General features: G+C 44.5%; 3 protein-coding genes and 2 long non-coding RNA genes across 18 annotated transcripts; 3 read left to right on the top strand and 2 right to left on the bottom strand.

Moving 5' to 3' along the window:
- Positions 1-4,001: 4,001 nt before the first annotated feature.
- SH2B2 (SH2B adaptor protein 2) lies at positions 4,002-29,047 on the bottom strand. 3 transcript variants are annotated; one of them, XM_082068537.1, is made up of 10 exons: positions 28,957-29,047; positions 27,901-28,026; positions 18,215-19,102; positions 15,073-15,174; positions 11,355-11,446; positions 9,118-9,212; positions 8,399-8,578; positions 8,096-8,289; positions 7,191-7,362; positions 4,002-6,672 (listed from the first exon to the last, which is right to left on the bottom strand). In XM_082068537.1, exons 3-10 carry the CDS (start codon positions 19,073-19,075, stop codon positions 6,359-6,361), a joined length of 2,010 nt encoding a protein of 669 aa, XP_081924663.1. In that variant the 5' UTR covers positions 19,076-19,102; positions 27,901-28,026; positions 28,957-29,047; the 3' UTR covers positions 4,002-6,358. The 3 variants fall into 3 exon arrangements, with proteins under 3 accessions (XP_081924663.1, XP_081924664.1, XP_081924662.1); XM_082068538.1 differs by lacking the exon at positions 28,957-29,047 and adding an exon at positions 28,627-28,672; XM_082068536.1 differs by lacking the exons at positions 27,901-28,026; positions 28,957-29,047 and adding an exon at positions 22,218-22,302.
- An 11,187-nt stretch (positions 29,048-40,234) lies between these two features.
- CUX1 (cut like homeobox 1) lies at positions 40,235-302,579 on the bottom strand. 8 transcript variants are annotated; one of them, XM_082068458.1, is made up of 24 exons: positions 302,439-302,579; positions 252,792-252,902; positions 200,584-200,631; positions 186,735-186,813; positions 174,381-174,518; positions 171,534-171,657; positions 169,521-169,597; positions 168,835-168,901; positions 136,763-136,811; positions 127,600-127,704; positions 124,562-124,750; positions 119,408-119,466; positions 114,769-114,817; positions 113,667-113,763; positions 111,898-112,569; positions 110,898-110,963; positions 109,458-109,559; positions 106,442-107,268; positions 104,841-105,006; positions 104,137-104,193; positions 86,275-86,577; positions 82,123-82,311; positions 77,129-77,393; positions 69,426-72,076 (listed from the first exon to the last, which is right to left on the bottom strand). In XM_082068458.1, exons 1-24 carry the CDS (start codon positions 302,499-302,501, stop codon positions 71,365-71,367), a joined length of 4,614 nt encoding a protein of 1,537 aa, XP_081924584.1. In that variant the 5' UTR covers positions 302,502-302,579; the 3' UTR covers positions 69,426-71,364. The 8 variants fall into 8 exon arrangements, with proteins under 8 accessions (XP_081924590.1, XP_081924584.1, XP_081924585.1 ...); XM_082068459.1 differs by lacking the exon at positions 302,439-302,579 and adding an exon at positions 300,970-301,167; XM_082068460.1 differs by lacking the exon at positions 302,439-302,579 and adding an exon at positions 301,008-301,167.
- On the top strand, positions 301,314-305,928 carry LOC309447637. Of its 5 annotated transcripts, none has more exons than XR_014185640.1 (3): positions 301,314-301,481; positions 304,534-304,682; positions 305,247-305,928. It is a non-coding gene; the product is annotated as an uncharacterized lncRNA (long non-coding RNA). The 5 variants fall into 5 exon arrangements; XR_014185641.1 differs by lacking the exon at positions 301,314-301,481 and adding an exon at positions 301,833-301,945; XR_014185642.1 differs by lacking the exon at positions 301,314-301,481 and adding an exon at positions 302,008-302,240.
- A 46,176-nt stretch (positions 305,929-352,104) lies between these two features.
- Positions 352,105-358,482, top strand: LOC309447729. Its single transcript, XR_014185662.1, has 3 exons — positions 352,105-352,399; positions 356,440-356,563; positions 358,344-358,482. It is a non-coding gene; the product is annotated as an uncharacterized lncRNA (long non-coding RNA).
- Positions 358,483-406,682: 48,200 nt separating this feature from the next.
- Positions 406,683-430,237, top strand: MYL10 (myosin light chain 10). The gene is made up of 7 exons (XM_082068451.1): positions 406,683-406,721; positions 414,292-414,378; positions 417,144-417,219; positions 418,675-418,779; positions 422,993-423,071; positions 428,885-428,933; positions 429,681-430,237. Exons 1-7 carry the CDS (start codon positions 406,719-406,721, stop codon positions 429,777-429,779), a joined length of 498 nt encoding a protein of 165 aa, XP_081924577.1. The 5' UTR covers positions 406,683-406,718; the 3' UTR covers positions 429,780-430,237.
- Positions 430,238-485,205: the final 54,968 nt, after the last annotated feature.

Genomic DNA, 485,205 nt, shown 5'->3' with positions numbered 1-485,205 from the left:
TGAGGAAAGGCTGAGGGAGCTGGGGCTCTGGAGCTGGAGAAGAGGAGACTGAGGGGTGACCTCAATTTTTATAAATATCTAAAGGGTGAGCGTCACAAGGATGGAGCCAGGCTCTTCTCGGTGGCAACCAGTAAGGGGCAATGGGTGCAAACTGGAACACAGGAGGTTCCATTTAAATTTGAGAAGAAACTTCTTCACGGTGAGGGTGGCAGAGCCTGGCCCAGGCTGCCCAGGGAGGTTGTGGAGTCTCCTTCCCTGCAGACATTCCAACCCGCCTGGACACCTTCCTGTGTAACCTCAGCTGGGTGTTCCTGCTCCATGGGGGGATTGGACTGGATGAGCTTTTGAAGTCTCTTCCAACCCCTGACGTTCTGTGATTCTGTGAAGCTGCATTTACCGGAGCTCTGAGTTCCTCAGGGCCACGAGAGCAGATCACACAGGATCACATCCAGGTGGGTTTTTTCCAGCTGAACAGCCCCAGCTCTCTCAGTCTCTCCTCATAAGAAAGATGCTCCAGATCCCTCAGTGTTTTTGTTTCTGCTGGCCTTCCGCCAGTAATTCCTTGTCCTTAAACTGGGGAGCCCAGAGCTGGACACAGAACTCCAGATGGGGCCTCACCAGGGCAGAGTAGCCACCCTCTGCCCAGGCTCTGGGCTCAGCACCTGACCACAGAGCCCTGAGGAGGGTGAAAATTCAGTGCATTTCACACCGGCACCCTTGGTCCTCACAAATCCCTTCCTCGTGACGGCGTAAGCGATACGGGACTTCCTAGTGCCTTCCCGGCAGGCTGCCTGCGCCATCTGTTCGTGTCACTTTGGTAATTAACCAGCGCTGCCCGCAGGCTTTGTGCGCTGACGGTGATGAACGGCGGTGCGATTCCCCACGGCTCGGCCTTGGTGGGCGCCGGGGAAGGCAGGCAGGTAGCTGGGGGGGGACATGCTGCACCATCTGCGTTTGTATTCACATCTGGGCTTTGCAGAACAGCGCCTGGACCAGCTGGGGGCTTGTACACTTGGACCCACACTTGTCTGATGAGGATGGAGGAATCATAGAATAGAATTATAAGGAATGTTTAATGAAGGGATGTTGTTTTCACAAAACTGAGGATCTGGTGTCTGACTCCAGCATGGGGGAAGGACTGAGAGACATCAGACTATGAATCCTTAATGTAAACCAAAGTCTCTTTAAACTGATCCCAGAATGCATACTGATACCTGTATTAAAAAAAAAAAAAATCCATCTAGCACGAAGATAAGCCAAAGAGCCAGGAATCCATAATCTAAATAGATTGATAAGGGGAAGGGGCTTGTTAGAATTAGATGAATGAAATATGTAAATATTGGGTAGTCTGTAAACCCTGCAGTACCAACCAATGGGGAGCAGGGGAGGGAAACTGCAGCTGAGATTTTGGGGGGAAATAAGCCATGGCTTTTTCTATTCTGTGTGCCTACCTTTAGGTAGAACACCTGATCTTGCAAAATCATTATTAAAATATGCTTTGCTAAGAGATCCTGCCTGGGTGCATTTTATTTGCAAGGTAGTTGTTTCCTACAGAATCGTAGAAGGATTTTGGTTGGAAGAGACCTTCAGGATCATCGAGTCCAAGCATAACCTAATTCTAGCACTAAACCATGTCCTTAAGAACCTCGTCCAAATGCCTTTTAAACACCTCCAAGGAAGGTGTGAGCGGGGCAGAGGAGCCGGAGCTGGCTGCGATACAGGCGTCCTCTGCACGCCAAATTTCTCGTCAAGCTGCCGTGGCCCTACAGAAATGGCATGGCATGTGCTCAGGCCGTGTGTGCGTCAGAGAATTAGTCGGTAAAGGTCAGCTGCAATGGAAGAGGGGTGTAAGCCTTTGTGTAGTTTATGGAGATAAGCTGGAGCGGTGAAATCAGGCTCCGGGTTTCAGACAGCTTCGTGCTGTGCATGCGGAGAGGGTGACAGAAAAAGGAGTGGAGAGGTTGGGAATGGCTCCTTCTGAGATTCGTGGGTCATTTGTATGACCTGAATTTATTAAGCCCCCATGCTCTTCCCCCTCCTGCAAAGAAAATCAGAGCTGATCCTCAGGTTCAGCCTTATGTTTACAAAAGACTTTTCAACCTCTGCTGAGGTTGCTATGGAAATTGCACTAGTTTATGCCTCGTGTTTGTCTTACCAACCTGATTTGTAAAAGAATGGTGTGAATTTAGTGTTGGCTGAGTTCCCAGCTGGCCGCTTTGCCCTGGAAGGCATCCTCGCAGTCACAGCCTGGCTGGAGTGATGCAAACAGCTTCCCCTGTGCTGTCTGCCAGCTCATGAGCTCCTGTGCCCACGGCTCTCCCAGCCCTGGGTCCTCTTCAGCCCACCCGAGACCTGCGAGGAGTGGCTGAGCAGCTTGATTCTCTTGCCCAAAGTGTGATATGTGCCAGTGACAACTCCCAGCCCCGGAAAACAGCAGGGAGGTGCCTGTCATCCCGCAGAGCCGTGCAAACAGCGTGGAGAGCGCGACCCGGGAGCACCTCACTCTCAAACTACACGTCTAGGGAACCAGTGCATGTTCTTGATGTATTAAGCGCATGTTACTTTTAAAATGTATCTGGGGAGACGGGACAAGACTATTACCTGGCTCACGCAAAAATAGCAATTATTTCATCATGCAATAAGAAAATACAAAGCCCACAAAATCAGGGTGCTGGTCTGGGATCTGGGCAGGACTGGGCTAACTGGGGATGGGGGTTTTGCATCGGAACACGGAAGCGTTTTCACAGTTCACATATAATTCAGCTCCCTGAGCTGTATCAAAGCAGCATGGGCATTCCGAGGAGTTCTCCTGCCCAAAGGATCCTTCTGGAAGCACCGTGAGCCTTGGCTGAGACAGAACCTGCATGTCGGGCAGGCAGGAGCAGCCGTGAACGGCTCAAACACCCATGTGAAATGTGGGAGGCTGCACTGCCGAAATCCCTTCCCATTTTTGCCCTCTTCACAGTAGCTGCTCAGCACCGGCATCCCCACAGACCCATCCTGCCCTGTCCCTGGGCAGAGGGTGTTGCTGGCACAAAATCCAGCCCAGATGGGGCTGCTTTCCCCTCATTTCACAACTGGATCTCAGCGTCTGATGCAAAACGCTTTTGTGCCCTGCCCCTGCCCTCCCAGGAACCCTGTGAAAGAAAAACACATTTTTCCTGCATGACTAATGCCATAATTAGTCAATTTGCTAATATGCCGAGGTGTGAAGGGCTTACGGTGAGGCAGGAGGAGCAGCTGTCCCGCAGGCACAGCCCGCACTGCCTGCCTTGCGGGTGACAAAGGAGGAGGCTGTCACCTCCCCAGCTGCCCAGCTCCTGATGAATGAGCTCTCCAGGACTGGTTAAGGGGCTCTGGAGATTTTTGGGGAGGGAATGTTTTTTGTGAGCGAATCACAACACAACCATGGCCTGATTAGAGCTGAGCAGCTCCTTCCACCCCCCAAAAAGCCATGTGTTGGCTGTGTCTGGAAGCCGTGTCTGTCACACTGCTTAGCTGTGACAGCACAGTCTGGGACAACGTACGCTCACGGGGGATCCTCGGCAGAAAAGAGCACACGGGGAAGACACACAAGGGCGGAGTGTGAGGCGCTGCCTCCCGGGAGAGACGCGGGCACAGGAGGGGGAACGACACGCACTGGGAAGGTGGCTGTGAGGAGATGCTCGCACAGGCCTTTGCAAGGGAGATGCATCTTCACTCCCATCTGCGCTGCTTCGGGGATGGAGGCGTTCAGACTTGCACCAGTGACAAACCAGACAAAGAAAATAACAGACTGGGAGAGGAAACCTTGCCCCATCCAGCCTGGACCTGTCCTCCACCTCCCTCTGTTCAATAGTGAGACAAAAACACCTCTCTCCTCCATCCTCAGTGCACTCAGAGCCCAGCCCCAACAGTCAGGAGATAGCAATAAGGTCTACACACATACAAATGACAGCATGCTCTCTTTCCCTCTTTAAGTAGCAGATCCAGCAAAGCCTGAAGTTCACACTCATATGCTGTCCTTTTTGCAAGTCATTTTATTTTAAAACTGGAACTAGAGTTCTCCATTTGTTTAACAAGTCCCTTTTTTTTCTTTTTTTAAATAAAATTAATTTATTCTACAGAACAGTAAACTCTTCCAGACTCTTCCCTATTTACAAATTAACATTTTTGCTTGCAGATCATTGCTTCCCCCTCCTCCTTTTCCTATCTTGTGATGCAGAAGGCGACAAACCAGCCAACGTTTTACAGTCCGTAAGGCAGTGCTGCCATCCCCAACCCCCTGTCCCGTTGGGACCTTAGTGAAGAACACGAGTGACAATGTCTGTGCCGCATCTAGATGTCCTCCCTCATTCACGGTGAGGGTGAAGGAAGCAGGTCCCTGTTAAATCCATCAACCAAAAGCATCTGGCCTCTCCAAGCTGCTCCGAGCTGGGTTTTAGCTGTGCTGAGGAAGGAGAAATATCATCCCAAGCAAACTGCTCCCACTGACCTCTGAAGGGCCACACCTGTGGGGAGAAGGTGGCATCTGCTGCAGGAATGAGATCTACCAGCCTTCATCTCATGGGCCAGACAGGCAGCTCTCACATGGCAGGAGGAGGCAAGGAGCCTTGGGGACACCTGCCCTCTTGAAGGGGGAGAGACAAGTGACTCCAGCGCTGGGGACATGCTTTGCTAGCTCAGGAAAGAAGGCACCCAAAAAAATATAAATTACACAATCCAAAAATCCAGGCAAATTCATGGGGTTTTGAGCTACACTGTGGCTTGGCTCCTACCTCTCTCTGCACTAAGTGGTAACTTCTAACTGGGTATGGTGGGGTCTGCTCTACCTGGAGACTCACCCAGCCACTTGAAAGCCACCTCGCTCAGGTCCTGCCAACGCTGTCACCCAGGAGTGGTGACACACGAGGAGTCCTGGTAACAGCAAAGACAAGCTGTGTGAGGCAAACCAAGAGGAACTTGTGAGCAAAGATGCTCTTTGGGAGGGTCTCCCACCTCACATGAGGCACACAGTCCCAGTGAGCAGCCTGGCCTGTAAAACCACCCTAAGGGCTTCAGTGACTGTAGGAAAAGCATTGTGCACAGCGGGTTTCTGCTCTCACCGCTGTCAGGGTGAGCTCTTTCTGCTACAGATGCATGTGGCTGCGCTGATCTATCAGAAAGCCACCACCAAGTGGTGACCATGGCAGTGCCTGGTCCCTCCTGGCAGCAGTGCCACTACAGCCACTGCTGCAGGGTTTTACATCTGCCAGGAGGGACCTGGGCCAACAGCGAGGCCAACCCTTCAACTTGGTCTCTCTGCTTCGGCTGCCTGTTCACCCACCTGACAGCAGCCACATTCCTTTTGCTCTTCCTGGGCATTTTTATTTCTCTAAAATAAGAAAAAAATAATCTTCAACAGCATCTACTGAAGACATGTAGTGTTTTCACTCCTGGGAGCCCTGGCCACTGCGTGACCCCGCTGAGAACATCCCAAAGGACTAGCAAGGGATGCAAAGTGGCGGTGTTGTCATATTTTTCAAGGTTTGCCTTGAGCAACAGAAAATATTGCCTAGCTGCAGTACAGAGAAGACTGAAGGCTGAGCTGATGACCTTGTGGATAGCTTAGGTTTTGAAAAAACAAGGAAAAGAGGGAGGAAAAAAGCAGTTATTCAAGGACTTGACATCGGTAAAGCAAGGAGAGAAAGGACAAAGGAACAGAAACATCAGGAGAGCAGGAAAAACCTTCCTCAAATGCAATTCATTAAGCTTTGGAAAAAAACCTTCTCCTGGCAGGGGGTGGGAAACGTGTGCCCCAGGGGGAGCCTGAAAGTCGGCCTGGATAAACCCTCACGCCTCTGCAGCAACATCCTCTTGGGCACACGGATCTGTGTGTGCAAGAAAAGCCTCTGCGTGGGGATCTGCCATTTCCTTCGTCATCCCAAAACACCAGAACCCCTGGGCAGCTGTTTTGCAGGGCGGTGGTGCCAGAAGGGACATTGGCCACGCTGGGTCTCACCGCAGAGGGGATGTGCCAAGGTGCTTTGGCTGGAGGAAGGAGCCCACCACAGCTTCATGCTGCCGTGCCAGGAGGGGCATCCAGCTCAGCCCCCAGAGAGCTCTTGGTCCGGAGGGAAAGGGAAGAGGCTGCAAGTTCCAAATTGGCACTGATGCTTTCAGCCTCCCAAAGCCCCAGCACTGCCCCAACCTCAGGGCTGGTGCCAGGCACAGCCAGGACATCGTCCGCTGCTCACACAGCTCCCAAAAGTGGCAGGGAGCAGGAGGAACATCCCGGCTGGGTTGCTGGTGGTGGCAGGGGGGCAGGCAGGCTGGTGCAGCGGTGAGGGGCACGGGTGCCCCGCATCCCCTTGCCATCCAGCCCCCAGGCATGGGGGGCTCAGTAGAAGGAATATTGGTTTTCCACCGCCCGGGTCCGGCTCCGGGCACCGTCAGCCTCATGATAGTCCTCGGCACTGGTGGCAGGAGGCTCCGGCCGGCGCTCGGTGCTGCCACTGCGGCTCCGCGGGCCCAGGGCACCCTCCAGGCGGTGGTAGGGTGCGGGGACAGTGACAGCAGGGGCCACGGCCGCCCCCTCGGTGGGCGGGGGGGCTGGTGGGCCAGCAGGTGCTGTGTTGCAGAAGTAGTGCGGAGGCGGCAGGTCGACCCGGCAGCCTGGTGGCTGTGGCACGAGGGCTGGTGGGGGGCTGGCATCTGCAAAGGAGACAGGAGTGTGACCCCTCCAATGTTGCCTGGGAGTTCAGACACCCCTTTCCCTCACCAGCACCTTCCCATGCCCACCCTCTCCATCCTTGACCGTGTCCCTCCCCAACCCTCATTGCCCATGCTCTCCTGGCACAGCAGGACACTCCAAGCACCACAGACCCTGCTTTAGTGGGTGGGTTGGACTACATGATCTCCAGAGGTCCCTTCCAACCCCAACCATTCTGTGATTCTGTGACCGACCCCTCTGCTCCTCTCCTGCCTGAGTCAGGGGACTGACACCCCCAAGCCAGGGACATGCAGGTCACCCTGGCACAGTCCTGCTGCTGCGTGGTCCTCCCTGCCCACCTTCAACAGGACATCACCCACCTTGGTGCACCTCCAGAGCCAGGCGCACCAGCACAGCTTTAGAGAGGGGGTCGGTGGGGGAATCCCGGGGGTTAGACCCTTTTAGGTCCATGCCAGGTCCCAGCCCAACCACCAAACTCCACACGCAGCTGTGTCCCTACCGGGCAATGGGCTCTGGGCCACCACGTAGCTGCGGAGGGTGATGTCGGCCGCGCCGCCCGACTCGAGAGGGATGGGGTGCGTGTGGAAGTGGCGCAGCATGTCGAAGATGGTCTGGAACCAGAGGTGCTGGACATGGCACTGCCCGCTCTCGTTCAGCGACAGGCGGAGGTGCTGCAAGGGCAGGGGAGCAGGTTAGCTGGGGATGGCATGGGTGAGACTCACCCTTGTGATCAGCAGGAAGACCCACTTCTATCAGCCAAGGGAGGTTTGCTCACAGTGTAGGACTCTTATTTTTATCCTGCTTGGCTGGGAAGGTCTGCTGTTGCAGGAGGTTTCCTGCAAAACCCCACTTGCTGCAGCCCCGGGAGAAGTTTGTCCCCTCTCCCGGTGACAAGCGCCATTCAGAAGGCTGGCTGGGGACAGCAGGTCTAATCCTGGTGACAGACAGCCTAGGGAAGCCCACAGCCCAACTGCACTGCTTCTTGCAGGACTGGCGATAAGATCAGGCAGTTACATCTCAACCCCTTCACTGTGTGTGCCCTCTGGTAGAAAAGCGACCCAGCAGAAAACTGCACGTGGGTTGTTTCTTTCACAGTGCATCTGTGTATGCCAGGACACGGAACGGACAACAACAGCTCAGAGGATGATGTGCCAGGCTGCACTGGGATCCTGTGGGGTGTATTTCACCTGATGCCTGTGTCACAGGCACTGACCCCACTGGGAAAGGGCTTTTGGGGCTGGGCAGGGTGCAGAGGAGGGACAAGGGTCCTGAGGGATGTCCTACCAGGCTGCAGCTCCCTGCAGAGCTGCTGTGTTTGGGGTCACCCACTTGCCCAGTGGGAAGGACCCCAGGGTGCTGGGCAGGGCTGGCACTAATATTCGTGGAGAAGCAAGGGACACCCACCTTCGCTTTCCCCTGGAAGTTGAAGGTCAGCACGTACTCCCCAGGCCGTGTTTCGCTCTGCCGAATGACGAACAAGCCGTGGCTGCGGGCACCCCCGAAAAGCACCAGCTGTGCTGCCTTGATCCGCGAGAGAGTCCCGTGGAACCAGGGAAAGTCGGAGAGGTTAATCTCTGCCTCTGCCTCGCTGTCCTCCCCTGGCCGCAGGAATAACAGGTTTTTAGGGAGCACCCGGACATCGTCCTCTCCCTCCCCTTCCTCCTCTCCCTCCGTGCACCCCTGGGGCTGCATCCTGCATCCCGGTACCTGCAAGATGCCCGCTGGTGGTGGGGGAGGACTCCAGTGTCTGCAGAAAACTCTCCAGTGGGACGTGGGTGAGGAGCTCCCCCAGGGAGTCCCTGCCCCGGCTGTGTGGCACAGGGATGGTGGTGGCAGTGGTGGCATGAGTGCTGGGCAGGGCACATCTGTCCGGTGGCCTGGGCACATCTGCAAGGGAATTTGCAGAGGGATGAGCTCTTGGCTCAGCATTGCAAACTGTCACCAGGGGCTTGTCCTGCTCCAAAGGTCACTGTGCTGGAGCACCCTCAGCTCTCGGAGACATCTCAGGGCTCAGTCACAGCTCTGGCCCTTGCAGCCTGCACTGAGCTTCCCTCCCCTGCTGCAACTGGGGTGGGGGACATGGATGTGTCTTGGTTGGACATGGAAACAGGGTGGGGCTGTGCAGGTTCCACAGGCTGCTCGCTGGGACCCAGAGACCCCAGTGCCTGCAGACAGGGACTAGATTTTCAACACATACCAGAATCTACAGGGGCAATGCTGATGTCTTAAATGGCATGGGCCACCTCCCCAGGGTGGGGGTTAGCATGAAGAAGAGAAAGGCAATCAACAGAAGATACATCCCCACAGCACCTGCTTCAGGCTCCTTCACTTGATGCCTGGCAGGATCTGGCCGCCTCCAAACCAGAACCGGCACCCAGAGACACCCACTCTCCCTGGGGGTGCTTCCCCCAGATGTAGATCCTCACCATCAGCCAGGAACTCGCAGCTGCAGGAGGACACCCTGCCCGGCAGACAGGCTCCCTGCGCGCAGGACGCCAGCTCGATGTCGTCCCCGCTGTCCCTGGGGGCAGAGCACAGAGCAGACGGTCAGGCACCGCTGCCAGGCGGCACACACGGCACCGCCGCTCACAGGCACGCGACGGGACACTTGACCAAATGAAATTCCAGCTGTGATCTGGGAGCACATCCTGACGCTCCTCACGTTCTCCTGGCCGGGTTGCCAGTGACAGAAGCACCCACAGCATTGAGAGGCAGAGCAGCCAGCAAAACAACGTGGCTTTTTGGAGGTGAGAAACTGTTGTGGGAGGAATTAAACCCCTGAAAGCCGTGGGAGGAGTTAAACCCCTGAAAGCCCTCACTACATGTGTTACACCAGCTGGTCCTAGCTGCTGTACTTTGCTGCAACCTTGTTGGTTTGGCTGGAGATCTGGTACCTTGACTTTCAGCGCTTCGCTTTGCAAGACGTATGTAGATACACACATGTTCCCACCCACAACATACACCCAAGGGCACTTTCGCTTTCACCCTCCACAAAGGGAATTACCAACCCACAGGAATTACGTCCCCAAAAGACACCAAAACCCAAAGCTGGGATGCCCAGAGCAAGCAGGAGCAAAGCAAGAGGAGCTGCAGCAATGCAGCCCCCGTAGAGAGCATCCCCCCTGCCCAACCCCTGCACCTCAGCACCCTCTTGCACAAGCCCCTGACCTGGTCCACTCCCTATTTTTTTATCCTGTGCTGCCTGTGGCACTCGGCTCCTCTTGCTCAACAGCAGCCACGTGGGCGCAGGCAGCGAGGAAGCGGCTGCGTTAGTGGTAACGGCTCACGAGGGAGCTGCTGAATTATTTAGTGGCCAGTAAGTGAATCAGCCACTGGGAGTCATTCAGCTGCAGCCGCTTACAAACAATAAGGGAGGAAGGAAACCAAAACCAACGGCGCTTCACAGAAAAGCCGTCGACGGGCGCTCGCACGGCAGCTCCGGCGTGCAGCCCTTGGCAAAAGCATCAGGAGCTGATTGAAAATTCGTTCTTGGCACCGAGCTTGTGTGTCGGTGTATTAAACAGCTCATTATTATTTGCTCTGGAGTTCATTATTATTTGCTTTACAGTCACGTCTGGAGGCCAAAGCAGGACTGCGCTGGGTGCTAAGCAAACATGGAAGGCGGGGAGGCTGCCGGTGGCAGAGCGAGGGGCTGCCGGCAGCTTCTGCAGCGGCTCCAGGCGAGAACGGCTGTGGTGCTGGGCCCCGGCTGGAAAACTGGCACCAAATATGCTCTGAGAGAAAAAGAGCCGCGTTTCCCAGCCTCGCCTCCGTCAGCAACCCAGCCTCAGCACTGCTCCTTGAATTATGTATTTCAAAAGGCAGCAAAAGGAGCTGAAGGGGCACAGATCTGGAGTCCATTAGTGCATCCCTCCTGTGAGATGCAGCCTCCTCCATGACCAACCCTGCAGCACCCGAACTGCATCTTTTGGCAGAAGGAGGTAAAGGCAGCCCAGAGGCAGCTGGGGCCTCTCTGAGCCCCTGTTCCAGGTTTGCTCAAGGTTTTCACCTCTGGAAGGTTGGACACCTCATTTTTCCAAAATTTGTGCCAAGACAGGCAGTGCCAGGGTTTCCCTAGAGCCCGGGCAGCACCTGGGCTGATCCTGCTCCCCAGGACCGGGGCTGAGCCAGCACCAAGCACACAAACCTCCCTACAGCATAACCCAATGCATGGGCTGATGAAAATGCAGGTGAGAAGTGGCAGCAGAGTTGTTGTGACTCCAATGACACCATTAATACCACAGCGATAAAAACATAAATAAATCCATTTCGGTAGCAAATCTTAAATACACCAGGAATACTGTACTGGAAAAAAGCATAGAAAATAGCTCAAATATAGTATAAAAGCTTCAGAGGGTGGGTGTTAGGAGCTTTCTGTGTTTAGAGCTGCATTCCCAGGTCACCTGCCTCGGCTTGGCCGAGGTGACACGCAGCAGGACAGGGTGAGCAAGCGGCCAGCGCCACGTGAGGCTGCACCTCGGACACACACAGGCTGCTAAGTTTGCGTCTAGACTTCTGCTGACATGAGTCAGGGACTTTTTGTAATGCCCCGAACAGCAAAAATTGCATCAGGGATAATAATAACCCATGCTTTGTGGCGAGGACACCACAGCGGTGACGAGCCCGGCCCCCACACAGCACCCTCCTCTCCAGCGAGCCTTACCCGGGGTCGATGCAGTCCTGGATATCGGCCACCCAGGAGTGCTTCTGCAGGGAGTCGATGGTCTCCAGGATGTACTCGGCCCCGTTCTCCACCTGTGGGCAATGTGGGACAGTGTCAGGCTGTGGCAGAGGTCCCACCTCCCCCCTGTGGCAAAGCACCCCTGTAACTCAGCCAGACCTCTGCATTCACCTGCTGCTATTAAATAGCACCTCAGTTGAACAGGGGGAAGTAAATTCCCCCTCCCATCCCAGCAAAGCAATGCCAAGAGGTGACCCAGAGAGATCACAGAATCATTTTGGTTGGAAGAGACCCTCAAGATCATCAAGTCCAACCATTAACCCAACCCTGGCACTAACCCATGTCCCTGAGAACCTCATCTCTGCATCTTTTAAACCCCTCCAGGGATGGTGACTCCCCCACTGCCCTGGGCAGCCTGTTCAATGCGCGACAACCCTTTCCAGGAAGAAATTTTTCCTAATATCCAATCTGAACCTTCCTGGTGCAATTTCCTTTCATCCTGTCACTTGCTACTTTGCTTTGACATGCCTGAGGGTGAACCCTGACCAAAGCTGGGGCTTGGAGGAAAACCCCCACCCCACTGTTATCAGCAAATGCATCACAAGGGTTTTTACAGCCCCCGTGGAAAAATCACACCTGGCCAGCAGCGTCAGGGGTGTGTGGCGCCACGCACCAGCACAGACAGCATCCCACACCTCTGGGCTGCCTCAGTGTCCCCAAAAAAGCAGCTCAGCACAGGCAAAGCAGAAGCCATGCTGCCCTCTCACTGCCCCAAAATCCTGCCAGACCCCCAAGCCCAGGAGGTTAAAACTTCTCCTCTGTTATCTTTTCTGCCTGCTGGTCCATGAGGCATCTGATTTCTGATTGCAGTGGGGTGGGAGAGAAGCCTACTTTAACAAGGAAAAAAAAATTTAAATTAAAATCACGGTGCAAAAGAGCCTCCAAAACTGCAAGCCCAAAGGAGCTGCGGTTTTCTGGGGCCAGGGAGGACCCAGACGCCCCACATCAGTGGGTCTGGGGAGCCACACGATGCTGCGTGCCTCTGGCAGGTTTCCCCGCATCCCTCCCAGACCCCTTATACATCATGTTCCCGAGCTGGTGAGGCAGCCCTGACACCGGGAGGGTATCACATTGCCAGCTCAGACAACCTTCTGGCAAATTAAATTAATCACAAACAACTGAATCACTGTCCTGAAAATAAGCAGGGCGTGCAGGGAGCGGTGCCCAGCGCCTGGGCTGGGGCCGAGCAGCGATCTTCTCCCCTGCCACAGCCCGGGGCTGTGCACAGACCAACCTGCCCCAAGCAGAGGTGGACATGAGCAGCGAAGACCCCCCCTACCCCGTTTTGTTTAACCAGAGCAAAAGAGCGTCTCTGGCTTTCTGAGGGCAATGCACGAAGCTGCCGTGGGAGACGGGGCTGCTCTCTCATGCAGAGCATGACAGCAAGCGAAGCACGTGCAGGGCTTGGGTATTTTGCAAGTGCCTGCTTGTGCAATGGAAAAAAGAAAAAATAAAAGCATTTGCCTGGTGTCTGATTGTGCTGGGCACATGTTGCCTGCTAATTTTTAGCCAATTTGGCAGAAACTATTCCACTGTGGCCCTCCTGAACACAGCAGGGGCTTTTCCACTCATCGTAACCTGCCAGAGAGCACGTGGAAGTTTAGGTCAGGCTCAACATCAATGTTGTGTGTGGGAAGGCAGTGGGGAAACCACGGCACTCAGCTGCCTTTCTTACCCCTCTAGTCTGTATCCTGACATCGAGGGGTGCTTTGCCCCCTCCGTGAGTCCAGCCAGCAAAGGGGGAACACAAAAGAGCAGCAAGGAGGTGTCCCAGCAAGAAGGGCCGGGGCAGAAAATGAGCTACAAACAATAAATGATGTTGGGAAGAGGGGAAAAGCATCCTGTGCCAACTGTGAGGGGAGGGTAAAGGCCGGTGGAGTGGCAGGAGAGGGACAGCAGGGGACACGGAGCAAGCCGATGCTCTGCAGTCACTGCCTCGGTCACTCCGAGGATCGATTGCACTCGATTAACCCCATGGCAGGGCACGCACCCTGGCCAGAACAGGGCAGGAGCAGGAGGGAACCTGGTCAAACAGGCTTTCTCAGACCAGCAGGGTCTGGAGCATTCCCCGGGGTAAGCAGAGAAAGGGCTGAAGCAGTCGTAGAGCCATTAGTGGTGGGAGCAGAGAGAGCACGTCTGGCTCCAGAAGATGGAAAGATGACAAGCCCCGAGCCCTCCTCCAGCAGCCAGGGAAACCAACCCTCCACAGGCACCAAGGAAACACCCCAAAGCTGAAACACCCCAGCAGGGATCTGCCACGACCAAACCCTGTCAAACCCATCTGCTTGTGCTCCTGACAGCCACAGGGACAGGGAGAAGCAGCGTCACATCCTTGGCGCTGGCGACGCTTCAGACACTGATGTGACACCCCTGCAAGCAGGGTAGCAAGACACGGTTGAGATGAGACTTGTAAGGGAATCTAGGAAACACAATCAGAAGTGGCTGATGAACCATATTCCAAGATCAGTTACTGATGGTTAATGGGTTATTGATGGCTGACGATCAAAGCTGAGGGATGCGCTCAGAAGCTCCTTCACATTAAGGACTCTCTCTGTGCAAGATGTTCTTCAGTAACGATCAGGACAAAAGTAAAAAGATGCCTAATCAATTCATGGATGACACCACGTTGCAAGCGTGTTGGAGGATGAGGCGAGAATTCAAATGAACTTGTCGAAGCTGAGAAATGCTCTGTGGAAGAACAAGCCCACGCCAGCTCAAGGACACGGGCGAGCTCTGGGCTCACACCGATCACTGTGGGTGTCTGGGCAGGGGAACTGCGACTCTGGAGCGGTTCTGCAAAAAGCATCGAGGGGTTACACCAGCCCACAAGCTGCGTAGGAGTCAACACCATCATCAGGTACAAGGAAAGCAACTGGATCAACTTGGGCTGGGTAAAGAGGAAGAAGAAAGGAGAAGCAATCAAAGGAGAAGCAATCCTTCCCAGGCCTCCTGGCCATGGCACGACATTCGCTTCAGGACACATTCTCTCCAGTGCCTGCAAGGAAAGTGGGAAGGACCTTGTGCTGGTCAGTCTGGAGAGAAGACGACTCACAAGGTTGGTCTTCGAGGCACAAAAGACAACAGCTGAATTATCCTCCATGTCCAAGGTGGACAATGGTCGCAGCAGAGGCTGAACAGCAAGAAGCCCTTGGGGCAGGAGCCATGCCCTGGGGGAGGCTGCCAGAAGAAGGTGTGGGACCTTTACAAGGAGCTGGGTTTGGCGGAGAGTACAGCCGTTTCCATCGCCTTGTATCAATTAAATGGCCACCCATGCCACAAACAGTCACAAAACCACAGGCAGCTGCACCAAAGAACATTTTCCCCTTACAGGTTGTCTCTGGACAATAATTTAACCCATCTCCTGGTGACACAGAGAAGCAAAACCCCATGGCAAAAGCCAGGTAAACAGCTTGATCCCAAAATACTCAAGCACCAGGCGGAGATTGCATCATTTTAGGGGGGAGCACAACCCACAGAGAAGCAGCGGGGATCCCATGGGAAGCATTAGTGCTGTCGGCATCTCAGCCCCGAAAACCAAGGCAACAATCCCCTTGAGGACCGAGTATCTCAGCGGTGGGGGCTGGATGCAGGTGTGGATGGGTGCCCATTGGGAAACACACCACTGCCACCCTGCCCTCACCTTTAGGACGAAGGTGTTGTCTTTGTCCGGCATCTCCAAGGGCATGGTGGTGCGGACCTCAATGATGGCCGACAGCGGGATGCTCACCTTGGGCTTGGAAGCCTGGCAAAAGAAAAAAATATATTAAAAGAAATCAATAAATTAAAAAAAGCCACTCAACCAAATGGAACTCTCTCCGGGGACAACGCAGCGTGGCTCTCAGAGAGGCGAGATCGCGCAGTTATTACAGAGGGGAGAGAAAAAAAAGCGCATTGATTTCCCTCACGTGCCTGATAACTCCAAGCTCTTTTAATTAAACCAAGAGGAGGCCCAGTGGAAGATAGGGAGGTTAGTGCATTTAACTGCCAAACCTCTTCCTTGCTCCAGCACAGGCTGATACGCTGGCTCTGCCAACATCACTTGTTTCTCTCCATAAACCCGCTCCCAATGGAGATGTGCTCTCTGACGGGGGACGGTTCCTCTGCAGAAAGCAGCACAGGATGATGCCCCATTTACCCAGCGCAGAAATGGCATTTCAACTGAGAAGCTACAACACAGCAACCTTAGCCATGCAGGGAATCGTAATTACATTAAAATAAATGAATTTCCCCTGGGGCACCCCGGCACCTGCCAGAGCCTCGGGGAGGGGGGCAGGACCCTATGCCTCCCACTCTGCCGAGCAACAAATTCCCCAAATATTTGTTTTAATTATAACAAATCCTTCCAAAGGAGCCCACAGAGCTATTCCCAAGGGCCAGTCCCCTCCGGGGCTCCAGGATTCAGAGCATCATGGCTGTGGGAAACCCGTGCTGGGTGCCTTGGGTGAACAGGGCGGGACAAGGTCAGCGATGAGCACTGAGCTGCAGGTTACCAACAATGGGTTCAGTTCTCATTTTTTGGGGCAGGAAAAGACCAAATAGACCCAAGACAGAACAGGAACGGCTTTTTCCCCTCCAGGACGTTTCGTTTCCACCAGCCCCGGGCGCCAGAGCCGCCTCCGGGCACATCTCAACCCTGCCCTGGGGAATTTTTCCATCTTGGTGTTTGCACGGGAAAAGGTCAGGAAGGAGGAAGCAGCTGCCTCGAAAGGAAAGAAAATAGGGTGTTAATTCACCAGTGAGCCAGAGAAGGGTCTTCTCCAGGAGGGCTCTTCCCTTTGAAGATTTAAAGACCTGGCCACAGTTTTTGTAGGGCCTACGCAAAAACAAACCTGTGGGCTGCTGAAGCAAAAGGAAAATCAAACGTTTTCCTCCAGCTGTGCCAGGCTGGTGCCACTTTTACAGCTGAATCATTTAGCAGATGGAAAGCAAGATGGGATGAGGGGAGAAAGATGTAAACCTAAGCAGGGTGTGATTGTAACAGGAGACAGACAATGTTCATAAAAGTTGCCATAAAATCACTTCAAAATTGATTTTTAGAGGCAAATCAAGATACACTGAAAAAAAACCAAAAAAACCCCAAACTCCTCTATGAGCACTCTCAAGGGTTTTAAGAGCAGCAGTTGTTCTGTTTCAACCTGAATTTATTGCCCCTTTGGTGCAGCTGACTCGGGAGCGTTGCTCCGTGCAGCCCACAGCCACCAGGTTCCCCAGATCCTCCCCCCTGCATTGTCCCACGGACACTGTGGGTCCTTCCAAACAGGTCTTGTGTGGTCCCTGGGCTGAGGAAACCATCCCCCAGTGGTGCGTGCCATCCATCCAGGTGCTGAGCTGCTCTGTGGAGGTGCACTTGGGCTTAAACTTGTATTTTATATTATATTGGGAGGGACGTGACAAGCTGGGGGAGAGGCACAGACTAACATCCGCAGTGCCAAGGGGTTCATTTTGGCCTCAAAAAAAAATTAGAAAATGCTGTTCAAAAATAAGAGCTATTGTGCTGTCTCTATGTATAATGTATGAATCCACCTCTCTACCAAACTGAGGGTTACTGGCGGTAACTGGAGCACACCGAGACCCACAGAGCAGCAACTACCAGGGACCGAAACACCAGTGGGAAAGTCCTGGAGAAGATAAAGAAAATGAGATTTTTCTTCCCTAGGTATTTAAATAACCTGAGATTTCATTACCAACACATACAGCCAGTAGAGCCCCAGGGAATGGATTATTATTTGCCCTCTGCTCTTTGAAGAGGTGAACACACAACATGGATGAGGCACAATCACGGCGTTAGCACTGGGGAGGGTTTGGCAGTGCGATGCACCCTTCACGCAGCCCAGGAGCAAAGGGGGTTCTGTGGCATGGAGAACACTGACGGCCTCATAATCCACATTTCTTGAGCAAACTCCATCACTCAGCCGTTCCCCCAGAAAAACACGGACAACGTTTCCCTGCGTCGCGTGCAGGGGGATGCGTGTGAGAAGGGGAGGGAAGATGCACCGAGGACATGCCACAATGAAACCCACTCCTGCTTTTGAAGCTTTCATAGAAATTACAGAAGAAGAAAAGATGCAGACAAGGAAAAGTGGTATCGGGGTAGTAATAATAGTAAGCAGTAATAACAATAATAACAAGCAGCTACTGCCTAGGAAGGGAAGTAGCTGGGGCTGTCTGGGAGCAGAGCTGCAAAACCTGCCCACACTAGTGATGCTCCAGCCTCAGTGGGCAACACTGGTGTCTTCTAAAAAGCTGCACTGGTGGAGGCCTTGCAGGTGCAAAGTTATTCCAAATGAATTATTATTTTTAAAAGAAAAAAAAAAAGCCTTCAGAAAGTGGACTAGCAGCCCTGAGATCTACAGAACAAAGCCCAGGCAGCAAGCCCAGCCATAGTGCTGCTGTGTGAGCCACCAGTGTGACATGTCTCTGCAACATGTTGGGAAGAGAAATCACCCCTCTGGATAGCCTGGACACCCCACATCTTGATGGGAGAATGAGCTTTTCCACCAAGACTGATGACATTTGGGGGCAAAAGGACCAGGCAGAGGCTTCAGCTTCTCTCCCAAGGGGAAGGAGCGGGCTATGCCCTGGTGAACAGCAACAATTGGGGCTTGGAGGTTGGATGGGTTTCAGCCACGTTGTCCCATCCATTAGCATCTCACCCACATGGTACCAAGTCTCCCTCTGGACCAGAGCTGGATTTCATCCCAGCTCAGCAGTGGAAATAAGAAAAACCTCAAGCCAAGCCCAACTGCTGCTGGAATGACTCAGAAAAAAAAGCCAGGACTTACCTTCGGAGGAACGTAAAACTCAAGGAGGAACCGCTCTCCTTCCACCTTCACCGCTTTCCGGAGCAGGAGGCGGCACTTCTGCCACTGCGAGCTCCCCACACAGTTCGTGTCATCGGCCACCATGTAGCGCAGCGTTCCCTCCCTCTGGATGTCCACCAGCTCCACCTTAGAGGAGGGCACCTTGGACAGGCGCAGCTTGTGGGTCCATTTCTCCCGTGGGTCACCGGGCTCCTTGCCCCCCGCTGGCCACGGCTCCCTCTCGGCTCTCCGGCCGCCCAGGGCAGCCTCGGCACCCGGCTCCGGAGAGGACCTGCGATGCCACATCTCCTTCATACCGTCCACCACGCACAAGCTCATGTTCCTCAAGGAGAAGCCTTTCTTGAACTTGGGCTTGGTGGCAGAGTGGATGGAGACATCCTCCGAGCTGCGGGACTGGCCGTAGGAGGACACTTTGCGTGCCTGCACCTGCTGTGCCGGGCTCAGGTACCGTCCAGCACCCAACGGGGTGTCCATGCTGTCCAGGGACTCTGTGGATGTCTCCTCCTTCCTCGGGGTGACCTCACGCCCGTAGGGGACGTGGCAGTTCTGCAGCCCCACGAAGGGCACGATGTTGTACTTGGTGGGGGAGTCAGACACAAACACCCGGCTGACCTCCAGGCTGAAGATGTCCAGGAAGTTGGCGGCGAAATGGTGGGAAAAGGAGGTTTCTGCCCCGGGGGTGTCGTAGTGGGGGTTCTCCTTCAGGAACTGGCAGAACTTCTGGGCGAAGTCGACGGCGGCCGCTTGGGCGTGCAGCTCGCAGAACTCCCTCCAGTCGGGGAGCGGGGAGGAGGGCTCCTGGCACAGGGCATCGCCGTTCATGGCTGCCCCATTCCACCTGCCGGCGGGCTGCGGGGGACAGGGGACAACGTGAGAGCAGGCACAGACACGGGCCACCCACCCTGTGTGACTGTGACCCCCCACCCCCGAAACGGGGGTTTCCCCCCACCATGATGTACGAGCAGCTTTGCAGCCCTGGCGCAAAGGGAACCGCCGTGGGAAAGTGTTTTTGTGCCGTCCCCTCTCCACCTTGTACGCCAGAAAAAAAAATCTTGGCCCCGGCAGCAGTCATAAATTGTACTTATTTTACGATTATGACCAAGCAAAAGCATTATTGATTTCTCATAAAACTGCTAAGGAGTCCCCGACCAGAGAAGCCCAGGGGGATTTGCCTTCGGGATTTCTCTCACGATGCAGCTCTCCCGCGGGGTGAGGTACCACCAGGCATCCCAGCAGCACCCACACGGGTTCTTCTTCTCCATCTGTATTTCTGCCGTGATCCTTTACCACAATCAGTTTAAGAGACTCATTATTAGAGATACAGATCTTTCTTTAGTTGGCTCTGCCAGAACTGCTCACTCCAGGCTTTATAGCCCAGACCGTCCTCAGCCAGGTGACGTCCCACCTGCGCGTGTCCCCCTGCCATGGCTGAGCCCTCCCTGTCCAGTCACACCTCCGGCAGACTGAGCTGAGCTGCCCCTCACCCTCCCTGCTGAGCATCAGGCACCGTGGTGTAATAGATGACCCAGGGAGTCAATGAGTACACTAGATGACCCAATGAGTAGAAAGGGTGCAGGGGAAAACAAAATAAAAAGACCCCAGAAGCCAGACCCAGGAGCCCACCAGCAGCTGGAGGAGCTGAAGCCTGGCCCCACATGCCTGTGGGAGAAGCGCCACTTTGCCCAACTTGCACACTGGTCCCTCTCTCATCTGCCGTAGGACTCGCAGGGACACACGTGCATCCCTGGCTTTGTGCTTACGCTGCACTTCCCAAACCTTTATTTGGCTTTTGGGCAGCTTGAACCACCTCCCTGGGGAGGCCCCAGCAGCGATCGCAGCTCAAAAATCATCTCCGGGTGCTGAGAATGCTTGTGCCTGCTGGTGACAGTGAGCAACGAGGACACTGCTCAGCCCGTGTCCCCAGACACGCGGTCTGGGTGTCCAGACACCCCTCCTGCTCCCCGAGGACAGCGGTTTGGTTAATCCACCTCAGCTGGCTCAAATACAGAGCCCAAGGGTGCCCGTGGCTGCTCCAGACAGGGCCCATGCCTGTGCAGCCAGACTTCTGGAAAGACAAGACAATTTTCCCGGATTTTGCTGTTCTTCACAGTGCAGCTCTTTTGCTGGCAAGGGATTACTCCTGCTAATAAATCACACACAGTAACCTGCCAGCAGCTTACACGGCCAATAATTAATTACCACTCGGATGAATGGCACAAGCCACAGGACTGGAGCAAGCCTGGGGACCGTGCTAACCCGCTCCTTGTCCTCAGACCCAACCATGTCTGTCACCAGAGCCCAGGAGGGACTGAGCCCGAAGGCTGCGATCCAGAGCAGCAGCCAGGAGACAGCTGCTATTTCCCCAACATATCCATAAGCAGATGAGCTGCTGCTTGACCCACCAGCACATAACATCGGAGCTGTCTGGGAGCCGCTCTGTCCCTGGAGGCAGCTCTCGAACCCCCTCAAACAGGGAGGAACTCACGCAGGCAACAAAACCACTCGATGGGAAGAGAAACCCCAAGTTGTTTGAGAGCCAGAACCAGGGGAGCTTGGCTTCACCGCTGTCTCATAAGGACCACGCAGCTTTCCCCTTGGCAGCACGCATCTTCCCATTGGTGAGACAGGGATGTCACTCAGTGTCCCAGGGGGGCAGCGAGGACAGAGCGCTCGTGTGGCCACTGGGGACCCGCGCTGGCCCCTCACATCCCGCAGTGCTGTCACCAGTCCCCAGCAGAGCTCTGGCCTCTGCAGAAATCCCCGACAAGGTTCTTCCCAGCATCGTAGGGCTTTCTCAAGAACCGAGCGGGTCCTGCTTGCAGGGATCCACAACAGCTGGGAAAACCCCATCCCCGCGGTTTAGGAGCAGCGTCTGAATTTCCCCAAGAGACAGTGGGAATGCAGCAGAAAATGCAAAGCTGTTTGTTACCCGCCCAGCAAATGCAATTCCTACTTATCCATCCATCACCAGGGAGAGAATTTAAAGTCCCAGCTCACAGCAGTGGCTCTTCAGCTTTAAAATTCACAGCCCCGGTCCCCCGCCACCTCCAGGAGCTGCCCCAGCACCAAGCACTGGGCCAGGAGTATTGGGGCTCAGGGAGGTGCAAAGGCAAAAGAGCAGAAAGGGGCTTGGGCAGAAGAGAAAGCCCCACAGCAATGGGTTTAATTGCATGTGCCAGAAGGGAGCAGCTCAGCTTTGCCCCAGGTGTTGAGCCCTGGGGCTTTGCTGGTGTCCCCCCCATACAGATGGGGAGAATGACTCTCCCATCCCCCTCCAGGAGAGACCAGTGCTATGGAGCAGGGTCTGCCTGCCCAAAACCAAAGGACGGCAAGCCAAGATGCAACAGACTCTGAGAAATTAAGGGAAAAAAAGAAGAAAAAAAACAAAATAAAAGGCACTTCAAAAAAAGATAAAGCCCCAAACAAAAAGCCTCACCACCCAGGCACTGCAGCCAGGCTCAGAGACACGCACGCATCTTCCTTTCATCTGCACAGGGATGACAGACTTTAAAAGGCCAATTTATAAAAATGAAGCCTCGAGGAGAGACATCTGGCAGGTCTGAGGAGGCAGCGGGGGGATTACCAGCCCTGCGTCGCGTCTGCAGCCACCCCTGCTCGGAACAGGTCTGGGAGCTGGGACCCCATGGGGGAGAATGGGGCAGCCCCAGGGCCACAGAGCTATCGCTGCCCCAGCACCCGCCCCAGCACGTACAAATTCACCTGATTTCTGCAGGAAGCAGGCTCCCAATTATCTGTGTAGATTTACCTTTAATCTCCGTGCCTCTGCTCCCCTCCAACCTAACAGCGCTGCCCCACTTCTGGAAATAACTTATCATGCCACAGACAGCATCCCCGGGCAGAGCGGTGGAAGCGAAGACGAAAATAAGCACAAGATGAAAATAAGCAGCGAATCTGCAATAGTTTTTTTGGAAAGCAAGGGCTGTCTGCTTCCAGCCCAGCTTACCGAGGGTTGCAGCATGCTCCCGGGCACCTTGCGAAGGAGACAGATCCCTTTGGAGGTGCTACCTGCTGACTCCAGAACTGGCTCAGGGGCCACAGCCTCAAGTCCCCGGTCTAGGTTACACAAGAGGACAAACATATATGTAAAATGAAGAGGTTTGTTGTCAAAGGGAAGCCACAGAGTGGAAACCAAGGCATCAGGTTGGTGATGGGCTCCGAACCCACCTGCACGAGTCCCCCAGTATCTCCCAGAGCAGAGCTGTGTGCTACTGCTGCCAGCGCTTGGGAAAGCAACTCAGAAGAAGGGGGGGAATAAAAAGGGATTTCTGGGGATCAGCCAAGTGGAAACCCAGGTTGCAATCGCAGGCGAGAGCCAGCCGCTGGCAGCGATGCTACAACAGCCTCTCCCGATAAGCTGTGCTGATGAACCCTGCGCACCGGGGGAGTGTGTTGGTACACATGAGTAGAAAGATCTGAAAGTTGAAGTAAGCTACTGACCTCAAGAAGAAATGAAATTTCAACTGTCAGCAGAAGTGCAAGAGACCACAATTAGAAAAAAAAAAAAAGTCTCCAGTGAAGCAGGAATCAGGGAACAACGACAAAGCCACTGGGATTTGCTGAACCAGAGACACGGGGAGGAACCAACATCTAATGAGGTGTTAATAACCCGAACGCGCAACATCGGTCATGAGATAGCCAGGACAGCCAGCCCAGCACTTGCTTGAGGGCTTTATTTAAGGAAACAACCCTAATAAAGAGATGTTTCCCTTCCGTCCGGCACAGCACAGCCAGGCTGGGCCAAAGAAATCCCAAATTTAATGGGAAAAACCACTGTCCGATGGAGGTGTGAGAAGCAAAGCTGTGTCTGGATCCAGCTCTGCCTGTATGGGGGAGCTCCCAGGGCCAAGTGCGCACCCAGCCAGGAAAAGGGAAAGGCAGGAGTGGAAGGAAAAGTCCACACAAAGGTGTGCAGTGAAGCCCTGGTTCATGGGGACGAGGTCCCCAGCTCGGTCCCAGCTGCCCCAGTCCAGCAAGCAGCTCCGTTTCCAGCAAGGTCGACGCTACTCAAAGCCTTGGCTGGCTATCCCATGGGAAGGGCGCGAGGAAACCCAGGCACCTGATCCCCCCAAAAAAAGCACCTGATCTCAGTGAGCTGGGCCGGGGGAGATCCCCAAGTCACGAGCAGGTCCCAGAGCAAGGCGACACCTCCCCGGCAGCGGGCTGCGAGGTGATGCTCCTGGCAGGCAGGCAGCTCCTGGCAGGCAGGCAGCCCCCCGGCAGCTCTCGAGGAGCCTGGTGCCTGCCTGCCCCGGGCACACGGGGAAAACAGCCAAAATAGCTAAAACCAGGATGGGGACTGGCCCTGGGGATGGCAGGGCAGAGCGAGCAGCATGCAGGGCTCAGAGCTGACAGCAGAAGGGAAGCAGTGTCTTTGCTTTAACTGTGCAAGCCCAAAGGGATGTGGGATGCGTTGGCCACAGAGCTGACGTCCCACCATTCCACAGTGGACAGCTGAAGGATGTGAAGGGCAAGTGTCCTCCTCCCAAGAGCTTCCTTTGCCATCTCGAGGAGATGGGGAAGATCCCAGCCCTCGAGAACCATCAGAGTTTTAACCACACACAGAAGATGAGCTGAGGAAGAGAAACCCACAGGACAAAAAGCAAGAGTTATGTGCCCATGTGCACTACACGTTCCTCCAGACTCACCATCCCCACCGCAGCCCCATGGTAGGAGAAGTTGATTGCTCTCTGCACTTTTCATTGCTCCATGTACTATTTATATATACCCTGCAGATCTTAAAATCAGACTGGCTGTCTGAATCGGATAGAAATGGAAACAATCTTTGTTCCTCTCATTTACTGTCCATCCCACTAAAATATTAATTGAACAGCATTTTGGCCTCAAATTCAATGGTCAAACTACCTTCCTCGAAAAAATCCCCCATTAAATGCATGCTTTGACTCCTTGCCCAGACACACTACAGGGTCCTCCTGTCATCTGGAGCCTTGAAAACATTTGTCCATAACGAGAAGGCTTCTCAGGTCTTTCTCTGCTGCCGATGAGGGATTCCTGCAGCTGCAGCATTAGCCAGAGCAACTGAAAACAGATGTCCCCAAAGCACCCAGCAGTGTTGGATGGCTGTTTTTGAGGGCAGGTCTCGAGTGCTGAAGGGAGACATCTTCAAAAGAGAAGATGGGCAAGAAATGACCCTTTTTCCCCATGTTGCACGTATGATGGTCTCCCCACAGCTCAGCGTGCAATCTCCCGTTCTGCATCCAGATGCCAACCCCTCAGGAACCAATGCACCCGCAAATAAACCAGGTTTTGGGGACCACATCCCTCCCGTAGCCCAAATGCAGCTGGAGCTCTGCTGCTGACTTACTGGTCTCCTCTCACATACCGAGTTCAGGACCCTGAGAGTCCCCCAGCACAAAACGAGATTTTCTCCATTTCCCACTATTCTGACCAACTTCATATCACAGCGTTGTTACTCTCCCTCCCCTCCAAAATCCCCCCGCAGTGTATGTTTTACCTCCCATGCTGACAGCTGCCAGAAAATAAAGACAAGTTAATAGACAAGATTCACTGGATCTTAAATAATCTCTTCCCCAAGTAATTCCATCCAGCTTGCGGGGAGCCGCTCTGCAAACCAACACACAGGGCACTTGGTATGCTGCTGATTTGACGTGGGACCTGGGGGGTACCAACCTCACCCAAGGGGAGGAGGGTCCCTGGGGTGCAGCGAGGTGATGCTGGGCAAAGCATCGCTACAGTTGGGCATCGTAAATGCAGCCTGGGGCTTGCAGGCAGCGTGCTGTGTCTGGAAATAAAGCAAAGATACCCCCCTCAGTGTCCCAAAAGAAAAGCTGGCTATTTCTTGAAAAGCAAGCAAACAAACAAAGAAACTTAATAAAATAAAAAACATTAAAATTTTAATTAAAATAAAATAAAATAAAGCTTTTGGTAAAGGAGGTCAGAGGCTGTTGTCCCTTCCTTCTCACTCGAGTGCCACCTCACCTGCCTGTCTCCAGCCGGGGAGCTTCCCGTAGAAAAGTAACCAGTCCAAAGTCTATTTTTAACCCCCACAATAGCAGAGCCTCCCAAGAGGAGTGGCTGAAGCCCTGTCCCCAAACAAGCAATCTCACATTTCCCTCGCTAAGCCTAGATTTCCTTCCGCCCCTCAGCCCACAACAAAATCTTCCTCCTCCTGTCCGCTTCCCATCCTTGTAAAACTATTTGCACGTCCACCTCCAGGCTGGACCGCTGCTGGTGCCGCATGGCAGCGGGGTGCACGGTGTCATCCACATGAGTTATTTATTAACTAGTGACCTGGCACCTCGGGGCAGACCCTTTCTGGACTCAGACATCCCAAATAACGGGATATTTAGCTGCTTGCTCACCACCCCTGGATGTTCTTGAAATTCAGAGGATGTAAAGAAAAAGCCCCACAACATAACCCCAACTGCAGTTCCAAAAACACGTGCAAACTCTTTAAAAGAGGTTACTTTTGCCCTGTAGATCGTTATGCCATTAAAGGGCTCCTGGGGTGTTTTTGGGGAGTGGGCTGCACAGGTCAGTGGTGCAGGATGCAGGGCACAGCCAACGCCGTGTGCCCCCCTCATGGCTCACCGCTGGGGATCCCCCTCTGTCAGGGCAGAGAACCCCCCAAGATGGTGTTTCAGTTACGGCACACAATAAACACGAGATAAAGTTACATAGGTTTGTATGATATTTTCTTATTATGTTTTTTCATTTTACTTTGCAGATCTAATTCCCCATACGCATCACTGTCTCATACCCGCCTGCAAACAGCCTTAAACTGCTGCCTAATGGTATCTGAGCTTGGGAAATTCAATTCTACCCAGCGCCTTATCCAGCACTGCTACAATCACTGCTAATTGCTTAAGTGGTGTATTAAGCAAAACACCTCATAAAAATTCCAGCGGGCTTTGAAACCCCCCCTGAACCAAATGATGCCAAAACACCCTATTATGGCTGCAGTCCCTGGTTGGAGATTCAACCTCAAATGTCTCTTTTTCCCTTTGCTGTGCAAGGGAGCTCCCAGGCAGGCAGCGCTTCGTACTCAGCGTGGTGACCATGACCACGCAGGAGGGGTTTACGGGCTGTGTCCAACCTCTCCGCTGGCCCTCCCGGCCAGGGCACTGCCCCTCTCCTGCCCTGGGGTCTCAGGGGCCAAATGCTGCCAGGACCTGGTGTAACAGAGCACAAACCTGCTCCTGTATTCCTGATGGAAGCCTGGAGAGGACACACACTGGGTTCTTCTCCCAGTCCCCCCAGTGTGATCCATGGTGATCATCTGCAGGCATTGATGGATGCAGGGCTCCGGTCTAGTCTCCCCCCAAGCCCAGACCCTGCACCCAGCACCACACACGTTTCCGCAATGAGCAAATTCTCCAAGTCCTTCTGGTTTTCCCTTTAACAAAAAAATCAGATCTGGGATGCATTTTTTTTCTCCTTTAGGGATAACTCCTCCTCTCTGCTGTGATGGAGCCAGCTGGGGTCCAAACCTGTAATTCCCAGGAGCCAGCGAGCAGGTGCAGTGCTCCCTGCAGTGGCGGGGTCCCCAGTGTCCCTCTGCCCTCACGTGAGGAAGCGGAGCACTGAGCCAGGCACAAGCCCCCAACCCTTACCCCACCACCTTGCCAGCATCTACGGGCAGGGAAAGCGGCCGAGGGCGAGTGAGGCCACCAAGGCAGGGGTGTGCTGGGGGAAAACGCTGCCAGGAGCCGCTCTGCTGGGCTGTGGGCTGGGGAAGAGCAGGGAATGCCCCAGGGCATCCCAGGCAGCCTGAATCAGCAAGAGCAGCACATGTGCGACCATCATCAGATTTCTCTGCCTGCCCAGGGAAGAGGAAGAGGAGGAGGAAGGGCGCTAGCCAGTAACATCCTCATCTCGAAGAGATGGGTGATTTACCTCAAGAAGGAAGGACAAGAGGAAGTTGGACAAGATGGGTGTGCACAAGATATGGTCCCATCAGCCCAGAAAAAGAGGGGGCAGACCTGATGGTCAAGTGGAGCAGCCAAAAGAGGTAAACCTGTCATCAAGCAACCATAGCACACCTAAGCCAACCAAGGGGTTTGCACTTGAGGAAGGCAGAAATTTTAACCCCAAAGTTTTGCCGGGCAGGGCAGGGAAGGCTGCATCCTGCAGTGCCCGGGGCTGACTCGTCCCACTTGGATGACACAGGAACAATGGTCACCTTGCATTAGGAGAGACACCACCAAACAAACCCGCTCCCTTCTCAAACGCATGTCAACAGGCTGGAGCACCTCCACAAGATAAGTTATTCAACGGCCACCCTGGGCTGGACTGCAGCGGTACAGCAGAGGCACTATGAAGCAATATCAGGGAACACAAGAGGGGAGGTCCAAGAGCACTCATAATCCCATCTCAGCACATCTCCCAGGAGTGCGCAACCACCTGCCTGTGCGAAGATGATGACCGAGGGCCCCAGGAGAGCAGGGATGAGTGTCTCAGAGGAGCCTGGGAGGTTTAGGAGCACAAACCCTGTTTAGAAGCACAGCCTCAAATGCCCAGTATTGCAATCGTGGTCCTTCTCCAGCCCTCTCCCAACTAACTAAACAACAACAACAACAAAAAAGATGAAGCAGTGGCAGGTCCTCCCAGGGATTTTGGGCAGGGTACTGGATGGACAAAGATTTTACCTTCTCTCCCTTTCCAGTTCACAGGGTTCTTGAGGTGCCAGCAGCACGGTTCTTCCAGGTCAAGTGCATAACTTCAAAAGATGAATTTCATCACTGGAATGAGGGTCCAGACTGACTGAGATGGGCCTGGAAGGCAAAGATTTACACAGTCAAGCCCTGGAGTGAGCGCAAATTGCTCCCAGAGCATTTCACCCTCATAGCTGCAGCTCTGTTGTACTTTAGCCTGACTGGACACTTCAGCAGAAACAAGAAATAAGCAGAAAGGCCACGGATAAAGTCCCTCTGCTTTCCAAAGGCCTTCACGTGATGCAGCCCAGCCTCAGCAGAGCTGGAGGAAGATCAGGAGCTGCAGCCACCCCACGAGTGTCCCCGGAGCCCAGGGGACCTGGAGGCACTGGCTGCCCAGGCGGGACCGCTGCTGCTCTGCCCTTGGCAGGACGAGGGAAGGGGAAGCCCTTGCAACCCCCCCGCTCCCAGAAGCCTGCAACCCTCATGCAAAGCCTAAATAAACAATAATGATTAAAAAAAAAGAGCGTCCACGGGGGGTCAGGCGCGTTGTCCGTACCGCCCGCGGAGCATCATCCCCCCGGGCTCTCCGGACCGAGCCGGGACCCCGGCGCGGCATCTGCCCCTGAAGCCGAGCCTGCCCCGGGGCGGCCCCTGCGCCGCCCTCCCCGCCTCCCCCCGCCGGGGCTCGGGGCCGGCCGGCCGAGCGGCGATGCTCACCGGGAGGGGAAGGAACCAGCCGGGAAGGGGGGGCGGAGGAGGCGGCGGCAGCCCCCGGCCCGCCCGTGCGCGGCGGCGAGCGGAGGGGGCGGCCATGGGCAGCACCCCCTCCCGCCTCCACCCCGCCGCAGGGGCGATTGCCGCCTTGGAGCGGGGGGGGGACGGCTCCGCGATCTCGCTGCAAGCGGGGACCCTCCCCCGGGCCGGAGAGATCCGCTCCCAAATGGAGGAGGGAGGAGACTGGGGGGGAATAACCGGGTAAACAAGGGACCTCCCCCCACCCCCGCCGCCAAATGCGGCCGCCATCGGGTACCGGCGGGATGCGCTCACCCGGCCCCGCCGCTCGCTGCTCCCGGCGCGGCTCCCGGCGCGGCTCCCCCGGGCCAGCGCTGCCCCGCCGCCCCCCGCACCGCCCGGCGACACCGCCTCCCGCCCCTCCCACCGCCCGCCGCTTTAAAGGGCCCCGCCCGGCCCCGCCGGGGGGTCCCGCTCCCCCGGCCCCGCCCCCCCTGGGCACGGTCCAGCCCAAGCGGGTCGCACCGCACCGGGGTTCCCCGGGGAGGCTGTACCGTGCGGATGGGATCATCCATCCCACCGACCCCCGGGGAGGCGTGTCTGCAAGGGCTCCCCAAATCCCCAAACAGCTCCCCAAATCCCCGGAGAGGCACCCAAAATCATCAGAGGGCACCCCAAATCCTCAGAGGGTAGCCCCAAGCTACCTCCCCCCCCAACTCCCCCACGTCCTGGGAGGGCACCCTGTGCCCTAAGAAGAAAGAGCAGCATTTTCTTGCCCCATCGATCAGTCCCAAAGCTCATTTTTGCGCTGCATACAGGGGGTATTTGGGGTGATACCCCGGCACCCCCACATCCCCGGGGTTCAGAAAGCAGCGCTGCGTGGCCAGAGTGGGCTCCGCGTGGAGGTTTGCAGGCCAGCCCCAGCACTCGCCTTCACTGTCCTGCTGACATATTTATAGGGCCCATTTCCAAGCACCTTCCTCTGCCAAGGGGGTCAGGACAGATTTATAATCCACATCTTAACGCAGTGGAACTGAAGTCCAGAGAGGTTTAAGTGATTTAGTCAGGGGTCACATTACCGTGGGCTGCCTCCCAGACCCCGCACGGCCACCCCGGGGCCTCCCCGTGGCGTGTCCACGGGGCGGATAACGATGACTCACCAAAAAAATAAAAAAGAATAAGAAAAAAAAGAAAAAAAAAAAAAAAAAGAAAAAGGATTTCCAGGAGGAACAAATCCTTTTTACTTCTGCAAAGCACCTGTAGGATTAAGACAATGCTGGTTATGTAAGGGGCGGAGAGGGGGGTGGGTTTTTATTATTGTTATTGTTTGTTTATTATGCTTCCTTGTCATCTTCTTATTCCACAGAGGAATAATCTGTCGAGATTTTGGGAGAAGCTGGTTTGGGGGCACTGAGAAGATGCAGAAACAAGGAGGGCAGGAAGTCATAGGGCTGTTGCACAGTGATTCACCATTTGCTTTTTCTTTCCCCCAAGCCCCCCAAAGCAGAAGAGCTCAACATCTTCCTTCTTATTTTGTATTTTAGGCAGCGGTATGAAACATGCGGGAAGGGCAGTTTGCAAAAGCACTGTCTAGGAGGCACGAGTGGGGCATGGACTCTTGACTTCTCCCCTTGGTTTCATCATCATCTCTGATTTTGTGATGATTTTGTGATGATTTTGGGTGAACACCCACCCTCCCACTCCTGGCTGGTGACATTTTCCCTTCCTGGGGTGTTTTGAGGATGAATTAACACCCACTGAGAGGCTGCAGCCCACCAGTGCAGGTTACCGCATACAGACCATGTTCGCTCGTCTCCCACAGCAACTGATGGTGTTTCCACTCACCCCCCCTTCCCTGGCCTCTCCTCCAAAAAGCCTCTCTCCCATTCATATACATTGTTAAAGAAAACACACAATCAATAGTCTCTTAGGCTGGAATTTCATTAAGGGTTTCATTGCACTTGCTATTGATCGCTGGCAGGGCTGGGAGCCGCACACTGTGGGTCCAGCAGACGTGGCTGATGCTCTGCCCGTGCCATGGGACCATACAAACCATCCTCCTGAACATCACCAAAACACACTGGGAGCCCAGGGAGGGACTGGGGGCCTGAGATTTCTTCCATGAATCAGGATAAACACTTTGTGACTGCAAAGGCTTTGATACATAAGATGCTCTTCCGCCTTCCCTCTGTGGGTTGCTGCTTGTTTCAGGATGTGTAAAACAAGGCTGTAAAGCCTGGCCCTTGCTTGCGATGAAATGCCAGGTAACCTTGTGGGGCTGCGATTAAAAACCAGTGCTCTAAGGGTGGAATTGCACAGTTTGCATGGCTGCTGGTCAGCCCCTCGAAAAATAAAGTGAAAAATCCCAACCTTCAAAGGGCTTTGAGAGCTAATTTTGGGTCTGTGCCTTGACCAAAGAGATTTACAATAATTGCTGGGGTGAAAGTTTAACTTCTCCCTCGGCTTTTCTCAACAATCCCTGAGGAACTGCGTTCTGCTGTGCAAAGAGCATCCCCGGTCCAGCTCCCCAGATTGTCTTTTTAAGGGTTTATTTTTAAACCAAAGCCACAGGCTGCGTTTAGCAAGCCATAAATGCGTTGTGGGTCCCACTCCACAGCCGGCGGGAGCTCCCATAGGCAGGGATGGGCTGGACGACCCCAGTTTCTGGCTTTGCTCGTCCCTCTCCCATCACCATGGACATGGCACCCGCACACCACCATCCCCATTCATCACTAAACCACTTCAATAGGAACCGCGATGCGAGCAAAGCAGAACATATTGCTTGTAGAAACACGGCCTTGCCGCTATGCTAAATGATTTAAAACTGGTGGTGAATAAACCTAATATCTGCTCACTTCTGCCAATGCTCATTACGCCGGGACTCCCTCGGAGCTATTAGCCACCTTTAAAAAAAAAAAGATCGCTGGAAGGAATCAAGCGAGCGGGGCAGCCAGCGCTGGGGAGGCTGCTGGCAACTGCCCGGCTGGAGCGTGACGTGCCCTTGAAACGCTGTGCCTGGAGGCATCCGGCAGCCCAGCGTGCCAGCTCCGGCAGCGCGCCCTCCGCCACCCGCGCCTCCCGGCACCGCCGGTTATTTTTAATTTCACCGCCTCCATCCTCACTGAGTCCTGGGGCAGGTGGGGGTTTTATCCAGGGAGTGGGGACCGTAACGCTCTTGCAGATTTTTCTCGCAAAGCGCTAATGCTGCGGGTTTGCAACGCCACAAAGTGACAGTGGGGAGAGAGAAGCGTGTTAGGGGGAGGAAAGCAAGGGTGGGAGGTGAAGCGTTTTGTCCGGCATCCCAGAAAAAACCTGGGAAGGGAGGTAGGAAACCTTCGTGGACATCACACCCCAGCCATGAACCTGCTTTTGAAACCATTTCGTGGCATGGGGATGGCAAAAAGCCGGGTGCGTATGTGAGCTGTCAGGCGGGCAGATGGGCCTCGGGCTTTTCCTGGGTTGTCACAGCTGCAAATTGTCCAGGAACAGTCTCTAATGAGATGTTAAGGGAAGGATTTATTGGAGAAAGATGTCACAGGGATGAAAGGAAAAAAAAAGAGAATAAACCAGGAGAAATAGCAGCTTGGTTTTGTATTTATTTGTGCAGGAGGAATTTCTTTAAAATGTCCTTTGGCGTGTTAGAGGAGGCAAACAGCCTGTGACAGCCCGGCCGCAGGGCCGGAGGAGCCTTCTCCCAGAGATCACGCTGATGTGAAGACCTTGACGTGCAAATTCCCTGTTCCTCCTCACCCGCCGACTCAGACCTACCTGTGAGAGGGAGAAAAGCCCCTTCCTTTTGTCACAAAGACCGTGGCTAAAATTTCCTCTGTAACCTGAGCTTTTCCTTCCCCTGTGCAGCCCTGGTTTGAGTGATGCTCTCTCAAGATGACCCTCAAAGGTGGACAAGGCCAACCGCAGAGCAGCTCCAAGCCAGACCAGCTGAAACCCATTGGGGAGGATTTACAAACAGGAGTAAATCCCATCCTCATCTCCCCTTGGGATGACCGATGTAATTTGGATGGAGACAGAGCATTTGGGGTTGATGAGTGGGGAAGACATGCAATCTCCTGAAAACACTGTCAGGGAGAGAGGAGGTTTGGGGTTCGACCCTTCTGCATCCCTTCTGGTGCTGGGAGCAGTATTAGGAGCAAAAAGAGGGTGTGCAGCTCAGCATCAGCAGACACAATTCAAGATTTCCCATCCTAAAGTGTTTCATTTTGCCTGATCTTGGTGCCTCGAAGAAGTAGAAGTCTCTTCTGCTGCATCCTGCTGGGACGAAGCTCACTGGGCCCCTCTGAGCTCCCCGGCCGCGCACAGCAGGATGAGATTTGTGCTCACTCAGTGGCTCCAGGGAGCACGTTTTGAAGAGAGCTGGTTACATTCAGAAATGCAATATCTCCCGTAAGGACATGTTGCTTATGGGGGAGCAGGGCCACCGTGGGGGAAGCCACCAGAGCCGAACACCAACGCTGCCACCGTTCTTCTTCCTCCTGCCCATGCAAATGAAAAGCGATGCTTTTTCTGTGCTAAAACTTCCCCTCCGTGCACACCGGTGGGGTGGCAGGTGGAGAGCTCGCCAAGCGTGCAAGCATTAGCAGGCAGATGTTGCCCTGTGTCGGGACAAGCACCCAGACACCAGTCTGTGTCAGGGCAACACGAGTATGTCCACATCTGGGGTTACAGAGCTGAAAATCTATCAAAAAACCCCAAAAACCCCAGTGTGATTGCTCCTGCCCCCTCTCACCCTAGGGCTCTGCTCCTTCGCTGCTCCCCAGGGCCATTCCTGCCCCTCCGGCTGTGTCGCTCCTGGGGAAACAGGCACCTTCTGCATCTTCTCTTCCAATCCGCCTCCCATTTCTGCTGCAGCAAGGTGAGAGGCTGTTAGCTCCTCTTAGGTTGTCTCTTAAATATCCCTTTTCTTTGTGCTGTTATGCTCTGCTGGGGCCGTGCTTGAAAGATGGTGTCAGAGGCTTTGTTTTGGTGGGCAGAGCACTGTAAAGGAACCAGCCACGGGAGGAAACGGCTTCAAAAAGCCTTCCCACACATCCTCTGTGGCTGTGCTGTGCTGGCCAGGGGTTTTTCCAAAAGTGAAGCCCTCCTTGCTCTCCCCGGGCATCACACAACCATGGGCTCCCTCGATGCTGCTGCTCCGCACTCCCATTTATCCTGATGGTCCCTCTGCTCCACACCTCCAACCGTTGGGAGCCAAACCCCTGGAGATCTCAGAGATGCAGAAAGGGCTTTGCCTTTCTCACTTGCAAATGCTCCTGCAATCACAGCTCCTTGTGCCTGGCGGTGGAGGGGAAATCACGCTGCTGCTGCCAGAGAGGGGCTCATCTTTGCTGTGCGGGTTCCTCTCCCCGGCATTTCCCGCTGTGCTGGTCCAAGCGGCTGTCTTGTTGTGGTTTCCCAGGGTTTTGCCTTTCCTACAGGCTGAAGAACGTCCTTCTGGCAACCTTGGCTTTGAAGCAGTCCCACGCTGCTGGGTCAGGCTGGCCCCGGTGTTTCCACAGTGCAAAGCTCTCTATGCAGCAGCTCTGAATGCACGCTTGCACGTGTGGCTACAAAAAGCAGCACATTAAATATTAAAGGCAAACCTGCCCTTGCCTGGACTCAGAGTAGCTCTTAAAAATGTTAAAAGCTCCAAAATCCCAACCTTCCCTTAGCTTTGAAAGCTTTTTCCATCTTTTTACCAGCCCGTGGGGAGTGGTGCGAGGTGTATGAGTGGCCAGGCTGGTGTGAAAGAGCCTCCAAAGGAGTTCCCGGAGTGAAACCACACGTCTCACAGCAGCGTCCGGGAAATTCCTAAACTCGGAGAGCCTGCACGGACCCATATGTGGAAGGGGAACTGGGAAAAAGCCCTGAAAAATCCCAGTTTTGGGCCATGGCACTGGAACGTGCGAGGGCAGCCCCCTACCCACCCCACACGGGATGTGTCACCCCAGAGGACAGTGACACCAGGTTGGGACAGGAGGTGTCCCATCCTGCTCCCATGCACCCAGGAGATGCACTGATTGCTGTGCAGCCTCAGCAGCATCTGCTCCTGGGGATGATGTTGGGGTCCTCTCCATCAGTGGGGAGCCCAGGGGGTGGCGATGCCTTGTCCACTCCCACCCCCACCCCCTGCATCTCCCTGGGGGGTGGGATGCTGGTTGGAAATTGGCTGCACAGAGGACAGCGTTTGCAGAGCAAAGCAAGATCTTTTAATGCAAGGAGACCTTTCCTGGCTGCTGAGGGGCACAGCGCTGGCTCCCTGCACCTGGGGAGGGCAAAGCCTCTTGGGGACATCAGCAGGATCGTTCATGTGAGTCCATGCCAGAGTTGAATATCTTCTCCAAGTCTCTAAAACCAACAAGAGACTATTAAAAAATAGTATTCCCTACAGAGCCCTTTATTTCCCCAAGAGAGTCTGATGGGGTGCCTCTGCTGATCCCGCTGCAGCTGGGACCTGCAGGACCCCCTCCCTGAGCATCACTTTGTGCCATCACCGCCCGTGAAGGGAGGAGGCAGCAGCACAGACAGGCTCAGCCTGGACCAGCACTGTGAGAAGGGGTTTCCATAGCGACAGACACCAGAAAGGCCTCAGATACGGGGTGTTCAGGGCAAGGATTTGGGGTGGGGGCTGGTGTGTGCAGGGGTAACCCCAGAGCCCTGTGCTGCAGCCGGTTTACTGCTGGGGTGCATCCATCCCCCCGCTGGCTTGGGGCCCCTATCATCCCTGGGATGGTTCCATATCTCATAAAAATCACACCTTGCATCCCCTCCCTCCACAACCTACCGTGCATTTTGCAGGATGCCTGGGGAGGACCTGTCCTCCTAGGGGGTCACAGTGGGGTGCTCAGCCCCGCAGGGACCCCGGTGCTGCTGGCCTGCCCATGCTGGGGAGCTGGGGAGCACGGCCAAGCCCCAGCGGGGTGTGTGGGCTCCCCTCCACCCCTGCTCCCTCCCAGAATACTTTTGGCTGTGTACCTGGCAGGCCACGTGCGGGCCCCCCCAGCTGCCAGTGGGGACAGTTATTCTGGGCAAGTGGAGACGTCAGAGGAGGTCATGTCAGGGCTGCGGTGCTGCCTTCGGCCCCGCACCGCTCCTCTGCGGGTGGGAAAGCCGGGCTTTGCGCTGCGACGTTTTCACCCATTTTGTGTTACAGTGCTGAGATTACAGGGACTGAGTGTGGCTTGCTGGAACTCGGGCTTGTTGTCTTCCAGGGGACAGGGTAAAGGAATCAGCTGCTCTGAGATACCTTGGGGCCAGAGCCAGGTTTTTCCAATTAAAAGCCTCACACAGCTAACGACTGAGCTTTCCCACCCGGCTGAGCCGGGCTGGCAGGAGAATGCTGGTGGAGTGGGAGCCGTTCCTGGCACGACTTGGTGATCGATGGCTGGGGCATCAGTCAGGGAAACACAGCCAATATCCTTTTTTTTTTTTAACTTTTTTTATTTTTAATTGCAAGCTGACGCAGGGGGAGACCCTCACACCAGCATGTTGTTGCAGTGTTGGCAGCTTGAGGGTGCCCATCCTGCACTTGTCAGCATTAAAAAACATAATTAAGGAATCAAAGAATAACCAGGGCAATTTGGAGGTGGAGCTGAGCAGGGAAGGGCTTTGCAAGCCCCCGTGGGGCTGTGGCCATTATGGGGCAGTGGGACATGGAAGCATCCTCATGCCACCCCAGGGTCCCTCCTGTGGGAGGCAGGGCTGTGAAATGAAGGGCTTGGGTTTGGCTGACCAAGGGTTAATGTCCTCATAGGGAGCAGGGACAATGTGGGGACAGTTCATGCCCACGACCTCTTCAGCATCCCTGGCCCTGGCTCCCACCCGGTGCTCCCTGTGGCAACACCGCATTTCCACCTTATGCGCCTTCGTTTGCTTTTTCCTGCCTTAATGAGAACAGACTTTTCAGGGAGGGAGTGAGATAAATATTTTTTCCGCTTCCTCTCGGAGCTGGAAAAGCCTGCGAGGCCCATCTCCAGGGAGACTCTGTAAATAAGGCGGAGGGGGAGGATGGGGGGGACCACTCCATATGCTGCACCAGCTTTTGGCCCCGGCTTGCCGTCAGATGTCTAACACAACAGGAAGCAATAAAACAGTTATTACCAGCCAGTACCTTCCAGCACGGCCGCGCGGAGGAGCCTGACTTTGCTTTTGCCCTCCTTGCCCAAAACCCGGCTTAATAACAGGGCTCCTCTATTAACAGGACTATTGGGGTTCCCGCATTATTAGGGCTTGCAGCAGAGATGCTGGACCCTGCACCCAGCAGTACACAGTGCCAACCCATCGCTGCAATTTTGGCATCGAGATAACCCCACTGTGATTCCCATGTGCCCTCACGTCTTTCTGCTGGCTGCTGTCACCTCTTACACGGGACCGGGTGTCCTCGCTGGGGACAGCCAAGTGCGAAGAGCACCACTGCAAATGCACCCTGACCAAGGGAGTTCACAGCATCCAAACCCTGCTGTCATTTTTAAAACGACCCATCTAAAAACAGCAGCCGTGGCTGCTACATCTATCAGGAAAGAAATGAGAGGGATGATGGTTCATAGATCGTAAAGCTGTGATGCTCACCATGCGCCCTTGGCCGATAATTCCTGCCGTGTGGCGGTAACTCCCGGCCGAACCAGAGCGTGTCTTCGAGACAGACATTCAGCCTTGATTTAAAAGGCATCAGGCGGTGGAGATCCACCACCATTTTCCTGCCTGCTCTCAGCGGATAATTAGAGCTGCTCTTCCAAAAATAAATACAAATCGATTCCTATGGCTGGGCTGCTCAGGCTCCTGCCTCCAGATATCCAAACCCTTTATATCTTATCCCCTTTATTTTTTCCGTATGGGCTGTGTCTGTGCGCTGACCCGTCGCCACGGTCCCTGTGAACCCCGAGCCCTGCGATCTGTTTATCTGTCGCATTTCCTGGGTACACCCTGAACTTAAAATAACCCGCAGTGCCGGGCGCGTTTCTCCCGGCGCTGGCTCTGCCTGTGTTTGTGTTTGCGAAGCTCCGCTCTGCCGGCGTGGGAGGCTCGCTGGCATCCTGCACGCCAGGCGCTGCCTCCGCTCCATTCAGCTCCGCTCCAACCCCATCGATCTCGCTTTTCCATTTGCAGAGCGGGGGCAAACATGTTTGCTGCCTGCGCATTAGTGGTTCTGGGGACCCGTTGCCCGCAGACACCGGGCTGGAGGGATGAGGTGCCTGTCTGGAGACCTTTAGAAAAATCATATATATATTTTTTCATATATATATATATTTTTTTTTTTTATAGCCCTGCAGATGTTGCCACATCGCTCTGCTCCTCCTGCACGTGGGCACGCACCCACTGGGCTGCCAGGGAATTTGGGATCTCCTGCATGGGGGGATGGTGTGGGGCTGCAGCAGGATCGGACCCCTCGCCCCTGCCTCGGGGGGGCAGGTGGGGTTTGCGCTGCAGCCAAAAATCAAGACAGATCGGCCGCATCCTGGCAGTGATTTCTCTCCCGCCTCTTCTGCCCGTGGCAAAAACTGAACTTGTGACCCAGATGTGAGCAGCCTGTTATCTCATTAACCATCCGGGCTTCCCCAGGAGCCTTTTATTACCATATCAACCCCCGCCACTCCCCGAAATTCAGCGTGGGTCTCTGAGATGGGACAGAAGATTAGCAGGTTAAACGGATATAAAAAGCACAGGTTTTCCTGTAATTATTTTCCCGAGTATCTGTCGATACTAATTAAAATTGTTTCCCATAATCAAATTTAAAACAGCGAGGGAGAGCAAGGGGTCGCTGAAATCCTTTTCTTTTGAGTCACTCAGGGATAAAAGGGTCTTTCAAACCAAATTAGCAAAAAATCTCCTCCTGTGTTTTAAAGGCAGGGACCCAGCAAGGGCCAGGCTGTGAGGTGCTTCGGGGCTGCCCTCTGAACCGGGCCAAAAATGGGGTGCTGGGGCTCAGGGTGGGTACCCACAGGGTCTATAGGGCATGCATATATGGGGGTGTGGGTCTGTAGGGGTGTCCGGGGGTTGCAGTGGATCTGTCCACCTGCAGCAGTGCAATGCGGTACCTGCCCTCGTGCCGCGGATGGAGGAGCATCAGGATCCGTGCGGGGATGCTGCTCCATCCGCCGTCTGCCACGGCGGGCGCCGCGGTCACACCAGTGCCACGGGCAGACACCGTGTCCCTTCTGGCAGCTGACTCAGCCCCAGTCTGTGCACGTGCTGCCATGGCCACCTCCGGGGACTTCTGCATTGGGGGAACAGCATTTCGGAGCTGCCGTCGCTCCACGGCAGAGGGTGCCTGCCTTGCTGCCGTTTCTCTCCTCGCCCAACTGGAAGGAAAACTGAACCATGCTCTGAGCAAACACATCCCCAAAAGGTCACTCAGTGACACCCAAGAAACAGGTGATGGGCCAGGTAGGGTGAGATGAGTTGGATGTACCCCAAATCCTATGCATGATGCGACAGCAAGGGCAGCCCCGCTACCCGCCAGGCAGGGCGGCATTTATCCTGCATACAGCAAAGCCCACACGGGGTGAGCTGAATCACAGCTCTTGCTCGAATTTGTGGCTCCTGCTTCCTATAACTGACCTGCTGCCTTGTTTTTTTCAGAGGGGAAGCGGGTCTTGGCTCGGCGCTACCAGCGATGCTGCGCTGTGTGCTGCCCGAGCCCTTTGCCTCCAGCACGTCTCCAGAAAGCAGCTCCGAAAACTTGGCCGAGGTGCCGGCCAGCCGAGGGACCCAGAGCCCTCCCCAGCTCGGGCTTCCCCTGCCTCGGGTCAGAGGGTTTTGGCAGCCAAAGCTGCACTCTCGGGAGCAGCGGTTGTTTGCTCTTTGGGACACCCGGATGGCATCGGGGGATGGCAGGAGATGCGGGTCCATGCAACAGCAGTAGGAGTTGCTGGAATCTGCAAAACAGAGAAAACAACACCCCACATCTAACACCCACTCTCCCCAGGAGGGATTTTGAGGCAAATTGGTGAATTTGTTAGTTTTTATTTTGCATGGAAGGAGGTGACGGCTCTGCCCGAGGGACAAAGCCCAGCAGCTCCAGGGACAGGGGTCCAGTAAGACCTGGGCATCCCGGGGGGCTGCAAAAGCTCCGGCACAGCCTCTGCTCTTCAGCCCCTTGCAGCGGGGACACAGCTCCCTCCAAACCCCCTTGGCAGAAGGAAGCTGTGCCTAAAACACAAAGTCAGAGCCTGCAAAGCAGCTGGGGCTTTCAGGGTCCCCTGGTGCTGGGAAAGCAAGAAAAAAAGGGAGGATGAGGAAGGGAGGGATCATGCAAATGCCAGGCAAATTTACACCATTCAACCTTAGTGCCTGTATCGACAGCCTCGTGGGGATATATAGAATATCTCTGGTTTTGGAGGCTGCCTGTGCTCAGGTCTCTCCTTCGCTGGGAGCCTGGCCCGTGGGACACCGGTGTTCACCGGCAGCCGGGACAACAGCTCCGGCACGTGGGGACAGAGGTCTCGCCCTTCCCGGCGCTGCGAGACACCAGTGCCTTTAGCTGCTGTAATGGGTTTCTAAAATTAGCTGCACACTCTGCCCTTGGATTCGAGCAGGACATTTCTCAGTTGTTTAATATCAAAAGTCAAAAAAAAAAAAAAGGAAGCAAAGCACAAAAGCACCCGGTCAATGCATGTCTAAGTTTATTTTATCACTTGTCCCGCAGAGCTCAACATCTATTTTAAGTCATTTATGAAGAGTACAAGTGTGAATAGCTGCAGAAGTTTTGCAATTCCAAGACACCACACACAGCTTCTAAAAAAAGCAAATTTAACCTTCCCCAACAAAGCCTCAACAAGCATCCCAGCCTTCCCCGGATCACGTTTCTGAGCTACAGATTTCAGACAGCAAAAGCTCATCTCCTCCACATCCGAAGTCGATCAGTGTATGGAGGAGTCCCCGGCACACGGCAGCATCACCCCAAACCCCCGCGGGCATCTCACCCCGCGGTGCCTCCCTTCCGGGCTGGCTCGCGTTACCCCGCGCCAAGCGGGACAGGTGCAGCTTGGTCCCTTGGGGTTTATCCCTCCCTTCACTTTATGAGTATTTTACATTTAGCCACGGGCCACAGCTCCTATAAATAAACGCGGGCTGCCCGTGGCAGATGTGAAGCCTATCGCTGCCTGCACGCTCCGTCAGAGGCTCTGGCTTCCCAGCAGCGTGAATGTGAACAGATCTGAATCTGCAATGAAATATTAATTGGAAGCAACACTATTCTCCTGTCTTTGGAGGGGAATTTTAATTGAGGGCCGTGCTAACAAGCTAATATCTTCCTGCACCACGCGGTCACAGTGAGCCGAGACAGGGATGGGGGGGTGCCGGGACTGGGTCTTTTTAATCAGAGCTTCTGCTGTCACCTCTGTCTCCCCAAATCAACCCAAATCATCACCCAGCACACCCGCCACCAGCAATTCATCCATTTGACTTGTGGTTTCCTGCAAGGATCAAATGTTGAGCAGATCAACTATGAGGCAAGTAAAGCCCCATCCGAAGCAGGTACTGCCTGGTATTCGGTGAAGCCATCACACCCAGAAGAGCAACCAACGCTCGGCAGAACCATCTAAGCGAGGAGAGCGTCCCCGTGAGATCAGTCCTGACCAACACCTCCCTTCACGCCCATTAAGTCTGACCTAACTGGGCTGTTTTCAAGCCCAGGGCTCCGGCTCAAGCAGAGCATCTGCTGGTGCTCAGCGGTCAGGGAACAGGAGCAGCAGGAGGTCCCCAGAAGCCCCTCAGATGGAGCCCAGAGCCGAGCAACAGCTTCATGGGACTGCAGAGGCAGCGAGAAGGGGACGTGCTGAAGGGGATGGCTGGTTTTTATCTGCCGCTGTCTCGCTCGCTCTGGCAGAGCCCGGCAGGACCACTTGCCTTCTCACAATTCAATAAACTGGAGCAAAATAGGAATTCTCAAATATCACGACATTTGAAAATGCAAATTCGGGAGGTTGGTTCCCCCCCCCCACCCCATTTCTGGTTAAATTTAGTCCATTCAGTGTCTCACTGGATTTTAAAAAGGATGGAAAGAGAGATCACATCTAAGAGGTGTGCCTCTTGTCTTGCATTTTCCATGTATTTTGGTAAAAACTGAGCTCCCCGGGACATCAGGAGGACATGGGCATCACTGCAGCCTCCTCCAGGGAGGGAGGGAGCGCTGGAAATGCTGCAAAACAACTCTCCATTAGCTGAGGCTTTTGATTTCCAAGGGTGGGAGCGGGGCACGATCATTGCCTCCATCCTACGAAGCGGAAAGTTAAGCGATAGTGAAAGCGATTGGCAGGGAGCGATGGGACAAATCCTGATGCGGGACGAAAGGAGAGCCAGCGCCAGCGGGGCCATGTCCAGCCGTCACTGCCACATGTCACCTGCGTCCCCGTTCTCGTGGAACTTGTGGACGTGGTCGGCATACCTGGGGAAAAGGCAAAGCCATGTTAACTCACAGCAAGGTCTGAAGCACGCCAGTGGCCAAGATGGAAGGGATTTGAAAAACACCCAACTGAAGAGAGGTGGTTGCCTTGCTCTGTCCACCTTTCCCACCCCCCATCCTCATTGGATCAAGGATTTAAAACCCAATTAACCACCCTCATCTCCAGGATAGAGGTGCATCAAGCAGCATCCAAAAAAACTGCTGCAAAGCACCATGCTCCATCCACTGAACCGAGGCGGATGATGCTCCCGAGCCCGGGCTGAGCCAGCCCGTCCTCACACCCACTTCTTGGCGCAGTACGCAGCGCAGTCCCGTCCCACGCTCTCGCTCCAGGCCGTTTTGTAGAGCACCTGCAAAACAAGAAATGCAATCAGCCCTGCTTTCCTCCGCCTGCTCCCACAGCAGCTTGTGCCACCGCTGTGCCAGCCCGTCCCCGCGGCCAACAGCAAAATCCCTGCCTGTGTTCTGCAGGCGCCTGTGGCTTTCACACATCAAGCAGAGACCTAAAGTGATGCTCTGGGTGAAACCTGTTTCACAGCCCTGTGTTACCAGTGTATGTTTCATGGGTTGCCCTCAAGAAGGTCAGGATGACCTTTCCCTGGGGTTATTTTTGCCAGTCCGGTGCTGCCGCAGCTGCGGTGGTTTGGGGCAAGGTGGGCGCGCTCGAGGCTGCACACGGATGGAGACATGGTTTTGGTACAGGCTTCAGGAGGGTCTTTGTTCAGCTCCTTTTTCCCTCTGTGCCACTGGGTTTCCATGTCAAAGCTGTGGCACAAGGAGTTGGGGACATTTTAGGAAGAGGAAGAAACCCCCCATCCCAGGCTGGTGCATCAAAGCCTTGGGGATTCACAAGCTGTTGTTATCTTGGCACCCGGGAAATACTCTAATTCCACAAACAGCCTTCAGCTGGCCTCCAAATTAGGGTTAATTGCAATCCCAACAGGCAGGAGGCAGTGGGCGGGAAGGGGTGAAGGCCGTGCTGTTTCTCAGCATTAGTGGCAAAGACTTTGATCCCAGGTGGGGATGGAGGAGCCGGGTTTGGCTGGTCCCCAGTCCGACACATGGTGTGTGCCCAGCCCAGGCAGCGCTGGGTGCTGCATTTCAGGCCCTTTTGTGTCTAGATGAAGAAAGATCATTCCAGCCATGTAATATTTATGAATTTCAGGATTTTTTGTTGTTGTTGTTAGAGCTTTAAAATTTAATGATGTTTAACTTTTTATTTTCTTTGCTCCTTTCCTCACCAAAATAACACAAAGTCGGTTTTACTTTGAGAGGAGGATGGAAATATTGTTCTGATTTGTCTTTCATCTTGTTTCATCGTTTAATTATTGATGATTATTTTTTTCCTTTCCCCTGAAATGATAAATAAACTCCTAGAAACTGTGCAAGCATATAGGAGGAGTTTGCACCATGACACGTATGTGACCCTGCTGAGCCGTGCTGCTCGTGCTCCCTGTGCCTCCGGAGCTGGTGATGAGCCAGTATGGCTGCAACACACTCACTTGGCATAATATCTTAAAGATGCAAAGATCCCCTCTGGATGGGATGCTTGCTGACATTTATTGAGGCACCCGTCCCCCTGTGGCCCCCGTGCTTACCAGAAAGACGAGGCAGTGCAGGAACAGGGTGTAGAAGAAGGCAACGGTACGAGCTGTCTTGTTGGACAGGATGAGCCTCCCCTGCAGCAAGAGGAGAACAGAAAATCCCATTTTAAGGGGGGGGTCAGTGGAAACCAGCCCTCCCCACACACAGGCTTGGAGAAACCCTGGCTGAGGTGTCCTGTTTGTGCTGGACCCTATGTAAACACATGAGACAGGATGCTTTGCCACCCATCCGTGCCCATCTCCGAACAGGCGCTCTTCAAGGTGACTATCACAAGTGCCTATGCTCTCAGCCCAAAATCGCCCAAATCAAGGTGAATTCAGGACTGTGAACTGCGGGGTTCCCCCCACTGAAAACTCTCTCAGGGGGTTGTTCTGAGCCCATTTTCCCCCAGTTTTCTCCCCCGGTGCCAGCCCTGACTCAGTGCCTGCCTGCAGCTCGGCGCCGCTGCGGAGAGAAACACCGGCAGTAATTAAGTCTCACGGATTTTTTAATTTGTGAACTCAAAGAACTTGCGATTTGCAGCGTTCCCTCGGCGGGGCGGCTGAGCAGACACTGTGCCGTGTCCCCGAAAGCTGGCTCTGCCGCACAGCCCTGCCTGCACCCCAGCTCCGCTGCGGGACCCCAGGAATGATGCCGAGGACAATTTCGTAGCCGGACGGTGCAGCCTCTCAAGCGCCCTGGCACTTTTTGGGCTATTGATTTGAGGGGAGCTGCGTGCTGGAGCTCCAGCTGCTCTCCCAGTAAAAGCCTCTCCTGGTGCGTGGGGGAGGCTTGTGGCTGGAGCTGGTGGCCCGGGCAGGTCCCCGAGGTCCCACAGCTTGCCCTGCTGCCCTGCCTACTTGTCACAGATATCTGCATTTAAGGGAAGGTCGAGGTGGAGGCGCATTGATGGCCCTTGGGAAGGCAAACAGCACCGCCTGGGCTACAGCAAACCCCCCCAGAGCAGGGGCTGCCAGATGGACGTTGCCCTGGGGGATTATGGAGTGTGGCTGCAAAGAGAATTCTTTGAGCATCTTCAAAACGTCACCAGTGCCCTGGTCTGCTGGTTTACCCGTTTCTCTGGCTCTGCAAAGTCTATCCTGAAAGATCCACCCTTCACCTTTTCCAGCCCTGTGCCAGCCCACAGAGACCGAGGTTCTTAGGGACATGGTTTAGTGCTACACTTAGTTATGGTTGGACGCTATGATCCTGAGGGTCTTTTCTAACCTAAATTCTATGATTCTATGAGGTCTGAGCTCAGTGGGTCCCAGAAACCCTGTAGGGCTGGGCTGTGTCCCGCTCCAACCCCTCATTTTGGAGGGGCCACTGAACACCAGCAAGACCCTGATAATGTCTGAGCCCATCTGGCCCTGGATACTGGGGTCCTGATGGGAAAATCTTCATGTCCATCCCTTCAAAAGACCCAAAGTCAGGAGTAACCACAGCCTAGAAAAGCAGCTTAGAAGCATGGATCCCACCTTCCTACAGAGCAACTTTTTATTCCTGCTGTACAAGCTAGGGATTCATTATGGACATAAGCACATTCCCCAAACCACCACGCAGGCTTTCCAAAGCTGGCATTAAAACCCACAGATCTCCCACCAAACCAATTCTGGGCTGAAATCTTCTTTGCTATTCATGGCCACGGCGGAGGCTGCTGTAACAAACAAGATTATGTTCTTAAATATTCCCAAGGAATAACTCCCCTAAGTCAGTTTTTTTGTAAATGCCTTTCATTAATTCTCCGTGGTGCTGGCACGCCACCCAATCCATATTCATGTTGGCATTTGCTTGGTTTTTATGCAAATGACAACTTTGCCTTTATTACAAGATACTTCTGTATTCTGCGGTTGTTGCAGACCAGTGGTCCCACATTAACCTCTGTTCTGCTGGCTACTCAGGGGTTAACTCAGCCAAAACCTGAGCCTGCTGCTAATGTCACAGATTAAAATATGAGTCTGATCTTCTGAATAACAACATTTTTAGCTCAGAAAGCAGCATTCATCCCAAAGAGATGGCAGCCAAAGCCCGCGGTGGCAGCGGTAGCTCTGCTGCCCACCACAGCTCAGGAGAGGACCCTCTGCTGCTGCACCAATGGCAGCTCCCCGATACTGTCCCCGATGCTTTTTTGGAAGGAAGACAGCGGTTCATGGTGATCCGCTGAGCCACACGCTGTCCCCAAGCTCCTTGGCCGTGCCCTGACACTGGCCTGTGGCATTGCTCACTGGGTTGGGGCTGGGTCACCCGCTCCGGCCAGGAGCCCCTGGGATGTGGTGGGATTGAGGGGGGAAAGGGACGGGCAAGGGAGGAAAGTGATTTCTCCTAAAGACAGCCCCAGCGTGGCCCCGGCATGGCACCCTGCTAAAAAACCCCGGGGGCAGCCCACTCACCATGCTCAGCGTGGCCTTATCCCAGGGACTGAGGCTCAGGTACTTGCGCTGGCGCTCCTGCAAGTAAACGGTACCAGAAGGTGATTTCAAGGCTCAAAAGGCTCATTTAGGGTTTGCAAATCAGGGAAGGAGCTCTGTGCCCCGGGATGCTCCCGCTCCCCATATACACACAGCCACAGGGAACATCACATGGGCACAATGACTTATTTTTTATTTTTAATTTTTACATTTTAAGTGAATGGCATTTGAGCGTGTTTTATGCTTTCAGAGTGCTGCCCCTGGATTTCACCTGGGTGACAAAATAATTTCCCCGAGGGGTTTCACTTTCTGGCTGCTCCTTCCCTTTCACAAACCCAGACCACCTTGCAAGCAAAACCAGAACCAAGCAAATGCAGCCTCCTCGTGGACTGTAGCTTCGAAACCTTTTCCTACCTTCCTGCTGAAGGAGGAGAAGGGGTCCAGGCGCTCTTCGTACTGGGAGGAGTAGCGCTGCTCCGTGTCGTCCCTGCTGCCGCCCTGCGGAGCAAAGAGAAGGTGAGAAATGGGGGACAGCGGAGCTCTGGTACCTGTCCCCCCATGTAAGTGGTTTATGGACACCTAGCAAAGGGCCAGAAACCCCTCCGAGCTGCTCATTTGGAAGAAATGACCCCCAAAGGATGGAGCGGCACAGCCCAGGGCTGACATGATCCATCACCTTCAAAAAGGAGCAGCACTACAGGGGCTATTTAACAAAGTCTTTTCTTCCACAGGGACCCCACCCATGTCCCCCTATTTTTTGCCCTTTCTATGAAATAATGGTCATCCTTGTCACCCCAGAGATCTCATCTGGAAATGCCTGGGATAGTGCAAATCCCACCCTGAATTCCTTTGCTGCTGGGTCAGGTAGGAGGGAGAGAGCAGTTTAGGAGGAGGAAATACAGTGTTTCAAAGAGATGGACCCAATTTGAAATCACTGTGTCTCTGCAACCCCGAACTGCCCATGAATGAAACTCTTACCACTTGAAGTGGCAGGGCATAGAGTTTCAAATGATTACCGCTAAATGCCCCATTAAACCATTTGTAAATTTTCGTGTAATTGTAACATGTTGCTGTTGTGAAATATACTGCTTTGAAATCGGGTCCATCTTTTTGAAACACCCTGTAATTGTTTAAACCTACAGCTGTTATTAGCTGGGCACGGGGCAAGGAAAATGAAGGAAACTCCTTGAAAGGAGTGGAAGATTTAAGTTGGTTCAGACGGGCTGGGTTTTAAACTCCTCCGGGGACAGAGGTTCCCCTCCTGCAGCATCACCTCGGTGGCAAGCCCTGAGGATGCTCCTGCATCCTGCACATCCCTGCTCCTCCTTTCTCCAACACTACCCCTGCAGGACACGAGAAGTGCAGATTCCGCATTGTTTCTACCCAAACCCAGCCTGGAAATGGCATGTGCCGTCACCAGGCGCAGTCACAGCCCGGTGCGAGCCCCAGAGACAGACACGAGCTCCCCTGTTCCTAGCACCGTGTCTTCTCCAGCTCGGCCCCACCAGCGTGGTGATGCTGACATTTACCCGGGGCTTTCTGGACCCGTTCCTACGTGCTGCAGCTTGTCCAGCCCGCTGGTCCCGTTCCGCGGCGGGTAAACCCCGCGGCACACAGACCTTTAGCAAATATGCCCTTACACACCGCAATCCGATCCCCGGGTCACCGCGCGGCCGGGAGCCAGCGATGAGACCAGCTCCCAATTTAGGGGCGATGAATTCACTACGGCCTGGCCTTATTGAATGATCTTTGATGATTATTTTTAACGTGTCACATGCCCGATTAGGGGGTGAATTATGCAATCCCCCGTGCTGCTGCGTCGAAGGCTTTTGCTCTTTAGGTCATGTGAATGGCATTCAGACAAACATGGATATGATCTTCCGCGGGAGAAACGGGCAAAAATGTCAGAGGGGCCAACCCAGTGTCATCACCGAGACATAAATAAAAGGACCAAATAAGGTCCTTCACGACGGCAGGAGTTTCCCATCCCCAAACACTATTAAAATATCCATCAATAGAACAGATTCAGTCCAGCCAGCAGCTGGAGGATGGCAGGGCAGGCAGGGCGAGGAGCCGGCGCTTCAACCCCTGTCCCTCCCCAGTTATTGTCACTTCTGCAGTGACCAGGAAGGCCCAAGGTCGCGATAGCCCAGCTCTGACCGAGGAAGCAGCTGCAGTTTAAAGCTCCCAAGGCATCAGCCTGACCCACTTGCGAAAGCCCCAGGGATTTCCAGGGATGAAACCTCCCAGGGACACAGCAGGAGCAGAGCAGGTTCCAGAGAGGTCTCCAGCCTCCTCCTGGTGTTACTGGGATTACTGGGAAGGTTTTGGGCTTGTTTCTGCTCTTTTGGGGCCCTGGCCCAGGAGAACATGAAGCAAGGCAGCTCTCTCTGCTGGCCACAAGAAATTCAGGGTGGCGGGGAATGCGCATAGGTATGACAAGATGAATTATTTTTCAGGCTCTGACTGCAGGGATTTATTGCAGGAGGTCCCGATTTAACCACTTGCTGCCTGGTTGGGCAGGAGCATCCGCAGCTTGCCTGCTGGAGCATCAGGCTGCCGGCTGTGAGCATCAAAAGGGTTTGTAGCAGCTTTTTCAGGGAGGAAATTTGAGCTTCTGGCATTAAAGATGCTAGACACCCCTCAGCACAGTTCAAATTGACCATTGCTCCTCTAGGCAGAGCTCTGGACTCTTCTTCACCCCAATTATCTCCCATTTTCCAACTTCCATGCAAGGTGCATGTGAGTAACGTGCAGTTTCCCCATTGCTCTTGTACACAGAGGGCAACTGTCTGTGTTTGGGGTCTGTTTGTCTGTGTGAACCCAGCTGGAGGACAGACAGACAGACAAACAGCCACTCACCCGGCCCGGGTAGCTCTGGAGGAACTTGATCTTCTCGTAGAGCTTGATGTTGTCGGCTCTCAGGTTGTCCAGCTCGCTCTGCAGAGCCTGCACCGTGTGCTGCATCATGCGGTTCTCCTGCACGGGGGCACAGGGGCCATGAGCAGCGAGGACGGGGACAGGATGGGATCTAACCACGGGGGAGGCAGAATGGGGGACAGCTGGGGTTCAGTAGCCTCTCAGTAATTAAAAATCCCCCAGCTTTAAATTAAAATTGCTCCCAAATTAAAACTGTCACAGCTGCTGCAGAACAGGACCCCCAGAACTGAACCATCAACGAACCCGATCTCTCCATGGCTGGATATGGGCTGGGGCAGCTGTGGTGGCTGCAGGTGGCTTTGGGCTGAGACCCGGCCCCCGGGGGGGGATGCAAAACCAACCTCCTGGCTTTGAAGAGGTTGTTTTGAGCTGTACTTCAATTTGCAGAGCTATTGGGTTTTTACTCTAAACCACATTCCCTGTGTGCACCCAAATGCTGTGCTAGACGGCCAAGCGCACCCACAAGGCGACGGGGATTTAGATCTGTCCTTGAACTGGAGCAGCGCCGATGGGCTGGGGGAGGCTTTGGCCCTGATAACTGCAGAATATATGATATTTTTCTCTTGTGTGCAGTGGTGCTGATAATAAACTCCCCGCAGGACATTAAAGCAGCCAGCTCCAAGCTGCAGTCCTGCAGCTGCCCTCCCCACCCAGCATACCCCCTCCAGCTCCTGGTTCCTGGCCCGGAAACGTTCCCTCTGGCTGGAGATGATGGAGAGGAGTGAGTCCACCTGCCCCTCGGGGAACGAGGTGCCGGGGGACGGCGAGTGACCTGCGGACATGAGACACAGAATCGTACAATCATAGAGTGTCTTCAGTTGGAAGGACCCACAAGGCTCATCGAGTCCAGCTCCTGTCCCTGCACAGGACACCCCACAGGTCACACCGTGAGTCTGAGGACGTTGTCCAGTCTCTTCTTGAACACTGTCAGGTTGGGGCTGTGACACCTCCCTGGGGAGCCTGTTCAGTGTCCAGCACCCGCTGGGTGAAGAAACTTCTCCTCATGTCCAACCTGACCCTCCCCTGGCACATCTCCCACCATTACAACCCAGAAGATGCCCACTATCCACCCCGAAAACAGCAGGGCTGCTGGAGGTCCCCCCGCCAACACCGTGGGACGGTGGGGCACCCAGGCAGAGAAACTCCTGTGCACAGCTATTGCAACATGGACTCACCCGCAGCCATCACCACCTTGCTGTGCCCAGGAACCCCACTTTTGGGTGCCTCACACGGCTGCTCCCCACAATTGGGGTGTGCAGGTGCTGGGGGGGCTGCAGCCATCCCTCCCAGTGTTGGTGGCCGAGGAGCAAAAGGTCCCCAGGGCCATGACTCAACCGGCTGCACAGAGGAGCTATTCATAGCACAGGATGCGTGGCTGCAGGTTGTTTGGCTTGGTGGGACTGTTGCTGTGATATTGTTTATCGTGTGTTTTCAAAACCTTTCAAAACAGAAAACAACAACAAAAAAAATAAAAAAGGAAAGGAAGTGGGCTTTCTTCCAGAGGAGCCAAGTGTTGTTATTTGTTTGATTCATTTTCTCTTCCAGACCTCGGCACAGGAGCCAACGTAAAGGAAATATTTAGCTCGTTGGCCGTGGAGGGGGTTTGGTGCGGGAAGGGCAGGAGTTAAGCGCAGGGTGTTTGGTTCAGTCTGGGTTCAGCAGCTCAGCACGGAGCTGGGACCAGCATGTGCCCGCTGTGAGCAGCTGCAGGACCAGCAAACCCAGCACCGAAAACCCACCCCTGGCCCCAGGGAAGGACACGTTGAGCAGGCGATGTCTGCGCCTGCTTAGGAGCATCCTCACGCCACCATCCCCAGAAAGGTGACCCCCCTGCCCACGCCACCGGGATGTCCCTGCCAGCACCTCAGGGCACAGCCCCTGCCTCTCACCATAAAACAGCGCTGTGGCCTCCTTGATGGGCTCAGGTATCTTCTCCAGGCTGGGCACGGCCGCACCCTGAACAACAAAAGCAAAGGAATTGTTTCCCCCCGTCTGAAGGTGCCTGGTCAAGCAAACCCCTCCTGAGTCCTGCTACTGCCCTGGCACCCACAGCCTTGTCGGAAGCATCACTGCCAAACTGGCACTCTGCAAGGATTTGCCTGAGACAACATGGAGAAGATGGTGTTCAGCAACAAATCCCACCCTTTAACTGGGAAGGAGAAGGGCTGAACGGTCACTAGATGCCACTACCATCTCCCACCCCATGCCACCACCATCCCATTGCATAGGCACGATGCCACTCTCTGCTGGGTGCGTTGTGAGAAAGAATGAAAAACGAGAGAAAAAAATAATAATAAAAAAAAAAGAGGAGGTAATAGGACAAACCCCAGCTGGCATTGGCCCCTCCATCAGTGATGATCAACCCCTGGGGCCACTTTGAGCGTTCCCTGCCCAACGCTGGGCGTTACCTCCGCCTCCGGGCGATGCACGGCGGACAGGGCTTGGATGGTGCTGAGGTCGTGCTCCAGCTTGGCCACGAGCTCCTTCTGGCCGGCCAGCGTGGACACGGCCTCCGTCAGCTGGATCTGCAGCTCCGCACAGCGCACTGGAAAACAGAGACGGGGCCGTCACCGGGGGTGGCCCAAATCCTGAATTTTGGGCCAAGGGGACACCAAAATGCAAGAAATCTCCACCTGGAGCACTAAAACCAACTCACATGCAGCAACCCTGTTTCTTCCTTATTTCTGGGACCCTGCCAGCAATCCCTGCTCTGCTCCAGGGAGAAGTGACCAGGGGTCCAGCCCACCTGGGTGATGTCCCAGGGTGGGCAGCCGTCCCCAGGCAGGACCAGTGTCACATCCCAGCGCTGGCAGCAATGTGAGTGGCAGCTGCTTGCACCAGCACGGCTGCTTCAAATGTTTGTTGGTGACCCAGGAGTACCTGGCAGCATCTTGTCTGGGCAGAGTGGGGGGACCTGCAGAGAGATGAGCCCCCCAACTGATCCCCAGGTCTGGTTTGCACAGCAAAGGTGTGATGGAGGTGGGCTATGGGACACAGGTTTGGGACAGACAGGTACTGGGCAGTTGGATTGGGGTGGGGGACATCTCCCAGGAGGGGCTAAGGTGGGACCGATCCTGCCCCCCGGCACTGGGAGAGGCTGCACAGCCCCCGGCATCCCCGCTTGGCCAATTTTCAACAAACGAGCCTTCTTTCCAGTTGCCCCCCCCAGAGTAAAACCCACACCCTAAACCACAACAGGCGCTTGTTGGAATGCTCCAGGAGCAAAACAAAAGCCTCTCGTTCCCCTCATATAACCCCGGCCCAGATGTGAAGCAAGGGAGAGACACACCGGGGCCAAAACGCAGCTACAGCGAGCGGCACAGGACCAGCACCGCGGGGCGAGCTCCCCGCTCCGTTTGCAAATCCATCCTGAAACACAGAGCGTCAGCAAGCAGGAGCCATGCCCTGCAGCAGAAATCTGCTTGTTTCACCTTTTCTCCCTCATTGCCAGCAACGTCTGGGCCTCTGCCGGCTTGAAAAATCCTGCTCAGCTCAAGGCTCATCCCCTGCGTTTTGCAGCTCCCTGCTGCGGGGATGCAGGATACATCCCTCTCTGCCTGGATTTCCAGGTGGGTGAAAGCTCAGGTCCCAGCTGCTCCAGTCCCTCCCTCATAATTCCCGTTGTAATTATTCCCTTGAATTCCAGACGGCTGGAAGGCAAAAAATTCCTCATTTATCAACAGCCAGGGAGCAAGAAATGCAAAGCTCTGCCGGGGAAGCAGCCGCGCGGGGGGATGCGAGGGCAGACTGTTGTGCCCGTGGGGCCTCCTGCCCCATCGGAGACTTCAGACGAGAGGTGCAGCGCGAGTGCAGCTCCAGTCCAGCTCACCCCGTCCTGCTGGGCTGGGAGCTGCCCCACACCCCCCAAAACCGGTGGATTGGGGTCACGCACAGGGCTCGATGCCCTGCAGAGCCTGGCCGGGAGGGTTGGACTCTGAGCAGTAGCAATGGGGGCTCAAACCAAGTCATGCCTACAATCAGTGCTGCTTTCTCAAGAAGCCAGGGCTTTGCTGGTGCAAATTTCCCCCTTTTTGTCAGAAATGCAATTCCTATGTTATTCATAAGGGAGGAAGCCTGCCTGCAGGGAAAGGGAGGTGACACATGCTTCAGACACAATGCATGGATTTATTTTCTTTCCTCTCCCCATTTGCATTTTAGAGGCCCCAAACGAAAGGCTCAGGAGAGCCAGGAGCAGTTGCGATAAAGGCGCAGTCCCACTGGAGGTCAGTGTTTCTCAAGAAACGGGGAATCACTGCAAGCTCCTGAAACGCGGGTGGCCTGATGCAAAAATATTTGCATTAAGAAGATTTGGAAAGAAGAAAACCTCTTCCCTACGGTTAATTATTTAATTGGCTGTCTCTTTAAATTGCATTAAAATGTAATTGGGAAGCTATTACTAGCCCAACATGGGCTGTGGGGCCCAGCTCTGCACAAGGCAGCCCTGCTCACCGATGCTGCAGCCGGCGTGCCCGGGCTGTGCTGTGGCCAGGACACGTCCCCTGCCTCCCGTCCTGCCCGAAAACCTCTGCAGACTGAGCTTGGGCATCGTGCTGCAGGAGATCTGAGCCCTGCATCCCAGCTCCCGAGTTTCTCCCTTAAATGACTTCTTAAATTTTTGCTTTTGAGTTACCTGGGCTGAGTTTTTCACATGAAAAAGGGTCAGCGAAGGAACATGTTTCCCACATCCTTTCTCCCTTGGGTTTCACTGCCTCAGCGCTGGCCAGTCTTCTACAAACCATCCATGAGAACCATGCCTAATGCTGAAAGCGGCCCAAGCGCACGGCGCTTCTCTCTCATCTCCCCTTCAGTATCTCTATTCACGGTGGTTTTTTGGTGGTTTTCTTTTTTTTTTAATCATAACTCTCTTTTCCCAAAGCGGCAGCGGCCCCGCACGCTCGTCCCCTCTCTGCCAGCGACCCCTCGCCCCCAGCAGCGGGTGGACGCTCTCCCGGGCACGCGGGTCGGTTCAAGCCTTGAGATCCAGCAAAAGAAAATGTGCCTTTGTCTCCTCCGAGCTGCTGTGCCGGAGAAGCCCTTGCCCTGACCCTTCAGATGTGCAAATACCTCCAAAGCCGCGAAAGGTGGAGAGGTACTGCAGAAGATAATGGGAGAAAGAAGGTGAACCCCGGGGGACATTTGGATTTTAAACCGAGTATTTTAAACTCAAGTATCTTTAGCCTCAAACTCTGCTGTTCCTGATTTTTGAGGCAATGGAAGAATGGGCCTGACATTGCCATCACCTTATGGAGAAAAGTGATGAAATGCAGCAACTGAGCAATGGAACGCTCGGCACCGGCAGGGCTGGTTTTGCCTTGTCGGCTCCAGCTGATACACAGAAAACAAGAAGCTGAGACTGGAGTATTACTGAAAAACACCTCCCGCTTTCCAGGGAGTCCCCGGGAAGGTGGCAGAGCAGATGGGAGCTGGAATACAGAGTTTCGCATGGGGCACTTGTGAGGTCCCTACAGAACTGTTGGCTGGGTGAACGCTTTTTATTGATCAGGGTTTTCTTAGTCAAAATTCATCACAACACTGATGGTAAATCCCTGAGCTTTCACCTGGCCTAGCTGGCCAATAACACAACCGTCGTTAGAAAAAGTTTCTGTGAATAGGTTTCCAGAAGCTTGGCAGAAATCACTTGCAACAAACATGGGTCAACAAGCAAGTCCCTGCACAACCGCTGAACTTCGCTGCCAACAGCTGAACTTGGTCTCTACCTCAACACCCCAGCCCGACCCTCCTGGGGAACCCTGGGCTTGCAGAGAAACACCTTTCAGGACAACCATGGCCACCAGCCTCTTCCCACGCACCCCGTGTGACCGACCACATCTTCAGGTCTTTTCGGTATCACTGAACACGTGGCCTGATGAAACACCCAGTGTGAGCGGGGAGGGGGATCAGGGCCCCTGCGAGGAACCAACCACTTTGCAAAAGTCATCCAGCAGGTAGAACAACGTTGGTGAGGCTCTTGAAAAAGCATCACATTCCTGCCCCAAACTGAATGAGCGATTAGGAAGAGGACGCTGTAAAGGAGATGTCTAACCATAGCTCCAGCCTGAGGAGCACAGCCACAGGTGACATTGCCCGAAAAAACATGAAGTGTCTGTGCAGACAGGCCACGCGGTGAGACACAAAGGTGCCCCACGCAGAGGGGAAGCAAAACAGTCCTAAACAGAGAATAAAAGATTCAGCTGAATCTCACACTTCTTCCATTGTGTGTAGCATCACCTGTCTCACACTCTTCCAAAGCTGCAAGTTAAAATCCTTAGAGTGAATATGAAGGGAAAAAAGTCCTGCAGGCTGAGGTTCCAGAGCAGTTTGCGGGGAGCCCCGAGCCCTGCAGATGTCAGAGCTCACGGGCTGCGAGACAGCGAGCCCAGCGCCGCCACGGAGCAACAGCAACTTTGACTCCGGGAACAAGCCCCAGCAATCGGACTCCCTTGGCAAATCATCCAAAATAAACAGCATCTGTTTTCACAGATGGAGAAAATTAAGACATACTAGCAACTTAGCTTGAAGTTATAAGGCCAGACATAAATAAATGCGAGGCAATCTTTCCATAAGATGGTGGCTTGATTACTGAGGATACAGACAGATGAATAAATCACCTTGGGGTAAGATAGGCTGTAACTTGCTATACATCCAGGAGACTGGAGTAACTGCTCATGTGTATCCTGAGCCCGAAGGAAACGAGAGGTAAGCGGTATTGCTGAAGGGATCTGCAGGGTAGGAGCACACACATGGGCACTTACTGCAAACGAGCTGACGCTCTGCAAGTTCACACCCTGATTTGCCTTATGGTAACTTTTTAATCTGCCTCCGTTACTGTCTGGCCTCCTTGGATTTACATAACAGTAGAAAAATAAGAAAACAAGAAGAGATGTGGCATGCTAGGAGCTTTCTTTGAAAAACTATCCTCTCAGAAGTCAACCAAAGTGCATTGAAACCCACCGCTTCAAAGGTTCTAAGACTGTTTTACTGACTGGAAGGAAGATGATGGTGAGATAAGGAAATCTTGGAGTACCTCGACATGAAGGCTGCGAAGCCCAGACACAAAGCTGGAGACTCGCTCAGCACAAACAGCGGTGTCTGAGCCTGCCAGACCAGGAGCAGGAGCCAAGGCAAGAAGCAGGAAACTGGGTTTTCCACGAGTCCTTTGATGTTTCCAGCTCGTTCACCGTTCCCCACGTTGGGCCACTCTGGTTAATGACTGGGTTGCTGTGGACAGTTACTGAGGAGTTGAAATGGCTGTTCTTCCCCAGGCAGAAATAAGTGCTCAGGCTTTTTGACATCACTCTCCCGTGAGCCTTTTCAAGCCAACAAAGTCCTACCTCCAGTTCTACCCGATTCCAGAGCTCCCGGGTTTGTACGTAAATTAAGGCACAATTTCAGGTTCTTGAAATACTTGGCATTTAGCTTTCAAGGATGTCTGAGAAAGACCGTAATGTTATTGCCCGAAGTCCCGCTCCCCTTCCAGGAGAACCAAAGGGAGATGACTCTGTGCTGAAGGGATGAGGGACATGCTGTCCAGATGCTGCAGATTGAGTCCTGGTTGAACCAGGTGATTTTTCTCTGCCCTCTTTTTGGTTTATGAAGATGTCAAGGAAGAAAGATTTGAGCCAAAATCCCTCCCACAACAGAAAGGTTGTCAAAAGCCTTTTGGTGTTGCACATCTCAATGATTCTAGTTCCGTCTTGACCTTTTCAGAGTGGGACAACAGCTCTGCATGGTCCAGAGCTGTGTGGGAGTCATTCAGTCTGTCTTAACTTCATGCAAAGCCCTTTCCTTGGGGCCAGCGTTGCTGTGAGCTGTCAGTAGGCTGAGAAACAGGACATGGCAGAAGGGAATGACTTAACATTGCTTTGCTACAAGGCATCGGAGCCCTGTCCCTCAAATCTAACAGAGTGGTGCAAATCCGTTCAGAGGTAAAGTCTGAAGAGCAGGTTGTAGCACAAAAGCCCCGCTGAGCCATCTCTCAGGTCCACCTCACACAAAGCAATGAAGAAATATCTCCATCACCCAAAGGTTGGTGTATTCTTCCAAGGACCTCACTAGAGTGAACAAAGATATTGGAGATCGAGTGCTCCAGAGATCCCACCAACACTACAGAAGTCACACAAGAACTGGACATTTGGGACATTTTAAAGCAACCTCTCTAGAGATCTCCAGAGAGGGAGGAAAGGTCAGTCAGCTCTAAGAGCAGCTGAGTATCCAAAATGCCTGGACTATATTAGTCTCAGGCCACCCTTGTATGTCACCTCTGTACCCGCCACGAGATTGTTCTCTGATCAGACTTCCCGCAAGCTTTCTAAAAGGGCGAAAAAAGGAAAGCAGGTGGTGAAAAGAAAGGAATGATGACGTCTCTAAAAGCCATCTCCACCTCCTGGCACTGTCACCTCATCTTTACCAGCCCTGCAAAAGCTCCAAGAATGAAGTGGTGAGGTTGCTCTGCAGATACAGAGGCTGTAAGAGAAGACATCAAGAACTGTCAGTGACATCCTTCAGGGACGTTGTGCAGAAGATGTGCAGTCCTAGACAGCAAGGGCTGGGACTGGCACCAGGGTTTATGAACCAGCAAGAACTTTTGTGTGCCATCAAAAAGACAAGAAAAAATAGGGACAGTAGAGAGCAGATCACGTTCAACACGCTGAGGACATGATTTGAGGCTTCATCTGCCTAAGTACCAAAGGGTTTGGGAGCACAGCGCAAAGAGCTCTTCACCTCCGCTGCCACGCTCAGTATATGAGCATCCTCCTTTGTGTCTCCTGCAGCCCTTTTCATCAGATAAATCCGTGCAAGTGGCCTTGGGGAAGAGCAAAAGGCGCTCCTGAAACACGGCGAGATGTCTCCCACCTACAGCTCTCTGGCTTTCTCCACCAGCTGCTGGCAGAGGCGGCGCAGGCAAAATTTCTGCTCCATCCCCTCCTTTCCCCCCTTTCCTTTTCACGTTTTGAGGGCCTGCTGGGAAGGTTTGAAGGATTTCTCCTTCCCTTTCCTCCTGGCTCAGCCACTCCAAAATAAACAGCCCCCAGCAAAGAAACACAGCGCTGCTTAATAAATTCTCCCTGTAAGGACAGAGGATTCATAGAAGAATGGATTATTTCCAAGGGTACCAAGATAATTACATGGGTAAGTAGGAAGAGTTCAAGAAAACAGTTTGAATTTTCTTATCGGCTTCCCATAGCTTGGAGCAAAAAGAAAATAAAATGCTGTACTGTAATCAAATCATGTTTTCTGAAGCCCTCTGTTGGCAAGTGCACAATTTCTTCACCACTTGTATTAAACCAGAAATACTTAGAAGAAAATGATCGCATTTTGAAAGGGAAAGAAGTGGGGCCCAAAAGCACCGCGTGAGCTGCTCACAGGATGTTCTTGCCTGGTGGGAACAAGGATTTCACCCATTAATACAGCGAATGCCTGTTGTATCTCCTATGTAAACCTCACCCTTGCTACAGCATCTGATTCCTGATAGAGCTGTGCCCCAGTGCTGGCCAGTAAGGGTCTGTGGGAACACACAGTGTACACTTCTCCTTCTGAAAAGGAGATTTTTGACATCCTTTTGAAGGGCAACCAAACGAAGCTATCACAGAATATCCAACTACCTCCATGGAAGACCATTGAGTCTCTGCTCCTGACTTCCAAGACGCATCCTTATGGTTTTGGTTGCCTTCCTAGCATCCCCAAAATAGACTTCTGGAGATTCAAGCTTGAGAGGACAGTCTGGTTTTATCCTGGCTGCTTCTGAGCTACAAGGAACCCCCTCCAGCTTCGTCAGTACCAGGTCTGCGCTTTCGCAAGCACAATGAAGTTTTGCTCACGACCACGCATGTGATTTTAGTTCAGTGCCGATACCACCACACCTAAAGAAAAGTGCAGGTTATAAATATACATATTAACCAACATGAGTAATAGTACTTTAACAATGTGGATGTTTAGCATCAAACCTAAAATGATTACGGTCAAATTATACAAGATAATACCATTTACAGCAAGCAACAGTTTGACCAGCCATTAAATAACTAGGGAAAAAAAGCATCAAAACTAGAAGCTTTATATCACATGGCACAACCTGTCACCAACATTTCAAAAGCAGAAACCACACATTTGTAAAGAAATTAAGGCATGAAATAGCATTTTCAATACATCGTGAAGAACATCCCACCCCCAAACACAAATGCGGACTTGGGTGAAGTGTCCCCAAGTGTGACACTGGTGGGATGGACCCCAGTGACTGGGAGGGAGCCCGGCCTGACTCCCACTCTCCAGGATGGACAGACGGACATTTTTGGGCAACAGATTTCCAGCTTGGCCCTTCAAAAGTCCTCGTGCCCAGCTGAACGTTCCCGGCTCAACAGGAATCTCGGCCTGTGGGCCGCGCACACAGACATAGCAAGAAATAAACTGCAGGACACAATATAAATGTTGGTCCCTCACAACCACCGCCAATTCACAATTCGAGAAAATGAGCACAGCAAACACACCCGTACACACACACACACACACACACACACACGCTCTACCTGAACGTGTTCAAGCTAGAGCTTTATTCTACTATTTTTTAAAGATAGAATTCTGCTGATTGATAAAAACATCTGTTCCTCACCAACACCAAACTTCCGACTTGTAGACTCTGTAAATACGGAGTATATCTATAGGAACAACATGTTGTAAGGCACTAGAAGAGGAATTTATATAAGAAGAATGCATAAAAATAAACAGAGAGCCAAATATCTGGGAAAATTCTTTTACATTTTCATTTTCACATCTAAAGCATTTTTGACTTCCAAGACAATGCGTTTATTCTGTTTTTTTTTTTTTAATAATTAACTAATATACTATTATCATGCTAAAAACAACCCCCCTTGCAGTCTCGGACCCAAAATGCATCTTTTCCATCCATGAAGCCAGGTGTCCCCCTCCCACTGACTGCAACAGGAATTTGAACTCACACTTGAATTCCACTGAAAAAAGGACACGGCTCGGCAATCTGACACTTCAGTATTTAAGGTATTGAAAATATCCCCCCTCGCCTAGAAACTGAGACACAGAAAGTGAATTTTCCTCCCCCGGACAAAGAGAAATCCCCAGCAAACCCAGCCAGAACCACCAATGTAAATGTTTGCTGCTTGGACTCAGGTCTCACCTCCAATAAAGACAGCCCACGCGGAATTGTGTTTGTATAAAAGATATTTACTTCAATTATCACACCTAGGGTGCTAGTGAATAATAATAATAATAATACATCGTGTGAGTTTCATACAGTGATATTGCTTCTCCATATCATATAGGGACTGTTGTACAGTGCTGAGAACAAACATTATATGGCTAACCAAACGAAGACAGAAGAAACAATGCCATTCTGCTGACGAGGGAGCGCTGCCCTGCTACTGCCAGCCATATAAACTCTTACTTTTATGTTTAAACAAATACCAAGAAATAAAATGTTACAAAAGATGAGTCACAGCAACACAACGTGGGCTTCTCAAAGCTACTTGTACAAATAAAAAAAATGACACTTTTTTTTTTTTTTTTGGTCAATTGGGTCTTTGTGAGGATTTTTTCTTTTAAATCTGTGATTGTGAATATAACAAACAAGCTCTAAAAACATCTAAGACTTAGTGCGTTACAGAAAAAATATAAAATACTGCTAAAAATGTAAGACACCACAATACACTGGGGTAAAAACTGAGCTTATTATTAAAAAAAAAAAAGTTCTCAGGAAAAAGTACACCACTTTCTGTTCGAGTTCGTCTTGTGCTGTGTTAGTAGTCGGGGCATTTCAAAGCTCTGCCCATTATCATGGCAAGTAGTTATTGCACAAATGCAAAGAGTTAATTTCTTAATTAAAAAAAAATAAAAATGAAGAGGGACATGAGAGAAACAATTAAAAAACAAAACAAAAGAACATTCCCCCCCCCCTCCCCAGCCAACCTCCATCTGCTTTGGAATTAACGTCCAAATCTGTACATGTGACATTCTCGCAGCATTTCCAGCGAGTGGGGCGCGCGGTGCCCCCGCTTTTGGAACGGGAAGGGTAAAACATGCTTTCCAACACAGAAATGCATAGAGTATTGAGACAGGAACAACCTTTTTGTTCCGCGGAGGTTACCCGATCGTTACCGCAGGGCTTTTTTGTCTGTTTAAATTCTCTTTTTCAGACTATGCCGGAAGGAAAGAACCTCGTGGGAGGAAATTCATCTGATGGTTTTCAGTGGGACACCCTCGAAAGGCAAAGTGCAAATTCGCTTCCAAACCCGCAGCGGCAGTGCCGTGTGGCTGCCCGGTGCCGTGTGGCCAATGCGGTGCCGTGTGGCCAGCGCGATGCCGTGTGGCCAGCGCGATGCCGTGTGGCCATCGTGGTGCCGTGTGGCCGCCCAGTGCCGTGTGGCCGTCACGGTGCCGTGTGGCCGCCCAGTGCCGTGTGGCCGTCACGGTGCCGTGTGGCCGCCTGGTGCCGTGTGGCCGTCACGGTGCTGTGTGGCCACCCGGTGCCGTGTGGCCGTCACGGTGCCGTGTGGCTGGCGTGGTGCCGTGTGGCCACCCGGTGCCGTGTGGCCGTTACGGTGCCGTGTGGCTGGCGTGGTGCCGTGTGGCCGCCCGGTGCCGTGTGGCCGCCCGGTGCCGTGTGGCCGCCCGGTGCCGTGTGGCCATCGTGGCGCCGGTGCGGATGGACACGTGCTCCCTGCCACCGGCTGCGGCCGTTTCTAGCGCAACGCTTTTCCATTTTGCTCCACGCAGCTGGGCGCTCCCCGGTTTCCCAGCCAGGGAAAGCCTGTCTGAACGTGTTTCGACACCGCGAGAGAACTAAACGACTCCTCCGTGAACAAAGATCGATTCGCAATGCGCGACCTCCGCAGTTCGCACCAGGGAAAGTTGCTGCTGCACAAGGTGATTATTTCTTTTCGTTTTTTTCCTCAACCAACTTTGAGTGAGAAGAACGTCAGAAATTCAAACATACGCCAACAAAGATGAACATCACAGGAAACCAGTCTCTCATTTTAAATTAACACTCTTGAGTAAATCGCAATGGACTCTGACAAAGGGGCACTGCATCGTCATGAAATTCTCAGTAGAGGCTCTAGGAGGCTAAGGGTATTTTCTCTCTCTGTATATTTTAACTCTTGTCTTTTGCAACTGAGGCTTCTTATTCTCAGTCCTAAATTACTTTAAAACTACTTAAATAATATTATTTATTAGGCATTTAGATAAAATATTTTTTTTTAAAAATGATTGCTCTAAAAAACACAACAGGGGCACAATGATATGGATACGCCAGTGAGCCGACACCTCCCGCTCCGTCGCTGGGATAGCCCAGACTTTCTCCAACATCCGTTTATGGGATATGTATATACTCCTGCTGTGTTCACATCAAACAAAAAACAAACCTCAAAAAAAGAAACTGTTGAAATTAATCTCATAAATAGGAAATAGTAGATTGTTTTCCTAATCACAAACCACGTTTATATATTTCACCTTATGATGCTGTAGAGAGAGCAAGCTCGACAGAGGGCACACAAGTGCTGAGGATGCCGGCGGGCGAACGCAAACCCAAACTGAGACCGGAATGACTTTCCAGCGCCTCGCCACCCAGCTCCGGGCACGGAAAAGACGACAGCACGTGTTAGTGATGGCACGAAAGGACGCGGTGACAAGCTGGCGATGGCCGGAGCCCACGAGTGCTTCCTGAACGGTGACAGACCTGCGAGCGCGGCGGGTGAGACGGAGCTTCACAAGCAAAACCGCTGCTGGGTGAGGGCGGATCTTCCAATCCCAGACCCAACCAGAGCCAACCCAGAGGGATTATTATTATTTTATTTACTTTTCTTCCCTTGGGGACCTGAATCCTCCTGAACTAGAGCTCACGCTCGCCGGCGTTGGGCGGCCAGGACGTAAACCTCCCAACGCAACATGAGGATTTCTATTGCACAAAGCCTCAGCGCACAGTGTCTCGAGTGCTCGTTGGCACGGGAACCCTCCTCGGTCGGCGTTCGCTTTCCCCCCACCCCAATGAAAAGCGGCTGTGAGCGCTGCAGTCTAGACCCCTGTGCTTTAGATTATTCTCCACAAAGAGATTAGGCAATAAGGCACATAGCTTTCCAAGTTTAGAAAGACTGTTGAGTAGGAAAGTAGCAAAACTGAAAAACTTAACGGGAAACGCGGTAACATATGGGATTTCGATGACATGCCTATTGATTGAAAATAATTTCACACTGAATCAAAATCTTTCTGCCACAGAACAAAACTGATTGGTGATCTCCATCTCTCTAGAGGAGGAGAGAAGGAAATGGAAGCCCTGATCGAGGAAAAAGAAAAGTACGATATGGATGTGGTCTTGCTTATTCCCCGCAAGCCTCCTGTAGGAACTAGATGCCCAGGTGCTCCCTGTACAGCCTGTACAGGCATCCAGAGGTAACGAGGTACTTTGGAAACACTTTTAAAGCTACTAATAATTTACCCCCATTTAAATAATACATCACAATAGCACTAAGGGTCTAACGTAAGCAAACAAAAGCCAGAGAAGTCTGATCAAAAGACTGATTGTAGAAGATGCTTTTTGTATTTACTTGGAGATCAGATTGTACCTCGGAGCAAGTCAAGTGCCAAGTTTTGTTTCTTCTCATGAAAACACAGAGGTTCACCCTCTGAGAGAAATGGCAGAATAGAGGATTTCTATCTCATTCCTAAGAATACTTGAATTTTCAGCTTAGGGAGATGAAGAATGAAGCACGTGCTTTAATTTGATACTTAATTTTCTGATCAGCTGTTTTTGCCGTTGTTTTAACCACGCTGCACATCTTTACCGTCCACCTTCCCCCCGTACACAGGTTTAGCAGAGTATATGTGGCGTGTACAAATACCTGGCATATTAACTTGCTGCAAGCCGCACCAAAGCAAAACCTACAGCCCAACCGTTACAGGACGTTGCGGGCAAGGTTTGACCTTCCATTTCACGTCCCTCGGCTTTTGCGCATCTCAGACCCTTGGAATTACTTCTATGTATTCTGACCGCGATCTTCCCCCTCCTCATTAGCTGAACCGCGGATCTCAGACACCCCGGTCTCTCAGGTGGTTAATCCCCTCTTAACGACAGGGAATTTATCTGACAAGTGGGAAAACGGCATTCTCTGCGCATTAAAACACATGTTGGTTTTAAGCCCGCGCTCACCTACGCCCCAAATGATTTTGTGAATATGGCTGTAGCGATTCTATGCACCATTAAGACCAAGCATGTAAGTACGAGATATACAGAAGGGCTCTTCCATACCACAATCATGTACATATATATATTTAACAACTCCTAAAAATGCATATTAGTTACCCGCATAGACAGAAGAGGATAATGCAACTTGACGCTGTTTTTCTTGTCATTGACAGAGAGGTTGTGCTGTTACGAACTTCACCACAGAATTACACAGTAACTTTACAAAGAGCAGGTATGTCACCATAACAGCAGAAATCTCCTGGCACGACTCTCCATTTCCAAGGATCTTTGGATGAAGGTTGTACTAGGTAGTACAAATATCTCTAAAATTCAAACAAAAATCAAAGACATGACATCACGGGGACCGTAGGCATCTACTTTTCTGTCCTGTTTCCTGCACTGTTTTGTTCTGGTTAAGAATTCAGTCATCATCTGCACTTGGCTGTTTCAAGATACAAAACTGCAATGATACCATGAAACCAAGGGTTTTAATAATAAGAAATCTACACAACTGTGGCAAAAATCTACCAACATCACTGTGAGTAAAGCAAGCTTGAAAAAAGGGCAGCAACTGTCCTTTGTAGAATAGCTGGACAAGGAAAAATACCATAATCTTCTTATTTTTTTTAAAAGGAGGCATTTCCTTTCAATGCACTTTAGTGCCAGAACATGTTTGTGAATACCAATGAAAATCAAGCTCAGGAATCAGATCATTATTTTTTTCTGTTCACAAAACAGTTGTAAAAATGGAGAATTCATAGCCAGCCAAGGACTTTGGGGTCGACCTGGCGTGCCCAGGTTTTGGGAGAAGCTGGTCTGGTGCCTCCATTGGTCCTTGGCTGAGCAGGGTCACTAATGGAAGTTCAGGGAAAGCCTTTCTTCAACTGGAAAATGACCTTACAACTAACACTTTCTATTCAATATGCCACAGTAGCACTCGGCTGGGGAGAAATCATCCCTGAGGAGAGAGATGGCACCACTTGCAAACCTGTTTTTAAGGCTTTTTGAAAACTTAAGTGCACAGGCCTAACGCTAACCTTCTCCAAAAGGGTACATTTCACCTTCAGAGCATAAAAACGTTTTATCCTTGCATATTAACAGGGTTAGGGCATAGTACATGACCTGGTCATGTGCAACAAATCAGTCCCTAGGCATAGCATAAACGGCTTTTCTTGCTATAAAGTTCATTATTAACTCTATTTTATACATGGCATAGCCAATATATCCCATAAAATAGATGGGGAGGAAAGAACAAGTTGGTGAAATAATAGTTCTCCATTTTAGGGCTCAAATACATAGGTGAATGAGACGGGGTCAACTAAGTCACTTTGCAAATTAAGAAGATTGAGCCGGAACAGAAATTCAGATGATCTCGTGCTTTCCACGCCAGTGATTCTCCTTGCAATTTAAAACCATCCAGCAAGATTTTAAACTGCTGGGAAAAGAAGTCTTTTGTTTGTACAGAATTTTAAGATTATCTCCTTTTTAAAATTTTTTAATAAGTTGATTGTATATGCAACACAAAGGAAGAAAATGCTGATGTTCAAAGAGCGGGGCGGCAGAAAGTGCAATGGGAAAGTAGGAGCCCAGCATCTGAGTGAACCCAGTAACTGCTCTGCAGCTGTTCTACCTGCGTGAGTTTCATTTAGGAATATGAGGCTATTAAGCCACCTGTCTCGTCAGGGCCAGAACTGCCACTCGCTCACGGCCAAGACTTGATGTGGTTTTAGTGAACATTAAATCTGGCCCCCACCTAAGAACTATCTTTTCCTCTTCTCCTCCTCCCATGTTCCTGACATTCCTCACGGAACTCCGGCAGCTCAGCCCCGACAGCCCTTGAAGACAGAGAAAATCCCGGGATACGCACGCTGGGTGAAGAACAACGAGGAGAATTTAAGAACCTCACTCCTTAGGAAGAGATACAAATGAAGCAAATCTGGTGCCCTCCATCTGCACGTTAAAATGTCACCGATTTACTTTCAGTTTGCAACAAATTGCTAAAATTACCCATCTCTTTGCACCCTCGCTCAAGGCACTGGTCCAGATTACTGTGAAATTTCCGTTTAAATAAACTATGTCGGATTTAAGTGCAAGAAGTGTCCAAAACCAATTACTTCTTCTCATGTATTCTTATACTTTATATACGGTCACTTTTTTATTTATAAATTTATTTATTCTTCTGTTTCTAACCTGCCCTGTTCTTTTCGCCAGGAGCATTTTTATTTCATATAAGTTTGAAGAATACTTGAAATTAATAATTTTAAGATGGCAAATGACAGACTCGTGACTGCAGCTGTGCTAGTGGGGACTGCAATCACTATCAGCATTTGCCGTTATTTCATTACGTTATTTTGTCCGATTTCCCTCAATCCTACTTGATGAGAATCTCTCCGCTTTGTAGTTTGAATTATCAGAATGATGCTCTTCTCCTACTCACTATTTCTCCCACTAAAGGATTGAAAAATAGCAACTTTTACGTAATTGGATCAGAGGATATTGCATAGAATTCTGTCGTGTTCATGACCCCTCTTCTCTACATCGCTCCCATATGCACAAGTTACATAAAAATAATGCAAAGATCTTTCACCTAATGAGAAAGGCACATATTGTTTTTCTTTTTAACTGTGAGATAGATCTTTTCTGTTACAGCAAGGAGTTTGTTATTAAAGGACTCACTAATTCATGATATGGGTAGAGTGCAATGATACAGGTTCCTTTAGAGAGCGCCCCTATCTATAGGCATTTTACAGATGAATAAATAAAATGGTCAGATTCTATGGCATCAAGAGCAATTGTAATTAAATGCATTCCTGCCAATAAACATGTGCAATTCCACTGTCTGAAATCTGTATCCTCAAAAATGGAAGCATATTGACAACCCTATTGTATGAAGCCCCTGCCAGGGGATACTTTTGCTTTCAGCAAACCAAGTATTACACTATTGTCCTTCCCTCACTATTTTATCTACAATTTTATCTGCAGTATAAAGGCCTGGGGCCTTCACCCACAGTTTTAGTAAGAGCACGGAACTGGAAACAGAAAGAGAGAATACAAAATGCTTTTAAAGAACCTCAGGAAAAAAAGACTCTGGCATTACAGATTTTCTGAAAACTACCTGTGCTTTTAGCCAGGGGGCACAGAAACGCCAACAGCGAGGGCTCTGCTGCCAAGAGTGACCGTCCCGCGAGATGAGCCCCATGTCACACGTGCCCGAAAAACACCTTTTCCCTTCCCATGCCATCAGGGACCCGAGAGGGTAAAAAAGCCCCCGTGCTACTCTTTGGCATTTCTTCCCTTCTGCCTTTTGATCCTTTTCATTAAGTTAAAAAAGAGTTATTCCACTCAACGCCCTCCTCAAAGCGTTGCTTCGAAATGCCTCACTCGATCAGAAATAGAGCGGAAATCTCTCCGTGCCGCCGGAGTTCAGTCTCTAAGCCGGGAGGCCTCTGCCAGTTTGGAAAGCCAGTAGGTAACTCATCTCCAACGGGAGAATCTCAGCAGTAGTTCAAGCTAATCCGTTTCACTTGCCACTGAAACAGAGAAGCAGCTGTGACCTTGGCTAAAAACCGGGAACGAACAGCTGGGAACATCGACTCTCCGAGCCCCATCCGCGGGTGTTTCTCTGCCCTTAAAGAAGTTGGTCACTAAGGGACCCAAAGTGATGCCCGGGTCACCCCAACAGCATCTCAGCAGGCTAATCCACATTCAACGCAGATCATGAAACGGGAAACAACAAAAGGAGCTAAGCCGTTAATAAAGTGCCAAAAATATAGGAAATACTGACAGCATTTTATTTGATTAATTTTATAATAGATACCAATGACAACCTTTGGCAGGATGGAGTGACTTCTGACTTACGAATGCTGTCTTTACCCAGCAAAATTACATGACTCAAATGTAATAATGGAGCTTAGAATTAACAGTTAGTGTTATAAAAGAAAGATTTCCTCTAGGGCAAGCTACAGATATGCTTTTTAAAAATCATTACAGCATTAAAAACCAGGCAGATACTAAAGAATCCTAAAGAACTAGTGGAATCCTGAAAAGCAAACCAAAAATAAACAGGAAAGAAAAAAAAAGATATAAGTTTCAAGGCACTTACGTATTGCTTATTAAGAAGAGAGATTGACCTTAAGTGCTGCATTTGCGTTCAACCTGTGAATACAGTTCCGCTGTCGTCTAACGCAGCACGAGCTCTCAGTAAGCATCATGGAATGCAATCGTATAGACACAGGCACAAGAACAGTTTGGGGAATATTAATTTAAAAATAAAAATCGTCAAACAGAAAAAAACCCTCACTATGGAGAAAGCCAAGAAGAACCACTTGACTGCATCAAGCACCTGGATCTCACATCAGCAGACAAGGACAGTAGGAACAGACTGGCAAGTGTCTTGCCTACAATTAATTAAAAAAACCCCACCTGAACCAAACAACAACCAAGAAAAAAATAAAGAACGTAAGAAAACATCAGCGTCTTCTAGTCAGAAGCGTCGCTTCTCGGCTGAAGACGCGTCTTGTTATGACTTGTATTAAGGTATGTGTATTTTTACCGGGACGTGCACTTATCCATGGAGCTGTGCTCTGAAAGTCAAACCAGGACACTGTACAGATACCGAGAGGTGACACTTGGCTTTGCCACGTTATTTCCCTCGCTGGCCGTTCCCGCGGACTAACTGCGCTGCCGATAAGAAGCCGTAACCGCTTCCAGCACGAGCTGTCGCTTACTGGTGTCTGTCATTACAGATTCTCTATCAGCTCATCACAGAAAGGGGCAGCTGCTCTCTCTGCTCCTCAATTTTAGCTTTGCATCACAAGCCCTCAGTTACCCAAGGAGGTTATCCTGAAACAGCGAGCAGTAAAAATAGGAAATAAATCCCTGCCTTTCAGCCTCCTAGAGCCTTCTTCATCATGAAAAGGATTGGTTTTAGTGTACTGATTCTTAATTTGTGAAAACTTGCGCTAAGTGCTGCTGTTGCATGTTAAGAGACTGTAAATGAAATACATAAGTTCTAAAACATCATGCAAGAAATGTGGTTTCACATCTTACAGTCAAAAATCCTACTAATGAATTAATACAAGCACACTGAGGTGTAATATTGGGAACATACCTTTAAAGTCGGAACTCCTCTCCCCATCCCTCCCTCCCCCAAAATCAGAAAAGTAATATTAATTAAACTTAAGAAGTAATGAATGCACCATTAAAGTGTCATCAAAAAGATGCTGACCTAAGACAAAAGTTCAATGATACACAATACGGTCAAAAGTCTTCAATCAATAATATACAGTATGACAACTACATCTTGTAAATTATACCCAATACTGCCGGCAGTCTATCCCTCTAAAGAATATTTGCCCCCTTTCATCCCTTCCTAACAATCAGATAATAAAATACAGCACCTATAAATAAGCAAAAAAAAATTATATATATATATATTTATATATATATATATATTCCGAAATCATCTATTGTTAGTTTTAAAGATATGGCAATAAAGGAGTCTAAATTAGCAAACTTGTAGAAGCCATAACTGATAAAACAGCTTATTGAAAAAAGGTGGCAGTAATGCACTCTATGTGTGCACAAGTACGTAAGAAAATACACAGACGTATAAAATTGCACGCACACACTCACGCACACACATCCTTCCACGCACCTCTATGCTCACGCATATACATATAGACAACAGGAGGAGTTAGAGACAAGTTAGAATTGGATTTGTACTTTGATCAGCCCTAAACCTGTGCATAAAATAATGGAAAAAGGCTGTATTTCTGCAGGGCAGAACGGTCTAGACTGGGACCAGAGAGCATGAAGGTTTTGGTTTGGGGTTTGGGCTATTTCCATCATGGGAAGAGCCCGTCCGGTCATTGCCATGTACTCGTTTTTTTTTTTTAATTCCACGCAAAAATAAGCTTCCCACAACTAAAACGTATTTAAAAATCAGTGCTCGTGGTGGGAAGAGAGTCAGTAAATGGCCACCAACAGCAGGAAAAGTTCTCGATGTGAGGCAGCTCCAGTCCCCTCTCAGTGGTGTGTGACAGCAATCGTACACGTGAGCTAACGCTTCAGCGACTCCACGTAAGCTGAGTATTTCGGGTTACGACACACGTCTCCGAAGTAGCAGGCTGAAATGTTACTGGCCAACGTTTGCTTTGAGCGATCTGCGTTTACCGAAAGGAAATCCTGTACACTACGAACCAAGTGAAATGATCAAGTACATGCTGTTTCTAAGTTGTCTCCTAAACCTCCTAGATATGAGGTCTGATCAGCGTGCTCTGTGGTTAGAGGTTAAAAAGCAGATTATAAAATACCTAAATTCAGATTTTTTTTTTTTTGTCCTGATTTGGCCTAAAATGGAGTGTATTAAACAAACTCTGGTCTGCAAAAGCCCAGAATCAGTTAAAGCTATGAAACAATGTGCACTACGTGTCAATATTCTATTTCACTTACAAGAAAACACTAAGTCAGCTACCACAAATTAAGATATTTTCCTGATGTGACTTTTTTTTTTTGTTTTGTTAAAAAATATGTGGAGTAAATGTGTTTTGTTTTTCTTTTTTTAATTCAAAGTTTCAAACAACAAGATTCTTTTCTTTTCTTGAAAATACATAGGAATCCAAACTAGTGTGTTTAGAGTCGGTTGACTGTGCAATCTCTTAGTGGCAACTGAACAGCTACAAAAAACTTTCTTTTTCTTTTTTTTTTCTTTTTTTTTTGAAAAATCTCCCCTTTTTTCCTGGTTTAAGAAGATAATAGTGTATTATCGCTCTGTAGCCATTAGATGGCAGATAAAAAGCCCCCTTTTAATATGTGGGTTTGATTTTTTTTCTCTTTTTTTTTTTCTTTTTTTTTTTTTTTTCCTGTTTTTCTGTTTTTAAAGCCCACACCAAAGAGGAGGGCACAAGGCAAAGCTGTATGAGTTATTCCAGAAACCGTGGAAATCACTTAGGGCAATAATAAAAACACTTCAGGGTACAAAAAAGCTTGACTACACATTTCAGTTTTCTTCCTCGAAAACACAAACATAAATTGGGCTTAACGCTCCTTTTTTTTTTTTTGTTTTCTATATGCACCTTGGCCTATGGCGTTTTTGCCCTGTGGCCCGCAGGGCGGTTAAGTGCGCAACACAATAAAACCAGTAGAGGTCCAGTTTCACTTCCCAGCTCTCCAGAGTTGGGCGAGTTTAAATCTCAAAACTCCCACTCGACGGCCTCTTCTCGACTCGCGGCCTTCTCCAAGCGGTGGATGATGTTGTTCAAGTTCGCCGCTTTCTTTTTCCTCAGGGAGCTGTCTCGCGTGTTCCTGGAGCTCGCCGCCTCTGAGAAGCCGAACAGGCTCTGGAGAGAGTTGGCTTTCTGCGAGCCTGCGGCCGGCGTCGAGCTCGTACTTGGCACACTGGAGATTTTCTCTGAACTTTCTTTTGACTTGTAGGAGCTCTCCCCTGTAAGGACTGAGGTGGAGGCAGCTGAGGTAGAGGCATCCCCTTCCGTGGCAGAGTTTGGCAGTGTCTCCAGAGCTTCTCCCGGGCGCTGCGATGCCGGCGGGGAGCTCTGGCGCGGCGCCCTGAGCCTGCCCTCGTCGTCGGTGTCCTCCGGGCTCTCCGCCTGCGACGGCTCCGCTTTCTCCGAACACCTGGCGCCTCGCAGTGCCTCTTCCCCGGCTTCGAAAGCCGACTCCGCTGACCCTCCCTGAGACTTTGTGGTTGCATTGCTGTACTCGTCCGCCTCCGGGCCGCTCGGCTTGCCTTCGGGTGGGCCGTCCGCGTCCACGCCATCGCAGCTGTCTCCCTCGGAGCTGTGGGCCGCCCGGCTGTTTCTGGCGGAGGGAGAGTCGCTCGACCCGGCCTGGCTCTGGCTCCCGGCTTGGATCTCCTCGATGAACAGCTCCCGGCGGATGCGAGACCTAGGAGACAGGGGAGAGGGATGGTGAGTCTGCCGGGGTCGCTCAGAGCCGCCCTGCTCTACCACATTTAAAACGCCCTTTCCTGAGGTGCCGTTTTGTCTTGGCTACGGGACAGCCGCGCCACGCGGGGTCAGTGGGAGCGCTCACACCCTTCCAACCCAAAGGACTGATGAAAAGGCACTTGGAAGAACATGGAATATTGTCAAGATGCTCTTAGTCCTGGAGAAGGCTGAGAGGGGATCTTATCAATGTTGATCAACAGCTCCAGGGTGGGTGTCAAGATGGACCAGACTCTTTTCAGTGGTGCCCAACAACAGGGTGAGGGGCAATGGGCACAGACTGAAACACAGGAGGTTCCATCTGAATATGAGGAGAAACTTTGTTCCTTTGAGGTGCCAGAGCCCTGGCCCAGGCTGCCCAGAGCGGGTGTGGAGTCTCCTTCTCTGAGACATTCAAACCCACCTGGACCGACCTGTGTGATCTGCCCTGGTGACCCTGCGTGAGCAGGTGGGTTGGACTGGGCGATCTCCAGAGGTCCCTTCAACCCCAACCAGCCTGTGACTCTGTAATCTCATTTTCCCCAGCCACACGAACCCTGCTGTGCTCAAAGCGACCACCCGGGGGCTCCTCCACAGGGCAGCAGGAGGGCAGGAGGTCACAGATGGGATTTTGAACAGAAAAGCCATTTCTGGTGAATTCTGCAGTGCTCAGTGTTGAGACTGACCCCTCTGACTTCAACCAGGATTTTGTGTATTTATTGTAAATCTGACATTGATGACTGGCCCATCTAGTAACCTCTGCAGGCGTTAGGGAATAAAGCAAAAATATAAACTTTATGCAGATAATAAATCCGTACTAAAATGACTGGTGAAAGCCAATGACAGATCATCTTCTCCCCCTTTTTTTTTCACGTTTAAATTAAGTAACATTTGTAATTACATGCTCGATTTTTACAGCACTGGACATGGTTTAAGGGACAGAGATTAGAAGTTCTGCAGTCTCCCATTCCCACTAAAAGTCTGACATCAGGAAGGTGAAACTTCACAACACACTGGACCAGAAAAGGGATGATTTAGAAAACATGAAGACATTTCTAGTAGATCCAGAAGAAAACAGTTTGTAAATACAAACCAATTCAGTTTTCTGCTAGAAGTGAGCCACAATTTGCCCAAACAAACAGGAGAAAAATCTGGAGAACCCTCCTGGTGTTCTCCTGGACACCAAGGAGACGTGAAGATGAAACAAAGTCTGTTTTTGTGGAACTGCTCTGGGGAAGTAGAGCCTTTCGACAGCCTGTCAGCCTATGAGCTAGTCTGGATTCTGCCTCATTTTTTATTTAAAAAATCGATTTTAGAACATGAATACAAGACAAGGGTGCATTTCAAGGGAATGAATGCATTCCACGTGTAAGTAAAATTGCCCGCTGTCCCACCTTGTGCCTGCTATTACTTGAAGCGTGCAATAATACCTCACACACACTACCTTTGCCATTTAACTTGGTCCTTCCTCTCTACTCCTGCTCTCTTTAGGAGCTCCCAATATCCTCACAAGTACAGACACAGGGAGAGTTTAGCAAAACTTGATCTTTCAGAGTGAAGATAACACTTTTGGTTTTAGTCAGGGAGAACTGCTAAGGGTCTTGCAAATCACAAGTGAAATGCTGTCCCAGTGCTTATAGCTGGACCATTTTTTCATTTTTCCCTAATACGCTACAGAAGACAGCACACAATGGAAAAAAATTAGGGTAAATGCAGAGCACCATGTGAATACTGCTTTTGAAGCTAATGATATTATTGACTTACTTGAGATGCAACAGAGTATTTCAGCAGTGCTTGCTGACTCTACACTTTTGAAGGATTTAGGGGATCTGTAATTTTCCCTAGGAGAATATTACTCACCTAACAGAAGACCACAGGTGCTAACATTAATTTTCTATTACCATTAATTGCATGCATCCTGCAACATCGATTATCAGGTTCTATTTATGCCTATAATCTTGCACAGACATTGATCCAGAACGTGCTGCTCCTCTAACGTCCCCCAAGTCAGGAGGGGAAACAGGTAAGAGCTTTGGCACATAAAATACCTCAGGTCCAGCAAGATACTGAACAACGACATGGTCGCTGAGTATCTGCCCACAGCCCTACAGAATAAAGGTTTGATGTGTGTTCAAATCCCTGGAATTCGCACCCAATACATTGCTTCTGAAATCCAGTCTGGCTCCTGATTAACACAGTAATTAAATCCCTATGGTAAAAAAGAACTGGTGACAGCAGCTCGGAAAACCCCAGAGAGCATTCCTCTCGGTAGAAGGTGTTGGCCTCAACATCAACACGTCCTGTTGGCATTTAGCAGTGTAACTCAAAATATCAGAGATCTCATCTCCTGCGGTATATGTTGAAGTTCCCTGCACAAGCTTTCACACAACATCGAAACAGGCACAATGCTGCAGTTCATTGAAAAATATACCCAGAGTGTGAGCAATGAAAATTAGGATCCAACAGCACTAGATTACAATCCAGGAAAGTTTGGTTTAATTCCTGATGCTTCTGCAGTATCATCTCTGTGACCTTACCGAGTTTATGTGCCAGTTTCCACATGTGAAATGGGTTAGAAATCCCCACCTCCTAATTTTTTGTACCATTCTTAAGACAATAGAGTCTCAGACTCTGATGTGTCCTGTATGTGCTTCACTGCTGCAGAGTAAGGTATATTTATTTTTTATGTTCTGAGACCTATGTGATTGGCATGGATGCAAAGCCATAGATTGGAGAAGTTTGCAGACATGTCAAAATCCTTTATACCTATTTATATTCTGAAGTGAATTATTTTTTTGCCTGCTGAGGGTTGTTTTTTTAAATTTCTTTTGCCGCATAAAATGAATACCAGGGCTGACCTCCCATCTGGTGGATATAAAGGTAGATTCTGCTGTAGCAGCCACCTTTGGAAAGCGAGGTTTGGGCTGAATCCCAAACAAAAAGCGTCATTGCAGCAGGATTCCCAAGGGACAGGAAAACAAACTTGTCCAAATCTGTACCCTGCATTACCTGAATTTAAAGAAAAATTTATATTAAAGAAAACTTAAGAGATCTGAGATGTGGATTTGCTGCTGTGTGAAGACTCTTCAGTTTGGCAAAGAAACTGGCTGAGGGAAAGTATAAAAGAGATAAACAGGAGTGTGTCCTGGAGAAGATGAAGAGGAGCAACACTACCCATTTTTTGCAACAGATGAGTTGCAGAACAGCCAGACCCTGATCCCCTAGCAGAACACAGAACGAGTACCTCTTCTGCTACGACCTGCAAATTATTTAAGAGCACTTCATGCATGAAAGCTAAGAAAATTATTGTACAGAGGAAAAGAACAGGCAGGTGTTTTGATTTTCAGTGGTGGCAACCGCTCAGAGCACCCAGGGCTCCGAACAGGCTCAAACATCTCTTTGAAGTCTGGGAGACGCAGCAGCACATCTGGGAGCAGATCCAGATCCCTCAGTGCTGGGAGGCTTGTGCTTCCCACCAGCCTCCAGCACCTTGTTTATACATCTTTTATTTTGTATACAACTGTCAGCACCTAGTCTGCATTAATGTATAGCTTGCTGTGGCTAAACGCGCTGATCAATCATGACTTGTCAGGCTTCCGCGCTGCACGCCCGAACAGGAGATCTCCCGATAATGAGGAAGATGACACATGCCACCAGTGCTCCCGCACTCGTCTGCCTAAGTGAGAACAGCACATTTTGCTGTCAGGCCAAAGGGAACATATTTTCATAGGCATTCCTCCAACTTGTGTATAATTGCCTAGAAGTGGGAACTGGAAGAGAGGCCTGCATTTGAGCAGTGAAAGAGGCTGCATCTGCAGCGAATTCAAGCCAGTGAAATTCAGTGTAAATATGATTACCCGCTGGTTATCATTTTTAAATTTTATGTTGTTTACTATAAACATTATTTAACTATTGTGCATAATATTTCTGAGACATCTCATTAAACAGTGCTGCTTCTGCTTCAGCTACTTCTCTGTTAAAAGCTGAGAAGGGCCAAAGTGGAAAATACCCTTTAAATGTTAGCAGTTTCTAAAAACAAACAAGTTTAGCAATCTGGACTAATTAGGAGCATTACTGGCTCCAAGTGAAGGAGCAGAATAGTACTAAATCTGGTATCTTAACTGTACCTGTTCAATATTCATTAGTGCGAATTTCTTGGAGAAAAGTCTGTTGCACTAATTAAGATTCCCAAGCACAGTTGATAATGTTTATTCAAATCCTTCTAATTCTTATATCCAATTCCAGCATTGTTTCTTTTTATCGGTGTCTCCAGGCCAAAACCTACTTCAGCGGTTCAAATGCGGAGAAGATTCCTTCTAATATGAGAAAGGAACTAAAGAGAGCAACATCTTATTTCATTTCAGCGGGACTCAATGATTTAATCATAACAAGGACATAAATCTGCAGCCACATCTGACTTCAGGGTTATCAGTTCTCTGTCCTTCACGACTGTGTGGAGCTTCCCAGAAATACAGCACACGCTGTGCCTATTTTCAGAGCTTAGTGACTCAAGACCTAAAAGAAAATCCCCTTTTTGCTCTTTTGTGGGAAAATTATACGACAGAAGCAGTGCAATTCTGATGCCACCCAGCAGAGGACACTTCCAGGTATCCCCCACCAAGTGACCCAGGTGTAACAGACGCCTATATATGTGTATATACGTGTGAGTATGCATCTGTGAGAGTGTGCATATGCAAGTAAGAAAGACCAGTCTTGCTTACTGCAATGGGATTTATAAATATTCAATAGTGGACATCTCTAAATCCACGCCCACCCCAAAAGCGAGACTTTCTGTTTAAAAGCGCTACTTACATCAATATGTGAATATTGCTGTTCCTCAGGGATGACTTAAAATTAGGCTAGCGCATTAGCATTACTTTTAGTTAGAACCTCCCTGCTGTTGAAACTGTTCATTCTGTACAACCACCCAACGCTAGCGGAAGCAGACACAGCCTGCTGAAGCAGAGCAGCAAAACAAATCCTTTAGAAGTAGGGCTCCCGGGAGACCTCATACCTGTAATTGTGGAACCAGTTGATCACGGTGCTGGTTTTCAAGTTGAGCTGCGTGGCGAGTTCCTCAATAGTTTTTGGTGATGGGTATGGCTTTTGCTGGTAGGCTCGTTTCAGAGCTTCCTTCTCTTCTGGCGCCAGCACCACGCGGGGTTTCTTGAGCTGGTGCTGTGGCTGCGGGCTGGCTCCCTGGCTGTAGTCGATGCCAGCGGACGAGGACTCGCAGGACTGGCTGTCGCTAACAGAGCTGTGTCGCCGTTTCATGTAGGCTGAAAGAGAAGCGCATCGGATCAGCCCCAGCCGAACACAAACGCAAAAATCAATGGATGCGTGAGCTGCGGAATGAACGCGGACACGACGGGTTGTAGATGAATGGATGAGCTATCTGGAGAGAGCGGAAAGGAAGGGGCATCGTCAGAGATCAGAGGAAAGCAAATGTGGGGAGGTTGCAAGAGCCAGAAAAAGAAGAAAGAATGGGAAGAAAAGTAGATAAAACGACTGGAAACCTGCCAGAGTCTTTTGCTTTTTCAGTGAACGTGGAACATGAATAACAGGGTTCGGTTAACATGACGAATTTCAAATTCACTCTTTCAAGAGTGGTGAACTTCCACGCAAGCACCCAATTCGGACAGTTGCACTTCAGCTGAAATGGTTTTGGTTGTTAAACACTTAAGGTGTACACTGAGGTCTCTGAATTACAAATCTGACTATGGAAGCTGAAGGCAGCGGCAGCCGCGTCTCTAACACACGATGGCGCCCAGAGCCCAGAGATCTCAGCAACGGGCTGGATGAACCGTCAGGCGTTTGCTCCTTTTTCCTACAGATCTTCACTATAGTGGTGACAGGTTATGAAAGAAAACCAGCCCACAGCATCCTCCTCCCAGCAAGACTCTTTCAAAAATGGATATACTTTTAGGGAAGTTCTTGCTGCACTGATGGAGCTCGGTGAGGCTGATGGTGGAAGCCTGAGACACCACCGTGACTCTTCCTCCCTGATGGACTGAATTATCCAGGCAAATTCTGCAAGGAAACGCTTGTCACTGACTTGATTCATTTACACCAGGCAAGGAGAGGTGGGATTTACTGCACCTGGCAGTATCATGCACAAGCATTGCTAATGAGGGGGCTGAAAATGGCAAATATAGATGAATCTTGTCAATAAAATATTTAATGGCCTGTTAAATACCTTCTAGATATTTAAGAGTTTAGGCATTCAGGAGCTGCAATTTGATAACCTCGGCTATTAAGTTCCAGATTACACCAGCCTGACATCAATCTAGCAGGCACTTCATCTCCAACAGCCGGGAGCTCTGACTGGAGCCAGGGACCGGCGTGGAGCACGTCACACCGGTCAGAGACCAAGTTCTTCAAAAAATAACGCTTCTCTCTACCCACAGCTCTGCCTTTAGGCTGAGGGGGCACAAAGAATAAAAATGCAATGCAATCAAATGAACAGAAACGTTGAAAGCCCTTCATACAGAAGCCAACTTCTCCTGGCACAGCTCCCGACAGGCTGGCCACGTTGTCCGTCTCCACTGGTACGTCCAGTGGGACCTTTTTACGCTGTGTCTTATTATCATCCAAGTGAATTTTGAACACACTCTGTAACCTTTGGGGGTATCTGCATGGCCCTCATTTTGTTTTTCCTGAATATGACAGATTACCTGTGGATTGCCTACTGTGTAAGATCACTGATATGGAACAGAATGTGCGTTGCTCATGATCCATCACTCTGCCATGATACAGTCCTGCGTGCTTTTGAAATAACCATAAAAAGTAAAGCGTTGTTGGTTTTTGTTTGTTGTGCTTTTTAAAAATACCTTCTTTTTAAAAATCACCTACTTGGATTTTTCCCATCAGCTGAAGAACTGCAAAGTGACCACAGGTAAGCGCATTATTTCAAGGTGACCTATTTGCCTTATTTTTGCAGCCTTCCAGGAACTGTTACAACCTTCAACCACGGAATTCATCATTCCAGCAATATAATCTCACATTTATATAAGGTCTTTAATCTCAAAGACTCCTCGGTGTTATTTCAAACTTGCATTGACACGCAAACTCTATACACAAGGTTGCCTTGTCTTTTGATAGCAGACCCAAGAGGGCTGAGAGCCGGCAGCTATCGCTTCAGCAACGTGCCACAGTTTCGAGGAGGCCATGAGACAAACCAGAACCTCCCGTGGAAGATGTAGAAGGTGTTCAGGTTATCTCTAACTGGAGTTTCTGGAATTTGGTCAGGCGACTGAGTTAACATGAGACACCCATGCACCGGGATGCTCCGAATCTCTGCTTTCTCTGCTCGCCAAGGGATGGCATTGCTGGCAGGTCAGAGCTCCCATCTTTAGACTCCTAAGGACAGCACAGAGCTGTGACAGCTTGGGAAATATTTCCTGCCCTGCGTCTACCTCTGCGTTTGTAACCCGTGCTGGGGTCACAAAAGTTGCAAGAGCTTATTTGGGTGTCTTTCATATGAATGGAACAAATTATTTAAACTCACGTGTTTTCTTAACAGAAAAACGAAGGGGATGTCCCACTGTTCTGTCACAACCAGTTGTTTTTCTGGAGGATAACACATTATCAGAACAAATTTCCATGGGGCCAAAGGCACGGTCCTGGCACTTCGCCACGTGCTGAACTAGCACCCAAGCTTTAGGCTTTAATGGTGCTCTCTGGAAACTTTAGATGACGTTTATAAACGCTTTTCCTTTTGAATTCTTATTTTAAACATATGTGCCGCGTGTAGACAACATAAGGAGATCATTCAGCACATGTGCCGTGACAGCAAGGCTCACACTGCAAGTCGCAAACACGCTTGATTTTTGGAGAAGTTTGATTTTTTCCTGTGATCGGTCTCCACTTCTCAGGAGACCCATGGAATGAAAACAATAGTAATTTGAGCACAAGTCTTGATGTGGGTAGAGACCAACTCGTCAAGGCCAGAGCTCTGTCTCCTGAATTTTACCACCTTATGTCCCCATTGCTTTGCCAACCTGACCTCACCGCGTCCCTTTGGGAACGCTCCCAACACGTGCTCAGCTCCAGCCGCAGCACACGCTATTGCACAACTAGTGGCCGCCCACCGAGGTGAAACACAGCCCCTTTTAATATAATTTTTATCTTATGCGGTATTGAACAAGATTATTAAAAAGCGAAATAATGGGGAAATAAAGGGAATTAAATTTTCTCCTGACAGCAGGCTTGAGGTTCTGTTCAGCGAGCAGCGCGACGCTACCAGCAGCGCAGGCACCGCAGTTATGAGGCAGAGGAATGAACCCTCCCAAAGCAGAAAAAGTGCTGCGGTGTCTCAGCCTTGTGAGCACAAACCCCCGGCTTCCTCCAAAGAGGTTACTTAATGTACACTGCAAATTTGCACAGCCTCTTAAAATGGACATTTATAGCACAGGCCTTAAATTGGCAGAACAGGGAAAAAAAAAGATATATTTGGCTCACCTTTATCATAATTATTAATTTACTCCCTTAATAAAATGTGGCAGAGAAATAATTGATAATAATGTTTCGCTGGTAGCAGATCCAGTTGCATTGTTCTTTAACTGACATTAAGTTGAATTCTTAATGTGGCTCTAGAGCAATTTAAAAGGTTAAATCACAGGATCCTCACCCGCATGAAAGGATTTTGCGGAAAATACAGGGTTGAATTCACTTTAGAGTGCTCTGCTATGCAGACAGCACTTACATAGTTCAGGAGCTCAGTGCAGAGCCTCAAATGATTTACAGCCTTATCTCTATTCAGGTGCCATCTATACAGCATATGTATTGCACAGTATTTGATAAGAATCCAGTTTAGAAAATAGTTTTGAAAGGACATTGTCAGTACTACTTTTAAATTATTTTTATTTTATTTTCCTGCATTATGGGCGATATTCTCTTTGAGGCTATAAAAATCCAGCGAGTTGACAATTTTATTTCTGCCATATTTCTAATGCAGCGAAAAACACTGTGGCTCCCTTTGGTTTACAGTGGTAAGTGGGAAACCCAAGTGGATTTGACTCCCTGTGGAAGATCATACACCATTTGTGATAAGATACTCTGCCGCATTATATTATACTGGTTACTATGACAAGGATTTGAATTTCTTCTTAAAAGACCAGAATTGTCCCAGAAGCTCCCTCACCACAATTTTTAATATAATCACCAAGTTCTTGATCAAATGCGTTAATGCTTTCAGGACATCAGTCAACAGCAGCGCTTTCAGTGCACACGATTAATGCTGTCGGTACTAATATCATTAAGGGATAGCTTGAAAGATGTATATATCATTAATTAGATAACTGCTGATAATGGCAGCCTAAGAGTGTCTCTTATAAAATCACAAGAACATACTAAAAACAGGGCTTTAAATAACCACTGGTTTTTAGTAATGAATTTAAAATACAGAGAGTAGGACAAATTTTCAGCATATACTCCCTACTAAAACACCCAATAACACCTTAGATCTCTCACAGGTACTCATGACCGCACGTATTAACACAATCACCTTTCCCCATCCCTATAAAGGCTGCAAATTTAACTATTTTCAAATACCTTTTCATAAAGGCTGCATTTTTCTTTCCTCCTAGTGACCACCAGTGCAGGACTGGCAAGAAGCTCTCTCAGGAATCAATGCACCGTTCTTCCAGCCCAACATCTGTGACCAGCTGCAGCCCTATTAACTAATAACCCACAGCCAGCTCTCAAACTTGCATTTCTCATTTGGTAAGGCAAGTTATCAGCAATACACCAGGGCCTCAGTAATTAATCTACAGGAGAATATAGCAATGATTTCATGACAGCTGGTGGATATGTTTTTGGTTTTTTTTTAGATGTATCTGCTTGAGCTAGCATCAACTAAGGCTATAAAAAAGCCGTCATGAAGTCCTTTTGCATAACCTTCACAATACTGGATCAATGCTGCCTCTATACTATTTATGGAGAATTCTAAAAGACGCGGTCATCTTCGAAATCACGGCAAACATGAGTCAGCAGTCCGCCCCCAGTTACCTTTTTTCTCCATTCGTTTCATATCCATCAGCTTCTCCACGTTGTTGGGATCGTTCAGCCACAGCTGCATGCGGACAAAGGGTTCCCGTCCCTTCAGACTCAGCTTGTGCCAGGGCTTCGGGCGAGCCAGAAGGTCTGAGACAGAGCCTTGTGTTAGCCCTAGGATTGTCTCCCCAAACAAACGCTGACCTAATACGAAATTGAAAAATCGCATGAATTCATTCAGCTGAGAGACGAGGCTAACTAAAATCATTCGACAATTACTCTTACTTCAGAATTGAAAACCCAAAAGAAACATTTAGAAGAATAAAACTCTCCCCACCGCCCCAAAAGTGTAAATATTGAGCTTTAGTTTAATCCTTAGCATCTGACTGTGGTAAAGAGGGGAGCTCAGCACCTTTGGGGACCAGGACCTTACAGTGAAACAGTGCGCAAAAAATAAAATTAATGAGATTAAAAGTAAACTGAACTTTTAGCTGAGCAGGCAACTAGTGAGAGCAGTGAGGCCACTTCACTCTTTGGCAGGAGGGCAGCGCAACAGCTTAATTCCAGCAGGGCAATCCAGACATTTCACGCAATCAATGAACCAAGACCAACGCAACCCCCCGTGCAGCAACGGCCATGTAAGTGTCCTCAGAGACACGTGTGCGTATTTGCTGTGCTGTGCTATCTGTGCTCTTCTAACTGTTTTACCAACTGCAGATAATAACGTTTTACAATTTAACAGCTTTTCTTACAGCCTCTACAATACTTCTAGTTAAGAATACCTAATTTTAGTTCTCTTTCAAAATGCTGTTGTCTAGCAGGGTAAAAACTACATATGCTTTTTTCAATGTACAGCGTTTGTATGTGCATTAGGAACCCTAGTTTTACATGGTTAAGAAGTAACTTAGCAAGAACTGTGGAAGGGGCCTGTTGCAGCTCAAGCCCAACCATACAGCTGCGTTTCTAAAACCTTTCACTTCACTGTTCTTCCTAAACTGCCTTGATATGCACGAGCTTTTGTTACAAGACAGAGCCTGAAGTCCTCTGAGTCACCACCGGTGATTTCTGATAGAAGCGCAGCTATCGTGTATTTTCAAGGTAACCCAAAGATCATAAGGACCAAGTTTAGGCCTCGAGGTCTTGTGTCTGATCTGTAGCTTCTGAATGCCCTCGCTAACCCAAAGCAGAACGCTCTTCCTTCACTGCCCAGCAATGCCAGCAGCCTCAAGATCCCCAAGGGACGATGCAGATACGCGGGGGCTTGTGCTCCTACAGCTCTGCAGGACATGCCCGCGCCTGCAAAAGCACCATCAGCTCTTGTCTTCACAGCCTTGTCTGGTCCTGTCACAAACAGGCTGTGGAAAATATCTACTCCATAAACCCCTCCCCTGTGTGCTTCATTCCATGAATCTCCTCCCCCTCTTCAAAAACACCTCAAAACCTTTGGCCTGGCCATTTTTTTTCTCCTGTATGGGGAGAAGAGTGAATTTTGGACCACCTAGAAGCTGCAGAATGTCCCAAGGGCCAAGTGAGCCTGCAAGGCTTTTGGAGGAAGCAGCTGAGATAATGAAAGGCAGAAAAGGGAAACAACAATAGGGCTAACACGAAACACTCTGCTGATAAGCTCTGAATTTAACCCTGAAAATGGTTCTTACAGACTGAACAGAAACCTAAATTCAGAATTCACTTGTGAATTTGCCACTACCCTCAGTATCAGAAATATCCAACAAAAACAGTAGTACAGGGTCAATTTTAAACTGTGTCTATTGCAGTGTTAACATACTCCTCATTTGTATTTAAAAACATCAGTAAGGCATTATCCATTTACCTTTAAACCTGCCAGCTACTTACAAGATCAGACAACTATTTAAAGATCTTCCAACTCAGACCAACTGGTCCGGTTTATTGTGTGGCCACATGAACAGGAACACTGGCACAAATTTGCAAAAGGGTTGGGAACAAACAGCCCAGAGCAGGTACGAGCAATTCTGCTAAAGGAAATGAACTTCAAACTATAGCCTAAAAATTAAAAATGCAAACATGGAAGGAGATAACATCATGTTCTCTAGGTGTTAAGAACAAAGCTAAACATGTTTGTGTCGTTTATTTTATCCCAGGACAGGATAAACACCTGAAAGGCTCCCAAGATAATGGGGAATGTGTTAGGAATAACTCTCAGGAGGCAGCAGGTGTATCACGCTCCATCTTCGTCACTGTTAATAACTGGAATATTTTTAAGTACAGGTTTCCTAAAACTCCTGCTAATTCTCCCTCCCATCTTTTACCCCAATACCCTTCACGCTTGTTCCCACTGATGTAGCTCCTCATGGACAAAACTTTCTGTAAATTGTGCTGGTTTCATGGCTAGTTCTGGCGCTTTCTGCAAAACCGCCACCTTTGCAGCCCTTCATTTGATTCCTTCTCTAGTCTATGTGTTGCCCAACAAGGAATCACTGATAATGCTACAACATTTTGGACTAGGAATACCAGTAACACCTCGGTGTTAATGCTACCAGCATCACTTGTTAAAATGATGACTCTTGAACAAATGCTAAAAGGCACGGGAGGAGACACCTGCCAAACACATCTGGATGGGTTTGCACAACCGTGGTCTTTACTGGCTGATGATGTTGGAACAACTGAGTCACCACCAGTCGCCTCAGACATGTTCACAGAGCCCGGTGGCCTAAGACAGAAAAACCCGTGCACCAAGTCAATCTGGTGCACTCGCACACTGAGGGTGCAGAAGGAGACATTGAAACTGGTTCCACACCTAATGCAGGGTTTGGGGCACATTTCCTGGCTCTTCTGCTGCTTTTTAGGCTTGTCAGCCACACTGTAGGAAAACAAAAATCATGGGAAATAAAAAAGACTAAGTAAAAATGGCATCAAAGCAAATGTAAACAAAAATACTATTTCAAAGCTCCCTGTAACATCGGAGCAGGTACAGCACTCAACAGCAGTTTTTGCCCAAGAACCAGGGGCTTGAACCTGCAAACCCTCACCATGACTTGTGGCTTTATCTCTGAATTATCTCCACTGAACAAGCAACTACAATCTGCTCATGTCAATGTGCATGAGCCAGCAATTCTGCTGGGTTCAGTGGAACACAATCTCACGCGAAGTACGTCATTTTTCCCAAACTATATCAAATGAGAACTTCCAACCTCCCCCATCCCGGTATTTTTTCCCTTTAAGAAGAAAAAAATCTAAAAGAATAACATGTTATTCTTTGTCTAGCCAAAAAAAGGGCTTCCTTACATAGTAAAATAAAGGAGTTTTTACTTATGAAGCCACAACGTTCAGATGATGTGGATAGAATTCTTCTCACTAATTATCAGTAGCAGTCTAATCTAAACTTATCTTTTTGGTCCCATCTGTAGTGAATGGAGAGGAATTGGTAATTCTGGAGAGTGATTCATCCCAACCATCTCAGACATCTATTCTGAACATCTGAATGCAGGTAAGATGAATCCCACGCTAAGCCTAGAAGCAGGTGACACCGGGGCAGCCCTCCTGCCAGGGACTTCAAAGGACACCTAAAGGTTTCCCATACTCCTTTGACTATTCCAAGTATATATTTGGACATTACACTTAATTCGACACCCAAAAACTCATTTGCAAGCAAAAGCAGCTTCAGCTTTGCACATCCCTAAGCAAAAGAACCGGATGGCCCCAAACACTTACCTACAGGTTCATCCAAACCTCAGCTGAGTCTGAATTGACCTTCCTAGCTCGACAGGTACGCTATATGTTGCTTGTGATGCCAATCGTGCCTGACTCCTCTATGTCACCTAAGCCTAAAATGCTGGAGGGCCTGGAGTCTGCAAGCCTGGGGAAATCAGCACTTCCAAAGGGGAGATCTCCCTGGTTTTGGGGTTTTGGTGTTCCTGCCGCACTGTGTTTAGGGAGGTGGGAGCAGTACTGGCTGGTAAGCCCACAGCAGAGCTTAAGAGCAAGGGTATGATGACATTTGAAGCAAAGTGTGATAACTGGAAAGGATTTTTCTATTGGTTAATAGAAAAAAGTATCTTTTAACAGATCAAAGCTTAGTCCAGAGTCAAACCCAAATACACTTGTAAACACCGACTGAAATGCAGTTTAAAAACAAAAGCTTAGACGCTTCCATTTTATTTTGGCCAAGAAATGAGCAATAAAGCGATTTACCAAGATTGTTGTCCGTTAGCACTTCTTTGACCCTCTTCGTAATGCCGTACGTGTCCAGCTCGGGGGACATGGCGACCAGCTCCTGAATGCTGAGCGCCGAGTGGCCCGAGAGCGGCAGCGGGGTTGTGGACTGGGATTCAGAAGCAGGCGGCTCGCTGGCTTCCTGGGATTTGCCATCCTTACTGGTCTCTATAGCGGGACAGGGTTGCTGGACCAGTTCAGTCAGGCTTTTCACCGATTCACTGGAACTCATGGGAGATTCAGGAGCAGGACTGCAACTGGCAGAGGTCTTTGGAGTGCTTTCTGTGATTAAAGAAAGAAAAAGAAAGTCCCCGCTTTAGCATAATTGTAATGTTTTGATTGCAGGATATTTAACTTTCCTTCTCATTTACATTCTACCTACTTAAATAAATGTTTTAGTATGCAAAATGTTACTTGATATTACTTGGTTGCTAAAAAACCTCTTTTTAAAAACAGAATTATTTCCTAATTTTGTCTTGAGTCATCTCTGCTTTCTTATAAAAACAAGACGCATAAATACAAAGAAAAATCAAGAAAAGAAGAAGTGCAATAGTCGGTAAGATTGCAAGAAATTTCCTTGGTCAGGAATTCTTATAGTTTTGCTTTCCACAACATTTTTGTATAAGGATGCTCTTAAATCTACTGTTGTAAACCAGATTAAGTTTCCTTCTGCGACTTGTAAGAAACTCACTCAGCCACTATTTTGTAGCGTCAATGAGGGATTTTCCGCAACTGCTACAACTTTATATCTTGAGAGTGTTATTGATTTCATTTTGTTTCTTATCACTCGCATCACAGTTTTGCACTTCTCTTTGCCCAGAAAAACTTAACAAGATTAAAATACAGCTTGTGATTATGTTGTATTAATTAGCGTGTTTGAGAATTCAGCATAGCTAGCGGATCAGGAGACACCCAAATCTGTAATTGTGACACTTGGTTTAAAAGAAAGCTTTCTCAATCTGTTAATTTGTCAACAATAGCTTCTGAACAAAGTGTTGTTTTCCACTAATAACTTCACATTTATCTCTAACGGAATGTACCGAGATTATGCAGAAAATCCAGACATCTAAGGGTATAGTCTAAACATTTTTTTGAAGCAACAACATGCAGACAATGTGCTTTGGAAGAACAAGTCCCTTCTAAAGATAAAGAACACATGCGACTGCTCCGTTCCCAGTTCTCTCCCGTTTTTGTGGCACTGCTGCCTCACATCTCATCACTCGACACGGTTCATTGTGCGTATCTGGGATTCATACATCAGTGGATTAGTCTCGACTGCTCTGAGGGAAGCTCACAAGGTTCTCAATCGTGCGAGGATGAGGCCGGGGAGCATCCAGAACTTAGTCCATCCAACAGAGCTGGGTTTTCCTGAGCGGGGCTTACTGCAGCCTCAGCTCCCGTCACCACCATGGCCATGGCCAGCAGCAAATCGCATTATTTTTCAAGTGTGTTTGTTATGCAGAATACTATCAAATCATGACAGAACATACACCTCCTGCAGCAGGGAAACGTATCCCAAATATTAAAGGAAAATACTAAGCAGGGTTCTAATCACACAATATAATTGTGGTTTTAAGGCAGCGGAAGCTCTCACGATGCTGTATTTAAGAGGGGATCCCTGACATGAAGTTGCTCTCTTAAGCCAAGCAACTGAACTTTTTCCCTAGTGCTTTATGCGAGATGCAAAAGGCGCAGACATAAAAGGAAAGCAAGATGCATATAAATCTCTAAGGCAACAGGGATCCTACAAATCTTATTCCTTTCCTCTGCTCGCCCTGGGTCATCACACAACCGAATATAAAACCCAGCAAATGTTATTTTGGTATCGGGAGAAGCAAAGGAGTTGTACTGTAAATTTGCCCTGATTCACCCATGCGAGGGACCAATTTGGCAGATCATCCATCTTGTTCACTGTACACTGTCAGGGACGGCGTGAATTCCCTACATGATAAACAGATTTCTTCTCAGGTCTGTGTCCTTTAACCCACAGCAAGGTCAAAATTATGGCTGCCTGGCTAATAAACCGCACGGCACTCGTTCAAGTTCCCTCTAATTTTGTCCCTTGTGCCAGCTTATACAAATCTTACCGAATAACTAGAGCAGCTGCAAATTTCCTATACAATTCCTCATCCGTGCACTGCAAACCACACGCACACATGGAGCACGGAGAGAAAAATACCCCAAAAAACCCAAACCTCCAACCACACAGGACTAAACAAAAGCATTGACTGATGCTTCTCTCTCCCTCTTCCTGCCCAGCCTAATTATGCAAACAACAAAGGTAATCTATATTATCATCTATCACTGAAATGCTTTATGTTGCTCACATATTAGCTTATTTATTTTTTTATATCACATATCAAGAGCTTACTCGAATTTCATTTTTAAGACCAATCTGGTGTTTATTTACTCAAAAGGGTAGGATTATCTGAATCTAATTTTGGAAGGCAGTACAGATGACAAACTGCCTGTTTCCCCCCCCAACAAAAGGCAAGTGTATAGCGACTTCAGACGAGGCATTATGTGCATATACTACAAATAACTCTAAATATGTTCCCCATTCATTTTTAGCATTTTTCCCTTATGGAGAAACATTTTAAAGATCACACAAATATTTGAGGAAAAGATCCATTATTTGGAAAATTCAATTCAATAATCAAATAATACAAACATTTCCAGTTAATCTACTTTAAAAATTAAATAGACATTTAGAGCACAAGTGACTGCTGACAGAACAAAGGGGAAAATGGAATGTATTCACTATTACAGATTTAACTGTCAATCCACAGCCATTTCACAGGTTTTATGAAATAATTTGTCTGTATTCATTTCGCTCAAGTTCCTCACAGGACAAAGAAACAAACTCAGGACATCTGAAAACTACACATTAAGATTTCAGAAGCAGCAATTCAACATTTCCAATGAAAATAAGACATTAAAAGCTTATTTCTTTAAACCATGCTCTGCTTTTTTAACCCAGACTTCAGCGAAAAATAGCACCAATTTAAGAGCGATCCAGCTTTTTACGAGTGCCTAAGTAATGTTCACAGAAGGTTTACGTGTTTGTATTTAGTGAGGAAGAGATAATTTTGTCAATATGAGTGTAAACCCGCATTCCAGCAGGCTGTGGGTATCCCACCACGCACAACCTGCAAACCCCAGAGCCACTATTCATTGATGAAGTTACTTTAATAACTCCCAGCTAAACTTCGCTATACCAAAGCAGTGTTGCGTTTTGCTTTCCAACAGCCTGCATCCCCTTTAAAAACATGAAGCAAAAGCCCAAAATCTTCTCCTTTGCTTCAGCGTGTGACTTCTGCTTTGTTAAAACTGCCTTCATCTTGACCCACGTGGTTCTATTCCCATCCTATTTTCTCCTTGCCCTGTCCTGCTGAGCAGGTGGGTGATGGAGCGGTTTGGTGGTGTCGAGGGTTAAGATTGCGGGGTGACAATCAAACCCTGGCAGATGTATTGTTAACCCCCTCTCCCCCCCACTTCTCCCTTTTCCCCCTCCCTCTCCCCCCTTCCCACTCAGGACAGGCGATCGGGAGGGAAAGAAGAACAGAGAGAAGAGAGTTGGAAAAAATTAAAGATGTTTTACTAATGCTACTAATAAGAATAGAGAAAATAATACAAAATATACAAAACCAATCTTGAAAGTCTCAGCAACTGCAGAGCCGGCACCTGAAGTCCTGGATTAGACTCTGCAGCCAAGCGGAGCTGGATTCAGTCTCTCACTAGGCCTCAGTTCTCAGGGACAACCAGCAAGATCCTGTCCTAACGTCGGCCATAAGGAAAAGGGATGAGATCCTTGTGATCTCCCACTTTTATATGAAGTATTCACGTGAATTGAATGTTATACACAGTTGGTCAGTTTCTTAGTCACTTGTTTCTCGTCGCCCCTCTCGCCAGATGTTCATCCATGCTTATCATTAAGTTTGCATTCCATTGCTAGGTTTACCAAAACATGTGTCTGGTTCTCCAGGAAAATGCAGTTAATATGAAGGCTTTAGCCGACAGGCAAAATTCACTGAAAGAGAAACTTGTTTTTAACAAAACCAGGACAGGTGGGTACTCGGTGTCGACCCACCACTTCCAACCGTTAAAAGCACATTCAAATGTGCAGCATAGCAAATGATAATCAAGTGCAAATCAAGCGCTAGGAAGTGATGCCTGCAGCAATGGGCCATCAAGTTGAAATATTTGGCAAGTGCAACTGGCCACCATTCACTGTGAAAACATGAAGACAACAGAAACACCAACAGTGGCTGCTTCACATTGATGAGATGAAGTAGGAGAGAGCTACGGCCATCCAGGGAAGGTAGATCTGTCTACATAAAGCCAAACACATCTGATGCAGCCAGGGAGCCGTACTGGGGAATGCGGCACTCCTGGCAGAGCACGTGGTCCTTATTCTTGAGTCACAAAATTCCCCAGTTCTGTTTTTCCTACTGTAATACTAGAGAGGGATGCATAATCTACATGAAGATACATAAACAAATGGAAACAAAGTCAAAGTCAACCAGGGCCTGTGTGAGCACTTCACAAAACTGGTTGAGAACCATAACAAATTGACCTGGCCTTAGTTACATGAACACACACAATCTTTCGTGGTCTTGCACTCCTTAGCGCAATGGATGAAGCCCAAACATGGTCCCATCCATCCTCTACACGTTCCCCATAGCTCCTATCGTGACAGCGTTCTGGAAAACGTGAGGAAGCCTGAAAAGATAGTTCCAGTTTCAGTCCACTGGTTATAGCGGTGTTCATGAACTTAATATTGGATTTTCTTATTCTTTTCCAACTCCAAGATTTCCCACCCCCACACTGGGGTCAGGTTCCCAATGCTGGATCCCAGGTTCTGAATTACTTGAACACTGGCTGTAGAACGTTTTGGACTATGATTATCCTGCTGGTGGGCTGCAAATTACCTGAAAACACTTCCCCCAACACACTATCAGCCTGACACTTTACGAGGTCTGATTGTGTTCTGCCACGGTAATGTGGCAGAACCACAGGCTGCCCTGGGCTGCCCTCCCGCAGCACTCTTGAGGGTCACCAGCTCGGCTGCATGGACATTTAATTACATTCTGCGAAACTGCAGGGCACTGGTCAACAAGGACCATTTTCATGATGTACTGGAACTCTTCCAACCGCAGGGAGTAATCTAACGCGGCCCTCCAGTCAAAAGCACAGTGTAGCTGAGATGCACCAACGCTTCAGCTGGATCCTCCTCTCCAAGCTCAGGACACCTCAGATGCAAAGACTCGCAGGTGACGCCTGCTACAACCTCCCAGAGAACCACAGATGTCTACATGACCTGACGCCAGTCCCGGGTGCATCCCCCTCAACAGGGGTATCTCAATGACGGAGCGGTGGTGAGACGCGGATGCGTTTTCACCGGTCCCAGAGGCATCACGCTGAGATCTGCCAGCGCGGGCAGATTCCTCCTGTTTAATTTCTTGTGCACGTTTCGAGAGCTGCAGGTTTGCTGCTTTTGCTCAGACCCTGCCTCGGCTCCTACAGCCATGGCAGCGAACTGACCTTATGTCCACTTGTAAATCGAAAGTTCGGGGCATAGATTTGAACGAGAGCATCTGAATTCGCAAAACACGAGCTCAACACCCCGAGCTTTCCTCCCAGTGTCCGTAAGGAGCATTCTGTACTGGTGCAGCTCAGGAACCGCAGGGAAAATCAACTGCCCAACCTTTGGTCCTAACACAAGCTTAGCTAATAAGCTGGAAAAGGACTCACGGGGAACCAGGTATAGAATATGGAGAAGACGGGGAAGACCATGCAAAGCACAGAAGGTATTCAGGGGCCTCTAAAAGGATTATGAAAAATATTATATTCTAAAGACAGCAGGCAGACAACAGCTGCCTTAAGTTTCAGAGCGAAGTGGATTGAAAAAAAGCAGATCCACTATAATTTTCAGAGACAAATCTCTGTATTTTATCTGATCCACTATTTAAATTTCAATACACAGTCCTCTATCTGCAGTAATAATAACCTAAATTCCATTTAGTGTTCATTTGAGCAGTCAGGATAAAGTCATTTCTTATTATCTCCCCACTGTGTAAAAAACAGCTTGAAGGTAGGAAGTCAGCAAGCATTTTCACCAAAAAGTAATTATTGTAAGTGACATTTTTACTGCTGGCATGCCATAAGGCGAACTGCGCATTTGGAAGGACAAGTTGCTAAAACAAAATGACAGGGTACTCTGTGACATTCCGACAAGAACCCAAACATGATTTAAGCGGCGCTTGGTTTGATGCACCACTTCCCGTAATGTCCAAAGCTCGGGCTTCGGGTCTATGCCAAACCAGTCAAAGTTCCTCATGGAGGAACAGCGAGAATGATCACGTCCTGCGCCCAGCAGAGCATCCCCAGCTCTGCTCCTTCCCTTTACGGCAAATGAGCCGGGAAGATGAAAGCAGACAAACGTGGACAGGAGATTTCTCCACAACCTCTTAAAAGAGCATTTGCTATTTCAGGGCCTGCGTTTACCTCCTTGTGCAGACGAGTTAATGGACAACAACGGACCTGGCAGGTTGCCTGAGATCAAAGTGTCTCATACTGGGACTGGATTAGTTGCTGCTTTCCCCTGATGATCAGGCTGCCCATTCTATGCAATTTCTAGACTAAAACCCAGGTGTCGAGGGTTAAGATTGGGGGGTGACAATAAAACCCTGGCAGATGTATTGTTAACCCCCTCTCCCCCCCCACATCCCCCTCCCTCTCCCCCCTTCCCACTAAGGACAGGCGATCAGGAGGAAAAGAAGAACAGAGAGAAGAGAGTTGGAAAAATTAAAGATGTTTTACTAATGCTACTAATAAGAATAGAGAAAATAATACAAAATATACAAAACCAATCTTGAAAGTCTCAGCAACTGCAGGGCCGGCACCCAAAGTCCTGGACTGGACTCTGCAGCCAAGCGGAGCTGGATTCAGTCTCTCACTAGGCCTCAGTTCTCAGGGACAACCAGCAAGATCCTGTCCTAACGTCGGCCATAAGCAGAAGGGACGAGATCCTTGTGATCTCCCACTTTCATATGAAGTATTCACGTGAATGGAATGTTATACACAGTTGGTCAGTTTCTTGGTCACTTGTTTCTCGTCGCCCCTCTCGCCAGATGTCCATCCCTGCTTATCAATAAGTTTGCATTCCATTGCTATGTTTACCAAAACATGGGTCTGGTTCTCCAGGAAAATGCAGTTAATATGAAGGCTTTAGCTGACAGGCAAAATTCACTGAAAGAGAAACTTGTTTTTAACAAAACCAGGACAGCAGGGTGTGCTGGCCTGAGAATCAGGACCCCATCATGCAGCCCATCAGCAGCAACATCCTCAGGACAAACACGTTATTTTGTTTCCCAGGGTCTGCAAATTTCAGAGATAGATTTTTTTCTTCACCAACCTTGTATCTAATTTTACCTTTAGCAAGGTCCATCGTTGCAGGATCTTCTGAACACCGTAACAACTTTCATCACTAACAGTGGTGGAATGCAAGTTTAAACCGTGTAATAAATCTGACGGGGATTTGTGGGAACAGCACTGCAACACATCCTTCTTCTGACTAATTAAAAGAAAATACCCGTGAAAGCTGAACGCTTTCTCGCAGGTAGTGGTTTTGGTGGATTTACTTTAAGTGAGCAAACCTTGCCTATTCACAGCTTGCAAATTAATGTGGCTTATGAAAATATGATCCTCCCTATAGTTATAAACTCCCACAGTTATATGTGGGGAGTACACAAACCTCCCTACAGTGTGCACGTATAATGATGTAAAGTATGTAGGTACGTGCAGTTGTAGTTGCAAACGCCTGCTATAGTTACGAGTGCAGATTTCCACTATGACCGTGGAGATTTTGTTTGTTTGTTTTGCAAATGTTATAACTTTGGGGAAAATGTTATTTTGGGTCTTGGCTCAGAGGGAAACGTTATGCGGATGGTGGGGAGGGATCAAAAGAAAAGCCCTTTAGGAAAGCGTGTGGATGTGCGTGTGTCTGCGCCGAACGGGGAGGAAACCAGCTTTGCTTAACTCTGCAATTACTGGGGCAATGCTAAAAATAAAGGTCCTCATTCTGCATAGGCGTTAAATGACAGGAGCACATAAAACTATCTCAATGATGAAGGTAAACATTAGAAGTACTTGAAAAATACCTGCTTCTGAGTATTGTTAAAGAATTACACTGGACAGTTAAAGGTACTTGGAGAAATTAGGCAATGAATGCGCAACCAGCAATGCCTCAGCCAGCCTTTGAAATCCCACTGCTGTGCCCAAACCCACCTTAAGACTGCAACTTCATCACCGAGAACCAGCTCCAACATCAGTTTAAGGTATTCCTGTCCTGGCACCATCCTTTATCTCCATTTTTGCCTGACACTGAAGCCAAATCGTGCTGTCCCAAGTGCTTGGGGGACCCAAATCTGCGAACCAGATTTGAAAAACAGCCACCTGCTGCCATACACCTGCGACACACACGGGTGGAAGGGATTCAGAACAGGAGTCTGGATCTCTTTCCTGATCTCATCTGCAGTGCAAGCCCATTAGCAAAAGGATTGGTTTTTTATGCCAGTCCCAGCATTAGCATAATGAGGAAAGTGCAGCCTTGTGAGTTAAATGTTGCTTGCAGAATGACAACTGAAGAACACCCTGCGCCCAGGGCCACCCAGCCAACTTTATGAGCATGTCTGGCTGCTGTGTGATCCCTGCCTGTTCCCTGGTGAGGAACCAAGGCCAGGGGACCGCTGTGTTCAGCTCCAGAGCCTGGATCGGGTCAGATCTTCCTCCCAGCACCTGCCTTTTCCAAAGCCTTTGCCATGTGCAAAATGCCAGCACCATCACTTGGGTCTCAGCCCTCTTCCTCTGGCCGCTGCAGGAAGGTATCACCGAATGCCCTGTCTGGTGAACACACATCCCTCCAGTGCACATCTTGTATCAGCAAGTGCTTTATCGCTCTCCGAGAGGCGTGTTGCACCCCACTGATGCAAAACACCTCAACAGCCAAAAAGTTCTCTTCTGCCCAATATATGCACCACGTTGCTCCCAGATGTGGGAATGCAAATCCTGGTACTGGTGAAGGAGGAACAGTTGAGCATTTTGCAGAGAGCTGGATGACTGTAAGGTGCACAAACTCAAATCACCACGTTTCTGCTCAGTTAGGACTCTGGTACTTGGCTGTTTGCTGCAGGGTGGGCTGGGATGGGAGCACAGGTCACTACGAAGGGTGGTCTGAACACCCAGCATGTCCAGAATCTTGGGCAGAAAGATGCGACTGGAGTTCATCAATTAAAATGAAAAGTTCTGAGATCCATCAGACTTTGGAACAGACACACCAGCCCCTGAGACAAACACACCGCCTGATAAACCTCTCATTAAGGGACACTTTTGAAACGGCCTGCGGGGAAGCACAAAGCCTATGTAGCCATGATTTTAAGTGCTATTTTACAATGAATTAAAGAAAAAAAAAGAAAGAACTTGAGAATTGTTTTAGCTGGATGTAGAGACACTTGGAAACAGCAGAGCGGTGGTCAGGTCAGGGCAACAGCCCCAAATCCTTTCCCAGCCCCACTGGCCATCAGGGGATGGCTACACAAGAGGTGAACACACAGCAAGCACATGGGGAGAACCTCCTCGCATGCCGACCTGCTCCACACAGCCTAAAGTAGGGTCTTTGAGTACATATCACCGTTAAACAACTAAAAAACCCTTTCTAAAAACAAATCGTATTCTAAATTGGGTGATTAATGGCAAAATCATGTCTGCTTTAAAAGACATTGCTCCACTCTGCTAATCTCTATTTAATATTCAGATTTTGCTGTGTTTCTGTAACTTAGTCAGAAGTCAATATTTAGAAATAACTGTTGGAAAATATTTCCAATAACCTTATTATTAAAACAGCTTGTGTGCAGAAGCTTTATTAGGGATTTTCTGAATATTAAAACAAATATGTCATGAAAGCAATCAATCAAGATGCCGCAACCTCACAGTTATATTTTTAGTATAATCAAAATAAACGCGTGCACAATACCTTTTGGAAAACAGAATTAGAGCTTTTCGAGGTTCTGCTGCAGTTTATGGTGACTTTGTTGACTTGCTGACCTTGTGATCAGAGACCAACACGTTACCATGTTTATGGCTGTTCGTCGTCCTCTGTCCTAAGCCTGAGCGTGAAGGCATTTCTAGATCCTCCTCTGCGATTTTAACCTCTTGTCTGCTTCAGATGAGAGTAGGAAGCAGAATGCACGTGTGCACTGCATTGAAATCTATCTAATATATCTCCCTCACTAAACAAAGCGGACATTCATTTGCAACGGGCAAGGTACATATGGGATGGATCTGAGCTAACGACTGCCGTCCTGCCCCATCTAACATAGAGGAAAAGAGTTGAAGAAGAGTGACCCTGCACATCGCTCTACTAAACACGTTTCTCTTTGGGAGGAGTACTGGCTAAAGTACTGGAACAAAATGACATTTACATTGTACGCAACAATATTATAAAAGCTATTAAGGTACATTATTTTACACATCCTCATAATCTCTCCATACTGCTTTACTTAATTTGTGATAAAATTGTTGAGAAAGGGTACTTAATGTAGGACAGTCAGTAAAAGTAATTTATCATCTTCCCGCTTCGGTGCTCACGTTATCAGCGAACTCATTTTCTGCATTCATCATGCAATCAGCCTATTATTTGCATATTAATCAGGCAGTGGACCATGAAAGAGCCGCATCCCAGCCAAATGCTGCACTATCTCAGGAGGAACACTCAGTAATTATCATACATCAGTGTTATGATGTGGTAATTGATTATAACATCTTTCTGTTGCCCCTGGGGAGTCCCACTGCTAACCCAGCTTCAGGCATTCTGTGCAGATTTTCCTCTGAAAATTAGAGAAACCATTGCTGTCCTTTTATTAGATTTTATTTTACCTTTACAATAGACAGCTCTCTGAGCATTTCCAAGTTACTTTTGCCTTTCTTTTTTTTTAATGAAACCTTCATTAGAAAAAAACCCGCTTGCCTCAGATCAGAAGAAGGGAAAAAAAACCCAAACCAAAAACCCCAAACCAAACCAGTTGGGCTCATTCTTGTTCATCCTCTCTTCTTCAAGGTCTGTTGGCTTTCTAGGTGCTGGTGTTGCTTACATAATACCCTTCCCCATCAAACACAACAAAATGTTGCAACTTCAATAGACAGTAATTGCAAAGTTCCCATAAAGGCAGTTAAGCTGCTTTATTTAGGTGCCAAATGAGAGGCTAAGTTTGGTCCTCTTGTAAAGGACAAATGAAACATCTGCCAGTGCAAACTCACACTATTTTTAGGGCCCAAGTTCCAGTGGGGTAAAAGAGAGAAAGGAACATAAAAATACAAGTGTATTTGCCCTGTGTTGAACCAGGCAGAGGAGTCGGGGGCAGCTCCACCGCTGCCCCATCCCGACCTCCTGACAAGTATTAACATGGGACACGTACTATCAGGCCTATTTTTAATTTCTTCTTGTCATTATATTTTCTCCTTCCATTAGCCTTATTAACTTGATATTTTTCTATTTTCGTTGTTATTTATATTTGATCTCAAGTCCGCTTTGCTTTGTTTTCGATGCAAGTTGTGCTTTTCATCAGATTTAAAATAATCACTGGATTATTTAATTCGCTGTTTCCCTGGATGGCTGCTGGCAAATTTAAAACCCTCCAATATCCATCAAATCAGGTGAGAGAAATTCATCAGTTTTTCTTGCACCTTAATGCAAAGGACAGGCTAGAAGGTAACTCTGAAGATATTAATTACCAGTAATTTTCTGTTTTTTTTTTTTTTTTCTTCTTGCGAATGATTTGCTGTCAAGTAACACACAACGCTATAATCAGAAGAGGATTTTGTTGTCAGAGTCTAACGCACTGTTTATTTCCACTTGGTGGAGAAGCCGGCTGCCTCGTAGCTCCATCCCCATCATAAGACGGGAATAACAACCCGCGCACTGGGCGCTAGCACACCTTTTCTTCGGTATTTTGGGAGAAAAATAGCCCATTATCTGTTCTTTGAATTGAAAGCGAGGTGATTTTCATCACTGAAGGAGCATTTTGTCATTTGCTGAGCGGCGGCTGAGCCATTGCCTGGAGAGGGCCGGGGCCACCATGGCCATGGCCACCCCACCGCTGGCGGCCACGGGGCCGGACCTGCAGCCCCCTCCTTTTCCCACAAGCGACCAGAAGACCAAGGGGAACCTCTGCCAGCTGCCAGAGCCTCCTATTGCCAACAGAGAAACAATATCTGCTCCCTTCAGACAAGGGCCTTTCCGACCTCTTCTGCAGCTGCCAGCCCATGGGGGACAGATCGCGGTTGTCACCCCCGAGCTGCCCGGCCTGCCGCACGACTGCGACGGCCTCGCTCGCCTTTCAGTGCTGCTCCAGTTATTTTTATATTCGGTTTTCTAACGTATCAGCTCATGGTTCTCCACCCAGCTCCTCTGTGGTTAGCAGCTGGCCTGCAAGCGGGGAGGGGAGGTAACGCGGGGCTCCCCTCCCCAAAGGAGGCCGCTCATCTCTAAACGCGCAAGCAGAGGGAAAAGAAGATGCTGGTAATTAATGAAATGAAATTATAAGTAAAGAAATGATGAACGGTGGAATTTACAGAACTCTAATATTCAACGGCCACGGTTTCTTTTAAAGAAGGCCTGAACAGAGTGCAAGGACGTCACATTGATGCTGAAGTTACAGAGGAATCAGGTATTCACAAACTACATCCACCTTCTACCAACTGTTACGCTAACTGAAACTCTTCTAATCTACCTGAGAAGCACAGCAACAATAACAGCCTGGAAAGTTTCTTTTTTCTTGCAGCTTAAAAATGTTATTAATTCATTAAATTTAGTTTTTTAAAACTAAGACTTTGAGAATGAGGCAAAATGCTGCTGCAAAGCTCCCTGCTTGGAGATCCTGTCACACACACCGAAGGGGAGTCACCGTAAAGGACCCACATTCCCAAATTAACCACAGAAATACAACACAGCTTCAACTTGACTGGGTAACTTCTCCAAAACAAACGCTACAAACTCAAACCCACACTTCAGAGTGACTAAATTTCCCTTCAGAATCCAGCATGCGCCTCCTCTTCGCTGTGTTATCATGAGAAGTGTGTTGGTGTTTTCTCATTGTTACTCAGACGCAAGGAGTATCTGACTAGAAAAGTATTCACTCTATGATTATATACTTTACTTTAGCACTTTTGTAACAGGAAAGCTATGAGGACGGAGTCATCTTCTGCAAGTTTAATCACTGAGTGGTTCAATGGACAGAAAAGAATCCATCTAGGATGGGAATTTCTCTGCAAATACTCTTTGCGCAGCATTGCAGGTGGATGAAGGACTATGGCCATGCAGGACAGCCTGGAGAGGCAAGAAGCAGAAGCGACCAGATGATGGCCAGCAACGATAGCCAACGTTATATTAAGAACTAACTGGAAACACAGGCTTCACGCTGCATTCCTAGGTCCCAGTAAGGTGCCTCGACAGCGATTCTCCCAGCTTTATTGATACCAGAAAGGCTGCCAGGAAGGGTTTCATGGTCCAAATGTCAGGGAAATGGCACAGAATATGATCACACGCATTACAGACAGACTACAACAGCTGCCCTTACGAGGAGCCAACTGATATCCTATGGTTGGAAATCAAGACAGCCACGGCCAACTGCTTCAGAGCCACGATCTCAAGCCACACAGAAAGAATGTGGAAACCTCACCAATACGCGTCAGCGTGAAGATCACTGTCTGACAGACTTAGTCGTTCAGCTCCAAACTTTAAAAATGTATTTGCAACCAGCACAAAAGGAGACAACGCTCTTAATCAAATGCAAGGACTCGAAGATTGGGTGTCAAACTCAACAGAAACACAAGGAATTCTTGCAGTCCAACTACTCAGCTATTAAAAGCCACATCATCTCCCTTGTCTTCCGTTTTACAGACTACATTAACTACAAATGCGCAGTTCTATTAACTTGGAATGCCAGCAAATGACTGCGAAAAAATCTGTATCTCCTTTTCAATTCAACAATAAAGAAATAGCTTAAATTTGGGAAGATCTCAAATGGGTGGGGGGTCAGAGCTTCTCCAGCTCCACCACGTGCCCAGTGAGCTCTTCCCCATAGCACATGAGGATGGCGACCCCAAATACGAACTGTGAGCTGAAATCCACTCTTCTCTCCCCACTTTGGTTCTCTCAACGCACTCAATGGGACAGCATCCTTCTATTATCAGCAAAAAGGGAAGATCTACCCAGTACAGAGTTAACTACCTGCCCACTCAGCAGCTTCTGTACTGAAAAATACTACAGGAATATAGATTACATAAATAAAAGTAAAATGGATAGCCTGGGTTTGTCATGATTCCACAATATGTCTGCTAATATCATAAGTACAGTAAACCATAGATCGCACTCCGATTCTTTTTTTCCCCAGGGATGATAAGAAGTAATCTCCCTCTTGTTACAAATGTTTTATTTTGAAAATAAAGCTTTTATGCATATTTTAGTTGATCTAAATACAGTAGATCTTGGGTTTTTAAATCACCAGATAATATGCAATTATCTCAAGCTAGATCCTGATTTTGAAACAAGCTCTAATTAGCTCCCCATTTTATGCTGCTATAATCCTTTCTTCAAGTCCCATGAGTGTTACTATTGCTAAGCAGCATGAGGTTAGGAATGATGGATGATACCCAGAAAGGAAGACAAACAAAAGGGAAATTCAAAATCCCCTGAGATCACCCGCAGCTGTATCGGCAAATGAAGATTTCCACATTAGGTCATAAGACGACCCTTACAGAAACACATACCAAAAAGGCACGTCTTTTTCCCACTGAGTATTTGCAAGTCTTTAATGCAGTATATAGAGAGTATAAGTCCTTCACAGATGATAATACAAAAGTGAATAAAAATCCAGCTTTCCTGGGAGTAGCTACAAAATCAGCACCAAAAAAGAAACTTTGTCTTAATGTCATATGGATGCTCAGTAAAGACATGAGACCCCAAAATAAAACAAACTCGTAGGGGCTATATACAGTACAAGCATTCAGAAAAACATCCCAGCACATAAACCTTCTTCTGGCACATGGCTACTGTCCAAACCCAGCCCAGCTCTGATCATCAGCAATGCAACTAAAATAAGGGCCAAATTCATCATGAAAAAATGCTGATGCAGTTGGGTGACACTAATTCAACTTTTTTTTTCCATGTGATTTGGTCCGTGCTTTTGACACATAAATCATTAAAAAGGCAGATTTACCCAAGGGCATTAGAGCATTTAGGTGGAAAGAAATACATAGGAAAAAAATGTTAGAAAAGGCACAGTGATACTATTTTTGACCACCTGGGGTACAGACACCATTTTAGTGTCAAACACGTTCACTGAAACTTGCACAAAATCACCAAAACCTCGATGAAAGCAGAAAATACAAATATATATATATATGGTTATAATTTTGGTACAGACTTTTTTATAATTCATACATGTAGTTTTCAAAGAAGCAAAACCAACCTGGCTTCTCTTCGCTATCTCAAAAAAAAAAAGCGCTTATAAATTAATTCCCACATCTGAAGACTGATGGGTCCATCTGCCCACGTGTGGCAATGGAAAACTACCGGACAAAAGAGCAGATTTTCATGAATGAGGTGTTAATCAAAACCTTATGATCTAGAAGTGTAACTAACTGGGTCAGAAATCCAGAAAATCTTGCTAGTTTGATAGAGCCAAACGGTAATGAAAATACTCACAGCTAATAAAAGCTGGAGACGCTGCTATGCGTGTTGACACTCTGTACACTGAAGACCTTCTTGGCAAAGCACTCAGGAGCCACTGAATGTATTAGTTTAATTTCACTTCTTTCCCTTCATGCATTCAACAAGTTCCAAGCCAATTACGTTACATGGAAAAGGCTCCGGACCTCTTCTCGTTTCAAAGTTGTGTTTAATTTCTGTTTCAAAATTACAAATACACAACCTTTTCTGTCCCGATTTCCCTGCGAAATGGCTCGGAAGACTGGAAAACTGGAGTGGAGGATCTTTCACAAACGCATTATTATTATTATTACCTTTTCCAAACTGTTTGCTGCACTTTTAATTACAGAACAGCTGCTAATAAAATCAAATTACCAAGCTGCCCTTCCTCATTCAAATAACTTGGTTTTGCTCTTTTGTTCTGCGCGGTGTCACAACCTTCCTCACTCCTTTACGAAGGGAAAGGCACCAAGAAAAGAACATCTTGTACGACGATTTTATTTTAACTCATCGGAAAGGAGGACGAAAAGAGCAAAAGCCCTTTTCCTCATCTGTAATTCTGCTTTAAGAAGGAGGGTGATCATCAATAATCTGATTTTATTAGCTGATAGGAACGTGTCGCCTCACAAAACATGAGCTCAAGGGCAGGAACTGACAGACGAGATTGGGAATGTGGGAGGGGAACAAAATATCGCGGCAGTGAACCTGAACTTCCCGAAGGAAATTCACTCCCAGCGACCCCCCCGGGGATCCACGAGGTGGTCTCATTTTAATACCATGGGCTTGTCTTTCAATCTTGTGTAATTACAGTTAGTCATAAATATGATGATTAGCAATAACAATGCAGCCTTTTCCCAGCTCCTCTGATTTCAAATTCCTCTTAAAATGGCTACAATTAATTGCTCATATTTTCCATGCTGTCTTAGGCATTTATAACTGTAACAGTTACTCTTGCATAGTATTAATGCTACGAAAAAGTAGTCAATGGTAGGCTTTTAAGGAACAGTATAGAACATTTCCATGTTTGCTAAATGCTGGGCTATAAGAAACAATAGCCCTATGATTGCAAATCATTTATTCCCATTTCGGTTTTTGTGTTCATGGCTTGTTTTACCAGGGGCATTATAATTTTTTGCTTTTATCTATTTATTTTCAACTGTTCTGCTCAAGAAAAACGTGGACTGAGCATCACCACGGATTTTCTCCCAGTAAAATCTTTTAGAATGCAAAATAGTTTCCCACCAGAGTGAGAAAAAGCAGTTTGGTTGGGATATTCAGAATCAACCCAGCAAGCTGCAGAAAAGGAGAGTGTTTGAGACCGGCAGAAAGGTGGGAGACCATAACCCATCCTTCCTGTGTCCTGAAATGCAATTATTCTCCAGTACGGGAGTACAGGGCACCAGTATTTTTCTGGAGTACAGAACAGCCTGAGTGGTTGACGTCAGTTAAGCAGATCATTGGTAACAAGTCTCTGTGGGCAGAGTTTGGTATCTAACAGCAGGAACACAGCTGTTCTGTTCCAGCCTCCTCCCTGCACTGGGGCCATCTTATAAAACCTTTAGCAATTCCCTTCTTTTGCTGCTCGTCTTTGCTGCACCTGCTTTTATACCTATATTTAACGAAGCTTGAAAAAGGAAGACGTAACGTGGTCTTTTCCTCACCTTCAAATTAACAAAGCGGATTTTGTGCAAATGAAAGCGGGGAAGAGAAAAATGTGCCACCGAGCAAGGCAGCCGGAGTATGTAGATCACATTACAAACGAAAGGCTTGTTTTACAGCCATTGTCACATGTCAAGTTGATAAGCTGAACTATGGCAAAAAAACCCCTACAGAGCCAATGATCTCTTAGATCAGACAGTCTCTTTACCTAATACATGCAGCTAAATACGTGTACTCCCTACATCTGCCATAGCAACAAGGAGAGAACGAGGAATTAACTGTGTTAGTAAAAAAACCTGAAGGGTCTTCTGTATGATACAACAAAACGCAAGAAACCTCTCGGCATCAAAGCAAAAGAAACGTAACAAAAGCACAGAGAATCATTTCAGAGCAAATCATTGAAACCAGCTGATTACCTGAGCTCGCACATCCCTGCTGTAGGGAATCCTGTAATGATGTCACAGAGTGAAGGACTAGACAAGAGAGGAGAGGAAAATCAGGGAACAATAAAAGGAGATGCCAAACCACAAACTACACAGTAAGCAGGCTCAACAAACAGCAAACCTGGGCAGGGGCACGCTGCTCGTTTCGGTCAGCGGTATTATAAGGTATCAGCGAGGCCAGGCTCTAGTCTGGCCTTTCTGTATCAATAGGCTTTAGGGGAAGAGAGAGCCACAATAAAAGCGTAATTGCAACACAGCATTCCCCTTCTAAAGCTTAGTTCTAGCTCACCTGAGAAAGCAATCGATATTCTCCTAGGAACAATAAAAATCCCCTATGCGGCCCTAGAAAACGGCACATGAGATTTTTCCGGCTCTTTGGCCAAAATTTTTTGAATTGCGGATCGTATTCACGCCTAGGTAATATCGGCCTAATTAGGAACTTGGTAACTGCTGCTTATCAATTACGCATAAACGAGTGCTTTGGTCATTAACATTCCCAGCACGTCCCCCCTAGGGACCGGCTGGGCCGCCGGGGTGGACGCGGCCACGGCCAGCGCGCCTGGATTAGCACCGGGCGCGAGTCTCGCTTACTGCAAATTAAAACAAAATAAGAACAAAAATAAGAAAAAAAAATGTCCTCCTCCTCAACTCAAACAACATAGTGGAATTTTAATTACCTTGTCCTTGTTGCTGCCCTTGTGCAGGCAGGACACACTGTCCCAGCTCACCATTCAACCAGAGCTGCATACGAATAAATGGTTCTCGGCCTTTTTGGGTCAATTTACTCCATGGCTTTGGCCTGGAGAGCATGTCACTGACACTTCCTTGGGACAGCCCCAATACCTGAAGTGAAGCAACCAAGAACGGCACGTTAACACATTTGATGTGGAAGGGGGGAGGAATTTAAGTCACTTTGGTCTCTTTCACTGCTACAGCGCTCAAATTGTTTTTATATGGACAATTAGTAAAACTGCAAAATGACATCTGTAGGTAATTGATGGAAATGCTTTTCTCCTGCTGTGGTTTCCTTTTAGAGCATGTTTTTATTCCTGCAGAAACAGAACAGCAGCTCAAACGGGAGAGGGATGGTGCGAGATTTGCATACTTTTCATATTTTGTGTCAAATAGTTTCATCAGTTCTAACAGGAGAAACACGGAGTCCAGGCACACACAGGCAGATAAAACAGGCAATGATTGGCACGTATTTTGTTCTCAAACAAAAATAATTGGGACTTTTGAGACTAGGCCTATATTGGGTTGATTTTTTCTTGGTATGAATTATAACGATGTGTGTTTTCACCTGTAGCAGCGGCTGCTCCACATAAGTAAATATTTAAGAACCCAGCCGACTGCAGCAAAGGGGGAATTTCAGACAGGAAGAACGCAATTACTCGCCTGGAATTCAGCACAGGTACAGGGGTTAAAAATTATACATAATGAAAGCTGCCACGGGATCTTTAATGACCCCAAGAGGTCAGGCTTTTCATTTTACATCTTAGTAAAAAGGTAATAGTGCAATGCCAGCTCCTATTATACTATTATATTGATTCAACTCTTTATAGGAAGAAGAAACACCACATGTCCACCACTTCTTACAGCCTGGGAAGTGTGTTCTGGTGCTTGGGGACCCCCCCAAAAATCCCACGTGTTCAACGCTTAGTGCCCACAACGTGAGAACTTCTTATCGTGCATTGCGTATCTGTAACCAAACATTGCTTAAAACCGTCTCAAAGCACACTGAGATACCAAGCACCAGATACACCAAATGACTGCGAATTCCTGACTTAAGAGTAAGGAGAGGTGGGGGATTTTCCGTGTGTTTGTTCAAATACCCTTGTGCGCATTTCCAGATATTAAAAAAAAGAGAAGGAAAAATGCTCTTGTGTCTATAATCTTCACTTATAACAAATTTAAGACTCTCCAGTCATGACGATGGTATTACTCAAATATTCCATGAATTCATTACATTAAGCATGAAATACTGAGTCTCAATAACGTTTGCTTCAGCTTTGTGTTTCTAAACTCGGGGGCCCCATTTCTACTTAGGAGTGGCTGAAGCCGATCTTTGTATAAAAACCTACGCAATTCACAAAGTACAGGAAAACTAATGCTTTCTTTTGCGAGATTAGTTTTTAAATACTTAACATACGCAGGAAAAACATTGTTCCGTAAGACATACGTGGCATATCCCCCTCCGTTAAACCGAGCTCCGCACCAAGGCGAGGAGCACAGCGCGCGTTCGCGATGCTGGTGTAACAAGAGAGAACCGGTTCTTTACCTTTTCCCCAAAGATCCTTTGGCAGATGCCATTCTTTGCTAGCTTTTCTTTGACCTGCCGCGTTAGCTCTATCGTATCCACCTCCTGGTACATATAAATCTCATACTGCTCGGGTGTCAGTGGCGGAACGGAGGGTTTGGATGGCTTTGACAAAGACACGATAGGGGATGAAGGGAGGGGGCTATTTTGTGGCGTCTCACTGCGACTCGCCCCAGTCACGCTCAATTCAGAACTCTGCGAGTACGGAGATTCAGCGTTTGGCCACTCTTTCCAATACTCTGAAGAAGATGGTCCTTGGAGCTGGCTACGATCTGGCCTAGTCTGATTGCTGACCTTTTCTTTTCCACCACTGGCTTCCTCAACTTTTACATCTTCGGGAAGAGCCGTATTTCTTCTCTCGTGCTGCACAGTATTCCACCAATGGTCCTTCCAAACGCCACCGCGTCCCAACTCATTTTTAACATGCCTCAACATACCCTGGGCAGAATCACTTATTCCATGGAGCTCTAAAACAGCTGCCTCCTGAGGCTCCTTTTTGAGCCCAGAGAGGTTCTGCAATGCAGAGATACTGGAATCAGTGACAGATGAATGTTTCTTCAGGGATACGGCCAAAGGAGAATAGCTGGAAACCGAAGACATTGCAGGTGTAGATACTAGTTTGGGGGACAGGATAGAAATGTCAGCTTGAGATAGAGGTGGTGTTTTTAAGGCAGGTTCAAGGGCAGCCTGCTGTGCCTCCATTTCACGTCGGGCTTGTTGCAGAATGGATCGAATAGCATCATCAGAATTGCCACTGCTAGATGCAGAAGGCGGCTGAGCCGGCTCAGCTATGAAAAACAACCAAAAGACTAAATGCAACAGAGGAATATGCTTTATATTCAACACGTGCTACTGTAAACATTTCCCTGTCACAGAAAGGGCTGCAATACATTTCTGGATGGGAGAGAGGAGCTTGCGCTAAGCAAAGATTTACACTTTTCAAAATAAGGTGAGATTTCCAAAGTTCTCCCTGGAAAACTTTTAGAGTTGCCAAAGTGCTGGACGTTTGCAGGCACAGACGCAACTGTACGAGTCTAGGCCAACTTGTATGTTTTCCACCATTGTAAAAGCTTTCAAATAAATGCCTTTGAAAATCAAGCCTTCGCCTCTTCCTCCCCCACCCCCAAGTGGCCAATATTTTATAGTTCTGTATACAGAGTTATTTAATCTTTCAGTTTTATCTCCACGAATGAATTGTAACACACACCCCAACCTGAAAACAGCTGCAGTCACCTGGACAGACTATTAATACCCTCTTACAATATAAATAAGGTGAGTCCTTTTAACTCCAGAAATACAACACACACATTACAACAGAGCAAGAACATTAGTGAGAGACTTCATTATTTCATCTGACAAGCTAAATACGCTCCTGCTTCCTGTTTTCTGCTTCCATGGTCCCAACCACCGAAATAAACAGCTCCACAGAGGTCAGGATGACCCCTGCCCATCGCTCTCTGCCTTGTCTGAATCCCCAGAATGGAGCCACGGGCGCTGTGAGAGGCGAGAACACCTAAACGCAGCATTTCAGTGCTGAACCAGGACCTGTGCGGCTGCGCTGCAGCAATCGGGGATGAGCAGACACCGGAACGTGGGTGCGCAATTAGCTCTGCAGGGCCAGGGGGTTTTTGCAATGGGCTCTGTTTCTATTTATTGATAAGTTAAGTCTCCATCGAGGTCCCCAGTGCTTGAAAAGCAATTCCTGTGGAAGGTGCTCTATACAGCATGGGGAAAGCGAAGCACTATGTAGGAATGGGGAACCCACACACTGCAAGAAGTGGCCTCAAAGTAAAGTAAGATTTGAAACATGCTGCGTATTATTCTAGTCATATTATGCCTCAACTGAAAACACTTCTGAATTTGCCTCCCTGCATTCCTTCCTGTCACGCACTATAAAATACATGTAAAAAAAGGGAAAAAAGACAGAGGGACCATCTCTGCTGTTTATCTCCCAGCTCCATAGGGAGTTTTGAGGCTGAATTAATATTTGAAAGCAAGTCCGAGTTTCTCAGATAAACACGCTACTGAACAATGTGCTTGCTCTTTCCTGCACACAGTCCATGTTTTTCTCTATGTGATTATCACTTGTATAAGGTCATATTGTTTATATAATATATTAACTAGTCTTTCTTGCCATGACATTAGTTTAGTTTTCATTTAAAAGACAACCATGCAAAACTGTACAAGAGTATTTAATTTTAAAAAGGAAACAGAAGTATTGCACAGTACTTTCTACTTCAGCATTAGCCCTTCAGCAGCACTGGAAACTCTTTTAAACTTGGGAGGGCTACGGAGTAGACAGAAATATTAACTACATGCCAGCATACAATGAGAAATTAAACTTATCTCAGGCTAAGATGTTTTTGGGAAAGGAAATGACTTTTTGGATTTGCCAGTTCTTTCACTGACTCTATTCTGTAACCAAAAAGAAAGCCATATAAGAGTTAGAACTGAGTCTGCCTGTATTATAATTCCAATACATGCTGCCCGCAGTACGATGGTACTATGGGACTGGTAATTGCTGGTTAGATCGTGACCTTCACCCCAACGAATCCATCTCAGAAAGCTGAGCCCCTGGGGCCTGAGTCAGAGAAGAGAAAGCAGGAGCTGTTCCCTTTCCAAGGAGCGAACCGGGAGAAGAAAGGGTTTGCAGGGAATGCCGGCAGGTCTGGGGGTGTAAAGGAGACAGAGCTTGCACGTGGAAAAAGGCGTTGAGAAATCTCACAGTATCGCTCCCCCGGGACTGGGGCAGAGCGCTGAGACCCCCACCAAAGCGGGACACGTGTCACCCTAACGTGGCGTGTCTTATAGACACAAACAACCCCACCAAATTACAAAAAACCAACCAACCAACCACCAAACCTCCTCAAATCTACAGTAAGGTTTTAAGAATATAATTAACTGACCAGAAAGCTCATGGTAATTGTTTTAATTGCATTCTGAAATAGAAGGAGCAAGAGATGAAATGAGCCCGTACCTGTTTTCTGTACTTGCAGCTCCCTTTTGGCTTGTTCGAGAATGGATTTGATGGCTTCATCAGAGCCAGTCTCTGTGCTTCGGATTCTCGTGGTTATATTACCTGGAGAAGAAAACAAAACTAATGACACTGGGAAGACTTTTGTTTGTTTTTTAACACACAGACAGACAGTACATACTGATATACCGCCAGCACAACCTGCCGACAGGTTACATAGGACTTTTCCCAACATTTACAACGCTAAGAACACACTTAATGTAATAACAGAACAGTATCACTGTTGTGCAAAAGCCTGCCCGCTAGCTACACTGGAATGACGAGAACACTGACATAATCAGAACTAGGTGGTCATATAATCCATTTCCAGGATAACAGATACAGGTCTATTTGTCCTTTTTTTTTTGTGTTGCGGGGGGGGAGGGAGGAAACAGAAGGGAAAAGAACCAGAGGGAAAAGGAAGCAAGCTAAAAACATAAGATCAGAAATCAACTTAAAAATAGCATCAGCTGCGAGGCAAAGTACGACGAGTATACACTCAGCCCAAAACAGAAATAAAAAGTAACCAGATGAAATTAATTTTTAACTTTCCAGAGGTGAGAGAAACAGTCATTTAAATGGAGATACCACGTGAAGTACTCTCCAGCTAAGAGCTATTACTTGCTTGTTTGCTTTGGTTTTGTTTTGGCTTTTTTAACCACTAAAGGGAAGAAAATGAGGGAAAACTATGACTGTGAATGCTACCGCACTTAACTGCATTTTTCATGGTGAGATTATAATTTGTGAGCTACTCCATTTCTGACTAGAGTCACAATAACTACAGAGTGCCAGGGTACCTGCTTTTGTTTCTACTTCTTTCTCTTGTCTTGCTAAAAGACAAATTCTGCAACTAATCTATAAGCAAGAAAAATGTTCGTACTTCCTGCTCAGTGATAATTTATGGATCTGATGTTCCCTTATCTTGTTACTTTTTTCATGCACTACACTGAATAAGCATCACACTAATTTAACGACTTATTAAAGTGTATTTGTCAACGTAAGCCCCAGGAGAAGAAGTAAATCTAGAGCAGAAGCAGATTGCGATTGATGTTGTCATTGTGCAACTTTCTCCCCCCAAAATCACAAAAATAGCAAAGAGAGCATTTCAATCGATCTGATGATTTTATAAAGCCACTTTTATCGCTTTCCTCTTTTTATCTGCACACGCAGTGAGATTGGGAGCGGAAAAAGTATCCAAACAGGGTTACGTTAGTACAGCAGCAGCAGAATTAGGAAAAGCAAAGTGCTCGTCTAACCCATGGTTTGTTTTATACTTACTGTCTGTTTTTCTATCAGATTCCAGGCCAGAATCAAACTGCACAGTTTTACGGAAAACACACATCTAAAAGCACACTCCACTTCCTAGGGATCGACCGCAAAGAAAAACACCTGCCTGTGACGTACCTTCAGACCCATTTCTTCGTTTCGGTACTTCCTGAAATAGTCTGTTCAGGTTCTGGCCTGGATTCTCTGTTGAAAAACAAGTTTGGTAAGAACAAAACAATCAGGGGGTGGTTGCTGTGTGACGTGAGGAGCCTGTCCTCGTCCCCTCGAGCTCTGCCTGAGCGCTGCAGGAGCTGGCTACTTTGGAAGAAGCGAGGCTGGCTGATTTGTTAATAAAGATTACAGCTACGTTCGGAAAGGAGATTAGACAGATATAAATAAATGTCTAGAGATACCAAAAACGAAGAGGTTAAAGATGGGCAGATAATCCCCTCAAGTACAATCATCAAAAGGAAGAGCAGATTATAAATCTAACAGTGTGCGCTTTCGACTAACAAAATGTAGGAAAATCCTGCCTGCCCTTTCCAATATTGCTTGACTGTAAACAAATTACTTTTCAGTTTCTCTAAATGTAAATCTCAGTCTTCGCTTAATGTGAGTCACTACGAAATGCATGTTATTTCTTAAAATCACTGCCTTAAGTATGCAAAGCTGCTTTAAATTAGGATTGTTTTTTAACTACTCATCTCATGCATCACCTATGGTATTTTGTCCAAAAGAAAAAATCACACAAGACACACCAACAGTCAGGTCTCAATAAACAACCCCAAATTAAAATTTTCAGGCATTTCTGAGGGCTGATACCCTTAGTAGCTACCGACCCTTTTCACTCTGTATTTAGCTCCGGCACGGAGCTGTTGGGCAGTGAGGGATGTGAGCGTCCCCGCCGCTTGCTCCTGCTGACAAACGCAAGGCAGCAGCTAAAAAAAGCAGTAGCAAAGATCCTAACCAGCTCAAGCACTGAGGAGTCGAGTTAGAAAGCCGCACTTGCTGTACCTGACACCTGATTCAGGTGGAAACAGCAGCAACGCACAAACGGCCCCGCGCGGGGAAGCTTCCGATTTTTAATATTGTAACTAACAGGAAAACAGGGCAAGACCTTGGGCCGGCGAGCGCTTACCTCTTTGTCTACCCTGGATGCTGCGAAGAGCCAAGATGTTCTGCTCGTCCGAGAGGAACTGCTTCATCTTATGAAATGGCTCCTTGCCTCTCACAGTCAGTTTATTCCATGGCTTTGGCCGGGCCAGTATCTCGCTCACAGACCCTTGCGACAGTCCCAACACATAATGTCCAAATATCCGCTGTCCAATATTGTGCTTGATCAACTGCTCTTTCACCTGACGCGCGATTTCGGCCGTGTCTATCTCCTCGCCTTCGGAGATGCTCCCAGCACTTTCTGACTGGCTGGGAGACGGGGCCATGCCATTTACGTCCGGGCTTTGTTGTAACGGACTTTGGGAAGATATGGAGTTTGTGCTGTAAGGACCTGTTGAAAAAATCATGCTTGTGCTTCCTGCTTCCTGCATTGCCTTGGAGTAGAAGGACTGCATTAGCTGGCGCTGGAGGAGAGAGTTTAGTGCAAATTTTCCTGTGGAGGCCAGGGGTAAGCTGGGGCTCGCCAGGGATGAGCTGAAAAAGTCTTGACTTAAACCCGTTGGTGAGAACTGGTGTGTACCATTAGTATTGGAAGCCTGCTCCCCCGCGTTGCGGAGCAACTGAGAAGGAGGGGAGGCCGGCAAGGTTGCAGGACGCTGACTCTCAGGCTGGTCTTTCCCTTTTCTCCTGGCTGACCCTACAAGGAAGGTCAAACATAATGCATTATGGGGGATCAAAGAGGGGAAAAAAACCAAGATTAAAAAAAAAATGCAAAGTTTGCCCCGCAAAGGGAAAAAAGTGCAGATTTACAAGGGCCAATGAAGTGGTGGTGGGATTTTTTTGTTTGGTTTTGGTTTTGGTTTTCTTTTTTTTTATTTTTTAATTTTTGTTTCCATAATTGAAATTTTAATAAGCCAAACAAGGCCCCCAAAACAAACAACATGCATTTCATGTTTGCACCTTTCTTGTATGTTGCAGCCTGGAGAATCCCCCTTACAAACATTAAAACTAGAACAATTACATGAAGTGCAGTTACACATTTAAAATAAACGCAGTTACAGACACAAAGTCTCTGTTGTCTCATTCAAGACATCACTCATTGGACCTGACTGAACCCAAATGCAGCAAACATTTACATTTTGGAACCAACCAATTTGAATAAAGGAATCCCCATTAGGTGGATGCACCAAGTTCACTCAGTTAAAGTCATAAAACGCTTCAGAATTCAGTAATCCCAGGGCCAGTGGCAACTTTTAACTTTCTTCCAGCTGCAAAAACCATACGCATTCAAGTACGTGGAAATTCCATAACTTGCCATTTAAAAAATGTGCACACGAGATGTAAAAAAGCCCACATTAGGAAAACTAAACGGCAAACACGCTTTGCTGAATAGAATTTTGCTTTTCCAAGCTGACCTGCTGGTAGAACATCTAAGTGTATCAGACAGGAAGATTATTGTGTTCTACATGCAAACATTTTGCGTCACGTTGTGTGTGGGGCAAGAGACTTCTGGTGCCACGGATGAATTTGTTCCCAAAACAGAAGACAGCCTCAAACGCTACCACCTGGTACATCTTGTAATGCCTCTCCTTCCTAACCTTTAAAGACTCAGGTCTCCAAGGTTTATTTTATTATCCAGCCTACAAACTGCAGAAATCAAGCGTTATTCCGTGCTCCTGTTGCCTCGTCATCTTTGTGCCATGCATTAGCTCAGCCGTTCACCTCTCACTCAGCCCTCCCTCCCTTCACCAGACAGCAAACAAATCAGAAGAGCCAAAAATCGCGTCAACCTACCACTCAGGTCACTATTAGTGATACGCAGCGTGGCGTTCTCGGACTGCAAGGAGCGGTTCTTCTCCAGCAGCAGCACCTCCAGCGGTTTAGACGCATCCTACAGAAAATCAAAGCGGGAGGTTTGTTTCTAAAGGCAGCAAGAGTCTCGCTCAGGCGCTAAAAAGGGGGTTCAGAAGAAAAGAACAAGCGCTCCTCTCTGCTCTGAACGCAGCGGGGGGGTTCACCGCGCGTATATTTGCAGGAATCGCTCGGTGCTTCTATGTGAGCCACAGAAGAGATTCACCGTTTAGTTTTCATTAAAATCATTCAGCAATTCTGCATTATTTTGAAATGTGTAATGGAACATTTTCTTAATCCTCCTTATTTTAAAATGGTTCTCAATTTAAAAGCTGTAGACTTGTTTGAATCCAATTAAAATAGGAGTTAAAATCATACTATTTCTTCTAGGTCAACTGACTTAAGCATCCCCTTGAAATGCTGCGTTTTAGCATAAACAGTTTGTTCAAAAATCAGATCGGTCACAGAAACCTGCCATTTACTTTCCACTACATATCTAACCCTTGATTATTAATAAAACCTATTGAAAATTAACCCCAGTGTATTGATATTCAGTTCAGATTTCAGAAGCAGAAACTGAATTCATAACCTTCAAACTTAAGTAAGATTAATTTGCTGGAATAGCAGAGCTTTCTCCTGCTTTCTCAGTACTTAATAGTTTGTTTTCTTTTGTGAACATTATTTTCAAGGCTAACAAAGACTTAAAAATGCTAAAATCCTTGCTCAGCCCCCTGTCAGTACCAGAAACATGCAAATCTCAGCGTGGCTATACAGTGGCTCTGCTGTCTTTAAAAGACCCAACTCCCCAACATTAGGGTTATGCACCTCAGCACAGCTGGAACATAATTCTTTGTCCTTGACCACTCACATTAATAGGCAAAAAATGTTCAGTTCAGCTTTTTACATAAGAAAACAATGACCAACCCATATGTCTCACCATCACCAGGAAATTCTCCATGCCAACACCGACAAATTGCAAGACAAAAATCTGTATTAATTAACCGAACTGCTGAAGTAATTAAGAAAACAAAAGTAGATTCAGTACCTGCGCACCAGAGCTTTCAGATGGTGCAAACTCCATGGATTTCAATATACTGTGGAAGGCAGAAAAGAAATTATTCTCTATTTCTTCTTTTCATAACAAGTGCACTAATGAGCATTATCATCTCCTACTCGGCAGCAACACAAGTGATAACAACTTCCCTTGCAGTAACACAGCCTCATAATGAATATAGAATAACTATTCCAACTAGTTATTGGATAAGAAAATTTTCTCAAGCGTCATCTAAATCATTCCATATGCAATCCCACCAGGCCAGTTTAAAGCGTAAATTTAAAGGTTAATAAGGATATAACATTTTAAGCTGTCAGAAGCGATATAAATTTATCTGTGAAGCTTGAAGGGAATGAAAAAGTTGTAGCAAGGCAACAAAACAGGAGAATCACCACCACAGTTACAGTGCTTTATATAATATACACCAGCTCACATATCAAGGCAAATATGCACAAATAATCTTCCCAACCAAGACACTACAGGCTAAAAGGCAGTTTTTCATTTTAATAACCCCTCGTTCTATGGCAAAGGGAAGACACAATGGCACAGTATTTCTTAAGAAATATGAAAGATCCAAATATTTATAAGTACATTAAGAGAAGTCTCCTTGTCAATATTTAAAATAAATAGTGCGCGGTCGAAGGACATCTCCCTTCAAAGTCTTTCAGTTAAGAGTTGTATCGTCTGGCAAACGAGAATCTTACAGGAATCCAAACATATTACTATGCTTTGTCTTATAAATTTTTTTAAATAGGCCAGCTGCAGGCAGGACATTAAGTTCCACAGACCGAAGCAATAAATGATTTCAGCTTCTCATTGTACAAAGACGACATTCATTTGAAGAAAAATACATAAACAGATATAGATAGTGTTTATACGGCTTTTTTCATGTATAAAGCAGCAGGAGCTTCGTGAGGCAGGGAGAATATGTTTGGCCACGTATTAAATGTGGAAATGGAGGCAAAAAAGGCAGAAGGGCGGTATGGACACGTAGGGCCTGTTTGTGGATGCCAGGAGGAGCCGGCCGGGCACCCAGCACTTGCCAAGTGCTGCAGAGCACGTGGCATCCAGCTCCCCTATAAATCTACATGTCCAAAGTGGCACTTTGGAAATCAGTGGCCTCAGTGACTCATTAGAGATCACACAAAGTCACAGAAATCCAGGCAAAAAGAAAAAAAAAGTCATTCTGAGACACAAATTTGTGTGTTTCGCATCTGTGTGTTCTCATCGCCTTAATTCTGCCAGGCACTCCTAGAAACATAATAATTAATAAATACATTTTGGCCATCGGTTTTGTCACACAGCATCACCGGGCAACCCCTCTTGCCAGCAGAATTCGCCATAGGGTAGAGCCATCATCCAATACACAAGCGTATATAATAATGCTGTTAAGACTCGGCTTTACGTGGGCACAACCGCTCACTCACATGCAGAAAAGCCTCTTTTCTGCTATTATTGAACCCCTGGACCATCCAGGTGTGCAGACCCCAGGCCAGTCAAGGAGAGAGATTGTGCATTAATGGCTCAAGTTCTTGGAGATCCTGACATTACATGGACATGACAGGCATGTTTGCTCGGGTTGCTAATCACTGCTCAAAGTGTTTCATGCTGGGGCAGATAAATATAATCTACAGAGACTCATCTGGGGAAATCTGCAGTCACCGGTAGGTAACGGTGTTCGCCCTCCCATGGGTTCTGCAGGGTTTGGCCTCTGAAAGGACAGCAAGTAGTAATGTATGATCTCACGATGGTCAAATAAGGAGATCTATCTGAATTTATAAAAAACCAATTTGTAACAGCAAATTACCAGGTGACAAACTTCCCGTGGGAAATCACAGGTGTTTCTCCCGTTTCGGTTCAGATCAGCAGAGCATTTGGGACACAGGTCTCCCAGTAATCCCCACTTACCGCTCCCTGGTTTGCCACGCAGAGCAGTCCTGGAGCATCCCAACCGGGTTCCTTCGGGATGAGACTAAACCAAATCTCTCGGAGGAGCACGCGCGACGTGCTCTGATCACTAACGAGCTGCCCACAGACCCAGACTGAAACCAGTCGGAAGCGCCAAGTAGGCCCGGAGGTGTTTAATATGTATTTCTGGTTCTCAGCCCCACAAACCTGGCTGTAAAGCCCCGGTCCTGTTGTGCGCGGCCGCTCGCACGGGCTGCTCTACCAACACGTTTTGTTTCCGAGCACCCGCTGCAAAGAGCAGAAAGGACCCTGAACCTTGCGGCAGCTGCCTCTTTCAGTGAGCTGGATGCAGACGTGGGTATTCAAACCTCAGCTGGAAACTTACTGACCTCTGCCTATTTAATGTGGATTCTTTGCTCCCTGAAATAGCCTTCTAGCAATTTCACAGGTAATTTCCTACACACTTAGAAGCCAAAATATAACAAAACCATGTTGATGGTGCCTCGGATTGTCCTTGGAGGGATATTCACTACAGCAGGTTCATTTTATCAAAAATGCAAACGTTAAACATGTCAAAAATGACTCTCCAAATATGGCATAAAAGAGGCATTTTCCTTGGGAATACGAGGAAGCAAAATGTTTCCCCTTTGGATTCCAGGAATATCTTTGCCCATGAGATCTCGACTCACTCTGCTGCTCAAGATCAGTTATCTGCTTTATAAAGGAATGATCTTGTGACTTGAATCTGCACATCTAAGACAACTTGAAAGATCTTACTCTAAAGCAACGTGTGCGCTGGGACAGTTCAACTTTCTGTTCCCAACTGCAAAGGCAGGAGGGTCAGCACTGTCATATTACTCGAGAGGGAACTAAAAGGACACACAGAGCTTTCAGATATCAAAAATAGGTTTAAGCGCCATTTGGCACAAAAGCTGATGCAAAAAGCAAAGAATTTTCCCATCCCAGTCTTGATGTGGACCCAGTTAAGTTCCTCCAAGGTTAGAAGTTGGCTGATATGGAGATCTCTCAGCCTAGAATGCCTCTAACATCCTTGCAAGGATTAAGGAAAACACATCAGTGCCAAAACAACTCCAGAAGTATATTCTCTTTCTTCCTTACTGACATATTTTCTCTTGGTGTGTGTGTTACAAGCAGCTCATTTTTGTCAGTGTTGCAGCGCACAGAGGCAGGCACAGGATTGATTCCCTATGAGGGGTACCAGGTTTACAGCAACAGACTTCATAGTTTCGCTTCAGCTCAGACTGTCACTCTCAGGTGACGCACATTCAGCTTTTGGCACATCTCTTGGACCACACAGGTGGCAGAAATGAGCTGCTGTGACAGTGGAGCATTGTGAACATCTGCAGTGCTCTCAGAGGCTCTGAACCCCTGGACCATCCAAGTGTACAGAGCCCAGGCCACCTACACACTGGCCGTCTCCCCAAAATCACCTGTTACCCACAAATTAGGGGATATAAAAGCTGTAGCCAGCCAGGAGAACAGAGTTAATTTCCTGGCACCCAACAAGGGCCACTTCCAGGAGATTCTCCCATCCCCTTCACTGCGGGCTCATTTCCAAATAACAGGCAGAAGCACCAGATGAACATCCCTGTGCCACGGGTTCTCCTGGACCTCTTACCTGCCTTCCCATCCCTGCCCTCATCTAAGTTAGTGTTATAAATAAAGAAAAACAATAAAAGGCATTACTGCCAGGAATACAGGGATCTAAATGAGTTTTGTATCTAAAGTAAAGGCATTAAACCAGTTAGGATTTAAAACTCATTTGCTGTTTTTGGCAGATGCACAGATTTTTTAGCAACTTGTGTAGCAAACGGGAAAGGTTATGCCCTAATTCCCATTCACTGTTTTACATACGAGGGCATAAAGCAGCTGAAATCGGAAGCTGAATATAACAGCACCAGGGGCTGGGCAGTCGCTGGGCTTGTAAAACCAAACCTGCTTTCCATATTCTCCAGGGACATGTAAACAAAAGCACATGACTACCAGCCCCATCTGAAATACCTCATTAAACAAGGTAACATTTTTTCAGTCTTCTTAAAATACACACAAGAATGCCAGAATGATGAAAGAAGAGATGGAGTTGCTTGCAGTTATTTAAACCTTGACACTAAACATATTTCTAGTCAAAAAACTTCTCTTCTGAACCTGACAGCTTATCTTGTTATAGTTTAAAATGAGCCTCTTTCAAGTCTCTTGAAAAAAACCTCTTGAAATAGGAAGAGGCTGTTTGTGGCTTTAGTTTAAAACCACAATATATTAGCAAAAATATACACTGAAACAAGCACAGCATTAAATGGTAAGTGCTGAACACTGGCTGGCAAAAGCACAGGAAAGGTATTATGGCCAAAGGCCCTGCATTCAATTTTTGGCCCTCATTACATTCAGCTGTTGGCTGAGGGTTTTTAAAGAGCGGTCCACCTAAAATACCACAGATTTTAAACATTTTTACCGGTGGACAATACTTTTAGCCCCTTTTCTTCCCATTGCTCTTGCAACGCTCTGCTGCAACAAACAGGACTATCCTCAGATACAGCAACTGCGCTGGTTCTGGATGCAATTTCTGCCAATATTCCCGATTTCCCCGTCTCTGTGGTTTTGACTGAATTCTTTATTGTTCCAAGAACACAGATTTGTGGCTTTATTTAACAAGCACTGTTAAACGAGAGTTTGTGAAAAAATTATGTAAGCATTTAACACTTACTTTAATTCTTTCTTAACCTCTTCATAATCAGCCTGTCCTTTCAGTTTTTCTTCCAGTTGCTTTAAAAGAAAGAACATGGATTTAATTATTCAGATTTTTTTTTCTGCAGGCTTTCAAAATCATCTTTAAATTATTCCATATATACAGCAGCGCACAAGTGAGGGTTAATGACTCATATCTAATTTACATATATTAGAAAACAAACTATAACCAATTCAACGTAAACACAATTATACCTCGCTCTCCCTTTGTTTACAGAGTGCCAAGCATTACAGAATTCAGTAGGTCCCAATTCGGCTTGTTTGCAGTGTCACTGTCCCGTCTTCAATGAAGAGATTGGGGAACAAGGCATTAAAAAATGGGGGAGCTGAGATTTTTGCAAAGCTGATAAATTGAGTAAACAGGCAGGATGCGTTGGCACAGACTGTATTTCTAATATGACGGTTCTTGATAACCTTATTTACATGAGAAAAAAGGACTGAAGAAGTTGTTGACAAGCCTTAGGCTTGTAAGACTTCTACAATGCCTCATGCCCAAACAAAACAGCTGTACCAAGTGGTTTTACAAGCATTACTTATTGCAATAACTAATGTGATTACACACCGGAGATGAAGCATTGAGACCAACCCAGCAGGTCTTTTTGCTCAGGTCTCGCTGACCCTGGGAGGTCTCAATGGCTTCGCTCCGGCGCGAAGATGCCACAAACGTCGAAACAAACCTCCTAACACAATCCAGAACGCAATGCCACACATTTGGACCTTACCCAAGAGCCCCTGCTCCCAACAACAGTGCCCATCACTACGGGATAAATGCGTCAGGAGGCCTAAAACATAGTGATACATAATTGATGCCGTTACGTTGCTCGTAGAAGCCACATGAATTTCCCACTAATAATTTCTTTCCTTAGCACAGGCACACCTGATCTAAGCAAAGAAAGAACTCACTGGCCTGCAACTTCCAGGGGTAAGTTCAGGCTAGCTCTGCTTCACTGCATTTTTGGTGTTAAATCTGGCACAGAATCCCAAAGGAAACAGAAACAACACCAGGACGCACCACCCTCAAAGACAGAGCATCTACTTTGCAAAGGAAAGGAATATATGACATGAAAAACAGGGTTTTATGTCCAGGAGAGGCTGCCTCCAGTGGAAAAGTGATTTCCACAAGATCTTACACCCACTCCTGGGCTGGTCATTGGGAGGAAGGCAGGGACGGGCGGCTGTCAACTTTGATGATTTTACCAAACCCATTTAAAATGTAGCCCCATATGGTTCTGCACCAGCACAGGGTGTGTGAACAGCAGATGAACAATTGGAAGTGGGCACCTCTCAACCATGCTGTCTTCCCAACGGTGTGTAGGTACCACCCATCCCAAAGCCGGCCAGGGCAACAAGCAGCAAACCCAGACACTGAGCGGCTCCATCACCTGAGCCACCTCCATCAGCTTAATGAGGCTTCTGCAGATGACAACGGCAGCACGATGGGGCTTTGTTGGACTTGCAGCTATTTTGCCAACTTTTACAAGGTTTCCAGCTTACGCACTGCTCACATTTCTGCCTTGCCATCAGTACGTATAATTTAAGGCAGAAACTGCTCTTCAGTGTTGAGTTTGCACTCTATGGGACATTGATAAAACAAGCAGCCTCTTAAGAGGTCTTGTGTCCTTGAGCCCTCAGCCATCAGTAACTTGTGTGGCCATTCGGATTGCGTTAAGAAGGGAAAATAGGAAAAATTGTCTCTTTGAGCTAAAGCAATTTTTTTCAACTGGAAAAATACAGGGCAAGTTTTAGTCATTTCTTCCGACACGTTCTGCTTTACCCAATTCCAGTCGCTAACTGGAATTATAGAAAGTACCAACTTTGCTTTATACAGCAGACACTGTGTTACAGGTGTTTTGGCCCTGGTAAAAACCCCGTACTGACGTAACCAGGAAAATCCTGCTCGATGTGAGCAGAAAAATCCCACAAATGAATATTAAAGATGTTTGAGGTGTTGATAACCTCCGACATGTGTTGAGATCTCATTATACCATGTACTACGGGATCCCAGGGCCCAAGGTGTCACTGCGGCTCTCTGGGTTTTAAAGAGGTTCAGCTACAATGTGCCACAAGTTGACGCAGCTTTGCAAGGTTCAGCTCAACGCTGAGCAAAACACAGTTATTTTAATAAGGAATCCAGCTGGACTTTCTGGTGTAACAGGCTATGCTCAGTAAAACAAAGATTACACTACAGTTCATCTCTTAACTCCGTAACTCGTCACATTTTTGAGTCTACAAGCAGATGAGCTTTTGCATTTGAATGCAATCTATATTAAATGTTATTCTGTACAAGGATATGTTATACCCTGAAAGTATTTCTGGAAATTTTAGGTTAAAAAACAAAACAGAAAAAGATGTTGACAGAATGAAGCTGTTTGGACTCTCAGGTGCTTGTGTGCTGTTACAGCAGTATGGCAACCAGCAATATTTTACTTTGAATTGTACAAAAACACATACATCCATCATTCCCAAGTACCTAATGCAGAGATTGTTGCCATGGAAAATCTGCACCTAAATGTATACTTTACTAAACAAAATAAACTAACAACTGAGAATGTGATGTCTGTATATAAGCAAACCATTTAGGCACCTGGCATCTTCCCAGTCAATGCCTGGTTTAAAATGTATTAGTATGGTAATTGTCTCGAAGAACCCTGTAAAATGCACAGAACACAGTGTAACAAAGGTTCCAGCTGTGAGACAATGTGGAGGAACTAATATCTTGCACTAAATACCAACCTGGTTAATTCAGACAAAACATATTCTGATGTCCTCCAACACACAGGAACTCAGGGACCAGAGGACACAAGGAATGGACTGGTGGCACTTCTGCACACTACATTTGCAAATATTCCACGTTAAGGAATCATCTTGCATTTGATATGTGAATGAGCCCGTGTAAGAGCACGCAGAGCTTGTGACCCCTCTTAGGTTATTTAAAACAAAAATCATTACTGTATTACGAAGGTAAACAGCATGGGCTGTATTAAGGGGCTTAAAACATCTAAAAAACCCCATTAGACTAATGCTGTAGTTCAGTTTAGAGTGACAAACTAAAAAGCTCGTATTTAATTAACCTAGGTTATATTTTTACTGGGTAGCAGGGAAGCTCTAACTCCCAGCAACAAAGAGTTAATATAATTATAGTTAGAAAAGTCTTGTTACTAGAGGACATGTTTTGATTATTAGATCAGATGAAGAAGCAATAATTTTGAAGGTATTTCTGTATTGTTTCATTAAGTCATAGAGTATTAAAGAATTCCCCTGAGATATGGTCTGAGAACATTGCTTTAATTTGTGAAACTGTGATTCATTTTTTGTGGAGGCAACCACTACAACCTCAGTTACCTTAGAAGCAATTCCTCTATAATCAAACACGAGATCAACACATCACCACTGAGATTTGGTTCTTTGTACAACAGATCTCAGACACAGCTTTGCCAGCACTTTGGGGTAGAAGTAGGTATTTCGAAATATTTTTTATAGTGCGGCAAATAAGGTTAAAGAGGGTTGAAATGACTAAAACTTTATCAATAGTCGCTGCATCAGACGCTATCAACAGGAACCTAAATACAGAGCATTAGCCAGGCAAGCCTATGAGAAAATGGAAGGAGATTACTGAAATGAAAATCAAAGACTTGCTCTGTCATTTCTGTGATCCTATTCCCTTTGAAGTTAATGGCTAAACTAATACTGACCTCAACAGGAACACGCTTTATTCCAAGAAAACCCGTCAAGTGCAAGGACTCAAGATATTTTCTATCATGCTTTATGAAAAAATACCACCCCCTCTGTAATATGGGTGTAGCCAGCAAAATGTGTCCCTCAAAACCAGGCCTTGCTCCCTTATAAAGTGGTGCCCACATGGGGACAGACGGGCAGACACCAATACCATCAATGTAGAAACATAATAGGTTTCCTGAGCTCTACTGAATTTTCATAAAAATTCTGCAAGGCTGTTTTAAAACATGCAGAAAGCATATTGAACACAACACTTCCATCCCTAACAGGTATTTGTCCACATAGATTATGCTGCACCAGAGCAAAACTAGTAACCTCTAAAAAAATAGCAGAATTAGAACAATTTCCAAGAGTTTCAATTGAACATTAAATCATTCTGATGGAGGAAAGCTACAGGCAGAGCTAAGTGGGTACTATCAGCCTCCTGCTTTCAGAAAACTCTCAGACTATAAAACCTGCAAAACTATGAAGTCTTTAATGGAATAGATAAATTTATCTTGTTTACACATTGAAGCTCCAACAGTACAAGAGATGGGGAGTTACAGGAAACTGATTCATAACACATGTCAGGAAACATTTCTCATGCTCCCTGATGGATCAAACTGGGGAGGCTACTGCACAAAGCAGAAAAGCTGCAGCAGCGAAACCTAAAGGGGTCACTCACAAAATCGTTAAGATGTTTCTTCTGGGTTTAGTGCAGTGCTGCTGGTGTGCAAATGAGTACAGGACTGGACTGCTAATTATAAATGGCAATTACTGTGCAGCAAATATACAGTTAAAAAGAAATTAATATGAAGGCTAAAATGCCTTCTCTCTGGGTCTTGATTTTACTTGTTTTTATGCTCTAAATGCTACACTTCCCTTTGCTAGTGGAGAGAACTGGACAGCCTAGCAGGTAAATCCAGAGATACACCCCTGCCAAATCCGCAATGCCAATCACTGGAATGGGAATGAAAAGTTTTAAAGCCTGAGAAGGATGTTCTGTGTGTTTTCAGTTCAGCTATTTCACTACATATCCATGGTAAATCATAAAATGTCCTGAGTTGGAAGGGACCCATGAGGCTCATCAAGTCCAACTCCTGTTCCTGCGCATAACAATATATATATGTTAGGGTTTGTTGCTGGTTGTAATTCTAAAGGTAGCCACGTTCTGTGAAAAACAAATTCCAAACCAATGAGAACTAGCTCAACAAAATTTCAACAAGACGTGATCGCTTAGGATAAGACATCACAGAAACTGGAATTCAACAGCATCCTGAAGAAGCCAACGGCTCTTACGGTGCCTCTGAGAACCACAGAAAGCTTACACCAGTAAAGCCCAGCAGCGGTTCGTCAGCGATCCCCGCGGAACGCCGCGGAGCACGGCGGCGAGCCTTACTTTGAGCGTGCTGTTCTTGGCCGTCAGCTGCTGCTCCAGCTGGGAGATCTGGCTGCTGGAGTTCTCCCGCAGCTTGGTGAGGCTGCCCTGGAGCCGCTGCACGTCCTCCACCAGCTGCGCGATCTCCCGCTCCTTCGCGGCCAGTTCCACTTCCAAGCTGGACCGCGTCAGCACCTCGATGGCCTGCTCCTGGGGGGAAAAGAAGCGTTAGATCACGGGAATTTAAACAAAAACGCAACAAGCATTCAGGGCAGCTAGGTAAGGACCAAGTATGGTATTGCGACCAAACCTGTGACTCCTGTGGTTGCATGGATCTGGAACATGAACCTTTTTACCCCCCCAGACAGCTCTTTGGTAAAACAGGGATAATAGGGACAGAAACAATCTCTAAACCTGCGACTCCTGTAGTTGCGTGGATCTGGAATGTGAACCCTTCTACCCCCCCAGACAGCTCTTTGGTAAAATAGGGATAATAGGGACAGAAACAACCTCTAAACCTGCGACTCCTGTAGTTGCGTGGATCTGGAACGTGAGCCTTTCTACCCCCACAGACAGCTCTTTGGTAAAACAGGGATAGCAGGGACAGAAACAATCTCTAAACCTGCGACTCCTGTGGTTGCGTGGATCTGGAATGTGAACCCTTCTACCCCCCCAGACAGCTCTTTGGTAAAATAGGGATAATGGAGAGAATAAATTTCCCTATTTCATAAATGCACTGAAAAGATGCAGCCGTGAAAGTCAAGGGATTCTATTTAGATCTATTTATTATTAATAGTCCAAATGCTTTGACAGCTATGAAAATCTGTTCTTACAAAATACTAATCAGATGAAATATTCTGAAGTAATGGAGCAGAATTTCTTAATCAAGAACGGCGGAGTCATGTGCCTTTGGCTCTTCGAATGCACGCTGCACGTTTCAGGCAAAACTGTCAAAAATTGCCCCAAACGGCTACTTCCAATGAATCTGCTCCTCACACGAGAATTGTTTGCTGCTAACGTTATTGCTGGCAACTAAAGCCTCTCCTCCATGGGGATGAAGATAGACCTGACAGCTGTAAGATGAGGCGCTTCTCTCTGTGGTCTCCATTTTGAGAAATTCCTTTTCCTAAATCAGGATCTTCCAGTTTCCCATGGCTGCAAAATCTGTGCCCAAGCCTGAACCTTTCTCACTAGATTGACTTTCCATTATTGTAAGAGAGGACAGACAAGTTAGGAAGGCAAATCTACCCAGAAAAGATAATACAGACTAATTGTACCGTGTCTTTTGTCCCCTTTTGTGACATGAGCTCAATAGTTACAATGCATGGAGCGCTCTGAACCTCTTCCATGCAGAACATGAGGGAAATTCCTTGTGCAGATCTGGGGAGCACAAGGCAGCCCAGTGATGAACACACATTCCATTAAAAAGCCTAAAAAGCACCTTACAAAGGTTAACAGTTGTTCTTGAGAAAACACCAGTGAACTAAGGAAAAAATCCATTTACCACAAGAGAGACAACGGTTGTAAGCGTTGTGCCAAAGATCCTACGGTGAAAGAGCTGAAAATTCAATGCTGTCACCCAAGCGCTTTCCTTACAATTCAAGATGATGTTGAAATCTTCTCCATACCCACTTTTCCAGAAAATACACGCACAACAAAATACCTTTTCCGTATTTTCTAAACACTCAGCTTGATGCTCAGTGACTCCATAGCATTGTATCTCACAGAGAGCTGCATGTACGAGCAGCAGTGAACAACGCTCTCCTATTACACTGAATTATACTTTAAGTTGAAAAAACCTCTAATTTGCTTGCATGAAACATCACAAGTTGTATAATCATCTGCTGCTTGTGCCTATTGAGACTAGAACGTAAGGTCTGAAATAAGATAGATAATGATCATTTTCATCCTGCAGTAGTTGTCATATTAAATATAAATGAAGTGCAGAAGTACTATTAAATACAAGAAAGACCTAATGTTAAAATAATGATAAGACTAGGACATGAGATAGGAAGAGGCAGGTAATTCAGAGTTACAAGTGATATTCAGGCTTTTCTTCTGGTTTGTTTTGCCATCTGCTTGTCTATCTTTTGACTTTTCTGAGAAAATACTGGGTTATATTAATAGATGACCAAACAGATCTGGAGGACTTATGGTTTGTTACTCATTCTGTGCGAATGCATTTTAAAGCAACCATGTGTTTCTCTGACACCAATGTCAAGCATGTATGTGGCTTGCAAGAAGAAAAAGGATTACAAGGAGTATGATTTCTTTTGTTTGTTAACTCTGCTGCTTGTAAGTAGACTAAATTTCACTTAATTGCATATTTACATTTAAATACTCCCATTTCTCCTCTGGCAGACAAAAATCAAAATAATCTGTGTCCTCATGTGCGGTACCTGTGAACCCAGGACCAGCTGGAGTCCTGCACCCGCACCCTGTGCCCGCCAGGTCCCACCGGCACCGCCAGCATCCCCAACAGCGGGGTTTGCTTCATTTAGAAATGCAGGGAGGACCAAACAACCAGCCGAACCTTTAGGAGCACAGGATATCTTCTCCATTATCTAAGCTGCTTTTACTGGCTTTCTAGTTGTGATTCTCAGTTTAGATAGATTCAGTGAAAACCAGAATGATACCGGGTTTATTTCTAGTTCCTCTGGCAGCCCGTTCGGACACTAAGAATGACACGAGCCAGGTGTGGCCAGGCAGCAGGTCCTCAATAATACAGCCAACCCTGGGCAAAGCTGGTCCCTTAATTTTGCCTCTGCTGATGCTCCTACTGATGTGAAATAAACCCCAAGAGCTGCTGTGATCCGCTGGGACCAACTGAGGAGATCTATGGAGCACATACCAGCCGCTACAGAGAACAGGGACCTCTCTCCTTCCCCTGGTCTTCTGCAGCCACCAACCCTCTTCAAAGTCCAACCAGCATCCCAAAGGAACACAATTCCATAGCAGCTAAAATATTACTCCAAGCAGATATTTTCATAGCTGCGAGCATAAATCGAAGGAGCTGTACTGCCGGGAACCTGTAAGAGTCAGTAAATATTTCCTCTCACCACATCAGGTGCCTTCTGGATCTGCGTAGCGAGCTGGAGAGATTTGTTGGCTGACGAGAGCTGCTCCCTTAAGGTCTCTGCCTCTCTCTGAGCCACCTCTGCCCTCTGAAGGAAATGAAAAGGGGTGAAAAGAGAAAGTACATTCAGTTTAACAACTGACAATTATTACAAGAACATTCATCAATTCATGCCTGACTGAATATAATTGATTTTCCTAAACACTCAACCTAATAAATGTTAGAAAAAAACATAGAATGTGATGGATTTTTATTTTAAACAGTACAAGGAAGAAATAATTGAGCGATTATGACAGTAATTTAACGCTAGGAGCAAGGAATCCCCTGCTGATACTAATGCTGCGGCCCACTGAATTTCCCAGACTGAATAAATACAAGTGGAAATGGAGTCTTTTTATTCAATTTCTTTCTATTCTCATAGACCAAGCAGATTTTATTGCAAGGTTCCTCATGGGAATAATTCTCACGGGTAAATGCTGAATTAAAAGATATTCTGACCATTCTCTCTAACACGCATACAATGTGGTGGGCTGTCTTTCTTCAGTAATTATTTCCCAAAACATGAATTGTTAGACTCTGTTCTTTCAGCGGGCCTATTTATTCAACAACATTTAACCCTAAACTGACAATTTTGCACAGATCAGTCACCAGCTGCTGAGGATTTACGCAATATCTGATAAGCCTGTGACTTGGCTACCGGACAAAATTCCCATACAAATATTGAATAATAACAGAAAGGAGAAAAGCAGAGTTATGAGGAAAGATTGTACTAGAGGTTGGGGAGAGACGGATGGATCAGTAACTTCAGGCAATAAATAGAAGAAAAGCCCTTTCCATAACTGTATAAGCTTCTGTTAAGAAAGCAGAACAAAACCAGGTTGTTTCTACAATACATATTCCTCTTGGTCAGACCCTCTTCTCGTTTTTTTGTAGAAGTCTGTTTTGTTTTTATAAAACCGCATTGCTTACCTCCTTGGGTAATGACAGCTTTCCACCTGGGCTCTGCAAACCAAGCTGCGCTCGCTTTCAGCACAAAACAACTCAAATAATTTCCTATCTCCACTTCCAGCCCATATCACCAGCTCTTCCAAATCCACGAACTGCCACCAATCGAGGTCAAAACTTTTACTGACCAACTTTTACATTGATGGGTCCCTCCCTGTATTGCATAATAAATTCATTTTTAAGGCATCAGAAGTGCCATATTTCTGTGTGCCAGACTCCCTGCTTTGTCAGCTAATCCTTTTGAAAACCTCAGTCATTTAAAATAGCAAATGAGCAGCATAGGGGAAAGGGACCTGGCGGTCCTGGGCACAGCAGGATGACCATGAGCCAGCACTGGGCCCTTGTGGCCAGGAAGGGCAATGGTACCTGGGCTGGATTAAAGGGGGGGTGATCAGTAGGTCAGAGAGGTTCTCCTGCCCCTCTACTCTGCCCTGGTGAGACCACACCTGGAATATTGTGTCCAGTTGTGGCCCCTCAGTTTCAGCAGGACAGGGAACTGCTGGAGAGAGTCCAGCGCAGGGCAACAAAGATGCTGAAGGGAGTGGAGCATCTCCCGTGTGAGGAAAGGCTGAGGGAGCTGGGGCTCTGGAGCTGGACAAGAGGAGACTGAGGGGTGACCTCATTAATGGTTACAGATATCTAAAGGGTGAGTGTCAGGAGGATGGAGCCAGGCTCTTCTCGGTGACAACCAATGATAGGACAAGAGGTAATGGGTTCAAACTGGAACACAAAAGGTTCCACTTAAATTTGAGAAGAAACTTCTTCTCAGTGAGGGTGACAGAGCCTGGCCCAGGCTGCCCAGGGAGGTTGTGGAGTCTCCTTCTCTGCAGACATTCCAACCCGCCTGGACACCTTCCTGTGTAACCTCATCTGGGTGTTCCTGCTCCATGGGGGGATTGCACTGGATGAGCTTTTGAGGCCTCTTCCAATCCCTGACATGCTGTGATTCAAATGTACAACCTATACCCCTGTGTGTGCGCATGGTCTGTGACTCACTAGTCAAAGCAGAGACTCTGTCTGCATGTTTAATCAATCAGTAAACTAACGGCAATCAAATACTAAATGCATCATCTGCGCTATTTGCTCACAACATTATATTAAATGATTTTGCATAGGTTCTACAGCTGTAATTAAAATGTAATTGTAAGAAGTAGGGTAACATGGCTCTGATAATCAGAGCATGGGACATAAGCTATTGTGTGCATGAAAAAAAACTGTAGGAGCATTAAAAAGGCACAAAAAGAGAAACTTTTTTTATGCAGCTGGAAAATATCGGGGTTAAAAAACCGAACTAACAATCCAGATTAAGATAAATTATTTTCTTGTACATTATTAGACGTGGATATACATATATTGATCTAATAACCAGTAAACAGCTCCAGCAAGCGGGACAAGTTACTACACCGTGGCACTTGCATCTACTGCTGTATAAGTAATGGGTTTTGCAGCCTTAAGCAATTCTGCTGATGGTTTCCATCCACAGCAGCATTGTTTGGAGAACCTATTCAGCTTGCATGCAAGCAAACCACAGAGGATACTTCTAATAGATGTTACATCTGCATACGCAGTAAGCTGTCAGCTGCCCTTTCTGCAGAGCCTCCCCAGCCAATTCAGAACACCTGTTGTAACCCTGTGAATAATATCAGACAAGATTTCATACTATGCCTTGTTAAAAATACATCAACGGAAACTTTGGGCAATTCTGTTTGGGAAAGACTGGTCAATTTTGCCTTTTTATTCCTTCCAGAATGGAAGCTTTTTAGAGCCAGAATTATAGATGCGTTCAATGTCTGGAAAGCACTTTTGGGTGCTATCGCAATATAAATTATAAATAACACACAGAAACCTGTTAAAAGAACGGTACGGTTTCAAAATGGAGCACTTAGAAGTTTTGAAAAGCCAACCCCAAGGCCTCAGGTACGTTTGGGCACCCCCGTGCGCAGGGCTTGGGCAGGCAGGCTGGAACCACCCAGCAACACGCTGTTATTGCTTCTTCCCAACAAGCCCACCTACTCCATTCAGTCCTCAGGATGAACACTGTTCTGCGAATGAATATTTTGCTTTGTCCTCCTTGTTCCATCCGTGACCTCTGTGGCTTATTTACTGCAAACTAATCCCCCCCTCCTCTGCAGACAGGATTATTCGCTGCCTCATGGGCTGTGCTCTAGTTTCCGCCACCGAAGGATCTAAGTGCTTCAAGAAGCGTTAACGAATGCACTGGCACAAGCCCAAATTTTCAGCTATATGGGTGCCATTCAGGCGTTCTGCTTGCCGCTGTCACCCACAGCCTCACCATGTCACCATTCAGGTGCTCTGCTCACTGGTGTCACCCACAATCTCACCGTATCACCATTCAGGTGCCACCCAGAATCTCACTGTATCGCCATTTGGGTGCTCTGCTCAGTGGTGTCACCCACGATCTCACCGTATGGCCATTCGGGTGCTCTGCTCGCTGGTGTCACCCACAATCTCACCGTATGGCCATTCGGGTGCTCTGCTCGCTGGTGTCACCCACAATCTCACCGTATGGCCATTCGGGTGCTCTGCTCGCTGGTGTCACCCACAATCTCATGGTATCATCATCTGGGTGCTCTGCTCGCTGGTGTCACCCACAATCTCACGGTATCACCATCTGGGTGCTCTGCTCACTGGTGTCACCCACAATCTCACCATGTGGCCATTCGGGTGCTCTCCTCACCCATGTCACTCACAGCCTCACCACCAGCACAGGCTGCGTTTGGCCGTTGTCACCCACACCCAAGGCCCCATGCAGTGGCTGCTGTGCCACTCCCCTGTAAAACCCTCTGTTTTTTCCTCTCCAACCCCCACCCCTCTTTGCTTGTCACTTTGTCCCCTTCCTAATGCATTTTGGCCGCTGGAAGCTCCGCTTCTACCTTCGCTGAGCTTCACAGCCTTTAGCTTCAGGACGACAGAAGCAAGCTCGGACTTTGCACGACCTAACGAATCCACACAAACTTCCAGAATTCATCTTACCCCCACGCTTTCCTCCTTTCCTTGTCGCTTCTTCTCCGAACGTCCTTGCAGCAGCCCTGTCCTGCTCCTTCTCCTCCCTCCCCAGCCCCTCTGCTCCCCGTTGGGCAGGGACAGCCCGGGGAAGCGTCTCCCCTCCCAGTGCTCCCAGTCACAGCGGCACTGGACCTCCCATTACAGCCAAGAGAAGAAAAACCTGGCTGGTTAATGTTCACCCGGCGACAGACTGCAGCATGCTCGGGACATCAAAGCCGACAAATTCAAACCAGATTCTGTTGAGTTTGTGTGAACTGGGTTGGTGGGTTTTTTTTTTTCAGACGCTTATAGGTTGGCCAAACTTGGGGCTTTTTTTTTCGTTTGCTACTTGAAGCAACAGAAAATACAGCCCTGAGAAAAAGGCAAACCCTCCCTCATCAAGCGCCAAGCCCCTTCTCTTCAATATGGGCACAGCAGGCTCCTCACCAAAACCAAGAACAACTCCTAACGCGTGGGGAGGACTGGAGTGTTTTTCCTAATCTTATTCTTAGAAATGGTTGAACAATTTTTCCTGAAATAAGAAAAGAGAATGCAGCCAGAGACAGACGCTCAGTGCGGAAAATTGCTAAAACCTAGTGATCTTGCACAACTTGGAGCCACTGGAAAGTTCACGCGACCTTCTCTTTGTGTGACACTGTCCCACTTTGGCTAAGAAATGCGTATGCCAGAGTACAGTTGCTTTCTATAAGTTACTGCTGAAACTCTTGGCTTCTTACTTCCAAATCTACTATGTAGAGCCTAGAAAATACATGATGAGCAGTGACAGTGACACTACTGCCTCGATAGAGATCATGCAAATCCGGCATTGTCTAAAAATGCTGTTTTTTTGGATAGCTCAGTCATGCAATTCCCCATAATTTCCATGTTGCTGTTTTTCTAGCATAGAGGTTCCACCCTGGTAACAAAATATTTCAAAATACTTTCATTCGCCTTAATATAGCAGGTAAATATTGTGCTGTTCACAGTGGAGCCAGCAGGTCATGATCGTAATGCTGCCGTGTGCTTTCTAATTAAAAAAAAAAGTCTTATACAATATATCCAGTTTAAATTATTCTCATTGTTTCCTGACAAGATAATGAATAGCATGAACTGAGTGCTCTTCTCCTTACAGTAAAATGTTAATTTGATCAAAGACCAGCGGTGTGAATAGCAAAATGAGATACTTGCAAGCAAAAAAGTATAACCTTTCCCTTAAAGTTCCACCAGTCAATCTTATTACTTATTACACGCTAAACTCAGTGCTATACGTGGCAAAATCTTCCTATGGGCTGGAAGTGTATATTAACGTGTATTAACGTCACTGATTGGAAATTATAATATTCTGGGAATCAAACAATAAAAAATTCAAAGATGCTATATCCCAAACTATGATAAATCATTTATTTTGACAAGTAAGGGTAGTTTAGTTTTAATTATTTATTATTATACTTCGTAGCACATCAGAAAATATGCAGTGATTTATTGTGCAAAATGAAATCTTAATAAAATGAGTCCCTTCCCCAAACTACAGGATTATTAAATCTTCATGGAAATGTGAGAGTGAACTCTTGGGTTACTTTCGTTATTGGGCTGGTGGCTTAGTGAAGTGGGGAAGGAGTGGCTGACACGCCAGAAGGCTGTGCTGCCATCCAGAGACCTGGACAGGCTGGAGAGTTGGGCAGGGAAAAATGTAATGAAATATAACAAGGGCAAGTGTAGAGTCTTGCATCTGGGCAGGAACAACCCCAAGTTCCAGTATAAGTTGGGGAATGAGCTATTAGAGAGCAGCACAGGGGAAAGGGACCTGGGGGTCCTGGGGACAGCAGGATGACCATGAGCCAGCACTGGGCCCTTGTGGCCAGGAAGGTACCTGGGGTGGATTAGAAGGGGGTGGTCAGTAGGTCAGAGAGGTTCTCCTGCCCCTCTGCTCTGCCCTGGGGAGACCACACCTGGAATATTGTGTCCAGTTGTGGCCCCTCAGTTCCAGCAGGACAGGGAACTGCTGGAGAGAGTCCAGCGCAGGGCAACAAAGATGCTGAAGGGAGTGGAGCATCTCCCGTGTGAGGAAAGGCTGAGGGAGCTGGGGCTCTGGAGCTGGACAAGAGGAGACTGAGGGGTGACCTCATTAATGTTTACAGATATCTAAAGGGTGAGTGTCAGGAGGATGGAGCCAGGCTCTTCTCGGTGACAACCAATGAAAGGACAAGGGGTAATGGGTTCAAACTGGAACACAAGAGGTTCCACTTAAATTTGAGAAGAAACTTCTTCTCAGTGAGGGTGTCAGAGCCTGGCCCAGGCTGCCCAGGGAGGTTGTGGAGTCTCCTTCTCTGCAGACATTCCAACCCGCCTGGACACCTTCCTGTGTAACCTCATCTGGGTGTTCCTGCTCCATGGGGGGATTGCACTGGATGAGCTTTTGAGGCCTCTTCCAATCCCTGACATTCTGTGATTCTGTGAAAATACACCATTCCTATTGCATTTAGTTATACTTTGGCTTTAGCCAAAGACATCCAACCCATCCAAGCTCGGGATGAGGAGGGAACCAGAGAGGGATTTCTCTGTCTCTCTCGTTAGGGTTATGGTTTGGGGGGAAAATTAAAATTCAGTTTACACCTTGCACTAATGATACAAAGGAGAGAAACAGAACTTTGCGGTCACTACCCCTTTTTCTTTCTAAGCAGAAAATCGCAAAGCTCACTGGTATTTAAAGGTAATTATTTCTAGGAGCTAGTAATTTCTTCTGGGGATGATCGCACACAGACAAGCCCAGAAAGCTCCTGCATGAAACAATTCGAGGATCCAAATGAGAAAAAAAAAACACAAAAGGAAAAGAGAAGTGATGGAGTCTGAAGACTAAAAATGGTCCTCGCTTCACCCAACTGGAACCAAGGGTGGGAGTTCCAGGACGAGGTCTGTCCCCATGGATTTAATAATCCAAAAGATGGACACCTGGATCAACATCAGTGAGAACATCCACCCCCTCCTACTGCAGAACTGGGGAGGGAAACGTCACCCTCACCTCTCCAGAGCCAGAGAAAGGGATTTTCAAGAAATATCAAATATTTAAAAATGCAATAGCAAGTATTTTTCACATATTCAGTGGAAACATTTTGCTGTTCTGTAAATTTCTGCTCCGAATCCCAGTGGTTTGGGTCAGTGTTAATTCCAGAGCAGCAAAACATCACATCAAAATCAGCAAGGCAGGCTGTCCTCAAAGCAGGAGTCATGCTGAGCGTTACTCTTTAAAGGTAGCCGTAATAATGGGGAATAAGTACTTACTGAAATGGTAAAAGGAAATGTTAATTTAACTATTAAATACATAATTACGTTAAGTACTTGTTTCTGCAATTGTAACACTTCAGCCTGATGCAAACTCACTTTCTGGCTTGTGCAATGCATTTAATTTCTTCCATTTCTTTTTTTTTTTTTTTTCAGCTCTAAAGAGGTAAAACACAGGAATTGCTGCTACAAAGATTACTTAGTTATCATTTAGAAAAGTGTTTTATAAAGGTAAAGCATCACACAAGACAAGGACTACGGGCCCGTTTCACAGAATCACACAGAATCACAGAATGTCAGGGGTTGGAAGGGACCTGGAAAGCTCATCCAGTGCAATCCCCCCATGGAGCAGGAACACCCAGATGAGGTTACACAGGAAGGTGTCCAGGCGGGTTGGAATGTCTGCAGGGAAGGAGACTCCACAACCCCCTGGGCAGCCTGGGCCAGGCTCTGCCACCCTCACCATGAAGAAGTTTCTTCTCAAATTTAAATGGAACCTTTTGTGTTCCAGTTGGAACCCATTGCCCCTTGTCCTATCCTTGGTTGTCACCGAGAAGAGCCTGGCTCCATCCTCCTGACACTCCCCATTTAGATATCTGTAAACATTGATGATGTCAAGGAAAATATCTTTTGAATTTCTCTGTAAATGGACACATTCCATTTTAGTATGGCAACGAGGAAAACAGAAATACCTGTTCTTTAACCAGAACCACTCTTCCACTCTTTACCCCTTCTGGGTAAATTATTGCTACAACTTTGCAAAGCACACGGCCTTTGCAAAAATCACACAATAATTCTACCAAAACACCTTTAACACCTACATCATTTCTAAAAAATCTACAGATTTTCAAATAATCACTAGCACTTTCATAAATATCTAATGCTGTCTACGAAAGTTATTTGACAGAACTAAAAACCCACTGTGCAAACCCCAGTTTTACTGACTAAATGATCAACCCAACAACTTACAAATCTGCCTTCTGCTTCATTTTTCCAATTTATAAAGAAAGATATATATAAATATATATATAAAGAGGAAAGGCTGAGAGAGTTGGGGTGTTCGGCCTGGAGAAGAGAAGGCTCTGGGGAGACCTTACTGAGGCCTTTCTGTACTTAAAAGGGGCTGATAGAAAGATTGGGACAGACTTTTTAGTAAGACGTGTTGCAATAGGACAAGGGGTGATGGTTTTAAACGAAAAGAGGGGAGATTGAGGCCGGACACGAGGAAGAAATGTTTTACAACAAGGGTGGCTCATTGCAGGGGGGTTGGATGGTAACTAACGTGAAGAACAACATACTTTCTGTGAGCCTACCAAATTCACATCTGCAGGAACAATTTATGACTTCTTTGCTCTCCTGCATGGCACAGTCTGATCTAACCCTTGCTAAAAATGTAATAAGGCAAATAAAACGTATCAGAAAAGGAAGGGAAAAGAAAAGTCCACAGAAGTCCACAAAAGCTGGAGCTGCAGCAGGTCAGGCCTCCCTAGGCCGGGCTCCAGGAGCCCTAGTGCTGAGACCCTTTAATTAATTTGGGTAAACCAGTTACCTGCACGTCCAGGTAGGGGCCAACATGATGGATTTACAAACACAGACTCAAGAATAACTATAGCAGGAGACTCAAGTTTGAATTATTAGAAGGTAAATATATGGCAAGGACTACTCTGTTGTGCACAAAATCCTTACAGAGTGTCCCTAAAGAACTGTATTTTTCTCTTAATTTGTCTATTTTCTTACTCTACACAGTTATGACCGCTAAGTGCATCTAAAAGAACTGTCCTGAAATCCAAAAGAGAAGGAAAAAAAAAATCAAAGTCACACTTAGAATTTCACAAGGAACTCGTTTAAAATCCTACCTGATTTGCTCTTTCAAGGTCTGTCATGATCATCTCGATTTCATCAGCCCTGGGAGAACAAGAGAGCAGAAGCACCGTTATCACACAAAGAATGCCTGCTATATGAGTTCATGCACTGCACAATTGCGACATTCATTCCAACAATACCAATTTTCAATGTTTTTTAAAAGGACACAGTCAGACTGATCAGCTAAGCTGAAATCCTCTTGGGTTTCAGCTCTGGGTTCTGCTTTGTGAGTCTTCAAATCCTTTGCCTGCTCCCTTTTTGCAACACAACGGCGCATCGATAACTGAGCACATTCATTCGGTCTTTGAAGATCTTAGTCCCCAACCTTCAGCAGAAGGGCAGGATCATCTTTCCTATGTGTAAAGGTGCTTCACAAGTGGTAATTATGGAGAAATCAAAGACTATAGCTCTTCAGTCAGCTACTTGTACAGATGTCCACAAAAATAGCCTGTTACTCTTCTGTTTCAGTCTGCGTATAAGTTTGGTTCTAAATTCAGCTAAAAAAAATAATAATGATGTCAAAGAGACCAAGAAATTTCATTTTACATTATGCAGAAAAGAGTTTTTTGACACAGATTTATCAAACTCTAAATTTTGACTCATGTTCTTTATGTACTTTACAAAGCTTAATAAGAAAGTCAAAGGGTTGAAAACTACACGAATAGTCAAGGAAGAATAGATCCTTTGCGTACGTGTGTTAGGCAGCAGGTACCAGCCCTGACCCTTTACAAACCCAGCATTTCTAAGACTTTACTCACACAAATGGCTCTAATCTTCAAGTATTTTTTTTACCATCATGCTGAATCATGGGCAAATATTTCCCACTCATACTCTCACCTGTGAAAGGTACCGGGAAAAGAGCCCACAGAGCTATAAGTATGTTCTGTATCAATACAGAAAGACGTATTACTGCTCCCCAGACATTTTGCCTGTCTTGTATCTCTGGACCATATGGAAGCAATAAACACTATCCTCATCTCCTCTGAACAGCAGCTTTAACCAGCAAGTCCTTTTGCAATCTGCCAACACCATAATGTCTGTTTTTTGTTTTTAATCTGCAGCAGATCATTATCAGTAAAAGCTGTGAAATACTGGAATTCCCTTCTGCTGCCGATGCAGAGAACTCTGGGTTTATTTTTTCTGCTGATCCCACAGAACATTCCTTTTTCTATGCAGGTGTTTGCATGGAAAGATGGTTAATTGAAGTACATCAGGGTACCAGCACACTCGACACTAGATCATTACACTGAATATTGACTCACTCTTCAACAGCATTTTAGGTTTCTGCGTGCACACTTAGGGAAATGCAGTAAAAGATCATAATAAGTAAATGTGTGTGTATATAAATTAATGGAAAATTATTTTTAATTACAGCCTTTAATGTTGTCTGGGCAACACGAATTGCCTTTTGAAAAAGTCTTTTGGACAATAATGGAAAACAGATTAACATGTGTTTTCTTGTGCAGGAGAAGCTAATGTACTCTTGCATTGGGAAAAAATCACGCACACGATGTTTTGAATTAATAATAAATAATAGACATTAGTTACTGAATCAAACAATCACTCTTTGGGCAAATAAGGATTCAAAGTGCACAGGGAGAAACCAGAAGAGTAACCCGGGCAGGTTAACATAAGCCTATGGTAACACTTTTAGCCTCTGCAGCTGTGAAATACGTCTTTTGCTTTAGACTCCAGACCCAAAATATTTGTCCACCTTGTTAATCAGCATACAGAAAAAACAGTATTTCAAAGGGAAAAGAGGTCCATAAAACCATGCAAAGTGACCCCATTATGTATCTATGACGGAGATGAGGGAAGAGAACATCTTAAAGCGCCAAAAAAAGCACCACCACCAAACCCCCACAAAAATGTTTCCCAGCATTTCATAAATATTTTTAGCTGGGATAGTTTAAGGATCCTCTTTATATAAGCTTATGCATTCACGTTGAATTTATATGTGGATGCCTCAGGTTCTATGGAGCCAGTGAATGATGTCTGGCTTTTGTCACACGCCGCCCGGATCGGAGCCGGGAACGTCCCATCCCGACGCGCCGGCTGCAGCTCCGCCGGACCCGGCTCCGGCTCCCGCTCCCTTCACTGCACGGGCTGCAAAGCAACCAAGTCACCGTCCTCCCTCCCAAAAAGGGGGTGGAAGTATCAGCCAAAGGCCTGAAAAACCGCACAACTTGAGAAGAGCAAAGGATTCCGAGGAAAAACGAGGCGCAGGGACTCAGGACAGTCCTATATTGAAAACGGACAGAAGTATTAAGACTGGTATTTGTAAGCTGTTTTGGCCGGGGTCAGGATTAAAGAGCTATATTACAACACTGGTATATGCAGCCAATTCCAAAAAAAAAAAAAAAGGCGATCGAGGATATAGAACGTCATAAAAATGACATTTCTGCCCTTCAGCGCGCACAGATAATTCCGACTGAAGCCGGTAGAAGTGTCAAACTGTAGCCAAGGGCAAAATTGTCCCTTTGTCCTTGTATCCAGACACTGATCTTGAGCTCCCATTTCCCCTCATACATTTTTTTCCTACCCAGCTTTTGCACAGACCGTGTGTCTCTGCACACCTAATGAATAGATACAACACCCCCAACAAAACCCAAGCACAACCTCTCCAGTCGAGCAGTCTGCACACCAGCGTGGGTTAATGCTGCAACCAGAAATGTTAGCTTTAAGTAAAGTAATGAATTAAATGACTCGTTATTCTTTCCTAGTGCAAGTGTCAACAGCATTCAGAGGAATCTTCCAAAGGAATTCAGTCTTTTCATTTTAAAAGCTCAGCTACCACATCAGAAGCTGGCACTCAGCAGTCGAAAGTCACTTATTTGAGAAAGTCTCTAATAGCTACGTTCACTGTTTGCTCAGCAGAAGCATTTATTATAAAATAAATTACAGTTCTCACACCTTCTATGCACTCACAGAAACAACTTGATTTATTGGATTTATTGTTTACAAAGCACCCTGTCGAATTCAAACCTGCAAGGGACAAGGAAACTCCACTTCGGCTGAGTTAGTCCCACACGGGTCATTTTTGATGTATTCGCCATCCACCGCATCTGCTCATTTTCAGCCCTATTTCAATATTTATTTTTAGTTCAACAGAATGACTTGTCAGGCAAAACACCACCCAGCCCAAGGCTGCAGCAGCTTGTCCTGCAGCTTTGCATTGAAAATTTGGGGAGAACCTTGAAGGGAATCATGGCCAAATTTAGCAAATCTGTGGCTATACTGACCCTAAATTGCTGACCAGAGCCATTCCACCTGAACTAAACTCACTTGGAAGAGACACAGATCTGATGATTTTACTTTTTCGCTCCTGAAGCAACACGCAGCTCGAGCTCTTGGAAGTTCCCGGATTCCCCCATCACCCCAAAGAGAAAAACCCCAAAGGTCTGTGTTTCTTTGGACAGACACAGAGAATGAGGGTAATTAGTAACAATAAGACCTTCTGCTAAAATACAGTGATATTTATGGTGTTTTAGAGATTTCTACATGGCAACCCAAAATTATTCAGGGCTTGTCAATGGTGATACTTTCTAAACATTAAAACAGATCACGTTGTGTGCAGGACCAAATACGATCTGCCCTGTGTAGCAGTATAACCATTCATCTGATCTAATTCCTTATGATCTCTGTGTTAGAGGAAAACCAATCATGTAAGCAAGAGAGTTCTTCTGTATTACAGCGAGTTTGTTCTAAGGTTCAACATTTTCAGGCTAAGAAATTCAGGAAACCAGATTTTAAGCACAAGCATTTGGAGCTACAGAATAAGCATTACCAGGTAAAAAGAATCTGAGCTGCTGAAAGACCATGATGACGAAACATTCTATTATTTCTTCTCTTGCTACTGTATCTGAAGTGAAACCCAAAAAGCATTAAAAGCTATAGATTTTACAAGGTATACGCTTTTACCAGTTATGAAAGAGCTCTCAAAGCTCGCACGCCATCTGAAAAACAAACCAACCAACCATTTAAGGAGTTTAAAGAAAAGCACACCACTTTTCAGTTTGATTGCTTATAGGAAATAAAAACTCCAGAAAGGCTCAGCTTTCTTTTTAAGATCAAGATAACCCATTAGATTTGAAGAGCATAACAAGCAAACAAATTCAGGAACTGGGAACATGGAAGAAGCTCAGTTTCTTTTTCTAAATAAAATTAAATCAGATGAAACTGTTTCCCATAGCATACTCCTGCAAAAGCTGGTAGCCCATGGCTTGGACAAGTGCACTCTCTGCTGGGTTAAGAACTGGCTGGAGGGCCGAGCCCAGAGAGTGCTGGTGAATGGGGCTGCATCCAGCTGGCGGCCAGTCACTAGTGGTGTCCCCCAGGGGTCACTGTTGGGTCCAGTCCTGTTTAACATCTTTATTGATGATTTAGATGAGGCGATTGAGACCATCATTAGCAAATTTGCTGATGACACCAAGTTGGGAGGGAGTGTCAACCTGCTGGAAGGCAGGAGGGCTCTGCAGAGGGATCTGGATAGACTGGAAAAATGGGCCGATTCCAATGGGGTGAAGCTCAACAAGGCCAAGTGCTGGGTCCTGCACTTTGGCCACAACAACCCCCTGCAGCGCTCCAGGCTGGCACAGAGTGGCTGGAGAGCAGCCAGGCAGAAAGGGACCTGGGGGGACTAATGGACAGGAAGCTCAACATGAGCCAACAGTGTGCCCAGGTGGCCAAGAAGGCCAATGGGATCCTGTCCTGTATCCAAAAGAGCGTGGTCAGCAGGACAAGGGCAGTGATCCTTCCCCTGTGCTCTGCATTGGGGAGGCCACACCTGGAGTATTGTGTTCAGTTCTGGCCCCTCAGGTCAGGAAAGAGACTGAAGTGCTGGAGCGGGTCCAGAGAAGAGCAACAAGACTGGGGAAGGGACTTGAACACAAGCCCTATGGGGAGAGGCTGAGGGAGCTGGGCTTGTTTAGTCTGGAGAAGAGGAGGCTTAGAGCTGAGCTCAGCACTCTCTAGAACTACCTGAAGGGCAGTTCTAGCCAGGTGGGGATTGGGCTCTTCTCCCAGGCATCAGCAATAGGACAAGGGGCCATGGGTTTCAGCTCTGCCAGGGGAAATTTAGGCTGGAGATTAGAAAGCAATTCTCTGCAGAGAGAGTGGTCAGGCATTGGAATGGCTGCCCAGGGAGGTGCTGGACTCACCGTCCCTGGAGGTTTTTAAACTGAGATTGGACATGGCACTTAGTGCCGTGATCTAGTAAATGGACTGGAGCTGGACCAAGGGTTGGACTTGATGATCTCTGAGGTCTTTTCCAACCCAGTCGATTCTGTGATTCTGTTAAAAAAAAAAATCCTAAACAGCAGGAAGCTATTCATTTGCGAGCGAGAATAATCTGGACTTTATGATTAAAATCCAGTTGATCCAACTTCTTCATCTAGAGACTGGCTTAAAGAGGCAGAAACAATTCCTTTTTTATTAACATGACAAGCGAATGGTTTGCCAAATCTTGTGGCTACAGCCCCCTGAACATTCAAACTTACTGAACCTTGAAGGAAACTGCTGTTGGATTCTTTATACATGGAAGGACTGAAAAACACAGATGACACTTTGGAAATTGCAGTCGGTGGTGTGGCCAAGAAACTCCACTAGCAGGGCACATCAGTATTTTGGTTTGGAAAAAAAAACGAACAACATTTTTTCCCACACATTTGTTTTCTTTCAAAACATGTATAAGTTTACTGGTCAGAGCGAATGGTATATGGAGCCACTGGGGCTTGTTAAAACGTTCTAATTACTGAAACATTTACGCAGGCAATTTCAAACTAAAAGCAGGCCATTATCAACTAATGTGCATTTATTTTTAATTAAGAAAAAAGAAAATCCTACTTGTAACATACATCTACGATCGTCACAGGGCAGATTTTGGCCAAATTAGGTAAACATCTTTGCCTCTTAAAATCAGAGGCAGTATCATCTAGTACTTTGCTAGCACAAGATAAAATGGGAAGAATTATTTGGGACTTTTGGGAAGGGAAGAAGAAGAAGGGCCGGAGCATTTGAAAAAAGACCAAAAGTGCAGTGCATTGCATTTTTTCAAGTTTCAATACAATTTTGATCAAGGAAGGTTCATGGGTCTAGGAAATAATTTCGGATCACTAAACAATGTCAGAACTGCCTGCAGCCCAATGGTCGCAGCATTCACTCAGGGCACGGGAGCATTCCAGCATTGCAATATGCAATTCTGGTTTTTCTTTAAGCAAAACAGGAGGACGACAAATTTCCTACCTAAATTCAAGACTCCGACTAAGCTCTGCTGGTAGATGCCCTCGTCTCATCCCTGCAACTCTAGAACTTGCACAGGTAGAACCAAATGCTTTCTCTGAATCTCTTACAAAGTTTCCTATAGAAGGTTTTAGGAATTTCTAGAATTCATAATGACTGTAATCCAACAAACATCCACTAGATAAATCCAACTTTAATGCCAATATAACCTCCAAAAGTAATAGACACAAGGGTTGTACAAAGGAAGAAAAAGAAGCTATTTCGGTATAGCACGTCAAAGACTCATGCACTTTTTACTACTAAGTTCTCAAATCTACTTTTCAAATTGCAAGAGCTATAGGTTAATATTTTCTTTCACAGCAGCTCTCTAAGGATCTCCAGATCAGATAATCCTTTTTCCAATGTCATATAAATCCAGGCCTCTTGTAAAAGAATTTCTCTGTTCAGGGATTCATAAATCCACCAACTTTAGTAATGAATTGGGTGTTTCCTCTCCTAGGAACTCAATTGAAGAAAAAATCCTCTCTCTGCTAAGCAGTGAAACACTGGAGGCTTTAAATTGAGAGATCAAAGAAATGCTGGTTTCAGGTGCTCCAGCGATTACAAAATACGTCATCTGGATTAATCTGGGGAATTGCTAAATGTCCCCTGTACACTGTGCAGACCCCTCTTTGCAGTTAGCCCACAATAAATCGAGTTCCTCCCCAGGCAAAAAGGAGAAAGAATTATAACTTATTAAGGTTTTTTTGGTCTATAAGAATTAATTTCATTGCTGGCTTTGTATCCATGCAGCGCACTGCAAACAGATTCAAGCTGAAAAAATAAACTAAATCTCATGCAAGGATTTCTCATTAAGCACATCAGGTCAGTATCGTTAAGTACCGGGATCAAGCAGTTGCACCAGCTGCAGGTATGATCTTCAAATAACTGCTGCCTTAGCCCCTTGAAAGATGTCAAGTGATGATCAAATATTGATAAAGGTTAAAGAAACTGCTTATAAAGCCCGAGATATTGAGCAATACCTGGATGTTACAAGACAAGAATCATCTGGATCGTTAGAAGGAAAAGACCCTATGGAATAAAACAACTTGCAGTCAGTAAAAAAACTGCTTTCTAAGAAAACCTGTACAGCACTTCGTTTTCTCTTTCACGGGTGTGGCAGGATGCAAACCCCCCTCTCTCCCCGTCCCTCCTTCATATCTGGAAGGAGTAGACACATCTCCCTCTCTCTGCTGCTTGAGGCTGACAGCTTCTTTTGTTTGGCCCCAGAGCCCCTGGCCAGGGCTGTTAAGAGAAGGGAGCGCTGAGGAGCCACTGGGTGCCCGTGGCCAGTGTGGGGGATGTTTGGAGGCTTCAGGGGCACCCACAGCCAGGGTGGGGGTGCAGAGAAGCTTCTGGAATGCCCAGTCAGAGCTGATCAGGCTATAAAAACGGGATTCTCGTCGAGATTCGGCCTCTTGCGCGGATCTCTTGGAGCACGAGTGAGATGCTGCCACCAAGAGCCCCCCCAGGACGGACACTCCGCTTGCCGTGCCGCCACGGGGGTGAGGAAATTTACCCTTGCAGGACTGTGAGTGGATCCTACTTTCCGTGCACGTTTGCACGTGTATTTATACTTTCCATGCACGTTTGCACGTGTACCTTCCAGATTTGCAGGATCAAGTCCTTGGGGTGAGGAATGCGCTCTCCAGGTTCAGGTTGTGATGAGCACTGATGCTCAGAGGAGCCAATTCAGACAAACAAACATTTCCAGCTGCCTCTCTGGCCATTGCCAACCCGTGCTGCCCTGGGTACAGGAGTCACTGCCTGATCCAATATTCCGGCCCTGAGGATTTTCGAACAATGCAAGATGACACAGATGCAGAAAACTCTCTATTTCCTAGTGCCTCCTGTTACAAATTGAACGAGCCTGCTGCAATTCTCCTCTCCTGACTTCAGCTGATTCAATAACGCACCAGAATTTGAACACAGACGCCCTTCCCTCTCCCTCCCTTGCACACAAAGCGTATCAAAAGCACGGAATTACTCCTGACTTGGCCTTGAGCAGCCAACATGATGTCAATTTTACATGTTTTATAAAGCAACAGCATGTAGAAAGCAACTCAAATGCAGGTCATATCAAGCATGTGACCCACAGAGCAATCAAAGACTGCCTGAAACTGTCATTCAAGGTTCAATCATCTTCTTGCAGGAAAAATGAAACATCTGTGGCCCAGAGAATTATGTATTGCATAATTCATCTGGTGTCTGCCACAGCAGCCATTTTAATGCTCTAGTGATAAACATGTTTGATAATTTTTGTTTTGTTTCCTGCTGCCTCCATGGTATTTCTGTTTATCTACCCATGCTACAATGGGTAACAAATACACAAAACAGTGTTATAAGCGGCTGATAAGATGTGGGAAATCAGCAGCCTTATTAATCACATTAAGGCAGCATCATTATTAAACCTTATGTCCCCTGTAATTGTTCTCACTTTGGTTCATTTGGGTACACTCTGGAGCTCTATTTGATGATGAAATCCCTGTTTCCCAAGGATCCAAAGATGAGTTTTAAAGGTCTTTCTATTCCAAAGCTGCTCTCCTCATACCCAAAGCAAGTTTCACACTGTTTCCCGGCTTTTGCAGCCTCTCATGACTTTCTGATGCCGATGTTAGCAGGAGGAAAGCGAACCTCACACCAGACGGGCAGAGGACCCTCTATTCCACTGCGGGCTTTGTGGTCTGTGCTATGAGAAACCCTCATCGAGAGCATCCTTTGCAAGCCATTTTGGGAAGGGACCGTTTTATTAATGGTATCTTAGTTCAGTTTGCTCCCAAACTCAGAACCTTCCTGCTTCACCTGCTTTCAGCGCGACCTGCAGAGGTGGGAACTGTAAAGCCCGAGGCCTGTGCTTTGGTCTCTGGGTTTTCATTCCTGCTGCCCGAGCATCCCATTTCTGCATCTCGCTCACAGAGCTTCAGATATCAGCTGATTTGTTGCACAATTAAACCGACTGGCTATCATTTGTACAAAATTTAACAGACTGGGTCAATACCAGCCTGCTCCAAAAAGGTGCTCTGCCCAATGGACAAAACCAAGCAATAGCGTCTGAAGTGGAGTCAGGTGTATTCTTACCCATTGTCATCATTTAGATTCTACAGGAGTCCCACAGTGAGGAAAATCCTCGCTAGAAAGCAACAAGTCAGCACTATTATTATACAAAACCTGATTCGGTAGGAGCAGAATTTGGCCCGATACTTGGGAAGCTTCGCACGCCGGTTCCTGTGATGCTCTCCATGGAGGTGAGTCAGTGGATAAAATAACACCCTCTCCCGTAAGCCCAAATACAAATAAACACCGTTTCCCGTCGATTGTTCCTATAAAGTTGTTTAGACAGTATCTATTGGAACAGTATCAGCTGGTTGACCTGTGCTTTGTACCTGTCCCCATTGCTGCTTCCTCCCGCAAGATTTCCAGGTCACTCCCAGCTCTCACCTCCCAGCCCACAAAAAGAATTTCAGATTATGGATGTTTTCCAGCAACACACACACGGCTCAAGCGCTGCTCTCAACCTGCCACCCTCCGCTCCAGGGGATTATTGGGCTGCGTTTCCCAGCCACTCCTGACTCCTACAAGACTCAGCAGAGCTCCCTGTGCCTGCTATTTCTAATGCTCTTAATTACTGCCCAAGTCAATCATCAGCTTTTGAGTTAATTCAGGAGGGGAACTGAGGAACTGCAAAGCGGCCACCGAGCAGGCTGGCACTAAACCAGAGCGCACAGACACACGGACAGGCTGCCTGTGGACACACGGACAGGCTGCTCCACCCCACCCCCCAGCACAAGAGCCAAACTTACCACTTTCTATTTTAATTGAAAAAAAAAAGTATAACAAAATATAAAATAAAAACTTCCTTAAAGATCAAGTCTTAACTGATTAACTCCGCAACTCGCGTAAGCTGTAATTGTTTCTCCAAAGAAATAATAATAGGCAGTTTGGCATTTTGGAAATACAGCACCTGCAACAATTTACTTATTTTTACTGATGGAGTTAAAATAGGTAATTTATCCAAAATTAGAAACCTTAATTGCAGACATCTTAGATGTCATTCTGTTTTATCAGAATGGTAATGCCTTAAACTGTGAAGAATCAGCAGGAAGAATTGTCTGTGCTTTAATATCCTCTAAAAATACACACAAATATTTTAATAATATAACTGGAGCTGCAATGTGTAAAATCAGTACATATATCTTGGCAAGGTCATGGAGTTTATTTGCCCCCTTTTTTTTCCCCATTTTATTTAGAATCACCATGTCACACTTGAAAAAGTACTTTGGGTTTTGAGTAGTTACAATCCCCAAATGAGCAATTTTCCCTCGTTCTACATCAGTGCTAAAAATCACATATTTCTGTATGTTTGTTTTCTTTAAAACAAAAATAACCTCAACAATTGAAGACTGTTCACAATTTTGACTATAGCAACACACATATTCCAGACTCATCTTTAGGAGTTTCCTTCCAAAAACACTCAATTGCAGAAAGAGCTGAGCAGCGTAGTCATTTTTAAAATCGAGGTACCTATTAATTTCTCTGCTAACTTATTCTTTGTCATTGTCCATCACCGTAAGAACCTATAAAATACTTCTCTTTAACTTACCTCAGTCTATATTTAGTGAAACAGATTTAAGCCAGTTTGAAAATAAAACAGCGCAGTAAGCACTTTTACGTACAGGTGTCACAGCACCCCCATAGATCAAGGGAAAATTACTGTTTACCAGCACAGCAATGACAGAGCATCAGCTCCTGCCTTGGGGAGAACAGTAATTTTCCTATGGCCTGAACATGTATTAGGGTAAATATAACAGACTAAAGAAGAGAACGTTGCACCTATTTCAATAGTAGCTAAAAAGCTCAAGTTCTCTCTGTTCTGTCCCCTCTATCCAGTCTGATTTGGTGAGCGGTGCTATGGAGTGTAAGACAACGTCCTACATGGGCTTCGGAAGGATTTATTGGCATGAAACAAGATAAATATGTCCACTAGGCTGATAATCTCCAATTTGCTATTTCTTACCAAGCTGCTTACGTATCCCCCCAAGCACACAGACTCACAGGCACCCAAACATGACAATATCTTGCTTCCCGACATTGTCAAAGGCACCTGTAGCATCTGGTCGGAGCTTTATAACAGACAACAAAAAGGCATTATTTAGTGATGGAATCTGGATAAAAATGCAACTTGTTTTTGCCTTTTGCCTTTATCTATGTAAAGGACATGCACACTGTGCAAAGGAAAAGCTAAATGTTGACTCTGCAGTAGCACAGCATTCAAGTGCGAGATGTATGTGGGGAAAGCTTTAGGTGCTTTTGGCTTTAGAAGTGAGTATAGGTGATGTGCCTATTCTCTGCTAGCTACTCAAGCAAGTATTTCCTTCTGGCTGTTGAAGAAAACAGCTTTAAATGGTCTCTGATAAAGGCAACCGATGTCCTTCTAACCAGTAAATGGACTGAAAATATCATAAAGCATGACGGGAGACGTGTTTACTGCGTAGTTTGAGTAGGTTTTGCCTTTCCCATGAGCTATGCTGAAGATTAACAACCAGGATGATTGCTATCTTCATAATAATGTATCCAATTACCAATACGGTTTTCTCTTTTCCCAACTGGTTCCAGCTTCGCTCTGAGTGGAAACACTGCTTGTCAAACCACAACCCTGACACCATTTTGCAGTTTCAGTTTATAGCCATCGATACCATGGATCTGGATGGCCTGAGTGACAAAGCTGAAAAAATGGAGCAAAAAAGGGACAGAAAGAAGCAAAGGAGGGAAAGGGAGTGCACAGGACAGCAAAAACAAACGGGAGGAAGGAGAAAAGGAAGATGCGCACACCAAGCACCAGTTCATTATCTCTTAATGGAGACGGAACAACGTCCTGGTCCCCAGATGTGACTCAGCGCAGCTTCACTCGAGTCGCTTGTACCAGCAGAGTAACCGGCGTATTTTATTTTTACATCTTTGCTGAACACATAAAGCTGCTCAATTATTCTCTCACTTAAGTCCCCAGTTGTACCAGATTGTGAGAGATGCTCGCTAATATGATTGACAGATTGCCTGAATACAGAGAATCTAAACTAGGTATGTATTAGACAGTGAAATTACTTTAACTAATCCTTCATGGCAAAACGCAACAGCACTAGGTACTACTATAAGCCCTTGGAGGACAACACTGCAGTATTTTCTAATTTAACCTTTTATAATTTTATTTGCAGAACCACTTTTCAAGTTCTCTGTTTCCCTTTCAACAGTTGTTTGGCCTTTAAAATACTGCTAAAGCAAAACAGCTTCAGGCTTGACTAATATTGTAGTCTGTGGTATGGAACTGGGTGATTATTCTGGTTCCACAGTTAATATAATGGGCTTAGTATTTCTACAGAAGGGGAGTTTGAACTAGAAATAATAGTTTTCTGTTGCTAATGACAATTTCTCAGTATTTCTGCTATATCCAAAAGATACACTAATGGCTGAGGTCTGAAGGTGGATGAAAACCATCCTTCCTAGATGTAAGAAATATCTGTAGGATGGAAAGGAGGCAAGAAAATGCTGATCTACCTGTTGGATTTGCCTATTTTTTAATGCATTTCTAACCACAATCTGCTTAATGAGTAAGTTCACGCTGTTTAGAACCTTCGATGTCCAAACACCCTTCCCTGGTTGCTCCCTGACACCACTGATAAAATGCCCGTTCCTACTGGTTTGGATTCCGTTAGGTATTTATTTAGGTGGAGCATGAACCTGTACACGAGCACAGCCACACAAGAAGGGGAATTTTCCCTTCTTTTACCCCAAGTGGACATTTTGTGCCGTCGGTTCCTGCACTGTCTGCGTAAAACTTTTCAACTTTCCAAATACAGCATATCTGGTCTTCCTCTGTTTTCTCCGGGCTGAGCTCCTTTTATGGCATTAAGCAGTAAATCAGTAATTCAGGGAACCTTCCTCTGAAGTGTTTTACAAACAGCGCGGAGGGGCCAGACTCGCCGGCCCCTGCGGCCGCACTCGGTTCTGCCCCCGGAGCCGCATCTTCCTCCCAAACCACGGCCCAAAGCGTGCAACAAACCTTCAGTTGATGTTGTATCAGGGACAAGACCACCCTGATGTCACACACCAAAAGCAAAGGGCTGGGAGGGAGGGTCTGTATGGGCAGGATGCACTAATACATTGTAAAGGTCACAAATTTCACCCAGGGGCTTTGTTTTTCTTAAACTTGTTCCCTGAAACGATCAATAATGAAGTTTTCCACAGACCATGTGTCCTGGTTTTGTTAAAAACAAGTTTCTCTTTTAGTGAATTTGCCTGTCAGCTAAAGCTTCATATTAGCTGCGTTTTCCTGGGGAACCAGATACATGTTTTGGTGAACACAGCAGTGGAACGCGAGGTTATTGATAACGATTGATGCACATCTCGTGAGAGGGGCAACGAGAAACAGGTGACCAAGAAACTGACCAACAGAGTATAGCATCCCATTCACATGATACTTCATATAAAAGTGGGAGATCACGAGGGTCTCGTCCTTTTTTCCTTATGGCCGACATTAGGAGAGAACCTTGCTAGTCGTCCCTGCGAACTGAGGCCTAGTGACAGACTGAATCCAGCTCCGGTTGGCTGCAGAGTCCAGTCCAGGACTTTGGGTGCCGGCTCTGCAGTTGCTGAGACTTTCAAGATTGGTTTTGTATATTTTCTATTATTTTTCTCTATTTTATCAGTAGCATTAGTAAAACATTTTAAATTTTCCCAGCTCTCTTCTCTCTGTCCTTCTTTCCCTCCCGATCGCCTGTCCTGCGTGGGAAGGGGGGAGAGTGAGGGGCTGAAGGGGGAAGGGGCAGAGAGGGGGTTAACAATACATCTGCCACGGTTTTATTGTCACCCCACAATCAAAACCTCGACACCATGTAGATTCTTTTAGAGTCGCAATGACTTCAGTACAGCTGACCTTACTGCGATATCAGCGCTGTGCAGGTAGAAGACACAAGAGAATGGGAATGAACTAGAAAATAGTTTTCAAAGTTTTGTTACTACAGACATCAGACACTATTTATTCACCAAAAAAGAAGTAACAAGAAGCGTCAGGAGAAAGCAAAGCTTATCTACCATCCACTACACAGGAAGATTGTCAAACACCGGCCTGGGTGAGAAGCGGCGTGTGCCCGGCACGTCCCGGCGCTGCCCATGGACCGGCACCACGGCCCGATGAAAATCAATCCCGCAGGCAGCAAGACAAATAAGTCATCTGTATCGCAGCTAAAATATGTTTTTGATCAATAACAGAAAATTAACTCCCACTCCTTTGCCAAGAAAATAGATTATTTAATCAGGGTGCAGACAGATAGAGAGGTTACACAATCAGAAATGGCTCACTCTGCTATATTTAGTGGCCGCGCTCTGTCGGTGAAGAGGGCAGAAGAACACCCGTTATCGGTTACCAGCCCTCCACTTAAATGGTTTTCTGATGAGTTAAGCTGCTCCGACATACTTAACATCAAGATATTGTATATTTAAAACTACTACAACAACTATGATGGTATGAAGACAATGAAAAGGGAAGAGACAAAGTCATTGCTGTCCTATGGACAGTTATCCAATAGGGTTAAAAGGATCAAGTCCCAGCTAAAACTTATACATTGGGGCTCTACAACAGGGATTTCTAAGTGTTCTAAATTTCAGACCACTTGGAGCTTTTCATCAAAGGATGGAACACCAATATAGCACATTCCCAGTTTATGACCGGTTGCCTTTCACAGTTACTCCTGTGATCTCTTCGCGATAACCAGCGGAATTGCAAGAATTTGCAGAACGCACAGAAAACCACTGATCTCGATCATCAACACGGAGCTCACTTAATAACACTGCAGCCTGAGTGGGCCCGGTGTCCGAGATCCACGCTGGCTTAATTAGAAGCTCAAAGAAACGTCGGTCCACAGACAGCCCCCCAGATGGAAACATCTTCAACACAAACGTCTTTCCTCCCCTACCAAACAATAAACACTAGCAAATAAATGCAATTAAGGCTGAAGTCAAGCACTGCTAGCTTTTATGGTTTTAGATATTCCAAAATTTAAATAAGGCATCAGAAAAACCGACAGTTAAACTAAGGGCTGGTTTACAGACCATCCGCACTTAAAAGGGAAAGAAAACCCCCTGTTCCTAACTGGAACGTGGAACAAAAGAAGGTTTAGTAGAGTAGCCAGTGATTAACATGGGTAACTACCACTACTCATATTGTTTTAGGTATCAAAAGCAACTATATCAACTGGTATTTGCATCGGATTCTAAAGCTGATTCCCTCTGCGCACAGAAATGACGGTGGCTCTGCCTTTAAGGTGTATTCTTTTCCCTGGGATGTCCATTTGAGACATTCAAGAGAAGCAAAAACTTCAGGCAGACAAAAAGTCCTTAGTGATCGCAGTATTTTAGTGAGATAAGAAAACAAACAGTATAAACAGAAATCAAACTCTGCTGCTTCAGTGCACCAGATACCTTAAAGATCCCTCCAATGTTTAGGAAAGCTAGAGAGGAAAGCAAGCACTGTGCCCATTAAAAATAATAATAATAATAAAAGATAATTATAGCTGGCTCCAAATGTTAACAGTTTAATAGTTACAGGATCTAAGTACTGTAAATGACTAATGCATGCAGCAAATGTATTCGCAACAGCGTACAAAACAAAGCCCTTAAAAGTAGATAGCTCTGGAAAAATAAAAAAGGATAAAGTGTTTTATAACGTAAGCTCTGAAGAACATGACATTGAGAAAGTCTCTGTATTATCTTCCTTTTGAGACTGGCAACAAGAACATGTCCTTGACTTGCCAAGATGAGGAAATGCCAATAATGCACAATTTGGGAGCTTTAGACACCTGGGTGAACGCAGCAACAAAGCCGCGTCTCTACAATTCTATAAAGAATGAGATATGATGGGTGAATTTTTTCTATCTGCACAAAAAGTCACACCATATTTTAAGACAGTCATCCACACCTCCAGCCAAGGAGAGATCGCTGATAAATGTAAGTGACTAACAACTGGAATAACTAACAAAACTCAGCTTTTTATTTACCACGTGTCACTTTGTGTGTATATTTTCTGCCAGCAATACTCAAACCCACAATTTTAATCCCCACCTCACCGTGACTACCATTCTACTTTTAATAAACTATCAGCATTTCACCCAAATAACTAATGAAATAGGAGCACAGAAATCAATCCATTCACCCCATGTCTTGCAAACAAATTCTAACCTGCTGTTTATTTTGTTCAATTAAAAGAAGCTTCTGGAGGCATAGGTGAGTAGCCACCAGTTACAGGTTCAAGTTGCTTGTTAAAAATGGGACGTTTTGCCTCAATCTGTGTGAAGACACCGATTTATCACACAGGGGATGGATGGAGAAGCCATGGAGAGCAGGAGCCTTCTGGCCTTTATTTCCTTCGTGGATGATCTGCTGCTGAGCTAAAACCAGCAGCTCTGCCGGCTAAAACCTATATATATTTCTATTATCCAAGGCAGAAATACTGTTGAGTAATACTTTCATTCAATTTGCTCACCATGTTCTCTGTTGGCGAATGTATCTGATTTCATGTAAATGTGATTAAATAAATCAGCCAATGCTAGGCTGTATCGGTCTCAAGAGGTTCTAGTTCAAGATGTGAAACACTTGCCCCAATAAGCACAACTTGAATTAAACCTTGTGTGTTCTGGATTTTTATTACCCTTTTAACCTCAAAAAAACCTCTGGTTGCCTCCTTATTTTTGTTAACATGGGTGTAATATCAGAATTACAGATTTTGCATAAACCGCCACGCTGATGCAAAGGCTTTCAGAGTATGTGAGTACTGAAGAGGAAGGGATGGGATATGAAAAGGAGAAATAAAGAAGACGGAAAAATTCTTGCAAAGCGACCGTGGCTCATGGCTCCAGCACACAGAAGGTAACAGGGAAACGAGTGCTGTGGTTGACATTTGCAGATTACACAAATCCAAAGGAACAACTGAAATCCAGGCTGTTTATAACGAGTTGTCTACACACGATGTTACAGGTTAAGTGTTAAATCTTCATCAGAAGTTCGGGTTATACTGTTCTCCTTGAGAGAGGAGCATCAGCCAAACACAGCGATCCCACGCCACATACTCCTCGTGAAATAAAAAAGACTTTTCAAAAAGATACCAGTTGAACATCAGCGTGATTAAGAAAAGGAACTGTGTCTGCAAGCAGCCACGCCACCTTCCTCTGTCATTTCACACCAACTGCCTCGTGCTGGAACCAGTAAAATGACTCCTGAAGATGACAGGGTTGTCACCTCCAGCATGTCCATCCAGCAGAAAGTGGCTTCTCACTTCCAGCTACCAGGGAATGACATGCAAAAGACACATTTTTTTTCCTTACAAAGTCATTCACTCTTTATGAAATTTATTTCAGACAGATGACAAAAAGCCCCACTGCTCCCGCCATAGACCATCAGTCGTTTTGTCTCTGCGGTAGGTGCACCAGCTGACAGGAGACGTGAACCTTACCCTTATCACTAAGCTCCCAGCCCTCTCTGCTCCCTCAGCCCCTTGGCCAAGGGCTGGGGGATCTCCCAGTCTGCACATTCTGCCATGCAGCACATCTGGAACCACAGCACATCTTGAACCGCATCACATCTGGAACAGCAGCACATCTGGAACTGCAGCACTTCTGGAACCGCAGCACATCTGGAACCGCAGCCCAGGGACGGAGCTCTGCCCGAGAACAACTGCTCCACCAAGGCGACTGAGTTAGCACTTCACACATAGATTAAAGCTCCTCCATACCCCAAAAGCGGGTTTGATTCGAACAAATTTTGGCATATGAAATGGCAGACAATGCACCAGCTGAATGCTGCAACAGGGAAGCTGTTGGTATCTTTAGCAAGTTAGGGACAACGCTAAACAACTCGGCTTTAAGTAGAACATTATTTTCTCTGGTATGATACACAGAAGCTGCTGTTTAATTAAAACTGAGCTGCTTAAGCCATTAAACTGGCAAATGGCTACACCAAATGACTTGTTAGCTGTTAGCATTCAAACAGCAGGAGCTGTTTGCTGTCACACTCCAAACAGCCAGTTGCAATGCTCATGTACATGTCCCTGCTGGCTCCAAAAATCTGAACCAACCCAGGACTGTGAAGTTATTAAAAGTGATACTGTTTACTAAGGAATACTTTCCTACCATCATCTTCAAACACACCCATATCATACACTGTGCTGCAATTTAATTTTTCAACTTCTGCCCTACAAATAAAAGCCATTCCAGTCATTTGCTTGCATTTTCAAAAAGCAGAACTTATATTAATTCTGGCTTTGAGCTCCAAGTTTGACCAAGTCCAGATACAGCCTCTTGACTCAGATCCTGCATGTTTCCACATCAAAACCTGTAATTAAAGCATAACTTACTACAGCAGCTACTCTGATCACAGGCAATTAAGAAATGCCGAAGTGGAGACACTCCAGAAGATCCATTTGCTCATCACTGATCTGGGGCAGGACAGGGAGCACCAGGCGGAGGCGTCTCTGGAATCCAAGTTGTGAGATTCTGCCTCTTGCTCCTCTGGAATCTTCATTCCCAAGTGAGAAGGAACTTGAAACAGTTAAACTCACTGAATCTGTTGATCTTTTTACTTCCTCTGAGTCATGCCCCTCAACTCTACCACTATGCATATAAAAATCTGCTACAACTCATTAAATAAATATTTCCACTTCGGCTCAGTAAAAGCAGAAGACTCCTACATTAAACTACCTCACAGGTAAAACAATGAAAAACGCTGTAATGATTAAAGTTGCCCGTTCCAGTGAGTTATAATGCCCACGCCATGGGGCAGTCAGTGGTAATACAGCATTATTACGACATTACGATGCCTTGCACATCTTTTTTCTTTTGGTGTTGTCTCCAGGAAAGAAGAACATTTCCATTCATCACGGAATGACCTAATGGATGGCACTGTTCAAATGAATGGTCAGTAAATGCATTTTACGTGCTTCTATTTTTTGTGCATTTATTTGTACAGGCTACGATGCAAGCGTCAGAACAGCACTTCCATTTTTCTATCCAAGGACTGAAAGACTATCCACATGAATAAAGTCTTGCCTTACCCTATGTGCCCTTTTTACATATGGCAAAACTGAGTCATCAGCCTTGTTTTAGGTACCATGCTTGACACAACACAAATAAGATGTGGAGCTAATTACCAGTACAGCACATGAAAACAGGAGTGTCCTTTTCCATAAGACAAAGTCTTAAAATAAATTCTCTATCAAAATACGCCGTTTTTTTTTTTAATAGAAGTTAACAGATGCCTCGAACTACTGAACAAAATGATGGGATCTCTCTGCGTTTAGCAACAAGCCTTGAAAACTTTAATCTCATGAGTCAGTAATAACAGTAGAGGAGGGAAAGACAATCCTGGGCCTATAATCAATCAGACAAGCTGCTTAAAAGACCTCATCTGAAACAAATGTGTACATGTTTCACCAAAGCAGAGATGCTGATTTATGATTAAAAAGTGTAAATGTAGTTCTGTGGTATCGGTTAAGAACAACTTGCATGTCTCACTCACAAGGGCTTAAGGCAAATGGTTTAACATCACCCGAGTACAAACTCCTCGCTAAGTCCTTCTCCCGAATGCCATTAACACCTCTCATGTTCTGTGTCCTGTCTAATTCTCTCTGGCTTATGCCAGTCCTACCACAATTTAAACCCATCAGACACCCCCATTATCAAAGCTAAACCTACAACTGCTGCGTTTTCCTCTTGACAAAATCCTGCCAGGATCCCCAACAAGGCCAGTCCCGGCTGTGACACTGTCACCAGAAAGAACCAGCTATGGAAAACCACAGACTACACAGACTTTAAAGCATTTTGAAAGCAATATTCCTCCAGATAATACATTAGGATTGGTATTGTTTAATAAGTAAAGGGATGATTTAGAAAAGCCCATGAACGGCACAGTGCTACTAACTGCAGTAAAGCAGAATTATTTGTATCAAGACTGCAGGGGAACAAGAAGTCCAGACACTAAAACAAGCCAGGTGAACAGGCAGCTTTACCATAGATGAAATTCAACACTGACAAACATGTGCTAATGCTCTGAAGAGCAGTAATTTGGATTACTGATCTGCACTGCTGGGCTCTACGCTCCTCACTAGGCAAACAGGATGACGGACTAATAACATCCACACCTAGTAAAGATAATCTTGCAAACAGAGCAAAATCCCCTCAGATGAACTCTCATGATTCACGGCATACACAACTAAATGGTATGATCTGGAAGAACATTCCTATGGTAAATTAATCTACAATGATGCATTACAGACCTAATTTAATTTTTTCCCCTTTTTGGATATCTAGCCTACCAGTACAGGTCGTTATCAGAGATCACACAGCGAACAAGACAGTGTCGTTTTATCCAATACCGAATGACTGCATCATTGAGGCCAGGAAAAGTAAATAGCCTTAAAAATTCCCATTATTAGTGAAAGAACGAATATATATATATATATATATATATATATATATATATATATATATGGGGAGTAAAATTCCAAGTTATTCAGGTACTTTTCCAATTCAGAAGTATCTGGAATCCACCCCCTGCCGTGTCTGTATTAATCTGCAGGGAAATTAACTGCTGTACGCTCGGTAACACAGGGGTTAATTCCGACTGCTGTCGACTGCCCCAAGTCTGCGCTCTGTTCATCAGAGCATTAAATCTGAAAGCTCCAGAGAGTAGTGCAGCCGTGCTGCAAGGGCTGTGTTATAAAGTTCTGCATTAAAAATTCATATCGCAGGCTTGCCACAGTACTCTGCTCTGGCTGAAAGGAGAGCTGGCGGGGAAATATTAGACACCCCACTGTCTTTCTGGCAATTGGAGACATTCCTCAACAAACAGCACCTCAGGAAGGGAATGAAAGGGCAAACAAACCGTGAAACAAATCAATGAGTTCAATTATCTCCCTCTCTCTCAGAAAGGAAACTTCTCATTTTTAAGGCTGTTTCATGAAATCTTTTAATGACGGCCCTGAACAAGGATGCTGGGCACTCTGGCTGCAAAACCGGCTGCTTGGTAGTGCTTTTTATTTGCTGTACACGAGACAGAGGCTCCTGAACATAGCGGGTGAGACACAGAGCAGGGTGTAGGAATCTCTGTGCAGAACAGCTCTACTTACCCTTTACATTACCGTAACCACGTGGGATAACAGGCTGCAGAAACTGTTCCCATTTTCCCTGAAGTGTCTCCAGCAAAGAGTGAATTTAGATTTATTGAGATGGTTAGTTACTCCATTGTTAAGTTACGCGCTCCTCACTACTGGTTAAGGCTGCGTGCATTTCACAGCAATTTATGGGAACCCAACTGCTGGATGACACGGTTCACAATGATGGAAATGGGTGTTATATTTTTATGAAAGCCACATGTGCCCTTCAGGTTATCTGTCTGGTGGAACCACTGTATTCAGGCAGGTTAATAATCCACATACCATAAACGGGGAAATACACAGGAAATGAAACATCAGTAAATACAATTTCTAGAGGAAGCCATGCAAAGAAATGTACCTGTTTCACAACCCTCCCTTGCAACTCTGTCTAGCACCAGCCCTAATAGAAAGAGTCACTTTTCCCAGAGCTGAATTTTGAATCAAAGGAAGGAAAAGGAACAAAATGAAAGCCATACATACATACATACATATATACATATATATATATATATATATATACACATGCTTGTTAGTGCAGTTGGAAACCAGACTGACCCAGCAATCCAGGTTAGGAGCGGTTCAACCACACAAGCTCATCCAGAAGGAGATGCAAGAGGGCAGGTCGACCATGTAGCAGGTACAGTCCACGAGGAAATGAAGAGATTTATGTCTGGTAGCCAGCACAAAACAAATCGAGCCCAGACTAGTCTAAAACCCCTCACAAATAAATAAAAAGCTGTGTTAGGGGAGGAAAAAACCCAAACTATTCAGTTGAAACCTTGTTAGTTTGAGGGAAGGAATGAAGATGCATTGTGTAGTTGGTGATCACAAGTAACCAAAGATCATCTATTACAAGTCACTGAAAAAATGCTATATAAGATTAGTATGCCTAAGGCAGAGCTTCAGGTAAATTTATTTTTTGCTCAAAATTTGTTAACAACCAGCCATTTAAGACTTGCAAGTGAGATTCGATCAGCTGCAGCTCATTCTGGGTATCGAGAAGATGGACCTAAGGAAAAAATGGGACAGAGTCGTCCTTTCTTCTATCCAGTGATTTGATTTCTAAGTTTTGTCCTCACTGCAACACCAATCGCCCTCTGTGACCAACCTCCCTGTGGTTCCGTTTCTCTTAAGAAAAACAAAAGAGAGGACAGGCTGCACAGCCACAAATCATCACCTTTGCTATGAACTGCCCCTGCACAGACACATTCGATAAATGTTAAGGGTTAATGATATCATCCTGATAAGACTGTGAAAGCATTTGTTTATTTAATGCTTTACATGAATGCTAATGAAGTTATTAACAGGCCCGCAGGTTGTCTGTTGGTTTTCTTGGTTTCGGTGTCTGCACCAAACTGCCTTATTCCCTCTGCTCCACCAGCTGGTCAACATCCTTCTCTTCCAAATCCCTGAATTAGTGCTCAGTCCTGGTTCCCAGCTCGTGTTGGGGATTCTCACTTTCTTATTCAAAGATCCTACTTTAAAAAATGCATTCATTAAAACAATTATTTAAAAAATTTCATCTAGATAATGAGATTCAGTTTCATCATACCAGGTATTTTTTGTGGCATACACAACTGCAGTGCCACATGGTGTTATTGTCATTTAATTGAGATCGGAGGACATGTAAATGAGACGATATTTCTTGGGTCTTCAGGATGATTAGAAGGGGTTGAAGCAGACAGGACATGCCACCCGCTTGCCACACAGCCGAGCCGTGTGCTGACCTCCTCTCCAAGCTGCAACTGCTTCTCAGAGAAGACTTTGATTTAAATAAATAATGGCCAGAAGTTTGAAAGCCCCCATGAAGGCAGCAGGGATGATCTGTACGGTGATGCAGCAACAGGATTTCATTCTGCAGCCTCTACCCTGAATAAAGTGAACACTCCAAAGTTCCTGACGTCAACAGTACTAGTATAGATAATACAAAACAGAAATACTTTTTATTTTTAAAGCAGCTGTGGAGAGGAAAATGTCCCTGCTTCTGTAGTAAGGTGGCTTACAGCTGTGGTGCCATAGTAACGTCTTAAGGCAGGGATGGAATCAGGCACATTTAGGTGTACGTTCAATGAGATGCTGACAAACCTGTCCAACGAGGAAACAGCAGAGGGACGCGCTCATGAGGGTTGTTCCAGGGACAGGCACTGCCAGGGACAGCGCACACCTCCCTCTTCTTGGAAGAGGAGAACAAAACATCGAACGCAAGCACTGGCTGAACGTGAAAGCCACATGTATGAAACCACGGGGTACACCAGCTCCCACGGCAAACGTGTGGCTTTCCAAAGGGAAACACAAAGGCGGAAGAAAAAGACTCTATTTCAAGATACGAGTTTTAGTGCTTGGGATCTTATAAAGTTTCCTGAACTCCCATTCTCGCTCGGGACGGCATCTCTTTCCATTAGAACAGGGTGCACAACACACGCTCCGTGACTCATTTTTCTGCCCGCACTGTCGTTGCGTGGGAGTGGGAAAAGCAGCTGCAATCCATCTGCAGAGCACAAGGAGAGTTCCACGCAAACGCCAGCAGAACGAGCCCGCACGGTAACGCGTGGCGAGGCAGACACGGCTACCGCGGCAACTGCCAGCTTAACTCCGAGCCTGCGGAGAGCTCTGTGATTGGAAACAGGTAACCCTGCAAACCACGCAGGGCAGGCCCCGATTGGAAACAGATGAGCCATTCGTTTCTGCTGGTTCGAGGATTTATCCCGATTGCCTCCCCCACGGGCCCAGCCCAGCAGTAGCTGAGCTGAAGCAGCCGCGGCAGAACCACGTGCCCTCCCTGACAAGACCTCACAAGGAAGCCGTGCTGTACCAAAATAACTCCTGCTTCGCTGCCTCGCGTGAAAAAAAATGAGACTATTATGATTTCTAGACATACATGAAAGGGCTGAATGAAAACCAGGCTCAGCTGACTAGGACACAGAGGCCCAAGGACCTTGTCTGTGCTCGGGGCAACGCGCCTGTGCGAGAAGGGTGTTCCTTCCACACAGTCACAGCATGTCAGGGGTTGGAAGGGACCTGGAAAGCTCATCCAGTGCAATCCCCCCATGGAGCAGGAACACCCAGATGAGGTTACACAGGAAGGTGTCCAGGCGGGTTGGAATGTCTGCAGAGAAGGAGACTCCACAACCCCCTGGGCAGCCTGGGCCAGGCTCTGGAACCATCACCGGGAAGAAGTTTCTTCTCAAATTTAAATGGAACCTCTTGTGTTCCAGTTTGAACCCATTGCCCCGTGTCCTATCATTGGTTGTCACCAAGAAGAGCCTGGCTCCATCCTCCTGACACTCACCCTTTAGATATCTGTAAACATGAATGAGGTCACCCCTCAGTCTCCTTTTCTCCAGCTCCAGAGCCCCAGCTCCCTCAGCCTTTCCTCACACGGGAGATGCTCCACTCCCTTCAGCATCTTGGTGGCTGTGCTGGACTCCCTCAAGCCACTGGACTCTCTCCCTGCCACTGACTCCTCTTCTTCCTCACAAAGCCCTCGCTCACCTCACCGAGCTCAGCTCTTACAAATAAAACGAGCTACTGTGGCAAGACAGCTCAAAAAAACGGAGTCAGAGGAGAAGCCAGTTGCTGCTGGCAGGAACACGCCCGCGCTCTCTTTGCCTGCAAAGAGCTGAAGAAGTTTGGTTCCAGCACAAGGAAGTGAGAACAGCCCGGCCAAGGATGGTTCTGCCCCTTGTGATCTCCAGAGCCGGCACCGCGGCCGCTGCCGCCGCTGCCACGGGGCTCCAGGCCCAGGACGGAAGGGTTGCCGCCATGGTCAGGGCGACCCACCGCACGGCCGGCACAGCAGCTGGAGACGCTCTGATGCGGTGCTTTGCATTTATTTAAAGATTTCCATCTGAGGATCGCATGTCAACTCAAGGTTATAGACAATAGGGTGATGACTGGAGTACGCTGGAATACCTTAAGGCTATTTTTTTTTCTACTCTGGGCTGTGAAATAACACCAGCTTCTAGGCTAGACTAGGAAAAGGAGCTGAGCAGTCTCACTCGAGCTTAAAAAGCAAACAAAACAAAAAGACCCTGAAGGGTCCAAGGGCACTTCTGCACTGTCAGAAAGTTACATTAACTAATTTTCTGTGCTGTCAAAAAGTTACATTAACTAATTGCAAGCATTACAAGTGTACCAAAAAAGACAATATAGCCCAGCTACGGCACTAACTGCTACAAACCCTAAATGCTCCACTTGTATGGAGTTCTCAGAAATGCACCCTTTGAAATATATATATATATTTTTTTTTGCTAGTTTGTGGTTTATGATTCTCACATCTGCATATTTCCAGACTCCAGCCAAGACCAGACTTACGGGCTCTGAGCATTAGACTCCTCAAGCCTCAGTTTCCCTACCCAAAAGTGAAGGCGACATTTCAAAGCAACGCTTGGTATTTCACGAAGTGTTTTACAGTCAATCCCCACAACATACTATCTTGCAACTTTTCTGCTTTGACTGTAGGCTGAACCAGAAATCTGACAAAAACCATTGGTTTACACATGGGCTTTCAAGCCCTATTTCACACAAGAGCTTTAGATCAAAATCGGAAGCAAATCTCCCAAGTATTTTCATTCACCTTCATTTTTAGGTTTTAAAGCAAAGTATTGACTTTCAGTCTGTTGAGTTTTGCATAAGGTACAATTAAAACTTTTAACAAACATTGATTAAGGGAGTGAAGCATCTCCCGTGTGAGGAAAGGCTGAGGGAGCTGGGGCTCTGGAGCTGGACAAGAGGAGACTGAGGGGTGACCTCATTAATGGTGATCAATATGGAAAGGGTGAGTGTCAGGAGGATGGAGCCAGGCTCTTCTCGGTGACAACCAATGGTAGGACAAGGGGTAATGGGTTCAAACTGGAACACAAGAGGTTCCACTTAAATTTGAGAAGAAACTTCTTCCTGGTGAGGGTGGCAGAGCCTGGAACAGGCTGCCCAGGGGGGTTGTGGAGTCTCCTTCTCCACATTCCAACCCGCCTGGACACCTTCCTGTGTAACCTCATCTGGGTGTTCCTGCTCCATGGGGGGATTGCACTGGATGAGCTTTCCAGGTCCCTTCCAACCCCTGACGTTCTGTGATTCTGTGATCTCAAATTATAAAATGCAGACAGAGCTTTATGTAGGATTTAAGACATTCAGTTTTTCTTCCCTCTTTTTTTTTTCTTAAAAATAAAACTTAATTCTCTGTAACATCTTCCCTCGTTTCTCATCCCCCCATTACCACTACTGCTGGGGTTTCACTGGTGCCAGTATGACTCGGGAATTTAAGAGAAAAAGCTGTAAGAGAAGCCTGTGAAGTTCTCCATCTCCTGTTTTTAGGGAAATCACTTCACACACAGCAATAATTCCAGAGACAAGCATTAGAAGTCAATGACTCATCAAAAGAACAGGAAATAAGAAACTTTAAGATGTTAAAGGCACAGCAAATTGAAGCTATTTCATGTCATGTACAGCACAACCACCCTAACTAAAGTATTTTATGTTCAATGGGGAGAACCCACATTTGAGACCATCTATCACGGTAATTATGTGATGCTGGAGGGAGCACGACTTTATTTTTTATTCAGTTTGACCCTGAGCACTGTTAAAATGAAAGACTACAAACGTTTGAGAAGCGATCTACTGGTACCAGCCAGCACTTAAACAGGAAGGATTTGTTAAAAAAATTAAAGTAAATAATTCATAGGCCAAATTCAATTCTCACTATGTATTAGGAATTATAGCCCCGAGTCAAAGTTGACTAAGATTTGCCCCAATGTAACAGAAGATTCACATGAACACACTAAGGCCTCTCATTTTCTGTAGGTTACTTGAGGATTTCTTTTCAGTCAGGATGAAAACAGGCATGAAGAAAAGAAGTGTTAAATACTGATACTGAAAACTTGTGAGTCAAGTTTACAGATTCAGGCCTGAAAACAATGAAAAACGCTCCTTTCCGGCAGAGCAGGGCCTGGCAGCCCGCACACCTTCATCAACCGCGCTCTGTTCATTTCCAGGTTTAGTTTTCATTAAAATGCAGTCCAGGATTGAAATGAGTCAGCTGGATCTATACGGTGGGGTAATTTGCAATATTGCACCAGTGTACAGTCTTAATGATGCTACACCAACATGCCCTCCCGTGTCACCCTTAGCTGCGCTGCCAAAAGAGATAATAGTCAGTCTCATCTATACAAGGGCATCTATTCTCTGCTTCATATACTGGGAGGCAAACTATATTTCTACACGTCCTTGAAAGCAGTTGTTTTAGGATGATTCCTTGAATAAATATGAAAACTTTCTCCTCCCCTGTGTTTTCTACGCACACGTTACTTTTAGAAGAACAAAAAGTCTGCATTTTTCAGAAAACCGTATCCATAACAAAACCGGTAGCAGAGCTGCTTTGACAACCTTAACATAAACATCTTGTGCTTTGTGTTGCTTATGAAGGATTTTTATTGCAGAAGTGGGGGGGCAGCACCTAAAATCCTCACAAGACTACTTAACGTTTACCGGTGAAAACGTAGCATTTCAGTGAAATTCGATATTTTCTTTCATCAAAGGCAGGGAGCCTCAGCCCACATGTTAACAATCGTGTAACAAGCCTACTGTCTGTGCTGCAACACAAGGTCCTTTTCCAATTAGAATTCATTTAGGTTGAGGGAGAGGAGGGGTCGGAGCGAAGAGGTGGCTCTGGAGTTGATCTGAAACTGGAATTTGACCATTTTGGGTGGGAACACGAGCAGCTCGGCTGGGAATCCCAAATACTCGCTCGGACTCCGCAGTGACCCAGAAATGAAAGAGCAGCGTTAGCAAGGAGAACAGTTTGTCCCCAGAAAAGGAGGGAAATGCATACAAGAATGTTGCCTTTTCTACAGAGCAAAAAACAAGTCTGTTGCATTAAGGAAGATAAAAAAAAGCCCAACATTCCCGAAACTCAAGTCTGAGTTTGCTTTTCAGTCCCAGCTCCAGCAGAATCTCCAGATCCAGCTCATCAGTGTTGGTTAAATCCAGGTTTGCCGCTAGAAACGTGTAGGGCAGCAAACAAAACTCGGTATCAGGCCTTGAGAGAGGATGTGCCTCTTTAATTGAAAAAGGCAGAGTAATCATTCATTTATTTAACCCAGAGATGATTATAATCTGAAAACCTTGAAATCCTCTTACACAACAACTGTTTTGGCAAGCCCCTCTGTGTTCCAACAAATATTAAACTGTGCTTGCCATTTGTCTAAGGAATCTTGTATTAATAAACATGAAGAAGAACACTTTTACCTCCCACACTCAATGACAGAAGAAAACAAAGACCAGCTGTATTCATCAATGGATCCTTGTTCTGCACATAAAGGCTAATTACATTTTACTTCAAGCCTACACATGGAAAACTTTGCTGCTGCCATCTTGTCAAATTCAGCTCCTGATATTCCAGCTGACAGACGGCAATGACTGCACATAATAAACCGCTTTTTTTTGCCATTAACACCTTCGGCGCCCTATACGGGGGTGTCTGCGGGACACGCTCACCTGCTGGAACAGGGATTGCGAACAGGGGGGATGACAGAAGCTAATCCATCAAAGACTTTTATTCCAGCAGCCGATCTCATCTGGACCGCCTGGGCAGCGCGAGGTTCAGCGGTTCCTCCCCACCTCGCTCTGCACGGGGACGGTTTTCAAACAAACAAGCTGACACACCGACTTCCAGCTTTTAAGATCACAACGACCAGTTGCTAAGACAAAATCCAGACTTCTTAATGCTAACGCTGAAGGCTTCTTGCTGTGGGTTTCTTTTATCTTTTTGCTTTTTGTTCGAAAGATTTTTACCAACAGCTGAAAGACAACTTTATTCCAAACCCAAAAATCTTAAAAGTCCTGTTAGCTTTAAAAAATTGACAATTATGTTTTTTTTTGTTCCTGAAGGCATTCCAATTCATCTGCATCAAATAAGTGTCTGCAAAACTAACAATTCTGGCCTAAGATAAAAATCACATGTTTTTAAAACATAAAATTAAAACTGGCAATACAAGTAGCTTTTCAGACTTAGATCAAAAGAGGGTTTTCTTTTTAGAAGAGAATCAAACTGTCTTTCACCATTTTTATTGGTGTTTTTTCAACATTTCTCCCAGCTTTTACAATTAAAATAGATGACTGTCTACATTCAGTTCCCTTTTCATGTTTTTCTAGGTTTCCATATTGCAAAATTCGGGCTACAAACGCCGCAGATGACTGGTGTTATGCAAGAACTATTCCTGCCATAAATATCCAAAACAATGATAAAATATTTCTGCTGTTATTAGGTCCTACAAGTTTGTTTTCACAGTACATTAGTTTGGGAGATAAAGCACATGCTTAATGTCTGCTTCAGGATTCAGCTCTACGATCACGACACTCCAGGCCCAGCCTCCGCAATCATTCTGCTACACAACACAATAAACTTCTTGTTACTGTAGATGCTACTAATTCTATGTAATTTTGTATGTGTTAGGTAAGAATCAAGATCATAGGAAAATATTTCTGCCTGAATCTCTCTGAAAGAACAAAACACATTAGAAATGCAAACGAACTGTTTAAGGTTCATCTTTTGCTTAGTATAAGAGGAATCACAGTACTTAGGGAAGTAGTATTAAAAAATGAAGCAACCACTCTGCAAATAAAGATGTGAAAAGGGTGAGGGGTTATTAGGTTCAGTGACTGTAACCGTGTCCTGGTTTTGTTAAAACCAAGACCGGTTCTCTTTTAGTGATTTTTCTTTCAGCTCAGTTCTTCTAGGTGGCTGCACTTTTTTGAGTTTTAGCTGCATACTTTTCCTCGGATGCTGCACTCGCTGCTGATAAGAGACCAACGGAATGCTGAAGAAGCTCGTGTTTAGATTTATTACTATGGTAGCGAAGAAAGACTAATAAGTTTTCCCACGTTCTGCTGTGAGAGGGGCGTGTTTGAGGAGAGGCGGATGGAACAGGTGACTAGAACTGACCAACAGAAGTATTCCATCCCATAACCGTCATACCCCCTATACAAGAGGGTGACCACGAGGGTCAAGCTCTTCCACCATGGCCGGCGTCCAGAGAGGACCCTGTCTGTCTGTCTGTCTGTGATCTACAGGCCTCAGGCCCTGCATCCTGCAACCAGGTTCTGGTTTGCTGTGAAGCCCCCAGCTCCGCACACCCAGCTCTGCTGCTGGCGTGACGCCAGCTCCACAACCAGCACTCCATGTATATTTCGTATACATATTCTCTATTTATTAGTAGCATTAGTAAAACCCTTTAAAACTCTCCAACTTGAAGTCTAAGTCTCTCTTCCTTTCCCCTTATCTTCCTTACCATCTTTCCCATCTAAAGGAAGGGGTGGCGGGAGGTAAAGGGGATAACAGGGAGCGTCTGCCACGGTTTATTGCCACCTTGCCTTAGACCTTGACAAAGCGCCAAGCCCTGATCTCTGGCTGTTCCCACAAAAGCGACTGCAAGACAAAACAACGGCGACAGAAAAAAGGCGGCAATCTGCAGTAATTTAAGGCTCCATCAGAAACATCATTGGTATGTGTCTCTTAGCGAAGGATGAAATCAATCAGGGAACAAAAATACTTTTGATCACCTCATATGGAACTCAAAGGAAACTGGACTCACAGAGCAAACCCCAAATTTACCTAAAAGATTATCTCGAATGATGTAAAAGGTGTTTCAACTCCGAGTGCTGATTCTTAACCACTACAGACTGAATTCTGTAAGCTCCAAGCTCCCCGTGTGCTCAGTGGGGAATGGGATCCTCGGCGCTCACAGACCTATGCCCTAAGAAATTAAACCTTGTTGCTAATTGGACTGGTTTTGATAAGCCTGGATGATGCGGACTGCTGTGAACCAAAGCAGCAAGCTCGTACCTACCAGCAAAAGCAGAGGACACCCACCTGAAATGGCTTCTTCCTTCCCAGCCCCTTTCCAGACACAGAAATTGGGCTTAATACTGCTGATCGTGACAATTCCTTTTCATTACAAACTTGCCTTTATATGAAGGGTTCAGAGACAAACAGCAGAAGTCTGTCTCTCTTTTGTTTCCTGCACTGATTGTTAATAAAACCAGGGGATAATTGAAACCAGTAGTCATTAAGAAGACAAGGGTATATATTTTTGAGACTACCTTCATGTGCTGCTTGAAAACAAGAAAAATGTTCCGAAAAAGCTACAGTCTGTAATTTGGGGTGAATTTGACAGTGATGACTGCTACTGACAAAGCAGAAAGTACCAGGGTGCCTAACAGTGCAACAGAACCCTTTACTAAACTACATTTTATTTCCTCCAAGATTGGAAGATCACAGTAAACATCTTATTTGTGAAGTTGCCCTATTTCTAAATAAAACATAAAAGATACGTAGTGTAAGGGACACACAGGAGATGCGGCGCCTGAGAATGAAACCAGGAATGCAGCAGCATGTGTGCCAGGAAAAGTGTCTCGTTGGGTGGAAGAAAATATGAAAACTAATAATCTCTCTATAGGAGGCCAAATTACGACCATGTTTTCCCACAAATTTGGACTCCTGAACCTCTTCCATCTCGTCTGTCTCCAACAGACAGACGCAAAACAAAAAAGCAGCGATACCCTGAAGGAAGATGTAGAAAGAAAACAGGGAAATCTTACTTTGCAGTCGTTTCTTCATCGTATTTTGTTTTCAGATCAAATAGTTCTGTTCTGGTTTTTTCCAAGGCTAAAAGGCATAAACATGAAGTATTACAGCACTGTAACAGCAGCGAAAAGCAGAAAGACTACTCCATATTTTTTTATTCAGCAATAAATAAAGCTGTACACCTCCTGAAGAAAAATTATTTCCTTTATCTTTCTACCTAGGCAAACCACTATGACTTAGAAAAAAACATAGCTTTTGATTTTTCACAATTTCTTATGGTATTTCTTTATATGGAAAAATTTCCCTGTTTCTACTCAACAGAGCTAGACATTATTAATTTCTTATTAAGCTGGCCAAACTGCTTATTAATTTGGAATACTTATTGCAGTAATTCAGGGAATCACATTTCTTGTGTTCTCATAGTGAGCAAAACCAAATGTGTCCGGACCCGGAACCTTTAAGTGTGAAGAAATGAAGAGGAAAACTAATGACAAGCGAGTCATAGTAACAGGCAAGACACATGGGGAGAAACCGGGTCCAAACTGAGCCCAGACCACTATATGTATTTATCATAGTTCAGAAATGTGTGAAACCGGAGCAAAAGGCAACGTGAATGAAGAGTTCCACGGGCCGTTTCACCATCTCTATCCTCTCCCCTCCAGCCCGATCATTGCTATAGGTCAGAATAGTGATGCCAAACCTGTTTGCAGAGCTTGAACTTTGTGTTCAGCTTCTTCCAGCTTCGAGGCTGTCGACATCTGTGTCTCCTGCAATTTTCTGTAACGGGAAGAGTAGAGGCGAGAACAGAGCTCGTAATCATGCTAAACAACTCGCTTGTACGTTGCAAATTTGGAAGATAGAGCGATTAAACGTCCCAAGCGTAATCAGACAACTGACAACACCACACAGGCTACAAGGTGCTTCAATGGGACCCATAAATCACGTCGCGCTGCAAAACTGTTCATACTTTGCAGTCCCACTTATTAAAATTTTAACAGTGTAGCCACCTCATAACATAAGCTGTGAACATTATACAAGAGTTGACTGCTATATAAATGACAACTTTAGTGGAAGGTTTTCTTGAGCATAATTTGTTTTGGAAATGTCACACACATTAAGAAAATTGTCACCAGGCACCCTCTGTTGTACAAAGTTAGTACAAGAAGAATGATACTTTTCCGTTTTACTGTCATAACGAAGGAATTTGTTGCCATAACTGATAATACTGAATAGATGCAGCAGCTGTTTCATCATAGCTGTAATGATGCCAAATGCAGTAACATTATTAGCTACTCTTTAGAAAAACACGCATCTTTCAAAACAAATCTCACGTTGATATTTTCTACACAACATGAGGAAACCTTTAATATGCTCACATCTCTTGTGTCCACAGGCAATATTTTCTTGTTTGTGGCAGTTATACACATTTGAACATCATCTGGCCAAGCAGTCACTACACTCTTTGCCGAAGGCGAGACGATAGGAGTTCTACAACTCATCTTTGAAAGGGAGCTGCTCCAACACATCCCAGGGGTCGCTGCTTTTTAGGACGTTGCTTTTAAGATATTCTGCAGATTTCAGAATTCTGAAATGGCTCAGGGAACTACCAGCATCCTACTTGCACTCCACTGGGTGCATAAACTCCTTCTCCGACAATACCGACCAGGTTAATAACTATAGCGAGAAACAAGCGTCAGTTCCCTTCATACCAAATTTCATACGCTGAGAACTCGAAACCTCTCTTATAGACACATTTTAGTTATTTGCATTCCACAACCGGGCATTTTATTTTATTTTAAGCATATCTGAATTGCACTTGTTAGAGCCGCTGCTCACATGCTAATTATTAAAAAAAAGCTTTGCCTTCACTGCTAGATTCTTCCCACTCAGCTCTGAACTTAAACAACCAACCCACCAACTAAAAAGCTGGTGTAAACTGATGGGCTTCCACACTAAGTTGAACATATTATAGCATCAGTGTTATTGCTCCATGGGAGAAATAAATTCTCGAGGCAGGAAGGCAGCCTGAAAGAATTCCCTCCTGAGACCCCTGGGCTTGTCCTGCCTGATTTGTTTGCCAACTAACCTACAAGATTCAGCCATTCCCTGCTCATTCACAAGAGGTTAGAAATGCATCCAAGACGCTTCCTAAAATCTATGTAAATAAAGTACTCCTTAATTTCGCCATGCAGGAATACGCAAACCATTTCAGGATGATTCAGGAGCGCATCCCCTCTCTTGGATATTACCATAGGAGCGGGGGTGATGCATCTTTTACCCAGGCTCTTGGGTACAGAGTTTCATCTCAAACAGCTCAGGGTTGTACAGACTGTACAGCGGCACCGTGACACACAAAGCGGACACGGCAGACTGAATTACACTGTTGGCTAACGCAGAAAGATTAGTGTCACAAAGGACAATACAGCTACTGAAGGATAAAAGCAGGTTTTGCACCCTTCTGAACATGAGAACCACCCCCAACGCTACCTCGGAGAAACAATCTGTCCTTGTTTTACTTCCACACTTTCACGATTGTTTTTCTGTGCAAAGCTCAGTATCAAATGATTCCATGTCAAACACATAAATCACCAGAATCGCTCAATATATGAGCTGTCTGGGCACACTGAAGAGAGAGTCCTGGCCAGGAAGATTAAACAGAAAAATACATCTCTGCTCCTCTGCAATACCTACGGACACACACATGCACACTCACCTCTCCTTCTCTGCAAAATCATTTTGTAACTTCTGTTCTTTTTCAAGGGCTATATTCTCTGCTTGGTTCTTCAGGGTCTGTTCATATTCTCGGATTTTCTCTTTAAGTGCTTTTATTGTAACCTCTGCAGAAAAACAATAGGGGAAGAATGAGTTTACACAGCTCCACGTGGTTCCACAACACAAGGCTTTCTTTACCCTGTAGGCTCAGTGTGTTTTAAACTTCAGCTCTTCAACTCTGACACAAAATCAATGCATATGAGTCCCTTTGGAGACCTTTTACTCCCTAAATGTTAAATTGAACTTTAAGTGTTTAGGTTGAGAAGGATCAATAGAGTTTTTGCTGGAAAGCAGGGCCAAGAAGGTGCCTCTCAACATGACTTTACCAAAAAAAAAAAAAAGATTAAAAAAATCAATTGTAAAATATAATATCACCTTATTGACTAGTCTCAAATTAGCTTTCCGCTGAGTGGAGATTAATAAAGTCCCAGAGTAGGTTTAAGTATGCATTTACACACAGGACAGTTAATTCACATAACTGTGCTCATGTAAGATGAGGCAGTTTTCCTATGGTCCATGCACAGATGCAATCTAACACTAATTGAACACATAACTGGGATACAGCTACGTTCTGCCTCACAACTGATGAAAAACACGGCAGTTAGGATTTAACTGCTGTATTAACAGTAGATCAGATTCAAGAGACACTCTGGAGCCCTTCATATCCGAGCCGCTCTAACTGCCTTGTCATCGACGCCGGGTTTACGCACAAGCATTAACTATTATAACATTCTGAGTGCGCTTGTAGCCTTCCAGGGGAGTTGCAGAAACCTTTCTCTCAGATAAAGAAGTTATCTTGCATGGTGATGGACGAGAGGAGATGCGTAAACCTGCAGAGCGATGGCGCAGCCTTTGATGGGCAGCGTGACGTGCCACGATCCGTCCCTGCGCGAAATCCCTTCCATCCCACCCCCAGGAAAGGGCTGAATCCTTATAGGGCTCATCGGAGGAAATGCGGGACATGCACCAGAGTGTGCTTTGTAATGATAATGGAATCGGGAAAAAGCGTCAGACTGCCAGAAGACTCACAGAATCACAGCATGTCAGGGGTTGGAAGGGACCTGGAAAGCTCATCCAGTGCAATCCCCCCATGGAGCAGGAACACCCAGATGAGGTTACACAGGAAGGTGTCCAGGCGGGTTGGAATGTCTGCAGAGAAGGAGACGCCACAACCTCCCTGGGCAGCCTGGGCCAGGCTCTGGCACCCTTACTGAGAAGAAGTTTCTTCTCAAATTTAAACGGAACCTCTTGTGCTCCAGTTTGAACCCATTACCCCTTGTCCTGCCGTTGGTTGTCACCAAGAAGAGTCTGGCTCCATCCTCCTGACACTCACCCTTTAGATATCTGTAACCATTAATGAGGTCACCCCTCAGTCTCCTCTTGTCCAGCTCCAGAGCCCCAGCTCCCTCAGCCTTTCCTCACACGGGAGATGCTCCACTCCCTTCAGCATCTTTGTTGCCCTGCGCTGGACTCTCTCCAGCAGTTCCCTGTCCTGCTGGAACTGAGGGGCCACAACTGGACACAATATTCCAGGTGTGGTCTCCCCAGAGCAGAGTAGAGGGGCAGGAGAACCTCTCTGACCTACTGATCACCCCCTTCTAATCCACCCCAGGTACCACTGGCCTTCCTGGCCACAAGGGCCCAGTGCTGGCTCATGCTCACCCTGCTGTCCACCAGGACCGCCAGGTCCCTTTCCCCTGTGCTGCTCTCTAAGAGGTCATTCCCCAACTTATACTGGAACCTGCGATTACTGGGGTTTCCCAGCAAAACCGCTGTGGTGCTCAGAGCACCACGGGTCCCACACGGCAGCTCCTGCAGTCCAGCCCGAACCCTTGAATGCTGGTACCTGTCCTCACCCCCCCATTAAAACACAATATATAACTGCAAATACGCTCCTTCTGCTGAAAAGGAGACGGAGCAGAACCAACTGAGTTGCTATGTAGCTTTCAGATGGTACCCGCTTGGGTGCAACAGGTCCACTGTATTAAAAAGAAAAAACAAAGCACCCCACATTTTCCCAAATGCCTAAAAATTTACCTTTCCACCACCCAGAGCTGAGTATTAACCATGGAAATGCAAAGTCCCAGGTGTACAACTGAGTAAATCTTGTTTGCTGGTGCAGGAAACTTTCTCCCGAATCACAGGAAAACTTGAACAGTCTTAAACACAACAAGCTTTAAATCTCACCGAGATTTTCATGTATTTTCATGTACTCTGGTCTCATTAAAACTTACTTAAATAATTAAACAGTATTAGCTTGTATTTACATTGCCCTATGGATAGTCTCTAGAGTAAATATAAAGTACGCATGCTGAATGTACTCAGTAACACATTGCAGATTTAGACAAGGAAAAACAGGGTACAAAAAAGTTCCATTTGGGGCAGAGTTGTGTGTAATAAAATACTGGATTTTTGTGTGTGTCTGTGTAAAAAGCCACGTGCTACATGTGCCCGCACATACATTCAGCTCGATGGCAGCAGTAGCACCATCTCTCATTAAATGTCTACATACAATGTCAGTCAGAGGTGCAATTTTCAGGGAGCTAGAAGCGAATATGCAGAATAACAGCTCCATTCTCTGACCCGGTGCTACGGAAGACAAAACTCTACCCAAAGTCATATCTACACACATAAATACAGAAGTGGCTATAACAGACTATTATACTTCCTTTACTGAATTTCAATGCTACTGTCAACCCTACCTGTAAGAAATAAAACTGAATTTAATCCCAGCCTTCACATTTCAGCATGCATTAAGAGCTTATAAGTGAATACATTTGCAACCTACCCTGATTTTTCACCTCGGCGAATTCTTTATTGTATTCCTCTAGAGTTTCCCTAAGTTTCTGGTTCTCTGTTTCAATATCGTGCATACGTTGAACCTTCAGCTGAAGCTGCTGCCCTAAATCCAAGGCTGGAACTGGATCTGAAAAAGAAACAGTAAAACACAATGTAAGGTAAGAGCAACACTCCTGCAATTCACAAAGTTCAGAGCGCAAGTGTCCTCTTTTGTCCATTAATATCCAGTTTAAACGCCAGTAAGATCCTGCCTTGTGTTATTATTCTTGTATGTTCCTCACCTTTCAACACCAGAGACGGTTCAGTGTATCTATTACCCTTTAAACTGGGGTGTCCCTTCTTCATCCCGGTGCTGATCCCCAGGGTACGAGGGCACATCAGAGTCTCAAGTTTCAAGAGTTTGTTTGCAAAACGAGGGGTTTTGGGTAAAAAGCAATGGAACTGCAGGGGTCGCTGACATGAACCTTGGGGTTCGTGGCTCTTGCTCCCCCTTTTTCTTATGCTACTAACTGAACAGAAATCAGACATCATTCTGACATGTCCTCTCAGTCACAATTCTCTGATGCTCATCCTATCTGCTCAAGAGAGTCCTCAGCACACACCTGATGTGGACAGCCGTGATTTATTCTGGGACCTCTTCCCAGTCAGAATAGGAAAGCGCTGGAGTCCGGTGGATTTACAAAAGATTATTCAATACATTTCTGTTATGGGCGCCAGCATCTCTTGTGAAAAGGCTGCAGAGATTTAGTCTCCTGTTGAGGAATGCTAAACACCAAACTCAGTGGATCAACAACAGTATATATTAGGGAGTTCACTTAATTTTCAACCACCAGAGTCATTAATTTTTCAGACCACCCTCAGTCTCTGGAAACACATAATAAGTCTATTGTACCTCTGTTAACACATTAAGCATGAGCCTGTGTGTTTTTTCAATATGCCAGCGTTGTTTCATAGTTTATAAAAGAATAGTACTGGGTTATGTTGAGCTCAGAGGCATTATAAGTAGCAGCCTGCTGCATTTTGTTACTTCGCTTCTTCAACAGCTTATGGCATTACCCTGTTCATAATACAAAATCTAGGTTGCTTGTCATCTGTTCTCTGTACATACATAGTTTATGACTACACAGCTTTTTCATTTATGCTTTTTAGGCCAAATACTTTTCGTTATTATTATCTGTATTAAAATATTTATAATAAATCAAACTTAAAATGTTATTGTGGCAGAGACAAGGGGTACAGGTAAGGGATTAAACATGAAGTTTAAGTCACGGCAGCAGCACGAGTTAAAGGCCCTGCAATATTTATGTAGGGGCCAATTAAGGCGGGGGCTGTCACAACATCACCCCTCTGCCCTGTAGGTCTGTCGACCTTTATGTGAGCGGCCGCTTTGTCACCCCGCGCAGCCCAGGACATTCATCTGCACACCGAGAAAGGCTGGATCGCCTCCATCGTTCCGCGCCTTAAATTGTTGCAGGGGCCGCAAAACACATCAGGCAGGGATCTTAAGCTTCTACAAAACTGCGTTAAAAAGCCACAACGAAAGAACCGAACTTTACAAAACTGCGGGTGCGCTTCTCCCCCTTCATATTAACACACCCACTGGAAAACGCTGGGACACTCACAAGAGGTATTCTGCTCCAAATACTCCGGGCTTTTTACATTGAAATCAGTAAGGAATTAAAAGACAAAAATAACATGGGCATTACGAAGGGAATAATGACTAAACCTTTAGTCAAATTTGCAATCCCCGAGAAGCTTTATGTACAAAATGAAAATGCTTGCAATCTCATAATTATTCATCAGGACATGTATATTTAATTTAGCTCTATTAAAGGTTAATGTTCAAGTAGCAAAACAGTGGCAGAACAAACAAAATGTAAAAACAGTCTCTGTGCACTGAACTTCAAACTCTGCCATAGCCTGTTTGAAGGACTAACGGCCTCCAGCCACCAAAAACTGCTTAAGGACATGCAAAAAAACCCCCATGGTTGAAGCACCTCTTCGACTTAATTTATAAATGGCATTAAAGAAAACTAACCATTGCATGATAATAAAATGACCAAGACACGTTGGGCAGAGAGACAAATACTTCCTTTCTCACGGCAAGCCCCGACATGCTCTTTAACCTCAAAAAACCTAAAACCCCAAGATTTCTGAAGTATTTATAAACACCAATTCATGTGAAACAAGTATAAACCTTACAACACAAACAACTTTTTTCTTACCTGAGTGGCGTGGACTTAAAAAGAAATGAAAATACTCTCCTTTTCCCAACACATGCATGCATGGAAAAGCATACTTTTTATATTAACCCGACTTACAAAGTGTGTTTCATGTCATTTAACAGGAGGTCACTGAATTTTTAAACAAGCAACGGACCAAAACTTTCGAATCATTACACAAACAACGGGCATACGCACTTAAAAAAATAAAACAAATAAATCAAGTGGTACTGGCTATGGGGAGAGGCAAAGCAAAAATGCCTTTTCTGCCATCCATAGAAGAGAAGAATTATCTCACTTCACCCTTAAAAGAGGAAACCTCATCACAAATTTCCTCTTGGTCTGAGTCTCCTCTGCCTTGCAAAGTCTCAGAATCCCTGCTAAGCACAAGAGAAATAAGAAATGAGGAAACTGGTAAAAGGAATCAGAGCTTTAAAAGGTGTTTAGCAAGATCGTTATTGCTCAAGAGTAAATTGTGATGTCTACTTTTATACTAAATTTAGTACACTTTTTTCTGTCGTTTCCCATTCTGTTCTACTTTCCTAACCCACCTGTTGCAAGCTATGCGCACAAAGAAGCCCCTGGCATCCCGTGTTTGTGTCCGGATCCAACCCTAGGTAAGACTTTCTCCACACTCCCATACGAGAAATAACAACTGCCAGATTTTAAACCCAGTATCTGCAAAGCCCGTTCGTGCCTTTGCTTCCCAACGAATGGTCCTTTTGGTGCCGTTTCCCCAGCAGCTCCCGGGACACGTCCCTGCGCCCCCCACCGGGACACCCCACACGGGCCCTCAGATGAGCTTCTGTCCTCCCGGAGGCGATGGACACGTCTCAATAAACACAGACGTGAAAAACATTAACGTCACAAATGTAACATCATCTTTATAGCAGTTAATGCTTCACATCAAACAAGCGAGTGCAGCCGCAGCAACACCTCTCGGACTATACTCACACCACACACATGCCCTGATGATAAATCTTTTTTGAAGAGCAGCACAAAATAACCTATTTATTTCTTTATTTTTTGCTCCTGCGTGTGCATGCAAACTGCATATTTTAGGAACAATTTTTAAAGGGCTGCAAAGATGGATCTTGCCCAAAGAGCGCGTTACATGAAGAACCAGAGGCAGCACCTCGGCACCCGCGACCCCGCGCTGCTCACACCAACCGCAACCCGGGAGGTCGAACGGGACTATCGATGACCAGCTGAATTTCCAAAGTGAGTTTCATTTATAAAACCCCGTTCCACCCCCCCCCCTCATTCTGTGAGCTGGGGGAAAGAAAAAAAGGCGCAGATCTTAATAATTCAATCTAAGTGTTTACACAAAGAGCAGTGTGGGTACCGCTGCCCTCCCGTCATTCCTGGGGATGAATGTCCCCCCTTGTGCGCGGTCCTGCCATGACATCACGCTCCTGCCCGCCTTACTTTTCGCCAGGGCACTCTAGGCTAATGTAATCATACGATTACATAATTAACCCAGCTGTCTCATTAAGAAAATCAACTGGAATTCAGGGCATAATTAGTCATACGGCAATTAGCATGCTGATGAGCAACTGATGAAAAGCTGTCTCGATATAGAGTATGCTGGGACCACCCTCGTTATTTAAGAAGAGGGGGGAAGGAGCCCACCTCAGCTCAAGGAAAATGAGCTCGCTCTGCAAAGTTAATGTTTAAAACCCCCTGGCCGTGGCTGGTTTTGTTGTGAGGGGCGAGAAGCTGCGTCCCGAACAGCCCCAAATTCCTCCCGTTGCCGTGCGAACCCGTCAGCCCCTCGCGGGGACCGATGGAGGGACGGGCTGCGGGAGGAAAATTTGCCAAATGAAGTGGAAAAACTATGTCATCGTTTAAATGTACAATTTACAGAGTGCTGTGACCAATTACCCCCTCTCCCCGCGTACATTTATATATATATATAGATTATTTTTGAAGCACGCCGCTGCGGAGCGCTGCTCACCGGGAAGTTTCCCTGAGGAAAGCGCTGGGCACACCGCACCGGGGAGGTGCCGCTGGACAGCGGGTCGGTGCCCGCTGCCGCGTTCCGGGTGTTCCCGGTGCCGCGTTCCGGGTGTTCCCGGTGCCGCGTTCCGGGTGTTCCCGGTGCCGCGTCCCGGCGGGAGCGGCCCCGGCCCGGGCTGCGCGGCGGGGCAGAGCGAGCGGCAAAGCGCGGCCTGGATCGCGCGGGCCGGATCGGGAGCTGCCCCGTGGTGCGGCGGCTGCAGATGCTGCGAGGTGAGAAGGGGCCGCTCCAACGACCCCAAAAGCATCCCAACCAAACCCTTTCCAGTCACTCTTCGCCGCTTATAAATGCGTCAGGTGCTGCAGAAGCGTACGGCGCCCGGTTCTTCCCTGCCCGGGGCCAGCGGGCTTGTTTTTCTGCTTAATTGCAAAATGTGTTCATGTGGTATCTTAAAATGGAGCTCCTGAGGAGACTTTTCCGAAACAAAGGACTTTTTTCTAAATCCCCTCCTCCCTCTTCGTTACAGGCCTGTAACACTGGAAACGTTAAGAAAGCAAGTTATGAAACAGTGCCAGAACTACAGGGGCAATTAATATTTCATATCACTGAAAATGTGTTTCCTAAGGTTTGGATCTAAAAATAATCCGTTGAAGGCAACGCATTTCTTTCAACAAGACGGTATTTCGGTTGCCTAAACTATATTGGAAGCTAAGCTTTCTTAAGCACCGCTCACGAGAAATGCCCACACAAAATGATAAGGGACGGGGGGGAAAAAACCCAAACCTTAACGCAATTTTATTAACGTCATTTAACTTTTTAAAAAAAGCTAAAAGTTCAGGTCTACGTCACGGTGCTTTTGCCATGAAGTAGAGTAAGTTTTTGACTGTAAAGGCATTGCTGCTCAGCCCTGCGGCTGCTCCTCGCACTGAAACGTTCCTTTTGGAGAACAGGCAGGAAGAAGCTCTATTAGCTTTCGATGCACTAAGTGCTTTCTGGGGAGGCTGCGTATCTGAAAATAACCTGAAAATGTGTTTTAGAAAAAATAATAATTACATTGTAGCTTTTGAATATTCAAACACCTCACAGCATACTTAATTAATTCATTAATTATCCCCCAGAAATTTCAGGGGTAAATTGAAATTGCCTAGAGAGACTGAGACAAAGATTTCACGGAATAAGCGATCGCTTTCCTCCTTTTCCCCCATGACTCCGGTAGCCCAGGGACAGAAGAGTTATAGCCGTAATTCCGTTTGAAACAAAGCTCATCATCTCTCCAACTCCTCACTTCATAAAAAACATGAAAAGGTTCTTCCTTCAATCAAGAATTATACGTATTTTTCTTACTCCCCCGTCCCACAGGACTGGGATCTCTTTTACCACTTTTTCACAGCGTTCTCCTCACCCTCCCGCCGCCAGAGCATTTTGTAAGGGCTGAACCGGGGAGTTCAAAGTGCCCACCAGAGGGTGAGGGACTCTCATTTTCCTCGAAAAAGCAGAATTCCAAATTCCGCCGAGTTGCGAGAGCTGTAAAGCGGCGAAGCGATCCCGACGCGACCCCTCCGCGCGGGGACGGGGGAGTCGCAGCACAGCGGCGCCTTTCCTCCCCATTAATCACAACTGAACTTCCCCCTGGCAGCCTCTGCAACGCTTGCGGGGTTAAGCGAAATGATGTGAGATGGTATATAGCCAGTTTGACCACAATCATATAGATCCCTTTGCCAGAATGCGCTTCTTAACATCTCTCGGGTTATTATTTAAACACCCCTTGTTTATCTACCGATTCTAGAACGGCTCCTGCCGAAAGATGCTGTGGCCCTGCCCCAGATTATGAGATACACTCGTATCCAAAAAAGTCATATATGGCAGAGTAAATGACTGACTCCCTAATGAATTGCATTGGAGCTCCCTGTATTTTCAAAGGAATTACCAGAATAAATCCTCAGAAAAGTTTTTAATATTAAAAGTGGGGTATGCATAATAGGCGATCCAGTATTTTATAGCACTATAATATGCCAGCTGAGAAATAACCTAATGAGTTAGAAGAGAAGCCACTATAACTGAAAACGTTCCGGTTTGATGGTTAATATTCCAGTAACAGCTGAAGACATTGGAATTTACTGCTTGCACACTGAGCTCAGCGCAAAGCACAGGACACTTACACAAAATCACTTGTACTCTAAACTTTCATTTCTCCTACTTGGAGATTATAAAAAGAACCATCCACGATGTTTGAAAGCATTTCTGCCACAATCATTCTTTCTCCTAAAAGCTTCTGAACAGGCTTAACACTAAACCCTCCGAAAACCAGGCTTTATCCTAATTCCAGTCCGCATTCCTGCAGCCGAGAAGGTCCAATATTCCCCATCGCATCCCCAATCTGCCTCTTTTGCTCCAAACACGCGATGCTGCTCTAACTTTACCCCCTGAAGCGACAGCTTTGGAATGGTGCTGTGTTCCCAGCTCCAGGTGGACGGCACCAGCGTCCGCAGGGGTATCTGCTCTTATACAGCATGTTCCTCCTGCTTCTGTTCATCGCATCCTTCCCCCGATCTTCTATTCATCATCATCCTTCCCCTCTTCCTCCCGCGCCTCCAGCCTACCAAGCAAAATAGGGCTTGACAACCACACAATAAATTTTTAAAGTGTATGCTTTAGGGACATTTCTTCATCCGAATATTTATTCTAGCTTTTACAGAGGAATTTAGCCAATTATTAACTCAACGAGAAAAAAAAAAAGAAAGAAAAGAAAGCATGTGATCAGACAAGCCCGATTTCAAGACGCATATTCAGGTAACGGAGATATTTTTAGTTATTTTGACATTGGTTGCAGAACACAAGGATAAATGAATGAATAGTGAAGATGAGAATTGGCCAGGACTTCATCTGAAAATAACTATGTAATAACTCTGTGATGCTAACAGTATGCCCTACCAGCGTGCGCTCATCCGGTACAGATCCAAATCTGTATTTTATGCTGTGTCTCTGAATCCAAACCCCGGAGGGAAGGAGAATAAAGTGACTATGAGCTACTTGTACATTTCCCAGCGCTGGATGACCCGAAGGCTGGAGCAGCATCCCCGGCGATTCAGACCACGCTGGACAATAAAACAGCAGCAGCACTGACCCTACCAAAACCTACCAAAACGCTGCTCAAAACTCCCTCTTGGGGGCATTTTTCATATGTTTATGCAGCTCCAGCTTTTCACCTGGTCTGAAGGTGAAGGGTCTGAAGGGATTTTGTCTTCAGGTGGGATACAGTCACAAACTAAACCGCTGCCTGCGGCCACAGGGGTTTATGGCTTTTCACTCCAGTATGAACTATGCTCCATTTTCTGCTTTATTTTATCAGATTTTCAAATGTGTTTGGAAGGATCCCCTGCTGCTTCATTCCAGGGGCTGCCTGTGCCACTTGTGTTGTCCATGAGCAAGTTTATTTTGCTTCCTTTTCCTCCTCAGTCGACTCACCGAAATACTGTTTGATTTTCCCTCGAAGGTTAAGAAAAGGCACACGTTAAGAGTATTATTTCCCTTGTAAAGTTAGGCACAGCAAAAATATAAGCCTTTTTGTTTTACGTGGCCATCCTCAATTTCATTCAAATACATTTTATGTGGGAAGGACTGACCATTTTGACACATATTATTAAAAAACTAAGAACTGCTTAACATTTTTCAGACTGTAACGATATCAAAAATTCTCTCTGCCGATCAGTCTTGACATACCACAAACTCAGGGTATAGTATAACCCAATCTTGCTCTTTAGACAAGAGCTTTGCCAAACAGTTAACAATTAGTCCAATGAAGAGTGCTCTGAGTATTGACCTGTTCAAACTACGCTTTTAGTATTCTAGTTCGGGATTTGCTTAACACAGTCCCTCGGAGTGAAGCTCTTTTGCTTCTCCTCTCTTTACATCTCCCCTAAGTTTACATTAAACCAGTTTTTTACTGGCACAAAAGGTTGGGTGTGCTTGTGTTGCTATTTCAGCACATCGTGCGGCTTCAGGGTCAGCCGGGTATGTAAAACCCCACACTGACTTTGTGCTGCCATTAACCTTCCCGCTTTCTGCTTAACATTACGCTCTACGGAAAAATCCAAACACGTCACAAAACGTACATGAACGCAACAACTTCCAGCACATTTATCGCCTCCAATATAAGCAGCAGATAATTATTCTGAAAAAAATAAAAATCAAGCCTGTTTTTCTCTTCTATGACCTTTAACCTCAGAACATCGATCAAATACACTTTAAATCAAAGTCTTCTCTTAGCGCGAAGAGCAATACAGGTCTGGAGAGTGCTGCTAAGCTGTAAATAATCAGACGCCGCGGAGTGAAGGAATGAAGCTCTTTTTATGCGAGAGAAACAAATTTTGATTTCTGCCTTTAGAAGTGATGCCCTAACGCTCATTTTGTGCTTCACTGATCGCTTATTTTAGAAGAAGTTTGTGTTTCCTCAGCTAAATCATCCCTTGGATAAAGGAAGCTCTATGCGGGCCGGGTTGAATTTTGCAAGGCTGAACTGTGATTATTTCTAAACAAAACGACTACGTGTAATGATGGGTATGTGGAAAGCTCAGGGAACTGGCTTGTTCCTCCTTCAAGCCCCAAGTAAGACACAGCCCCCGCGGCCACTGTGTAATTTGTGACGGCAAGGAGCAAGGGAAAGAGAAAATTTCCACTTCAGCCATCTTTCATTGTTATTGCTTTTAATTGTTTTGACAGGGCACATTAAAAAAAATTCTTCTTTTTATCCTGTTATTTTATACTTCACTTAGATGATGGGTGCTCTGAGCTACAAAACACATCATGCACGTTATATAGTGAACTTATGGCAAATCCGCTCACAACGGAGACCTGCGAAGTCTCCAGTAAAAACGCACACACGTACCTTTTTACACCCTGAGAGTCATTTAGCTTCGTGATGAGAAAATCCCCATGAAGCAGAAAGCAACACCATTTACGGTTCAAGGCCAGAAGGCTGCAGAGTTCGCACCAAACTGAAAGCAAACCTTGGCGCCAACCCCCCGGTTCACAAACACGGACATGCTGGAAAAGCACAAGATGTTTGCCTGTTCTGCTCGTACGGGGTGTAGCCCACACACAACACCAGCCCTGAGGCGGAAAAGCAGCACCCACAGCCCGGCACCCAAATTGTATCCGAATTTTACCTGGAAAAGCAGCTTTCGGGTACTTTTCAGGTCCCCCCGCGGAGCCCAGCTCGGCATCGCAGAACATACACAAGCAGCTTTTATAGGAAAACAGCTCCTGAACTCAAACCAGGTTTAGTTGCTGCCAGATCGGGATTGCAGGTTTTCTATTTAAAGGCAGAATTGTTGATTTTTTGCCTACAAATCCACCTGTGGCATTGTGCACTAACTGCGCTGTAATAAAGACACAGCACAAAGTGAAACCGTTTCACCCGTTTCTCTGGATACTCTGGCATTCACACCAGGTCTCCACATTTTAATTTATACTTGAAAATTACAATGAAGTGAATGTGGTTCCTTTTTAAAAGAAAAATATTTACTTTTTAGTATTTTTAATGCTTAATATTTTTTTCTTTTAAAGCTTTAGAAAAACAGTATTATGAATATACTGCTTCTGCAAGGCGACCCTGCTCCTCCAAACACACAACAGGGCTCCAATTTCTCATCGAGCGCTTGCAAGATTAAGAGCCTGAAAGCCAATGGTGCTAACAGAATACACTGATTTTATAAAACCAGAGAGAATCTTGTACAGATGAAGCTTCTTCAATACACACCCAACCTCCCTTTACTTCCAAACAAACGTATTCACATTATTCTTTAAGGTAAGTTGTGACAACCTTGTTGATTAGTGCAATTCATGTGGCAGCGTTCACTTTTCTCTAGCTCTCTACTGCATACTGAAAATAAGGCAATTAAATAAGAAAATTAATTCCATTAATTAAAAATGTTCAGCGTGATGATCTAAGTGAGAATTACAGCTGTATAAATGTACATAAAGCAAAATGTTTTCCTTGACGTGTGCCTTCCTTTAGGAAGGATAAATTTTGCAGCACAATCCACTGATAATGCTATTTTAACAGTATCATAAAGCTGGAGAGAGATATGGAAAGGTCTGTTTTATCTTTTAAACAGAAAATCCCTGATGTACATAGGAAAATTTACAAGTAAAATAGCACCCTTCCCACGAATTCCTTACTGGTGAGCCTGAGCGAGAACTCTGCTCAAGTCAGGAAAGAAAATCATTAGACTTGGCTGAATCCATAAAGCATTGGAGCTGGAGTTTCAATACAGATCATTTTATAGTAAAATTAAAATAGAAGCCCTTTTTAATTATATAAAGTGTGCGCGTTATTACTGGGGAGAGGAATACACGCTTTCCTGAAGAACCATAAAATTGGCTGCCGGGAATTAGACTTCAGCTACAATTATTCTATGGTCCTATAAAGGATATTGAAAGTCTGATAAAATTGCACCCTTGTCATGGAACAGTGATGCTTAATGCTAAATAACCACTCTGCAGCATTCCAGTCATAGCTTTCTCTAAACATCATCGCTCCCTTCTCACACCGAAAAGAAAACATAGCAGGGTTTGGGAGCTACAAGTATACCTAAATATTTGACATTCCAAACGGACAGGTCAAAAGATATGTAAAGCCACACAGAGGCAAAGTAACACAAGCGATAAATGAATACTGATGGTCTTTTCGAAAGGAAAGCCCTCTGTGGATGCATACCCGCCATAAAAGACTACACACGACGGGAAGGAAATTAAAAAAACAATAAATGAAGCAAGGCCCTAAGAGCACACGCCGAAGTCAGCCCTCCCGCGCCGTGACCAGCGCCAGCGCCGCACATTCCGAGTTGCTGTTTTCTGTCTCCCTGCAGCCTGTGCTGAGCACGGTGAGGATCTGTGACGCCTGCACGGCCACACAACATAAGGCATGTGCAGGGGAAGGCTGACCAAGGGAGTGGAGCATCTCCCGTGTGAGGAAAGGCTGAGGGAGCTGGGGCTCTGGAGCTGGACAAGAGGAGACTGAGGGGTGACCTCATTAATGTTTACAGATATCTAAAGGGTGAGTGTCAGGAGGATGGAGCCAGGCTCTTCTCGGTGACAACCAATGATAGGACAAGGGGCAATGGGTGCAAGCTGGAAGACAAAAGGTTCCACTTAAATTTGAGAAGAAACTTGTTCCCGGTGAGGGTGGCAGAGCCTGGCCCAGGCTGCCCAGGGAGGTTGTGGAGTCTCCTTCTCTGCAGACATTCCAACCCGCCTGGACACCTTCCTGTGTAACCTCATCTGGGTGTTCCTGCTCCATGGGGGGATTGACCTGGATGAGCTTTCCAGGTCCCCTCCAACCCCTGACATTCTGGGATTCTGTGAGGGCTGGGCAAGAGAGACTGTGCAGTGTGGAGGAAGGAGTGTAAATTTTGCTTTTGCAAATGAAGGAAAGGAGAAAATTCTTTCTCCTACAAGGAATTACTGACAATGTCTCTCAGGGGTGGGTTACAGGTCCCGACTTCTCCATAAGGCTTCGGTCTGACTCTGCTGTTCAAATATTCATTATACGTCAAACCTTTTGTTAAGTATTTTGAATACAGAGAAATATATAATGTCAACATTTTATAAAAGTATAAGATCATGCACACACACTGTCACATGCCAACAGCTCAGGCCAAGGTTTGGAAGTGGAGACTTGGACTCAGATAAATTTGAGGCTTTTGAATAAAATTTATGTTCAGAATTACACTAAACAGAAATGTGGTGTTGATTTACTTTTCAGTAAGGCTTTGTGTCTTTCAGAAGGTATGAAATTTTGTTCCTCTCCTTTAGAAGTACAAATATTGCTGCTTCTTGATGAAGCTTCAAGATGAATCCTTTTTTGTCAAAAATGTCTGAACCCTCTAATAAACAAATGAGTGAAAATCACACAATATTGTCACAATATAAAATGATTCACACAAACATTAAAATGCAAATGCAATGAACGGTTTTAAGAGAAGTCATGAAATGCGCCTCAGTTATAGTTCTTTCTATTAGAAACAATACTGGAGCGTATCGGTTTCAGAATAAAACCATTGCTCATATTTACGTTATCTAGAGACAGAAAAAAATGCCCAGCAGCATTCACACAAACATAAAACATCTGTTTTACAAAATAAAGAGATAATTTGCTTACCTGGAACATCAATTAATCTCTTATAAACATTCAAGAAGGCTGCCTCTGCTTCTTTGCTTCTTTTACCCAATGCGTCAATCTAGAAGGGGTGATAAGAAAAGAAGCCTTTTAGACTTGTTCCAATACAGCTCTTACACTTGGAGCTCTAAAAATAAATGAATAGATTTCTTATAAAACTAGTTAAGACATAAAAAAAGGAACTCGAGTCTCCCGTGTACAGCTCCTATAGAAGCAGCCTTGTCAGAGTATTTCTGGTACATTTATACTGAATATAATTTAAAGACCCCTTTCAGCACAATAGCAAGCATCAATATTTTTACGAACACTGCTGTCTGTTGTGATTCTTTACTTTAAATCTTTATAAAAAGCAGGGTATTTGCCAGACAGCTTCTCTCCTCAACAACTGTTTTCCTTCCCCACTTAGAAGATCCAACCCAACAACGGGGAACCGGGCACACTCCTGATGTCACGCTTTGCCTTTATTGTGGAAAACATATTTTTCTGTTATTTCCACTGTAAGAGGATGAAAAGATGTACTTGTTGGGCACACTGTGATACCTACCACTAAATAACTGTGAATCTCCTACGTGCAGTTAAGTTTTCTAACGAAGCTCTGGTACAGGCCCATGGAGCCCATCCCGCCTCACAGTCATGAGCTCAAGCCAAGCTCCTCTGACCAACTTCTCTTCCTAGTTTGTAATACACACAATATTATTGTAATCTAAGAAACTGTCAGCCCAGGTGAGGGAAAACACTACCTCACACAATCTGTTATTTTCCCCTAAACCTGTATTTTCATCTAAAACTTCATTTTACAAGGAAAGGCAGCTTTACGAGTCTGAGAATAAAATACTAATCCACAGTGGCTTTTTTAGGGTAAACATGTATTTTCCTAATGTGTTCAGTTCTGGGCCCCTCAGGTCAGGAAAGAGACTGAAGTGCTGGAGCGGGTCCAGAGAAGAGCAACAAGACTGGGGAAGGGACTTGAGCACAAGACCTATGGGGAGAGGCTGAGGGAGCTGGGCTTGTTTAGTCTGGAGAAGAGGAGGCTTAGAGCTGAGCTCAGCACTCTCTAGAACTACCTGAAGGGCGGTTCTAGCCAGGTGGGGATTGGGCTCTTCTCCCAGGCATCAGCAATAGGACAAGGGGCCATGGGCTTCAACTCTGCCAGGGGAAATTGAGGCTGGAGATTAGAAAGCAATTCTTTGCAGAGAGAGTGGTCAGGCATTGGAATGGCTGCCCAGGGAGGTGCTGGACTCACCGGCCCTGGAGGTTTTTAAACTGAGATTGGACATGGCACTTAGTGCCATGATCTAGTAAATGGACTGGAGTTGGACCAAGGGTTGGACTGGATGATCTCTGAGGTCTTTTCCAACCCAGTTCATTCTGTGATTCTGTGATCTGCAGAACTTCAAACGCCTGATGTCAATTCTTAAGTGTATCTGAAAAGCGTTTAATATTATAAAACCATTTAAAGGTGCACACGTCAACATGTACTAAAAAAAGGAAGGTCCTGTCTGAAAAACGTCCTTGAATTCTTTCATTATTGATTCGGTAGATAAGGCAGAAACAATGGCCAGAGTTCAGTGTATTTCAGGAAAGTATCTGATATTTTCTGGGCGGGGGGGTTGCTGCGGGCAGAGGAAGTGCAGGGTGGCAAGGGAGGAAGCGGCCGGGGTGGATGGAGATAAGCAGGAGGGTCAGCGCTGGTGCCACTTGTGTTTACTTCGTACAGAAACGACTTTGCGAAGGATTTGGGGAAAGAAAAAGGAAAAAAAAATAAAAAGCCTACAGTGTAGATGATTAAAATAATGGCGGGAGTCAGATGCGACGTGTATAGATTAGTCTGATGGCTGGTAAGTGACTTGTAGAGATCATTGTGGAGAGGATTAAGGCCAGAAAAGCAAAGGACAAGGACAGTTGTAGAAATTGCACAATGCAGAATGTATAAACTGAGCAAAGGCTGGAGGGGGGGGTCAAGGAGGGAATAAGGACACCAAAAGCATCTGCACGGCATCTGGCAGCAGCGATGAAATCTTGAGAGAGCCGGTGAGAGATTGGAAAGAGACAAGTTGCTTTAACACAATATAAGGCTGTATTTAGAGAAACAACCAAAGTTCTATTTTGCTTCTATCCCCCCTCAAAATTTGGATTAATTTATGTAGCGTGGTGGAGCTGTAGCTTAACTGAAACCTGACCTTATCGCAAATTATTCTAATTTTTAAAAAAAAGGTGTTGGAAAGATGATAAACAAGCAGCAAAAGCCCAAAATGACGGAGGATGTCGAGAGCAGATACAGATTCTCAAGAAATGCTGTTCGTCCTTGTTTAGAGCTCGCCAAGAAAGGCTCCGAAAGGCACTCGCAGGGCATATGACGTGCTGGGGAGCAAGGGATTGATGGTTGCGAATAACCCGTTTATTAATTGGAATTCGAGCAATCACAGATGGACTGATGCTCCTTAGGGAACGAGAACATGAGCAATTCGGTTAGGATTCTTTTTTTCGCACGCCGAGTATTTGAAACCAGAATATGGAACAAACCGCCGGAGAGGTGCTGGGTGGTGTAATTTGGGGCTGAGGAGGATGCGACGGGGCTTTAAGGGGCGAGGAAGAGGAGGCGGCCATGGGTGAGATGCTCCATGGGTACATGGACAGACCGGGAGGCCACGGTAACCATATGTTCGACTGTTGGACTTCGGCGTTCCCACACACGATGTTCTCTCGCTGCTGCTCAGCAGAGTACAGCCAAATCTGAATTACTATTATTAAAGACAATTAGCATTACAGAACGGATTCTGCACTGTATTTTGAAATATTAATTTGCCTCTTTCACGAAAACCAAAGGGTTTAAAATGCTTGCAATTCTGTGCAATAACAGGAGGGATTTGTTTTCCTATTACAATTTTTTCACATTTTAATAAATGGCATTTGTACTTATATTCTCCCTAAGCGTTACAAAAACTATGGTTTATTCACTCCTTATAGTGATTGAAGTATAAAACAGAACTGAAACATCTAAGGACATCAGAGACTTTCTGACAGAAGCGGTTTGTAAATCACTGGAACTTTCACACCTTTTTTCCCCCTAAATTCAGAACCCAAATTCCAAACAATCTCACCAGGCAGAAAGATTGTTTTATCTTTTAGTTGGGCTTAAAAGAAAAAATAATAATAATTTAAAAAATCAATCTGTCTGGTTTAAAGTTATATTTAAAAATGAGCACCACAACTATTTTATATGTTAAAATTCAGGAAAAGCAGCATGACAACTTTAACTGGAAATAAAAAGTAATTAAGCAGGCCAGCTTCCAGCTGCATAAGGGAAGAAGGAAATAAGGGATGAAAAAGACATCAAAAATAGCAAAATGTAAATGAAGTCCAGAACCAGAGAAAACAGAGCACTAAAATGACATGGAAGTTACGTATTCGGAAGTTCACTGAAAATTTTTCAAGTCACAGTAAAATTGGTTCGGAAGCCAACGAGGATGAGCTGCAATCAGCTCACATTAAACCAGTTGTACTACGTTATAAAACTCTTGCTCAACATTTTGATTTGACTCTCAAAACTTCAGGGACCCTGAAAGAAGTCAACTTATAATTACACCAGTGTAGTCTTGACATGAGCCTAGCTCCAAATCTTAATTTATCTAAACCAGGCCCCATTATGTCTTCTCTGACTAGAAAGAAACAGCAGTGACCTCTGTAGCCCCCACCACCCCCATAAACATATGTTCACTTTTAAGTTCTGGCATACTATTTGTCTTGATAATACCACTGGCGCTATACTGAGATAACAGCAATGAGACACCAGGAATCCTCCCTCCCTAGCACGCTTTTCATCTTTAAAATATCACCGGAGCTCTGTGGAGGGAGCCGCAGTGAGAAGTGGTGTGAAGCAGCCCTCCCTTCAGCCGCCTTATTCTTCTACACCAAGTGCTTCTCATGAGTTGTCTGGGGTAGCAGCTTCATCCTGGAGGATGAATGGCCCCCTTCCCCTCCAGAGCGATCTCTCTGCAACGTGCCCATCAAGACCTCCTTGATCTGCTCCCATTCCCCGCTGCTGGAATGGCAGCTGGTTGCCCGATATTCTTCTCTTCAGTGACCAGTGACAGAACCAGAGGGAATGGCAGAAGATGTGCCGGAGGAGGGGTCAGTTGGACATGAGGAAAAGGTTCTTCACCCAGAGGTGCTGGACACTGAACAGGCTCCCCAGGGAGGTGTCACAGCCACAACCTGACAGTGTTCAAGAAAAGACTGGACAACGTCCTCAGACACACGGTGTGACCTGTGGGGTGTCCTGTGCAGGGACAGGAGTTGGACTCCATGAGCCGTGTGGGTCCTTCCAACCCAGGACATTCCACCATTCTATGATATCACTGGCATGCTACCCCAGTAGAACAGACACCCTACTTTCAAAATGCTCGGTCAGAGCCTAATATCTACGACACCTGGCTAAAATCAAAATATCGTCAATCAAATCAGCAGTTTTATCCCCATATTTAGGTGAGCACCGTAAGTCTGGCAACCTGTGTGAGGGAAGATGTTGAATGCAGTTTCACCTCAACGTTGCCCCTTTCTGTTTCAGCTACGTCCAGTCAGGTTCAAAAAGATAAAAGCAAAGTCTGTGGCTTTATTTTGGAATCTATCACTCTTTACGTACTAAGAAATTTCAGCACTGCAGTCTCACGAATACTGCCCTACAAGTCACCAGGGTTCTGCTGGAGGTGGGCAGAAGCGGCCCTGTCTCCTGGGCTGCCGTCAGACAGGAGGCTGCACAACTGTGTTCCTGCACTGGAAGATCAAACAGTCAGATAAAGCTCTTCGCAAGGAAGCTGGAACTGCCAGATGCCGGCTCATTCCGCATCCACACTTCAGTTCTCTGAACTTACAGATATCAGCACATTAACACATTTGCAGACCATGAGAGCGGCACATGGCTGTGCTGCTCCTGACACATCGACTTGCATCGTTAAGCATTGCTGTGTTTTTCTTTTGTTTTTAGGCAACTCGGCATCCCAAAGACAACTCCTGAGCGAAGGGAGCCCATGGCTTTCTGTGCCTGCACGGCACTACTGACATATCGGTCATTTACTTGCAGTGCAATTAACTGCGCACCCAGTGTCTCACACACAGTATGCACAGAACTACGCTAAACAGGAATCCTGCAGTACTAACTCTTCTACTTAACCCCATTGCTCTTCAGCTGTAATTCTCACTCTCATCAGCCACCTCAACACCAGAGATACATCTTTTACTGTCCTGCATCCAGACCTGGAACTAACATATCAACTTAAAACAGAAGTTATTTTCCTGTTGTGATTTTTAATAAATAGATGCCTTAACAAGACACCCATCCCTCTTCATTTGCAAAGCTCCTTTACGCAGCTTTCATCGTATTGTTTTGCATCACAAAGTTTTTCCATTTGTCTTCAAAGAATTGTGCTGCTGAAACGTCACTAAGAATTGTAAGAAACATATCAAACAAAGGGAAGAGCGTGATAACAACTCATTAACACACCATTATTTTAAGCCGTGCTATATTCTTGAATAGCTGCCTTGGACTGGCGGTTATAGCAAGCGTTATTAATGCTATGGAATGGCATCAGTCTTTCTTTGAAGCCATTACAATAGAGCTTGGCTGTTCTTTCATATATAAGTCCATCAATTGCTAAGGTGGTGCCCACAACAGCTCTACAACACAGACGGGGTGTGTGTGCAGTTGGCTTGATTTCCCTTTCCTAAAACTAACAGCCACCTATATTAATAAAGAAAAATGTAACATTAATAAAAATACATAGTTCATCATCCCAGTTAATTTCCTTTGCAGCTGACAACAGAAAAAGTAAAAAACCCTATTTTTTTCTTCGCTCCAATTAAGAGATTTTTTTTAAGCAAAATAATTCCTGGGCAGGTGCTTAAAGCGTATGGTGTGTATTTTAGCTGTGCTATAAATTCTTTGACAAAAATAAGGACTTCACAGGGGGTACAACACCAATCTGTGTGCCGTGCATAGGTGCGCTAAGGGGAGAGCTTGGGAAGAGCCTCCCCAGCGTGTGGGTTTAAGCTCAAGTTAAGAAAGAGCTTTAAGAGGGACTCATAGAATCATTCCGGTTGGAACAGACCCTCAGGATCATGGAGTCCAACCATACGCAGGTTTGCAGGAGTAAACACGCACTTTGCAACACTGCTGAGACAATACGTGAACCTCTGAGAAAAACAGGGTAGACTTAGCTTAGTATTTTCAATTCTGCTTCTCTACACTGTGAAACAGCTGCAACCTTGAACCCTCAAAACCCTCTTTTCCTTTCATGCCCAGATAAATCCTGATTTTCCCAGAGAAACGCCGCTGCCACCCCCCGAGGAAAGCCCAGCTCCCTTGTTCTCACAGGACAGCTTCTTTTCCAATCTTTGATCCTCCTTCCCAGTCCAACAGCCCAGTCCAACGCGTGCCTCAAGACACTGACAGCGGAATGACGCCTTTGTTTAAACAGCTTTTACTCTTTGCCGCCCTGTCCTCAGACCACAGCGACAGCGGGTCCGCTCTCATTGCTGAACCTGTCCCGGGTCCTTCGGTAACCCGTGGCTCCCTCCTCACACCTCCCTGCGTTTCGGAGCCGCGTTTCTCGGCTCCTGCTCCCACGCGACTCCACACCCACCCGTGGGGCAGGCACCGAAGGGAGCAGCTCTGCTCCTGCCTCGGGCTCCGGCTTCTCTTGCATCAGATCTGGTGACTGTGTCGTTGTAGCGTAATTCAGTTCACTGCTTGATGAAAAACTAAGCAAGGGAGGAGAGGGAGAGTTTATTTTCCATCATGCCGGCAAACTGAGCTGACTCACCTTGTGCATGTGCATCAGAACGAGGGACGAGGTGGGTAACCAGGGCTGGGACAAGGACACTTGTATAGCGTGAGACCGGAGTGTCCAGACGTGCGTAGCAAAAGGACGGTCACAGTGCCAAATGTTACAAAAATCCCTTCCATAACTATCGTATCAAACAGTCTTTATAGCACAAAACTGTATTAACTTCGTTAATATATATATTAGTTTACATTATACAGTGTAATGTAATGAGGTAGTAGAATTTTACTGAAGGCTTTGGTATTGTTCATGCTTAAGTAAAACAAACTAAAAGGACAGCCTGGCCCTGGAAATAAGGACATTGCTACGTGGAAGCTCGGTGCTGCCCATGAAGGGTAAAGGACACCCCCAAACAACCAAGATAACACCAGCATCCAAGCCCCTCTAACACATCATTTAAACCTCGCCGAGTTTTCCAGTGTCAAAGGTACGTAACTCTAGCAAGGCTGACTCCAGGATCAATGGACAAGCAGCAAAAATGCTGCAGAAATATAGGAAATTGCAAAGTTTTCCTCTGATTAGTAATCAGTTGTGTGGGTGTTCATGATGAGTCAAATCGTGCTGTACCTGAGCGTTTGAAGGGTGTAAGGCCCACACGTTAAACCACACTTGGGGTGCCCAATTTGGCTGGGACACCTCATGGGCATGAATAATTATTTACCCTTGTAATTCTGTACTTTGCACCCCAGCTTCTCTCCTGGTCTGCATGGGCCAGTTGCTAATTTTTGTAACACAAAAAAGGTAAAACACATAGCAGGAAGTAAGAAAAACATGATCTCCAAACAGGGGATGTGTAGATCCCCCAAAACTGAAAGAACAGCTTCTCCTCCTGCCTCTATGAACGCTGACCTGGAACACCTGATGGCTCTTCTCCCTTATGGATGAACCAAATTTGTGTGTTTCAAAAATTAGGGCAGAGGAATCCTTCCAGGAATGACTCAGTAACTGCCTTGTGCAAAATCCACCTGCCCATAAATACCAAAATGTAAGCTTTTGCTAATACTTTACACTGAGCTTACCGTCTTGCTTTTCCCTTACCGCAAAACAAAAGCAGACACCGGCTTGTATAGAGCCTCATAGTAATTTTGTAATAAATACAGGAATAATTCTATATTTGGAGAAACAGGGACTGGGTTACAATGACACTGGGCAGAATTTGGCGCCTGGCACAGCCCTCCCGTCCCCGTTCCTTCCAGCACACTTCAAGCTCTCTTTTTTGAAAAGGATGAGAAGCTCCTCCTGACACTGTGAACTCAAACAGTGCTGCCTGTCTGAATTTTGCATAAATAGTTTCCCAGCACTGCGAGCATTTCACCCAAACGTGTGGCAGCGGCATAGCGGCCTTAATATAGACAGCCCACCAGCTGCCAACAGAAACTTCAGCACTTTGTCAGTTATATAAAAATAAAAGGATTTGGGGCTGATCCTCCTCAAAGTTACCCTGGTAGTAAGTGCGATCTCAGTAGAACTTGCCCGCACACAGGATGAACCTGGAAGAGCTTCAGAAAGGGGCACGGTGCTTATTGCTTGATTTTGGTGGTGGATGTCGCGTGTGGGATCTTGCCCATTATCTCAATAGCAGACGTTTGTCCAAGAAGGTATCAATATAGAAGGAGAGATACCTATAGGAGGGGCTCTGACTGTATTTGAGAGTTTCTACATCCCTGGCCATCAGCCTGGAGCTCAGTGTCTCTTCCCTCGGAGCTGCGACAGGCTCATCAGGGAGAACACGTCTGCCCCCGAGATGCTGAAGTATATTTAAATCACCTTCCTCAGGAAAGATGTTGTTTAAACTGCAATCAAGCCAGCCAAAAATAAATAAATAATCGTTTACACACTTGTGTAAACAAGGAAATGAAACACTGCTGAGCTGCTGCCACCCCAAACCACGCTGTGTGCCCCCCCGGACCCGCCGGCGCGGGGAAACAGAGGGAGGCGAAGCGCGAACCCGGCCCCGCGCTCCCGCTACACAAAGGAAATGACCCACCGCCCACACCCCACAGGGTGGACGTTAAAAGAAAACAATTACCCTCGAAAAATATTAGATTTGCTCCATTTTGTTACGCGGCGTGGTTTAATGGGACTCTCGTTGAAAAGCAGGAAAGCTCTGGGCCTAAATCAGCACGGCGCGGGCCCCGAATTTTGATGTATGCTGTTGACTTCCCCAACACGGAGCAATTTGTAATAGCTTTGCCACGCTGTTGTTTTCAAAGCTCCTGCTACATCACAAGCATTTATTTCTGACCACAAAATTACATTTATTCAACAGAAAGCAGCCCAGGGTCTTTAAGAGGTTAACTTCTGGAGTGCTTGGCTGCTCTCCAGCCTCTGTACTAGAATCAGCGCTAACGCAACAGCACCCAGGCCAGCCGTGATTAATAGAGTGCTGAATACGCTGCTTTCCACATACACACACTTTTCATTCCCTTGCTTCCATAGATCACGGACTTATCCTCAAAATATCTGACTGAAATTGAATTTGGCTTCTCTCTCAACCGTTCATTTCCTATGTTATGCAAGGTTATATCCTTTTCTGCATGAGCAGAACCAAACCAGCTGCAGCTTTTGAGAGGAAAATGTGTTTTCAATTATGAAGCTGGCCTGAATATCGAACCGCAGTTCTGCTGCTACTCTAATTGAGCCATCATGGAGTGAACCTGCAGGAAAGAAATTGTATTAATTAGGTTTGTAAATTTAACGTAAGGAAATTAAAGGGGATTATAAAAAAAATAGTATCGGCTCAGGAATACTCCTTCAAAATGCAGAAGGAAAAGTAGGTCTGAAGTTGTTTAGGCACACACATTATTGGAGCGCATCTTGAAAGGCACCATTAGCAGTTCCAGCACAACGAACTGAGCTCCCGCTTCTGTTGTCTGCATATGGAACATTATTAAATTACTCTGCTGACCAATTTAATAGCTTAAAGAGCAATTCAGCTAAGCGGGGAGCCAGAACGGTCTCATTGGAATGGCAATACCGCTAAAAGTACTCGCTTTGCGAGAAGAATATGAGAACTAGTTTTCGCAGAAATAAAGTCCAGTGTGTTGTTTTGGAGTATGTGCCTTCCAGGTTCTCCAAATGAGGGATTATTGCATTATGGTTGGACAGGACTGTTATACCACATGAAAAGAATGCTAATGACCTCAGGAAATCCTTCCCCAGCTTTAAAATACCTATTTGATGACTTCACAAATACGGATTCCAACATTAGATTTCCATACCACAACTGTATAGTTCTGTAAATTAATATAGCCCAAGAACTTTTTTTTTTTTTTTTTTTTTTAAATATTTAATGCACAAATATCCTTCCAGTGCTGTAAACATGGTCGTGCACAACAATCTACCTGGAACACAGCTTATTTAGGTGGTTGCTTGAAGGAATTCCTTGCCAACTTGCAGATGATATACAATCGCTTTATTATTGAATGATAAAGCTCTTTAGCCTTTGATGATTCTGTCGTGTATGTAGCCCAGCATATGGTAGGGAAACCACTAATAAGTTGCATCGTCAGGTTAATGGTAAGAAACACAAACAAAAAAATAGATTTAATATTAAAAAAAACAGGAATTTCACACGTCCTCAATGAATGAGTTCTAACTGTCTTGCTCACAACAGCATCTTCACAGCATCCAGACCTTAAATCTTCCCGGAGAGTTAGGAAAGCTACCCACAAAAATCAAACGAGCAATACCAGCAGCTTTGAATCAGACACAGCGTTCTGTTCGTTTATAACAAAGAACCAAACAACCAAAACAACCTGCATTCAAATAGCCATTAAAACCCTAAGTAAGGAAAAGGTACCATAATAAAATTATACCACAGTGATGAATGAACAGGGTCTCAACATTGAACTGGGAATGCATTTTAAAATTTGTAGCATGCTAAATTCCATTTCATAATGCTTTTAACTGTCAGAAAAAAATCCAGTTACTTAAAGCACCGAAATCTATACAAAAAAAGTTATTTCCAACTAGTAATGGAAACCTCATATTTGATAACTGGAACAGTTTTCATCTGAATGAACAAGATAAATATCCGTGGAATATGGAATGTTCTAGTTTGGGGGGTTTATTTATAAATTCATATTATACAATGGGAAGGGGAGGGAAAGTATCAACATCCATGCTCAAACTGCAGAGAAAAATTGGCTGAAGTGACCCGTGGATTTATTGCAAAAGTGAACCGGCCGCAGGTTTACAAGCAGCCGTCCCGCAAAGCGTGCTCGGGAGGACATTCAATGTGCGAGCCGTGGTTCACCTCCCTCCAAGTCACGTCAGGCTCACCCAGGCGCAGTTCAAGGGCAGTTTAAGTCAAGCTCAGCTGGCACAGCCACACTCCTCGGCCTTGGCTTTGCTCTCCTGGCCTCTCCCCGGCAGGAGCAGCGAACCCACCTGGCACAGAACTCGCCAGCAACGCAGGTGGGGAGCCAGTCCCAAGGCAACACCCGTGGAAAGCAGGAAAACAGCTCTTTGCACTACTTCTCTGCTTTATTTACTTACTCCTGTTATTGTTATTTTAAAAAATATCCCAGTCTGGGTCTGTGTAGTAGAAGCGGGGAATCTCTTAGGAGCAGATCATTCCTATTCCTCCTCCCGCTCACATCCCAAACACTGTGTGACCACAAGGTCCCTCTGCCACCCATCCCGGGACAGCGGGTGTCACCCAACTGGGACCAGTCCTGCCCGTGTGGAATAATCCTATAGAGCTCAGGGGTTGTATTGCTTGCCGTGGATGCAAAATGCAGAAAAGCCTACAACGCTTAACACAGCTTGTTCCTGAGCCACCTGGAACGTTCATCTTGTGATCATAAAGTCAGTCTTAAAAATAATCAGAGACCAAAACTACATAGCGAACAATAAAATATAACTTAACAGAACAGGCTAATAATTCTTGGTAGTTTGATTTGTCTCCAAAGCAAGATACAGTAATTACCCCTATAATCAAGTATCACAATTTGCAGTTTAACGTTCTGCATCTACATAGGCAGTTATGATTAGGTCAGGGTTTTTTAGGCTTCTAAAATCCAGTTCAGATCAGGGAGACTGGAATCACTGGCTAAGAGATTCAGCACCACAACCTTGTGATGTGTTTGTGCTTCATTTACGCAAAAGGGGATTTCTGCCAACAAACAACTACTCTTGTCATCCGTGAGGTTGAACTGACACCAACATAAACTTCACTTATACATTAGTGAAGCAATTAGTGTGTGAGCTGCACCGAGGCAACAGTGACCCCTCTCCAACAGCCGAGATCTAATGGGAGAATCTTCCTCTACTGCAGCCCAATTTGGATTTATGATTCTTACTGGATCCTCAGTCATTCCCTTCACTAAAGAACAGTGCTGAAAGCACACAGACACTTTTCAGTCAGTGCACTGCAAGCTTGAAACTGAAGTGAAGAGGTTTTAAGAGCACTGCAATGCACTCAGAGCAATCGTAAAGTGTAAATCTCCACTGGCAAACAGGCTCGCACAAGTCATTCTTTGTTCTCACAAATTACTGTTAGATATATCAAGGACAAAGTTGTCCTGTCTATTTGTTTATTTCTAGCAATACTTGGGAAATTGAGTTGTAAAATAAAGAATATCGTACTGCTTTTAACATGAGGAATTATTGCCTATTTGGGATACATATTTAGTGGGATGTACAAGGAATCAGAAATGCAGCCCTCACTACAGATAATGGGAATTGTGCACTTAATTCCCTATGCAGACTCCTGAAAACAAATTCCCGAATTTCTCTGTGCTCTGGTGTGAACTGCAACAGCATAAAATCAGCCAAAAACCTATAGACTGAGAAAGCACAAAAGCGTTTTGCTGCTTTAACACAGCCGGCTTCAAGAGGAGAGCTCTACAACACATAACAGAGGGAGAGCAAAACCTGCATCTACCACCCTGCGCAGGCACCGATCTTTATAAGGAGAAATACAATTTGCAAACCCAGAGGCAGAACAACAGCTCCCATCTGGCCCAAGCGCTCACCTGAGACGAGCTACAGCCACAGCTCAAATGGAACATTCTGTAATTGGACCAGCTGCCTTTTGCTACAGAAATTCTTCAAAACAACAACAGTTGGCTTTTCAACTTGTGATCGCTCTCGCCGTGTGGTTCTTAGCGGAGCGGTGTGAAGAGAAATCAAAGAGCCAGAGCTGTTAACACTTTCTGTTGGGTTTCCAAACACCTGCCAACTTAAGGTTTTCCGTCAAGCCCTCTAGAACACAAAGTTTTGCAGCTGAAAAGGTTCACAGTGAAAGCTATTTGTAGCATCTTCCTATTTTTGCACGCGTGCATTATACTGCAGTCACTAGGCGTTGGAAGCGCGGAGGCAGAGCTGAGTCACTGCAAGGGGACGCTCAGGGGCGCTGAGCACAGAGTGATTTGACCGGTTTAACTCGCCCGGCGCGAATCCAGCGTATCGCGCACGTACCCTGGTGTCACAGAGGCACCCCGAGGTTCGTTTAAGGGACAACAGGGTCCTAAACAACTTCTATTAAACCGGTGAGAAACAGGGTTTTAGCACTCCAAAAGTGACTTAAATACAGGTTCGGGTATCAGTTGAAGAAAATTATTAAGGGGCAGCAACTAATGCAACAGGAGGTCCGCAGTGTGCATACACGTGGCTTCACCAAAACAACGCCAGAGCCGGCCCTGAGTCCGGGAAGAGTCCACACCTGCCTGAACACGGTGTGGGGTTATTTCAAAGGGGTACACGTACTTGTAGCGAGTACGGAAAGTGCACACTCACAACCCTGCGAGGGTAAATTTATAACACACTCGCAATCCTGCGAGGAGAAATACATGTGCAAATGTGCACGGAATATTACACGTGCTTATGTAGAAGCACGGGAGGGAAGTACACTCGCAATTCTGTGAGGAAATAATTTATACACATGCTGGTATTGAGCACGGAAAGTTACACGTGCAAACATGCACGGAAAGCGTAAATACACGTGAAGCGATACTGAAAGGAGCACGAGAAGGACGAGCTCTTACCTCTCCCTGGAAACTCTTCAGTAACGGAGCTACCTGTTTGCGCAGGTCCTGGAAGACACAAGCAAGACATTTCATCAGAAAAACGGGAAAGGCCAAGCCATTGTCAAGTTTTTCCTAATGCCATTTTCAGTTCTGAAACGCTACTTTAATTCTGATCGCATTTTATGGGAGATTTGCTTAAAATAAAAATACGCCTAGAATTCATTTTGAACGAGTCTGCGTTTCCAGTTTGACATACACCTGTATCTGTTGCAAACAGCATTAATTAACAAAACTGTAGTGATGTTGGGCAAGCACTGAATGCTTTCAATCTCATAATTCAGTTGAAACACTAATGTGATTAGAGGTAAATGCCTCTATCTGCCTAAACAGCAGCTACACCTCTGAACTTACGCCGCAGAAATTCCCACAAATGGAAGGCAGAGGTTTAGAAGGATTACTCTGGACCATCATTTCAACTAAAAGCGTTGCCATTTTCTGAAAGGTCTGTTTTATTTACTGTTTTCTCGAGAGTGCTCTGACTCAAGGTTTCTTCTGCAGAATTACAACACACTTAGTGCTAGAAGATTCATTAGGACCCTACCCACAGAACCACTCTCAAAGTTTATAGCACATTTTTACTTAGCAACCAAGGGAATTTAGGACAACAAAGGTGTATCTATCTTGCATAAAATTCTCAGTGGCTCCACTTTTAAGCTGGTTTGGGTCTAATTCACCTAGAAATTCTCAGAATTCCCATTCTATGCATGCCTGAAGAGTAAAATCCTGTAACTCTGCAGAGGTCACTGTATTATTCATGCACAGCCAAGAAGCTGGACTCCTATTTTTTCTTTTCCAATGTATTTACTTTTACATCTAGAGTCACGCACCATATTGGACATTAAACCGCTCACCAAAACACCCTCAGTCCCGGGTTTGATCTGATTGTCCTGAAGGAACAGTAGGCTCTTGAGAAAAGTGACTTTTGCCACTGAAATGACAAGTCATGCAGAGAGCTGGAGCATCAGGAGTTCTCTGGCTCCCTGAGAAATGGCTCAGGGGGCCAAACACAAATGAAGCCATCAAAGGCAAATCAGCAGCCAAATTTCACTTCTTACATGGTTATTGCACGAGCAGAGTTAATCCCTATCAAGATGAGGATAACGTTGCAGCTTTATAAGCTCCCTCTTTGGCGCCAAACCAAACGACGCTTCTGTTCTCAGAGCAAGTCAAGTTACCTAAATGTTTCCTGATATTTTCTGCTATTTTAGGGCAGAAGAAGGGTAGATACTGTCCCTGTATATCATGAATATCTACAGATTACCCCTCTACCAAAGCAAACCAGCAGGTTGAGCAGGTTTTCCCCACTTCTGACTGTTCTGGGAGACCAGAGGGCTGCACGTTTTGTAACATTTTCGTTGTAACCTGATGATGATGATAATGAAGAAAGTAAAAATAACCATCCACGGTAAAATAAACGCCCACATTCAGGGCCAAAATCTGACATGGTAGGTTTTAAAGCAGAGCGAAACTACCAACACGAGACGTTAGATTTACAGTCAGGATACTGGCGCCCTTTTGAACTTTATAAAATGGGGGGAGATTGTAACACCCAAGCAAAGCAACATTTCTTTAAATTAAAAAATCGTGCTGATCCTGATTTAGACAGCAGCTTTTGTCGCTGGTAAAACTGTTTTTAAGACATTTCAGGATAGAGGAGAATGCAGCTGCAAGTGACTCAGTCCCATGGCAAGCGATGGGTTATCCCAGGGTAATCAATCCAGGCGATCCTGGGACACGCTGATCAGCAGAGCACACAGTTTAACAGGGAAAACGCTTGGACTACTTGAAACCTTAGCAATAACTTCAAATCTGTTGCTGCTGAACAATAGAGACAGAGCATCCCACTTCCATTGTCTTCACAGAGCAAACGGCCTAACGAAAGTCACTGAAAGGGATTTGCTCAGGCTTTTCAAATGCAACCCAACATGCTGTCCAGGCAAGTGGATGAACGGCACACGCCATCACAAAAGGCATAAACACCTTCACACCATTTCTGGTTTTCTTCCCTTTCTTCCTCCCCTCCTTGGAAAGAGTTTATAGGCTACTTTTGTAATTCTTGCCTTAACTAAACAGCATCAAAACGTCAGACAGCTCGCAACACAAGGGAAGTAAAAATAAACAGGCAGAAGTCAGGAATCCATATGCCTCGAGTCACCGGCTAAAACTCTACTGCCGAGATTTATTTTTGGCAGTTTGGAAAAATTCCTTTGTCTCAAAACATGACAGTAACATCAGACAGAATATTACCATCTTTGCACTAAACTGAACAGAAAGACGGACATTCGGTTCAGACCCGGGGGAATCTGTAACGCTGGTTAGCAAGGACACGGTGTGATTTATTATCTGTTTAAAGTGTAGTGGCCTTTACTGCCTGGGCTGTGATCAAAACAGGAAAAGCAACCAACTCCAGCACTCCCATACAGCTGGGAAACCACGGTGATCCAGCAGAACAGATAAAAAGGGTACATGCAACTCCACATTAAAACAAATGATAATTTATCAACACACTGAAATATTCAAGTACTCCTATACAATCGCATTATTACCCTATTTTTCCATGCCATCTAAACATGCACATTCTCTCTCTCTCTGGATGATTTATCAGGGTAGAGCAGTTTTCTGAAAAAGGCTCTATCACAGACAGACTCAATATCTGAAGTAGAGACTATGAATTAGGATGCTGTATCATTATCTGAATCAAATCTGATAGCTGAAAGCTAATACAGCATTTTCCCTTTACTAGAGTATAAGCAACAAGTTTATATATTTATCAAGTAGCTACACAATGAAATCTGAATCCAAACAATTTTTAACTCCCCTTCCATTCTCATTAGAAATAACTCCACGGAAAATAAACCGAGAACAAATCTATGGTAAAAAACTGGGCAACAAATGCATCTTTCTGACAACTAAACTACATTATTTATCAACCGCTATTTAATACACTGTGTACAGTACAAAGGACGTATCAATGGTCAGGCTACCAACACTGTATTTGTAATTTACTTGAGGTCTGAAGCTACACGGCACCTCCTGGTCTCCGCACAGGCTGCTCTGTCTCATTTACCTCCAAAACGCTTATCTCTAAATGTCACAACAAGAGCCCTATGACCCCGCTTTGATAAAGCGGTCCAGCAAGGCTAAGCCTGACCTACGCACCTTTCCCATCTACAGAAATATTGCGCTCTTGTAAAACAACAAAGAAAAAACAACGGGCAAATGTTCTTTTGTACACCCCCCCGCGCCACATTTCCTATGATTTGTTCTCTGTATCGTCTACTGGAGACACGCACGGGCTGCCGAATGTCACCGTGTCTGGCAGAGGAACCCTAATGAGAAGCAGCCCCCTTGTATCAGCATCGGTGACATCATTAGTTCAGCTGTCACAACCTATTTTTGAGCTGCCTTATCACCCGCGAGATGCTACGGCTTCCCTGCCATCTCGCCCTCGCGCGTTTCCTTCCTCATTAGCCCACACGTAATAACGAACTAACGCAAAACCGGCCGGGCTGAATGCTGGGACTCTGGGTACCTTCTCGTGAGAACTTACAAAGCAAAGCAAAACCCAAAACAACGATAACCCACAATAAAATACGTATAATGACTGTGTGGGAAGGTATTTGTCAGTTCAATCAACACAGAGAGAAGAACCAGCGTGGCCTCAAGAGGAACTCGTGTCAAACACGGGCAGGCAGGTGTGATGGATCTTTGTGTCTTTTGGCTGGGAGGACATTTCTCTGTGTCCCCTCACAGCCAGGGCTCCCTGCACTCGTCCAAAAAGCTATTACCTCGCTAATGTCGTAGGGCTTCTCTCTCATAATATAAATATAATAGAGCTGAAAGGGGGAGAGGTAAAAAGCAGCCAGGCATGAAGGGTTTGGGAAGAACGCTGGCATCGACTTCCAAGGTGTGTTTGATTATTATACACTGCAAGGACACAACTTGTCACTGCGAAACACAGAAATCAGCAAGTTAACTGTAATTAGAAGGAGGCAGTACTGCTGGTTAATTAGGGAGCGTCAGCAAGCATAAGTGTTTCACCTTTTTTGGGTAAACTGGTGGACAAGTCGGGATCACTCAATCAGACACTCACCTACCAAACCGCAAGTTTTAAATATTATTTTGTTGCATCCACAATTATGATAAAAAATATAGAGTATGCAATTTTTCCAGCAGAGACCCTGGGCATACTAAGGGAAACATTTAAGTCTTTATATTTAATTAATTCCAACAAGCTCTACTTTGCTTTGCTCTAAAAGATACAAACCCGAGATCCCAGACAGTTGTCCAAACAGGTACTGTACAGTAGCTTAGATGACTCAATTCCTAAAATATAACGCAAATTAAATCATATGAGCAAACAATTTATTGCTCAATTTACACTATGATTTAATGAGATATAAAATCTCTTATTGCTTAAGTCTGCTACAGTATTTACTTGAAATCCGATCACTAAAGAATGAATCATGATGTTATCAATTTTCTATGATATTTTTAGTTATTTTAATACACTAACGTGCCAGTATTTTCTCTGTATTAAAAAAAATATCCTTTCAAAGCTACATTTATGGATACGTTTCAACCAAGCACAATGATAAATAAAAAATCTTGATTTACAGTAGCAAAATGTACAGCACGGTACTTTCTGAAATATTTTAGCTCACAGATCTTGTGCAAATTCCATTAGCTTTAATTATTTATTAGCAGTAGATTTAGATTACTGTTCTTGACCTATTTTTCAGTGTATGGACCCACCCTGCAAGAAGTGAAAATATATTCCATTTGTGAACGGAGAGCAGACTTGAGCTTAAAGAATATTAAGCAAAACCACATGCATTGTAATTCAGGGGGAACCGCTTGCGCTTCAGAAAGGTTACAAAGCGGGGCATAACAAACCCACGGAATAAACACCAAGAGGTATTCCTTGCAAAGAGGCAGAATTTTTGCTGTTCAGCCACCTCGGACTGTTTTGCAAAACTGGAGCCATACAACAACCCCAAAAGTGGCCTCGACATGAGGAGTTTCAAGACTTTCTTTGTAGAAACACCCGTGTTTTCTACCAAACTCTGTAGCCCGCTTGGCTCCTCACGATCCATAGGGGAATGAGTGTGGAGCGAGGAGCATTTTAGGGCTGGTCCTGTGGTCCCTTTGTCACTGGGAGGAGGCAAATGGAGACAAATGGAGCATCTGTGGAGATGCCTCCTGGCCACGTTGCTTTGGGTCTGGGACGGTTTCAATGGAACCGCTCGCTTGCACGAGTCTTAATGGAATCCTCTTAAGGCTTCTTCCCAGTTAAAATAAACAAAAAGCTAACAAGTTTACTCTGGGCCCGTGCAGCAATGTATAAACAGCCTGGTTACCTTCACAACTGTTTAAAAAACCAACTGTGTGACAGAAGAACTGTTGCACACATATATGTGTATATATACATGTGCATACCGTATATAATAGAAAAAGAATTTTTTTAAGTAACTTTACAAATTTGCATAGTGAGCGATGCTTTTTAGAACCATGTTAAAACCTTGCCGCCATTTATAAAGCGGCGAGTTAACATTGGCTAGAAAAGACATTGAACAGAAACGAGCCAGAACTTAAAAACCAGAGTTGCTAGGGAACGGAAAAAAGTTAATTCAAACAAAAATGATTCAGGTAGACCTTTGGAAGAAGCTAATTCTAATGAAATGAAAGCCTGGTCACTAAAATTCCAGTAGGAAAGAAAAAAAAAAAAGGATTACTTGTTTAACAGCTCATCAATACGTGCAGAGAATCAAGCATCATTTTTAACAAACATACGGATTTAAAAGGCTACAAGACTGGGGAAGGGACTTGAACACAAGCCCTATGGGGAGAGGCTGAGGAGCTGGGCTTGTTTAGTCTGGAGAAGAGGAGGCTTAGAGCTGAGCTCAGCACTCTCTAGAACTACCTGAAGGGCAGTTCCAGCCAGGTGGGGATTGGTCTCTTCTCCCAGGCATCAGCAATAGGACAAGGGGCCATGGGCTTCAGCTCTGCCAGGGGAAATTGAGGCTGGAGATTAGAAAGAAATTCTTTGCAGAGAGAGTGGTCAGGCATTGGAATGGCTGCCCAGGGAGGTGCTGGACTCACCGGCCCTGGAGGTTTTTAAACTGAGATTGGACATGGCACTTAGTGCCGTGATCTAGTCAATGGACTGGAGTTGGACCAAGGGTTGGACTGGATGATCTCTGAGGTCTTTTCCAACCCAGTTCATTCTGTGTTTCTGTGATATTCTGGCTAACAGTCCCATATATAAAGATAATTATTTAGCCCTAAGCTGTTGAGTACCTGCGGATTTTATTAGACGCTTCTATCTGCCCAATAAAACTGAAAGCAAACTGACTATTTCGTTGTGCGTCCCAATAAACAGCCTCACCTACATTTGCCAAATTCTAACCAGAACCCTCCAAAAACTCCAGGTCGTTCCACAGGCGACTGCGCCTGCAATTGAGGTTTTCAGGAAAATAAAAGATCCTTAACACTCAACCCAAATCACATCCTGCAGCATCTCTTGCTCCAGTGCTCTCATCTTCCACTTTGAAAGTCCATAGAGAAAGAGTTCACAATGCTTCCCTGATTATTCCAGAATTACAGCCTGCAGAACAGAGGTTTCTCTTCGGCGTAAAACGGGGAACTTCTGAAAAAAAGGTAATTATTATGACTCTTAAAAAATTAACGTGTCTAATGAGAAGCTAATGACATGGGCCATGACTCCGCAGAAAATGCATCTGAGTACTGTGGTCCAATTAACACCGCCAGTTCCAACACAGACTAATGCTTCACGTGGTGGATTTAAAAAGAAGAATATTTAATGTGAAACCATAATTGCGCCTGTAATTTTCCATATTCCCTCCACCCCGAGCAGAGCTGGGTCTGAATCAGTGCGCACCTACTTCAGCACCGGGGTGAGATCAGAAACCTGATGATATGTGGATTTCTCCTCCGTCTCCAGGAAAAGATGGGGAGGACCATTGAGAAATCATTAATTTCAATGTACGGTTTTAATTGGGAAAAGTAAAAGTACTAAAAAACATTCATGTTTTAAAACCTGATATTGGCCAAGTGGAAAGATTTCCAAAATACAAGCACTTTGCTTCAAATCCAGGTTAAGTTTCCAAAAATAATAATTCTCTGTTAAATATAATACTACAGAATCAGGCTTCATCCTCACAGATCCTTACAGACTATACGTAAATTGGGGGAGGAGGGGGGCAGTCTGTGTGTTTCCGAGATATCAGATATTGCAAAATTGTTTTCCATACTTATCTTTTAAATACAGGTTAAAAATACAGCTGTGAACAGACCGTGCATTAATCATCCTCTGACATACCTGCATGTAAGAACACAGGTGTATTTACTGATTTATATCATTACCGCCAGCCTTTTTCTATGATTCCAATGCAAGAAAATCCAATACTACGCAATCCCCTAATAATCTTTTTATAAGATTTGTTCGCTTAATCTTGATCCTGACCGCTCAGTTTTATTCAAACGCCAGTTGCTCCTACAGCACACGAGTTGTTTCAGGAGGGTCGGGGCGAGAAGCTGCTGTCCTGCAAATCCATGGCCTACATTTGCTACAACTCTCGTGACCGCCATCTCGGCGCTATCTCTATATTCTTCACGACCTCTTCTATGTGGGGAGTTACCGTGTCTTCTGCAGGCATCGCCCTTTAAATACAGCCAAGGCGATGACTTCGGGTTCCTATGAAGACGAAAAACTCAAAGATGGAAAAACGACAAGCTCAAAACCATCAGGGTATAGACCCAAAGGGTTTACTACATCTAATTTAGCATACCTGCTAAAAACACCTCAAAATTAATATACCTGTCATCCTCCTGACCTAAATAAATAAAAACTTACGGCACAGATCTTTTCATGTTGCTTCAGGAAGTGAAGCAATTCAGAGAAAACAAACTGTTGCTGCCTTTACATTTCCTGGCACATTCCTACGGAAACACACTCAGGCCTATAGGCTTTGGTAGCACGCAGTAGATATAAATGAATCATGATGACAAGCAAAATCTCACTGTGGACTTATTCAATACGTTTATTGTTTGTTAGCTCAACTTAAGAAAGAAAAACCCACATAAAGTGCTTTGGAGCAGCAGCATCTTCTCACCACTGTCATATATATTCTCAGCTGGGACTAATTCCCAAACTCATCTGCTGAACTCTGAACTGTTGCAGTATTTGGGGGGGGAGAAAGGCATAAAAAGAGCAGGAAAAGAAACCCAGAGGATTGGAGATTAAACAAAGGAGAGACGGGAAGACAGAGCAAGCGCAGTCTGTGATTGCTGGGCACATTAAAGGCATGCGAGCCTAGCACTGAATCACAACCAGCTCAATAGCAGATTAAAATGAGACATACTTGTATAATAATAAATCAACAGAACTAATACGCACTTATCTTCGACTAACTCAGAAGGAGGAGGTGACAAATTGCACTTAAGGAAAAATTGTTTTACTGTTGCTAGCACAAGCTGAGCGTCCATAGGAAACGGCTAAATTTAGAAAGGCAGCTTTTGATGACAGCAACGGAAATTAATTCAAGTTTTTTGTATTTGTGTGATTTCTTTTTTTTTTACAGAGCTCTAGAATGTTACTCATCTTCTCGAAACTTTCCAAAAGCAGAGACTTCATGATGGACTGTCCTCCCTGTCTGCTCCCTCCTACTCTTCCCCCTTAAAAAGGCAGAACCGTTCCTTTGGGCTACAGCAATTTAGGAACTTAATGCAGTTTAACAAATTCCCTGCAGTTTAACGAATTCCCTATCTCTTGGCTGGAGCTGTTTGGCTCCACCAGATGAATCAGAGAAGCTCACGACCACGTGGAGGATTTGAGCAGACTTTTCCCTGTATGACTATATATGGCAACTACAGATCAAGTTATCTACGATCACTTTAACCTAAGCTTCAAACTTTCTACCTGATTCCTATCCTCAATCTGCAATAGCGCCAAATTAGATGTAAACTGCATTCTCCCCACTCTATACAACATGCTAAAAATACCACAATTGAGATACACTGAAGTCCAAACTAACTTTTGTTAACAACTTCTGGACCAGAACAAGATGCTGTGAAGCTCACGTTTGCATCACACTGTTCTGCTGTTATTGAAGATGTGCACCCCAGCACACAGATGTCTTCCATTCCTGATTACCTGAAATATCAATTAATACCAAGTGACATGAGAAGTCTGGCACAAGCTGGTTAAAGAAGGTAATTCTGCACTCAAAAAGAAGAGGGGAGGTCAAAGCTCAGCGAGTGATGTACGCAGGGGCTTATGAAGGAATTCCAACAATGCCTGCAAGACCCTTTAATCCAGAAAAATACTCTGTTTTGACTTCTATCACCATATTTTATACACACAGTGATTTTTAAAAGGTGCTTAAATTAATACATAAAAAACAACAGTATGTGGTACAATATTGAGGGCTTCTTTTAGCTGGATCCAAAACCTTCTCTGTGCATCCAAAGCAAAGGGCACAGCAAGTTCAGGTGCAGGACCAGGCTGCCCAGGGGGTTGTGGAGTCTCCTTCTCTGCAGACATTCCAACCCGCCTGGACACCTTCCTGTGGAACCTCATCTGGGTGTTCCTGCTCCATGGGGGGATTGCACTGGATGAGCTTTCCAGGGCCCTTCAATCCCTGACATTCTGTGATTTTCATGTAAAGGACTATTAAAATATAAATCATACTGTTTACATTAACTCATCAGGAGAATTTCAGTTGATGCAAGTAGGAAGCTAAAATTATTAACAATCTTTTCCAAACTAGGTCTGCTAACTAATAGCTTTTTTGCCCCTTATCAGCTGCACAAACAACAATGGCTTTTAAATCAACTAAGTGACCTGTGAACTTCTCTTAAATGGGGGACATATAATTTAAGACAGGCAAGAAAGTTCCCCAGGAGTCAAGAGGGCTCCTCGCAAGGGGCACACGTGGAGAGAGTTAATGCTTCAAACCACTGTATTTTCTCCCCTCCTCAAGTGTCAGCTGTGATAAGCCAAAATTAACAACCCTACGCTGTGCCACTTCAAATGAAGGGGGAAGAAAATTCTTCTTGCTATTCTAGGTATTTTAAGTTGTGTATGAGCATGGTAGCTAAATATAGACAGCAACAAAAGACAGTATTGTCCCTTTGGACACATGGAGTATTATCTCAGAATTCCCATCTTCCTGGGCTGAGCTTCGGGGTGGGGGGCTTTTTGGTTATTTTTCTTCCTTAGTGAAGTGTGTACTAACCCCTACCTCGTTTTAATGGATCAGTTTAAAAACAAACACACAAAAAACAAGTGTTTTTTTTAAAAAAAGGAAATCCTGATTCCACAAAAGCAGCAGAAAGATTTCCAGTGATTTTCCCAGCTCTGTGTTGCTGTCCCGTGCACAGAGAGCAGACGCCTGTTGCTGAGTGACCCTCAAGCCGCTGGTGAAATGAGGCCATCAATAGGCAGTTTGTACAGCTTACTAAAGCAGAAAGCTAATTTAATAATTTTAGACAGCAAAGTGTCTTCTTCTCCATGAATCACACGCTCCGCTTTCACATTTCAATCAGAAGTGTAAGAAATAAAATCAATAATTACGATTTTCAGAACACTTCCCAGGAGCACAACTACATTATTTGGGACCCAGCAGACCCGTGTGAGCCTTTAATATTGAACACGAGCAGACTTTCAAATGACACGGTCGCTCCTGACTTCTGAAGTATTTGAGTACCGTTGAGTGAAGCGTACATTTTCACTTAATGCCCCTAATGCACTTTGAACATTGACAACACTTCATTTTTAAGTCAGCTTCTATATAAAGTTTAATTTTTAAAGCCACGTATAAATTATCAATGACATCTGTTTGAAAAATGTCAATTCCTATCCTCAGGTTGGCATAATCCATCTATTTTGTGTAACATCCTCCTCACATTCAAGCCATTTTAAAGCCCTATTGACATATGGTTTTCAAGTGAGATGTTGCTCTTCGGGGATTTCATTATTTAGACCAGTCCCATTCTAATGTAATGACGACAGTAAGTAAACACAACTATTTCTGGACCATATCCCACAGCTCTAACTACAAATGATGAAATGGTTAGATAAGCAATAGGCCCAGATATGCCATAAATATCACTGTGTATGGCACATGCAAACCAATACGTGTCATGTCAGGAGCAGCTGGAGAAACCACCGCACGCAAGCCACTTAATCGTATGGTCAATGAAGTCCAGTGGCACTCGTCATCGCTAACACTTGCGATTCAGATATTCATTTACTGTGACAACACACCAACACAGCGTTGTCACCACACTCACATTCCGTCAGCCAAAAAGTTTTGGTTATTCTATTCTGTTTATCTAATTTTACCATATAGTCACAGTGTGCTATGCCTTAATGTCTTCATTGTTGCGCACTAACATTGTAGCTTGCTAAAATGCAATCAGGATTGCTTCTTATGCCCCGATGATGTTACAGAATGAGGGATAAAAATAATTTTCAAATGTCCACAATAATCTTCCAAACCCTGTACAATGCAAACTCCTTTGACTTTTTAAAGACCACACGGATCAAAACATCTCATCCTTGCTTTCAGGTCTAATACACAGGGCTCGTTCTGCCTCTCTTCATTCTCTACGCAGTAAGTTCCTGAGCTCACGTCTATACAGAGGCATCTTCTAAATTCAAAGCTGGGTTTCAAGGAAGTTTAATGTCAAAGCAACAACTGCAACAAGTGCTCTGGTTCTATATGAACATATCACAAACTGTCACCGAGCCTTCTCACACAATTTGTCACGCAGCAGCAGGACTGACACTGCCTACCTCAGACTCTGTAATTGCGGAGCACTGTCTACTGAATGCTGAAATTCTGCTTTCTGGTCATGGCAAACATAAATCAAAGAAAAAAATCTGCTCTATTAAATCCATTTGCTCTGGGAGAACAGGGATTTATCACCCTCTAAAACAAGTGGTCAATAAGATTCAGAAGTGCTTAGTACTGATCTTGATGAATCGGGACGCCACAGGTGACGCTGTAATTGTATTTGAAAGGAATCCACAAACAGAAAGGTGAACGCTCTATTTATTTCAGTGTATAGACAGGCTGTGGATTAAATGCATCACAAACACAGCAGGATTTTTCCCCTGCATCCCCTCAGGGAGGATCCTTAACAGACTGTCCCAAGAAGCAAAAGCAGCAAGACAGCAGATAGAGCTGCTTTAACAAGTAAATCTAAAATGCTTATTTCTTACACAGCCATCATAGAAGATATGGCTTCTAGTAGTTTTTCAACACCACACAAACCTTGAGCAAGTGAAAACAATAAGTTGCAGAGCCCAGGAGCAGCGGCAAGACCAGGTCGATGTAGGGGTGCTGCAGGAACCCATGGAGCCTGAAGACAATTCACAAGCAAACACCAAATAACGAGGGAACGGCTTGGACGGAATCCTTGCCTCAAACTGCACAATGATTCCCAACACAAAAGGGAGCTTGGTTTCTCACTCAGGGCAAGAATTTGGTCCCAAAGGACAGAAAGCAGGCTTAAAGAGCACACCCGTATAATTATAAGGAAATTAATATTGCTATATTGCAGCAATAACTTGGGAAGTTGTTAGATTAACCATAAACTAATCTCTTCTTTCCCCTGTTTTTGAACAGAGGGATCAGATTCTGCTGCTTTACGTGTCTGAATTTTGTTCCAGTAACTCATACATTATGTGGAATCAACGCCTTTCCATAATGCGATGGCCAATTTTAGTGCAGTGCACAAAATAACTTCCAAAATGATAAACCCGCCTATCTTCCACGGCTTTTGGCCAGCTAGAGTCTGGACTGGAGTGAGGAACCTGCATCTGGTTTCACTTCCCAGTAACAAAGCAAAAATCACAGGCATCATTCATTGTCTACGAGGCCCAACATGAAGGCTTCAAATACACTTTAAGAACTAATTAAATGCTTATTAAAACTGAACTGAATGTAAACACTGAACTGAAACTGATTAACTTGCAGTGTTTTGTGCCTGATTATCTTTGTGAAGAAGGAGCTTTTGGCACCCGGGGTGTTTGTGCTGGAGGATCAATTTCCTGCTCGCGTCGGGCCTACTAAAGAAACATTCCCACATTTGATTCGACTCATGTTTAAAGTCTCTGCTTCGCCTTGGACACCGGACTAGACAAAGATAATGTTTTCGACTGGGTAAGATAATGTTTTGAATTTAGGGCTAAAATTTATCAGTTTTGCAGTTAGACTACAGGCCAAAATTCAAGGATGGTCAAGGCAGTCTGGCCAAGCTGCGGATAATCAGACCTCTCCCTTTCAACCAAGGACTTAGAGACTAAAAAAATCCTCATATGAGTTCCCTAATGCCTCATTTTGGTTTAAATTTTCTTAACATGGCAAAAAAGGCTTGTGAGATATACTCATCTCCTGCATTTGATACAGCTAAGGGAGGAAATGAGATTCATAAGCTATAGCCTTGATTCAGTTCCAAAATATTATACTAGTAGCTAAAAAAAGACAATTTGCTCTTCCTATTGTTCCTTTTGATGGTTTCTTACTACAGGCAGCCTTTCTCGCATCTCAGAAGTTAGGAATTCAGGTTTTCAAGTTACATAACAAACTGTATATATTGTTTATTTTTGTGCTTCTTTCACTCAGAGTTGTAAAGCATATCCCTAAATTTTATACACTTGTATTACAGTAACACAAACAAAAATCCTGACAAGACTGGAGCTCCCTCCACGCTGGGCTCTACCTAACCCAACAAGGATGCAAGTCTTGTATTAGACGGGATAAAGGAGAACAGAGAAATGGGGGGGAGAGGTACTAATCGAATAGCATCCAAAGAGAAAACAGGACAGTCTGCTGCTTACAAGAGCCATTTTTCTGTAGCATACTTCACTAGGAATATCACAGATAAAGAATAAAAATGAGTCCACTGTTTGCACTTTAATATATATCCAATTTCAGTCTATGACAGAAGAGGCCGCACAACCGAAATTAAAAGCCCTCCTAACAGAGGCTGTTGCTCTTTTCTTGTGATTGTTACAAGCCACATTAGTATAAATTTGTGAAGTGTTTTAACGCATTTCCATCTGAGCTTAATTAATTTTCATAGGAGTTTGGGCTTAATTAATTTTCATAGAAGTTTGAGCTTAATTAATTTTCATAGGAGTTTGACAATTTTTTCATTTGTTGTTGAAATCGCAAGATGAGTTTTCCATGTGTATGGCAAATATAATAATATCAGCTCACAAAGTCATTTTTGGGCTTGTTTTTGTATTTCGCAACCAGAAATACTTCCAATGAAAACTGTTAACTGAAGCTCTGACAAGTTTTATTGTAAGTATTCCTGGCTTTAAAGAGAAATTTGAATAAATTCACTTAGTGTATGTTCAAGACACAGTTTAGGTCTGACAGCTTCAGATTATGCCTCATTTACATGGAGCAGCGATCAAACCCATTAATATGTGAAAGAACCAAACAAGCAGAGGATTGTGAATCTAACAGCAGGAGCAAAGTTGTCTAGTAACACGAATAGCTTACGAGGATTTACGTAAGGTGATAGTTTTCGTGCTCCCTCGTGCCAAGGTTTCCAAAATAGATGGGAGCTTTGAGCAGCAGTTCTATGGGCTGCTGAGGTTGTGTCATTAGTGGTGGCAAAGCCATCGAGGCACCAAAATCCTCACCCCGTTCGCAACCCGCTCAGCTCCGCTGCGGTGAATCAAGGAGCCAGGGTTTAATATCCCATAATCCATCCCGTGTGTTAATGGCAATAGGCCCTCGCTGCTCAGTCCAGGTGAGCAGTTTGACGAGACAGGTAAGCGGGTTCAAAACTTTGCTCCTGGTGGCTTTGTACGGCCAAATATTTGCAGGGCGAGCGTGACACTGGGTAATTTAAAGAGCGTTCTTGCAGAGGAAAATCAAATCTCACTGTGAAGCAGGGGCTCCTCAGGGTTCATTTAATATCCCGACAACACAAGCTGCACTCACACAAATGATAATCTGCTATAGGTAGCACTAAGTCTACTATTATTCCATTTATTAAGTGCTATACTAATGTTTTGTGCATACATGTACTACAAAGACAAGTGGATTAGGAGATGGAAATTCAAGGTATTTCTTTCTTACAACGTATGGCTGCCTAATACCTCCCATTTATTATGTACAAACACATGGCTCAGCGTGTTTTGTTCAGCCTCCCCTGTACGAGAGCTCTGCCAACAGCAGCTTCTCCAGCAAGAGCCAGAGGTCCCACACCTCAGACTTCTGGAGAAAGGAGAACCTGCAAATCAAAGACATTTGCACCCACTACGAGTTGTGCTTTTTCCTGAGCAAGTAAATAAATCATCAACAGATAGAACTATTAGGAAAAAAGGGAGTGCTGATTTATTTGGCATAAGTTCTTATGTTTCTGAGATACGAGTAACTGTTTGCTGTTCAACACACGCCACAAGTGACTTAGCAAAGCGACCAAATTTGATTTTTAAGAGATATGTAGTGGTTTTGAACCAAAAGACAGAATATTAAGAAATCTCATCAATTTTCTCCATTCAGTCCCTTTCAAGAACTGATACACCCATCGCCGTTCAAGTCACAAAGAAGCGCTATTAAAATGTTACTGCTCAACCAGAGACCTACACAAAGACTGTGCGGCCTGAAGAAAATAAACATCACCAGGAACATTACACTTCTGTTTGCAATTTTCTGTTCACACGCACGGCTCGGGGCAGCTGCCAGGAGAGAAGCCGGACCCGCTGCACATGTGCTGCGCACAGGGCTGGAGAGCAGCGCTGCAGAGCCGGCCCGCGCTCCAACCCGCCACGCACACCACGCCGGGGGACGCGGCACCTCGGGCTCGGGTGCATGCGCCGCTGGGGTTTGCCTGGGGTTTCCTGTTCAGACCAGGGCAGCAGACAGACAGAAACCCTGGGCAGGGAGCCAACCTTCCCCGGTTCCGCCCGGACACAATTTCCAGGCCAGAAGGAGGAAAAAAAATAAATTAGATAGATAGATAGATAGATAGATAGATAGATAGATAGATAGATAGATAGATATAGATAGATTTATAGATAGAGATAGAGAGAGATGCTAGAGAGAGAGAGAGATGCTAGAGAGAGAGAGAGATGCTAGAGAGAGAGAGAGATGCTAGAGAGAGAGAGAGATGCTAGAGAGAGAGAGATGCTAGAGAGAGAGAGATGCTAGAGAGAGAGACAGAGATGCTAGAGAGAGAGACAGAGATGCTAGAGAGAGAGACAGAGATGCTAGAGAGAGAGACAGAGATTTTTTTTAAGTTGGAGAACACGACTACAGAATATCAGGCTTATCTTAGCACTTCACATTACTGAAAATACCTGTTTAATATTTCCTGTCACTTATATGAATGTCAAGGAACCAAAGCTGTAGTTAAAGACAATCCACACACAAGTGCAAGTTGCTCCTGTTTTGTTTGCAGGTACAGATCTCCTGATCCTCCCTCTACCTTCCTTCTCTCCCATCCTTCCCTCATATGGAAGTTAAACCCAGCTGCATTAGCTCAGTATTCTGCAGGGCAAGAGGTACTAAATAAAGTAATAGTAAACAGTAAATAAAGTAAATGTTTCTCAGTACCAGTTTCAAAACACTATGGGCTCCTGATCACCTACGGGCTGATCCCCTTTCTACAGCTCCTTATGTAAAAATCCTCACTGCTCTGTAATAGAAAATTAATGACAATCATGTCTTGTATTTCTTATTCAAGTGATACGTAGAAACTACTGACAAAATGACCACTTCTAAATTATTGTGACTGTAACTTTCTCACTCCACAAGCTTTATAAAGCTGGCCCCAGCAAACTCCCTTTTAAACTATAACCCACACTCCAGTTACCTGAGATAGGACTTCACTGCATTTTCCTGCTTAAGCTCCGTATTGCAAACTGCTAGAAACTGGTTCCAGGTAACTTATTAAACAACATATTTGATACATGTGAAATGGCTTTCCCAGCCACCTTAAACTTTTCCAACCTTTGCTGTCCTTGTGGACGGCCAGGCCGAGTTCCAGCGCTGGACTCGGGGTGTTCTTAGCGCTTTATCTCCGTTCGCAATAGTGCAGAACCAGACAAATCGCAGTAACCTGCCCTCTCCTGACACTGAGCCAAATGGGAAAACCAGTAAAGGGCGGGATTTCAGATGCATTTCGTCACTATTTCAAATACAAACCATCACCAGAACATCCAGAAAAAATATTATAAATAGCATTTAGTTAACCAACTCTGATTATTAACATGGTATTTCATCTCAGCAACCTCATTGCTTCATAGTTTTCTATTTGTTTACAATCAAGGTATGCAATAACCACGTTCAGGCCCGAATCTTGTAGGACATATAGAAGTCTAAGGACACTGAGATTTAGGAAGTAGCGACTGGCTCAAAAGGATTTTGAAAGCAGTTTATCACTTCTTAGAATAAGAGTTCTTTTGAAAATCAGTACTAAAAATTTAATCCTATGATCCACGCAATTCAATTTTGAACAATTACAGTCTCTTACGCAATTGCTGCCGTTTTCAAGTTGAAGCCTGTGTGTTTTAAATGCGTGTCGATAACATGATCTATCGTATTTGTGAAAAGCGAAGTCTCCATGTTGCCCATAGCAGCTGTGGAGTCCCACAATGGCACCAAACCCACCAACTGTGAAGCAGACTGGACACAACCCCCCCGCATTGCTCAGACCCTTTCACCCCCATATTTTCTGCCTTTAAATTGAGTTTACAGTGACTCTTAATCCAAATATTACACGTAAATCTTGGTAGAGACCATTTAAAAGTGATAATTACTAACCGTTTCCCTAGATAATTAGCTTATAAAAAGTCTATTTTTAATGTGGATTGCCAAACTCTCCACTAATCATCTCACACCACTTCCCCACAGTAACAATTATTCAAGAACAGTTTAAAAATGCATCAACAAGAGCATTTAGCGCTCACTCACTTCAGACCAAACGTCAATAAAACCTCGAGACACTTCAAACTGGATGCAGCCAGAAGTTCAGTCTGAAGCCACAAGGAAACCGCTGGACCTGCACTCGAGCTGCCTGTTTAACTTCTAACTTGTTCTTTTCCCCACCGCTACCACTCTTGTTAATTCTCCAAAACCTGCAGCATCACAAAGGCAGCCCAGCCTGCCAGGCGACGCTCAGCGTGCGTTTGAACAGCCAAGAGCTTTAGTGTTTATACTACTGAGCCCTTGTTTCAATGGAGCCGTTTCAGCAGCAGCTTTTGGGTCCCCGCCGCACCTGAAAAAACAGGTTGTGTTTCCTCCGGCATTGACTTTGTCCCGTGAAGAGCCAAAGCCCCCGCGCCCGCTGCCCTTCGCGGTGACGGCGCCGAAGGTGAAAGGATCTGAAAGGCAGCTCTATATACAGTACACACACCGCAATTTGTTACTGTGAAAAACCATCTGTTTCTCGGTATTACAATCCTCAGAGGGGAAATTATAGCTAGCGTTCAACATAAAACATCAATTTAAACCATCAACTATTCATAATTTCAATTCTTTATTGGAAACCAAGGACATAAATGTCAGGGAATAAAGCAATATTTCTTTTATTAACTGTTCCATTCATCTGGCTATTAAATAAAAACCAGGACCTTAATAAATAGCATTAGCCTTTGTACTGACAGCCACCCCAACCAGCTCCATAATTCTAAATAAAATGCTTTATATTTCTACTATTTTTTGGTTTTAAAATAAAAATCAGGATTACAAGCATTTAAAAACAGACGTATAGAATATTTTTGCAGTGTTGCTGCGCCTGTATAGTTAAATGTTTAAAGAAACAATACTGACCAAATAACTCCCCCTCTACTTATATACAAGTTTCCAGTCAACCAACTACCTCCTGATAATATCCTACTGATATTTAATATTACTAAAGAACAGAAAGTACTAATGCTGCTCGCCAAATGGAATTATTCTTTTAATCCCCTGCTCCCAGATATGCTGCCTGCTACAAAAAATAATAACGATAGAAATAATATTACAAGAGCGGGTGGCTGGGGAGCACGGGAGAGCGGCAGAGCCGGGGAACGCGTGCTCCGTACAACGTGTCATCACCCATTCCTAATGGCAAAAAGTCCGTATTTGTGTTGACAGTTATAGTGTTTTCCTGCAGTTTGGTATTTAGGAATCACACACACAAGTCCAACCAACCGGGACGGTGAAGGCAGAGATCTGTTTGTAATTATTTTGCGTGACGAACCAAGGCAGATCTGCAGTTGCGGTTAGCGAGGGTTTGCTTGAGAACCGCTAAAATTCGCTTTGTATGATTAGATAAGACTATTCGGGAGCTGCCCCACATCTTCGAGGAAGAGAAAAAGAGAAAAAGACTTCTGTAAGAAGTCCTGAGAAGTCCACAGATTCACTATTAACGTTCACATAATTGTCCATTATTCCTCCTTAAGAACAGCTCCCCTGCTCTTAGTGCTGCCAGCATGGGGTACTCAAGAACACCATTATAGGGGAAAGGAAGCACAACTGTAATCAAAACAATGATTACCATCACAGTCATTTAAATGCAGAGTGAGAAATGAATACAAAAATATTCACTTGAAAGTGAAAGGTAAGAAATTAACTTTTTCCCCATGGACATCAGAAACCTAAACCTCAAAACCAGGAATTACTTGTAAATTTTTTACATCCCTTCGGAGCGCACATTAGTTTCTCCTTCTGCATTTAAATGAATGTGATGGTAATAATTGTTTTGATTACAACTGTGTTTCCTTCCACCCAAAATGGTGTTCTTAAGGACCCCATGCTGGCAATTCTAAGAGCAGGAGAGCTTTCTTAAGAAGTGGTAATGGACAATTATACAAGTGTTAGCAGTGAATCCGCGGACTCTATAGGGCTGCTCATCTACTTAATGCAACATTTCCCTACAATTTCTTACAACTCCACATACGATAAAAACCATCGTGCCAACATTAAGAAAATAATACATGTTAAAAACACAGTTGCCGTTGTGGTTAACATAAAAACATCTTTTTCTTTTAAAGTTTATTTATGAAGATTGAACCAGGAGTGTAAAGGGAGAATTGCAGCACAACCATGAAGGTTATATACAGTTTTCAGGTCTCCTGACAAACAACCAAATTCATTCATATCTTCAGCATATATTCTATTATCTTCAGCCACTTCTACCAACACTAAATTACCATCTAATCCCATCCACTTTATGTTTCCTGGCAAAGAGCTGCCACCTCCTCCTTCCAGTTCCAGTTTTAACTCCTCTCTGCTGTTCTTAACTCCCCAGCCTAAAGTCTGTCCCAAGCCTGGGCTCCAGTCAGCAGGAGCTAAGCCTTCCTTACCCAGGGAAAGCTGCTTTCAAATCCCAAGCTGCCCATAGCAGGGCCAAGTTCTTTTAGGATGGATTTCCAGCAGTACCCTGGTTCACGGCTGCTGGTCAGATTCCCTCCAACAGCCTTTTTCCACCAACCCCATCGGCCTCTCAAAACACCAGCAGCACCAGCAGATAACCTGTTTAAACACTTTCCCTCCTACACTCCCAAATGGTCACAAACATGGCTATTGAGGGAAAGCAAAAATTATGCTCAGGTTCATCAATCCGTGTTAAGAAGATGCATTAGCCAAAAGGTTAAAATAGAGTATTATAACCCAAGAAATTGCTGTGGTGCTGTCACAGGGAGAAATGGCAGCTCTGCGCTGCTTAAGAGCGGGGATTTTCCTACAGATAACTCCTGGCTTTCAGATACTTGATACCATTTATGAAAGTTCTATGTAGGTGCCTCCTAATGGCACCTTTACTGTAAGCACTGAGCAGCAAATGGTATTTCAGGAATTGTCAGCATGTCTAGTTAACCAAGTTAATTTCCTTACAGTATCTCTTGCTAGCATCCCTCAGAAAGTTATCAATTCTGCTCTCCCACCCCTTGTCTTCATCAATTATGATCAACGAGCTTCTGAATAAATGCATATACATACATAGTCCAACGAGGTCTCCAATACGCACGGTCAGGACGTATTTACATCAGTGAATTCAGAAAATTCAATCACAGTGTCAGCAGAGCCACCGCAGACTTGACTCTGCACATTTTTAAGGAGTAAAAAAATCAGGGCAATCAACTTGTGTCACACCTTGTTACTGCTGCTTTCAGGCTTCACAGCGTGTACTTGAGCATCACACTGAATGTGCCCTGGGATCCTGCCCAGTGAGGACACCCTGTGCAAAACGCACCATGAGACGGCGGCAGGGAGAAAAAAGGCCAAAAAATGGGAAGCATCCTGGGGTGGATTAGAAGGGGGTGGTCAGTAGGTCAGAGAGGTTCTCCTGCCCCTCTACTCTGCCCTGGGGAGACCACACCTGGAATATTGTGTCCAGTTGTGGCCCCTCAGTTCCAGCAGGACAGGGAACTGCTGGAGAGAGTCCAGCGCAGGGCAACAAAGATGCTGAAGGGAGTGGAGCATCTCCCGTGTGAGGAAAGGCTGAGGGAGCTGGGGCTCTGGAGCTGGAGGAGAGGAGACTGAGGGGGGACTCATTCATGGTGATCAATATCTAAAGGGTGAGTGTCAGGAGGATGGAGCCAGGCTCTTCTCGGTGACAACCAATGATAGGTTAAGGGGTAATGGGTTCAAACTGGGACACAAGAGGTTCCACTTAAATTTGAGAAGAAACTTCTTCCTGGTGAGGGTGGCAGAGCCTGGCCCAGGCTGCCCAGGGAGGTTGTGGAGTCTCCTTCTCTGCAGACATTCCAACCCGCCTGGACACCTTCCTGTGTAACCTCATCTGGGTGTTCCTGCTCCATGGGGGGATTGCACTGGATGAGCTTTCCAGGTCCCTTTCAATCCCTAACATGCTGTGGAATCTATTCTCAACTCCATATGAGGCAGATTAGGTACAGGAGAGGGTTTTGTGAGACACACACGGTTCAAGACAGAGCGACAAATCCACATAATTGGTAGATTAAGTGGCAAACCACACAAAGCTAAGGGAAAAGAAATTAAGAGGAGCTTGGCAGAACCTTAAATAACTTCAGTTAAGGACACAGGTCCAAATCGCCCTGAAAAAGAGCATGAAAAGGGCCCAATGGCCAAAGCACAAGCTCTTCAGTGGCCTCAAATGAAAGCAGAAAGCCTGAGGGATGAAAGATTCGGGTGAGACTGCTGAAGACAAGTATAAATGTACAGCATAAACATTTAGAAATAAAATCAGGGATGTTCCAATGCAGAATAGGAGAAAACCAGCAAGAAATACAATAAACAGCAAGAAATACATTTTATAAATAAAGAAACAGTGGAGTGACAACCAGAGGGCCTGCTGGCCCACCACAGGCTGGAAAAAGGACAGCAAGAGCACGAGGGATGTCTTTTTACATTGGCTTTTACTAGAAGACCTGCCAGTGGATGGCCGGCATGGAAACAGCCAAGGTTTAACAACTTTATCTGGAACGGATACAAAGATGTCAATTAAAAGGTTTAGGTATTTCTAAACCCCTTTGCTCCATACCAAAGCTACGTGTTCTGTATACACGTAGCATTCCTAAGCAGATCATCCTACGTTAACACTAAAACCAGCGGCCCAAAACTTGTAGAGAAGAGACCATTTTTAATTCACTTTGCTAATAAGCTTGGCAGAGAAGTCCAACAGGAGTATAAATCTAACTTTCTCCTTTCCACAGACACCGTAATGCTTAAATACCTGTAAGGATGTCTTGGTTACTACTTGATTATTACTGCCTCACTATATTGGTTTTTCCAATTTCCACGACTACAATTAAACTTAATTCCTCAAGTGCAATATGAAGCTTAGTTATTTTCTCCCAAATGCTCCTTTATAAAGCACATCACACTGCATGGACGAAGGTTCTATATCCTAAAGTTCACCACCATGATGATAGATTTGCAATTTTTCATGCCTTGCTCAAACAGGAACAACTTCTTTCTTTAATTGGAAGGAAAATGAGTTGATTTGTTTTGATAACATTCATGTTCTGGATCTGGCAGGAAGAACTCCCTGAACCTATTTGCTCTCAGCTACGTCACAGATAATTTGAACTCGAACCTTCGGTCCCGGCCAGGGCAGATGCAGTGGAAGAATATGCACTTTTGGCAGGAACCAAGACCATTCAGGACTGGGAAGCTTCACCCTTCTTTGATACTCCGTACCTTCTGCGTTAATAAACCTGAATTAAAGTTGAAACAATTGCTTCAGCCATCCAAGAAGAAAATCAAGACTAACAGCCTAACCCATAGACAGGCCTGCTTTCCAGAATATTCCATCCATGGCAAAAAGAAACTCGATTTCCTAAAAACACAAGGTCTGGTTTATTTTTTTTTTTTTCTTTTAATAGAACAAAAACCATTCCAATCTTACATACTACATAAAACATGGTTTTCTGCTCCGGTGTGAGTAATGCATTTCCTTATAGACTTTGTGGACATCCTAACAGCGAGAATCTCATTTTCCCTTCCCTCTAACCCAGACCTTTCCAGTAAGTGTTTGTATCTCCTGGGACCAGCATTAGGAACAACAATATTTGCACAAAGGTCTCCTTTGGTCGCTTCTGTTTTCATTTGCACCATCTGACCTTAAACTGGATTATCAGAATTTACCTTGAGCTGTGCTTTGGTAAATCTGGGTGCCAAACTTTAAACTCCTACAGCAGATAATTGCCATCGCACGGATGGCAAATTGAACAGTTCTAGAGACGACTGAAGCGAAGCTTTTAAGAGAAACAACAAGTTTAGTACTAAAATGCATTTCAACATTATTTTATTGCACAATTGAAAAGGCTTTGAGAAACTAAACAAGAAGCTGACTCATGCACCTGTATAATAAGCAGCAGAATCTCTTGTTTGATTTCTCCATTTTGAGCCAAAGCATACGCAGCCATAAAAACAATGCAGTTCCTTGCAACAGTCTCATAATGAATCTGGGACCATGTTTCTTCCTTACTTTGAAAAGCTGCTTTCACAACGAAGCATTCAGGATTCTGGCACACAGCTTGCTCCAAACTATAAAATTCTGAGCATGATTTAACATGAAAATCTGAGGACATGGCGCCTTTTGGAGGCTTTCTATATGAAGCTGTAATTTCCTACTAGCGCCCCGCTTGTAGGAAAAAGAAAGAGGGGCTGTGGCATTTATTACTGCTCTAGTTACGCTGCCCATCGTGTAGCATCTCTTCTTAAAAAGAGGAATGGCCACAGTGCTGCTCTGTATATTAATTCTCTCCGCTTCCCCTTCCTCCCTCCCCTGCTGCTGGTTATTGTCATGACCGGCTGAGATAATACATGATGGCATTTTTAGGAACACAAAAATATTTATAAAATCTGCCCTAATTACGGTCTCCCAGAGCTACCTGCTTCCCGTCCTTTCTCTCAAGGCCTCTTGCTAATTGGCTTTTCTGCATTTCCAGGGCCCCGCGTTGCACCTCCAGCGGCACCGCTAACGCTGCTCTGGAAAAAGCTCATTTACTGCCTTTTTCCTTCTAAGAAAAGGACATTCAAGATGCTTTCAAACGCCAAAATATCAACAACTGCTTTGCCATTTTAAAATGAGCACGAGTGATATAGGTAGCTCGTCGCTACTAAGCAGGAAAGAATACAGACCTACAAACCAAGCAGCAGGTTAAAATACATGGATTTGAAGTTTTTGCTAAGGTACCAGCTTTCATCCTCAAGTATAAAATACTGCGTAACAAAATTTTAATCTATGCATTCTCCATGTGTGTAGAGGAACATTTTGCTTGCCCGTGTAACACAACCACACTGAAACAAGAGCACGTTTAGCTGTGCATCCCAACTCGAGTGGGTTTGGACCATGTAAAACGCAACGTGCGGCTCTTTGGGGTAATGAATTAGTTGCCAGAGACAGCGAAGACACTTGGAAAATTCAAAGCCAGACTCTACAAGGCAAAAACTCAATAAATAACACCACAACAACGTGTAATACAGCATATCCCTTCTAACAGATCTAGCTCTAGATCTTATCCAACCCTAGATCATCTGTTCAACTGCTTTTCATGGCAAGCATGGAGAACTTGCATTACCACAAGAGATCAGCACTTCTGTTGTAGGTCTTCCCCATAAAACAAACTCTAATAGATCAGTAACTACTGCTGACATAATGAGTCTATCCCCAAAACATTCAAAAACGCTTCCTTTGTATCACATATATTGTTGTGGAGCTTCTTCAAAGCAATTAACCCTACTCTAATTTAGGAAGGAGAGAACTGTAAAATGATATTTCATTTGGTGCTTCAATAGTAGAATATAGACACCATTTCTAAAAAGAGCTATGCTATTAATGAGTTTTGAGTGCTTTTTAAACTTTCATTCTCTCATTAATCAGTTACAAGAATAAGTTAAATCAGAAGCATTTACTGCTTCAGGGAAGCCCCTGCCCAGACAGAAAATTATACCAGTATACACAGTGCAGAGAAAAACCCCAGGTGAGAACTCCAGGCAACTCCAGAGCCCCTCTGGCTCAGTCAGCCATTTATGAAAATAATATTCATTTAACAGAAGAGCACACCTACTATTTCTCAACCACTCCGATTCCAAAATGAAAAGTAATATATTAATCTTCTCATACGCATGTGGTGGCACCTGGGCGACACTTAGGAATCTTCTATGAACGCAAGTGTTCTATAAATATAAAATATGTAATTGACATCTCCATGACCCTATCACGATAAGCTACTGAGTAGAAGTCTGTTCTTCGGCTGCGTGCAAGCAGTTCCCCAGCATCCCTTCGGTACGGAAAGAATAAGTTCTCATCATCACTGAAAATAACGTACTTTTTAGCTACATCAATACAGAAATCTGCTTGACGACCTTTAGATTTTGATTATAATGGTATTTTGTAAATATATATACATTTATACTGGAGCATTTAAAACACTACTAGAGACGAACAGGAGTTAAGAAACAATCAGACTTAACCTTTTTCTTCTTCTTTTTTAACTTTCAGGGTTCTTTATTTTTCTTTTTTTTTTTTTTTTTAATGCTATAACTTGATAAAGTTTCTGTTCTAAGCTATATAATGTCACAAAATTTCCTGCATGGCATATTTCAATATGAGATCACGGAAAAGTACTTTACAAAACAGAACTGAAACAGATACCAGAAAAATAAAAGATCTTAGAAATGAGGCCCCTTGCAAACTGAACCTGAGGAAGCGATGCTTGAACATAGGTTTCTTCCATAACAAAATAACATTTCAGTAATTAAGCTGTTGGTGTTCATTGCTGCATGTCAGTGTGTTAAGTATTTCACCTGTAAATCACAGAATCACAGAATGTCAGGGATTGGAAGGGACCTGGAAAGCTCATCCAGGTCAATCCCCCCATGGAGCAGGAACACCCAGATGAGGTTACACAGGAAGGTGTCCAGGCGGGTTGGAATGTCTGCACAGAAGGAGACTCCACAACCCCCCTGGGCAGCCTGGGCCAGGCTCTGGCACACTCACTGAGAAGAAGTTTCTTCTCAAGTTTAAGTGGAACCTCTTGTGTTCCAGTTTGAACCCATTACCCCTTGTCCTATCATTGGTTGTCACCAAGAAGAGCCTGGCTCCATCCTCCTGACACTCACCCTTTAGATATCTGTAAACCTGAATGAGGTCACCCCTCAGTCTCCTCTTGTCCAGCTCCAGAGCCCCAGCTCCCTCAGCCTTTCCTCACACGGGAGATGCTCCACTCCCTTCAGCATCTTTGTTGCCCTGCGCTGGACTCTCTCCAGCAGTTCCCTGTCCTGCTGGAACTGAGGGGCCACAGCTGGACACAATATTGCAGGTGTGGTCTCACCAGGGCAGAGTAGAGGGGCAGGAGAACCTCTCTGACCTACTGACCACCCCCTTCTAACCCACCCCAGGATGCCATTGGCCTTCCTGGCCACAAGGGCCCAGTGCTGGCTCATGGTCACCCTGCTGTCCACCAGGACCCCCAGGTCCCTTTCCCCTACGCTGCTCTCTAATAGGTCATTCCCCAGTTTATACTGGAACCTGGGGTTGTTCCTGCCCAGATGCAAGACTCTACACTTGCCCTTGTTATATTTCATTACATTTTTCCCTGCCCAACTCTCCAGCCTGTCCAGGTCTCTGGATGGCAGCACAGCCTCTGGCGTGTCAGCCACTGCTCCCAGCTTCGTGTCATCAGCAAACTTGCTGATAGTGCACTCTATTCCCTCGTTCAAATCATTGATGAATATATTGAATGATATAGGCCCCAGCACTGACCGCTGAGGCACTGCACTAGATAGAGGCCTGCAACTGGACTCTGCCCCATTGACCATGACTAAATACTAAAAGGATCAGCAAAAGGACACTTTCCACAAATTAAACACATTTTCGAGTGAGCCTCCTTACCAGTGTTAGAAAAAAAAACTTAGTTGGCATAAGGACTGGGATTAAACAGAAATAGGAAAACTCCTATAAATTTTAACTGACAAAGAAACATGATTTTAATAAAAAGGGGATTTGCTAGATAAATTGCCCTTTTATCACTAGTAGAAGTGCTATAATTTTAAGATGTTGCTCAATCATTTTAAGACTTTAGAAAACTGTTTGAAAGTAGTCTCCAATAAAAATATCACTGGTAATAGAAGGATGTTGTAGCAACCAAAAGGGTATTAAAAATGTGCTTTCGTTAGTTCTGAGTTAAGGAACAATGGCAGGATTAGCAGGAAACTATTACGAAATTAATCTGATTAATGCCTTATAAATAATGAACCTATACTTAAAAGGGTCCACAAGCTCCACCATGTCAGAACACGGATCTAATGCATGATGCAAGACTAAAAAGGAGGATATTTTCCCTACTAATTAAACAGCGAAAACCAAATCCTCCCAAAAATCAAGTAAGAATAAACAGGGAAGGGAAAAAAAATTATATATACGACTTGCAAAAACACAATAAAATGAACTGCAACAAACTCCACGCTCTTGAATGGGCTTCAGAGGAACAAGCGACGCTATTCCTGTCGTGTCGCACACTATCGCAATTGCTCCAGAAACGAATCTCTTTTCCATGTGATTTTTTCAATACATTTTAGTTGTTTAAGGTTCTTTTTACGTGCCATGGTCAAAACCAGTTAAAATCTGGTCATCTCTTCCTTGGTAAAGTCAGTCTAAAATCAGTGATTACACCAATCAAACTCCACATTAAATGAGCTGGGGTGATGTTGAGAGACAGTATCTAATCCTAATGCTGGTCCCGCTATTACTCTGGTAGTTTGGCTTTGTGAATAATCCACTTTTGGCCTGAAAAAAGCCCTTTTTAATAAAAAGTAAAGCAAGGTTCGTTGTGAACAGTGAAATATGTCCCTCCTGCTCACAGTGGGGAAATCTACACCCCTGAATATCATAAATATCTTTTGCAATGCAAACAGTTTTCAGGGTACTGAAAAATAAGACTGATTTTAATGATAGTCACAATAAATCACAGCTACCCAAACTCACTTTCTGAACAAACCACCATCAGGGAAAACAACTTACAAGTTCCCACCATCAAACCGCTTTATGAGCAAAAGCTGTATTACCGAAGCGACTGAAACACCGACTGCAGCTTCTCCCCATTTCCACCCACCAGCAACAATTACCACTCCAGAAAGTGTCACACACACAGCCCCAGTCCACCCAGAGCCCTGACCAGCACACTCTTCACTTCCACAATAAGATGAAGTCACGCACACAGACACAGCACACCTACAAAGCGGCTGTTTTATGCATCAGAGTCAATATTAATCCCGCATTTCTAAGTTCTGCTCGCTCAGAGCTCACCAGCGTTCCATAAACACCCCCGGGCTCCATCTCCTGCTGAACCCCTGGCTGTTTTTAGCCTCGTGTTGCTCCCTGGAACTATTTGGCCTCAGGACTGGACCTTCTTTGATGTATCAGCCCACTGAAACCAGGGCAGGTGACAGAGACACATCACATCCGACCGAAAAATGGAGCTTTATTAGTTTGAGGGGGAACCACTTCACACCTTGCAACCGTCCCACAGATCTAACCGGGGCTTCGATTTGCTATTGGAATTAAAACCAAATACTACTGCTAAGGACGCTACCTGGCAATTCAAAGTAAGGTACAACCATTACAATTTTATTATTTTTTCTTTTTTTAAAAGAGTGAATGTGTTTCAATGAATCAACACAACCACTCTTCTTGTCAAAACCACTATCTGCTAAGGAACACAAAGCTACTGAATTAAAATACTTCCTACCCAACGAGCTAGCCCTGAAGCTAACGTTTAGAGAACTACAGGGGAACATATTTATTCGGTTCTCCATATCAGATAATTAATAGGTGACAAACCAGAACTCATTATGGGAGTGAAAGAAGTCTACGAAGAGATAATCACATTTGTTCAATACCGGAGGACAAAAGCTGGGGCGGATGGGCCCGGCAGGATCTCAGAAGCACCGACCACAAAGTCATTCCTGTGCTGGAACCATCATCCCACCAGAGGCACCTTGGAACACAGTGGACAATTCCAGACGAGGAAAATGCCAGAGGTCACAGAAGGTTTTGCCTCTGCTGCCTGCCCTACAAGCACCGAAACCTGAAAAATACCTTGAAACGCATGATTCTGTCATGTAGGTTAAATTAATAATTTCTTGTTCCATCTCCCTCTAACATTTGACTCTGGTTATGGAATGTTTGAGAAAATCTGCTTGAGAGAAGTTAAAAAAAATAAATAAATAAGAAACTAGCGATCAACAAAATGCAACAATCTGAAAGGCAGCATATGCAAAGTGATGAAAAACTTCACTTTTTTTATTTTCCAATGTATTTTCAATTGCGGTACTGATTTAACTGCCCCTACAAGAAGATTTTCTTAAGTGCAGATACAGAATCACAGAATGTCAGTGGTTGGAAGGGACCTGGAAAGCTCATCCAGTGCAATCCCCCCATGGAGCAGGAACACCCAGATGAGGTTACACAGGGAGGTGTCCAGGCGGGTTGGAATGTCTGCAGAGAAGGAGACTCCACAACCCCCCTGGGCAGCCTGGGCCAGGCTCTGCCACCCTCACCAGGAAGAAGTTTCTTCTCAAATTTAAGTGGAACCTTTTGTGTTCCAGTTTGTACCCATTACCCCTTGTTCTACCATTGGTTGTCACCGAGAAGAGCCTGGCTCCATCCTCCTGACACTCACCTTTTCCATACTGATCACCATGAATGAGTCACCCCTCAGTCTCCTCCAGCTCCAGAGCCCCAGCTCCCCCAGCCTTTCCTCACACGGGAGATGCTCCACTCCCTTCAGCATCTTTGTTGCCCTGCGCTGGACTCTCTCCAGCAGTTCCCTGTCCTTCTGGAACTGAGGGGACACAACTGGACACAATATTCCAGGTGTGGTCTCCCCAGGGCAGAGCAGAGGGGCAGGAGAACCTCTCTGACCTACTGACCACCCCCCTTCTAACCCACCCCAGGTACCATTGGCTTCCTGGCCACAAGGGCCCAGTGCTGGCTCATGGTCACCCTGCTGTCCACCAGGACCCCCAGGTCCCTTTCCCCTACGCTCAATCCTAAATACCATCTTTTGTTAAGCACAAATAATATACTTTTTCCTCTCCCCTCCTTTTGGCCTGTGTTAAACTGTATTAAAAACAACTTGTAAAACTCTGGATCTACCGTATTTATATTGTATCACTGCAATTAACTGATGAGAATTTTCCGAGATGATTTGTAACTCTCTTCACAACAGTAACGTAATGGAGCCGAAATAACAGGATAAGAAGCAGAAAATAGAAGAACAGTGCAAAAATGGTAATTTCGCTATGGGAAGTTGGGACTTGCCATTTCAAATTAGTAGAAACTGTGAAGTGGGCATTACTGACAACGTGAATATAGTAATTGGGGTTGATTTCTTGGCACTTTGCCGAATCCTCTGACTATTGCCTTGCAAGTTAATTACAGCTCTGAACAGAGTGGGGACACGATGAGCACATGGGCCTCCAGCGAAGCGTCACGTTAAAAAGGCAAAACAACTTTACTGCTCACCCCACTACGGGAAAAAATCCTTATGGAAATGCAGAGTGAAGGGTGCAAATGGAAGGTCAAGAATAAATAACCTGTTGGGCTTTCACAAGGAAACAAGAAGGAATCTGTTCAACCAAAGGGTCATCGTTTCATCCATTCAAACAAGTCGCCTGTATCCAAAATTAAACAAGATTCTTATCACTAGCCTTTGATTTTAACTAGTATTTAATTAATTTGGCAGAACTACATAACTCCTCCTTGAGCGATAACTAAGCTACCCTTTTGGGTTCCTTCTGTAATCATTTCCTTTGATTAAGTTTACTGTATTTACTCAAATTAACACATGTATTTCATACATGTTACAACAAATTAGAACAGAAGAATGAAAAAGCAGCCTGCCAACTCAAAAACTGAGCAAGTGGAACTTTTGAATTAAAGCAGAGTTATTAGCTGATTATTACATGGAGAACGTTCAGAAGAAAGAACATGCCCTTTCCATTTTCATCTTGTATTGCTAGTGATTACGTGATATATCTTAAATTATAATTTGAGGTAAAACTATGATTAAAAATAATTTAAATATTGCCCAACAAGTTAATTGCCCTGGAATTTCTTCATCTTTGTTCCTGTTCTTTGATTCAAAGGCTCGACGTGCAGGGTCTGTGCCCAGGGTGTGGGGTCTGGGATTTCCTCGAGCAGTCGCCTCGTGGTCTTTTCCAGGGACAGACGGCGACGGGAAGCCTGTTGGTACCACGGTCAATATCCCGTGTGCTGCAAAGCCTTAGAGCCAGCCGCGAGGCAGAGCTACGTGGCGCTTGTCCCTTCCCACAAACCTTTCAGTGTTGCAAAGGAAAAAAGGAATAAAGGAAAGAACCAACACTCGCCCAGCCATCCAAACCCGGGTGAAGCGCAAAGAGGGAGAGGTGGAAGCCAATAGTGTCGGCTTTGTCACCGTCACAAACCAGACGTGACTGCCTTAGTCCCAAATTCCTGTGTTTCCAGGCTTAGACTCTCTTCCAAAAAAACTACAATTCAAGAGAACCAGCCATTCACCTTAAAGCCATAAGCGCTCTTTGCACTACAGAATCATTTCGGTTGGAAGAGACCCTCAAGATCATCGAGTCCAACCACAACCCAACTCTAGGACTAACCCATGCCCCTAAGAACCTCATCTCAATGTCTTTTAGACCCCTCCAGGGATGGTGACTCCACCACTGCCCTGGGCAGCCTGTTCCAATGCCCCACAGCCCTTTCTGGGAAGAATTTCTTCCTATGAATGGAAAAGCTTTCACAATAGAAACTGACTCAGTAGATCGGTGTTAAATCGTTCGACTCTTGTTTAATTCTACAGCATCGCTTAAGCAAAGGGATCCTGGCCTGAATCCCCTTGTGACAGACCAGCTTTCAGATCATCAACGCAGACCCCATCTCCGATGGTTTCCTTCACCGCTGGATGAGCTTTCTGGGATCAGCCATTCCCAGTTAAAACTTTATCAACACATCTTCCCATGAAAAGTCTAGTTTGATCAACTGGCACTTCCAGACAATTATTTTATGAGAAACATTCCCAAAAAGCTCTACCTGGGGAATATTGCACTTCCAGCTTCGAGGCCAACAACAGGCTTCCACACGATGAGATGGAGCTGACCCAGAATAAGGCAGTTGGTGAAATTTAAGGGTCCTGTTTGAACCTGCTCACTTCAGTCAATGAGAAAAGCAAGGACTTCAGGCAACTTTCTTTAGTCGGGGTCAAATCAGGGGAAAGGAGAAGCTGTGAGGACGGCCGATTTTTTCAGTGCAGCCCAAAGAATCAGTCACCTCGGATGACAAAAAGACTGACTAGAAGACACTGACTCTGCTCCTGTTGCAAGGGGAGAAATCATGACAGCACAGAAACTCCACTTCCTTTTGTTACATTTTTATGGGGAGTTTTATCCTTCAAGATCTGAGCCTTCAGAAACGTGTTACACAAGCACATGTGAATAATCCCACATAAGGATTACTGATCGCTTTGCCAGTCTTTATATAAATAACTACTTTTTAAGCACCAAGAAAAATAAAATTGCATCAATGGGAAAACAAGCAAGGGGATGAGAATACACAGGCAGTGCAGGATGAGACCATCTCCTTTAGCAGCACTGATTTGCTTAAACCAGTACAAAGATTCTACCCAGAGGTTTATTTTTCCAGTTTTTCATCTACTGTGCATTTCTACTTTGCTATTTTTCATGGATTTTAGAGAACCAGCCAGAACAAGTACAAGCTGGAGTAAATAAACTAACTTCTTGCATAAATAAGCCACCAAAATTGTTCAGATGACTAACCTGACAAAAGCAATACTGAAGATTTAGCCATCTCCATGGAAAGAAAACATCACCAATGTTGCCAATAAAAAACAATTTAAAGAAAAACAAAGCATGAGCTGTTAAATCTCTGGTAAGAACAAACAGATAAACCCATAAGAGACTCGTGAAGACACTGGTCTGATCAGTCAGTCACAATACAGAAAGATACAGGTTGATGCAAGAGATGGTCAAATAAGAGAGATGTGGATGCAGTGTGTGTTTCCCCAACACCCATCACTGTGTCCCTTTGGTACTCGCAGCTCTCGCTCACGATTCCCGATAGAAAAGGTGTTATCTTGTCCTGCGAGCTACGGGAAATTACACGTCCTTGTACATGAAATCTCACTGTCCTATATAGTGTTCGACACCGGGACTTGATCGATAACGTACCGAGCTCCAATCTTTTTCAGGTTAAGGGTTAATTACCACTAAGAGATATCTTGATGGTCAGCAAATAGAAATGAAACTTTTCTCCTCCAGGCATTTCCAGTAGATATTTTCAATTACAGTACTACTTGTAGACAGGTACTCGGAAGGTTGGGTTTGATACCTTCTGCTCCTCAGCAACAACAACAAAAAGAGGAAAACAAAGGGGAGATGAACAGAAGTTGGATAAAGAGTTACTCCCTGTTCAAAGTGCCAGAAGTGAACATGTGAAATTTTAGTTTGTAGTCATTCTAATACTACAGCAAACACAAAAAATACTTTTGAAATAAGGCAGAACTGTTTTGCTGCCCATTCTCGCAGCCATCCCGCTGTCACAGAAGTGTCCTGGCCGCATCGCTCATGCACAGCGAGCTCACTATTGATGACACCGCGTCTTGCTGTCCCTGCTCCATACTCCCGCTGCGGAGCCGCGGCTGCTGGGACACGTTTCTCTGTCACAGCCCAGAGGGAAGGGCTTTTCTGGGAATTCCCGCAGCCCCTGGCTTGGTTTCCCTGTGTTAGCAGGTCCCACCTAAGGGCTCGAATAAACACACAGCGTTTGCAAAGTGCTGAGTGCTCCCAGGAGAAGAATCTGCCCTTGAAGTCCAAACAAGATACAGATCCAGTGATCTCTTCCTCCAAAAGGTGCCAACAAATATAGTAGAAAGCATTTTACTGCCCTCACTAAGGATGAATTTGAATACGCCGAGGTAAGTAGCTAAGAATCTAACAGCCAGTTTTAATATAAAAACAGTAAATATAAAGCAAACAACAAACCAGAAAATTTTGTGCAACAAAACACCAAATTTATACAACTAGGAGGTTTCCTCAAAGTAATTAAGATGCTATTCAGAGTCAGAAGGATTTCTACGCCTAATATTTTTGGCAAATTCCAAATCCTATAAATTATCCATCGCTGGAATTATGTTTTGAAGAAAGTAACTGATCTTCTGTGAAGGACGATCTCTGATTCTTAACGTCCTCATCAACTTACCATGAACTACCTCATAATTAGCACGTGTGAGAAATACAATTGAAAGCTGCAGCTGAAATTGTAAAAGCATGAAGATTTCCCAATGAACACAGATTTACTGAAGAACACAGATCTGTTCTATTCAAAAAGTGTTTATCCACGAATCACTTTACAAATATTAAAGCAATACATCCCACTACTGCTCCTTCACACAGACTGTGTCCTGTTGTATATAAAAATCAGTACAAAAAGGGAAATAGTAGAAAAATACGCCCTTCTCCCCAAAACTCCAAGTTAAAGTTCTGGATTTGACCTTTCCCACTCTTTCCTTACAGGCCAAGAGTCACTGTTACACTGCACCTCATTTAATTTGCAGTTTCTTTCACTTCTCATCTCCCTTCCCACCCTTAAATACTAAATAAACACTTTAAAGCATCCTACGGCACGTCTGCCATCACTGTACGAGCAAAACGTATCTATCCTGATTAAAACAGCTACGATACTTCAGAATTCTGGGAACCTAAGCTATTTTTAGAGTATCGATAAGGGAATAATCTTTGAATTAAAAAATTCCAATTACAGGGCAATTGTTTTCCTTTCTGGGAATTTGCTGGTACCAGCCTGGGAACTCCACCCAGCAGCTTTGGGAGTTGTCTTTTCTTACAATACTTAGTCATGCAGCCTTGGAAAGCCTCCAACCAAAGATCCCAACCTGCAAGACCCTGTTTTTAGAAAGATAAATGTCATGATTTTTATGCGCTAAGCACCTTTCAAGCCACCCACTGATATTAAGGTTAATATTTCCTTTTTATCCAATACAAGTCACTACAATTCTCAGAAATAGCTCTTTCTCATGAATTTAAACACTTTTCTCTTATTTTGGCTCCAGAACATTAAACTTGGTTCTCTGTCTTTCTGGAACTGAGGGGCCACAACTGGACACAATATTCCAGGTGTGGTCTCCCCAGGGCAGAGTAGAGGGGCAGGAGAACCTCTCTGACCTACTGACCACCCCCTTCTAATCCACCCCAGGTACCATTGGCTTCCTGGCCACAAGGGCCCAGTGCTGGCTCATGGTCATCCTGCTGTCCACCAGGACCCCCAGGTCCCTTTCCCCTACGCTGCTCTCTAATAGCTCGTTCCCCAAATTATACTGGAACCTGGGGCTGTTCCTACCCAGATACAAGACTCTACACTTGCCCTTGTTATATTTCATTAAATTGTTCCCTGCCCAACTCTCCAGCCTGTCCAGGTCTCTGGATGGCAGCACAGCCTCTGGCGTGTCAGCCACTCCTCCCAGCTTCGTGTCATCAGCAAACTTGCTGATAGTCACTCTATTCCCTCGTGCAAATCATTGATGAATATATTGAATAATACCGGCCCCAGCACTGACCCCTGAGGCACTGCACTAGATCCAGGCCTCAACTGGACTCTGCCCCATTGACCACGACTCTCTGGCTTCTTCCCTTCAGCCAGTTCACAGTCACCTCACTACCCGCTCATCCAGACCGCACTCCCTCAGTTCAGCTGTGAGGATGCTGTGGGAGACTGTGTCAAATGCCTTACTCAAGTCAAGGTAGATCACGTCCACTGCTCTGCCATCATCCATCCATCTTGTTATGTCCTCATGAAAGTCAATGAGGTTGGTCAAGCACGACTTCCCCTTGGTGAAGCCATGTTGACTGCCCCTAATGACCCTTTTATCCCTGATATGCCTTGAGATGGCACCAAAGAAAAGTCGTTCCATCAGTTTCCCAGGGATGGAGGTGAGGCTGACCGGTCTATTGATTTAAAACCTACGATGTTTCAAGCACAATATATTTGTTAGTTATCCTTTTATTATCTTCTATAGTCAACAAATGTAGCTGTTGAATGTTCGGACTTTAATTAATTTCAACACTGAATTCCGAATCCTGGCACAAATTTTAAGATATGAGATTGAAGAAAATCAAAGCGTGGAACACAGCAGGTTTTATATAATATATAAATCATAATGTATATAAAACCAGACAAATCTTTCCATGAGACTGGCTTATTGGAATACTAATTGCCAATTTTCCTACTCCGAGAGCAAGAAAAAGTCAGTACATCGGTAAAATTAAATTATTAGTTTCAATAAAAACACTTTCTTTCTTAACAGCACCGATTTGGTAATAAGATTTTATGTAACATCGTTTACACCTGATTGTGTTTCATTTCCATATTTTTTTAATCCTGCAAAGTAAAAAGCAAATTCTTATGGCAGGGGCCGCAACTAGTGCCAAAGTTTCAATTACAGACTTTCCTATTCGGCAGCAACAAGCCAGGACTTGGGAGCCATTCTCTCTTCCTTCATATCATTGTGCTTACAGAAGAAAGAAACCTAGAGATGCTATTAACACATAAATATCTATTTATTCTTAAATGCTGCAGATGCCGTATCTAAGCATTCGGCATTTACTTGTACTGATAGGGGAAAGAACTAAACCACTTTTTCACCCTTTTTATAGAACTGAAACTAATACAAACAACAGAACTATTATGGAGAACAGTCAACATACAAGTGTCAAAATTTTATCTTCTTTTTTTTCCCCACGTTCCTCAGCCCTCCACATGGTACGGGGTCACACATACGGGTATAGTGGTGCATTTTAAAGGCTACGTTCCACAACGGTTGTGTAATTTAAAGGAATAAGTGCAGAAAACAAATAATGATGCCCCTGAGACCTCCAAAATACCAGTTTCCTCCCTTAACCGTATTCCAAAGCCTGCAGGTATTTAAAAACAACAAAAAAGCAATCTGTCTAAGAACTTAATATGTGATAATCACTGTAATCATAGGGACTTTTGGAAAAGTTATCAAAGTCTTTGATCCCAGGTCTGTGGTCAGACGATCCTTCTTTTAAGGTCAAAACAAAATGAATGTATGATCAGATAAACAAAAGGTAACAAAACACTCGTACCCACCAAAGGCTGCTTGCGCTTTTGAACAGCAGTTCAACAACATGCGCTTTGCCAACTCATCTGTCTCCCCAAAATACTTCTAACAGTTCAAAAGCTCACATGGAAAAACATGTTGCATCTCTTTCATCTTTTAACAAAATTACCAAAAAAAAAATTAACAAAATTACACTGATTTGGAAAACAGAACATCAATATTGAATTTTGGACCAGAAACAGGTTTGAAGAGTCAAATACCGCATAAAACCATCTACACTTACCCATTTTAACTAGTTATTGCTCGTGGAAAAAATCAGGTGCCATTTTCTAAGACTTATTTTACATGTATTCACTTATCTGAAAATGTGCTAATGCTATTGTTGAGACACAGAATTTACTGGAAAATCATGTCCATTGGAGAGATACTGAAGCACATCTGCTCTAAGCACCATCTCCAGTTCCATCTATAAGTAGAACTACTACATGAGTACATGTACATAAATATAATGACACAAGCATACACACACATGCAGAAGAGTGGAGAACCTTTCTGCTAGCTCACAGTTAAATAATTTCAACAGAAAATTAGGCACACAATATGAATTCACAGATGACTTTCTTTAATAAGTAATCTTGAAGTCATGGTTGCTTTTCGAGCAAATTATCACTTATTATTTGTATTAGATCAGCAAGTAGTATCCTCCACAAAAGACAGCGGTGAGTAACTTTGGTGTAAAAGCCGATGGAGATGCAGCTGAGCACCCAACACTGAGCTTACACACTGACAAAGAACAAAGACACTAGTGAACTGCAACTTTAAATTGCAGATACTCATATTTTGGCAAAGGCTGTTCCTGCTCAGTAGAGGTTGTCTTTATGTGCCACCATCCAGTGGGGAAGCAGCCTCAAAGCATTAAGCTTGCTAATCTCCAGAGCAGAGGGAATTGCTATTAAAAATGCTATTTAGACAGACAGGCTTCTATGAAATTCTGCTACACAGGCTCATCACACTCATTAAAACCAGCTTTAAGTCCAAGGCTTGGGAGTGTAATCCCTTTAAGAAACCTGCAGACTAGACTAGCAGAATAAAGATATGGTCATTACTGAATTCCAGGTTTCCTCCTGCCCACAAAGCTGTTGTGGCCCGGGGGGTGACTGAAAACACCCAACGTGCAATGTCCCAGGCATCTCATTTACAGAGATACAAACCCGAAAGCTGTGACCTGGCAAGGCTGAAGGTGCACGAGTCACAGAGAGGGACACGGGACAGCCCCGGCCTTGGGGACTGTGTCTCTGCAAAATGCCACCAGGAGGCTGGATACAAAGATTCCCAGTGCAGTGACTAAACAAAATGTAAAAACCATGAAATTAGAGGGTTCCCTATAGGGTCAAAGCAGTAAAACTGATTCTGATTAAGTTGCATTACCAGAGAGAAGCAGGATCTCAATAATTTACAGCCAGAGACAGGCTAAGTGTCCATTAGCATTAGTGTCTATGGATTAACGCTTTCTTTTTCCACATTTTTAAGGCCTCTGAGACCACGTCTGGGTCTCCGTCTTTCCCTCTTCCTGGCTCTCAAGAACCATTGAAGTAAAACCCTTTTTCCCTTCACACAGGAGAGGAGAATCCTCTCTCCATCGCCTGCACCCCCAAACCACAGCTAAGGAAGACGGCAACATTATTTGATGTGAATCTGGACACAGTAAATGGTCTCTAATGGTATCTATTACACAAAACTCAGGATAATTTTTAAAAGATATGAGGTCAGACATGATCCAAATTGCAGAAGAACACATCAGAGCTGGATGTTCTGTATATGTGCCAGTAGCTCTTAAGTTTAGGAAGAAAGAAGCCAAATTTTTTTAATATAGTTGCCTTTCAGCACCAGCAATCTTGAAAAGGGCAAACTTGAAGCCAAACAAAAATGTAACGTGAAGTTATAACAGAAGAAAAAAAAAAGAAGGTAGATCTATCATTACAGAAAACTGCTCTCACAATATTAATGGTATCTGAGCCTCTGTCAATGTGTTCTTGCCCTTTCTTCCTTCAGAAACCAGAGTGGCTCAGCTCGTCTGTGCCTCTTCCACTAATGAGCAGTGCACATCCCACTTCAATACCTCTTTTCTCCCAGAAATTATTACCTCAAAAGTTAGACCTACTTTGACAAAAGTCTGTTCTGCCATCATCCCCAGCTTGTGGAGGTTTACAGAAACCACTGAGATGCATTTACGGACAGGTTAGAATTGCCTGTCCAGCCAGTATCCACCAAAACCAGACGAGGAGGAATATTTGGGTGGAGATTTGGTGGTGGTTTTTTGTTTTTAAATAACTGCTTTACTTGCAATGTACCTGCATTTTTCACAGGTACATTTTTGAAATGAGATGTGCAAAGTTACTCCTCTTGCTCCCCCGAACTCCACGCACCGAGGTATTTTTCAGACTTAGTACACCTGTGGCATAAGCACGTGTAATATTCCGTGCACATTTGCACGTGTATTTCTCCTCGCAGGATTGCGAGTGTATTATAAATTTCCCCTCGCAGAATTGCGAGTGTACACCTTCTGTACTCACTACAAGTACGTGTATCCCTTTGAAATAACCCCACACCGTGATCAGGCAGGTGTGGACTCTCCCCGGACTCAGGGCCGGCTCCGGCGTTGTTTTGGTGAAGCCACGTGTATGCACACTGTGGACCTCCTGTTGTATTAGTTGCTGCCCCTTAATAATTTTCCTCAAGTGATACCTGAACCTGTATTTAAGTCACTTTTGGAGTGCTAAAACCCTGTTTCTCACCAGTTTAATAAAAGTTGTTTTGGACCGTGTTGTCCCTTAAACTAACCTTGGGGTGCCTCCGTGACAACACCAATGAAAAAAATAATCACAAAGCAAAAAATAACCACAAAACAACACTAATATTGGGGCTAAAAGACAGCAGTTTAGCGCGTCCCCAGTTCTGGGGTGCGCAGAACACCCCTGCGCTGGTCCCAGCGCCCAGGTGTAGAACACAAAGGCACCAGCCCCTTGGGATGGAGCGGGATCATCTCTGTGCCTTTTACTTTTTCCCAGTGCTTTTGCATGACACTGATTTTTCCTCAGTGTTTTTATGTGACGGAGGAAGACAAAGGTAAGGAGCTGCCAGGCGCTTCTCCGGCTGACTAGCACCAGCCACCCAAGAGGTGCTTGCACGATTTTGTATATATAAAACTTGTAAAGTGCTTTAGGAAGCCGCGGGATGAAAAGGACTATATAAACGTAAGATATTATTATTATTAAACCAGTGATCTGACAAGAAGAGACAGCTTTTCAAATCTGTACAACAGCTTGAGCTGAAGAGATCAGGGAGTCCACTTTGAAAAAAGAAAATAATCATTTGAAACGAATCTGAGGATTAGAAGTGGCAGCTCTTTTGTGGATTCTCCGTGGCAGGTAAATTTAGTAGGCTACTTTAATTTTGCGTCGTTTTAACTCCTGGCAATGTCCTGTGCATTGAATCTGACAGAGAGACAGAGTGTTTGAAGCTGTCATGGCTACATTTTAGTCTCCCAGTTTTACAATCAGTGTTTGAATCTGCTGCTACAACTCCGGGTACAGAGATCAGAGGCTTATCAAAGAGGCATCCATTTCAAAGACAAGCTTTGACTTCATTCCTTCGACGCTCAGAATTCCTGCAAAAGCAGATGAGCGCGCCACAAAACAGGGCTGAAGGAAATCTCTGTATCGGCTGTAAACCTATTTCAGTATTAATTTTTTAAGGCTCTATTTTGGTCTCATGTAAAATGAGTGTGTTTAGCGGAGATAATCCTCTCAACAGGTGAGCTTACTATGTGCCTTCTCCTGTAACTGAAAGTACGTTTTAAACAGGCTTGTTGCCATATCAAGCATTAATTGAAGTACTACTTCAACCAGTTACTTTATTTCTGGACTAAAAATGTCTTCTTCCTAACAAAGCAGCATCTCTAATATGGAAGAGAAATGCATGGCAAGAATCTGAGCATCCTCCTTCCTTCCCTTCTCATAGACGCAGCGCAAGAACTGTCCCCACCGCTGCACATCACTGACACCTCTGTCCATGCACAAACACCAACCTCTCAGCTCATTTTTGCTAGAAAGAAGAGCGGATTGCTAGAGAGCGCCCAAGGGACGTGCAAATCCCACTCCAGCGCTGCCCGGCACAGGAAAGCCCTGCAGAGCTCCCATGGGGAGCGACGGACGGTGCTTCAGGACAGCCAAGGGATTTGGGTGCTCTGAAGGGCGTTGCAGTGATGTCAGGTACAATCATAGAATCATTTTGGATGCAAGAGACCTTTAAGATCATCGAGTCCAACCATAACCTAAATCGAGCACTAAACCACGTCCCCAAGAGCCTCATTCCAACCCCAAGCCCACCTCGAGCTTCTCCTTCTCACCCCAAGCATCGTGCTGCTTACTCGCCCCCTCCAGTTCTTCAGTGGAGTTAAGAGGCAAAGGGGATAATCAGCAACAGGTTCATTTGTCTGATGAAGCTTTTGGAGATCTGGCGTTTTAAACCCATAACACAGCGCAGTCCCCAGAGCGCTGCTGGGCCCGCTGAAAGGAGCCGCACGCTCCCACAGCCATGGAACACATTAAACCGCATCTGAAACCCACGGTCAGACCTGCAGACTTCGCAAAGCTCGGCGGCAGGTGCAGACATGCCCTAGAGTGCACTGGAAGCGCGTACGAGTTCAGCTCTTCGGCGCTCAAATCACTTCTGACAAACAGGGCTGAGAAGTCTTAACGCATTTGGGCGTTTTTTAAAAGGCGCTCCCAGCACCATCTCGCGCTAAATAAAAGCTGAGGGTTAAAACGAGCTTTTAAACTCCAGAATCTTTACAAGTCGCTCTTCTCAGAGAACAGCTCATTTATCAGCGTTCAGCCCGTATGCAAGAACTTCTTTCATGATATCCTGTGCATTAAAAGGTCCCAGACGTGCCCCCTACACTCAAACTGAAGAACCTGACGGACACATTAAAGGACAGTTGTTCACCCCGTAAGAAACAGAACACATAGAAAACCACAACAGAAGATGCAATGATACTTTATCTATAGTAGCCAACTCAACAAACAGCAATTATTTCACTTCTAAACCAAAGCAGGTGATATTTTTCATTGTCTCCTGTATTCCAGAGAATCACAAGGAAAAACAAACCCATTTTTAGGCAGAATTGCGGGTGCTCATGCTGCTCCTTACCAGCTTCAATCAATGACTGATCCTCCAGGTACACAGGTCTGTAGAATTTGCTGTAGAAACCGGCACGTAATTCCTGCATTAGATTAAGCACCTGAGATCAGCAAAGCACCTGTAAATATGTAATTTCCAGCCCAGTGACCACTCGGCCCCATAGTCACCTCTGAGCGCTGCTCGGGGGCTGAGCCCTCCCACAATAAAGCTGCTTTTTAAAGAATCAGTGTATGTTTAATAGATAAAACACCACCTCTGTGCTTAAAAAGCAGAAATATAGCCATAAATAAGCATTAGCACCTCAAAAATGGTGAAACCACAATTTTACGGTTCTAAACAGAGACAAGGTGGGATCGGGAATGGTAGCAATGTATTTCAGATTAAAGCTTTCAAGCAGATGAGAAATAGTTACAGGAGTTGGAAGCTCAGTAACTACAGTTGCATTAAATTATTCCATCTGCAAGTCCATTAAAAATTGTTAATGGTTTTGTATGGCTTTTATATTTATTGGGTCGGTTTATTCCTATGTGAGTCATACATATTTATTACCAGGGTCCAGATAAAGGTTATTAATAAAATTTATTGTATTTGCATACTGTCTTGATGCTGGCCTAAGTATTTACAACTTGACTATAAAAGAATCCTCAAAAATTATAAATAGCACCAGGGATTCATCACAACTTATTTTTTGCACTTTTTAAATGACTTTTCTTGGTGCTTTGTTTTTTCAACCTGGTGAAGCCATTTCTTCTTTCAAGTCTAAGACACACTAATTCTTTCAAAGCACAATTTGTGTAGAGGAAGTAAGAGGAGATGCAAAGCTAAGGAAAGCGAGGCTTCATAATTAAGAAAATACATATATTTCTACACATAATTATGAACAGTAACAAAAGCTCAGTATTAAAATAGTTCCACTGAATCCCTGGAATTGTGCCTGCCAACGAAAACACCTACCATGAATTTAGTAATGGGTTATGCAAACATAAATTACTAGGCCAGACGTTTTAAAAGGAAAAAAAGTTGATTTATTGTCACATTGGAGACATGGCAGGAGAGAAGCACAATTTCGTTTTTCCATATATTCATCAACACTGCAGATGTGTTAATGCAGAAAGAATTCTAGAATAAAAATGGCTCTCAACTGCTCTAATCCTCATATGTCATTTAATTTACTTAAAATCGGTTACCAGGAAGCTTAATTTTTTTTTTCTCCTTTTTTTTGCTTTGTTTTGTTTTAAGAAAGCAAAATGTATTAAAAATTTCTGGGAGAAAACAGGTTTTAAGAAACTTTTACCACTGTTTCTCCCCCTAAAAATCTGCCTCAAGATTTCAAGGGTCATTTTCAAATTGACCCTAAAAGAGCAAATCCTGCAGAAGGTTGGTTTGGTTGTTGGTTTTTGTTTTGTTGGGGTTTTGTTTGTTGGTTTGGTGGGTTTTGGGTGCAGCGTAGGGGAAAGGGACTTGGGGGTCCTGGGGACAGCAGGATGACCATGAGCCAGCACTGGGCCCTTGTGGCCAGGAAGCCAATGGTACCTGGGGTGGATTAGAAGGGGGGTGGTCAGTAGGTCAGAGAGGTTCTCCTGCCCCTCTACTCTGCCCTGGGGAGACCACACCTGGAATATTGTGTGCAGTTGTGGCCCCTCAGTTCCAGCAGGACAGGGAACTGCTGGAGAGAGTCCAGCGCAGGGCAACAAAGATGCTGAAGGGAGTGGAGCATCTCCCGTGTGAGGAAAGGCTGAGGGAGCTGGGGAAGAGGAGACTGAGGGGTGACCTCATTAATGTTTACAGATATCTAAAGGGTGAGTGTCAGGAGGATGGAGCCAGGCTCTTCTGGGTGACAACCAATGATAGGACAAGGGGTAATGGGTTCAAACTGGAACACAAGAGGTTCCACTTAAATTTGGGAAGAAACTTCTTCTCAGTGATGGTTCCAGAGCCTGGCCCAGGCTGCCCAGGGGGGTTGTGGAGTCTCCTTCTCTGCAGACATTCCAACCCGCCTGGACACCTTCCTGTGGAACCTCATCTGGGTGTTCCTGCTCCATGGGGGGATTGCACTGGATGAGCTTTCCAGGTCCCTTCCAACCACTGACATTCTGTGATTCTGTGACCTGCGCTCCCCTGCCCCGCTCGCTCTGGCCAACTTCCAAATGGGTCAACGCTGGCAAGTTCAAGCAAAGGCAAGAACGACTGGAAAAAAACAAACTATTTGCTTTGCATCCTTTCATTTGAGTGACAGAAGAAATTCACAGCAGCATCAAACGTTTAACAAGAGGGATTAATCTGTAAATATTTGCTTACAAGTAGGTCCCTTTGTAAACCAAAGTAATACCAAAAATATCCCCTATTCTCCTTTTCTGCAGTGGAAAATTCAGCACCCTTGACATGACTGAAATCTAATACCTGCAACTGATGTTGCTAGAAGAAAAATGCATTCTTCTATTGTCAAGCATGTTTAACCAGAAAAATGCTGAAACTGAATCCATCTAAATTACCAGGAGCAAGTGACTTCAGAGTACTTAATTTTTTCAACTACTGGAACACGTTCAGTTGAATCAGATGTTTCTCTGTTGTGAATATTTTTGGAACTGTTGGATAAAGTAATCACCCATATATTTTCAGCTTTATAAGAAGACTTTTGAGGTAAATGTGTTGTAGAAAATTGATCTAAGCATATAAAAAAAAAAAATGGAGACAAACTCAAAGTGTCATAGATCGTGTGATTTCAGAAAAATGCTTCAGATTATTAATAAACTCCTCTGCCTAGTAACATAATGCATTGTCATTATTTCTAGGAAAATAAATCCTTTGACCTGCAGATTTCAGACCTTTATAAATGCTGTTTATCTGTGAAATCCTACACACCAATAATCCCCAAAATATAGACTCATTTTGTAAAACGACCTTCAAGTCCTGTTATCTCAAAATAAATTCCCCGTGCTCCGCAGCCCACCAGCCGCTGCCCACCCACCGCCCGGCCCGCTCAGAAAAGCAACAGCGCCTTTGGAAAACAAACCACAAATGGAGTTTTACCCAACAGGGGCTGCCGGTTCAACCAACAAACTGACCCGGGATTTAGGGGGACAGGGGGAATATTCACAAATATATCGCAACTTGTTTTCACGGGCTAAAAAACATTTGTTCCTGGCTTGGATTTGCTTTACTCAAAGCAGGTGCCACTGGCAGGGATCCTGAGTTTGCTGCTTCTGGGTGCTAAAGCCAAAGTTTGTTTGTTTGTTTGTTTTTAATTTAATAATCTTTGCTAATTATAGTGGTAGGAATGGTCAACATGCAGAAAAATGCAGGTCAGTTTTGTAAGAATCCCAGAAAAATTCAACTGTGAATTATGATTCTTTTATTTCTCCCTCACTTCCAATGAAGTGAAAAGGAAGCGTGGGATCATAATATAGAAAAGCATGTCAGAAACACTGATGGTTTTCCTATTAACAATTAAAACAGGCTAAAGTCAAATATGTATTAAGTAATGACAACAAAATTACTGAGAACCTATGAATAAGGGACCCTCCAGGATCTGGTTAGAACCTGACTCCACAAGCCTACTGTTCAGATTGCATTTGAAGACATGGAGCTAATTATATAATTTTTTTTGCAAAAAGTGACCTAATATGGTTCTTCATTTACCTTCTGAAATAATAAGCATCATCATAAACATCATTTATTTTGCAAACAGGACCTCTTAAGAAAATGGTAATATTCGATACAAATGTTAAAGGGAAGACATGGCACCTCAATATCATGATCCTAAAGGAGGGGTATTTGTCATAGTTCCAAACAGATAAGTCGCACTCTGCTCTCATAATTTTGTTTTTTACAGAGGGAAATGGTGATGTTTTAATTCAATACAAAGAGTATCCTATGCATTTCACATTCCCCTAATGTTTTAAATATATGAAGAATCTTGAAAGCATAAACCAATTTTAAAATAGAACTAAATACTGATAATTGCATTTGAGTCGTACAAAGTAATAGAAAATATTCTTTTTGAACAATCTGCTTCACCACAAATTCATTTCTTCTTAATACAAATCTCTTAAACTCTCCTTGCCGAAGTCACGGGAAAAGAAAAAGGGAGAACTTAAAGCGCATTTTCCTCTGTACTCTCGGGCACACAGGGAAAGTAAATGAAATTTAAAAAGGAAAAAAAAGACAAAAAAAGGGGGAAAAAAAGTAGAACCCAGCTCTAGATGGCAGCAAATCGATATTCACCCCCATGTACACAGACAGAGCACCAACTATTCTCCAGCAGACTGTATCATCTCAGTAGTTCTTCTAGGGGTGTTGTTATTTTCACGTTGTTACCCAGGCCAGACCGAAGTTGACTGTGCAAAGTCATTAGGAATCCAGCACAATTCACCACCCACAATTAGAAAGATACTCCTCTCTCATTCCAAGAACTAATTCGACCAGCGGAATAATTTTTTTAAGCTTAATTTTATTATCTTTTGCTGTAGAGACAGGATAATTCAATAGAATGATCCAGAAACACTGGAGAGTAGGAATTTAAGAACTTTAAATTTTTAAAAATTGAGCCCTTGCATAATAACTGTGTTCATTTCCTTTAGTTACGACTTGCATTTGTTATATTTGTAAAAAACAACACAAATGGCTCACCCTACTAAGCAATGCCATGAGTAAAACTACTACCCTTTTAACAAAGAAATCTACAGACTGATATTTCTCTCTCTTTTGCAGCAGTGGCACTACAGAAACGCCACCGAGCACAAGCCTCAGTCAGTGCTAAGATACACTATTCATATGCTCATTTATTTTGTCTTCTGGCACCTTCTAATATTCTATTTTCCAGCTATTTATCTGAGAACATACTTCTATGTCTGTGTTTAAAGGTTCTCCCATGTCCTCCCGCACCTCCACCGATCCAATCTTGCATCTGCTTCACAAGCATCAATTTGAGCATTTCCATGTAATCTTGGCTTTCGAAATCTCACCAAAAAGTCCATTTGCAACCTCAGAATAGTGAAGGGCAACAACAGTGAGGAATCAGCTGTCCAACTTACCACCAGGATAAAAAAACAGTGACCAGAGGAGCAGGTTGGCAGGAGAAGCTCCTGTATCCAAATATCCACTTTAAGCAGATGTGCCACATCTGTCTGGTTTTTTAGAGCTCAAACTCTCACATTAGAAAACCAAAATCTTAGTTTATTTCCCAGGCCCCTCAGGCTGGTCTTTAGTCTTATGATTGGTTTAATGACCCATATTTCAGGTGAGCCTGGTAATAACAAACGAAGCTCAGCATTATCTCATTTACATGGCTCAGTCATAAAGGAAAACAATGGCGAGTTACAGGTTAAACTGATTACTGTCTTCCCTCATTCCAACCCGCCTGGACACCTTCCTGTGTAACCTCATCTGGGTGTTCCTGCTCCATGGGGGGATTGCACTGGAGGAGCTTTCCAGGGCCCTTCCAACCCCTGACATTCTGGGATTCTGTGGATCTCACAGAAGTTAAAAAGAATCACAGTTACTCACAAAAGTTCAGGAATTATCACTGCAAGAAAATAATCAACTGATGCGGGGTGGCATTTCACATGATATATTCTGAGATGTCTTCCAAGGAACAGTCACGTAAAATGGATGTTTCAGGTAATCTCCAACCGGCCTCAGCCTTCCACAGAAGCTGCTCAGGATGAAACACACTGAGACTGAAAATACTCCAAAACACATATGAGTCTGATTTGGCTTCCTAAAAGGTCTGAGGAGGTAAAAAGTGGTTTTGTAATAACAGGAATTTAAAGCCCTTTCTAAGAGTTTCTGCATGTAACAACCACCACCAAACTTTCTGTCCTCGTAAGGTTCCCACAAATGAGACTTCTCCCCAGATTTGTGTCCCCGTGTGCCAAGCCAGAAACCCTGTTTTCACATTTTTAAATGCCGAAAGCCCCAGAGGCATCCCTATAAACATGAAAATACTCTATGCCTTTTGCAGCTATGTGATAATTCGCAAGGAAGGCAGAATTGACCCAAATAGATCTGTCACATCTTTTAAAGTTAAAAGAAACAGGAGTATAAATATCCTCAACTTCTTTAGTAATTTTTTCAAATGCTCTTCTGCTACAGAGCAGATTGCTCGCAGCAGACACTATGGAAAGTGGAGAGGACATCCCAGACAGCAATGGACAGGAAAGCCACGGCAATCGACACTCGTCTCCTGATTAATGGTGAGATTGGCCACAGCAGAGGAAAAGAGATGCTGGAACAGGCCAAACCACTGACAGGGATGCACACAGAATGAAACAGAAAATGGAAAGTAGAATTGTGAAACAAATTGTCACTTTAACAATTCCATCTCTGCAGCTGTGGGTTTTCTTATACCCAGAAAGATGTTACTTCATTGTGGAAATGTGAATTAAGCTGTACACTGGGTTATTTATCCGAAGAATAGTTCTTGCATACAAACTGGTTTTTTACTACAGAACTCTGTTATTCAAAAAGAGAACGTTTGATGTTTTAGTAACATAAATATTTCAATTTGGAAATGCCCATGGCTCACTGTGTTTCCTGTCCAGGTCCAGAATGGTTTCACCATATTGGGTAGGTTTTCAGTGCAGTTTTGGAAAAAATCAGGTTGAGTAGTTCATAATCCTGCCCTTCTCATTTTCAACTGTCTGACAACACTGACAACACTGCCTAAGCTTGGACAAGGATTCACAGAGCTCCCTCCGGTTTGGGAGCCCAGAAAACAGCTGAACACACAGCGCACAAGTTTAAATTTTTGTGCAAGCAGGAACATGAGTGATGTTTTCCAGCCAGGACGGTTGGACATTGTGTCACTGGGTCTTTGTCCCCTGTCAGACCTTCTGCATCTGAGCCACCTGCTCTGTGCCCCGGGAGCAACAACTCCATCTCAAGTCTGTTACAGCTGCCTGTTACCACAATCTGGACACTTTCTGCTAATTACAGAATCACAGAATGACAGGGGTTGGAAGGGCCCTGGAAAGCTCATCCAGTGCAATCCCCCATGGAGCAGGAACACCCAGATGAGGTTACACAGGAAGGTGTCCAGGCGGGTTGGAATGTCTGCAGAGAAGGAGACTCCACAACCCCCCTGGGCAGCCTGGGCCAGGCTCTGGCACCCTCACCAGGAAGAAGTTTCTTCTCAAATTTAAATGGGACCTCCTGTGTTCCAGTTTGAACCCATTACCCCTTGTCCTATCACTGGCTGTCACCCAGAAGAGCCTGGCTCCATCCTCCTGACACTCACCCTTTAGATATTGATCACCATGAATGAGTCCCCCCTCAGTCTCCTCTTGTCCAGCTCCAGAGCCCCAGCTCCCTCAGCCTTTCCTCACACGGGAGATGCTCCACTCCCTTCAGCATCTTTGTTGCCCTGCGCTGGACTCTCTCCAGCAGTTCCCTGTCCTGCTGGAACTGAGGGGCCACAACTGGACACAATATTCCAATTCTTTGATCCCATTTCCATTTTTTAATTCTGTCGGGGAAAGTAGAAGAGGAGTTAGATTGTGTCACTGTTCAGAAACAAAGCTGCAGAGAGCACATCACAGCAAAGAAGGAAGAACATAAAACATAAATACATCAGGCAAGCTTATAAAGGAACATGGTTTCACAGGAATCCCAGGACACAAGATCAGGGTGAAGATTCCAGCACAGATTTCCCCAAACCCTGGGGATGTTCAGAGCCACTGTTTTGCAGTCCCTGAAGGAATTCAACACCTCTATTCCAAAATATTCTATGGAAGGCTACTAAACTATATCTTATGAAAGCATATTTAAAACCTTACCTTCAAACAACTTAACAGCCGGGCCATTCACTTCCATATCTTGCTTACTGGAAAGAACTAATTGTGTATCATTTCCCAACTATATCATTTGAAGGAACTATACAGAGTATGTAATTTTCCTCTCCACATCAACTCCCACTGAGTCTCCAAGGCCGCCTCACAACGTACATAGAAGAGCAGTGTTCAGGGTGGTTTCTTCCCCCACAGTGACCTTCTGCTCCATACAAATAAACTGGGCCAACAGAAATCATCCTAAAACATGCATAAATGTGCTATCAGCTGGGAGGCGGCAGCTACAGCCACAGTCTGCAGAATCTGCCATTTTCCTTATAGGAAAAAAAAAAAGGAAGGAAGCAGACACTCAAGTTTAGGTGTTGTGGAATGAACTTAAGCTTCTAGCAAACAATTTGAAAATGTGTCCCCAGAAATCTATTTATTGTCTGGATTTCGTACAATTTTCCATACCCTCAATGTTCTTTCACTTCTTCCCCTTTCCAACAGTCCGTTCTCTCCTGCAAAGAGAATCCCCCAATTCCTCGCTACCGTATTCACTCTCCATGTTGTTTTGCTCCTTTTTTGAAAAGTCCTGACCTTTCAAAGCTGCAGTGCCCAAATTTTCCTCTTTTTTGCACAAACAGAACTGATTTCTGCTGTTCCAACATCCCCTCTCCGGGTCAGGCTCCTCCAGCATCTCTCCCTCGGTACCAACAGGCAGCAAAGCAGCAGCTGCTATTTGAGAAGCAGCAACAAAGGTTAGAAAACCCGCCGGCTGCTTCTCTCCCAGGAAGATACTTGGAAGGAGCCAACACTTGTATATCAGTTATTTGGAATGGGCTTTGAAACGCTACAACATCCCTGGATGAACAGATTGCTGGCAATCGTCAGGAGGGGACCAGAAAAACCGAGCACAAAACAAACCAACCAAGACAAAAACCCATTCATTACAGCTCATGAAATTAATTTATATGTATTTTCTATACAATTATGGATAGACACACACACTGCACACGCAAGATGAGCAGGGAAGAGCTTTTTGGCTACCACAAACACCTTTTCCACAGCACCCGCTGCGTGCGGCGCATTCGAGGAGCTCAGCACAGACCTCGCTGCCTTTCCAATGACATCAACAGCAAAACTTAATCTGATTTTTGATGGGAAAATGAGCATCTTTGAAGTTATGCCCTTGATGTAGATTTATTGAGGCAGCGAAATGTCACTTTCTACATCCGAGTGCTAAGAGAGTTTGGATTAGCGAAAAAGAATTCTTTAAAAATTCTGCAGGTTTTACATTATTACAAAATTCCGCGCGAGCCTGTTTGAGGGCTAATGTTCATCCTTCCTCCCAAAACATCGATCCATATTTCATTACTTACAGAATGCAAAAGCTGCCTGATGAGAAAGCCATCAAAGAGAAGCGCTCTTAGTTAAGATGGTGGACTTCACAATACGTACAAGAAAATCATGGAAACAAACCGTTAAGGGAATAAAAAACCCACTTACACAGGCCTAATACCATTTACTACGGCAAAACCTCAGACGGGAATGGCTTTTCTCCTTACCTCGGGAGTGTTCTTCTTGAACTCGCGACTTTGCTCAATGAGTTTTTTCCTGGACTGCTCACTTTCATCTTGCCGGTTCGCCAATATTGTTGCTGTGGCATCGAGCTCTCTCTGTCGAGAAAAACAAAACAACAAAAGGAACTATAATTAGAGCTCCGTTTCTCACAGGAATTAAAACAAAAGCTCCTATGTACATCGTGTCGTTTGGAATATCGAGGGGACTGGACTACAGAGCAGCACAGAACAAAGCACCGAGCTGCCAGGAATGGGACCTCCCGAATAACATCCAGTGAAGTTCTGCAACCTTTTTGATTCCACCTCACCAAAAATATAAATAAATAAGTTCATTTTTCTCCAAAGCATCCATGGCTTTAGCACAACCCTGGACAGGACAGCAGCAGTGGTCACGCAATAAACACCTCCTAATAATTTCCCCAATCCAGTGAAGATTATAGATCTTGGAGACATTAAAAGCCAGTTTTATTTTCACTTGCCTGCTTTTTAAAGATACTGGATATTCCCTTTTTTTTAATCATTCTATGAAAAAACAAACCAAACCACCGCAACCAACCCTGATTAACTCAAATATTGGTTAACCTTATACTTCATCCTAGACTGGTTATGCTTCAGTCACTCTTAATTTCAAGTGACACACTGGATATAATTCTACACTATCACTGCACTGCTCTTTTTCCATTTAATTCTTTCCTTATTTAAACAGAAGATTATCTTTTCATGCAACTGGAGTCTATTCTTCTAAAATTATTAGCAGGTATCTCCATTTCCTCCCCAAACACACATCTTTCATCATCTGGCCAGGAAGGCCAATGGTACCTGGGGTGGGTTAGAAGGGGGTGGTCAGTAGGTCAGAGAGGTTCTCCTGCCCCTCTACTCTGCCCTGGGGAGACCACACCTGGAATATTGTGTCCAGTTGTGGTCCCTCAGTTCCAGCAGGACAGGGAACTGCTGGAGAGAGTCCAGCGCAGGGCAACAAAGATGCTGAAGGGAGTGGAGCATCTCCCATGTGAGGAAAGGCTGAGGGAGCTGGGGCTCTTGAGCTGGAGAAGAGGAGACTGAGGGGTGACCTCATTCATGTTTACAGATATATAAAGGGTGAGTGTCAGGAGGATGGAGCCAGGCTCTTCTGGGTGACAACCAATGATAGGACAAGGGGTAATGGGTTCAAACTGGCACACAAGAGGTTCCACTTAAATTTGAGAAGAAACTTCTCAGTGAGGGTGGCAGAGCCTGGCCCAGGCTGCCCAGGGGGTTGTGGAGTCTCCTTCTCTGCAGACATTCCAACCCGCCTGGACACCTTCCTGTGTAACCTCATCTGGGTGTTCCTGCTCCATGGGGGGATTGCACTGGATGAGCTTTCGAGGTCCCTTCCAGTCCCTGACATTCTGTGATTCTGTGAAGAATGCCAGATTATGCTCCAACAGCTTCTCCCAGGCTGAGCTGCTGTTGCTCAGCCTGGTCCAAGTGCATTATCCCCATCTCGGGTTCTTTACTCAGAGCTGTGCTTCCCAGTGTCACCATAATAGATGGAACGGGTCACTTATCAGCCCATAAACCAACAACAACTCAATCTTCCATGTCAGTTTATTCCTTTGCTGCAGTATTTCCATGTAACACGGAGAGGAAAAAAAATCTAAAAGGCTAAACCCTCCACTCAGCTGCGCACAGCGTTCCCCAGGTCACTTGGAATTATAATCAAGGATTCATAAGAGGAATTTAGCACTGTTTCCTCTTGTTATTAATTCAAAAGGAGAAAAACCTGGCTATGAGAAAGAAGTTCATGAAAAGGAAGAACAATGTGCTAGAGCAAGAGATGAAGCCGGTTTCATCACGTCACCCCAAACACGCCTCGACCCGCATGAAAACCCAACGTCCTCCAGCAGAAAACCTGCTGCACCGCTGGCATTTGTCACATCTCAACAGCCTGTAACAAACCAGACCAAAAATACACAAGCCCGGGACCTCCTGTCGGGTCTAATTACACATCCCCAGCGGTCGCTCAAGTCCCTGACCAGGTCATCACCACACAAAACCCACCGTACAAGTCAAGCAGATTTGGTTGCTACTAGAGGGTTTGCATCAACAGTTCACTATGCGCTGGATCACGTACTTCCAGTGGAACTGGGCACCCAGAGCAGGGAAACAAAGCGGGAAAACAAAACATTTGCCTCTTCCTACTTTTGCAAAGGTCTTAGAAATAGCAACCGACGGCAGGTTCCTACAGGTCACCTGCTAAACCCCATTCTGCAAGTTTAAAACAAAGAACGTACAGAATGAGCAGGCAGATAATAGTGTCCAGATAATCTGTGAAAAGGTCTAATTCGAAATTCTTAGTTACATTCTTGTATGGACAAATCCTGTATCTTCAAATGACTGCACAGATGTACGTGTGTTTTATGTGACTTCACAGTTTGATCTGTGGAGGAAAAAAAGCCTTCTGCAGTTCCCAACTCCAAAGCATCACTACTTTTTCCCCCCTTTAGCTTTATTACCACATAATAAATGTATGGACCATAGTTATCTTAATCCTTGGAATATGCTAAATATGACAAATGGATTTGAAGCCAGGCAGCATGCTGGAGCCAGTGACCTAAATATTGTCACTGTAATGCTTAAAAAAACCCCTCTATTTCTGACTTTGAGGAAAAAAAACAGGGCAATATGTCCACCAGATCTTGGTTTGGAATTCTGTAACATATGTGAAATCTATTGCAGAAAAGTGGGAAATACTTAACAGTTGGATAAACCACATTTGAAATTCATCCCAGCTAAGTTTATGCAAGAAAAAAGAGCAACAGAAACCAATGTGGTTAAGCAGTACTATAAAGAGCAATATAACGGCTAAGCAGAAGGCTTTTAAAAAATATAAACAATCTGGTACGGCCAGCAACTTGGAAAACTATATTTAAAAAGGAAGCACACATTTAAAGCAAAGCAAACACAAATCATGAAGAGGGAATTTCAGTAGACCAAAGAATCAAATGCTTTGTTTTACAATGTAGAGTGCTGGCGAGCAACTTTACAAATGGAAAAGCAGACTTTTGAAGAACCGTACGTCCAAGTTTAGAGACAAGAAACGGGAACTGATTAAAAAATGAATCACGTTTTGTATTTTGTGCTGCTATGAAGAGTCAGGGAGCAAATGAACAACCTTCTCGCCCTCACTGCTCGACTGATCCCAGCGCCGCGCTGCGTTACTGCAGGGACCTTCCCATCGCTTCCAGAGCTCCTGCTGCAACAGGCCCGGGAATTCCCCACCGCAAAACATTGCCTTATGTGACATCTCGGGTACGGACATCGCCGGGGAGAAATGCTGCCTGCAACGCGCTGAGCTGTGTGAGGATGAGGGCTGAAGCTCCTGCCCAGCATTTAGGAACAGCAGATGCAGTAGGATGCAAGTCCAGCTGAGGAACAAGAGATATCTAGCCCTGTATACAAGATCTGATATAAAACAAGGTACTAAATCTTCAAGCTATGTCACAGTAAGCCCCAAATCAAAACTATTTGAAAAATCACAGATTTTTTTCATCCTTACTTGATCTCAACCGCGTACAATGCAAGTTTCATTTATTTAAATCTAATATTAGATATAGCATTACGACCCACAAGCATTAATGGAAGATTTTTCACACTCTTGTGACTCAGTCTCATGAGATACCTCCATTTTCGTAAAAATTCAATGTGGCCAATGCATTACTTCTGCAAGCAAGCAGTATTAAGGAGTAAGTAGTATTAACTTCAGGATTTCAAACCTGAGTACTGTATAATAAGGGTATAGATGCTTTCCCAAGCTTTGTAACCACTCTCTAAGTAGATATTAGCTAAAAGGAGATGCAATACTGTACAGAGAGAAGCACACTGGAGAGTCCTTTAGCGGGTGAAAAAAAGACCATATCTCAGTATCATTCTCCACACCTTTGAAATCAAAAAAGTTTCCAATGAAAAGCAAAGAGAAACCAAAGCTCAAAGGTGCTGCAGTGGTGACCTGGCTACAAAAAAAAAGGATTCAAAGCCTGGAAGCTTTAGTTCCACTGATTTAATACTGGCTAATAAATTTTCTGGCCAAAAGAGCCACCTTTCAATCGTCCCTGAAAAAAGTCAGTCATACTTGGGGCACATTTTGAGAGAGAACAAGCAAGACCATTATCTCCTTCCCCTTGCCCCAAAGTCCCATCGATTTAGGGCAGACATAGTTCATCCTGCTTAAGCCACAGATAACTAAAGAACTCTCTCCAGGGCTTCTGCTTTGACCCATTTTAACAAATTTACTGGGGGTGGGAGGGAGGCAATGGAAAGGGATGAGATGTGCAAGTCTTACGCTCTTAAGTGCAGGAGACGTTAAAAAGCAACTCTCAGAAAACACACATGAAAAGGTTTCTTTCATGTAGTATAAAGAAACAAACCAAACCTAAAACTAGGAGGGTCAATCCACTACCAACTGTAACAACAATCAACTTGAAGTGAATTTGCCTTCCTTTAATGCAAGTATTTCCAGGCTATCTCAGGCTCCCCAGGAACTGTCCCTGTTCATTCTGCCCTGTTCAGACCCCGCTGTGACCACCAGGTCTTGTACCAGCACAAAAAACACAGTTGGAGGGAGGGGGCTGCTGGAATCCCCCCGTTCCACACCAACCTGCAACCTGTTCACCCCAAGGAAGCGTCAAATCCAGCCCTTCTGCGAGCGGCGCCTCTCAAAGTTGAGTCCCATGGGCTCTCCAAGAACTACTCACTTGGGAAAATGACTCTAGGAAGAATTTGGGCTTTCTTGGATACTTAGGAAGTTTCTGTTCACAAATCCAAAAGGTGGAAGAAAATGAGACTATATAAGCAGGTGATTATTTAGCAAGCGATAGGACAAGAGAAAATGGCCTCAAGTTGCACCAGGGGAGGTTCAGATTGGATATTAGGAAAAAATTCTTCCTGGAAAGGGCTGTTGGGCATTGGAACAGGCTGCCCAGGACAGTGGTGGAGTCACCATCCCTGGAGGGGTTTAAAAGGCGTTTAGACGAGGTTCTTACCGACATGGTTTAGTGCTGGAGTTAGGTTACGGTTGGACTCGATGATCCTGAGAGTCTCTTCTAACCAAAATGATTCTATGATTCTATTCTAAGCAGAGATAATCCCATGGTGCCAAGGCTGCTCCCGTCAATGAAACTGCACTAAAGAGAAGAATTTGGGTTCCCAAGAAAGAAAGGTGCTTCAGCACCTCCCCAAAGCACCTTCAGTCCTCCCCAAAGCTGCTCTAACATAACCTACCATAACCAATATTCATTCTCTACTTAGAACCACTATTCCTATGTTTCACATGGAAAAAGTTATAAAAAGCTGCTATAATCATCCGCAAGTACTGCAATGTAACTGGATCCCAAAACTTGGTTATTCTCCCATTTTAAAATGCTTAATCCCTGCTGTGTTGACCACAAAGCTCTTACACTGGAGCAAAAGCATATATCACAAGTTTAAGAGAGACTCTTTTTCTGGCAGATTTCTAGTCATGGACCCAATGCTGTGCCTTCAAAAGCCTTCAGTGCGGTTAACAGCACGTTTGCACCATAAACCTGGTTTTACATGTTACAAGGAGAGACACAAATCACAACTGCACTTAGGAGTTTTCTACCAGTAAATGTGGTAGTAACCATTTCCCCCGAAATCCTGTTCCTGTGTATTTATCACCGTTTCAATCAGTTACCCAGTCTACACGATAATTTGCTACTGAAAGGAGTTTTCAGTATTCTCATTTCTGTTTTCATCCTCTCTCAGGATCGCATTTGTCAGACCTACCGAAGCTCTCAATGGAGCTTTTTGCAATTTTTAATTTCCTATTAGAGGAAAACTCCTCAGTGCGGCGATGACACCAATGCAGAAGTGTTGGCACAACTCTGCATCCATGCAGCATGCTTCTCTTGGGGAAATTTTACATTTCCCTAACAGATATATTAGATAATCTGTTTTTCAGTCTTAAAAACCCCATAATTCTCACCTGTTCTGAGCCTACATACTGATTACGTAAGTATTTCAACCATTATAAACTGCTTTGCGAGCTTGATCTAGATTATGCCCAGGGAAGCAGCCCCAAAGATGACACTGGGAGTTTTTGTTAATGTCTATTTTGACACCAATTCCAATCTGAAGGTGCTCAGGAAAAGTAAACATGTTGTACCAATGCAACAATGGAAGAAGTTTCTTTTGTGTAAAACGAGTTCATGTCTGCCTCGCTGTAAAGCAAAGGAAAGATCACAGAGTTCAAACGCAAGCGCAACACCAAGAACCACCATTCCCCTGCCTTACAAATCAGCACTGAATGCTGAACACATAACAAAGACCAGAATACCTGCTCTTCACACCCCTGGAGAGAAGAAAAAACCAAAACCACCACCACCAAAAATCAAACCCCACAAGCATTACACAAAACACGGTTCTTAAGAAGCATTCTGCCATTTCGCAAACGGATGCAGCTACCTTTCACACACAGAATTAGTTAGGAAATTATTTAATCACCACATTTTATTTCCACGTACTCAAGTAATTTGACTCCAAGTAGGTTTTTAAACAAACTGGAACAAATTTTGTGCTCCATGCAATGCTTTTGGACAGCAGGATGACCATGAGCCAGCACTGTGCCCTTGTGGCCAGGAAGGCCAATGGTACCTGGACTGGCCCAGGCTGCCCAGGGGGGTTGTGGAGTCTCCTTCTCTGCAGACATTCCAACCCCCTGGACACCTTCCTGTGTAACCTCATCTGGGTGTTCCTGCTCCATGGGGGGATTGCACTGGATGAGCTTTCCAGGTCCCTTCCAACCCCTGACATGCTGTGATTCTGAGTTGAAGTGTGTAGTGACCACCACATAAAGCAAAGAGAGATCAAAAACTGAGGTGCTGATGTGGCTATCAATAAGAAAACTAACAGACTCTTTAAAAAGTTAAAAAAAAACAGGTCGCTTTGTTGACAAGAACACCAGACACCACCACAAAGGTAGGGAAAGCGTGAACACAACGGTTAATTACTTTGAAAGAAACAACAACAAAAAAAACCGCCTCAGCTAAATGGTTGTGACTTGCATAGCTGCTACAGGGTGGTGGGGATCAAACTACGTCATCTTCTGCCAAATAAAATAAATTACAGGAAACCAAAGGAAACCCACTGTTGCTTGCAAAGACTCTGCCCGGGCAAGACACAAGGCGGCCTGACCGTCTGCCTGGCCGGTGGATCACAAGCTGACCAAGACAAACCAGCAGCCGTGCCCACCATAGGCCTCACCGCACCACAGCGGACAAATTACCCGCTTTACGTGGCGACAGAGGAGGCAATAACCACATTCTCAAGCCCACAGCAGGCTGGGTCCCACACACACCAGCACCGGGCTGGAATGGGGAGGAAAAACCAGTCTGAACACATTTCTGATACCAGCGATTCATCGGGTTTGAGCTAGGAGGTGCACAGCATCCATGGCCAGTAAGACACATTTTTGATAGATAGTTTTTAAGAGAGTTCTGGCCCTTAAAAAAAAATAATAATAAAGCAATGAACTGATGAGTAATTACAAACTAATTAATGCATTATTCCTGTCATTTGTTCAAATCCACCAGTGCAAGAGCCACTGTGTTGGGTGGAAAGGGATTACGCTGCCATTTTGTAATAAAGCGCCGTCACAGACGTCAGCTCATGTCTTGCTTCCAAGTAAGATCAGATTCATGAGTTATATTAAATAACTCCTTTGACCACAGATCAAAGCAAAATGTAGTCTGAAAAGAGCGGTTTAAATAACAAAAGTTGAACCCTTTAACTAAGCTCTGTTAGATCATTTAAAGTATTTAGTTACTCCCATTTTCGGCCTAAGCTTTGCTGGCAAATGAAGCATGACCATGCTTTAAGCAAGACACACACTGTAACACAGACCAGGATTTATAACTTGCTATACAGGTTGCCACCAATAAATCAATAATACATATACACACACAGTCTTGTTTCGCTCTGAGTTCTGGGAACTTACTGTTTAAAAATAAAAATAAATAAAGTTTTTTTGCTTTGTTTTTATTCTAAATGAAAACAAACACATTGCTCACATTTTATTTAACTTCGCCCAAATCCTAACTGCACTGTGTCATTTAGAACAACAAAAAATCACCATTATTTTACTTTTGATGACACGCTGTTCATTTTACTTTTAGGGTTTTTTAACAATATAGAGACATGGACCACCCGCCCTGAAGCCCAACACAACCACCACTCAATGATCTTTCAGTCTCCAAATGCGATCACCGATCTGGAAGCTACTTAAGCTATTTCCAAACATTTGGACATAAAATATTTACCAACAAAAGCTTAAATACACACTGAAAAAGCCACCTAAAAATACTTTTATAACCACATTCCAACCAAGTAATTCCTTGAGGGATGGGAAAAAATTAAATTGGACTTGAACTAACACACCAATTCATCTTTCGCTCCCTTCTTGTGTTTTTGGGCATTGCAGAAGCGTTAAGAAGCACTGCAGGTCAGTGAGGGTGGCAGAGCCTGGCCCAGGCTGCCCAGGGGGTTGTGGAGTCTCCTTCTCTGCAGACATTCCAACCCGCCTGGACACCTTCCTGTGTAACCTCATCTGGGTGTTCCTGCTCCATTGGGGGGATTGCACTGGAGGAGCTTTCCAGGTCCCTTCCAACCCCTGACATTCTGTCATTCTGTAAACTGAAAACAACAGATTTGGTTGCAGTGGCACTGTCAACCTTGCTATGATACACTGTCACTAAAAAGTCCTTAATTTTGGCTACCAAAACCAATTTCAATTTCTTGCACTTTAGAGCAGTAAAAACAATTCTGTGAAGACTCTGTGTTTACAATCCCTCAGCAGAGAATGCAGCTGTCTCAATCAATGCTGATTGTCTGTTAATTAGTTCAGTTTTACAAGCTGATGGAACAGATTACTTCATTCCCTTCCCACACACAGAAACTCTACAAATATAGTTATCTGCAATACAGTAATTTTTGCTTCCCGGCAATTTGGGGAGGTAGATGATGTACCAGGGACACAAGTGATGTCTCTACCAAGAAATCGTTTACGTTTGTATCTTTTGAAAATGCTCTGTCATACAGTGATTTTCAGTCCATGTATCTCTCTCCTATTTGAAAACTGAAACAGAGCAACACTTTCCGAAACAGTGGCACTACCTCCCCTCTTTTTCACTGGGGCTGATACCAAGTCCAGACTTATCCACAGTCCTTTAGCAACAGAAGCCAGGTCCTTATAAATAGTTTCCTGTCTATGTTAAGTATTTAATCAGAAACACATTTTGGAACCCAAACCAGCGCCCAAATTCGTGTCCTAGAGCAGCACGCTAAGGTTTTTAGTGAACGGTTTGACGTTGTTATCACCGTTCGCCATCCCCATGCACTTTTCAGACAAACCACAAATAAATAGCGGGATTACCTCTGAGCTGCTCACAGATTCATTGCCTCCCGTATCTCCACTCTTGATCTAGACACTCTTGAAGAAAAGCCAAATTTTACCTCTCATATACGTAGACGAGAGCGTTGGACACTCTCATCCCAACGCCAGAACACACCTCTGTTGAGAAAACGGAGGAAATACTATAAAGCCTTAGGCCCTACAATATGAGAGTTTGATCCAAAAATGCCTCTTCTGAGACAAAATAACACACTATACATTATATCAAATAATAAAAGCTTCGCTTTGAGACTGGTTTTCTTTCTCAGTCTAGATCCTACATGACTGGAAGGGCTGGAAAAAAAAGAGTTCTAGCTAAAGAACATCTGTGTATTTAAAAGATGTATCTATCTAGGTAACTAATAAGTTTATTGCGGAAGAAGCGAGTTGACAAATATGAAACACCATAAAAAACATGAAATCATCAGTCCACCAGAGCTGGATTTTGGCAGTGTAGCTGGCTGATAAGTACAAAAGATAATCTAAATAAAACAACTATTCTTCTACACAAAAATATCTATAGAGATCTGCTTCAACGGCAGAGAGTCTACAACCTCTTAATGCTTTTCAAAGGTCAGTATTTCATTATACACAAAAATGAGAATTTTTGCATTACGAATGAGTCATCCAAAGCATTTCACTGGAAACGTCTTGCAGAGAATTCTCTGGATTCACAGGAATGGCACTGGGGGAGACGAAGTTTGAAATGCAGCATTCGTCTCACATTAGAGACATTAACCTGAACAGCAAGGGACCTAAAACCAACCTCCATTCTGCTGAAACTTGATTATTTTTTCAGCTATTGTTTTTCACTTAACTTTAGCTAAGTCTTATTTCTACAGTCCTATAAGCAAAGGTCAAACTGTGCTTAAACCCACCACACGTTTATTCTGCTCTCCTACCTCTCCACTTCTTTCATGTCACCCAGGACAATGATATTTAGAATTTTATCCTGGCTTTTCACATCCTTTATATGGGCCAGAATAAAAATGGAGAGGAGGGGTGTTGTTTGATTTGGCTTCTTTTTTTTCTTAAGCTTTATCTGATATTTCTTGGGGATGTTTAGTCGTCTGTCCCATTCTGCAAGCTGCCTTACCCAGCCTTGAGGACAACCAGTTGCCTTCCCGGTTTGAAGCCGCCTTCACTAAACATGCTGCAAACGCTACGTTTAGTAATGTGGACTTAAAAAAACGTATTGCTACAACACTGGGGACGCGGCCCCGGCTTTCACGTGCCAGGGCACACAGTTCCAGCCCTGGGAAGTTTCACCCAAGTTCCTCCTTGAACCGCTGCCATTCCTCATGTTGCAACATCCCGGCCGCATCTTTTCCCACACGGACAAGCGGAGCCGTGAATCTGCACCCACGGAACAGCAGATTCCCATTAGAGGAGAATATTTGGAAAGGGATTGCTAGAAGCTGGTTTATGTATCACTGCAGATTAAGCGGTATCGGTAAGCCCACGGAATTTTCTTCCCCGTAATGCCTCTGGTTATATTAGTTCACTATGAATCTTTAATTTTTGTGCTTTATGTGTAGTAATGTACAGGATTCTGCAGTTGCAGATGGAAAGAAAAAATCTCAAAAGGACTTGTCAACCCCTCCTCAATCTCTGTCAGTACTCGGCAAGACACACACTCGAGAGGTATCTTGCACATGTTTGCTGTGGGATGAGCACTAAAATGACGAGAAACATTTGGGAAAAGTCATGCATGATACATCATCTACTTTTTCAGGGCACCACCGTCGAAGTTACAAAGCAAAACCACCACCTACACACACTATCTTATTTTTGTGTAAAAACCTCGCTTGATTTGTTTCTGTACACTTCACGCTTTGTATTTTGTACATTTCTAGACAGATTATGCTCTAGAAAATCATCTGGGAAAGAAAGGAAGAGGGACTTACACAATGAGCTTAGGAATTACTCTTTGAAAGCAGCACAGTTTCTTCTGTGGTTCTGTCCAAATAATAACAGGGATACCAAAAATAGCCATTAATTAAACTAGCAATAAACCCCGAAGGCAGACCCGGCCTTGCCCATCTCCCCGCAGGGCTGCAGCGGCCCCCGCTGCCTCGTTCCCTTCGCTACCATGTGTAGAAGCTATTTCAAGAAATGATGCAAATTCCTTTTCTTATTTTGATACTCCTAACCTTGTGCTTTAATCCGGCCCTTTGTGGGTAAGGAATAAGTCTACTTTTACATTTTAATACTGACTACACACACCAGTCCAAGCTCAGCTTCAAAAACCTTTACACAATGTGCCCTAAATATCCAGCCAAAAAAAGAATGACAAAATTACACATTACTTCTGTCATTATTCGCTCTCTTTTACCATATGTCTAAGGTAAGCAGAATGCTATCTACATAATGGATTCAGCCCTGAGTAAGTCTGGCCTGCCGAGGCTGGTGAACCTGAGCTAACACTCCATCACCTATTTACTGCATCTCTAAAGCATTTCAGATTCTAAGCTGAATATATATTTCACACAGTACCAAAACTTTTAAATATCCACAGGAAGATTTCATTTTTATAGGCAATAAACATTAAATCTAAAGGACTGGAACATAAAAAGTGTTTTAATACCATATAAATCACCTTTCCCTAGACAGAATAAATCTCTGAAGGTTTTAAGGACTGCAATATAAATTTTTATGGCAAATTATCTACATAGAAATTACTTGCATGAGATGCACTTTCACTTCTCTTTCTCATTTGCATAGCGCTGACAATCTTTTCAATCACAACGTTCAAACCAATTTGGAAAGTCCAGGGCACAATGCACAGAAGCGCTGGGCTGAACGCGGGTGGTTCCTCCTCCTCCTCATCACGGTTCCCCTGACTGCTGCTCCCCGCCGAACACAGAACCTCGCTTTGCAGGGATAACAACACTAACACATACAAATTAAGGCTCAGATAATTAGCTACATCTCTTTAAAAAGAATTTGTTGGCTTTTCTAACACAGAAGCGCTGCTACTAGCCCTGACAACTAAGAGGAGATCACTTCATGCTGTGAGTCCCCCAAAGCAAAGAGTAACAACAGGCTTAGCTGGAAGGGTTTGAATTGAGGAGCGACAGCCAAAACTGTTCTCTGGGATGCTCCCACGTCCACAATGCCAGGATCTTTCCCTTGGATCCCTCCATCGTAACGAGGTGACACCCTCAGGTTTCTAAAAGGCTCCGACTTCCAACTAAACAGTTAATAACCGCAGAAGGTGAGAGGCTGATTGTTATCCACGGTGAAACAAGAAGCGATCGCTCCTGAAAGCTTCTGTCTCAGCCTGTCGGCATAAATACTTCCTCGTAAGTACAGCAGAAACACGCACGAGATGCGTAATTCCCGAGGCTCCGAAGCGCACACGTCCTCAAAGGACGGGCACCGGCGAGGTGTGGTGTACCACTGTTACCAAAAATACTTTGGTTTATTCACCATTTCATTACAAGGAAGGTGTGCTGACAGGGATTCCCATAGAAAAGGGCAGAATTAGTTCTTGGAAAAGCTCCTGCTGCCTCGGAGTCAGGTCTGAAATGCGCTCAGCACTTCACCGAATCCTCCCCTTGAGGGACATCAGAGTAAATACAAAGTTAAAGCACCCAAAGAACTGCAAAGTCCCAAGAAGAAAACAAAAAAAAAAGTAGTAAGTTTGCAAAAAGAGCTAAGAATAGCACATTATTTCCAATGTATATTTCCCTTAGAAAATATTTTCAGGACTTCTGTGCTACCAATCAAGTTAAGATAACACAGCAGAGGAAGAAACACAAGCCGGTTCCCAGGCGGTTTCCTACGCTTCAAAGGTATTTACTTAATAAGTACCATGTATGGATAAAATGAGATCATCAACCTAGTCATAAGATGGTTCTCCAAATTTTTAATGAAATCATGCATGGTATGATTTAAAGAGTGATCATTTGTGCACGCTGACTACAGGAAGCACACGCTCCCCTGCCAGAACGCCCCGAGATGTTACAGGGTTGAAGATTATGACTATTGGAGCAGGGGAGGGAAAACTCCATTGAAATACATGAATCGCAGTGACTTGCAAAAGAATTACAGGGTCATTTCTAAGAGTTTTGGCCAATGCGATGAGGCATTTGCTTCCTATCTGATGAAGGACTGAAGTGACATAAAGCTTTCTTCCATAGGATTTCACAAGCTTTTATTACTTTCCTGAATTATCTTTGAATCTAGAGGATGGGATATTATTTTCTTTTGAGATGCCAGGTTGCTGCTAGTCTTCCCACTTGTACGATCCACAAAACCTATTAACATTTTCAGTAATTAACGCTAATACTTGAGAAAAAAAAAGCCATTGTGTTAAGAAATGCTTTAACAAGATCAAGAAAGAAAACAAGTGCTTCTCAGACTGTATATAATTTATTTTGCTACGTTTGGTTTTGGTTTTTTTCCAGAGAAAACCAAGTAGGGACTACGTATCACTGTGTTCCAGCACCTTCATCCTTCTCTTTTCCCTCTTTCCCCACAAGCAATACTGTGCAAATTTTACAAAAGCATTTATTTCCTTCACCACAGAAAACTAAACCCTTTCACAGACCATCTCCCCTCTGCACTTTCCTGTTGGGGAGAAGGAAAAAGAGGGGGAAAAGCTTTTTGTACCCTTCTCTGCCTGCAGTCTTAAGCAGCTTGGTAGGCGGAAGCTGTCTTGGATTTTTCCTTTCAATACTTTGAACCCAGGTTTATTTTTAATAAGTTGGGCCCCTGCAAAATATGAATTTCAAATGCTCCAGGATCACGTATATTGCTGCCTGGGCAGCTTTGCTGGCTCTCCATACGGTGTGAGAGCACGCGGATGAGTTCAATGCACAGGAGCAATAATCAAGACCTCCCTTTAAATGAACTTAATCCTGGAACCAAGGCGTACCGAACTGGAAAGTCTGAGTCAAGTTGTGGCTGTTTTCCCAAACAGATCATGAAAGAACACTCAGCCCTAAACCCAGAGCAGCCCAACTGTGCATTTTATAGGATACTTATCTGTGAATCAGCAGATCACAGACTTGAAGGCCAGACATTCTTCCCACTCCAGCCTTTAGTCATTTGATCAGGAGAGCCAAGAAAGAACTCTCTGAAGAAGCTTTCAGTGGTACTTTTCAGGAAAAAAGCAAGTTTGTTTTTTTAAAAAATCAAGGGGGAAACAGCAACCCTGAAGGTAGCAAACAGAGATTCCAAAAGGAAGAAGCAGGGACCTGAAATGCCAAGTCAAGCCACGCTTACTGCTTTGGGGAGGGGTGGAGAGCACCTTCAAAATAACTACCTTCTAAGTGGCTTGAGCTTGCAGTCAACCCCCCCGGCCTAATGCACCCAACCAAAGGTCAGTAAATTCCCTGGAAAATGAATCATTTTAAAGATGAAATGGAAGCTGAAGAAAGGTTTTGAACATGGGTCAAAGAGGCTCTTCAACACACAGAGTAAGGAACAACCACTGAGCACAAGCTGCACTTGACAGTCGCTACTCCATCCACCAGCCCCTCTCCCCACCTAAACTCACAGAATCACAGAATGTCAGGGATTGGAAGGGACCTCAAGAGATCATCCAGTCCAATCCCCCTGCCGGAGCAGGAACACTTAGATAGGCTACACAGGAATGTGTCCAAGCGCATCTTGAACCCGCGAACCCGCCTAGGAAAACCATCTACTTCAGGGAAAAGAAATAAAATCCACAGACCATTGTACACCCTGCTGCAATTTAGTGACAGAAGGAGGCACAGAGCGCTCAGCACTTGGGGAAATAAATGGTTACTGTTTACTAAATTATGGTTTTGCTATTATAAGTTATAGTCATTTGAACTTAAATATTACTAAAAAATAATGCAAACCCACGTCTGCCCACAGGCACCAAGCAGTAGTTGGGAGTTGGCGCCCGAGTTTCCCTGAGGACAGGCTGCACTGTGTGTGCCAAGAGCTGGGGACAGACGGCTGGGACTGGAGGGACCTGGGCTTGGACTTGGTTTGCTCCACACAGTTTTGTGCAAAGTCTACATTTAAATGTCCCAGAAAGTACCACTACTGGAGGGTGGGCCCCAAATTGGTAATATGGCCACAGAAGGATACGACAGAACTTTAATGTTGGCACCTTCTGCAACTACTTGCCCTAAAATGATGTGGTTCTTTGTGGAAAACTGTAATCCAAAGCCTAAACCACAAGGCCTTTCTGGATGGTACTAACAAGACCATAGCATCTGCTGTCAAGTTTAACGAGTTCCACCAAAGCTACACACAAACCTCAGTTAAATCTGTAAAACAAAATCTTTTCCTTCTGGGTATAAGCCAGTTCTAGAGTTAATTGACTTCTTCAGACTTTGCCCCTAAGCGATGTCTCAGTTACAAAGCAGAAGAAATGGAGATACATGGCATATATATGAACGTGTTGTCAGGGGACTCTGCTGCTCAGGACTTCGAATACATTGCCCCAGCAAGAAGATGACATTCTTACTTCAAGCCCCACCCCAAAACAAAGGTTTGCAGTGACATCAAGATCCAGACAGGATACCCAGTTACTTCTGGGCAACTTGTCTGGCTTCAGTAGGTTTGCTCAACCGTATGATTAATCTACATTTTCCCCCTTCAAATATATGTAGCAACTTTTCCTCAAGCAGGTATTCTCCTGCATGCATCAGCTAGATGGTCACGTCTTCTGGTTCTGAAGAACAACCCAAATGCCCCATCACCTAACAGCAGGAACCTCCCACACTTCACAAAACATCAAAGACCCAGCAAAAATATCCTGCAATCTTCCCAGCACGGGTGTGTATTTTCACTATAACATCAAGATGAAAAGTTCTCGGTAAGATTCAGGGCACACTGTTAAGTAGTTTTTAGATACATATTATCCTCTACAGACAACCATATTTGTGTGAGAGTAACAACATATTCAGCCCTCAGAAACCTCCTACTGCTGGGCTGTGACTGCTTAGACAGGGCTCTTAGGATGAAAATGCTAGGCCAGGCTCAACTCAACCCTAGATGGCACTGCTTATCACTCATTGGCATGTTCCTCGCTCAGCTACAGGAACCATGCCAACAAACGCTCTCATCACACCACAGACTATACATTCGAAGGTATACGGTGAAACCGTCCTGGGCGGCAGGGCAGGAGCCCCTATTTCAGGAACAGTATCTCATTTACTGCTCCAGCACCTTCTACGTGAGCAATGGTGGGACTGAGGGACAACCAGTCCTCAGCCCAGCACCTCTGAGGAGAGATCTGCTCCCGGAGAGCGGGCTGATAACCACATTTAGACACGAATGTCAATGGGAATGCTTTGCTCTGCAAAGCTGAGGAATAAACTCCCAAACTATTTTCCTTAAATAATTCACTGAAAAAGAATAACACCACAAAACCAAACAAACACAACCACACACAAACCAACTCTGTTCTGTACAGCAGAAGGTGCTGGATCAGATTTTTAAATATTTTTACTCAAATACAAGCTAAATCACTGACAAAGAATTAAACAAGATTTTCAGAATACCCCATAACTGGCTGGTGCTTTTCAGGTAACAGTCATAGTCTCCATGTAAAGTCATTCCATCATTTTCCCAGGGATGGAGGTGAGGCCGACCGGTCTATAGTTACTCGGATCCTCCTTCTTGCCCTTTTTGAAGACTGGAGTGACATTTGCTTTCCTCCAGTCCTCAGGCACCTCTCCCGTTTCCCAAGATTTGACAAAGATGATGGAGAGTGGTCCAGCAATGACCTCAGCCAGCTCCCTCAGCACCCGCGGGTGCATCCCATCCGGACCCGTGGATTTATGGATGTCCAGATTGCCTAACTGCTCCCTATTGCTACCTCCCAGCCACAGCCAGGAGCGCGGTGCCCTGCACCCCAATTTTAACCCGTCCCCCTGTATTTCTGAGGGTCGATCAGCAGCGGAAAGAGCAGCATCTCACAGCACCTTAGGAGAAGAGAGGGAATTTGTTGTTCCTCCATCACACGCAAAAATTAAGAAAAGGAACTTCTTGCTATGCTTTTTATAACCTGTGATGTTGTTGAACTGTCACAGGTTATTATCATTTCAGATAGACTTGATAATAGTTTAGACATAAAAACACAGGTACTTTTGTTTTGTTTTCGGGAGACTTGAAATGACAAACCAACCCCCTGTCAGCTCCCGGTCTCACCTATCTACTCTCATTTATTTACTTCTTTCTACTATCAGTGAGCAAAAAACTGGGGAGCGTAGCAGTGAGGGCGCCCCAAATGACAGGAGGGACTGGATCCTGCTGGAAAGCAAGTCAGGAACCTCCACGTGTTCTCCACCCATCCTGCCCTCCAGGGAACCCATTAGCAAGAGGGTTTCTTTTTTTGTTGCCAGCAAAAGAAACTGGTAAGGAAAATGTGTTCATTGCTACCGTTTCTATAACCCGGTTTATTGCACCGAGATGTTCACAAGGACTCTGGTTTAGCTGCCAAATTCAAGAGAGAATTCAGTTTCATTTTGCACAAAGTAATCAGTGCTTCGAAAGATATCACATCTCCAGACGTGCTAAAGGTGGGCATCAAATAGTTAAAACCGTAACCAAATCTGGCGGGGAAATATAATCAAGGTTGATAACTGACATGATGTTTAAGAATTATGGTAGAGTTTTAAGTAGCTGATCTCAGTCTTCTCCATAAGAACATAAAGTAGATCAAGTTAAAGTCCTTCCAGAGTACAAGGTACATTCACAACCAAGTCAAAGTTCCTGTTGGTCAGAAAAAAAAATAATTAAAAGATTAATTGCCTCTACTAAACTCTGGGGAGAGGTTTAATAATCCAACTTAAAATACCTGGTTAAAGGAGATATTTTGTTTACAGAAAGATCCCAGGGTTTCTTATCTTTTTAAAAAGAATACTTGTAAGAGTCTCAAGCCTACATTAAAACATAATATTATCTTCCTTCATAATTAACATTGAAGTTACAATTTAGTGAGTACGAACCAGGTGCTACTTTTTAAATGACGTTTACAAGAAAGGTCATCAGATTTATCTTGGTACATGGCTGCCCAAGTGACCCACACCCTCCCAATCCTACTTAGCAACCAGGCCCCAAATATAAATGGAAAGTATTAAAGAACACAGTGTCTGAATCAAGGAATAAAGGCAAGCGGCAAAGGACAAGTTTTCAATGTGACTAGAAGGAGCACGGGCAAAAAAGGCGCCTTTAAAACAAAAGAATGAAAAAAAACTATGGCACTAGATACACATCACCGTGCAGGAAATCCTGCCAGATAGCATCTGCTATATAAAACTGGGATTTTTCGCTGCAATGACACAATTTGCATAGTTGTCTTAAAAGGAAATAAAATCTTTGAAGAAAGATGCTGTTATTCTACCTGGCGCAGTGCACCGCACATGCCAGGGCAAAGGGAAAAAGAAAACTATTGCTATGACAATTTAAAAAGGAAAAAAAAAGAGGGTTTTTATACCTAATGCTTCGTATTCCAGTATACAAGTGTATTCAGTTTAAACTCCAGAAGATGAAGTTGGGAAACCTGTTTACATTTTTGTCTTTGCACAATCCCGTGCATTAGCAGGCCAGCAATAGTAACGAAAGTAACTCGTCCCAAACAGCTCGAGCCTGCCAGCAACAAGAATTAATGGGAAGGCAAGGATTTTCTTTTGATGTTGGAAAGACTCCAGTAAAAACTGGTTTGTACATGGGAACATGGTGTCAGACTAGAAGAGAATCAGCTTGTCTGACTTGTGGTTTTCTTGACAACATTCATCTTCTCTTGGCCTGATAGAGAGCAATTAGTGCTTGTCAGTTGAATCATGTGTTATTAAGATCATTCAGGCATTTTTTAATTATGATTACCTAAACAGACAGCAAAAGAAATTCTCAAGCAACTTTAACAATCCACTTCCTTTTCAGATGCGTCCAAGTCTTTTCTCCTTTAATGTTTTACAAGTAAGGTGTAGTATTTTACCTACAAAAACCTTAATACCTTTTCCATTTTAAACACATAAAAAAAGACCGAAGCCGAAAACCTACGCACTAGCAGATGTTGTCTGAGTAATGACTTTTTTTTGTAGTTAGATCCGTCTTCCATAAGCCCAGCAAGCTGCTCTAAATGCCAAGACTTGTTTTAAAACACCTAAACCGATGCCTAATAGGTTTGTAATGATACAGCATTCCTAATACATATTTCTTTCTTTCGCCATCGCAGATTTAGAATCAGGATATGAGCAGTGTCAGGACTGACATCATCCTTGGGTGGTGGTTAAAACTCCTCCCCAAATAAAATGGTTCCTTATCACTGACTTGGACATTTTTTCCCACTGAAAAGAAAGCTAAAAGCAAGACAAGACTAGACATAAAGTTTCTAGTTGCTTAAATTCCAGATATCAGAGTAATTGGGTTTTATAGACCTTGCACGGATGAGATCAGGACAGCTCGAGTTTTATGTTTGAGCTTAGAATACCACTTTTAGAGCAACTATTGTTTCTTCCCTTTGGCATTTCTCCCTTCTCTTTATCAGGGGATTTTTCAAGTTTCTATATTAACATTTCCTTTTTGTCTCTTTCCTCTCTGTTTGCCGCAAACCTTGCCCTGCAGAACTCGCAAACACTTCTTGCTGTGCCATCTGCTCCTGCAGCAGCCACAGGCCTGCGCGGCCTCTACCAACAATTGGGAAATTCACTTAAATCCAGTTAAAATACTGATCTCCCGGGGAGCCCCTCGCCCCCAGCGCATTGGGGGGTTATGCATTTACACTGCAGATGCAGGAGAAGTTGTTCTAAAAGGAATGCACATTTCAAAACAAACAGAGTAAATATTTAACAAGTGCACTGATTTTAATAGGCCTCAAAACCTTGCTCCTAAAATGAATGATGTTCAAGTATCTATTACCGATTCCCAGGAGTACATCTAATGAAGGATCCTTGAGGATTCTTCTTTTTGGAAAGATTCTTCACATTTGTTTGCATCAACAGCAGGGAAGCACAACAGTCGTAAGACAATTTTGCCTACCATCGATACTGTATTTAACACCATATTTAAAGGAGTAAAGACTCATACGGAGAATAGTGAATATTTTAGGAAGAAAGCGGATGATAACAGCCAATTTCTTGGAGTGGAACAGATGCAAGTTAAGGGTACACTGTCTAATAAACACCTCCGAGCTTATTAAAATGGCAGCTGGGCAGATGAAGGATGAAGGGGCAACTTTGCACATGCAGATACACAGTAAAAGAAAACAGGAAATATTGGGATTATTTTAATTTAAATTGGGTTCTCTTATGGGCTCTGGTTCCAGTATATTATGTGTCTCATTCTTCCATTGGGGAGAATCTTACAGAGTAGTTCCGGAGTACTGCAAAGAAAAGAGGAAATTACTCATTTTTGGCTGAGCTCTGAGCAGAATATTACTTGCAGGTTTATGAACTATTATGGAAATAGAAATGCTGACCAAAACAGTTAAATCTTCATGCACCATTGCTGATTTCTGAGAAAGCAGACAGAAAACTAAAGTGACATCCAGGACTCTACCATCTCCTTAGGAAAGAAGTTTGCTGTTTGCTGGCCAAGTTTATATAAAAAAAAAAAATCAGCATTCTGCTTCCTAAATTAAAAATCTGAGTGAATCCTTCTGCTGCGACAGCTGATCATTACCCAAAGCAACTACCATCATCAACATCAGTTGGATATATTCAAGGCATAATTAAGTAGGCCCAAAACAAGTCTTAGAAATTAGAAGAAACAGGAGTTCTTGAATTCAGCATCCCTTAGTAACAGGCTATTCTGAGGAATCTGATGTTCCCATTTCATTACTCAGTCTGTGCCTACCTTTAATAACTTTTCTTACTCGTGGGTGATCCAGTATTTTTATACAAGCTTTGTCTTTTGTAGAGACTTGAAATATTTACATGTTTTAAAAAAAAAGATCATAGGAATAGGAATTTCTTGCTAGATACTGCTTTATGGTTTCAACCCCACGTTCCAGTATAAGTTGGGGAATGACCTATGAGAGAGCAGCGTAGGAGAAAGGGACCTGGGGGTCCTGGGGACAGCAGGATGACCATGAGCCAGCACTGGGCCCTTGTGGCCAGGAAGGCCAATGGCATCCTGGGGTGGATTAGAAGGGGGTGGTCAGTAGGTCAGAGAGGTTCTCCTGCCCCTCTACTCTGCCCTGGGGAGACCACACCTGGAATATTGTGTCCAGTTGTGGCCCCTCAGTTCCAGCAGGACAGGGAACTGCTGGAGAGAGTCCAGCGCAGGGCAACAAAGATGCTGAAGGGAGTGGAGCATCTCCCGTGTGAGGAAAGGCTGAGGGAGCTGGGGCTCTGAAGCTGGACAAGAGGAGACTGAGGGGTGACCTCATTAATGGTTACAGATATCTAAAGGGTGAGTGTCAGGAGGATGGAGCCAGGCTCTTCTCGGTGACAACCAATGATAGGACAAGGGGTAATGGGTTCAAACTGGAACACAGGAGGTTCCACTTAAACATGAGAAGAAACTTCTTCCTGGTGAGGGTGGCAGAGCCTGGCCCAGGCTGCCCAGGGAGGTTGTGGAGTCTCCTTCTGTGCAGACATTCCAACCCGCCTGGACACCTTCCTGTGTAACCTCATCTGGGTGTTCCTGCTCCATGGGGGGATTGCACTGGATGAGCTTTCCAGGGCCCTTCCAACCCCTGACATTCTGGGATTCTGTGAAATAATTTAGCCCTATGATAAATACAGCTAGAAACGCTGCACACATTAAAGTTACAATTTATTTTTTTTTTTTAATTTAGAAGCTACTCTTGGAATCATACTTTCTACTGAAGTCGTCAAAACACGCATTCAGAATACTCAAGTCATTTAGATTTTCACTTCTAGACACCATGGACAGTAGATATGAGCAGCAAGCCAACAATCTAGGTAGTGTGCGTAGTTTCTGCATCAGAATGACTTCTAGTTTTTGGTTCAGATTCTTCTGCTTTCTACAGGCAGGCTATACAACAAGATAACATGCTGCCATTGATTAAATACCGTGCTTGGCAGATAAACATACTTTAAAATACAGACGAGGCTCTTAGCGCTGAGATACCTATTTGGAGTCAAAGCCCCCAGCTTACTGCAATGCTGCCCAGTACCAACACCTCTCAGCAACCTGTTTTTTAATACAGTGCTGGATTTTGATTACAGGAATACATTTGCGCCCCCCACCTTTAAATCAATCCATCCATCCATCCATCCATCCATCCATCCATCCATCCCTCCCTCCCTCCCTCCCTTTGGCTACCAGTTAAATACTCAAGCAAACCAGTTCTTGCTGGAACAAATGACATAGCTCAGAAACTCACCATTTGCAAGATTTAAGGAGTTGTGTCAATGGCAAACTCAAGTAACCTTCTGTTAACTTTAAACAGCCAGAGCAAATACTCCAACTCCCCGCTCAGGACAATTCCTGCTACTCAGTAAATTGTCTAATATTTGCTGCCACCCCTCCATTAGATTTTTCCAATCCTTCTTGCAGAAATTACCCAAAGGATCACAAGTATAAACCACCTGTAAATCCTACAGTCTATAATTCTGCTACTTTCCTGCTAATTACTCACTTCTAGTTAGGTGTTTAGTATATTATTCATCCTTGTTTCTAACACTCCTCCTCCCGCAGATAATCCACTGATGTTGTTACAACCCACAAACACCACCAGCCACAAAAAGTACACAGAAGATATCTGCTAATTTTAACAAGATTTTCTGCAAAGTCTGTGAAACCAAATGCAAGTCAGAATACCCATAATAAACAGCACTCTAAGAAAAGTGACATTAACTTGATATTGCACGCTGATTTATTTGGACCGTAGAGTACAGCTAAACACTTTCATTTACAAGTGAAACAAATCACCATGAAGCCTCAAGCACTATTTCTATGATTTTCCATAGATTCATTCTGTAGCAATGTGTTCGTAAGGTGGAAACCAACCCCCCAAAAAGTGAGGTAAGCAGAGATAACGGAAAAAGATAAGAGGAATTGCTTCTCTTCTTGGTTTGTGCACTGCGACCATACACGAACTACTGCACACGCCGCTCCCTCACAGAATCACAGAATGTCAGGGGTTGGAAGGGCCCTGGAAAGCTCATCCAGTGCAATCCCCCCATGGAGCAGGAACACCCAGATGAGGTTACACAGGAAGGTGTCCAGGCGGGTTGGAATGTCTGCAGAGAAGGAGACTCCACAACCCCCCTGGGCAGCCTGGGCCAGGCTCTGCCACCCTCACTGAGAAGAAGTTTCTTAAGTTTAAGTGGAACCTCCTGTGTTCCAGTTTGAACCCATTACCCCTTGTCCTATCATTGGTTGTCACCCAGAAGAGCCTGGCTCCTTCCTCCTGACACTCACCCTTTAGATATCTGTAAACATGAATGAGGTCACCCCTCAGTCTCCTCTTGTCCAGCTCCAGAGCCCCAGCTCCCTCAGCCTTTCCTCACACGGGAGATGCTCCACTCCCTTCAGCATCTTTGTTGCCCTGCGCTGGACTCTCTCCAGCAGTTCCCTGTCCTTCTGGAACTGAGGGGCCACAACTGGACACAATATTGCAGGTGTGGTCTCACCAGGGCAGAGCAGAGGGGCAGGAGAACCTCTCTGACCTACTGACCACCCCCTTCTAATCCACCCCAGGACACCACTCCTCTGTACCACAACACTAACGGGGGCTGCATTCAACAAAATGTAATTACAAGACCATAAAAAAAAAAAACAAAAAACAAAAAAACTGCCTAGAAGGCAAAGCTCTTAAAGCCGGCAATGTCCATGTTCATTATGTGAAATAAAGGTTTGTCTCTTAGGTCAGCACAGACATTTGGGTAGAACTGTAAAGTAAAAACTTCATTGATAGAGCCGTAAGTGCCATGAGCATATATGGTCCCCCACATACACATGCACATGCGTCTGATAATTCCATGGTCATTACAAAAATATATTGAAATGACTCAGAATTGTGAGCCGGCATGTTAAATATTTTATTTTGAAAATGGTGTTTTGTAGGAGTCCAGGCAGATTCTTCTCATTAGTCATTATGTTTCATTAAAAAAAGCAAAATTATTCCAAAAGTCCTCAAGAATCTTGCTGATTTTAAATTATAGTTTCATAGAAAAGAATATATTTATATGAGCAAACTTCTGTGAAAGGACTGAAATAGATTTGGGTTTTTTTTTCCTTCCTTCCTCTTTGTAGAGGACAGAAAGGAGAATTTGTGTATTGTGTTTGCCTGAAAACTTGAAACTGATTTTGCAAGAGGTATTCCTGCTCAAAACCCACCTGTCAACCGGCTACAGCAAACACGTACGAACGGATAGAGAAGCACCGTCTCAATTTGAAAACTACTGCTTTCAAAATCGTTTGCTTCCATATATAATTTATTTGCGGCGCCGTCGAGAGCAGCTGCAGCTCGGGCGGCCGCGCAGACCCCGTCGCAGCCTCCGCGAGGTATAATTCAGCAGTTTGAAAGGACTCCTCTAACTAGTTTTGAAACGTTAAGCACGACCTCTTGAAATCTAAAGAAAACAGCGAAGGAAGGATAATCAACATTAGTATTTCTTTCCCAGCTGAGAATCATCCAAGTCTAAACCATCCCCGCAAGAAAACTCGACTGTATGTTACAGAAAAAGCTGGAAATTCAAGCAGTCTCGAACAAATGGGTGGTCTTGCTCTCTAGAGTGAATGACACTAAACATTCCCACTAGCTAAAAATACAATGTCTTCTGAAAATAAATGCCAGGCGTCTTCACAGCCCCCTGCCCTCCACCCCAATCCTGCGCCCCCTCCCACGCTGCTGTAAAAACTGAGGCAGCTTTTAGAGGCTGAGAATATCACTGACTTCATTAGGATCCACAGATGTTCTTAAAAATCTGTTAAAAGAAGAAAATCAAGTAATTAAATATCTGAGTCTGTGCTTTTGTTAATAACAAATGCTTCTACTGAAACCTGAATTCTAAGGATGATAAAAAGCCCTAAAAATGTAGAGCATGAAGCTTGTCACTTTACTGTATTTGTAGTAAAGACTGTACCACTAAGATATTACTGAGTTTATGGGAAGAAGCCATTACCTACTGTCACCTAGAAAATACCAACTAACGAACCCAAGCCTCCCGCTGTCAAAGAACCACCACTCATTGATCGGAAGCATCATTTTATTCACTACAAGATGTTATCATTTGAAAACATTTATTCCTGCATTACAAGACACGGAACTTAACTCACTCATCACTTGATAAACCATCTAAAATCCTTTCCAAAAGGGCTCTATAACAAAACACCTAAGCACGCAGCCAGAGGAGCGGTACGAACAGGCATGGAGGATTTGTAATTTATTCACTGGTGAGAGAGAAGGCATGAAGAGTTGGGCACACATGCAACAGATAGATCAGCTCTACGATTTATTTTTATAAGGGGAAAAAAAAGAGGGAGGCAGAGAAAGGCTGGAAAATAAATATTTCAGGGATTTGATTCAGAAACAGCAAAGAGCGAGAGCAAAGAAATGTAAAGTTTGGCCAGAACACACAGTGCAGGGGACACGGGGCACTAAAGGACCTCAGCAGCAAAACCAGTTTCCTAGGGACAGCAGGAAAAACAATTGTGATTTCCCGCCATGTGAAAAATATGCAACTGTACTCCGAACAGGGTGAGGTGAAAATTAATGCACGATTCGCATGAAAATGACAGATTTTCAGAACGGAGTACTTTTGTGTAAACAATCGGCTAATATAAAAGTCTAAATTGACCTGCACCATCATTACTCATTTCTATTGGAGGAAACTGTATTTTCCTTACTCATGGAGAGGAAAAAAAAGAGGAAAAAGGAAGAGACACTGAAGTTATTATTTTCTTTTATTTTGTTTTTCCCTAAGAAAAAAAGGAAAAGCCACCTCTTGCTCTAAGTATTATTAGAAAATAGAGAAGCACTAGAGAAAAGTGAATTACAATTTGACTGGATATGCAAAAAATCACCTTTAAAAGACTGCACAGCATCAGAACACTATAAAGCAGTGAACAGAAATAAATAACCGATTTCTGCGAAACAGGCAGTTGTTCTCACCAGCAGACACTTTTTAAGTTCCCAGGTATGTTTCAAATCACATGAACTCTCAGATCATTCAGTACTTCCCAAAGCGGTTGGGTGTGAGAATCATTAATCTTAACACTTAACGCTGTCCCTGCATTATGAGACACACAACAGCAAGATGCTTCAAAATAAGGCAGCTGGAAATGGAAGAACGAGGTGGGAGCCCAGGCCGTATACCTGCTGAACGGGATGCAAATCTGACTGGGGTTTTTTAGTTTAAAAGCAGCTGTTTTTCCAGCAGCTGGGGCACCGCGTGGCATGTTCAGCTCCGTGCCATTTAGAAACCGCCACAGGACTGCGAAGGGATCCAAGGAGCCTCGTTTCTACTTAATCGATTTGCGGGCGTTAGCGCAGCGACCGCGTCCCTGTCCGCGCGGCTCAAACACGGCGTTAGACACCACACGTGAATTTTCTGGATCAAAGAAGAGGCGGGCAGAGCTCTCCTCTCCTCAGCTGGCTCCGTGCACTTTATACATGTCTTTTTGTGGTCAAGTCGAGGGTAAAAGCTCCACCATGTGGGAGAAGCTCAGCACTAGCCCAGGTGGTGGTGGATCCACAAAGCATCGTCCTCATGGGTACCACCCAGCAGCGCAACCGCCAAAATATTCCAACCACCACCACCACACCTGGAGGAGGCTCCTGAGGCTCAAATGCCACCAACACCCCCGTGCCATTCGTAACTTAAACCGCGCTGTCACTGCAGCGTGCACCCACCTATCATTAATACCTGTCAGCTGTGAAAATGAGGTAGCTCAGAGTGCTTCCTATGCTTTTGTTTTGCGAAAGAGTAAGTTTTTCCAGGGCCATGAATAATACGTGGTGCTGTATGACTGAAAACAGTGAATAATCACAAAAAAAAAAAAAGGAACTGTTCCGTGTGACAGTGAAGAGACAGCCTGCCAAAACAAACATATTATGGCTGCAAAGGAAAGTAATGTGTCTGTAATTTTAAACTCTGTCCACTTCAGTAGTTCAACAAGTTTTTATCTCGCCCAAACAACCAAAGCGGTAACACAGCAAAAAACTGCACAAGCCGACCTGTAACGTGTGTGTGTGTGTGTGTGTGTGTGTGTGTGTGTGTGTGTGTGTGTGTGTGTGTGTGTGTGTGTGGTGGTGGGAGCAGCAGACAATTCAAACAAAATGATAGCCATGAAATTTCCTGATAAATCTACCTGCAAACCCAATACAGTTACGCTAAACAATTGGTATAATATTTCTAAGTAACTAAAAACAAAAAAAAGGAAAACTACCAAGTCTCTTATTCTCACAAGTAGCCACAGAATTCACCAGTAAGGCAACAATATTAGAAAACACCAACACGGTTTCAGGATTGCACTTACACCAATAAAAGGGAAGAAGCATTAAGTATTATTCAGCATCATATCAAACAATTTTAAAAGTGTATTTGAGAAGAAAATATCTTCATTTCAGAATTTTAACATATTCAGTACAAGTTTTTTATAAACAAGAGCCTAATCAGCACAGAGGGACTGGGGTTTGAGCAGTGACTACTGATTTTGCAGGTGCTTTTTAGTAGCCGTATTTGAGCAGCCACTCTATCAACTTGATTAAGCACGTGTGTGGAAAAAAAGGCAGCGCTGTCTGTCAGGGTGCGTGTTTCGGAGGCGTGAATTCTGAACAGGCCACCCAAAGCTGCCCAGATCCAGAGTGTTCACACTGACACCACCCGAAGGTTGAGCATCCTTCATCCTCGCTGCTCCCGCACACACACGGCACCGCCGGCCAGGGTCAGCGCACTGGGTACCAAAAGTAACGAGGCAGCAAAACACGGAATGGTCATTCCTGTACAGAAAGCTCTCTGCTCTGCTGGTGACACCCCATGCAATGAAATGGTGTGTTGGATCCCTTTGGTTTTAAAAATATGGATAACAAAGATGTGGTGGACTGCACTCTGACAGGGTCAGTGAGGAGGAAAGGATCCATGACCCCCCACCTCCCCCTGCCCCCCCAGGCCCGGGCACAAGGGACAGTCACCTCCTGCTCTGCTGCTCAGTCTCAGCACCAGGGAAGTCTTTCCAAAGTGGTTGGGTGTAAGAATCATTAATCTTAACACTTAACGCTGTTCCTCTATTATGAGAAACACAACAGCAAGATGCTTCAAAATAAGGCAGCTGGAAATGGAGAAACAGGGTGGGAGCCCAGGCCATATACCTGCTGAACAGGATGCAAATCTGATTGGCATTTTTTAGTTTAAAAGCAGCTGTTTTTCCAGCAGCTGGAGCACCGCGTTGCATTTTCAGCTCCGTGCCATTTCAAAACTGCCACTTTCACCACCCCACAGCAGCTCCCTGGCCGTGCCAGCGCTTCTCCCAGGCCAGGGCTGCACAGCCGGGAGCATTCCCAGGCCAGGCCAGGCCAGGCCAGGCAGCTGCTGACCCACCATCCAACCCTGAGACCTGTCTGGCCTGATCCAGATGCCGTCATCTGGACAGCATGCAGTGGCCACACGTACACCTTCTCGCTCCTCCACCACAGCCTGCGTTTCCACGCTGCCAACACACAGATGATCTGATCCAGCTGCCAACAAGCCACAAAGAGTCGGTCAAACGCGGCCAAGAGGCTGGCGGCTGGGAAGTCCCACTCGGCACGTGGAGCTCGCGGAGACACCGAGGTTACCGGGCAGATCAAGACAGGTTCAGACTGTTTGGAGAAGTGTAGGAGAGTTTTCAACACTGACATGACAAGCTGGCCGGGTGCCACCAACAGCAATGCTCACCGGGGAACTGCACAACACGGGAGAGCTCAGGGTGCACACAACCATCTCCAGAACCTCCATCGGTGCCCCCGGCTGCCGGACACCCCGATACACTGAGCAGCAGCACACCAGCAGGCAGCTCCTCTGTAGCAGTCCCTGGTGAGACACCCATGTCCAAAACCACCCCAAACAAGCCCTGCCTTTTAAAACCTCGTCCCTAGAGTCTGATCCAGGCTGCTGAGCAAGTTGGTTTTCAAGTATTTAAGATCCAGTCAAATGTTCGGTGGTCTGGGTGGGAAGGCGGTGGGGGGGTGAGGGATAAAAATCAGCCTCTGTCATCACCCCCAAGAGCTGACTCCGAGACCCATGCAGCCAGTTGGCACTGGCCAACCATATCTCCACTAATCTGAATTTATGCTAATTCTGTCACTCATCATCACCAGTCAGTCACTCCAAAACCAGCCCTCTGGGAAACACCCCAATAAAGCTCTATCCTTACTAAGGAAGAGCGGAGATAAATCTTCAGAATAACTTTTTCTTAAATAAGGCTGAAATAGAACTTAAGTTCTTGAAGCTGGTAAATAAGGACTGTTTGAATAAACACATCACACATGCACCTGCGTTTTCAAAGACAAGCTACCTTTTCAAAGCTTATTTAAATATCTTAAATGCCCATAAGCTAAGGCTCGTTTTACCAAGCACATTTCTCCTAATTCATCTGTTAAAAGACGTGTCCACTCTTCATGTCAAACCATTTCACCTGATGCCACCAGGATCAACATTCATTTTGAGCTGGGCTGGACTCTGGTCAGCCAATGGCACAGCATCACCCACCTAGGACTTAGATGACTGTTTTCAAACTACATATGATCCTCAACTACAGCTTTTACAAAGTCACACACGATTTTAGATTAACGCTCCCCCTTTAATCTACACATACCTCCAGGGAGTTCAGTCCCAAGGTATGAGCATCCCACCACACTCACTGTAAAACAGTTTCCCACAACATCCCACCTACCCTTAATATTTCAATTTGACCAACAGGGAACAGCTATGTACCACTTTACTCCTGGTGTGTTTACAAACGTGGTGGAACTATCCTACTGCAAAGCAACCACCAAACAGGCCAGGCCTCTCCTGCCCAACAGAAAAGTCTCTGCCTCACTCCAGAGCTGGTGGTGATGGATCTGGCCGGCAGCTTCATCATAAGGGTAATTCCTTCTTGTCCAGGAAAACCTGAACCTCTCTGTATTAAAAATATGAATTAAGAATATTAACTGATGCATTAATGAAACTTATAGGGGAAAAAAACCTGCAAAACATAAACCATTTACACACACAAAAACTAAGCGACTATTTGGATAAAAAATGCTAATGCCTCCGTGCAAATGGAAGAGAAAGCATTCAGAGATGTATAAAGCTATTTTATGTCTCATCTCTAGAATTATCGTTATGTCAGTATGTCCAGTGGAACTGAAATGAACTCACGAGATATACAATGTATTGAAGTCACCAGCAATACTTCATATAGCAGCGAAATATTCATTACAGGTTTGACATCTAAATACTGACTTGCACAGATCACACTTGGCTTGTCAGATGTCTGATCACGCCAGAACAAGGCAATATATCCATAATCATTCATTTCAGTGGTCCATAGGTTTTGGATTCAAAATATCAAGTACTACGGCATATTTTATTTATACACTCAATGGCTACAGAGCATAATCTTGTCATTGTTCAAACTGCTTAATCTGTCTCAGCATTTAAAATTAAGTTGAAAAGAACCACTAGTGCTTTTAACTGTCCTTAAATTACATTAATTGCGTTGTTAAGCACTTTAACAACCTTATGAAGGAAGTAAATCACTGCTCAAAAGTCAGTCTATATAATCCACGCACAGAACAGAGCTGCCGATATCCCCAAACTGCAGAACCAGCGTCTCCCATACGTGACCAGATCAGAAACAAACCCAAGCAGAGGCCACTTGTGCCACGTGCCCAGGCAATGGGCTGTGCCAGCATCAGCCTCTGTATCATCGATAGACTGTGTGCACGGAGAAATGCAGAAAGCATCCAAGTTTTGCTGCCGTGATCCTATTCACACCCTGTCCCACTAGCAGGCCACCGATGCCATACACCTGTATACAACAGGAACAAATTCCCAACCTAGAAATTTCTGCTTGGCAAGATACCAACGGGCTGGAATGAGCACTGAAAACAAACCATCCAGCCTTTCGGCAGAGCTCACCGACGCCTGCTTGGACTAGTACACTGGGCTCAACTTCCCTGCTTTGACTGTGAAGATGCCACTAGCAGTGTGAGCAGCAATCTAAAGCAAAGCCTCACTCAGCAACCACAACCTTCAGCTTTTTAGATCTACAAATTTCCTCCACGGGATCTGCTTTCTATACCCTATGTAACTGAAATATATAGGTGTGGTGGTCAAACAGCTTGACAGAAATATTCTTGTGCATTATAAATACGTGTGCCTGTACGGACACGCAGAACATTTGAACTTGCAGGGAACAGCAGCCTTTTGCTGACAAATTCGTATCGCAACGACAGAAGCTGAATCAAATACAGTCCAGACTGTTTTAAGAATAGCAATTATATATCCAGAGATACTTGATATACCGAGAAGAAACAATGGAATGAAATAAAGAAATTCAAAGTTTCGAGCCATCTGTATATATTCATAGTGAGTGTATCGAACCATCTGTATTATATTCTTAGATCAGCTAAAGCAAACCACTGGCACCAGTGCCAAGTTTGGCAGCAGAAAGGATTTGGACTGGCACCAACAAGAATGAGCTACCATGCCTTTTAGAATAAATTTTGTAGCAAACACCAAAAGGGTTGATCAACACAGATTATCACAGCTACAACAAGCCAACTAGTTTAGAAAACAGTATCTGCCATCCCACAGTATTTGATTTTATACTTGTACGATACATCCTACGCAAGAAAAAAAAAAAAGAAATTAAACTTGTGGCTATCCCTGTCCCAGCAGAGATGGCTTCAAACCACTCAAACAGGTTTGTACAACAGCGCGAAGCACCTGCCCGTGGTGTCACCCAACCCGGTGCCTCCCATCAGCTAACACACAAGCTGGGTGACATTCAAGCAGCCCAAAGCCTGCAGCAAACAGGTGACACGGACAATCACAGCATTAGATCCTCAGCAGGGTTTTCTAAGACACACATAACTCGGGGAAGATCCCCCAGGTTTGGCTTCCTCCAGCTGAGGCCCCCGACAGGCCAGCACTACCAAGGAACCTGCATTAATTTACTTCATTTGTCTTCCTCAACTCTACCAGCCTACAGCACCCTGTTTCTCCCGGGAAATCTCATCTACCCTTTGAAACGTAGCCTAAATTTCAAAGGCAAAAAAATACCAAAATATCCTTGAGGATAAAGGTGGTGATGGAAAGAACACTGACTAACCCCAGTAATTTTATTTTCATATTTTCAAAAGGGCCCAAAAATAACTATTTGCCACCTTTTCCTCTGCTCAAGATTTTGAGAACAACCCGCCTACCAAAAAGTCTAATTCTCTTAGCGCTAAGAATTTTGCATGGGTGGAACTCTTTAGCTGAAAGTGATGATAAATAACACCTCCTCAATCCTGCCATCTCTAGAAACAGTTTACAAGAACATACAAAGTTGACTTGCAATGTTAAACTAGAATTTCCCAACCCTTGAATGTCCACCTCAAGTTTGCCAGGTGAGACATCAAGATCAAGGTCCTACAACACAAAGTTCAACAGTCTCTTATCATTTTATCCTCTGTACCTTTGCTGTCACGAGAATACGTAACTCCTTTATATGTTTCTTGCATATGGAATTATCAAACGTAACATATTACCACAAATGAACGTACCGATAGTTAATCCATCAAACAGCTCCGCAGGACCCTCCGCTTTACTGGGACGTACAAGATCATCCCCAAGTTGAAGGTACAAACCTCTGACGCCAGATTTGATTTTATATTTTCATTACTCACACAGCACTGAGGTGTTACAGAGCAACACTAAGCAGCATTTTTTCAAACTTTCATACCATTTATATACAAACTATGCTAACTGATAAAAACTGTCTAGAAATTTGAGAACTTGCCTGCACAATCTTCTCAACTGTAAACCTGCCATGCAAAGAAAAGGCCCCACATACTTCCCATCAATAAAATGGGTAGAACATAATTTCGTTTTAAAATACGCATGTACTTGATGCAGCGCACCTTCTGAAGTCTCAAATTAAAAGGTACCGAGAACAGCAGAATAATCTCCTTTCCCCAATAAAACATATTTGCACTTTAAACTATACATATTGTCTAACTCTGTTAGGAATCCTATTATGAGAAACTTTTTATGAGCCTGCCAAAAAGGATGGTTACCAGAAGCGTAATCACACTAAGCAATAAAGGCTGACATAGAGTATATTTCTAAGCAATTATAGCAGGTGTTTTAAAGGCATAAAGCTACAGAGTTATAAATCCATTTAGAGTCTCAGACATGGAAAAAATAAAAGGCGACCAGGAGGTTGTAACCCTCACAGCAGCCAAATACTGTTCCAGTGACCCTGCAGACCACAGCAGCTACAGAACAACTCCACTACAACTTCAGCAAGTCCAAAGAATACAATATTAAGCACTGAGGTAGAGCTATTGTTAAAAAATGAATGAAGGGCCTTTGAAGGAAGATGCAGCATATATATAATATGCTACAATGCTCAGAAAAATATTATCACTTAAGGATTGTTAGATCTGTTTTAAGAATACAGTTTCTTTACAACTTCATTAAGCAGGGTTGCATGTAATATCTTAGAATGTATTAAGACATTTTTTAACAAGAGGCTAATATGGGGGGTATCTATGAAAAGTAGTATATGAAGGTAAAGTACTGTGGATGTGCAAGTCCTATTCAGACCTTAAAAACTTGTACATGAAACATATCTACAAGACATAACCAGTGGAGGAAACGCAGGGAGAGCTGATTTGCCAACATAACATGTAACTTCACAGAACAATTGCCAGTTATCAAAATCGCATAAGCCAAGAGACAACACCAAACTATAAATCTGAGTATTCCACAGAACCCCCGAGCGTCCTGCCAAGCCCTCCTGCGTGTTCTCGCTCACACAGACAAAGGCCTCAAAGCCATGGGACATCTGCCAGGGAAGCAAATGAAGTTAAAAAACCAGAAGAACATGAACATGTACTAACCTAAACTTGCGTGTTCTTTCTTCCCAATTCCTCCCCCAACACCTCCCCCTACAAAGACAACATCTCGGTTTACCGTGCTCTTTTCCTTCTCCCAACCAGTCTTAACTCTTGGACCGATGTTTTAAAGTTTCCCTACCTTTGAAAAAATAATGTTCAGTTCTTAAATGTTTTGCCAGATCTGGACCACACCCTGCCCTCTCCCAAAATCTGGGTTGTTTGTCTCTTATTGCACATAATCAATTATAGCACTTTCACGTTTGTATTTTGCATGGTGGGAGCTGATCCAGAAAGGAGATTGTGCTTGTGCGAGCTTGTGTGTTTACACAAACATACACACACACATACACACACCTTTATAAAACTGTTTTGTTTCCATAGGACTTCAGGGGATTTTCCTCAAACTGAGTTCTTCACTTCTAAGGAGATAACACTTGATAGACAAAAAGTAGCTGAAAATTTTCCACTTACCGGGTCATGCTTATCACTTAAAATACGAAGGGAAAACATAAAATCTCTGTCATTCTATCACCACAAGAACCGAGCACCAATCACAAGCAATAACGACAGAGAAGCAAAGACACCCAGCAGATATCTGCAGTTCCACTGTGCATTTCTTATTCCCAGATTCAGTGTCAGACACCGACTCCGATGTTTGACAAAAAAGGGATGCGGCAGCTTGCCCACCAGCCGCGGCGTGTGCTGCCAAGTGAGAAACACAAGCTTGGAAACAGTCTGGAGATCCCGGCCAGGCCAGCGGGGCTCGGAGCATCACACAGCGACGTGACTGCGCCCGCTGGGAGAGGCTGGGGGGACGGGGAAGTTATTGCACCAAGTAACTCCGCAGGGCACGCAAAGGAGCTGCTTTCGGTCCCCAGCAAGACAACGTAGTCCTTTAGGATTACCAAGAAATAACTGCAGTTTTCTTCCCTCTGTTTTTTTTTTTTTTTCTTTTTAACTGCAAAATCCCCCTAACTACTTGAATCTTAATTTTCCAACATAGCTTTACTTTTCTGCAAATGTTCTGTACTTAACTTTTCTTTATTAGCTACTGCAAAGCAACACAGCAATCAGCTTTCAGCAGAACGAGGATCACTGTGGGTCTAGTTCACGACTCAGGACTCCTGCAACGTTTAAAAACAAAGTTTACCCCCTACAAAATGCAAAACTTCTCTTGTTAATTTGTCTGGTAGCACAACAGTGTGAACACCACATGTAGACAAATACCCCATTTGTCTTCAGACGGTTTTTAGAAGACATTTTATCAGCATATCTGTTAACGCTTTCCTTCAGAAAACATGTTTCGCCTGCCAGCAAACAAACAACAAAATAATGTGTCGCATCTGTAAAATGAGGGATAGAAATAATCAGGATTAGCTTCAGAGTGCCATAATGAAATAACAATAACCAAAAGCCAGAACACGTAGCTAATGTTTCAGCCCTGTGCTCGCAATCTTGCATTTACTTTTATGACTCTGCAATACCTACGCACACGGTCCCATTACATGGAGATTCTCTCCGGTTCTGCTGTTTCACAGTAAGCAAAGCACCGTGATGGTTTTGAAGTGCAGCGGGACAGCGGGTGGGAAACCAGGCACCTCACACAGCCCGTGCCACAGGTACATGATCCAAAAAGCCGAGCCAGCTCCAAGCTGGAAAGGGAAACCGGAGCGCAAAGCAGAGACGGTGACACTTGTTCAAACCCTTCTCAAGTCAAGAAGCACCACTGCAACTGATTTACCCATTAATTTAAATTGCAAGAAAATAACTGCAAAATTATGTTACCTTTCTGCTTATCTTTACACAGCAATTGCTAGGTAGGCTATTTCAAACTCAGGAGCGCAGTAGAAGAAATGTAACCAGCAAACAGTATATAGGAACACTTTTGAGTGAGGCTTCCAAGATCCGTAAAATATATTTAGTAAATTCCATAAATTGTGGCTCTAATTAAGGATTAAATTTGGAGACTAAACACCTCTTTATTCGAGGGCAGGGAGGCTTAAATCTTTTTGTATTAATGCTGAGCTATATCATCTGATATTTTTGCTATGACCAACCTATAAAACCTGTCAGCTTCACTCAGTTTACACAGGGCTCTAATTATGTTTAACTAGAATCTGAATGATCTAATTACCTAACATCTTATAGCACAAACTACTGAGGACATCTGGCTGAGCAACTGGCAAAGGAGTCGGAGAAATAAAATGACTGGTTTGTGCCCTGCTCGGGACCCCTGCAAACAGCTCTCCCACCACAAGGGCTCATTTTTCCATCCCACCTGAAATCTCTGCCGACTGAAAGCAGCCCCGCGAGAACAAATCATCCACCGGTTCAAAGAGAACAGTCAGGTGAAGAAAAACTCCGTGAACGCCACACGTAGGATGGTGGGACTTCGAAGAAGTTTTTCATTTGGCTTTGTTCTTTATGGGGTGAAAAGCCAGATCGTTCTCTTGCACTTCTGGGGGCTCCTTCTCCCACCATTCTTCAGAAATGGAGAAACAGAGGATGGCCATGAGCAGGAAAGCTGATCGGTGCCAGCTGCAAGCTCCCACACCTGCAGGCCTTGAAAGGTTTTAAAGCTTTTAGCCACGGTGATAATGTAAGCGAACAGATCTTAGCAAAACCAAGGCAAGCTCCAGTGGGGCACCGTGAAGTCATTCACACTGAAAGCACTATGGTTAAAGTGGAAATAAACAGCAGTGTGAGCTGAAGGATCTTTTTTGGCCATGAAGCACTTAAGTGGTTCCCATACCGTCAGTGTTGGTCAGAGCAACAGGTCAGAGCCTCTCCCCAGGCCTGGCCACGGGCCAGGGCGATATCGCACCACATACCTGAGCCCTGGTCAAAGAAAACCCTGCCCGAAACACAGGGAACTGCTGTCCTGACCCATATTGTGCAGACACGCTCCCACTTTGATCTCTTTTCCTTGAAACCGCAGTGCACTGGACCCAACAGATTAACCTGACATGGCCAAAGAAGAAATAACACCCAAAGGTTCTGGTTACAAACCCAGTTAAAGTTGCCATTTTCTGTCTTTACTTTTCCTTAATGAACAGATGGAAACCAGCAATTACCATCTGTGTAAAGCAGCAATAAAGCACAATAATTCCACAAAAATACACTAACAAGGTCGGTTAAGTGTTTCTCTAATTGTATATTGCCCATGACCTTTTTCAAAGATTTCAGATGAAATACAAAACCTCAACGACTTGTGAAAAATCCTTTGGCACCTTCAACAGTAGCACAGTTCGATTCTGCATCCTGGGGAAATTCCAGTTTGGGAACAATATTCCACCTTCCCACCTTTCCCTGTTCTGATGCGGATTTTCTCCTCTCTCCTGACCCGCCAGGTAGAACATCCAGCTTCCCCGCTCCACGACATAATTGATTCTCCCTGAACAAGCAGGAAAACTAAACCACTCCTGTACGTGCTATGCAGCAAATGTTTTGGAATCCTTCAAGATCAAAGCTGCTCTATTAATAAACTTATATTTTTATATTCCTTGCAGCTGAAAAATCCAATTAAAACATGACTGTGACCTTTTACTAGAGAACCAACTACTGTCACTGTGAGGATAGAGTATCAGAAGACACCCTAAGCAGGGTTCCAGAAAAATGGGAGAGACACTGAAAGATACTATTACAGTAGTTTTACTGCAGTCACTGGGGTGGCAAAGCGTGGCCTAATTCAATAGGAAGATCTGAGAGGCTTTTATTAGGTCTCCAAACTACTGTAACTGACAGTTACACAAACAAAGTGTCAGGCCTTAAGTCAGCATTTAGTAAGGAAATTTATAATGAAAAGCTGACAATCAAGAAACCGTACAAAGAGGCTGCTGCCAACCATCAACTTAAAAAAAAAATGGCTATAGAGTGAAAATTTCTTACCACTGAAATTAAGTTCGCAATTTGTTGGTAGAATGGTTAGAGCAAATAAATAGGGCGTAAAAACGCTATGATATATGACTGCATTGTGCCATGACATACCTAGAAGCAAACAAGATAGAGAGTAATGAATGCCACAAAACAATAGAAGCAGGTGTGTTTTATCCAAGTAGGCAAGCCTGTTAGCTCACCCGCCTCCATTCCATCTACCTGCACAAAACCAAAGTTCGCTGAGAAAATGAAAAATGACGCATATAACCAACATTTCCTGATCTCAGGAGCTTCCACATTTGCTGATGTGCTTTAAAAGAAAGCCCTTAATGCTGAACACCCACCTACCATCAACACCCACTAGCACGGGAAGGGTGTCAGAAGTTCCAAACTCAGTTTTCAGCCCTTGCAGTAAAGTTAATGTTCAAAACGATGGCACCTACAACAGCTCTGGGGCACAGTGACCACTTTCGAAGATCCTAAAAACAATCTGAACAACTGAATTCTTCTCCTAATCCTAGTTAAAGTAGGTTTTCACAGTTCCATTTTTAGACTTCAAGCCCTATTGACAGGACAGAAAATCCCAGATAGTGACATTAATCAAGTTTTACTTAGCTCGGCACATTAAAGAACTAACTGTTCTCAGGATACGCCAGGACATCTCAGATGCTAACGGATTTTAATTTATTATCTAAAACAAGCTGATCACAGCACAGTGTGTGTGCTCTTTTCATCGTGTGTGCTCTTTTAATCGTTTGTGCTGTATTTAACATACCACCCCAAGAAAACAACAACCACCATACAGTTGTAGTTTCACAAGTGGATGGCACGGAGCACAGCAAAGGGCTCGGAAAGATACAAATGAGGATCAGAAGTTGCACCAAAAAAGCAGCTTTACAACACAACTTTCCAGCCCTGGGACTGACCCAGGCTCTGCCTGCACATAAAAAGCCTGAAAATAGCTCCTCCTCGCGAGCATGGAGACGCAAGCAGCGTCTTACACACCAAACCGAGAGCATGGCTTTGTGAGGCGATCCGATTTGATTCCAGACCTGATCTTAAACAGGGAAATAATCCCCCGTCCTGAAGGGGTTAAGGACCATCAGCAACACAGATGTACCCGCAGTCTGGTAGGATCAAGACCCGCACTAGTAAAGCTTTATTAATTAGGAAACTACACAAGATGAAGCCTCCCAGACCGATTCTTCGCTCCGTACCGTCTCCTTCACCACGCACCTACCGCTTCTTGCAACCCGGGTTTACCCCCACGATCGCTTCAGAAAGGAATGGAAAAAGACATCCTGAGTTCAAGCAGTAATTATGAGCACAAAGTACGTCAGGCTGAGAAAACGGGCAGCGTGTTGCGAACAGCAGCGCACAGACGAGCTGAAGACACAATATTAGCAAGCTGCCCTTTTCCAACATCCGAAGAATTTCGATAGCAAGGCTCCCTGCCAAAGAAAACGTTCAGAAACCTGTAAGCAGAAGAAAATTAGAGCCCCTGAAAGAGACAGGACAGAGCTGGAGGGAAAAGCAACCAGTGTATTCACAACTTTTATCCTTCAGTTTTTAAATCTATCAAGCACTTCTTGCACTCACATAAAAGAAACTAAGGTTACAATTGTGTAAGCAACTCTGTACAGAGGTCTCTCCACAGAAAATCAATTGCAAGACTACTGGCTCCTGGTTTTTAAATGTTTAATATTATCCCATCTCCACAAATAACATTAGAAAAGCAACTGTGCTCATAGCAGATAAACCAAATCAAAGGTGAGTACTATCAATATTAACGCTCAAAAGTTGCAACATAAAAATAGAGATGTAGTTTGGTGACAAAATTAACATTAATATATTTCAGATCATAGACAAAAAGGTACATGTGAAGCACACATCTTTAAGTGATAACATGATACAAATTTACTTTGACATGCATATGCAATAAAATGTGTAAATACCTAATAAAAATAAAAGGAAAAATAATTACAGACAAAACACAAGTACAAATTTTATTGAGCCATTCTGACAGCATTTGTATTTCACGGCAACACAACAACAAGAACAACAATTAGGCTGATTAAAAACCTGAGATAAAGGAAGAGCCTGAGAATTCACCAGACACCGAGTGGGCTGGTAGGGGAGATCCATCTCTACTCACAGCTTCTCCAGGAGCCAGGTCAGAAAAGGCAGCTCCTTCCCGGCCCAGCTTGGCCAGACTGCAACAGCGTATGTGTTCAAAATTAAGCACACGCCATCACGCTTACTGGGTCAGGGCCTTTGTGTTGTGCTAAACAGGGATAAAGCTCATTCACCTTTGCCAAGTTCACGGCGCGGAGCCCAGCACCTCTCCAGCCCCGCGGCCGTTCAGGAAGAAAACGCCTGCGAAATGAGCCGGCGATCGATACTCCTCACGGCACATCTACATCATAACCTCTAACCCCGCTGACAGCCTTAGCAGGCTATCGACTACAAAACCTGAACAATTTGGGTAAAAGATGAAAGGTGCTGTAGGGAAAAGTTTCAAGCTACCCCATCATAGGCCTTTGGTGAATAAAGAATTTCATCCTTTAGATACGAGTGTGACCCCTTACATTGAAGCTGCTCTGAACACATCGCTCTCCTTCACCACCCAGGGGCTCGCATGCTGCATTTACAGACCCTACAAACCCCCCGAGCAGGTTGGAGATGCTCTATCAAGCTGAGGCTGGACGGCCTTTCCAAAACGGGGACCTGCTTCAAACCGACGGCTGCAGCTGGCTGAGCACTGCAATTTCCAATGATGCAACCACAAACTGTTGAATTCTAAATTCAACATTCATGTCACTGGGCGCCTATAATGTAAATTTTAAGCAGCCTTCAACGTACAGGGAAATCCGAAGGGAAACTTGATAAATTGCACATCTTGCCTTCAAACAGTATACCAAAGAACATGGAGGTATGTTGTAAAATAAGAGTGTGTGTATGTACGAATAACTCCAGATTATAACTCTATAACCATTTTCAGGAAACATTTTCTCCCAGTGATTTGGCACCGATCATCAAGAATATTCTTTCAGGACACCCAGCTACTCAGTTCTTTTTTCACATTCATTTCTATAGACATTGCTGCCAGCAACAAGCCTGAAAAGCGCCTACAAATCAACAGCGGTATAACCTCTGTTTAACCCACTGAAAAAAAAGCTAACAAAGGTGCAGAGAAAGTAACAACTAAGTCTTATTCATCCACAACACAGAACTAGGCAGTAGCAAAAAGGGACCCGAAGTGCTAACTCACAATCTCGTATCTCCGCGTGCTCCCAAAGAGGGGTCAGGGGCACTATCAGTGTTTCCCAGGTGGAGAAGGGAGCTGGCAGAGCCTGAGCAGACCCACAGAACAGCCAGGAACACACACACACAAACTGCCAACAGCAAGACCCAAACCCCCAACTCGGTTCAGAGTCGCTACTACTGAGTAACTATCGCCCAAACTGAATCCAAACCAATTAAAGGCTTTGTATGTTAGTACCAGTCCCCATAAGCATTGCTGCCCAAAGCCTTCAGCATATAGATCTGTGATGGGCTGATGCATCCCAGCTGGAGATCACCATTCTGCTTAGAGAAATCTGTTGTTTTTCCTGAAAATAATGGATCAGCAACACCTTGCAACCTCAAACACCCAGCAGAGGTAACCAGAGAGAAGGAGGAGTAAGGCTTAATCCATTAAACTTCTATGCATCTGCAGCACTACCTTTTAGCTTTGCAGTTTAGTTTACAGAGGAATAAGCCATGCAAAACATATGACCTTTTTGCATCTAAGATATATCTAGTCTGAGCCTTCATTAAAAAAAAAGGCGCTATTAAATTGAACTTCTTTCTTAAAAAGAAAATCACAACAAGAATGCTTCTACTATTCATAATAACTTAAAATACCATCCAAGTGGTTAGAAAGCTATGTAAGCCTAACAGAAAAATAAGCCCTATTTGTCACAGGGCAACATAAAAAATGTGTCAGCGTAACGCAGTGTCACACCATCGCCCTGCCATCTCACGTGCAAATCTCCCCAGGATGCTTCCACAAAATCAGCTTGGTGGTAAACCCCAGGCTACCCTTTTATACGACCAGCCAGTGCAGGTGAGCTGGGTTTGATTGCAACCCTGCAGCCAGGGATTTGTTGGGAGACCCTCCACAGTCCCCAGCTGCACCGCCGAATATTTATATAAATTCTAAAATAAGCTCTCTTCCCAACTGCACCGCAATAAGAGTTCCATTTCCAAGTCCTGGGCTTAAGCTCACTCCTTAACTCCTTCCTTTCTTCTCCACTTCCCTCTGTCCCATCCAGTCCTTTAAACAGCATCATTTCCTCCCCTCCACGTGTTTTTATTTTTACTTCCCTGCTGCATTTCTGTTCTCGGCTGGTCACGTGTGAGCCGCAGACCAACGCCAGCACTGCTCAGCAAGGAAAGATCTCTGCAGCATCAGCATGGGGCTGGTCTCACCTGCACACCCCACGGCTCTCCTGACCACCAGCTGAACACGATGGAATTAGGGGTCTGCCTCCACTCCAAAATTACTTCAGCCATTTACCAATAATTTGGCCTAAAATGTCATATCCTCCACAGAAACCTTGCACTGGCACTTCCAGATGCTGTTATATCCAGGCTCACTTATTCTGTAAGGTACATTTCCACACAGCAAAGACGAGAACAAGGGGATCTGCTCAGCTCTGATGTGTGAACCCCTCTGAAAAAGCCTGAGACAGCCACGGCCTACACACCCTTACATGCCTTAAGAAGCTCACAGCCAGAAACACAAAGATAGGGGGGAATTCAAAGCATATAAACACAGCAGCTAAAACAATTTTGTGCATCTGCTTTGGAGCTTTTCAAAGAATGGGCAATCTTTACCTCTGCGTTCCCAGAGCAGATCGCTGTGGGTCCCTGAGCCCGACCAGGGCCTCCCCCCGCACCCCGTGAAACAACGGCACAACTCAGCCCTCGCAGAAACTTCCTTATCGCCCCAACTGCCGGCAAAGGCATTAAATTACTGCAAGGCGAGGGAGCGAGCGGACTGCCAGCGAGGCAAAGAGCTGTGAGACAACATCGGCCTCAAAGGCTCCAACTTCAAACCTCCGCCTGCTGCAACATCCGGGCCGAGCCGCTGGGCCACCTCGCAGCTTTATCCCCTTCGGACCAAGAAATAAAGCTTATTCACGCCAAATTCTTAACTCTGCTAAGAGACAGAAGTGACCAAGTAAGAGCTGCTGTATCCTGCTGTAGCCAGAGCACGGTCAGGGGACCGCGGTGGATCTAGTGTGAATTCTCCCCTGGCTACTCTTTCCCAGAAATCAAGTGCTGTTGGACAACAGGGCAGACTGCTGGTACATCCAACGAGCGCACACTTTGTGTTTGAACTCCTATAAAAACTTACCGCTGCTAACATTCAGTTATCTCTCTGGATTTCCATGCTCTTCGCAACCCAAGCAATGTAATAGACTCTATTTTCTTCAATATAGCTAACAATAAAAGCAGAAATTACTAACTTATTTGCCTTGTCAAATCAGAGACAACAAGAATAAGCTGAGAACGTGTTATGTCACAAAATGAGTAAGACTTACCTTATCTTTATGAATTTAAGGACATTAATTATTCTGATTGTCAGCTCTAAGTTTCTCTCAACCTCCTTAGTAAATTCAACACCACACCTACAATCCCGTGTGTGGGCAATCGTGTACAAACCTTGACACCCCAGACTCCTTGTCTTCTGCTAACTACCCTGTTTCAGCTTTCTCCCTCCTGGTTTCACACCTTCCTCCCTCATGCAATGCTGGAACATTATCACTGTATTCTCAATCCAGAAGACAAAGTCTTTTCAACACCTTGCCCATAAGTATATGGGAAACAAGATAGCACAAAGATAAGCAAAGAAGAAAATGTAAAGAACACGTGCAAGAGAAACCTGAATAGACACGATGGGAACTTATTACCCAGCCTACATGTAAATGGACCACAAGTCAATGAACACCAACTCCTTGGCATCTTAAAAAATACTAAGCATCCATCCATGTTATCTGTTCTCTATCCAATAAATAAACTGCCTTTATTTTCAGCCACAGGGTGATCAAACTGAAACTCTGGACTATGCATTTTTTTCTACATGCACTTTCTGCATTACAAATCAGCTTGCAAATAAAAGAATAATTGTTCATTGGAATTTCAGACTGTATCTAATTTCTCCCATAGTAAATGTTTCACCCAGTACTTATTTGGTATTGTTATACACAACCAAGTGGTGCAATCTTTTTTCAAAAAAAATCCCAACCTTTACCATATTCCAAATCCCCAGTGCTGCATTTCTCAATACATTATCCAACTAACCACAAACTTGGCATAAGAGCAGAGTGATCGAAACACACGCTAATTCTGCCACGTTTCCAATGGGCATTAATTCATTTGGGGAACAGCAAAGAGGGCTAGGAAAGCTTTCAGAAAGTTCTTCCCAAGGAACAGGACTTAAGGAATAGGATTCAAGGAATCCTGTCAAAGCCAAATTCTCAAGCCAAAATTACACCAAGGGCCCTTCTTCTACTATGTCGTGTGTGTTAGATGTCCAGGGACACTATCCTGACCACCACAAAAAGCCGAAGCCTTCCTGCGGCAGGGAAGCACCAACAGCTATCAGAGCATCCCGGCAGCACTGCTTGGCTTTTAGAATAATCCCTCTATTCCATCTTCTTGAAAATCTACCAAAGCTGCTTTCACTACACACCTCTGATCAGGTGGAAATGGGCAGAAACATATTTACAGTAGCTAAAGACTCTTTTCTTGAGCCACATTTAACTACCTCTATAAGTAGGAAAGCACTGTCTGCTTTTAGGACAGAAACTACAAGTTCTACAGCGCCCTGCACGGATAAACAAAATTAAACACTCAGATGCGATCGCTAATTCCACTTCTGATGAAGCATGTTAACTCCTTCACTTAAAGCAAATCAGCTTGTGCTCTGGTGCAATCAGATCCAACCAAGAGATGCCAAGAACTCCACCTGTTTCTAATTAAATAATAGAAGTGCTTCAGTATTTAAGAGCTACTCATTACTACTTAGTTTTTCCAGATTTTGCTACAAATTTTATAATGTTGTAAGATCAGTGGTTTATGTTAAACAATTAGTCACAGCATGCACAGAACTAATACCCCATCCTTATTTCAATCATATATGATGCAATATCAGGATGAGATTTTAAAAAACAGAAACACACGAGCAAGACTTGGCTTTAGACTTCCATTCCCCAGCTCGCTAGTAACAAGTTATGCCATTCTGCTCAAAAGCAATAAGAAACTGTACTTTCCACCAGCATAGGTGCCTGTCCTAAAAAGCTATGATGACATTTTGAGACTTGTGTTTATGGTCAAAATACTTCAACATATAGTTTGTCTGGTTTTCAAATGGTATCAACTTCTTCCATTCATCCTGTAGATTCAACTTAGATTCGAGATCCAAGCCAGACTTACTCATGCAACACGGCTGGCCACAGAGATACAGCAGGACCAACTGTCTCCTCTGATATAGATGTACACACACACACAGAAATATTAAGCAAAACCTTAAAGAGGACGGCATGCCGTACCCACGGGAACACAGCGCTCCTTTTCCTGTTCTCCAGGACAGGGTTGTTTTTATGGTGAAGGCGATGCTGACATCAAGAACTACAAACACAAAACAGGACCCCGCAACAGCAGGTAACCTTCACGCTGCTGTACGTCAGCCTGATTCGGATCACAAAACTGCTTCTAAACAGGAGATGCAGTTTTAACTCGAGGGCAACAGCATTTCTCCAGTGATTTAATTTGCATTTATTGCCACAGTAGTCACCATTTGCAAGGATCTGTGTTCTCTACACACTGCAATTCCCTTGCCGTCAGTTATCAAACGTGAGTCCACGTTCAACCACACGGCAAACCGATGCAGAAACGCCACGCTAATTCCACCGTTTCTTTAGGAAATAAAACTAACCTTTACTAGAGCAAAGGGTTAAGCGTTCGGCTGCGTGATGCCTTTCAGGTACAGTCTCAAGTCAAGAGCCACGTTTGATACCTGTAGGAAACTGCCATTTTTGCATCTCGTATTCCATTTGTGAACAGACCCTTTTGTTCTTTAATCCAAGCTCTGAATTATTTAATCCTGCTTCCAACCCTTGAAATCTCTCCTCCTATAAACAAGAGGTTACTTAGTGAAAGGAAATAAATAATTAAAAGAAGCAGACCCTAAAGAGTTCCTGGATCTGTTTTTAATTAATATTGACACAATCTTGAGAAAGCTGCCGCTCAATATGACAAGGCGGGTCGAAGCCCATCAACAGTTAAACATCTTCTCGTCGCAGCAGAGGAAGTTGCGAGCGGACGGGGCGCACGTCGCCGCCGCCGCGACACGGGACCGCGCGGCCCCAGCGCCTCGCGACTTTCTCACGCAGGAAAACAAGGGGTTCAAAGGCATCGAGGCGCAGAGCTGCGAGCGCTGGAGTTTACAGGGCGCAGGTGGAGCTGCGCTAAGCCTAAACCCTTCAGGTTTTAGTCCTGGAGTAACGGAAGCGCAGACGAAAGCGTTTTTTATTTTTCTGTAATACGTTAGTACAGATGAATGGCAGGGGAGGGAGGAAGCCATGGACAGATCTGTAAGACTGAACTTCATACTCAGTAACCATAGTTTTTATAGCGTATTGCTTCATCTGCAAGTGGGAGTAAATATTACACTACCTCTTCACACAGATGGGTGGATTAAAAAAAAAAAATACAAAGCTAATTTGAAACAAATTAACTATTCTGCATATGGATGCAGGTAGTCTCTACCTCTCCGGTCACTCCAGGACTCTGCACAGACCGCGTACAACATTAATAAACTTTGCACGGCAGAGAGATCGCTGGGCGAACCTGCCAAGGGGTGAACAGCCTCAGTCTGCAACGCGTCCTAACGACCACAAGTCCTCAAAAGCAGGTAATGAATATTGTGCAAACAACTTTAAGCTAGCGCTACCGGAGTGCTTCAAAGGACAACCTACAAGCTGTTCAAGTCAGACTGTCGCACTTAGTCTGCAAAAACGAGATTAAGGTTTGCACAGTGATACTCCACAACAGGTTTTACAGTACGCACAGAAATTAAATTATTATAAAAGTGAGCTATTTTTTTACTAAAAACAGAATAGAACAATCATCTATCAAAATGCCATTTGGCTGCGTTCATTACATTTTAGAATTTAATTTACATGATAGATACTTTAGCGTAATATGTTTTAATCAATAAGCATTTCTGAAGGCTTTATTTTTATAGGAAATATTTAGACTTCTTCACTGTCAAATGTAACGCCACATCAGTGAAGTTAGGAGAGTTTATTTTCCTACACTAAGCAAGTACAACCACACATACACAGAGGCAAAAGCAAAACTCCACAATTAAAGATGACAGACCTTGTTTAACTACATCTTAATTTAATCCATTTTATTTTATACAATTCTACATCTGGATCTCATTTTCTGTATTCCTGTAGGTATTCTGGGTCACTATTAAGAACCCTTTCAAGTTACCAAAGTTCAGCCAAGTCTACCTTAATCCAAAGCCTTTAAAAGGAACAATAAAAAACCGGGGGGGGGGGAGGGGGGCGAAGAAAGAAAAGCCTAAACCAAAACGCTACTTTACCCCACCTCCTAATGCACCTGAAAGTCAGAAGGGACCAGCCTCCTAGTACAGATCCTGCGCAGCACTTCCCGTTTCGGGGGTTGCTGGGGTGTTTTTTTCGGCATCGCTCCCGCCAGCTCGGCCCCTCCAAGCCCCGCCGAGGGGAGGGCGGCGGGTCCCGCCGGCTCCGGGTCCCGCTCCCCCCGGCCCCCCTCACCTCCGGCGGGGCTGCGGCTCTGCCCAGCATCAACGCACCATGTTCCGGCTGCCGCGGGGCTCCGGCACCGCAGAGCCCTCCTCGGAGGGGACCAGGGTGGGCAGCCGGCGGCTTTGGAGCCAATTTATTTAAACGGGAGGCAGCGGAGGGTTCGGAGAGGCAGGGCAGCGCTTTCCTGCACCAATCAACTGGGAGAAACACGCATGTTGCAATCCCATTCAGCGGCGGGAGCAGCACCAGTTCAGCGTTTGACAACCTCTCTTCTCCCCCACCCCCCCCCCCACCTCAACCCGCCTTGGCCTTATCTATACCCCAGCAATTACATTAAACAGTGGATCTGCAATTTCCTCAGGGCACGCACCCAAAGGGTGAAGGGAAGCTGGTTTGCGAGGACTTTCCCTCGGAGGAAACAAGACTTGTAGGCTGTTATGAGCCAGCACAGTAAAGCATCAATATTCCCCTCATCTGTCAGATCCTGGACAGCAGGAGAGGCTGGAGAGCCGGTGCATTATGTAAGCGTGCCCTCCCGCCGCCGGGCGGGACTCCCCCGCGCCCCGCCGGCCCCGCACCGGCCCCCGCGGCAGCCGCCCCGGCCGGCGCTGCCCCCGCGCCCCCCGCACACACGTTCCCCCCGGGCCGGGCGAGGCCGGGCGCTCGCCCCCTGCCCGCCCCGCGGGACCCCGCCGCCGCTCCATCCCTCGCCGACGGCGGCTCCCCCCCCGCCCCCCAGCGCGGTGCCAGCGCGGCCGCGGCGCTCGCGGGGCGGCGGGAGCGCGTCGGGCCGGAGCCCCCTGCCCGGCGGCGGCGGAGAGGCGGGGGGCCGGCACCCCGCGGCGAGGCGAGGCGGCGGCGGCCGGGCAGCGGCGGGGAAGCGTCCGCCTGGCCGGCACCACAGCGCCCCCAGCCCCCGCCGCTCCGCGCCTGCACGCCGAGCCCGGCCGGCTCCCTGCGCCCCCACACAAAGTCCCAGCACTCGGTAAACTTTCCCCGGCTCCCGGGGAGAAAAAGCGGCGGGGAAGCGGCGGCAGGAAAGGGGAAGGCAACGGGGGAGGGAGGCGGGCGGTTGGCGGAGAGGAGCGGGCGCCGGGCAGCCCCGCCGCCGCCCCGGCCGCCCCGCACGGCCCCGGCCGGCGGGGGGGAACGGGAAGCGGGGAAGAGAGCAGCCCGGGACGGAGCGGGCGAAGCGGCGACGGCCCCGGCAGCGCCGGCTCCGGCGCCATCTTGGGCTGATCGATGAATTGAACAAAGAGGATCAATTTCCGATGGGGCCGGTGATCAATGGCGGGGGGGGCGGGCGGAGGGAGCGGAGCGCCGCGGCCGGGCGGAGCGGGGGGTTCCCTTTAGGCGGCGCGGGCCGGCAGCGGGAGGAGGAGGGGGAGGCCGGGCCCGAGGGAAGGCGGAGAAGGGAAGGAGCGGGGGGGGGGTCCGGCGGCGCGGCCCGGCCGGTGCGGCGAGCGGGAGAGCCTGACCTGCAGCTGCTGTAAATCAAAGCGCTTCCAATATTGAAACATCGATCCCACATTGGCCGCCATCTTGAGACATATTGAGACAGAGTGAGCGGCTGATAGAGAGAGAGGGGCTGGAGTTCAGGAGCCGGGAGGGAGGGGGAGGGAGGGAGGGAGGGAGCCGGGAGGGGGGAGGAGGGGCGGGGGGGCAAGGGGGAGGGAGGCGGGCAGGGAGCGCCCAAATCCCGGCCTGGAGCCCGCGCCCGCCCGGAACACGGACTCAGCCCGTGCGCTCGCGGGGGGGGCGGGGAGGGGGCGCTGCGCCCGCGCGCTCACAGGGCGGGCGCGCCCCCCGCCACCCCCCACTATACACACACATACATACACAATCCCCCCACATACACATACACAACCCGCCCACATACACCGCGGGGGCGACACGGCGGGCGCGGGGACATGGAGGGGGCAGCGGGGCGGGGCGGGGTACGGCGTTGCGGGACGGGGGGGGCTCTGCGGGGCAATGCGGGGTGCGGCGGGAGGGGGGGAGAGGCGCTGCGGGGCACCCCGCATTGCCCCGCAGCGCCTCTCCCCCCCTCCCGCCGCACCCCGCATTGCCCCCCCGCTGCACCCCGCATTGCCCCCTCCCCCCCGCCGCACCCCGCATTGCCCCCCGTCGCACAGCCAGCGGGTGCGGGGGTTAATGGCAGAGAAAGCGTCGTGCGCGGCAAATGGTTCCCCGACACGCAGGGGAGGTTGATGCCCTGTCGGGGAGCCTGCGGTCTAAAATTAGATAAGTGGAGAGAGTTTAGGGGAAACAACAATGAAAAAAAAAAAAGTCCATTCGAGGCAGCCTGATTCACTGTGTCCGGGGCGGTACGAATTCGGCTTTAAAAGGGATTTATTTAAATGTAGACGGGCACTTACTCATCGGGCTGGTGCCGCTGACCGCTGCCTTGGAGGGGACAACTCGGGTGAGGGCTGGAAAATCAGATCCCAGCCCCGTGCAGGATATCCATAGAAACGCAGATTAAAAGGATGAAATAACTTATTTTGTTCTAAACAATAATGTTACTATAAATATGAACATTTTCCTTGCTCTCTTCCTGAAAAGCACAGAACCTTTTACCAGGCTCATCTCTTAACAAAACAAACCAGTGTACACAGTCTGCAAATGTGTTCCCCCCCAAGAAACCATTAGAAACCATTCCTCGTTTCCTTACTGGGAAATGGGCAAAAACACTGTCTGTACTTGTCCCCTTCTAAACCAATAAGCTGCACAGTATTTTTCCAAATACAGCTACTTTCACTGTTTTGCACTTCATCTGTAAAAGGAAAATATATCTTCCTCTGGGTAAGTGAGCGATTGTAGATTTTTTCTCAAATTGTATTTGATCATCAAGTGAATTTAGTGCTCACTCAAGTCAGTGGGCTGACTACTTGAAAATGGCTCTATCTTTTGAGAGGTTACAGCAGAGACAGCGGCAGAGCAATTGCTACAGATTATTTCCCAATCCGCTGCCGTCCTCGTTTGGAGGAGCACCATTATTTCAGCCTCCATTTCCACTTTTTGCTGAGGCTGCTGCTTACAAAGATACTAATTGCGATGGCGGGTTTTATGTTAATGGATTCCACGTAATGATCAGCTCGACAACTATAGACCTTCAAATTGTTAGTTGGCTGTACTGGGAATACAACTAATGGCATTTGGCGATGAGAGTGTCGGGCCTCCATCTGGTGACCGAGGCCGAGGTTGGAACCCGAGCCATCGTGGGGCTGCACCCCGAGGTGCCTTTTGAGGAGGAACCCCCTTTTCCTCCAGAAGTGCCACGTTTCGAGGGAGGGCGGCTCCTTGCTGGGACGGCGGCTGCGTGTCCGCGGCTGGGATGATGTTTGGGAGGCGTGGGGTGCCCGGCCGGGGTCCCCCCTGCTCCAGCGAGAGGGTGTCGGGTGCTGCTGAGCGCCAGCCGGCTGCAGGAATGGAGCCTCCAAATTCTGACTAACAACGTAACCGGTTTGGTAGCTCTAAAATAGGATTTTAATCCTGGGAAGCATCATTTCACATTCCAGTGATCTAATCAAAATCCTTTCCTCTAATCTCTCCATGGTCCCCCCTTTCTAGATGAAAGAGGCTGGAGTTCCTGTCTTCACCCTTTCTCCGCTGCCTCCCTGTTCTACCAGTCTGTTCTGTGTCCAGGCAACTGCAAAGAGACATTTCAAAGACTCCTGCCGTGCCATGTAGATGTTTTCTCTTGTTAGTTTGGACTGCAGGTGTGTAAGCCCCAAGGATGAAGTACCACGGTGCTGTTTTAGGTTCCAGGCATACAGTCATAGTACAATAAATCACATAGTAATGCTCCACTTTGAACGCACACGCAAAGAAAAAGAAAAAAGCATCTGACCTGAATCATTTTCTGGAAACACATCTGGTTAAAATCCAAAGTTTTAAATTGAGTAATATTTTAAAATACATTTGGTAGGTATTAAATTACAGTGTTATATCTGGTAATATTTATGATACTAATGTGTTAAGCAGAGGTTTATATCTGTCAAGAAATATGAATGATTGTCATATGGGGTAACAAATGTATCCTGATATAAATAATATTTTATGATATTTTTAACATTCTCGTCGTCTTTTTTTTGCGGGAGTTACATCTTGTCACGTTATTGCCAATTTGAAATAAAAGCTCTGTGGCTAGATACCAAAGCTTTTAGCTAGATAATTTTGAATGAGAATAAACAGTACAGCTGATTTTAGGAAGTACTGAGAAACCTTAACTCTGCCGGAAGACAAATGCTGAGCACCTTTAATTCCTCTTGTCTTCCGTACAGGATCAAGTCCCTTATTTGCCGTTTTGCGTGGCAACCAGCCCAAGGAAATCTTGCTTGACAGCTCTGTTTTCTCAAAGTGCTGCATTTCTCCAGGCTGGATTCTGCAAAGATCCTGCAGGGTACAGAGCTCCTCGGAGCAAGCGATAATTTGCTTTGTGTTCCTGCTGGAACGTACCTATTTAAGATGGAAGAAAGACCTTGGAAAAATCGGTGCACGCTGGCAAGAAGACGGTTAGAACAAAGTTTCCTTGAATTATTATGTTTTGAGGAATCGGGCTTGTCTGTTTGTTTGAGGAAGGTTTTCTTAAGGTTAGGTTTGATCTGTGTAAATGCTAACTTCTTTCAACATGCACTGGTAGAGTACTGAAAAAGTGAGTATGGTGTATTTGAAGCTTAAATCTAAAATGATGGCAGTAACTAATAGGAGTTCAGTGATGCTTGCTACGTCCAAAACACTTGTAAGTAGGTTGTACAGATTTCTTTTACATTTTCTCCCAGGTATAGTCATACAGGCACTATTTTAGGAATCAGGCAAATACCTGATTAAAATTTGTCTACTATTAATTTTACTAGGTCATAAAACGTCACTAATACAGATATTAAATAACATATTTGCACATTGGGCCATCAGTGGCAATTGATCTTGTTATGCTTCACATGTCATCATCCAGAATACTGAAGAAAAGGGTAACTTTGAGTCTCTTCTTCATTGATTCCTGTTTTTCTTCTACTTTTTCACATAAAGTGACTCCCAAATATCCTGTAAAAGTTCCTCTAGAGCCTCCCCTGGCCGCTCCTTGTCCAGCCTGTCCCCTCCTCACCTTCAAGGCTCTCATCTTTGCATTTTCTTCAACTGCTTCTTGTCGCTGGCTGCCTGGCTCCACGTGCCTGTACCTGCTGGAACGGAGCGTCTCGTTCCCAAATCCCATCCCTCTCCACTGCCAAAGTGTCCTTGTGTTCACTCTCAAACTGGATTTGAGAGCAAAGTAAGCTGTGCTCCATCTACCCTTGTTATATCGTGCCATTGCATAGGCAGACTCCATAGGGATGGCAAAGAATAGAGACTGCCAAACAGACTGATAATTTATGTTCCTGGCAGATTTATCCCAAATTAAGATCAAAACTCATATATGTCTTCCAAATCACAGATTACTTTTTTTTCCAATTATTGTTAGTGACTCCAGTTCTGCTTGATTTATATCTCTTGTAGTAGCCAGAGGTTTCGCAGCATATAAATTGCCAGAGGATTTGGCCAGTGATGTGGACACAATGATGTGTACAAGCTCAGGAAACCCCCCGAGCAGAAAATGGTTGGAAGCTGGGAGAATAAGGAGTATCCCATGTGCATGGGTGTCCACCCGTGGTCACTGGCAGAGACAGGAGGCTCGGCTGGATGGACCCTTGTTTCTGAACAACGTGGCGATTCCCACATTGCTTGGTAATCTGTGAAAGTTTTAGCACAAGTCATGCAGACAATGGCATATGTGATCTAAGCGTGCAATCCCGTGACTACTGCACAGCCACAGATACGCGCTGGTAGGTGCAAGCAATTCTCATAGAGGGCAGGGAAAACAGCCACAATTAAAAGCAAAGTAAATTTGGGTGGTGTGGTTACTTGCTGTTTAGCTCTGAAGACATTTAGAAGTATCCAGCGTAACCCACAACAGATCTTCTTTGAGGATTTGTGGATTAAGCCATACCAACAAAAACATGTGATGACATTGTAGTGGTATTCTCTGCCATGTACAGCAGGAGTTATTGAAGACCCCAAAAGAACGAATGTATTACTGTGCCTAATGAATCGAGTCAGTCTTCCCAGATTGAATATGTTTGCAACATTTCTGTCAAATAGCTGCCTTTCTTACGGTATATTCTATCCAGATGCATGGTTGTGTTTTGGCCAATGTAAGTAATAACAATACCCATAGGCAATCAGAAGAAAAGGACCTAGCAGATTATTCCCTCCCTTTAGCTGGCAGTGAATACCAGTTTCACACCAAATTTATTTAATCGTATTGCTCGCACCAGTTTCAATTTGTAAGCGCCGTCCTTGCCTTATTGTCCTTTGTCCCGTGCCAGGATGGTACCAGAGGCAGCGTTTGCTGGGCACGTTGAGCCCTTTCTTGGCACGTTGGGCCCTTTCTTGGCTGGGCAGGGCTCACGCTTCCTCTTCTCTCCCACTTAGGCTGTTCTGTTGATATGCACATTTATCTTCTCTGTCCTTTAAAGGGGTTAAGGAGACAAGTTAGTAAATTATGTTCCCAGGCAAAATTCCCACCTTTTTTCTCACTTGGAACCTTTCACTTGTTTTTTACCTCTTACTGGTTTCTGTTAGGGTTTTGGGTTTGGGTGTTGGGTTTTTTTTTGCACATCCTTTTTTGCGGTATTTAACTCTTGCTGTTCCTATCATGAATTTCCTCACCCGCTTCATGCAGCCACTTCCTCACTACACGTTCTTGCTCTTGCCAGCTTGGCTGGGGACCCGTTTTGGCCATGCTTTCCCCCCAGCTCTGTCCCAGCCAGGTTTTTCTCCCAGGTCCAATATTTCACATATTACTTTACCAAGCTGAAAACAGCATTATTAGTTTAAATCCCTTTTTGTTTTTGGAACCTCAACTGGGATATTCTATTCTGCTTTCTTTGTGCCGCTCGCCCCGTGGCAGGAGAGCTGGTTTAGTGACCGTAGCTGGGGATGGGATCTGCCTTCAGATGTCACACGGCTTTTCGTTACATGAAACAATTCACCAAGTCTTCCCTCAGTTTCTCCATTCTGTACAGTACTCGTGGTCACCGGGAGATAGACATCTCATGGTGGGTGTCTGGCACTTGCACCTCATGGGTTGCAGAACTGCAGGAAGGAGACGGAGGGAAATACAGAAATAAAGCAGCGGAGCGGCTGCTCCCTCACCCACCGGTTTCCCTTTCATTCACTTCCAGATAAAGCCTATAAAGCAGGTGAGCGCAAAGCTGACGCTGGCTTGGAAAAGAGCAAAACGGTGTTTGTCTCACTTTCCAATCACAAACACTTAAACATCCCTCTGCTCCTTTCCTCCAGCTGGGCTTTTCAGTCCCCTCGTCCTGGCCTGTCAGCCCTGGCACTCGCAGCCTTTGCGGGGTGTCCCTTTAGGTGTCCCCCGCGGGTGCCGGCTGTCCCAGGGTGGCTCAGCCCGCGTCAGCTCCGGCTCACGGGTGCCAAGGGAGAGGCGTCCGCCCTGGGCCCTGTCGGAACACGCTGGGCCGGGAGAGGAGCGGCAGCCGGGATGGAGAGACAGGTGTGTGCGGAGATGGGGAGATACCCAGACACAGCGACTCGCCGCCTCCTGCGAAACCAACCTCCGCACGGGGCTCCGGCGCTGGCAGGAGCGGCCAGGGACCGGGGCTTATTGTCCTATGTGATGTTTTGGATGTTTGAGGTGGTTTTTCTCCCAATAATGAGTGTGAGGTTTCATTTTGGGAAGCACATCTTTTCTTAGAAACACAACTGCGACTGGCTGAGCACAACTGTGATTTACCGCAAACACAACTGTGTTTGGGGTTGTTGCATCTGGATGCTGGGGTAGGAGAAACAGTAATTCTGGATTAATGCAGAAAGGGAGAAAACAGACACCCTTCGAGGAAGCTGTAAGTTCACTGCAGCTGCCATACACTGGCGAAACTGATGCTGCATCCCACAGGAAACACCTTAGTGTGGAGAATCTCCTTTCTAAAGAGAGCACATTCGTGCCTGTCGTGACATACACGAGTGAACCAAAGTGGTTTGGGTTACATATCAATCCAGTATTTCTTTAGTAACATGTATGAAATAAACTGATTGTTTTTCCCCTTGGCATTGCATCATTTCCTATTTGGTGTCTGGGTGGTGATGGATTACCAAATAGGGAAAAGAAGTCCATATAATTTTTTATAACTCAATATTACCTTCTCCTTTGGAATAAAGAGATCCGGTCTTATTCTGGCCATGATTCTGCACATTTATATGCTGGCCCTTGATTGCATCTGCTTGGCATTATCCTGGATTGGGGCTTTAACCTGATATGAATCCAAAGACACTATAAGGGAATTGGTGGGATCACTCTGAATTTCCAGGGGTGTAGGCTCGTGCAGACCATAGCCTATTAATCTTGTTGTGTTCTTGCTGTAAATAGCAAGCTGGATGTGGCCCAACAAGAGTAAAACAAATTGAAAACATTCATAACGAGAAGTAAATGGGTTTAAGATGCAAGAATAATGTATTGGTGGGTTGTCTCCAAGTATCCATTTTTTAAAAGTACCAAAGCACGTACAAAACTTGATTTTAACATGTTCTTAAATGCCCCGCTGTGTGGGGCTGAACCAGGGCCGTACGCATAAGACCCGCTTTCATGAAAGGATTATCTATAAAAAACAATTAAAACTGCGAGAAGGAGGAAAGTGTTCAAGGGCAGCCAACCTGGAGGAAACAAATATGATGTAGTTATGTGAAGTGTTTCTAAGTGCAGTTTATGAACACGTATGAAAGAGTAATTTTTCACTTTTCAGACTGCAACTGTCACACAGAAAAGAAACAATTGCCTGTTTGTCTTTTTCAAGGATTTTTAGAGAACACGTTGCAGTTCGGATATTTGTTTTGACCTGCTTTTTCTTTTTTAATAGCTTATTGTTTTGTTGATTACTTCAGATTAGCTTTCTTGTGTGCTCTCCTTCATTTGTGGTTTATAAAGAAACCCGGTTTATCTGAAAGCAGGAATTTAGTTTAAATTTTGTTTAAAATTTCAGACTTTCACACACATGGGTTACCCAATTTGAGCTATAAATCTCACTTTTTATTCGTCTTACATCATCAGAATAAACGCGAAATGACACAGAATGCCCGGAATTGCAATAATGCAGTGTAACAGAACTGACTATCAAGCTTCATATATAGATAAGATTAATGCATAAATCTAATTTGATATTTTACATTACTGGGCTAATATTTTACAGATGTAATGCCAAGTTGTTAAGTAAATGAAAATCACCGAGAGTCCAATTCTGAAAGGATTACTCAGGCAAAAATCCCTGAAGTCAAAGGGAGTATTGCCTGAACGAAGTCTGCAAAATTAGAACTAGAGCCATATTCCCAAAACAGACAAGCAGGTTTATCTTAGAGATCTGCCCATGAGTTGAGTTCTTGTAACAATGAAAGATATATAGGGAAAACGAACAAGCAGGTAACCTGAAATATAAGGAGAGACTGATAAGATCGCAGCAACCCTGAGCAAGCACTTGTGTGGCTGGTGATGTCAACAGGAGCCCGAGCTGGTTTAATAAACTTGTTCATAGTTGTCCTGTGCTGTGTTTCATAGACTGAAGTACATAGACCACGTGAGAGTTGAACAAGGAGAGGATTCATATTAAATTTGCACATAAAACACCTCCATGAAATATGTGAAATGCTTTTCTTTTTTATATGATTCCAATGAAACATCGATCATAAAACTCTGCCCTCCTGCTCCTTTATATTCAGTTTCAGCTGTTGCTTTGTGTTTAAAGTTTGGATTCATGACACCCGGCAGAAATAATTGTGGGGCAGTTTTAATTGGTGAAGAAAGACCATTACTCTGCTTGCTCGCTCCGGGGATATAAATCAGGAGAAACCCCACCAGAACTGGTGAAATGTTTCATTTGAGTAAGAGGCTGTTGGGCCAAACTGTATAAACAGTTGCAGCTCCAATAAAATACGCAGGATTGGGTCTGTTTAGAGCTGCCCAGGATCCGGCCCACTGACTTGGATGGGGCTAAGCCAGGGGTGATTTCTGCCCTTTATCATGAGTTTGTTCGGTGTTTGTGAATTATAAATTCCCTGGCTCTTGCTGCCAAACTCAGCTCCCTTCTTCACAGTTTCATCCCCTGAGTGTGAACTGGCACTGGTGGAAATCCAAGGGTAAAAAGCGGTGAGTATAAAGCACAAATGTGTAGCCTGCATCTGAGAGGAACAGCTTGACCACAGAGGAAGTTATTTGCACAAAAAGTATTCAAACAGATACGCACGGTTTACATGTGTTTAGTAAATCTTGTCTGAAAACTAGAACCAGCTGTATAGTATATGGAGGCCCTGGTCCCCAGCTCCATCTGAGCAGCGTTTCATACACTTGGATGATAGGTTTCCAGTCACTTTTTCCATCTTTTAATCAAGAATATGAGGAGTGGCGTTTGCATTGCAGTTGGCAGGGGCTGTCAGCATCCTCAGGTAGCTGTTCCCAGCTCTCGCTTTCCTGCTCACTGAGAATTCCCATCACAAGCCCTCTCCTCCTCCCTCCATCGGCAGCCGACGAGCAGAGTGATGCCGTAAAGGCCCCGTGGTAGCTCAGGGTGGGAAAGGACATTTCCATGCCAGGCTTGTCCTTCCATGCCAGCATTAGGACCACAAGCAGAGACCAACTGAAAGTGCAGTTATCCCGTAGCATTCGCGCTGTGTCACGACAGCGAAACTGATTGAGCCACTCTTAGTTCTCTCCGAACCAAGAGGAGAACCAGGCCTGAAAGCTGAATTTGCATGCAAGATTAAGAAAGTTGTAGATGCAAGCTTCTTCTTTGTGCGTGTGCGTGTGTCTAACTATGCAACAAATTTTGTAGCTGAAATTTACATACTTCTTGATTCATGAAATTATGAGCAGCTGCTATTTTGCTACATTCTTAAATTGAAAAGGCAGCGAAGAAAAGAACAGACACATTAGGCAAACTCCATCTGCCCCTCATGTCTATCACTTTCCTCCACTCGCTCCTTTGCCAAACGGGATCCAATGGCATAATCAGATGTCTTGGTTTGCCTGGGAGAGTCCCCAAATGCACATAGCTGTCATCTAAGAGGAGATTTTGGGTTTTAAGACAACTTCTTAACATGGTTGCTTGTTCCCCCCTGAAACACGTTTTCAGAGGAAACCACAGAACACAGAAGATCTTCAGGAAGAGAATAACCCTCAAAATGGGGCTTTTGGAGGATCCTGGAAGTCTTCGGCCATCTATTCTTAGGGGTCTTTGGATCACTTAGATTTGAAAAGCTTTCCTATTTTTATTTTCTTGCTTCTATCTTATATTCTAACCACAGAAGTGGAAAGAATTGGGGTAAAATATAAGACTGAGAATAAGGATAGATGGGTTTTCTTTCTAGCTTTTAAAGTGAATCTCTAAACTAATCCAATCTACAGGTAGTTCCATGCTTGGAGAAAAGGGTTATTCGAGCTTTTTGGAGAAGAGAACCTCTATCTCTGGCATAGTTGAAAACAGCCTGGCCCTTCCTTTGTACTAAATGCCACTATACAAATAGTTACACTGCGTTTCATCATGGTGTAAGTGTTTTAATTTCCCATATTTGAATTAAAAGATGGAAGCTCAGAATTTTAGACCTATTTAACACCTGGTTAAACACTTACCAAACCAGTAACAGCTGAGTGCATCACTGTTAAGTGGAGTTTTTTTCCCTTTTGTTGCCCCACTTTAGAAACAGTCATTGTCATTCAGTCTCATTAACATAAAGAGGTTCCCTAGGAGATGTCCCATTAAAGTGGCCATCCCTATTAAGCATGTCCCAATTAAGTAGTGTTTATTGTATGGCAGGTTCCAGACCTCACAGCAGAATAATTTTCGGTTCCTAGAGGGGAAAAAAAATAAGTCAAAGAAATTACATATTTTAAAAAGCCTTAAATTGATACAAACTGATAAGAGCCCAAAAATGAAAAATGAGGGCTGACACTTCATCCTTTTGTTTACCCTGTAATGCTGCTTTTCTGGTTTTGAGTTAAGAATGTAGCCTACACCCTAACTATGAATTTCTTGGCTTTGATTTGATTGTGTCATAACTTAATGTTTTATGACTTACAATCACATTAGTCATAGGAGTCACTCAAGTTTAGAGATGATGGAAAAGACGTAAGGGATAGACAAATCCATACTCAGAAAAACTAATAGTCTTGTGATTGAACCGGTGGGCTGGGCCCCAGGAGACCCAAGTTCAGTGTCCAGGCCTGTGCCAAATGTTTCTGCCTCGCTTAGAGCAAAACACCGGGACTCTATTCAGAATGTTATTTAGATACAGACATTAAAATATATGTTTGTATGCTTCTGTGCATACATAGTCATATTTTCTCTTTTATCAATCAAGGTGGATTTAAGTTGAGGGCTTATTCAAGATGCTGATAGACAAGCTCTGGAAAATCTTCCTACGTTGGCTGAAGATGATACAACTCTCAGTTTTCTCTTGCCAAAGGCTGCCCCTTATCCCCCACGTAATAGTGTCGGCCAGTTCAGCATAAAATCTTGGTCTTTGGCACAAACCTGCCTTCAAAGAGCTGATTTTGTCTCAAGGCAGTGGAGATGCAGGCAGGTACGTCCTGACCGTGCTGCTGTGATAACCCCCAGCGCGGAGACGCAGCAGAGGAGCAGGAGCAACCTCATCCCCAACAACTGCTGGGGGTTCAGCCCGTTTGCACGTCAGCCAGGGCACTTGCACCTCCGTGTTTACCCAGCACAACCATGTATAGTTAGTTTGTTTTACCCCAGATTAGACAATCTGTCCTTCCTGTGAAGGAGAAACTTGTACTTGGGTGGTCATTACATATATGAATAATAATCACGTTCCAGGATAGCAAACTTCAATCTCTTTATGGCAGGACCCTCTCCATTCTGTGGGGCAGGGAAGGGGGTGAGGCCTCCAGAAGTTTCCTCAGCACAGGTAACAACGGAAACACAACAGATTCAAACCTTCTCGGTATACATAATTCTGCTTCACACACAGGGACACCCTTCTCTCCATCACACTTTTTGGCGTTTCTGGGAAACAGACAGTTTGAGTTGTCCCAACTTATTTTCTTTATTTCCATGAAAAGCAATGTATGTGTGTTAAATACTTTTTCTTAGTCTAAATAATAAGGGTTTTTTTAAAAAAAAGCAATTGTCCCTGGAGGACAGTTTTATATGAAAAGCTGGGATTTGTACAATGCTGCACAAGCAGTTCATGCATTTAAGATACAGCCCATGATCTGAAGGAGCTGAAGATTCCTCACTTTTCAAGAGGTATAGTACTTCAAAATGATTCTTTGTGAGTAGGTGGTAAACTTTCTTCTAGGTCACCAAGTAACAACTGGGTGCTTTGAAAGCATCTCCCAGGTAATCTGTGGTGGAGCGATGCAGATATTCCACTGTGGTCAAATCAGAAAGAAAGACTTCTATCCTTAAGGCAGTAAAGTAATTACACCTGGTATTCTCATATCTCCCAGTAAATAGGTGTAGAACAATGTGGCTTTGTAGTGCCCATTAATAGTATTAGTAGTTGGCAGCAAGAGCCTCTGAGAGTCTTTATGCAGTTTACTGAAATGCTACATGAGTACGTGCAAGAGAAATGGTTGATATTCAGAGTATTCACGGATTCATCTCAATAAAAAGACCTGTCTTGGGCTAAACCTTGTAAGTTTGTATGGCTGGGATGAGCACCTCAGCAGAAGAAGCTTGCTCTGGTTTCTTCTGGTCTTTTGAAGGTAGAGATTATGCTTACAACCATACTGGTCCGCGTGTCTGTAGAGCGCATGAACCCCAAGTCCCAGCTCCAAAGAGCTGCCACCCCTAAGAGAATTTCAAATCTGGGTCCAGATTTGAGCTTGATGTTTCAGATCTCCAACTAATCTGTTCTTTGTTCAATAGCACCACTGTAACAGCACTTACTTAAGCTCCACGGAGATGTTGTGTCAGCATTTCTGATGTGAAACCATTTGTCTTGGGTTTAGAATTTGTCCAGGACTTCCAAAGCACGTGCCCCCAGTAGCACATGAAGACTCAAACTGGTCCCAGTGCAGAAAGCAGAGCACAGCAATGTACCTGCATGGAGACTTAAGTATATTCTTTCAGCTCTGACACAAATCAACTGCAGGGCACTTTGACACATCCCAACCTTTCAGACTGTATTTTTTGAGCTCTGCTCATTATCTGAGCCTCCATTCAGATGCTCTCAGCACAGATGCCTTCCTCATCAGCTCTGCACTAAAACATACAGTAAGTGAAATTCTGCCATATGTTAATACATATGTTTCAGTTTCAATAAGCATTTGATGCAGGGCTGTTTTTATTTTTTTTTTCCCAGGCAATAGAAATTACGGAGTTTATACTAGTACTTTCCGCCTCTATTTAAATATAGTAGTGAGCTTAAATAAACTAATTAAATACGATTAGCTACGTGCAGCATAACCTGTCAAAATGGTGGAAACACATTGATTCTGGATGGTTCAGCATTTATCTGTTTGGTCCAAACCAGCTGGGGATGGCAGAGCCGAACTGTCTGAGACTCTCTGGATGCCGTATGATGATGGAGAGGCAGATAGCCTGGAGAAAAGGTGTAACCCGCGTTTGCACTTCATCCCCACCTCACATTTTCCCATCTGGCATATCACAACTTAATGATGTGCATGATGTCATCAAACTGGGAAAGAGGATCTGAATGGGGTAGTTCTCTCCTTTACTGGACTTCGTAAGCTGGCCACAAATTGTAATTAGTAAGTGTCTGCAGTTTAGATCTGGCAGAGGCTCAGTCCATTTTCCATAGGCTGGAATCAATCAGCTCATCCACGATGGTTCTTTTTGCTTGTTTGTTTGCAAATAAACTCTTGGAAAGATGCTGGGCACACGATGAGATTTACAGATCAGTTGCTATGTGCAAATATGCTGCTTTTACAGCAGCGCAATACCTCTGAGTAATGCTTTTGATTTAAATAGAGCTACCCGAGATTTGCACCATTGTAGGAGCCAGATTAGGCTCCATAATTCTTGTACGCAGGCTTGAAAGCATCCAAGCAGTTATGAATGAGAGCAGCATTTGAAAGATAGAACAAAGGAAAAACAAGCCAACAAAAATATTCGACTTACATCAGCTTTGCCTGCTGGATTCTTTGCTTTATAACTAGAGAAATATCCAGGCAGACCCTCGGCAAGCAGAAGCTGGCACAGCTTTGTTAAAAATCAGTGGAGCTTTGCTGATTTATATCAGCTGAGAATCACTATCTGCCCCAATGACAAAATGAGGCATTGAAACATAGTGGGAAGGCAATAGGGTTTATCTATGGTTGCAGCATTAAAGCAGCATCATAAGATAAACTAATTCTTGTCTAAAGCTTTCAAAAAAGAAAGTGTCTGTGCAAACAGAGGACTGACTCTGCTCTCTCAGTGTTGGCTTCTGATCGCTGTGCCAAGACCGGCATCTTCTCTTCCCCGAACAAATCAGCGCGGCTCCTGCAAACTCCTCATCGACTGCCAATGCTGCGCTACCGATAATTTACTGCTATTGAGAAACGTCTCTTCTTTCACCCTGCACAAGAGAGTTTGCTCCTGCATGCCTGGATTTGTTTAGTTACATACTTCGCGAACGTTATTAAAAAGAATCAAAGGATTCTTTTGGGTTCATTTTTCATAAAATGTCTCCAGCATTTGATAAATAAATAATCTACTTAAAATGGGCATGAATCCCCTCAAGACTCAGAGGTGCAAGCAGCTATGTGCCAAGCCCAGCTCTCCTCCAGGGGGATGTATATATCTATATACCTGTAATTATAGGCTGATAATTATATAATTCACTGTATGTATATCATCATTTGTGAATAACTGGGTAAGCTGGCAACACAGAAGGGCGGGACTGTATCATAAGCTAATAAAAAAAAAAAAGCAATTATATTTCTTTCTGATCCAGTTCTCACCTTCCCAGTGAGATTGAGGCATTGTGCAATAAGTGAGAAATGAGGAACCTCAGAACACTTGGAAGCAAGATAAGCATCCAAATGCCTGGCTGTGTCATTCAGAGCTCAGGCGAACTGTTTCAGTCAGGAAATTATGGGCTGCCATGGGAACAAAGGTCCCTTCCCACATTACCAAAGGAGTCTGAAGTGGGTCAGAAATGTTACAAGAATAGGCTTTCAAATGGCATTTGTATTATTTCCCAGGTTAATACAAGTTTGAATGTGAGCACTAAGGCTAATATGAGAAACCTCATTTCAGCTTTATGCAACATCTCCTCGCTGTACGTACAATTCACCCCCAAAAAGATTCCTAGAAGAAGGTGTCACCGCAGTCCTGCCTGCATCTGTCAAGTCTCGTTTTATACTAACTTTGCAAACTGCTGAACTGCGGAGCATTTGTAACGTGTGTTGCTGCAGCAGTAGGTGCTTTTGGAGCTGACACCTCGAAAATCAGAAATTTTTACATGAGCCTTAAAAATGTGATAAATTATGAACAAGTGCTTTTGTTTTCTAATTTACAGTGCTCATACAAGTCTCTAATTCCTTCCAAGATGCACAGCGGGGTGTCCCCAATTGAACCAGAATGTTCACCCACTATCTTAACTTTTAAATCCTTGGGACTGCTTGTACTCTTAGAAGCCTGGAGACAGTGCCTGGTATCGGGGTAGGATTGAGCACCTAATACGTAACCCAGAACTGAAACAAATCCAGGCATGCAGGAGATAATTCAGTTGTGCAGAATGAAAGCACAAAAGTTTCTCAATTCTGGCAAATTATTGGTAGCACAGCACTGGCAGTCAATGAAGTACTTGCCGAAATTGTGATGATTTGTTAAGGGAGAAAGAAAAGCCAATCCTGGCAAAAGAATTCCAGGCCAAGGAAAAGAGAAAAAGCCATTGTACTTATACACAGTCTGTTCTCAGAGCTCTAAATGAAACCTATTTTTTTTCAGAAGTTCAAACGCTGGAAGCACAGATCAGCCCCTTTCTCTGCACCGTTCATTACAGCTGTCAGCGCACCGCTGGCTGTAGAGCCGGCAGGACTGCTCAGCTGTTCGTACTGCGGGAGATGAAAATGACTGGAGTGGGACAAACGCAGAGCCAAGCTCCCCGTTCGGAGCTGAGCTGAGCTGCTTCTCTCACTCCGAAGCTCCTACTCAGCAGAAATCAGTATCATTAGATAGTTTATTTGTACTGGAGTCTCTGTGGCTACTGCAGAGTCCTAAGAGGTCTATGGGATGTTTTGCCTACTGTGTCACTATTAGCTCCTTCGCGCTAAAACCAGGAAAATCATAAATTAAAGGGGGCTCAATTCTAATGATACTGTCTCCGATCCAGCAAAGCACAGCAGCATATCCTGAATTTCAACACCCAACTATCAAGAAGCTTCTCATCAGCTCAAAGCTAAGCATGTGCCTGATCCTTTGCTCAATCAGAAAAGCTGGTGATTCGAAGTTTGAATGAAGCTTGACATGAAGCTTCAGGTTGGGATGATCTGTCCTCTACTTCAAGAAGGTGCTGGAAGGGAGACGGCGTGCTAGGGAGCAACACGGTTGTCAGAGTTCTGGAAGCGTTGGCACTCCGTCACCTAAACCACAACAAGCTGCTGGGCCTGACCGTGGCTCCACCTGCACACAGGTCCCACGTATTTCGCTCACTCACTTTCGGAAAGCTCTCTCCTGCTGGTAAAGCTGTCCAAGTTCAGTTTATATCTGCAGTTGTGTGTTCAAACTTATGTACTTATGTATGTGAAATGCAAAACTAGCCATTTCTGAGTTCTGCAAAGGTGAAATTAAGACATTTTCCCTGTTTTTTATGAAAACTATTGCCATGCTTTTCTGCACCACACAGATAATTAATATATCAAAGAACTTTGAAACTTGACCCTTGGCATATAAACCGTTCTCATTGAGGAATACATCCACAGCCCCTATAGGAGGAAAATCTTGTTTGGATGATATTTAAGTCTGCGATTTAAAGCTGGCTGTTACAGGGGACAGAATATTTCAGTGGCTTAGAGAAGTCTCATCTACACACCATGGAGAGCGGTGTTCTGGCAACTCACACACACACTGGGATAGTTACTAAAGTAGCTTTTATTTGAGATTTTTTTTTTCCTCTTTCGGGTCAATAAGCCCAACTTGGCCCAAAGGACTTGAGATAATTCAAGACCTTCCCAAAGAGTGTGGTAGACATACACTTAGTACCCTCCCAGTAGTCAATGATATTCACTGAACAGTAATGATATACTGTGCTGAAATAGGGCTCAGGTGTTCATGTTCTGTAAAGCACCGGTTCATGTTCTTCTCCATGTTCAGGGTGGTACAAAATGCCTGTGCTGCTCAGAGCACTCTTAGATAATACTTGCACTCTTCATTTTTTGTTCTATGGTCAAGGACTCTAAATGTCTTCACATGCGGTCATGAATTTAGGCAAAAAGAACTCTGTAAAACAGGTTAGGAAGTAATATGACAGAGTAATGCATGGAGAAAACAGCCTCAGTTGATTAAGAAAGCTTTTCAAGAGTGCCCCAAGTTTTATTCATTTATTTGTTCTGAGTAGGTTAGATCAATACAAGTAGTTAGGTTTTTAAGAGACACTGAGCAACCTAAAGCTCCTGTTGAGTTTATACCATTAATGATTCCTTGAAAGATGCATATAGTCACCAAAAATGTGGAGGTTTAATGTGCAATTCTACCCTTGAAAAAAGGATAATACACATCCTACCACACCGAAGTTTTGGGTTTTGTCAGTATCGTTACCAAACGTACTGTAATTTGGATGAGGAAGGCTATTGTAGAGCCAGCGCAGCTCTGGAGAAGGGAGATGGCATCCGCGCAGCTCCTGTCTCAGGAGCAAAATTATTACTGTGTTCCGCTCAGATACAGCTGTTGCTTTTTAGGTTTCAGCTGCCCACCAGACAGTTAACCAAGCCTGGCTTCATTCACCCGTTTATTAAATCGTGTATTCAACGAAATTGTTCAGGGAGGCCAAATGCACTCTGTTTGTAAAGCGCTAACAATTCAGCATTTTTAGCAGAAAAAAGGGAGTAAGGAGTGAATACTTAGGAGGAATAATTACATTTTGTACAAAGCTCTCTCTGCAATTCCCTCCTGTGATAGCAGCAGAGAATGATAGAAATCTATCTGTTCCAAGGTGAATTGCTTGAGAATCTCATCTTAATAAGGTGGGGGCATTGCTAGATGGGGAAGGTAAAAATGTTCTTGTATTTCTGAGGGCTAGTCTGGGCTGATTTCTTTGTGCCTGTCGGGAGGTATCAATTCCTGAAAAGGGAGTTTCCTTTCTCTTTCCTATGACTAGTCAGGATGGTGCCTACACACTTCACATATCTACATATAGGCTGAGTTCCCCGCCCGCTTGGTGCCTACTGGCCCCACTCCCTTATCTAATCAAGGTTCAATCAAAGTTAATTAGGGATCTAGTTTTCTGTTCCTGCATTAGAGTAAAGCAAAAGAAGCTCCTGGGCATATCTGATCAAGAAGCTGATCTGTGTTATAACTATGTAATAACTGGCACAACTGTGTAATTACAATACAGCACTATCTAAGGTTACATCATTATCATTATGCTTTACACTAAAACAAAATGTGGTTATCATGATCGGTGTCAACACATTTGTGATATGCCACCCAGGAAGACGAGGCTGTATACATGTCACCCAAGCCCTATTTGAACCTGGAAAAAAGTTTGTTCCTGCAGATAGGCCATAAGAAGAAAGAGAAATACACAGGACTTGGACTATTTGGGACTCAATTTACCCCTCTTTTCCACCCTTCCTCTCATTGCTTCCTTTGCCAGACTTTGACTCGTCAGTGAGTACATTGACTCCGGAGTCACTGATAAGAAATATTTAACTACCTATGTATGTCTATAGTCCATTTCCATAAGCAAGAGAACTGCAAAGTTCCAAAACCAGCGATAACTCGAAGGAATTGCACAGAAAACATATTTTTTAGTTTTGATTTTCTGCTTAAATAGGTAGTTCGGTGAACTGATATGTATCTATAAAAAGCAGACGTCACGAAATGTATAAGAAATGCAATTCACTCGAAGGAAAGACAATATTGAAAATACCATTTTTACATCATCCGATTTTTGCAGTGTTTAGTTATGAAATATTAGGGAAACTATATTGCACAGCTTTTAGTGACTAATATTTATGTGTAGTCTTAAATATCAGCAGCTTCAGCCTTTTTTTTGTTGCTGTTAATGATAGGTCTGGATATGATTTCTTAGCTAAAGACAGCTTCCTTAGCTTACCTCATATCACGGCATCTGGTATCTCTAATTGGAATCATTTTCATAATAACCATGAGCAATATACATTACCGTCTAAATATGAAGGCTGACTACAATACAGACTTGTCTGCAGCGCTTTAAGCATCCAGGATCCAGTCCAAAGCCCCTTAAACTGGAGGGAAAGACTCCCACTGATGTTCGCCTTATCCAGCTTAGGCACAACGTATTAAAAAAACCCTCCCGAAACTCCGCATAAGAAAGCAGAGATATATTTGGTATTAATAAGTTTCAAGGCAACTCTGTCAACCCCCTCCAAAGGTGGTGTCTTGTTCGGTTACTAAATAAGGCCTAATTCAGTCAGTATTTAGACACTTGCACAACTGGAAATGCCAGAGTGGTTCTGTGGATTTTTATGGAAGTTCACGATGCTCAATAGGTTGGTCTTCTCAGTAGTTTACTACTTATGAGTGCTTAATTGTTCAAAATGTTACTGTTGCATTAGTAATAATAGAAAATTAACTTGTTCAATACTTATTTTTAATGGCATTATGAGCTTGTCTTGAATTATTTCAGAAAATAACTTGCTCCTACGCAACACCCATAAATTCATAGATATCCATAGCCAAAGCCTTCAGCCACTCATTTAGCAGTAGGCATTTATGTTATGTTCAAAATGTAACATTTTATATTCATCACAATCAGCAGTTCTCAGTAAGATAAAAATTCATGAATTCAACTCAATCTGGAGAGTTCTTCCAAAAGGGACAAGAAATCCTACTGTCAAAATGAAGGGAAAAGAAGGGATTAAATAGGCTCCCCTAACAACTGCATGCACAGGGCTGGTTTAAGCTGAAATTTTACATAAAAAAGTGCAAATGCTTTTAAAAAGAACTATCCCAGATTGCATTTTCTTGCTCTCTCCCATGTAATTGTAAACAGCTTTGATTTCAAAGGGAAAAATCAGACAATTATTTTATAATGAGAGGTGTGGTCAAGTGATTCGAGCATCAGACTGGCAGCCAAAAACCACGGGAGTTTAATCCTGGCTCTGACACTGACACCATCTATCGCCTTAGGCTAATCAGGATGGGTTTGACTGCGATCTGCTCCTTGTGGGTGCCAGAGGTAGGGACAGCTGCCGAATTCCGGATTCCGAGCTCCGGAGGTGAGCGAGAACCTTCGCTCCACCGCACCCAGCGTGTCCCCGCACCGACGGACAGTGTCCCTGCCCGGAGGAAGAAGTTCACCTACGCAATGCTCACCTGAGGCAAGCTGAGGTTCGGGAAAGCCACAGTTGCTAAGTGCTGTCAGTAAAAGCTTTAAAACCTCTTTGCATAAGCATATTTGAGTAGGTCTCTGCTTTGAAGAAAGCCTGCTGCTTAGGTCGAGGGGTGAGTAAAGCCAGTCTTGCCTTTAGATCACTCCCGGCACCTGGGGAGATTTTTATTTCCTTTAAGCACCTTGTAGTTAAATTTTTAGTCATTGTTTTCTTTCTTCCCGTGTGCACCCATCCCCCAGTGACCCCCAGCTTTTCCCTGTCCTCTGCTTCTCAGTACAATTCTTCCTGTCGCATTGAGTTGTCTGATTTCTTGTCCTTGATTAATACAAACACAGACAAAACTCCCCTCCTTGGGGATCTTAATTGGAAGGTTGATTGCCCTTTCTTCTTTACTTGTACACTTTCCATCACTTTAGCCTCCTTGGGGTCCATAGACAGACTTTCAATCTCCCCCTCACATTCACCATCATGTTCTTGATCTTTGTTTGCTCGGGGCTTGACTCCTTCTAATATAAATATTAGGCATCCTGCCATTTCACATGACAGATCAGCTCTTTGATGTGTCTAATCGTGATGGAGAGGGGGCAGAGGAAGCAGGACCTCCTGAAGCCACGATAAATTGGCTGTCCACATAAACTCTAAGCAGCAATGTGTCCCTCTACTCCTCCTCTTGTATTTGGCAGCATCCTAGACTCAAATCCTTCCTAACCCAAAGCAGTTCCATGAATACCCCGTCCAAGGGAAGTTTCCACATTTGAACCTGTTTAATTTGAAAGAGGGAAGGTGGCAGAAGCCAGGATGCCATTATGCTAGGGAGGGGTAGCGGAATGGGGAGTTGTACCACAACTTTGCATGGCAAAAGCAGAGGTGGCGGACTGGAAGCAATCTGGTGAGAGCACCTTGTTCCTTCACCTCACGTAACTCTCCCGCTCTCCTGCTACCACCGAGTGACACTCAGGATTTATGTTAGTGCTTTGCAAAAGTCATCAAATGCAACCTTACAACACCTTTCTACGCCGACTTTTCAGTTCTGTTTTATGGATGCTGGTCAGAGAGAAAAGGCACATTGCTCTGAGAGCAAGAAGCTTAGGAGCACACCAGGCTTCAGGCGCTTCTCTTGCTCTTAATCATTTAAACGTTTTCAGAGAATCTCAACCCAAATTCTTTCTCTTCAGTTAAGAACCAAACTTGCGGTGAAGCAGGAACTGGACTCACTCTGGAGTTTGTGGCAACCAGACCTGAACTCAACCCACAGCTGTTCTCCAGGACTGTAGTGATTAAACACCCCTCTCCGGCCATGTCTGGGGAGAAGATGCCTTGCTTGGTAGGAGAAGGGAAAGAAGGATGGACTGACCGTTTAGTACTGAAACCTATTTAAAGGCTGTACTGTTGACCTTGTACTGATTCTGTTGCACCTGTGTGCCCACAGAACTGTTGTACGGTTCTCACCTGCGCTGCAGTAACACGCGGCTGCCCCGTTCAGGACCAGGGCTCTGTTCAGTTGCATGCTTTACAAACACATGAAAGGCCATGGTCCCTGCCCTGAGGTACTTGAAGTCATCAGCAAATCTCACAGACATTTCTTAATATGAATTTATTGCTGATCTGTCTGCCCCAGAGCTTGAAATTCTTTATTTATCTGCCAAACAGGCACGGCAGGAGTTTCAGCATTGCTTCCCCTTATAATACTGGACTAATGTGCTTCAAGCCTGACCTACAAAGATCATCTCCTGGGAAGAAAGGTTAGCTTAGTCTTCCTTCCATTCAGCATTCAGCCCTTGATCTTCCTACCAAAATGGGCAATCAGTGCTAGTGAAATGAACACTGATCAACACTGACAAAACCTTTCACCTCATTTCGTGCAATAAGCTGGGGTTACGTTTGTGCTGTTGTCCTTGAGCAGAAAGCCTTGAGTGGAAAGTTTCCTACCATCTCTCTTACCTCTTCACTTTTCAAAGCAAATGCAGAAACCTGCTTTACATTAAACAGCCAGGAGGTGAAGGGAAGTGATGTTCTCGTCTACAGAGTGACAGGGGGAAGGCGGCGGCGAAGGGGATCGCTGTGCAGCAGAGGCAGGGGAGTGCAGGGAACATCTATCAATATTTACTGAGCAGCATTGCTTTTCCATTTCGTGTTTCTCAGCCCTTCATCCTCACAGAGCCCTGCCCTGTAATAGCTTTATGCTTATCCCTGTGCATTGCCAAACAAGAAACCTAGTTTCTAGCTCTGATCTTTGTTGACAGGGATGAGGAAGATTGTGGAAGCCTTTCTCTCTGTGGGTCCTCTCTACCCACCCTGGAGGAGAGATTAATAGTTTCTGAAAGCATTTCCACCCCGTGGAAAGGTCACCGTAAGATGTATAAACAGGGGTTCATCAGGACTCTGTATAACATGGAAGGGACGTCTTCCAGCAAAAATATTGCCAAAATTTCTGGACAGTCACTCTTTCAGAGTAGCTGGGGGTGGGCAGGTGACATCTCGGGTTATCATTTTTCACACACTGCAACACAATTCCATCCCTCCCACAGGTGTATTTCTGTGAACGGGTTTTGTTTGCATCAAGTGTGTGTCATTGTGTGGACTGTGATCTGTGGGTCATGCTGATTGGGGCTGGAAGAGAATATATCCCTGTCATCTTATCTGTTGGATACAGTCAGCTGTCTGCTGGATTCACTTGCAGCTGGGAGTGAGGGCAGGTTGTTGCTGGAGTTACTTTATACCCACTTTATCATCTTAATATTTTTTGCCCTGGCTCTGCACAGTAGGGTTGGCCTGAATTCATGTGTTAGACACTGTTGTGTATCCCTCCTAGTGCTGGGGCCTGATATACTGAGTACCTGAATCCAACAGTATTTACTTCCCATTTAAAGAAGGAAAATCTACCAGAAAAGCTAGCAGGAGCTAGTAGAGTCTCAGCCAAAACAGCAGAAAGATCTTCTCCTTGGGTTTTCTATTCCCTCATTTAGGATGGGGTAGCTACATTGCTATGAGTTTACTTTCTAAATAAATTCCATACCTGTGATGTATACACAGATATGTAAACACATTATCCCAAGTTGCAAAATCGAGTTACCTATGCCCAATGTTCTTTTAAGGGCATAATGTTAAGTAGTCACATTTGCTGAAAAGAGAGGAGAAAAATGCCTGAAGTGGACTGACGCAATTTTGTCAGATGAACATGAACTACCAAACCCAAGCTACGAGAATAGATGATCCTGACAGATGCTTGTGGTTGGAGTGCCCACATAGGGAGAAGTCTGCTTATGTGTCTGGTGGGAGGCATAAAGACAGAAGAAAGTTGATTTCCTTTATCCTGTCAATCTAAGGATTCGCTTTGCAGGTCATACACACAATGTTTATTTAGACAATGAAACCATCAGTGTCATTGATAGAATCTAATATGCCAGCAGAGATGTTTCTCTTTCTCTGTGTTTTTTGTTGTTGCTGGAGTATGTATTCCTGCCACAAAAGTCTTTTTATGGAAATAATATTTTGTTATAAGCACTATCATCGTGTATTGTAATTATTATTTTGTTTTACCCTGCCCACACAGAAAACTGCATTATATTCCATTGAAAGATACATTTTAAGTTAGCTCTGCTAGTCATGAATAATGTAAATTGACAAGAACTATTATGGAGGGAGGTAGACAAAGAAACAGAAAGTTAAGTGGTTTCCTTTCTTTTTATGGCAGAGTGACATTTACCTGTAAGTACATTTGATTTTAACACAATAGGATGAGTCTCTGCTGTGCTGGATTAGGATTGAGGCATGTGGAGGAGTTCAGATAAAGAGTGGGCACCGAGAAATGCCCTCGCCAGACCTCTCTAGGGACGGTGCTTCAGCAGCAGTAGCATGTCAGATTGTCTTCTTTTTTTTAGTTCTTGTATCCAGCTGACAAAATCTTCCCTTGTTTCAGTATCTGTAATTCCAAGAGATCTCTCAGTGCTTCCCACAGCTGTCTAACAGTCTAATACTTAGTGCTTGTCACATCAGTTTCCAAAAAAAGGGCCAATGTCACTTTCCCACCCTGACAGACAGGGAAACCGAGGCAAAGAGAAACTGTAGGTGAATGAGGGACACTTGGAGACCCAGGACCAGCTTCCCTAGTGTGTGCACTCATGGCCCAGACTGGTATTGCCTCTCACATTCAAGCTATACATTTCACAAATTCCCCTTTTCCTCAGACTTGTCAGAACTGTGCTAGCTGGGTCCAACTCTCCTGCAGTTACACCGAGTTTAAATCACAAATAACTTCGGTGGGTTAAATTCTCACTTTTGTAAATGAGAGCGTTCCCCCTGAAACTAGCAAGGCTCATTTTTAGGTCTGAAATGGTATAAATGCTCTCACGTCTAAAAACATGCCACTGGCTGCTTTGTTTCTCTGGCGTGGCACATTTACTAAGCCCTTTGATCCAGCTTTTCTCTGCAGTATAACTTTCCATGTCTGCAAGGTTGCCCTGGGGAAGAGGGACAAAAGCTTGTCAAGCCTTATCTCCGGTAAAAACAAACAAGCAAGCAAACAAACAAATAGGCATCGCACTGTGATCAAGAGATTCCCTTCCCCAGGGGAGTCGCAAGTCTGCAGGGGAGACCGAACATCCCTCTGCTTCTGCAGTGCCCTGGGTACCGCAGATTAAACTGCCCATATTCCTTGTAGGAAAGCTTTGGAGAACATTGTCCCGCTTGCCTCTCCGAGCTTTTCTACTTCTCTGATCTCTCCTTTAAGCTTCTCTCCATCAGAAGGACGGGATCTGGCTGATTATAAATGTGACCTGTCCCACTGAGTTATTGTTGCACAGAATGGGAGAGAAGCTTTTGCCGTCCTCTGTTTTCGGGTGACGTAGTCCAGGGTGCAGACACACACCAGAATTGTGTCTTGGGGCTTCAAATGCCTTTATCTATGTCATACGTTGGTTTTTACAGTTTGCTATGAATCACTGATGCCTGCTGGGAACACATCCCCGCTTCTGGTTATTTCTGTTACAATGTTATAATGGGCACAAGGACACTCAAAAGTGGAACAACTGAGCATCTCTTGGTAGCCAGTGCTGTGCAACTCCCCTGGGATGCCTGAGAACACCAAGATCTGAACTGAACTGTCTTACTGTAGTAAAAATAAATTAATCCTGAGATTATGGCATAGTCTGTGTCCTGTGTAACAGCTCTACTCATCTGAATACAGAAAAGTAGCTAAAGCCCTGCCTTAAGTCCTGGAATATGTGATCAGACACCTCAATGTGCTGCAGGTTTCCTAGGTGAGGGTGGATCAGTCATTCAGACACCATGATTGCATTTGGGCTGTGGGGTTATTGTATGACGCTGTGTCCTGGGGCGTCCAGGGACTAGGCTGGAAAGTTTCTTGGCTCCTTCCTATCCAGCAGCTTCTAGTAGGCATTTTCTGGTCTGCTGGATTTCTTCCTAGCAGAAACGTAGTGGGCAGAGGCAGGAGATCCTGCCAGGGTCTCCTTCTGACAAGGAACTGGGACACGGTTTGGACAAACACCATGTGAAGAGAAAGGGTTAATGGCATGCTGGTGGTAAACCATGCTGATGCTGTGTGGTCATGCAAGGATGAATACTGGAAGGAATTCAGTACTATGGTAAAAAGAACATATACAACCCAAGTTAGCTAATAACCACTTGTTGGGAGGGTAAGGGTTGGAGTTTTGAAGGTGATAATATTTGAAGGACAAATATTTTTGTTCCAAGACAAACAGGGAACAAAGAAACTAACCTGAGAAATGCTGTGCAGTCAGCTTGTGGGGTATGAGCATTTAATGTTCAGTGATTTCTGACGTGTTTGTTATGGATGGGGACCGTGTTAGAAAAGCATCAGATACTGAGAGCAAGTAGTAAAGGGAATGGTAGAAACAAGCAATATTAGATATAAAATATTAATATAATCTGGAGTTCTGCTAGCTCTAGAGGTCTCAGAGTGGCCGCCTTCATCACCTGCACTTTACAAAGAAGACCTGATTTGCACAAGGCACACAGACAGCAAATGGCAGAGTTGGGACTAGAACCCAAATCTTTTCACTCTTAACAGGAAGTGAGAAGGTACGTTTGCTGTAGTTTCAGAAGACATGGCTACAAGAGGACTCAAACCTGCAGAGGTCCATTTTCTAACTATGTGGGCGTTGGCCTGCTCTTTGGATTCTGCTTTGTGCTTTAATTCTATACAAATTCTATACAAATGTGCCACTATACAAAAAGTAACAGCCACCTTTACAGAAGAATATTATGCCCAAACTCTGCCCTCGGGTACGGAAATGGCCAAGAAGCCACCAAGCCCAGCTGATTGGGATAGTGGCCCAGTGCCAGACATCATCTTTCGTGGTAATAACCCCTTTCCAATGGCAGCCTGAGCTATTTGCCTGTCATGATTTGTCTTTTTGTGCTTGGGAATGCTGGCTGACCTTTGTCTTTGATGTTGCTAGGCCCTTTCCTTGCAATAGGGCAGTTCAGGAGGCCGTGACCACATCTGCTTTGGTTGGTTCTGTTATCAATTAATTTGTCCTGCCACATCAAAGAGCAGAGATAAAGCTGTAGCATTTCCTTACCACAGATTTTTATCTTCACTCCCTAGTTCACCTCACAACACATGCACCTTCCACCTCCACAGCAAGCAGAGGGAGAGAGACAGACAGAGAAAGAAACTGAAATGACATCCTAATAACCTCCCTTGAGTGCTGATGGCACCTGGGTCTCTGTGTGCTGAGCCTGACACCCACTTCCAATCTGGCCCGGCCACAGCCAGTTGGTAGCTTACTCCCCCAACAAGTTATTTGTTTTTCTCTCTAGACAAATCAGTGATGTTAGAATGACAAATAGCAGTTATAGCTTTGCACTTAGCTGAGTATAATTTCAGCCCATCAGTACCATCTGTCTCCCTTCTTGGGCTGCAGCTCTATTAAGCCGTAGCCAGAGATCCTCAAGGACAAAGAGCTGAGCTCACATGGGTAGATATTTTAGGGGTCAGAATCTGTGGCTTCCAATGATGAGCTAGAAAAAAATGAAGCTGGGACACCAAACCTAATCCAATTAAAACTTCCCCACTGCTTTGCCATTCTGAGCGTTGACTCTGCTTGTTCAGGAGCTCGGCACTGAGGCTGGTACCGACTTCCACCCAAACATCCCAAGACTTGCTGGGGTGATGCTGTTTGTCTTGGCTTTGAGACAGGATTCAGGCTTATTTCTAGGAAACCGTGTTCATTTACTGCAAATCATAGAAAATATGAGAAAATTCTTATGCTTAGTAGGGAACTTTGGTATGAGTAAAATAACCCAGTCTACTTAAGATAATCTTGCCTTGTTATGTTGAACTGCCTTGTTTTCCAAAGAGCGACTCCTTTTGTCTCATGGCACTCACTAGGGAAAAAGATGCTTAAGGAAACTTCCATTCTCTACCCAAATTTCAGGACAAGATGGTTTCTATGCTGATTATGTTTTCTCCTGTCTCATGTAACCTCCTCCTCTTTTCTATTTATGACCTTTCAAAGTTCCTTGTTCTCATTCTGTATGAAGTGCAAACTCCTCTTCATTGTCTATCATCTATACTGTCTATCAGTACCTTATCTATCATCTCTTCCCTTTTTGTCTCGTGTTTACCATTTGCTTGCTGAAATCTGGCCGTCTGTGTCACTGCCTAAATGTATGGCCTAAATTCCACCTAGTCCCTCTGCATAGAAAATACCGTAACGAGGCATTTTAAAGAGTTTTTAGAGTTACTGTGAGGTGACTCTTACCACATTAAAGTGAGAAGGCCACCGTAAAGTACTGGGCTGGGAACCACAAGCCAAAAGGGAACACTAGCGACAAGGATTTGTCTGCATGAATATGAAATAATTTGTTCAAAGTCTTTGGGCACTTTCCTTTTGAGAGCTCAATTCCTATTTAGCCACTCATAAAAATGATCAGATTTGCAAAGCAGCTGGGTTTGCTGAGCACAGTCAGAGTGCTATGTGTGTGTGAATACCTGATCCTTCTGTCACCAGGCCCGCTGGGGACTGGGCTGGGAGCAGCACCCAGGAACGCTCATTCCCAGCTTTGGCCTCATGTCCTCGGGACTAATTTGATCATATCACAAAACACGGGTAGAAAACAGCTTTGGAACCATTTGGCAGGTGCTACAAAAAGGGCCAGTCTTCTAGAGCATGGTTGTGAATGTCCTTCTCTCTCATTGACTAAAGACCCTCTCTACCTTGCAGGATCAGTTGCATTCAAAAACCTGTCCTTTCAAATTTGTTTAGGTAAAGTGCAGAGTGCAGATGATTCCCAGAATAACTCTTCCGGCTTCATTTGGAATGACAGTAAAAACAAATCTGGACCTAGCTTTCATCTCAATGGAAGGGCATACGAGAAGCAGTGAGAATATGTCATTGTTCATAAAGGACAACATTACATGAGAGAGAGCGCGCAGGAGGCTGAGAGAAAGAGGTTTTTTTCTCTCTGCTAAATAAGGGCTGTTTCGAGGTGTGTGAGGACGGCGGGGGTCAGCGAGTGCTGGAACTGACTCTGAACTTCTGGCAGAACAATCTCCTGGAACTAAAACCAAGAATACCTTTATCTTCAGCAACCTGCCGGGAGATGTTCCACAGCCAGCTTTCTCCACAAGAGCCAGGTTACAGTGTCTATACATGACAGCAACTAAAGCAAAAGCTTTTGTCTTTTAAAACAGACTCACATCCAGCACAGTAGACTCCAGCCTGAACCCATTTAATACCAGATACAGAGCAAGAATCCATTTGTAACAGAGGAGCCATAAACCATGATATTATTTGCCATGTAACAGGGGGATGGTGGGTGCGGATGTTCACACGCCATGTCTAATTAGAACAGGGACAGATATGTCACAGAAATTAGAATTCCCTCAGTAAGGATCTAGCTCTGCATGCTGGTCTGTTTTAACTACCAGGTACTTTGTGTGTCTGAGCCGCTTGTCACCCATGAAACCAACCTGTTTGGCAGACACTCCTTTGACCTCATTGCTTCCCTGTCTTACGAGGGAAGTAAAGACTATTGTCCCCACTTGCCAGATAGGTGGTTTCACTGAACTTTCACGTTACTTGCTCACACATGCAACCAGTGCCAGAACTAGAAATAAAGCCCGGGAGTCCTGAGTCTTAGTCCTCTCTCATCAGCCACGTTCTTCTGAGCTTGCTTTACCTGCGTACCGGGAATTTTGTGGGCAACTCCAGAGACAGAGACCAGATTGCCCCCAAATGGTGTCTTCAATCACTCAACTTTTATCGCTGAGAGACAGTAGCTTCCCTCCCTACCTCCTTGAAAAGCTTTTAAAATAAACACAGGTACATTAGAACAACAGCCCTTCAAAAGCGTCCCTGCCTCCCCCTCACCTTTCCTGCTCTCCTGTCATTAAGCAGAGCAGAGCCATCCTTACCTGTGACATTTGGACAGATTGACTTTAGCTATTTACTTTAAGCTTTTCTTCCTCCCATTCAGGATCACTTTCATTCATTTTTCAAGTGCCTCAAATTTTCTTTTGCAAAATCCGTAGATCAGGTGATTCAGCATGAAGCAATGGGACATGTGCCATTCTGATAAAAGCACAACCCTGAAGCCTCCCCGCTCTTCTTGTACCCACTTCCTGTTTACTCTTAACTTGCTGATTCTGCTAACAAAGGGAAAAATACACCAGGAGCGGTAAAGGAAATCTCACTATTAAAAGCTAATTTTCTTATCATCGAGGCTGCCTCACTAGACGAACTATTCAGTAATTGCCTTCTGAGCTTAGAGTCAGTGGGTCAGATTCTGATCTGAATTAGGTCAATAAAAACAACCTCTCCAGGACAGCCTTTCATAAATACGCTTTCTTTCAAACCAATGTGCTCCCCTGGTTGGGGATGCCTTCCTAAACCAAATCTTAACCCAGAATTACCACATTAATGTCAATGGAGCTGACAGGTGACAGAGTTCAGATTCTGAATCCCATCACAAGGGTTTTCTCTCTCTCCCAGCAGCAGAAAACCAGCGAGCAGTTTTAGCACAATCCTCTGGACACATCCTCTGCTCAGCAGAAGCCCAGGAGCTTTGCCGGGGAGGTTGCAGGTGCAGTGGTGTAAATGTGTGTCTGAAGTGAGGATGTGTCATGCTGCTGTGAACTAAATCTCTCTTAGAGCATTGCTGAGCATAGTATTAAATTCAGACCAGGACTTCTAGAAAATTAAGACCAAAGAGAGACAAAAAGTTCTTTGACTCAGCTGAGTTCTTTCTGTTCAAATGTTGCTGGGCTCTGTTCTTTAGAGTACAAGTGTTTGCAAAGGGTGATGATGCTTCGTTGCAGGGCAAGCAGGAAAGGTGAACTGCTGAGAGGAGACAACCGGGCTTGTGTCTCTGGATTTGCTCTGATACAATTGCTCTGATATAGTTCCTCCTGGAAAAAATGTGGTCCAAGTCCCCCCTTTCTAGAACACGCAAGAGAGGGATACAGGGAAAGAATCAGGGATGCAGGAGCAGTTGAGTGATGCTGAGTGATCTTCATGTTACCAAACAGTCACATCAGCACATGGTCATGGGTAACTGGGACAGCAGTTTGTGCTGCCTTGGGACAACAACTCACAGCAAAGTTGAGGCTTTTTGTGTGCATATAGAGTTTGAATTAGGGGAAATGCTCAAAATATATAAACAGGAACTAGTCCTGTGGAGAAGATAAGCTTTGGAGTAGGGGGGCTGTCTCTTCCAATGTGTATTTAGTGTCTACCCAGTGGGACTAATCTCATTTGGGGCCTTTAAACGCTGAGCCTCTCCTAATGTGTATACTGCCGTAATACACATAACTACTTCCTTCCATTGACCGCCTTTTTGTTGCATTGTTTTGTGTAATTGACTCTCTTTTTCATCCAGAGGCCAAAGAGTGATTATTGGAGATTGCCAGCTCCAGACCTGAATTGTTTCATTCAGGAAGTTAATTAAAATCAACCCACCTCTTTAGAAAACCCTTTCGAATACAGTGTGGATGCTCCTTTCATCTCAGCTACTTCTTTTTTTTTTTTTTTTTTAATCAGTGCTCCTTAAATCATGGAAATAACTTGGCAAAGGAGCTGAATTACAAGAAAAATCAGTCAGGAACGTAGGTAAAGGCACATAATAGGTCTTTAGAGGAGAGGAATGAATTTAATTGAGTGAAAGCTCAGAAAACCCAAAAGTAAACTCAGGGTCATCAGCATGCTTCTTTCACTTATCCCTCAGTTGCACTTCATAGATCCAGGCTTCCTTTTGCTCTGCTGTTATCACACTTTCCTTTTGCTGTGATTTATTAACTGTGGAACTGTCAAATTATGAAACTGAGGTTCTAGAAATACTTATTAATGTTTGAGAAATTCATTTCACACTTGAATACTTTTTCTAACACTTACTAATGTCCCTCATTTTGGTCATGTGGGTCTACAGGGCAAGCAAACAAGGTATCTTATTATATATTTAGCATGTGGAGATGAAGGATGGAAAAAAAAAGACTTTTAAAAGCCCGTCTAACATTGCAGCAACTTTATGCATTTGCTGCTTGTGCTGCCGTATGTGGTGACTGTGTGTGTATGTGCATAAGCAGGGCAATGTCTGGATGTTCAGTGACACCATTCCAGCTTCCTTTCAGTCACTATTAAGAAAGCACTTCTAATCCCCTCTGAGAAGCTTGAACATAAAATTCCTTTCATACCAGTTTTGTCTTCCTCAATTTGGCAAACACTGACCTTCCCCCTGTGATTCCAATGGAACTTGTAATTCAAAAGGCATTTCTGTTTATTATGACCCTGTCAGTGGACGAGGATCATCAGGGATGCCAGCACTGCTAAGGCAACATGGTTACTTTCTGAGATCTCTGTTGCAGTTGTGTACCACAAAACTAAAATACAGCAGCCCATAGGTAAATGGTGATTATTTTATTCACTATTTAATCAGAATAATGAACCAAAAAAAAAAAAAAGAATAATTAATTGCCTCAAGATCCTTGAGAGTAAGTTTGCCACATTTATTTGCCACACAAAGTTTTCTGATGGAAATTCATTTAAAAAGTAGAAACAAAGACCACCAATAACGTAAAAATTTATGAATTTGCTTTTACAGGACTGGAGCATTGCTACTTCTTATTTCAAAATGATACTCAGTTTTGAAATGTGTCACATTACAACAGTATCAGATTTAACAGCTCTTAACTGGGATACTCTGACTTACTTAAAAGGTTTTCCTTCAAATCATAATTTTGCACAAATCCTTCAAAACGTAGTTTTGCACAGAATACTGAGTTCTATGTTTCCATCAGCATTAACGAAGTCCGGTTTAGTATTTAACATAATCTGCTCAAAGAAGTCCTATTACCCTGCATACTTACAGAGACATCATCTGATAGGAAATGGCTGCAATACCTCCAGCTTTCCTAAATACTGACAGTTTCAACCGTTTCTTAAGAAATACTTACTCACTGGGGACTGCAGCTCTAAACAGATGCTTCTGCTTTAAAATACAATCATCTTCTTTAGCTTAAATGGATGACTCCTTACAAATAAAGCAGTGGTATGGCCTGGCATAACACTGAAGGTCACCCAAAGAAGTGAGTGACCACCAGACATTATTCCTCAAGGTATCTCTGCATAGTGTTTTTCTCCCTCTGCTACCTTACTGTTACCATCCATGATTTCTTAAGGACCATGACATTTGTTCTTCAAGTATTTCATTCCAGCACTGGAAACATTGTTTTCTTTCAAAGGACAATTTCTGCTTTGAAACACTAGCAATCATTTACAGTTTTTCACGTTTGAAAATCTGCTCCAGATGAAACACAAGTGGGGCAAAAGTGTCCTATAATGCACAGGTGTCCACTGTACACTCAAAATAACAGATTTAGTGATAACGGGAAAAAATAAACCTCTTTGCATCCTTCCAGGTCTTACAATTGCATTTACATGAGAAAGGAAAGAAGAAAGCGGTGAATTGGCAGAAGTAACGTGGAAGACATAGTTTATTTTTTCTTACCTCCTATGAGAGGCCTGAATTCTGGTCTGTTCAGCCCAGCACAGAAGCCAAGGAAGGGATGGGCTGGAGGGTTTGCTCTGCTTTCTCTTCTGTTAAAGCTGAGGACAAGACTAAAAGTTAATATAACAGCGAATCTTTGCTGAGAGCCGATGCGATGACAGCTGTGCCCCGCGTATCCACACGCCACTCAGTGCGGATGCTTTCAAACCTGCCCATTTGTGTGTATGTACGTGCTTCATTTTGGTAAGTGCGAAAATACTAATGCGTGAACGTAACACCTTGAATTCTGTACACACCAGTTCAGCTGATCATTCACATCTGCATGTGCCCATTGGAAAGTCTGTCCTTGAACGTCTGTCCTGTTGCTTTTTCTTTGCTACTTCTCTTCAATGTTTGTGCCTGGACTTGAACACTTGTGCCACGTCAAAGTGCCCTAGTTAGACTAAGTCCTGCTTCTTCCTTAAAACTGTACCCACTGGGTAGGATTCACTTTGCAAATTGCTCTGGATTTGATAAATGCAACTTACTTCTTGTGTGGAACAAATTCGGAACTATTATGTCCATGCACATTTTTAAAATTCACAGGCGAGTTCTACAAATTATTTGTTTTACTGTTACTTAGCATCTATGAATCTAAAAGCATTTCACAGGTATCACTCACTGGTCATTTCATTAATAATGATTTAGCTTGTTATTAATTCTTCCATTTATCAGAAGCAGAAGCTGCCGTGTGGGTATCTCAAAGAAGAGCCATCGTTTTCAGAAGGGTTCAACATGCATAATTGGCTTCTGATTTCTAGAACTCCCCTTGCTGAGGGCTCAGCTCTTCTAAAAAAGTCTGGCTACAAGGGTCAGAAAGAAACTATTAAAATGCCTGACACCTATTAATCTACTCCTCTTTTAGGTATGTAGCTGTGAACTGAGCTCTTTTGAAATAAAATCTCTCACACTTGTGAGATCATGTATTAGAAAATCGGTCCTGATGTGCCCAAAAAGTTGGCCACACATTACATTTCCTTACACAAATAGTACTAAAATACTTATATTTTTTTTCCCCCCTAAATATTTTATTTTAGGGAAATGCAACAGGAAAGAACAAAGGTAAAGCTCCCAGTTGCGGAAGCACAGCATGTGCAGCTTCACTGCAACAGGCAGCAAAAGGTCTAAGAACAAAAAGGACTACTGAGACCTGCACACACAGAGATTCTCATACTTTAGCTCAGAGAACCAAAGGTAGAGCGCTGTGTGCTACGCAAGGTTAGTATCATAAAATATTTTTTAAAGTCCTTTAACAATATTAAAATTCTGGTCAGAAACAACTATTGTAAAACAATTTTTCCCTCTCCTTGCTTGAAAATCAATCGTGCAGCTCTTTGTTAAAATTTTTCAAAACTCTAAAGCAATGGAATCAGCTCCCACCCTGCGAAAATGAACGAAAGTGCTTAATCCATTGGCGTTTGGGCACAAAGTGCATTTGTTGTGCTGCTGAATGTAACACGATCTGAACCGAGGAAGGAGAATGAACGCTTTGCGGCCCCTGATGGATTTCAGATTTATTAGACACTGGAATGTTTTTTTTTCCCCCCTTGTCTATAAGAACATGGTGTGTAAGATGATAAAGGGCAGGAATAAAGGGAGCAGACGTGGTAGCCCTTAAAATTAAAAGAACTGCTTCTAGATTTTGAAAGTGTCAATGTATGAAAAACCAGCCTAAATGTAAGTGTTGCATTATTCAGTATACTTTCCTCTTGGAAAGAAAAACATTTTGCAGCCACTGACAAAGCTATGGACATGTGACTAATACTACTTTTATTTTCCTTTATGGAGAAAAACATCATCACAAAGCATAAATGGAATATTTATGCTGTAAGATAATATGCACATACCTGTAAATTATGAGTGCAAGATGTAATAATTCATCTTTAGTTTCATTACTCATGCACTATGGAGCCTTCAAGATTAGGGACAGATTTGTTATGCCACTACATTCCACTATATGTTTTCCCTTTCTTAACCTTGTCTCTCTTCTCTGTCACACACATTCTATATAGTAAGAACAATATTCTCTGCACCAACGTATATAGACTGTACGAACTACACAGAACTGGTGTCATTTTCAAACGACATATTCATGATCAATTTTAAGATGTTAACCAGCCTGAAAGAGAAATTAGCTCAGGGTATAGAGATACAATTTGAAATAATTATTTTGAACGTTTCCTATTCAGAGAAGAGCTCCAAAGTGTATCATTCATAAAAAGCTGCTTTATTCTGATGTTACAAGATTGCTCCTTTGAGCTGCCAGGATGCGAACCACGGTGGTCTGCTCGTAGTAGTGGTAGTTTTGTGTCAGTATCTATATGCTCCTTTGTGAAAGGGAATAGCAAAAGTCTGGATTGAATTGCTGCAATAATTAGAATTCCTACGAAAATGTAAACAGCAAAACTATTCACTGAAAGCAAACTAATGTTTAATATATAAGGAGAGGAATAAACAAGCTCTGTTCTTCTATTTTTGACTCCATATGTATTCTTGGTGCCTGGAAGTGATGTATGTCTGACAGAGATGACATGAGCAAGGAGACAATCTGGGCCAGTGTTCCAAACACTGGGACTCCAGACTCATGAACCGTCTGCCAGGGTCTGCTACTGAGTTATTGTGTAATCTTGGGTGAGTCATTTAAATTCTTTATGCGCTAATTTCACCAGCCTGTAAAATAGGTGTAATCCTCCCCCATTTACCTCAGACAGCAAAAATATCTATAAAACATTTTAGATGACATGTTATGTTCAGGCAAATTTTTCTTCAGTAAGAAATTCTCTGTATGAGCTCTATTTGTCCACAGATCTTTTTGTCCTGCAAATTCCTGCCCCCAGACACACACATACAGTCACGTCGGTTCTGCCTGAGAGATGAGATGAACATGCCTTTACTGTGAAATCAAAAACATCATTCTGCTCCTATAAGTGCGGAAAAGAAATTAAATTAACTATCAAACTTCAAGTCTTTTCAAGGAGACTGCATGGCTGCAAATCTTGCTTGTCTTAATCAAGTGAGAAGTACCAGTAAAAATCAGTAGGATACTGCAAGCCATTAAGGGAAGCTGGATCTGGCCTCTTGTAGAGCATTGAGTTAAAACAGACACACTACTGCAGTTTGCATTGGACAGTTCTCAATTAGAATGGCAAGATTTATAGTGTATTTTATCCGGTTTTCATTCTTCGCAGTTCAGTTTAACTTTTGACCTATGGTTATTGGCAGAAGGGGGCTTGTCCCAGAGGGCCATTAGTCCCTTCCAAAGAGGCCTTCTAAGAAGTGCCAAAAAAAGAGGGTGGGAAACAGGTCTTTTTGTTACAGGACCCCTCCTCCTTCTCTGAAATGCTTACACACTCAATGCGATAGTCAGGATGCAAGAAAACAGCAGATCCTCTGGATTTTTCTGCAATGAGGAGTGAAGTTCTTGCATTCATCCTCTTCTGTCCTGCTTTGCCAAGAGGTCGCACGGAAACAAATCCTATAGAAAGGTTCAACAGTAATTGTGTCCAAAAATCTGCACGGAGTTAGAGCAAAAGAAAATGGAGGTTATAAATATACAGAACCCATGCTGAGACACTAATAAGAGCCAAAGTAAGGTGCGGCATCCAGGTGTTCTCCAGAGGGCTAGTTCACAAAGCTCTCAGCCAATATGGGACGTATGATCCTTAAAATATATGATAGAAGAACATGAGTTGCATATACATCCTTGAATTTAAAAAGCCCTGTATAGGAATGGATAGATTTACCCAGGCTGGATAGCCCTGGCCAATGCATTCCCTTCAAAAAGGGAGACGATAGCTGTGCTGAAGGGGAGCCTGCTGGCATGTAACTGGCATAATTTCTCAAAGTAAAACTGTAAGATTGCTAAAAATATCAAACAGGATCAATGATCTTGCTGTAGGACTGTGCTGATGACACAAATTAAGGGCGGTGCTGGAAATGTGGAGAGATAAGAGTATTCCAGGGGAAAATCTGCATGATCCCGGGCGTTAGAGCATTAGGAAAAAGATGAAATGTAGCAGGATGAGATCTCAGGCTGTGCAGTTTGGGACTAATAAGAGCAAGATGCTCCGCGGACGGATACGTCCTCACAGCAGCAAGGTTCTCCAAGGGCCTTCTCTGGACATGAGGGGACAAAAATAACCTAGCTGGCTTTAGGATAGAGCCAGCTTCATTTGCAAAGGGAATTATATAACGTAGTTGCCTCTAACAACAGAGGACTAGTCTGATGAACCAGAAGGCCCCTTCCAGTCCTATTGTTCCTGCTATTCCCAAAGTTAAATTAACACCAACCTTGCCTAGCAACATCATGTTCCCGTGCACGTGGAGATGGAGTTTGCCCTGGAGCTCCCAGGATGAGATGTCTCTTTTTAAATGGGAACTGAAAAGCCTCACAATGAAATGAGTAACCAGGAGAGGTGCCAGGTTTATATATATATATATATATATATATATATTTTTTTTTTTTAATTAATAGATTCAAATTCTCCTGCTTTTGAAGGCAGAAAAACCTGTAAAGATACAGTGTGCTACAGGAGACCAACCTTAAATTCCTCTCCGGAATGGCTTGCGGGAGATTGTGCTGCGTTCAGTCCCCTCTCAGGGCACCCACCGTCCTCTGCCAAGCAATTGAAGGCAGAAACTGAAGCAACTGGGGCAGAAACACTCAGTCTGCGAAAGCGACTTTTCTCTAGGAAGCAGGTACCAAGTGTCTCCCACCTCTGTCCTGGTTTCTCACAGCCCTTGAGGCTGGCAGAGCCTGCACACCCCGCAACCCATTGTCACAGAGGCACCCCGAGGTTCATTTAAGGGACAGCAGAGTCCAAAACAACTTTTATTAAACCGGTGAGAAACAGGGTTTTAGCACTCCAAAAGTGACTTAAATACAGGTTCAAATATCAGTTGAGGAAAATTATTAAGGGGCAGCAACTAATACAACAGGAGGTCCACAGTGTGCATACACCTGGCTGCACCAAAACAATGCCGGAGCCGGCCCTGAGTCCGGGGAGAGTCCACACCTGCCTGAACACGGTGTGGGGTTATTTCAAAGGGATACACGTACTTGTAGTGAGTACGGAAGTGTAAACTCGTGATTCTGCGAGGGGAAATTTATAATACACTCACAATCCTGCGAGGGTTAGTACACGTGCAAATGTGCATGGAATATTACACATGCTTATGTGGAAGCACGGGAGGGAAATACACCCGCGATTATGCGAGGATTGATTTTACACGTGCTCATGTTGAGCACAGACAGTACGCGTGCATACGTGCACAGAAAGCAGATCCACTCACCATCCTGCGAGGAGGAGTTTTCCTCACCCCCGTGGCGGCACAGCAAGCGGAGTCTCCGTCCCAGGGCGGGGCTCGGCGGCAGCATCTCGCTCGTGCTCCGAGAGACCCGCGACAATGGGCGGAGTCTCGACGAGAGTCCCGGTTCTTATTGGCTGATCAGCTCTGACTGGGCATTCCAGAAGCTTCTCTGCACCCCCACCCTGGCTGTGGGTGCCCCTGAAGCGTTCAAACATCCCCCACACCGGCCGCGGGCGCCCGGCGGCTCCCTGGCACCTCACGCTCCCTTCTCTTAACGACCCTAGCCAGGGGCTCTGGGGCCAAACAAAAGAAGCTATCAGCCTCAAGCAGCAGAGAGAGGGAGATGTGTCTACTCCTTCCATGATGAAGGAGGGAGGGGGAGAGAGGGGGGTTTGCATCCTGCCACACCCGTACAAATCCCAACCTGGGAGCAACCTCTCCCACCAATGCCATACACGTATATAAAATCTATATGGAGTATGTGACATGAGGTGAAATTCAGCAGTGGACAGTCTGAAAGCTGGCAGAGCCATCTTGGAGCACACAGCCCCGTGTGAAGGAGGGTGAGTGAAATAGCAATTTAAAAGGAGCTGGAATAGAAATTCCCCATCCCTGCCTTTCCACTCTGGTGCAGGCAGGTCCCTGTGTCACCAAGGAGAGGAACGGGCTCTGAGCTGCCATCGCCTGGCTGGGCTTGGGGGGTGGATCTGTCACCACAAAGGTCCCGGTGGAAGGGGCTCATGCTCAGCACCCCATCAGCTCAGCTCAGCCCTGGGGAAAGGGCACAAGGTGCCAGGGTTGAGCCCTGGGATGTGTGTGACAATGGCTGTTGTTGCTGTGTCTGGCCATGCTGTGGGATTGCCCCAAGCGGTGCCTGGGGCTGCACCATGGCGGGTGCAATGGCCTCGCATTGGGTGAGTGACCCTCCTGCTGCTGTGTCACCATCACTCACTCCTGCTCTCGGAGGTCAGCCTCCAAGGTGGAGATGGTGTTTCAGCCTTTGTCACCTTTTTTCCTGGAAAATTACTATTAGAGAACCTTTAGAAATGACTGCAGCTGGCATCTCAGCTTCAGAGCAGCGCCTTGCGAGGATTCATCTGCTGGGACGGGTTCAGGCTGTGGGGCAGAAGGCAGCGAAATGGGAATGGATGTTCCCCTCCATCTCCTCTCACCTCCACAACAGCAGCAGTTGCAACTCGGGAGGGAGCTTTTGCAAGGACGCAAGGGTCTGCCGGTGACACGTCCTTGGAAGGGAGCTGGAGGGGAGCAAGCAGAGGACACCCTGGTGTCCTCCTGGGAGGAGCTGGCCCAGCCACCAGAAGGTGCCAGGCCCCAGTTTTCCATTGAGCTTCCCAGTGTGGTTTAGTAATGCAACAATTTGCTCACAAGACACAGAGCAGAGCCCACCTACTCATTCCTCTGAACTGCCATCGGACGATAATGGCTTTGAGTCCGTGGCCTAGTGTGGAACGCGTGCCTAGAGGTGAAAGGATCTGTATTCCATTACTAGCCCCTTCAACTAGCCAGGGTCCCCTAGGTTAAATATTTTTAGCAACAGCTTGTTTACACGTCAAACTTGTCAATGAGCTTCTGGGGCACTGCTGCCACAAAGCTGTGTTGGTGGCAGCCACTGAGCTTTCCCTGTGCACGAACTAAAGCCTTCTAAAAGGCTTGTCAGATATATTCTTCCCACTGTGTCACAAGAGCAAGACTAATTTCAAAGAAATGCTCTTTATTTCTACTTAAAACTGCTAAGGAAAATATCCAGCACTGTCTTTTTTCTTGTCATCTGTTCGACAAGTGTCTCATAAAACAAATTGAGAGGTTTAAATCTCCGAGACAAAAATCAATAAGAGGATAAGTAAAGAATAGGAGGAAGTCAGCAGGCTGAGATTTATTTCACTGGAAATGTTTTTTCAATGGATTTACTAATAAATCTAAAGTGGCTGGTGCAGCTGCCTTTGATATGCAGTATCCCCTTTACTTAGATGGAAGCTGCACATGAAAAGGAGCTTTGAATACTGATTTTTACAAAGGGTGTAAATCAGCGAAGCCCCACACGTTAAATATACCACCGGCATCTGCTTCAGGTGGAAGTTAAGAGAAAGGATTTGTTTGTGTGCCAGAGTTTTTCTCTGTAGTTTTGTCATTTTGTTGTTTAATATATTGCAGTCATTGCGATCAGGGCCTTGCTGTGCTGGACACTGAATACTCTGACATCATAAAATCATCTCTGTCCCAAAGTGTTTATGAAGTTTCAAGGGCAGGAAACTCCACTGAAATATTAAATATGGGCTGACCATCAGTGAAATCACAGGGAATGAAGTATGTGGTGGTGGAACCGAGCTGTGGTGTCTCTTGAAAATCTGCTCCAGTGAGGACTTCACTTGTGGTGATGGGAAACTGGGAAAAATTTGAATTAAATGGATGATTCAAAACAAACTTGCAGATAGCTAAAAGGAAATAAACTCTTGAAAGAGTCCAGTGGAGGTTGGTATGGACTGGCTACCAGTCATTTTAGGTTGATCCCACAGGAAGAAGTGATGTTGTCCTGAGTGACGATAATAATAGTTGTAACAGAAATGCATCAGCTTTGATGTGGACAGGTAGCGATGGAAAAGATTGCACCCCAGTCCAGAATGCTTGTCCTCCCTGCTGCACATTCCCAAAGACTGTGATCTTTTACAAAAGCCCAGTAGATGAAGAGGAAACTCTAATGAGCTCCGGGGTGAGTAATGTCAGTGGTTTGCTCCAACTGGCACCCGGGACAGATGGCTGTGGGCAGGGAGCTTGTTGCTGGGCTCTGTGTGTGTGCATATGTGCTAGGAGAGGTTCCAGAATGGCATGGCTCACTATTCTATTTCAAATTAAACAAATAGTCTTGGATGCTTTTACAATGTCAGATGGAAATCAGCCAGAAACTAGCTGATATCTTATTGTTCCTCGCTTTTCAATCGATTCTGCATTTTTCAAAAGATTTCTCTGCACCAAACGTGTATCAGAACATGGTTAAGCTCCATTGTTCCAGTTCACAAATTTGATGTTAGGAAGAACTGTCAAAAGTGAGAGTAAATCAACAGAAATGGTCATTTTCATCTCCTGATATGGTTTTCCTCAAGTCAATATGAGAAACATTTCATGGCTAACTGTGAAAACTGGCACCTCATTACCTACTTTATTATTTCTTAGGACTTATTAAGGGTTATTATCATTGTTCGTTATCTTTAATAGTGCATACCCTGGCTATCATATCATGTTATTACTGGATAGTAGTAAAAAACTTGTACATTTAGGTCACTTAAACAGCTTGTATTTAAAAATTCCTATGGCTGTTATTCTGAAGGGCGCAACCAGTACTGTGATTTGCACAAGGCTTTGAAAATGGAGAAAGGAAAAATGTGGTATGAAACCCGCGTGTGATTATATGCCAAACGGCTGTGTCATAAAGCCATATGCACAGTGGGGCTGAACTGAAGTTGCATGGCCCACCTGAAGTCTGTAATTTCCTTCATTTTCAAGCACTTTGCTTTGGAATCAAAATAACATTGCATTAACACAGTGTTTTGTAATGCAGTTATGTTTATGTACATTATACAAAGTCACACACATGTATACAAATATATTACCCTGGAAAGTCAGACAGCCTTCATAGTAGACAATGTTACCACTGTTTTCCATAACACACACACACACACATTTAAATCTTCATAATTGAGGTAGGGATAATACATTCCCTATGTCACGGAGCTTTAAGGATATATTATATGGTTGTATATGAGTTTTGCCATGAATTGTTAAATGTCATAAAGTGGTGACCATAATTTATACAACACCCAGCTCTACAGCAAACACTCAAAGAGGCCAGTACAGTTCTGCAAAAGAGGAAAGTATGATCTCCATCTCTTTGAGGAGGATGTGGAGAATTGACGAAATCCATATTGTGACTCAGCACTATGGGTAAAATTAGAACCCAAGCTTTAAGTATGAACTTTTGCCAAAAATGTCCAGGCTTTCGTGACGAGGACTGGCCAGACCTTAGTGTGACTGCCACATCAAGAGCAGGACCCTTCACTTTTGGACAATAAAGCAATATACATATACATGTGTACTTCTCAGCTACTCCGTGATATCTGCAGAGGGAAAACATTGCATGCTGTGCTCTGCATCTCACCACGGCATCTCCACGTCACAGCCCTGCCTGGGTTTTCATTCAAAATCTACCAGCCATGTCCTGACCCTGTTTGATCTTTTACAAGATCAAAGTCTGCAGAAGTTGAAAGACACACAATGACATGATTTATCCTCAGGGGAGCATGATGGCTTCTGAAATTTCTTTCTCCCCTGGATGTCACACACTGTCCCCCTGCCCATAAGATGGAAATACTGATTTTGTTTTTGATCTGGCTTGTCTAAATATATGTGGGAGACAAGCAAATGTCATTGCACTGGGACACAGAACAAGATGTTGCAGAGAAGAGGGGGATATTAACTCTTCCGCTCTTTTAGATTTCCAGGCTGCAGTATAATCCTACAAAATTAAATAATATGATCAGGATTTCCCCCTTTCCTCTTGACCTGACTTTCAAGCTAGGGCTAAGAATTGCAGCACATTTCTTTTCCCAATGCAAAACACAATCCTGGATAAAAGTCAGTTTAGTTGAGAGAAAAAAAGTAAAACAAAAATAGATCTTTTCCATAAACAAAGCTGCTTTCCATTTTGCTAACGTAAACAGGCAGATGCATTAAGAGATCATGCCACCCAGGCCCTGGAAAAAGAAGCAGGGAAACATGTTCCTGAGTATTTTTCTGAAGGTGCAAGGATGGATGAGCCTAAGGCAGACTCAGCAGAAGGACAAGGCTTTCTAGACAGGGCAGCTTTACAGTTTCACCTGAGACTCAGAAGAACTACACTTCCGTAGGTTACGTCAGATACGACATGCTCTCCTTCCCAAATGACGTCTCTGTTTATAGTAGGCACCTGTGCACTTCGTATGCTTTCAATCGCCCTACGTTCTCACAGAAACATCAGTTATTGCAGTAGTGTCTATGGCTGTGAAGACAGAATTTCCGGTCTCTGGTCACGGATGTGGATCTGGACGGGTAATGGCAAAAAAAGCCTTTTGGAAATGGAAACGCTCTCCATTGCAGACTAAGAGACTACAGGTACTCTCTACAGGTTGGTGTTCAGCTCTTGCTGTACTAGTCCCCCTTCCTCAGGGACCAGAAACAAAGAGATGGAACAAGGAATATAAGAAATGAGCAGTGTCCTAATTATGGACTGGATTTCTGACAACCAAGCTGAAGTCAGGCAGCTGGGATGGAGCCTGTTCTGTTAGAACCCGAACTTGTTTTACTTTTGCCTATCACTGGAATTGTTCTCTTGGTGGGAAATTCAGCCCTCCCTACTGCCAGACCCACCTATTACTTAAGCCAGCAAAATAGTCTTTCCCTAATTGTCTGGAGATGTCTACAGTCTAGATATCTACAGTCTGGAGGCATCTGTAGTTAAATGATGTTTTGCAATAAATCGCACCCAGGAGATGCTGCAGTTTTCTGATACGCCTGGTTTGTGATATATTTCTGTCATGCATTTAATTCATGTGCTGTAGCACGTTGCTCTTCCCAAGTTAAGAGCCTTGCAGACCCCCTTTTGGTTTTTTTTGTCTTTTTTTAAAAAGCAGACAAACAAAACATCTGGTTCTGTTACTCAATCTGCTAATATTAATCTCCCAACTAGATACTGCAGGACAAATTCTGCTTTCATGCATGTTGCATTTGATAAATACCAGTGTGTGTATATATAAATGCACATAAAGCTGGTACGAGCAAAGCTCTTTCAGGGCTTGATACCGTAGTTGATTCAGACCAGTTTAAAAGACAAGGAATACACTCCGTGCAAAAATGGCTTATTCCACTTTGGCTGATATCAGAAAGGAAGATTTGTCATTTTGTTTCAATGTTTGGATTCAGCCTAAAGATACATCCAGTGACTAATTCTTCAGACTTGCCTGTTTGGAAAATGATCTTTAGGATCTCAGCAGAACAAGACAATTTCTGCTTTTTCTCGCTTCCTCTTGGGCCATGAATGCAGCAAGAAGGGCCTTTTGCAGAAGACTTTGACCCTCTGTACAGGAAGTTCAAGTCTATGTGCAAATGAAAAGTATTTTAGCAAATAATCCATATCTATGTTGTTTTTATTCCTCCCCTCCTGCCCCCCAGTCTGAGGAGAGGATCTGGTTCAGGTTGTGCAGGAGGTATATTTAGGGTAGTATTTTCTCTGGTCTGGTTTTGATAATCTTCAGGTATGCCATCCCTCTATCACTTGTCTTAAAAAATAAGTGCATGGAAAGAACTACTTTAGGTTAATTTATCCTTTCTGATACTTTTTTTCCCTTTACTCCCCTATTCCTTTCTCCTTCCTCTGTCCCTCTGCAGCTCCGGTTCAGAACAAGTCAGTGACTCATAAAGACACATTTCACTCATTCACTACATCACAGCCCTACACGCTCATCCACTCCAGGGTTCCGTGACGCTTGATCTTTGCCACCAGGAGCATCCAATTCTCTGGCCAGCTTTAAGGCCAAAGGGAACTCTACAAACCACTTATTCTCTGTTTCCCCCAGGAACAAAACTGTGCCTCTGTTACTGCCCTCTGAAGATGTGTGGATCAGCATTAAAGTGCTGACCTGTTCAACACTTCTAGGACCCTTTGAACTGTAGATCTTTGAAGCGAAGGCTGTAACAAACTGGTGTATAATAAGCTGCTGCCCCATGCCAGGAAAGGCAGAGGTATCAGGGACTGATGGAAGCTTTTGAAGGCACACAATGCTATTTAAAACTGAGAGGAACCAGAGAAAAAGAGACACTGAAAACCAAATCTCTTTTCCAAGCACTGATACATCCAACTTTGGCAAGTTAGAACTGGGGTCGCTAAATCGGATTGGATGCTTACAAAATTTTGGGGTGGTTGGCCTATGGTTTTGGCTTAGATACACTTTTGCTGAAACTGAGGCTTTACCAAGAGAGGCCCTGAGTTCAGTTCAGGGTTTTCCTTACCTTTCTGCACCAATAAGTTGTTAGGGAGGGGAGAACCAGTCTGCATAGCAATAATTATTATCAATTGTATTGTGCTTTTTATCTTCAAAGTGCTTTACAGACACAAACTAATTATTTCTCTGCAACACCCCTGTGAAGAAGATGGTAAGTATCATTATCTCTGTTTTACCGATGGGGAGACTGAGCCAGAGCATTTAAGTGATTAGCCTGGGGCCACAGGGGCAGTTAGTGTCAGGGCTGGGAATGCAGGAGTGTCTCCGCTCCCAGTCAGCACCAGGCAACATATCTCTTTAGTAGGAACAAAAGGGAACCTTTCTCCAGACTTGGAAGCTAATTTTTTTTGGCAAGGGATTATAAACTCTTTCTTTAAAATGTAATCATAATTGGAAAAAAAGGCTGAGGAGTAATGGCACTAGAGAGGGTTGAAAGTCAGCATGTCTGCTTTATGGGTAATTCTGCAATTTGGAAATTTGGGAAAATTCCTGGAAAAATTGTGCAGGGGGTGAGAAGTTCTATTTCAGTGCAAAAAAAGTGACATATTTGAAATTTCCCATGGAAGGGAATGTAAATTATAATAACTTTTAAATATCAAAATGTTTCATTACAGACATTTCAAAATGAAACTGAACCTGAAAGTCTGTGCTCTGAAGTTCCCCGTTCAGACATGGCTTCAGGGCTTTTAAATTCCTGCATGCCTATCGGCTCTCAGTGAGGTTCTCAGGGCTTCCACAGGTATGTTAGTCGTCACCTCCGACAGAGCACAATGAGCTGTGGAGGCCTCTGCTCTACCCCAGTGGAAAAATCAAACTCCTTTAGAACTACCAATAGCTTGGCATGACTATTTGACTCCACGCTGGAACAGAAAAGGAGCAATCAGGCAAAAAGGTCCAGATGGGAAACAAAGAACACCCAAAAGCAGGAGGTCACTTGCTGGGCCAAATCTGCAATGGGAACATTCCCACTAGAGCTGATATTGTCAGCTTCACATGACGGCTGACGGCTGTCCCCAGACTGTACATCCCAGAAACCTGTGCTACATGGTACCATACTGGGCAGGCTTTCCATAAGCTTGGCCAGGACTGGTCAGGACTCTTTCTGAGTCTAATGAGCTAATAAATTTACTGAATTTCAACAATTCTGTCATTTTGGGCGCACAAATAATATTCAGTAGTGAATTTTCATCCAACTATTAGGGTCGTCTCCTCTAAGTGGGTGGTTCTCCGTGTGCATCACACTCCAGTCTGCTGATTTCAGAGGCCAGCGTGGAGTTCTCCTCTTACTTCTCCTCCATCCCCTTTCCCTTTAGCCCTGTAGTGCTAACCCAGCTCAGAGGAGGTTTTGCTGTTAGGTATCAGCTCACAATGAAATGCCAAGGGTTGTGCCTTGCAAACATGCCAGAAACAACAGAGTGGTTGCCAACAGCCTGTCATACTTTCAAAGAGCCTTGGTGGCTTTTGCCATGAGATAGAAGGTCCCTCTAGTTACCCCTCACAGCCCGATGTTCCCGGTGCCCGACTGCGAGGTGAAGCAGTGGTGGAAGGCACGGAGTTGGAGCAGATTGTCAGCAAGCCAGTTACAGCTACCTGTCCTGGCCCATTCCAGACGTAATCTGGAGCAGTGGCCCCGAGTGACAATCCGTCACGTAAGATACTGCCTGGATTAGGGACACTAGGAAGGAACATACACAGCTAGTGCTCCCTTTTCCATCAGATTTCCTTTTCCTGGGTCTGACCTTTAGAGAACTGAAGGGCAGTCACCAACCTCAGGCACTGCTTAAGGAGTAGAGCTGGAGAGATGCTGCGTTTTCAGGGCAGGAGAACAGGGAAAAAAGGCATCTTTTTACTCTGAGCTTTGCATTTTTGCTCGAGAGCTGGTAAAAAACACAACACTTTTTTTTTTTTTTTTTTTTTTTGCATGGCTCTTAAGAGGGGCTAGAACTTCTGAAGAAATTAGAATACCCAACACTGAGTCTGAGTGACCCTTCACATAGCTCTGCTTCCCTTTCAGCCTGAAAAGCTGAGCCAGATCCTCAAATCTCAGAAGATGCCATGAGGGACGAATTTTCTAAAGAGCTCAGTAGCCCGCCAGCTTGGCACTTCTGAAAATCTAGAGACTGATTTTGGTGCCTAAATGGGAGCTGAGCTCTTGCAGATCTGCTGCTGATGGTGCATGCTGAGCTGTTCTGCAAATTCTGGCTATCATTGCTCTGCATTCTTGTACTTCCTGGTTGGGAGCTGTGCTGGGAGCAAAACTATCAAAGCACCACAAGGAAACCACTCCTGCTCTAATCAGGAAGCACAAAAAATCTCAGGAGCCAAACTGTTCAGCCTCCTATTACTATTTGGGCGATGGTTGTACCTCTGGTACTGCTTTATCCTTATATGGATCAGAGCCGTGCAATGGCAGGTGCTATAAAACCCTCTAAAACAGAGACAATCCCAGCACTGAATAGTTTATAATCAAAATAGGAGACAAGGCAGAATGTGTGTGCAACAGATGGACAGATTTGACATAAGGAAACCATGGGGTAAGTGTTCTAGTGAGTGTCTCCAGCATAGTTCGCAGAGCAGAAAAGAGCAGTCAAGGATAAGCTTAGCTGCTTACCTTACCTGACCCCCTAAACCTCTTGAGATTTGCCCACAACAATTAATTATTCCTTTGACTGGCCAAGATGACTCACAGCTGCTCATGCCATCCCAAAGCTCAAGATCTAAGTAAATTTATTGAAATTAGTGGTGGCTCCATTCCAGGAAACTTGCATTTAGTTTTGACTCAAAGAAGCTCTGCACCTTTCCTGCCTCTTGTTTCTCCCCTCTTCTCTTCCAGGGCTCAGAAAATGCAAAGTTTTACAGCTTCGATCTCATAGTGATTAAGACTCAGGAATGGGTGTCATGAGATCTGAGTCCTGTTCCTGTCTCTAATACAGGGTGTTTTTTGATGAGTCAGTTCCCCTCTCTCTTCCTCAATATCCTCATTTGTGAAATGGGGTTAACAATACTGACCCATCTCACTAAAAAGTTGTGAATTCGTTAATATTTGTGAGCATTTGAGTAGCTGACATTCTGGAGACTTTCCCTGGCATTAGTAGCTTTGTATAAGGCACTAACCATGCACTTACATAGCGCGAAGGAAGTTCAGGGTGTTAATTAATGGGGCTCTACGGAGTGTTAGGGTTTTTACTTCTGAATTGACTCCTTAATAATTAATATTGCCAGAAGGGCCAACAAGAGGTAAAGCAGATAAATGAAGTTAACCCAGTTCTTGTTTGGGAGAGAGTTTACCAGCTTCTTATGGAGTGAATTTACTCCTTTTGGTGTTCACCATTTGAATGCTGTCTGCAGTTTCCTAGGCACCTTTGATTTTAATGTCACCCTTTGGTGTCAAGTATAAGCACATACTTGGGTCATTCCCAGACCTCGTTGTCATCTCCATTTTGTAGATGCTGATGCAGAGGCGCAAATAGGTGAAGTCACTCGCCTAGATCACTCACTGAGTGTCACCTGCCTGGGGAACCCTCATTCATTTCACAAAGACCATTCACCACTCTCCTTTGATGTTTTAGCCTTTTAGGAGAACTAGAAATTATCAATGCCAGATCTCAGTGAGTTGAAAATGGACATCTCAGATATTCAAATAACACTGTCCTTGAAGCCTTGATCTCCGTTCCTCCTTGAAGAGCCCCATTCAAACTTTTTGTACCTCCAGCGAGGTCTGTCCTGGTACAAGATGACACTGTACCCATCTCTAACTCCCTTAATTAGGTTTTCTCATATAAGGTCAGTGGACTAGACAGCTTTGAAGTTTGCTTTACCTAATTGCACACAAGCCTTTTGAACAGAGTCTGCTGTTGGTGGGCTGGGAGGGCATGAGAACGGTTCAGTCAAGTGGCTGCCCAATCGCTCCACCTGTAGGAAGGTGGAGGAAAATCCTTTGGGGTTCTCAAAACACTGAAATCCCTCTTTTTTTCCAGGAAGAGCTTGTTGTGTCTGTTGCGCAGCTGGACAGGCCTTTCTGGGCACTTCTCCTTTCCTCTGAATGACGCCACCCAGTAGCCATGACCGGCCAGTAGCTACAGCAGCTGCACCAACTGCTGGCTTGAGTGTCTCCTCTTGATGGAGACATCCACGGACTGCAAGGGCAGGAGGGAGAAACCTGCGGAGTCATCGCCTTCTGCGGCAGCTGAAACCACAACTGCCCGCAAGACCCAGAGGAGTGAAGCGGGGGGTTTGATTTCCTGAAGCAACGCTGCCGACACTGTGGAGAGAAAGAAAAAATCACGGGGAGGAAAGGCAGGCAGAGGAACTAGAACTGGTGGTTTGAGTCTCCCCCCAGCCCAAGAGAAACCATGGAGCTCTTCTTCTGATGGTGCCTCCTTGTGTAGAATTGTGGTCCTGAAACAGTAATAGCTACGACTCGGGGGTTTGAAGCTGCGTGCAAGAAGAAACAGGAGGTACCCCACATCGTATGTGTGTGGTCTTTGTTGAAAAGGTGTGTGAGGCAAAAGTAAGAAAGATAAGGAAATGAAATGGAACTTTTTTTTTTTTTTACTAGATCTTGCTGGTTTTACCATCTCACATCTAGTCTTGCCATATAGTGAAAATTCTGCGTTTCATTTGTAAACTCGGGAATAGAGCTGCAGTGCTTTATCAGGCAATAGAGGAGGGCTGCTCAAGGGGCCCCACATGCATGGCTGAGTTTCTTAGCTAGTGCAGTGAGACACGTGGAGCCAGGCTGCAGTAATGTGCATTTGGCACTGATTCTCTCACCTGATTACACCATCCTTCCCCTCTAGTGTGACTGGCACTGCTCAGCTTCCATGCCTGAATTCACAGCTCCCACAAACTGGGCAAGTTTCCAGCCCATTATTAGTTACCTTATGTCTGTGTTCTTGAGATCAACTGCCACACTCTTACCTTATCTTTTCTCCTTTATCATATGTTATTTGGAAGGCAAACTTCACATAAAGGATCACTTCTATCTAGTATTTGTTCATTGTTTAGCACCTAAGGAACATTAATAATAGCGATATTATAGTAAATCACAGCATCACGCTAACACATGAGTTAATATTCCTTAAGGTCCTGTGTCAGCTTACTGAATTACAAGGAAACATATTTTGGTACATTAACTAAAGGACTCATGTACTTGTCAAGACTCAAAGCCAGATCACAGGTTTATGTTTCTCTTTCTAACACTGCTGCTCATTCTAGACCTCCCAACAGAAGTGCAGAGTGGTTGTTCTTTCCCTGCACCTGGAACTAGAGATGTTAGCAATTAGAAGAAATGCACACAAAAAGAAGAGCTAGAACTTGGCATAAAGGAGGCACTGATTTTAAACAAGTTTGGAAGTGTATGTATTTGATGTTTTCAAGTTTGTCTTTGGGATGTCAGTATTTTGGGAATGTGGAAGGGGTACGTTTAGCTAATATTTTATCCAGTTATAAATAGAAGGCTCTGTGTTCTTAAGGAATCTAAAAATTTCTACTGGTATAAATTGCCATAGTTCTGCTGATTTGAAAGAGGAAGGAGACAAGAGGGATGTCCTGGCTGGGGGTAGGTTAACCCCCCTGGGGTTGCTGAGCTGATGTGCTACTCCTTGTTTTGCTGCAGATTTCTTGTGTGACCTTGGGCAAATCATTCTCCTTCTTGGTATCACAGTTTCCCATCTGTAAACTGGTGAGAGCAACAACCGCCCTGCCCCAGAGGGGTGTTTGGAGAATAAATATGTTAGAGGCTTGGAGCTACTGGAGTACAATAGTGACAAGGTTCTGACAAATACTGAAGACAGATAGAAGCTGACAATCAGGCAGTCTGCTATTAGGGGCTGATTCATTCTCTCTGGTTAATGCATATTTTTAGCAGGCTGTTATTGACTAGACAGGCGCACAAGTCTGCCAGTTAACAATGTTATAATGAACTAAATCTCTGCACCAGCAGCCTTTTGCAGGGTGAATTCAGAACTCCCCAACCCCGTGGCACAACACCTGCACTACTAATAACGGGTGAAGATTTTCCTATAAGTCAAGCGGAGATACCATGTGCTGCGTGAAGCAAGTGCCCAAGTGCAACTGGCATTTCCATTGTGGGAGCTTTGGTGTGCAGAACACTGACAATTAAGAAGTCTTAGGTGGCCATGGATTTATTACAATGTGTTCATAAAACCTTGTCAAGGCACCATTTCAATGCAACTCATGGCCAGATATTGCGGTGATTGGTGCTTAGAGCCCCTCTGCAAGCTGCCCTGCAATATGATCAGGGAACACTGCTTAATTGTATTTCTTTTACAAAGTGATGAAATGCAAAACTCTGCTCCCGGCACGCTGGCTGGCACAGGAGTCTCAGCAAATATGTGATTCTCGCGCTGCAGCTGGACTCTAATGACATGAAAGGTGCTAATGCAATGCAACTGGAACCTTTAATTATCCTAGTGACTAATAGGAAATCTCTCAAAGGGTCCAGGAGAAAAAGCCTTATTCTTCACTCAGAGCTCCCTGAACTGTGCTTAGCAAAGGGGACAGACAAATGGCAAGTCTGAGAAGAGACCTGAGCCTCAAACCTACCGTGTCTGGGAGAGGGTTTCTCTTGACAATTAGCTTGTCAGATGTATTAAGTAGAGAGGGAAAATGACACTGGGCCCATTGCTGACTTGTACTAGTTGGTACCTAAACTTGTTCTGCGTCCTGCAGGTAACTGGATAAACCTGCTGATGGAACAAAAAGATTTGGATTGACTTTGAAAGTGTTTGTGTTCAAGGAAGAAATAGAGTGACAGACAGACAGCTGTCTCCCACTTGCTAATTGAAAGGAAACTGTAAGATCTTAATATACCTTGGGGATCATTTCTGTTTGATATAGAGTTTCAGACCCCATTTCTCAATCTTTTTGTTTTAATCAAAAATCTTCTTTGCTGACCCATCCAAGCTGAAAGCTATGCAGGCCACGTTGCCTGGATTTTATGGAGCAACGCACAATGTATGTAGGGCTGGGTAGTTCGTCACGTTACTTGGTGCTGTTGCTGCCTGTTTTTCAGACTGATGCAGATTCAGCCTTGTGTCACCATCAGCTACAGCAGTTTTTCTTCACTAATTACGGCAACCGAGGGTAAAAAGGGAACAACGGCTTATATGATATTACCCGGTAGCTCAGAGGTAAGAGCAGTCTGCAGATATAAGAGAAAACCTTTTCTCTAGGTCTTTATTCACCGTTTCAAGCTCTTGAGAAAACTTGGCAATGCTAGATAGTACAACATCAGTTACAGGGATTTTAAGGACAGAATGAATCACTTTCCCAAAGAAATGAAAAAAATCAATGTCATGATTTAAACCATAACATTTAATCCAGTGATTTCTGCCCCAAATACTTCAGAAATTAGGCGACTGTTGAGCTGCTGAAGTAGCAGCCGTGGTGCTGAGAGCATTAGGGGTCAAGGCAGGGAGTCAGAAAACCAGACCAAGCCTTGCCTCTCATGTCATGTTCCTGTGGCACGGCATGTGTGGCGCCTATAGCAATGCAGAGCTTGTGTATGAGTGTGTGAGAGTGTGTGCGCGTATGTGTGCGTGTGGGTACTGCTGCCCTCTGCCAGGGAGAATTACAGCAGTTTCACAACTGTGCCCTGCAAGGCTTGGCCTTGGATTTCTCAGGTGAAAATGCTGGTGCATTGGCCATGAGCTGCACCAAATCAAAATAAGAAATGCCCTGCGAATTAGAAATCACCCATTACCAGCCAGTTCTAATGCACAACCAGCTATATCAGTGCCTTTGAAGCATATAAACGTATTTGTTGCTGCCACCATGCAAGCCCAGGCAGTCCAAAGTCTGTTACTTCTTTCTGTTCCTGCTTTTCTGGTTAAATGCACCTGGGAATATGTAATTGTTTATGTCATAAAACATTCATCCTAAACAAACGGGATGGGCAAGCCAGCTGAGCAAATGCTGGGGAAATAAGTTAAAAACCCCTGGGATTGGTATAATTGGTAGTGCACTTGTGAGCAGGATGAAAGATGTATGTTTTATATGAAAGTATAAAGAGGGGACAGGCACTGTGTGTACCTGGAGAGAAAGCATTCCATGTGTAACTGTGGCTTGGCAAAAGCACGGGCGCTGTTGTTAGAAACACGCAGAACAGATCCCTGGCGGAGCAGAGGAGCGATGTGATAAGAAATTTAAAGGCCTGTTTTAAATCTCTAACAGTGATCTCTGATTTACATCAGTGCAAACAAGGGCAGAGACATGGCCTAAGTCAGAGCTGTAGGCATTGTTCAAATGTCTCGGTTGTTTTGTTTTTGTTTTGTTTCCTATATAGATAAAAGATAAAGAAAGCATATATTCTTTGTTAAATAATGCTCAGTGCCAAGGGACTTTCCACGTCTTAAAGCTGGGGCTGAAGAAGTTAGCTTACATGTGGAATTGCTGCTGATCCAAGAGCACAGAAAATAAACAGTACATGTACCTCCATCCCTTGAACCCTGTGAGCTAGTTTTGCGGTTATTGTTCCCTTTGGGATTGTCTTATCTCTTGCCATGTTTACAGGGTTCACCTTGTCTGCTACCCTGAGCCTCCCTGCCAATCACAAAGCATTTGAACATACATGGAGGTTGGTTAGAGTGCAACACTTGGAGTGGTGGACATCACACGGGTAGCTCCAAAGAAAGTGGTGAGGAGACAATGAATTTAAATGTCAATGTGACTGTGTAGATATAAGAATTAAACAGACTTATACAGTGAGCAGGGAGCTCCCATTAAATAGAGGGAGTATGTCTATGGGAGAATCAGTAATGTATCTGATACTCAACGTTGCTAGCGTTTTCTCAGCTGCAGTCAACTGCTGCATGATTAGATTTGGACTATTTCTTCTTTGTCATTCCATTAGCAAGCACTAAAGCACGATGAATGTGTATGAAAGAAAATACATCTCAGATCTAAAGTGCCAAATCATCTCTGCAAAGCTAGACCCTTCCAGAGCAGATAAGAGACTTTTACCATTGCTTTGCTTTTTCTTTTATTTCCTGACTGGATCAGAGACAACTTTTATTATGGATGTTTAATCTTTGCACTGTGGTAGAGATGCCCGCTGGTGGCAGCCTCTTCCAGACTGTTGGCCAATCTTGGTCTGTTATGATTGTGTTACATGTATCTTGGTCCCAAATGGATAGATGCACATACATAAACACATTTCTCAGCAATTAAGTGTCCTGGCTAGGAAACAACCCAGTGGCAATATTACATGAACTGAAGTTGTCCAGGAGGTAATCCAATTTTCTTCTTTGGCTCCTTGTCATTTTTTAATTGAATGGCAAGAAGCTGGTGTCATTGCTGCATGGTAGAGTTGTGTAACGACGAAGAGGCCGCCAAATGGCTGGGAGTCAAGAAGCACACTGAGCCTCATCCTAAGAACTACAAAGCCACTCAATACAAATGACTTTTTGATGTCTCTAAGATAACTCTAAGAAGTTAAAAGTAAGAAATGTCCGCTAAGATAGAAGCAGATTCCTCTACATTGTAAAGAGAAGTGAAAAAATACAACTTGCAAATATTTGCCTGTGTATCTCTCTCCATGCTGTTGATTATGCTTCACGTTGTTTTTCTAGCAAACAACATTCTAAAAGTAGCCTGAACCGCTGCAGTATTGCTCCTGTACACCATGGTATTTTGATTTCTTTTGGATTGCAAGCTCTTGTGCTGTTTGGTAGGTTCCTTGAACACCTAGCTATGGGACACAAGTGATTTGCTGAAAATCTCCACTTTCCTGGGAAAAAAAGTCCTTCAAAGGCTGCTTAAGTGCCTAAAACCATGGCCTCAATGCTCTCCCAAGGTTGCAAAACCCAGAGGCAAATAAACCAAAAAACTTTAAACTGAAATGAGAATGATGATTTTTCCTCAGTCTCATGATTTTTGGTGAGCCTGACTCATGATTTTGAATGCTTAAGATTTGCAGTACCCTGTGAGGTAGATACAACCACTGCAGGACAGGTCCGAACAGCCCCTTAAAAAATCATTTATTAGCTCTCCCTTCCTTTGTACTCCCTTTTGTTGGGTGCATTTAATTAATTAATTTTACATGTTCTTTCTGCCTGTCTAAAAAAAATACTTGTGGATTCAGGGTGCCAATAAAAAGTTCTTTTATTTTAAAATTGAAAGATGAAAACCAGCATAATGAACTTGCCACTTCCTTAGAGTTCTGGTAACTTGGGTGTGATCTGATGGTACAGAATGATTCATGGGATAAAATTATAGACTTATGCAGGTGTGTACAAGAGCCTGGGTGGGGTGTAGGCAAACAGGGAATTTTATATGGCAATAAACACGGGCATGTGGTATAAAGAAACTGTACTGCCTTAAAAAATCTTATTTTATTTTATTTTTATTTGATAAGGACAAATTGAAGGACCTTTCTGGTCAAACACAAAGACATTGCTTTCCTCTATTTCTGCCAGAGTCCAACAGAGAGAGCACTATAGACCTTGGAGCAGGTGGAGCCCTTGTCTCATTCATTCCTAGCACCGTGCAAAATCAACGTGCAGCTCACGCCTGGATTCTCCTTGTACCTGCAGTCTGCTTTTATTGGAATTGGACAACACGGCAGTATTTAAGCTCAGGTAAACCTTCTTTTAAGGAGACTGTTTTTGGGGCTTTCTCCTTGCACAGCCTTTAGCCCTGCGCTCCATCTCACAGAGACAGTCGGCGTTTTCGAGTTCCCTGATGGAAAGGGTAGGTCCCATCTAGTCTGGCTGCTGGGCTAAGTGAAAAAGCTCTGCGCCTCCGAGCAGCGAGTTACAATCTCACACCTGATCATAGTGCCAGATACAGTGAAGGTCAGAAGGCCAAAGGTTGAGAAATCTGGCTTGCAAAGCAAACAGAAATGTTTCTGTTTGCAGACAGAAATGCTGACTGTACATAGAGCCACAGGAACTTCCAAACCACAAGAATTGCCTCTCACTGCTTCCCTCTTCATCTTCTGTTCCTTCACCACCAACCTTTTCTCTTTCTTGCCACTGTTGGCCTGAAATTCTTCTTGCCTGAAGCCCCTTCTGTCTGAGACAGCCTACACACGTCTGCCTGAACACCTCTGCTGATTTCAGAGCTCATCAGAAGAAAGATTTGAAAAAAAGATAGACTAACTGTGAAGCTGGTATAAAGTTATACAGCTCTGCTGAAACCAAGGGAGTTAGGCAAATAAGAATTTTTGAAATGTCAGGGACAGATGTTTGGCTTTTTTTTTTTTCTTCGTAGTTTCTCCCTCCCTCTGTGGTTTGTTATCGTTCAGCTCTACAAGGCTTTGTTTAACTCTAGGAAAGGCCATAGGAGTTGGAATTAGATCCAATTTTGTTTGCACAGGAGTGTGTGGCTAAGGCTGGGTCTTGGAAAAGGGTGTATAATACACTCAGAGGGTTTTGGAAGATCATCGTAACTGTTGCTTGAGTACCAGGCTCACTCTCTTCTCACAATATCTTACTCCACAGACAAGACCTATTTGCCAGAGTAAAGGGCACAGTGAGATACTTCTGGAAAAGGATAACTGTCACTTGTCCTAAGGCAGCTCGAAGAGAAGTGAGCGTTATGGGACGTGTAGGGTTCTGGCCCATAGATGGTTCTGGCATAAGGGACCATTATCACCCTAAATGCCAACATGCCCCAGATCATGACTGGAGCTCTGTGTTGGGCGTTGGGAGTTCATGGGCTCCTTAGCAAAGAGATGATAGAAAATTGCTCCATTTTACACCATCCAGGTGTAGGTGTTGGGCTTTGGACGAAGTCAGCACAGGTTGTGTTCATCTACAGCAGCTGATCAGCAGTTCCTGATACCTGGACACCTTTTGCTGGGGTCAGAGCTGGGGTGCTGAAGGACACAAGCGGTAACATATAGAAGTACAGATCTCTTGTCATCTTATTGCTACCAGCTCAGCGTAAATCCAGTCTATTTAAGTGAGCAGTAAAGGCCACCCCAGACTGTCCAGAAAACAAAATCAGAATGCAGTGCTTTCTCTGCATAAATAACTAGCAATTCCTGAGGAAATAGGTCCCAGATTTCCCTATGAATCGGGGCCTTAAGTTCTGACATAGGGAGCTATTCATGGAGGGAATTCTAATTGAGTCAGGTTGTGCTTTTTCCACAAATTGTTTACCCTCTGTCTGGGTCTTTACTGGATTCCTAAAGGGACCTGTGTTGCACCCAGGTGCTGTGGTGGTTAGGCAGATTTAGGTGAGCACTCTTTGCATGCAGAAGTCAAATACTAAGGATAAAAAACATGTCGATGGTCCATAAGAGGGACAGATCATATGGTCACCATCTGGGGCTCGGGGATGGCTCTGCGCAGTTGCTGTGCCTTTCTGTGTTTCCACAACAGCAACCAAAGATGGTGACATGGAGGAAATTAATGCCAACTGCCCACTCATTTCCTGACTCTTTGTTATACATGCTTCAGTGTTTTTAAAAAGAGAGACGGCAACATAAGGAATCTGGAGTCTCATCTCTGACAGGTGTGGATTGAAGTGAGTGAATGGAGTTATCGTGGTGTAATCCAGGTTAAAAAGAAGTAATGGGCCCTGTACTCTATGCTGAAATTCTCTCATGAAACTTTTCCCAGAAATATCAAAGAATATTAAAGTTCTTTAGGAGCAGGGACTGTCTCATACTGTGTGTGAACGGTGTCCAACACAGTGGGGCTCGCTCTTGGCAGAGACCTCTAGGAGCTACTGCAATACATGTAATAACATCTAACTACACCTTCAAGACATGGTGTAGGGAAATACATTGTGTTAACTCAGTTGAGTCCCTGCCTAACCTGTGATTTAGAGGGGCCCCTCCCTCGACATTCAAAGGAGGAAATGAAATCTTCCCCAGGGAAGAAGTTTTCTGACCTTTCAGAGGCAGGGTCTGTGTGTATCGGCTACAAAGGAGGAGCAGGAACCGGGACACTTAGGATCGGTTCCCCAGTTTGGCTACCTGGCCTTTGGCAACTCACCTAATTACTCTGGTTGACAGTTGCCCAATTGTCATAACAATTCTTTTCTTTCCCATAGCAGGGTGGGGATGGTCGAAAGGGAAGCAAATTCTTCCTGCATTGATGATTACAGAGTGCTTTAAGGTGCTCTGGTGAAAGGGCAAACGGACAGTAATAGATCACATTCATCTCTGCTAGCTGGTCCCTAAAAGCATTTACTGAGGAGACTGAGGCTTGCTTTCTGTCTTCAGTACTAACTCTTTAAGGAAACAGTTGCTTAAGGTAACATTTTTCAAAGTATTCAAGTGAGTCTTCCATATCCTTTTGAAAGTGAAGGTATCTCAGACATTACATTTCAGAAATACACCTGAGCCCCCAACACATTTGAAAACACCCACATCAGTTTTTTCCTATGTGAAGAGTATGAAATTATAGAGCCATCAACTGACCCCAGGAAATTAACACTCATATTAGTAAAATCTGAAAAATTAATATCCCATAGCTAGTATGTCACTAAACAAAGAAATTTTCCCCTTATTGTATTCAATCATATCGAAACCCTCAGCAGACTTGCCTGATTCACTAGCCATGAAATCTTGGTCTTATCCTTTGATCTTTCTTCAGATACTACTTCAGGTAAGGATACACAGACTCCCCTGGCTTGCCTCCAGCAGGGAGAGACTAAGACGGTTTCTGTGCTTCTATAGGCTAATTAGCCACTTGCAGGACCCTGGAGAAGTGTAATCCACAGTTTTCCTTCACTACATCCGTTCCTGTAAAAGCCTGGATCCTGGTCTTTACTTCAACACTGGGGCTGACAGAGATTTCTGATCTCCAAATTAAAATAAACTTCTAGCAAGGCCCAGTTCTAGTAAAAGAGCCATAGTATTGAGCTTGATAAGCCATGTTGGAGGAGGTTTGTAGACACTGAGGTATTAGATGCTATGGAGGTACAAAGGGTTAACTTCTTTTTTCCTCTTGCACAGTCACTCCACAGGCTGCACATGGGTGTCTCAGGCATGGAAGAGGGCAAGGCAGAAAAACTGTCTGTGGGAAAAGCTGCATTCCATACCCTGAACCTCCACATTGCAAAGTTTTTCCTGCCTCCCTCTAAGTTATTTTGCTTTCTTGTTGTATATCTAACTCCTAAGGAAAAGACCTTGCTGACTCAGCCCGAATCCTTTTCTGTTGAGTCACCCCCTTCAGCTTCCAAATTAAAAGTCCAGTAATTGCCTGTATATGAAGGTTTAGACAATTGCTGCCTTATAACCTCAGCATGAGCTGTATGTGGAATTTCTCCTGTTATATGTGAAAAGACAAGCTTAAGTGAGATTGTAGTTAGAGACAAAACTATTGGATGAGCTGTTCTGCCCTCCTGACGTGGAAGGAGGGCTCCAGACATCCAGGTCCCCCAGTGCAAGATAAACCCTGCTGGAATGCTGCATTCTGACCCAAAGGCTGCTCAGGAACGCTAAGATCTGATGCCAGATCCCAGCTGCAGTTAAGAGCAGGAATGTATCTAACAAAAGACAAAGGACAACCTGGCCTTCTCTGCCGTGAGCTCTTTGTGTCTCACATCCTCCATCCAGCGGGTGCTTAACCCATTTGCCTTTCTCAGCTCCAAGTGCTAGAGTTACCCTCGTGCTACGTAGTAGCCCAACACGAATCGCTGCCCACTACCAGCATCTGCATGCTCCAGTTGCCCTACTCGGTAAGCTGACAGTGCTTCCGCTTCCCAGGTCTCTGCCTTTCCTTCACGTGTTCTCAAGCCCTCTGCTGTGACCACTGCCTTCTGCTAAAGCCTTCCTTCTACACTTGCCAGGCAAGATCTATTATTCTCAAAGGATACTGATACAGAGCATGAACCTCTTCATATAACCCCTTGAATGTCTTTTGCTGCTGTCTTGTGTTAGGATAGGCAATGCTGCCATCTCCAATATGAAGTAGGAGTCAGGACATGCTTAAAACAGTGAACAATGAACAGTTGCAGTTTGAGTTTGTGCCTTAATTTCTTTTTGCATCTGTTCCCTGGTCATATCAAAATACAGGTGGCATTTCTCTTTCTGCCCTTGGTGCTACAGAAAGAAGTAAGAGAGGCAGGATGGTCTACTAGGATAACGTCAGGCTGCAGCAAGCACCAGCTGCCCTCAAAGAGACGGGGAACTGAAGGGGACAATGTGGCTGCCAGGTCAGGGTCCTCACCAGCCCACTGCCCTCCAGTGAGCCAAGCAGAGCAGGCTCAGGCATGGTAGCCAAGAGTCCAGATCACCAGACAACCTTGTGGTGATGAGACAGGTCCACCCTCAAGCCAAGAAACCAATGCACAGGTCAGGATCAGGTCTAGTAAGGCTAACCGGAGTCAGGCACAGCCCAGTGACCACCAGACAGGTCCATAGTGATGAGGTAAGTCTGAGGTCAAGCTCAGAGATCAGTGAGTGGGTCAAGATCAGCAAGTTTCACAGTCAGGCACAGGCATAGCTGTATGTGACACAGCTGGTGACTGGCTCTCCTAACAGCTTTGCTCATACAGCAACTGAAGACCTGGGCTTAAGTGGGGCTCATGGGTAGAGGATGGAGGCTTCAGGTTGTACTGGTTAGGGTTGTTAAGACTTATTAGTGCTTTCAGGGCCTTTATACGCAGATACTATTTCTAGTTCTGCCCCTGACTTCCAGGTGAACTTGAACAAATCCTTTTCCTTGTGTTTTTCCATCTTACCTCAGTTTCAGTTGGAAGCAAGACCAGTACTGTCTTCTTCTCTGAAGCTTCAAATGAGTAGAAAGGAGCAGTGTAGGCAGCATTATTTTACAGCATGCTTGTAATTGCAAGATGTGGACCTATTATGAGGATAGGAGTCACAGTAGCTTCTTCACACAAGAATTTTTTATTGCTCATGTGAGTATATTTTCATATTTTCCTCTAACAAGCTTCTGAGTATTTCCGGCAGAATTCCTGTGTGATTAAACATAATATAAAATGTATTTGTCTCACACAAGATCTGACTTGCTTTTGAAGCATCAGCAATCATCCCAGCAATTGCTGGGATGCAACTGTATTTTTTTTATTGTTATTACTGTTTTTCCACTCTCTGTCCTGGATCTTGTAAGATACTAGTCCTATCATTAATTATGCTAACAAGGTCCTGAGGTTGATTTAGAGGCTCTGTTATAATGCCAGCCTCTCAGTTTACATCTCAAGTATCAGCATGTTTATTGTAGATCTCTGTTAGGAGAAGCTACTTTTTCTGTGCTTGTACGGAGAGTGAGCGCAGGAGCCAGAGTTGGAGGCGAGTAGGGCAAAATAATACACAGAAATGAGAAGAAGCAAATATCTTTGCCATATCTGCATCTTTCTGACAAAAGGCCTGACGTTTCCATGGGGCACAGAGGTCTGCCTGTAGCTTCTTATTGACACATAAGGTTTGGTTTCACAGAGTTTTTCCCCAAATACAAAAGAAATACATTCACGGACGAATAGTTCACTCCTGAGGGCCAGCACCCTGTTCAGTGTGCTGATAACTTTCCAGAGCTGATGTGTGTATTAGTCACCCTTGCTGGTTCACTGCTGATCTGAAAGACAGAGGTTAAATAATTGCGAAAGCAAGGCTGATGTCATCATGGCGCCTGACTGGAGCTGCTGCTTGGGAACTGTGGAGAGAGATGGATTTGCTTTGCTTTTGCCCAGGAAAGGGCTCACACCGAGCAGCGGTTCCCAACTGTTTCTCAGACGTACAGTCCAACGCACAGTGTCTGTGCGGCTGAGTCGCTCCCACCTTCCCAAACTGCTCACCAACGAGCGTCGTGAAGAGGAGAACTGTAGACAACATGTCTTCCCGCTGCAGTCCTCCTCTCTCTGCTTCTTCCTTTTAAAAATCAGATGCACGCATACACATTTACAAGGGCCTCCTTCATACACTGCACTGTGTGTGTGTGCCCCAGCACACAAGTCAGGATTTGTTTTGTTGTGTACATAAGTAGAGAGGTTTCTTGTACAGGCCTGTTTTACTGACCATATCATGTGTATATCATACGTAAGCTAGGCATATATCATATAACCTTGTATATGTGTATGGGCCTTTTCTACTACTGTTTAACATTGAGAACGACTTGGCTCTGTGTGAGACATAGAAGTAAAGACAGACCCTGCCCTAAAGAGTTTGTACTCTAAATGTCAGACAGAGAAAAGACAGGATGCGCTGTGGTGAGGAAGATTTCTGATGTGTTTTGTCATTTAAATAGGAAAAAAACTAAACTTGCTTCACAGGAAAGGAGTATGTGCCTGTTTGTCTTTAAGAGAACTTTAGAAAAGAAAAAGCAACAGTTTTATGACAGTTTGCTGGGGGAGAGGTTTATCTTAACACCTGCACAGAGGCTCTGGAGAAGGAAATGGGTGTACGTGCCTGTGTGGTCTGGAGTGTCTGTGCCTGTTGTTGCTCTGTTCTCGGAGTGAAATTCAGTTCTGGCTTCTGAGGGTGCAACTTCTAGCTGCCACCAGGACTGGCTTTATTGGCACACGTGCCAATCTTTTTGCTCCTTGAGCCCTTCCCTGTGGCTGTCTGGTGTTTGCCTGCCTCTGCGTCTAATCCCCAGCTTGCATTGTGTTTTATGCTTTTAATGAGAAGGGGTAGACAGCGAAGCAAAAATTCCATGCTGGGATCATAGAAGAGGAGCTATTTATTTGTAGTGTTTCATGTGATGCCATGAAAACAGTGGAGCTCCGCAGTATTCACAGCACCTTTGCTGGTGCCGACTGACGTTACGTAGCACATGCCCCTTGCAGTGTTGTTCTGCATCATCCCTGTGATGGACAGGCTGTAGAATCAGAGATTATTGCAAGCAGCACATTTTGCTCTTTTTTGGGTGCTCAGGTTTTCAGGTCTAAAACTTCTTAAACTCTGACTAGGACTTTTCAACGTTTTTATTATACATGTACATATTTCTATTTTAAGAAAATGAAGTGCTAGGTGTGGGTATGTGCTAATACTAAAAAGGAAACAAACCATACGAAGCTTTCTAAAGCCTTATACTAAAATACTGGAAGCGTTTGACTCCAAAGCACCGCGTTGAAGAGGCATGTGGAAAAGCCTTGGTCCACTTTGCAGCTAAAGACAGAAACTTCTCATGGGTTATTTCAAAGTGGTCAGGATGTAAGCAGGGAAGCTCTATGGGTCACACCATTTTAATGAGAGGCTGTCACAGCTGGAGAGTGACTTTGTGGGGATATAATGCCACTTGGGGAGCTGTTTCAAGGTACTGGAGCCTGTTAGATGTTTGAATTCTCTTAGTGATGTCTGTCTTGTCAGCTCTAAACTTCAGGAGACAGTTAAGCCCCATATCTCAGCTTGTCCAAACTGTCTTCACACTGGCATTTTCTCTGGTTTTACTGCAGAAAGAGACTCGGTTTCCCTGGCTTAAATTTATATCACATCTCTAGAGGAACTGTGAACACAACTAGGTCAGATTCTGTGGCTCTGTGAACTCTGAATTCTGTGCAGCATCCTGAAGTCCTGTGTGTGTAAGGACTCCGGATCAATCACACTGCAAATTTAATAGCAATTCCAGCAACAACACCTTTGTCACTTGGATGGAAGTAAAGAATTATGCAATGATAAAGCCAGAACGCAAGGCCGGTCCCCCTACCCTTTGGGACTGGCCCATTCCAGCTGCCTGGAGCAAGGTTTGCTCCTCGCCTGTCTCCAGCTCTAACCCGGCAGTCGAACCAGCTGCTTCACTCTCTGCTCTTACTGAGAATGACCAGGGCAGGCGAGTTTTGATACTTTTTCAAATACATTTTTAAACCAATTCATGACTCTTCACATGAACAACTGAAATTAACCTTCATTTGTGCCTTAATTTGAAGTTCAAACTTAACATAATCAATATTTTGTGGTCTTCTGCAATCTGTTCAAGTCTGTTTATCCAAGGAAATTATTTATCCCCCTTCTGCATTTGAGGTAGAAATGGGCGTAATTAATTCCACAAACGATAAGGAATTGAAAGAACTAGGACTCTGAATTACAGAGAAATACACCATGTCCGAATTCAATGCTTGTGAAGTACATGCACAACCCTCTAAACTTTTTAGTGTATAATATATGAACTGTTTCTCAGCAAACGATCCCCATTCAGTTTTTTGTAACATTATAGCGCTTCAGCAATGACTGTGAAGCCTCCTTCCCCCCCCCGCCACTGAAAGCGATTGTATAAGGTGAAAATAGTCATATGTGCTGAAGTCAGATATGAAAGCAGATATGTATTACTGAATAAAATGCTTTGTTTTTGTCATGATGTGTTTTTGGATGAGCTACATTTATAACTGAGTAATTTGCTATCAATGTTTCATTGTAATTTACTCTCTAAAGAATTCATCATGTCATAAACTTCAGTAGGTACAAGATCAGTTCATTCTAATTTTGAGATTGTATCATAAGAAACATTTAGCACATTGTGAAATAAATTCAAGAAGCATTTAATCACTGCAAGTCTGTCATGCTCATCTTTGTCATCCTTAACAAACTTAAAAACTGCAACTGAGCAATTCTCAGCTAATGTAAAAAGTAACATCTAATGGCTTTCAGCTGCAAGTCAGACAGATAATCATCTTGTGGGGACATGCCTCAACATTTCTGTGCATTGAAGGTTGACAAAATGATATAACTTCCAGAATCCTGAAACTCTTGGCAGCTTAGGAGAAGTGATTGAAAACTTCGGTTACACAACCCTCAAGATCAAGTGATTATTTGTTCAAACACTGATTTATAAAATAATTTGCTATGTTTTACGGAAGGTGAGGATGCTTATTTTGCTTCCAGCTAATTGCCCAGCTCATTTTCCTGTAATTTACAGCCAGTGATGCCTCCATAAGTTAACATTAGTCTTATTAGCCAAATGTGAATAACAAAGCTCAGACTATTTGACTTTTTTAATACTACTTAGATTTTCAGACATTCTCATACAGTTTCACTGATGCCTTGCAATGACAATAAAACAGATTTTTTTAATTACTATATGATTGAGAGGAAAATGACTTTCAAGAACACTTTGTTATTTCTATGGTTTAAAAGTTTGTATGTGTAGAGTAATTCTAGTGCAAATCACCTAGAGTTATTTAAACTCGTTTTTTGCACCTTTTGTTGCTATTTTGTGCTTGAAAATTGTAATTAAATATTTGAGAAGCTCTTGTTGAAGAGAGTGGGTGGAATTTGATCTTGTACAAAGTGAGCAGGAAATGTAAACCAGTCCGCTTCAAACAGAGCTCCAGTTCAGCCAGCAGCATCGCTGTGGGTCTGGATCCCCACACGAGTGCCTGGATGCTGTGGGTTCTCTGCCTGGCTCTGGCAGCACCTCGAGCACTGAGCTCGCTGTAGGAGTTCACTCCGTTCTCCCTCAGTTATCCTGTGCCATTACAAATAGTTTTTTGTGCTAAACTCAAATGCAAGCATTTCTCTTTTGGTTTCCATCATCTACTTCTGATTCCACCTCCTGTGGTGCTTTTAGAAGCTCAGAGCACAGCAGTGATGTAGAATAGAAAATCTGAGCAATCTCTGTTCTAGAACCAACTCTGTATACTGCTAAGCCTGGATAAAATATTTTTAAAAGCTCTGAGAAGACTTTTACCTACAAACTTCTCCATATCTGCTGACTTCTGTTTAAAGGTCTTGCGCTGTATGTAGCACTGTAACTTAGTTTTGCTTTGAGCAGAAGTTCGAATAGGGGATCTCCAAGGTCCCTCCTAACCCAAGTGATTCTTTTCACTGATCCTCTGCAATAAGTCATTAGGACCTGTATACAGCTTAACAAAACATTCTATAGCGGCTTAAAAGGGCTCTAGCTCAACAGAAAGTTGAGTCCTCAGTTTAGATTCCTCACGTAGCTTTTGACTTCCCAAGGCGTGAAGATAAAATTGAAGGTGGGTGTGCAAGACTTCAGCCTCTGCAGTGAGTTGGCCCAGCAGCATCTCCTCTGGTTTATCTGCAGAAATAGAATAAGAGCCAGAGGGACCTTCTGTTGTTCTTTGTCTATGGATTTGAGTTGCTGGACTGGCTTGATTTTGCTCAGACTTCTGATCTTTGGGGCAGACTGAACCTGGGTAAACTCAGCTGTACACTCAGGTGTAGTGCTATGTGTCGCGCACTTCTAATCAGATGCATGGTTTTGTGTATCTTTTTTTTCTCTCGCAGCTGGTAAAAATCAAAGGATAGTAAAAATAAAGTGCAAGCAGGCAGCTGTGTGAACCCAAAGTGTTTGAAATGCAGCAAACTGCATGTGGGGAGGGACATAAAATGGGGGCAAATGTGATAATTTTCAGAGTTGTGCAAGGGAGGTAGAGAAGCCCCTTGGGGCAGGGGTAAAGTTATCATCGCATTAAGTGAGTAGTCTGCTGTGATTGTTCTCTGATGTGAAATAGAGTGAAAAATGAGGGGATTTTTTTTTCCTTTAGTTTATTGGAAATGTGAATGACTCGTCTTGCTTTAACTTATTTTGTATATGCCGTATTTGGAGTGTGCTCTGAATAAAAAGGGCTTTTTGTTTTCATGCTCCTGTAGATTTTGTTTCTTGCCTCGCTTTTTTTTTTTCTTTTTCTGAAAGTAGAGGTTTGCGTGAAAAGTAGCCATAACATTTCTGCTATCAGAAATGTACTAAATTCATTCATTTTCAGCCAGGGATAATGAAACTCCAAAACTCTTGAGTCACTCCGAAGGTTCTGCTCATGAGAATTGTATCCAAACTTTCCTCCCCAGCCTCCTCCTGGCTGTTACCAGCAGGCAAACCTTGAACCCAGGAGCTTTTTCAGCAGCAAACCCCACCATTCCCTACTGCCCAGCAATTACAGAGCTGTTTGCAAGCTTCCATCTGGAATGGTGTGGTTTGGGAATGAGCAGTGTGTCACGCTCGGCTGTGAACCAGACACGGTGAGGTGAGGAAGGTGGGTGACTTGGACAGACAGGATGCGACCCTGGGCCAGTTAAACACAATCTCAGAGCTGAACACGCTCGACAACTCCAGCAAGTCCGTGTCCAGTTCTGATTTTTGGGGTAGAAATCAGATGACGTGCAGCTCAAGGCTGAGTTTGTGTTTAATTAGGGGATTATCTCAAATCTGAAATGGAGCCGCTTTGAAGCGTGTGAACCGAAGCTCGATAAAGACTCCCACAAAACCCCGCAAATGGGAAATTTATAGGCTTTGCCCTGTATTTATTTGCTATGGCTTGGTTAGAAGTGAGAGGTACAGCTCAGCTGCCACAGCTGGACTTTTTTCTGGTCCATCCTTCTTTCTGCAGGCTGCTGTAATTTGTTTGTTGAGCAGATCATCTGAAATCAGATTGGCTGGAGCTGGAATCGCTCTGCTCCGCTCCCTTAGCAAATACGCGAGGTCTGAGAGGTGTCTGGCTGTGTGTAATGAAATGAGCTGACTGGCACTTTAGCATTCCCCTGTGTAGGAGCGTCTTAGGAGTAAGACACTTAATTATTATTAACATTCTAATTGGCTTGTGCGGGTGTGTGTGCGTGACTGCGCTGCCTGGTAGTGAAACCACAACCCGCACGTCCCAAACCGTGTCCCTCTGAATGGAGCAGAGCCTGTATCTTCTAAAATTCATATCTCAACCTTCAGCCGTTTCCAGTAGCAAAGCGCTAAACACACTAAATGTGAGGGGGGAGGGAAGAAAAAAGTAACTATTTTAGGGAAACATTAACAGGAAAAGAACTTCTTGGTAAGGTCTGCAGATAAGAAGGGTAAGAATTGTTCTCTCCGAGCAGTGTCTGCGGTACAGCTTGTCCTGTGTGCTTTAGCCGCTTCTCTGTGCCAGCATATAAGGAGGACATTAGCTCTTAATGGGAAACATTAGGTGTTTAAATCAAGCCCATTTTTCCACAAGGCGGGCTGCTGTCAGGTGGCTGCTGGAGGCTCTGCTCCCCAAGTCACTTCTTGTTAGAGGTTTGCCACCTAGTGCTGCAATCCCGAACTGCTCCTCTCTGCCTTCTGCCCGGACCTGGGGCTGGAAAAGCCGATTTAAAAACCAAATTGCTTATTTACCACAAGTAGCAGTTGCTACATGCATTGACTCTTTGGCTCTTCGCTTTTGCAAAGAACAATATTTGCTGGGAGACGGCAGTGATACTTGTTGCAATGAAAGATGCTGCTTACGCTGACAAACTGCACCAGAACGGAGGGTTTATTGTAATAACGTCCTTTCAGCCTGCTTTGGCAGAGTGAAGCAGACTGAAAATGAATAACTACAGTTTATAGCGGGGTGCTTGCCTTAGTGTGTAATGGCAAATGACAATCAAATCCGCATGGTACAAAGATGGTGCATCCATGATGGTCTGGCAGAGAACAAACACTGTTCTGATAAACTCATACTTCGGAAAAACATAGAAGAAGTCGGGAATTTAAAATAGCTTCCTTTGTGCTCAGACCATCTCTCTAAAAGACATAATCTGACCATCCAACTGTATTTACAGCTCTCCCCTTCTGCTGAGTTATAATAAAAACAGAAGCAAGATCCTTAGCTTCCTGTATCTGCACTTAATTTAGCACCAACACTAAAGTCATTTTACCCTTTCCTACTACAGGGATGATTTCTACCACCTTTACCCTTGTTAAGAACAGCATCTCGCACTGAGTTGTTTTTACAGAAATTGGTGAGACTTAACTACCCTTAGAATCAAGTTTAGGGTGCCAGAGTCTGACGTAGGGCTCTCCTGCCGATGGAGTTCTCTCTGCTTTGGCAGTGCCAATTTTCTCCCTACATATTGCAAAAAGTACTTGAACTCAGACCCTGAAAGGTGCTTGAGCAGCTGTGGTTCCCACCAAAGCCCAGTGACTTGAATATGCTTCACATCAGTCCAGGCTCTGCTCATCATGTTTATTTGACAGGCAATAACGTTTTTATTGAACTCAGCACATTATGCTGATGATCCACCCTTCAGCAAATATGATTGTAATAATCACTTGATATTTATTTAACGGCCAATTGCTGTCTTTTGGGAAAGAGTCAATTTACATAGTTCCAAATGAAAATTAATACATTTTGTAATGGTTATTTAATAAAGGCCAATGTAGGGTTGGTGCCTATTGGTGAGAGGTGAGGATGGGAAACCAGGTGTCTGTGTGTAACGCTGGATTCTGCCACTGCCTTGCTTAATGACCTTGGGCAAATCTCTTAGCCGCTACATCCTTTTATTTATTCCCTTGTAAAATGGGAATAATAGTACCCTGGTGCCACAAATCTTAATTGCTGTTTGTAGAGGATTTTGACCTCTCCAGCAAAAAACGGCATGAATTATCCTATGGCTAGCCTGTTGACCCTAACTGAAGGAAATGTATACAGCTCTTTATCTAGAGGAATGTCTAGGTAGAAATACATTTTAGGCCAGTGAAGTAGCTTTCATTTAAGATAAAAGAACACCTTCTTCCTCCTACGCTCTCCACCAAATGTCAGAGCTTCCTATTGCTTTTAAGTGCAAAGTCTAATTTTCTCTAAATATATGTATTCAGGAGCTTTGCCAACTCCCCTCAGTATTGATTTCATTGGCCAATTGATGAGGCATGTAGGAATTCCTTTCTAACGCCTGCCTTGGGCTTTCCTCATCTTATAGTATCAGACTCTGACTCCTTGTCCGGTTTCTTTCCTCCCCTTCTCCCACTCCTCCTTAGGAATATAAAGCGCTTCAGAATTGGGACTAGCTTTGTAAAAACTTTCTTTAATTGGATTTTTATTTTTTATTGGTATGCACAGGTTATCTTTAAATGATTTACTGATGTAGTGCCAAGCATTGCTTATTTAACCTCCTTCCCGCTCTCTTTGTGCATGGATTCCTCTAACGACACTGGCAAACAGTATTTTGGAGAGTGTGCAGCACATTTCTGCAATGAAAATCCCAAATGGAAAGCTAGAAGACATTGCCATCTCCGAGAGCGCGTGTTCCAGTCTCATAGGCTTTGGCACTCGGTCTCCAATGAAATTGGTGGGCACCCAGCCCCTTGCAGAGTGGGTGCTCACCCATCCCCAACCCCAGGCAGGTAAAGAGGAGCCTTTTTTAATTTCTGGTTGGTTTTTTTTTTTCCTCCTTCCTCCCTGTGATCGTTGAGCCACTCCGACGTGAATTTATGTGTGTAATCATCTGTGTTGTAATTGGCAGCCTGGCATATGAGTCACTAACCAAATTAACTGAAGTTTCCTTTGGGGAAAAATGTAATCAGTTACTACACTCAGATACATTGCAACAAATTAACTCTTACTGTTTGTATGGGTCTGGCTGATGGTTTCCTTCCCCAAAACAAATGGGGGAAGGGGTCAATAACAGAGAAGGGTTAAAAAGGATCGGGGTATCCTGAAGCATCTTTCTCCATAGCTTCTGGAAAGCCATTTGCAATATTCCCTACCCTATGAGCTAAAAAATCACAAATAATATCCATCCCATATTATGAGATTGACTTTAAAATTGGTAAGACGGAAAAATACATGTTTTGATTGTTGGGGGCACTGAAGCCTTTAGTGTTCCACCATGTGAGCTTTTGTTTGCAGCCCAAATTATTGGACCTCTGCTTTCTGTGGGAAAGCAAGCTGAGATTTTCATATAATCGCATGATTCAAGAACCTGGGGCTTTAAGAAAAAGTCCACTATTGCAGAACTAAGAATTAGTTGGTTGGACTTAGCAACACAGCACTTGATTGTTTTTGTTCTGTACTGAAATCTATTCTGAGCTCAAATCTAAGCAGCACTGTGGAAATAATCGAGAATATTTTTGTTTTGCTGGCTGAATAAAAAACTTAACAAAAACTTTTTTGAAAGTAAAATAAAATATTCTATCTAAGCTGAAATGAAACATGCATTTTCAAATATTTTTCACTTTAAAAAAAAATCAGATGCTTTATTTTAAAATGTTTTCAGCTCAGTAAGTGTTATTCCCCAAGTCTGATACACGGTTCCAGTTGATCTTGATCCATAATTATCAGAAAAGAAAATATTCTACTAAATAGGTCACAATGGCTGACCTGAGAAGTCCTGGTCTAGTGGGTGACCGAGACATTGGAAGACTCAAGTTTAACTGGTAATTTCTGCATAAAAATCTCAGGGGCCCAGATACACAAACATGCAGGTATCAATCTCTGTAGTTATTGTCTCCGATTCTTTGATATCTGATATTTTTTTTGTGTTTCTACTGCCTGAGTGGCACAGGAGTTCTCCTTGCTGAATGTCGGTAGACGTGTTAACCAGCATGGAGGGATGCGCAGTGACGCGACAAGGAGGTCGATGGGGACCGAGGGACCAAGGCAGCTGTCAAGAGGACCTTGCAGCCTGTGTCCTGGGAAGTCCAACCGCAGCCTCCTGGAAAACTGAGATTTTGTAGTGTCTTCTGTGTCGGACTGAACTCGGTCAGTTAGAGAAAAATGATGTAACGTGCCTAGTGGAAAAGAGGAAGGCTGTTTGGAGAACAGAGCCACGATGGGCAAAATATGCGATTCAGGCATAAAACCCCATACTGGTCAGGGAATGTACCACAGCTGCTGGAGGAATAACCAGCAGATGAACAATTTTTGGCCCATTCTTGCTCCCACTGAAGTCAGGCAGCTGGTGTAGTGCAGGTTAAGTTTTGACATCTGCTTTCATTTTAACCTTAAACTGCCTTCAAAAAGACTCTCTCTGAGTCTTCTTTTTTCTTCCTTGGTGCCCCTGCAAAAATACAGCACAAGTGTCTTAGTACCGCTGCAATTCGTTGGCATGACTGTGATTTCTGACTACACTAGTATTTCCTTTCTGTTTTACCTTTCAATTTTTTCCTTCATTTTTAAAATTTTAATAACTAGAACAATCTATTTTTGCAGTTGGAGGAATGCAAACTTCAATATATCTCACAGAACACCTAAAATGAATTCACGCTGAAAAGGGGTGGTGGAAGATTTAGGTCCTGACTGTAAGCTTTTGACTGGAGTCATTTGTCATTTTGCTTCCCGGATTGGAGCAGTGAAGGTTTTACAGTGTGGGCTCTCAGCGTGACAGAGCTGCGTGTGATTTCACGCTGCTGGGTGAGGGTTTCCTTTTTCAGACCTTCAAAAGAAACCTGGACAAATCCAAATCTGCTTGAGATTGGTGCAGAGTGGAGTTGGGTTGGACATGGACACGTTTTTAAGGTTCAGCCAGACAGGGTGCTGGGCCATGTTGTCTAGACCAGGCTTATACGAAGAAAGGTTGCAACAGATGATCCTTGTGGTCCCTTCCACCTGCTATTCTATGATCCTACTGTCATTGATACTCGGTGTGAAATGAGCTCTGCTCTGCTGAGGACGAGCACAAGGCATCTGGATCACCTCTGGTCTGCCTGTGGTTGTATGTGGAGACAGACATCATGAACATGGGATGTTGGTGTGAACTTCTCAGTGGTCTAGCGCGGTTCTATAGGATGGTCACTGAGATATTAGTGCAGTGGAAATCTGAGAAAATAGCTACTTGGAGGTGTGTTTGATGCTGAATTTTGATGAAGCTGAACTAGGGAGACATTCTGATCTTTGAAGGTACTGTCTGGGATCATGTCCTGCATAATCCTTTCAAGGAATTAGGTTGCTTGCTCCCTGATGCTGATCAGTTGCCTTTTCAGGTGATGGGATCAGTTTGCTCTGGGAAAGTGGTCCTGGGGCAATGAAACAACTGTGAGGGAGTCTGTAGAGCCTGGTTTTAGGGATGAGGTGGAAACACAGGGCTGTGCACATCTTCATGGTACCAGGAATCCCCTTGGGCAGAAGCCTTGACAGGACCAGGTCTCAAGGGCTAGTTCTGACTTCAGCTAAAGCAGAACTTCCCTGAAATGCCTTTTCAATGGCAAGGGAAACGCAGAGACGCTCTCATGGCGGGGGTGTTTGTGGCTGCTGAAGGAGTGAGGGGAGCTGCGTGTGCAGGTTCCTGATCCTTCCAGTCGGTTTCCACAAATCCCAGCTTGTCAACACCCCCCTTCCCAAGGTTATTTGTCGTCCTGTCTGTTGCTGAGAGCTCTTGGATCCAAACGAACTGAACTAGTTCACACCTGCCACAGAAACCAGTAATACTGTAATAAGTGAGTGGGCTTCAGTACCGAGAGCTGCGTGATTCAGGTGGGATGCGAATCTGTGCTCTTCTCTGTCAGCGGAGAAAGCAGGGCTGGGCCAGGCCTCCCTCTCACGTGCTTTGCACAGCAGCTTCGCAGACCCCCTTCTTCCCTGTCCCTTCACAAAGTGAGCTGTGACAGCTGGGGAGGCAGAACAGCAGTCGGGTTTGCATCATCACATCCCACTGATGCCTCTCCTTGCTCTCCCAGCCCCCGTCACATCGCTGTAAAACCAAGAGGCACCCAAACCCTCTCACTTCCAGTCGGCGCAGTGAAGGGAATGGAGGGAGAGCTTGGAAACAGCAGGGAGATGCTTGGGAAATGCTGCCATACCAACGTGGCCTCCACTGTGCTGTGACTTCCAGCCTGCTCTGGGTGTTTGCTACGCGGGGGTGTGCGATGCCCTGGAAAAGGGATGTGCCATTTGATCTTGCCTGAAGTGGCTGCCACCCGCCCTGGCTCCTCAGCCTTTCATTGTTGCTACGTTACTATTATTGTATTATCCCCGAGCTGCAGAAGGGTCTTTGAAATGTGCATGCTAATTGATGTAAGGCAAAGTTTGCACTTGGAGTGGTATATACAGTGCATAAATATCCCTCTTGCTGTCTGCACTGAGGTGACTCTTGTCTTCAGAGCTTCCACTAGTTTTATTGCTTTTTCTTTCCCCCCCTCACAATACTGAATTGACTGACTTTATCTTGACACTTTATCTTGCCAAAAGAACAAACTCAAAATAGCTTTCCAGGGTGCATTTTGGATGGTTTTGCTGTGCCACTGAAAGAAAAGATGGTTCTTTTAAAGCATGTAATTCATTTTACCCATTTTCATCCTGAGTTTATACATGGGCCATTAGCTGCCAGCTGAGTGGTAAACACATAAATGGTGGTGGTGTTGCCTACATCTCAGACCCACTTTCTCTCCTCCAAAAGCTTTTCCCTTCTCCTTGGCTGTGGTTATGAGCTCGTGAAACTCACTTAACCCTTTTTCACCAGCAGAATTAACTTCCATTAATGCTACAAGTGCTTCAGGCAACAGAGCGTTAGTCTGTTACACCTCCTCTGAGATGCCTCGGCTATGGTGTTGAACAGGTTGAATGATAAAGCAGTAATTTAAAAAGCCGCCTGAAGATCATTTACTAAGAAAGGGGAGTTTTGCAGCTCAGTTGCTTGAGAAGTGGAAAGTCTCAATTCAGCTCCCAGCTCTTCAGGAGTCTCTTGGCGTGAACCTGGAATATGCAATCTCTGTTTTTCCTGACCTTCATCTTTTTTGTAGCAACTTTTTCCTCTGGTAAAGGCGATGGATGAGCCATGCTGGGGGCATGGCAGTGGAAAACAGAGTCCTTTATCTCCCCGAGCTCTAACCCTTAGAGTATGAAATGGGAGATAACACTTCTTTGTTGTGCATTTTCTGCCCTTTATTTAGAGTGGGAGGCCTGATCTCAAACAGGAGCATAAAGTATCATACAAATATAAAATGTAAATGAATTTCAGTGTCTTATAGTCCCTTGTCCATTTAATTTCCAGTCAACTAGTATTGGTGAAGTGACTACAACCTAATACCCCACCTTTGTAGATCGTGTTTATATGCAGGTCTCATTGAATTTCTGCATAGTTACAAGATCTTGAGGAATAGCCAGAGCCCATTTTACTTAGTAAAGGAGTAGGTTGTGAATAGGTCTGTTGTTGAAGCATTTATTGTTTTTCAACTTAAGTTACGGTTTCATATAAATAATATATGTAGCTAGTCAATGCTTGGGAAATGCATTCTTTTCCTTGTGAAATATTTATGGATGTCAGTGCCTACTAAGTACCCAGTCAATTTTGAGAATACAGCTCTAGTAAGAGGGCTTGGTTGCCTTTAAAGCCTTGGCCAGAGATTGGCAGGATGGGACGGACCTGTTAACTGAATGGTACTGCCATTTATCTATTGATTTTCCCCTACTCCTTACCCCTTATGTGTGGGATCCATCCATCTGCCCTTCAGGATTTTGAAACTGGATTTTATGTTAGTGAAAGTTTCCTTTCTGACAGCAAAGCCAACAGGATCCTCTACATCAGTAGGGGACAGGTACAGCATGAACTGGTAAAAAGTTAATTCACACTGCAGTTGAAAACTATTGGGATTTTCACTCGCCAATCAAATAATCAAAATTATCTGAATATTGTCTATAACAAATGATAACCTCCAAAATGTTGTCACTATTTATATATGGTGCAATTTTGCCCAATGTAGAATTCCTGTATGTGGCTTCTTCATTTCTTCAGTCTTCAGGGTGGAAATGAGAATTAATCCAGGTATGGATTAATACAGGTAGGATAATCCAATGTGACATGTGTAATGCGGGTCGTCTGAGACTCCCTTGGACTTTTCTGGCCTGGTAAGAACTGCTGTAATTTAAGACAAAGAAAAAACATCTCAGTCTTTACCTCAGATAATATTGCAGTCTTCAAAATCACTTGTATCCTTTTTCTCGTAGGGCTGTGTCCTGCTTTTTGACTAGATGACAAATCTGTGTAAGGAATGAGACTTCAAAGAAGTGGATACCCAATTTTTAAACTTTTTTTTAAAGAAATCAGCGTGCTAGTTCCTGAACTTGAAACAGACACTTGGGGCGCAGAGGTGGGTGAGCACTTCGAAGTATCACAGAATCACAGAATCGACTGGGTTGGAAAAGCCCTCAGACATCATCAGGTCCAACCCTCGGTCCAACTCCAGTCCATTGACTAGATCATGGCACTAAGTGCCATGTCCAATCTCAGTTTAAAAACCTCCAGGGCCGGTGAGTCCAGCACCTCCCTGGGCAGCCATTCCAATGCCTGACCACTCTCTCTGCAAAGAATTCAAGGCTTTATATAAAACAAACCAACAGGAGCAGAGATGGCTGAAAATCTTCCATTATCAAATTCAGTCCTGAAAAAGCCACCCTGAATTCAAGGATTTTTAAATGTTTGAACTGACTGAAGTCATCTTAATAATTTTTTGGTCCAGTTCTGACTCCTACAGGCTGCAAAGACCTCGGGCTTGTGCACAGACCAATGAAAAGCTGCCTCTAATTCCTATTGCAGTTTCCTGCGCTGGTGGCCTGTGAATGGATGATTAATTTTTTTTCCTTAATAAACAGCCCCCATGTATCTGTCTGAAACTCACACCATTAAAGCCTTAACTCAGCAATCTAAAATGGTGTGTTTTATTCCCCTTACCTACACGTCAAATCATAAACATCAGCTTTAGTAATAAATATTTCTATTTTATATGTATATTTTTATGCCTTTGTCCCAGTTGTATTTTCAAGGCTAAAGGCTTCAGTGTGAGATTCTTACTGCATGTTTAACAAACAAATAGTGAAAAATAAGATATGCTGATGTGGAGATTATTATACATAAATCATTGAAAAATGCTCACTTTTCAAGAAGGGAATCACAAAAGGAGTCATTGACCTGAATAAAAGAAGCTCAGCTCTACTCCAGAGAATTTGCCAATTTCGATACATGTTAGTGCTTGCTCACAATTGTAATTTATTAATCCTGTTCTCTCTTCTTTTCCTCTCTACTTGCACATTTGCTTTTTATTGTAAGCAAGAATTGTATTTATTTTCTAAGAGTGTAAATTGATCTCATGGTCACTGATAACCTCTAAAAGCTACTTGATAGTCATAACAATCCCTCAAAAGACCCATAACCAAAATAGGTAGAAAAGGCTTCCTCGCTAGATCATTCAATTTTAATATTTCCAAGAAAAAAAAGCAGTGTTTGCATCCTGAATCAGAGCCAGGGATATTCTGGCCTGATTTGTAGGGCAGAACTCTGCTCGTGGTCTGTTTGGAAACAGAAGCTCCCTGCCTGGTGCAAGTGGACGTGGCTCTGCTGCTGCAGGTGCAATGCTGGTAGTGATGCTGAGAGGCACCAGGATCTGGAGAGGTGAGAGGGTTTTCCATGATCTCTGGAAAACCAGGATGGCTATTTTGCTATTTAAACAGGAGCCAAACTCTTGGAAACTGTGCTTCTCACGCAGAGAAACTAGAAAGAATTTAGACAGCACAGGTAGATTCCTATATGTTATCTTGTTTTTATTTACGTCTTGAATATATCTGTTGTATTTACTTGTTAAAGAGCTCTCAGTCCCCTGCTTCCATCCTTGGCATCCCAAAGCTTCCACTACATTCAGTGTTTGCCAAACACATATTCATACCCATATACAGATACACGTACATGCCCACTTGCAATAACAGTTGTGACTGTTTCCTCAAGTCTCTGTTTTCCGAATAAAGATGCAATAGTTCAGTATCTCATAACCCCAGCAACCAGAACTAGATTCTGCAGAGGAAAGGCAAAAAATTAAAAGTAGTCCTGGGCTAGGTAAACTTATTGCAGCAAATATCCAGTTCTAATTTGGAATCAGCAGATTTCTTTCTGAGACAGGAGTTTTCTCTCCCAAAACTTTCCGTTCCCTGTAAAATTGCCTGGCTTCACGTTGAATTGAGCTGTGGCCTCAGCACCGAGTTTTGTTTTATTTAACAAATGTTGACTCTTTTTTTATTTTTTTAAATAAGATCTGTTTTCTTCCTCTGTCGATGAACTCGGAATTTGTCTAAGGAGTTATTTTGTGTGTCTTCCCTGTGGTATGTTGTAAACGCACTGACAGAAGCAATCGAGTACTTAACTGATCATTAGTGCAGAGTTTCCCCCTCAGCTGCAGCTATTGGTTTCTGAAGGCAGACTGTGATGTGCCTGCTGTCTGCAGCCAAGTTTTAAATCATTCTCTGATTCAGTAGGTGCTGTGCACAGCTCAGCTCTTGTCAACTCTGGAAATGATCTTCTTTTTTCCCCCAGTTATGTTGGTAAGATGAGGTGCTTACTTGCTAAAACACTTCCCCCTTCCCCTGCCCTTCAGTGCCTTTCAAAGATATTATTAGGGGGAAGAGATATTAGATAAGCCAGCATGCAAAGAGGAATAACCAAGAAATATGCAGTATATTCATGCCTTACATTTTAGTAAACTCTAAATGTGGACACAAGAGTATCTGACTTTGGAGATAAATTTCTGTACTCTTAGCATTTATTGAATCAGCAATGTACCCATCCATTCTGAGATGCCAGCAGCTGGTCAGCTGCTCCTGTCATGTACACTTTCCTTTGCTTCTTGTAGTAGTGATAGAATAAAACTATTATTCTTCAGCCCCTTTCAGATAATGTTCCTTTAGATTGTCATCCAGATACCAGTTACTTGTATGTAAATACAGATCCTAATTTAGAAGAAGAACTACCTTTGAGTTAAGCATTAGTTTATACTGGTAGGGATAGGAAAGAGCTGCTTTCCAAACAGAAACTGTGGGACAGGTTAAAAAACCAATTATCGGTATCACTCCTCCTCTGTGCCTGAGGAGTTTCGGAAAGAGGATTCTAATTATTTGCCTCAGGCAAAGAGAGGGATAGAAAAGTTGGTATTTCACAACCCTCTCTACACCACAGATACCTCTCTGGCCCTCTGAGCAAACCTGTCACTGCCTCCCTCAGTGCTGGGAGGTGACAGTATTCTTTAGCACATTCACAGATTATACCTTCCTCCTTTTTCTCCCTTCTTTCACTTTTTATCTGAATTTATTTACTAACCGTGTTGGGGAAAATTTGACGCTATCAAAAATGGGGTGTCAGTGATTCAAAACCTTTCTTGATGACAGCTCCCTTATTTTCACCCACCTGATACATCCCACATTCTTTCACAATCCTTAGGCCATGGTGAGGAACAGTCGGTAGCTGGAGGGAGTGGAGCTGGAGCGAGATCATCTGATTGTAGCTGTGCGAGGATCTTGTGCAATTCCTGCAGTTTCTCTCTCAGACTAGAAACAGAAAAGTAAGTTGTTAAGAAACAGTAATGTGCAGAAGGCAAAGCAACAGACCATCGACCTTTACAATGCAGTCTCCTGCCATGCTTCTCAAAAGATGCATTCTTTATAATAAAACATCATTTAATTTTCTATTAAACCAATGAACCCAACAACACACTTTGGGGAATTATCGAAGAATGAAGGGTCTGATTCACAGTCTACCGAGGCAATAGAAAGTGCTTCTGGTTATGTGTATATTGGTCGCTTTTCTAGAAATGGTTGCAATGGAAAACCTTTAGTTGGGCAGCTGTTAAATGTCTGGTATCAGACCTTCTACAAAATGCTGAGTAAAGCTGGCTAGAAACCAAACATGTGTTTTAGGAAAAATGTGGATAGTTTAGAATTGTTGTCTCATAAAAATAAAAACAAGACCTCTTGTTAAAGAGAGAGCGAGCAGAACACAGATTGAACCCACAGTATGCCAAAGCTTGGTTCTGAGGGTGTTCCTATAAGATGTAGGAGATGTAGTTCATGTTTATGGTCTGCAACACCTCCTCGAATAGAAGTAATCTGATAATTAATCCTGTTGGGTTGGTTCTGACTTCATAAAAATCCCATTCCTTGGGGCAATGGAGAGATGATGACCATGAGGTTGGGATATTTGCCATGACTGTGGGAACATAATGTCAAATCCTTGCTCTGCTTTATTTGGAGCCAACTCAATCTTTCCTCTGTCACATGCTGTAAATCCACATCACCAGGGAATGTGCTGACCCCTGGGCTGGGATCCTTTCCCAATCAGGTTTCATCCATCAGTCTCAAGTTGGGCTGGAAGATTCTTCCCAGCAAGCATTTTGTTGAAACTGATGTGTTTCCCACAAAAAATTTCAATTCTGAGAGATCAGCATTTTCTGTACCTAAAAAAAAGTGGTGTTGGAAAATTCCTGACTGGCACCAGTGCCAAGCACTGATGAGGTCAATTGACTGCTTGCACCCTTCCAACGTTTATGTCTTTTTATTTCAAAACAGTTACAGAGCTGCTCTTCTGGGCAGGAAATTGCAAAAAAGCCAAGGCTGCATTTAAATAGTGCATTCAGCTGTAACCTGCGCTGAGTGCGATTTTGAAATAATCTTTATATAGAAGATGTTGTCTCAACTACCTATTGAACACATTGAACCTCCCACGTGCCTGATCTTCCTGCTTTGCACAAAACATAACATTTATCTCTTAAATACTGTGACAATACTGTAAGAAAGAGGCCTGGAAAAAGAAATATTAGTAATATAACCCATAAGTCCATCCCAAAGGGATGTTCACTGTGGGATGAAGACTAATTGGGAATGTTAATAGTTCAGAAAGGGAAAAAACTGTAAAACTAAATTTTGAAGTCATTCTTATCTTCCTGTGTCTCTTTCCTCAATGGCAATGTTGCCATTTTCTAGGTGTGAGCTGCCTGTGTTTAGCTTAAAAAAAAAAAGAAAAAAGAGAAAAAAGAAAAAGTTTTAATGCCTCTGAGCCCTTGTCTATTGTCATGGGCCTCACAGACAATCAATAATAGAGCCAACGCAGCTGTATTTAGAGGCTTTGCTCTGCCATTTGATTCTCAAACATTTTTCATGACCAAGATAGAGAATGGAACAACTGACTGTTCAAGAAACCTCATTATAGAACAAGATCCCATACTCCAGTCCCACAGCTTATTATCCACATGGAAACCCAGCTGAGAAATCCAGCACTGCTTTATCAGCAAAGTTACAAATATTTACTGAGGAACAGAAGTCAAATGGGAAGGACTGTCTAATCCAAGCCATGTACACTTATAATTGCCCTGCTCATGAAAACAACTGGTTTTTCTCAATTTTTCTTGCTATATGGGTGGTCGCTGGTGTCATCCATGTTTTTTTTTTGTTTTCCTCTCTCACTTTGTACAGGATGAAGAGGATAACAACCGTACCAGCTTCACCGGCCCATGGAGAGAACAGCTGAAGAGAGCATGTGAAATTGCTGTGATGAACAGCAGATGAGGGGAAGGCTTCTTGCGGTGAGGGAGATCTAAGCAGCACTTCAGGCCAGGAGGCAAACCAAGAAACAACTCCTTTGCATGTAACCAGGTAGGCTGCTAGGATCCTATTAGAAGTGGTGTATGACAGCATAAAACAGAAAGCCAACAGGTTCTCCATGCAAAAGAAAACTGAAGAAAAATGGATGCAATAAAATGAGGGATTCAAACTTTATATAAATTAAGGAAGGCAGACTGAAGTGCTTTTCCAAAGAAAGAGCTTGAACTCAATCAAAGAAAAGAGATTCTAAGAAAGTAATCTGTAGCTTAACATGGGCAAAGCAATGAGGAGTTTATCTTGAAAAATCAATTGCAATTGCTGGAATAGTTTCTCTCTAGGTATATCACTGCATCTAAGATCCCAACCGGTGTTCTATTCTGGTGCGCCAGGCACTGCTGTATCAGCACCGCCTGCTGTCACCATTTCCAGAGTCACCCTACTCAAAGACCCAAGAAAACCCCAGCTCTGAAGAGATAAGTCTTCTGACAATCACGCAGCCGACCAGAGCCGCAGATCTGATACACAGCAGTTTTCCCTCAGTTCTTAGTGTCTCTGAATCTTCTTTCCTTCCAGAGCTGGTGTGCGGAAGCATCATTGGGGTCACAGGAGCCAGGCTGCTGTGAAACTGTCTGAAGGGAGAACCTTTCTCCTCTTAGAGATACTGAAAGAGAAAATAGCGTGTGTACCTTTCTGCTTAAAATGTGTCTTGCCAAGGAGGAGCAAGGCTTGAAATGAGCACATTTCAAAGGTACTGGCCGTGCTGTGCTCATAGTCAACTGTTTCAGCTCAGTGTGCAGTGATGGGCATGGGTAGCAATGGTGGTGGCAGAATATTTCTTGGGAACTCGAGAAGCAGTGACCTGGGAGCCTCTAGTCCAGAGGCAAGGTCGAGCTGTCCTGTCTGACAGAGGCACTGACCTAATTCATAACATATAGATAGGATATATGCGAAGGTATCTATATACCATTCACAAAACTAATTATGCATTTCAGAAGACACTTGACTGTGGGTTTTTTTAAGTAGTTCTAGAATTCCCAAGTGCCTAAAACCCTTTTGGAAGCAAAATACTGAGTCTTCAATCAGAAGCTTTTCAGGGTATAACCCTCTGTGGTTTTGAGTTATGTTCGTACTAAAGCACTTACATGATTTCTAAAGGCACTGATCCCCCATAGATTGTTCTGCAGTTACTGACCATGGTGAGTAGTCAGCACCTCTGGAGAAGCTGAGAACTTTGGTGCCTCAGTTCATTTGCCTGTATTTTAAAACTGTGGCCTCTGCTTATATTGGCTTTTGAGACAGGTGAAGTTGATACAGTGAATGAGTGAAAAACTTAAGTGCAGCAGAGGATTAAAAAGCAGGGAAGATGATGAGAAGAGAGGTTGAGAGAGATTGTGGCTGAGATTAAAAGGCAGGATTTCATTGGGATGTTTTCCTCATGTCAAGACCTCCTTTTTATTGCCTTTTTTTTTTCCTTTATATGGAATTGCACTGAAAAAAGCTGCATCCTGACTCTCCCACATCCCTGTATTTTATCATGGTCAACGATGCAGATCCTTGTAAAAAGCAGGTTAAATATTTTTGTGGTTAAATGTCACCTGGCTTGGTGGAAGCAGCAGGCTCACATATAGGCCTGGTAGGAATGAGTCATTTTATAAGTTACAGTCTCTGCTGCTCCCCCTTGTCTGGACCTGTTCTCATCCTAAACCTGACAAGGTCCTGTCACTAAGTCACTTGAAAGGCAGAATGGAGAATTCATGGTACAGCACAGTGAGGTTGTGTCCTGCAAGCAGCAGCGCTGAGCTGGAGCTGTGTTCCCCGGCTGCAGTTACTGATTCTCAGACTCCGCTAAGGCTTTTAGTACATTTCCTATTTAATTTTGGAAGTCTGGACAATTCCGCTGCTTGGATGTCCTATGTTAAATGGGGTCAGGCCTGGTTAGTTCTTGGATGGGGTGACCTCCAAGGAAAATACAGGTGTGAGCCTGCACAAAGTGTGATGGTGATTCAGGAGGTGGCTCAGTTCCCTTAGAGTCAGGACTGAACGGGTAAGTCTCTGGCACAGATGAGATCTTCCAAAGGTCAGGGCAGGATGGAAAACTGATGTCTGTTTGTTTTGTTTGCAAGGGCACGAGGAAATGTTCCTGCCCTAGAAATGAGGCACCTCCACTGTGATTAAAGAAGTCAACAAAGTTTTGCTTCTTTAAAACTGGGAAAAGACACTTTGAAAAGATCACACCTGTGGCATTCTGGGAGGCTCCAAAACATCCTTCCTTTGTGTACAAAAGGCCAATTCTTTTATAGCCCTGCTGTCTGTGGGAAGAATGTTCCTCCTTTACATGCCTGAGGTAGCAGCTTGGTTACCATCATGGGTCAGTATAGGTTATGCACAAAGCAGGTTTACAGGTCAAACACATCCAAAACAGGTAAAGCATGCCAGCCACTAACAGCACCTCCATTTGTGCTCCTTCAACAATAACAGCATGAGTTAAAACAGTTCTTATAATGTTATTGGTCACAGGAAGCGCAAGACTTCCATGAATGAGCCTGTGGGTTCTTTTGGCGCAGTGTGGAAGCCTCTTCAGGGCAGAGCAAAGAAATGTCATTTCTCTGGAGAAAACTTGCGTCAGCTCTCATAATTCCTCTCCTCCACTGTGGCCAAGTAGCTGCAACCCCTGCCCACATGAGAATGCAAGAGGCTTCAGAACAGGTGGGACAACTTCTGCCTGCCTCCCTCACTCTGCTTGTCTAGATGCTGTTCTACATGTGAGGAGGGCAACTACCAACAGGTTTTTCATCCCAACTAGGATTAAAGAAATTACTCCATCCCTGTGGACAATTACGTCCAGGTGTCTCTTACAAGAGGTCAAATTAAGTAGGAAAGTCCTTTCTAATAAGGACTAATAATAAGACTTGATACAGTCTGTTGCTTGTCTCAGCTTTTCACACAGTAGGTTAGCTTAGTATGGAATTTTCTTTCTTGTTTTATTAAGATCAGTTTGTACTTAAATCATTTCGGGTTAAATTTCCTTTTTGCTTAGCACTTTTCTTAAGTTTCTGAGTAGCCGTGAATGAGAATTCTTCTGGTACATAAATGGTTTTACCTCTTTGGACCCAGTCACGTGTGTAACACCTGGCTCGAAACTTAACTCTTTCAATGAGAAAAGATGCTGTGGCTCATCCCACTAAAACTGGACTCTGATCTGACTAATATTGAATTTACTCATATGAAATACGTTTCCAAAATTAGTATGAATGACTATGCCCTGTTACAATAAAGTGCCTTAAGATGAAATCTAGCTTTAGGAGAGATTTTTGCCTCATGAAGAGAGAACTTTTTCAGGATAATTATTGTTATTCCTCACATGTGTTGTTAGTCTATTGACCATGAATTTATTGCATCTTTATTTGGGGCAGTGCTGAATGCATGCTTAGTTATAAAGTACTGAGACACTATTCATTACCAATTTATTGAAGTCTGTAGTGGGAATGGAGTGAAACAGGGCTAAGCATTTTTGAACCAAATTCAAGTGAATGTAAAGCATATGCTGCATGTTAAGTGCCTGCTTAAATGTTGTCCCAAAAGAAGGATGGAATTCCCGTCCTTAAACATTTTGCATTCAGTCATAAGAGTTGAAATTCCGGATTTGTTTCATTGAATCAGTCAACTTGGTATAAATGTGCTATTTTATGATCAGCCATGGATGGTGCTTTCTATGGAGACGTGTTTGGATACTCCAGCTCATCTGCTGCTTGTTGTGGTTGGTCCTGTAGTTCTGTGCAGACACTTTTGCCAGTTTCAGCTGGAATTGCCACTTACTATTTGAGAGGAGAAGGGGGGAGCAAGTACAATTTATAGATTTTTGTGGGTGTAGGCATCTTCATGACAACTTTACTGAACTTGCTCACATTATGCTTTTCCTGGCATTTCCTCCTTTTGAAGTCATTAAAACCAACTTCATATTTATAAATAAAGTGTCCTAATGCATCTAATATTTGATGAGGTCTGGCTGCTGCCTGCTTTTCTTTTTAATGTTTACACCAGGTGCCTCTTGCTATCAAGGAACCAAGCAATGAATAAATTTAACAGATATTTCTTTTTAATTAGCCCCCAAAGAGCTAGCAGTGAAAAACACTATCAGAAACATTTTACTGCTTTAGAAAATATAAGACTTCTTCACAAAGCCACTATACAGAATTACAGAACAGCAATAAAATCATCACTCGCTTGCAGAAATAGATTGTTTACACAGAGTTCTTGTATGAACTGTGCATTTATTAGTATTAACTTCTAATTATGCAAACACTTCCATACATGCATCTGAGTAGAACTATTGAATTCAGTGGGACAACTACGGTGCCCGACATTCGGTACATGCGTTAAAATGTGTAGGATTAGGGCTCCGTTTGTGTGTATTCCTAAGAGCTTTGCCTTCTCTCGGAAGGGGAGAGGAAAATTTATATTCCAGATTGGTGTAATTACTGTAGCACATAGAATATTGGCAAACTAGATTCTCTGAGTGTCTGCAATGTTTCAAAGCGGTTTAAGATACGGGCTAAAGGCTGACAGTTTGTTATTCTGACTTAGATTCTGCCCCCTCTGCTTTTGATTCTGCGTTCAGAGCTGCCACAAGAATGTCAGCACTGCAATAAATATGCATTTATGTAGCACCTTTTTTTTTTTTGAAGCTTTCTAAACACTTTGCAGACAGCCCTTTATATTCACACATCTCAAAGTATTTTAGAGATCTCTGGTAGTATTGTTATCCCCCTTTTATTGAGGGAGAAATGGATGTGTTTCAAGGGAAGTGGCTGATTCAGGAACCAGTGCTTGCAAATTAAATAAATCAGAATTCTCCTATGAAAATTTTCTCCGAAAGATCTCTGAGGGAAAACATAAAGTTTTTATTTCCATGTTGCAGTTAGCTGGTATAGGCAGGATTACACAAGGCTAATAACCCTTCTGTGTGATGATAGCCTAGAAAACTCCTATCAAGCAGACACACAGTAATTATCTCCACTCCATAGACAGGATATTGTGAGGCAAATCTGAGAGTCCTGGCTCCAGAGTTGTTTGTTGTAGCTGGTAGATCACAGGAGTTTGGGGTGTAGTAATTCTGCCCAAGTCCCTCCTACAGGTCAGTTTTACATGGTGCTTTAAAGGAGATGGAAATTACATCCTGGAGTCTATTTTTTGTGTATGGTTTATCTAGCTTGCAGTGGAATTGTTCTCAGGATGTACAGATAATATAGGTGAGTATTCGTCCGTGCAGCCCCGCACTTGGAATATACCCAAAAGCTGGGCAGTGGAGAGCAAACCCATCCCTGCGGATGGTCAGAAACCAGCCTGGCGTGATGCAGCCAGAGCCAGCGGGTCCTTTGGGCAGCTGCTCTCAGGTGTGTCTGTGCCACGGTCCCTGGCGCATCCCATAGGATCCATAATGTTTCACTGAGGAGTCACAGTCCCTAGATAATGGAGTGTACAGTGTCATTCTGTTGTATTGATCCAGTCCCTGAAACAGTTAGTTGAGGAAAAAAAACAACCCTCTCTTCTCTCCCCCAGCTATACAGAAGTTCCCTAATTAGAGAGCACTATAGAGCTACAGAAACATTATCTGCTGGCAAAATATTTCCCATAATGTTGTTATGGGAAATGTCTTAAAAGTGGCAATCAATTCTTCTTTGAAGTCATTAACAACCCAAAATGAATGCAGGAATTGGTGTGAGAGGGCTGGAAATATGAGAAGATTTAAAGTGTATCTCTTACATGTGGTCCAGCAGAGAGAAGAGATCCAGTTGCTTTCTTACCCCTGGAATTTCTCTGTTGGTTTTAATAGTGTGATGCCCTAATGACAAACTCCACACACGCTCTGGGGTATGTTCTCAACTTAATCCATGGGGATACATGTCTGTAATACTCGTTAATGTCAAGGAGCGTTAGGATGAACATAAATCTTTGCTCATTAAGATGTGAATCTAGACTCTGATGTACACCATGCAACATCAGCTGCTGACTGAAGAAAAGGAGGAATTCCAGCACCTACAAAGTCTACTTGAGAGTTCCTAGACTAAACAATTGATCCAGCCAAAAAAATCAGGGATGAAATTTCTACTCCGCACTTTGGTTCAAAAACACCAGCTGTGATAGACAGAGATTCAAACCCAGCTCTGCCACACACGGGAAGTCCATAAAATCCCTATGAATCCCCGGCTGGCCAGACAGGCTCTCCAGTTCCACCAGAAACCTTAAAAAATAGATAAGCAATGCCTTTCTCAGTAAATCTTCAGTGCCATACAGCTAGGGAAAACATCACACTATGCATATACAGAATGCGAAATTTGGATGCCAAGAAATTGGAACCACTCTATAACAGACTTCTGATTTGTGATTTCTTTGGCACTGAGCCTAACAAAAAATCACTGTGATTTCCAACTACAAATATTTTTGGAACCACCAGACTTGCTCCCATGTGTATGTTAAATGAAATGAATGTTCAAAACACATAATAAAACCCCAGAGGGAAGACTCTGATCAGAATATTAACATTAATCTTAGGAAGTCACTAGGACCATTCAAGCTATAATAATAAATTGCAATAAAGAAGGAATATAAGGGCTTTTTTTTTCCTGTCTGTCCAGTAAGCAGGTGTTACTGTGAACACTCTAATCTACACAGCACAGAAGTGAGTGGTTGCCCTTAAATTTTCCAGTCACGTAAAATAAATAAATGACATTACCATAATATGTACAACAATCCCTCTTATACCAGCTTAAGTGTAGTTTAGGGAATAGCGCAGATACTGAGATAACGTAATGCAGCTATCCGAGACTAGGCTGGAAAGTTTTCAAAGGCAATCGTTCTATCAACAGCTTTGGAGTCAAGAGCAGGAGTCTGAGTTCACTCCAGATTTACAGTAAGAGCTGTTGCCAGCACACTTACCTGTGACCGGGTCCCTGGGAAGTCAACGATGTCAGGACACAATGCTGCCGTGTTGCTCCTGTGCAACAGCAAGTGGCTGAGCTGCGCCATTCTGACCTGCCGCCTACACTTTGCACAATATTTGCTTGTAGAAGCTAGCAAGAAGAATGATCAGAAGAGGAAGAAAATCAAACCAAACCTGTTCTATCACAGAATCACAGAACATCAGGGATTGGAAGGGACCTCAAAAGCTCATCCAGTCCAGTCCCCCCATGGAGCAGGAACATCCAGATGAGGTTACACAGGAAGGTGTCCAGGCGGGTTGGAATGTCTGCAGAGAAGGAGACTCCACAACCTCGCTGGGCAGCCTGGGCCAGGCTCTACCACCCTCACTGAGAAGAAGTTTCTTCTCAAATTTAAATGGAACCTTTTGTGTTCCGGTTTGAACCCATTACCCCTTGTCCTATCACTGTTTGTCACCCAGAAGAGCCTGGCTCCATCCTCCTGACACTCACCCTTTAGATATCTGTAAACATTAATGAGGTCACCCCTCAGTCTCCTCTTGTCCAGCTCCAGAGCCCCAGCTCCCTCAGCCTTTCCTCACACGGGAGATGCTCCACTCCCTTCATCATCTTTGTTGCCCTGTGCTGGACTCTCTCCAGCAGTTCCCTGTCCTGCTGGAACTGAGGGGCCCAGAACTGGACACAATATTCCAGATGTGGTCTCCCCAGAGCAGAGTAGAGGGACAGGAGAACCTCTCTGACCTACTGACCACCCCCCTTCTAATCCACCCCAGGATGCCATTGGCCTTCCTGGCCACAAGGGCCCAGTGCTGGTGGGAAATAAGGTGTACAGGAATTTCTTGATTTGGTAAAATGTTGCTTTCCAGCTCAGACACTGACTTCCAGTGGTGAACATGTTGCTGTTGTCATGGAGAGGTCATTTTGTCACACCTGGCTATTTTGTGCTGTTCGCTGTATTTCTGATGCAACTCAGATTCCAGAGAGTCTGGGAACCTGCTCACTCTGCAGAGATCTGGGAGGAGCTGGAAGCTAATCCATGTTGAACTGGATCATTGAATCTTTTGGGGATTCACTCAGAGCTTGTTAGGAAACAGAGGGTCACATCTCCGATCCTGAAATGCAAAGCCTCCTGACACCTCAACTACATTTTTTGATCAGATGTACAATGCAATTCAGAAGGAACTTTCTAAACATGTAGTGGCTTTAGTGTGTTTAGTGTGTCCCTCATGATGATTTTTTTGTGTGCGGTCTCACAGAATAGCAAAATTGTCCCTCCAGGTATGACCAGTGCTCTGTTAATAGTCCATTAAGTACTAGGAGCAAATGAAAGACACTTTAGATGACTCTTAAAAAGTGAATCGGTATCTGCTCTGAAATTGAACCCCAAGTATGGAAACACAAACTAGGATATGGCTGTGAGAGATTATTTTGGGGCCATATGTTTTTTTACTGTGCTCCACCCCCCTTTTCAGGAATCAAACATGTCCCAGCACCCTGTATGCATTTGAGATTCATGTTTTACAATAGCACTTTGTTGGGCTATTAGGAATTTTGTTCTCTTGTAAGAGACAACTGCTCTGGTGACATGTGCTGATCTGTCTTTGTGGAAAACACTTGTGCAGGGAGAAGCTCTTATACACCAATTCTTGTCTTCATCCTAGAAATGAGATGCTGTTTTCTCTCTTCACCACTCCGCCTTTATCTCCCGTCTCTCCTATTTGACACATCTCTCCTGCCGACTGCTGCTGGGACAGACTGGTGGTTTGTTCCAAGCAAACACGTGCACATTTTTCACCATTGTGTGGTCTCATGTTATGAACTTACCTGTGGGTGTTGACTTTGGTGCCATGACCTGGTATTTTGTAGCACTGGATCCTTTTTCTCCTTCCTTGATATTTTCTTCCCCCTCAGCTATGATAGCACTTCGTCAGAAACTGCTGCATTTCTGCTTTGATCATATAGAATGTACCCTATAGCCTCGGGTATCACAGTGCTGCTTAATACAGATGAAATAGTTACAAACCCTTTCAGAAGTGGGGTTTAAAAAGGGATACCAGTGAAATCAGATCCCATAGCTGGACAGCACTCCGATAGGAGAACAAGGGCTGTTGTGGTATTTGGCAGCCAGACAGTCTTTATTGTTATTAGATGAAACAAAGCCTGTGATCTTTAGTCCTTGACCTTAACTGCAGCAGCACACTCTTAATCAGACCTTAATTTAACACCTAACATGGTCACAGAAAGGATCGGACATGGGCTGCTGGTTTAATTACATATCGGTGATATCATCCAAACCAATTTAACCTCGCTGCTGCGTGGTGGGCACTGCACGGGGATCACCCTCTAGATACAGAACAAAACCGTTTCCACAGGAACAAAACCCAACATACTGCTCAAAGTTTTGTGCATTCGCCTAAGAAGAAGAAGTAACTACTCTTTTGGATACTTTACAGCCTTGTCAGGAAGAACTGGAATCAGCATGATTTGCTAAATTTGTTTGCCCTTTATGTTTTCACTCTGGCATTTGAAGTATTTCTAATATTTGAAGATTAAGCATCTCGCTGATGGGATTCTCCCATCCATGTTCATTGGATCTGTTGCTGTGTTTTAACATCTGATGACTGATCTGATGACGGTAACTAGGTAAAAAATAATATTTATGTGTTTCATGATAAGATTTTTGCATTTTTCTGCTGCTTACTTTGCACTCAGTTCTTCACAAGATGACACAGTATTTATTTTTGACATTTAAATATGAACAGTCATATTTTTACATGTTTTGACACAAAATTTGATCTCTTTCTGAATTAGTCTGGAATCTGAAAACATGCAAAGTCTTCTTTCAGAAGCAGGATTGTTTTGATTAATCAGATTTCACTCCTTTTTTTTCACAAAAAACATCACCAGCAAACCAAATCCCCAACAAACATTGTAAATATTCTGCAGTTTTTGTAGTGAAATCACAATGTTACTGTGAAATCCCAGCTAAATAGAAAAAGACGGTGGTGAACATCATAGATTCACTTGAAAGAGAGAATCTCTGGTGCTTTCAGTGCAGAGGCCTTTGAACGTGAATGTAAAGCGCGTTGTTTCCCGCAGTGCAGCCTTGGGAGTGGAGTGGGCTATTGTATGTTTAGTTCTCATTTTGAGTTTCTATGTGATGACCACTGTGTATGTACGTTCTTGTTTACTTTGCACAAACTTTCCATTGTACACCCCTTACACTGACTGAGCTTTGACTGAGGAAAAAGACTCATCATGTTAGAGCCGTGGCGCAAGGCTTAATCTCTAGCTGACACTATATATATACAAAATCCATACGAACGGGAGTTTGTCATTGGAACTGGAAAGAGAATCTCTATGGCCGACTTATGTGGTTTTTTTAATATTTCAGTTTATCTTGTGCAGATCTTCTGTATAGGTAATTCTTTCTGTTGGATAGTCTGCTGAAATGTTCCCAGGCCTGCCTAGAGGATCAGTGTTGCTTAAAAAACTGAATAAGCAGTTCTATGCCTTGGTAGCTTCACGTCCAGTAGCCAGAACAAATGACATTTTGCATGAATTCTTCCAAATGAATTGCTCTGTGACCACATTCAAGTTTTTGAATCATGATAGTAGAATATTGTGAAGGCTTTTGTTGAAGAGCTCTGCGATGCCCTTCTCTCGCTACCCCTGGTTGTTTCCAAAGTTAACGTGGTTAACTCAGTATGATTTCACATACCCCTGCGAGTTCTGTTTTGACACGAGGTTTGGGCTTTTTTGTGATTGAATGTTTTTAGGTGGCTCTCAGTGACCTCATGCCAGGCCGATCGCTGTGTTGATTTGAAGGAATGTAGGTGGGTCTGCAGAACTGTCAGGGTCTCCCATTAAGATGTTTCTTTCACCTCAGCAGGAGTACTCAGCGTTACTGCGAGTGCCGTTACTGAGCTGCCCTGTAGTAACACAGCACGAGAGCACAATCGCCCTGATGTATTCCAGCAACACGGTGTTAATGTGCCGTTGCTTCTCTGTATTTCAGCACCAAGGCATCACTTCTTTGGGTTACAATAACACAGGCCAGCAGACTTGTGCTTTAAGAAAACAGAGTAAGTCGGTCTGTGCAGTGGTGGGATGTGCTGGGACAGTGGGACACAGTCAGCACTTTGCACACTGCGCCTGAACACAGGACGTGCTCTCCAAAGGCTGCTGAGTCCTGCGTAGCCTTTTCATACGCTCACCTCTCATACGTCACCTTTGCACCCGCAGACTCCAGCCCGTCAGTGCGCACAGTTTCCTTGCTTCAGTGAGGGTGGCAGAGCCTGGCCCAGGCTGCCCAGGGGGGTTGTGGAGTCTCCTTCTGTGCAGACATTCCAACCCGCCTGGACACCTTCCTGTGTAACCTCATCTGGGTGTTCCTGCTCCATGGGGGGATTGCACTGGATGAGCTTTCCAGGTCCCTTCCAACCCCTGACATTGATTCTATGATTCTAGACAGCTTTGGATCAGTCTGGTTCAATATTTCATTTCAAAGGAGCCCCTATTTCACAATATCTAAACATAAGAGTTTACAGTACCAGAGTACAGTGTAACTCATGGCATATGTTTTGACTAAAGTTTTCTATTTGTTATGCTGGCATTTATCTGTACCATCTAGTGAGTATTTGCTCTACAAAGACACTCAGCACCTAAAAGGGCAGTTATCTTTTTCTAAAGTTCTTGTCTGAGCAGTTCTCTTTGTGAGCAGGTATGGCTGCTAAGTATAGAACTCTTGCAAAGGAAGCACAGTTTGGGCTTTCTTGATAAAGAAAAACAATACACCTTATTAATAGTTCTGATATTTTTGTGATTCTTATCATGAGTAGTGTTCTTCTTAAGTCTGGAGCCCCCAGAGCTAGATGATTAGAGAATGTTAGTTTACGTGAAACTCCAAGTAGGAATTTCTGAGCTTTCATTATTATAGAGAAAAGCCTGGAAATAAATGCACAGAGAAGGCAAATACCAGAGTGCTAAAAAAAGGAACCCAAAGTCATAAGCTAAATTGGTGCAATATTGTGGCATAGAGAATAGTTTAGTCCCAGGTTCTCACTGAAAATTGCTGCTTATTAAGTAAAATAAAAATATTTTTAATTTTATTGCCTTGAGGATACTTAATCGAGCATCAAAATGTTTTTGTCTTTAAGATTCATTTTGATGTCACAAATATCACATTCTATACAAAAACATAATAAATTTACATCAGAACATTAGACTTTTTCAGAGGTACCTGTGTATCCATGTTGGTATGTGGGTGTGAGTTCGTGTCTATGTCCTCTTATTTGAAGTTAATATTGGTAGTTTCATGCCTGATTCATGCTTTTTGAATGCCTGAGATTGGCAGCACTGACCTTCTACCTTAGTTGTGGGTGTGAAACTTCTTTGAAATTCTAACCTAAATTTAAAATTTCTGCCATTAAAAAAAAAAATCCTAGACCAGACAAGCCACTTGCTAAATGCATGGGCTATAAATTACAGCCATTTCTTTTTATTACACTGTTATACACTAAAAAAATAAACCCAAAACACCTAAACCCACAAATCTAATTACACCAAATGTGCTCTTCACCCAAAGCTGAGCTTGGCCTCAGCTTCAAGTAATGGTTTAGCTGCAAACTAAACTTTTGGAAAAACAGAAGCTTAAATAGCAACAGAACAGTAACTCTGTATTAGCCCTTTAGGGAAACATCTAAATAAGCAAGAAAATTAACGAAATACTATTTATAACCATTGTGTCATAAATGTATTATTTATAAATAAAAGCAGAGCAGGTTAGCCACGGTAAACTGCCCCAGCTCTACTGATTGTAAAGGTGATTTGCACGAATGGTGGATCTGGCCCAGCCTTTTCAGACAGCTGTCACTGCTGTGTTGGAGAGGAATATGAGGACACTTGTCTGTAAAACATCGCGCTGGTTCTCTCCCTTCCAGCCTGGAACATTGTTCCCCTGCGAGGCCTCGTGCTCGGCCAGCGGGCCCTGGGCATCGTCACAGCCAGAGCAGGAGGCAGGCTGCTGAACCACTAGCTATTTGTTTAGTAAAACCCTTCAAATTCCACACCTTCTCTGGACAATCTTCTGCTTGTCTATCCTTCCAGACAGAAATTATTCCAGGTATCTAACTTAAAATCTCCCACATTGCAATTTGAACCTATTACTGCTTACCTGTCATCAACAGTCCCCATGGAATAGGAGATGACCATCTGTTGTCTATATCACAACGTTGTTACTGAGTTTCCTCCTGATTCCTTTTGATTTTTTTTGCTGGTTATGCTTCCAGACTTGCTTCCTCCAGGCACCTCACCCGTTCCCAACAGAACTGCACACTGACTTCATCGCTAATAAAGACATTCGTCTCATTTATACCCTCTGAAATATTCTCACACTGCTTGGGTATTTTTAGGTGAAAATAAGTATTATTGGCCAGGAGTAGTGACTTGGACATACGTTTGTGAACACAGAGAGGAAATGTTCTGCTCATATCAGGAGCTCCCACAGACCTTAGAGTAGGGTTGTTCTAGCAGATCCGTGTCAGATTGTGAATAAAGCTGAACAGGACCTGCTGGTTATTTCTACAGACACATCCTGATATCAAAACACGTTATTGCTAATACAGACTTGTGAGAAGGCAGCTCATGACATCAGATGGTGGGTATTTTCCAGCATCTTTAAAGATATCTATATAAGCTTAGCCCAGTTAAGGAGGGTAAACATTGTCAGTGCAGTGACATGTTTTCTAAAATGTTGCGTAAAGAGTCCATGTAAATATTTGAGGTGTTCTGGGCAGTGCTGGACATTTCTGTTCAGAGCTGCACCCACAGACGTGCTCTCAGCAGTGGGACACACACACAGCGGCTCTGAAAACCAACCGCCAGCCACGAGCCCTGTGCGTCATTTAAGACAATGAGTGCTTTGCTTCTATCACTTCAGGACAGGGAGAGAGGAATTTGATTTCTGTAGCACAGGAAGATGACGCTGTGCACATTTACATGCATTTATGCATTTCCCTGTTAAATGTCCCTACATTTTGAAAAGTTTAGCCCAGGAAGTTACACTAAAAAATCAGTTATCATTGAGTTTATACTTAGCGTGTGAATCCTGTTACAAGAGGCTTTTTCGAGATGGTCATTTCAATGTATTCGCTTGTTTTGGTTCATAGCGTTAGGCAGGAGTTGTGTTCTGTCTACTGACTGTTGACCTGGCATAGCCACAGGGTTAGTTTGCAAGACAGAGAAAAAAAGAGATGGAGGCATTAATTGTTCATTACAAAGAGTGAAAAATCGTAACTAATCACGGCACAGTGCTGCTGCTAATGCATTTGAAACCTCCCTCTACCTCACCAAACCATATGGGGGTTTAAAATGTAAATACAATTTGTAATTGAGAGCAGCATTTTATTACTTGCTTTTAAGAGGCACAGGGCGCCTGTAACCCTCAATATGAAATTTCCGTTGGCTAGAAATAAATTCAGCTCCGTGTTTTGTTTTTATTCCCGCTGCGACACCCGCATGAGCAAGGTAATGGCGAGCCTGCGAGCTTTCAGCCACTCACTCAACACCGAGGGGAGAAGTGGCTGGGAGCTGTGGTTTGCAGTCACTCCGCTGCCTTCCTCGCGTCGCACACTGGAGGCAAAAGCAAACACGCTGCAGAATAAATCCTCAGAGATGCTGAGAGCTGCTGAGCTACCACAGCCTGGGCTGGAGTCGATGAGAACTGCAGGCACTCAGCCTTTCCCTGAATTTTGTTCTCATTTTCAGTCGAACGCTGCCTAAAAGCAGCTCATGCTGCTGGTTGCAGATATTTGTTTATCAGCCTTGCAATAGCACCTAGAAAGTGGGCTCAGGTTCCATTGTATTAGGTGCTGTACAAGTACAGAGCAAATAGCAGTTCCTGCCACAGTGAACTGCAAATGTGCATATAAGAAAAAAGACAAGAAATATACACAAAAAAAACCCAGCGTGGGACATTTTTGCTGCTTCTGTGATGTAGGAGATGTCACAGGGATACATGATTTATAGTAGGATCCTCTAAGGAACTAAATACTCTGGCTGTATTTGACTTAAAGAGTAGATCTTGAATGATTTTAGCTGGTGTGAGAATGCAAAGTTCCTGTATGGAGATGGAGGCCTTAGAGTGCCGCCACCAAAGAAGTTACTCATGGCTACCTCTGCCAGCGTGAACATAACCCCCTCAACCCTCCTCTCTTCCTTTTGTTCCCTTTCTGTCAGCTCTAGATCCAGGAAGCAGGATGGAAAGAGATCCTCAGGAGCAGCACAGAGAGCCTGCCCTGCAGTCCTTGCAGGACATCAGCGGGGAAAGAAGAAAAGGAAGTTTTTCACACTTTGGCTAGAGGGACTAGTGACATCCACCTGTGTAGAAGTCAAGAATGTCTAGAAAAGTAAAGAACAGTGAAGAGGCAGGGATTTAAAGAGAGATAAAGACCTCCAGATTTTAAGCTAAACCATTACACCAGCTCCTGTGCTTGTCGCTCACCAGGTAAATGGACAGTTCAGGGCAAAGAGAACAGTTCCAGGAGAACTGTAGGAGAAGGTTTAAGAAACTACCCAACAGTGGGTATTCTGGGCTAAAGAGTTCACATCTTCGCTAGAATTATTAGAGCTCATTTTTCAAGAAGATAAATCCTGTCCCATAATTCTAGTAAAAATGGAGACAATAATCAAAATAAAACTGCAAGTGAAATAAGTCCTGCTTTGAATGGACTAGATTGGAATATTTGCCTTCAGTGCCAGATTTGAGACCTCGTTAGGTGCCCAGTTCCTCACAGGTTTTAACTCGCCACAAACTTCTTCACTGAGAAATAAGGAAAGTATTAACTGTAAGACTTGAAATGAAGGCAACCACGCCAGTGCCTGCCACTTTAGAGAACAGAAAGCTCATTCTGCTACTTCAAGATTTCTCGGCTGAATTAATGTGTAGGACATAATAACAGTCATGCTGAGAGTGAAATATTCCCTCTCTCATTAGAAACCACTTCTGTTCTTGTTGAGCTGTATCCTCCTATCTTCATCTGCTCTGGGTTCTATCCAGCATTATTTACAATAATTGTATCCACCTTCACTGTTGGATTTCTCAAAGGAATTGTGGCTAAGAAGGATAAAAGATGTCTACACACTCAGTGGCTTTTTCCTCAAACAAATCAGGAAGTCAAGCGTGGTTCACAATGAGAAAGAGCTACTTGAAGAGCTCTGGAGTGGGGTTTTTGAGCCTCTTAACATTGCAGGACACCTAGACATCCTACCTTATACATGAGAAACTTAACTCGTACACTCTGTCAAGTAGATAAATGAGTTGATTAACAAAGCCGTAGATTAAAAAGACCCAAACCCTGAGGCCTAAAAGCCTTAGTCTTGACTTCTGCTGGAAGTTACAGTGTGGGTCAAATTTGTTTCTTAAACAATTTAGCTCTCTGTGCATCCAGAGCATTTGAGTTTTGTCTGTTCTCATGGTTTTGATATAAGACTCTGTGCTTCAGGGAATCTCTCTGTATAGCCAAGATGTTGGGTTCAGATTTTTTTCATATATATTTAAATCACAAAGCTCAAGTTAAGAGCTATTTCCTTCACAGACAAGGGAGGAAGACTAGTACCTCAAGGAGTGATTCAGCCCACCTGAGATGCAATTCCTACAAGTTACTATTATTTTTCAAAACTTGTATCCTCTAAAACGTGACTTTTGAGGGGTTGACTCATTATTTTGTGGTACTTGTATGGAATATACTGGAATGTGACAGTATCTCTGAAGGTGGCATTTGTGTTTCTTCCTGTTTTGGGGACTGTACTGTGAATTTCCAAGCTATCATGGGATTTTGTGTTGCATTTCTGAGTACGCTGGGGTTGGCTCCCATGCATACATAACTAATGTCTGTGTTATGAAGTGCCAGGAATGTGAAATGGGTTAGCTAGCTGACTGAGTCGAACAGCAGGTCAAGACATGTCACAACAGTGTAATTCATACAACAGAATGAGGATAGTTTGGGGGGTCCTGAGTTAAAAGAACTCAATTAGTCTCAGCTCAGAGTAAAGATTACCACAGACTGGCAAAGACAGGAGCAGAGACCTTCAGACATGGCTTAGGGTCGCCGTTCTGTAAGGTTCTATCCACAGTCACCAAAATATTTAAGAACTATGTCCCAAGTGAGTCAATCTGAGGATTCCAGTTGCTTAGCCATCATTGTGAATGTGGCTGCCTGTTTTTAGAAAATCGGTACATGAGGTGCTCAGCTTGTTCCAGGTGTTCACTGTCTGGCCAGCCTGGGTCCCACCCTGATGTCAAGCGGTGGGCTGGTTCCTCCATTCTTTGAAAGTTTTAAGTGAATATAGCTTGATTTTCTGTGAAGGTACTTGGCCAGACCATTAGCAGATGTTTAAACCTCACCTGCTTCCTTTCTCCAGCATCTGAGTTCCTGACTTGAGCTTTGTTAAACCCTGAATTCTCAGCTGAGTATCTTGCTGCCAGAAACAGCCGGTATTGTCAGAAGCAACTAATTACTTTCTTATCAAATCCTATCTTGCAGCAAAAGTGTTGTGATCTGTCCCACTGCTCCCAGAGCCTCCCAAATCATTCCTGGAGAGATGACACCTGTGGTGTGGGCAGCAGTCCGGGGTGGGTGCGGAGGATACGCAGAACCACAGACGTGACAAAGTGCAGAGCAGCGAGGCCAAGTGCACAAACCAGACTGGCTCGAAGACAGTGGGGGCTGAGCTCTGGCACTGAGGATGCCATGAGCAACCCATGGCTTGGCCAACTACTATCAGGAGATAACAACAACAACAACAACATTAGCTCAACCAAAAGACATAGCAACTGATGTATAAAATGCTATGGCCTGTGCTAGACATGAGAAGTGGCTAGAGATGTTTTTTGATTGTTTAGTCTGTAAAACTCTAGCAGAAATTACAGTAGATTGCATTATAATCCATCAGCTCAATTATTTTGATTACCATTGGGTCTTCTGTTTTGGTTCTGTGGGATGGAGAACAAGGCAGAGCTGTTGCACAGGGATTCATGACATCACCAGAACACTCCATCTTCCTTTATTATTATTGTTTGAGGTTTTTCACAAATAAGGCTCATGTCAGCTTTTTCCACTGGGGATATGGGCAGCATAAAGTAGCCAGGGAATAAAAAATAAAGAATTAATACAAAAGGCTGGGATTTTGTTGCCTTGTCCTCTAACCTTACCTACGCAGACTTCCCATTGGGCCTATAGGAAGATATAGTTCTGTGCTTCTGCTCTCTGTCTATGGAACAAGGAAGGAATAACGTGCTTCAGCCTTGTGAGTGTGTTGGGAAGACAGATTCAGCGTTGGCTTTGAAATACACATATACTGCGGTAATTAGAACAATACAAAAGCAAATAAAAACAGGAAGGAGAAAAGTACCTAACCCACAAAAGGATTTAGTTGATGTGCAGCAAATGAGATATGGGACCACAGACTATGTGATGAAGTTAAGAGAAATATTGAATAGCTGCTTTGCTACACAATTCTACAAAATGAAACGACATCCTGCAGGAAAAATAGTACAGGCTCATTTACTACCCAAGAGGGCAGAGCTAAGGTTACAGGGACTATAACAGTGTTGTCATTTCCTTACTCCCAGGAGCTGCATTTTCCAACTTGATGGCTTTCCTAATGTAATTGCATTTTACGTTATTATTTTTTAGAGCCTGACTCTGGCTAGAGTAAATCAGGAGGAACCCCGGTAAAGCCAACGAAGGGATCTCAGTGCAAAAATGATGGGAACCATGGCAGAATCAGGCAAGCTCAGCCCATAACCCTCTCCTCCAAATTCTGCAACAAATGGCCCATGCTGGAATAGCAAGTAGGTATCAGATGAAAACACAAAACAATGACAACAGCGCATTTTTCAGAAGCCACATCATATTATGTCATTGATGTCAGATTGAGTTATGTTAGTCTGCTTTTCATTATGTTGTGTTACGCCTTTTGACATAATGCAACACACTGTAAGTAACATAAAGTGACCTCCAAGTATAAAAGAGAACACACTTTTTGTCAGATTAGATAGTGGCTATGAATTCTCAGAGCGGGAGGGGTAAGTCAGAGAAGGAGGTTTGGATTCAGTGTCCTGAACAACAAACGCACAGAACTTAATTAACAGTTACAGCAGCCCTGGCTGTTTCCAAATAGGTGGATTTGTCTCTGCTCAACAGAGAGAGAAGATTCTCAGGGGGATTTGCACTGTTTAATTTAGTTCAACTTGTGCAGAGCTACCTGTAATAGCTCTTTCTTTTCTGTACCTGGACTGTAGGAGCTCCATACACAGTGAACATAAGACTAGCTTTGCTGAGACTCACCTTGTTGCCAGGCTCCCATATACAGTGGTCAGACCAAGCGTAGCCAAAGGGCTTCCTGAGCAGCACTGCGTAACCTGTCCGCTGTATCAAGAACCTAATCAGCTGCTAAGAAAAATACTGTAGGCAGAAAGGAAAAGGGAATCACCGTGGCTCTGAAAAGAAGGAAAGCTCCTCATTAATTTAAGGTGATTAAGGAAAAGTGAGTGGTTCAGGGGAAGTTGCATATTCTCTCTGGAGGGTTTCAAATCTATCTTGGTAGTTCTTGCTGGTGGCTTTGCTGGGATAAGCTGCTGTTTTTACTTCAGTGGCTGCTTGAGAGGCACTTGGTCTAGTGCTCCTGATCCTGGTAGTGCATGTTGTATGGATCAGAAACATTTTCATGAGCAGTCTCAAAGATGGAAGTTGCAAAGGTACAAGAACACATTAGATGTGGAGTCTCACTTTAAAAGGTGGTTTAAAATTGAAAGTTAATATTGCTAACAGGAAAAGAGCATAGCATTTTGTATGAAAAACGTGCACAGATGAGCAGTTAGAGCAATATGCGATACCAGAATCCAATGTGTCACATGCATTTTCTTTACCATTTCTCCATCTATAGGTGTACCATAAATTAATATCTACTTAATTCTCAGGAATGCAACATTCCTTTAAGATGTGTATGAGATGCTGTCCTTGTTCATTAGGCTATTAAATATTAGAGAATTAGTAGCTGCTTCTTGGAACAGTGTGCACTAAACCAGCTCTGCTCTCCATCCTGCAAAGAGCTCTGTGCAATCAGACCCCCGTGTCACTGACATCCACAGTGCTCTGTATGAGTGCGCAGATCTACTTTTAAGTATCATCTTGCAGCATCAGAGAGTCCACAATTAAACATGAAACGTTCTGGTAAGTATTGTTAAGTTCATAAAGCAAGCTGTTACCCTACGCTTGATAAGCTCATAAAGAAAGCTGTTACCCTTGGTAGGACATCAAACCTTGCTCATGGCCAGACAGACACAGAGACTGAACGCTGGAAAATCTCACCGACATTTGCAGCCAGGCTGGATCTCAGGAGACTTCCTATTATTATTTTCTTTACTAATAAATCATTATGTCATGTCCTTCACAGCACAGAGAGTTCAAATAAACCTGTCCCTGTGACAGTCTGATTCTCTGTAGGAGTGTCCTGTTCTGTTGAGTCATGTGAGAGGAAAACACAAAGAAGTAGAAAGACAGATCAAAAAGGGGTAGCAGAAAGGGCCCTGGAGGCAGACTTAAGTTTGTTATTTAATATTTCAGGTAAAATATTCACTTAGCATCAATTATCTTGTTGGGTTCTTCTTTTTTTTTTTCTTTTCTTAATGAAATTGCCTTCTGAATCAGCCAGCTCTCTAATTACCAGATTGAATGATTGAAATTTTTAGGGCAATTAAATTCAAGCCTTTCTTTTTCAGTCCTTACGTTATTCCCCCCTTGTCTCCCTCCCCTCTCCAGTCTGGAGCCTTTCTATAATTTGGAGGCAGTTGCAGAAGCGAGCAGACCTTTAAAGCCAAGACGCATGTCTCCCTTAATTCCTCTGTGGATTTGTTTTATAGACTAAGCAGAGAGGGTTCTGGTCTCTCAGGACATGTGCATTACCAACACGCAGTATTGTGTGGGTTTTATCCTAACATGTCATGTCATTTAAAAACAACTTGGAAGTATTCCTTTAATATAGAAATTCTGTTAAGAGACAAAGATCAATATAGAAAATACACACGCTATTGGTAAATGCCTGCAGATCAAGCTAGAAAACTAAGGAGCAAATTGATGATAGTAATGATGATTGATGATGTACTAGACAAGAGAAAACAAAACACCCAAAGAAACAGTACAAAGCATCTGTTAACAGAGGACAAACTCGTGAAATGGCTGGATGAAAAGCTAAGTATTCTTCCAAAAAAAGACACAAACCTCACAGGATAGAATCCTGGGCCCAGTGAACCCAATGACAAAGCTGCCGCTCATTTGACTGTCTTGTTAGAACGAGAGCACCGATCCTGCCAAACAAGTAGCCACATTCTCAAACACAAATATGTGAGCTGCCACCTTGAATTCCATGGGATGCTTAACAGCTTTGCTGAATCAGGACCTAACCCAGTGAACATGACAAGTCTTTATCACCATGAATCTTTGAAATGATGTAAGATTTTCCTCAAAAACCTTACTTTGAGTTTTTCAGATTACCAAACTCAATCTAGTGTACAAAGCTGGGTCTGTTATCCAGTGGGTGGTTGCACACAAATGAACTGGGGGATTTATTTTTATGCTGTGTTACAGTGCGTATTGGTAGAATGTCACTGAAGTCAGAACGATGAACACTAGGCTAACTTCCAACATGTATCCACAACAATTTTGCTAAAGCCAGATGAATTGTATTGTGCTTATTTATTACTTAATTGTCCCCGTAGGTGTTTGAGGTACTTCACAACAGCTAAAACAGTCTTTGCCCTCAAGAGCATGCAGTCAAATCTAAGATTAGAGATGACAGCACTGCAAGGGGCTGGACCTGGAGAAAGAACAAGGTCCCTGTTCAACTACATCCTTAAATATACGTCTGGCTCCAAGTTCAGTTGATTGGTTAAGCACTTTCGTGACTCAAGGATACTGTGACTGATGTAGACAAGTATTTCAGATTCTAGTATATGTTCTTGAGAAACCTATTGTTGCTGCTGTTTCTGATGCAGTGATTGTCTTGTATAGATACTCTCACATACGTAAATGAGACCTCTAGGAGATGTGATTTCCTGTCTGTGGAATTATGCCATTTTGTACTCGTTGATGTTTTGGCCCGTTGTGATAACGCCAAACATAATTTATGAATTGGATGGAACACGTGTGCGTTAATGTCTGGGAGCACTCCCTGGGAGACACAGCCCTGGGGGTTCCTGTGCTGCCTTCTGTTTTCTCCTGCCCTTAACACCAAATTCATTACTGATATCTCTTCTTTCATGCCTTTAAGTCCATGGCTCTCCACCAGTTTGAGATCTGGACCCTGGGCTTCAGGCATATGTGACGGATTCAGGGAAAACAGACCTGACCTGAGTCACTTCATTGCCGTGCGCAGAGCAGCACTTTCCTGGCATATCTCTTTGTTAGAGATGCCCCTGTGCAGAACCTCAGTCATTTTCCTGGAGCTCCGGATTCATGCACCAGACTCTGGAGCTTCCAGACATCTCGGTGGCCCAGACTGATTGTTCGTTTCCTCTGCATTTTCTCAAGGACTGTGTTTCTCTTTTTTCAGGATGCCATGTCCACTTAAATGTTTTTTAGCGTGTGCCCTGTGTTCATTATTTACACGCACAGGGGAAAGTCCCTTCAGCTGTAGCTTATCGTGAGTGCTGTACAATTGTGTCCCAACTGCCTACTCTACTTATGTACTGCATTATTTCTGTGAAAGCAAAAGCCGTGCGTGGAACAGATGCTTGGAATGGTATTGGGATCCAATTACTGCACTTTTCCAACCTTACATCTATTGTCTAAACTTGGAGCGGGCATATTTTTATTCCTTGGTGATACTATATAAAGAGACAATTGGCATTGTGTTTGCTGGCTGACTAGTTGGCAGAGAAGGGGTGGAAAGAGCAGCAGCAGTATGGTAGGTTTTATTCTTTCCCATCTCTCTCTGTTTATCTCTGTCTGTATTTCTTTCTGACCCTAACAATTCAAACAGCACAGTAATGATCACACTGGACCCCGTGAAATCTCATACTTGGTGTCACATTCAGAATGAAGATACATCCCATGGAGTGAGCTGTGAGCTTCCATGGGATTTTCTGCATGTGTTTAACAAATGAGTAAGCTCAGGAACATGGATGCACTTACGGAAGGAAAGAGCTTGTGCATCTCTTTCCAAGACTAATACACTAACTAGGGCAGCAATTGTCGGCACGGCTGGTGTTAATTAGTGCTAAGGTTTGCTATGGTGTGATGGGGAGTGAGGGAAAGGGATATCTCTGTAATTTTAACCGTGTTGCTCTTGAGACTGAGGGGAAGTAGGAAGGACTGCAGAAATTTCTGTGCCTTGTTTCTTTGCCCTGTTCGTTTGATCGCACTCGCTGTGATCCCAAGGAGCTCCTGCCTGAGGAGCAGTGGCTAGATTGGGCTCTTTGTGTTCTGCAAATCCAGAGGAATGACTGCAACAGTACTAAAAAAAAAAAAAGCTGGTGATTTTCTTTTTCCTTGTTTTTCTCCTTTTTGCAGGTCATTTTCAGGCTGTCTGTCTTAAAGTAGTGCTACAGAACATTAGATTCCGGAGAACACCGGAGAGGGAGTTGTATATGAAAAGCTTTCTCAAAGCTTAGTTTAAACCTGATCTCATTTAAGCAGGTGATGAATGGGATCCAATCTCTGTTCTGAGCAGGATAAAACCACGTTCAAAGCGATTTCTAAAATTCACGCACAAAAGCAGGTTCCCGTTTCAGTCAGTGCAAGCCCAGTGTTGGTGGTTTCACACTGAGCACACGAGCCACTAATGGTGTTTTTCACCCCTGGTTCACAAGTGAGCAGTGCCTTGTGCTGCTTGTGCCTCTTCAGTTGTGGATTTACAGGTTTCCCTTTGATCAGCTTCAGCAGAGTCTAAGCCAGCCCTTGTGTGGGTGGGGGGCAAGTGCTGGGTCTTACGTTTTCCTTTTCCCCTCTTCTTTTTAATTTTATCTATCGGTTTTCTTCCTTCCTGTCCAGTTTGATGACACAGCATGCTGCTTGATGTTTGAAGACATTTCAGGACATTCTGTGGTGAAATTGCTTAAGTTAGATGTGAAAATACAGTGAGAGACTGTTCAGTCTCCTCACTCCTAGTTCAAGTGGTGATTCGCTGTTGGTGGTTCTTTTCATCGTGCCTTTTGTTTTGGGAAAATAATCTTCCAAGATACCTTACTATACAGGGACACATGAAACAGATTTAAAATGGAAAGAAAAAAATAGCCTTAATGAAAGAAAGCTGAAGAATATCTTTACATAAGGAAGTGATCATTTTTTATTAATCAGAGGGAAATGTATATGTAATTATGCTAGATGAACTCTGTGGGGAGGTTTTTTTCTCTCTTTATGATGTCTTAAGGGATTTATAAATATTACAGAGGTTTTATAGCATCATAATATTTCAGATGTGCAGTAAAGCTACTTTCAAAGGATTAGTGCAGACAAAGCAGCACAGTAAAAAATAATTACAAGTCAGGCAGTGCTACCAGGCTCTGACATCCAGGGCTGATGAGAGCGAGAGAGGCAGGGTTCAGGGAGATAATTTTCCTAACAAAAGCAGACCACACAAGTGCTGTGGAATGGAGTTCTGAGAACTGTCGACGGCTCTCCGTTAATTCCAGGCAATTTCAGTGAAGTTGGGTCTGTGATGTCTCCCCACACGCTCTGTGCTGCTGGAGAGGAGGACGGGAAGGAGAGGTGGAAGAAAGGAGAGGGAAGCCTTTTTCGTGGTCCCAAAAGATTCCAGTGTTTATTCGATTCGACTGACACCTTGTAGTAAATTCCTTATGCTGAAGAGAACTGAGTAACCAAAAATAGATGGCATTCTGATCAAATGTGTTTTGCAGGCTGCTTAACTGCCTGGAATGTACCACCTGTACTGATGTGAGCGCTGACCCCAGTGGAGCGATTGCTGATTTCACCAGCCGAAGATGTGGCCAGTTGTGTAACTGTCCACGTGTTTGTGTCTGCATCTGCACACGTGTGTGCGTGTACATACGTGTGTATCTGTGAGCACAGAGGACTGTGGAGGTAGAGAGGGACTGTTCATCTGTTTACATGTATACGCCGGGGAAGAAATTTTGATGGGTGAGGAAAGCAGCTGGCAAATTTGGGGTCATAGAGGTTGAGCAGTCTGCGGTTGGAGGGGTTATCTGCTGTTCCGATATAAGTTTTGGGAGATAAGACATTCTCCCTGTATATCTGTGCAAGAGAAAACAAGGAGACTGTGATTGGGAAGGGATTGTATATGGGGCAAAGGAGAATGCACTAGTTCATGGGAGTGTGAAGCACGGAGGATGCGGGCCAACAGATTTTTGTGTCTCGCAGGGATCAAAGGTCTGTGTGTCTGGGTGGGTGTGTGGGAGGCTGGGACTACATATAAAATGGAGTGAGGATGAGACGGGAGGGATCTGTTTGTGAGCGCAGAGTAGGTAATAAAAAGATCTTCCGTTTCTCAGTTCTGATAACGTGGGTTTTTATTTGAATGATCTGAGACTGTTGCCTTTTTGAAATGCAAATTGTGCCCTTAGAGCGGTTTATGTTGCTCACTTCTCTAGACTGTTCCCTCAAAGGCATGCGCTGGGGTTGGCCCTGTGCTGCTCACCTGCCATGAAAAGGACCAAACCAGGCTAAAAAAAGGGCGGCTTCTCCATAGCTGGGATCATTGGTGCTGATGCAATGTAAATTATTGCAGCAGACCAAAATTATAAGACAGTAATCAACAAAAGTCCTGTGCACCTCTGCACCTTGGATGGGCCTAAAATGTGACTTTTCATTCAGAAGCTGGATTCAATGATAATGAAAATTCAAAGACAGAAAACGTCAGCACTGAGATCCCAGAGCGGATGAAAAACAAGGAGAGAGTATGATGGATGAAAAAGTAATAGTAACTCAGAGTTAACGTCACACTGTGGATCACAGTGGGGGACAGAATCTGAGCGAGGTGATGGATGATTCTGTCTTTTCCGAAGTCATGCGTGCAGTTGCAGGGGAAGGAAGTATAAAATGTGAAACGGTGCAATTTAAAGCTGGTAGTATCTTACGTTTAGTTTGCCATGAACTGAATGAACACATAAGGGTATAAGACAACAGAATCAGGCTCTTCCTAGTGTACATCACTGGTTTTCTCTGAGGGACTCCCTCCCAGGAGACCTGCTTATCCACTGGTGTCTTCTTCAGTAAAAGAATTGAAAGAAGACATAATAACTTGCTGCATGGAGACGTGTTTCTGCTTGTGTTTTTACTTTGGCTGTCGGGAATATCAAACTGTGTCATCCTTAGCTATTTAGAGTGTTTTCTGAGTGATTTAAGGCACGGTGGGCCAAACGGGGAACCCCAAACTGAACTGAAAATGTGGCTTCTGGCAGCGCTGCCTGTTTTGCCTCATTGCTTGTGGAGGTGGTTCTGCAGAAAACACTGAGCAGAGGCTGGTTCCTTCAGACTTACTGGAGGGCAGAAGCGAGCACCTGAGCACCCGTCCTGGGGCCGTACCTTGGTTCGTATTGCGGTAACTCCTGGTTTATCCAACTGTTCTGGGTTGTCTGATAAATTCACTGAAGTGGCTGAGATGATAAAGCTCTGCGATAATCTGGTGTCACTTCCTTTGTATCTCTGGTGTCATGAACCTGCTCTAGCAGCAAGGTTTCATGAATTTATCAGGGTAAACAGCGCCTCACATTCTGAAGTAAGAACCAAGTATTTTCAGCTCCTTTCTGCTTTCCATGTAGAGATAGAAACTGATTCCCTGTCCCCTGTTCTCTTAGGTCACGCCGAAATCAGAGATTTCTTCACTCTGATTCACTTGAACAGACACCCCCCTCTGCAACACAGGAAAAATGAATCCCTATTCTAATATCCAGAGAGCAAAGGCAGCGCACACTCGCTGTTTCTGTGCCCGTGTCGCTGCACTCTCCTTGTTCTCTCTGGCTCCCTGACGTGCCAGAAAGGAGAAACATAAAGAACTTCAGTGAAGTAAACTCAGCTCAAAGCGAATGCCTGGTCCAACAGTGCTTTCTTGGGACCGGATTTTGGTATGGCTCCATTTTTTCACTTGAAGCTTCTAAAACAAACCAAAATCAAACCAAATAAATGAACAAAAAAGACCTTTTAAAATCCAGGCTAATTGAGAGAGTGCTAACACTGGTAAGACAAATGACTGATACGCAACAAGCCTGTGGTTTCTCTTCTAAAGTGAAGTGTTGTTTTCTTCACAATGGGATGATTAATACACTCAGGCAGGAATATTAATAGGCTTGTTCAGTTGTTGCAACATTCTTCCCGCTGCTGTGCTATTGAGGCCTCGGAATCTGAGCCCAGGGGACCCTCGGCTCTTCAGTTTCTCATCTGGCACGTTTCGTACGTCAGTCTCCAAGCACACGTTGTGAAGATAGAGCAGCTCTCTTTGCAGAGTGCAGCTCGGCACACTTTGCATTCTACAAATGGGGAAATCGAGGCAGACAGAAGTGATGTGTCAGTCACTCACTTGGTCGTGTGGGTCACCTACTAAACCCTTGACATTGAGCACTATGTTTGCTCAGCTCTGTGTTGCTCTTTTTACTATGCCATCCTTTCAGAGAGATCCCAATTCTAGTCATTAAAAATGTCTGGAGTGTTTGGAGTTTTCAGACAGCAGCAGAGACCTATTTCTGTTCTCCTAGAGCTGCCTTTTAATGACTTACCCACCCAGACAGTGACAACGTCCTCTATTTTGCTCCTGCTCCACCTGCTCACCTCTCAGCTTTCCTCTTCATAACTATCCACCAGTCATATAAAATCAAGGTGCCGTATCTTTCTGTGATTATGAATTTCCCAGCCTTTCAGAGCACATAAATTACGTTCCAAATACTGTTTAGGCAAAACCAAGAGCCATTCCCATCCAACAGCTGTACTTTGGCCCCTGTGAAATGTATTGGTGGTCTCAGCCCCATTCCACAAGTGAGCAGATCGCAAATAGGATCCACACCCAGAGCTTCAGCACAAAAAACCAAGATAGATTGAGCCATATGGGCACTGATCTTTTATAATGTCTGGAGACGACTAACCAGAGTGTAACACCAAATAAATCTCATGCTGGGATGAATTTCTCCTGGTATGGTGATTGTTCTCTGGGTTGCTGGTCTTCAGTCTTTTTTGCCTTGAATAGAACTTTATTAATATAAATAAACTTTTGGATGTTTTTTTGTGTTGCTGGTCTGGTTCTAACAGATACTGAACACCAGAATTTGGGTTGATCTGATCCTTTCTTACAGCTACAATCCTTTCTTAAAGCCTTACAGCACAGAGAACCCATTAGACTGAGGAATAATGGAGATACTGCCAGTGTTTGGCATTTGAGGTGAATAAAAGCTGGAGCTACAGCCCTCAGTCCTTCATTGTGGTGCTGACTTAATAAAAAGATGCAGGTAGTTGGCTAGGACGGGGAATATTTATCATGCTGAATACGGATGCTGTCTTGGGTCACCGCAGGGCAGAGCATGAGGATGGTCAAGCATGTTTTGTGTTCATAAAGACGAGCTACGTGAGCACAGGAGAACTGGTTTTATTACCCATCCGAAAACGCTGGGCCAGCCGTGTGCCCTGTGGTCACATCCCCCAGACAGCTCGCAATCCATTCCACTGGTAACATCTGCTTTCTTTTTACCTTGGCGAACAAATACAAATAAATACGTAGGATTGTTCTTAACATTTCCATTCAATCTGGAAGTGTTGAAAAGCTCTACCGGGCACCTCACGTTACATGGCAGATTGCCCACTGCAGCTCAAAATAACACTTATTTCATGTGGAGGAGGAGGAGGGAATCTGTTTATTCCAAAATCAATATTTCTACATTCATTAAACATTCCACTTATTCACTTTTTTTACCATGCCTGCAGTGGCATTCTATCCTTATTTTTATCCTCTCTACAAATACATTTTTCTTTTCATTTCCATTCCTATTTCCAGATTTTAGTGCTGATTGGAGCTTGACAGGTCTGGCGCTTGGGTTTGTGGGTGAGCATCTACCATAGTCCTAATTTTCAACCCAGCATCTAAACCAGGGTGGCTGAGTACGGAAAACTGCCTCGCAAATTAAATTGATCAGACAATGTATCCTTCCAACAGAGTCAAGCGGGAATATTTCCTTGAGCTGCTCTGCTCCTCACGGTATTTGAAATCAGTATTGAATTTTAACTCACAGGCTTTCTTATTTTGATGAAAGGAGACAGTAGAAGTTGCCTCCTGTTTCATGCAGAATAGCCCAAACTAAGTGAGACTAATTTTCCATGACATGAGAACCAGGTGGGACTGTGATGATGAAGTTTAAAAGTAAAAACAGTAAAGAAAAAATAAGGCAATGTAGCTCATTATCCTGTGCCAAGTAAGGACAATGCTGTGGTTAAGACATCTCTGTAATCCATAGGAATCACAGATTTGATTCTTTACTGCAGAACAAGAACTGTATTGTCTTAGGCAAGCTGGTTGTGCCCTTAGTCAAAGATATATAGTGAAGTCTAGTTCTGACTGATTCTGGTGGGGATTAGATTCTTAGACATTGTAGCTCTTTCCCCAATCTTCCTCTGTCTCAGTCTTCAGACTACAAAATAGTGATAAAAGCAGGCCCACCCTTTTATTTAAGACTACTATCTTTAATATTAAAATTATATGGGCTAGTAAGGCAATTAGTGTACTGCCATAGGTTGGTGCAAGAATATGGACTGTCCTCCAAGTGTAGGAAGTGTTCCTACACAAGAAGAATCTGTTCAGTCAGTGTTGGCCCAGACAGAGCACACTTCTAAACACTTCTACAAGAGTAGGAAATGAAATGATTTCATCTTATAGTTCCTGAACTGACTCTTCATGCAGGGCCTCATGTTTTGTCTGGCTGCCTGTCCCTGCATGGGAACTGGGCAGAAGCAGCACCTGTAGCCACTTACCTGAATTGCTTGTATTTCTAGAGAGCAGCAGGTTGGAAATTGCAGCTTATGTCTCCAGGTGAAACTATGAGCTTGTATCACTCCTCCTCTAGTACAGAGCTTGGAAAAGCAGGTGTCGTAGGGAGAGAAGTGTCCTGCATCAACTGGTCCGGCTCAGGTGACCCTGCCCAAGGAACAGGCAGATCCCTGGGACACAAAGAGAGGCCCAGCTGTGATATTCAGCGTCCCACTTGGGTCCCCCACCTTTCTCAAGGCAGGACAGTGACAAGGTGTCCTTGTTTATCCGAGCTGTCAGGTTCCAGCCCAGAGCCAAGGAATGGCAAAACCTCAGTGGGAGATTCCTCTGCTACTAAAGCAGCATTTTTTGTCCCATTTATATATATACACACACATAGAAATATTGTGGATTGAATTAAAAACCTTGTCATAACAAAACACAATCCACTTTTACTACTTGACTGTATATACATTACCTTCTGTTAAAGATGGAATTTGTTTTCATGGGTCCTTAACAAAGTAATATATATTTGATCTTCTTATTTGTATTGTAGGCCCCAAAAAAGGCAAAGAAGAAGATAGAAGGTGGTTCCAATGTGTTCTCTATGTTTGAACAAACCCAGATCCAGGAATTCAAAGAGGTTGGTCACTATTCTGCTGTTCTCTATAGTCTCCTGTCATTGCTAATGAATAACATAGGTTTTGTTTGTAATCCTTATTCAGTTCTCCATCTGCTTTAATAGAACACACAGTTGTTTTCTGAATCATCTCTGTGGTTTTGGCTGGTGTATCGTTTTCCTTGTGTGTCTGTTTGTTCTTTCATTCTTTCTTTCATTCTTTCTTTCTTTCCTTCTTTCTGTTCCTCCCTCACTCCCCTGTTTCAAGCTCTAGACTTGTTGAAAAAGCCTCCAAGCCCCTGCCCCAAAATCAAGGAAAATTATCATCTATCCACTTTAGACCTGATTCAGGAAAACACTTGAGCACATTTAAGGTTAAGTGGTATTTTAAATAAAACTAGCCTTACATGCTCAAGTATTACCCTGAATAGAGATGCTTTATTGAACCAGAACTTTAATTAGTGGGCTGTTCCACAACAGCAATAGAAAATATTCTTCTGTACCCTTCTAATACTGCCCACAAACTAGACACAAAAATACCAAGAAGCCCTCAGCTGACTTTCTCCATAAATGTCAGTAAAACAAAACAACATGTTAAGATTAACTAAGTATCTTTTAGCTCCAAAATAATTTGGTATTACCATGCACTGTAGACTCTTTGACCAGTGAGGAGGTAAATCTAATGGCCCGTCATAAAAGCTGAGTATATTAAATTCAGAAAATTTGTCTGATGAGTTTATGTTCTTTTTCTGAGTGGACACTCCAGAATGTCTGTGAGGCCATCACATTTTGCACTGGTTTCTCATTTAAAATTACTCTTTTTTTCCCCCATCTTTTGCTAACTCACATCTCCAAAGCAATTTCCAATGTGGTAAATAGCTACTACTTCATGTTGTGCATGTAGCTTTCAACTTTACTTCTGGTGAGGATTCCCACCAGTAAAGCTCAGTGGTAAAAGAGACTAAAAACCTGTACAAAGGATTGTAAATGTGGCCCAGGTAAATGAATTGAAAACAATGAACTTTTCCCCACAGTTAATGGGACCATGTTTAACACTCTTCTCCCACTTTTTCTCTGTATCCTATGAACCACCAGTTTTATTTTCTCCAAGGCAAGGAATACTGTTTGAAGATGTGCCAACAAAAAGAACTGGTCAGAATGCTATATTTGATCTACTTTAAAGAAGTTAATACTATTTTTGGGAGGATGGTGGCAGAATAATGGCAAAAGCATGAGGCAGTGGAGTGGTCCAGTGAAAACCAAGACCATGTTGTGTCTAAAAACTGCATTCTTGGGACAAGTATTCCCAAAAAGCTGGTTTTGATCAGAACATTTTTATCTAGAGATTTCAACCAGCTCACCAGAAAATGTTTCAGCATTGTAGTCTTTACATTACTTTAAGTTCACTCATTATAATACATACCTAATGCTCTTCCTGTCTTCTGTGAGCTTGCTGGGCTCTGCTTTGCTCCTCATGTTTTCTTCTGTTTTGCTTCCAGATTGTGGGGATCACCATTTAAAGCAAGCCCTCCCACAAATTGAAAGAGTTGGGCTTAATTTTTTTATAAGGTGATGGTTTGGCAGGTAAACGAAGGGTTATGAACATGCATGCTGCAAGTAATCACAAGGGCAAACTGGAATGTGAGCAGTGGGGCTTTGTAAGAAACTGGAGGTAAAACTACATGAAGATATGTTGATATAATACGATCATGGAAAGAAGTGCACCCTGTAGAGCTGTAGACTTTAAAAGTTGCTGTAGCTGCAATGGACTAGACAATGGACTAGCTGGATTCCCAGGAGAACATTGTCTTTCATAATAATACTGATGCAAGAATAATTCCTGGTCATTGTAAAAATATGCTCTTGTGTTAATGTGCCCATCAGACAGATAACCTGCTCCAGAGACATGCCTGGTTCTACTAATACTCCCCATAGTATGACCAGGGGAATTTCAGGTCAGTAAAATATTTCAAAATCAATGAAACATTAAAAGTGTGATGGCAGCAAATAGACAGATGTGCAAATAGGTAAATAAATAGATAGGCAGTTAGCTGGCTTGGTAAATAATGGTTAGAGTACATAAATTCTGTGCTGGCTGAAAACAGAAAAATACCTGTTTTTATCCTATCAAAAGTTAAATTTTGCCTGACAAGAAGTATTTAAGGTCAACACATCAAGGTCAGTCAGAGCACAAAATAGTGACTGAAGGATACAATTTATTGGAAAGAGAAACAAACTTTGAATAAATAACACTGTGAAAGCTACATTTCTCCATACTTTTGAAAACTCAGCTATCTCTGTATGATGGATCATTTTAAGGCCCAGAAGAAATTGCCTTTAGCTTGATAGCAGAGAGGTAGGTACAGTAATGAAATGTTTTACAGATGATTGCTGCGCAAAGGAATGAGGTATGGGAAAGGTACAAAACACACAGAGTAACCACTGACTAAATCCTCCCTAACTAAAGCCTCCTTAATTCAAACTTTTATGGGTGAAGGCCTGAATGGCTGGAGCTGCCAGCATTGGCTTCAGCCCAGATCCACGCTGCACTGAGCATTGGTTTAGTCAGAAGAAGTTTGGGTGGGTTTAATTAAGCCCCTTGCCAAGGTACAGTAATGTGTTGAAAGTGAGGAAAGTGCAATGAAGTGGCACGATGCGGGTGAATCAAAGGAAGTTAAATATTCTTCTTTACAGCATGAATATAATACCCCCTGGCCTGGTATATGTGATCGTAGCACTGTCCAGTGCAACGTGGCAATGGCAATAAATTTTCCTTTTTCTTCCAACAGGCTTTTACTATCATGGATCAGAACAGGGATGGATTTATTGACAAAGCTGACTTGAGAGACACATTTGCTGCACTAGGTAAACCGGTAGTAATAATTTAATACTTAAAGGAAATGCAGTTTAAATTTAAAGCACATAAGAGAAGTTAGCGTTAAAATTACAGTGAGGGAAGTAGTGAGATACACAGGAGGCAAAAGGAAACCTGTTCAGTGTGATTCCCTCCTTTGTGATAGTTGCTGTCTTTCTACATAGCTCCAGCTGGGAAGCCTCCTGGGCGGCCTCTTCCAGAAGCGAATGAAGGTCTCTCAGGGACGCCCTGGCTGGTGCAGCAGGGCTGTGCAGCTGGCAGCTCCCCAAAGGCACCGATCCCTCCCCTGCAACTGTTTCATAAAAAGCCCACCCAAGCAGGGGTCCATGCCAAGCATTTCTGATTCGTCTCTGAATCCAGGCTTCCCAGGCTGCGCGTTTTTCATTCGGGAGCCGTGCAATATCTGCCGATTACCGTTGTTGTCATGGACTAGCTGCCCCTCTGCCCACACAACAGTAGGAAGACTTCATGTGAGGTTCCGTGCTGTTGTGCATTTCTGTGGGGTGGAATGTGCATGTCATGAGATTAAGTATTGTCCATTCCATGAGCATCACAGTCCTGATAATATCAAGCAGATTAAAGCAAGTCTTCCCAAGGAAAGGAAAAATCAAAATGCTCATGATCCTAAACCTGGAGTTGTATCCTTGTTGCAACATTTGAGGCTTGAACAGTGATGTAGGCATTTGGGCTTTTGCCATCTGGATCTTATTAAAAAGAGCTTGATAAGAATCTTTAGTGCTCCCCGGGGTGGAATCAGACGCCAGCAGAGTCAGTGCAAAGAGCAGAAGCTCCTGAACTCTTTATTGTGACAGTGAGGTTTGCAAACTTTGGCCTGTAGCTACTGTTACCCTGAAATATTTATTTCTTAAGGCCAAGTTCTGGTATCTTTCCTGTTCAGTGAAGCCCTTCAATGCCTATAAAGTACAGTCATAGCAAATTACTACTCAGTGTGATTAGGGTTGCCAGGGTCTAAATTCTTATCCATAGGACTGCACAAGGATGGGTAAGGGATAGAACTCCTCACCTCATCCATCTACCCTCTACTCAGAAAGGCATCTTAGTATACAGGAGGGCAAAGATTGAGACCTTGGATTCCTTTCGTCACTTTGAACTCTGCTGCATTGATGTCAGTGGGGCCCGTATCTCACCTGGAGGGGAAAAAAAAAGAGAAAGTAAACGAAAACCAATTTAGTTGGAAGTGCCCCTTCTTTTGTCCACTGTGGGCCACATCCCTATTATTTATCCTCCTTACTCCTTCAGTCACCCTTTGATCTTAGAGCCAGCTCTGCTGATTTGTTTTGCACTAGGGCATCCTGGAGTTGTGTTCTACCATGTTATTAGCAAAGTTGCACGGAGCCATGAGCTCCCCAGTGGGAGGAGATGAATGGGAATCATTTTTTGAAACACAATTTGTGATTTATTATGAAAAATGATCCCTGCTACAGGTCGTCTGAATGTCAAGAATGAAGAGCTTGAAGACATGGTGAAGGAGGCGCCAGGTCCTATTAACTTCACTGTCTTCCTTACGATGTTTGGGGAAAAGCTGAAAGGTAAGTACCTTTGGGGGGTTGGAGAGGTATCTGTCAAAGATCCTCAGCGCTGAAATATCTCAGCGCCTTGCACATTATAATAATGTATCCACAGAACAATGCTTAGAGGCAAGGAGTGATCTCCTTTTTTGCAGACAGGGCTGAAGTATGAAAAGGCTAAGGGACGGTCCAGAGGACAATTCAAAGGTGTGATTTCAGCTTACATAAGCTAACATGAAAGTGGTAAATTGAGGTCCAGAAAGTAATGAAATCACGGCAGCCTGGAGCACAGTGCAGACAAGTTATTCACCGTCAGTAGGTTCCAGTTGCTCCTGCTGTAGTGGTATCACTCCCAGTGGTTTTAAAGTATTTTCAGTGTTTCTACAAAAAAAACTTTCTGCATTCATTTGTTTCATGATACAAACATGACCTCTCATCATCCTTGCAGTTCTAGGGCCTGAAGGAGCAACGTGCCCTTCCCTCATTTTCTCTGAGTTGTAACCCATCAGCCCAGCCTTGGTTTCACATGAGGTCAACAGTGATTTTTGCCATTGGATGGAGATTTCTCTGAATAACTCTTAATGGGATGAATAAATTGAAATGATTTAATCTCAGTGGTTTTACGATTTTAAGAGAGAGGGATTTTGCCCATTGCCACAGAATACATAGGGATCGTTGTAAGGAGTTCACAAAATGTGGGTACTAAATCTGTTGTGGGAACTAGTAATTGAGTTGTATCTCTTATACAGTTAACGGCTAGAAACTGCAAGAGAAGGAGCGCAAGGCCAAGAGAAACTCCATCTTCCTATGTGCATTAGAGACAGGAGAAAGCCTTGACATTCAAAGCAAGGTTGGCCTTAGCCAAGCACAGAATGCCAGAATGTCAGGGATTGGAAGGGACCTGGAAAGCTCATCCAGTCCAATCCCCCCGCTGGAGCAGGAACACCCAGATGAGGTTAGTGAGGGTGAGGTCCAGCAGAAGTTTGTTAAAATAACTAATTAACAGAAAAATTGAAAAATCTGATCCCATCTTCTTAAGAACATTTATAGTGTTTCTGCTGGACTCTGGCTTTGTATTGCTGAGCACAGTTTCAGTGAATGGCTTTCTACACATGGAATAGAAAATAGAGAGGTCTGAAAGGAGGAATTAATGTAGCTAGTCCTCAAAGAAATACATTATTGGTAAGGAACATGTCTGGGGAGCATAAGAGGTGATGGAGAAGGCTGTGGGCTGACACTGAGGAGGGGATTTTATTACCAGACATCAATCTGTCTTGATCACAGTGGTACCTTCACCTTTCCATTCTGGATGTCATCTTGCAGAGTAGAGTGCCCTTTTCCATAATCTTCCCTCTGGCATATGTGACTATTTCTTGTGGGGTGCCCTGCTTCCCATCCCTGTCTATTTGTGATGCTTATGATGACACTGAGCATGGGAATGAGCTCTTCTTCCTTTCCTCTCTTCCCTCTTGTCTCTTATGACTGGTGAAGCTGGCAAAGAGTCCAGCCCCACCAACTGTGTGGATAAAAGCAGAGCCAGCCCAGGAAGGCGAATGCTGAAGTGCACCCCTCTTGTCTGCAGGTTTCCTGTTGGCCACTAGCAGAGGAGGAGGGTTTCTTTAATTTCCATTTGGTGAAGGGAAAATCACAGCTGTGCTTGTCATGACCTTCTAGTTGGGTTTGTCATGCAAAGGAAGCAGAGCCAAAAGACTGCACATTCCCAATCAAAACTAATTGGGATGAAGAGCCTTTGTAGTGCAATTAGAAAGGGAGAAAGGGCTAGAGGAAGTGGATATGGCAATTTTGCAACACTCTTTATTAGCTAAGTACCACTCAGAGAATTTGGTGAAAGGTGCTTTCTAAGTAAAATTTGTTGTGCTATAATTGATTTCTGTCATAAAGGGGAAGCTGGGATTTTCGGGACGAGCTTTAGCTTTGTATATTGAGATTATGATGCCAGATGAACAGCTAACAAAACTCGGTTTATGTTAATGCCAACCACATGGAGCTGTTTCTACAGGGAGTCAGAATAATACAATTTGTACAGAAAACAGAGATGCCGCACATCAAAGAAACCACTTTATTTACCAGCTAATCAATAAAGAATGCCTGCTGCATTGCTTCTCTTCAAAGCCAAAGTCCAAGGGTATGACAGAGTAGAAAATGTAAAACACAGTAAGGAGAAAAAAAAATAAAATCCCCCACACAGTGGTGACTACTTAAAATGCAGCCCTGTCCTCGGAGCTGGAGGATGTTTCTCTTCATGGGACAATCAAAATGCTCATTAAATACCAATGCTCTTTGTATTGATGATGTATTCAGCACAGTTTGAATACATTGCCTACAGCTTGGCAAAAAAATATACATGTCCAGTGTGTGAGAAGAAGTCATATAGCCTTGGGTTTATTCACTATTATAGCCACTAAGATACTGTTACTAATTCTTGTGAAACCTTTTAAACAAAGTAGACTAAGGCGGCATCAGGATTGGATGTAGTCATTAGAGCAGGGAGAATGTCAGAGGTTAGAAGGGACCTGGAAAGCTCATCCAGTGCAATCCCCCCATGGAGCAGGAACACCCAGATGAGGTTACACAGGAAGGTGTCCAGGCGGGTTGGAATGTCTGCAGAGAAGGAGACTCCACAACCTCCCTGGGCAGCCTGGGCCAGTGTCTGTCACCCTCACTGAGAAGAAGTTTCTTCTCAAATTTAAGTGGAACCTTTTGGAACCTCTGGCATGTCAGCCACTCCTTCCAGCTTCGTGTCATCAGCAAACTTGCTGACAGTCACTCTATTCCCTCGTCCAAATCATTGATGAATATATTGAATAATACCGGCCCCAGTACTGACCCCTGAGGCACTGCACTAGATCCAGGCCTCAACTGGACTCCGCCCCACTGACCACGACTCTCTGGCTTCTTCCCTTCGTCCACCTCACTACCCGCTCATCCAGACCGCACTCCCTCAGTTTAGCTGTGAGGATGCTGTGGGAGACTGTGTCAAATGCCTTACTCAAGTCAAGATAGACCACATCCACCGCTCTGCCATCATCCATCCATCTTGTTATGTCCTCATGAAAGTCAATGAGGTTGGTCAAACACGACTTCCCCTTGGTGAAGCCATGTTGACTGCCCCTTGACTGGGTTCTTTTCTTGTTCTATCTCTAACGAACTTTGAAACAAACATTGAAACTGCAATTCATTTATTACCTTTTTTTAATCACACTTTCAACACTTCAGCATCCCAAGTAGCTTGACTTGTCCATGGGTCAGTCTACCTGCTTGCTAATCTTGTTTCCAACAGTTATAAATAATGATTTTTATTATATATACTATTGTAATATTTTGAAATCCTGGGGAATAGTCAGAGTATACAGCGTATCCTTTGGTGTGGGTTGAAACTGGCTGTAAGTATACTCAGAATCTGCAGTCTCACAGAATACTCAGAAAGCCCAGCCAAGATGAAGGCAGTGTGGAAGCTGGTCCCTGACCCAGTGTTTTTCCAGTCTAAATAGATGGGACAGATAAAGGATGGAAGGAAAGGAAGACTGTTACTATCATTTTACTGCTGGGAACAGAGAAGCAGGAAAATTAAAGTCATACCAAAAGTCTGTGCCCCAGCTGAGAGCAGAGGTAAAATCTCAGAGCCATAGTCTAGTGCTTTAAACCATCCTGTTTCTGTAAGTAACACTTAATGAAGAGATATTTAAGTGGGAGTGCAGTACAGAACGTAATCACCATTTTACATTGATCATCCTGTTTCCATTGCATTCCATTGACACTTGGATTTTATGATGAGCTCCATTTCCTTTAGTGATGGAAATAACCTCTTCTCTATATAGCGAAGAACTAGTAACATCAAAAAGTGTTTTTACAAGGAACGTACAGCACAAGATTAAAGGAAGCCAGTGATGGAAACAGTTTGTTATATTTTCATTTCTGAAAGCCACTAATCCTCTGGGTACTGATATTGGAGACCAGTTCCTGGAAGTTTTCTCTGCTGCAGACATAGAATAGATATGAGTTATTATTTTTAAGCTTCTGAGCATTGAACTATTCACCTCTATTGTTTATCTGACATGACAAATGCTGCCGACTTACGGAACCTTTGTCTTCAAACCTATGACTGCAGAATTCTCCATTTTGCACTGTTTTCAAGTGAATGCAATTACTTAGCAAGTATTCGGCAGCTATAGAAATACATCCAGGCTTCTAAATTATATTCCATTAATTTTAGGCACGGACCCAGAAGAAACCATTCTGAATGCTTTTAAGATTTTCGACCCAGAAGGAAAAGGCCACATAAAGGCAGACTAGTAAGTTTAATTCAAATATTTTTAAAAGAATAATAATAGTAATTGCACAGGTTTAAAGAACTGCTTAAAAGCTGTATTTTTAGTGTTTTAAGAGATGGAGGAACTGTCAAGCAGAGAAACATTTAGCTTTGTAAGCCAGACTTAAAAGACTGGACTATTGTATGAATGTATTTGTATACCAAAAAGAGATGTTATTGTCTTCAGACATTGCAAAAGGCAACGGAAATATAATCACATGTAGGCCATTAGATAGCCTTTTTTGAAGGTCTGGGTATAAATCAACACATGACTCTTTGTAGATTAACTCCATATGTAAAATTAAAATGGATGTCTGGTGCCTGACTCTCAGAGTGCTTGACTAAAATGGGAAAGCTTGTACCTTCTTAAAAAAGAGTGATCAATTTAATTAACTTAGGGACGTGGTTTTTGTGAGGACATTTTCCTTGTTATGTGTTTACTGCTTAAGCCTTCAGCTTCTAGACAAGAATTTGCTGTAAATTTCCACTAGATATGGTGGGAGCCAAACTAAATAATACTAATAATTATTGTCAATATGGCTATTTTTAAAATAAAGAGGCCAGACCTAATTTGTATTCATAACCTGTTACACCAGCAAAGCAGGGTAAAAGGACTTTAAGTGCTAATTGCACAAATGTGAATCTTCGTTGCACTGCCAGAACAGTCTATAATATGTATAGAAAGTTTATTAGGGAACCATGAGTTATAGAATTGTATTTGCATCAAGGAATTCTGCTAATGTTGTGATATGGTAAATGAAAATTAAACGTGTTGTCAGAACCTCTGAGGTGAAGTTTTCCATGACATTATCTGCAGTTATTGATGTCTCACGGAAGTTAGTTGAAAATACAAAATTCACGTACAATATTTCCTTCTGTTACCAATATGCTTTTCTATGACAGTGGCATTTAATTCCTAGTGGATATGAGAATCCTATTATGGTAAGCAATATGCAAAATAAAACAAAAGAGACAGCCTTTTCACTAAAGAACTTCCAAACTAGTTAAAACACAAGTGGATGTAACAAACGATCAGATGAAGCAGAGGGTTAACAGTTGTCCTGATTATCTGGGAGGTAATGGTATCCAAACAGCATGGGAAGAACAGTCAGAGATACATCAGAACTGACTCAAACAACCAGAATAAAACATAACCTGTTGCCAAATAGGCCAGAGCACACAGTGGTGAAATCACAACCATGAAATACAACCTTCTGATAACACAAACCCCACGAAAGATTATATTTCCCACCACTATCTGTAACAATATACTGCATACAAAATCTGCAGCTTGCCACCCTGTGTCCAGTTCTACATTCCTTGGATGCTGGAAGCCAGTTGGAGTTTGGGGGGAAATTAGGAATGCAGCATCACACTCCAAAATTAAGATGAGAGAGAATTACTTTTCTTTTTCCTTGATGGAAAAGGTCAACCTTGTCCCCGCCCCCTCCGCACTGCTAACATTAGACAATTGTTTCAGTTCATCACCACAACAGAGCATAATGTTTACTTATTAGACCCGAGGGTAACGTTGATCATTACAGAACAAACCATTAAATCAATTCCGTGAATGTCTTTGAGGTTTAACTTCTATTCATATGCTTCCAAAATTTAGACATTTGAAGGTTTTGAAATAATTTTTATGTTGGCTCATATGGCCATTTCAATGTGACAGTTAATGTTAATAAATAATATTTCTCCATATTAAAAAATCCTGGAATGTTTCTCTCCAAAACCAGCCATGTTGACCTTTTAATCACAACTTCTTTTTATGTTCATGGAGTTAATATCCTTCTGGGGATTTTTATGTCTCTTCCCTCTGCATGTTTTCACCTCTAGTCTGGAAGTGACTCACTTAGTCCATCTGATGGGAGCTGGGATGGAGTCTTCTAACCTTTCCAGAAGCTCCAGGAGTTTAGAACTTCCTTCCAAATTCAATGACAGACTTTGTTTGTCTGCATCGTTGTACCCCGCATAAAATCCTTCCTATAGCATGATGTCAAAACGAGAAAATGCTTTAGGTCAGATTCTCAGCTGGTGTAAACTGGCATGGCGTTCGGAAAGGTCAGATGATTCAGCCCTGAACGCCATTCCTGGGACAAAGTGAGTCAGGCCAACATCAACTGCGTCTAATGCTGAGGCCAACAAAACTGTTCAGATTTGTACCAGATGAGAACGGACCTGGGGAGTTTACACACATTCAGGACCTTCGGAGCTTAGTTTGGCTGAGCTAGTGATGTTTCTCATCGTTGTAGAGCACTGGTCGTCTCACCTCACCTGGTTTTCTCTGAGACAGCAGCGTAGAAAGGGAAAACCCAGTGGAAAACTAAAATATCCCAGAGATTTCACAGCTAATTTTTTAAAATGTTTTGAAAATACAGAATGTCACAAAGTATTTGTAACTGTAGAAGGAACTGGTGTCAGCCAGGACAAGAGATAGCATTTAGACTCTTACGGCAAATGGATATTTTTATTTGCCCAGAAGACTTTGATTTTTTTTTTTGAGAAGCAAATAGTCTTTAAAAAAGAAAACAAGATATACAAAGAATAAAGTGCATAATCTCCAGCTTTGGAAATTGTGAGTGTTCGTTTCCCCATAAAATAAATAATGGAAAATGAGCATAGATCCTTAACTCAGTCCTTCTTCCTTAGGAGTGTGCCAGAGCCTACTGGGCTGTGCATCAGAAGATTATAATTAGATATTTGATCTTTTCTTTTCCCCTAAATACTTTAAGCATGTGAATAGAAAACACATAGTGCCCAGATCTCTTTTTAATTCATTCCTGTTTGTGATGTAGTTTATTTGTGACTTCTGACAAAATTGCTGTAAGTGCTTCCTTCTATTCACTGAGCTCCTTCCTGGATCACACATCCTACTTACATTTGCTAATGCTGTTTGCCCCATGCACATATAGCCAATAATCGATTTATGGTGATAAGAGTGATCTCTCTGCTCTTGCACCCACTGATCATCTGAGAATTCCATCTCAAAAAATACACTCACATAACAAATGGCCAGGAAAACAAAACAGAAACTGCAATATGCGAGAAAGAGCTGAAGAAAGAATTTCCTAAGTAAAGAGCATGGTAAAGTAATGCAGGAAAAATATATACAGTAGCTTAAGCTCTGTCTGTGACTTCAGAGCATTTCCCAGAACTTGCATGGGTATTTTCACTCTTGTCCTTGTGGGTAAGGTCCTTATTCATTACCCAGAAACTTCTTTTTTTCAGTTTTCCCTTTCTGTCCTTCCAAATGAGCACTTCACATCAAGAAGAAAGAGATTCACAAGTCTATATGCCTCTTATGCAAATTGGGATATGTCTTTGTTGTAGCCTTGTACTGGAAAAAAATATGTGTGTCGGAGATATGGGGAAGTGCAGTTGTAGCTTTGCCATCAAAACTGCACTTTTATCTGTGTGACTTTTTACACTGGAGACTCAGGGTGTACAGGAGCAGCAAGGGAAGTTTTACTATTTTGCCTGAACACCTGCACTTGCAGGAGGTGAATTTTGCTCATATGGAAGTGCTCCTGTACAGGCATGATTCCTATTATAAGTAGTTTTAAATACCCATTTTAAAAAGCAGAAATAAATATTCACTTTAAAAAGCAGAAAGGGCTGTTTCCAGAAGATATATTGCTCTTACTCCCCCACAACAAATTCTTCAAAAAAGCAACCCTTTTTTCAAATCTACAAACCAAACCAGATTTCTGTACTTCTTTCAGCTTCTGTTTTGCTACAACAAACTGCTCATCTGTTATCATGGGTTTATAGCCTGTTTTACCAACTTTGAAAAAATCCTGATAATGTAAAAATACCTTTGGTAGTAACGAAAGGAGACAACTCTGCCTCTTCAGTGTGAATGCAAACTCTTTAATAGGGGAATTCATCCAGCTGGTGGCCAGTCACTAGTGGTGTCCCCCACAGGTCAGTGTTGGGTCCAGTCCTGTTTAACATCTTTATTGCTGATTTAGATGAGGCGATTGAGACCATCATCAGCAAATTTGCTGATGACACCAAGTCGGGAGGGAGTGTCGACCTGCTGGAAGGCAGGAGGGCTCTGCAGAGGGATCTGGATAGACTGGAAAAATGGGCCGATTCCAATGGGATGAAGCTCAACAAGGCCAAGTGCCGGGTCCTGCGCTTTGGCCACAACAACCCCCTGCAGCGCTCCAGGCTGGGCACAGAGTGGCTGGAGAGCAGTCAGGCAGAAAGGGACCTGGGGGTACTAACTGACAGGAAGCTCAACATGAGCCAACAGTGTGCCCAGGTGGCCAAGAAGGCCAATGGGATCCTGTCCTGTATCCAAAAGAGCGTGGTCAGCAGGACAAGGGCAGTGATCCTTCCCCTGTACTCTGCATTGGGGAGGCCACCCCTGGAGTATTGTGTTCAGTTCTGGGCCCCTCAGGTCAGGAAAGACATTGAAGTGCTGGAGCGGGTCCAGAGAAGAGCAACAAGACTGGGGAAGGGACTTGAACACAAGCCCTATGGGGAGAGGCTGAGGGAGCTGGGCTTGTTTAGTCTGGAGAAGAGGAGGCTTAGAGCTGAGCTCAGCACTCTCTAGAACTACCTGAAGGGCAGTTCTAGCCAGGTGGGGATTGGTCTCTTCTCCCAGGCATCAGCAATAGGACAAGGGGCCATGGGCTTCGACTCTGCCAGGGGAAATTTAGGCTGGAGATTAGGAAGAAATTCTTTGCAGAGGGAGTGGTCAGGCATTGGAATGGCTGCCCAGGGAGGTGCTGGACTCACCGGCCCTGGAGGTTTTTAAACTGAGATTGGACATGGCACTTAGTGCCGTGATCTAGTAAATGGACTGGAGTTGGACCAAGGGTTGGACTGGATGATCTCTGAGGTCTTTTCCAACCCAGTCGATTCTGTGATTCTGTGTAATTCTGTGGTTCTACAGGAAGATATTAGTGCAAGTGAAAGGGATTTTTATGGGCTATAACTGAGCTCATACTGGTGGATGTTCAGTACATTGTGTCTGTATTGTGCTCAGCACATGTGTAACTGAGTGAAATATAAGGACACTTTATCAAAAGAGGTTAGACTAGAAACAGTAATTATTCTTCCTGGCTTTTCTTTTCTGCTGTAAACTTAAGGAAAAAAATTACATGCTCAACTGACTTCTCACAATGAGTTTGAAAACAGAGGGTAAATCAGCTGAGGGTCTGTCCCAAAAATATTCTCTTTGATATAATTGCATAGGATGCAGATTGTGTGTGGGATAAGCTCCTTGTTACAGTGCTGTAACTCCAGATCAAGACATTGTACCGTGAAATACAACAAGTCTCATGCAGTTTCACGGTCTCCTCTGGGAATGACTGCATGCAAATAAAGGGATTCTCAGATGATGATTCGGAATAGCTGTTGGAGTTCTCTTTCAAGTCCTCTTTCTCATTTCATGCTCTGTTCCTTTCATGCTCAGATTTTACAGAAAATATTCAGTCTTTGGGTTTTGTTAAGCGATTCGAACTTTAAACAACAAGTGAGAAAACCTACCATTTTAGGTTAAGATAAGCATACAAAATTGCTGTATTTCAATTAGAGTAATAACCTTAAACAATTTTAAACCTCTATAAAATGTCACAAAAGCAAAATAAGTTGGCAGAGCAAGGCATTGACACTGATGGGTGCCCACAGAAAACCTCTTACAATATCATATAAGGATTAACAGCTCTAATTTATGCGGTCACACAGACTTCCTTTCATGCGACTTCAGGAGGGATCTTGCCATCTGAATTGTCATGTGCCATTATCACCCTTTAATCAGGTTATTTCATTTTATTTGAACAGCATCAAAGAAATGCTCATGACACAGGCAGACCGATTCAGTCAAGAAGAGGTAAGGACCTTCTGCTTTATTCAAAACAGGAATCTATATCCAGCCACTGTTCAGCTGTAAGTATTTGCCCCTCTTTAAATTAATGAATTTAGCTCAAATTCAGGGGTTGATGCCAGCTCTAGCAATTAGGAACAATTAAAAACGTCTCATCTGAAGAGCTCCATGGCTAAATCAAACAGATTCTTTGGACTTCCATCCAAGTGTAAGCCCGGCCTATCTCTTGCTCTATTTTCTCTGGTGAGCTGGGCAATGAATTTACCAGAGTTCAAGTGGGTTTGGGTGGGGACTGTGATCTGGTTTCCATTTCTGTGAGAGTTATTTTGTTTGAAATCTGAAATTAGTTCTGAACGGAGGTACTGACTTGTGGTTTGTCTGAAACTGAACGTGGATTCTGCTGGCTGGCAAGAATTTAGAGGGACTTTATTTTCGGAAGAGGAGGTTGAGTGGAACAGGTTCATGGCAAGAACAGGCTGGAGGGCAGACTGAAGTACATTACTTGGCCATGGCTTACCTGGATTTCGGGAGCAGCTCTTTTCGACGGGGAACTTGTTGAGATTATAGCAGGACTGTATTTACTAGTTGTGTCCTAATTCCTGTTTCCATTTTACTGAAGCTAAGGAAAAATTTTCCATAGTGGTTAGAGGATGAAGGCAGAAGGGAGCTGAACGGGGTTGAAAATGAAAAGCAGTACTTGCTGCTGTCCCACAGTCCTATGTTTTTAACACTTATCTCTATTTTGTTTCACAGATCAATCAGATGTTTGCTGCTTTCCCTCCAGATGTCTCTGGTAATCTTGACTATAAGAACCTCTGTTACGTTATCACCCATGGTGAGGAGAAAGACTAAGAGGAAAGAGATGAACTTCTCCTGTGATGATGCACCAAATTATTTCATAATGCTTTTGTGTGCAAGACAAAGGGCTAAACATTCAGTATGTGAAACCATGTGGTCATCAGAAGAGAACCAATAAAACAATTGAAATTAGATTAAAGTTATTTAATGCTCCTGTTTTTATAAAAGATGAAAATACCAATTTTGTGAGTTTTTTCCCATGCGTTTTTTTTCTTTTTCCTGTCAGTGGTTTGAAATGGAATTTTCTTGATGAACTGGTGCTTTCGTGATTTATTGACAATCCTAATGTTCACCAGATGGTCGATTGGGCACTGCAGTGTTGCTTAACCTCTTGTCTTTTATATGTAAGCTCCATGTGCTAATTGAGAAATCCTCTAACTTATTGCACCAGGAAGAACATTTAGTAAGTAGAATTCTGTTCCATTTTGCAGCCCCTAGCAATGAAAGTGTAAATAAAATGATCTTAAGCTCTTGTGAATATGCAATATGCCCAGTCCATCTCAGTGATGTGGCCAGTTTCAAAAACCACTTGATTCATTTGCTTTAGTGCAAAAGAACAGAAGTAGTGGAACAGTGGCTATTTTTCTCATAGTAAAATTGACCTAGGCACACTTAGAAACCGGTACTAATGAATTTCTCCCTTCAGAGGTACCTTTATTATGTGTAGGAGGTTGTTCATGAAAGAACAATAAGGCCTGCTCTTTCACCCGTTGGCCATTAGCCTTGTTTTACAGGTGAGGCACGCACTGGAAGGATGTCTTTTGCCAAAGATATTTCAAAAGTCTAAGGACAAAGACAAGAACAGAACTCAGGAACTGTAGCCCAGGTTACACATGAAAGCAGACTACCTCTCACTGCCATAATCCAGGATCAGTGTAGTTTCTAAAATGGGCTGAAGTTTCATGTATTTGGACTTCTAGGAACTGGACATGTTCTGCCTATGTGGAATATTGCATGAATACTTCCTGCGTGGGAGTCAGAAGATGTTGCAGCCAAAGTAAAACAAGCTTCTGCTGTTTTAACAACTAATGAAAATGGTTTCCTTTTGCATCAGTGTTGTTGGCACCACAGTCCCACAGACACTGAAAGGAAGTAACAAGCCAGTTATTTTCTGTTTCCATCTTAGTTTTTGTAGAAGAACTTGAGGCCAAGGTGTCAAATTCTGCCCTCATCAGGAGCGGCGGAAACTACATGAAAATGCTTTAGCGTCTGCATGACTCAGGGATAGGACATTGACCCCTACCTGCATTTTCTGTTGCTCCATCAAAACCTTGCTCAGTGCTCTTCAGTCATACAGGACAACTGGAATGAGAAGGCTCCTGGCATACACAAAATTGATATAAAAAGATCTCACCCTTTTCCCAGAAGCACTATACATATTCCTGTAACCACAATATTTTTCTAGTATAGGTAGGTGATTCCCAATTGTATCTATCAATAATTATCTCCCTTAAAATATTGGTGGGCACAGCTAGAAGCAAAATAGGGCCCTTTCTCGCATGAATCTCGCTGAAGATGTTGTGGAGAGGGCTTTACCACTTCTTGCTGTATATTCCTGTAACATCTGAAACAATTGCATGGTCATCCAGACCGGTCCCTCCCAGCAAGGTGCGCAGTTTGACCGGGCTTTGGGGATTAGTAAAACCTCATGTAATGCAAGAGTCTGCATGACCATTTTTTCCACGTCATGGCTAATTCACCAGAAGCCGAGACTTCTTGTACAAACATAGTTCTGGCCTCTGTTTCACACAATGGCTCTTTTCTCCCCAGAATGTGTTTTTCCTCATAGGTGTATGACCACTGTTTCTAAGATGGGGTTATAGATACGCAATGGGAGGTCACGGATGTAGAGGATTTTCAGTGGCACAGCAGAGAAGATGATTTATGAGCTTCTGGTTTAGGTTCTTATGCAGACCCAAGCAAGTGACAGCACTTCTCAGCAAAGAAAGGAGCTGCTTATGGGAGAGGGCTGCAAAATGGATGTTTCATTTACAGGCTTTATTTGGAAATTACTTGAGCAGTGGTTCTGGAAAATGCTCTTGTATACTACAAACACTCATGCAAAGTCTAATACTACCTTGTATGAGCTCTACAAAATCACATACCCAACCAAATGAGTACTGACTGTTCCAATAATATGAGCTGAAGTCACGCAGGCATCAGATGTCAGATGGTGCTTATGGTTTTTGCACTCTTTAAAGATTTCAGAATGAGACTGAAGACTAGATAAAATGGCACACAGGCTTGCCTTTAGCCTTCAATCTAGAGAGCTGGTAGGCAAAAACTGAAGGATAGTGCTCTTGAAAGATGAGGTCACATTTTTCCATCAAGGCATGCACACTTTTTGTTAGGCCCTTTTTAATCTGTTACTGCCTAGTTACCTGACTTCAAACACAGCTCTTTGGCACCTTAGGCTGATGGAAGTCTGGCCTGAGCAGTCCCATGTTCTCCCCCTCCATCCCTCAGGTCAGCACCAGAGCTCATACACACACATCAGGTGCTAAGAAGAAACCCCCCTGCTCTTTAGACACACCAGCTGCCGAAATTTTCTTGCCTTTCTGCAACTGTCAGGGCCCGGAGTACACTAATAGGCCTTAATGGCCTTGACAAGTCTCACCTGGAATACCCACCCACACTCGCTGCCTGTGGGCCCAAGGGCCCCACATAAGCTCAGCTCAGGGCCTTTAAGCCCTTATTGAACTATATTCTTGGACCTACACTACTCCTTGGGCCTTCTGTATCACTGTGGACCTGTCTAACAATCACTGAACTGCATATGACTCTAATAACTGTCACTGGATGTAACTATGACCTGTAGCTTGGCTTTTCAGCTTGATCTTGGAACTACCTCATCATCACGGGCTTGCCTGATGATCTGGACTCTTGAACCTGACTACCATCTTTGGGCTCACCTTGCTTGGATATTGGTGAGGTCCCTTTCCTGCTGGCCATGTTTCCTTGGGGAACAGCTGGCCCTTGCTGCTCCCCGACAGCTGCAGATGGGGAAGAAGCATGGAGCTGTGGGGAGGATAGAAAATAGGACCACCTTAGTGCAGACTCGGTTGAGCTAGGCTTTGTCTAGATTAACAATTTGTTTTGGAGCAGTGCAATTTTGAAGCAAATCACTTGATTGCCCTTCTTTACCTTTAGCAACCTAGGTGCCTTTTTTGGAGGAAGATAAAGCAGAAGTTCTGCTTGAAATTCAGCCCAAATTCCCTCTGTTCCTGAGGGAGACAGACCAGGGTGCAGGCTGTGAGGTCCTCCAGCAGCTACCAAATGCTCAAACACTGCCAGAGTGGTTTCAACCACACAGAGCTCTCCTGATTCTCTGAAGTGGTTTGTGGGCTATGTAAAGCCCCAAGTTCCATGTGACCCTATGTGTTTGCCTTCAGGTTTTTGCAGTTCTGCTGCTCCTTCCTCATTGGTGCACTTTTTGTTCAAAATCCATTTTCCCCCTTTTTTTTTTTCCCTATCTGCTGCCCCTTAGGATCTTGGACCATCACGCAAGAGAATTTGGAGCTGTAGCCCTCCCCTTTTGTAAGGGGGGAGGACAGATGTTCAGATAAATATGGAAATATTACAGGCTTGCTCTAAGGATCTTTATCAATCTCGATTTCCTTTCAATCGCCTTTTTCATTTGGGGACATAGAGCTGTGCTTATGGGTTTTGGATGCAGATTCAAATAACTAAAAGGAACAAAGAGCTGAGGTTAACTCCACAAAAACAGCTTCTCACCAGGCATCATTAAGATGATCAGATGGGAATTGAACTTGCATGAACCCTGGCAGTTGCTCTTTAGTGTCAGCCTTTCACAAACAATTACTATTTGGATGGGAAAAAACAAAGAAACTGTAGAATTGATAATGTGTTTTATTAACTCTTAAACGTTTAATCCTCTAAACCTTTCTGAAACCTTGTGAAGCCTTTGAAATATATTGTCATAAAAGGCAGAGAAAGTTTCTCATGAGTTTCCCCAGCTTGTTGTTCTGCTTGGAGGCAGGATTGTTGTTAGAAATGTTTGTGTGACCTGTCTAAAGTTTCTAGGTAGCCCCAAGTCCAAAGTTTGCCTGATATTAATGCATTTTTCCCCCTACCATCTAGCCTAAATCTTTCTGTCTGCAAATTAAGCCAATTTCATCCTTCGCATCCTCTTTGTAATGAATGTTAGCACACTGGAAGACTGTTCAGTTTTCTTTTTTCAACATTCTTTTTCCATTTTTTCCTCTCAGCAGTCTTCTACACTTCTACTTCTTCCTGCTCTCTTTATGATTACCTTAAATTTGTGCATATGTTTCTTAAAACGTGGCATGCCAACTTGGACTCAAAATCCCAGCACCAGCCAGAATGGAATAATTATTTCAGGGGTTGGTTATCTGTGAAAAAACAAACAAACCAAAAAACTCCCCCGTGATTCAGCAGCAGTGAAGGTTATATGTGTTTCTAGGCAATGTGGGGAAAAGTTTATTCCAGACCTCTCTTTCTTAGTAACTGCTCGCTTCTGTTCCTCCTGTAGCCTGTTCTACCTGTCCCAGAAATATTCCTAGGTCAGATTCCCCTCTGCCTCTGTTAGCTTGGGAATATGCCAGCATGGGTTACCTAAGGACATACCTTGAATTTTCACTAAAAAGGTGCAGATTATCTGAAGTATGAGTTTTCTACGTGAAAATACAATGCAAATAGAGTTTAACATTTTCATTAATTAACTGGTTGATGGGACTGAGTACAACAAATCCATTCTCTTCCCAGTGGGCAATGGGCACAAACTGAAAGGCAGGAAGTTCCATTTAAACTTTTTCAATGTGATGGTGGTGAAATACTGGAACAGGTTCCCAGGTAGATCGTGGAGTCTCCATTGCTGGAAGTACCTCAGACACTACTGGATACGCTCCTGGGAGACTTGCTCTAGCTGATGCTGATCTAAGCAGGAGGTTTGGTCTAAACTACCTCCACAACTTCAATAAACCTGAGATGCTGTGATGTTACATACAGCAGTGTTGTTAATACCACTCCAGTGACTCTTGTCTTTTACTGGGTTGACATATGAACAACTGTGCTGCACTTTCAACTTCAGATCCTTTCCTGAGCAACTACAACCTAACCAATTACTCTCAGAATTTTACCGGTGCCTTTTTTCTAACGTGTAACAGTCTGCACTGATCTTTAGTTCCTTCTTGTGGATTTTCTATCTCCCCTGCAATTTAAGTTTGTTCTGAATTCTATCCCTGTCCTCTGAACTCCATCCAAGTTGCCTTAGCTTACTGTCCATCACCCACAAATTTTGTATGTGTTCTCTCTTTTGCCCTCCAAATGGTTAATATTGAACAGTATCTGACCCTAGGGCAGTCTCCTCCTCCTTCTCTTCCTTCTCCCTTGTCATCCTTGAAATATCTTCTGATTTCAGCTGTGATAATTCACATTGGACATGTTTTTTAACTGTACTCTAGGTCACTAGTCTTCAACCTGCCTGTCAGCAAATATACAGAAATTTTTCACCTGTGGGGCTTGCTTCATTTCCTCATCAGTCTGTTTGAATTCAGGTGGACATCAGCAGGATGTTATCCATGAACCACAGCCAGCCATATCTCTCTAAGTCATCCTGTGGTAGTCTTTATACCTAATGAGAAGGGATTTCCCACTAGGAATGGGGGAAAACCAACTTCAGCAAAGCTGGTTCATACACAAGAGCAAGTCCACTTGGATTCCCAAATGCAAGCCCATGGCATGCACCAGAAAAGACTCCAACTCCCACAGCTCTGATCGCATGGCTGGGGTTCACAGTTTGCTGAGGAACACTTGTGCCATGTTGATTCTGTGCAGGACAGCAGGTAACCTTACTTCTCCTACTTGTCCCATTAAGTTTTGGAAGCTGCAAGTTCTACCACAGCTGTGATGAGTACAAAGTTCATTACTAGAGAGTGGGGTGGGGGGGCTGCTTCTAACAGGCCAGAAAGAGATAAATCTCAATGAATTTACGGGTAAGTTACTGCCTTCAAGCTAATATGTAAAAAGGATGTGGTTTAAATAGCAGCCAGAAAGCTATTTGTAGAGCAGGAATTAGCTAGTTTCAGCAAGGATCTGTGCCCTCCCAACTGGGCTGAGAGCGTAAGGACTGTGACAGAATTTAATGCTTGGAAAAATAATACTGGTGTGAATCAAGTGCTGAAGCAGTACACGTATCCATATTTTGTCTGGAATTGCAAAAAGCCTTAAGGAAATAACAGTGATTTCTTTTGAAATTGGTGTTACAGTTCACCCAAGTTTGTACAAACAGCAGCACACCGGTAATGCTGAAATACTGCTCGCTGCCCTGTCCTTCCTGGAAAAGATGGAAAAATTTAGTTTTGTTCCTGGGCTAAACACTTAAGAGTGTGCTAACTGGAGTTGTGGGGAACCCCTGGGCCTCTCGCAGCCGGGCTGCGGCCATGGCTGGGCTGGCATGGGAGCCGAGCTTTCCCTCAGCCTGAGGTGAAACATGGCGGCTGCAGCCACCCGCTCTGCAAATAGGGGTTTGCCCTGAGCCCAGGTCTGCTGTTGAGTGCTGACACCTGGAACCTTCCCACACCTGTGTGGGGCTGGGAGGTGCTCCTCAACCCCACAGGTGTGGGGGATTAGCGCTGATGTGCTCCACGCTGCTCCCCAGAACCACCGAGGGCACAAGGAGAAGCCGTTGGGCTCAGTCACAGCGGCTGCTCTGCACCCACACGCAGCCAATGTGGACGGGAGGCCCCTGCGTGCCAAGGTAAGCCTGTGCTTTTTCAGTTTGTTGTTTTGTTTTCCAAGCAGCATATTAACTAGGGTGTTTGAGGCCTTGGATCAACCCTAGGCTTGTGCCTGGGGAAATAGTTCTTTGGGGGAGGTGGGTCAGGAAGGTTGTGGGGGTTTTGTTGTTTTGTTTTGTCTTACCTTGGCTGTGAATGACTTTCAGGGCCCTGTTTAGTCAGCTGTGTCTGATTATATAAAGTAACCCCCTGGCTTTTCATATAATGTATAAAGCTTATCACCTTTTTCCAGCCACTACAACACAGTGTGCTTACTAAAGCACCCCTCAGTCGCTGAAAAAACAACTGCTTGCTTTTAGTATTAAAGATCTCCTGTGTTTTGTGACCCTGCTTGTGCATCAAGCTGCTTTTGGTTTAGCCCCAAGACTAAGGTGTTGGGCAGCCTGTTCCTCCCAGCAGGGTCTGGCCAGGTTGTCTGTCCATAAACCTGGGTGATAGCAAAAACAAAAGCAACAACAACAAAAAACAACACTTTTTTTTTTTTTTTCTAGATGGTTCCCTCTAGTTATATTTTAACAGCAAGGTAAAAAGCAGTGGAGAAAAGTGGAGTGCTTCAAAACCATTCTGTCACTGATTCTCCATGTTAGGACTGGGAGGAAAATAAGAGGCCTGGGCCAGCTTAACTGCTGTGGGTATTAGTGGCAACTAATTGAAACGCTGAAGCAAGGAATAAGGTTTTTGGTGCTTTCTTTGTATTCAGTCTAGTAATGGGTGGCCCAGAGGACACTTGAGACCTCTGAAGTTAGGAACTGGGCCTGAAGTGGCTTGTGAAGGAGATACCGCTGCTCCCATGACCATTGTGTTAGCTGGTGGCTGAATTCACCAATGCATTTGGGTAACTTGAATGCATCCTGTTATTCAAAACTCTTCTGGCCTACTTCATTGCTCCTTGCAAGGACCAAGGCATATTTCTTTTGTTTCGGGTTAAAAATAACACCCCAGTGCAGTGGGACAGCGTGGGGCTCTCTGTGACCAAGGGCCAGCCAGTGCCCCCAGGACTGCCCCTGTGGTTCCTCTGGGGCTGGAAAGGTGCAGACAGGGATTTGGGAGCAGCTCGTGGAGAAGCAGTTGAGGTTGAAGCAGAGCTTCAGCTGCCTTTGACAAAGATGAGAGCAGATGTTTCCAATAAAACTTTTGACTCCTTAGATGTGGGTGCTTGGCTGATAACAAACAACACAAGCGGGCTCTGTGCAATCAGGCAAGTAATGAAGGCTGGTGTGGATTCTCTTATGTCTAATAAGCACTTGACTTCAGTAGGGCTCTGAAGTGCATCTTCATCCTTTCCCCAGCTGCCTATCCTGAGAAACCCACAGGAACTTCATATCTTTGAAACCTCTCCCACTCTGTCAGGCTTGGCTGAAGTTTGCATGTGGTTATTAGAGCAGAGGACAGGCAAGTGCATGTTTTATTATTCTATACCCCCCCCAGTATGCTTTTTAATGTGTGTGCATATATACTGCCACTCCTGAATCAATTTGATGTTGAATCCTCCGTTTAGTTTAATTTAACTGGCAGAGATGGGAACTTGGAGGCTTTCTTTTCTTTTTCTTCTGAGTTGTTTCCGTCTACTGTTTTATGAATATTCCATTGCTCAATAATGGGAGGTGGAAAATGAAATCCCAAGATCATATTTTAAAGGCTGTTAATGACCGTGAACGTAACCAATATAGTTAATAACAGTCCAGGCAGAGATGTAAGACCATTCTCTGAAAAAGGGCCAACATAGCTTTCTGATTATCCCTTCTAGAGAGGGATCTGGATATTAAGGGATAAGTCATGCTAAGCATTTCCTTTTTAGACTCCTTATTCATTTATGCCTACTGTTTATGTCATCTTTAAAGGTGTTGTTTAGCCTGGTTTTAATTACTTTAAAACAAATTAGTCTTTTAAAAACAGCTCTTGAATCCATGGAGATATTGACTAAGTCCTTTTGATTAAAGGGATAATGTATTTCTTCTTGAAGAAACATTCTATAACAAAAGTAAGAATTATTCTTAATTTGAAGTGTGAGAGTGAGGAACGAGGATTCCAGACTCCAGAAAGCTCTACTTGGTTGAAAGAGTAGCACGGGTCTAGTTTTCTTGCACTCTTCTGAGTTAAACTTAGACAGTTCGAGGCTCAACAATGAAGTATCATGTCACAGATTCTGGCACAGAATTACTAGGAAAGAAAGTATTGTTTTTTTTCCATAAACCTAAAAGCAGCAGGGGGGGAATTAACCCTGGAGCAATGGGAAGATAAGGAAGTATTGGGCAGGGAGAGAAACAAAGCCCTTTAGGCTTTAGGCCTCCAGGTTTATCTCAGCTCCACCTCTCTCCTTTGTCACTGTGTTCTTCAGTCTCCTCCTCCAGTCTAGCTGCCTCTTAACCTCATTAATACTTTGCTTTGATGGTCTTAAATTCTTGAGAATTTATTCCAGATGTTTGTTTCTTTGAGTGAAGTAGATTTCCCAAATTTCCTGTTTACTCTTAATGTCTTTTGTCTTTTTCTTCTTCTTTGAAATTATGACAATTTTTTTAATCTCTTAGCAATCCAAACATGTTAGTTCACTGTTCCACCCCCTCTTCCTCCTAGCATCTCCTGAAGTTTGGGGTGTTTTCCTTAGAGTGGATGCTCCTTTTTGTTGTCTTCTTGTGAGGCAATCTTGACTTGTTTCACCTTCCTTAATTCTGTACACATGAAACTCTGAGCTCTGAAGGTTTTTTTGGTGTATTTTTTTGTTGTTGTTGTTTCCCAGGGTGTGTGTGCACACACAGGATAGGAAGAAAATTATGGAAATAAAATAAATAATCCTACTTTTTGACATGCTCCAGACCAGATGTTCTTCAAACATGGGTTTGCCCATGTTGCTTTTTCCATCGTTTTCTGTGGGTGAATTACCTGGAGAGCTTTGAGTAGACATAGTGGGCTGGTATCGCAAAAATTGGGGCTGCTCTGAAGGGCGTTGGCGCAATTCCCGACAGCGTGAGCACAGTTGGAGCAGCGTGGCTGACCTGGGAATGGCTGTTGGAAGTTCCCGTTATAGTAATAAAAACGTGTCCACTTTAAAGTGGTTGAATGGCTTTAATTATTCTGTTGTTTTCTTTAAAAATAAAACTGAAAACAAAACAAACCTGCAAGTGAACCAGTTCTTCAAGTACGAAAGCTGTGCCTAGACCAGGCCTTAGGCCTCAGTCTTGCAAACACTTTCACAGGTGCTTAACTTTACCACTATGAGTAATCCTATTGATTTTAAATGGCACTATTCAGGCAATAAAGAGTGGATTTGTATGATCTGGGGCTTACCGTGGGGTATATCAGAAGTCACTCTTCTGAAATTAATGACTAGGCAAGTGTGAGAGGAGTGTCCAGCCCAGGATTTAGTTAAAATTAATAGTACTTTTGCTTGTAGGCTTCCTTTGAAGTATTTAGCTGTCTTGTCTGCTCTTTTGAGTGCTACACCTTGAAGGCCATTCACTTTTTGACTGGTGACTTTTGTTACAATGTCCTTCAAAATAAATTTTTGTGTAGTTCTCGGTGTACTGCAGCTTTCTATCTCTTGGCCGATTGTAACATTCCATTGGGGCTATTCCACACGTCAGTGCCTTTACAATGTCATTTTCTGGTGCCTAACACTGGGTGAACTCATGCTGCAGCTTCCCAGCCTCTATGTCTTTCTTTTCTATCCAGTTTCCTATTTTCATGAAACTTGTGGCAACATGACAGCTCTGAAACTCCTGTCGCTATCAGATTGAGCTGAAAGCAACCAACTCATTCAAAAGTTATTAGAGATGCACACTCATGCACACCATGATCATATATGCATTATTTTTGAGGGAAGTCAGGCAAAGAAAATAAAAAGTGATTTGATTAGTGGTAGATGCATTCTAATGTTTCATGAGCTTGAAAAAATGACTTTGCTGTATAGCTGGTCTTACAAATACGCTTTACACCAACTCATTGCTCCCTTGACAAAACTAGGCATAAGGCTACTCTTTTTTTGGTGCAAAATATAGATGGACAAGCCTTTTTGGAAGTTACTGAAGGAAAACTCCCCTTTCAGTATTTTAACAATATAAGTAGGCTTGGCAGTAGGGCTGAGAGATGTGTGCCAGTTGCCTACACGGTGAGTCATTTCTGCTCAGGTGTTTGCTGAAGAAGGAAACCTTTGAGTTCTGCTTAGTTAGAGAAATATTTAGGGGAAACAGCCCTGTTGTGTTAAAGCACCAGGAATCTGACATCATCTCCAACTCTGTCCCAGCTGGCTGGGCAGCAGATCATTAAAAGGAAAGGGTATTTTGTTCACTCCAGCCTATTTTCCCCTTTAAAAGGGCAAAACCTTGCATTTTGATTTTAAGAATTTCAAATGAAATTAGAAGAAAACCCAAACAATGGTACTGAGACAAGAGGAGAACATCCACCTTCAGCTGGAGGATGTAGAGGAGGAATGTTCAATGTTTTATTCCAGACAGCTGAAGTACCGGCATGTTGCGCATCATTACATGTTACAGCTCCAACTATTGAACAGTAAATGCTGTTAATGCAGTTGCACTATGGCACTGGTGTAGCAAATGTGCCATCTTTGGCTGGCACGGGTCTTAATCACAGGTTTTGCAGAAATGGTGGCAGGTTTTCCATTGAGCTCTGCGGGAGCTGGTCAGCCCCGATTCAGTTGAATCGTGCTGTCTGACATTGTGCTGTGGGATGCACGGAGGGATCAAGGGTGGGGATGTAGGTCACCAGGTGAAGATTAAGAAGGCCAAGTCTGTAACTGGCTTAATGAACTCTCGAATAAGTTGCTTTGCACTTGCTCATCTCATTCTCTTTAGATTAGTCCTGGCGCTCTGTTAGGATTCTTGACACTATGCAGATGGGTGCTTTGCAGGAGGACTCTTCAAGATGCACAGGAATAACAAGGTAGATGATGATAACTTGCATTGTTGCTTCTTGGGCTGTGTGTAATCACCTCATTCAAACCCAGTTTGGATGTTAAGTGCACAAGACAAACGTCAAAAATCCAAGCTTTGGGAATGGGTGTAGGAAAGCAGCATCTACTCTGATGCTGTTTCTGTAGGCTGTTAAACAGTCTGTACTGCCAGTCTAATTCTCCTACCTCTGTTTTCAGGAGATCTGTGGTGCTTTGGAAAGGGATCAAGGTTAACAGCTGCTTTTCCTCCCTCCTTCAGGTTGTAAGGCCAAACTGCTGGGTGCGCTTTCCCCAGTGAAGAGCTGGGCTCCTGGGTGTTGGGCAGCCCGAGGGGCTGCTGCCGCTGGCCTTGCTCCTTCAAGTATTGTTCTTGGGGCACTGCCACTGCTACTGCCAGAACTTGAGGCTCCAGCTCAGCTCCTGCTGATGCTGTTGCTGGCTCGGGTGACTCTTTTGCAGCTTTCTGGTTAGACAGTTGTTAGCTGCAACCCTGGGTGTGGAAGATTGGTCACTACTTGTCTTAATTTCTTTTCTCCTTTTTGTCTTCATTTGTTATTCACCATTTTGAGGATGAGTATAAAGGGAGACAAACTGGGTAGAAATAACATTAACTCTAGGATTGATCCAAAAGGCATTTTAATTCAGTCACAGTCTTTGATTAGATTAGGACTGAGTTATGTGTCTGCATGAGGCTGAACCAATGAATTTGGGTTTGAAGGCACCAACATCTTGTGAAGAGAGATAGTGAAACTGGACCACAGGATAGAAAAATTTCCTTGTCAGGTTGTCAGAGCTATACAGCTGTTGTTGATTTTTCACTATTGACCTACAAGAGGAGTCTCAAACTCATTTTCACTGAGGGCCACATCAGCCTCTTGGTTGCTTTCAAAGGAGTGAATGTAATTTTAGGACTCTATAAATATAACTACTTGTACATTTATACAGCCCTGAAGTTACATTCAGCCCTTTGAAGGCAACTGTGAGGCTGATGTGGCCCCTGCTGAAAATGAGTTTGACAGTCCTGACCTACAAAATAGTCCATCCCTTTTCCATCTCCAAGATGCCCCTCAGGTTCTACCTGCAAGGAAAAGCATCAGCCTACATCTTCCACACAGGACCTTTCTCTATCCTGCATCATCTGGCAAAACAACACAGTAGCATCTTGAATGAAAAAATGTTGGTTACAAAATACCCATAATGGGCCTTTAAACACATTGAATTTGCTAATATTTTTCTTTATAACTCTTGTGTCTAGAAGCTCCAGCTGTGATCAGGACCTTGTTGTGTGAGATGTTATGCAAATGCATATTTTGTAAAAACGGGATGATGCAATCCCTTGGAAAACTTTGTAATCAAAGCAGAAAAAGGGCAAAAGGGGCAAGAAAAACACATGAAGTGGTTTCTTTGGGGTCATTGGCAAAGGCAGGAATAGCAGTGGGTCTGTGGGGTCCCAGGCTGGTGCTCACCCCCATGGCACTCTGTCTCTTCTAAAACACCCATGTACTTTCCCAGCACTCCCCAGCCTCTCTTAAACTCTGTCGCAGAACCGGAACACTAAGTGGGTTCAGCTAATTCAATTTAACCTTCATTTGTTGAGCTGCTTTTGTATCCAGAGCCATGTGGCTGCTCTGTGTTGCTGAGGTCCGAGCTGGATTTTTTTTTAGGTTTCCAGAGCAGGGGTAGAACTGCCCTTGGAGTGGAGTGGAGCCGGGATGCTGTACTGAGCTGCAGATGTGCCATCCCAAGAACAGCTTGTAGTCACAAGCCAGGCTACCCAGTTTTCAATCGTCTCCAACTTTTTCAGCCAGGCAACTACATATTTCTGAAGCTTATTAAATTAACCAGTTAGACCAAGGCAGTATACAAGGTGTACAGGCCAAAGAAAGCATTGTGGGTGTAACTTTCAAAGGAGAATTATAGTTGCTGCTGATCATGCTGTTACAGTAAATGTTGTGTCAGTGTTTCCATTATTGGTCTTTTTTTTTTCCTTCTCCCCTCAATGAGTTGTTCTGGGGCTGCGTGAAAAGGTTTGCACCTCGTGAAAAGGTTTTCATGTGCTGTGAAATATAACATGAAACCACTGAATCTTTGTTACCCAAACAATCTGTACTTGTACAGGGAAGGAACAACCTTCAAAACTGGGATCAGAACCTGATGCTGAGCACCCAAACATACTTCTGTGGTTCAGCTCCACTAATGCGAACAGTTTTGCTGTATTTGTGATTTGTTTTGTTTTACCATGTGTGTTACACGGCCATGGAGTGATGCTGCGATTGAGGGTAGGATGCCATACAAGATGCCAGCCTTACCGCAAAGACCTTCTGTTACCGAGTAAGCTCTGTGTCTCAGCCCACACAAACGTGCACACATGCTGTACTTGATTAATCATGTTCATTATGGTTGTATTTTCAAGCAACCAAGAGCAGGCCCCCTTATGCTGGGCTCCAGAGAACCAACCAGCCCTTCTTTGTTTCCTCTGCAATGTGCCAAGCTGTTTCTCCAGGCCAAACCTGCTTTCTGATTCAAGTGACAAAATGAGGGAAAAACTGGTTTGCGTCTTGTTTCCATCTGCCCAGGCATGTTTGGGAATCCCTTAGAATGACTGGATTCAGTTGTTTAAGCTTTTTTTTTAAGGATTTTTTTTCTTTTTATTGCCCATGTTGCACAATAACTCTGAAGTAGCTTCATAATGGAAATGCTGACACAACACTATCGTCTCAGCCCCAGGAGTGTGTTCCACCTTCTATTGTTTGTCTTGGCCTCTGTATATTGTGTACTGCCTTAGTTTAATTGGTTAATTTAATAAACTTCTGAAGTGCTGTATCAGTTGCCTGGCTTCGCTTTTATCCACTAGCCTGATGAAGAAAGTATAAGTTTCAAAAGCTTTCCTGTATGAAGTTAATCAAATAAAAGGTATCTTCTACTGTACTTTGCATGTATAACTTGGAAAGGCTACTTGAACTGACACATTTTTACAATTAAAGCATTTTAAAAAAATGGCCTAAAAATCTTTGTGTAGCTAATGTTTCAGGTCTGACCTGTCTAACTTCAGTTTAAAAAAAAGGAAATTTTAAACTTAAGGCTGTGCAATGCTTCAGTAGCCACATCTGAATTATATGTTAGGCTAAACTGTACTTTAGATGGACCCTTGGGGTTGGAAGGAGGGAGAGAAGTGGGGGAAAAACATAACAAAAGTGATTTGAAGGTATTATGGAAGGGAAGTCTTGCAATTCAGCCATGTGTGAGACTTGGGTGATTTGCACCAAATTTCTGGGTCTCACTGAAGCCCTGCATAACCGCAAGCATATCCTTTAACACCTCTCTGCTTCATTCCCCGTTTGGAGGTATTTTTCACATTTTGTGTTTCTCATTAATTCCAATTTTGAGATTTGGGGATTGTAAGCTACAATGGGGCTTTTTATTGCTGGAGCTGTAATAATACAGAGTTGGAAAGATCGGTCGATCTCGCAGTACCTTTCGCTTGCGGGTGCAGCAAAGCCTCTTTGAGGCCAGTGCAGAGAGCACTTGAGAGGCCCCGTGTGCCACACGTGCGGGAGTATTTGTCTGCAGAGTGCAGTGTACATGTAATGTGAGTCCATCTTTATCTATTTTAATCTGCAGCTTGAGCATCCCAAGATTTAGAGGTATTCATCTATCAAGAGTAATTTAGATATACTTGATCATGCCTGAGGGCAGGGGAACGGCCTAGGTTACTTTTTGATATCCCTTCCAGCCCTGTTTTTTATGACTTTATTAGATCTGACAACAACAGAATCGTATACTTTGTTCTAAAGGATTCTTCCATTAATTAGTACTTTGTGGTGCATAGCTCCTCTTCCCTTGAGGAGCTCTAAGAGGTTGACAAGTGCTAATTAAGTCCTACAAGAACTGGTGTGTTGGGTAATTATTATTTTACAGGTAGAGAAACTGAGGTGCAAATGTAACCCACAGGAAGTTTTGGGACAGAATCTCACTTCAATGCTTAGCATTTTACCTACTTAGAATTCTCACTGAGCTGTGCCTCTGGGCTGCTGTCGCCAGTGGAGAATAACGCCGTGTTCCCTCCTCCTGCCCACATCTGAGCCACTCAAGGCTGTAACAGGCTCATCAGCCACATTTGGGCTGCATCAGCATCAGAGGGGACTGCTAGCAAAATGAATCAGGCCTGTGTGCCAAACATAAGTTTATTTTTTTCTCTATTACCATGCTTCCTGGACTTGCGGAATTATACTGACTTTAAAGGGGAGCTGCCCCAGAGTCCTGAATCAGGCCTTTTGGATTGGGAGGGAACCTCTTGCTGTTTACATCATTTGAGTGTAATTTTCAATCAAACATTCGCCAGTGTAATTATTCTGCTTTAGAGTTCTCCAGTGTGGAGTGACATGGCCAAGTGGTATTTGAGAACACTTGAAAAGAAAACGGGCTAATTAGTTTAGCTCTGGGTCAACTGTGCATCAGGAGCCACTGAGCCAGACCGGCCTCTACCTGGGTACTGGCGTTTGAAGTTCTCTGTTTAGTCAGCAGTACCTTGCTAAAGGAGGGTCTCTCCAGTGTGAACAGTGAGGTGTGGCTGGAATAGTTTCTTCTGTCCTGTAGTAGAGTTTTTATCCACCTGGGTATGTCTGGGCATGGTATTAGATCTGTATGAGGAGAGATTGCATGTGGGTTTTTCCATGTTGCTTTTCCTGTGCCTTCTGTGTCCCACAACACCTGTTGGTAAGGTTAGACTTTATGTGGAATTCCAGGAAAACTTGCTGCTTCCAGAAATAATGTTTATCATTCTCAATCAAATTCTGTTCCGAATCTTCAGTGAGTCCACTGGCTTCCTTGGGTCTGTGCAGACTGTGCACAGGGATCTGAATCTGATCACCTGCAGATTTTGATGGAGCGAATTTCATTTCACTACGCCAGTCCTCAAACCTCACATGTACAAACTATCCAGGTGAATTACCACCTTAGGTCTAGTAGTGCAGGCCAAGATCAGTTTTAGAAGAGCTTTTGCTGGCTCCACCTGAGACATGCATTAAATGCTGGCAACCCAGTAACATAGACTTGAGAGCACAAATTCCAGGGTGGTGTTTTGTGTCACTGATGTGGTGCAGAGGGGCTGGTGAGACAAGTTAACCTCTGATTTGCAGCTGTCGTGTGCTAGAAATTGTCTTGGTGCCACTGTCCAGCTCTGTCGCGCTGCTGCACATCAATTCCCTTCGCTCTTTCAGGGTGTGGTCTCAATTAATGCTTGCACACTGTAATTTGTGATGTTGCTGAGATTAACAGGACAAAATCTGCCGGTCCAAACCATGTCTTGGTGAGAGGGTGAGGTGCTTATTAAGATTGGGATGGGTTTTTTTTTCACATTCACACGTGGTCTCTTGTAATCCCACAAACCAGGGCGTAATGCAGCTTTGCACAGTAGCAGTGCCTGTGAGATCATGGGTTGGTTATAGGGAGGACTGGAGGAAGTGGTAAGAATGAGCCCCAGAGATATTTTTTTGTATAAGAATTTGTCTTCTTATTTCCCCCGATGAAGAGGCTTTTTGAGTGGGTCTATAGAGATGAGATTTGCCAATAATCTTGTCCCAAACTGTTGTGGACATGCAAACGTTCCGCTGTGCTTGGTTGTGCTCCTGCCAGGGTAAATACATCATAACCAGTCTGATCACATTTGCTGTGCTGCAGAGCTGCTGTCGTAGTGTCTGTTTCTGAGGAAGACACCCGTAAGGTTGCACACCTTAAAGAAACTTCATGTGGGTCTGGACATGTTTAACAGTCCCTGTATTTAATGTTTCAGAAATGGGTCTTGTTTGTTTCAGAGGTGGTCACTGCAGTGTGCAGAAAGGATGTGTATCTCCTGTGTCTTTCCAAGAAAGCAATCCCAACCAGCTGTGCTGGAGAGGCAGTAGCCAGGCGCAGAGGTATGGAGAAGCGTTGGGAGACAAACACCACTCTGGTTTTCTTTTCTCATGGGTTAAAAGCAGTAAAGGCTTGTGAATGGACATTAGCAGACTATCCTCTCCCTCCTTGACTCATTGTGGGCCAAACCTCCTCAAATCATGTCCTACTCTGTTGTGTGTCCAAGTCTGCAGTCTCTGCCAGCCAGGAAATGCTGCATTTTGTGGCCGTGCAGGAGAATGGGGCTACCAAGGGAAGGTTCAATATTCAAGGGCAATCCTGCAGTTGTGAGAGGCCCCTGATTAAGCCAGAGAGGCCATCTGAACAGACTGGCCAGTCCCTTGCTGCTAAGAGAGCAAATCCCTGAGCAGAAATGTCCCTGAGCGTTGCTGAAATGGCCACTGGATCCATAGCACGTCATAGCTGAGAGCTGGGCGTCTTTAGCCTGAGCATTCCTGTGAAATCAAAGGTGAAGTACTGGCAGGGGACAGCAACTAATCGGTCCCGGGTATGTGGGGAGGGCGTGTTAAACACCCCTTCTCAATGCAACAAGCCCCTCTGAGCACATTAGCATCCATCTGGTGGGTAATTAGCTGGATCTCTAGTTGAAGAATCGGTGAAGGGATCTCTCTTCCCACATCTCCTTGTAAAGTGCTTACTCTAATTTTTGTGACATCCAGCTGGAGGGTCTCTGTATCTGTCATTACAGACCATTAAACGCTTTCAGATCCATCTATACATTTTAAGTGGTTTCTGACCCTTGGGTGACAGTGGCTGAGGGGGATTTGACCTTTGGTTTTTTTAAGTTAAGAAACATTTGCTTGGGTAGAATGAGTCAAAAAGTTCCTGGCTAAGGAGGGTGAGTGTTCGCAGGCTCCTGTCCTGGCAGGCTGGGCATGGGCAAAAACCGCCTTCCACAGCAGCGCTCTATCACCCTGCCTCACAACCTGTTGGATTGTCCCTGGTCTTACCAGCAAAAGGCAGAGTGTTCTCTCCAGCAAGAATCTGCCCAGTTTCTAAGGAACAGTAGTCTTCATACTGGTAGGCATAAATCGTCCTGGAAGAGGCAGGAAGGAGCTGAAGTGCTGCAGGGAACAAAACAAGCTGAGCCGTCTGCTCCAAAAAGCTGCGAGGAAAATGTTTCCTGAAAAACAAAACAGCTCCCCAGGTTCAAGAGAGAAGGATGATACTGGTGAAAGGACCAAAAAAGGGAATCTGTTCAGGTTAAACAAAACATTTTGTTTGACTCGATACATAATGCTTCCTTTCATTAAAGTGCCTGTAACCTTTTCTTGTTAATTGAAATTAATTTATTAATTTTGGTTTGAAAATGTGTAAGCGCTTTCAGGCTGATGACTTTTATTTTTTCAGCTGAAGTGACAAATCCAACATAAATTTGCAATGTTTTTGTTGACCCAAATATGCCTGTTTTCTTTGGGCAGGCATAAAAGTTTCAGCTGAGAAATTCTGCCTGCTTCTAATCTGGACAACACCTTCTGCCCAAGGATACTTTCATTCATAAATAAAAAGACAAATAACTGGATGGAAATGAAACCCAGAAAGTCAGTACATGCACTGTCAGGGTTGAGGATTTCACGGAAACCAACAAAAAGTAAAATTGAAAGAACCTTGACAGCCTGGTGTTGCTCAAAACTCTTTGGTGAGCCAGACATACAAGGTTATTTTCTTCAGAAGCTTTAGCAATAGTTTGTGTTGAACTGAGCTGGTTTGCTTTGCTGGTTGCTTTGTAAGGTGTGATCATGGCTTCTGTGGTGGCATCGCATCTCTGAAGTGCCCATTAGAGCGGTGAACTTCTATAAGTTACCTGAAGTAGAGATTTGCATGAAGAAAGTGGTGTGTATTTAGAAATGCAGAGGACATAGGAGACCCAACACCTCAAAGCCTCTCTGTCCTCCCTATTCTAAGCAGTGGTGGGAATGGTGTCTCTGTTGCCCAGTAAACAGTCTTCAAACTCCAACCAGGAGAGTTTTGAGCCTCTTTTTTTTGCTCAAATAAAGGGTCCTTTATTGCCTGTGTATAACCAGGGATGAAAAGGTGAAGTTTTCTTTGGTTGTTGTCAATAACAACAATATTTTCATCTTTTAAAAGGATAATAGGAAAAATTTACAACACTAATTGTCAGTGGAAGCAATTTTCTAAAAGGGGGATCTGGTCTCAGCTGTTTAAATGTTTACTTGCTGGTGCCTGGTTAATAGCTAATTAAAGAAATGTGATTTTTATGTAGTTTGTAAATCTGTGAAATCTGGTGTCACTCAAGGATTGAGCCTGTAATTTTTTACCATGTTGGAAAAAGTCCTATTGACGGTCCCCATGGCTGTCCAAAGAAATAGCTGGCAGGAGTGTGAACATGGGGCTCATTGGAAAGGAGAATGTACAGGAGCACTGTAGAACTTTTCTCTAATATTAATTTCATTTCATAAAGGAAGCTAATGAGCTGAAACTTGCATTTTCTGTTGCTTTTGAGACTTTTCTGAAGGCTGCAGTTGTGAGGGATCCTACTGGAAACCAAACTTCTGAGCAGTCAGCTCTGGTGCCATCGTGAGTTGGTGAAGGGAAGCGCCTTTCCCCAGGGCCAGCGATGGGAGCCATATTTTTGAGCTTCTCTCCGCTGAAAAAAATTCTATTTAAAAACTTTATTAAAGAGTAAAGGTGCATTTCTGTTACCCCTTAAGACGTTTGCTTGTGCTTGGAAATCTTCCATTAAGCCCCTAAAGGCAAAGAATTAAAAAAAAAAGGTAAAAATGGGTTCATGCAGAAGGGAAAAGGAAGAGCAGAACAGACATCATTCTGTAGGAAATAACGCACCAACCTTCTGCAAATTCAGAGTAGATAAACTGTTTACCAGTGGCTACCTAGTTTGGGAGAGCGATGGTATAATCACTGAAAACATTTTGAAATGCGTTTCTAAATAAAAAGGCATTTTGTGCAGTTGCAGTAATTAATGGTTGCTCTCTTGCAATAGCCTGCAGAAAACTAACTCATGCGTTTGACAGCAAACATGAACATGCTTGTAAAACTGAAGGGAATCGTTAGGCTTGTGTGAGCTTGATCGCTTAAAAACAAACCAAGAAGCTGAATGTGGAAGTGCGTTCTGACTTAGGGGCTTGATTGAAGGCAAGGGGAGTCTGTTGGTCTAAAGCCCTTGGAAAGGAGGGGAATGCCCAGCTCCTCTGTACACTCACCAGCTGCAGTATGGGGTTGTTGATGTCCATGTTTAAGTGGCATATCTGAGCCCCCAAACTGCCCAAGCAACAAGATGTTTGAAAAGAGAAGGGCAGTCGTAACGCTGTTATATACATGGTCGCTTTGGGAAACTGGACCTGGCTGTAGGCTGGTGTGAGAGGACGGTGACGTGTTGGGATGGCAGCACAGGCTTCCAGCCGCTTCCTTTTTGCCTCTGACTTGGATGAGGACAAATTCTGTCACATCCATGGAGTTCCTGTAGGAGGAAATGTGATTTATTTATGAGGATAAAGAAGTGGAGGATTATGACAAATTGTGCAAATACTAAAAATTTCAAAAAAGCCAACAGAAAGGTGATTCAGTTTGCCTGTTGCTTTGCATGTATTTACCTGATTATTCCATCCAGTGAATTTGCAGGAATGAATTTCCAGGAGCATTCATTGGAAAAGCTTGTAAGGAAATATGGCAAAGCTTGCATGGAGAGTGTATTTCAAAAATCTGTGCTGTGGAGCTGCAGCTGATTCTCTTTTACAAGTCTGATCAAGGGACAGAGGCACCTCATGTGACCACTCAGTTTCTTCTTATGCAATTTGAATATGTTAGATTTGGTGTGTATGCTAGGAAGTTACAAATGGCAGTCATCAGTTCACAAATTATTCTGAATAATGGAAAAAAAAAAATCGTGAAATGAAAAATAGGGCAAAAGCCCTACCTATTTGCTGCAAGCCTGTTCAGCCAAGTGTAAGACAACGCAGTGACTTGGTGAAGATGAGGTGCATAAAGTCTACTGAGAACTCTAATTTGTGCTGTAGAAATTAATCTCTACCTGTTCCTCATTTGCATCATGGAGTGCAAAATGCAGTATTGTTACAGCTCAAATACCTCCAAGTATCCAAAACTTACTGATTACTGGTAAATTTGTGGTCAGACATTGGAATGGCTGCCCAGGGAGGTGCTGGACTCACCGGCCCTGGAGGTTTTTAAACTGAGATTGGACATGGCACTTAGTGCCATGATCTAGTCAATGGACTGGAGTTGGACCAAGGGTTGGACTTGATGATCTCTTAGGGCTTTTCTAACCCAGTAGATTCTGTGATTCTGTGATTTCAAATTTTCTATTTAAAGGTGTGAGAGTTTCACTGCAGTTCTGGAGGAGCAAGCACATTTTGCTCTTGCTTACAGAGAGATTGATTGGGAAAACCTCTGCTGTCTGTCTGATCTACCAATTTGGATAGAGAAGCTGTAAACGAATGCTTTTCTCCACAGCAGAGAGCTGTTTGGAGCAGGAGTCGTCTTCATCGTGACTATGCTCTCTAATGTTATTTCTAGCAGCCTCTTGGACCATGCAGGATTGCTTAGTACCTGCCATTACCTCAGTTAGGAATTTGACAATTTCCTGATAGATTGTTTATCAAAGAAAATATTGTGTCAATAATGTCTAAAAGCTGTAGCAATATTGCTCCCAGCCCGGAGATGTAAATACTGTGTTATCTCATGGCACAGCCTTAAATGACGCCACACATCTTGAAATAACATGTCCAAATGTGTCAGAGGAAGAGATTTTAAAGCGTTTGCCTTATGTTACCTGCCTGCTAGCAAATGGGCGGTGAGAGACCTAGAGTTTAATTTTTTTCTTTTTTTTTTTTTTTAATGTCTATTAGGCAAATCATGCAACTATCTAAACACAGTTCTGGAAAACCTGTTTGCTAGCTTACTCACAGCCCCAAATGGCTTTGAGTTGCAGTAGTGTGGTGCCTAACCCTTCGGGGGAAAAGAAAAACATAGCAAACCCAACCCAGTGCACCTTCTAGAACAACATCTTCCGAATTCGCGAAGATTGTTGGGGAGAGGGAGGGAGGGGAAAAATGGCCTGTGTGTGAAACCACGAATTATATTATGTCTGCCAAACCCCTTTGAGAATTGGACCAACTGTCGGTTCAAATGATTTGTGCTTATCCAAACTTTACTCATCAAAGGTTTTTATGAGTTCACTTTGGCAATGGCTGTGTTTTTCCATGTGGTGAAATCATACACCTGGAAAACATGCAGCCAAAATGGTGTGGAGCTTGAATAACTCTCCTTGTTCTCCAAATGCTCTTGAGTTTTAAGCATCATGGTAGTTAAAGTGTTTGTGGTGCTATAAAATTTGTACAATTTTACTGTAAACCTGACTCTTGCATAACCCTCTTGGCCAGATGATTGGCAGCTTGGTTGTGATCTTGTAGCACAAAAAGGAACAAATATTGGCCTGAAGTTTTTACTGTACAAAGGGAAGAAAGCTGAAAATCTTTACTTTTGTACAAGCTGTGCATGGTGGCATGGAAAACATCCTGTGAAGCAGCAGCCTATGAATAATCCTATTTTATGGTTTGCTTCACAAACAGTGTACAGATCCCTGTCCAAAACGAGCCAGTTGTGGGATGGACAACAGCAATCGACAAGATGAATGGACTTCACAGAAGCGATGGGGAGAGGCTGACAGAAGATACTGGCGGAAAATTCAAGAGAAAGGGTATGTCTACAGCAGTGCTTGATGTTGACCTTGAAGTTACCTTAACCAGTCTGTCTGTGTTGTTTCTGGCAGCCTGCAGCAAAACCAGTTATATTGCCCTCCTAATTTGCAAGCTGGGCCCTCCTAGGACTTGTTTTGAGGCCAGGTTGCCTTAGCCCATGGGTAGTAGAGAGAAAGCAGAGCTGGGGAGGAGTGGCGAGGAGTGGGAATGGTGGGATGGTTGTGGGTTGGTTTTTGTGCCCTGAGCCTGTGGTTGCTCCAGACATCGTGGTTCAGAGGATCCCAGGGTTGGAGGACTGGTTGTGGTGGGAAGATCTCTGATCTGTGATTGAGCTAAGGTCCCAGCATTGTGGTGGGACCACTGGAAAATGGCAGCTTGGGTAACCTCAGCGTTAATCCCACTGGCCTTCTGGTTATTGGGTGGGTCTTAGAGCACAGCTGGAGTGGTGCAACTTTTTCCCTTTAACTGAAGAGCATCCTTCCCCTGGACAGTCTATTGTTTTGTTTTCCAACTGCAATTCAGCTGGAGTTGTGTAGGAAAAGGGGCAAAGCATAATTCTCAAAACGGTATCACGAAATAAAAGATATGTAAAACTAGCGTAACGAAACTGGTGAAGTTGTAAAGAATTTAGGCTGCGGCAAACATCAGTTTCTTGACTGCAATGCATAGTCATTTGTCTTTTTGTTTACACAACAAAATAGCCTGAAGAGAGTTAATATGTTTGGAAAACGGCACTCGCATGCATTTCTAATAGGAGAGGAAACTCAACAAATTGATGTGACTCAACAAATTGAGTATACAGAACAGATCACAGCTCTGATTAGGCCATTTACAGATTGGTTTGAAGAGCGCTGGCCTCTGGCCAGTGAGCTACTTCTTACTTGCAAGGAACCCAGACGAACAGCGCGGACACTGAGCTAATGCTGCACTGTGCTGTGTCTGAAGCGATGATGGCCTCGTACGTAGTGCATACGCTTGCTGCTGGCTGCTTAGCATAATGGAGCCGTCCTGCACCACATGCGGCTGTGGCCACGCTGCAGAGACTTCACCACAACATAACTGCAGACCTCTCCCACTAAGGCCTCGTAAACGGCACAGATTAAAAATAATATGGGTAACATAAAATGGAGTCGAAAAGAATACGGATGGCTTAATATGAAAGCCATGAATACTGCTGCATAAAATGCCTGAGCTATTAGTTCACTTAAAACCGGTGTACCTGTGCACAAATCTGTGTGCTGGTTTTGCGTACTGTAATATAAATGGTCTTTGTTCTTACCTTTATATAATAACACCCCACCTAATATATAGACACCCTTGTATATTTTATGCATTCATCTAATTTAGTTGTTAAATATTGCTCCAGAACCCACACGTACACCAAAAGAACCGTATATTGTCAAACTGGTTTGAAACCTATAAAGAAGAAGTGCTTGGGAAGGAACGGTTGAAAGCTGACGAATTAAAGAGCATTCCTTTAATTTGGTGGCCTCATAACATGCCACTGAGTAGGAGGAGAAAAGAATGAGTCTGGTGGCTGGATTGGGTCTGCATTTCCTGTGTTGAAATGAGATGGGTGGAACAGGATGGTCATGGTGTCCCCAGCCCTGGAAGGAAGAAACATCCATTCGGTCTCAATGTGGAGCAACTCTCGGGGTTTAGCTCTGGGACAAAGTTATTAGATTCTCTACCCAGGCTGATTTTTCTTCCTTTCAAGTAATTGCTAGTGCTCCTTTCCCTTAAGTATTAATCTCTTACTCTGAGGAAACCACTTCTTGTCCTGCAGTACATCCATGTGGTCTTGACTGGGAGGCCTGGGAGCCCTCCCGGGTCTGTGTCATGGAGGTGGGGCCGTGTCTGGGATCCCCCGGGCAACCCAGCTGTGACTTATGGAGGAATCTCAACAAGGCCAAAACACTTGGGTTGTTAGAAACCCCAGAGATATTAATGAATTTCAGCATTGGACTGATTTTTTTTAATCATTATTCTTTTTTCTTGGTGTCTACTGTTGTATGAGGGCAAGAATCTGCAGAAAAACAAAGGCCCAGCCCCAAGGAGCCTGTAAACAAAGCTAAACAGTTAACACATGAGCCCGTCCTGAATGAGAAAGGGAAGATGTTTTTCATTTTGTGATGAGTTGCTAACTGGGAGTTAGTTTGCCATCTGCCTGTGGGAAAGCCCTAGGAGGAGGCTTTGACGTGGGCCCTGGAGTTCCCTACTGCTCCCCCTCCAAACCATTCTTCAGCGTGGAAAGCTGATCCTCTGTGAAAGCACTGTGTGCTGGAAGTCTGCCACGTTTGTACTGGGGATGGTTGAGGCAAGATGCTCAGTCTGTGCACCCGATGTCCCCCTCAGCACCGCAGCGACAGCCAACGCTTCCCTGTCTTGTGGGGGGCTTGCAGGGGCAGTACTCAGTATATTCTAGGTGTTGGGGATGCTGGAGTGGTGGGACAACTTGATGAAATCCCAAGTGGTAGGTAAAGTGGGTATGAGGGAGTTCTTCCCCAGTGAGAAGTTTGTTTTTCTGTATGGTGTGGCGAGGTTCAAAGTTACAAGCTTGGTGGTTATGTGTGGTTGTCACCACCCATAGGTAGGTTTATCTTCTGGCTGCAGTTGTACCCTGTTCCTCTCCTCTGCATCCGCTCCCCATCCAGCCAATTCCCCAAAGAGGTTTTCCCGGAGGCTGCAGAAAAGTTACTCTGTCCTTCAGTTCTCAGGTGCCTGTTGCAGATATGTTAAATACAGAAATTAAAAACATCCTTCCTACTCTGTCCTCCCCCACGTTGTCTGGGGCACCCACCACGTGACCTCCTGCTCGGTGCAGCCGATGATGCAAGGACAGAGATTACTTCTGCTTGCAAGGATTGCATGGCAGTTCCAGCCATGTATTATAATTTTATGCCGGTTGGCGCCAACTAAGTAATCTCTGTGATAGCCTTAGGAGCAGCTTTGCCATGAGATCTTAGAAATGATATGTTGTCTCCCTGTGAAAGTGCTGAATTAAACAAGTAGTTGCGATTTTTTTCATGACAGTGATACTCCATTCCCTGAACAAAAGTGGGGAAATGTCTTGAATCTGTGGAAATTAGATATCTAGAGGAATTCTGTGGTCAAACAGTGACTCTGCCCTTTTAAAATACTCTGCCATCTGTTATTCTTGTTTCTTTGGGCATGAGAATTGTTCTAAAACTTCTGGTGTTATGGTTCAATATGTTCTGTATCACGGAGGGGCAAGAATCTGTAAATCTTTTATTATCAACCCAGGAATTTTGCTCTGTAGCTTTCCAAAGGTGAGTAGCTGCCCTTTGTTTTATGGAGTGAAGAAGATGAAGTTTAAGCCTGTCTTGTTGTTGACTTCATCACTTTTATGTCCTCCAGATTATCAAGTTCTCTTTATCTTACGATATGATGATTTCTACATGTATTGATAGACAATGCAAGTGCTCTGTATCACGTGAAACTAAGTAAGTGAGCGATTCATCCTTTTGTCCTTGTGAAGCTAAAAACTGGGTCTCCTGCCTTCCCAGACTAACTTGGAGTCTACAAGCTTGAGGCATCAAAATCTGCTGTGCTGTATACATGATTTGTTACAAGGAAATGGATTCTTTACCCATTTAGCCAGCGAGGGCAAGACAGCCTCTCTCAAACCTGTAGCTTCCCTGGGGATGTGGAAAGGCTGAGTCCTCCTGTACCTTTGGCTCTTCCGAGAGTAGTGGGTATGTTCTTCCTTTTAATGTATATTTAGAGCAAGTGCTGCTTTAAGATCAAAAGGTTTACTCTGGTTTTATACCAGGGTAGCTAAACATGGAACTGTACATAATTCCCAAGCGCATTTGTCTTGCAAGAGCCACACCTGATCTGCCTCCCAGCTCTTATTTACATAAGACATCCTCGTTGTGTTGAGAACATGTGGGGTGGGGTTGCTTGCTGTCAGGGTGGGCAGCCCTCACTGCGCACCAGCCTCAGTCCTGCCTCCTCCTAACTGCGTGCAGCCCTTCCTCACACACCAGCAACATCTCTCTGCTGTGTCTGTGCATTTCTGTGGTCTTAACACTAACCTATTTTATCCCTGAACACAATAGGATGAAATCCTACAGAAGAAAGACATATCTCAAATGTTTCCAGGATGCGTACATCAGTGATGCATGTGTAGTTTCTAGCACAGAGAGGATTAGAATAAATGCATTCTTTGTAGATGCTGTTTTAATCTTTCAAGCTAAACTTAGATCTTGGACACCTGTCTCTGCAGCAGTCTGTCTCTTGAGCTCATGAATTTTGTGCACAGCTGTCAGTGCTGTATGTGGGGTTCTCTCTTTTCAACTGGCTCTATTCCCAGTTGGCTGAAAAGTAGGAGCCTGTCTTAGAAAGAGAATTTCCACTCCTGCATACTTTGATGGAAACAAGAAGATATAAAACAAGATTTAATGACCCCGTTTTTTTTCAACCATTTATTAGCTGTTCTGTACATACTCAGTCTCCGGGGAACTAAGTTACATATTATGATAAGTATAGAGTGCCTGTTCCCTATGGACTTATGTTTCATGATTTATGTGAATAAAATAAAGCATGTAAACCAAATAAATTACCTTGGATAGATTACTTTGAAACAGGACTCCGGGAAGTGCCAGGAGGTGGCCAGATGAAATGCTGACCTGGATCAGTGGTGCTAAAATGAGGATCCCATCTCCTGCCCCTGCCAAGCCTTTTCTTTAACTCAGAGATCGAAGATTACAAAAGGAGGAAAGGGGATGTTAAGGAGAACGTCTACCTATGTTGTCTTCATTCCTTTGCGATTGATTAGGTGAGGGGGATATGCCAGAAACTCAATGGCTTCACTGTGAGCTTAACGACAAACGGTGTCTGCAGAGTTTTACATTGTGATTCACTGCTGGCCTTTTTTTGTCTGAGAAGTGGCCACCTGAGACTTTGGCCCCACTGTGCTCTACTCGGCCTCTTGGGGTGGGAACAAAAGCACAGCTGCTCAAAATGAAGGGCTGTGTGCTCGGGTCTGCAGTCTGTGTGGCCTTGCTCCTGTATGACTTCGGTATCTTCAGTCTTCTGGTCTTGGTTTAGTTGCTGTTGTTCAGCTCCAGTTAAACAGCCAATTCAGCCCTCTCAAAAGTGGTAGCAATTGGATGTTTCTGCTCAGGGGGAAATCTTGTCCCCAGATTGTCTCCAAAGAATTTAAGAAGCCTGGTGCTATATGAGGGAAGTCTAGAAGTGAGGTCTTGTGCTTTGTGCGCAGTAACGGGGATATTTTTCTAGGGAAAGTCATGTCCTTTTGCTTAAATCATAGGGAGAGGCTATATGTAGAGGTGCAATAATTTCCACCAAGGAGGTAGAAAGGGAACTCCAAAGTACCAGTGCCACTTTCTGTGCAACATGTTCAGCTTAGAGGTCATGGCGAAACTGGAAAGGTCCGCAGTTTTACCTGTGCCTGGCTGTCTCTGCCCATATTGATTGCCGTGCCACTGAGAACCAACCTTTTCTTTCTTGTTTTTGCAAGTTTTCTGTGATAACACTATGAGCAAGCTAACTCTTTTATATTCAGGAAGCAACAAGCGTAGCCTCCCTTGGGTGAACATAAGCTACTCTCTGCATTTGTAAAAGATGCTGCTGAAGCCACGGGTTGTGTGCTGGGGGGCACGAGCCCGCCGGAGCCTCGCAACCTTTCTAGAAAAGAGAAGCAGCAGCAGCTGAAGGAATTTGGCTGGTGTCAGGCGATACACCTACACTACCAGATAATGATTTGATCAATCGGCAAGCTTGTCAGATCGGACCCCAGATAGGATGGCGCTTCGCCAGGTGCTGGATCAGAGAGACTTTGTTTGATGTTATCATAGTACAATTAGGTTACACGCATTGCTTCATGGCACAGAGCTGGAGCGGGCGAGCGGGAGGTGCCTTCGCCTGCCCTGGGCATGCCTGGCACCTCTGTCACCCCTGCGGGGACCGGGGGGGCTGGCGGGTGGTGGGAGAGCACCCACAATCCCTGCCTGGATTTTGGTTCCCCTCAAACTCCTGTCAGCCAGCAGATGAGAGAACAAGTAGATTCAGTTTCAGGAGACCTCGGGGCTTAGTAAAAAAGAAAGCTCAAAGGAATTACTCTGTAGAAGAGTAAAATACCAGGTGTAACATGCAGCTAATTATGCCACTGGTTTACAGGAGGGATTTTAAATGTTTCTTTCTGAAAAGCCTGAAAGGAAAAAAAAATCAAAGGGGAAAGATTGAAAAACAAGTATGAGAAGATATAAAACAAGATTTATATCTAAATAATTTCCTCTAATTGCTGTTAGAAGACATTAATTTTCCTTTTGATGCTTCACTTTACCTTAGGCTTTGCTGTACCTGCCAGGATGGCAGCGAGTCAAAGAGGATTAGCTCAGCAGCTCTCTGCCTTAGTAGCCTCTGTAAAAGATTTAGCAATGGGAAGAATATACAGGTTTAAAAAAAAAAGAAGATCCTAATTTAAACAGGCCAACTTCAACCTCCGTTTATCCTGTGCAATCACGATGACTTCACCAGCATCCCATGGGTACAAATGAGGTAGAATCTGGGTTCAGAGTGCCAGGTGTGTGTGTGTTGCTTTTTAAAGATACAGAACTACCTAATGTATCTGTGGCTGCATCGGTGTCAGTGGTGGTTTCAAAACCATTTCAGGTGAATAATATTTTGTCCATACAAAGAGGTAGCCTAAAGCCCATGCACCAATTAAGGTTTGCCAAAATCTTGGTCTGGAAAGGACTTAAGTAATGCTGAGAGGTGAGCTATCCCTTTGCAAAGGGGAGACTTTGCCTGGGGATAATCTGGACAGAAGCAACATGATAATATTTAATTTGCTGGGATTTTTATAAGCTTCCGTTCTGGCTTTCGTGCATGGGACATCTCTCTGTGTCTGTGGCAGCCCCGGGGCTGTGATTTCACTGTTGTCCGTTTTTCTGTCTCCTCTCCTCCATTTGAAGACTGTGCAATTTCCAGGGCTGAGACTGGGAGTGCAGAGATTGCAGCTCACCTGAGAGTTTGCTTGCCGAGACTTAGTCTGGCAGCGATGGCAGCTGGATAGGTAAAACGCTATTTGTTTCACCTTTTTCCTTGTCAGAATTTTTCAGTTTGAGGGTATTTCTTGATCTCTGATTGAACCTGAAATCCAGAATTGCTTTTGATGGTTGTGGCAGCCAGTTCCCAGCTTGGCTCTGAGGTTCACGTTCCCATTCAGTTCGACAGGAGTGGGAAAGTCCACATTCCTCAGGCTGCACTGAATATCTCAGCCTGGAAGTGTTGTTTATCAAAACTTCTCTTAGATGAACCTTGCGGTAATTCTCCATTAATTTATTTCCTCCAGTTATTACAATGAGTTCTGCTCAGGGGTATCCTAGAAAACCACTTGGAAGGATCAGTGGAGAAAAATGAAGTGCGGTTGGCTGGAAGGATCACCCTATGCCACATCATAAGACGCGATCTCTTATTTTCCCACTGCTTTAATCTATTCTGTTCTCTGTGTAGGGCTTAAACAAAAGTAACTTAAGAAGATACTGTCTCTTTGTTTTTGTCCTGCATATCATTTTGTGCTAGGCAGTGATTCTTAAACACAGCCCATAGCTCAGCAATCGTGTAGACAGGCCTTCTGGGTGAACAATAAAACAGACGCAAAAATAATGAGAATCAAAAGCTGCTTTTAAATTGGAGGTTGAAGATATGAATAAATCCTCTCCTTCAGGTTGAAATATAGGAATATATAGTGTGTATTAACTGTCCAGTTCACTAAGGTCATGGTTTTCATGAGAGTCATTCTCATTTAAGCACTGTAATAAAAACCCAGGCTGTCCAAAGAAGTTAGTGTTTTTAAGACATACGCTGGTTGCTGAGCTCTTCTAAAAATCTGGTCCCACTAAATCAAGAACAGACAGTCTCTCTTATTCATCTCCTTGTCTGGTAGTGGTTAAACAAATGATTTGGAGTCTGAGGAACATTACAATTCTGCAGCTTCCATAAATGACTTTGATTTCGAGATGAACAATGAGATGTTACAATCAAAACCAAAACCGCTGCAGAATGTAGCATTGAAGGAAGCTGTGCTAATTTCTTCAGAAACAAATGTAGAAGTTAGTAACATGAAACAGCTGACCACGAGCCAGATGCTTCAGGGCGATAACAAGTAGTTCAGGAAGCCCCCAATAGCTTTGGCTTTCCAGAGAACTGTAAGATCCATATGTATACCTTTATGCGTAAAATATACTTTGATAAGTGCAATAGTGCTCCAGATACAAAAATACAAACAGGCAATGCTTGCAGACACCAGGGATTACCTCTTCAGTGGTCAGATTAGTAGATTTGTCCTTTTGAATATCAGGTTAGGAATTAGGGTTTTTTGCACATCAAGCAGCTACAAAGGAGAATCAATAATAACCAAAAGGCTTTTGCCTGCTTTAATAGGTTTGATGAAGTCCTGTTGCCATTGTATTTATAAGAAGCTCACAAATCCATACCAAGATATTAGGAATAGATTACAAAAGAACTACTCTAGAAAACATGTATTATTTTTGATGCTTCATTCCTGCTTGAGAAAACTACTCAGTGCCCCAAAATGTGACTGTGCCCTCTATTAAATCTGTTGCATCTCGTCTGTATTCTGACCCACTACACCCTCTTTAGTCACAACTTGACTCAATTTAGCACACGCTTTTGTACAATATACTGAGAAGGGTGCAGGCTCTGAACTAAGTAACAGTGGTTTGAATCTTAAGCAATACCAGAGTTACTGTGACTTTCTAGTATCAGATATGTTCTTAAAAGGACGTCCTGTTCTGCTGTCTGGCTTTTCATTTTCAAAACAATAGATGAGTGTTTGGGAGTTGAGGGGAAAAAAAACCATAGTCTCCTACAGGAGATAAGATCTGATATAGAGGCTTTGGAAAGAAAAAGATGGCTGAATTTATGGGAGTGACTGCTCTGTATCTTATTTATCATTTTTTACCTCAATTTGAATGTATGTTTGTTGCTTCTCAAAGAGTGTTGTTTCACTAAAAATGTTATTTCCAGTGAATTCAATGAATAATTTAAAGACTATAAGAAATGGACAAAATCCCGTAGAGCCTCCTACCTGAGGTTTCTTTTGTTGGGGGCAAATTTTTTGAGGGCAGCCAAATGAGTTACTCATCTGTCATACTGAGGTTTCTTTGTACTGAAGGGTGTTGGGCACAAATCCTTCCCGAGAGGATTCATCTGGGATCAGGGCCTCGCAGCGCTGGGTGCTGTACAAAGCAAAGAAAATCATATATATGCCTCAGCAGTCTTTTTTTTGTTGTACGGTGTGTGTCGCACCTGGGATCACACACGAAGTCTTCAGGAGGGCAAAGGGCAGAAATGTGCGCTTTTCTGGTGCTGCCCTGTGTTCCATGCAGCAGGCTGGTGCGCAAACAGCGGTGAAGGGGCCTCGGTCGGCACCTTCGCTGACATGACGCGTGTGACCCCCTGGCTGAGGGAGGGACGGTGCACTGGGAGCACCACAAAGGCCTTACATTCCAGCAGGGAGGAATTTGCTAATATCATATGTTCCTTTTAATCTTTTTGTTCCTACTGGTCTTCCTAAAAGCAAACTTCTCTGGCTGTGGGTCATGGGACTGCAGGACTCAGTCTTGCTTTCCAGTTTTGTGCATATCTTTTATACTTGCAAAATAACACTAAGGCTGAAACTCCCAATCTCTGTTTCAGGATGCAGTGCTTTTCAGGCTTACTTCATCCCGCAGTGTACGTATTTTTTCATGTTTTTATATCACACGAAGTGCTGTCCTATCTCAATGCCTTTGAGTCTTTCCTTCTCGTTCATAAATTTACCGCAGCTTGCCTCAACTAGTGACTTGAGAGCCATGAACAGTTACAACTTCTAAAAGTCCTAGGCTCCCAGAGTGAAAAAAACAAATTGGGGAGTGATTTTTGTTTTTTATTATGATTATTTTTTTTTCATAAGTGAGGGGCTTATTTACTTGACTGGGAGCCTGGGGCACAGCCAAAGAGAGACCTGAAGGTGTTCACAGCCCCAGTTCGTGCCAGATCTGCTAGACAGTGCTGCTGCCTTATATTAGAAAAACTCGATGATTAAAAAGAAACAGCTAGTTATATCTAATTTAATAAGATACAACCCATGCGGATCATAAAAGGGAGATCATAGCTGATTAAAACTGCATGAATTGTTTTAAGTGCATTCCTCAATTTTTAGACTAGAACAAAGGAGATGACCTGATTTATCCTGGAATATGGAGATAGATAAGAGCAACTACTTTGACTAGACTTTTCCTCTGCCAGCTCAGGATTGTATATTTAAAAACTAGTCTGGACAAACACTAGCTGTGTGCCAAGCAGCAATGTTTCCATCACTTCCCTTGGAAGATTATTCCATGCACTAATAGATCTTGTTGTCAGGAGGCTTTTTCATACAGCCTAAATCATTCACCTCAAAACATTAAGGAACCGAGGCAGCAGTCTAATAGGTTGAGGTTTTTCCCTTGTGTCTCTAGGCTGTATCCACAGTACACGGAGCTGCTGCTGAGCCAGATTATCAAGTGTTCGGGAAGACTTCGTATGAAACAGACTGTTCTGAAAAGCCAGGGTAGAGACTGGTTAAAAATTGGCTTTTGGACAGAAAATAGAGGATGTCACAGCCAGGAAACAGTTCAGGATGGGGAGGTGTGGCAAGGGTCAATTTTAGCTACACTTTTGTTTCCCTTATATATAAAAATGGTATTCACCCATTCTGGGCTTGAAACAAAGTGCTATTGAGGCAAAAGGAGACTGAACAGGGAGATGTTTTCACTAACATCAGAGTACCTGGCTGTGGTGGTGAGCTGGTGAATCCAACTGATGTGTCTGCCTGTCTGTCCTCATCCCTGGCCAGTCAGCCCGTGCTCTGTGGGCTTTGTGGTACGGGACCATCATCCTTACATGCTGTGGTTTATCTGTAAATAAATAAAAACAAAGCAGAAGTAGCTAAGTAAGTTGCTTTAATGTATTGGTCTGATAACTGATTTATGGAACTCTTTCCACTCGTGAACTGGCACAGCTCCACTGACTGAATTAGGGCTGTGCAGATTTACACCAGCCGAGGATGTGGCTCATTGCATTTAATATACCAGGAACTCTTGGGCCAAAAATAGCCGTAGATACCTTGAAAGGAAATGCCATGTGAAACGCTGACCGAGAACAAGACTGTTGGGAGGAGGAGGAGGGGAGTGTTGGTGGTGACTAATACACTATGGCCATCTGCGCAAATTGGCAGCTGTAAAGTAAAAGCAACAAGGTTATTGCACTATATATATATATTGAAGCATTAAGTGTAAAGCATGTGGATACACTGTGTGGAAGCATTCAGCATTAATCAGTGGGGAACGTGAAACAAAACACGTAGGCTATTGTGTGCAGTTTTAGTTACCTTATTATGGGAAGCGTGGCGCACGTTGGAGAACGCAGAAGGGGCAGTGTGGGGCAACCAAAGTTATTCAGGGATTTGGGGAATGAATTATAAAGAAAGATTAGCTAGGCTTGGCCTCTACAACTTTGAAACAAGAATTGTTGAGCTGAGCAGCTTGCTTAGGCAGGGTGATACTGAATTGGAAGCTCAGGAAAATAATACCTTAGCTGAGCTCTTTGACAGATTTGCTGGAAAAAACACTGTGGAAGATTTGGAGGGTGCGGTGCTGTGTCGGTGTGCTGAGGTTGACCCTGAATCCATGTGTGGGGTTTGAGTGCAGGGATAGATGACAGCATGGAGAGTATAGACACCTGAATTTCATTCCACTTCTGAAGCTGGAGGACGGTTTTGTGGTGAGGGAACAGAGAGAAGGTGAGCGTGTGGCCCTGCTGAGGCGTTGCTGGTGCTGGCTCTCACCAGGGCATTCCACAGCTTTGTTTTGTGTGCTGAAGTCTGCCATTGGCTTCTCAGGATTTAAAAAGAGTGATCCACAAGCCTGGCATCAGGTGTGTTTTTTGTTTTCAGCACATCTTGGCTTTCATTGTGATATTTCTACCTGGGTTTTCTGGAAGGCCTTTTGGAGAATCTGGCCTGTTTTACCCCTTCTGTATTGAGGACCTATTTTCAACTTACTCCTAGTATCGCTGGGAACTAAACCGGGACATTTAACCTCTCTGTGGCCCCTCATATCGCCCATCTATACAACAATAACAAAGATAAATTTGCAATACCTTGGTGATCTGGACATCTGTGACCATCTCCACGCGTGTGGAATTTGCGGCTTAATGAATGTCCGAATAGGTACTTGAGGTCCTTGGTTAAAGGCCTATATCCTGTAAAACACCACATTATGATTCTTGTATTCCTCCTCATTGATCAGCTGTCAGGGACACAGGCTCCAGTGGCGCTTGGCCGATGAAACGGCAGCAGTACAAATACCAGGAACGCTGCCGAGTGCTGCTCCAGGAATCGCCTGGCAGCGATACAGGCAGTAGTGCTGCTCCATTGATCAGCCGCCCATCACCGAGGCTCCAGCCGTGCTCTGCCCATCGCTCGGCACCACTCTGGGCTCCAGAGATGCTTTACAGACCCAGCAGCACTGGAGACTCCAGGAGATCCTTGTCTACCTGCTGGAAGTCCTGTCCCCAGAGCTGCGTTCAGGCTGTACAGATGGGGCCTTCATGATTTATTTGGTTTCCCAACTGATTTCCTTCTCAGCCATAATGGAAAATGCTGAACTAATGTGAAGTTGCTCTGCTTGCAAGCTCAAGGCTCCCAGCCTGTGACTCTGAGCAATTGCTACGGTCCCCAGCCCTCTGCTCTCCCATCCAGTCCGTGTGCCTCCTGGTAAAGGTGTCTCTTGCAGAAGTGTGTGGGTGTCTAGGGGTGTATGTGTACTTGTGGTAATTTCCGTACTGCTCTGTGAACAGGCAGGAATAAGCATTTGATAATAATGGAAATGCAACAGTGGCTGCAAGTGAATCATTCCTCAGTGTTTCGAAGGCTGGAGGTGAGAGCTGGAAAGGAAGTTGATCTGAAATGCAGCCAGAACATGCTGTTGGTATTTTAGCAGGGGACTTGGTAAAAAATGTGCTCCTTTCACATGGCTGATCGCTGCTGAGGACCAGGAAATGCACTGCCAAGGGAGGCGGGCAGGAGAAATGACTGAGCGTGTCGGATGAGTTGGCACAAGCTGGTTTTCATGATGCGCCACTGGAAAAGGACCAGATGAAGGTGTTGTACCCCGCGGTGGCCGGTCCTGCTCATCCTGGCTGCTCCCCGTGGGGTGCACAGCTCTGGCTGCTTTTCTACATGTGCGGGGGACGGCGACCACACCCCTTAAGGTTCCTAATTTTATTCTTTTCTTTCTTCTGTTTACCCAGGGGTGACTGTTTCTGAGTTCAACAAAGCTCATACATAATAGAGGGAAGCCCAGACTTACACTGTGAGGGACGTCCGCTAAACCCAGCCCTTTGTCTTCTCAGCTAACGCTGATGAATGTGCCTCATGGTTAACTTCAGGTGTCTGGTCTGCACTCAGTGTTGAGATATTTTTTTTCTGTTTTGGTTTGGTTTTATGACTTTTTTTTTTTTTTAACCCCAGGACAGCTCATCGTGTTAATTACCCCACGGTAAAGTAGACATCTTTTAATGTGAAGGCTACCCCTGCATATGTGAAATATTTAACACTTGGTATGCTGAGACTTGCTCTTCAAAGTATTTTTGTTAGCTTCAGGGGTAAATAATGTTTGGCAAGGATGATTTAGTAGGCACCAGAGAGAGGGTGCCTTCGCACGAGGAAATCACTAAAACACCCCTCCAGTTTGCAAATTGATTTCAATATACCCTGTGCATCTTGTTCTACCGCACTGCTGAAGCACAGAAAGTGCAAAGTAGGTGCAGATACTGCACTCCATGGGAAGAATCTCATTTGATCTTGTACATTTTATAAGTGCCCTTTAATATGTAGCAAATATTCTATTGGCATTTACAGAAAGAGAACCAGTTGATTAGATTGTAGAGGCGTGATTTGGGACGTGCATATGGTTAAATCCCTGATGTTTTCTTTACAACCTAATTCCCCGCCAATTTGGCTACGTGAGGCAAAGCCGTAGTTGATGGCTCCCCACATTGAAGCTTTGTGGAAAACTTTAGTCTGCTTGATGAAAGGCTGTATCCACAACACAGAGGTCGTCTGAATCTTGTATAACTGCAACACTGAATAGTTTGTCTCTTTAAAAAAAAAGAAAATAAAAGAAAAAAGCTAGAATTAGTGCCATAACAAAGCAGACAATTTAAATTAAAACTAAAATGAAATTCATTTCAGGGGGATAATTTTTTTGATCTGTAGTTCCCAAGAAAAGTTCGGGTTTTTACCGTTCAGAAATTCAAATACTGAAAAACTCAGGGGGGTCGGCCAAAATGCTTTTGTTTGGAGGCATTTAGTTTTTCAGGAAAAACAGGGTACAAAATTTTCCGCACAAAGCAACACTTTGCACAGACTCTCATGTTTCCTTGGAAATTTTCTTTCGAATTTGTTTCTATTGGAGAGCTCAGGCTCCGCGCCTCCCCGGGGAAGCACCCACAGCCGGCCTGACTCGAGGCCTCAAAAGCAGGATAATATGAAGTCGCTCCACTTAACTGTGGTTCTGTGGGCAGATATTCCTGTGCACTCTTAACCCTTCTTTCCTAAACCTTTACTTTAGCACACTCCTACTTAATACTCTGTAGCTACCAAACAATGGTGACCTGTGGACATCTGGTTGGTGCTGTGTGTGTCTTGCTCTGCAGTAAACCGTGGATAGAAGTATGTTATGGCTTCTCCTAGAAAGCTCGCTCTTTAGTAAGTCAGGCTTACAGGTGTACCCCAGGGGTTCCCAGCAAGCCACCAAAAAAAGTGCCTCCCTTAGTCTTGTGCCACAAAGCAAAGCTGGCTCAGCTGCTGAGGAACGATAGAGGATTCATATTCTTAAAATGATAGGTTTGCATTTCTAGAAGCTGGAGGAATCTAAAGAAAAGAGAGGGTTGCTTTTCTGCTGGGAAAAGGTATTTTGCAGTCGAAAATGGTGACAGTCCCCAAAAGCTTTAAATCTGTGGTTTTCCTATGGGAGTCCAGGCTCCAAGGAGATTCTGCTTTTAGCTGCAAGGTAAGGAAAGCATCACGTATGGAGATTTGCAGAAGACATACTGTCCCCAGATTATTACAACTACTGACGCAGGGCTATGGGGATTCCTGGGTGTGGATTCACCCAGGAGCAGTAGGGACGTTGTGCCTCTCGTCCTCTGCTGATGCAGAAGTGACCATGTGCTTGTGAGTGTCCCCTCTCCCTGCACAACCCGTCACAGCTACACCTGGCCCGAAATGCCGAGTTCTCACTGCCTGGATTCCCTCTGTGCTCCTTTGGCTTTATCCTGTTAGGCTTCAATTTCCAAAGTGTATTCGGATGTTTGTCAAAAGCACCGAGATGCCGTGTTTTTACAGAAAATCAATGGGGTTTAGCTATTAAGTGCTTTCACCTGAGTCTTTTGAAAATGTCGCCCATAAATAACAAAACAAAAGCAAAATCTGTGTGTGTGAACAAAGGGTTTTCAAACCGGCTGCATCTACAGCAAGAAGTCAGAAGGTGCATAAGGACACATCTCACAGCAAAGAGCTGCATTAGCGGGTATAAGGGATTATCTCTGAGCTGCAATTTCCACAGAGAAAAGTTCACACTGGTCTTAAAACGTTTATTCTCACAAAGCGAGTGTGCTGCAGAAGCAAAACACTCAGCCTTTTAATGTCTTGTATAATTAAGGACCACTTTATTTTCTCTTTTTATTAATGACTTACCTTTAATGTTAGCCCGACGACACAGTTGTGTAATTTAATGTGAAATGTATTATTCAGCTAGCTGCCGCTTTACAGAAAGGTTTTGACAGGCTGTAATGGTTTTGGTTTCAGGACAATAAACCATCTTTTTTATAAATGCTGGGAAGAAACTTGAAGGAAGTGAGGTGGCTCTTTTAGTAGATTGATGGGATTAATTTTTTTAAAAGAAAGTGTAACTGAAGAAAAAAAAATACAGTAAAGAACCTATCATAGCAAAGGCAAATTAGTTGTTCAGTCCCCAATTCAGAGGAAGCGTTTAGGCACATGCTTAAGTCTCTTTGGGGACTTGCCTCAATGAAGCTTATGCTCTTTTGACTAAAGACTGAGTTTAAGCAATTATTTACCCTTTGCATAGTGAAATTTGTAGAAAGAGACACAGCGTCTTTTACTAAACCGGCTTTTTGTAAGGTGCATCAGCATGTCCTTTGTCTTATGAAATACCAGTTGGAATCAGCTGAAAATTAGCAGTTGCTTTAAGTTAAACAAATTTAGGAGTGTTCCCGTGATTTTGTTGAACTGGGGGCAGAAATATTAATAATTAAATGAGCTACATGAAGAGGCTTCCTGTGGGAGCAAATGATTGGTTCAGTGACCCAGTCCTAAATTCCATTTGCTGAAGCGAAAACAACACATAAGGAAAAACTGAGAGAAAGTTTGTTGCAGTTGTGTGCTTTATACTTGCTTCCAACTGAGTGAAAATGTTAAATCTTTTTTTAGTGCTATTTTCTTAGGAAACAGAGCCAGTGCAGGTAGTGTGTGGTGCTCAGTGACTTTGGATGTGATGGCTGATTTCTTCCAACGCAGATGGAGGTTTCAGAAGAAAGCTCGTTCCTGCAGGGTCTGGGAGATGAGGTGCCTGGGCAAAGGCGACCAGGTCAGGGTCTCCCATGGGCACCTCAACACCAAGACACCAGAGCATCCACGGGGCGCAGACCAGAGGGATGCCTGAGCCTCGGTAAAACCCTGCTGGGAACTAGCAACAGCACTTGGGCCAAGCACACAGGCAGAGGTTGTCTTTGTGCAGTGGCTCTCCCAGTTTATTCCACTGGTTTTCAAGCTGGCTCTGCTATACGCCATCTCAGTCACTGGTATTGATCTCTGATTTTTGTGCATGCAAGAGACTTATTTATACCTATGCAAAATCAGATTATTCTGTCTATCCCTGCCTGCACGGCAGGGACAAATTCCCAAAAGAAAGTGCTGCTTAGAAGCAACACTTGCCATCAGCAGTTTACGTGCACAGACTGCTTTTTCAAAATCCAGGTCTTTTGCATTGCATGTCACTTCCCCCCAGCCCTGATGAGGGTAATTTGTTTTCCCACTAAGCCTGGTCCTAGAGTGTCCAGCCATCCTTGGAATACTGCCTGCCGACGTTCCAGCATCTTTACCCAAAGGGAGCGATATATTATTGCTCTCATGGTCAGACTAAAAGAGCAAACAAAGGTACACAGGGATAACTGAACACAGACATCCCTAGCAGAAGGCTGATGCTTAAACTATTAATCTTCCCTTCCTTCCCACAAAAAGCAAGTAATTTGGAGGCAAACACATAAAGGAGGGGATGAGAGGTCTGCACTGAAGACAATGGCGTTTGCTCCCTGCCCTGCAGGTGATCTCAGCAGCCTTTGCAGAGCCGTAGGAGACACCAGGTACAGGGGGAGGCTGTGGCGAGGAGTTCGCCTCACGTCCCGTCTACATTAGGCAGCACTGATGTGCTTAAATTATGATCTTGCAATTAAAAACTGTATTAAAATCTTCTGCTGGTTCTGGAGTGGGAAGCTGTAGTAAATCAGATAGCTACATGGAGACTCTTAGACAAGTTACGAATTATTCATAACCAATTATGTAAATTCCTCTGGAGCTGTAATAGTAAAAAACATCCCAGAGCCCTGTACAAAAAGTGGGTTGGTTTGGTTACCCCCAGAGAAGGAGAAGGACTATTATTGTTTAAGTCTAGTCTGTAAATGTGTTAATGGATCCACTCTGAAGTATCTGAGGGGAGAAAGAACAGACGCAACCTATTAACTGCCCATGTCCTAGTAATCATCGAATAAATTGACTTTTATTGTATCCAAAAGTAAGAAATCATCTGGGATAAAAAACCTTTTGCTACTTGGCTGCTGATAATTGGAATCAACAACTCAAGGAATTAAGGAGGCTAGATCAGCTACATGCTTTTAAAATGATTTGTAGCTGACGTATTGCCAGTTATGCACTCTATGGGCTAATCTCTAATTGTATTTTCATGTATGGTTCTGGACTGAGTGGGTGATTTATTTGACACACAGTTTGATGTACTCATCGCCAGCCCTTAATATCCAGGATTTGCCATTCCAGATGGAGCTCTTTGTCCAACAAGTCCAATCCTCTGCCTTTGGTATTGCTAAAAAGATGCTTTCACAGAAGCCGCCTTTGCCGAAGCAGATGAACAGGCAGAGGGGTCACTCGCTGCTGACAGTGGTGGTGGCATCGTGGTTCCTGGTGGCACAGGGGTGTTTTCACTGCTGAGCTTCAGATGTCCCTGCTTGGAGCCCGACCTCTGTGTGAGCAACAGAGACCAGAGGCACTTTCCAAGGCTGCTTCAGGGCCATAAAATCGTTTCCTTTGTCAAGTGCTTGGAAGTCTTAAGGCAGAAGCCGACAGGCAGTACAAAGACCCTCACGTTTTGGGGGAATCGGTGTGGTTTAGGCAAGAGTTCAGAGGCCAGGGAACTGTTAGCTGTTATAGCTCTGCTTTGGGAGATATTGAATCAGTTACTCTATCTCTCTGAACTTATTTCCACCCACTCCTCTTGCATAATTAGACTGTAAGGTCTTCAGGGCAGGGACCATCTCTTTATAAGCTGTTTTGTGTTACACCTAGCACAATGGGGTGCCAGTCTCACCTGCGGCCTGCAGGCACCGCTCTGTTACAGATAATTAGTATTTTTTTAGGCACCGCTGTAGTACAAATAGCTGGGCTGTGTTGTTGTTGTTTATTGTTGGCCAAAGCCCGCTTGCCAGCCGAAGGCACAGCGAGCCCGGCTGCGGCAGACGCACAGCGGCCTTTGTGGCACAGGCGGAGTTTAGAGAAGAGCGGAGACTCGTGAGCTTGCGGTGAAGAGGGAAGGACGCTGCGCACCTCTGCTTTGTTCCTGGCTCAGCCGCTGCTTCACAAGTTGCTTTTAGCTGCCTACTCCATTACTTTTTACCAAAGTTTCCTCTCTATGAAAAGTAATTAATGACCAGCTCCTTTATAAAGGCTTTGAGAGCTTTGGCTGCAAAGAGTTTCAGCAGAAATAGCAAGAAATTAAATGTGGAAAATTCTGTTTAATTCTTCCTTAGACTTGCATAGACAAGAGTATGTTCTTACAGCACTTCTCTGCCATGCCATGCTCTGGATGGGCAAAAGCAGGGAGAAACTACAGAAATTCAAGCACCAAAGTGTGTGAATGTTCATCTGACCAGCCGCGTGTCCATGTGCTCGTGTGCGTGAGAAATGCCTTTTTTTCCTTCATACAACCGTTCTTTGTTTCCTTAATCTCACCGTAGATGGTTTCCTCTTTGCATGCCCATTCTGTAATTCCCCCAGTAGACATCTGTCAGGAATACACAAAAACTAGCACAGCTTTGATGCAAAAACAGAATCCTGGAAACTAATCAAGAAAAAAAAAATTGCCCTTGTAAAACTGGGTCTGTAATTATTATGGGAGCCAAGATATCGAGATAATAAGGAGACAGCCCTAAATAACTTTGGGGGAATTACAGAAGGTAATAATGTACTGCACCACTGCCAGACAGAGTTAGACAGAGCGGCTATGGGTTTTGGCCGGGGTTCTGCATTGTGTTGGGGCTGCTCCACCGCTGCCAGGGCGAGGAAGGAGCCTGAGGAGCGGGGCTGTGCACCCTGGGGCTGTGGCTCTAAGGGGCTGCCACAGAGTGGCCTGAAACCTGTTGCGATTTCAGGGAATCAGCTTTTCTTTCCTGTGCCTGCTCTCCTGTGACATCTCGTACCCACAAGATGATCCGGTCTGTGCCAGCAAACCCGCCTCGAATGCAGAAATCTCAGCAGTTGCCCCTCTGCGATGTGATGCTGGTGTGGTACCCAGTGATGCAAAATAGGCAAAGGGTTACCAAAAAAAAAAAAGGCAAAACTGTTGCTGTCTCTGAGGGAGGGATTGTCAGCTCGGCTTTGCTGGTTATGGTAAACTGTTATACACAAGCTCACATTCTCAAACAGGAATCTCTGTGCCAGAAAGTCCATGTAGCCTTGGAAAACAGATGGTGTGGGAGCAAGCTAATCAGGAGCGGTTGCCCTGTTGCGTTTGTGCGTTGCCAGAAGAGTCAAGCCAAGATCCCGTTGCTTTCTTTCGCAGCCCCTTCAGCGGGGCAGGCGAGGCCGGGGGGATCGCACGGGTGCTGCTGCAGCTAGCCTGTCTCCCGACCAGAGCCGGCTTGTCAAAAGCTGGCATGGGCAGCTCAATGTTGCGGTGCAGACATATCCTTTGGGTGTAATAACAATAGAAGGATGAGATATGTACTTTTCAGAGGTTTTGGAGCAACAGGGTGTTAAGATAATACAGGCAATCAAGCTCAAAATATATCTGGTGGTGGTTTCTAACCTTGTTGGTATTTCTCCTCGGGGTTCAGTGTGTTAGAAGAGACCAAGGGCATGTTTTAAAGCGCGCAGAACCCACAACCAGGAGTAAAGATTTCCAAGGATCTTAGCGCTCTTTTACACAAACAAAACTCAGTCTGTGGCACAAAGCTGCTCTGCAGGCTGGGGGCTGAACTCATTTGGAAATTCAGCTTTTAAGTGCCGCCGATTTGCTATTCAACAAGAGAAGGTCTTTGCATCTTCTTCAGTGAAGCAAATGCTATTAAAAGACACAAATGCACAATTCTATTATTAAACTTAATGTTTCTGTTTCGCAAGGGTGTTCTAACTCCAGGATGGGGACACAGAGCTGTTATCCCTACAGGCTGACTTCAGTCCTCAAAACTGAATCTTAAACAGCAACCTCTTCACTCTTGCACTTAATCTTGGAGATGCAGGAAGATACTCTCTGCCTTCCTTTAATAGAAGAAAAAACACGATTTTTAGATGTGTGAGCACTGGAAATCCCAGTAAAGCCAAAGAGTCGCCCTGTATAGCAGCACTTTCCAGGGACACTTATTACCTCTCCTGTTCTGTCCTGGTACTCAGTGATTGTAGGAGCGTAGCATGCTACTGCTAAGTGTTTTTAAATGAGGATTTTAAAACTTCTCCTGTGGCTACCCCTGTTGATTACGAATGTTTTTTTTCCCTACCAAGCCCCAGAGTTTTGGCTCTGGCACCCTCATCAGTTGTAATTACTGTGCCCTTTTACATGGAAAATGTGATCAACTTCAGCTTGTCTGCGCTGCTTCATCCATCTGCACCTGTGGCTACGGAGGGAACGGCTCATACTGGAAATTCTGACTCTAGCAGAATGTCAATTATTAATCCTAGGAACTGCATTAAAAAGATCTTCCTTTTTATTAGCGTTATCGGGAGAAGTCTTATTCTTGATGACCTGCTAATCGCTTGTGATGTTAATTATAATGTAAAGTATAAAAAACTTTTTCTAGTTTGAATTAAAATTATGTGTTTTAAAAGACATAGGAATACAGTTGATGAATGAATGGGGTTGACTGAGGCAAAATATGGCCTGGGCAAGTGCTTTCGCTCCCTGTTCTGTTTGAATCCTGTTTAATTCATGAAGAAAAATGGAGATACAATATCCATCTCCATTTTTTGGGTTTCTGCGGGCCTTCTGATTATGTCAAGTACAAAAGACCTTTGGAGCTCGAGAGTTCAGGGTGAGCTTGATGGGATGTTCCGTGGCACACAATTGTCAGGAACATCAGCTGACTCTGTCCCGCTTCTTGCTGCAGCTCACACCAGGGTTTGGATTCTTCTGTGGCTTCAGTTTCAACAAAAATTTCTCTCTAATGGTCCAGGAGGAGCAACTCTTAATGTTTCATCTTTTAAATGACTGTTTAGGCTGCCTCTTCTGGTACTTCCAATAAACTGAGGGTAAAAGACAAAAGTTTGTGGTTCCCATGCACTGACACAGGGACAGAGAGAACAAGAGCAGTTCCCAAGTCCTGCAGCATCCCTGGAAGGCACCACATGTCTCCTCCTCTGCAGCGCATCCCTGGCCTAAGACCCCCACCCAGATCAAACCCGGCCAAGGAGCCAGGGTGTCCCCGTGCAGTGGTGAGATCAAGCGCCAGCTTGCATTGCGGGACCTTGTTTCGGTTCCCACTGCCTTGCCTGCATCTGTGCGGTTGTCCCAAAGCCCTGCAAACATCCCGCGTTTGCAAGCCTCGGAAATCCGCTTGCACAGAGGAGAGGTGGGGCACAAATGCTGCTTTTGCAATAACAAGCTTGTCTTTCCACCAGTTCTGCCTGGGTGGCACGGTAACCACAGGCTCTCATCATTAGCAACAATTGGTGGGTCCCGGATTTAGCTCTGTCACCACAAACCCTGTCTTTGGCTCGAGCGGTCTCCAGCTTTAGCAAGTGGCAACTCCCTTAATTATACATTTTTATCTTCTCCACCCCAGCTGCTGCACTCAGGGCTAGGGGAAGGAAGGAAAGAGCAAAAAGAAGGAATCAAAGGGGGAAAGTTAATTTAAGTACCCGGGTGCAGGGAGCACTGCAGTCCCTCTTACTGGCTATAGCATCACTGTTCTCTGCAGCATGATTTTCGCAGGAGCACCGGTTGAAGGATTTTTCCTTTCTATTGGGGTTGAAACTTAGAGCTGTATTTTGGAGCTTTCCCCTCATCAGCCTTTCCTCCCACTCGGGAAGGTTTATTGTGTGACTCCCCTTCGCTGCCTCGGTTTGGGTTGAACTCAGCTTTGCCCTAAGCCCATCACCATCTTCTTGGGCATCCTCCTGCCCTGGCAGGGGGCTTTCTATCTTCCTTATTCTTCCCAGCTCCTCTTTCTTTTTCCTTTGCTGCCCTCTATCCCCCAGCCTTGCTCTGCTGCCTAGCACATAAAACCGTAATTTGCTGCGTAGGCATAAAATACTGTGAACTGCTGCACCTTTTGCACATGGATAGGTCAAAAAGAAGTGTAGCAATTTGCTTGAACATGTGCACGGGCAATATTAATGCAGATCAGTTGCAAGAAATAACGTAATACAGATTTGCCAACGTATGTATTGCATAAATGCTGACAGGTGCTGACAGAAGTGTGTGCGTAAACATTTAATAGCACTGTTAATTCATAGCACAACAGTTGCTGTTGGCATGGCTTGGAATTTATTATATTTTGCTATTTATTCCTAGTCAGCTTGTTGTCCATCATCCTCCCAGATGGCATGTCTACCGCCATTTCTTCCTCCTCAGATTTGCATGATGCTTTTCCTGGGAGCAAGGCGGGTGGCTGATAGCTCAAGTTGTGCATGCAGACTCCAAAGCCTCCTTTCTTGTTCAATACAAGCCCACTTTGTGCCTGTGAAGAATTCCCCTAATCTCTTTATATCTTAATTGCTCTTTGTGAATAGAGGGAAATAAATATTTCATTCACTTATAGATGCATTTCCCTCTTCTGTTTTTCTTTCCTAATCTACTCAGATTGCCGTGGTGAAAACCTGGCCCCACTGAAAGCAAAGGCGAAACCGCCACTGATTTCAGTTCAACAAAGATTCACCTTAACCGACTCTGCCTAAAAGTTTGGTGTTTAGTCCAATGTAATCATCCAGGCTCCTTTTATAGTCCCTGTCGAAAGACACTAGCACCTCCAGCATCAATTCACCCTCCCTGTCTCAGATAACTATCTTGGGATGGCATGAATAGCCCTCCATAGGTGCCAATTTCTCTCTCCATTCACTACAGCAGAGGCTGAAAGTTTGAACTTTACCTCACTTTTAGGTGGCTGGTTTTCAGCTGTGGGTGACAGGGATGACTTCTTGCAATGTGGTGGCTCTTCCCCTGTCCCTGCCGGAGACGGTGGCTCCTGTAGGGTGTCAACCTGCTGCAACAATGCAAATATTTATGGCTGGATTGAAACTCGTGTGTGATTTTTGCAGGCGTTCCCCTGCAAACCCCACTCAGGTGGCCTTAGATGGTGCCTTGCTCTGGCTACGTGCTGGCATCACTGCGTTGGTCTGTGACAGATTTCAGAAGCAGCAGCAGGAGATGTAGAAATATGCCGAGCAGGGTTTTGCTGGGTTTTGCCAGGGGAAAAACTGAACCATTGTGTGAGTTTCAGATTTTGCTTTTCTCAGTGGAAAAACTGGACACTATCAAACAACATGAACAGCTTTCCAAAAACACTTTCTTTCCAGCAGCGTATGAGAGAGACGCATTTTGACTGTTAATCTCTGAAGGGATGCAGTAATCCGTCATGTTTTGGGTATAAGGGACGGTAAATGTCTGCTTGGGGGTCTCGGTGCACGTCCACTCACGCTGGTCATCAGGAGCATGGGAGTTCTGAATGAAGGAGCCTTTGTGACAGCCTCTGAGACACATTCCTGACTGTATTCCCCCCAAATTGAGGATGCTAGTTAGGAGGTATTGCTAATGAGGGCAGTCTCTGAGGAGGGGGTTGCCTGATGGAATTCATTCCTTTCATTTCACCAGGAGCCCCAGAAGAACTGCAGTGTGACCTCCTGGCTGTGGCAGGGGTGTTGCTGCCAGGCCAGTGTGGCCATAGGTGCTGAATTATGGCTCTAAAAGCTACCGGGCTGTCCTACTGACAAATGAGAGGGAGAGAAGTTTCTTGGCTTTAACAGAGTCACCACATAGGAAAAGTCAACACGGGGAAGAAAATCAAACTTTTGTTCTACTGACTTGTGAAAATTGTTTTCTCTGTGGGTGTAAATTGATGAGGATATTCTGATTTATCAGGCAAGGATCTGGTCTAACGTGTAGTAAAAGCTTCAAGTTTTGGCTGTAACTCAGGGGTTAGCCCTTTAGGTAGTCACACAGGAGGTTTTGCAAGGGGATCAGAAGGTAGGGCTCTTGGGAACCCCAGGAAAAATAAACATAACCCAAAAAGCTGTGAGAGATTGTGTGACAGCCTCTGGTGAATGAAAAGTGACTGAACACCAGGTTTTTCTCTTTCACAGCCATAAAAACCAGGCTAAGGAGGCTGTCCATTACATCTCTTCTACGGTATCACTCCCCGTGTTTGACACAGCTCACATGATCTACGAACTGGGGCCTGGTTTTGATTTAGCACTGTTTATTAACCTAACGGTGCTGACATATTTTAGTGCAACATATAAAATCTAAGGCTTTTTCTTAAGCTGAGGAAATGAGGTTATGTGACATTGATCCAAAATGGAGGGGAGTATTTTGGGTTTCACATTAACAGACAAGGGAACCGAGACAAGGGATATGCAGTCTTTCTTCTGTCCTCTCTGCCAAGACCTCTGCAAATGGGGCAGAAATACCAGGTTTCAGTAAAGTCCTGCGCATGTTTAAAACCAGCTGTAAATGGCTTTTGATCATTTTGTCATGTGTGAAAGATTGTAAGAATTGGTTTAAAATTTTAATCAAGGCAATAGGAAAACCAAAATAACAGGTCTGCTTGAGTTACTCAACTCATGTCAAGGTCTGAAAACCCTTTGACACAAATGTCCTGTGGCTACAGTGAAGGTACAAGACCTCGTTCCCATTATAGGAAGAAGGAAACTGTGGGCAGACGGTGTGGCAATGGTGACTCTGATATTATGGTCATTCAATGGGCAGAAAAGAGGTTGGTACTCCTGATTTTAGGACCTCATGGAATCTCATCGGTGCTAGAAGTGTCAGTTAAGGATAACTGATTAAGGAAATCTAGATCTTACTGGCACAAAATAGTGATCTGCACACAGGCAATGACAGGCCATTAATAGACCTAGTAATATGGATTTGCATTAACAGTTTGGAGGTATTTTGTAAGCCCCTTGGCCACGTGTCAAATCACTAAGCTGGTACATTGTTCCAGCGTTGGAGTTACTGTTGTTGGTGTGATTCCAGAGTTGTGGTGGTTGTGCAATACTACCAAGTCCTTGCTTTTCTCCTGGTTACCTTTTGAATGGAGGTCTTTTCCTTGATTTTGATAAGAGCTATTAAATTTGGCTGCACCCACCCAACATCACTGTGCTCCTCGGAAATAGGGCAGCAGTTGTGTAACTTCCATTCATCCGTCCATACAGAGCACTTAATTTCCATTATTGAGGTTTCCCAACATCATAACAGAGTTGCATTTATGTGGCTTATCTGTGATAACCAGTGCAAACTAGTGCAGGAAAATCCATGAACAGAGCCAGCCCTGTTTAATTCAGTCTGGTGCCGGAACATTGCACCATTACCCTCCACCAGCGCTGCTGTGGGGTGTAGCTGCACCGCCCCTCAGCTCCCCACTCCTGCCCACATCCATCCCTTCCTGACGGCGCCACGCTGCTCAGCCTCTGCTTGGATCCCACCGGCTGTATGTTGATCCCTGTGTCTGCAAGAGTTGCCTGTAACAGGTTACCACCACCAGTTACTGGGGTTGTAATTTCACCAAATGCACCCTGTTCCACTGTGACTGTACCGTCGCCTGTTTTGCTCTTGCAGCCTCCCAGTAGCTCACTGGTGCATCTTTCCTTTCCCGTGGCTCCAGTCCCGCCAAGAGGACGGGCTGAAGGAGCTCACACGTTGCCCTGTGTAATCTCGCTGCTAGCTGACATTTCTCCTCCTCTCATCCCAAATCCCTTCCTTTTCCAATCCCTTCATTTCCTCCTGCTCTCAGTTTTTAAGCCATCTCTTCTGTGACTTACTGTCTAGAACAGCTTCCCTCTGTACTTCTCTCCCCTTTCAAATCCTTCCTTAAACCACAGCCACTTCAGCAAGTCCTCCTTTTCAAGGCAGTAATCCCCATTTATGCTGTAGCCCACAAACATTATCTGGTGTCATGTCAAGCATATGTACAGCCTTGAAGGTAGACTGGTGAGGGTTCTGAGGGAGAGCAGAGCTTCTAAATCCCTTTGAAATGTAATCGAAATCAGGCACCTAATTCTCTTTGGTTTAAAAAAAAATCATAGTTCTCCTCCTGGGGCAAGGCATGTGTATTGATCTAGGTGGTGTGCTACGGTACCACTGTACGATTCTCTGGGAGTTTTATACTGAACCGTGAATCATCTGAATGCACAGCAACGTGCAAGTTAAGAGCATGTGCGCAGTTTTAGACGGGCTCATTTAGATGTGTCTTGTGGGGCTTGTTTCTGCTCAGTTGCTAGTTTCCAGATGTGAATTTTGAGAAAGGCAGAGCTTACAAGTGCTGTTCCTGTCTCCTATTTAGGATCCCTCATAGTCAGTACCTACCTCTGTATAAATAAGTGGGATTACTCCCAGGAGTATTAGCAGCAGCAGGACTGTACACACTTTGCTTCTCAACTACTGGCTGTGAAACAGGTTTGCTATCTGCCAGGCAAGTGAATTCCCTCTGTTCCCACTGAGGCTGTTGCTGTGAGAGCCCCGTACAAAAGGTGACTTTGAGCATCATGGAAATGTCAGGACAGTTTAGCCTGCTGTGGTTCTCAAAGGAAAAGAGATTGGAGCTGGAATTTAAGAGCAGGGTGGAATGGTCATAAATGGGTTTAGGACTAGGACTAGACATGAGTGTGACTGTAGATATTCATGTGGATTGTTGTCTAGTGGGCAGAGCAGAGAGAAGTAGTGCAGGCAATGGCGGGTCTGCTCCTACATCTCCGAGAGACGGGCTGGTCATGTAGGGCCCCCCCAGCAGTCCTACACCTGGCTCGCTTCCACTTTTATTACACCCAGTGGTAAAATTTCTGTGGGGAGCCTGTCACGTGTTAAGCACTTTGAGAGCTTGCAGCCCCCCAGCTTTTGATCCATTTGTTCCTCATGTTGTGATTTAGTGCCCGGGAGCATCATTAGGAGTAGTCTGTGAGTAGATGGGACTCTTGGGTCTCTTCCTGGTGCAGCTCCCAGGTGACTTTGCCTGATAAAAAGTGCTGCCCAGTTAAATGTGAACTGTCAGTTGTGGTCTGTCCTTGATGCGACAGGTTCAGCTTAATTAGAAACCAAGTTTGAGGAGGGGAAAAGAAATCTACCCTGTCAATGTTTACCCTGTAGGGTAAAACATAAGTGTCCTGGGATGGAGTTGTGGTCTGCAGAGCCGTGCTGGGCTCAGCTCCCCCCAGCAATGGTTGACTGCAGATCCGACACAGCACGTCTGTGAGATACGTTCTCCTCCATTAAAAAGATGAAAGGTAAGAGAAGGAGAAGAGGCTAATTCTGATCAATTGCCAAAATCATAAAACACGGAGAGAGAGAGAGGAAGAAACTTGCTATAAATTACCCCGTGAGTCCATGCTGGAGCTGGGGATTAAACCCAGGTCTGCAAAATTCCAGTCAATTACTGCGAGCATGAGGCCACTTGCATCTGCTGACTCCCCACTCCGGGTACTCCTCTTCTGAAGCGGCGAAGCTGCTTGCGAAGTGTGAGAGTGGCAAAATCTGGGCTAGTCAGCAATGCTTTTCTAAGCAGCGCGATTCAGGCGAGCCCTTGAGTAACTACGGGGGGGCAGGACCAGGTCCCCTCCTGCTCCACCGCACACTGGAGCCCTCTGAGAAACCCCTCAGCCTCCTGAGCACAACTACAGCACTTGGTGAGGCCAAGTGGGTTTCCCTGTGTGTAGTTCATGCAATTGGGGTGGGGAATGAGTGACTGCAGAGGATGAACAGCGAGGGAGGACAGGCTTTCCTTTATGGAAGATCTGGATTTATTTCTGTTCATTCATTGCAAGTCAGAATCCATTTTCTTCATTTTTATTCTTCCATGCTGTGACATCTTTAAAATCCATGGTACATTTAACTTCTGATTTTCATTTAATACCTTTTAAAGTGATCTAATGCAGAAAGATTACAGACAGTAAGGGTTACTGTCCTTTGGTGGAAATACCCTATTTAATAAAATATTCTAAGACAGATTGGCCACTCCGTGCATTCAGAAAAGAAATATATACTGAGTTTAGACACTGTGACAGTAAAACTTTATAGTCCTATCAATTTCAGACAGTCGTACTCTCCTGAAGTTTCCAAATCACTTTGCAAAGGTAGCTAGCTATCCTAGTTTTGAAATTAGAAATAGCTGGGGATGCAGTTTGCAGTATTTAATGTAGATCTATGTAAATTGCTATGAGAGAGGGAGGAGAACAGTTTGATCTTAAAATGTAATTTGGACTGTTCTCGTCTTTTCTTGTAGAGGCTGTTTTGATCATTTGTTGCCACCTCCCAGTTTTCAAACATGTCAAGTCTCTCAAAAAGTTCTGATACTTTTAAAGATAAGGATCAAATTTTATGTATTTTTCTCTCTTAGTTCTCATGCTTTTGACATTCAGGTTTGCAAACTTCTTCCGCTATCAAAGGGCTTCAACATCTTTCCTTTTTTATTTTGAAATGAAAATTGACATTCTTATTTGATAATGTGATTCTCGGAGCCAAGACTTTAAGAAAAATGCCAAATACCGCAATACCTATGGGAATTTGCAACCTTATTATTAATAATGGGCGCCGCTCACTTCCCTTCAAGTCTCCTGGGATTTTGGTGTTTCATCTAAATCCACCCAGATTCTTGTGATCTTTAAAGGTGGGGAGTTGGTGGAAAAGTGCTTCCTTGGGAGAAGAACTGATTACAAAGCATGGATCCAGTTTCTAGTTTGAACCTCTAGAAACACAGAATATTTTCAGGTCTAAGGTTTGGTTGCCTGCGATCTTGGTTTTTGTTTTTTGGTTTTTACCCACTCCTTTTTGCTTTGCTGGTAGAATGAAGAACTTGATTTAAGGTTATATGCCTGGAAAAATAAAGCATTTAATTTACATTTTACAAGGCAGTTATTGCAGGTTAATTAAATATCAATTGAGTGTTATAGGCCACATTAAGATTTATTAATAAGCCAGCAGATAAATCTCCTTGGAATTCAATTAAATGAAAATCACATAAAAATATATGTGCAATTTTATTCATATAATACATAAAACTTGTGAATTATAATGCAGCATTGTACAATAAGTTGATTAATGGGAATTAATTGCTGAAATAGAGGAAAAATCAATTTAAACTTCCTGTGGCGGATATAAGGAGCACAGTGTACTTCTCCCCTGCCCTTGGAAAGCTGAGTTTGTGTCTGCGCTTGCATTTTCTCACTCCAGACCGTAAGATGCATCTTGGGCATAAATGTCCTTCCTATCCTCTCACCTGCTGTAGCTCAGTGTTTCAGGCTTAGAGCAAGGAATGACTCTGTATTGCCAGTGTGCCCCTGCTGAGTTAATTGTATGATTGAAGATTTTAGAGATGGAAGAAGCAGCTGGTGGGTGTCCCTGGCCCTGAAAATGCACTTGGGTTTGTGTCTCAGACCAGATCTCTGTCTGGGAGGGGGGAGCTGGTGGGCGTATCGAGGGCTTTGGGAGCATTTGTACCGACGGACGGTGGAGACTTCTGCCCTTGATGCTTTTTCAGATCTCTCTTTAGGCATTTGTAAGCTAGTTAGCAATACCAACCCTGCTGGCCACGTTGTCTGCGAGCTCAGGAGCACATGGGTGTGTTGGGCTTTGACCAGGGTTAGTGTGCGGATTTAGGCCCTTTTGAGGAAGCAAAGCTTCCAATATCAGAGATGAGGTTCAGGAGCTGGACTTGGAAAATATCTTGCCAATATTTGCAGAACGATTGAGGCCTGGCGTGCTGCCATCTGTTCCCTGCGCATCCTGTGTTAAATACTGTCAATATGAGATTATGTTCCAATTACAGTACCAGACTGACTGGTTTAACTCCTACCATGAATCTATTTTCCTTTATTACTATGTACTAACTCTGTGACTGATGTACCAGACACCAAAAGAGATGGTCTCTGCCCAGAGGGCTTTGTCTAAAAGAAACATGCCAGGAGAAGACTGAACGCAACAGAAAATGCAGATGAATGAGTAATTCTGTTGAGATTCTCTTTTTAATTTGGTGATTCTTTGCTTGTTTGGTGTTTGGCTTGAGTTTTAATATTACTAAACTCGTTTCCTTCAGACATTGCACAAGAACAGAGACTTCCATAGAAACTCAAACAGGGTTAGGCATGTGGCCCTTTGAAGTGTGTGTGTGGTGGGGGGTGAGTGCTCAGCGCACACATGGGAACGCTGGAGGATGGAAAATGAAGGGAGAACCGTGTTCCAGCGCAGACGACGGCTCCGGCAGACACCGCAGCTCGTGCTGGGGCAGTTTAGCCGCGTTTAAAACGTAGCAGGTGTCTTTCTGTCAGTGCATCCTTGCTCATCCTCCCTGCTCCTCCAGTGCGGAATGCATGCATGTCTCCTCCGTGCTTCAGCTCTGCTTCTCCCTGCAATAGTTGTCAGGGATATTAGCATTAAATACTTACTGCCTGGCTTAACTAAGGGGTAAGATAGGATTTAATTTGTATGGCTGAAATCCAATTATATAATGGAGCCCCTGGGGGAAGCAGTTATACCTGCTGAATCTCTTGGATGAGTAATTGTGCACAAAGGCTCCTCTCCAGAAGTAGAAACAGATCTGAAATATTATTTTTTTCCCCTCTTTTTTTGCTGCTGCTGTTACATAATAGGGCCGAGACCCTGAAAAGAAAAGCCAACAACAACCCAGTGCAGTAGAAAGAATTAAAGCATTGCCAGGAGAAAACAAGTTATAATCTGATAAAATCAAGGATCCAACAGGAAGTCTGCAGCAGCTTTAGCTTGGAGGAGCCAAAATGCAGTGCAGCCAAAGGAAGCTTACTCATCTTTTTGGAAAACAGCACAGAGGCTTTGCTGTCTAACTTTTCCCCCCACTTCTACCATGAGCAGGGAAAGGGAATCCTCTACTTGCTTTTGTCAAAGCTTGGGAGGTGGGTAGGTATAAAAAAAGCTAAGACGCCAAATAATGTTGGTCCTTTTGAAAAATCCTGCACTTAAGCACCTTTAAAAATCCCTGCTCCTTATCCTGCATGTCATCTGCATCGTGATAAGCATCAAAACCATAGGTGATGTTGAGCAGGACAGGAACAAAAGCATGATGAGGTTCCCAGCAAGGTTTCTGAAAGCAGGCAAGCTTGTAAAGCATTCATCTCTGGGATAGTGTTGGGGTTTGACAACTGTCCCATCTGATATCTTCAGCAGCTCCGAATCCCACAAAGGAACACACCACGGGCTCTGAACGGGACTGAAAGCATCAGCTCGTTATACTTAGGCAAGTTTTCTCAAAGGTCAGAGTGCCATGGTTAATTCTATTTTTAAAAACAGAAAACAAACTTTTCTTCTTTTCTAATGAGTTCTGAGTGG

This window comes from Streptopelia decaocto, assembly GCF_964273445.1.
Source record: "Streptopelia decaocto genome assembly, chromosome: 18".
In the NCBI taxonomy this organism is placed as follows: Eukaryota; Metazoa; Chordata; class Aves; order Columbiformes; family Columbidae; genus Streptopelia; species Streptopelia decaocto.
The sequence above is the reverse complement of the archived record's forward strand: the minus strand, read 5'-3'. Positions and strand labels throughout refer to the sequence as shown.

Excerpts from the sequence above, each read along its gene's own strand:
- SH2B2 (XM_082068536.1), bottom strand. Across the intron at positions 7,363-8,095 it reads ACTTCCAGGGGAAAGCGAAG|CACCTCCGCCTGTCGCTGAA; the intron begins GTGGGTGTCCCT and ends CTGCCCTTGCAG. Across the intron at positions 6,673-7,190 it reads GGCCCAGAGCCCATTGCCCG|ATGCCAGCCCCCCACCAGCC; the intron begins GTAGGGACACAG and ends TCTCCTTTGCAG.
- CUX1 (XM_082068457.1), bottom strand. The coding sequence starts at position 300,877 with ATGCCGAAAAAAACACCCCAGCAACCCCCGAAACGGGAAGTGCTGCGC. Across the intron at positions 168,902-169,520 it reads AGTTCAAGCTCTGCAAACAG|CCTTGGAAAAAACCAGAACA; the intron begins GTTTGGCATCAC and ends TATGCCTTTTAG. Across the intron at positions 72,077-77,128 it reads AACTGGTTCCACAATTACAG|GTCTCGCATCCGCCGGGAGC; the intron begins GTATGAGGTCTC and ends CCTGTCTCCTAG.
- MYL10 (XM_082068451.1), top strand. Across the intron at positions 418,780-422,992 it reads GTTTGGGGAAAAGCTGAAAG|GCACGGACCCAGAAGAAACC; the intron begins GTAAGTACCTTT and ends CATTAATTTTAG. Across the intron at positions 428,934-429,680 it reads ACCGATTCAGTCAAGAAGAG|ATCAATCAGATGTTTGCTGC; the intron begins GTAAGGACCTTC and ends TTTGTTTCACAG.